The 489,706-nt window shown below is 34.5% G+C and overlaps 19 protein-coding genes and 2 long non-coding RNA genes across 28 annotated transcripts; 11 read left to right on the forward strand and 10 right to left on the reverse strand.

Annotated features, from left to right (window-relative positions):
* Nucleotides 1-28,677: 28,677 nt before the first annotated feature.
* LOC149897386 (inactive dipeptidyl peptidase 10) lies at nt 28,678-115,168 on the forward strand. Its single transcript, XM_090116261.1, has 19 exons — nt 28,678-28,935; nt 68,734-68,941; nt 96,043-96,137; nt 101,814-101,941; nt 102,735-102,898; nt 104,972-105,189; nt 105,706-105,808; nt 106,198-106,319; nt 106,824-106,930; nt 107,009-107,155; nt 107,733-107,871; nt 108,596-108,739; nt 110,390-110,530; nt 111,069-111,160; nt 112,033-112,153; nt 112,952-113,025; nt 113,864-114,024; nt 114,114-114,310; nt 114,790-115,168. The coding sequence occupies exons 1-19, from the start codon at nt 28,678-28,680 to the stop codon at nt 114,934-114,936; spliced, it is 2,766 nt and encodes a 921-aa protein (XP_089972387.1). The 3' UTR covers nt 114,937-115,168.
* LOC149897387 (uncharacterized) lies at nt 65,453-66,437 on the reverse strand. The gene is made up of 3 exons (XR_016458186.1): nt 65,951-66,437; nt 65,763-65,824; nt 65,453-65,688 (listed from the first exon to the last, which is right to left on the reverse strand). It is a non-coding gene; the product is annotated as an uncharacterized LOC149897387 (long non-coding RNA).
* A 6,010-nt stretch (nt 115,169-121,178) lies between the features above and the next one.
* LOC149897388 (cytochrome c oxidase subunit 4 isoform 1, mitochondrial-like) lies at nt 121,179-128,248 on the reverse strand. 2 transcript variants are annotated; one of them, XM_090116247.1, is made up of 6 exons: nt 128,158-128,248; nt 126,434-126,521; nt 125,800-125,913; nt 125,110-125,302; nt 123,909-124,045; nt 121,179-121,278 (listed from the first exon to the last, which is right to left on the reverse strand). In XM_090116247.1, exons 2-5 carry the CDS (start codon nt 126,515-126,517, stop codon nt 123,912-123,914), a joined length of 525 nt encoding a protein of 174 aa, XP_089972373.1. In that variant the 5' UTR covers nt 126,518-126,521; nt 128,158-128,248; the 3' UTR covers nt 121,179-121,278; nt 123,909-123,911. The 2 variants fall into 2 exon arrangements, with proteins under 2 accessions (XP_089972373.1, XP_089972374.1); XM_090116248.1 differs by having other exon boundaries at nt 128,051-128,167.
* A 271-nt stretch (nt 128,249-128,519) lies between these two features.
* LOC149897389 (uncharacterized) lies at nt 128,520-131,925 on the reverse strand. Its single transcript, XM_090116500.1, has 7 exons — nt 131,379-131,925; nt 131,121-131,271; nt 130,573-130,861; nt 130,171-130,265; nt 129,948-130,011; nt 129,458-129,604; nt 128,520-129,302 (listed from the first exon to the last, which is right to left on the reverse strand). The coding sequence occupies exons 1-7, from the start codon at nt 131,923-131,925 to the stop codon at nt 128,520-128,522; spliced, it is 2,076 nt and encodes a 691-aa protein (XP_089972626.1).
* Nucleotides 131,926-132,119: 194 nt separating this feature from the next.
* Nucleotides 132,120-142,464, forward strand: LOC149897390 (uncharacterized). Its single transcript, XM_090116501.1, has 7 exons — nt 132,120-132,783; nt 132,888-133,056; nt 133,342-133,609; nt 133,788-133,876; nt 133,923-133,986; nt 142,173-142,319; nt 142,426-142,464. The coding sequence occupies exons 1-7, from the start codon at nt 132,120-132,122 to the stop codon at nt 142,462-142,464; spliced, it is 1,440 nt and encodes a 479-aa protein (XP_089972627.1).
* A 336-nt stretch (nt 142,465-142,800) lies between these two features.
* On the forward strand, nt 142,801-146,031 carry LOC149897391 (cytochrome c oxidase subunit 4 isoform 1, mitochondrial-like). Of its 2 annotated transcripts, XM_090116305.1 has the most exons (4): nt 142,801-143,021; nt 144,984-145,176; nt 145,483-145,613; nt 145,913-146,031. In XM_090116305.1, exons 1-4 carry the CDS (start codon nt 142,818-142,820, stop codon nt 145,916-145,918), a joined length of 534 nt encoding a protein of 177 aa, XP_089972431.1. In that variant the 5' UTR covers nt 142,801-142,817; the 3' UTR covers nt 145,919-146,031. The 2 variants fall into 2 exon arrangements, with proteins under 2 accessions (XP_089972431.1, XP_089972430.1); XM_090116304.1 differs by lacking the exon at nt 145,913-146,031 and having other exon boundaries at nt 144,754-145,176.
* A 598-nt stretch (nt 146,032-146,629) lies between these two features.
* On the forward strand, nt 146,630-148,222 carry LOC149897392 (uncharacterized). The gene is made up of 3 exons (XR_016458154.1): nt 146,630-146,700; nt 147,130-147,205; nt 148,042-148,222. It is a non-coding gene; the product is annotated as an uncharacterized LOC149897392 (long non-coding RNA).
* A 1,406-nt stretch (nt 148,223-149,628) lies between these two features.
* On the forward strand, nt 149,629-152,711 carry LOC149897393 (trypsin 3A1-like). The gene is made up of 7 exons (XM_090116299.1): nt 149,629-149,769; nt 150,265-150,442; nt 150,728-151,010; nt 151,213-151,301; nt 151,385-151,451; nt 151,636-151,796; nt 152,549-152,711. The coding sequence occupies exons 1-7, from the start codon at nt 149,676-149,678 to the stop codon at nt 152,592-152,594; spliced, it is 918 nt and encodes a 305-aa protein (XP_089972425.1). The 5' UTR covers nt 149,629-149,675; the 3' UTR covers nt 152,595-152,711.
* Nucleotides 152,611-155,893, reverse strand: Vha13 (V-type proton ATPase subunit Vha13). Its single transcript, XM_090116300.1, has 4 exons — nt 155,725-155,893; nt 154,824-154,924; nt 153,632-153,730; nt 152,611-153,102 (listed from the first exon to the last, which is right to left on the reverse strand). Exons 1-4 carry the CDS (start codon nt 155,804-155,806, stop codon nt 153,031-153,033), a joined length of 354 nt encoding a protein of 117 aa, XP_089972426.1. The 5' UTR covers nt 155,807-155,893; the 3' UTR covers nt 152,611-153,030.
* A 1,988-nt stretch (nt 155,894-157,881) lies between these two features.
* Nucleotides 157,882-191,815, forward strand: dnr1 (E3 ubiquitin-protein ligase defense repressor 1). Its single transcript, XM_090116183.1, has 6 exons — nt 157,882-158,211; nt 184,287-185,041; nt 187,012-187,225; nt 189,000-189,158; nt 189,980-190,110; nt 191,158-191,815. Exons 1-6 carry the CDS (start codon nt 158,128-158,130, stop codon nt 191,255-191,257), a joined length of 1,443 nt encoding a protein of 480 aa, XP_089972309.1. The 5' UTR covers nt 157,882-158,127; the 3' UTR covers nt 191,258-191,815.
* A 4,344-nt stretch (nt 191,816-196,159) lies between these two features.
* On the reverse strand, nt 196,160-235,704 carry LOC149897396 (uncharacterized). Of its 5 annotated transcripts, XR_016458169.1 has the most exons (6): nt 235,343-235,704; nt 234,889-235,163; nt 234,351-234,531; nt 232,226-232,328; nt 231,535-231,750; nt 196,169-196,364 (listed from the first exon to the last, which is right to left on the reverse strand). XR_016458169.1 is itself a non-coding variant. In XM_090116330.1 (4 exons), the coding sequence occupies exons 2-4, from the start codon at nt 234,583-234,585 to the stop codon at nt 231,744-231,746; spliced, it is 345 nt and encodes a 114-aa protein (XP_089972456.1). In that variant the 5' UTR covers nt 234,586-235,163; nt 235,343-235,704; the 3' UTR covers nt 231,534-231,743. The 5 variants fall into 5 exon arrangements, 1 of the variants encoding a protein (XP_089972456.1); XR_016458168.1 differs by having other exon boundaries at nt 196,160-196,364; nt 232,169-232,328; nt 234,351-235,163; XR_016458167.1 differs by having other exon boundaries at nt 196,167-196,364; nt 234,351-235,163.
* Nucleotides 235,705-236,320: 616 nt separating this feature from the next.
* Nucleotides 236,321-357,728, forward strand: px (MAP7 domain-containing protein plexus). The gene is made up of 23 exons (XM_090116502.1): nt 236,321-236,613; nt 274,951-275,275; nt 276,380-276,584; nt 287,400-287,557; nt 293,112-293,263; nt 295,535-295,706; nt 298,158-298,295; nt 309,198-309,537; nt 310,108-310,222; nt 310,672-310,788; nt 311,560-311,850; nt 312,308-312,411; nt 313,276-313,394; nt 313,867-313,955; nt 314,687-314,804; nt 315,246-315,343; nt 315,922-316,063; nt 319,484-319,667; nt 351,443-351,556; nt 352,822-352,936; nt 353,642-353,743; nt 354,213-354,491; nt 354,841-357,728. The coding sequence occupies exons 1-23, from the start codon at nt 236,585-236,587 to the stop codon at nt 355,094-355,096; spliced, it is 3,762 nt and encodes a 1,253-aa protein (XP_089972628.1). The 5' UTR covers nt 236,321-236,584; the 3' UTR covers nt 355,097-357,728.
* A 1,585-nt stretch (nt 357,729-359,313) lies between these two features.
* On the forward strand, nt 359,314-359,700 carry LOC149897398 (FUN14 domain-containing protein 1-like). Its single transcript, XM_090116381.1, has one exon. It carries the CDS (start codon nt 359,314-359,316, stop codon nt 359,698-359,700), a length of 387 nt encoding a protein of 128 aa, XP_089972507.1.
* A 2,515-nt stretch (nt 359,701-362,215) lies between these two features.
* On the forward strand, nt 362,216-367,524 carry LOC149897399 (uncharacterized). Its single transcript, XM_090116279.1, has 5 exons — nt 362,216-362,240; nt 362,743-365,163; nt 365,241-365,480; nt 365,571-366,173; nt 366,255-367,524. Exons 1-5 carry the CDS (start codon nt 362,216-362,218, stop codon nt 366,467-366,469), a joined length of 3,504 nt encoding a protein of 1,167 aa, XP_089972405.1. The 3' UTR covers nt 366,470-367,524.
* A 750-nt stretch (nt 367,525-368,274) lies between these two features.
* LOC149897400 (transmembrane protein 234 homolog) lies at nt 368,275-372,023 on the reverse strand. The gene is made up of 4 exons (XM_090116122.1): nt 371,835-372,023; nt 369,565-369,707; nt 368,964-369,126; nt 368,275-368,551 (listed from the first exon to the last, which is right to left on the reverse strand). Exons 1-4 carry the CDS (start codon nt 371,848-371,850, stop codon nt 368,484-368,486), a joined length of 390 nt encoding a protein of 129 aa, XP_089972248.1. The 5' UTR covers nt 371,851-372,023; the 3' UTR covers nt 368,275-368,483.
* On the reverse strand, nt 370,663-371,838 carry LOC149897401 (three-prime repair exonuclease 1-like). The gene has a single exon (XM_090116121.1). The coding sequence runs from the start codon at nt 371,671-371,673 to the stop codon at nt 370,807-370,809; it is 867 nt and encodes a 288-aa protein (XP_089972247.1). The 5' UTR covers nt 371,674-371,838; the 3' UTR covers nt 370,663-370,806.
* Nucleotides 372,024-374,986: 2,963 nt separating the features above from the next.
* LOC149897402 (NF-X1-type zinc finger protein NFXL1) lies at nt 374,987-378,147 on the reverse strand. The gene is given in 1 exon segment (XM_090116120.1): nt 374,987-378,147. A coding segment is annotated over 1 exon segment (2,478 nt). The 5' UTR covers nt 378,021-378,147; the 3' UTR covers nt 374,987-375,542.
* A 602-nt stretch (nt 378,148-378,749) lies between these two features.
* Nucleotides 378,750-380,349, reverse strand: LOC149897403 (three prime repair exonuclease 2-like). 2 transcript variants are annotated; one of them, XM_090116240.1, is made up of 2 exons: nt 380,099-380,349; nt 378,750-380,022 (listed from the first exon to the last, which is right to left on the reverse strand). In XM_090116240.1, the coding sequence occupies exon 2, from the start codon at nt 380,000-380,002 to the stop codon at nt 379,148-379,150; it is 855 nt and encodes a 284-aa protein (XP_089972366.1). In that variant the 5' UTR covers nt 380,003-380,022; nt 380,099-380,349; the 3' UTR covers nt 378,750-379,147. The 2 variants fall into 2 exon arrangements, with proteins under 2 accessions (XP_089972366.1, XP_089972365.1); XM_090116239.1 differs by having other exon boundaries at nt 378,750-380,004; nt 380,099-380,347.
* Nucleotides 380,350-381,811: 1,462 nt separating this feature from the next.
* Nucleotides 381,812-452,027, reverse strand: blo (bloated). Its single transcript, XM_090116407.1, has 11 exons — nt 451,799-452,027; nt 422,575-422,645; nt 422,043-422,300; nt 395,663-398,400; nt 395,260-395,396; nt 394,743-394,898; nt 394,178-394,340; nt 385,475-385,612; nt 384,060-384,610; nt 383,221-383,324; nt 381,812-382,964 (listed from the first exon to the last, which is right to left on the reverse strand). Exons 3-11 carry the CDS (start codon nt 422,230-422,232, stop codon nt 382,429-382,431), a joined length of 4,713 nt encoding a protein of 1,570 aa, XP_089972533.1. The 5' UTR covers nt 422,233-422,300; nt 422,575-422,645; nt 451,799-452,027; the 3' UTR covers nt 381,812-382,428.
* A 2,460-nt stretch (nt 452,028-454,487) lies between these two features.
* stmA (Protein EFR3 homolog stmA) lies at nt 454,488-485,282 on the forward strand. Its single transcript, XM_090116098.1, has 20 exons — nt 454,488-454,622; nt 462,719-462,923; nt 463,288-463,438; nt 464,114-464,266; nt 465,931-466,029; nt 466,411-466,574; nt 468,596-468,674; nt 469,056-469,215; nt 469,497-469,567; nt 475,547-475,738; nt 476,083-476,255; nt 476,669-476,772; nt 477,318-477,438; nt 478,364-478,499; nt 479,185-479,301; nt 479,875-479,995; nt 480,967-481,058; nt 482,628-482,789; nt 483,875-484,016; nt 484,665-485,282. Exons 1-19 carry the CDS (start codon nt 454,613-454,615, stop codon nt 484,013-484,015), a joined length of 2,451 nt encoding a protein of 816 aa, XP_089972224.1. The 5' UTR covers nt 454,488-454,612; the 3' UTR covers nt 484,016; nt 484,665-485,282.
* Nucleotides 454,683-456,174, forward strand: LOC149897406 (cyclin-L2). Its single transcript, XM_090116097.1, has one exon. The coding sequence runs from the start codon at nt 454,890-454,892 to the stop codon at nt 456,135-456,137; it is 1,248 nt and encodes a 415-aa protein (XP_089972223.1). The 5' UTR covers nt 454,683-454,889; the 3' UTR covers nt 456,138-456,174.
* Nucleotides 485,283-489,706: the final 4,424 nt, after the last annotated feature.

The raw sequence follows: 489,706 nt of genomic DNA on the forward strand, positions 1-489,706 counted from the left end.
TTCTACAGGGGTCTTAGTACGCAATGACAAAAAGAAAAATTATGGTCAGAACAGTGGTACCGGTGGACTAGTCGCGTGGGCTTAAGTCGAACTCATCGGATAAATTACGGAAGTCAAACGATCTGTAACACAAAATATACTATCGTATCGTATATCACTATAAATCGTAGGAAAGTCAAAACTGATATAAACCTATAGCACCATTTTTAACCGACGCCATTATAGGACGAAATTCTCAATTCAACTGAATTTTTTGTTGGTTCCGTTACATCCGCACTTTTAAGTGGGTAAACCGATGATTTCATGATTCATAAAAATATAAATTATATAAAAATTATTCCTTTGCAGTGACTCTCCGAGGAAAAAAGAAATAGATTCGTGTTACAAATTTTAAAATCATACATAGTACATTTCCATCGACAAGGTTTTCTGGTATTTATAATCTACCGCCTACAACATAATCACCCCACCAGTCGGTTAGTTGTCAGTCGATCGCTTACATTTTTTGAAATGACGATCAGCGAGCCAATTTATCTTAAACAGCCGACCAGTGCGGTATGTAAGTGCCATCTAGCCGTGCCTTGTGATTTATTTAAGATTTAAGAAAACTATCAAGTGAATGTACCAACTGAAGGAATAATAAAATATTAATTATTGTGACGAAGGCGTTTTTATTCTACAACCCAACATTCGCGATAATATAATAAACAAATAATTATAAGAAAAACGAAAGTTTTTTTAATATTATTAAAGTGAAACTTTTATTACATCGTCTCAAACTTTTTGGTCTGTGTAGCGCATGTCGCGTGACGGTCGGCTGCCGAGTAGGTATAAAGCAGTGTTCGGAAAGTTTCACTTTTACCGTGGTTTCATAAAACCACACAACATTTTTTTTTTGTTAAATTTATACTTCACGACATATACTCTTCTGAAGACGTCAACTCTCTGGAAAATCTGTTTAATCGGAGGATTTTAATAAGATGTGATGTGTGATTATGTCACAGTCATGTGGAGGACGGATCGGTTTTATTTCCTTCTCGAATACCTTTAATATTCAACTGTACTATATTTAACATGGTGGTACTGATCTACACACGCCACATGCATTTTTTCCAAAGCCACAACAAAATAAATTATCCAAGTTTGCGCCCTTATAAAACCAATTCCAAGTTGCCCAATTTCTTCCTTGCCCGTGCCAACATATTATGTAAGACTGTTTAACTATACGATTACCATAGATACCGACACAACTAACACTGTATTCTTTGAACGGGAGGTATGACCCATATCAGTCATAGCTATGGCTCTGGTAACTTCAGTCGCAGGAAAATCACTCATTTTGTAATGTGTTCAAAGATATACAGTAGAAAGAAATAAACTCAGTCACGTTACAATATTGCTTGAAGCTGCTATAGTCGATAAATAGGCACCAAACTATTAAAGGGGTATAATATTTTAATGTTAAAAATCGAAACACATTTTTTTTCTCGTCATCATTTCAAAGACGTAAGGGATATAAAAAATTAACCTCGAACTAACTACAAAATACATAACAAGTCAAAAAAAACGTGATTTATTGTCTGTTCCCCTATTTTTTTAGGTGTGTGTAGGTTGCATGCATATATTCCTACTAGGTATGAAGAGATATACAGAGAACGCTAAATACATTTGCCTGGTAACCATTACCATTAGATACACCATGACATGGTAGAGGCCGTTCTATAGAATTACGTCAAATAAATGTACTCCATCTTTTATATCTCTGTAGACTGTAGGTGAGATGTTCTCCACCCTAGTCATAATCAGGTCTCCAGAATATAGTAGAGTCCGTGTTGAATAAAATTAATTTCTAATTCGATGTTTTCTTTCCCACTCTAGAACTTATAATTACTTGCTTAGTCATCTTAAGGTCTCCAGAATGGGTCATGTAGTAGAGACTTTGCTTGATACGGTAAATGTTGAAAGATGAGTCTTCCTACATTACATTTACAACATACATATAGTACACAATATTTACTATTCATAAATGTTATATTTTACTGCCTCTCAGAGAAAGCATAAATTAGGTAGAAACCACTAACACATTACGATACAATCCGATACATTTTACAATTTCATAATCTTTGGTCACTTTTACTTCAACAATGATGTATATTATAGAGGGCGGTTAAAAAAACAAATTCAGTGTGTAGTGACAGAATCATTAAGGTCGTTGAACCATGTAATTGCCTTAATACATAAACTAATAACTTAGGTTTTAGTTTGGTTTAGGAATAAAGATACTACTTACTGTGGTAACACATGATCCACTAAAACCAATTTAATATACAATATTTATTCTTTAAAACACATCAACAATAATTTGAGTGCGTCTCGACTTTTAGTCGCAACATCCTGCGACTGGTCGCACAGTTATAGCGCCCCTTCACAAGTGATTGACGACGTTAGACGATACGATACGTGTTGAGCTGTTGTCGATGTGAGAACATAATTGATTAATTTAGCTGTTCAATTGAGACATTTAAAGGTAAAAATAATTTATTTTGTTAGAGGTTGTTGTTGGTATGGTTAATTGGTCGTATTGTATCCTTGTCTTTCATTTTTCTTTTATACTTTTTATATATATTTGTGACAGATTTCAACTCGTCAACTTTATAAAATCACTACATAATATGCTAAATGTCCCCAGTTATTTGCTTTATTTGGGACAAGATAGCACTTTATATGCTAATATTATTTATTCATATTATTTAATTTAGATTCAAGGACAAAAAAGCTTAAGAGTCGCCATATTGTAGGATATTTTTGGCGAGCTTTCTCTTTTCAACAATAAATTCAATCAATCTATGTCCTTTTCACAAACGTTTGTGAATGAAACTCGATTTTACCAACAAATGGTCGGTACAAAACCTTTTAACCTAACATATCCTATGTAGGTTAAGTCGTGGTATTTTTGATGTGTGTTATATTATACATTACTTGTTATGTATGTATAACAAAAAGGTATCATGTTTTATGGAGATAAAAGCCTATTTTCTTTAATCTTAAGTAAAATTCTGTTTGAAGATTATAGACCAATAGGTTTCTTTCTTCTGACTTTATCTACCTTTGTATTTCTTCAAAATTTAGACTTAGTTTTCTATATGTACGTTATAATATGTATAACCGAACTGCGTACTAATGTTGCAATAATAACTTCTTAATAATCGAATGGCGCAAAATTTTGCTAAACAACATATTTGTCCAAATAAATTATAAGCGTCTCTGGTGTGTATACAATACAACATAGGCTCATGTTGATTATTTATCATATTTATGAACCAACATGACCAGTCAAATTATTTTATATAATTCTAAAAAAAATATTATTCAACCGCAATCATACGAATTTCTGTATAGTAAATGTCAAAAATACTGACCCATATTTCCATTTCAATAGTATTCACAGAACTATAAACACTAAGTATCCGTGGTCATAAATTTTAATCACACTCCATAGATTTTGACCACAGAAACTGTCACCCGAAATTCCCAAAGAGGCTTCGCCGGAAGTCCCGCTCCAGAAGCGCCGCCATTGTACTGCGACGGATATTGGCGCGAACCATATTTTGAGGTTAAAGGGATACTTCTACAGACAATTTATTGTGATTGATTTTCAATTTCTTTGTATTCGTGTTTTAAATTTCAATAAAATGATTTTATAAGGTGAGATAAAAGAAGATACGTTAAGTTGTTTTCATTCAGATGAGAATTTGGCTGTAAGAAACTACATGATCTATGTACAGATAAACGTCTATAAATATTTCGTTAAACTTATGTTGTAAATACTAGAAGAGTGGAACCTTAAAATTATTAACGTACCTACTGAATTACATGCTACACCAACGGGGCTAGGATTTAATTTACAAAACTTCCTTCAATTTACACACTAAATACATACAAAGAAACTGCGTATTTCACGCAAAAGAAGTCGCATTTAAAACTAGCTATTAATTATCTATATCTCTTTGTAAACTTGAAAACACCCCATTTCTATTCGCGAAAACTCGACGAACTTCAAGCAAAAAGATTTGCACCAAAGTAATGTCTGTTTGTAACATAAATAATAATAAGGTCCAAAGTCCAAGTAATCTATGGGCTGATAACGAGATGAGGCGGGCTTTGGAAGTTTCCGAAGAACATGTGTTCACTTGAGCGTGTGTACAGGGACGAATTTATATGAATAGAGGCACCAAGGAGTACTTGAATGTTTTTATATTTATCTGTACGTAAATAACATACATCATCATTATTCTATTTTGTTCACGCTACAGGAAATTAAGCTTCAAAATTGCAATTATTAATAAATTTACACTACAAGAATTATTAAATAAAATCTCTCTCAAGTGAGTAGTGTAAAAAAACTTTATCTAAACTTATAAAGAAAATTGGACCTAAGCTGCGGCCTTACCGGCTAAGATCCTGTCTCTAATTACAAAGAGGCATCTCTGCGAGATTACAGTTACTATTTGTAACAAACAAAGCTAGAAATTAAACACTTTTTAACGGATTGAAACGCTTTTTATTCATTATAATTATACTATTCACCCGACAATTCGAACACTACTATGGTACAACAATACACATATTAATTAAACTTAAATATCTCTTATTCGCTGAAGCTACTAAAATAACAAAGATTATGCCAATAATTATTCCCATATTTCATAATAAACGTAACATAAACATTGAACAAAATTGGATTATAGTAAGTGCGTGTGAAAGTTTACTTTTACTAAAATAATAAAGGTTCAGTTTATTACAGATTCACGTGTTTTATGAATACTTATATTAAATTAATATTATGTATTTATACTATTACGTAGGTACATTTGGATTAAATTCAGTTTTGTTTTGTTTTAGATTAGGTTTAGTTTAGTGGTTTCCCTTTTTGTTGATTTTAAAATTTTCATTCAGTCAAAAAACTCATAATTCATTTAAGAATAATACAAATAAAATTAAGAATGAAACAATTTATAGCATTATAATTGAATGGTACCAAAATGTTCCTCGCACCGGCATGTGTTGCAGAGGAAGTTTCGGCATCGCTGGCTTTCAGTGACCGATAAGAGTACATGATATGTTTAAAACGTATTTAAACTTTACATGAAACAGACTGGTTATTAATTAAAAAATATATCTTAACTGAACAATATTATATTGTCTATAATTGTATGTCTATAATAACTATTAGTGTTAACATTTGTTGACTATCGTTTGTAAATAAATAGAATAAATATTACGCTACAGGAGCTAGATCTTACGGTTTCACTCGCCTAAAAAACAATTTATTCGATAAAAATTTATCGTAATATAATTTAATTATATTAAAATAGGAATAAAAAAATGCTATAAATTAAAAACTTAAAAATGTTGGCTAAAAGCTAAAACACCTTTGTTAAATAACATATCAGAATAATCTACCATTAAAACCAGGGGCCCCTTTATGGGTCTTCATTTATTACGTAATCAAGTTTATTTGTACTGGTGGACCTGTAATGAACTTTTTTTAACAACCTTATTAACTTTATTTTCCCTTTGAATGTACCTGTAGCTTGAGATCTTAAATAAGTTTTCTGTATGTGACACATAGCTTCTGTGCTACGGAGAATACAATTTGGGTAGAATATATTTTACGATTTATTTTTTTACTTATGTTCCAAATGTACTCAAAATGCTATGTATAAAAGAATATAAAATTATTATGTTATAAAAACAATGTGTTTTTAAGAATATATTGTATTTAGATACAGTTTTTCAACATTAACACTTTTTGCTTTGCGATGTCCATAAAGTATATTTTACTACCACAGGGCTTTTGGCTTTACACGACGTGTCATTTGGCTTTTATTATTAAAAATATGTACAAAAATGTGTGGCATATTATCATGAGTTTAATCAAGGCAAACAACACAATGAATCTTTCCATTGTTTGGAGGCTAATAGCGACGTATAAAAGCACTATAAATTATTTTAATATTCATAATATTATCGTTTATCTTGTGTGTATATAAATTTACAAAGAATATTAATTATGTAAATTGCATACAAATTTCATAAGATATTTGATTTCAATCTATTTACAGCAAAAACTAGTAAACTGATTAAAAAACATTATTAACTACATTTAAAAAGCTTCCGACAGTGTAGGTATAAGGTAACGGATATAATTTAAGATGACGTTCATTGTTAATTTGTTCAAAAACTACAAATTTAAAAAAAAATCAAACCCCTTGTTCTTTTTGGAAAAAATAGCATAAACCGTATTTAATTACGATTTTTAATAAGAAGAAACAGAAATCATAAAATCCAATCAAACCGATATCCATAACTCTTAATTTCCATACACCATTAAGCGATATTTACGTTTAAAAAACGATAAATCGCGCGCCAATCGAAAGAGCCGCCATTTTGCATTTCAATGGAGCCATGTTGAAAAATATTTCCCGCGCTTGCATTGAAAAAGTGCGTTCAGAAATTTCTCGATATTTCCTCTGGGAACCATTGACATGAGTGTTTATGTTTATGAAATGTTTAAAACAGGTTTTGAGGTTAGTTTTCATGTGCAAGGTTTTTGGAATTATTCATTAGTGAGATGAGTATGCTTTTGTGAAAATGAATTCGCTGTTATGTTTATTAATCGTGCATTTTACGATATTTTGAAAGGGAAAAGTACATGATAACATTAAAAAGAACAAATATGAACATCCCCATTTATTCACTCTACAAATTAAAACTTTGTGTAAAATAATGTTAATGTATAAAATATTCATTGTAATTTAAAACTTAACGATATCAATTAATGAGTAAGTACAAAGATAAAATGACTACGTGGCCAACTTCAGATTCAGATTACCTGTGCACAAAAACATTAGCACGTTTTTGTTCGCAAATTCCGCTCTCGTATGACTCAATCTGTTTTCCAAGAACAAGTAACAACAATTATACAACTACCAAATAACATGAATTTTACAATTACAGCAATCTCGAACCAAACAACGAAAAACTTTCAAACAAAATGTTCAAATAAAGACCCCTTTAGCATTAAACTCGTGACAGTTTTTATAAACATCTTGTATAAACAGAAGATAAGCTGAAAGTAGTGCAGTTGGCTTCTTCCCAAGTCTAATGCACTTTATGAGTGAACAGCTCCTTAATTTGAACATAACTCAACGTCTTTATTTCAAGGATATAGTTTCCTTTCAGAATTTAGACAAAGTTTTTTTAAATTTATATTGGATAAAATTTCTTTCCATAAAATATAAGATTATTTAGTTACTAACTAGGTAACAGATAAATAGTTAGAATTTAATACTGTCGCCATATTTTAACCAGTCGCGGGCAGAAAGAATCATCGAGATAAATTGCGTTTAACGAGTTTTTCTTCTCCTTTTTTATTTAACATAAAAGCTTCTTATTCAAAAGCTTTTAATTTTCTATTAAAATTTATTTTAACGAGTTAAAAAATCATAATAATATTTTAAAATTTTTAATTAATAACGAAAAGGCTGTATACCATTTATATCACTGTAAATACTTGTAATAATATTTTTTTACTTGATATAAATTATACAATACTTATTTAAATATCAAATTAGATTTATTTAAGTAAATACCTCAATCACTTCATATTACTTACAAATATTATTACTAATTATTACAAAATTTACTTACCATTACAAAAACGTACACTATTTGAAAATTGAATAAAGTGATTATAGTAAAGCTCAATAATTGTATTAAACAATATATATATATATTTAAATAACATGCTTTGAGCTTTACAAACAATGCACTCGATAATCGAGCTGAACATATTATGAATATTAATTTACGGAAATGTACAAAGCTTTTTCGTTGTATTCATTTTTCAGTCTTATTTTTTTGTTAAATAATGGTGATTATGAATTATGTAGTAGTCTACTCGATAAGTTGAAAATGGCGTAAACTAGAGATAAGGCTCTTAAAAATACGTGCGATAGCTCATTTGATTCGGAATGACGTCTAGAAAAATGTATCGGAAATGTTTATTAGCACACAAAAAATTGCAAAAGTTATAGGCAAATTAAGTTTCAAAAAAATAGGTATTTCGTTTATTGTTAATAACTCCGAAATTATTAACATTTCAGAAATTTTGAAAAAAGATTCTTAAAGAGGAGGAAATTTCCAACGAAAAACTCCCGACTCCCGGAATTCTATCTCCATTATTTATAATTTTAATTGAACGCTGAAAATAGGCCTCCGCGCGGCATTTTTAGATAGCGCGCGCGGCTTCAAAACCGAGCACGTCACACTAATTATTTTTTTAAGGTATTAAATATTAATTAAAAAATTAAAAAAAATTATGGTGTATTCCGAACACTTCAAAGAATTTGCTCCCGTTGGAAATTTTACTTAAAGTTAATTTTTCAACAAATTAGACAAATGTTAACTAACGAAATTTTTTTGAACTTCCGGCCTTATTGCACATTAAAAAAAATGTATAAATAATTGTCGGTAAAATTTTTCACTTCGTGGAGCCCTTCATATAAATATACTTAACAATATCGCGCCATAAAAGTTTAAAAAATTTTATTACTTTGTTTATAATAATTTTTTCAATTTAAGTAAATTGATCAAAAAACTAGAAATTTCTAGTTTTTTGTTAACTTGAAAAAATTATTATAAACAAAGTATTAACATTTTTTAAACTTTTATGGCGCGATCTTATTAAGTATATTTATATGAAGGGCTCCACGAAGTGAAAAATTTTACCGACAATTATTTATACATTTTTTTTAATGTGCAATAAGGCCGGAAGTTCAAAAAATTTCGTTAGTTAACATTTGTCTAATTTGTTGAAAAATTAACTTTAAGTAAAATTTCCAACGGGAGCAAATTCTTTGAAGTGTTCGGAATACACCATAATTTTTTTTAATTTTTTAATTAATATTTAATACCTTAAAAAAATAATTAGTGTGACGTGCTCGGTTTTGAAGCCGCGCGCGCTATCTAAAAATGCCGCGCGGAGGCCTATTTTCAGCGTTAAATTAAAATTATAAATAATTGAGATAGAATTCCGGGAGCTGGGAGTTTTTCGTTGGAAATTTCCTCCTCTTTAAGAATCTTTTTTCATAATTTCTGAAATATTAATAATTTCGGAGTTATTAACAATAAACAAAATACCTATTTTTTTTAAACTTAATTTGCCTATAACTTTTGCAATTTTTTGTGTGCTAATAAACATTTCCGATACATTTTTCTAGACGTCATTCCGAATCAAATGAGCTATCGCACGTATTTTTAAGAGCCTTATCTCTAGTTTACGCCATTTTCAACTTATCAAGTAGACTATAGGTGCTTACAAACGTGTAATGTGAATTTAAAACATGACGATTTCAAGTCATGTTATTACTTTTTAATTTATTAGGATTATAACAATTATATAAATAAGTTTTATGTAGATCGCGATCGATCGATCGTTTGTATTTAATATCTATACTAATATTATAATGCTGAAGAGTTTGTTTGTTTGAACACGCTAATCTCAGGAACTACTGGTCCGATTTGAAAAATTCTTCCGGTGTTAGATAGGAAGGCTATAGGCTATATCATCTCGCTAAGACAAGACAACAGGAGTGGCACTGCGGGTAAAACAGCAGGGCGCAGCTAGTTTGATATAGATCGCTACGACTGCTTATTGTATTTTAGATATTATACTGAGTGGGGTCTGGTGATCCGTAACACTTGTTCTACTGAACCCACTTCGGGCATCAGCTCTCTTAAGGTTCAAATCAAATCTATTTATTTGCTCGTATATGTTTGTTTTTGCTCTATATGGTTGCCTAATTTATTATGTTTGTATTCATTCTATGTAGGCAACCTTTTAAACTCTTGTGAGGGAATAAAAAAAAAGTTTTTTAATTATTTAGGTATATCTTGAAATAACTAAACTTATAGTTAAATAATTTGTTACATAACACAAACATACTTTACTGTAATACATCGTGAAATATCATTTTATCTCAAGCTACGGAATATTTTCCTTTATTAGCCACTTTCAAAGAAAATATATTTGATTCGTTCTGCGATCCCTCGGGAACCGTTGCTCAGAGCCGGGTTACGGGATGAATATGAAATATTTTATATTTCGTAAAAACTTTGATAAATATCATAACTAAGAAATTCATAAAAAGTCAACTGTTGTCTAAATATATTACTGCAACCGCAAAACCATAAAGAACTATAACTAAATAAAAATAAGCATAAAAAATAATTATTTTGAAACTTTTATAAAAGTCGCTTTTTGTGTACTAATCACTAGCTTATTACCCGGGGCTTCCCCGCGTTATGAAAGAATAACCCCATAGTTTCCCCATCCCTGTGGTATTTTTAGGTTCTATCTGTCTGATAATTTCATCCAAATCGTATCAGCGGTTCAGGCGTGAAGAAGAGACGAACAGACAGACTTAATTACTTTCGCATGTCTCAAAGTTTTAAACATTTTACGTTACGGGCAAACTGAGAAATAAAAATAATTTCCTCATAGAAAAGATTGGCTTCGTCACTTCATATAAGTGCAGTTCAAGAAAAAATAAAAGATCTAAAATTCTAAATGGTTCCTTTATGTAGATGTCTTGAAGTCGTCTCTAAATATTCACAACCCCTGGGGGTTAGTCCGCATTGCGGTATATAACAATATCATTTTTACTGAACACCTCATATTGTTTAATGTAATATTCATGATCATGTACTGTACGATTATTGAGGTAATATTTTATATTGGTGATTCTTATTTCCTTACTCATATATGTATGTACATACGGAAGGCGATTGCTTTTTTTAACTCACACATGACAAATCATATGCCACACGTCAAATAAATATACATAATACTAGCGGTCCGCCCCGGCTTCGCCCGTGGTACATATTTACGTTTTCTCTACATAAGAACCATCCTCGTTACTTCAAGGAATATAATAAAAAAAGAATTATCGAAATCGGTCCACCTTTTCATGCGTGATGCCGTGACCAAGGAAAACGGGTTTCATTATGGTTTCATTTTTATATTATTCTGTAAATGAGTTACATCAGACGACGAGATCAGACGTGTGTTATCGAGTCAATAAATCTATATTATATAATAAAGCTGAAGAGTTTGTTTGTTTGTTTCTAATCTCAGGCACTACTGGTCCGATTTGAAATATTATTTCGGTGTTAGATAGCCCATTTGTCGATTAAGGATATAGGCTTATATCATCACGCTAAGACTAATACGAGCGGAGCACTGCGGGTAAAACTGCGGAGCACAGCTAGTTAATAATAAGAGTACCTATTATAAAAAAACACCTATCCAACATCATATTCTGACCTTAACACATACACACATGCTCTAAAAGCTCCCTTGCAATTTTAAACCATATATTTAACCGCTTGTTAAAATAACCAAAATTTTCCTGTTTATTGGCTATAAATTCCATCCTTCCGGGCGTCGTAATTCAACGAACAAATTGCTTTTTTAGCAAATATGTACGAAAAAACAAGGTTATTCCATTAAATTTAACTGAATATGGATATTCAAAGAGCTTGTTAAAGTTAAAAATTTTGCAGTGACATTTTAATATCATAAAATTTGATATTAGCTTTTGTGACCCGATGGTCGACAACAATTTATAGATTTTATAATATTTTACCAGAATGGAACGGATGGAATTTTATACAATGTATAATATTGTTACTATGTACTTTTTAATTAAAAAGGGTTTGATAGACAGATTCAAGTGTGTTTGTTAGTTTGGTTGTTCTATTTTATTAAAATTAAAACATCTCCTTCGAGTGGATGATATTTTTGTGATATTATTATGTTGTGGTGCGTATTTTAATCACTTCAAAATATGTTAAAAATTACGTTATGTGCATACAAAATATCGATAGAATTTAAAAAAATAATCGGTTCCTTGGTTTCTCTGATCGAATAAAATTTAACCTTTACTCGAATGATATTCCATCACAATATAGAATAATTTGGGTCGAATATGTAATGCAATTATTATTTGCATATTATAATTTGATATAATGCATAAATAATAAGATTTCCACGATAAATACAAGTTGGTGAAATTTTATGGATAATTTTAAGCTCAAATGATAGGATTATGGATATTTGGTTCTCGACGATATTTTTATAAAAATTGTGTCTTAAAATGTTCGAAAAATTTTTTTATCACTTTCTGTGGAACAGAAAAATAAATGAACTTACCAATGCAGCATTGATCTTATGTAAATGATCAATTTTGGCGAATTTAACTATTACATAATTTTTAATTGAATTTAGCATTGAGAAAGAGTAAGGGCCGATTTTTCAATGCTTGGATAAAACTTATTCGTCGAATTATGTATAAAACTACCATTTTAAAAACGTATTCTAATTGTATCCCGTATTTGACAGTTTACGTGACATTTTAATATTATCGTGTAATACTTTATTGGACGGATAAGTTTTAACCAAGCATTGAAAAATCGGCCCTTAGTATCACAACTTGCTGATAGAGTCACTTTTAGCATTTTATCCACGAGATAAATATTTGACTGGCTATAAAAATATTGGAAAATATATTTTAAATTAATTGTCCGCAGAGTTATTTTTCATCTCAAAGCATAATAAATTGCGACATAAAAAGTGGTTTCATAACGTTATTTAATAACAAGCTGCTCTTTTGCTTTTCTTGCTTTTTTTTTATCTTATCCTGTATCAGATATTTTCTACATTTTGTTGGAAATCTCCTAATTTAGCATTCATAACGCAAACTGAGCTTACCGATTTTGTTAAACTTATATTTCATACTTTTATTTTTGCTCCGGAAAACAGTTTTTCGTGACCATAGGTAATAATGTAGACCTGTGTTATAAATTATTCCTAAATATCATCACAATTAAACATGAGCCCTTTTAAATGTTAAAATAACAACTTTTTCAACAATATATTTTTAAAGAGCTTTTCTTTATTTCTTTTCGTACAAAATTTGTCCAGACACGCAAAAGAGAATTATTATCTAACTAGATTTCCGCCCGCGACTTCGCCCGCGTTTTCAAAGGAAAACCCGCATAGTTCCCGTTCCCGTGGGATTTCCGGGATAAAACCTATCTATGTGTTAATCCAAGTTACGCTCTATATGTGTGCTATATTTCATTGTAATCGGTTCAGTAGAATTTGCGTGAAAGAGTAACAAACACACACACACACACACACACATCCTTATAAACTTTCGCATTTATAATATTAGTAAGAAGATTGGTGGTAGTATTTCGTGTGTACATTTTGATGATTCATTATATTTATTTATATGTGTGCGTATGTGTAGGTAGTATATTTACATTTTAATCACTACATAGTATAAAACAAAGTCGCTTTCTCTGTCCCTATGTCCCTAAATCTTTATAACTACCCAACGGATTTGGAAGCGGTTTATTTTAATAGATAGAGTGTGATACAAGAGGAAGATTTTAGTATATAATTTATTAGGTTCTAGACAAAGCGGGCGAAGCCGCGTGCGTTAAGCTAGTTATTAACAATCGTATGTATATTAAAGTCATAATTATTCCACTAATTATATTATTGTGTGCATTTCTTAAAGTAAAATGTGAACATTAAAAATACTTTTTCTTTCATTCACCATAAACAAAGTGCTAATGTTATTGACGGTAAAGCAGATAAAACTTTTTCATCTCACATTATCCGACATTAGGAAAGGTTATGGGTTTTTGTGGAATTGACTTATCTGGGTAATGGAGTGAAAGTCTCTTGATGTGCTTTTCAATTTGGTAGCTTTATACACATGGATTTTGGGGATTAATAAAAAATAACGAAATATTTGATAAATTTTATTTTAGATAAATGGGAATGTAGGATAGATATCCTAGAAGAAGATAGTAGCGACAAAAAACAAACTTTACGCTATATTAATTACTAGCTTTCGCCCGCAGCTTCGCTCGTGTAGTTAAAAAAACCCACATTCTTCCCGTTCCCGTGGCATTTTCGGTATAAAAATTATCATATGAGTTAATCCAAGTTACCCCCTATGTGCGTCCCATATTTCATCAAAATCGGTTCAGCAATTTTTGCGCGAAGGAGTAAGAAACAAACATACAAACTTACACATTTATAATTTTAGTGGGATAACAAATAAATAAATGAATGCACCTTAATTTTTAATTTTCTTCTTGACTAACCTTTTTCTCGAAAAAGATTCTATGCAATGAACTGGATATACCTACCTACAGTCTACACTCACACTTGTAATTTAAGACGTATCCAATTAGTAATTACATTGCGAGCTAAAATTCATCAAGCAATTTACGGTGTAAAACATAGCATTCCATAGAATTGCTTTGACGCAGTCGGTTAAAAGCAGCCATAAATTTCACGCTATTAATTAAAGCATAATCGGGTTTGCTTTAATAAAAGTTGAGTTTTTGAGAGCCAGAGTCGATCGCAAAGAGAACTGTTAATAAAACTTCTAGTCGTTACTGGCTTTAACTGACTTTATAAATTAGTTTTTTGTCGACGTTTTTATGCTAAAAATTACATCTATAGAATGTTGGATAAATTTAATTTGTTATACGATTGTATTTAATTGACCACTAATTGATAACATGGCAGAAAAATTTAACACAGCATATTTAGTTGCTTTCCACCCGCGGCTTCGCCCGCGTTTTCAAAGAAAAACACGCATAGTTCCCGTTCCCGTGGGATTTCCAGGATAAAACCAATCCTATGTGTTAATCCAAGTTACCCTCTATATGTGTGCAAAGTTTCATTGTAATCGGTTCAGTAGTATTTACGTGAAAGAGTAACAAACACACACACACACATCCTCACAAACTTTCGCATTTATAATAGTAGTAGGATTCCAACTTTACTTTTGATTCTTATACTTCGTTTCATAGCAAATAAATGAGAAAATTTAAAGAATGGAAAAATCGGTCACGAGGATTCGAAACCCGCGTCTTTCGCTATGCCTGGCCAACGCCTTGCCTCTCCTCTTTCCGTGATCCCGCCTCGTGATAGAGATTTTATACGATATTGGTTCTATTTGTTATACAACAATACGTTCTTAACTCACCACTAATGGCATATTTTGATAGTAAAAATATATAACACGACATACTTATTTAGTTCTTTAATAAATGATAGTAGACTTGACAATAGACTTATAGATAGTAGACTTGTAGGTACCTATGTCCTATAACCTGAATAAATACATAGTTAATAAATATATAAAGACATGCCAATAACAATTGTACAAATTATGTTTGGGTAAGAAAATTATGAATATGTTATACTTTATTCCATTAATATTGTTTCACGTATAAAAAAAACGCAAACCTATTCTATTCCAATTGGGTAAAAATATTACAAACCTATTACCTCCTAAACCTAATTTGAAGTGTATCGGAAACAAATAAACCCATTTATATAAATATTTCGTCTGGCAATACGAATAAAGCCTAGATTACAAGCACTTGATCTAGAAACCAATGTTTCACTTAGAGCTCATAAAGTGGGCCACGAAACTAGAGTTAAAAACAAATATTATCAAACAATAATAATACATTATGTTGCTTAGTTATGCAATTACTCACAACGACTATTAAACAAACGTTACATACTTAAATTACAAACGAGCAAGTTTGAAAAATGTCCTTTATAAACATAATGTACTACAAATAAAAATATATGTCTACATAGTACTCTAAAACATTATGTACCTACGTCTTTTATATAATGGTAGGTATCTAACATACATCATATTTTTAATTAGGTACGCTTTTCATACACTTAAATAAAATTCAATTCAATTCTAAATAAAATTTCAACCCGCTACTTTCGTGGCTCAAACAAAGCGATTTCAGCAAACTTATAATATTACAACATATTTGATATATACCCTAATTCCAGAAATAAAATGATGATTCCAGAAATGTAAAATTGTTGGCTATTTCATTTATATGCGAGAGAGTTTTATTGCTATGTTAAAATACAAAATAATATTCAATTATGAAAACTCTGATAATATACCCATTTTTAAGAAATTATAGGGCTTTAAAAAAAAGGGCTATTTTTACTGATTAAGTAGGTTGTTACAGAAATAAGTTTAAAAATAACTTTATTTATCTCTTCGCAACAATATTAGGTACTATGTACCTACATTACTTGCAAATAGATACATTGTACAAGCTTATAGTGTTGTGATAGACTGATACCTGAAATAGGTTTCAAAGGACCGGTAGGTACGATTTACCAAGTCGAAGTAATATAATTTTTATGTAACAGAATCTATTATATATGTAAAAGTTGTAACAAAATGCAATCTGATAAAAAGTTAACCTTCAGTGGATTATGAATCAAATGTCACCCATTCACGTCACTCCCTCGAGAAATTACCGCACTACAGTTAGCAGCAAAAGGTTCAGAATTTACGGCTTTGACCAACTTTTTAAAATGTATGTTATGTATCGTGTGTAAAAAAAATAGAGTTCTATTTTTGGTTATCTAACCTAGTATCAAAATCAAGTGGTAGGCATCCAAAAATTTCAGAAACTCTAAGCTATGCAGGATAACTACAGCTATAACGGTATAAAATCTACATTCTAGCTCTCTATTCTTCATTCAGCATGGAGATTTCTTCTGCCATCATGAAATTATGGAAAAATGTAACTTAAATAATTACTATTCACTTTTTATTCAGGCGTGTGTCGAGACAGTGAAGCGCGTCACACACGGTGAAGATTTTATCTTAAGATACTGTTATATTTTATATTACAGTATCTTAACGCATCCGGTATCAGCGTTCGGACCATCATTTTTCTTTTTGTCATTGCGTACTAAGACTCCTGTAGAACCGCCATCCTGTTACAAATGACCCACAAAATTTCGCGTCATTTGTAACAGGATGGCGGTTCTACAGGGGTGGGTGGTACGCAATGACAAAAAGAAAAATGATGGTCCGAACGCTGATACCGGAAGCGTTAATATACTGTAATATAAAATATAACAGTATCTTAAGATAAAATATTATAGTATCTTCACCGTGTGTGACGCGCTTTAGTTCGCAAAAAAAATTATTCATATTAATTTCTATCACTATAAAAACTATATTAAATATATTTAAGTACCAAGTAGCTTATTAATAGTTAAAATTTTTAACTATTAACGTAGTATATTATTATTAGTCTGTGCTATTAATAAGCTACTTGGTACTTGAGCGTTTTCAAAAAAAAGTGTACCCCTCACTTTCGGCCTGTCCCCTGTGTTTCAAGTCGAATAACAAGTAAAATTTATATGATGGCTAATTATATAATGCTTGAAAAGTATTAAATACATCATAATTTGATAAATGCAAACAATTAATTCACGGAAACATTGCGTAATATTTTTTAAATAATCATTTGGCGTGTCCCCATCCAAGTTCTTCGATGTTAGAGAAGCGATTCTAAAAAGTTTTATACCAAGGTACCATAAGTTTTAGTGTCATCTAAAAGTACATTTATTTGCGAATCGTCGCATGTAGTTCATAATTAAGGCCTTATAATCGTTTAAAAGCAATTTGATTTCCAAAAATATCTTAAAAAGTGGTACCGACCGGACATGTCGGGTTTATCACGGCTAATAATGCCACTTACAAATTTTAGATTACTATTTGAATTTTATAAATGGCAAAATTATCGTTTACTTTCACCGTCCGCTAATTTAAAAAAGCTTATTTTCAAATACAGTTCGAGTAAAACAGAAGTGTTTTGTGAGTGCAACGGCCGTTGCAATTTCTACTGTCTGGTTTGAGACATATTATTACTTGATACAGGGAAGTAAACATCGTTTAAATACTTTCAGAAGATGAGCAATATATTCATTAACCGTTATTTACATTTGATAATCAGTGTAGGCACATTTTTTCGTCAGAATATAATTTTGACTAAAAACTGAAAAGAAAACGTCACGTCAGTTTTGCAACATTTTGCTTCGTGACCTATAGGCTGACAAGAAAAGTCGCAAAACTGCAGCATAAAGCCAAGTCTAGATTGTCATTGTAATATTCTTCATAATTTTTATAATTTTTTCATATTTTTAGGTTTCACTGATCTCGGGACCAAAAAGGACATGTATAATTTGCAAAAAATGGTATTGCAATGAATGCGTTGGTCAGCAGGTATACCCTGAATACATAATATGTGATACATGTATGGAAAGTTAAAAGGTGTAGGTAGTGTAACTCTGAGTTTTACCCTAAAATTGATACTGTGTCAAACTATGTGTTGGTGTATTTTTTTTATGAGACTTAAATAAAATTTTTGTAAACATATTCTCGGTTTTATTTTAACCATGTTAATTGGATTCAATATAAACCTAGCCTTATGAAAAATGGTCTATCGGTTTTGCGACAGTCCCCCGTTTTGCGACAAGAAAAATTTTAGTTTTTACATTTTTTTATTATACGAGACACAAATAATTTGATTTCAATATTTAAAATGGTTTTACTGTTCCGAAATAAAATAACCACTTTGCCGATTTTAATCGAAATGTATTAAGTACCGTCAAATGTGGCTACTTGACCTTTACTTGGCAACTTGACCACACCTTCCGTTTAACAACAAAATATCAAATTTTGTAGAATTGAAAGCAAATTGACCTAACGTATCGATGTTGGTAGGTTTTTAAAATATTAATTGGCAACACATTTTAATTTTAAAGCGGTAACGCTGTTGGTTCTCGCAATATAACGTATCGAAGTGTGACTGTGACTAAGGATCTTTTGCCGGTGTCAGTATTATTATGTTTGTAGAGCTTAAACTGCACATCTCAGGTGAGTACAGTTTTGATATGTTGTGTAATAAACCCTAGAGATTGATTTTACAGTGGAAACTATCCAACTTTAGGCTCATCTGTCGAAATATTTGCTTGGGCATTGATGCCTCAGGTTAGGTCAAGTTGCCATTGACCGCTGCGTGGCAACTTGACCTACGCCTAGGGTTGACACAAAAAATAACGTGACTGCATTTTTTCCTTTTTTTATCTGTTTCGAGTTTTGCATAGTAAAATCAATAAATTTGCTGCAAATTTCGGACAATCCAGATACTTATACTCTGTTTGATGACAACGATTTAGCATATTTCTAATGAAAAATAAATGTTTCCTTACCTATTAATAAATACCTATAAGTATTAAGTAATATACATATACATATGTATTAAATTTAGTTTAATAAATAAATAGTTCATTAAAATTTGTGTCTTGTTTGTGACAACCCTATCTGACATGTAATGCTTTGTATGAAATCATTACAAATCCCGTGGCAACTTGACCAGGTAGCCAGAGCCTAACAGTTTATTGTAAAGCTTCGGGCTGCAATATTTAAAAAGTCGAAGAATTAAAAAGTAATAGCAACTTAGCCTAAAACAAGAATGTTAAGCATCTACCTAAGAAAACTGATGTGCAAGGTCAAGATACCACATCAGTGTCAACTTGACCTGTATTACGTTTATTTGTAAATAATGTCAGATTCAATATATTTTAAAGAAATACCTAGTAAAAGTGAATGATGAAATCATTCATGACATGAACAAATCATAAAATGTTAATAAAAGTTTAATATAAATAAGTTAGCTAAGAAAAAGTAAAAAAATGTGGTCAAGTAGCCACATTTGACCGGTATCGTAAAAGTAACGGCTACTTTGGCATCAGCTGTGGCAAAACAGAACTTAAAGCTCGTTTAATAGGAATTTTATTAATTTGTCGACTTCAATTTTCTATTTTTTAAATAATGTATGTTATAATCTTCGTAACACAATCAAAATATTTTGCGTCTTTCTTCGTAGTTAATAGTTACATGAGCATTAATGACTGTCGCAAAACTGACACTTTTTTTCACAGTCCCAATTTATTTTGATGATTTCTCGTAAAACAAATTAATCTGCAAGAAATTAAATACAATTTCACTTACTATGATGTATATTTAAAATTTCTAAATCAAAATTTCATTAAAAATGCAACATTTAAAATTTATCCATAAATTCAGGCATGGTACACTTTTTTTTGAAAACGCTCACTTAAATAATTAAATAGGTAATTAATTTCTACGGAGTTCAACATAGATTGACGTTTAGTGACATCTATATTTTTCACTATGAACTATGAAATACATGTGCTGCCATCTAGCGGTGAATAGCTGTAACTTTACAATAGAAAAGCTTTGATTTTGTAATAGTTCATAGAATTTACGATAGATGGCGCGCTTTCTAATAAACAAGGTTGGTCTTTTGTAATCTATTCACCACTAGATGGCGCGCTTTCTAATAAACAAGGTTGGTCTTTTGTAATCTATTCACCACTAGATGGCGCGATTTCTAATAAACAATGATGGCCTTTTGTAATCTATTCATCACTAGATGGCTCTAAAACAACTCAATGTTATTTTAGTTAGAGAAAAAGAATGATAGATGGCGCTGAAAACAATTTCTTACGGTTGAGAAAAATCACAATAATTAAAATTATTGTACTCCGAAGTACGAACATGAAAAGATGTTGATGATTTTGTTTTAGAAAAATTGCTCATATTTTAAGTAATATAAAATATACATCTACGAGTATTGCGAACTTCACATTTTTTAAGTTCAATAAAGAAAATTTGCAAGAAAATACATTTTTCTTTTCACAATCACATGAAACGCCTTATAGACTAAGTTATTCTCACTGGTATCCCCGTTAGATGTTGCTTGCTCGTATCGTGGTAAGAATAGAGTCTTCACACTGAGGATTAATATTTCTCTAATACTGACTTCGCTTGCTTGTATAGCCATTGTGATTCTTATAGATTAAATGAATCTTAATATATTATAACCAAATAGCCAATATAAAAATTGGAAAAATACAACAAGGTACTTAGGTACATATAACAATTGGAAAAATAACATAGAGCCTGTACCTATCACCCAAGAACAGTAAAAGCTTTTTACTGATAAAAAGTTTCTCAATTGCTTTTCTTATTTTCCTTGTAACATTAGTTAAAAAACATGCTTTACAAAAATTTTTCCATCTTTGAAATATTAGCATAAAAATATAACTTGGTTCATACTTCCCAAGAAACAAGTAAGATAAATTGCTACAAGCATAAGCTTATTATAAACACAAACATATTTAACGAGCTCTCATTATATTCGGAAATTCCGTCCGAAAATTGTTCAAACGCCAAAGTTATTTAGAACCAAACGGCCGCAGCTTGACTGAATTTCTGTATATAACTATAATATTATGATAAAATATACTTAATTTATGATAAATTATTCCAGATAATATTACGAGATAAAATATAAGATAGTATTTAAGATAAAAATATAATAACAATGTAAAAATCCATGTGGTGATCTTCACTTCACTCTCACTTCTTAAGTTTCTCAAGACAATTTTTTCGTTGTTATTATATTGAAATATAAAAACAAAATTCGTAACATTAATTAGGTACGTGTTTTTAATACAAGAACAGAGAAAAAAGTAGTAAAATTAAACGAATTTAAAATACGATTAAATGTTGAAATGATATTTCGTAGAGATTAAAGCTAGTAGGTATAATATTATTTAAAATTGATTGAGTAGTTCTGTGGAGGTAAGTAATTTATATAATATGTTTCTAATATTATGATTCTAGAGTGCTAATTCATAGTTAATCTCAGGAACTACTGGTCCGATTTAAAAAATTCTTTCGGTGTTAGATAGTCAGTTTATCGAGAAAGACTATAATATGTATATATATCATCACGCTAAGACCAACAGGAGCGGAGCATTGCGGGGCACAGCTAGTCGTAAATATGTGAAAATCTGTCTGTTACGCTTCTCCGGATTATCGATTAAGCCAACCTAATTGGCATGGAGATTTTTGTAGCCCCGAGATTTAACAAGGGTCGATATAAAAAGCCTTTTAAGGAAGTGGAAAAGAGGCAAAATTCAGGGACTCTAGTATATAAAGTTTAACAGTGTCTGAGGTTCTGTGCGTATTAATACATCGGCCAAATGTCACTGGATACAAATAGCGAAGCAACATCATAGCGTAGATAGAGATAATATTAAATATACTCTGGGAAAATGATCATGATCATTACTATTTATTCCATATTTCTCTATTTTTTCTTCAAGCTTAATCTATTAAAGCATTATTGTGTAATAAGCCACTGTGGCGCCTAGTTGCTAGATACTTATCAATACATTTTTAATGATGAAATTTCACCTACCCGGGCGAAGTCGGGTAAGCAGCTAGTGAGAACGAGAAATACAAACTTTAATTCATAATATCATTGAAATAGAATAGTACATTATTAACCTAACTTATAAAATATGTTTTATTGCAACAACTATAAAAAGCATCTACTTATTAAAAAATACGCGATTAGTCGGTTAAATAACTGTGACATTTACTTTTATTTGCTAACTAGCATTTCGCCCGTGGCGTTGCTTGAATAATCAATATGGAAATACGTGATTTTAGATACACCGGCCATCACTTGTATAGATAATAAATGATTTTTTGGTATTGTGGTAATTTAAAAATATAAAATAGAGTAACTCTACATTAGTAAACTATGCTTTTTTAGACTTTTTTTGGGTTTTATACTAATTATAGTTCTTAATTATTATGCTTTAAATCAATTTCAGAACTATTCAGACGTTAACATTTAAAAAATTAATAAATAGATAATAAATTTGAAATCTTATATATTATACATAAAACTACTACAAAGTTTTACAAACTCAAATGGATTGTCTTACACAAATAAAATACTTTTATAAGAACTAAGCCAGAACAAACTACTCAATTTATAACTTTAGTCATAATTGGAATCAGAGAGCCATAAATCACCATAATTCCAATCAATTACAATCCAGCAGTTTCAGGTGTCACCCATCACGAGGACATGAAAATAATTCGCTCCATTATATATTAGAATATAAAGACTCCAATGTTTTATTACAAGGGGGTGCAAACCACCCCAGTCGGCAGTCTGTCGCCGGCCTCGCACGGGTTAACACGTGCCCCGCTCTCTCAAATAATACGAAAATATATATAAAATTAGTGATGTTGTTTGTGTATATTGTTATGTATTTTTAGTTGCCAATCTATTTAAGGTAATATAAGGCTTCTAAGACTTTTAGCTCATTATGTTGTGGGATTTTTTTATTTAGATATCGTATTTAAATGAGTATGGAGGGATAATAGATATATTTTATTAATAAATATATTAACTCTTTATGAAGTTAAAGATAATAGAATGAGATAACTGTATGATTTATTTTAATAGAGGAATAATTTTTAAAACTGAATTCCCCGAGGTAATACAGGTTTTAGATGATTCCATGATATTATGAAAAAAATGCTATTTTCATTGCCTAGTAAATCGTTAACAATATATTAAAACAAACAACAATATAAAATACATATATACATATACATACAAGAGATATTTGTATTGAGTTTAATCACTACATAGTATAAAACAAAGTCGCTTTCTCTGTCCCTATGTCCCTATGTATGCTTTAATCTTTAAAACTACGCAACGGATTTTGATGCGGTTTTTTTAATAGATAGAGTGATTCAAGAGGAAGGTTTTAGTAAATAATTTATTATATTTTAGACAAAGCGGGCGAAGCCGCGGGCGGAAAGCTAGTAAAGAATATTCTTCATTTACATATTGTTTCACCAACGCCTCTACATAGGAAAGTGTTATAGAGCTCTATATGAAATAAGAGAAAATAAATAAGTAAATTTTCAAATTCGATCTAGTAGTTTTACATCCATACTAATATCAGGCCTCCGTCACTCGCTCAAGGTCGCGCTATAAGAGCCTACCGCACAGTAGGTCGGTACCGACCCAAGCGGCAGTTGGTTGGCACACGCGAGACTGTGCACTCGCGTCACGTTTCCCGCGCTCGCTACCAAGACGCCCGGTTATAATTGCGATGTGGACGGGTGTCGATGTATTAAAGCACATATAATTCTTATCTGTATTGGTCTTGTGGCCGCAGATTCACCCGAATGAACCCTCTACCCATGAACCCGTAAATCTCAGCCATATAGTCAGCAGCCCCCGAGCCACGCAGTAACAAAGAAACTCACAAACCTACCAGGCTACTTTTTATCCAGGAGACACATATAGCGGGTCCACGCGGGTGAAACCGAAGGAAACAACTACTATCAATAAGATTTCATTTTTTTTATTGTATAATGTAACAAATATAATGAACAATAAAAAATTAAGTGTTTCAGCAACTCTGTGTTTAATTTACGCGCTCGGTACAACCCTAAAGTTTTCGTTTGATGACGCAATCACGCGGCGTGCGCGGGAAACTCGCTTCTCGGTGCGTGTTCGTAGAGTACATTTCTTACTGCAGCCGAGTTGCGGCGCATTTTGTAGGTAAATATAGCGTAGGTATTTTAGCTTTTGTATGGGAGTGATGTATCTGTTACGAAGTAACTATTCTCTAATCTGTGCTAATATTATAAATGCGAAAGTAACTCTGTCTGTCTGTCTGTTACTCAATCACGCCTTAACTACTGAACCAATTTGCATGAAATTTGGTATAGAGATATTTTGATACCCGAGAAAGGACATAGGATAGATTTTATCCCGGAAATCCTACGGGAACGGGTTTTTCTTTGAAAACGCGGGCGAAGCCGCGGGCGGAAAGCTAGTATTATATGTAATTGAGGAATATCGGATCGACCTCATAATGTATTTTTTATAATATGTAAGAGATATAATAAAAAAGCTTCTTTAATTGAATAGAAATAATTCAATATTACGAAATAAAGACTCCATTGTTATCATAAAATTCAATTATGCCACTTTGTACCCAATTTCTTAAGAAATAAACATATTCTACAAGCATAAGTACTTTTTTCTTACGATTCGTTATTGAAATTATCAAAGGAAAAGTATATATATATTTTTGAATGGCTTAAAATTCAAGTGATTTGTTTGTATGTATCTTTTATTTGAATTATTTAATATCACAAATAATTAGACACAGTTAAAATCAAACAAATGTTACTCTTTGTATTTACAAAAGTAATATATAAACTACGCTAGCTTCCATGAAAAATATCATGCGATATTCTTTAAATATACATCAAAATCTAATCAATGGCATTAAAAAGAAATAACGTTAATTTGAAAAGTAATTTACTATTTGACTCTACATTTTCTCTATTTGAAGTATATTATAAGCTAGCTATTAATTTTAGTATTAATAAAGAAGGAATAAGTAATCTAATTATAAATATTATGTTAAATACAGTAGTAGAGTAACTCAAAGTGCAAAAATTTGAGGCTACAGCGCTACGTCCCGGGTTCGTTCCCGGTAAATTATGCAGATTTAATCTAACTATTAAATATCGATTAATTTCTTTATAAACTATAGAATAAAATGCATTTCCCCATACTTAGGGGCATTCTTTCTTATTTACGCTGTTGCCTGTTTAGCATATTTTTGTTCCCACTAAAGAGAAAGCTTCCATAATATACTTACATGAACATTACGCACTAAAACTGTAGTAGTAAATATATAATATTGATGCGATATTAAAGTCTACACTATTTAGTATTCATGTTAGCACTTATTGTGTTATAACCTAACTGAATTTGTCCCGTCCCAAGCCCCCATTAGGGACAGGCCGTGTACTTATTGCTTAAGATTCGATCATTATTAAGTTACCTATATCTTTTGCAAATGTAATATAATATGTTATTAATTATGATAATATGTTTGTTTGTTCACGTCAAAATGGAGTAACTGATTTATGTGTTTTTTGTATTAAAATAGAGTCTTAACTAACTTCAGTTTTATACTCGAACAGATTCGAGGTAAATGCAATTATTTATTTATTTAAGTCCATAACTATTGACTTATATACTATAAGTTGTAAATTGTACGTCAATGTACAAACCGCAATGAAAAAAACTTGTTAAGATTCTATGGATTCTGCATTTGTAGGTATACTCGAAAGCAAAGAAATTTCACCTCATTGCCCCTTCAGTCGATTAGAGAACCTTAAAAATTTTCTGCTCATAGCCTTGCCTCTAAAGCAAACACCTGCCCCATCCAACAATATTGCCCCTAACATCAATAACATTGCCAAACATTTGCCCCATACTCCCTTTCTACGTAAATGCCAACCTTCAAGCAAGGATACAAAAACGTACATATGATGTATCGTTTGATACAAAACGTACATAAATTATAAATAATATTTACACGATTTTCTCAAAATATTTACGTAACGCTGAGCGATGAGCGAAACCGTGAAATTAATTAATAATTTATCAAAATTTCACGGTGAATCGTGGGCTATTTTTATCAACTGTATGCATACCACGTTACTGGATTAAGCCTTGTATTACGTTTTTAATTGTTGTGTAATCCTATAACCAATACATACAAGACGAACATTTTTTTTTTAATTTCATGCCTACTGAAGTCCCATGTCCCCTAGTGGGGTAAGGGGCAGATGCATTATACATCTGTTTCACTGATCGATTTTTCTTTAGGGACAAGTAGGTGATCAGCCTTCTGTGTCCTACCAGACCGAGACATTTTTTTTTTCTTCATCTCCACCGGGAATCGAACCCAGGACCCCTCGGTGCTACCCTCACGCGTCAACCACTGTACCAAGGAGGCGGTCGACAATTATCTACATACTACTAATATCGAGAACTATAAGTTAAAGACTTATTTTTTTAAATACTAGGTACTTACACACACATAAACATATGCGTAATTTACAGCTAGTTAGACTGCTAGGTAAAGTAAAAACCTTTTTTAAATAATTGTAACGCTTTTTTGGCTCTATCGAAAAAAAGTCTAATTAAAAATGCAACTAATAAACCACTTGGGTTTAAATATAAGAGTCGTATACATTTAAAAGCATTTAAACATCTTTTATTAATGAATCAGTTTAAATAGTTTAAAACTGAAATTTTCTTTTACTTGGCTCCTTCCTTTCGCAGCCATTTTGTTTTTTCAACGCTATTTAGTTTCATTTTTCGTACTGGTAATTAAATGTAGTTGCCAAAATGAGGTTTCATACATACACAACACATTAGGTTAAGTTATTATGCGGATATATGGTAATAACTATATGGAATTCAAATTCTACTACCAACAAAAATATACACAAATGTACGATATATATTTTGGGAGTGTTTAGTATATATTGACAAAAATTAAAACAGAATATTATTTATGCAAGGATTTACTTAAATGGTTGCATGAATATTGCCTACTAACGTCGGGTTAACATATTATGGGCTATATTAGATATATCATCAAGCTAAGACCAAAAGGAGCGGAGCAATGCGGGTAAAACCGTGGGGCACAGCTAATCCGAAATAAATAGTTCCAACGAACCCTAAAACCTGCCCCTTACCAAAAGGGATGATTGATTGCAAAATATTATAGAATACCTAAATAGCGTTATCATGTATACAAATACAACAATATTCCGAGGTGTGAATTGCTTGTGATGTATCGGGAGTTAAAATGCTTTTCGTGTTTGGACTTTATTTATATTGAAATAGAATATATTTTTATCGCGCACTTGGAAACTGTACTTTAGTAATGCCTTAGGGTAATGTAATATTTTCTATACCTAATGGTGTGAAAGATGTAAACAAATAATTTAGATTTAAAATAGAAATGTGTGTTTTAATGCTTAATAATTAATGGTATTGAAGCATTGCTTTTATAATAAAAAAAACAATATGAGTATTTGTCTGTTAGTTGGTTTTTATAAATCTGATGGGCAAATACAAATAATTTTACACATCGCAATCAATAACACAACTAAACAACACCAAATTAATATTTTCTCAGTAATAACAGTCAAATACTTCCAAAAACCTATCTCTAAATAACTGTAATTCCTGCAAATTTGATCCATAGGTACCTACATCGAGAATATCTATATATCTAAATCTGTTTATAAAACGCGTTTCACCTAAGTGCGAGTATAAGCACGCCTAATAGCCTTATCTCCTCAACACGGGAGGTAGTTGTTACTTTATTAGAGGCTTTCATCCCAAATGAAGCTATAGAAATCTGTGAATTATGCTCAAATAGCAGGATTATGTTCGCGAGCTCTGATTTCGTAATGTGGCAAATAGGTGTAAATGATATCTCGTGGATACTGATTTGAATAAACTGGATTGATTTTGAAATTGGTATGACAGTGAGAAGTTTGAATATTACAGATTATATTCAAAGTTGGTTAATTCTTACTGTACCTATTTGATCTTAAAATTCTTATCATACCATAGTTTTTATCATTAATTCAAAACAAAATATAGACATTTATAAGGAACTGAATCGTAAATGCTTTTGGTGTGATAAAGAAATTGATTAATTAGTTTATTATGGCATATCACCATTTTATATTATTAAATAGATTGGCAATTAAAATTTCAATTTGACTAGGTTTGTGCTTGTGGTAAATTAGGTAATGTGACGTTAATATTAATATAGAAAACACAAATGCAATCGTAAAACTAGCACACACTGATTAACATAAATATTATATAACAGTGGACCTATAGTGACCCTTGAGGTACACCTAAATAAACATGGCGTCCTCAAACGGTAGGGAAAGTGCTAAAGTGACAGCGTCGATGGATAGCTTAAAAGTATCGAGTAAGCACACATCGAAACATGCATCTTCAGAGTCAGTGTTGTCGAAGAAAGACAAGGAGTGCTTGCAAATGCAAGAGTGTAAGAAGAAGCTGCTGGCGATGGAGCCACAGATTATAATACGTGATGAAAATGTTGTGTTAAGGTCGCCGCCGCAGAAGAAGATCGTGATGCCGCCGCACATCAATCCAGAGGTGAGATTCTTACTTTAAAAGCAGATGCAAATATTAAGCCTATTAAAGCTCAGTTTGATTGGTGTCTCTACTTTCTAGCAAATAAAACATTTACACACACAACCACAGCTACAGGCTTCAAAATCCAAGGAAAGGAGTCTTAACACAGACGGAATGAAAAATCAGATCAATGATATTATAAGTAAAAAAGTATAGATATAAGCGCTCCGGGAGTGGCAAGTCGAAATGTGTTTTTTTGCCACATTTTACTTCAGTTGTCACTTTTTCGCTCACGTCACGATAGTTGAATCTTGCAAGTTACTTTGACGTCTAATCGTGTGTACGATACTGTTAGGCCGCGTTTCCATCTGCAAGAAAACTTCCGCAAGAAATGTCCGACAGTCTGTCTGACAGCAACTTGCAAGTCTAATTCCGCGTTTCCACCTGCAAGTAAACTTGCAAGCTGCTGTCAGACAGACTGTCGGACATTTCTTGCGCAAGTTTTCTTGCAGATGGACAGGCCGTTGGCCGTTGGCCGTACTGTGCCGTTTTGAAGATCGAATTTTGTGGTGATAGATACACCTTTTTACTTTTTATATTATGGTTAGGGAGCCAGGTGCAAATTTGGTTAACTATTTCCTCTCAAGAGATAATTCGTCAGACGCATGAGAGTATAGTATTATAAAGCCTCGTGAACGTCAGCTGGCGCTCGGTTGGGGGGGTGAGCGGTTGTAGCCTCCCACGCACATAGGAAAAAAAAATACATTTCCTCTCAGCTAAAAATTTGTCAAATTGTAGCTAACCCAATATCTCAACGAAAAAAAATAGTCAGCTGGTTACAACATGGTGTATTATACGTCAGCTGGTGTCTCGAACATGAAAGTTAAATTTAAAGAAAAATTTATTTTCCGTTATTTCCTCTCAAACAAAAATTTACCTGATGATAGCTTATATGTAACTGTGGATAAATATATATGTCAGCTGGCTGTATCTTGGTGGAAAAACCGTCAGCTGATACGGGAGGCTACAACCGCTCTTCCCCCCAACCGAGCTCCAGCTGACGTTCACGAGGCTTCATAATACTATACTTTGATGCATTTTACTAATTACCGCTTGAGAGGAACTTGGTCATAAAATCTGCTGCTGGCTCCCGGACCATTATTGCAGCAGATATAATACATGTGAAAGTGATGCAACATTCCTCTTGAATTTATAACAAAGAAGTATTATTTGAAATGATTTGAGAATTGATTACTAGCTCTTGCGAGTTCGTTGGCTTTGATTTGTCTCGCCACGTCGAAGAAATGTTATTACTCTTATACAACTTTTGTTATTACTTCGCAGAGCTGACTCTCCAAGTTAAATATTAAAGGAAAATTTTCAGATATACCTATATTTAGAACAGAATAGTCTCGATAAATCATTTATTATATTTTAAGCCTTGTTTGACTATACTCATCATATTACATAAAACTGGAGAATTTGTTTGTTTGCACACACTAATTTCAGGAACCACGGCTCCGATTTGAAAAATTATATCTTTGTTAGATAGTCCATTTTTCGAGGAAGAAGGAGCAATTCGGGTAAAACCGGAGGGCACAGCTCGTATTATTATATGACAATAAAGCTGTATGTCTTTGTAACTTGAAGGGATAAAACCGCTTTACACACTGTGATAAAATTTGATAGGGTGATAAATTGTGGGTATAAACGAAACGGCTTAAAGGAGACATGAAATTTTCCATAAAATACGCTTAACAATACAAACACAATAAAATCCTTTATCTTTAATAATAAAAAATGAAAGTCTTGCCACAGTGCTGATAAAAATATTACAAAACATGAAGCTATATTGTACCTGTCTGTATTCTGCCAATATTTATAATAACTGAACGATCATTAATACGACTTTGACTAACATATTTAAAACTTTAGAACTATTTAAATGTTTTCAAAATACATTAGCATTCCCTAAAATTCACAGCCTAATTGCAATAACTAAGGATTGGTCAGCATAATTTACTACAATTGGAGAGCAACGAAATGAAGCACTGATAATGAATTCAATTCAAACTGCATCAATTAATGTTACACCAATCACAATATAAAAGCCAACTTGCAGAGAAATCAATTAGTACACTAACTAGAACTAACAGCTTAGCTTGCAGTTTGTCTAATCTCTAGTTAAAGTTATATACTGCACTATCAGATATTATGTAACATAAGAGAATTAGATCCAGTATCTCGTGTTATTAAGCTATTGCATAGCTTTTATCTCAGACTTTGAGCGCGGCGACCGAATGTAAAATTCCGTAACGAAAAAACCTAACATCCACTCCAACCGGCACAGCGACGCGATGCTATGCAATAGCTTTACCGCGGCAGTCCTCGAGTGCCACACGTATTTTTTATACTATATTTTGGACAAATCGATATATTTTAGATGCGGTAATTAAATTGAAAATATATTAGCTTCAACTGTATGTTTGTATGTAATCGATTCCTGACTCGATTTTGACCCACTTTAAACGGATAGATTCAATTCAAACTTTGTACACGTATCAAGGATCGGTGACAATACAATAATTTCACGACTTTAAGCATGTATTTTAGTTCTTTTTTAACTATATTAATTATTTATAACTCTAGGTATATTAGGAGATTTTTATGCCTAAATATTTAAAAGTCATATTTAAATAAGAAAATAAATAAGGCAATTTAAATGAGTTTGGCCTTCCATGATAAACTGAAAGACGTGGGTTGAATACAGCTGATGTCAGCATTTTTGCTAACATCGGAAAGGGTGATGATATCGCCGAGTTTTTCATATAAATTATAAATTATTATGGTGTATTTCCTCCACAAACCTCTTTTAAAAAATAATCTGTATGCTTTTAAAAGTTTATATCTATGTACTGTAGAATTCATTAAATATACAAATCCCTATAAAATGCCAGTGTTAAAACGTTTCTACAGAGCTCCTAACTACACTATCTGAATATATTTAATACTTCATTAAAAATGAAAATACACAAAAGAAAAAATATGAAAATAGTAAAAATAAAGCACAATATTATAAAGAAGAATACAGATTCGTAGTTAGTATTTAGTTTATATTTGAGTATTTATTTGTAAAGAAAAATCAAAAACTACTAGACCAACTTAAAAGTTCTTTTTGCTGACAGAAGGCTACATTTATCCTAAAATACATATATTACTAGCGGTCCGCCCCGGCTTCGCCCGTGGTACATATGAAAAATAGATGTTGGCCGATTCTCAGACTTACCCGATATGCACAGAAAATTTCATGAGAATCGGTCCACCCGTTTCGGAGGAGTATGCAGACTAACATTGTGACACGAGAATTTTATATATAAGATATTCCAGGAAAGTCTGGGCGAAATAACTAGTTTAAAATCACTATCGCATTAACGTCAATCTGTCCGGGCGTGGTGAGGTCGTGAGCGTGACTCCATTCCTATGGCTAATAGTCTTTTAATGGTTACTTTTGCCTTTATCGACAAAGAGAGGAAATTTACCGTAAAACTTGAAAGTTTCTGGGAATTCTATGATTTGATGTTAATTCTTGAAATAATTTTTGAAGTGAAACTTCTTTATCGGGGTTGGAAAAAAATTTAGTGTAACATTTTTTCGTTACGCGTGACATCTTTCCGTTACGCGCCATCTTTTTCCGTGATTCGACGTATTTCTATAAAATTGCATATAGTAAATTATTTTTTGAATAAATAAATATCTCATAACGAACTCATAAAGAAGTTTCACTTCTTACGTGTGTACACTAGTACACGCACACATTTTTTTTAATAATCAAATCTTCTTTATTGTCTCATATAGTCCAAAACTAATCATAAAATAGAGAAGTGTTTTTTGCACTTTTCTCTATAATATAATCTTCTATTTTTCTTCACATATCCAACCCTTTTTTACTAATCACACTTTTATTTAGAATAAAATCTATCTCTACAGGTGATTTCATCGAGATAAGCCGCTTTTGGGTAAAATGAAACATCGTCTATCTATTCTCACAAATAAAAAACAGCGTGTGTGCCGAGTACACGTGTCAGAAGTGAAACTTCTTTCAAGATTCAAAGATACTAATCGTCGTCGTCCATGGCGTGACAGTATTGCCATGAGGCGACCTTGAAAATTTACTCTCAAAATTTTTGCATTTAAAAAAGTAGTCACATTTACAAATTAAACAACAAAATATATAAAAACATTGACATTTCACAGCCCTTTTAATCATTGGTTTTTAAACAAGAAATCAAACACAACAATATTTTTCTACCAAAACCATAACAGTCCCGGAAGATTAAAGCAGGTGTATAATGTACTCCCACATACCTGCAAGTGAATACATTATCATAATCCGGTTAAACGTAAACTTCCAAAATGTTACGAAAATTACGCGAATAACAAGAATTCATGCTTATATTGTAAGTCTATCTGCAAAGATTCTATGATGAAACTGCAGAACCGATTTAGATGGAAATTTGGAATGGAAATAGATGAAGACCCAGTGTCAAATATTACAGGCTTCTTTTAAATCATAACTGATTTTGACCGTGTTTTGTTCGCGGATGACAGAAGCACGAGACACAAAAATATGGATATATTTCTATACAGTTAGAGAGAGTTTCTGTTTACTTTTATATTTCTTTCGAACTCCATAATTTATAGGCCGGGAGATACTGACACAAAATTTTGGGTCATTTGTAACAGGATGGCGGTTCTACAGAGGTCTTAGTACGCAATGACAAAAAGAAAAATGATGGTCAGAACGCTGGTACCAGCGGACTAGTTGCGTGGGCGTCGAACTCGTCGGATAAATTACGAAAGTCAAACGATTTGTAACACAAAAATTTACCGATAGCTCATAAAAAAGAAGTAGGCGGTAGTGTCAATTTTGTGTCAGTATCTCCCGGCCTATTGCGATCGTATTACCATTTATCTAACAATAATAAAATCGATTACTGGTATGTAGACAAAGACATAAAACAAAAATGAGCAATAATTTTCATTAGGTAGGTACTCTGTAATGAAAAAAGATATTAACGATGTTAAGAGCCGTTTTTTATTGCTTGCTGAGAAAGTTTTTAATTACTAATTTGACACTTTTTATCGTAAATTTTCATGTCATTTTAACTAACAGATAAGCTAAACAGAAGATTTCAGGCAGCTCTAAAAATAAAAATTACTCTCAATTTTGTTTGTCGCGCTTATCTCAGGAACAACTATACAATCCCTGAATGCTATAAGTATTATATATTTAACTTTATATCGATATAATATTATATATTTAACTTTACGTCAACAACAATCATTTAAAAATTTGATGGCAAATCGTTTAAACATTTTGTAGCATTCTAACTGAACAGTAAGTAAGTAATATTAAAATATGTATTTATTTCTACAAATGCTTTCTACAGAGTTATATTTGCATTGTATTGCACAGATATTTCGGCTATTTAGGTAGTACCAACAATGTCAAATATCAAACATGGAGCATGTAAACCGCTGCTGCAAGCTATCTGCATTTCTAAGCTGGTCGCTTTCCTCTACGTACGTGGTTTTGATTTAAGTTGAATTTATAATTTATAGTAAAATAGATTTTAAGAAATATTGAGTACAAAATGCTAGTACATTATATTATGTAATAAATATTACATTAGTAGGTACTACATGCTGTGTCGCGCGGTTGTTCCATCTCATGATATTCTGGTACATAAGCTACATAACTGCAAAGTATCAGCAAAATCAGTTCAGTGGTTTTCATGTGAAAGTGTAACAAACATACATCCATACATTCTTACAAACTTTCGTGTTTTTAGTATTGGCACGATTTTTAATACGCTATATCAACTTCACAAAAGGTGGAGGTTCTGATACCACTTTATTTTTTTAATGTTCATATTACCAGATTGTCGTGAACAATAAACCAAAGGGAGTTAACAAAAAGAGCGAGTAACAAAAGCATTTAAAATTCTCGCCGCGTACAACTTTCCTAGTTCAGAATGTAATGAAAATTTGTAATATGAGAGATGAACGCACGTCAGAGGGTTGCTATGGCATAAAATATGGTTAACATGGCAAATTTATAATACTATTTAATAGATAATGAGCTTAATAAAACTTTACTGTGTGTTTTCAAATAATTTAAAGAAGTGCGTACTCTTTAAGGCTACATTCTAAACTTAATTCTTTATGAATTATCTTTATCTATACAGGGTGTCCCACTGTTGGTATACTAAGCTCAAAGAAGGTTATAGTTTTGCATACGCTGAGTACGTAAAAAATACTTATAAAATTCCAGACGCAGTTTTTTTTCAAGTAGATGAATTCTTAAAACTCTATGTGTACACCCATAACAAGCAATCCGCCCAGCTTTGCCACCAGCACGTGACCTATCGTTTAAGATTATGTTTTCATAGACAAAATGCTCACATTAGCGAAGCGGTATATGCCGGCTGCGCGAAGCTAGAGAAGAAAACATGGATTTTCAGGAAAAATTTAGCAAAAATTTTTTGATGTAATTTTGTTGTTTAAGTATTTTTTACGTGATCAGTGTATGCAAAACTAAAAGTCCCTTTGCGCTTAGTATACCAATAGTGGGACACCCTGTATACATATAATAAATCTGTAGAAGGGTCAATTCTGTACATTGAAAATATTGAACAAATAAATAGCAGGGGGTGTTACTGGATCGATACCAAACCCAAATATGTGATTAAAAAATTTTTTGTCTGTCTGTCTGTCTGTCTGTCTGTGAAGACATCACGTGAAAACTAACGGTTCGATTTCGATGAAACTTGGTATAATCGATGCAGTAGTGTTTGCGTGAAAGCAAATAGGTACTACTGAATCGATTTCAATCCATCCTCACAAACTTATTATCCTGGGCGTAAAATAGGATACTTTTTATCCTGGAAAAATACGTAGAAAAAAAATTAATCTTAATTTTTCAGTTTTATCCATAGACGTTGTTCTGTAGAACCGCGAACACACGTTGCGTATTATTATAGGCCTAGCCGTATTTGGGTCCAATAGATATTTATAAGATGTCATAGTCAGAGTTACTCAAAATGGAGAAATAAACCATCCACGCGAAGACCGACATCCGCGCGGACGGTGTTGCGGGCGGAAGCTAGTCCTACATATTATTGCGAAAGTTTGTGAGGATGGATTGTAATCGATTCAGTAGTACCTATTTGCTTTCACGCAAACACTACTGCATCGATTACAATGAAATTTGGCATGTAGGTAGCTGAAGACCCAGATTAAAACATAGAATACTTTTTATACCGGAAATCCCACAGGAACAGGAGCTATGCGGGTTTTTCTTTGAAAACGCAGGCGAAGCCGCGGCGGAAAACTAGTTAAGAAAAATTGCCAATTATTTTTATTTTGGGTTCGTTGTGGTTTGTATATATTAAAATGTGAAAAAGTTAAAAGTTAAACAAATGTAATAAATGTTCGCAGAAAATACTGATTTTCTTATGTTTCTGTGTTGTATTGTTTGTTTTTGTATTGTATTTAGATATTAAATTAACTTTTCTTATTAACAGGTACATTGACGAACGTAACGACAAAATAATTCCAACAAATCTATTCATTCAAAACCATTCATTGTACAATGCGATAAAATGTGCTGTGGACGTTGATTTTTCTGTGTGAATAAACTATGGATCTATTATTTTCTGTGTGTTTTTTTACCTTATTTATTTCTGTTATGTACACTTACATTATAAAGGATTTGTTTGTTTGTATTGAATAAGCTCCAAAAGTACTGTATCGATTTTAATAATTTTTTCACTAATTAAAAGTTAAAATATTTGTAAATAACAGATAAGCTATATTTTATATTTTTGTTGAGCAGCTAGTCATTTATAGAAAGATAAGAAATTTAAATCTACATATTTACAAAACCAATGTCAGCTTTATATGAACGTCTAGAATTTGGGCCATCTTTGTACTCCAATAACGTCATACCTCGATTTGATTTCTGAATTGCATTCTGATATAAGCAAAGGCTGGTGTCTCTATATAGCCTATGATATAACCAGGTTCTAAAGACATATTATATGTATTCGTATATAGCATATTAACTTCATTTAGAAAGCCATGTAGGTTCCAAATATATCTTACTAGAGGTCCGCCCCGGCTTCGCCCGTGGTACATATTTCGCAATAAAAGGTAGCCTATGTCCTTTCTCGGGTATCAAAATATCTCCATACCAAATTTCATGCAAATTGGTTCAGTAGTTAAGGCGTGATTGAGTAACAGACAGACAGACAGAGTTACTTTCGCATTTATAATATTAGTATGGATGTGTATTACTAGCTTTTCGCCTGCAGATTTGCCGTAGTCAAAGGAAAACCAGCATAGTTCCCTTTCCCGTGGAATTTTCGGGATAGAAACCTATCCTATATGTTAATTCAAGTTAACATCTATGGGTGTGCCCAGTTTTTGCTTGAAGGAGTAACAAACCAACAAATAGACAAACTTGCGCATTTATAATAGACATATAGAAGAAGATAAAATAATAATACGTTGTTTGATATGTCTCTACATATTTGCTCGTAGTTCAGGCTCTACGCAGACTATTATTTACAAATTAATTTATTTGTTTTAATTTATTTTCCGTTAATGATCAATTAAATTATTATTAGTAAACCAACGGCTTTTAATTGTTATATTTAATATTATTAAAACTGCCGCTATTAAAACTGAACTCTAAATACGAAACTATATCTGCTAACCCTACCTTAGCATTAATTTAAACAGCTCTTTTGGCTGCAGTGTAATGGAAACAAAGGAATAATTACGAACTTGAATCGTGCTTATGTGTTCTGTTAAAACTTTAAAACGGTTATAAAATACGTCAAAATATACATGTATGTATTACTTAATATAAAACAAATTCCGTCGATGCCTCTGTCTGTTCGCGATGAACTCAAAAACTGTTGCGCTGATTTTCATTTTGTTTTCACAAATGTATAGCGTGGTTTTCGCAGAGACCGTATACAGCTCGTTTTTTATAAAATCACATGCTGAGATTTTTCGTGATTCAGCATATAAGATAGAGACGTAGCTATTTATGAACCATAATAACATAACCCTCTTCCAGACACAATCGGTTAAAAAATAAGATAACATTCTTAAAACCTTATCCTATACTCATAAAATAATATTAATTTTAATATAATAAACGTACATAAAACACGCATAAATTTCATTCTAAGAAATAAAAACAATTTTCCACCTCAAGTTTTTACGTCATGAGTGTGCTCATGTTCTTAAAATATTGTCAAGTTAAGCCCGGCAACACCTTGGCTGTATAGCAAAAGTTTTTGTTCGCGACACTGTAGCGATTTTTAAAAGCATTTTATCTTGATGTATAATACCTACATTTAAAATTTCGGAGTGCTAAATTGGCACTCAAATTCTTAATTGTATTGTAGATAATGTTTTTGGTCATTTTATTAGCATATTTAAGCTGATTAAAAAAAAATTGTTGTTTGTTCGTTTATCTGTACACTAAAAAATATAAACCAATTTTGTAAATTCTTTCATCGATATAATTACGATTTTAGACCGAAAAAATTGATATGATAAACATAAATGATTATTAATATATTTTTCTGCTTATCGTCCTGTTTTATCATTACAACGTTTTTTAAAGCCATTAATATTATGACGATTAATTGGCTGCTCTAAATTTTTATTTTCGTTCTGCATAAAAATCGAACATACCTGCATACACTTACGGATTTATTTGTAAAAACAATGTCTATCAGATTTTTGCGAACACTTTCATGATATTTTTCATCACATGTACAATACGACACTTGAATGTGTGTATATTCATATTTTTTCTAGTTCAAGTTCGCGGTCCATGTTTTTTGTATTCAAATTTTTTTTCCCTTTTTCATACGAATGTGGGCTCGATTTTCAGTTAATTTAAATTCAAGTTCAGGGTACAACCACAGTTCAATGTGGCACATTAGATCTTATAGTTGGTAAAAATGTTGGTAGAAATTGTTAAAAAAAATTAAACGTTTCTTGCAATTTTGATATCTATTTAATCTGGGATTTACGAGAAGTCTTTTTCTTTCTAATTACAACATATCTAATGGGAAACAACGTTTTATCATTTAATAAATAAGGAAAGCGTAAAATTCTAAACTCAAGAATTAAATATGCGAAAACAAACAAAGAACTTTAAACTGTAGAAAAACAAATAACAAACGGACAAACAACATTTAGTATCAAAGAGTATGTTTTCGAGTGACTATTAACTTAGATAACAATATTTGCTTTTATAAAACGCATTAGCCTCATATTTTTGGAGTTCAAAGTTCCCATTCACTTATGGGATAATTATTATTATTTATTCGTTGTTATTTTGTTGATTTCCTGGCTCATCGTCGTATATGTACATTGTACAGGGATAAAACATAATTATCAATCTACTGTTTTATAATTTTGGATCCTATATATTTGTAATAGATCAAGGGTACATTCGCGCAAAACGGCTGATCGATTATCAGTGAATTTTGTCTCGAAGATAGATCCAGTATATTATAATTTTTAGCGTGCTCATAGCACAATTTTTGTCAAAATATACATAACGCGCGAGTAATGTGAGTACCGAGTGCTTACAAAAAATCGAAATAGCAAAAGTCATAAAAAAATCTTATCTAGGTACTCTATATCTTTTAAACTGCCGAACTAATTTGATTGAAACCTTTTCTTTTTCTTTGAAGTAAACAAATAAACAATGATTTATTGCTTTCCTCGAAACATGAGGAAGAACCTTAATACTTATAATTAGTTTATATTTGTTTATTTTGCCTGTAAATGAAATTTTTTATTTCTTCTAAATATTGTCTAGTATTAATAAATGATATTGATAGGAGTACTTAGGTATATATGTATATTTTCGAATTGTGCGTGTGTGTATTCCATTATTATATTAAATTTCTTTTAGTGGTCTTAATACGAAATAAATTAAATTTACACCAAAAGTCAAATGATATAACCTCCTCTTTCAAATTCGGTAAAACAACGTAATATAATTATGTACGACTCACACGCGACAATATCTATGTATACCTATTCTATATATACCTTTATATACACACACAGATTGTCATAATATGTACTGAATAAAATACAGAAATTATTTCGAGCGTGACTTAGAATATAAACGCTTAGCCCATTTGTATTCATCATGTACCTGTGCCATGTGATACATGTGATTTAACGTGTAGCGTACAAAGGGCGTACAACATTATACATTATAATGTACACACATACACATTCGTACAAGCTTGTACGGCAAGCGTTATTCTGCCAGGACACTGACGGTTAGACCGATACCCTTATGACAGAGGTATATAAGAAGAGTTGCAACCTTTTCTAGAACTACTGAATCTTCATGTATATCTTATATATAAAATTCTCGTGTCACAATGTTAGTCTGCATACTCCTCCGAAACGGGTGGACCGATTCTCATGAAATTTTCTGTGCATATCGGGTAAGTCTGAGAATCGGCCAACATCTATTTTTCATATGTACCACGGGCGAAGCCGGGGCGGACCGCTAGTATATATATAAAAATGTAACCCGTTTCGCGTTGTCGCGGCATCACGTGTGAACAGCTGAACCGATTTCGATAATTCTTTTTTTTTAATGTTTGTGGAAGTCCAAGGATGGTTCTTATGTAGAGAAAACGTAAATATGTACCACGGGCGAAGCCGGGGCGGACCGCTAGTACATAATAAAAGTATTAAAACAAACTCAAGTCATACTTAAACTCAAACATTTATTTTTCAATTAGACTTTGAATCGCATAAGTAATACATAAATTAATATTTACCACTTGTTTGAAAAGTAGTTTCTACAGAGAAGAGCCGACAATAAACTTAAAAATTGCTTTAAAAAACATATTAATTTTATTTTAACACAAAATACAGGCCACATAAAACGGTATTCTGGTTCATAAGCGACAACATATTTTCATCTTTATACTAAGTAATATATATAAACCATTAATACCAATACTAGCATTTAGCATTGAATATCTGCAACTGATGATTCAATATTAGTGAAACGCACAACAATAGATCGGTAACTGGAAATGATTTTACGGCGTCGTAAATCGTTTTACGGAACTATTTGCGTACAAATGCTGTTTGTTTCAAGTATTTTGGATCATTTTGTGGTGCACAGTGGGTATTGTTATAACTCTTGGTTTACAGAATCTTTATGGATTTATATAGGAACTAGTGCTAAATTTCATTGAAATCGGTTCAGTAGTATTTGCGTGAAAGAGAATCATATACATACACATACATCCATCCTCACAAACTTTCGCATTTATAATATGAGTAGGATATTATATTGAATAAATTTGAAAGTAGGTAGAGTCTAGAGATATCTATCTATGTTAAAAAAGCTGAAGAGTTCGTTTGTTTGAACGCGCTTATCTCAGGAACTACTGGTCCGATTTGAAAAATTATTTCAGTGTTAGATAGCCCATTTATTCAGGAAGGCTATAGGCTATATATCATCACGCTAAGACCAACAGGAGGAGCGAAGCCTTGCGGGTAAAACCGTGGGGCACAGATAGTAAAATATTCATAAAATCAATGTATGTAGTTGAAAAATGATGAAATTGTTACATACAAACGTACGAGTGATTTTTTTTTATAAGCTTTACTTGTAAATGCAATGCAAATGAAAATTGATTACTTACTCATAATAATATGTGAGTAAGTAAAACTAAACATAGATTTACAAATCATTTCTGCCATATTATATATTATTTCTGTGTTTCTTTTTTAACCAATTTTTTTTGTGTATTTCTTCACGAATGAATGAATTATATTATTAAATACTAATTCCTTTCTTTTTACAGAATACGTTAAGTGGGATAAAATCTAGTACTTTAAGCGGAACATTCAAAGTATTTGCGACGGGCTGGTGTCCAGTCAATCGATAAAGCCTTTCTGAATCAACGATTCAAATACTTGGCGACGAGGACTAATGATCCTCTTAAATATTTGAATAATTAATATGGATGAATGCGACATTTCAAACGACTGAGAATTTTAATGTTTATAGTGTTTACATTTATTGATTTATATTTATTATTGAATATGTATCAGCTGGGATTAAGATTAGAACTATTAAAAATTAAAAATACGTAGTTTTTTTACTATATTTGACTTCACGAAGTATCAAATATCTTCTTCAGTGATTAGATAATTCGATCGTCGCAACTGTTCGACTTTTATCAGGAAAATGCGGGTTAAGCAACATGTAGCGCAGTCGGATTATGGATGGGTATCCACGTGGTTTTTAAACTTCCATGAACGCTTATTACTTTAGTAATATATTAAGAAATAAACAAACTTGGCAAATAGTCACGAAAAATGATAAATCTCTTAAATTTTTAATAAGACAAGCTTCATATTTGGAGCACTCATTAAAGTTGGTGAGTTGGCAACTTTTAGTTTGAAATTCTCAACTGCACAACTGCTGGTCTATACGGGGAAAGTTTTGCGAGCTGTATTAAATCTTTTTAGAGGCTGTTTCTGGATATAAGCTGGTAATCTTTATTATACACTTGCGCTTATAATTTGTTATTTTGCTAATATAACGCTATCTAGAGACATACGGGTTAAATGAATTTGATATTTTTGATTTTATAGCATTCAAAATTATTTTAATAAAAGAGAAAATTTGAAAGAATGGAAAATATTAGAAAAAATCGAGACTCTCGTCTTTTTGCCATTCTTTTTGCCATGCCGTAGCAACGCCTAGTCTCGACCACCCGTGATCCCGCTAGAGAAATAGAATTGCTGATACAGTAAAAAATAGAAAGAACACAGAAACAATAAATTATTTTAAATACTTTAATTTCAACATACACTCGCTCGAACGAAATCATGGTAACAGCAAGCGTAAATCCATACTAATATTATAAATGCGAAAGTAACTCTGTCTGTCTGTCTGTTACTCAATGACGCCTAAACTACTGAACCAATTTGTATGAAATTTGGTATGGAGATATTTTGATACCCGAGAAAGGACATAGGCTACTTTTTATTGCGAAATATGTACCACGGGCGAAGCCGGGGCGGACCGCTAGTAAAATATAAATTTCTCTTCTACAGCCTTCACAAGTTCCATAACAATAGCAAGTACACATCTTTAAGAGTACGCTAGATTGTCATAATACATGTAAAATACATAAGTACGCAAGCACAGTCAGGTGTCGGTATAGAGGGCGCAAATTGCGTTGCCGAGTATAATGGTACTCTAGTGTCAGAGTTGGAATAGCATTTTAGAATAATTTCGTAGAAGTGTTCTGAATAGTGTATTTTTTTTTTTATATTTCGCTAAATAGACAATTTTGGGGAAATTATGTTTCTAATGTGGCTCTCGGATAGCATAGTGTGTTAGTTTGATTTAAATAATTAATAAAATATGTAAGATGTGTTTAGTAAATATTATAATTTTTTATATTCTGTATATCATCGATCTTGATCAGCGGGTTGGCATTGACGACTTGATCGACTTCATATAAGATTGAATGTCATCTGTACAAATAAATAAAATAGCATTTCGCATTAGATGGTGATGAAATAGATATTTTAGCTTTTTTGCCTTGTCTCTCGATGTTAATCAGAAGGGCTACTATATTTTAAAGCGTGGGCCGAAGGTTCATAATGGTAGCGACTTGCGCAAGGGCGTCCCCCTTGAAGTTTACGAACCTTCCTTTATCCTAAAATTTCGTAAATTTAACGCCGTGCAAAATTCCAAAAAGCGGCAAAATTTTGCACCATAAGAACAAACATAAACTTAATGACTCAGCTCCTAGACTATCCCCATCTTAAAACTTGTACTGTCGTTTATAAAAGTGACGGCTCAATTTGAGGACTTCCCTAAAGAGGGACTCGGAGGGAAGAGGGTTGTTATGTTCATGAACTCATTATGTATTCCACGTCAGTTATTTAGGAGTTTTCTTATAAGTGAATTAAGTAATAATGTAGAGTATGAATGAAATAATTGAAATCGTTTAATATTGAATGTGCAATTTGTTAAACATATTACCTTAAAATCATAGCTTGTCAATGTTTTAAGAAACAGTATTGCCAATGTGCTAAAAGTCATGGAAATTGGAAATCTGTGATGGATATTTCAACCTGTGACAGTTTGATATCTACTACTCTGGTGTATCTATATAATAAATAATGAACAGGTTTAGTGTTAAAAAGTAACGACAAATTTTTAAATACGCTACGCAAAATTAAATTTAAACTTAAATTGATCATTATATAGCTATGGGACCGCTTCCTAATAAACCTCTTTAATTAATATTTAACCTATCGAAAGCACCCTACAATAAATTATCAAACGTAAAACATAACTCCGATTTTATTCCAAAGACATTACACATTCTATAATAAGAGAAACAATATTTATTTTTTCTCGGTCGCAAGTTCGATTCCCGGCTGTAAAACGCCCATCAAAGCGCCAACCAACACCTGCGTTACGTTGTTAATGTTGAAATAAACAAATTTTTATGTTCATTGACTGATTTGTGAAGTATTTGCCTTTATGTGATTGGAGCTTTGAACTAAACGAGGTTATCGCGTAAATACGATAAAATCGGTTCGAATTTGGTTTGAGCAAATGTTGTACAGACCACCCAGAGTATTCACTTTACATAGACTAACTAAAACATTCGTTTATTAAATGGAATTTATTTATCACCATAGATAGGTACGAAGGTTGTAGATAAGACTGAAATCTATACTTCTATACTAATATTATAAAGAGGAAATTTTTGTATGTATGTATGTATGTATGGTTTTCACGCATAAACTACTGGACCGATTTTGATGAAATTTTGCACAGATAATCTTTAGACCCTGAGAAAGAACATAGGCTACCTTTTATTGCGAAATATGTACCACGGGCGAAGCCGGGGCGGACCGCTAGTAAATAATAAAATACTAACATCATAACATAATGTTAATAACCTTTCCTTTGACTTTTTATATAAAAGACTAAAATTTGTAGTAAAATTGCTACAAAATATATATAGATATTAGAATTTAAAAATAGTTTGTGATTTGGAAAGTCGAGATGAAAGGCATTATATTATATAACATCAACTTACTACAGTGGGAGCATAGCATCAATGAACGATATTGGAAAAATGACACAAAATTTTCCTTTGAGAAAAGACGAAGTTACATCAGCTAGTTTTTCTTATTTGCTGTGATCTTGTCGTTTCTATTTTTACTAAAAATAACTTCAAATTGGATATCTAGGACTAGTTGATGATACTACAGACAGACATAAATACACCCTTTACACTCATCACCGCTCTTGCACATATTTCTGGCTTTCCGCCCGCAGCTTCATCCGCATATTCAAAGGAAAACCACATAGTCTTCGCCCTTAATATCCGGGATAAAACCTATCTTATGTTCTTTCTTAAATAACAAACTATGTTTCTAATCCATACTTATTAATATTATAAATGCGAAAGTAACTCTGTCTGTCTGTCTGTTACTCAATCACGCCTAAACTACTGAACCAGTTTGCATGAAATATGGTATGGAGATATTTTGATACCCGAGAAAGGACATAGGCTACCTTTTATTGCGAAATATGTACCACGGGCGAAGCCGGGGCGGAACTCTAGTATAATATAAATCAATTCAGTAGTTTATGTAATAGAGACAAACAGACAGGCCTACAGATAGACAGATATTGTTACTTTCGCATTTTAAATACTAGTCAGGAAATAGGGACTATATGTGTAATAGATAATAGATAATATTTTATACAATTAAAACAATATAACATTTTTTTAATCTTTGTTTATTTAGGAAAAATATTACAATGCACTTATTCTTAAAATATACATTCTAACGAACACAACACTTTAACAAGCACTAAGAATCAAAACGTTCCAAAAAGACCTTCACAAAATGTTTCCAACTTCACGCTGCACCTGCAACAATGTAAGCTATTGTTAGAACTTATTGAGGTTAACCGTTAAAGGGATAATAACAGCTGTTAAACTTTTCACTTCCAAATCGATCGGAAAGCGGGAAAGCGGTGGAAAGTACAGGGAAATTAAAAGTGGATTGAAAGTGGTTGTAGTGGTATGAATTATCAATGATTGGAGAATCTTTTAACTTTTATTAACTTCACATATATTATGTAACCGACCCGAGCGCCGAGACAAACGTCAAAACGCAGAGGAATAGAATCCGCTATCGATACTAATTGACATAAGCGTATGATGTTTTGCTAAGAATTTGTTCACCCTACCAACGACGACGACGACCACGAACAAAATTTTCATCCAGTCGCAATTACTAAAATATCATGAGCTTATGTCAAAAATTAGCGATAACAGTTTCTATTCCTTAGCGTTATTCTATTCTCTGACATTAGTCTCGGCCTGCCGAACCGTAAAAAACGAATCTAAATAGACTCGATTTTGACACATTTTAAACGGACGGACACAATTTATTCAATCTTTGTACACTTACACGTACATAGGTGACCACCTATCCTTGATAAGTTTCGGTGACAATACAATAATTTCATAAGTTTATGCGTTTTTTTAAACTACATAATTATTTTTTGTTATTTTGGTCGTTGGAAATACAGCATAGATGTGGCAAAGGTAGCATAAGTTGGTGACAGAAGAGTATACTTAAATCAAACATAAATTTTAAACAGTATTAATAGAGTCGTTTAAAATATTTACGTTTTATAATAATCGCAATGATTCGTACATAATTCGGGACGTCCTTAATATTACACATAACAATATAAATGAGAGAATTTAATTTTTTATTACTTTAGATTTAAGTAACCAACTAATATGATACAAAATTTTACAACGTTGCAAAAATATTACATCTTATCACGATTTTTACGCTCATAACTAAAGTAAATATAAAAATTCGTAAAGATTTCACATTACTCAGCTCGTATTTTATCATTTGACACATGTGCGTTGGCCCCATTTGCCCTCCGTCATAAAAATGGCTGAAATATTAATGTCTAGAAAATAAAATATGTCTTTACTCCCGGGATGGTAATGTGAGCGTGCGCAGTGCGCAACGTTTGTTTGTCTCTTCTTCACGCCTAAAGCACTGAACTGATTTGGATGACATTTGTTACAAAGAGGGCAAAGGATAGTTCAGTTTATATTTATTACTTGGGGGAAAATTACATAATTTTTTTGTTGAATGTTATAGTGGAGTTCCTTATTTAGTATTATAACTACTTAGTTCTTAGTATTTCAAGAGATTTTCTCTGACTGTCAATTATTAATTATTAATTAAAAATAAACAAACAACTAACGATATTTATTTTTAAAAATAAAAGTATTTCATTGTTCATAAAATCACAGGCTTCTGCTAGAATACATGATAAACTGATAAAAATACATCTATCTATATTACACTACAACAATTATCCCGAGATTTCCCTCCAGACCATCTCATTTCGCCGTTAATTGATTTCGCAGTCGCTTTTCAATTGAGTTTCCCCATTGATTATGAGAGATGTATATAACATATATACCCTATTATGTACTGTCTTTATCTATACCAATAAACTCAACATTTATTTATTTTCAATTAGATTTCTTCTAGAAGCACTTTTGAATCGTGATTACATATATCTTTAACATGTTTTACCTACCGATTCGGAAAAGGTATCTCTGAAAAAGAACCGGCAAGAATCTATATAGATCTTATATTATAAAGCAAGAGAGTTTGTTTGTTTGCTTGAATGCGCCAATCTCAGGAACCACGCGTCAGTTTTGAAAAAATATTCACTGTTAGATAGTCCATTTATTGAGGAAGGCAATATATGTATAGCCAATATATGGCTATACATATATTGTCACGCTAAGATCAACAGGAGCGGACCAATGCCGGTAAAACCGCGGGGCATAGCTAGTAACTAATAAAGATTATTATTATATACTGTATATTATGTGGTTGATAACTGGCGTAATCAGACGTTTAATTAAGAACCTCTTTATTAAACGTCGCCCTTTGATTAACGTCCTATTATGAAATGTTAAGCAGACAACATAAATTAAATTAATTAATTAATTATTAATTAATTGCATTTGTAATTGTATTTGTAATTAGAAATTTATATTTATCAAATCAATTGCAAATTAACATTTATTCTAATATTTGGGCGTCGTAAATATCTGAATTTTGTCACAAAATTTATCAATCCTATGATACTGATTAAATTATTATTCAATAGTCGAAATAGAAGACATTTTCTATAACTAATTGCCTTACTCTAACAATAATAATATGATTCACATCGTAGGAAAAGTTTTAAATAAATAAATATTTTAGTACAATTTTTCACACACGGCACGATCTGATCCCATAATAAGCTTTCGCTTGCTTTATGTCCAAGTACCAGAAATTTCAACGACATGTGACATCTGTTAACCCACACTTGGCATGTGTGCTGGATTATGGTATAAATCTTTAGGAGAGTGTCTTTTAAGTAGGAAAAAATGGTGCTAATATTATATCATCATTTTATCTCTCTAAACATAGTCTAACGACAAAGCCAGAGCTTTCTTATTTATACTTTCATATATTTATTAATTAGCTGCAATCCTATGCTTCGCTTTCATTGAATCCCGATATAACTTCTATCCGCTGTTCCAAATTTTATCATGATTCGTTCAGCCATTCTGATGTGAAAGAGTAATTAATAAAACCCTCATAATATAGTTCCAGATAGATAATTATGTTTTGGAATTAGGCTTACGATTAGTATTAATATTGTATTTTGTAATCTATGTGTGAATACAAACATGAAACAATTTTAATGTTGTTGTGGTTTGTACTGATGAGTCATTTGCATTAATGTATGTATATTATTATTTGGATTGACGCTCCGAAAATATAGTTCACTATTGTTTTGAACTTAAGGCTTTACTTCACTTTTACTGTGACATTGCAATAAAAAACAAAGAAATAATAATTAGATTATGTGATTGGTCTTCTTTCACGTTGCAATAGAGCAACCGATTATGATATAATTTTGCTCAGGTATATAAATCTACATCTACAGAATGTCGAAAACTTTAATGCGTATCAGCAAACGAAACTAAGTTAGATTCAATATAAAAGCATTTATTTTAAATACAAAAAGGCGTTACACAAAGCTTACTAAAGGCAAAACTGTAAGCTTCGGTCTAGCTCAATTTAGGTTTTAGCTCACATGATATCTGAATACAACCACGTTTTTAATAAAATATTCTTGATATAGAGATTTTATATAAAAATACCAGCTAAGAGCTATGATCTCTATTAACAGGCTTATATTAACTTGATCTTTATGTATGTTTGTATTTAACCGGCTCCTTTAGACTCAATTGTGACCCAATTTGAATTCAAAATTTGTACACTTATCATGGATCGGTGACATTACTATTATTAATTTAATTTCATGCGTTTTTTTTTTTACTATATTTATTATTATTCGTATCAAGTACTATGAATATTGTAGTAATAAGACTTGTGTGGTTTCGTAATAAGGCAGAGATGATGATTTAAACTTAATGCGGGCTTAATATTCTTGCTATCTTGCTCCCATTAGAAATTAAAGGCTTAATAGCGGGTGAAGAATGGATACTAATTGAATAAAGGCCTTGAACATAGGACAGACTGAAGATTTGTCTAAGAAAATTTGCTAGAGAAATTTACCGACACCACAATTGGATACAATGCTCTACTACACATACTATTACAGAATCACATAAATATACACAAGTATATACTATATACATACTATGCTATAGGTATATGTTACTATATATCCGTAATACATATAAATAAAAATAATTTAAAATTCACTCAATACCAACCTTGACACATTTCAGTGAAAGTCAAACACATTCGCCAAAATATTAATAATACAACAACATACAAACTTTCTAACGTTTCCTTATACACGATAAATTGAAAATGTTCCGAAAAAGCGAGTGTTGCCAGTTTTCTTTGGAATTTGACCAAATGTTTCGCTTAATATTGCCATAAGCAATAATTTATGGCGGATACGGCGACTATGATCCGCTCTGTTTAGATAACAATAAATTTAATATAGAGATACAAGATAATTGGATGCATGAAATTATAATTTAAATATATTGTGTGCGTAATATCATTATTAGAACGTTGTATTATAAAACAGTGATGGAATATTGATGACAACGATTTTTAATACTAGACAGAATTTGTAACTAACATGCTAAGTTTAAGTTTTCTTTTAGCTACTCTGTTGGAGAAGGATCAAACTTTATTCAAAATTTAAGTTAGATCCTACTTCAAGGTTGCACACATTTCTCCAAATAAAATCCACACAAGTTCATCGTTTAAGTATACAAATAAATAAAAACACTTTATTGTTCAATGTACTAGAAAATCACTACATAGTATAAAACAAAGTCGCTTTCTCTGTTCCTATGTCCCGTATATACTTAAATCTTTAAAACTACGCAACGGATTTTGATGCGGGTTTTTTTTAATAAATAGAGTGATTCAAGAGGAACGTTTTAGTATATTTTAGATTTTTTATTTTTATTATGTTTTAGACAACGCGGGCGAAGCTGCGGACGGAAAGCTAGTTAACAATAAACATAAAACAAATATTCTAAAGTTATTAATGTACAATTTGGATGCAATAAAGATATATAAAGCAATTTAAATCCTTATTTATAATAATAATATAACAGACATTAATTTACACAGTCCATACATAAGCAAGTAACATATTCCCCAGAACATTAGCTGTCTTATAAATCTAAGATGCAACCCGACTCCATCTGAGACATTTGAGATGATAGATGGCTCCACTTTGAAACATAATCTTATGCAGATTTCGCATGCAATTTTCAGACGTTTTGAAAGTTTTAACTTAGCCGTGATTTAAACTTGAGTTACTAATAATATGCTAAGTGTTGCAATGGTTGGAATTTGATAGCTTAATATACTAGTATGTTTTATTTTCTTAACCACAAGCTATAGCTATTATAATAGAGCATTAAATGGATCAGTTTTCAATTTTCACCATCAATAGAAAATAAAAATTCTCTTTACAAGCTTTGTATTGTATACGGTTATACGCATATATTTTTGCTTATCTTTTCATATACATATACCTATTTCATGTATCGCGAAGATATATAAACATATTGTAATTTAAGTAATGTTTAAGTAAGAATAACAATGTAGACTTGTTAAATGTTTCAACAAATATTACAGGAAAGTTTCATCCAAATCTGTCCAGCAGTGACTTTGTGAAAGACTAATAAACATACATCCATCCATCCTCACAAACTTTCGCATTTATAATACGAGTAGAACAATAGGTAATCACAAAGTAACTACAATATACACTCTGAATAGAATTTCAGTTGAATAACAGTCGTATAAAACTAATATCGAACTCAGTACAACAGTATTGATAAAATATATTAGTTAGACAAAGCAAATAAACCACAATCCTGTAAAGGGACTGCTTAAACTTCGCAGCTTTCCACGCGGGACTACACAAACTTGTACGCAGGTCGTATTTAAGTTACGTAGGAACAAGTAATTGAAAAAACAAAGACCTGCGTAAAAACTTTTTGGAGAAAACTTATTGGGTGATAAATTCGTCATTTTATTAGATTTATAAACACCTCTACTTATTAATTGTATTTATCAATATATTTGACAATTACATCATCACTGATTCATAGTAAAGAAAATTTTCTTTAGGAAAATGGCATATCAAAAAAATCGACATGTGTCATCTGCCAACCCGTTTTTGGCCAGAGTAGTGGATTACGGCCTGAATGTATATCAATTTTTAAATAATCATTTTACCAAATATATGTTGGGATACCGGATACCGAAGTTTGGAATATAATAAGATGGCAAATCATAATAAAAGAGGTTATAACTGTAATAGTAGTAATATAAGTTATAACAATAATATTAAACCTAGTATAATAAGTTTCTTTTCTTAGAAATGCAAGTAATAATTATGAAAATCATATTTTTTCTGATTACTATCTACTAACTGTCTTATAACAAAGCTTGGATTTCAATCAGTATAAATGTAAGTCGCCCCTAACAAGTAAGTTTTATAACATTTACCCAGGGAAAGCTATGAGTTTCCTCTCCCATGTAAAATACTAGTTTTCTAAGTTCTTTAGATAAGACATTTTATGGGAAGTTGTTTTAAGTTGGTAAAAGTAGTTTTTGCATTCTTCATAGACATTATTTGAAAAGACTAATATTTATTAAAGTAGCTATTGTATTATTCTTAGATATTGTTTGTAAAAATTAAAGTAACAAAACTAGGTTGATACATAACTTTGAACAATTTTAAGATGTAAAAAGCTCTATTTCAAAATTCGATAATTTAATTCATATAACTATAACCTGCGTTCAATTGCACGTATAATAATGAAACATACAATCTGCATTGTAATTCGCAAACAATAAATGTATCGGGATACGAATACTGAATTAACGCGATGGAATCCACTAACAGACATATTTATACTTATCTGTACTAATATATAAAGCTGTAGAGTTTGTTCGTTTGTTTGAACGCGCTAATCTCAGGAACTACTGCTCCGATTTGAAAAATTATTTCGGTGTTAGATAGCCCATTTATCGAGGAAGGCTATAGGCTATATATATCATCACGCTAAGACCAACAGGAGCGGAGCCACGCGGGTATAAAAGCAGGGCACAGCTAGTTAAATAGAAAATAATGTAGATGTTCATAATAGTATTATATTGTTTAAAATTTTCACAAATTATTTTATTTCCCTATAAACATATAAAAGTTATGTGATTCCTAATTTTAGCATATATATCAGTAAATTTAATTCAACATATTTAATAATTGGGGTTTCAAGAAGTTAGTTAATGATCCTAAAAATAAATTCATATTGGGGAACATATGTTTTTCCCACCCTCTATTAGTCCACACCACCCCGTCCAGGTAAAACAGGATTAGAACTAATCAGTCTAACTTTCTGTTGGTGAAAGGTTTTTCGAAATCGGTTAAGTGGTTTTTGAGTTAAATCATTTAAACATACAAAATGTTTCCTCCTTGTTACATTAGGGTGGATGTAGATAGATTCCATCTTATTATACAAAATTTATTATTTTATATTTTTGCCACTCTATACTTTCGAAGGACAACAATAAAACTCAAAAGTGCGAACCGCGCAATACATTTATTTTTTATATACATATAGATTTTCTTATATCGAATTTAAAATTGGGTGCTTATTATTATTGCAAAAAGTTGCAAAGCATTTCAATTTAAACTTCCAACACACCCCGGACACTCCATACAAAATGATCGTTTTGACAGTCACACTGTAGAGACTGCAAATGTGTGTGTTAACGCTTTATGGTTGGCACATTTGTGACTAGCGTAAAAAAAATTCGCGTTTTTCTGATGAAATACATCCATAAACAGCACAATATCTAACCATTTTCTACGAAAAACGATAATCACAAATCCAAAATAATAAAATTACTTTAAGTCAATTTGATTAATGTTGTCAATCTTCGTTGCGTATCGTCCTTGCAGAAAAATATGGCCCATTTTATGTCTGATCGCGCGGGGGTGAGGTAAGTTTAATTTTGGCGGGAGGCGGAGAGTGTCCGTTCTGTAGCTTTTAGCTACTGTTATGTATTCTGTGCTTCCAATTCGTGAAAAATATTCAACTCATTCGTTTCGCAAGCACATTTGACGTGCAAAAAATTTATCAGTCGCAAATACCACAGATACAGGTAGGCTGTCACGTCACCACGATAAATCCATATATTCGTGACTCGCGCGACAGTTATTCTGTGTTTATTTGGCCGCCATTTTGTTTATAGCCAGCACGTGTGCCCGCATACCGTGACAGATGGGGGCAAATTGCTATCTCTCATGCAACCTGCCCCCGTACCATGACTTAGGGTGCTTTTTCACCAAATGTGCGAGGATGAGTAGCGAGGAATGTGTTTATAAAAAACCTATAAGTATCGCTTCACGCTAAATGCTTCAAACTTCAAACTAAATGAAGCGATATGATTGGTTATTTACAAACACATTCCTCGATACACATCCTCGCACATTATTAGTGGAAAAGGACCTTTAAAGCAGTATTTTTAGTGTGGGAAAGTGACAGTGCTATATAGGTTGTGTAGCGCCATCTCTTTCGCACACTGGAATTGATATTGCTATAATATGGTAACCGAATAATTTTCAATATCAAGGGTTTAGATATGAAAAATCTACGTAGGTATACTAGTTGTTATCCAGGCTTTTGCTGAGTCTATAAAAAGACCTATGTTACTCGGTAGAGATGTAGCTTTGAAATGGTGGAATTTTTAAAATCGATTCATTTGTTTCAAGTTAAATTCACTAACAAACTCTAGTAATACACGTGCCTATAAATTTTATGTCCAGGTAAAAATACACATACCTACAATACATACATTGTTACAAAAATATATCATCAATAACAACTTTCTATCAATTAAAAATAAATTATACACTACTAGCGGTCCGCCCCGGCTTCGCCCGTGGTACATATTTCGCAATAAAAGGTAGCCTATGTCCTTTCTCGGGTATCAAAATATCTCCATACCAAATTTCAGGCAAATTGGTTCTGTAGTTTAGGCGTGATTGAGTAACAGACAGACAGACAGAGTTACTTTCGCATTTATAATATTAAGTATGGATAAACAGTTTGACGATGTAAAAGCCTAAGAAATAAATTGTATTTTGACCTACTTCAAAAAAGAAGAAATAGTACCTCTGGTTCTCTTAATATTTTTTGTTAAAATTAGTTTCGTAGACCTGTATCTTAAAACGCATGCACATTCTTCTAAGTACAAAATTCCAGTTTTATTGAAATTCCTGTATACACTGGGAACTTAAGGTACATTTTGAAGGCTAATAGAATAACTTAGAGGTATTGAGTAACTATGTACTACGTACTAGAGAGGACATCGCTACTTCACTATTTTGTAACACGAGTTAGAGTCAATCGTCTCTTAATTGATAAGTTTATTCATATTTTTTTAATAAGATAAACAATATTTAATTGTTACATTGATTGGTTTTAATTTAAAAGTTATAAGAGGCAGAATATCTAAAAAGTGTATGACTCACTAACCACCCCGCGCCGCCGCGCTTGTCGCACAGATTTTGTTCGTGGTGTCCTCTCTATACGTAGTAATAATACCTCAATGCTTAAAGGCAATTTTCCGGCTGGAAACCTCCGTGTCTCGTGGTTTCGACCTAAATTACGTTGTACAGAATAATGTGTTTCTTATTAATTCCTATTGTAGTGTTGCTTGGATCAGGTTTAGATTTTCATTATTTTGTAATAGCTTGAGGTTTAGTTCGTGATAGGTTAGAGTGATTGGTGTTGTTTATCGAAGCATTTTTATACCTTGCATGTTATGCATTTTTAAACGTACGACCTTAGTTAATTTTCTGTTAAACTTATTACGAATTTTGTTAACCTGTGGATAGAATTGAAATACTTTTTCTTTCTTTCTAATCTACTCTCGCTTTAAATTTATTACTAGCTTTCCGCCCGCGGCTTCGCCCACGTTTTCAAAGAAAAAACCCGCATAGTTCCCGTTCCCGTGGGATTTCCGGGATAAAACTTATCCTATGTGTTAATCCAAGTTACTCTATATATGTGTGCTAAATTTTATTGTCATCGGTCGAGTAGTATTTACATGAAAGAGTAACAAACACACACATATACAACCTCACACACTTTCGCATTAATAATATTAGTAGGATAGGATAGGATTTTTTTTACTGCTAACTTTCATCTAGCGGCTTCTTACGTAGGCAAAGGAAATTCATATGAATATTGCATTATTTCTAAATATTTCATGTGTGGTTTCCTTGCTTTTCGTTACGTTTTGTAATAATTTTTAACTTTCACGTATTTATGGATACATGCAAACTCATAATATTTTTTTGTAAGTTTCTCTTTTGTTCAAAGCGCCTAAATATTATACGGTACATTTTAATTTTGATCCCGGTAAATTTTGCAAGAGAACGTCTTAGTTCCTATTCACAACAATCAGTCACAAAATGTTTTTTCGGCTTCATGCCTCCATTTTAGATTTGCTTTTGGAACTTTATAAAAGGCTTTGAGCCTCACTGAATTTAATATTAAAGTCGGAGAGAATTTTTACAAGTCTATTAGAGATTTCTTTTACGTTTGCGACGAATGTTTTTATCATTTAAAATGGATGCTTTTGACTGATAAGAGATTATACAGATTACGAATAAATACTTCTAAAGCTTAATAGAAAATATGTAGAGATGTAGAGAAATTTAAATTAATTTACATTTTATTTGAATGTTTCTTACCTGATCGGAGTCATAAAAAGTCATTTTTATTTATATTTTTATTAGGTTTTTGAAAAAGTATTTTGACAAGTTTTTTGTTGCAAAAAAACATCAAGTAAAATAGGGGTTGAAATTTTGTATAAAAAACAACTGTTGTGTGAAAATATTAGAAAGACACAGACCGTGCCAAAATGTAGTTCATGTTTATTTTACTAAAAAATACAAACTACACGAATACTGATATTTATCACTGCTTTTTTAACAATATTTATAAAACCGTAATTTAACATATTTGGATAACATTTCCAATATATTGTACTAGCTTTCAGCGCGCGGTTTCGCCCGCTTTGTCAAAAACCTTATAAATTATATACCAAACCCTTCCTCTTAAATCACTTTATCTATAAAAAACCGCATCAAAATCCGTTGCGTAGTTTTAAAGATTTAAGCATACATAGGGACATACAATTCTTTTTATACAATGTAGAGATAAGTCGCAGACAAAATTAACCTAATAAAACTATGATATTCTTGGAAAAAGTTTTTCCTTAACATAAAATATTATATGAACCTTTTCTCACGAGGTTAATATTTCACACGTTCGATAAAGGGTTGCCATATACAGGGATTTATTATCCATAATCCCCGGGTTTTACAAATTCCGGGGAAAATTATATTTTTATGAACTACAGCGCTGGCTGGTTTCTTTTACACTTTATACTTTGTATCTCACAAGTCACAACGAGAAAATAAAAAAGAAAGTATTTTCTTTGATATTTTAAATTTTAGATAGTTTGGTTATTAACGAATGGTAAAAATTTTTTTGTTTCATCTTTATGTTATTTGAATTCAAGTGTTTTTATATAATATGCTGCATTTTATTTAATATAATAATGATTGTTTGTGACAAAAACGTTCATATTCAGATATGATTTACGTAAAAATACGGCATTAATTTTTATTTTACACGATTTTAAACGATTCAAGTTCTATGAAAGAATTGTTTATCTTATATTTAGATTATTCCTTCTAACCCTAGTAAAAGAGAATTTCAATATTTATTTTATATTAACTGCCACCATGTTAGTTGAAGATCGTAGCGTCGCATCGCAGAGTTTGTGACAAGAATGTTGTATCTGCATGCTTGTTGGCATATTTGCTTGTGATGTACATATATTTTTATTTTTATTTTTATTTATTTAGACATACCAACAGAGTACACATAAAAATTATAACAATTAGATCTTAACAACTAACGAATATTAATGTGATGTATACACCAATTACAGGTATGCACAAGAAAACTTATACATATAATTACGTTACTGTTATTTTAAGTGCTTAAATAAATTTAATTACAATATATGAATGTTATTGGATAAATGGATACATATTTAATAATTTATATGATCATAAAACGATATATTCTAAGTAAAACAAAGTTGTAGAACTAAATTATTATATACTATTTTGATAAAGCTCAAATGTAATTTTAAGACGCAAAAGCAATGGAATTCGAGATTGCGCTACAAAACGTATAATCCCAGTGGAATAATATTTAACTTTTCGTGAATAAACATGTGATGATTGTGTTTAATCAAAAATAAATCTTTATTAACACTTATTTAAATTATAAATAAAATGTAGTCGCCATTCCGTCTGGCTCTGTTAGTTTTTCACGCCCTAACTATAAAAAACATTCGAAATAACCTTATTTGTACGACACCGCGTATTAAAACACAGACAAACTGTTGATAACATCAAGCAAACAAAGTCACATGAAAAGCTTATGTACATTCTAACGAATTATAAATGCAATATAACAGAAGTATACAAGTGAAGTCCCATGTCCCCTAGTGGGGTAAGGGGCAGATGCATTATACATCTGTTTCACTGATCGATTTTCTTTATGGACAAGTAGGTGATCAGCCTTCTGTGTCCTACCAGACCGAGGCATTTTTTTTTTCTTCGTCTCCACCGGGAATCGAACCCAGGACCCCTCGGTGCTCACGCGTCAACCACTGTACTTACCAAGGAGGCGGTCATAACAGAAGTATACAAGCATAAACGTAAACTCGTAACGTTTGTTACGTAAATATTATGATACAAACCCTTAGTGTTATTGCACCTTTATGTATAAACTCGTACAAGGTTGTATAAAACACGAAATGTCAGTATTTTCCCGCTATTTTGTGGCATTTATGCTGCTTTTACGACTGCACTTAGACATCAATGCGACTCTAGTTATATATTCTAAGCTTGGATAAGGATTATGTAATAATATTATGTACATGCGTAATTTAATCAAGTTATTATTGAGGAGTAGTTGAACTTATTCGCCGGGAAATCATATGATAATATCGATTTTCCTACAAATTCTTCGGGTTTCCACCAAAGTTTATACGCTACTTTTACCCTATAATGGGGCAAATTTTACAAAAATCTTTTCGTCTGGCTCATTTACACTGTAAAAAGATGCATAATGCATAATTTATATTTTCTAATAGAATTAAATGTTATTCTGTGCGTTACTGTATAAGTAAGTCATTAATTTAGTTTTTTTAGATAATATTGTATCGTAAATTAGCCCGTCATGACTTCACTCGCCTGCCAATAAATGTGCCTTCATTAAACACCTTTACAGTTTTGTAGAGTCATCAAATTCAATTAATCTTTGTCACACCTAATAAATTACCAAAAAGTCGTATAAATTTTCTACGAATGTGTGAATTACAATAATAATTAGTTTATTATTATAATCTATAAATAATCCATTTCTTAGAATTTTATCTAAATTTTTTCCTCTACCAATCGTAAATATTTTTTCGGCAAAGATTTTCCTTCTAAGACTGTACAGGAGAAAGGAGAAAAACTTCACACAAACTATGATATCAGTTTAAACAAGTTTCTGACAAAATGTAAAAGTTTTGTGTCACAAAGAACATTTGACTTGAGTGCTATTAGTGCCAACAAGTTCTAAGTCACATCTGATAAAACTTACATTGACTAATTGTTGCCTAACTTAGTTGTAACTTAACCACTTAAAGTTTCACATTTAATTACTCGCAAGTGGAAATTCACGCTCAAAATAGTATGACACTGCTCTTGCACGCGACATCACTTATTTTTAATGATATTTTTGAATTGAAACTTCTTCAGGCGCGTTGAGAGTACAATGCAATACCGTCACGTCATGGAGTAAAGCGACGATTTTGGTAGCTTTGAATCTTGCAATTTTGCAAAAGAAGTTTCAATTCTGATTCGCTCGGCACACACGATATTTTTATCAAAACTTAAACTCCTTTTTAAAAATCCGCTATCTTGCAGTGAGTTACGACAAAATCGTTTCAGCTTTTTCAATCGACAAACAGAAAGAAAAATAATAATTACAGAGGAACACTGAAACATCAAAATGTTGAAAGTATCTAGATACTTATAAGCTAATACTAGTATTAAAGTAACAGTATACATGAACTTCAGTAGAGAGCTTTCGCCTGTAGTACAACCTCTATATTTCACCGCCCCTAAATTTTCATCGCAAAATATTTAGCTTATCAGGATTATCGATATAAATATAGTATATAAATCAAAGGTATGCGTATTTATATCGATATTCAAAATTTTATTTTGAAATAAACGATATTAGCTAATAATACAAGCATAGCAGCAGTATTTGCTAAAGCTATTATTAATTTACCGCCTAGTTGTACTCTAGCTGTAGCATGTAAGTAGTTTAAAGGTTTCCTGTTATAACTGTATTAAAGTGTTAAATAAACATGACACTATTACACCTTACTTACTTCCAAAACTCTAACAACGAAACAAACACAATCCAAACACTCCAAAGAAAGGCAGTGACATCGTTCTCTTTAGATAATTTCGATTCAAAGCCCTCCTTTATCGTGATAACAACCGAGAGCCTATTATTAGACCCTCCGAGCCTCCCCACGCGATCGATAACTCCCAGGCTTTTAAAATAAATACGTTGAGTAAAATATTACCTAATATTTCTTACTCGAAGCGACGTCGCTACGATTGTATCGGGTAGGAATTGAATTTAGATACATATAAGTTTATAGACTTCTTCGACTTTGAATCGTCATATTAGATTGCAATTAAGAGGCATTCAGATGTGTAAAATGTTCTTATTTAATAAATAGGTCAGAGGTCACTTGCAGTTATAAATTGGTAAACTATTTATGTAAATAGGGAAAGAGACCAATGAATCGATATAGTTACAACATTAAAAATATATTATATTTGTATATTAACAAACTAGATTAGCCCAAAGTACTTATCAGTGAAAAATATTGCAGTAAACTTTTAGCCCAAAAAGTTATCCTTATCATTTTGATTATTAGAGAGAATAGATTATTGCATTAAGGAATAAATAGAGACTTATAAATTATTATTATTTCTAATTTAACTTGGAAGATTTTAAACAAATCTTATCATTAAAAAAATACTTCAAACAATTAAGTCACATATTATAATAACAAAGAATTAATATTCTCCTTATATTTCAACAACAATATCAGTATTTCAATCAACAATTGAAAATATAGTGCTGTATTAGAAATTCTCTTAGACTAACTTTTGGGTAACTATCCTGATATCCTGTGAATTATTAATATCGCCAAAATTAAATTACGCTCAGTTATTGGCCTTTGCTTGTAACTTTCATCATATCAAGAATAGTACAAAAGATACAAACAAGTTCTCCCCCGCGGCTTCGCTCGCGTAGATAAAGAAACTGGTATAGTTCTAGACAGAGTAACTTTCGCATTTATAATATTAGATAGAAGACTACTTATTAATGTGCTAAATAACTCGACATTTTATTAAAAAGTTTTTACCTAAACAATTGTATGCTCATAGAGTGCACACACACAAGCACACAGATGTGATTTAGATAGCATCTATACATAAATTCTATAATAATTATGTGTAAGTATAAAAAACCCTAAAACCACTTTGTATCGACAATATGTCGCCGTGATGAGCGTCGCCGAAACTTTTCCAATACATCGGTGTTGGAAGTTCGGCTCGTCAACAATTGATGGAAGACAACTAATAAATAACACAAGAACAACGCAGAAATTTTTTGGTTTTATCTAGAATATATTCGATTGTTAACACTTATAGGTAAAAGATGACAAACTAAAATTATTTAGTAATAATTTAAACAGTCACGAAATATGGTTTCGAATATCTTCAATATTATAACTAACTAGCGGTCTGCCCCGGCTTCGCCCGTGGTACACATTTCGCAATAAAAGGTAGCCTATGTTCTTTCTCAGGGTCTAAAGATTATCAGTGCCAAATTTCATCAAAATCGGTCTAGTAGTTTATGCGTGAAAACCATACATACATACATACAAACCTTTCCTCTTTATAATATTAGTATAGACTAACCCATACTAATTCGTCTGCTCTCAACTTACTTATAAAATTTATAAAGTATTGTATATGGATATTATAACCAATATCCAGATATTATCGCTTACCATTTCTCTTAACATTAGTGACAAATTAAAATAATCCATAACCTCTATCAATAAAGGCTATTCTCATTTGCAACCAAATCAGGGCAATACCAAGCGTCGCTTTGTCCAGCTTTACTAACATTTCCATAAGGCTATATTTATGAGGTACTTTTTCATTAACATTATAGCAATTCAGCCTTTATTCGATACCCGGGTTCACACAAAGCGAGCAGCCTCGCGAAGCTATTGCTGCGCGAAGCAGCTCGGTCAGTGTGGACGTTGCTTGTCATTTTCCTCAAGAGTAGGAAATTTTATTTTCTCCATTTTGATGTGAAACATCTATAGGCTCACTTGTAAACCGAATTGTTGACGTGGCGACGCTTGCCATGGCGACGGGTCGCCACGCTATACACATCTATAGGCTCACTTGTAAACCGAACGATGTTTCACATCTGCCAGGCGTCCCATGACGGCTCACATTTTTTTTTGTTTCTATTTAACGGTAAACGAGCAGATGCAATGGCCGATGTTTATGGTAAAATACGACGCCCATAGACGTCCATAACATAAGTTGTCTGTTGCCTGCCCGAATAAAAATGGAGTCATCAAGATAAGTAGAATTATCCGTGAATTAAAAGCTAGCATGTTTTTGGCCTTTCAGAAACAAATAATAAAACCAACCTTCACAAACTTACAAATCTTGTCTATTATAGTTCATATCATCAAGTCGACGTCAGTTCATTTTATTAAACTTCCTCCTGTATAAGTAAGTTCTCACCTATTCATCAAACTATAGGAAATTTAACCCACGAAACCTCTATCATAATTATCTAGGGAAAATGACGACACACGCACTGGCCACACGGGTCCACACTGACATGTTCGCGAGGCTGCTCGCTCTGTGTGTTCCTCCTAATGGTGATTAATCAAACGGATACACCGCACTTAGCTACTCATTAGGGAGCCATTCTATTCAGCTTCTGAAGAACGGTGAAATATTTTTCAATCTTGAGAGAATTTGTGTTTATATGAAATACGGTCAAATGAATGGGATCGATGTTTTGAATGCTGGCTTTGTTTGTAAAGGAAATGTTTTGAGGAATTTTTCATTTATTTATTTTGTGCAATTATGCCTCCAATCACCGGTTTATATACGTACGTACGTATTTAATACGTACCTATATTATTTTTGTAATGTAATTCAAAAACGTTTTATTATTCTGATATTTAAATATTCAAATTTCATCCACTTTAAAATTACTTAAGTTACTAACAAAAATAAAACATAGTTTATTATTTACTGAAAGGGTTTGTAGAGACGCAAAACTGTTTTCTGTATTTAGTTCACGAATTTAATTGTTTCAAGCAAACACTCGTTTCAACAAAAACAAACAACTTTATGAAAATACAAATTTCCACACCCCTTCTACTCCTTTTAAGTTTTATTTTGGGTTCAAACTAAAATAACTTATACCTCCAAAGTTCGATCGACACACTCTAAAAGCTCATCCATGTTTAGTCGCCTGAAAGCTTAACAAACAAAAGGACAGGAATAGTTTCATCTATATAATAAAAATGAATCGCAAAATGTCGCGCGTTAACTCGAGAATAGCTCGACCAATTTGGCTATTTTTTTACGTTTTCGTTGATGCACATAACATGGAGAGAACACAAGAAAAGAGGGCATAAGATACAACAACGTCTGCTGGGGCAGCTATTTTATAATACGGCAAATTTCTACTAAATCTATACTAATATTATAAAGCTGAAGTGTTTGTTTGTTTGAACGCGCTAATCTCAGGAACTATTGGTCCGATTTGAAAAATTCTTTCAGTGTTGGATAGCCCATTTATCGAGAAATCATATATCATCACGCTAAGAAAGACAGAGATCAACAGAAGCGTAGCCACGCGGGTGAAACCGCGGGGCGCTGCTAGTATATAATATATAAGCCACCTGAATGCCCTGGCTCCGCAATCGCAATATTTATTTTTTTCTAATTTCAATTCTTATAATAATCCCAGAGAATCCAACATACGTCACCAGCTTGTAAAATATAACAATTGAAAAGCGAAGTCTAGTTAAATCAATATTTGAATAGTATTTAATTGGAATATCTATTCTTAAGAGAAGAAAAGGATGAATCACAAAGCAAGCAAAAGCTTATCTTAGGCGCTATGTCAGTAACAATGAGTATAACGAGCATATAAATCAATTAGAGCAATTATTAATAGAGATTTTACTGTTCGAAAGACATTCTAAAGTTTAACAAAAACTATGTTCGTAATTAGTTTTCAGTTAAATTATAAATTAATGAGAAGATTAGTTAAGACGATACACAAAAAAAAATCCACTGCTTGGCGGGCGGAGTCTAATAGCTCGCTATCGCGAACGCGGGTGTGCGCGAAGTCATTCTTGCAAACTCGCCGCGCTGCCGCTGGCCGACTCGGGACAAACATGTATGGAGTCGTCATACAGTTATAATATTGTTATACATTTATTCAATTGTTGATTTATTGGTTTTATTTCCTTGCTTATAAACAAATAATCTTCTTTCCAACAACTACTTAGACATAATAATAATTATTAATATAATAATTATTATTATTTCGTAATGTTTACTTTATTACAAAATAATACAGGTTATAAATAATCTTTAAAATAACAAAAAATATTGTTACTCTGAAAAAATGAAATGGTACTCAATAACGCGGACTACTGAATTGATTTAGATAGAATTTGATGCTGACGTAGATATTACATCATGCCCAGAAATGAAAGGTACTATTTCTGAAAGAAGTTATAAACCCTAATTCTTCTCAGTCAAAGTCAAGAGTGGAAGATATCACTAATACAGTAAAACTGATGCGAAACTTTGGATGTTAATTTGTATATTTTATTGTTAGTTGTTACTTAATCACGTCAAGACTACATTACCAATTTTGATAAAATATAGCTAATTGCCTGGATTTACACATAGGATACTTTTTATCCGAACTGAACACTTCTGTGGGATAAAACAGGATTCACGATATAACCTAATTCCACGCGGGCAAAGCCGCGGTCGAAATGATATTTTTTTAAATAAAAAAATTGTTTAAAAAAAAACACAAAATATATTGACGCATGTATTTATTTTTTGCACTCTATTATAATTGTAATTATTCATTACAAATAATCAAAATAAAATAGCCAGAACAAAGTTAGGCCCTGGTAGGGTAGGTACTAGGTAGGCAGGTACAGCAATGTGAGACGAACACTGGCTTATTTATACCAATAATAATGTATTATAAACATTAAATTAAGTTTACAACAAAAATACATAATATTAGCTAATGTGAAAGCGAATCAACCAATCATCCCACAAAAATGAAATGTGCACACAAATATTCATCCAAATCGGTTCATGTCATTAGGAGGAGTGACTGCAGCGCCATCTTCCGGGCCCAATTGTGTTTCCAGATCACCCAGGAACTCAATTTAATATACTTACACAAAATTTTTCGAAATAAACTCATGTAAATGTACTATGTAAATATGAATATAAACCTGTTTTATTACTAAGCAATTTCCCGCACAGGTGTAGTAAGTATAAATGAAATAAACATCAACATCAAATTCTTTATACAACATACTTATCTACCACCTTCTAAGAAATGTAATTCTTGAAATTATTTCGTATTTTTTTAAAATATAATACTACTCCAATGAGCTCCTGTTCCATATTATGTCCGCCATACTTCCACTAAGTTCACCATGATTTTTTATTTCTTTGCACTTTGTTGCTTTTTGCTAAAAATGGAATCATGCGATAAAACCAGTAGAACGTTGATAACATACATTTTTGACTGAATAAAGGTACTTACGAAGGAGTGGGTTCACATTGTGAACAATCAGTGGGTTTATTTTCCTTCTGGATTCCGGATTTCTGAAAAGATTATCTATGCTATAAATGAAAATATCTTACACATTCGTTATGTACTTAAAACAGGGGTACATATCAAACATCGTCTATAATACAATTATCATCAAATTTAAAATAAAACCAACTTACTTCATTAATTTGTTCCAATTGTAAGCATTCTTTTTCCTCCAACCTTTATGTTTCTTCTTCTTATTTTCTTTATTGTCCCCATTTGTCTCATTTTGTCTTATTGTGTTGTCACCCTTTTTTACGATTGCGCGAGCGACACAAGTTCCCCGTGTGACGGCCGTAGCGGGAATGACTCGTGCAGCGATCGGGGTAGGAAGGCACAGGGCGGCTCTCGCTATATTGGCTGGTCGCGCGCTAATTTCAAGTATTTCTTGTTTATTTCAAAACCATCGCATATTTCAAAATTCTAAATCGGTAGACGTATAGGTCGTATATTTTATAGTTAATATCCAAAAAGTCGTAACTTTACGCTTGTTATTTTGAAGATGCCAGAGATTAAAAAAAAATAACAATGAGAACTTTGTATTTTTTTTCTATCGAGAAAATATCATGGAATCATGTTTCTAAAACGGTAGACGTATTGTGTTACTATTGAACTTTCTTGTCAAGAATTTTCATCACGATAACTTTAATAATATAAAAATTACGAAGGTTTAAAAAGGGCCGTAAATGTTAGAAAAATTAATTCATCACCTTAAAAAGTACATTTTTTTCGTTAATTAGTTGAGTAAAAACACAGAAGTTAATAAAGAAATACAGAACGGGTCTTTCCGTAGTTATTTAGCTTAAAATTAAATACCAAATCTCTCGTAATCTATACTTATATAATTAATACATATTATAAAGCTCTAGAGTTTGTTTGTTTGAACGTGATAATCTCAGGAACTACTAGTCTAATTTGAAATATTCTTTCAGTGTTAGATAGCTCATTAATCGAGGAAGGCTATAGGCTATATATCATCATGCTAAATCCAACAGGAGCGGAGCACAGCGGGTAAAACCGCGGGTCACAGCTAGTTCATTAATATATTCTAAGCCAATTTTGAGCCGACTGTGTGTATGTAGGGAGATTCACAAAAGCCTTTCCGATTGGAAGATGATTTTACAAAAAATATTCACAAAAGCACAATTAATAACAATGCCATGACCGTAAATATTTCAATCGGGATACAAGTAAAAAAATTCTCACGAAATATGCAAAGCTTTCTACTCGTAAATTGTTTAAAAAAGCTTCAAATAAACAAAATAAAATTTATTTGTAAATAGATAAAATGAAACTACAAAACGATTAAACTAAAAATATTTAAAATAAAGGACAAAAACGAGATTGGTCAAAAAAATTAAGCCGGTTAAAAAACCTATACACAGAATCGAACCCACGAACACGTTCGTCCTATCGTTCATAGCTTCTAAACACTGCGAATATGCAGTACTAGAATACTAGTCAACTTTAAATAATAATTATATTCTAAAGTACACAATTGAATACGTGAATTGATTTCAAATTGGGTCACACGGTTAAATATTGAAACATTAATTTAAACATTTCTATTGTAAAAGCAATATTCACATTTCAGCTCGTATTCACGTGATTTCCCCAGTTTACAATCGCAGCGCTTATCACAAAATAATAATTTATTTTGAATGCATAAAAGTATTGCAATATGATATTCTCTATGGGGCAGATGCATTTTATTTCTGTTTCATATTCATATTGCTTTTCAGATATATTTTCACTGATCGATCTTTCAGTAAAATTAAATAAAAAATTTTATGAATGAATGTATGAAAATCCTGTATTGCTATAGACATAAAAACATACAATATATTTAAATAAGCTAACGGCGGCCTTATCGCTATGTGGCTATGTCTACCAGGCAACCCTTACAGTATAGGAAAGAAATAAAACAGGTGGGAGAGCAAAAACAAGGCAATTAAAAATAGGAAAACTAACTTTTTTGTCAGTATCTAGGTATTGAACCTAGGAATTATCAATTGTTGGTTCTTGTTATTACCACTGCACAATTGCAAACAGAATTTCGAATGACTGGATATAATATTTTATTCGCTGTGTGTTCTTAAAGATTAAAGGCTTAACATCGACGCGAAGCACAAAGTGAAAATCGTTGATATTTTTCATAAACTTCCCGCGATATGTGACTTTTATAAAAGAAGAAAACGTTAAGAGGTTTACGGAAATTCTCACTCGAAAAACTTTCAAAGTCCTTTCCTAGTAATCACATTCATTCCGGTTATAATATATAAAAGTGTATTTATGATATGTTTGCTTTTATAGTTAAAATCGGGGAAGAGTGAAATAAGATATTGAAGAAAGATTAGTCTTATCAAATTCAAAATCCAACCTCAAAAGAATTGAATAAAATATGGAAATCTGTATAGTAAAAATTTTTTTTTTGTTTTAGTAGAAGATCCGAACCTTCACCGGCGTGATAATAGAAAGAGACCAATTTTATGATAAACTAGCGGTCCGCCCCGGCTTCGCCCGTGGTACATATCTACGTTTTCTCTACATAAAAACCATCCTCGTACTTCAAGGAATATAATAAAAAAAGAATTATCGAAATCGGTTCAGCCGTTATCGAGTTATGCGCTTACCAACACATTTTGCGATTCATTTTTATATATAAGAAGATGTAGTCGATTAAAAAATCTATTAAAGATGGGTTTGCTGAAAAAATCCTGGACAGGATATTTTTGCGAAGTGTGCGAAACGTCAGGATAACAATAATTACAATAAGGAATAAATCGCGTTTAAAATCCATTAAAATCTTTAATTTCTACAGTAAAATAGTTAAAACTTGAGAATGAAATAACTTGTTAATTGTAAATTTTAGTTGGTAATTACATAAGATTTGTGTCTTATTCACACTTTTCCTTTCCAGGAGCTAGCAGCATCGACTCCTACACAACGCAACTGGCGGGGCATCCTCATCGCGCTGCTCGTCATAGCAGCGGTACTGGGTCTGATAGTGTTCAGCATAGCGCTGCTCACCCCCACGGGAGACGATGGGAGGGGGCGGGGGAGACGGCCGACGCTTGCGGACGTTCTGGTGGATCATTATACACCTTTCAATGGGACTTGGCTATCAGGTAAGTTGTGCAGATGCTTCTGGATGACCAGAGATGAAAAATATGTTACTGGTAATTTCCTATGTTTAATTTTACGTAGGTATTATACAGAAATTAAAGACGATTATATATTTTTTAGAAATTAATGACTTTTAACGCGATTTATTCATACATAAGGATTCGTTTGCAGCGAGCGATGTGTTGATAATATAATGAATAAATCGTGTTTAAAGTCAATAATTTCTAAAAAAATGTATAAGTTATGTTATCCACTATATAGAAAACATAACATAACAGTACAACTTGATTTTATTTGCTTGAAATAGAGTCAGCATAATCACAAAACGATTTTAAATTTAAATAGCGTACAACCTTCCAAATAAATTGGTGCACTGAATTGTGAAAATTGTATATTTTCAGTCACTTGTGATACTTACTGTACGTGAATTAAATTAAATATTAAAATCAGTGTTAAATGAGAAATAATTGCGAATTGTGGTGAATCCTGATGCAACAGTAATAATGTAATAAGCGACAATCAAATAAAATTAATTCAATTGCGTATTTGTCACGTTTCAAAAGATGGAAATAAAAATTGTAACTACGTTATTTACGTGAAAAGTAATTCTCTGTATGAGTGTGGGAATTTTTGTAAACAATTTTATTTTGAAAAATCTGTCTGCAAAACTTTATTGTTTTCACATAGGTAGGTAAGTCGTTTTAAAACATTAACATTCACATTCCTAGCAACTTTTGTATTTAATTACTTAATAATTCTAATCTATACCGATATTATAAAGTTTGTTTGTTTGAACACGCTAATCTCGGGAATACTGGTCCGATTTAAAAAAAAAAATTCGGTGTTAGATAGCCCATTTATCGAGGAAGGCTATATATCATCTCGCTAAAACCAACAGGAGTGGAGCACTGCCGGTAAAACCGCGAAGCACAGCTAGTAAGAATTATAAAAATATACCGACTGAATTAAGATCCTCCTTCTTTTTTTAAACGGTTAAAAAGCGTGATATTATATGTTTGTTTCTCGGTGATATAAATGGCGCATACGACAAGTAAATAAAAACGAGAGAGCGGGAATAAGCTTGCCTTCTATAGTTCGATATAAATTAGATAAAATTATTTTATACTTATTCAAAGTTAAGACCTGTAACTTGTTGGAAATCAAGTCACAGATGTTTTAACTTAAGCCACAAATCAAAGCCCTATGCCTCTATAAGGTTTTGATTTGTGACCGGTCGAAGTTTGCACAAGTTTCGAATTAAAGATAAAATACATTTTTATAAAGTCAGTTTCGAATTAAATGTCTTCTCTCCTCTTCATTCATTATCAGAACAAATTTGTTTATTTTTATCAATATTAATTCATGTCATAATACAACATATCGTTAAACTTTTAATTATAACTAACTGTACCCCGCGGTTTCACCTGCATTGCTCCGCTCCTGTTGGTCTTAGCGCGGTGATATATAGCCTATAGCCTTCCTCAATGAATGGGCTATCTAACACTGAAAGAATTTTTCAAATCGGACCAGTAGTTCCTGAGATTAGCGCGTTTAAACAAACAAACAAACTCTTCAGCTTTATAATATTAAGTATAGATTCTAAGACAGGTTGTTCACTATATTTTATAATCTGTCTAATAGTTAATTACCGCCTCCTTAGTACAGTGGTTGACGCCTGAGCGTAGCACCTGGTCCTGGGTTCGATTCCCAGTGGAGACGAAGAAAAAAATGTCTTGGGCTGGTAGGACACAGAAGACTGATCACCTACTTGTCCCTAAAGAAAATCGATCAGTGAAACAGATGTATAATGCATCTGCCCCTTACCCCACTAGGGGACATGGGACTTCACACTTTAACTTTAATAGTTAATTAACTAGTACAGATAATATAAAATATTAATAAACGCCCTTCAGTGTCGAACCTTCAACCTTTCAACTGAACAAGTACAATCAATAATTTACAGCATGAACAAGAATTTACTAGAATATCTCTCACAATTAATATAATATTACCAACAGCAGACGACTCATAAAACTTTAGGGGTCGACGAACGAAAATTGCCAGTTACTATTCATTATATTACAACTATATTTGAGTTCATTCAGTGTTACCATGATAGTGAACACTAGTAAAGGGATGGGTATTAGCTGAACTATTTTCTTTTATTACATTGCATGCAAAATAAGTTTAAGTTGTTTTCCTTCTGTTTTAGTGTTATGAGCTTAATTTGAATAAAGCTTATTATTAGCTAATGAGTTTAAAATAAATATTGTATTTACTTATAAATATTTCAGCATAAATTTCACACACGGCACGATCTGATCTGAGCTTTCGCTTGTGTTATGGAAACCAGATGGCTGATAAACATACATATATCATTTTAAATAAATATCTACTTATATAGATAATTAACACCCAGACACAGAGCAAACATCTATGTTCATCACACAAATATTTGTCCCGAGTGGGAATCGAACCCACGACCTCTGGCTTGGAAGGCAGGGCCACTACCAACCAAGCCAACAGTTAAGTCAGTCATTTTTGGTAATTTAGTAAATAAATTAGTTCTTGATTCTATTATTTTATTTCTAAAGTAAGATTAATCGAAAAAACGGGACTAAAATTTTATTGAAAAGGGACGGGACTAAAATACTAGTTCATAATTTAGATTTGTTGTATACAAAATTTGTTTTTTTTTTTCAAGTAACAAACTTCATATTACCTCCTATTAAACAAGCCATTAGTATCAAAAATCAAACGTATACAATGTTGCTTCTAGTAATAGATAAGTGCCATTTGACCTTATAAATCAATATCATCGTAGAACAGTCAGTCAATTTAACCCTTTGATCATAAAAGAAACAACATTACAACCAAGTTCAAACAACAAACATTTAAAGGGGGTTGAGGGTTCGGAGGGGTTTATGTACGAGGGTTAAAGTATTGATATACGTGGCGTGTGCAGGTGTGCGTGATATATTTATGTGTACCTTTTTTGGTTTCGCAGGTTCTATGAAAAATTGAAAGTCGCCTAATAATACTATTGTACCTAGTTTGTATTAAGATAATAATCTATATCACTACATAGTATAAAACAAAGTCGCTTTCTCTGTCCCTATGTCCCTATATCCCTATGTCCCTTTGTATGCTTAAATCTTTAAAACTACGCAACGGATTTGATGCGGTTTTTTTAATAGATAGAGTGATTCAAGAGGAAGGTTTTACTATATAATTTATTAGGTTTTAGACAAAGCGGGCGAAGCCGCGGGCGGTAAGCTAGTATATACATATAAAAATGAAACCCGTTTCGCGTTGTCACGGCATCACGCATGAACAGGTAGACTGATTTCGATAATTCTTTTTTTATAAAATTTCTTGAAGTACGAGGATGGTTCTTATGTAGAGAAAACGTAAATATGTACCACGGGGGGGGGGGGGGGAAGCCGGGGCGGACCGCTAGTATAAGATAATATTAATTGGGAGCGGATAAATACTGCTGTAAACCAACGGAGTACTGTAAAAGTAAAAGCTAATTAGTTGAGTTTAATAAAGATTATAAAGATTAGGTTTTTCTATTCTTTAAAATTTCTGTTATTTGAATATAATCTTTAATTCAATATTCATATCAATCTGAAAAACGAAACTTAATATAAAATTTAATAGAAAATGTCTCTAAGCTTAAAAAATACTAAATTAAACCTTCCACACATTAAGTATTTAATTCCCACATAAATCTAAATTCAAAGCATTCCTTAGAAACGCGTACAAAACACGGTTATATTTTAGCTCAACTAAAGAGTTATTATGGAAATAAATCTGCGTCTCAAGTGTTTAAATTGCCTAGATGCAGGTTAAAATGAAACCATTTTAAATTCGTCCTTGCGTCAAGTGTTGCGCATTTTAATTACTCCACTCTCAAATTTGATAAAACTCGACCAGTTATCTTGTTTCTGCAGTTATTTGAGTTAAGCAGCGGGATTTAGTTTTGTTTCTCTGAAAAGAATGAAGTTTTAATATAACTTCATGAAACTGTTTATGATATACTAGCTTTCCGCCTGCGGCTTCGCCCGCGTTTTCAAAGAAAAACCCGCATAGTTCCCGTTCCCGTGGGATTTCCGGGATAAAACCTAGCCTATGTTACTCGTGGATAATGTAGCTTTCGAATGGTGAAAGAATTTTTAAAATCGGTCCAGTAGTTTATGAGCCTATTCATTACAATCAAACAAACAAACAAACAAACAAACAAAGTTTTCCTCTTTATAATATTAGTGTAGATTGAAATAACGCTTTTATTAGTTAACCTGTATGTTTGTATGTTAACGACGTGTTTATGTAATCGACTCTCTTTTTTACATTTGATATTAAACGGATAGATTTAATTCAAACTTTGAACACTTCATAAGCATCGGTGACAATACAATAATTGCATGAGTATAAGTGTGTTTTTTACTACATATTTTCATTGCGACATGTCAATAATATTATAAGTAGAAAAGCAGTAGGTATGCTGAATGCGCTCCAGGAGCAGCACGTTTAAAAAATTAGCCAGAATTTATTTCAGTTGTCTCTTTTTCACTTACAATAATTGAATCATGTCATATCTTATCGTGTCTGCCGTTTTTGAAGATGGAGTTCTGCGTTGGTAACATAATATTATCTACTTTTTATTAAATGTTATGAAATTAGATAGTTCACATTATTTCTGAGTGATTTTCAGCCATTGCCAATTCCGATTATGACTAGCCAACTGATCAGAAATGTATTATTGTACAAGTTCACTCCCTATTCCATCACTGTGATCCGTTTTGACAGTTTATTTCATAACCGTAATATATATTCCCGTCCCTTACATCTGAGCCTATATATTTTTGTGACAAAAAGGTATCCTTATCATTCAATGTGATATCTATTTATACATATATTAATAAAATTCGATATAATTCGTTGAGCAGTTCAAGAATCAAGAAACTGTCTGCTGAATAAATTGTCTGAGTTGCTTTGACTTCAATAATATCTAATTAAAAGTACTGCCAACTTTGTGTACTTTAAATATTAAGTAGGTACATATATAAAAATATTTCTATACACATACATGTCTCATTAACAGTAACGTCATATATGTATATCCCTATTAATTATGAATGAAGTTTGTTTGTTAAGCCGCGCTTCCACAAAAAACTTATTAACCGAATTTTATTAAATTCAGTACAGAGATAGCTTGAGAACTTAGAAAAGACATAGGATAGATTTTATCCCGATAATTCCACGGGAACGGGAACTAACTAACATATATATTTATATGCCAATTTCCATGTAATCGAAGGGAATAGTAGACGCGTCACCTGATACTAAGCACACAACCATTAGCTGCAAAAATCAACCCCAAATCGGATTAGGGGATGAATTGGAAAAGGATATGTGCGGGTGGATTAGCCCCTTTACTGGAAAAAATAAGAAAATATTTTATGTTACGTTTTTGTAAAGCATTACTTATTTTTCAGATTGATTCAAAATAATTTAAATCCTATTTAATCCTCGAATCTATACAACTATATTATATTATATACTGTAATGTTAAATGGTGTGGTACAAGGAGGTATAAAAAGAAATAAGGCAGCTAAAAGTGCGTAATAGTTTCTACGACCTCTATAATACTCTGTATCATCACTTCACCAAACATATTATTTGTAAATATCAGACACAGTTTTGTTCCTAAATATATTCAATAATATTAAATTCTTCTTTTATATTAATATCTATCTATATATATAAAACTCAAAGGTGACTGATATAGTGATCTATCAACGCACAACCCAAGCCCACTGGACGTATCGGGCTGAAATTTGGCATGCAGGTAGATGTTAGGACGTAGGCATCCGCTAAGAAAGGATTTCCCGAAATTCTTGCGGGAACGGGGAAAAACGGGGATGCACGTACAAAGTCGTGGGCGGAAGCTAGTCTTCTATATGGTCTGAAGTAGGAGTTTCAAACTATACCCAAGAAAGACGCACAAGTAATTTATTATCAAACAAACCTCTAAATTTTACGGGAACTTCATAAGTAGGCATAATTATTGAGTAATAAATTCTACAAACGTTTCCCAAAAGTTTCCTCATTTCGATCTCGAAGTTTCTACCTCAAATTGTTCCCCATTTTTTTAGTCATTATTTTTGTTTTTCTCTTTTTTTTTTGGGGAAATCTTTTGTAAGTTGAGATTTCTTCACGATTAATTACATTGCAATAGTTTATAATATCATTGGTAATGGTAATAGTTACTAATTCGTTTCGTATAAGATCTGATTGTACACAAGAATCGGAAAATAGCTTTAGAAATATTACAGAGACGAAAAATGTTCATGAAATATACACATAATCACCGGTTCCTATTATTGAGATAAAAAATTGAGCAAAAAAATAATCAATTTCATACATGGAATAACTATTTTTTGTAATCAAAGTTTTTCTTTGATGCTTTTGAATTTTACTTTTATATAAAGAAAAATAACATCGTAGTTAATTTTGTTCTCGTTTTCTAGAATTCCATAAAAAACTAAAAGAACTTATGTTTCAGCCAATAATACTTGCAATTGTAAAAGACAACTCCGCCATTTTATCAAAGCGAAGTTTCAGTAATTCTCACATTCGCTAGAATTCTTTCACAAAAGAAATCGAAAAGTTCAATTTAATAAAACACTTTAATCCAATGAGATAAAGCTTAAAATCCATTATTTGATCTTGAAAATGTTATGTTCAATTGGAAATGAGCCGTGGATGTGGGTAATAAAGTTTAGAATGCATTGGCAGGTGTATTGGTGAAGGTTTTTGAGAATGCCTTTGAGACTAAGTCTTATCTGAGTCTAAGAATTGAGATACTTGAGCGCAAAGACTTTGTGTTGGTGCTGGTAATTTTCACTTTGAAATAATTCTTCTAATAATGGAGAGAAAATATAATGGAAACGTTTGTTGTCCTTTAGTGCTATTATGTGCTCATTTTACTTTGTTATTAAGAAAAATTCAACCTGAAAAATTAGAAAGAAAAATGAAGATTAAAATGTTTTCTTTTCTAGAAGATAAACACTACTGTAAATCTGTTATACTTACATAACCTAGAAAGCATGATATAAAATATAGATTCTCAAAGTATAACGTTTTAGTTCAGAACTATTGTAACTTGTGTAATAAATTTTATTGAGCTTTTTAAAACTTAAAGCACAAAGTGTTTCAAACAATTTAACACACATTTTATGTACATTATCATTACATATTTTTACCCAAAAGGAACATGTATCTATTTACTTGAAAAACGTCCTGAACCGTTCATTATAATATCATTACAGGAATACAGGTTCTAATGAAAAGAAAAGTCCACTTTCGTCTTTGAAAATATCATCTATACTGTCAATATAAACATGAAATCTTATTTTTTTCCAAATTCTTCGACACTATTTAACAGCAGTCGTTTCGTAAAACAAGTAATTTCGCCAAATAGAGCGGGGAAGTAAGGTCTCCCTCAAGTGATTGTTTGTTCACATTGTTCTGAGCTAGGGTTGCTACGAACAGATACCTTCAAGCTCTGATTTGAAGTCCTGGCAACACTGCAAGTGAATTTGAACTCTGGCCCACAAGTAATTGGGTACGTATTTGCTTGTTTATTGTTCTGGAAAATTCTGTGAAATCACTTTTTTAATTGCTTAAATTTAAATCGAGTGTTGACGTGATTATTGCAATACGAATTCTTATGAATTATTACTTCTATGGTTTAAAATAACTAGGAAAATATTATATTCAAGATGTTTTTGACAGCCCTAATTCAAACATGTTCTTACCTCGTAATATGGTGAGAAATTATTATATTTCCAAGCAAATATTCTGCGGGTTTCAGGCTTTTACATTGAATATCTTTATTTTCTCTATCCTTATCTTCTTATATATAAAAATGAATCGCAAAATGTGTTGGTAAGCGCATAACTCGAGAACGGCTGAACCGATTTCGATAATTCTTTTTTTATTATATTCCTTGAAGTACGAGGATGGTTCTTATGTAGAGAAAACGTAAACATGTACCACGGGCGAAGCCGGGGCGGACCGCTAGTTTAAAATAATATTTTAACTAAACACACTCTTAATAAACGCTATTTATTAACATTGGCACATGTATTGGCACATTCTAATGATGAAAATACATATGTGAAAAAAGCTATGACGCCCACACAAAATACACACTAAGATGGACCTTTTTACTTATTTGTGTAATTTGCTTTAAAATTAAAGAAACCAAATTTTATAGATGAGCTGGTTAAGTTGGATAACTTCCTTTTTTAATCCAACATAGAGCAGCCTTAAATAAATCGATTTCTAATCCCCGTTGCGAGCATGACCCAATTCTTTCATGCTCTCCCAAAATTTTACAAACCTCGCCATGGTTGTCATTCGCACTCCAATACACGACCCTATACCTAAACCACAGACGAATACAAAAACGGTCCAAAAATAGCACTTTCACTTGGCTAAAGAAAAAGGTCGTAATAAAAATAAATTTCTAAATGTAATCCATTGAGATTCTCAGCTGAAGATGGATTCTTGTAATATTCGGAAAGGGTTTTCATATTGAATAAGCTAACTTTGACGAATTTACGTTGTTCAATTTTTTTTATTATACCTATAGTACTGTAGCTCTTGCTCACAGCTCTTGCTTCATTCTAGATTTATACGATTTATTTTCTAAGCTTTCTGTGAATATAATAACAACATCATCAAATTTACTATCTAAATATACAGGTAAGTACAGAGCTTTCCAAAATATTTATTGATCATTCTCCCGAGACAATACCTTCTTAAAATATAGTTTATTTATATGCGGAGAAAATTTATATTATCATTTAGTTCGTATAAATAAATTAAAATAACATTCGAGAAATATAATTACGCGTTTAATTCCAATAAATAAAAAAATCTGTACACAATAAAATATGAACAGAATTTACATGCGAATCCAATACCAACTTTTTCAATATTAATTAGCAATGATTACTTAGGCGTCCATCCGACCCTTCAATAAAAAATTTTCGTGTTAGACCAACATTTTTAAAGCTGGTTTCAACTTTACACATTCAGGCAAAGACGAGGTTTATAAATATATTGGTTTCAAAGGACAGATCTTTGGAAAAGCATCTTGTTTGCAAAAAGGTTCTAGACAATTGACAGTATCTGCACAGTATTACAATATTATTTCCTGTAATACTGTGGTATCGGACCGTTGGATTGGAAAATTTAATATGATCTACCATCTCCTTGGTACAGTGGTTAAGCGTATAACCGAGAGGTCCTGGGTTTGATTTCCTGGCTAAACAAAAAATGTTTAGATCTGGCAGGACACAGAAGGCTAAGGCTACTTGTCCGTAAACAAAATCGATCAGTGAAACATGTTTAATATATCTGTCCCATACCCCAAAAGCGAATAATACATCGCCCCATAACACGTACACTCACATATTTAATTAAAGTAAAAATTCGACATATCATATATCTGATATAACGAACAAAAACTTTAATTATTTGTACGGAAATACATGCTCTATTTAAATTCATTGCACGAAAACGGTAAAAAATTCAACCTTCAAACATCACTGTATCAGTATAAAAAAGTCGAATTTCAACAAACAATCGACATTTGGAGTGACAGAATACGTAATTGGCTGAATTTTCGGTATAGATAGGTATAGCCACAGTATAACGAAGTGTCAATCATAGATTTTGATATCTGGCCCCCTTCCAAGTGCTCCCAACTTAATTTTACTTTGCCAAAATGTAACTTGACGTTTTTAACGGCCTTCGCTATTTTACTTTTGAAAAATTCGGTTTAATTTTTATTTACACGAAAAATTAGTTTGATAATTGTAGTTGTTTTTGGCTTGAGTTAATTGCAATTTAAAGTGCAATACTTAGTGCCAAAATCCATCGTATTTTATAGATTTTTATAATAAATTTAAGCCCAATCATTCTTACTATTAAGATGAAACCACACCTGTTGTAGAACCATTAAAGTTCGTAGCACCGTTAATGCTACGGCGTAGCACTACATACATACATCAATACATTCTCTACAAGATTAATATAAAATATAAATAATATAATTTTTATTTAACCTTATATGGCTAGGATTCATTGTAACATTTTTTTTTTCGATTTAAATATTCTGTAACTGAAGAGCTAATTAGATTAGGACAAAAAGATTTTTGTTCTTTTTACAACGTAATTTTTTAAGACTATCCGAGTGAAACCGCGTGCGGAAAGCTAGTTAATTATATCATAATCATACTTAGGTATATCGGTTGATTAGCACTTAATTAAGTCTAGACTACCAATTTATTAGAATGCCTAATGGATATTCAGCATGATTGATTTCCACAATCCAGAGATATCTTCAATGGAGTTAATTTTCGATAATAAAGCGATCTATTGTGTCCAAGTTATACAATTATCGGAATGAAGGCTTTGTTTATAAGATGAGACGGTAAAGACGGATTAAAGGTTAAATTAAAGAACCATTGACGTAGTGGTTTGAAATGTCTTTTGCTTTGTACTCGATTCTGTACAAAGTTAAAAACAATGGAATATTTTGTTGTAAGTGTTTATGTTTTAGTTTTATATGTATGGTATTTAATAATCTATTTAAGCATTATAAAACTAAGCAGAGAGAATAAAAAGAAATAACAGCTAAATGCTTTTCTCAATAAACTGTTGTTATTTTGACATCTTAACGTCTCTATTAATTAGAGACTAGCTGCGCTCCACGGTATCACCCGCGTTGCTCCGCTTCTGTTAGTCTTATAGCGTGATTATATAAAGCTTAAAGACTTCCTCGATAAATGGACTATCTAACACCGAAAATTTTTTTCAAATCGGACCAGTAGTTCCTGAGATTAGCGCATTAAAACAAACAAACTCTTCAGCTTTATAATATTAAGTATAGAATATGTAGATAAACATATATCTATAATACATCGTATCACAATATAGATTACCAATACAAGATCATGTTACCCGTCATCTGCTACATTCTCACCATCAATCGATTACAAAGCACAACTGTTTCTTCCCATTGCCACATTAGTGAGTAAATAAATACTTCGTTCTATTGTTTTGTCTTTGAAAGGTCCTTTATTTAGTGTATAAGTTTGTTGGTCAAATAGTGTGAGACAAAAGTTCGACCTCAGTTTATAAGCTACTTATTATAAATGGAAAAGTTTTTTAGGAGGAATAGATGAGTTGTTACTCTTTCAAAGACAAAAACTTTATCAGGTCTGTTGACTGTTAAAATTAATTATTGTATACCTATCTACAAATTGACCGCCTCCTTGGTATAGTGCTTGATGCGGGAGCGTAGAACCGAGGGGCCCTGGGTTCGATTCTCGGTGGAGACGAAGAAAAAAAAATGTCTCGGTCTGGCAGGACACAGAAGGCTACTTGTCCCTAAAGAAATTCGATATGCATCTGCCCCACTAGGTGACATGGTACTATTATGATATAGCTTAAATCATTGCTATATGGTTAGGGAGCCAGGTGCAAATTTGGTTAACTATTTCCTCTCAAGAGATAATTCGTCAGACGCATGAGAGTATAGTATTATAAAGCCTCGTGAACGTCAGCTGGCGCTCGGTTGGGGGGGTGAGCGGTTGTAGCCTCCCACGCACATAGGAAAAAAAATACATTCATTCATTCATTTCCTCTCAGCTAAAAATTTGTCAAATTGTAGCTAACCCAATATCTCAACGAAAAAAAATAGTCAGCTGGTTACAACATGGTGTATTATACGTCAGATGGTGTCTCGAACACGAAAGTTAAATTTAAAGAAAAATTTATTTTCCGTTATTTCCTCTCAAACAAAAATTTACCTGATGATAGCTTATATGTAACTGTGGATAAATACATATGTCAGCTGGCTGTATCTTGGTGGAAAAACCGTCAGCTGATACGGGAGGCTACAACCGCTCTTCCCCCCAACCGAGCTCCAGCTGACGTTCACGAGGCTTCATAATACTATACTTTGATGCATTTTACTAATTACCGCTTGAGAGGAACTTGGTCATAAAATCTGCTGCTGGCTCCCGGACCAATACTTTAAAGTTTTCAAAATAGATTAGTACTCAAACTCAAATATTTATTTATTCAATTAGACTTCTTCTAGAAGCACTTTTGAATCGTCATAACATATTTTTAACATTTACCACACTACCTACTGTTACTTACAAATATAATTTTATTTTAATCAATGACAAACAATTTAACACTTACATAAAATAAAATCTACCTTCCTACACAATAAGAGATAAAGAACAAATGGAATCCACTTTTTCACGCGTGTATTCAAAATGGCGGCCCGGTAACAGTTGGTACGTTTTGTTTCCAAGCCGATAGTGAAAGCTGCGCGATATTGCTTCATAACTATTTGAATAAAAACGGATAAATACGAATTTGGTTCTCGCTAAACGTTTTCATCGTAGCAACTGGCTTGTAATAGAACGTTGTGTTTTTATTTTTAGGGTTCCGAACCACAAAAGAAAAAAACCCTTGTAAGATGCTTGTAAGATAATTTTGTTGTCCAGTTCTCTGTCAAGAATCTTTTTCTCAGTAACGCGTGGAGGGGAGGTATCAAGCTAAAATTTATATCGAATACTAAAATCTATCGCTGTGATAAAAGCAAACTTATAAGCCAACGCAATCAAAAGATACAGCCGATTGTGCTGCAAATGCAAAAATTACACAAATTGCGACATTTGTAAGGAAATCAAAACCTACAGGGTACTTGCCGTTAACACAGAACCTTTAAATTTTGTACGAAGCAACGTCTTATAGAACAGATAAAGTAAAAATTGTGAAAATCATAAATTTTGAGTTACAACATAGAAAAAAAAGGTTTATACGGAACCCTCGGTGCGCGAGTCAGACTCGCCCTTGCCCAGTTTTTTCGTAATGGTATTGAATATTGATCTGTATGTGAATAAACCGCACCAGTGAAGTTTTTTCTTTGCTGATTAAAAAGAAGATTATTTCCAACAAGCATTAATGTTTACGAGTGAAAATCGTGCTGTAGAAAATGGAAGGATTTCATTACAAAAGTAAAAGGAAAATATTTACTTCAAATAACTTTTTGTGTTGCATGAACATTAGATGAACGATGATGAATCGTGTTTCTAAGTTATAAAATAGATAATGCAATAAAACAAAAGTCAGTTTAATGAATAAATAATAAAACCAGGTTCAGAACTTTTATAAAGCGACTGACTTTCGAGTAACATTGCCTTTGAAATTAGTTACTTTTACAAAATACCTCAAAAACCTACCAATAAATTTAAAAACCTTGTAAAATGGTGCAAAATGAATACAATTGCCTGCACATTAGCATTAACGTCAATTAATCAGTGTTATCAAAGAGGCTGGCGACCGGCCAATATCTATCGGAGTGTTTGTGGAGGTTGTATCGGTGAATCCAACAAATGAGCTTGAGTTAAAAGGTATTATATAAACAACAAGACGAGGTGTACTAATGTAACTAATGTAGGAATAGGTAGGTGTAGATAATTGTTGTAGGAATAGGTGACCACCGCTCTACACTAAACAAAAAATGTAAGCCGGGACGCCTGGCAGATGTGAAACATCGACATTATTTTTACAACGAATTTAGTGAAAACATAGACATAGATAGTGAAATATAGACTACTAGGTTTCCGCCCGCGGCTTCGCCCGCGCAGTCAAAGAAAAATCCGCATAGTTCCCGTTCCCGTGGGATTTCCAGGATTGCGTCATTTTCCCGGGATAAAAAAAGTGTGTGCGTGTAACCTTTACGCGCGATTGAAGTAAAACTTCTTTGGCGTTGACGACATATATCACTGAAATGATTAAATATTAACTTAAATAAATAAATATTATATTATAATTTAATTATATTTATTATTCATGTGCTTTATCAAGATTATTTAAATGTTATATTAATATTATTCATTCGAAACAGGTAATTGAATGTCATCATAATTTCTTACGTACGAAATTATAGGTTTGTGGTAACTATAATGTGAAACATAAATTTTACTCTCTAAATTTGCTACTTTTCTTGAAAATACAGCATCTATCGTTTTACCGAAACGCGTTGTTGAATGAAGTCGAGAAGTATTCATAGATAAATCTTTTATATTAAAATATTTTTCTTCTAAAAAATCAATTAACGGCTGAGATTCCTGAGAGCGAAAATTAACATTAAAATCTCCAGTTAGAATCATCGGTAATTCATGATAATTACTATTTAAAAGTCGAGAACCTTCAATTGTGAAGTGAAGTAATTGCTGATGAATAAATTTTATGATATTTGTCAGGCTAGTATTTCTAGAAATATAAATAACAACGATAATCACAGGTTGGTCATTCGTATTAACACATCGAACCAAGGCGATGTCACCAATTTGTGAAACCTCATCGGAAATTTGTGATAATATAGTTGGTGAAATATTTTGAATTGGTGTTACATTGTTCAGTGTATCTGTAGATGAATGATATACAGCTACTCCACCAGCAGTTGAGTTGGGTCGTTTGTATTGGGTAACGCAATAAAAATTTTCAATAAGAATTTGTTCGTCATTTTTCATCCAAGTTTCGGAAAATAACAGCAATGTGGACCTTTTTAATACTTTATCATTCAGATCAGAAACATGAGCACGTAAACTTTGGCAGTTGAAGGAAAATAGTGTAATGTTACTCTCATTTACAAGGTTATTCTTCCTGTTGTGTTATTAGGCGAGAATTTGAAAGTCTTTCAAATTCACACTGTAAATCAACTATTCCCCCTGGACGCTTTCTTCCATGATAAAATTTGTTGTCATCGGTGTTTGAGACAATGAACAATCCATTTATATCAGTTACTCGTGATAATGCTACATATTATAACAGCTGCTGACTGTGACTTTTATTGTATTCATAAACGATTTGATAAAAAGTACCACCTTGAGACTTATGTATTGTAAGCGCACAAGCAGATACTAATGGAAAGTGATTTCTCTTTGCAAATATTGTCTTATTTCTATTCATTGGTACAGATGACGATCTTCGCAAAATTGGGACTCCTGTTCTACTAATGTTTAGAGTTTGAATATGATGGGCAGCTTTTTTCCTAATTTTCTCTCCTATCTTACCAGGAAACTCAAGCCATATGTTATCACTGTCATCACGTTCAATATACACTAACTTTCCAACACAACCGTTGGCTAAGCCATCAGATACATCATCAATATTGGTTGTAATAATGTAAAATTTGTTAAGAACTAATATGATTTCATAAGGCGATCCTCCTGTATCAATAACTGACATTTTATGAAATTGTTGGCGTACATATGCTTCTTGTTCAACTGAATGACAACCTATATACATATCTGTTGCTATGGATACTACTTTGTCTTCAGCAATATTTAAAATAGATTGATTATAATCCGCAACATGTTTATTTTTATTTTTAATTTACTTATTTTAAAGTAATAAATAAACAAGTATATTCAGACATTTTCAAAAAATTTTGCAATTTAAAATAATGTTTTTAAAACTGTTGAATTTTTCATTCACTTTGCTATTCACAATTGATCCGTTTGAAAATTTGAAAATAAATAATCCTAATTGATTATAATATTTGCCACTAGCTGGCGTATAAGTCAAGAAGCGTGTAGTATATGACATATACTTACAACCAATCAGAATTATTATTTTTAAATGGCGGAAACTACACAGACTATAGTAAGCGTTACTTCCGTCAGAAAAAAAATCTGAGTTACTCCCTAGTCGCGCCTAAAGAAGTTTTACTTCAAAAGTAGCCTATGTCCTTTCTCGGGTATCAAAATATCTCCATACCAAATTTCATGAAAATTGGTTCAGTAGTTTAGGCGTGATTGAGTAACAGACAGACAGACAGAGTTACTTTCGCATTTATAATATTAGTATGGATGTATTCATTATAATATACCATCATATAGCTTGGTGACGCCATGACATGCGTCGCCACGCAAGTTATCGGTTTTACGTACAAAGATCGGTGAAGTGGCGGAGGAGACAAATGGAAAACTAGAACTCAAATTAGGGGGCTTCTTGCATATATAGAAAGTGAAATTAAATATTTCAATTAACTCAAAATTGGCATAGAGATAAACACACCACACTAGAAAAACTGCGAGCTGATAATGTTAATACATAATAATATACATTTTAAAGTCGGTTAATAACAATGATCTAAAAATTTTCAAAGTTAGTTGCAAGCGGAAAATTATCTCAGTTTTATATTTTTCCCGCCTCTGGCGATGACACGTTGTCAATAGTAGATGTTTGCATGAGATTGTTATTTTTTGTTATATTTTTTATCAAATGACATTTATAAGACAAGTTTTTTTTTTATCGAACGTTGTTGCATGATAGTTGTTCTTCATATAAATTCTGTCCCCTAATTAAACTATTAATTTTCTTTCTTTTCTCAACGTTGCTCAATATAAGGAATTTATTAAAATTTAAATTCGCCGTTGCCATAATCTATACCAATTTTATAAGGCTGAAGAGTTTGTTTGGACGCGCTAATCTCAGGAACTACTGGTCCGATTTGAAAAATTCTTTCGGTGTTAGATAGCCCATTTATCTAGGAAGGCTATAGGCTATATATCATCACGCTATGACCAACAGGAGTGGAGCACTGCGTGTAAAACCGGGACAAAGCTAGTATATAATATTCATTAATTGTAAATCCACATCACAATTAATCTTGCCTTTTTTCGTAACACTAAAAGCAATCAATATTAACTATTAAGCTATTGTAACATTTAATCGAATCTAAAGTTGCGTTCTAATAACTTCCCATAACTTAGCAATAACCGTCACATGTTGTTCATCCGGATATCCGGGTCAAACTTTAATAAGCGGATAGCGGATACCGGATAGTGTGAGTGATCACTTACTAAGTTTATCAATTAATATTAGTATTAAACTATATCTTAGATGGTAAACACACACATTCTTAGCACGAACGATTACATATATTTTTATGGTGCGCCTCTTCTTTGTAGTTTCTTAAAACATGTTTTAACGGTGGTTTATTATTTATTATTATAATACCTACTGTTTTTGTGTACACCTTTTATTGATTATAAGTAGTTTAGTAGATTAGTCGTATAGATAATGTATATTAAAATATCCCGAAAGAAAACTTTTAAGCGTAACTTTAATTCTTACGAGACATTATTTATTATCTAGTAGATTCTATGTTTAACATCTGAATATATTCACAACAATTATAGAACCAAAAACCACGTGACGTGTACCCGGGTGTGCCCGGGTCCCGGATCAAACGGGCCGGGTGAAATTAATCGCCAGTTATCCGGTACCTTACCCGGTTTGAGTAATCGTTCTCACGGACCGCTGCTTTTTGTATTTATTACGGCATGTATAGGGAAAATTGAATTTAAAAATATCAATATGGTTTATGAGAGGTATATGGTAGTAATTTCAAAAACTATTAAATGAATGTACTTATTTTGTTATATTGTAGATAAACTTGAAAAGAATATGATAATTTCATATAAAATAATACAGTTTTATTAATAAATTTTATGGATAATAAGAAAGTTTTTTTATACATAAATTTACTTTAAAATGAAATAGGTACTTAATGAATATTGCAAGCCCTATCAATTAAAATGAAAGTTAAGTATTTTTTCTCAGTCAGTTTATATAATATATTATATTTAAGAAAACGCGCTAATTTTTCAAGTGCTGCCTGAATACCCTTTTTAGCCTATAATAACAGCATGAAGCCTTGATGACCTAGGGTTGTCAAATCTATCATTTAAATTTTAATCGTATAATTCACTATCGTACATTTTTTTATCAATATTGTTGTGCTAAATACATATTGGTACCCTAGTTCGTAGTATATAATGATATAGCATATCAAGCCCAAACTTAAATTTACTTTGTGCTGCGTGAAATACACGAAAATGTTTGTATTTTTATCAAAAGTAAAAGCTTGCCGTTTAAAAGTTTTTTTTAAACCGCTCGAAAGTTTTAGCTTTAAATCAAAAGTTATTTATTACATTACATAAAGTTAATCATAAAACAAAAACTTATAAAAGTTTAAATCTGTAAAGTTTAAGAATTAACGTTTGGCAACCCTATTCCTTCCCACACTAATTAAGTAATGAAAACGTTAAACTTCTTCTGTATCAAATTTTCGGGATATTTACCTGTGCGAGATTCTGTTATAATTTATAAATATTATTACAACATAAAAGTGGTATAAAAATAACAAGAATTATAATTAAAAAAAAAAACAATAAAAATCAATAAACTCCGCTCCTTGATGATATATAGCCTTCCTCGAAGGGCTATCTAACACCGAAAGAATTTTTCAAATCGGACCAGTAGTTCCTGAGATTAGCGCGTTCAAACAAACAAACTGTACAGCTTTATAATATTAGTATAGATTTGTTCCCATATTTTTCATACTATGCAAGTACTATAATAACTTTTATAGTGCCTACTGCCAACTGGCACTTGGCAACCTTTTATAATTTTGGTCTAAAGTACCGCTCAGCTTGTAATAACGTTAACTCGCATGCAGTTAACTGCTGATTACCTTAATTAGCTTTTGTTTTGAACATAAAAATAACCTTTATTTCTGTATATACATAGTTTCAATTTTAAAAGCAATACATTTCAATAAATGATTCAATTTTAAAGCATTACGATTGCAGCGAACATAAAAGGGTTCATTACTCTGAGTAGCAAAGTTATGAAACGCTATCGATTGCGAATGCTTATTGATATTACATGTTCTAGCTAGATTTATAGGGTTTATTATGAACTAGCAAACTGCCCTGACTTTGCCCATGGTACATATTTATCTATAGCACATATCCAAGTGAAATCATTTCGGTTAAATTTTCTGATATAAGCTTAAAACAAACAACTTTCTATTAGATAATTATATCGATTATATAATACTAGCTGCGCCCCGCGGTTTTACCCGCAGTGGTCATGTTGGTCTTAGCGTGATGATATAAAGCCTTCCTCGATAACTCTATCTAACATCGGAATAATTTTTCAAATCGGACCAGTAGTTCTTGAGATTAGCTCGTTCAAACAGACAAACAAACAAACTCTTCCGATTATATAATATCAAAATCTTTCACCATACTCTAAATAATTGATTAAAAACATCAACAAAATCAAACAAAACAAAAATACAATTATAAAATTACCTATTTTGTTTATTCTTACTTCGCTATTTCTCTCGACTCACCGCAAATGTTTTGCGACAGCCGCTCTTATAACGCCCGCCACGCTCCAAGATCAAAACATAATCTTAGATTTAAATCTGTAATCTTCTAATCCTAGATAGAACGCTAGAAATGGGCAGTTTTGTCGTAAGGCTGTAGAGGCCGACAATAACTTTAATGCGACTGCGTAAACGGGCGTTCAAACGCCGCGTTTAATTATTTCTACGAGCAATGGGGAACTGCGGCATACCGTATACTAATCTTTACTCTTATTAGATGAACAAAGAAATGGCTGGTGTTATTGCGCTTAGCTGCAGATGCTGGGATTAAGAGCCATGAAATACATATGGCGTACTGTAGGAAACGGTACAGAAAAGCTTATAAGCAACGTATAAAATATATCTGGTATGGTAGGGGTGGAAAAAGTATATGAGAGTACTTAAAATAAGTATTTAATTTAATTAGTTTGCAATATTTTTACTCCTAAAAATAATCAAATACATATATTCAAAACATATCTACTTTCAGTCTTGGTAATATTTTGTAAATTTCAGAAGTCGTCAAATTAAAATGAACAAAAGTAATGAAATATCTTCAGATCTAAGTATACTTTTGAAAAAATTAAATAGAACTACTAAATACTACTAAATACTAATTAAACATTTTTTGTCACAAACCTTTAAGCGTATGACGTCCTCAAAAACGCTCGTTCACACGATATAGGCCAAAGTATATGGGAGATTAAGATAATACGTTTATCTCTATTGACCCCCTTTATATCGGGTCGATCTTTCCTATTTTTTGCTATTACCGTTTTAGATAAGCGCTGCCATGTAATAACGTTTATTTCAATCCCCTTGTGGAGAATAAAAGGGCTCAAGAATCTGCTTTTCCTGGTATGGAAGTCGGCTAAAAATATTCGGACTTTCTTTTTTTTTGGTGTGACGTCAGGGTTTTTTTTCAACTATGGCAATGAGCAACATATAAAATTTCTAAAATCATAATTTAAGAAGTAAAATATTTCGAAAATTACAATTTAAGAAATAAAATAAAAAAGCAATAATAACCATAGAAAAATATGTGCAAATTATTTATTTATTTAAATATATAACATTGCATAAAATCCTTTATTTAATTCTGATAATATAAATATACAAAAATTTTATAGGAAATACCTTAACATGGGAAATACGCATACCAAACACATACAATATTATTATTGCACATGATTATTATCTACCAATGTCAAAGATGACAAAGATTGACGAACTGTTTCTATCATTCATAAAATGTTTCTATCGCGATTACTTCCATATAAATGCTCGCAGTCCGTCTCTTTCTAACACTTGTTTAAAAAGTAAATACCTAGACCTAGCACATTTTGGCGCCATGTCGTAGAAGCGGGAAGAATATTTATTTTTCTTTTTTCAAATTTCATCAATGCCGCCATATAATGCCGCCTATTTTGTGGAAAGTTCAAATATAGAACGTTTTCGTTTAGTTTTGAAGACTTTTTGTTAAGAAATAGTTTATCGTAAAATTAAAATTATGTTTTATTGTTTGCCAATGTTCTTTTTGTGATAAAATTATTAGTGTTCTTTATATTTATGTTGCGCTTCCATGAATTTACTAAGGTAATAAATTGAAATTATTAACTTTATTACATCAACTTTTTCAAGATAGTTTTTCACAAAAAGCCGCTATAATTATAAGTGTTATAATTAAGTTATAATAATGGTTCTCTAATAGAATATGAACCATATTATCATAAAATGTGCATTTGCTAGTGCATAATATTAAGTATCATAGTGTGTATTTCAAGCACAATGTCGTATTATTTAAAAAAAATGGAAAGAGTTCGAACATACGTAGTGTAGAAGATAAATTATTTTAATCCAATTTTCCATCTCATTTTGACCAATATTCTACTAAGTATATATTTTGTTAGTTAAATTATGATTTTACCAATTTAACCATTTGATTGTATAATTTACAAACAATATAATAAAGAAGCAATCTATTCCCTATTTAAATTACATTGTTTCAATGTTATGTAAGTTTGTCCGTCTATTAATCAAGTGAGATTAGCATTTAACGCTTGACTGATTTAACAAGGGTGCACTGGTTACATTGATTAATTTATGAATAGCTGAAAGCTAAATTTTCAATGCAATGTAACAGATTTTTTTAAGGAAACACGAAATTCAAAAATAAAAATAAATTAAAATCTAAAATAAAAATTCATTCATTCATTCAAAATTAATTCATTTATTCATTTAAAATACTATAATTTACTTATGATGTCGTATGGTATTTTATACAAACAATAAATTTTAATATATTTTTCTATTTCGAATTATAATGTACACAGATAAAGGCGATATTTGTGTTAATTTGATATTAACGTTACAAATATATTTTGTTTACTTCAATAAATAATTAAATGTAACACACTATTTTCCACCAATATTTTATACTAACACATAATTTCAGAATTGTTCACTGTATATATTTTTCAAACGCAACTCAGCCAAAATACATCATCTGACATGCATTGTAATATGAACACAACGTAGGATGTAAACAACTTTAAAATACACACATACATATATTTTAACAGTATAGATTTCGTATTTTATAGCTATAAATGCATTCCTTTTACACATGAACATGAGAACTTTACAGTTTTCATTCATCAATATTTTGTAGAAGCTTCTTGAACAATGAAAAATAGATTTGAAAACAACATGCCAATCCATTCCAATCCATCTACTAGGTATGTAGATATTATATAATCTACTAATATTATAAATGCGGAAGTTTTTGTGTATGTTTATTACTCTTTCATTAAAAAACTACCGATTTGGAAGAAACTTTAAAGTAATATCACAGTATTACAATATAGATATTGTAATACTGCACTGTGGTAATATCGTATCCTATCCTACTGATATTATAAATGCGAAAGTTTGTGAGGATGAATGTATGTGTATGTGTATGTATGTATGTTTGTTATTCTTTCACGCAAATACTACTGAACCGGTTACATTGAACATTTGAACTATGACATTTTTCTTTGAAATCGCTGGAAAAGCCGCGGGCTGAAAGCTGGTAGGTTACACATCCGAAACCGATACCGCGCGGCACAGCTAGTATTTAATTATTAATACTAGGATGACAGCCTTAAGACAAATCAATCTCAACATGTAATGTAATATCTGTCTGTAGCCATTCATCAGGCGCTTGAACACGCTGACGTTTACAAGGGTGCACTAACATTGATTTATTGCGGTTTAAAGCCATTTTAAAAGCAAGATTTTTAAGATAAATTGCTTAATATTCTCGCTTTCTTTTTGATTGCGGCCTAGCTCACGTGTATATTTTACCTTCTGCGCAATTTTTTTATTGTTTCGTCTATCTTTTAATATTTTTTTTTCCGAGTACAGGAGCCCATTTCCTTTTCATAGGTTCTATCTATTAAGGTTTAAAGTTATTAAATCATAAATACTGCAAAAATAACAAATATTAACGATTCTTCGTTTGGTCTTTGCTCATAAAAAATTATGTATAAGTACCTAGGTACTTTTATTTAATTCCATATTAGTTGTAGCTTTTATTTGTCAACTAGATTTCCGCCCGCGGCTTCGCCCGCGTTTTCAAAGGAAAACCCGCATAGTTCCCGTTCCCGTAGGATTTCCTATGTGTTAATCCAAGTTACCCTCTATACAGTGGTGGACGTTTAATTAGAAACTCGTAACACGATGAAGTAGTCATCAAATTCATTTAACATTTACGTATTAACGTATTAAAGATTAAGTATTATTTCGTATGTAATAGAACACCCGTTTATCTAGTTTTATAAGACAATGCTTAATTTTAATCAAACATTAGCTTAAATTAATAAAATTAAACAACTTTAAGTGAAACCTGATTTCCGAGTATTTTCAGTCTGGACAACAAATTAGAAACAGCATGCTTCGCGTGATCCAAAGTCAAAACCTGTTGAAATGCCGCCAATATTCTTTCTTCTACAAATATTTTCACCGTTTTTTAAACATTCTATCTAAAAGTTTCTGAAAATTAATTTGCTTTACAGTATAAATGGTTAAAAGTATGATTTGTGACCAATCAACAAGGAAAATAATTTTAAGTTTACATTTTGACAAAAACTAGAGTTACTGGAAAATTGCAAATCATTTAGAGTGTTCGATAAAAATATATTCAATGCTATAGTTTATTTAAAAGAGCATGGTACTTCCGATCAAGTGCCTAGAAAAGCTCTATCATGAAAAACCACTGCACGCGAGGATAGGCAAATGATTCTTTTGGCAAAGATGGATCCATTTAAAAGTTCAAATTCTATTATAAAATTAGTTTTTTTCCGAAGATGAACTTCGCAATGTGTCGATGAGATCGGTTCGCAGGCGGTAATTTGAGGCAAAATTTTTTGGAGAGACGCCAGGAAGGTACAGCTTCTTACAAGGAAGGGACCAACGTGTTTCATTTACTTAGAAATAATGCTAGTGGACAGTACGCCAGTGAAAAAGTTTTATTTTGGGATGAAACTAAAATTAATTTAATCAATTTTGATGGCAAAGGATACACGCGTCGTTAAGTTAACCAGGCCTTAGATAATAAATAAACAGTTAAGCATGGCGGAGGAAACGGATTATAGTATGGGCATGTATGGGGTTGTTTTTAGACTGTTATTATCTTTATAGACAACAACGGCTTTACAACGTCGTGCCTTAGATTGTATGAGATTTTAACACGTTTGCAAAAACATATTTTCTAATAGAATTGGAACCTTTAAATGGTGGATCCATCCATCTTTGAGAAAATAATTATTTGCTTATGCTCGCGAGCAGTGGTTTTTCATGGTCGAGCTTTTTTAGGCACTTAATCAGAAGTACCATGCTCTTTTAAATAAACTGTAGCATTGAATATATTTTTATCAAACACTCTAAATGATTTTATTCTTTCCTGTAACTCCAGTTTTTGTCAAAATGTAAACTTAAAATTATTTTTCTTGTTGATGGGTCACAATTGTTACTTTTACCCATTTATACTGCAAATCAAATTAATTTTCAGAAACTTTTATACGGAATGTTTAAAAAACGGTGCAAATATTTGTAGAAGAAAAAAATATTGTCGGCATTTCAACAGGTTTTGACTTTGGAACACTCGAAGCATGCTGTTTCTAATTTGTTGTCCAGACTGAAAATGCTTGGAAATCAGGTTTCACTTAAAGTTGTTTAATTTTATTAATTTAAGCTAATGTTTGATTAAAAATAAGCAATTTATTATAAAACTAGATTAACGGGTGTTCTATTACATATGAAATAATGCTTAATCACTAATACGTTAATACACAAAAGTAAATAAATTTGATGACTACTTCATCCTGTTACGTGTTTCTAATTAAACGTCCACCACTGTATGTGTGCTAAATTTCATTGTAATCGGTTCAGTAGTTTTTACGTGAAAGAGTAACAAACATCCAAACATCCATACATCCATACATCCATACAAACTTTCGCCTTTATAATAGTATTAAGATTAAGATATTAAGATAAAATAAACGAAATCAATCAATCTCTTCAATTTCACAAGTCACCTAGCCTATAAAAATATATCACAGTAGGTGTGGTTATAAAAAATTCTCTTTCGAGCGTGGATTTAAAATTCAGTCAGTGGCCGCGGCGTGTTGAACGCGTTTCATCACCACTTAGCTGATTGAACCTATACTGTATACACTATTTTAGGGAATTTCGAAGAATATTCACAATTTTTTAGAATGAAAATATTCATTTGAAAACAGAATAAAGTATTGTGAATCCCTATTCTTTAGTATGGAAAATATTAACTGATTCATAACATAAATAAAGTCCTGCATTGTAATGGGTTTTAGATATTGATTTTTTTTAAGTAGACCGGTGTTTTTAAAGCTAGACAGTATAATCACAGATAACATATAATAATAATATTATATTATTGTAAACTAAGTGACAGTTTATTAAGTTTCAACACTAGAACTACCAATCGAAATTCCATATAGACACAAAATATTTTCTTATAAGTCCTACGTCGCGGGTTTGATTAAATTTTTGGTATGTCGCTCAATCATACCAAAAATTATCTACATACAATTTTAATTTCAAATATCACAAAGGTATTTAATAAACTTTGAATTAATATTAAGTCCAGTCAATCAAAAATAACAATAAAGCAAAATTTCCAACAATCTAAAGGCCTATTTAATAAAAATTAGGGTGTGAAATACGCACGACAGTATTTCTTCATTATTTGATGGAAGTACGAATCTCAATTAGAGGGCTGTCGCTCTCCCGTCACTCCCAACGCCTCGCTTCGACGTTGAGATTTATGTAGGCTTGTTATCAACGAACGTACTGACTGCTTAACGGAATTTAAACGAGTTTTATTTTTAATTTCAATTAAGTGTCTCATTTCTAATTGTAAAATACTTGCGTAAAATAAACAAGAAAATACTTTGTGTGCGAAAAGGATAATCTAAATGTTAATTAAAATAGAACAAACCGAATCTATCCCTACAAAGTGTCGTATGAATTAATTTTGTATCATACGTTAATGGAGATTTTTGGTTATTTAATAAGTTTTAGTATATCTACTTTTCATTGCATTATCCCTACGTCGCATTTTCGGAAATACATACAATATTTCATTATTTCCAAAGTAAGCTACGTTCAAAATGTCTAAACTAAAACGCCCGTATGTAAACAGCCTTATACGTGATTGATTGTACCTCGCACAGTATCAGTCTGGAAGTAGGAACTTTCCGCACACGATATTAAACTTCGGAATGTCTAATTACAAGTTTAACTTTGTCGTTACATTCCTTTGACGAAAGCTTTCGGTATCGATTTGGAATCAAATGAGCTGTTAGATCTCAATGTTGGGTATTTCCAACATTGCGTGAACTAATTCCAAGAATATTATTGAAATACTTCGATAGTTATATTATAAATGCGAAAGTTTGTCCGACTGTTATAGTTAACGTTCGAAAGACCGCTTTGGTGATTATAAAATAATATACCAAAAACTTTTTGGGTATGACCAATATGTAGCAAAAAGAAAACGAAAAAGAAAACATTTATTATCGAATTCAAAACATACTCCAATACGTTTTAATCTGTACAAATAATAAATTGTACTCAAATTGTATATCGGCACCGCTTACTTATTTAATTCATATAAATTTGACAAGCTTTTCGCCCGCAGCTTCACCCGCGTATTCAAAGAAAGACCCGATTTTTGGGATAAAAATATCCTATCAGGATATTGAAGTTACCCTCTATTTGTGAGCCAAATTTCATGAAAATCGGTTCTGCAGGTTTTGCGTGAAGGAGTAACAAACAAACAAATTTTCGTATTTATAATATTAGTAGTATATGATTAAATTCCGATTATAATCCCGCATTACAAACTTACGAATAACTTATACAGACTAGTTTACATTCAAACTATACACGCAATCAGACCAGTAATCGATCTGCTGGTGAAGCAACTTGGTTTGCGGTCAGTCTAGTGATGGGTAACATATTGGATTTCTACTAAGATTGTCGTGTAGGTACAACTTAACACCGATAACCACAATGGACAGTCATTAAGAAATTAGAAGAGCTATTGAATCGTTTAAAATACAGTAAAATTACCATCGTTTTCGAAAGCAGTTTATACAGAGAAGAGGCGGCAAGAACCTTACCTTTAACCTTTTGTCAACGTAACATTTTACAAATTTTAAAATAATCTGGTTTCCATTGTTGCAGATGAAGAGCTGGTGTTCAGAGACAGGTGGGGCGGGCTGACGCTGTTCAACGTGAAGAACTTCACCACCAAGCTGCTTATGAACAACTCCACTTTTGTGAGTATGCGTTATTGCATTGTTAGATCTGTAAGCCAGGACATCTAAATGCACTGTAATAAATTATTGGTGTTAGGGAACATTTAAAAACCTTTTAAATCAATCAGTAAAATCTGAACTGACTTCATGCCATCATTTGAGGTATTTTAATTTGTATAAGTCCATCACTTATAAACTGAACCTAGACTTCACTACTTAGACCCAAAGTAAATAACATCAATACGACCATAACGACATATGGCTTACAAACATACCATCTTCAAGTAGCCATATCATGTCAGATGTTATTCAAATGAAAACACTTGAGAAGTACACACTGTACACACTTTTACACTAAAAAAAATAATCAAAATCAGCTTGAAATAAAGCTATGAAATAGACTCACATTCACAAAGTCGAATTGTTCTTTAGAAATCAGTTTAAAATAGCATCCACTAGACATCGAGATAGAATGTACTACGTACTAGAGAGGCGATCGCTACTACACTCTCTTTAACACGAGCTAGAGGTAAGAATCACAAGTCTCTTTAGTCTGTGTCGGACTGTGCCCCCCGCTTGCCGCGTCAACACGTGTTATTGCTCTGTTCAAAATGCCTTCGTGTTTGCTTAGATATTGTTTTAACAGTTCCCATAATACAAACAAAGCCCGAGGAGTGACTTTTCACCAGTAAGTTTCCTTATTATGAGTAAGTCATGCATTTTACTAATATTGTTATCATTTTGCGAAAAATCACCACGCGTTCTGCGTTTCGCGCCATTTTTCATAGACTAACAGCACAGACGTGACACTATCGATGAGTCTGTTAAAAAAATGTAACTGGATTTTTTTAACTATGTATATACAATATCTACTAGGAAAGATTACCGTGGTGTAGTACCTAAATATTTATACTTTTACCCGACTACGCAAAGTAAAACGGTAGGTTATATTAAGTAATATTTATTTATTTACCTATTTTTATTTATTAAAAAAAGGTTAATCAACAGTTGTTCCAATAGGATTTATAAATTATTATGCACAACAATTACAAATAAACACAAAATTCACAGAAACTAATACAGTAAAAGTTCCTTAATCGCGCTTCCTTTATTCGTGTTTTCACTATTCGCGGATTAAAAAAATGCGACCCAATTTCTATATTCACGACTAAAAATTTTTTTTATTCGCGGATTTAATAAGTACATACATAATAATAAAATTATTCCAATAGGTATCTTACCCAATATCCTTGTCAAATGGACTAATAAGAAAGTAAAATAGATCTTATTACAAGTTTGCCTAAAGTACATAATATTATGTTCTTAAATGATATCGCCGAGGCCTTTGACACAAGCCGCCTTTGTCGCAAGCCACCTCTGCGGCGATTGATGTTTTTGAGAATGTAAATAAACAGAATGGAAGCAACCTTATAACTCAATAAATAAAGTATGTATATTTTTAAAATGTAGTTCCGTTTATAGTAAAGTTACAAAAATTGTGATCGAGTAAGGGGGCGTCCATAAATTACGTGAGGTGTTTTTTAAAATTTTCTGCACCTCCCTCCCCCCCCTGGTGAGATGTCGTGAGAATTTATTCAACCCCTCCCCCATCCTCGAATCTCACGTGAGATTTTTCAAAATGTGAGTTTCTTATACGTAAACGCCATCAACATTGAATCATCGTATCCATTTAATTAGGGCTATTATAAACCAATACTCCAAAATTCGATTACATCATGAAGCAAAAACTGATAAAACTATTGATTACTACACAAAACGACAAAAGCTTACTAAATTGATACTATTTAAAGGAAATTAAAATACATAGTTTAATATAAAATCCTCGTTTTATTAATTCCCTAGTATCAGTACCACCAGATAGTACCAAGTAAACAGATTGCACAATGTGTCGCATCTGCACGCATTGCTTAATCTTTGAACTTGAAGCCACGCCCCGCTCGTTCCACACGTACCCCACCACATCGGCCGCGCGCAATGTTTTTGTTTGGAATAACCCCTCTAGTAGTACATATATCTCGATGCCACTAGACGACATAATACTGAACCTTCCGCGAACTTCCCTCACAAGTTTCGCGACTTATTCATGCTGTCATTCGCTACGGAACCCTGAAAGGGATCCCTTCGAGCAACTATCAATAGCGTTACATATCTCAATGCCATAAGGCGAAAGGATATTAAGGTACGATAAAGATCTCCAATATATATCGACGCCATTCGTAATACGTTTGATATTCAGGCAGCGTAGGGGAAGTTTTATAACGTAAAAACTAGCTTAATAACGCGAAATGTGAAAGGGGATTTTTATTAAAATCTTTCTACTGTTATGTAAAGGAATGGTGGAATGAATTGCCTTGTATTTGAATCACATGTAAACTGAAGGACACAATATGAAGCTCAGAAGAAATGGTTTGGATTAAGTAGGTATTATCCGGTTACAAGCTGAAATTACGTGCCAATAAAATCAATACGTAGAAGAAGTAAGGATGATTGTGTATTGAATGTACATACATACATATTCATTGTGTTCATCACACAATATAATTCACCACAGAATCATAATGACCATCATTCAAATATAGCCTACATAGAACTATAATTACAGTGTTCATTATACCTACTAACCTTATCAAAACCTCCTAAAGAAATAAATCCACATATATTAATTATTAATGATATAAAAACTTCACCTTACCGTGAATAGGCGCTTTAACAAGTGACACACGACTAAAGCAAGACATGCATCACGCGACGAATTACAACCGACGTGTCGCAGATTGAGGTCTGCCCTAATCACGCCAGAGTAGAGATGACCTCATTAAGATTGAACACCGTTATCAATAAAACTATTTGTGCTGATGTCTGGAAGTTTTTCACAGGTCGTTCGTATTAAGTTACAGAATGTGTTAAATCTTTTGTTTATTTCTTGTGATTGTTCAAAAAGTCACGGGCAATAGCTAGTTAATTAAATAACATGGTAGAAGATTAAACAGTAATGTAATAGAACAGAATTACTCCCTCCTTGAAGAATAATTTAAAATCTACTTCTATGCAATCTACACATATCGAAAATATAAAACACACATCCAAAGGATGGATGCTTTTAAACAACCAAGCCAGAACTACTTTTGATCAGATTATCGATGAAACAGAGATAAATTTTACTACAGTCAAGAAAAGCGTAAAAACACTCAAGTACTATCCAGAAACCACACAAGAAACCTTCGACTGAAAACGGAATATTTATCCCGTTATAATAAGAAATAGTTTTAAAACATTCCAACAAGCACTGACCTTGTACAAAATGTAAATACAAGAAAAATATATCTGTTAAGTCTAGATTAAAGTCCAGCTAAAGCAATCTATTTGAACAGTTTTGTTTCAACAGCTTTACTTCCCGTTGAAATAAATTGTTCATTCTCAGCGAAAAAGTACAAAAAATTAAAACAATCTGTTCACGGAGGGCGGGGTTTTGCATCAGCGCGCTGTGAGGATGACCACACGGAATGAATATTCCGGTTTTTTGTATTTTTTTTTCGTTTGTAAATGCTGAATTGGGGAGTTCATGATATTGGAAGAGTTTATTGGCATGAAAACGTTCGCATACAATACAAATTGTGATTACAAAACATATAACAAACATGAAAAAGTTTAGCTTTAATGAAAAATGTCTCCTACATTAACCCTGAAAAACTTTATTATTTGTTTATTTAATTTCCAAACGAACAGGCGAGTAAATTTCTGGAAGCTCGTCGCCGCCCATGAACGTTCGCATTGTCGGGGACATTACGAACGTCATCTAAATATGTTTTAAGTGGTGAAGGCAAATAAATGAACTTATTATTTTATTTATATGATTTAATGAGCGTTACTCCTACGTACTGTATAGTATTACCACGTCGTTTTTATACCAAATTTTTAATTTACTTTTGCAAACAAGAAATATTTCATATTATTTTGTATATTGATGTTTGAAACATAAATTTCAAGCAAGCAGTGCTTGCGCTACTTCAAAAATGTCTCTTCCAAAGCCAATAACTCAATTCCCAAGACGTTTTAATAATGCTCAAATGATGGTCACCCGCGTGGCAGCTGACAGCATATTGGCTATTTATCTGGATGTAGCCTGCAGCCATATCTAGCTTATTGTGGAAACGAATGCTTTTGAAGGAAACTCGCATTCATTCTTATTGATGGTAGAGATAAAACTTTTTCAGCGGGTGACTGAAATTTTTCATCAAGTTACTTGTGTTTGCGCGTCTTAGTTTGAAAAGTTATGGTTTTGGCAAATGTGGGTTGCTTTAGTAAAATATTGTTATTGATGGTTTGCCTGGACTAGTTTTGTTTATATTTTCAGCTTTGTAATTTTGATCTATTATGTGTTTAATACGCACTTGTCCAAGCGAAAATTTGGCTGATAAAAAGATTGTAGTTTGAATTATGATTTGATTTTTATTCTACCTTAATATTACGGTCACTTTAGCAAATAATATTTATTGCATTATATCTTGCATTGTATCGAAAATGTTGGTTTTAACCTTGTTTACCCTAACATCATATATTAAACAATTTAACCAAAACACCAAACAATTTTCCGTTATCCTTTGAGTTGAATTATCTAGTAATTATTTTATCAAGCGATTTGAAAAAAAGTAGTGCTTTCGACTACTATACTATTCGACTTTATTTTTATTCAGTAGTTACTCTCAACTGGATGAACCGATTTTGATGATTATTTTTTTTATTTGAAAGCTGGTGCCTCCCGTGTGGCCTATTTAAACTAGTTTTGACAATTTGGAGAGGTTCGTTTTTTGTTATAAATAATTATGTTATATTATGCACCAACAAAATTTACCAAATCCTTATACCAAGCCATTATAATCATGAACATTTAAAATTATAATATATGTACAGTCGTATGTACATGAGTTGGTATGCAAAACACGTAGCCGTAAGCCGATTTCAGGATGGCAGTCACATCCCACGTCAATGATATTTGAGAGGAAATCTTTTGTATTCGTTCCATGTTGATTTATTGGAATCTGCTACTTTATCAGATGAAAGGGAATTTTGTTATGAACATATTGACGAATTTGTACTTTAAGTACGAGCATTTTGTTGTATGTGTAATGTGTATTTGTATGTTGTTCGCGGGCTTTTTATTTATTGTATTCTTTGAACACAGAGGAGGTTGTTCTGGTGTCAAAAAGCCTGTATTCAACGCTTTTGTTATAATAGAATTTTACATCTTAAGACAAATATTTTTTAAAGGAACTATTGAGCTTTTAAGATATCTAATATTAATATCAAAAATATAGATCTGCAGATTAAAATCATCTATGGTCCATTGCTATGGGCCTGTAAACCCCAAACTATTTTTTGAAATTGACACGATATCATCAATAATTCTTATTAATCTGTAATTTTTGCAGAATCTATTAAAACGTCTGTATTAATAGCATAGACCGCCTCTTTGGTACAGTGGTTGACGTGTGAGCGTAGAACCGACGTTTCCTGGGTTCGATTCCCGACACAGAAGGCTGTTCACCTACTTGTCCCTAAAGAAAATCGATCAGTGAAACAGATGAATAATAATGTATCTGCCCCTTACCCCACTAGGTTACATGGGGCTTCACTTATTAATAGCAAAGATAGACTGATCTAATAAACGTATTCCAGAGGGAGCTAAACGCAGTGGACTTCAAGGTGTCAGCTGACCTGAAGTTCGTGCTGCTAATATCCGACGTGAGGCCGGGCTGGAGGCATGCGAGACTAGCTAGATATCATGTGTACGATGTGATTACAAGGTAATATCTGTTAATCATTTGTTTGTCTGTTTATTATTTAAGTAAGAAAAAATAATTCAAATATGATTGACGATGATGATGAACAAAATTTTGATAAGTAATAATCATCTTTGCATTTAACTATGATAATTATTATGATTAACACGCAAGTGTATTGGAAAGTTTGTTTTATATTCTCTAAACTGAAATAATAATTTCACACCAGAATTACCATACAATCTATCTATGGTCTACACTGTATACCTATAAAAGAAGTATAATATAGTGTGTACTCAATTATTTATATTTAAAATACGCAGTATAAACCCAAATTAAGTCTGTCTAATTAAGTCTGATTGATGAATTCTTTTTTGTAAATTTAAAAGCATCAGCACTGACGCACAGCTTTATCTTTAAGGATTAGGTACCTTTCGTACAACAGAAATATTGTTTACAATTATTTAAATGCTTCGTTAATGTTTTCATAACACCATGATTCCAAAAATTCCTATGAATCACATTGTCTAAACATTGTAATGAACGCTAGTCCTGTCTTTACATCTATCATTGAGTTACTATGTACTACGTACGTAGTAAGTACGTAGTTCATAGTAACTCAATGATATCTATACAATTAATTTATATCCCTATTAGACAAGTAAAATTATAATTATAGTTATGTAGTAAGTTTGCTGTAGCTCTATTCGCGACATAAAAATCTGTTAATTTTTTTGCTTAGTCCTTCCACGATCTTAATCACAAATCCGCCATTGTATAAAAAATCTGTTTCCATAACAAATAATTTAATTTTCAGAAATCGTATCCCCGTATCCCCTATAGAGGACGACAGGTCAGCCCCGCTCCTGCAGTACGCGGAGTGGGCCCCGGTGGGCTCCGGTCTCGTGTTCGTGCACGATAACGATATATATTATAAGCCGAAAGTGCTGAAGGCTTTAGTTTGCAGGATTACTAGTAATGGTAAGTTGGTAGTTGTTTTTTCTATTTCACAAAATTTAAGACATTCTTAAATGTACGTATGTAATGTAACTAAAGCCTTATTAACAGAATGTTTCTACGCACGTCATGCGCACGCTTCCGTCAGTTGACCATACATTTTGTTCTGTTGTTGACGATTGCAAGACGAATGCTTGCATCTTACGTATAAACTATAAACAATCAAAAGTTTGACTACGCCACGGCAACGTCGCCCTAGCCGCTCTCACGCGTTTATCACGCGGCCGGCGGCAACGTCGCGTCAGCCGCTCTCATGCGTTTGTAGTAGTGAAGAGCGGCAATGTCTCGTTAGCCGCTCTTGCTTTCGTCGTGAGGAGCGGCAACGTTGCATTAACTGCTCATCATGCGTTTGTCGTAAAGTGCGGCAACGTCGCGTTAACTGCTCTCACGCGTTCATCGTGCGGCAACGTCGCCACTCGTCATGCGCTTGCACTTGTCGTCATGAGCGGCAACGTCGCGTCAGCCGCTCAACATGCGTTCTGATAGGCGCAATATATTGCTAGATGCGTGATGTTAGGGATGTAAACATACAGTTGAAGAAAAAATGTAATGAAAATTGTTATGTCATTTTTTGTTTATTTTATATGTAATCAGCGTATTGTACTTAAAACTGTAAACTTAAAAATTAAACCAGTTGTGTGTGATCTAAATTTATACATATATCGAATATAATAATTTCCTCTACATTCATAAAATTTCACATCAATGCATGTATATAATAAATAAAACTATCTCTAATAATAAACATATAATTTGACGTACATCTAGGTACTCAAAATTAGCACTCAGCACTCCAATTTGAGAATCCAAGAAAACTACCAAAGCGCCATTTTCCTAATATTACGACTGCAATAACATTTATAGGGCATTTAAACCCGACCCACGTCTCAATCTAACCCTTCACCCTGTCGATAAGCCTTATTCAAATGGAGCCTTTTTATTTCACTTTCTTACGTGCCAGCTTTATATATAACTATACTATATTCTGATCCGACTTTTGTTGGTGTGATCGATCTTAGAAGACGAAATAATGTCGTCCTATTTACTTGTGGGGAGGTCTTTATGTATTTCGTTCAGTTCAGGATTACTCCAAATTAATGTTATTTAATCGAAATTAATTGAAAGAATGAACAGGGCATATGTTTCAACACACACAAGTTGACAACTATTTTATTAACTTTTATGTATTACTACCTTCTGTACCATACCATAAGAATTCTTATTTATTGCATAATATTGTTCCTTTTAATTTCTTCGTACCTTGCATACCGTATAGATTTTTTAAAGTAGTTTATATCTCAATATAAAGAAAATATCTGCTCTTTTTTGTCTGTATTGATCGTGCAAACCCTTCATTTATATACACTGACTCCATATAACATGGACTGTATAATTTTAACTATTGTTTTGATGGAACGTCCAGTGTCCCCCAAGTTGACGTAAACATAGGACGATTAAAGTAATGGCCACAATCAAGTAAATCGTTTCGGAGGATTGCTTGGATTATACACATCCATAGTATACACATATGCGTATAAAATTATGTATGAATGTTGGGATGCCATACATATGTAATAAACATATTTATTCTGAATAGGGGTATGAAATTTTTTTAAGAAATAAAAGTAATAGACTAAAGATTCAGTAAAATTTGAAAAAGTTTTGTAGAACCTTTACATTTATTTTATTATTCTTTAACCTTTACCTTTTTATATTTGCAGTCCGTTAACCTCTTTAATGTAAGTACATTGGAGAGGTTAACGTATATTTTTTATACCATCTGCTCGCCCCGGCTTCGCCGGGATAGATTTTTTTAAGATTTTTAACAGATTTTTTTGTTCCTAACCTAACCTAACAAAACGAAAATTATTCACATTCGTTCAGTCTTTTTCGAAGTATAAGTTAACTATAGTGTTAATTAACACGACTATCTTTTCTGAGAAGTACCTAAATAGTATATTGCATAATTTGAATAATTAAGGTATTCCAAAGTTAAGTACAACAAACAACAAAAAACATCAAATTCACTTATCCTAGGGGTCCCCGGCGTAATTTTCAACGGGGTACCTGACTTTCTCTACGAGACCGAAGTCCTCCGTCTCGACCGTGCGCTCTGGTTCAGTGCTGACGGCCAGAGCCTCATGTATGTGACGTACAACGACTCGTTAGTGCCCGAGTACAAGTACCCGTGGTACGGGTTCGACCAGCCCGAGCCACCGCCCTACCCGGTTATACGCACTTTGAGATATCCACAGGTAGGTTGGATACTAATATTATAATTAAGATTTTTCATTTTATCTTAAGGAATACAGGTAGATTAAGCATTTATTACACAGGTATTAATATAATCCTATATTGTGGTTCAGTTATTATGTGAAGTAAAACATTTTTTGTGCAACTTGACGTCTTTTTAGAACATATAAATTGTAAATATATAGATATATATATTTGCCATAAAATACATTATAGCTATTTAATCGCAAATTGATAATAGCTATAAATCAATTTGAGTTAATGTATAGTGTACATATAACTAAACGACGAGACGAGAGAACTAGAATATTGGAACTAAATAACTACTATTAGCAAATAGACATTTTGCATCTTTCATAGTGAAATGAACATTAAGACAGGATTTCAAAAGAAGAAATATATTTATGGTGTAAAGTACAAGAAATGGCTTAGTTTGTTTGGTTAATTTTGTTTTACATCACATTTGTTAGGCCACCTACATAGAAATAGATACATGGATGATGTTGTTATATTTTCAGGTGAACACAAACAATCCAGTTGCAACAGTGTATGTGGTGAGCTTGAAGACACCAAAGTTTCTGTTCCCACATGCTATACAGTTCTCTTCACAAATTGATAAAGGTAAATTTATTGACGACTTTGTATTATTTTATTATATTTGATTATACCAGGGCATGAACATTGTGTTTTGTAGAATTTGGTCATTTTATTAATCCTTCCCTATTATTCCTCCCCATCTTTATTCGACGGTTAGTTATTTAAACTTGTATATTCTGTTCAATTCTCACATAAATTCCCATAAATTTAAATTTTACTTTACCACTACCTATATTAAAATTCTGTAAAGTCGGAACGATGCCATGTCTGAACAATTGGCATATTAAACAATATTTAACCAAAACTTTTTACTTTTTCTTTGTGAATTTAATGAATACAGGGTAGTCATCTTGAAAAAACATTTCAGAAAAAATTTTCTGAAAAGACTTCCAAAAATATCATTACTATTTCAGGCTGGTACGTTCGCTGGTCCAGCTGGATCTCGGAGAAGCAGATCGGCGTGCTGCTGCTGAACCGGCCGCAGAACGTCTCCATCATCAGTATCTGTAGCGCCGTGCATTATAACTGTCAGGATGTAAGTCATTATTTTTTGTGTTTTTTTCGCAGGTGGTATAATAATTTGTGTTTGTCTGAAGAAATCGTTTCTGATGCGGTACAGAAAAATTATAAAAGTTTTATATTTATTAGATTATCTTTAACTATAAATATTCAGATTATCCATTTTAGCACTTTTAACAGAATTTGTTGTAAAAACCCCATTCTATAATTTTTTAAATTGATATGTAGGTAACCTATGACGGTTGTGCAAAAAGATTGTAAAAGATTCCCATTAGTTATATTATCTTATAGATTAAAGATATCCAGATTATACATTTAAGAACTTATAACAGATATATTTCGAAAAATCGCATTTGACAATTATTTTGTTATATAATTTATAGATAATTATTTACCGCGAATTAATTTAATATGCATATTATTTACTATCAATTTCAACAAAAAAAAAATATTTAACCTATCCTGACGGTGATTCGAAAAAATTGTCAAGTACTATTGTTATAATTTCACATGTATCCAGATATACCGCGACGAGACAGACGGCACGCGTTGGTCCGGTCTCGGCTCCGAGCCGTCCGACGAGGAGTGCGGCTGGTGCGGCGGCGGCGCGCTGCTCGGCGGCACCAGCGGCTCCACCGGCACCAGCGGCTCGAGCGGCACCAGCGGCTACAGCGGCACCAGCGGCACCGGCACCGGCGGCACCATCGGCGTGTTCACCACCGCGCCGGTGACGGACCACGGCGGGCTGTGGAGACACGCGGTGCACTTGACGCAAGACACGAGGACCACGCTCACGCAGGGCAGCTTTGAGGTCACGCAGCTGGTTGGGTGGGATGAGAGGAGGCGGTTCTTGTAAGTTTGTTTATTGAAGTTTTTGGTTATCATTTTTTTTGAAGTGAAACTTCTTTATCGGGATTGAAAAAAAATTTAGTGTAACATTTTTTCGTTACGCGTGAAATTTTTCCGTTACGCGCCATCTTTTTCTTATGCGTACCATCCTACCACGCGTGATTCGACGTATTTCTGTAAAGTTGCATATTATAGTAAATTATTTTTTGAAAAATAAGGTCATAAAGAAGTTTCACTTCTTACGTGTGTACACTAGTACACGCACACATTTTTTTTAATTTTATACTATTATAGTGCCTTACGGTCTTACCAAAGCGAATTTTTTAAATTAATTACATTTGACATAACATTACACATTAAATATAAGCGATGAACGAAATAGTCAAATTGTATCAGAATTATACAACACACGTAATAATACAATACCTACAAAAAATAAAAGAAATAGAAGAAGTCAGACACATGAAAAAGGCATTTAATTTAATTACAAATATCATATTATACAGCAATTTTTAATTGGGTACCAGTGCCTTAAAAACTAGATATAATAATAAAATCTTATTCCTGCCTGGTTTCCCAGGTACGTGCTCGGTACAGCAGAAGAGCGCGCAGGCGACCGGCACCTGTACCGCGTGCTGGTGCCGCGCGACGGGTGGCCCGCCGTGCCCGCCTGCCTCACCTGCGGCCCGCCGACACACAACCCGCCCACCGACCCGCCGGTAATACTACACAGTGCACTAGTTGTATACTACATTATACAGAATACAAGTTATACAGTACACTACTGATACAGTACAGTACTGATGCAGTACACTAGTGATACAGTACACGACACAGAACGCAGGTTATAATATAGTACACTATACAGAATGCAAATTCAATAGAACACTAGTGATACAGTACACTATTAATACAGTACACTACATGGAAACACAGAACACAAAATTTACAGTATACGACTGAAACAGTACACTTCACAGAACGCAAATTATACAGTACACTAAACAGTACGAAAATTATATAGAACACTAGTTATACAGTACACTATACAGTAGAACAATTATACAAATTACAGTACAGCACATTGAACGCAAGTTATACAGTGCACTACATAGTACGCAAATTATTCAGTACCTACACTACACAAAACGCAAGTTATTCAGTACACTACATATAACGTAAGATATACTTTACACTCGTTTAACAGTACAGTTGTCTTACAATACACTTATTTGACAGTATACAGTACAATTTTCAATACAATTTGACGAAGGCTGACTTAATAAGCGAGTTGGTAGAATAGAAAACAATAGATCATTATAACCAGCGCCCATTAGCTGCTTCACAATACGCAATATTTTTTTTATATTCTTTGAAAATATTCCTATTTTTGTAAATTAGTAAATTATGTATATTATGTTATATTTATATGAAACATTCCAGGAATACGACAACGTGACGTCATCATTCCCATCATGGCCGACATCGACGGTGTTACCGCACGTGTCAGACGAGAACGACTCGCTGCCAACCGAGTGTCTGTACAATAGAGTCTTGTTCAGCAAGAACTTCTCATATTATGTGCAGGTTAGTTAGAAGAGAATAGAATACTAGAATCTGATTATAGCAGGAAATACTGATTTCAGAAGTACGAAAAAAATATGACTTATTAAGTTTTTAGTAATTATATTTATATATTATTATTTACCACTTCATAATTTGTTACCTGGCTTAAAAACATTCTACATTTTGTGTATAGTTTGCCCATTATAAAGGTTTTTTCACAGGCCATTTTTGGAATTCAGGGTCGAAGCTTTATTCAGACGCCAGACATTAGTAAAATTATTAGACTCCCGTCTGTTTTGACGTTATATTTCAATTAACCTATTAATTAACTAGTACTTGGCTGAAAAAAATACAGCAATATAGTTAATTTTCATTCAAAAAAAAACCACTCAAACACGCATATTTTGTAGTTGTTCGAAATAGTTCCGCGTGATTTTTGTTTTAAAATGCGTGGTATTTTTTATTTTGTTTGTGTCTACTATAAGTGCATAATATTTAAGAATATAATAATACAATTTTAGTAAACAAATGTATATATTTTTTAAACGAAATATTTAAAATTGCTCTAAATACGGCTTCCAAATTAACTCGCGCCACAGTAGTACAATATACATTATTGTAATACTGTGCTCGCGCTCAGCAACGGCCGGTACTACCTACGTCCTACACACATCAACAAAGTTTAGGGATATTTGGTATTGCATCAAATATCCCTAAATCTATGGAGAATTGTTTTAATATTGTACATGGAAGAATTATAGCTTATATTAAGGTCTTTAATAAAAAATATAATCATTTCATGATTTTTTTTTTTTTTATTAGAAATTTTGACAAACTGCATAAAATTTAAGCATAATATAAGCCATTTATTGAATTATCTTAAAAAAAATACGCAGTTTGTAAAAAATGACCAAGAAAAATATTTTTTTTTGTCATTTTTGAATTTTGAAAACTAAGCTTCTAAATGTAAAAATATTTCGTATGTTTACCGAGTATATGTATAGGTGTAACATACTAATATATAACCGAAATTTGAAACCTGACCCTGAAATCTGTCTCCGCTTTGCGTTAAATGCCCCATATATTGTATTAATATACACAAGCAACAGAAAGAGGCCCTAGAACAGATCCCTGTGGAACTCCGTTATTAATTGAGTCGCCACAGGACTGTTAATCAATTAATAACAAAGTTTCGTATATTAATTTGCGTTTGTTAGCTATGAGGTTCTATGTTACATTTTTAATTCCATAGTATTTGCTTTTTCCATAATAAACTGGAATGTTCTACACAGTCAAACGCTTTATACACGTCATACTACCCATTTGGACGCAGTACGTTTGCCAGGTCATACTATCCATTTGGACGCAGTACGTTTGCCAGGTCATACTATCCATTTGGACGCAGTACGTTTGCCAGGTCATACTATCCATTTGGACGCAGTACGTTTGCCAGGTCATACTATCCATTTGGACGCAGTACGTTTGCCAGGTCATACTATCCATTTGGACGCAGTACGTTTGCCAGGTCATACTATCCATTTGGACGCAGTACGTTTGCCAGGTCATACTATCCATTTGGACGCAGTACGTTTGCCAGGTCATACTATCCATTTGGACGCAGTACGTTTGCCAGGTCCTACTATCCGCTTTAACGCAGTACGTTGCCCACAGGAGTGCTTGGGCCCCGGGCCGCCGGCCACGTTCCTGTGCAGCGCGCGGGGCGCGCGGCTCGCGGCGCTGCACGACGGCGCGGCGCTGCGCCGACACGTGGCCGCGCTCGCCGCGCCCGTGGCCAAGGTGTTCCGCGTCGAGGTGGGTGGGAGTGGGGCGGGAACACACGACAAATTGGCACACACGCACACACACTCCATAATACAGAAAAAAGACGTGTGGCACTCGGGGACTGCCGCGGTAAAGCTATTGCATGCTATGCCTTTAAGCCACACCTCCGTGCCCGTCCCCGTGGGGAGCGTGAGGTTTTTCGTTACGCAATTTCTGGATTCGGTCCCCGCGCTCAAGGCCCGCGATAGAAGCTATGCAATAGCTTAAAAAATAGGATAAAATATAGTTCTAGCATAAAATATAGTTGACATTTTCAAACAAATGTGTAAATAAAAACACAAATTAAAAAAAATACCGTGTGTGCGGAGCACACGTGTTAGAAGTCAAACTTCTTTGATAAGAATCAAAGATACCATAATCGTCGCCTTATTCCATGACGTGACGGTATTGACATGCGACCTTGAAATTTTACTCTCAACGCGTCTAAAGAAGTTTCAGTTCAAAAATCAATTTTACTCAGATAAAGTTTCAGATCAAGCAACACAGACTAAAATATCAATATTCCCAGGTACAAGCGCATCGCGAGGCGCGCGTGCGGCTGCTGCTGCCGCCCGGCCTCAGAGAGACGGATGACTTGCCGCTGCCGCTTGTCTTGCATGTGTATGTACTATAATCAATTTGTAATTTTTATTCAAAATATATCAGTTGAACTATTTGAAAATTTTCATACGCTTTTTTAGGTTTCTATATCTATTAAAAATTTTAAAAAGTTAGCTTTTACAAACGAACAAGTACAAACAACTAGTTTATATTTGTATTGTACTTGTATTGAATATTGCACGCCTCATAAGCGAAGCGTTGAGGTGGGTACTACTGTCACTTCGCGCAAAACATCTGATTTTTCAAACTTAAAATGTCTTTATGTATCATACATTGCACTTGTAAGATAATACATACACACACATATTAAGAAAAAACACTATTTTTAACGTTCATGATATTTTTGATGTCATTTTTGTTATTTAAACTAGTTAAAAAACAGTTTAAAAAAGTTCTGTCTTGGACGTCCGTGTGTCTGTATGTGCGGATCCTTTTTCTTGTTAACACGATAGCGACCGAAATACTTTACTAATCGAGTCTTTTTTTTTTCTCTTACGCTTGAGTATGCTCAGGAATAGAACCCTTTCATTTTTCAGGGTCTGATTTGATGTGGTTTAATTGTTATTAAATAAACAAAAATAATAATTAATAAATATTTATTAATAAAAAATTATGAGGCGTGCACTTTTGGATTTTCCAAATTATTTAGTTTTATAGTCAAATGCTTTATAAATGAAATATAAAAAATTCTCAATACATCTTTCTTTCCACACCTCTACAATAATAAAATATCATATTAAAACAAAATTATAAAACAATCAAAAATTTCCCACATTATTATACACACATTCGGACCCCCTTCCATACCTTTAAAACAATAAAATATTATTAAAACAAAACTATAAAACAACAAGATTCAATTCTCCCCCCAGTTCAGCAGAGCCCGGCGGGCAGCTAGTGACGTCCCGCTGGCGCGCGGGCTGGGGCTGGTACCTCGCCGCCGCGCGGAACTTCATCGTCGCTGAGATCGACGCGCGTGGCTCTGGCGGGCAGGTGCGTAGTTCACTACACTACACAATATCTATAACAATAAACTTCACACGTATAACAATAAATCATTTTTTCTTCTTTTGCACTATCCCATAAACTTCATACATTTCCTTCCCCATCTGGTTGCCTAGTAGAGATTGCTGCTTATCAATAAGGCCGCCTCTTGTACAAACTATGCATTTCTATTGTATTAATGTTATTTTTGTCATAATTCATAATTGTCCTTAAATTCGATCAGTTAAACAAATGTATAATGAATCTGCCCCTTACACTAGGGGGCATGGGACTTCACTTTACTCACACGACTGTAGGTACAATATATGAATGAAACTACACTGTATGAAGTGTAGTTAGTTTCTTTCGGTCAGTTGGACCGAGACACTACAATACACTGAACTACACTGCACGAGATTGCTCTGCATAACGCTACAAATTTAATAAAAAAAATCGACAGTTGATAATTTTTTCACACACGAATTAAACAATATTTTTTGATCAAGAAACAACACATCGATACAGTTACTTTAGCGTTAAACTAGCAGAAATTATAAGCATACTAGCTTACCGCCCGCGGCTTCGCCCGCTTTGTCTAAAACCTAATAAATTGTATACAAAAACCTTACTCTTGAATCACTCTATTAAAAATTAAAAAAACCGCATCAAAATCCGTTGCGTAGTTTTAAAGATTTAAGCATACAAAGGGACATAGGGACAGAGAAAGCGACTTTGTTTTATACTATGTAGTGATTAAAAAGGAAACTAATTAATTAAAATATGTATTTCACATTCAATATTTTATAGGGTGAAGAGTTACGCACGGAAATCTATCAAAAACTGCTATCGGTGGATGTAGAAGATCAAATAGCTGTTCTGTCGTAAGTATTTAATGTTACTAGTAATTTAGTATTCCAATATATAGATTATTTTTATATTAAAAATAACAATTATTCTTGCTACCAAGTTGTATCAAAATTTCCACGTATCGCGATGATATATAATTGTTTCCATATTCAGATTTATCAAATGTGTTTTCCATTCTAAAATATATCTATCAATACTTATTTTTTAATACTAAATGTAAGTTTGATATTAATTTGCACATTTAACTAAATTTATTTAACTCATCAAATTAATTAAATGCATACAAAAGTAATGGCCCTAGCATAGATCCTTGAGGGATTCCTGATTCTATATTTATATAATTACTTTTTATAGAACTTAAAGGAGTTTCTATTACAATTTTAAAAATAAATCAGTCAGTCCAAATCTTCAATTACACCAAGTGTGTTAATTTTTTTAATTTTATGATGTAATATGTACGTAGTCGAAAGCTGTTTTCAAGACTGTAACGACGAGAAAGATGCAAATTTCATTTTATTCGTTTCATTGAAAATGTAAATTCGAGAAACTTGTCATCTTCTTGTCATAATTGAATTTGGATCGGTTTATCATTTAACGTAGGTGGTATAACCGTAAAATAAGATTAGCGAGGAGCGAAGCGACGAGCGTTTTAGCTTGATTTTGAAGTGTTGCACGATTAGGTCGAGCGAAGCGAGCGTGTTGTTGACGTTGTAATTGCATTCACCTGGCGAGAATCGATTTTGTATTGAGGTTATGACTTCATCGTGTTGTGATGTACTTTTGTTACAATAGGTATTTTTGTTTTTAAGCAACATAATATTGATTATTTCAACGGTTGCACCGTTCCGTCAGGTACCTGCGCGACAACCTGAAGATGGTGGACGGGTCGCGCGTGGGCGCGTGGGGCGCGGGGTACGGCGCGGGCGCCGCGCACGCGCTGGCGGCCGGCGACGCGCGCAACCTCACGCGCTGCCTCGCGCTGCTGGCGCCGCTCGCCGACCTGCGCCGCCACAGTGAGTGCACTAGTCGGGCCAGGCGGGGTCAGGCCTCGCTCTGACAAGGCGCTATGTTTATGTTCGACTTGAAATGTCTCTGTGCGCAGACTCGTACTGGACGGAGCGGTACGGCGGGCCGGCGGGCGGCGGGCTGGCGGCGGGCGCGGTGTGGCGGCGGGCCGGCAACCTGCCGCCGCGGCGCGTGCTGCTGGCGCACGCGGGCGCCGACACGCGCGCGCCGCCGCACCACGCGCTCGCGCTCGCGCACGCGCTCGTCCGCGCGCAGGCGCTCTACACGCACCACGTGAGTGACACACACACGCACCACGTGAGTGACACACACACGCACCACGTGAGTGACACACACACGCACCACGTGAGTGACACACACACGCACCACGTGAGTGACACACACACGCACCACGTGAGTGACACACACACGCACCACGTGAGTCATACACACACACACGCACCACGTGAGTGACACACACACGCACCACGTGAGTCATACACACACACACGCACCACGTGAGTGACACACACACGCACCACGTGAGTCATACACACATACACATGAACCACGTGAGTCATACACGCACCACACAAAAAATAAACACCAATCACAAGACATCAATCAATCACAACAACAAAAACACAGAATCGTACACAGAAATACAGATACACAAAATAACACATTGCTTATTTTAAATTTCTAAGTTACAGTTGTAGTAAATAATTAAACGATCTCATAACACAAATAAATAAGTATGTTTTTTATTACAGGTATACCCAGACGAAGGTCACAACTTTGAGAAATCGTCTCTCCATCTACACAGAACAATGGAACAATTCTTCGACGAGTGCTTCGGGCCAGTAGAAGTAGCCGACTGGGACGCGGGGGTCGAGGGTTTGTTCCCGTTTAGGGACTAAATATAAATGAGCGTGTGTACGGAACACACGTGTCAGAAGTGAAACTTCTTTGGCAAGATTCAAAGATACCAAAATCGTCGCCTATTTCCATGTCGTGACAGTATTGCCATGACGCGAACATGACATTTTATGCGTCTAAAGAAGTTTCACTTCAAAAATATTTTGTGACACAATAAATTTTGTTAAAAAAATGAACGCAATAATTTTGTTTGTTTTGGAAATAAAAATACCCTAATCATACAAAAATGAAGTGATTCTCAGACGCGAAGTAAATAAAATTAAAAACTGACGAGTCACAAACTGACACACACCCAAACAATAAGTATCTATAAATTAACTAAATACTAAATGCAATAATCCCGCAAAATTAATTTTTTTTTTACTTTGTAAATAAATATTCCCGGTTCAAAAATGAACAAAATGTAGTATAAAAACGAGAAAAAATAGATATTATGCTATTCCCAAAGCAATAATAATTAAATTCGAAAATTATTATGCAAGAAAATACTTACTGTCCAGTAGCAAAATAATGAAAACTGAACAAGTAAATATAATATTCCCAATGCGACAAAAATAATTAATAATTAATTGCACTGGATATAATTATCAAGATGTACATTTTATTCATTAATATTCCATCAGTTGAAAAAAATTATTAACTCGATAAAACATTAGAAAAAATTGCAGACGAAGGACGACAGAATTGAATTTGATTTTAAAATAATTTCTTCGTTTACATTTCTTACAATTACTTAAACGATCTAAACTAACGAATTTTCATTTAATTTACGTAAACACTAATAATATCTGAATCTTATATTTTTCATGGTTCCCAACACAGAATAAGATTAGTCTGAAATATAGCTACTTTTTACCTAATTTAAAAATGATATCAAAAAAACTCAATATTTATAATTATAAGAATGAACTGTGGAATGAACAGTAGGTATTTGCAGATTGTATGTTTGACATTGTTGTAGTTTGTCATAGAAAATTACAAATAATATATTAACGGTCTTACTAATAAAATGTTAACCATTCGCTTTGCAATGGATTAGTTATTGCAATAACCTGTCATGTTTTTATGATTGACGTTTCATGTGAGCAAGAGCAGGACACAGCTATGGTAGAAAATGGTAGAAATTTATCAATTGTTTAACTTTTTATTAGTAAGGCCGTAAGAAGATAAATATCTTCGATATTGAATTCAAGAGTATTTTGTGATCACTGCACCAGACTCATTTACAATATTATAATAGATTATTATTAAATAATGGTGCATATTTATAATATTTGTTATACATAAGCCTAAATACATAATATTTTATTAGATAAATTAATTGTAAAACAATTGAGATGTGGATTTGAATGTTTTACCTTGATGTATTATTGTTAGTTATAAATATTAGCTATAGTTTGCGAAAAATGTATTTTATTATTATTACTTATAAGATTTCGAGTAATTCATTTTTTTCGTTGAATCTATTTCTGTATTTACTAGACATATTAAAATATTTTATATATCTGAAATTCCTCAGTAAATATTACCAGAGCCAATATATTTTTCGCAAACTATGCCGGAGTAAAGCTCCAAGAGAAATTTTCTTATGATTATTATAAGGTATAAATGTTCTATATATTAGTGTTAATCGAACTTTCTATATATTTCAATGTCGCTTTCAATGTCATCGTAAAACTTAGCTTTAATATGTTTAGATAATCCAAAATAAATCAATTCCTATTTCTCTCTTCTTACTGCAGTCAAGATAATTTATTTATATCTTCTGTAAGAAGACGCAGAACGTTACAAATTAATATCAAGATTTAAAAATAAATAGATACATTATTTTCATAAATACAAATAGTCAGAGAATATAGTCAGTTCTAATTATTTTGATATGAGATTAATACCTATATGTCTTAGAATACAATATAGTATGTAATTGTACACAAATATGTTTTTTATTATCTTGACTGTAATAATCTTCCTCATAGGCATAATAAATGGACTGAAAAAATTCAAAGTACGAGTACATTTTGCGTACCCCTAATATCAATATTTATTTTAGGTTGGCAACAAAAATACTTAATAAATACGTCAAAATTATGAATAAAAACAAAATATAAAATGTCGAATTAAATGTCAGTCCTATCTATGTCTATGATATGTCCAATTTGTGTTAAATCGATGAGTACCAAATTTACAGTAGAATGCTAGGCTAAATACATTGATATAGTATTAAAAATTCAAATATTCATTCGTTGTCTGTAAAGTCTTCAAACCATAAACAATAAAAAACAAATCTATTTTTTAATTAATGGTTTGAAATTTCTTCTGAATGAGTTTAAATAAAAGCACTTCGCGCACTTATTTATTTAATACTATATCAATGACGAAACAAATAAATTTACTAAACATATTCATGCAAATAGATTTTATAAAAACACTAAAAATTATATAAAAAATAAAATGGTTATAGATGTCGTATTTATGGAATCCAAAAATTTAGATGTTTAAATAGAAATGGTGTATATTTTGTGTATCAAACATTTTCTAGTCGATAAATAGTCATTTGTTTTAATTATTTCAAAATTTACTTTTAATCGTTTAGGCGAATATTCGAATAATTGTACACTGCCAATTTTGTTTTAGTATTTAAATTATTGCTAAAATTTGGGTGTCTAGTAGAATTTTATTGTTTTATTTCATTAGAAATGTGATATTTATTTATTTGATGGCGATATACATTAAGTGTAAAAATATATTTTCCACCAATCTAAATGTTAGCTGCATACTTCGTGTTAAATGGAAAATCAATAAATTTGTAAATTAACAACCAATTATTCTAAATTACTACTTAGCACTTAATGCTTGATCTCTATACAATTAAGTATGCATCTTTCCTGTCTCTTCTTTATATTTATTTGTAAGATATTACAAATATATAATTTTTACGTATAGCTAGCTATCATCCAATAGGTACTTTAAAAGTGTATAAATAATATTCTATCGCCCTCGCAATATTCGATATTTTTACTGACATTTCAGCAAAAGAAAGTCAGTGAGTCAAACATGTGGGTTATATCTTTCTATGCATATCCTTAAAAATTTTAATAATTTAAATTTAAATTTATGACAAATTTTCTTAGTAGAAATTTGAAAAGCATCAAAGTTTGTAAATATAAAGGAGGCAATTAATTTTGTGGTCCCCTGCAAGCTAATTAATTATCGAAGCTAATTCCTCATATCATAAAAAAACAGCTAATATTGTCAGTCTATTCCTTATTGCGTAATAATTATGTATTTTTTGCGACACGACAAACGAAACTTACAAAATTAATTTCATACCATATTCCGATACTAGCGCCATAGTTACTTAACTTTCCCGCTTCAGAAACTATTTTATGTGCCCTTTATTCTTCACTATAAAGCGCGTCACACACGGTGAAGATACTATAATATTTTATGTTAAGATTCTCTACTATAAAATATTACAGTATCTTAAGGTATCCGGTATCAGCGTTCTGACCATCATTTTTCTTTTTATCATTGCGTACTATAAGACCCCTGTAGAACCTGTAGAGCCATCCTGTTACAAATGACCCGAAATTTCCACCAAAATCTTCACCGTGTGTGACGCGCTTTATTCTTCTACTTTTTTCAAATGTTTTCTTCATTACTTTGTGTTACCACATAAACTGTTATGAAAGAATGAGCTTGGAAATAATTTCTTTTATAATAAGATTTTGTATTTAAAATTAAGTATTTTAATTTGTCGTACACATTTATATTCTCATAGTTAAGTACTTACCATGCGAGGACGATTATTATTATCTATATTATGTTCTATTTGTAACATATTTAATTAAATAAATTGCGACATTTTTGTTTTATTATTCCGCGCTCATTCAGTTTTTATGAAAGTGTTTATAAATAAGTGTATGTGTAATAAGTTTTTATGCTCATTCGTTATGTTGAAACGTTGTTTTGTAATAAAATATAAAAGCTGTTTGAATTTTATTTTTTCCTTATCACCTATACCTAAATATACACAATACCTAAATAATTTGGAAAATCCAAAATTGCACGCCTCATAATTTTTTTTTAATAAATATTTATTAATTATTATTTTGTTTATTTAATAACAATTAAACCATATCGAATCAGACCCTGAAAAATGAAAGGGTTCTATTCCTGAGCATACTCAAGCGTAAGAGAAAAAAAAAGACTCGATTAGTAAAGTATTTCGGTCGCTATCGTGTTAACAAGAAAAAGGATCCGCACATACAGACACACGGACGTCCAAGACAGAACTTTTTTAAACTGTTTTTTAACTAGTTTAAATAACAAAAATGACATCAAAAATATCATGAACGTTAAAAATAGTGTTTTTTCTTAATATGTGTGTGTATGTATTATCTTACAAGTGCAATGTATGATACTTATAGACATTTTAAGTTTGAAAAATCAGATGTTTTGCGCGAAGTGACAGTAGTACCCACCTCAACGCTTCGCTTATGAGGCGTGCAATATACACACCTATACAGTAGTAATATTTTCACAAATTTCAATGAAATTAAAATTTAAAATCGAATCATATAAAAAACGTAGTAGATAGATACATTGTGATAATATTATGTACTACCATATTATCTCAATGAGTAGATACGGCTTTCATACAATTCAATAAAAAACGCATCATAATCGCTGCATAAGGTTTAATGAAAAGTTTTCAATTACTACAGATTGTAACCGATGTGCCGGTGTGCCGATTATGAGAAACCATGTTGATTTTAAGCAACAAAAAACTTATGTTAGGTACCTACTCAAATATCTGAAACTACAATATTTGACTTGGTATATGATTATATCTCTATATTTATTCAGGATCATTTCAGGATACATAAACCAGAATATCTATTTATGATCCGTAGATGAAAATGGCTAATTAAAACATAAACTTGTTTCATAATCTCACATTACACCACCACCACCATTAATTATAGGGTATAATAATTATTATAAATTCACTATAATAATTGTGAAATTTTCCACTTCAACAAATGGCGCCAAATCAAAAGATTCATAGTATCATCCTGTCATCCATAGATGGCGTTGTTATAAATTATAGTTTTAACTTTTCGACAATAGATGGCGCTGTTATAAATTTTATATAGTTTTAACTTTTTGACAATAGATGGCGCTGTTATAAATTTTATATAGTTTTAACTTTTCGACAATAGATGGCGCTGTTATAAATTTTATATAGTTTTAACTTTTCGACGAAAGATGGCGCTATTACAAATAACTGTTTCAATTTCCCATTATTGGAAATAGATGGCGCTGTTATAAATTTTAAATAGTTTAACTACTCGACAATAGATGGCGCTATTACAAATACCTGTCTGTAATAGCGCCCGCAATTGTTTTTTTTTTTAGTTTTAAAATTTTAGTATACCATGTCGTTAGTTCATGGTTTGTTTTTAATTGTTTGCTATAAATAATTGTTTGTTCGTTAATAATTTATTGTCAATAAATAAAATAAAGATATACTGTTTGGTTGGCACCCTTTTAAAAATGATTAATATTTTTTTCTATTATTAGTTTAAAAACATTTACTATCGTTTGTTCTTCAATAAGTAACGTTTGTTTGTTAAAATTTAATTGCCGTTTTCTTGTTTAATTTGCAATTTTTAATAATTATATGAATGTACGTTTCATAAAACTTGTATTGGGCACGCGCTATTTTGTCTTTTTGCTCATGGATAACTCATTGAAATATGAAACAACACATTATAAAAAACTGTATCATGTATGTTTATGTAAATAATTTATATAGTGTTTGAACACGAACATTAGGTCATGAAAATTGAAACTGAAAGGTGCTTCTATTCGTTCGCAACTTGCCGTTCGTCTGTTAGAACGCTTATCTGTAAAAATTATCTTATCTTATTTTGTATTTTACGCTTCTGAGAGTAATTTAAAGTTAACAAAAGCTTTACAGTGAAATACATACGAATGAATTATATAAACAAAGCCTACTTGATAAGAAAATTTAAATTCTACCATTTGCTTGAAGTGTTGAAGTGTCACTTCAATATTATTGCAAATTCATTCCTGCGTGGAAGTAAGTTTATTGATTTCAATCGATTAAAGCTAGTCTCATTTAGGCGAACAAATCACGGCAGTACTATTAAATACAAAATGTACAAGGGTGTTATTAAAAAAATAAAAGAATTAGTTGGAATCACGATTTTATTTGCATATCTTACATATAATAATTTATCATAACATTGTCTACTCTACGCCGACTCCACTCCCGAAGTACTGCAAGAGACGACCTGAAATAAAAAAATAATAATTAGAACAAACATACAAAAAAAAATAGATTTAAAATTTATTTAGACATTATTTGTAATTTATTGAATAATGCTACAATGTTCAATTTTGTAATTTAGTGGTGGCATTATTATTAAAGGTCTATGTTTGTGCCTTTTCTGAAAAATAAAATTGTTTTGAACGATAATGTCTGTTTTATTTCTATCCTACCATATAAACATTGTGAAAACCTCTGTTAAATATATCATGGTATAACAAATAACACAAGTTATATGAATAGCCTTATAAACTATTTCTATCCTTTTTAAGGAAGATGGTGCTCAATTCAACTGATTTTTTTTATAGTATTTGATTTTACGCGAGTATTATACATTTAGAAATTAAAAATTTTAACGGATTTTAAACGTGTCTGCCCGTGACCACGCTGCAAAGTGTGCGAAACGTCGGGATAATAATATAATGATAAAATCGCGTTTAGAATCCGTTAAAATTTTTATTTCTAAATGTAACTAAAAGCTTTTTTTTTTCTTTGTTTTACAAAAAAAAGGTACACCTTTGACAGAACTTTGACTGGGTGATCTAATTTTGATTTTTTTTTCTTTTTATTCAAATCAAATATTCTTTGTTTTGAATAATTGATGGTGGTTTTAAATTTTTTGTTAAAAATTATTGTTTATATATTTTAAAATCATCTATTTCTCCACTAAACTATTTAAGATGCTATTATACAGGGTGTCCCAAAAAGTAGTGATATACTGAAGCTGGGAGGTAGAGGACTTAGAGGGCTATTCGAATCACCCCCATGTGTGTTATGCGATTTTTCGTATTTTCGGAGTTATTACATTTTTTTCAATTTTTCATCTATCGCCGAGTACGATGAGATTTTTATTTATGGTGACGTGAATTATTGCGCTAGATGCTTGTTTTTTTTTTGTGTGCTAAGCTGAAAGATAGGCCAATTCAGTATGGTAACATTTACTATCGTTAGATCTTCGAATGGAATAAAAAAAAGAATTAAATGCTATGAAAGATAAAATTACCCAGTATGTTCATAACTTCAAGGGCCCATAAAAAAATAAAATCACATAAAAAAGGTTTTCCATTTGGCTTTTAAAAACTTGCTCTATCGATCAGGTAGCTACCCTAAAAATTTAATTTTATTATTCTGAAGGCTTCAATCGAAAAATTGAAATCTAAATGTGGTAAGTGCAAAATTTTTATTAACATGATGATTATTAAAACCAATAAATAGGTGTTTAAAAATGATTTTTTTTTAAATAGCCCCGCTGTTGCTCAATGCAAGTGCGACATCACCGTAAAAAGTTGTCTTTTTAATGTCTGAATGCTCTTTTATCATTTTTAATGGTTTCTTCTGCTACTATGAATTTCCGGGTTATTTCGTCCAAATTGTGGCAGTCTCTCGTCTTTGTAGTATCCCCACGGAAAAAATTCAATAGGGTTTATGTCCGGAGACCGTGGAGGCCAGGCTAAAGGGCAAAAATACCCTGAAAGATGGATTGGTCGTTGCAGCCTGCGCATGCGCCGGTGACGCCTGCTTTAAAGCCTGGCCTCCACGGTCCCTCGAATAAACCCCATTGATTTTTTTTCAATGGGGATACTAAAAAGACCTCGGCTACTTGAGAGAATGCCCCAATTTGGACGAAATAACCCGGAAATTCATAGTAGCAGAAGAAACCATTAAAAATGATAAAAAAGCATTCAGACATTTAAAAGACAACTTTTTACGGTGATGTCGCACTTGCACTGAGCAACAGCGGGGCTATTTAAAAAAATTCTGGTAATTAAACACCTATTTATTGGTTTTAATGATCATCATGTTAATAAAAATTTTGCACTTACCACATTTAGATTTCAATTTTTCGATTGAAGCCTTCAGAATAATAAAATGAAATTTTTATGGTGGCTACCTGATCGATAGAGCAAGTTTTTAAAAGCCAAATGGAAAACCTTTTTTATGTGATTTTATTTTTTTATGGGCCCTTGAAGTTATGAACATACTGGGTAATTTTATCTTTCTTGGCATTTAATTCTTTTTTTTATTCCATTCGAAGATCTAACGATAGTAAATGTTACCATACTGAATTGGCCTATCTTTCAGCTTAGCACACAAAAAAAATCAAGCATCTAGCGCAATAATTCACGTCACCATAAATAAAAATCTCATCGTACTCGGCGATAGATGAAAAATTGAAAAAATGTAATAACTCCGAAAATACGAAAAATCGCATAACACACATGGGGGTGATTCGGATAGCCCTCTTGGTCCTCTACCTCCCAGCTTCCGTTCATCACTACTTTTTGGGACACCCTGTATATAACACTTTATATGCTATTCAAAAGAAAATATATTTTTCATGTATTTTATTAAATTATTGTTTAATTCATATCATATTAAGTAATAAAATAATTTCTATTTTTCGTTCAAACACCTTTTCCTATTTAGATAAATGCCTTTGATGGAGTGAACCTCCTCTATGGGCGCTGAGAGTAAAATTTCAAGGTCGCATCATGACACTCCTTACTCCATGGAGTAAGGCGACGATTGGTACCTTTGAATCTTAAAGAAGTTTCACTTCTGCCACGTGTGCTCTATAAACTAGTAAATACTCACAGTTTACTTCCAGCGGTTGTTCTCGTAGTCCCACTTGGAGGCGAGTCCATCGATGGGGTTCACCTTGAGGTCCAACATTCGCTTCAGCTGGGCCTTCTGGGCCTCCTCGCTGAAGGATTCGGGGAGCGGACTGTATACTGGAAACGAAAATATTAATTAGGAATGTTAGGGTAAATAGTTCATTTGTATGGATATGTGAGGTGAATACTTATGTATCCTACAAATATTATAACTGCGAATACTTCTTAACCAATTACAATGAAATTTTGTATGTAGGTAGCTGGAGACCCCGATTAAGACATAGGCTAGCTTTTTAACCCGGAAATCGCACAGGAACAAGAACTATGCGGGTTTTTTCTTTGAAAGTAGTTATTTAATATTTAAATATTCAAGCACTTAATAAAACGATAGAGTATTAGAAAGTAGACGAGTGAAATGGGTCAACAATGACTCGTTTCGTTAACGTACGGCGAAAGACGCGTAAATAGTTGCAGCAGCTCTTGAATTACTGGAACTCGGCATTTGTCGGACAGAAGGACGCCCGTTAGCAAGCCATCTTCTCGATTATTTACTCACCAAGCAACTTAACAGGACTATAGATCCACAGCCTTTCTTCTTTCAAATTACTTACCACTAACCAATTTTTTTCACTAAATTAACTCACTAAAAAACTTAATTTTGAATTCACACACTAACCAACTTTCTTCCTTAAACACACAAACTCACCGAACATCTTAACGGCCATATAGATTTACAACAACAGTGAGGCAGCACACAGAGCCCAGCCCACCGCTGCCTTCCACTGGCCTGTTGGTGCTTGGAACTCGGCAAAGGTCTGACAGAAGGACGACCGGTAAAGGGCTTTCTTCCCTATTAACTCACTTACCGAATGACTTCTGACTATAGATCCACGATGAACGAAGCCCAACACAGTATTTAAACGTGATAACGTTTATAAAATCGTTTTAGTCGGGTGACATGTTCAGAAACTTGTGTCACACCAAAACCTCACGAGCGCGATCGCAGGTATAACGAGAGAGAGACGGACCGATCTCCCGTCTCATCTCGAGCGCTGCCACCAATAAGATGTTATCACGTAAACATCTCGATCGTAAACCTACTTTACAAACAATTTTTTTAGAATAAACTCACCAAAACACTTTCTACCATGAACACACACAATTTTCTTCATTTTACTCACCGAACATCTTAACAGCCATATAGATCCACAGTGACAGTGAGGCAGCACACAGAGCCCAGCCCACAGCTGCCTTCCACTGGCCTGTTGGTGCTTGGAACTCGGCGAAGGTCTGACAGAAGGACGACCGGTAGAGGGCTTTCTTTTCTTCAATGGTCAACTTGCGCCAGTCTCCCTTTTCCTTTTCGCGGAGGACCTGGAATTAAAAATAATATATTATTTTTATGGTCCAAACAAAACATTTGTAAAAATAATCATTTTGGTGGAAATTGGGAAAAAATGTCTAGCTTTTAAGATGAAATCAATTTAAAAAAATACTAGTTCGCATCATATCCAAAATGATAGGAGTTTCATAACAGCAAAATTTAAGATAAAAAGTAAAAACTAAAAAACGTAAACTATTAATGTACTTAAATAATGCTGTAAATAAAACATTACAAATACAAAACTTTTCAAGTATCATTCAATTGTTTTTTAAGTTACATTAAGAACAAATTATCATTGCATCACAAATATGTACAAACAATACAGTATGGTCACATAAACAAAGCTTTTACATTGGCTTTTACAAATCTTGTTCATGTATCACTAATGAATGCATCTTCATCTATTTTTCCAGGTTGATTCTGAAATATTTTAACTCAAACATCCTCTTTACATACTCATATAAAATGGATAAATTACTATATTTACCTTAATGTCAGGGGTTTCAGCCTGGAACCTGACAGCGGGGAGGGGGTAATCGGGCCTGTCCACATAGTTGGGCTGGCCGTTGAAGCCATAGCCTACCCACTCGCGGTTACCAATCTAGAAGTTAATTGTTTAGCTTAATAGACAAAAATGGATTAAAATATTGGGGCGAACAAATTATATATTAAAAAGTGTAAATAAGATTATTCATTTCTAAAAACCAGTCAAGTTATGTTATAATAAAAAATAAGCGACACATGTTTTAAGATCTACATTTCTCTTTGTAGAAATAAGTGTCTATACATGTCTCTATAATAATAATTGACATATATTTACTACATAAGCAAGTACATAAAAACGAATAAGACAATTTATTACTTGAATATTTCTTATTAGATTTCCAACCGCAGCTTCGCCCCAGTTTTCAAAGAAAAACAAGCATAGTTCCCGTTTCTGTGGGATTTCTGGGACAAAAATGTCTTATTTTGGGTAATCCGCTACCTACATACCAAATTTCATTGTAATTGGTTCAGTAGTATTTGCATGAAAGAGTAACAAACATCCATCCATCCATCCTCACAAACTTTCACATTTATAATATGAGTAGGATGTTCACTACAATTAACGCAAAGCTTACCTTAGACAATTCACTGACAGACCGTGTGCCAACTGGAACACGGATAGCGTCTATGATTGCTCTGCGCAACAGGAGATTGGCCATTTTGCTGCAAAAAACAGTATTTATTTTAAACATTTTGTCTATTTACTCATTTTATTTACTTAATAAAGTTTGTCTTTTCTCAAACATCTGGCAAAATACTTATAAACATAAAAAATAAATTTACCATTACCTACCCTCAGTTTAACTTATTTCAGATAAGGAAAATCCCAAAAAATATGAATTAAATTTTAATAATTTTTATGCTTTTCCTAAGTATGGACCTTAGTTCCATAAAGAAAACTTAATCTACCTTTATGTTTAGGCTTTTCTTCCTTTAAAAATTAAAAAATATATATACGGTCGAATTCCTTTTTTTAAGTCAGTTAAAAAATACTATAAATTGTATCTTATGCATCTAAATAACTATTTTGTAATGTCATACTTTTATAATAAGTAACCAAATCTGCATATTACGTCTATTGTATCTACAAGGAAATAACTTTGAGGAAAATTTATTTCATAACTTTAAGTATCTATTTTACGATAATACAAATCCAATTTGAACTTTTTTTTAATATTTTTGTGATGTAAAACCTCCATATTTATTAGATAGTTATTCATATTTAGTTAAATCTTATATATAAAAATGAATCGCAAAATGTGTTGGTAAGCGCATAACTCGAGAACGGCTGAACCGATTTCGATAATTCTTTTTTTATTATATTCCTTGAAGTACGAGGATGGTTCTTATGTAGAGAAAACGTAAACATGTACCACGGGCGAAGCCGGGGCGGACCGCTAGTATTCAATAATAATTAATAAGATTTCAATATGGTTTCTCTATGTTGACCTATTTATTCAAATTGTATGTTTCTTTTTAATCTCATAATATTATTGATTATGAGTGTAATTTCCTTATATCAAATGTAATTTTAGAAACAAAGTTCAATAATGCACCTTTCAATACAGTGAGAAACAATGAAAAGAAATAATACCTGAATCAATTGGATTTGTGATTTCTCTTGCAAGGGCAAGATCTGATTGTATATTTGTTTTCTAGAAACCTATTCAGCATTTCTGTGTTTATTATTTACATTATTTATTAATCTCCATAGCATAAAAAATATACAGAGAAAAGAAGTTAATATGAATTTACTTGGATGAAGTTAATATCTTTGTTAGCAGATTTTTTATAAATTTTTTTCTTGAATCTATGACTCAAGCTTAAAAAGGTAATGAAATATATAAATAGTTTATTCTGACATCAATTATATCATCAATATTATTACATTATGCTTATTTTCGTAATACATTATATTCTTCGGTCTTCCTTCTGTAACGGAGTCGCAGAACAAAAAATAGGTGTTTCAAAGGTGTTATTGATAAGATTGAATAGGTTATGGCAATCGAACGAGTTACATAATAACAAAAAATTCTTGAAATATTTCCTTCAATCTCTAAATGCATTTAAAGTAAGCGTTAATATGTATTAGTGCAGTATTTAACTGTGTATTTTTGTTTAAATTATGAGAATATGGTGTTTTGAAATAAAGATTCCAATTTCAAACCTGCGTGTTCGAAAACAAAACTTACCCGATAGCACTTACACACTATTGTTTAGATAATTTGAACTGCAAAAAGCACATAAAAATAACTTCACTACATAAAATATTTTTCTACTGCATTGAAATAATAATTACCTTTTGTGATTCGGTTTTCTTCAGCAAGAACTTTACCCGTAATACCTTATACCACCCGTCACTGAAAAACTTGGAAACCAGCGCCCTCTAGTGTTGATGTCGACTAATCAATACTTGACAGCATTTCGTTTCACGGTAAGTTTATTTTCACGCATATTATTATTTTGTTTTTAAGATACTATTTAAATACGATATTATTTTTTTAAATGGAACCATTTTATTTTCTCTAAACATACAAGTATTAAAATGAGATAATTTCCATCAAATATTATTATACAAAATTAGTTATTTTTCAAATATTTAATTGAAATTCAAACTCCCTATGTAGAAGGCAGAAGCAAAGAAATAAAACACGAATATAGTTACTTTACACCTTTCATCATTTTATTTTTTACTTCAGTTTCTATTACATCAGATAACAATCCGTACAATTCATTTTCAGGCATAATTCTGTATTGTGTGCCTTTACCCTTTGCTCTTGTCATATCCTCAAATTTATCATCTACATCTGGTATACTTAAACCTTCTTCATCGTCCACAATATCATTACTACGGTTTTTCTCATCATCTGATAAATATAAAAATGTTACTACTGATTCGTTCTTTCCTTTAGTATCTCTTTCTATCGTGACACGTGGAGTTACGTTAACTTCTTCTTGAATAATCTTTTTCAAATCTACATTTTTCATAAATTTTACAATATCACTCTCTACCGGTTCTTTTGACTCAGAATTTTCACTATCCATAGCCATTGTGGTGAATTCATTATCTTCTAGTTCAGGCATTTTAGTTACAAATTCAACCGCTTCAATGCTTTCTTCACTCGTTTCTTTTTTAATTTCATTCTGTTTTTCAATTTCTTTTTGTTTTTCAGTAGTTGTTTCTTTCTTTTCTTCCCTTAAATTATTTTGATACTCCCTAATTTCTTTGCTGTCGAACATAGTTGATAAAAATTCCCTAAATAGATCATCATCCAGCATTCTCAATGCTTTATCTATTTCAAATATTGACATTGGCTTCATAGTTTTGCCAGTGAAGGGTTCTATCTTGAAGGTAGTTGGTTTCGGAGGTTTAGTAGGGATCATTGCTTTCAAGAAATCGAAATCAGACTCTGGTGTTGTTCGTTTCAGCGACGAAGGAACTGGCTGTAAATATAATTAAATTAACATTTTCATCATGTTCTCGCAAGATGAAGTATTATAATATTTCTGCTATTTGTAAAGAGTTTGCTAAGACACATTTCATGACACGTGATTGATTGTTTAAAAGGACTTTTCGCAAAGAATAATTCGAAAAATACCTTCTCCATAATATCCTCTATCCAGTCAGTATAGTAGCCGAGCTTAGTAAAAACAGTTGGAGCATCTGGAGTTCCACAAGTGGGTGATCCAAAACTGACTACACCCATCAGCTTGCCATCGACCACGCCTGGACCTCCTACATCCCGCTAAAATGTTCGAAATTAGTTGTAGCTTAAAAGAGTTACTATGGATACATGCTGAGTGAAATGGTTATCATTCGGTTGGTGCCTAAATAGCTACAGAATATGATTCTTTTATATGGTTAAAAGGAACTAGCGATCGTTTCCACGTCAGTATGTGGTAAGTAAGTATTTGTGTTTATATTCAGCTTGTATTTTAGAAGAATTAGGTGTTAAACTATCTTAATTCTGCCATACTTCACTGGAACATAATTAATACGATTATATGAAAATAGGAAACATAAATAGGAATAAACAGTATGTAAAGCTAATCCACGTTAATCTTTGAACTCAAACGACGACAACATACGTTGCAGGCACCTCCACCCTTTGATAAGAAACCCGCACAAAAATGTTTGTTCGTGACAAATTCCCTGAAAAAAAAACATTCAAATAATATCATCACACAATCTAAGAGCCAGAATCTATAACCATACAGTATATTATGTGTATGTAATTTGTAAATAGACTTATAAATATGTGATATTTCTTCTGTGCCTATCGAGCAAAATATGATAATGTTCCAAACTCACTTTGTATAAACATCTTGACAATCCTGTCTGGGATAGATATCGAGCATTGCAAATGACAAAATATTCTTCCAGGGATCAAAAATAATACCACTTCTCTGAAAGGCAAAGCGTAAAATGAAACGTAATTACACTTTCAAGGTGAATCAATTCTATCTATCAATCAATATTTTAAAGCTGGCTTTCTAGGTTTTTATACCTTTTTAATGAAATAATTTTGATTTGGATATCAATTTTAAATTAAAACATATTATGAAATGTAAATATGTACACCACACCTGATACCATTATCTAAAATAACGGTAAAATATTATACCTGATTTTTTATGAAAAAGTTGTTTTTTATTGGAATGACATGCTAATTAATATAACTTTGGGATAATTATTAATTCCAATTTAACTTACACCCTTCGCTCCCCACCCTAAGATCGTAACGCCAGGAGTAGTCAACGGTAAATTCCAAGGGTTTCTATCAAAATCTATTCTCTTGATTCTCTTGACCTTTCTACTGAATTTCAAGTGTCTAGAAAGGCGTAAGATGCAGAGGTTGTTCCTTAAAGTCTTCGGGTCGTATCCGGGGTGGAAATATACTTCCAAAACGGATATAACCTCGCCTCCACCGCTGTAGAACGAACTACCGACTCTGACAGAGAGAAAAGCTGGATTTTCACGAAACAGGCGGTTGTTGTATGCCCTAAAAATAGGGAATATTATTGAAAAAATGTTCAAGAAGAAAAATTAAATGTAAACCTAATGAATATTTTATCAATGTTAAAAACGTGCGCTAGGTAATGAAAATGAACATAGAACTTGTATACGTAGTATATTATTATTAGTCTGTGATAGAACCATATTTCGTCATCAATTAGATATTGAAATTGAACATTTTAAACTTTACTTATTCATATCACAAGATAAATGGTTAAATAAAGATTGTTTAGAAGCTATCTCACAGTTGCAAACAAGAAGATGCCGTGATGATGAGGTCTGACTTGATGATGGAGCCAGCGCAATGAAAACTATTGAAGATATGAACACTGGCCATGAAAGGGAAGTATTTGATCTTGGTCCGCTCTCCTTTGTAGATACGACGACCACTCGGTTCTGAAAAAAAAATTAAAAGACGTAATAATAATGATACATAAGGACAAAAATATACCTACAGTATCTAGTTACTCAGTACCTATATAAAAACGACAAGTCATACAAACCCCAAAACTCATTATCACTTGTAGTAATAATATCATCTGTAGACGTTTTATTTTCAGCCTTAATATTTTTTAAACGCTCTAAGACTTTCGTATTAATATTAACATAAACATTATCTCCTGCATACGTGTCTCTTAATTCCTTTAAATTCTCTATAAATATTTCTATATATTTATCAATATTAATATCTTCAGCAGTATACATTTTATCTTCATTGATCATTTCATTTATTATAGCTATAAAATCAGTGCTATTATAATACGTAGTTTTATGTTCAAATTTAACTTTGGTCAGTTCTTGTATATATTTCAAGTTATTGTCATCACGGAGAGACTGGGTTACAAAATACTTATGCATTGTAGAATATTGCTTCAGTTTCGTGTTATCATTTGAACCTTTTAAGTGTAATGTGGAAAATATCTTATTAACCGTGTTCCGAATTGTGTCTTCAGCATTTTTGATCATGTTATCTTCCCTCGGCAATTGTTCTAGACCATTTGCTTTTAGAAGAATCAACGAGATGAAAATAATTCTCTCACTTACATACATTTTTCCAATTTTTATGTATTTGTTTCTATTATAACACTTTTGAAGTTGTGAAATGTGTATAAAGAGCAATTTAAAACTTATGGTTTGTTTTATTGTTTTTCAATATGAAACAATTTTATTGCATTATATTTATTATGGCATCAAATTTTGCTCTATATTATTGTAAAATAGTAGGTATCAATATTGCTTGTGCAATGACAACTGTGGGATTTGCGTTTATTGTTTTTTTATTATTGATTCAATATTATTCATCGACTCATTCAAAAACAATTACACGAACTAGCAAACAAAACATATTCTTTGAAACGAACCAAAACACACAAAGAGTCATCAATAATCTCTTTACTTTAGTAAGACTCGATAATACATTTAAAGAATCTCAAAAAGTACAAACTTTATTAGCCATTCATTACAAATTACGAAATGCATCAGAAAAAATAAGTGACGTTTTTGAAGATATCCATAATCGAAGTAATTTGAGTATCATAGATAGACATGTTTTTAACATAGTTGAAAATGTTAATAATAATGGAAACAATTTAGAGAATAAAGATTTTATTTTCCACGTAGTAAACGTGATCTTTGAAAACGTTATGACTAATCCTATGGAAAATATAAAAGATATAATGGGCAGAATTATTTACAATGCAGTAAATAAAGATAGTTCCGAAGAAATTATTGATAAATTAGGTGATAATTCTGACGTGGATACAATTATGTCAGCAGTCGCTATTCAAGAAGTTTTTGATCATTTGATAAATGTTTCTGATGCTACAAGTGAAAATGAAAGTGAATTCAATACAAATGATAGTATCAATTCAAGACGTAACTTCGATGATTTTGACTTGGATACTTGGCGTAAGCAGAAATTGAAAAATTGATATTGTATTTTATTTAAAGAACTTTATAAAATATTAGAATCGTTAAATATTTAAAAAGAATTTGCATGATAACTGTTACAGAACCACTAGATGAAGAATATCGAAATACGAGAAGAATATTTAATGGAAGACCAACTAGTATAGATGATTATCCGTTTATAGCTAGTGTTCATGTTAAAGGACAATTTACTTGCTCCGGTTCCATAATTAGTAAAAGAGTGATTCTTTCTGCAGCAACTTGTTTACAGACGTAAGTATTGGAATATGCACTGGTATATTTCAGATTTTGCCATATCCATTAATTTATCAGAAATTTTAACTCTACCGTCCTCTATATTACATCGCAATCTGTAAAGGTCTGCATTTAAACTTTTCTGAAATTTAGATATAGAAGGGACTTGGACGAGACTTTAATTGTATATCAAAGTTATAAATTTTACAAATAAATGGTGTTGCAGGATGCTGGATATAAAGTAAAATGTAGCAAAATATAGCTGTAAATGTAGTTATAGTGAGGTCGAATTATTTTTTACAGAATTTACAATTCTGGCCTTGACGGAACGAAGTTTGTTAAAGTGCGCATTGGAAGTGACTTCGTGAATAAATATGGGAATTTCTTACCCGTATCAGCCATTGATTTCCACCCACAATACGATCCAATATATTTGAGACATAATTTGGTTGTTCTTGTCATAAATAAATTAAATTTTCGAAGAAATTGGAATATTAAAAGAATAAAAATTGATAAACATGATACAAGTATTGAAGGAGATGTTACTCTACTGGGTTGGGGTGCTCATGATGTGAGAAAAATTGAATTTTAGTTCTTACTTGACTGAAAAAACGGAAATTCATTTTTTATTTTGGTCTTTAATATCGAATTAATGAACTTAATCAATATAAACTAACAATACCATATTCCCATGTGTATGGTAATTGGTAACGCTACTAAGTAGGTATGTATAAATTTTTCATTTACAGAATACTATGGAATTTAAAAACGAAACGCCTCTATCTTACACTACCCTACATCTCATAAATAAAAGAAAATGCCAGAATATGTATACAAGGTGAGAAAAATAATGTATATGGATGTAAAACATAGAAATGAAACAGTAAATATGTTACAGGTCGACATTTCTGTGCCGGCATCGAGATGAAGGGAAGTGGTGCATGTTATGTAAGATTTACTGCATTATTACTTTTAAATCTTTATTGTAGGTAAGTTAATTAAAAGGCACAGTATTACAATATCTCCTAGTAATACTACATGAGGCTATACATAAAATTATAAACATGGTGTGTGTACGGTCACTAGGGTTCAATTTAGATTGCGATATACTGAATGATGATTTTATAAAGAAAAATACGTCTTGCTTGTATGATACTTTAATTACGACTAAAAATGACAATTCAATCGGACATACCGCCCACCAAAACATATTGTTTTCAACTTAAATTCACTAACAAAAATAAACGATAGCATTTAAATAACAAAACTTCAACTTAACAATAATTGTGATTGAGTACAGTGGACTGTATAACTGTAAAACTATAAATCCTTAACTACTTACTTAAAAACTTGATTGTACATAGCTATATAATATTATGTTATGTTTTGGCAGGAATACATTTCATTAAGTTTTTTACAAACTATCACATTGAAAAAAGTAACAAAATATTATGCAAAATCTTAAGGTAAACTTTAGGTAAATAAACATTTTTACTTCGTACATGAAATCTTCAAACAACTTAAACAATTCTCAACATAACCTTCAAAACCTTTTGTAAAGTAATACAAAGAAATAACTTCAAGATTAATGTGTTTACAATTTCTTATCTTCTTCTAATTTTTATATAAAGTAATTTAGTTTCAATAATAACAATAAACAATACATATTAATTTAGCTTGTAAATACATAACTCATTTTTTTTAATCAATTTTATTTGGAAGTAAAACTAACTTTGATAAAGGTCTTTTTAACTCTTTACTGCCCTTACATTTTACTGTTACTATTCGAACTAAACCATCTGAGCCAGGGTGGACTTCTTTCACGCAACCTAATAACCATTTAGTAGGTGGTAAGTCCTCTTCCTTAATTACAACGACATCTCCAATATTTGGTGACTGAATGTTGGTGTGCCATTTACTTCGTTGTTGTAATGTGTTTAAATACTCAGATTTCCAGCGGCGCCAAAAATCCTGAGTCATCTTTTGTATACATCGCCATCTTGTGAGTAGGCCAGCATCAGCCTGCTTGTAATGAACATCAGGAACACCAATCAATGGTTCGCCAATAAGAAAATGTCCAGGTGTGAGTGGTGTTAGTGTGTCGATAGTCTCGTCTAGTTGACAAAGTGGGCGAGAATTAAGACACGCTTCTACTTGGGCCAATAGTGTAGACATTTCTTCATATGTTAGTTTTGCGTCTTTGTTTACTCTTATCAAGTGTCTCTTGGTAGATTGTACACCAGCTTCCCATAAACCGCCATAATTTGGCATCCTCGGTGGAATAAAATGCCATGTAGTTCCATCATTTGCCAATATAGCTGCTACTTCACTTGTAATGTTAGCCTGTCCTTTATGAAATAATTCTCTAAGCTCTTTAGCGGCACCAACAAAATTGGTGCCGTTATCGCTCCATAAATTTTCACAGTCGTATAGGAGCTACCAACGTTGACAAGTGAGCATTTTAGTATAGTTGGTTCTTTGATATACTGTTCCTCTTGCTATTTCGGTTAGAGTCCGGGCTGTCTGGCTGGTCGCAGTGGTTGCGTTTTTTAGTGCGCATCTCTTCTGCACAGGATAATTTCCTTAATTTAAAGTCATTTTTTAACGCGTAATTTTTAATATTTTACCTTTAGATAGATCCATTAGACATAATTTTTTTATTGCAAGACGTTTTTTTCGTTGTTAAATAGGTGCCAGACGCAATTTTTTATTTCGTTTTTATAAAAAATTCAAATTATTTTAGAATGTCTGTAAATTTCATATTATGTTCTTCAAACATAATATAATCTAAAATTAATTAGCCAGACGCTAATTCGATTGTTAAGTATTAAATAATGTGTATAAATAAAAAAAAGTAATGAAGCATGCAGCTCATCAGCTAGTGTATTTTAACTATGCGACAGGAAATAATTGCAAGAATACAATATTATTTACACTTGTTCTTATAAATAAAAGCTTAAATGAAAAAAAATAAACATAAAAGTGAAAAATAAATTAAAGTTACCATACATTGAAAAGAATGGAATAAAAACTTTATCAATGAAGGTTAAACAATTACATCGTTAAATTTAAAAAGCCATCTTCATAATCATCATCATCATCATCTTTCCTCACACTGTCAGAATTATTTATGTTATCGTCTAAGGAATTGTTATTGTTTTCCAATATTCCATCATCTGTAAACAACTAGAAAGTTTGTTTCAATATTATTGATGTACACACGTACACACACACAACACACACACACCACACCACACACGACACACACACGTGAACACACACACACACGCATGTTTAAGTTTGTATTGAATTTAACTAAAGTAGTTAGCATGAATTTATATATTGAACTGCACATGGTGTGCGAATTTTATATTAAAACGCGGGCGAAGCCCGTAAATGTACCAATGGAAGGTACTTGTTCCCACAACACAGGGAATCCTAGAGTAGGAACAATTCAATTTCTATGCATCTTAGGTATATTTTGGAAAAAAAGAAGTTATTTTTTATTGTTATTTAATTTTCGCGGCCGACCCTTTCTATCTCTCTTGCACTTTAAACTATCTCTCCATATACACAATCATCAAATTGTTATACTTACCTACTTTCACTACGTTTTTATTTGTACATATTTAATACTTAACAATCGAATTAGCGTCTGGCTAATTAATTTTAGATTATATTATGTTTGAAGAACATAATATGAAATTTACAGACATTCTAAAATAATTTGAATTTTTTATAAAAACGAAATTAAAAATTGCGTCTGGCACCTATTTTACAACGAAAAAAACGTCTTGCAATAAAAAAATTATGATTGATGGATCTATCTAAAGGCAAAAGTTTAAAAATTACGCGTTAAAAAATGACTTTAAATTAAGGATAATTTCCTGTGCAGATAAGATGCGCACTACTGAACGCAACCACTCCGGCCAGCCAGACTGCGCGGACTCTAACCGAAATAGCTAGAGGAACAATATATCAAAAAACCAGCTATACTAAAATGACTTCTTTTTCAACGTTAATAGCTCCCGTACCACAGTGACCCCTTCTAGCCACGAATCTACGAAATGCTGCAATGAATGCTTGTGTAGTTAAATCTGTAACGGCTTCAAGGTGTATTGCTCTTGTCGACATACAAACAAACAAACAGATGTAGCCTTTCGTGCAATGATGACCTCGTCCTCTCGATGTTTTTAAATAAATAGGGCCTGCGTAGTCAACACCTGAGTTCAAAAAGGCTCTATTTTGATTGACTCTCATTGCAGGAAGTTCTCCCATTTTCTGAGTTCTAATCTTCGCTTTATCAATTATGCAAATTTTGCAAGTTCGAATGCATTGCCTTACAGCAGCCTTAAGGTTAACAATCCAAAATCTGGTACGTATAAATGACATCATTAACTGTATACCACCGTGTAACGTTTTAACATGAGCATCTTGTATTATTAATTTAGCTAAATGCACTTTCTGTGGTATGATTATGGGATGTTTTGTAGATTCTTCTATATTTGCTTTTTGTAATCTTCCGCCAACCTTCATGATCCCATTTTTATCTAAAAATGGAGAAAGTTTGACTAGTGTACTTCTGGGTTTAACTCTTCCTTCCTTCTCTATATCTTCCAAATCCTTTTTATAAACAAGTCTTTGATAATATTTAATACACATCTTTAATACTTCTTCCATTTCTTCTACTTGTATGTATCCTTCTTTCTGATATTCTTCCTTAGGTCTCCAAAATCTTCTACAATATGACAAAACTCTTTTCATCCGAGATAAACTCGAAAATCTTTCCCAAATTGGTATTTCAAAATCTTCTTCCTTTGTGTTGTATAAACTCTTCAACTCTAAATCTGTTTCTGGAATATCCGTTTTTGTTGTGATAGTGTTACCTTTATCTTTCAGCCATTCTGGTCCATTCCACCAAAGATTCGCACTCTTTAATTCGCAAGCTTTAATTCCTCTCGAAGCGATATCTGCTGGGTTCTCAGCAGATCGTATGTGACTCCATCTGCAGCAGTCCACAACTCGCAAAACATCTGCCACTCGATTAGCGACAAAAGTCTTCCACTTACTTGGGTGAGATTGCAGCCACGATAAAACTACCATTGAATCAGTATAAGCGTATATCTGCGTGTTCGTCAGTTTAAGTAGATTTGATGTTTCTTCAATGACTTCTGCCAAAAGCGCTGCTGCACATAACTCAAGTCTAGGTACGGTAAGCTGTTTCAACGGAGCTACTCTTGTGCGAGATGCTATCATGGTAACATAGACATCATCTCTTTCATCGACGACTCTAAGGTAAACGACAGCTGCGTATGATTTCGTTGAAGCGTCTGCGAAACCATGTATCTCCACCACTTTACTTCTTGGAGCTGTGTGAAACCATCGTGGGACTTCAAGCGATTGTAATTCAAGTAAGTCATCTCTATAGCATTTCCATTCTTCTATTATGTCGCAGGGTAACTCATCATCCCATCCCTTGTTACAAAGCCAAAGTTTTTGTATCATGACCTTTGCCACTATTACTACAGGAGATAACCACCCAAAAGGGTCAAACAAACGTGCAACATCTGAGAGAATAGACCTTTTTGTCACAGGGAGTATTAATTCAGGTAAGTCTATAGTTATTTTAAATGTATCACTTCTTCTATCCCATGTTAAGCCTAATATTTTTATTATTTTATCTAGTTTGATTTCTAAATTTTCTATTATTGTATTATCATCTTCTTTTATGTATTGTATGACTTCTTCAGCATTACTGGACCACTTTTGCATGTTAAATCCTCCCCCTTTTAATACAACCTTTATTTCTTTACAGAGCTTCTTTGCCTTTTCTATATCTTCATGGCCTCCCATTAGATCATCAACGTAAAAAGATGTTTGAATCGCATTAGCAGCTTCAGGATATTCTACACTTTCATCATTTGCTAATTGTTTCAGTGTTCTGACGGCGAGGAATGGTGCTGCGGCCGTTCCGAACGTAACTGTTAAAAGTTTATAACTTCTTAATACCTCGTCTGGATTGTCTCTCCAAACAATGCATTGTAATTTTGAGTAGTCTTCAGACATCTTAACCATTCTGTACATCTTTGTTATATCCCCAATGAAGCAAATCTTATTAATTCTCCATAAAGTAATAAGACTGCGGAGGTCTCTTTGTAGAACAGGACCTACTCGCATTAAATCATTCAGTGATAAACCGTTGGAGCCCTTAGCTGAAGCGTCGAAGACTACACGGACCTTTGTAGTCTCTTTGTCTTGTCGAATGACAGCATGATGAGGTAAGTATATAGTGTTCTTGTCATCATCATCTTCTAACTTCTTCATGTGACCCATACTAATATATTCTTTTATAATCTTAGCGTATTCTTCTTTTAGTGATTTGTCTTTAGCAAATTTTCTTTCTAATTGTTTGAATCTCTTTATTGCAGTATCCTTAGTATTTCCTATTTGTTCAATTGTTTCTTCTAAACTTTGCTTTAAAGGCAATTGTACTATATATCTTCCTTCGTGATCTCTTTGGGTTGTTTTTGTATATATATCTTCACATTCTTCTTCTTCTTTTGTAAATATCTTCTTCTTGTTGTATAAGAACGTGTCTATTTCCCAAAAAGATTTGAGTAAGTCATTGTCTTCTCTGATGAACATACTTCTTAGTGTTTTCGTATTGTTACGGTCAGCATGTGTAGTCTGGCCAGACAAGATCCAACCCAGACTAGTCTTTTGAGCTACTAAACCGTTGTGTAGGCGTATGATGCCGTCTTCAATAATTCTTGTAAAAACTTCTACACCTAGTAGAAGGTCAATGCTGCCAGGTGTTCCGTAAGTAGGGTCAGCTAAATCAATAGTTTCTATTTCCATCTGCAGTGAAATCTTTTTGGCAGGCAGAATCGACGATATTGTTTTCATCACATAAGCTTCCATTTCAATAGGCGACGACTTAGTGTGTAATGACAATTGGACCTTATACTTCAAATCTTGTTTTTCTTCACCTATACCCGAAACTGTACCATGTACTCTTCTCTTCTTTAGGTTTAGTAAATCGACAACTCTTGACGTGATGAAAGATGCTTCTGATCCCTGGTCTACAAGTGCACGAAAACGGTGTAGTTCACCTGACTTGCTTTTTATGTAGACTATCGCCGTAGCAAGTAGAACCCTTCTACTAGATTGTGCTTCGCTTGAGTAATGCGCTGTGACTTGTGCTTCTGATGTTGATGCGCTTGTTGGAGTCGTTGTGCTTGTGTAATCAATCCCTCGCTTCTTGTCTAAGTGTAATAGGGAATGATGTCTTCTTCTACAAATTCTGCAAGACGTTTGTTGTTTACAATGTGAAACGGTGTGATTGGGAACTAAACAATTAAAGCATAACTTATTCTTGAGTGCAAATTGATGTCTGTCTTCAATAGTTTGTTTAGAAAATTCGTTGCAGTGATAAATATAATGATTTTGTTGACAAAAGATACACTTCGGCTGATTGTTACTTATTAAATGTGAATTCTTAATATTCTTAGCGGCATGGAATGATTTTTGTGTTGACGATCTATCTTTATTTGTTGTTTGTAGACTGTTTGATGTTATCATTTCCAAGGTGCGATACTTTAACTCAAGGAATTTATTTAAATCTTTCCAACTAGGAAACTCTTCCGATTCTTGTTGATAAATATATTCTTCCCATGATTTGTGTGTCTCCTGGTCTAATTTTTGTAGTATAATATAAATTAAAATTGGACCCCATGTATCGGTACAAATTTGCATATTTTGTAGACTATTTAAACATTCATTAGTTGTGTCCAAAATGAATTTAATTTGTATCGATGTTTGTGTATTTATCTTACGTATGCCAAAAAATCTTTTAAATATTGAGTTTATAATAATCCTTTTATTACCGTAACGATTCTTTAAAGTGTCCCAAGCTTGTTCATAATTATTTTCGGTTACATTAATATGTTTCAATAAAGATGCGGCTTCACCGGTAACACTCAACTTAAGATAATGTAACTTTTGTACCTTTGATAATGACGAATTATTATGCACAAGTGTAGTGAACAAATCTTGATATGATAAAAATTCATCGTATCTTCCTGAGAAAGTAGGTAACTCGATGTGTGGAAGTTTCACCCCCGAAATATACGGTTCGACCATTGAAACACCCATTTCACTTTGTTGCATCACGTTTTTATTCGCACCCAATAAATCTATCATGTCCGCTTTAAAGTTGATATACACATCTTCGTATTTATAATATTCTTCGTTTAAAAAATAAGGAATCACGCCGCGCTGATCTCTCGTCGTACGTTTCGATAATTGCAAGTGTGCTTCATTAAATAACTTCCAATAGTCTTCCATACACTCCAAACGTGCTTTTATATAGCCCTCCGTTAATCTCACTTTAGGTGATTTTTTAAAATTAATTTGTGTCTTCTGTAACTTCGATGCTAAATCTTCTAATATGTTAATATAACTTTCTTGTTCGGAAGTAATAGTAGTAGCCATTATGTTTAATTAAATTCTTAAATATTATCTTCTTATAAATGCAACGATTCACTTCAAAATCTTCGATTTTTAATAATTAATTATAACTTCATTTGTCTTGACATCAATTGTAACAAAGCGTCGCTAACTTGTAACTCGTAAACAACTTTTTCTATATAGGATTGCTCGCCGGCCCGATGCACTATTGTTCTCGTTATCGCAAAACTATCCGGCTCGAAGGACCATATGTACGGTCACTAGGGTTCAATTTAGATTGCGATATACTGAATGATGATTTTATAAAGAAAAATACGTCTTGCTTGTATGATACTTTAATTACGACTAAAAATGACAATTCAATCGGACAGTGTGCTTGCTCCGCCTAATCTTTGTAACCACTAACCACGGAAGAGACTTTTCGGCATATTTTTTTCGAGAGTTAATTTAAATTCAAGTTTAATTTAATAGCTGCAGAATATGAAGAACACATTTAAATACTTTTGAATCAATACTAGTTTAATCGAGGCAGTTTAAATTGTTTGTAATGTTACATATTTGTTACTCTTTCATGCGAAAACCATGGATGATTTTTGTAAATGATGTAGCTTATGTACACATTAAGCTATCGACATATATTGATCAATAATAATCTCTCTGATCAGAGAGATGTTGGAGGTCCAGCGGTCTCCGGCACCAGGCTAGTGGGTGTGGTCAGCTTCGGCCCAGCGGAGTGCGGGAGGGTCGACGCACCGACCGTGTTCACCAGGGTTGCAGCGTATGAACAGTGGTTGAAAGGGGTTATACGGAAGGTAGTTTTGTTTATATTTTGATAATGTTCTTTAAGGAACAATGTAGCAGAGTACGCGTGGTTATTGTAGTTCTACTCTTTTTTAGAAGTTTTCCATTTAATTGTAGAAGTGGTCTTCAGACGCGTATTACTTTGATAAATTTTAACTAAAATGAGATCATTGCAGATGGTTTACTCATCCAATACCTATATTTGTCGTAATAACTGATTTCTATTTAAACAGAAATGTATAAAATATTATGCTGTTAAATAATACCTTTAAAGAGGAGTACTTTCGTTTCAGAATCGCTGATGAACCAACAATAATATGGACTGCTTACTGGAAGGGAGAGACCTATTTTATTAATAAAGTAAAATTCAAAATTAATAAGGATTTTCATTTTCGACTTCATAAATAATAACCTCCTTTACAAAATTTTCTTTTTTCAAACCAACGTCACAACAAAAAACAAACTGTCAATCACTATTGACGTGACGTCACATGTATTCAATACCAAACATGTCCCTCCAAATATCAAATATATCCCTCTTGCTGCCTCGGAGGCTCCCGTCCTCCCAGAGTGTCCGAACCGTGTACGGTTGCACCAGGATTGGGAACAGGGACATAGTGGGCCATGGGCACAACGGTAGCGCTAATTATAGGGACGACTCGCACTTTCCTTTCCCTGCTGTACGGTTTAAGGAGAATACTAGGGATATTTGTGTAAGTTTCTTTTTTAGACCATTATTAAATTAACAGAATAGTGCTTAAACAGTTGTACAAAATAATATGTAATATGGTTATTATCCATACTTTATGAGTGAAGTTCATACATGCAATTTGCATTTATTGAGAATCTTGCCTATATGTATAGCAGGTTCTGCAGTTCCACCCACAAAAAAAATTACGACTCTAAACTTGACGCACTATAAAGTAGGGGGAGTCCGGGAGACTTGAACCGCTTTTTACTAAAAACTCTATAAAATCTGATCAGTGACCTGGAGAGCTTTAAGATCTACACCATATGGAAGCCTTATTATCTGGCTAAGATTTTATACTATTCTGAAAATAAAAGTTGCAAGGAGAAGATAGTAAACGAAGTTGTAATGAAAAATGAGTTTTGATTCAAGTCTCCCCAACCGGCGGGACACTTGCCCATCAGGTGCGGGACACTTGCCCATACCTTTTTAGAGGGGGAAATGACGCAAATAAAGCATATTATTCATTAGTTATGTATTATTTAGACACATTTAACAATAACTAGATTATTCATAATCACCTTCTAAACAATTTAGTGAAAAATGTTTTCAGAGCAACTCCTAAACATAACATTCGCTTCTTTTTATTAATTAAATAATCGTTTTGAGATATCTACTGCTAAATAAATCTACAAAACTAATTTAAAGACATTTCTTACTATTAATTAATATGTGCCTATTTGCCTATTTCTTCAATATTTGCCTCTTGGATGTTCACTTTGGAGGAATTTGGCGTAGTTGAATGCTAGTTGCATAATGCATTGCTTGTTTTATGGTTAAACCATAGTGCATTTTACTGCAGGTCAATAAGTAACGAACAAGCAATATCTCTTTATTTACATTGAAAATCCGGGAGCATTTGTGTTGGCTCCCCTTGTCTTGCAAAGGTGTTAACTTATGTTCACCTAACAGATAATACCGTAAAGTGGTTTTGCCTATCCCATACATGATTGCAATTTGACGAATAGATTTGCCACTCTTTATTTCTCTGACTGCGCTTTCAATCTTAGTCTTACTACCTTCCTTAGGCTTATTCTGAAATGGCATTTTCTTTCTAAAACAAAACAAAAGCTAACTTAAATAGTATACAAACTGCAAAGGGAGAGTTAAACCATTGTTCAAGTCTCCCGACTGCAGACTGGTTCAATTCTCCCGCACCCGACCCAAGGCCATATCTTGATTTTTTCCAACAAATCCACTATCAACTGGAGAACAACACTGAACGTACGACAAAATATGATAATCTAGTAATGCAATAACGTAGGTGTTTGATATATACCTTCATAAATGCGTGCATAGCAATTAAAACAACAAAGCCAAAAAAATTCACTCCGCGACGATGAAACCACTTTTTCGGAACTCACGGTCGAACGCGTCTGTTATCACTCAAAATTGTGAGTTGCTTGTGATTGGCGGGTAACGCGCGTTCATTTGTTTGCCACTTGGCGTAATTTGGCACCTAATTTAAAAAGTTATTGAAAGTGGTTCAACTCTCCCACCTGGGCAAGTCTCCCGGATTCCCCCTACAGTTTTACCGGAACATATAGCCAGAAATGTCGATTCGAGGGTCCAAATAGATATTTAAAAGTTGTTAAATACTATAGTGTTCAAGCATGAGTTAAAATAATTAATCGGCATTAAACTTGTCTATTTTAATGCACCATCTAGCATAGTCTTTAAGCGCTTGTCCGATCTAGGCTCTTCGGGAAAAAGAGAAAGGTGACTGGCGGCTGCTCTGCTGCGAAGAGAAGAAAGCATTATACCGGGCGTCCTTCTGCCAGACGTTCGCGGAGTTCCAGCACCCGACCGGAATGTGGAAGTTCTGCCTGGGCTGGGCGCTGTTCGGCACATCCTTTACGTTTTGGATGATGATGTTCTGCCACCACTATGGTACAAATGCTCCCTACATCGTGCGCTTGTTCCTTAGGCGCTCCGGCAGAGGGAGCTGTGCGATTGGCGGACGCTATGCTGCGAGGAGAAGAAGGCACTGTACCGGGCTTCCTTCTGCCAGACGTTCGCTGAATTTCAGCACCCGACCGGTCAGTGGAAGTTTTGCTTGGGATGGGCCCTGTTTGGCACGTCGTTTTGCTTCTGGATGATGATGTTCTGCAAGCGATACGGTAAATGTCAACAGGTTAAGTTTATATTAGAAATGTAATTATAGTCGATATAATTTACGATAATAATGATCTTTACTTTTCAAAACAGCTTGTGCTACATTGCTACATATTATGCTACATGCTACAATAATTGTACTTATTAAGATAACATTTCAAATAATTTTTTTACTTCTTTTTGTTTATTATCGGCCAACCCACAGTTTCATCCACAAAAGACTTGAAACAGATTTTAATCCAAACATAAGATGTATATGTATAAATGATGATAAAATGTAAATCATATTAAAATAAATGACATTGTGACAGTGTTCGAGCCGCTCCCAGCGTCGTTCTCCAAAGAGGCGCAGAAGGCGCAGCTCCGCCGCATGCTGGAGCTGCGCGTCAACCCGATCGACGGCCTCTCGTCGCACTGGGACTATGATAACGATCGGTGGAAGGTTTGATTCACTTTTATTGTGTATTAGATTATTATATTTATTTTTATTGCATTCATATGCTTTATAAATATATTTTTTTAAGAATAAAAAACCCGCGGATTCATCACGCGTCAAGAAGACGCAGGCTTGAATCCCGCCTAGTGACCAAATTATTTCTATTCTTTAAAAAAATATGTCGTATTCGATTAATTAATGCGTATTTTATTGCCTTTTAAAGAAAATTTATTACCTACTCTTTATTTTTAATTTCATTAGAAATATTAGAATAAATAAAATTATGGTAATTTTCTTTGTTACAGTCTTAAATTACTGGAAGCAGTGAGATTTAAGCAGTTAATTTTGTTTCGACGGAAGTTTGGTTTATGTGTTGTTTAGTTTATTTGTTAATTTTAAATAAAGATTATTAATTACGTATAAATTGTTTGTTTTATTTTTCTGTTCAAACTTCATGAATCTACACCAAATGATAATTGCCGTTTCCATTGAGAATCGAAAATTGTATGGTTTTATCAACCGAACTTTTTAACCATAATATTATAAGTTAATAGTTCATCTTTACTATGATACTAATGCAACCAAGAATGAAACCGACGAACATAGAGCAAGAGCTAGAACAAGAGCATTATTCCGTGATCTTTTAGTGTAAACGAAAGCTCGTATTCAGTGTTGTTCAGTATATCTAATAACATTGAATAGAATCTTTTCGAACGTTCTAAGAACAACCACGTGAAGAATTCTCAACGCCTATCTTAAATCGATAGAGCATTATACGACAGCTACTATAATAATAATCATTCTATAAAAATATCTTGAACTGTCTCTACCAAATGCACAGAACATACCTACCTACTGAAAATTTTCCTTTACTGGGGCCAATTAAAAAACTCTCCCAAACATTAAAAATAGTCTAGTATTATATCAGATTTCTATTTAACTGACTAATTAGTAAAATGATGTAATGAGTAACGTAACAGGATGTTCGGTCAAGCGTGAAACGTTTATATAAGGCAATGTTAATTTTTCGCGAAATTCTGTAATTCACTGAGGTTTCATGCAACAAATCTTATAGAGAATTATGAAGTGCGCAGTGAGTAGATTTTATTTATTTATTGCCGCGTAAGTTTAGTGTTGAAAGTGATAATTGATAAAAGTTCTATAAGTATTACCTATTTACATTGGATTGCAGTTGTTCATTTTTGTGTTGTTATAACAAGTAATTTTAAGGTTTCATGCGCAAAGTTGTTACATAATGTATTTAATTTTAAGAATTTCCATTTATTATTTAAGTATCTAGGTAGTAGATTTAAATTATTTTGTAACTATAAAGTTAAGCGAATATACATTGATTTCTAAAATCATGGAGAAATATGAGTAGGTAGGTACCTAAATTGCATTTTTTATCATGTAAACATCTTCGACACTAATAAGGTTGGCTTTATTTTGGAATAATTTAAGACTAACGAAAAAATATCGTTGCTTTTTCAAATTCACACTATTAAAATGTGTCTTTTTTCAGGTAGCTATAGTTTTAGCACTAGTGGGCATTTCAATAGCAAACCCCACTCCCTTGGGAATGGGCTTCTCCACATTAGGTAATTTTGCATATTTATTATACTAAAAGCATAGCACTGGCCATTATTATTTAGCATCTGATACTAGCTGCGCTCCGCGGTTTTACCCGCATTGCTCCGCTCCTGTTAGTCTTAGGGTGATGATATAATATAGCCTACGGCCTCCTTCAGCCTTCTTCCTTCCTCGAAAAATGGACTAAGTATCTAACATCGAAAGAATTTTTCAAATCGGACCAGCAGTTCCTGAGATTAGCGCGTTCAAACAATCAAACTCTTCAGCTTTATAATATTAGATTTAGTATAGATTAGCTATATTATAATTTTAACTAGTTGTTGAAGTAGCCTGTTTATACACAGTAATTATTTTTCTAATGTGTGTGCGATTTTAATAAAACTTAGTAGGTACCTAGAAGCTTGTAGCGCTTTCAAAGCTTTCTGTGATTTTTTTGTATCATAACTAAGTGTTTTGGGTGGATAAAGCTCTCCAAAGAAATCATCTTAAAATTGTGACCATAAAAAGAACAACTGAACCTATTTTAAAACACTTCTCTGAAATTTAAATCATTTTACGCGAAAAATTATGCCTTTCAGGATTGGCGTACAACTTTATAGTTTTGTAATTGAAAACTGATTTATTTATATTGAGTAATCATAATTAACATCAGGCTAGAATAAAATATTATCTTCCTAATGTATCGCTCGGACACGCTCTGCATTTTGTGAAAAGTTTAAATTTCAGTCAATTTTCAAATATATAGTTGTTCTTCTTCTTCTTTTTCTTAAGTGGCAACTCTACGCAATTTTTATTTATTATTTTTTTATGATTAAATGAACTATGATTGTATCTTTTCTTTCAGTGAAGGGTAACATAAAGAGAGCGCCCCGCTATGGGCGGCTGCGTCACCGAGCGTGATCCTAGCCTATAATACGCAAAAAGCCTTCATTAAATATGTTTACAAATATACAATTGTAGGTACATTTATATGTTATTCGACGTTTGCTATTGATATTTTATGAATTAAATGTTTTATGGACTGTTGCGTTGTTTTATTTTCTTCGAGAGCTGGTGAAATATTTGGATCATACATTTTAACCAAAAATTTGGAAGGGCGAATTGAGTAGGTACCCAGGTAATAAATGTAATAGTTAAATAAAGTTACGAAGTTAATCTGAGGTGGTCTACCGAGCTCACGTGAAAAGTTACAATTTCACAATGTCATAATTTGCCGTAATTTCACAAATTTTAGATAAAACTTCAAAAAGAATAAACTATAATACATTTACACTAATCTAGATCCTGGACTTTGCTTACGATAGTATTATAATACTATCGTATACGTCAAGATTTATTTTCAACATGTGAAAATATTGAACAAAGTATTATAAGCTAGCTCTTAAACAATTTCACAAATACATTAAAATCCGCTATGAAATGTACTTTTTTAGTACCATAAAGAAAATGGGTGTTGACACAAACATGTCTGTATCCATACTTTGTTTGCTGTTTTCCTTATTTATTTTCTCTCAAGCAAGGATCGACACAGAATCTGATGATAGTAAGTATTCTTTCTTATTTGTTTCATTGAGATATTGCATTGCATTTTATGAATTTGGTTTGTCCAATCCTGGACGCGAACCTCGTACTCTCTGATCTACTCTCTAACCACTAGACCATCGAGGCGATCGTCATTTCACATAATTTATTAATTAACTAAGTAATTTTCACTAAAACGGTAAACATTCTTTTTGATTATATAAATCGATATAAATCGTAATTTTTCAAAAAACTGTGACAAAAGAATGTTATATCGATTTCAAAGAAAGTTTATATGATTTATACAGGTGTAGCGGTTCTGTGAGTGATTTTAGGTGTACAAAAGTGTTTAAAAATACCTTTTTTTATCTCATTAGTATCATCATTGATCATCAGTTTGAATACATAAGATATACCTAATACAAATCCAAAGCTTTACGCAAAAACTAGTCGCTGAATTTAGTATTATCCTAATTCCTATATACCTATGTCTTCGTAGGTACCTACCTATATGTTATAACGCGAACATGAACAAAGTAACTTAAGAGAAACATACTATGATTATAGTAGAAAAAATTATGTTTAAAAATTCGAACAATTCATGCAGTTAAATAAATCTGGTAATTTTCGAAATTTGCGCAATTACGCTTATTATAACGTTCCGTTACACGCATCCGGCACGCATTGATGATATTAGAAACTTAAGCATTTCTAATTATATTTGTTTTCTGGAAATAATTGTAAATAGATAGTTAGGTATATATATCAAGTATTTTCTGTATTAGATTTATCAGAAATAGGTATCGTAAAGTTATAATTCTACATATTATATTTATATATGGCGTCCTGTGTGATCTACTGAATGTTATATCTTATATATATATATATAAGATATAATTAGTTATAACTAATAACATAATATCACCAGTGGAACTTGAGCGTATATCCCGTAAGAACATGTACCGTACAGAATGGCAGTATGAGGGTCTGCCCATTGAGTTTCCATCACGAAGATCCCTCGCCAACAATACCAAAGACAGAATTTCTGCTAGTGAGTATTGTTTTCGTAAAAATAGAGATTTAATCCAGAGGACTCACAGATTTAGAAAATAATAAACTAAATAAGTACTAACAGTTCACATGCTAAAGAATTTTTGACGTTTTATTTTGTTTTGTTTGAAAAAATATTTAGAATTTCGTCAGGAATTCAACGGTTATTACGAGGCAGATGTAACAAATGACAACTTGTTTAATTCAATTAAGTATGTAAATGTTTAGGAGACAATTTTAAAATTACACCCGATTCTATAAATAAAAATCTATTATAGCAACGTAAAACTAGTTTAATTTTTATTTTCCTAAGTATATCCGAAACTTGCCTGGAAGAAATCACTTCAAAGCTATAGGGCCAATTTCTACGGCGAAGATTCTTTTGTGATTAATTATTGTATTACCTACGTATCTGTTTAGTGTGCAATAAATAGTGTTTCTATTTATTTAATTCGTGATCAGTTCAATTTTGTAAATGTCCTTTAACCCGTTTTAGCCACGAAACAAACACACACACTAGACCGTCGCTACAGAAGGATCTACAACGCAGATGAGGTAGCAACCGTTGAAGAATACCCTTTCCTCGCTGCTTTACTCGTCAATAGACAGCTGTGGTGCGGCGCGGTTATTATCGACACTGATAAAGTGCTGACTGCTGCTCATTGCTTGCAGTTGTGAGTTTATGATAAGGTTATCTTGTTCTGTAATAAGTCAGCGGGTGTTTCAGGTAGTTGGTCAAGATTGGGACTAGGTCATATCATCATATGTGACTGAAAACTATCCACTCTTGAAAAGAAGAAGAAATCAAATCAAACAAAACATCATGCAAGCATTTTCACCAAATTTTTTTCCACCAATTAGGAAAATCTGTACAAAAATAAAAGGTCAAAGTTCGGTAGAAGTAGGTTCATACACAAATTACAATCTACTTACTACACTTTTTTTAAATCCAAATCCAGACAGTACAACAACCGCTTCTTCCGTGAATACGTCAAGATGCTGTCTATCCGAGTTGGCTCCTCCAACGCGACAGCTGGCGGCGACGTCTATCACGTCTCCGAGATATTCTTCCACCCCAACTACAAACCTAACACCCTGGAATTCAACTTTGCGGTTATAAAACTGGACAGGAATATTTCCTATGAGAAACTGGACACGAAGGTCGCGAAGATTGATTATGAAGCTGATAAACCGGTGCCTACTGATGCTGTGATCACATTTCTTGGTTGGGGCTCTGTTCTGGTAAGAAAAGTTCGATCTAAAATTAGCTCGTTCCTGTGACTTTGCTCGTGCACTTAATTTGGCGGTTTAATTTGAAAAATAAGTATAGGTATTACACGTTTATGATAAATTTCTAATCCTGTTGTATTGATTGAGAAAACAGTTCCTATCATTCTATGTACATTTTTTTCCAATATGCTATTATAATTTAAGTTTTTTAAAGGGTGTCGGTGGATTGGGAGGTCAAGTGCTATTACAGAAGCTTGAATTACCGGTCTATGATATAGCCGACTGCCAGGAGATATATGGAAGGTGAGAGATCAATTATTCAATATTTTTTTAAGAAATACCTGGACAGGAATATATACTTAGAGTAAAATGTATTATTTTTGCAGGGATTTGGTGCATTCACGAACCAACTTCTGCGCAGGATACATTACAAAAGCTAAAAACGTTTGCAACGTAAGTTCCGATTTTATAAGTACCTTCTCAAATTAACTAGGTGTAGGTATGTATAATACAGTATTTTTTACGTGTGCAGGAAAGACTCATCAATACAAAGTTTAAGTTATTTAATATCAATATGATACTTTTACCAAGTTTTCGAGTTTCTTTTCACGTAATAATTATTTTACATCACTTACAGCATGACGCGGGTGGCCCTGCGATCCAAGATGGCGTCCTGGTCGGAATCCTGTCATTTTCCGCCAAACGCTGTGACCTGCCAGACCAACCAGCTGTGTTCTCAGCGGTCGGGTCAGTTGCCTCTTGGTTGGATACGATTGGAGAACATACAGTTAAGCTTATGTAAGTATTGCTTTTAATATAATTCTCATCATGATGGTGGATGATCATGAGGCAGGTTTCAAAAACAATCCAATCATGCTTGAAATTATTTATATTTTATAGATAGGTATCATGGACGTATAAAAAAAGACGGACGGTATATCGCCTAAACATTGAGTGAAGCCTAGTAATGGCGGCGAAACATCCATGTGTGTGTGCAATGTTGCCATGGCAACAGCTGTGTTGATGACAATGGCGGCTGTATTTTTTTCTATAAATTTTGCCGTAATAATTTTGTCATTAAAACATAAAAGAAATAACTTGCTTCCCTGTGGAATGTAATCCCTTGTGTTTTGTTATTTAAAATTGTACTGTTGCGACACCATTTAACCACGCAAGACGGCATTTTAAATATTTTTTGTGAAACAGTGACGCAGTTAATCAGTCGGTAGTTCACGACGTAATGGCGGCCGACTAGCTTACTATGGTGAGAGTGTGTGCGTGTTTATTGTCTTTACACGATCGCTAGCTTACTATGGTGGCTTCACGTTGTTAGTTCGTAATACGGCGTCCGTCTTTTTTTATACGTCCATGATAGGTATATTGAGTATTTCACTTTCTTTAAATTTTTGAAATAATTGTTATTCAATTCAATTTTATAAAAAATTCATATAAATATTAGGTACAATACTCCAGGGAAATATTTTCCACAAATTCTGAATAATTGATTGTTTTAATCTAATACATGGAACCTGAAATATTTTTTTTTTCAGGAACACCGAACTGAAGTACCCAGACTGGACCAACAAACAGGAATAAAATAAAATAACTAATAGTACATTAATAATATATTTCCTCTAATACTGTACACATCGCAATCACTTCAGACTACTTTGTAACAAGAAATAAATAAAAACATTCCAAATTTATTTTAAATATATATTTCTATTCAACATACAACATTGAATAACATACAATTTTCAATAAGTTAAATCTGTTCTTCATCGGTCTTCCAATACTTGTATTTCATATGGAATGATATCGAGCTGATAATATAAGTTTAAAATTCAATGATTAAACGTTTACATGGCAACACCAAGCTAGGTATGTACAGCGAGCGGCGAGTATCAGCGGCTGTCAGCTGTCAAGTTGACATTGACGCGTGCGTTGGCGCCAACGGGCTACAGATTACAAATAACAATAGAACTATGAATAGGTGCGTGTTCGCAAGCGTTTGATTACGGAGCGTCTGCGCTTAGTCTAAGCGGTAGTTCTGGTGGAGCTCGGGCTTGATGTCGTACACCAGCTGCAGAATGTCTTTGATCACCTGCAAATTTACATTTCATATGTGAATCAATCAGTATTGAAAGTTCTCAATAATAATTATTATTTCCTTATTTATAACTTAAATAATATATCACTATTACTTTATTTACTACACAAAGCTTAAGCTTAAGGTATTATTAATAGGAGACAATGATTGAGATGGTTGTGGTTGTTAATATTCTCAATAAATGGCGTGAGGAGCCTTTGCCACATAAAACCGAAAGACTAGAATAAATTTGATTGATGAGTTGCCATGGTACGGCGAAATAAGCAGGTTCGATCCCACATCACAGTCAAATATTTTCTATTCTTGAAATTCTTTTAGAATTATTATATCAACTGAATAGCATTATAATGAATGTCGAATGTTTTATTAAATACCTATAGTTTCAAAATAAAGTCTGCCTGTTTCTTCAGTTATTTTGTAGATCAAGATATTATGTAGGTAAATAAGTTTTACTCGGGTATAACAAGAGTATATACTATACTGATTATGTATTTTTTATACATATTATATTACGAAAACTCACCGCTTCCTGTTGGGTGATGACCATTTTGTTCATCTCTTCAATCTTGACCTTGGTCTCTGCTTCGATCTTGGCAGCTACACCTTCCCGCGTGCCCATGTGCTATAAGCATAAAGTAATGATTTATATGACTGGTCATTTTACACAGCACAATTATTATTTGAAAATATGTAGAATGTTATGTTGTTATGATTTTAAAAGAGAAACTATGCGAGTTTCTTGCTGGTTCTTTGTAGAAACTGCTCTTTAAACAGGTGATAAATTGTTATTTCTTTGTATTTTGACAAATTAAAAGTTCTTCTAAATGAGGTGAAATTAGTTGGTTCGTTCGTTATGATACTTGAATGGTAAAATGTACTAAAGTATATTAAAATTTACACATAAATTATATATACACATAAAATCTTATGCTAAAAATTTGTTAGTATCTGTGTGTGTAAAGTTAAAATTTAACATTATTTAGATACAACATGGGAAACAATACATTTATAATTTAGTCTTAAATATTAACACATTAATTGATCATGCAAGCTTAAATAAAGATTAAAAACCCTATATTATATTACAGATAGAAATCTGCACTAGCAACAAAAAATTTATCATCAACTTGATAACTCAAGGTTTCTTGTTTGAGATAAAGATAGAAAATCACTACAAGAATAAAATCTAGACTGATGACTATAATATGATCCTTTAAAGCACCCAACTTGTAAATACATTAAAGAAATTATAATTATAAAGTGTGTCAACTGTAAATGTAGGAATGTATTTTTCTTACTGTCATATGAAAATCACTGAACAGATTTTGATAATACTTGACGTTGACAGTGATGTAGCTTATGTAGCAAAATAACACATGAGCTATTTTGCTGCACAACAGGTCTACACAACACATATTTTGATAATGAATGCCTATTTTACCACTGTCTTCACAAAACTACAGAACTTTCCCAATTTGTAGTGTATGCTTATTAATTACAGGCTGCACTTTGTTTCAACCACATGGCTCTGCTCCTGTTGGTCTTAGCGTAATGATAGCCTATAGCCTTCCTTGATGAATGGGCTAACATCTCGATCATCGATCTAACTTTGCAAATCAGACCAGTAGTTCCTGAGATTAGTGCATTCAAACAGAACTCTTCAGCTTTATAATATTAGTATTGATAGGGCGTTAATATCTATAATTCTAATTTACCTTAGCTTCGAATTCTTTGAACTGCCTCTCACGTTCCTGTCTGTACTTTTCAACCTCATCTTGGGCTTCTTCCTTGGCCTGCTTTAGGCGTTTCGCTTTTCCTATAAATTTATTGTTAATTTAAGTTTAATATATATTATAGTAGCTTTAGTTAAAATTAATTAATGTATCATTTCAAGACAAAATCGGTATTGTCCTTGTATCTAATTTTGTTCAAATAAATACCAACTTATCGCAGTCAATTGTTAAAAAGTAAAGAAGTGTAAAGGAATGGCAATGGTTTGCCCGTTAAGTACATTTACTACATTAGTACTATATTAATATTCCTATCAAGACTATTCAAAACATTTTTTACAAGTATACACCTACCATCTTTATTATTAAGTACCAAATAACGTTTCACACTTGGTAGGTACCTCATGAAACAATATCTTATTTCTTACATAAAATAAATAAAAAAATTTTGAGCCTTAAATAAATATGCTCATGTACTTGTATCAACAACATAACAATATACAGTTAGTACCTACATAATCATGTTTTTAGTTTTATACCCTTTTACAAGTTATTTTAAGGATGTTATGTTATATTTTCATTCCTTTATTATCTAGCAAATCTTTTATTTGTAAAATTTGATCGTATTTAGCACAAGCAAAGATTGTTATCTTCGACTAACACCCTCCATCATGTGACAGAAATCTTATTAGGATAGGATATCAATGGAAAGTATTCAAATTCTTACATTCATTAAATGTTTTTTTTCCATATGCATACATAGTATAACCGAATATTAGGATGTCTGCTAAGTGCTAAATACAAGGGCAGACCAATTTCTCACTGCAATCAATCTATAAAAAACTAAACCCACAAAATAATATAAAACGCAATTAATTGTACTTACGCTTTCTCGCCTCTGATACTTTCTCTGCGGCGCGCTTTTCAGCAGCCAACAATTGCTGGATCCCCTGCGTTTGACTCGCCATTTCAAATGATTTACACAAAAACTATGCGGAGACAAACGAGACCAAGGCGCAAATCAATAGCCGAAGGAAAGGTGACGAGACCGAGTCATATGATTATTTTAGTTCCATTATGTTGTCACGATTGGCGCTGTCATCGGCTCGTGCACCACGATTAGTGCGTAGATAGGAATACATTTTCAGATAAAATTAATGTTAATAAACCATTTGATACCGTTATGCTCATCAAACTTATATCAATAAACAAATTAGTGTTATGGAGTATTTTTTCTTAATTATACTTATTCTTCATATATTATTTTTTATTTTATTTTTTATCCATTGATTGCGCGTAATGGAATAAATTTTTTGGTGTTGACAGCAAACAAATATGTGCATTAACTATAAACAAATATAGATGGCGTTAGTAATATAAAGCCATTTTTTTTAACATTTACGAGTGATTTTATTATGTGAAATATTATAATAATTGCAAATTGGTATTCCATTTATCTTTCTTAGGTAATATTTTTTTTATTAAATTATTTTATGTCATTTAATATATCAAACTGAAGCTGTCATAAATTACGGACAACATCCGGTAGCGCCTGTGGGTAGCGCGGTAGCGCCATTGTTATTTGAATTTGAATTTAATTTCGGTACAAACCTTTGAATGGATAAAACAATTTTTAAGTAATTATTGATGTTTAACATTGTATTTAATCAAATAATATAAACTAAAATTGTTGGGGATACTTAATTTCAATGTGTTAACTTTGAAAAAAAAAAGGTTTTCAGGGGCCCATAATAATGAATGTCTCAATCTTGTCTCAATAATATGAGCCATGAGTCACGTCGTTAAAACTTATATCTTCGATCACAAATAGCATTAAGTACATGATACATCTATACTTTTTTATATTTAATATTATAAAGCTGAAGAGTTTGTTTGTTCGAACGTGCTAATCTCAGGAACTACTGGTCCGATTTGAAAAATTATTTCGGTGTTAGATACCCCATTTATCGAGGAAGGCTAAAAGGCTATAGGTATATCATCACGCTCAGACTAACAGGAACAGCAATGCGGGTGAAACCGCGGGGCACAGTTAGTTAAATAATAATATATAGGTAGGTACTAGGTAATAATAATTCAAGCAGACTACCACAGAGGTGGGTACCAACTACCACATACTACTTAATCCTATCCTACTTAGTCAAGATTCCTACTTATTATAAATGCGAAAGTTTGTGAGGATGGATGTATGGATGTTTTCCTGGGAAAACCAACGAACTGATTTCGATTATACTTGGCTTTGATTTATCTTATGTAGGTACCTACTAGATAACTAGAATAACACTTGATAATTTGATACCTAGGTATATCCCGCGGGTTATTCGGCGGATTGTGCCACGACCTTTGACCGACTCGACCCTGAATCACCTGAAAGACCAATAAAATTGAAAGACCTACTTATAAATTTAACCTGTGAATTTAACATTCAAGAAAATCCTATGTCAAGAAAGTTACTTATAGGTAGACTGGTACCTACCTACATTGATTTTACTTGTTCATGTAGGTAAGTAAAAACTTTTAAACAACCAGTAGTTAACTAGGTACAAGAAATAAGAATACCTAAATGTCTTTGTTATAAAGTCAAAAAGGTTAGCTTGGACGAAATCAGATAGGTAATAAATTAACAGTAATCGTGTAGGTATGCCTCATAAACATTTAATTTTAATTGTTGTTGTTCAATTCATGCATAAGATATTATAATAGAAATAATTACCTACTATCTCCAATCAAAACAACTTTCCTTTTCATATCAAAAACAACGATTCAAATTCATGACATAGTGGGGATCGTCATTGATTTTGCATCTCTGTCTTTTCACCTAAAGTACGTGAAAGGAAAGATGGATTATATTTAAAAAAAATATTCTATTTACGACTATGTATTTTAGTGTAACGTTCATTGAACTTTGTAGATTACGAAGCGAATGTGCCGTTACTATTAGAGCAGCAATGTACGTTACGTGCAACATATGTCCGCACAACGTTATGACGACCGGCGTTCTATTCTCGGTCGTTTTGCGTCACGTCACAGTTTCTTTATCATTTCGGTGGCAAACTTAACGTAGTATGGCCGTCGTCTGGAAGTATTCACAGTTTTACTTCCACAAAGAATACGCGATAAACATTGCACAGAGCGAATTGAGAAAGACTTTTTTAAATAAATTCTTTACGCGTGTGAGATAAACAGTAAATGAAGTGTTTATTTAGTTGATACTAGATTACGTTCGACCTATTTTTCGTTTTCGGTTTTCACCAAGATTTTAAATATCAAAATGTGGTTAGTTAGCCAACCAAATTCTGTGATTCTGGAAGTTAAGGTGGATAGCAATGCCATCGGACAGCAGCTGTTGGAAAGGGTGAGTTATATTCTATTTCATATAATCCAATTACATATTTTGTACTTATTGTAATGATGATGTTTACATAATTATTAATTACTGGCAAATGGCAATAACATTTATATCTTAATGGCCTATAAAAACTCGTGCCACACATTAAAAAATACACCACGATTAACTATGGATTGAGTATTCAGGTTGCAGCTGGATTAAATAAAGATAATTTTTTATCATTTCATCAATACAATAAGATTGTTAATGTTTATGAAAACCGGCGTGGCATTTCAGTAAATCTACTTAATTAAACGATAAGTTACAAATAGTAGGTATACATAGTTAAAATAGAAACCGTAACTAGTGATTGTAACGTTTACCTTGTGGACTTTGGACTCGGCATTGTTAACGTTTACCTTCACTGTTACGAGACGAAATTTTCATTTTATCGATGCAATAATTAACCAATTGAAGCGATACACCTATGTTTATTAATAAGTTTGAATATTTTATGTTATAATCTTCAAAAGGATGCAATTAGGTATCAAAAAGACAACAGATATCTACATATTAAATCCATGTAACTACAAAATTGTATCAATACGAAAAACATTCTTATTAGTTTTACTTCAAGTCTCATATTACTTTACAATCCACCAATAATTCACATAGGTAGGTAATTACCTATTACGGTATTACCTATCTTAGATTAGCTAAAACTGTGCTTATCCGGAAGTTCTAAACGTGGCTATACAAATATAGGCTAATGCAATCAACTTATTTAACATCGGTTTTGATAAATAGGTAGTTGTTTTCATAATTTATTAAACTTTCTTTTATTTTCGGCGCCAAAATGCTTTAAATGTTGTTTCGATTCGAAGTAGGTACGAATCGACTTGGCAGGTCTCCAATGCAATATAAAACGAATCGGGGACATAGAATTTTAAGTGTTTAATCTTCTATTTTTATGATTGTGTCCTTATTTCCATATCTCTTTATCAGGTCCGCAAAGCATTACGGAAGACTAAAACGTTTGAATAGACGCAAAAAAATCTAGTGACCATTTTATGAAGGAAATTATCGTAAAAGGTAACTCGCTTTTAGCTGTAATTATAATCTGAGTCACGAAGAATATATTACCTAGGTACCTACATAAAGTCTATGTAGATATTCCTGTATATACTTACGCCTCAGTTGCATAATATTTAAGATCCGTTACATTGTATGTGTGAATGTGTCTATACTTACTTACACATTGTAGGTATGCTGTAGTTATAATTTCATGCGATATGCCATTGAGGTTTGATAACGGTGCACCCAGGCCCCGACGCTCCTTTGTTTATTTGTAATTTGGTACACAGCTTGTGTTTACATGGCGATGACTTAGCATCGATATCAATGATTATCTCATTTTAAAGCGTTTACATTTTACAATTAGAACGCGCGCCACGTTTTTTATAAAACAAGACTGGCCATAGATAATTATTACGACCAAATTAGGGCGAAGCCGTGAACAGCCAGCCTTATGTTGTACAATGTACATGCACGGTGCAGCGTTTACTTGAAATTAGAATAAAGAACACGGCGAGATAATGATCGTTCCGATCACGCTTGGCTCACGTGCGCACCGCGTGGCGGGCCGCGGGCTCAGCTGCGTGGACTTTGTACCCTACAATCACCGGTGACGCGAACGCTAGGTTAGGAGTTGCAATGCTTGGCAACTATCTTTTGTAGACTGGCTGATTCCCGCGGCTTTGTCTGTCCTAAATCACTTTATACAAAATAATGTATAAGAAGTCGCTTTTGTATGCTGAATAATAGAAAATTGCAGCAGTTTTGCTGTACCTACGATAAATTTACATAAGCACCTACCTACCTATCTAATAGAATTTTGTTGCGATACGACTAAATAATATTTAAAAAATATGAATAGTAGGTACCAACTACCAAGTACCAACCAAGTTAAATTTCTAATTCAGATATTCTACAGATATTATAGAGAAAATAAATTACTAGGTACCTAATAGGTCTATGCAATTACAATTTACAAGTAATTTTGTATTAGGTTATTCTATTCAAAACATACTTAATATACCTACTTAGGTATATTGTATTGTTAAAAAAAATAATAAAAACGCTCAAACTAATGACGAAGCTAATAAGAACAAAATTCGCAAAGCATGATGATATTGAAAATGAAATTTGAAAACGTTCTAAATTTGAAATAGATCACGGGCACGGGCATAAAGTAAAATCTAGGCTACTTCAATTAGATTGGTCTGAATGCTGCATAATAATTGGGTATAGCTGTTTGAACTTTCAAATTGCTGTGGACTTTGTACCGTGACGTCATAATTGCCCATCGCTTGAAGGATGGCAATATTTCACAATTGGTGTAAATTTTTTTTGAGACACCAATTTGCGCGATGCTCATCAATCTCTTTTGATTAGCTGTTATTAACGGGGTGTTAACAATATTTTTTACATCTTGCTTTGTATATTGTCAGTGTAAATTGTCGAAATCTCTAAGGTCGAAATTTAAAGAGGTCCATTTAGTTGAACATGCACGTTGCACATCACTATGACATTATGCAAATTGACTAGAACCTGCTCAAAAATTATTTCTGAATACATGTCAATATAAGAGAAGCCAATGCGAGTAACTAGCTTAATTATATAATACAGTTTTATATTCATTACGTAGGTACGTAATGTACAGCCAGCTTTACAGATCTAGGTCTATCCTGGGCCTTACAGCTGTAGGGATTAAAACCTAAACTCAATAGTTACGGCTTCATGTCCTATTAAACTAAATACCTAATAGACTCAGACCGTTGACCGTATCTTATTTGTTTATGTAGCAAAAAATTTAACAAGTTTTATGAATACAAAAAATCATGTTTTTATCGTCGTCCCAGCTAGCAACAGGATAATTTAATTTTCTTGTCAAAAGAATAATGTTCTGCATGTATCATATTAGGTATACGTAATTTATATCCTGTAAAAGGACATTTACCTGAGTATACCAGTAGGTGTAAGTAATTAGCATGTACCTATATTCTCCCAATTTTTGCCACTCTTAAACTAAAGCGTGCTAGGTACCAATTTATAATTTAAATATTTTATAGTCCGGTTGACTACACTAATTTTTAATCTATTTCTATCGTCTAATAAAAATTGTAAAAAATTGCTCTCAGCTTCATAGAACGTATTCAAAGTCAAACAGTACTGTGGACTTTGGACAGGCTAGTCATTGTACCTTCACATTTACAAGCTCGTCATTGGTTATTTTAGAGCGCTGTTTCGTAATATTTTTTTAACAATTTTCTATATGTACTTTGTACAATGTACATACAGTGTGATGTGTACACATTTCGACGGTTTATTTGCGTTACGATTCGATAAAAAAATAAAAAATACTTTTAGAGAAACATATGTGTTAAATTTTAAACTTCAAAGTTGACCTATCAATTTTATTTAAATTTTGTACATTTAATTTATTTGATTTGATAATAGAAATAAACGACCTTAGCAGTAAATAGTTTTTCTTAAAATCTAGGTGTATAATATAAAGCTGAATGGTCTAGATTTTGCTATTTTCCTAATTTGAATGATCATGTTGATGAAAAATAAGGGGGTCGTATTTGATTCCATCCATACTAATATTATAAATGTGAAAGTAACTCTGTCTGTCTGTCTGTTACTCAATCACGCCTAAACTACTGAACCAATTTGCATGAAATTTGGTATGGAGATATTTTGATACCCGAGAAAGGACATAGGCTACCTTTTATTGCGAAATATGTACCACGGGCGAAGCCGGGGCGGACTTCTAGTTTATTATAAAACATGAATATTTTTCGAAACAATCTAGTAACAATGTTCATTGTTTGTCGAATAGTTTAAACAAGTGGCCGTTTGTATTGGACTTTGGACAGATGACAGCTCACGGCTGTGACGTCACAACGTGGTTAAACCGTGTTTTAATATGAGAAAACTAGATTTTCTTTGAAATCGATTAGCTGTAAATAGAACAATAATGTAACAGGTTTAACGTAAATGCAATGTTCATGCGAAATTAATCAAATGTCTTTCTATATTAAAAACTACTGACTGCAATAATCATTTCTTTATATAATAATTAAATTCACAGAAACGAACTTATATCTAGATTCTAGATGTAAGAAATCTCTATAGGAATAAGGGAATCCAGCTTCATTCATAAATACACTATTTTTAAAATAATTCGGCGAATGTCAGAGGCTTTCCCTATTATAAAGGATCCTTGCAGTCTGATTCAACAAAGGTCCTTCACGTTAAGGGTCAATTACCTCGAGTGATAATATTTGCCCTTAATGATACGACCTTTAAGCTGATAACATACATTGTTATTTCCCGCTGTTATTAAAAGTGAATGTATGTTTAAGTAATTTGTGAATACAGAAATGTGTCCTATTTAGGCTGACTAATTTTAAAACTCAAAATTTCGCAAATATTAAATAACTAACTTGAATTAAGTGTTTTAATCGTTTATAATAATTTAGTAATTATCTTAAGTTTTTATTCAATGAAGCAAAAACGACTTATTTAAATTCAAATTCAAATTCAAATTCAAATTATATTTATTTGCAAGAATGTAGTTACAAATTATAGATGTTTTTAATTACAATATTATGTGGCTAATACATTCTACCCATTGATTGGGTGTGCAAATATTGAAAAAGAAAGTTGATTAGTCTAATTATTTAAATGTACACACAATTCAACTTTCACAATTACGCGAACGCACTACGATTAACACGATTATATCACACACTTATCACACACAATTCAGTTTACACTACTTAAAAGTCATAAATTCTTCAATGTCATAAAATTGTTTCACCATCAACCAGTTCGTCAGTTTATTTTTGAAAAAATTTACTGGTAGTTCCTTGAAATTGTCCGGTATTTTATTATATATTTTAATAGCCATAAATATTACACTGTTTTTAGCTTTGTTAATTCTACACGTTGGGAAATGTAATTTGTTTTGGTATCTTGTCAACATATGCGAATTTACTTCTCCTTTCTTCTTAAAGTATTCCGGGTGATATTTTACGAATAAACATACTTCTCTTATGTACATGCAAGTTAAAGTAAGGATCCGTAATTTACTAAACAGAGGTCTACAACTGTCTCTTTGGTTCAAACCGCACAGAGCTCTGATACATTTTTTTTGTGAGACAAATACTTTCCGCACATCACAAGATTGTCCCCAAAGAATGATTCCATACGAAAGTACAGAGGAAACGTAGGCATGATAAGCATTTATTGCTGCATTCATAGAAACAGTATCTCTTAAACGCCGTAATACGTAAACGAAACGATTAATTCTGTCACAAACGTAATCAATATGTTTGTTCCATTTTAGACCTTCATCCAACAAAACACCCAAGAATTTATGATGATCTACTTGTTCTATTACTTGGTTATCACACTTTATATTTAGGTTTATTTTGGAGCAATTCTTTGTATAAAATTGAATTATTTTTGTTTTTAATAAGTTAATTTTAAGATTGTTGTCTTCTAACCATTTTACAATATTTTTAACTGCTTCATTTATATCTCTCTCGTACGTTTCCTTTTCAGTACATTTAACAATTAGGGTAGTGTCGTCTGCGAATAAAACTGATTTGTGTTTCACTGATTTCGGTAGGTCATTAATATACAAGAGAAATAAAAACGGGCCGAGCACACTTCCTTGTGGTACACCTGATCTATTAGTTTTTTTTACTGATCTATATACGTTTCTTGATTGATTTACTATTTGTTGTATTTCCACAAACTGATCTCTATCCTTTAAATAACTAGCAATCCATTCTTTGGCAATTCCTCTTATACCATATTTATCTAACTTAAGCAAGAGTAATTCATGGTCTACAAAATCAAATGCCTTGCTCATATCTAGAAATATAGCGCTTACGGGTTTTTTTTCGATGAAGGCTTGAATTATTTCTTTCACCATATCAAAGCATGCTAATGAAGTGGAACTATTTTTCCTAAATCCAAACTGTTCTTTACATAAGATCTTGTTTCTATCAATATAATTTCTAATTCTTTCTAAGATTACTTTTTCAAATATTTTAGATATCACTGGTATTAACGCTATCGGTCTGTAATTCTTAATATCTTTCGGATCGTCTTTTTTAAATAATGGTTTTATCACTGATGTTTTCAGCGCTTGTGGAAAAGTTCCCTGTTCCATCGATAAATTTACAAGAAAAGACAACGGTTCGCAAATATGGTCACTGCATGATTTTAATATTTTTGCACTTATTCCATCTGTTCCTACTGAATTAGTGTTATTAAGTGATTTTATTATTTTACAAATTTCGTTACTGTTTGTAGGTGTTAAGAAAATAGTATTGCAACTTTCTGTAGTCAAAGTCTTTTTTATGGCATTTACATCAAAATTAAATTTTGTTTGATTTGTGATGTCAATAAAAAAATTATTAAACTGTTCGCAAATTTCATTCATTGAGTCGTATATCTTATTATTAACTACAATCTCTTCAATTTCTGTAATATTGGTTTCGTCATTAATATTATTAGATATCATTTGCCATGAAGCTTTGTTTTTATTTTTTGCCAATTTAATAAATTTTTCACTTTGAATTTGTTTTGATTTAAGAATGCACCTTTTTAGTATATTTTTATATTTCACATAATGATTCCAACTATGAGTATACATTTTTTTTATATATATATTTTTAAGATAAAGTTGTCGCTTTCGTATACAACATTTCTTCAATCCTTTTGTTATCCAGTTAAGATTAGATTTTCCTGTACTTCTCTTTATCTTAATAATAGGAAAACAAAGATCATAAAACAGTTTGAATAACTCATAAAAAGCATTGAAGCATTCATTTAAGTTATTAAATTCATGTATTTCAGAGAAGCTTAACGATGACATACATTCACAAAATTTACGAATATTCTCATTACAGTAGTCTCTTTTTGTTTCAAACCAGGATAAATTTGTTTTACGCTTTATCATACTAACTTTTAATATCTGTGCCGTTTCATGGTCTGACAAACCGAGGTGTAGTACTTCTGTGTTCACATTTCTTTTTATATTTGTTGCTATTTGGTCTATGCATGCATTTTTCCTAGTAGGTGTTTTTATTAAGCATTCAAAATTAAAGTTCTGTAGTAAAGTAATGAGTTCATCTGAAAACTTAGTCTTTTTAAGAATATCAATATTCCAATCTCCACATAATATTATTTTTTTATTTTTAAGTCCAATCCTTTGTAATATATCCTGAAGGTTTCTCATAAAAATATTTATGTTTTGACTAGGGATTCTATATATACAAATTATCACTGTATTTAAGTGCTTTAATTCTATACCACAACATTCAAAAAATAAATTGCAACCATAATCCCTTATAAAGTCTAGATTGGTGCATGGAATGTCGTGCTTAACCAAAATACATGTTCCACCTCTTCTTTGTTTACGAGAAAATGATGATATTAACTTGTATCCTGGTAATTTAAGTAACTGTTCATTTCCCTTTTTAATAAACGTTTCACATAAACATATAATGTCAATGTTGTGTGATTTATCTAGTTGTGATATTGCCAAATACAGTTCTTCTGACTTATTAATAGCTCCGGCTATATTTTGATGTAAAATTGTCAAAAATTGTGTTTTAGATACGAAAAAATTTTGAATTTGATGGAGTATTTTTATTTTTCAATATTAAATTACTATTTGGTATGTCCTCATTTAACTGGTTCAGTTTTAGAGTATGTAAAACATTTTTTGACCTCTTAAAATAATAGGGAATAGTGCCTTTTTTTACTGGATAGGAATTGTTTTGATTATTTTGGAATATATTGCATTTTTTTGAAGAAGCAAGCCTTTTTTTAATATTTTTGGGATTTAAAAATGTATTTGCATATTCTAAGCTGTCAATTTCTATATTTAATCTATTTGTTAAATTTTCAATATAATTAAGTCTGGAATTATAAAATGTATAATCTTCATCAATATCAATATATGTACAATTTGTATGTCCTCTTAAAAAAAGTTTCATTTTTGTATTAAGAAATTTCTCATTCAAGTAGCGGTTATATTTTACATTTAATATAAATATTTTATTATTTTTTAATTTTCCCAATAATTCTAGTAAATTTGAAATTAGAGTATATGGATTTTTGTCATTGGAACCTAAGCCCAATATTAATATGTCTTCATTATTTATAGATTGTATCAAACTTTCACAGCTGTTTAATATTTCACTTGAAGGAGCATGCGGTTTTGTCAAGCCAAATATTTCATAACAGTCGTTCCACTTATTTTTCCGTTCTTCCAGCATACTTATAGACAAATTTCTAACGCGTTCATCACCCATAATTATAATTTTACGTTTTATTACCTTTGTGCTGACATCTGTTATGGTTTGTTGACAATTGGTAATTTTATTTTTGTCGGTACCGTCACATTCTTTATTTAATATTAGTGGCTTAGTTATGTTATAGTTTAAAGTATTTTTATCCAAACCCATATCAGTAGTAACACTATGAGAATTGTGTTTTTGTTGTAAGTTAGTTAATGTTTTCTGTTTGATTTTAGGATAAGTGTTGTGAATAAATATATTTTCATTGTAGTATTTTAAAGGTGAGTGCCGTGGTGTTTTAAAACTTATATTCATTATAGTCTGTTTTATAGGCGTTTTATTCGAGATACCTGTTAATGTTTTATCCGATTTAGTATTTAAAATTAGACTTATCAAATTCTGTACTTTTTTCTCACTTTTGTGTAATGTTTGTCTAAGATTATAACATTGTTTTGTTAGGTTATAGATAGATTCTTGTGCGGATATTAATTCGGTTTGTAATTTGCTTATTTCTTGATTCTCATTGAACACTATTGAAGTATTTGGAGTGGATATAATATGTTGACTTGTCTTTGTAGATAAATCCGTGTAACTTGAACTGGATAAACTTAAAAAAGAATCATTTAATATTTCTTGTAGATTTGATTCAGACCTTTGTTTAGGGAGTGTTTTCTTTCTGATAGTTATATTATCCATTTTATAAGTTCAAATAAAGCTGTACAATGTATCTTCAAACCGTTAATGTGTGACTAAATATTTTAATTGTTGGTCAGCTGTTCTTTGTTTAATGACACTTAATGTCAATTTTATACGTTAATATCTGTAATAATTGTGTTTTACTTACGTTTTATTTTACTTACGTTTTGTTTCCGATACTTTACTTACTACTTTTTAGGTTTAAATATAGTTACTGTCTCCCAACTTTCTTTGTTCCAAATTTGACGTAACGGTCGTTGTATGTGATGGTTTTTTGGATTCCGTATTTCCACGTAAATCGCAGGTTGTTGACGAAGATAACATTAATCGCACTTATTTACTGATTACTTGTTAATTTGAGCACACTTTTTTATTAACTTTTGTACTTTTAATAATTTTAAATTGTAAAAAACTCGAGAGCTGATGTTACGTATGGCACTAGCGCCACCTACTATCAGAGATTCATAAATCTGATATAATCTCATAGACAAACACCTATCTACGTGAGCATTTATAATTATAAAATACTAACTAAATAGTCTTTAATGTTTTAATTATAAAAATACATATTGAAAAAGTTACTTCACTTTTTCATTTTTATCTTAGATACGAGTAATTTTTGACTAGCTTTGTCGTAGCATATTTTTTACTTAACAGATAAACATACATCCATGCTTACAATATTTTTAGCAGGATTTTCTGTAGCTATAGTAAATGCTAAATATCTATTTAGGGGAGTACGTGACAAAGAGCACGGGTATCAAACCTTGACTCACATTGCAACTATTTTCCTAGCAACCTTCGGATTATCTCTATAGTAATTTCGAACCTACTTATTATATTTTCATAATGCGTTGCCACATTTAATTATTTCATCATGATTACATACTAATGGTTCAAAATTAATAGATTCATTAGTTTTCCGGCTGCGGTTCGTGTTAAATTTTGATTTGTTTGTAGAACTCATTAATTCCAATTTTATTGAGTTACTATTCAATATTCATTATTTAATAATAAATAATTATTACTAAGGGATCATTGATGTCACAGATAAAGTTATCCCAACTTAAAAATCATCGAGGAAAATAAAACAATACAATTCTTAGATAACATAATAATATGTTTAAAAACGACAATCGGTCACAGATAATTAATGAAAACAAAAGCGCAATCTCGTGAGATCGGAAGTGTATCACAATAATTGTGTTAACATTGAACTGTGAGTTCACATGAGTGTACATGATAAGATACCACGGTTATATTGGTATTGGTCACAAAATGTCGCACTATGTAACTGCTTTTAAGGCAAGAATTTTGAATCAGCTCGTCAAAATATAAAGATGTAGGTAAATAAAGTTGAGGAATATAGACTACCTATGTCGTCAAATTAACGATGATTTCTTCGTTTCGAAGCTTTGATTATAACTTTTCTTTAAGAAAGAAAAGTTATCATCATTTCCTGGTTACCTTAATTAAATACTTTAATCCATACATTTCATTTTTGCATTACAGATTTCGTATTGCATTAGATAGGAATTAGAATGGATTCGTCCAAAAATTAAAAACCTTATATCAAATGGCGTTACTGCCAGTAACATAACATATTATTGTATATTAATTATCTCGCATAGCAACCGATAAGGGGTGATACAGGGCGCAGCGGTCACGGGGAAGCCTTATCAAATTATCGGGCAAATTATTTAACAATTTCACACTAGATCGGGACAGACATTTATTATTTGCGATTTGGTAATTGCAGTAATAAATGCAGTGAAATGTTTTGGTTTAAATTACTTTTTTGACAAGGAATCGATTCAGAAGTTTTTGTCTTTTCAATAAATTAATATGTATGTTGTAAATTTGAGGACCTACTTAAGGTAGTGATTTGTCATAATATAATGCAAACTTTGTTATTTTTATTATGAATGTGCATTTATAATATGCATACAGATACTTGATACTTGACAAAACATACGTTTACAGCCAGCTCATTTCGAAACAGCAAAACATTAAAAAGACACGTTTTAAACAATTTTCATCACTTAAACCGAATACAGTGATTAGTAATACAGCTTTGTTCGATATAATTGATAAGTATAGAAGATTTCATCGTAATGACGATAGTGTTTTATCATGTGACGTCAAACCCGGATTCGACTGGACTTTGACTTATTATCCTTGTGATTATCTGATTAGTGGTTAATGACTTCTGAACAATGGAGCGGTTCTTGATTTGATAGTCACGTCAATGGAATACAAATTGTTTGGAAAGTGAAACGAATAACAATTGGTTCACTTATGGGCTCCATGACCATTATATTTAAATTGACAACTGCTAAGTAATGCTTATATTGAGTTTAAAAGTTCTTTGGGTATAGAAACAAAAGAACGACGCGGACGAGGCAAACTTCAAGTTATTATGCTGTACCTATTAAGGAAAATGAGAGAATTTATAGTAAATACAAAAGATTATAAAAAGTTATTCATATAGCATTAGGTTGTTATAAAAATAACGATGACAATAACGACAGATTAGTAGGTCGAGCAAAGGACATTACTTAAAAAATCACACATGTCATTCAACTCATATAACAACAGGTAAATATAAGCAGCTCAAATATTTATTTTACATGCCAGTTATCTTATGTTAGACTTTGTGATACAGATGTACCTATAAACGTATTTTTAATGTTTATACTCCAACAAACCAAAACCCGACTACGTTGAATTCTATATTAAAACTGCCCTATAAGTGCGACTTTTAAAACTACCATCATTCAATAGAAAACCAAGTTTGTATCAATCAACAAAGAAATGAAGTAAAGCAAATTAAAAGCATGCAAATAAAAATGTCTTCCATTTCAATTAAGACATAATAGTACACGACAAAAAGTAGATGATCAAGTACAAGTTCTAAGTAAGCCTTGCGGCGTTCCTTAGCTGAAGTCTAATAGCCAATTAAACCTTAGATGGGAAACAGTTAGTCCACCAGTACACTTATCAAGTGATAATGGCCAATGGGATCAGAATAATTATAATATAACATCCATTTGCTTACCATGACCGTTTTAAACTTGTTCAGAATTCTGTAGTTTGTATTCCAAGGCAAACCCTTTTGAATCTTGAATCTGGGTTATATCAGTAAGATTTTTAGTCAACAGATATCAAACAAGATATTTTAGACATCTTCAAGGTTGATTTTTCCTTGACACAATATTCAACGAAATACATTTTTTTACATACTTAGATATCAAATATAAAACTAGTATTTGCGAAAATCAATAATTTCGATCTCGCCAATAGAAAAATTGAAACATCTACATTAAAATCTTTATAAATCATAGAACAGTCATTTATACATATAATTAAAGGAACAGGGCTAACAACGTTACCTTGGGGTATGCCGTATGCCTGCACTACGCTGCAACGGTCACGTATGCCAGCCCCCACTACCCACGCTCTACACGTAGAGAATTGTGCAGTGTTTTCTTTTTTGTTTCGTCAAAAGCTTTTGACAGAGTCGTATTATTAAATTAAGGTATACCTACTGCGTAGTATAGCAGTATAAACAATGGATATATTATGAATACAATTGTTTTATTTGCGACTAATTAAATCATTATTCAGATTAATTATTTTGGTAATTTAAAGACGCTTAATCAAATTCATCAAGTTTATAATTTCAAATGTATGAACATTTTAAAGCCAGAAATTATAGTGATAGAAAAACTATAATTAACGAGACGTTTCACGTTAGTTAATATTAGCTGACGTCTTAATTTCTCGCTAAAGAATAAAAGAAAGCAAAAAATGAATTAATGTAAAAACATTTATTCAATATTTAACTAAGCGTTTAAGTGATAGCTTTTTATGGACGTGTGACTTATCAATAATAATCATTATGGACATATTTTAGAAGTATCACCACTCAATTGAAAACAAAAAATGAATTCTACATAATTTTAAAGACCCTCTCCTTATATTATCACTGTCAATTCTTTTTCCTTCTTCTTGTGAGATATTTGCTGCATTTCGGATTTATTTATTTCAGAATAGAATGGTTTTAATTCTTGGATTACATCCAATTTTCGTAAGTCAATGACCAAATCCGTAAGTTTTGGTATTATTAGTTTCATACCATGGCCAAAAATTATGTATTGGGCTGCTAATGATATAAATACACATAAGAACGTCATTTGACGTGGGTACTGACAGGATTGCCAGTAAAAACGAACTTGAGTCACATTTAAAAGATCACGAAGAATGAGAATCTTTTAATATTTTAAAATTAATGGCATTCTAGAAAATGCTAATTTCTCACAAATTTCCTTCACCGAACGGAATTTTCCCAATCTAATCTCCAGATGAAGTAAAATTAACGTTCAGTAATAAATACTTTGAATATTAAACACGGACAGTTTTTTCCAATTGTAGTACAAAAATTAAACTCGGAACAGTACGATACTGTACAAATTATAAAACGGCCGCAACCGCGGCGGGGTGAATAATTCTATTTTAACAAACGTGTTTTTCTAAATATACATCCAGTTGTTGAAACTTCGATTGGTTCTAAAGGTCATGCAAGTGTTGAAAGGAAATAAATAGATATTGGAGTTAAACCTACAGTTATGGTTATTATCTTAATAAACTAAAGATGATAGTGGAGGCTGGGCCTGTATAGAGAACCTGTATAACGAGCCATTGGGCTTCCTCTTTATGTGTACCTAATATACATAAGCAGACCATTAAGAATTCTACTTTCTTAATATGTACTATAATATTTAGAAGCTTTTTAAATGCTTCGGTAAGTTAGAAATTGGAAACTAGGAAGATAATATTCCTTAGCCTGTTGGTCAAGTATTTTATAATCCATGTGTGAAATAAATAATAATATACGAGATACATACATATCAGGTGAATAGACACGGATGCTAAATGGCAAAAGCGTGACGGAATCAGATGGGGTACTTTAGAAAGCCTAGTCAAACCAAGTGCTTGTTGAGTGAGCAGACATCTATATTATGAATGATTACAATATGTTTCTTTTGTCTGATAACTAATAAACTAAGCAGGAAATAGGATTAATTATGCATGTAAAATCTTCTACAGGTTGTTTACAACCCAGTTTTTATATCCAATAGTTTAAAGGGGTATTTAGCACGAAATGAAGTAAATTTTCCGTTTCCTGATATATATCAGAGCTATTGTTTTCATGTAACTGTTACATCGATGATTGTACGTGAGTCGTCAACGTGTTGTGAATTATGTGCATTTCAATAGTTTGGACTTTGTCCCCCAATTTGGGTTCACACTTGATTGTGTTGCTGTGATCGGTCTTGAATCTTGATCTTGCTTTGACCGCTGGACGAATGTTAGTCATTCGTATAGAAACATGAATTTTGGTTATGAAGGTATCTTTAGATCTTGAAGTAAAATCTTAATGGTTATACTCATTCGATTAGTAACAAGAATATATCGTCAATTTCTTATCATTTAAGCAACAAAACATTACCCGAGTTCTTTGAAACTTTATCCGTTTTATCCTGGGATAAATTGCCTAAATATACCTTTGTGAGAACGGGTTACACATCGATAATTTAACTACCTGGGCTTACAGAGATAAGTAATATAAAGGTGTTTTTTTTTCCAAACAAAAATGGTATGAAACATCGGGGGCAAGGTTAGTTTTTTGGATGCGCTTCATAAAAAACAAAAGTACTTAACCTACTTATAAAGTCATTACTTTCGATTCAATTTATGAGATAAAATGCAATTGGGTTATCAAATAAAAAATCAAGAAGTTTGAGGCATCAGTAAATCCCGAGGTAAAAAATATTTAAATGTTTCTGAATTGGGCAAGAATTGTCTTCAATATAATGTAACTTGTTATTGTGGACACGTATATATGCTTCTACACAGCTTGTAGCTAATCCTTAGGAAGATGATGGGGAGATGAGTGCGTGATGATGTCATAGTGTTCGCTTTGTATTTTATAACTGTCTGTAATTTGCACGTAATTTGATATATTTTATAATTTATCTGGGATAGAAGAAATCGCAATCGACAACACAAATTTGACAGTTTTAATTTCAAAATTAAAAATTTCGAAACATCAAATTTTTAACACCATTTGTTACGTGATTAGCCAGTTATTTTCTCTTTTTCTACTATCTATTCAATTGATATAGTACATCTAAGGTACAGAGCTCAGTACATGATGTAATTATTCATGTAGATGTACAAACTTAGCCGGCCATTACCCTAACAGTACACAAAGGATCTCTTACGTCATCGGCCATCGCGCTTTACAGGAGTAAAAAATAAACTAACGGACGTTTGTAATTATTGTAATGCATTAAACAATGTTTTGGTTGTTTTATCAGAGGGAAACGAGTACCCGTTATTAATCGTGTATGTGATACCATGACCTATCTTGTTGTTGTTTATGTTTAAAGGTGTCAAATGCATCGGTATTGAGTGTCGTTTCGCTTATTCCTGCTTGCAGTTCATTCATATTTATAATTAGTTCCCTATTGGTTGGTCTATCTGTGATTCTGTGACTTCATGTTGTTTCAATTTAAAGTTTGTTGGGTTGCTTTCATACTGTCCTAATTTATAATAGTCTACTATAGCTTTCCGCGGGCCCGCGTCTTCGCCCGCATTTGCGAAGAAAATCCCACTTACTTTCTAGGATTTTTAATTAATAAAGATTATGTACCTATGTTTAGTATGGGATAGAGAATTAAATTACTAAGTTTGCATTCCTACAGGTACAGATTATTAAATAGTTAGATACTACAGGGGCCACAGGATAATTAATGATAATCGCACATTTATTTGCGAGGTTAGGCGCCGCCGAGCGTCCGTTCATAGTCAAGTATTTAAATTACATTGTGCATTCAATGCAAATTTTCAAAGTATTGCAGTAGGTAATAAAATATACTTAAAGTTTATTTAATAAAGACGACCTTAGACTGCCATGAATGTATAAACAAATATAATGCGCATAATATAGCCGGCCGGTTTTCGCGCGTAAATATCGTCCGCCATCTTGTAGTACCAATGTTCCGCTAACAGCAGAACAAACTAGCCTTTAAAAAATAAAATTCTTCAGATAAAATAAAGATATGCCATTTAAAACTTTATGCGTAGTTTCGATACTAAAATAATTTTATCTTGACATTTGTTAAGGAAATAATATTTTTATTGAAGCAACAGATTTTATTACACAAAATAACAAAAGAACTAGAGAAGTTAATGACTTGGAAACAGATTTATCAACAAAATCATTTCAAATGAGTGCAAAATTGTTGATAAGGGTCTTGTCCTCAAAAAATAAGACGTGACGTCACAGATAAAGAGATTCCAAATTTAAATCTCTCAGCACAGATAAAATATATTATGCGATAAAATATAGATTTGTAACGTCAATAATTAAAATGAATAATCGAACGGAATAAGCAAGTTTATAGCTGCAGTAATGATTATTACAATATTGCCTACGCGGTAGTTGCAAAATCAAATATAATTAATCTATCATTCGCATATAACGTGATAGTTCTAAATCTGGTGGTATGCTAATGTGTACTTGTCTTTGTGAATAGACAATCAGTTATGGGGCGTGTTTATCATTTGTTTCAAGAGGTAAGTGACTTTCATGCAATCTGTGATAATACGAGCGTATGTGGTACTGATTTTTTTTTAACACGATGTATAATGTATTAGTTTCACATGTATATTTGTATCTAAATGACACCTTTAGATTCGATTTTCACCTAGTTTAAACGAATCAAACTTCCACTTAAAATAATTTCATGTGTTTATTGTGTTAAAGCGTGTTTTTTTGTTTTAATTTATTTTTCTTGTTGTTAAAAACTTTTATTCCTTACATACAAATATGTAGTTTGTAAGGAAATGCGAATCGTGCTGCGACTAGCGATGAACTCTAGCGCTACTTGCGAAGTCTTGTATTAGGAACTTCCGTTGTGAATATATTTGCTAATTATGTATGAAAAACATTCAATTTTGTTGCTTTTAATTCATTTATAATTTAACTTGTGATATGAATTGTATTGAATAAATATACCTAGAGGAAAAAATATTGATATAAGTAGGTACAAAATTATATATTTATGTGAAGTTGGGAAGAAAATATGTAAAATTGAATTTCCAATAGGTAGGTTCTAGGTACTATAGGATACTATTCGTAAAACCTGTTTTGAGATCTAGTCATTCTCTTTATATTATGTAGTAAAATAGGACTAAAGTTCTAAATAGCTGAATAATCAAGATGCAAATTGCAATGAATGATATTGAAGTAATTGTTTTTTTGTGTGTATTTTTTGTATGTTTTTATCAGTCTATTATTTTTTTTAATAATACATGTTATTAATAACTCCGATAAAATATTATATTTTGTTTATTAGATGTTTCCTCGTGAAAGATGAAATGTCAAAAAATTAGGTAATTTATATGATAAACAACAACATGTTTATTGTCCATTGTAACTGATACAATGCTAAAAATATATTATCATTATTTATCGTACACTTTGACCTTACAAAAAGTTCTGTTTGTTTTATATACCTACAAGGTTTCCTTTGTTATAAATTGCATTTACGGTAACTTAAATATTATCAAGCGAACACATATAAGAATTATTATTTTATTAACGAGAAAAAATAAAATATTTATTTTACAATAATAAAATTGTGGTAAAAAATAATATCTCAATTCTCAGATAACTAAAATGTTTAATATTATACATACATATTACATACCTACTACGTAGTATCTACTACATAATATTTTAATTAGAATCCGCGGTTAGTAACAGCACAGATACCTAATATAAATAATATTCTAGGTATTAACAGATAGTTATTACCTGTGTTATCTTTGTGAAGTACTAAAGTACAAGTTTTTAGTAAGGGTTTTTAAAGCAAGAGCTTCATAATATTTTTTATTAATATTTACGGATACATATTCATCCGAAAGTGCGTTCACCTCCCTAGATAAGTGACCTTTATATAAACATCGCGAAAATGAACCTTATTACTAAGGTCACACGGCGGTGACGCCCACGACTTTTCTAATGATGCTAAAAGCAACTCTAATTCAAACGAATATAGTACAATTTTCTACATCGCCAAATGTACAAAAATAAATAACTACTACAGACATGATGCGTGTTTAAAAAACTATCAAATACTATATCTAAAAAAAAAAAAAAACAAGCATAATTAATTAAATTAAACATTACATTACATTAATTAAATATTACGCGGCTATACGTTAATTAATTAATTTATTTTAATTTGTTGGGGCAAAAAGGTTCTCGAATGGCGACCACGTACAGGACGTCGCAGTGTGGGACGGCCTTCAACGAGGTGGACAGACGACCTGATCAAAGTGGCGGGGAGCCGCTGGAGTCAGGCCGCTGGTGATCGGTCGTTATGGAAATCTTTGGGGGAGGCCTATGTCCTGCAGTGGACGTCTTAAAAGGCTGGAACGGAACGGAACGGAACGGAACTATATCTATACTAAGAGCTAATTCGTATAATAACCAAAGATATTATAATATTGGTATTTTAAATTTTTATTGTAAAGTAACAACTTCACCTTCGAAGTTAATGCTTTGAATCAACACATTATTCGTAAGTAAACATTACATTATTAGGTTGATGATGTTAATGGATAAAATATAAATATACATAGTTGAAATGTGTGGGTAGTTGATAAGTACTTATATTCATAAACAACTTTCCGAACCAGAGATATCCGATGCCAACGATATTTTAAATTACCTACATATTATTTTATTTATTTGTGAAATTCTATTTTTACTCGATATCACTATCTGCAATTGTTTTTATTAATAAATTGTTGAATAAAATTTCCCTTCGACAAGTTTCTGAATCATCCTAATTCCTACTGGATCTGTTGACTGTTGTTGTGATTCATTGTTTAATACTCTCATGTGGGATACTTACCTACTTCGATCCAGATTATTACAATAGGTCCATTATATTTGATTAATAACTCACTAAATGGGTTGGCAAACTCGTTTTTTTGTATAGGGGCGATGTTATTATATTATGATTGTTCAAGGAATTAATATTTTAGGATTCATACTTCGTGGATTGTACTTATTAATTTGATTTCTCAATGCTTGATTAGAATGTCAATTATTGTTGATGCTGGATATAATTATTATTTTTTTACTTCAACATGACCATGAGGTGTCGCTCAATTTGTTACTATTGTAAAAATAATAAGTAATAGGTTTAACCGCGGCTGTCGTGTCTTTAGTTTTTGCATTAGTTAGCTAATTTGAAATGCCTTTTATGTTTTGGTATGCATTATGCACAACACATGTGTTCGACGACGCCAAGAAAGCTTTATATTTGGCATCGATGTCAGCGGAACAATCAGCTGGGTTGCATGCAGTCGATCGATGAATCGGGCAACCGGTCGACCAACTAGTTGGGTTTAGTTCACGCGATGGCCGCGTGGGCCCCGCGTGCACAGGTGTGCGAGAGAGACGCGGCTATACGTTAGATAAGGACACAAAGAAAACATGGACGCTTTGTCCACGGATTTATGTTTTTTTAAGGTTATGTTGTTCTATTTTGATACGGTTCGTTACGTGTGTGCTTTCACTGTTTTTGTGAAAATTATGTTATATCCTTTTGTTAATGGTTTTTAAGATTTCTCAATGTAAATCACATTAGAAGTTATTGCATTCAATCATAATGCAATCAGAAATGCATTAGTTCATAGATATTTGCAACAAAAAGGGTATTTCTTAGAAATCATAGGGTAAATTAGTCTATCATGACTGCGCTTCATAAGTCACTACTAAATTTCCCTTTTCCTTGTATTAACTATTTCTCTGTAAAATAATTTCGCGTGTCAATAAAGAAAACATATTTTCCTGATATCTTCGAACTTCTAAACTACCTCATGTTTTTCCTGAATATTTTTAACCTTACGTTTTTACAGGTAGATAGGTAGGTAGTTAATATTATTATTTATTACTATTATCATATTTGTAACAATGGCAAATCGAAGATTATAAAAATCTAACTCAGAGTTTATCTAGGTACTATGACGATAAAAAACAATACAATTAGGTAAAACTCTTGTCTTTTATCATATCAACCTAATTTTCTCGTAGACATAGGCTTTCCCTAAAGGCGTTATCTTGAAAATCCATCGTGTACAAAAACCTTTGTCTTTAGTAGGTACCTACATCGATATCAATTTAACACTTAAATAATTTTTAATTTTATTATGTATGAGAGATATAATACGTGTAAGGATGGTAGTTTAAACTTTGTCCGGACGACACAATTGAATAACCAGTTTGGTTGGCAAACTTTTTAATATTCTGTTCAGAAATCTCTCCGAAGCAAAGTTTAGCTTACTCGGAACTTTTAAGTGTATTACACTGTTTTATTTTTCGAATTTATATAAAACTAGCTTTCCGCCCGCTTTGTCTAAACCATAATAAATTACATACTAAAACCTTCCTCTTGAATCACTCTATCTATTTAAAAAAACCGCAACTAAATCCGTTGCGTAGTTTTAAAGATTTAAGCATACATAGGGACTGAGAAAGCGACTTTGTACTTTTGACTACTATGTAGTGATGTAGTGATGACTGATGATAAATATAGTTTATTAAATAAATCTGCAAAATAATTGTGCAAAAATGTGGAACCTTGAATATCATGGATAAAAGTTTGAAGTATGCTTTGTAATAATTTGCGTTTAGACGTGATCTCAAAACCGGTTCAGTTTTTAGGATGTTTTCCGGGCGCGGCACTAGCTAGCAAAGTAGCAACAGTTGAGATAGTTGATAAAGTCATTTTAAAATGTTGCAAAAAAAAGTTTAACTAAACAAGTGACTTCACTTAATTTTTTTACTTTTATTACCTGTGATAAAATATTGAATTATTTTCAAATTGAACATATTACCATACCATTTTGAAGACCAGAGATAAGGGACAAAGAATACACTACTCGTAGAAGAACCATATTCTGTGTGATTATATCCTATACATTATGGGATATTATCACCAAAACATAAATTAACATCAATATTTTAAACGTTTCGACGCCATCCTTCACATCTGGCATTATAATTTTACGTAACTCGTCTGGTTGTGGCGGGGCCTCCGGTCACAATTTCTCCTCACGATGTTTTTAAATTTAATAACGATTATAACCTTTGAACGATTACAATCTCGCCTAATAAGTATAAAATATCCTGGATAGAAATCTGTTAAGAATAATTAGCAGGCAACACCGCTAAACCTGATTAGCAAGATCTCAAAATATTTCGAATTTACGTGGAAAAACTTATTTAAAAAGCATTGTAAAGATCATTTTAGAAGATTTTACCACTTTGCACATAGAATTTAGCGAACTGTTACAAATTTAATTTTGTATCTGTTTTGTAGTACATTTGTATGTCCGTATTGTGCCAGCGTATCGGTTGCAATTTTTTCCGCTTTTGTCAAAGTCGTATAGATTTGCTATCAATGCCAAACTTTATAGTTTCCGGTTCAGTAATTGTCAATACACTAGGTCTGAACATGACATCCGTGGTTTGTATAGGTAAATGAAATAATAATGGAAGAACAAATTAAAATCTCCTAAACTTTTTATTACGAAACACAGTTTTAATCTATACATCTATACAAATATTATAAAGAGGAAAGGTTTGATTTTTTGTTTGTTTGTTTGTATGAATTGAATAGGCTCCGAAACTACTTGGCAGATTTGAAAAATTCTTTCACTGTTGGAAAGCTACATCATTTCTGAGTGACATAGGCTAGGTTTTATCCCGGAAATCCCACGGGAACGGGAACTATGCGGGTTTTTTTTTGAAAACGCGGGCGAAGCCGCAGGCGGAAAGCTAGTCTTAAATAATTGGCATAAAACAAATGATCTTTAATTTTCTCTCCAAAACTGTTCGGTGAAGTATATTATTGAATAATTCCTGGTACATCATAACTGTACATAGTTAATTATAATAAAAAAAAAAAAACTTAACGAATAAGGAGAAGCAATTTGATGATTTCCCAAAACCTGATTACTGAAATTGCTACAAGTTTTTTCCACTTTGGGACTTGGGAAAATTCTCGGGAACGAGTTCTGAGTAAAATACTGTAGAGATATTTTACTTTTTGTGCATTATCATATTATGTATGATTGTAAAAAATTGCAAGTAATTTGTCGAGTGTAATTTCTTTCATCGTCTTAAAATATGAGAAAAGTTAAAATTTATTGTAATTCTGCGTTGAATAATTATCAGTACTTAAATTTTTGACGCCTCAAAATTAAGTAAGATTAAGAGCATCTGCAATAAGGAATTTTCACAATTTTCAGGACACGGTCGTTGACCCCTTAATAAGTAGGCTACCCTCAATATATTTAGTTGCGGTTGCATGTGCGGCTATAACCTTATTTATATCGTGCTAAAGTACGAAAATAGTACCAAAAGGCTGTGTGTTTTAAGATACGGTTTGTTTAATCTAGCATGCCATAAAGTGGATTTTTTTATTATAGCGATTAAGAATCTTGAACAAATATCCAGCTCGAAGGATCATTCTAGTACTATAATGTACATACGTTTATAATGGCTTAATAATTTTGAATTCCTAATAAGTTGAAGTTTATCACGTTTATTCTGTTGTTTTTATAACATGCAGACGGGGAAAAAAATCGATCGTGCATACGAATTGGTTTCAGTAGGTACTTGGAATTAGTTGCAAGCTCGAATTCTGCCTTGAAATTGAACAGAACACAATTTTCTTGCTTCTTAAAATAATTATTCATTCTTTAAATGTGCTATGCATTTAGAAAAGTTCACGAATTTCATGAAGCGATTATAAAAACTATTAAGCTTACAGACAGACAGTCATATCTAATATCCGCGTAAGATATTATTTTATATTGACATTTTAAATGTTAAATAGGAAGAAATAAACGTTAGACGATCACGAGATGGCGTCGTGGGGTGCGCGTGCGCACCTTGTAGCTATGCAAGTGATTGAATGCATCATGAACTATAATTACTGTGCTATTGTGCAATCTAGTTACTTTATAATGAGGTTGAATATAAATAGTTTTTTTTCTAGATTTTGTGTGATACAATTTCCCTATTTGTACCTATAGTTTTCATATATTTAAGACTAGCTGCGCTCCGCCGTTTCACCCGCGTGGCTCCGCTTCTGTTGGTCTTAGCGTGGTGATATATAGCCTATAGCCTTCCTCGATAAATGGTAATCCAACACCGAAAAATTTTTTCAAATCGGACCAGTAGTAGTTCTTGAGATTAGCTTAGATTAGCGCGTTCAAACAAACAAACAAACAAACTCTTCAGCTTTATAATGTAAGTATCGTTAAAATATGGCAAAGAGACACTGAAAAGTTATTTTCAGAAAATCCACGTATTCACAAGATTCTGAAAAACATTCAATTTGAATAATGATGAGCATGCGCATGTTGCAACCTTTTAACTTTGTGAAATTATAATAGTAATTGCTTCATTCATGATTCAGCTGTATATTAGAATCATTAGCGTCATACACACGTAAATGATATTTAATTATATCGATGCAGCGGGAAATTGTTTTATATTTACACGTGCTCTTTGATGTTCCTAGCCGAAATTGTTTGTTTTTGGCGTGTTTGTTTAGAATAAGGTGCCGCGGTATTGCAGTAGATTCTATTTACTAAAACGAGTAGGCGCCTATATTGTTTTCACTAATTAATTCTAATTGTTAATGTCATTAATTAGAATGTAACTGTGCTTAACCATAATTATTAAATTTACAATTATAATTATTAAAACATCAATAAGAATGTTATTTAAAAAATAAATAATTTATGGCTTTGGTTTCTGTTCTCGATGTTATATTTCCACCAAGTTACAAAATATTGTTTGCTGAAAATGACGCCATTTTACATTTACAAGCTGATAAACTTTTTCATAGTTATAACTTATATCGTTTATATTATAGATGTATCTGTATTCTGTATTGTTTTCAAGTGACCTAAGTTAATAACAACGCAGTAGTCTCGTAACTCGATAGGAGCCGATGCATGGCATTCATTGACTATCGGATCAAATTCTCTTTATAGTAAACATTTGTACTCTTATTATTCATGGTTCACACGTGTTGTAAACAAAGGATGAAGAATGTGAAGACTAGTATTATATTATCTACTAGCTTCCCGCCCGCGGCTTCGCCCGCTTTGTCTAAAACATAATAAATTATAAACCTTCCTCTTGAATCAATCATACATTATACATATTACATACCTACTACGTACCTCTATATTGAATACAATAGTTAAATTTAAATGTGTTATTCAGTAAGGAAGTGCAGAAGGTATATTATTATGGAAACAGGGAAAACACGGTAAACAATCGGAGTTTGTTCATAATATGCGCAGTCGGCTAAGATATTTGCAAGTACTGTGTGAAGAAGTAAACAGGAACGCATAAATACATAAAACGTCATAAATATATGTATATAACTACGTCCTGTATTTATACAGGTATTAGTTTGTCTCTCTGTATGCACTTACAATAACAATTACGTAATTGTTTTGTTCAATCAGTTCTAGAAAATGCAGTAAACATTATACTGTGTGAAATCACATGCAAATCAATATATACCTACGGGTATGCGTGGTTAATCGAACTACGCAATTGTTTGCAAAACAAAGAATAGTATGATACTTTTTGACCCCTGTTTTTTTTTAATTAATGAGGAGATACAGATTGTACCATAGGTATGGCAGCGGTAGTTTATCATACTTTCTATTCCTATGCATATTATGTAAACCTTCAAAAACTACCTTTCACAACACGTCTGCATGTGGACGACTATTATTAATAGGGATGTAACGATACATGATTTTGCCGATACGATACCGATACCGATATTTGTAGTAATGTATCGGCGATACCGATACCGATACCGATATCGATGGCTTGGTAGAAAAATAAATAGTGAATTATGCATAAAAAGTTACCAACATTTAACAGAGACAACTGTTAATCGTATTCTTTTAAATAAAAATGCCAAATCAAAAAACAACAAACCATTTATTTTAGTATTATTATTTTACGAAGTCAGTAATACACATACAATCAGTACCTAATAAAAGTTTACTATTGGTAGAGTTTTTTCAGAAAACAAAGTGCGCACGCGCGGGCGGCCTCCCGCATCGTTCATTGGGCGCGGGTTTTTGAATTATTTGATATCAAAAAAATTTGTTGTTTGTAAAGTAGGTTTACGATCGAGATGTTTACGTGATAACATAATGCAGTGGCAGCGCTCGAGATGAAACGGGAGATCGGTCCGTCTCTCTCTCGTTATACCTGCGATCGCGCTCGTGAGGTTTTGGTGTGACACAAGTTTATGAACATGTCACCCGACTAAAACGATTTTAAAAATGTTATCACGTTAAAAAGTAAAAAAATTCAAAATTATTTATTTCTTTCCTTTACATAAACAAATTTGTGATTGGAACACTCCTAGTAAGCAAATAAAATGCTTGTGTCAGGAGGTTCCGCTCTTCCTTAACACTATTACAGAAACAGAAATAAAACAATATGAATGAATACAATGCAAAAGCATAAAAGAAAAGAAAGAATTTAATAAAAAAATATCGGTATCGGTTGATTTATTATCGGCGATACCGATATATCGGCTTGCCGATATATCGGCCGATATATCGGTATCGGTATCGGTATCGTTACATCCCTAATTATTAATATCTCTAAATTGTTCTACTTCAATGAAAACTAAATCTTTTCTGAGAAGATGTAAGCTATCATTGTAAGCCAAACTTGATTACAATGTAATAGGTTTAAAATAATACTTTTATTTTAAAACACAGAACAAACTGTGATTTCATAGACTAGATAAAGCAAGCAAGAATATACGCTATTGCATATTTACATAGAACTCATTATTCTTTTCTTTGTTTCAGGTATGCGAGAAGCTAGAAATCGGCGCAGAAGCTGATTACTTCGGTCTTCGCGTTTGCTCAGGCTCTGGACCAGGACGATGGCTGAACCTGCGCAACCCTCTGGACCCGCACCGCATTCCCGGGGGACGCCTCGACTTGCGCGTCAAGTTCTGGGTCCCGCCCCACCTGCTGATCAACGAACAGACCCGCCACATCTTCTACCTGCACGCGAAATTGGACCTTATCGAAGGAAGACTAGTTGTAGCTGATCAAGAAGTGGCAAGGCGTCTGATCGCGTACATAGCTCAAGCGGAAACGGGAGACTGCGATCCGGACGCGCCCACACATGTGTACGAAGAATGCAATAGAATCGGCCCGCAAGGCGAGAAATCAGAAGACCACGTGGATAAAATTATCGAGTACCACTGCGAGATAGCCGGCATGCGGGCGTCCCAAGCGGAGTATCGGCTGCTGAAGGAAATATCGAAGCTTGAGTCTTTCGGGGAGGAGCTGTTCTTCTGCAAGCCAGTGACGGCGAGCAACAACGCGCACAATCTATACAGTCACCTGTTATACCACACGCAGCAAGAAGAGCCTCGTGCGCGTGATGAGCAGGAGATAGATGGAGGAGCGACAGTGGGCTGCCTGACCTCGGGGCAGAGCGCTACGGGCTGCGGCTGCCGGCTGAGCACGTGCGTGAGCGTCGGCCCCCACGGCATCGTGGTGTACCGCCCGGCGTGCAATGGAGAGCATGACATCGGAGTTGAAAAGCAGAGGTGAGTTTCATGATTATTGTGTAGGAAGATATATTCTAAACAAAAATTCCTACAAACAGGTAAAATTATTGTTTTTCCAAATGATTATAAACTCTTTAAGTAGGAATTAGGAAACATAAAAATTATCCAGAAAATTTATTGATATTTGATATAGAAAATATCGATAGCTAAACTAAATAGAAACGATAAATCACCATAAAGGCCTTGGCAACTTGACCGTGAATAAATACGCAAAAATTTCAAAACCTTAGGAAGTACATAATTGATTAAGTATTTTTATACTGCGTATATATAAACACAAGGGCGCGTATTAGCGTAGCGCGTAGATATATTATGTCATTCAATACAATATAATTACTTAATTATACAATTATGTAAACAAATACACATAGCTTTAACTTTACAGATAAATCTATTTTCGTACGCATCCGCAGCTGTCAAAACAAACGCCGCCATTGTTGTGTAGGTACGAATTATTTATCTGTGCTCGAAAATTTCTAGATTTGTTAGCAAAGTCACCTTCGATGTTCTTTGTTCGTTTATAATATAGAGGTATAAAATTGAAAGAAGAATAAACTGTAAGATTTTAACATTGATCGAAAATATAAATTCATGTTTTTGTTAAAGATTTAAAATCGAATTACCAGAAGCTGGAATGCATCGCACATTTAAATGTTAAACCAAAACATTGTTTATAAATGAAGTAATTTATTTTATTGGACGGAAATAAATAAATATGCGACTGTAATTCTGAACCGCTTTTATATTTTTTCCTCTACTGTACCAAAGGTTGTCTGGAAGAAATCGCTCTAAAGCGATAAGACCGCCATTTGTACTTAGTTTAAGCTATATTTAAGTGTCTGTATTTATTTTTTATTCACTTTAAGTGCAATAAAGGATTGATAAATAAATAAATAAACCGCACTTATATTTCTTGTTCCCATAAAAACAATATTATACAACTACGCATTAAGATAACAATTCTATTGTCTAAGTAATAACTAATAATCACTATTTAAAATCTATTTATTGCACAAACACATTGTTTTTCATATAAATACGTTATCACGTACTAAATAGATACAGTGCATTCGATTACCTTGTTTTTCTCTCTTATCTATTTTATGAGAGCCTCTTTACTTGAAACAATAGGGTATAAATATATTTACTTTAAGATAGATAATCAGAACGGAAATTTTAAAGGAAATCTTTATTACTTTATGTCTGATTGTGTGATGTCAGGCTTTAATCTAAAATTGCCCATTTTGTGAGCTTAAAATTAAATTAAAAAATGAAAACATGTAGGACTTAACTTGTATAACTTAACTTAACTTATTATTCGTAATAAGCAAATCGCGGGTTTTCATAAATAAATTTGTCCACAGATTAGATAAACGTGCAGTAAATAGTAATTATATTTGTATAATCTATGGTTACTGTATTTTGTGTCAACAGACGCCATTTTGAAATCGTTTAGCAAACACGGACTTTGCATATCCAATGTTGTTATGAACATTATTTTCGTTTATAATTCACGGTCACAGCATGAAAAAGTGAAAGAATAAAAGCTTGTCACCAATTTATAATTGTTTTTTTGATAAAAAGAGTCAACTTTTTTATATTTTTTTCTATCTTTTTAGACTTGTAAATAAAATTACTAATATTTTTCCCACATTCCTCTGCAGGGGTATTGAGAGGAAGTATTCCTCCATAGCCCATAGGTTCATCGTCACCTAGCTTAGTAGATAACCAATCAACCCCTTCAAGTACATATTCCCTACTCCACATTATTGCGCAGGAGTATTCAAAGCAAGTACTATAGTGTCTTCGCCTATACAAGTAGATAACCAACCATTTCCCCCACACCACATTTCTCTGCTCTTGCAGATAAATGTGTATTGAGAGGAAGTCCTATAGGTACTTATATCGTTATCTAGTCTAGTTGATAACCAACCATTCCCCCATTCCAGTATTCCCTACACGGCGATCCACCGCGCGCAGCCACTGCGGCGCATCTTCCAGCTCACGCACGTGGCGGGCGCGCACGAGGCCACGCTGCACGTCAAGATGGCGACTTCGGGCCAAGCGGCGGCATTGTACCGCGCGGTCACAGAGAAGCACGCGTTCTACTGCTGTGAGACCGTGCGCAGTGACGTCACGGAACAGTTCATACGGGACTTGAAGGTAAGAATAGTAAGAGTAATTTCATAGAGTAAGAGTAATTTCATAGAGTAAGAGTAATTTCATATAGTAAGAGTAATTTCATAGAGTAAGAGTAGGTAAGCTTTCCTCGACTTTGTCGGAAACCTTTTAAATGATGTACAAAATCCTTGATGCTGGGGCCACACTAACGTCTAACGTCTAATGCCCTTTATCGCGATAATTATTCCGATAATTTTTAAGGCGTTAAGTGGGTGGCTACACTTGAACGGTCAACGTGAATGCCGATTGTTGGCGATAAAAACGGCGTTAATTTTACTAAAATTCTAGCAAGATGGACGTAGTGTGACCGCTTCATTGCGTTAATTCTCGCGATAAAGCTATCGCCTCGCCAAACGGCAATGTTAATGCCGTTGTTAAATAATACTGGCTACACCTAAAGTTAACGTCCATTATCGCGTCAATTAATGGCATTTCCCGTTAGTGTGGCCTCAGCATGAGAAACACTCTTTCTGTTTAAAAAACGGAAGCAAAATCCGTTGCGTCGTTTTAAAGATACAGGGACAGGAGGACAGTGGGAAGCGACTTTGTTTTATATTATGTTATATGTAGTGATGGTAAAAGACCAGAGACATTGGTGGTAAGCTAAGTACGCCGACCATAAACAGCAGAGGTTGCCTACTTGGAAAAAGAATATACCTACATTTACGATATTTTTATGAAGGTTATTCCAGGCCATATAATATATATTGATAGTTAATCATGTAAAGTTTCAATTAAATTCGTTTAGTAGATACTAAGACAAATAATAACTATTTTCATGCAGTCTAATCGTATCCTTTGCGATGTTTTTAGTAATAATCAAGTAATAATGATAATATTTCTAATGACGTCTATCTAGTTTTCAAATACAAGATTTGCTTGATTATTATATGTATTATGTGAAAATTCTGAGATTATATATTTAATCTTATTATCAGTATATGAAAATGTGTTACACGAATAATAATAATACCTCGTTAATTAATTATGATTATAACCGCGAGGACTTTGATCAGAGGTGTGTCGGTATTTACGCCACAAAATTTAAACAGTTGATATTAATTTGCATATTTAAATGCTTGTTATGATATATTACTTTTAAACAGTAGGTATACCTAATGTATATTTTTGGAAAATTTTAAGTATAAAATATTAGGTAAATAGGTATGACTCAAAGGGTTAAAAATAAATAAGGATGTACGAGGAATAAGGAAATTTACAATTAGGAAATACATAATCTGTTGACCATTTCTGTAAATTCAGTAAATATAATATTTATAGTAAAAATAAATAGTATCGTTCCTTTTTCATTGTTTAATTACTAAACATATACAGTAACTATAATAACAAAGTTTATTCAGCAGGTTAACACAATAAAGCATAATTTTAGGTTAAAATTCTTTTTGCCATTTTGGCATTTGATTATTATTATTTTACGCACATTTTGGCAACAATAGATTTAATTATATATTGAGGTGAAGTTACCAAATTTACTGTACTCATTACTCAATGGATCCAAAATTATTGTTGGTGATTTTTAATTAAAACATAAATTATCAAGTTCTCAATTTGACTACATATTTTAATTTTTTATTTGAAAGCTAGTGCGTAATGGCACTACCGTCACGTCATGGAGTAAGGCGACGATTTTGGTATCTACGAATTGCTTAGTACCTTAGTCCTATTTAAATTTTGTCTAGTTTGAAGGCGGTTTAGTTTTTCTTCATTATTTTAACTGTATATTCCTCTATTCCAGGGCACAATAGCGTCGATCTTCAACGACTCGACGACACTGGGCCGTCGCTACGTGTTCGACATCAGACGCACGTGCCGCGAGGTGCACGACCGCGCGAGGCGCGAGGCGCACGCGCGGCAGGTGCACGAGCCGAGGCCGAGGCAGGCTGTTAAGAGCGAGGTGAGGAAAACTTTCTAATTATATCTGTAACTTCTTTAAAAATTGTAGTGTTAAATCGTTTCGTTGTTATATGAAAGGAAAATAAACAGAAAAATATGCTGTCGCAAGTACAAATTCTTTCTATTAAATTTAAGTTTGTAACTACATAACTATTAAAAAAATGTTCAGGTGTAGTAAAAATCGCGTCGTTTTCACATGAAAGACAGACAAACGAACAGAAAAATATGCTGTCGCAAGTAAAACTTCTTAACTATAAAAGACTTAATAAATAAACTTTTCTCTAAAAACTTAATTCACGTTAAATCTTTCATTACTTTCCTTCCATTAAATTTTATATTTCATTATATGTATGTATACTAATAATTACTTAAACTATAGGCACACCCCGGACACTCCATACAAAATTATCGTTTTGAAATTCACACTGTAGAGACTGCAAATGTGTGTGTTAACGCTTTATGGTTGGCACATTTGTGACTAGCGTAAAAAAAATTCGCGTTTCTCTGATGAAATACATCCGTAAACAGCACAATATCTAACCATTTTCTACGAAAAACGATAATCACAAATCCAAAAGAATAAAATTACTGATTAATGTTGTCAATCTTCGTCGTATCGTCCTTGTAGAAAAATGTGGACCATTTTTAGACTGATCGTGCGGGGTGAGATAAATGTTTAATTTTGGCGGGAGGCGGAGAGTGTCCGTTCTGTACCGTTTAGCTACTATTATGTATTCTGTGCTATAGGTCTATTTGTGTACTTTTATTGTATTTTTGTTCATGTGTATATTATAAATAAATAATAACATCCTTATTCCGCAGTGTGCCCGCTCCCGCTCCCGCTACCGCTCGCTGAGCTCCGGACTCGCGTGTCGCGCGTGCATGGACGCGCCCATCGACACGCTGTTCCTGCCCTGCCGGCACGTGGCCTGCTGTGGTGCCTGTGCTGCCAGGTGGGGACACGGGACACGGACATGTGGCACGTGCATGTGACATGTGGCACGTGCATGTGACATGTGGCACGTGCATGTGACATGTGGCACGTGCATGTGACACGTGGCACGCAAAACATAATATACAATACGCGACGCGATACACACAAAACAAGTCACGTGACATGCAACACGCGAAATATGACATATAGCACGTAACATTGTGACATGTAGCACGTTACATGTGTCATGTGGCACGTACATTTGACATGTGGTACGTGCATGTGACATGTGGCACGTGCATGTGACACGTGGCACGTGCATGTGACATGTGGCACGCAAAACATAACATACAACACGAAATATGTATACGTAACATGCAACAACACCCTACTCGCAACATGCTACACGTACAACATAACACACAACACGCGACGCGCTACACACAACACGAGACACGTAACTTGCAACACGCGAAATGTGACATATAGCACGTAATATTGTGTCATGTGACACGTAACATTGTAATATGTGACACGCAATATATGTATCACACAACATGATACGCAACTACATACAAACAATATACACTCCCACGGCAAGTGACACACAATACATGGCTTACAACATATAACACACAACACACGACACGACACGCAACATTTGACATGACACGTAGCACGTAACATGCTACACACAACACAGCACAACTCAAACATGACACACGACATTACATTAAAGCTTATACCTCACAATACACATTGCATCACAAGTCACAACACACCATGTACAACACACATAACTTGCAATACGTAGCTTATATTGTGAATATAGTTTATAACCTAACTTATATTATGTTGTAATTACTGAAAATAATCAGTCACTATCGATTTCATAAGATTTCTTAGAATGTGTATGTAAGAGCAATAAGCATTTTATAACAAGGGATAGAATAATAGGATAATAAATAAAAGTCAATTTCAAGAAAAAATATTTATTATCACCTCAAATATTGACCAATATACTAATGTGTAATAATGATTTTAATATAAATTTCTTCTATTACAGATGCGAGCGTTGTCCGCTGTGTCGCGGCGAAATAGAGAAGCTGATGCACATATTCCTCCCGGTGGAGTTCCAGAAGAGCACCGGAGTGATCATAAAATGAAGCGACGATCCAACGGCGATCCCTGAACGAACCAACCTCGTGTGACGTGTTCCCGCCATCTTGTGCGCAGAGTGACAGCTGTCAGTGCAGCCACAGAGTATAAACTGTTGTGACGTGTGACCGTCTAGTCATAGTGACTATTTTTGCATTTTTTTTACGGAATGGGCGATGTCATTCCAGTTAACATTATTAATTAGTGTAAAAAATGACAATAAATTGCTATGAAACTGCCAAAAGGGTTGTCCCATTTATGGCTCATGTCGGTACTTATTCTTTTTATTTTACCATTATAATATTATAATGATAGAAGTACCCAGTTAAGGCTTCCTTCGTTTTAGAAGGTTTTTGTTTAAAAATAACTTTGTGATAAAATAAATAATACTTTAAACTAACCAAAAATGTTCTTAAATTTATGCATTTCTCTTTATTGGTTACGTTAATTTACGGTAAAACTAATGATAGAAGATTATCTATAAGTTATAATAAGTGTAAGACCCATGGTCTATAAGATTTTTTGTGAAAATCGTAAAAACATGAAAATATAGCTATAATATTATACGCCTTGTGGTTTCATTTGTCACCTTAACCCTGTATATTTAATATTAAAATGAAAATATAGTGAATTAAATTTGTAAAAATCCTATCTCTTATTCATATCAATTCAATTTGTTGAAAATATTTATTTCATCGAAAAAACAGACCTGCATAAGTGAGAAGTGGGGTCAAGGTTAGGGATTAGATATTCAAATGAATGGGTTCTTGATTAAATTTTTACTAAACAAAAATATAGCAGGTACCTACCAAATTATCTGCTTAAAACTATAAGGAAAGAGTACCTAACGGACTAATTTTAGAAACTAATTTACCGTATAGAATGTAGATAAACTAGGTATCCTATTATTCTAAAAACACCTAAACTACATGATCGATTTCTAAAATCCTTTAATTATGGAAAAACTACACTTTTCCCAAGTAACAGGGTATATTTCTGTTAACTCATAAGATACTGGCTCAAGCAGCCAATTTACAGAATATAAAAACACCAAAAATAAGTTTTATGATTCAATTCCGGCTTATATCGTTATTACATAAACTTAAATCAACATAATATAAGCTAGATATCCATTATATACACGCATTATAGAAATAGTGAATTTTCGGATCGAAAAACACACATTTACTATAACACACAATATTTATATTTAATGACTATGCTAACATGTTACATATCAATGAAACGAATAAGAATTAATTGTATAACACATCATAATTCGTTAGTGATAGTTACGTGAGCCAGGCGTAATCATTTCTTACGGGCTAAAAATATGCAATTATTGTAGGAGACTATTCAAATTTCAATCCACGGATTTACAGTTGACGGCGACCAAATTTTGAATGTTACGCTTATCCATTGTACAATTCATAAAAATGACTGGCGAAAATAATTGGTCCTTGCTCTGGATTTTTTTAACTACGCGGATGAAGACACGGCCGGAAAACTTGTAACTATGATGATGATGATGGTTTTGATTGATGTAATAAAAATAAATCACGAGTGAGACAATATTGTGGCAATTTTTAATGTTTATAGGGGGGCATTTTCACAAAAATGTACCCCCTCCTTGAAAAATATATTTTTTTTGATAGTATTATATTTTAAACTTTTTTTGGTCTCTTTAAAACGGAAATTCAATATACTTCAAGAAAACATATAATATGATGGGTTTAAAATGAGAAAACTGTAAAAATAATAGGACACAATGGAAAGTCTCGCAATTTTATATCAGTTGTGTGACTATATTCAGTAGCTGGAAAAACAGTGCAAAATATAAGAATTTTTAGATATTGTTTATTTATTAACTTAAAATCGTTATTTTGTATATTTTAAACACTCACTATTCCCAACTTTTGGATCTAAGCTAATTAAAAAAAACAATAGTATATTCAGTATTGTGACTCTGGTACTTCAACTGTCATTATTATCTTTACATTTAAAATGTTAGATACTTTTTTAGAGAAAAGGCAACAAATATTACACTTATGTATTATTCTCCATTAAAGAGACTGATTTGAAGGGCATTAAATGTAAAATCTACTGAAATATTTAAAAAATTCAGCTCCGTAATATAGGGACAGTCACACAACCGAATACCTAAAAAGGGAAAGGGTGCGTTTACATGGCGAAAAAAAAGTACGCAGGCACACATAATAAATATAATTATAAACTTAACTTAACTTCAAACTAAATTATCACAATCAGTTCGGGCTTAAGCCATCACATTATTATTATTTATCTAAAGGGTAAATTACTATCAAGATTCAAGAATAAGAAGTCTCTTTTATGTTTTATATTGGCACTAATCAAATTAATCAGTCGATAATCAGTCTTCGTGATTCGTTTATTATTAACCTTAAATAATCTCAATCACCATATTTGATAAAAAAAATCTTGTTTCAGTGGACGCTGCAAACACGAGGGTTAATCTGTAAATAAAAAAAAAACCAATGAAAAATATCGTGAAAAAAAATAATTTTTGTTCCATTATTATCTTTCGTTGTTATACAAGGCACATTGTCTAGATTCTTAGTTCTGCTGGCTTATTTTGTTTCTTTTTCTGCATAATGCTTCTTTTTTTTTTCTCAAAAAAAAATTTTACTTCCTCATGCAAAATGATCAATCAGCTGTTGCGATTTGTATGGGGAAATAATTTTTATTTTTGAAATCTATTTTTTGCCGTGGTTTCCTACTCAGTCAAAAATGTCTTAGAAAAATATTTTTATAGCTCAAGAAAATCGCCATGTAAACATTGCTTTATGTGTTCAGGCATGTTGTGACTTTTCGTTCAGCGTATATGTGACCGCTCAAATAGTCACACAGCGGAAGTCACATTTGATAATCCTCTAGTAATAAAAACGGTTTAAAATATAACCACAACACTTATATTCATCAAAACTTTTGATCAACTTACATATAAAAACATTTAAAACAAAATTAACTAAATACTACAAGATAAATAGATAGAAATAAGCCAAAATATGGTCACATACCTGAATGAAGAATTTGGTCCCTGCGGCTTGCAAACACGCGTGCACTCCTTCTAAGCAGTTTTTTGACCCTGACGGCTTCTAACCTGATAAGTTGCATAGCAGTAGCTATGGTGTTGACAGTAATGCAAAATTAATTGAACCACAGTAATTTTCTTTTTAGAAAATCGGTGACACAACTGAATGTTCCGGGAAGGACAATTTTTTTGATTTTCTTTTTTATTTTTTTATCTTTTATTTTGTTATATAAGGTTATTATATTTTAACTATTATCACAGTAACTGATTATCCTGGACCAAATAAAACCTTAAAAGATGGTACCTTTCTTACAAAAAAGTTAAGAAATAATGTAATAAACGCGTAAGAGTAAGCAGGGGACAGCGTAAAATTACCCATTTTTCGATTGTTATTTATAATTAACTTAACTTTATTTTAGATTTTGTCATAGTTTTTGTTAAAAAAACAAAATATTGTATACGTATAATCACTTTGATAACATATATAAATAATTCTGGCAACTACTTCATTATATAGAATTTAATGAATTCGAGGGACATTTGAAAATCAGGGGGGTATACATTTTTGTGAAAATGCCCAGGGACATAAAAGAAGCACGTAGCTAATAAAAAAGATTGTTTCATACTTAAAACACGAAGCGACATCTAGCGGTTATTTTCGACGATAACAGCTTGTCTTTAGCTGTGGTGCACTTACCTCGAACGATTTTGATAAAATTTAATAATACGCTTATGGTTTATATATTATACATATTTGAAATAATTCCAGGTAGGTGTAAGGTGCACCACAGCACAACCACAATCTAAAGAAAAGTTATCATCGAAAATAGCCGCTAGATGTCGCTTCGTGTTTTAAGTATGAAACGATCTTATTTATTAGCTAGGTACGTGCTACGTGTTACAAATTTACTCAACTCTACGTCCCTACGTATTTATTATTATTACGTATAGTATTTATTATTACGATTAATAATTATTACGATTAATCATTATATACGATTAGTTGATCTGAGGCCGAAAATTATAACGATCCCAAAATTTAACTAAAACTTTGCTATTTTGTTGCGATGCGAATAAATTTGATTGTAAATTAGTAACAATAGTTTTGAATACTTACCATAAATTCTTACAAACTTTTGCATTTATAATATAAGCACTTAGGACAAGCTTCATTATTATGCTCCCACCATCCCTGTTTTTTCTATAATTTTTTTAATGTATCGTTACCATTTTATAAAGTCATAATCGTTTCATGAAAATAATATTATAGAATATCTACATAGTATAAAACAAAGTCGCTTTCTCGGTCCCTATGTCCCTTTGAAATCTTTAAAACTACGCAACGGATTCGGATTTTGATTCGGTTTTTTTAATATGTAGATAGATTCAAGGGTAGGTTTTAGTATACATATATAATTGATTAGGTTTTAGACAAAGCGGGCGATGCCGCGGGCGGAAAGCTAGTAAATCATAAACTGTATTTTACTCAGTGTGTTACTAGCGGCATCTTATCGCAGATACGAAAGAAAAGAACCGATTATGATTTTACTAAAATGTAACTTTTTAAATGAATTAAATTGATTTTTGCCCTACCTCAGTATTATATGGTTAGGAATTCATTACGAAGTCTAACCATAGTTATTTAAAACAACTTAATCTATTTTATATCTATTCATATGGTCCAAAAGGTAGGTGTGTTCATAAAATATTCAGATACATAATATTTGTATTGAAGTTGCTAAGGCAGAACTTTTGTCGATCGAACATATAGGTAGGACGTTGGTAATAATAGATCGGCTTCAACTTCAAGGGAATAAAAAAAAACAATTTAATTTTTTAATAAATTTATTAAATAAATAACTAAGTAATATTATCATTTTGATTATATCTAACTTTCCCAACCCACTTTTCCAACACTGACTCAGTGACGTCCCCCCTTCCCAGTGACTGCAACGTGGCGTCCCCCCTTTTTGCACACCAACCCCCTTCACAGTGACCTCATGGCCGATCGCAGCCGACAGCTGCTTCAAGTACGCTATTATTTCCTGCACAGAAATACAGATAAATGAAAAATCCATACTAATATTATAAATGCGAGAGTAACTCTGTCTGTCTGTCTGTTACTCAATCACGCCTTAACTACTGAACCAATTTGCATGAAATTTGGTATAGAGATATTTTGATACCCGAGAAAGGACATAGACTACTTTTTACCCCGGGAAATGGGATAGGTTTTATCCCGGAAATCCCACGGGAACGGGAACTATGCGGGTTTTTCTTTGACTTCGCGGGCGAAGCTGCGGGTGGAAAGCTAGTTTATCATAAAACAACTAGAAAAAAAAAAACGATCCCAAACAAGACTGATATTATTCCCGCAATTGATATGAGAATCATAAGAACCAGCAGAAATAAATGCATAAATTAAAAAAACAGATACACGTATATGTACGCACACTCATACCTCCAGCTAATAAGTACATGTCAGCAAGAAGTCCGAGTGTGATGCGTGCTGTCGAACGTGTTAGCAACGTAAAATCGTACCTTGCGTGCTGTCGAACGTGTTAGCAACATAAAATCGTACCTTGCGTACCGTCAAACGTGTTAGCAAAATAAAATCGTACCTTGCGTGCCACCAAACGTGCACGCAATATAAAATCGTACCTTGCGTGCTGTCGAACGTGTTAGCAACATAAAATCGTACCTTGCGTACCGTCAAACGTGTTAGCAAAATAAAATCGTACCTTGCGTGCCACCGAACGTGTTAGCAACATAAAATCGTACCTTGCGTGCTATCTAACGTGTAAGCAACATAAAATCGTACCTTGCGTGCTGTCGAACGTGTTAGCAACATAAAATCGTACCTTGCGTGCTGTCGAACGTGTTAGCAACATAAAATCGTACCTTGCGTACCGTCAAACGTGTTAGCAAAATAAAATCGTACCTTGCGTGCTGTCGAACGTGTTAGCAAAACAAAATCGTACCTTGCGTGCCACCGAACGTGCACGCAAAATAAAATCGTACCTTGCGTGCTGTCGAACGTGTAAGCAACATAAAATCGTACCTTGCGTACCGTCAAACGTGTTAGCAACATAAAATCGTACCTTGCGTACTGTCGAACGTGTAAGCAACATAAAATCGTACCTTGCGTGCTGTCGAACGTGTTAGCAACATAAAATCGTACCTTGCAAGCTGCAGAACGTGTTAGCAACATAAAATCGTACCTTGCGTACCGTCAAACGTGTTAGCAAAATGAAATCGTACCTTGCGTGCCACCGAACGTGCACGCAAAATAAAATCGTACCTTGCGTGCTGTCGAACGTGTGAGCAAAATAAAATCGTACCTTGCATGCCTCCGAACGTGCACGCAAAATAAAATCGTACCTTGCGTGCTGTCGAACGTGTTAGCAACATAAAATCGTACCTTGCGTGCTGTCGAACGTGTTAGCAACATAAAATCGTACCTTGCGTGCTGTCGAACATGTAAGCAACATAAAATCGTACCTTGCGTGCCACCGAACGTGCACGCAAAATAAAATCGTACCTTGCGTTCTGTCGAACGTGTTAGCAACATATAATCGTACCTTGCAAGCTGCAGAACGTGTTAGCAACATAAAATCGTACCTTGCAAGCTGCAGAACGTGTTAGCAACATAAAATCGTACCTTGCGTGCCACCGAACGTGCACGCAAAATAAAATCGTACCTTGCGTGCTGTCGAACGTGTTAGCAACATAAAATCGTACCTTGCGTACCGTCAAACGTGTGAGCAAAATAAAATCGTACCTTGCGTGCTGTCGAACGTGTTAGCAACATAAAATCGTACCTTGCAAGCTGCAAAACGTGTTGGCAACATAAAATCGTACCTCTCGTGCTGTCGAACGTGTTAGCAACATAAAATCGTACCTTGCAAGCTGCAGAACGTGTAAGCAACATAATATCGTACCTTGCGTGCAGTCGAACGTGTTAGCAACATAAAATCGTACCTTGCGTGCTGTCGAACGTGTTAGCAACATAAAATCGTACCTTGCGTACCGTCAAACGTGTTAGCAAAATAAAATCGTACCTTGCAAGCTGCAGAACGTGTTAGCAACATAAAATCGTACCTTGCGTGCTGTCGAACGTGTTAGCAACATAAAATCGTACCTTGCGTGCTGCAGAACGTGTTAGCAACATAAAATCGTACCTTGCGTGCTGTCGAACGAGTTAGCAACATAAAATCGTACCTTGCAAGCTGCAGAACGTGTTAGCAACATAAAATCGTACCTTGCGTGCTGTCGAACGTGTTAGCAGCATAAAATCGTACCTTGCGTGCTGTCGAACGTGTAAGCAACATAAAATCGTACCTTGCGTGCTGTCGAACGTGTTAGCAACATAAAATCGTAACTTGCGTGCTGTCGAACATGTAAGCAACATAAAATCGTACCTTGCGTGCCACCGAACGTGCACGCAAAATAAAATCGTACCTTGCGTTCTGTCGAACAAGTTAGCAACATATAATCGTACCTTGCATGCTGTCAAACGTGTTAGCAACATAAAATCGTACCTTGCAAGCTGCAGAACGTGTTGGCAACATAAAATCGTACCTTGCAAGCTGCAGGACGTGTTAGCAACATAAAATCGTACCTTGCGTACCGTCAAACGTGTTAGCAAAATAAAATCGTACCTTGCGTGCCACCGAACGTGCACGCAAAATAAAATCGTACCTTGTGTTCTGTCGAACGTGTTAGCAACATATAATCGTACCTTGCGTGCTGTCGAACGTGTGAGTATAATAAAATCGTACCTTGCGTGCTGTCGAACGTGTTAGCAACATAAAATCGTACCTTGCAAGCTGCAGAACGTGTTAGCAACATAAAATCGTACCTTGCGTGCAGTCGAACGTGTTAGCAACAAAAAATCGTACCTTGCGTGCTGTCGAACGTGTTAGCAACATAAAATCGTACCTTGCGTACCGTCAAACGTGTTAGCAAAATAAAATCGTACCTTGCAAGCTGCAGAACGTGTTAGCAACATAAAATCGTACCTTGCGTGCAGTCGAACGTGTAAGCAACATAAAATCGTACCTTGCGTGCTGTCGAATGTGTTAGCAACATAAAATCGTACCTTGCGTGCTGTCGAACGTGTTAGCAACATAAAATCGTACCTTGCGTACCGTCAAACGTGTTAGCAAAATAAAATCGTACCTTGCGTACCGTCAAACGTGTTAGCAAAATAAATTCGTACCTTGCGTGCCACCGAACGTGCACGCAAAATAAAATCGTACCTTGCGTGCAGTCGAACGTGTTAGCAACATAAAATCGTACCTTGCGTGCTGTCGAACGTGTTAGCAACATAAAATCGTACCTTGCGTACCGTCAAACGTGTTAGCAAAATAAATTCGTACCTTGCGTGCCACCGAACGTGCACGCAAAATAAAATCGTACCTTGCGTGCTGTCTAACGTGTGAGCAACATAAAATCGTACCTTGCGTGCTGTCGAACGTGTTAGCAACATAAAATCGTACCTTGCAAGCTGCAGAACGTGTTAGCAACATAAAATCGTACCTTGCGTGCTGTCGAACGTGTTAGCAACATAAAATCGTACCTTGCGTACCGTCAAACGTGTAAGCAAAATAAATTCGTACCTTGCGTGCCACCGAACGTGCACGCAAAATAAAATCGTACCTTGCGTGCTGTCTAACGTGTGAGCAACATAAAATCGTACCTTGCGTGCTGTCGAACGTGTTAGCAACATAAAATCGTACCTTGCAAGCTGCAGAACGTGTTAGCAACATAAAATCGTACCTTGCGTGCAGTCGAACGTGTTAGCAACATAAAATCGTACCTTGCGTGCTGTCGAACGTGTTAGCAACATAAAATCGTACCTTGCGTACCGTCAAACGTGTTATCAAAATAAATTCGTACCTTGCGTGCCACCGAACGTGCACGCAAAATAAAATCGTACCTTGCGTGCTGTCGAACGTGTGAGCAACATAAAATCGTACCTTGCGTGCTGTCGAACGTGTTAGCAACATAAAATCGTACCTTGCAAGCTGCAGAACGTGTTAGCAACATAAAATCCTACCTTGCGTGCTGTCGAACGTGTTAAAAACATAAAATCGTACCTTGCGTGCTGTCGAACGTGTTAGCAACATAAAATCGTACCTTGCGTGCTGTCGAACGTGTTAGCTACATAAAATCGTACCTTGCGTGCTGTCGAACGTGTTAGCAACATAAAATCGTACCTTGCGTACCGTCAAACGTGTGAGCAACATAAAATCGTACCTTGCGTGCTGTCGAACGTGTTAGCAACATAAAATCGTACCTTGCAAGCTGCAGAACGTGTTAGCAACATAAAATCGTACCTTGCGTGCTGTCGAACGTGTTAGCAACATAAAATCGTACCTTGCGTGCTGTCGAACGTGTTAGCAACATAAAATCGTACCTTGCAAGCTGCAGAACGTGTTAGCAACATAAAATCGTACCTTGCAAGCTGCAGAACGTGTAAGCAACATAAAATCGTACCTTGCGTACCGTCAAACGTGTTAGCAAAATAAAATCGTACCTTGCGTGCTACCGAACGTGCACACAAAATAAAATTGTACCTTGCGTACCGTCAAACGTGTAAGCAAAATAAAATCGTACCTTGCGTGCCACCGAACGTGCACGCAAAATAAAATCGTACCTTGCGTGCTGTCGAACGTGTTAGCAACATAAAATCGTACCTTGCGTACCGTCAAACGTGTTAGCAAAATAAAATCGTACCTTGCGTGCCTCCGAACATGCACGCAAAATAAAATCGTACCTTGCGTGCTGTCGAACGTGTTAGCAACATAAAATCGTACCTTGCGTACCGTCAAACGTGTTAGCAAAATAAAATCGTACCTTGCGTGCCACCGAACGTGCACGCAAAATAAAATCGTACTTTGCGTACCGTCAAACGTGTAAGCAAAATAAAATCGTACCTTGCGTGCCACCGAACGTGCACGCAAAATAAAATCGTACCTTGCGTGCTGTCGAACGTGTTAGCAACATAAAATCGTACCTTGCGTGCTGTCGAACGTGTTAGCAACATAAAATCGTACCTTGCGTGCTGTCGAACATGTAAGCAACATAAAATCGTACCTTGCGTGCCACCGAACGTGCACGCAAAATAAAATCGTACCTTGCGTTCTGTCGAACGTGTTAGCAACATATAATCGTACCTTGCGTGCTGTCGAACGTGTTAGCAACATAAAATCGTACCTTGCAAGCTGCAGAACGTGTTAGCAACATAAAATCGTACCTTGCAAGCTGCAGAACGTGTTAGCAACATAAAATCGTACCTTGCAAGCTGCAGAACGTGTTAGCAACATAAAATCGTACCTTGCGTGCTATCTAACGTGTTAGCAACATAAAATCGTACCTTGCGTTCTGTCGAACGTGTTAGCAACATAAAATCGTACCTTGCGTGCTGTCGAACGTGTTAGCAACATATAATCGTACCTTGCGTGCTTTCGAACGTGTTAGCAACATAAAATCGTACCTTGCAAGCTGCAGAACGTGTTAGCAACATAAAATCGTACCTTGCGTGCTGTCGTACGTGTTAGCAACATAAAATCGTACCTTGCGTACCGTCCAACGTGTAAGCAAAATAAAATCGTACCTTGCGTGCCACCGAACGTGAACGCAAAATAAAATCGTACCTTGCGTGCTGTCGAACGTGTTAGCAACATAAAATCGTACCTTGCGTGCTGTCGAACGTGTTAGCAACATAAAATCGTACCTTGCGCACCGTCAAACGTGTTAGCAAAATAAAATCGTACCTTGCGTACCGTCAAACGTGTAAGCAAAATAAAATCGTACCTTGCATGCCATCGAACGTGCACGCAAAATAAAATCGTACCTTGCGTGCTGTCGTACGTGTTAGCAACATAAAATCGTACCTTGCGTGCTGTCGAACGTGTTAGCAACATAAAATCGTACCTTGCAAGCTGCAGAACGTGTTAGCAACATAAAATCGTACCTTGCGTGCTGTCGAACGTGTTAGCAACATAAAATCGTACCTTGCAAGCTGCAGAACGTGTTAGCAACATAAAATCGTACCTTGCGTGCAGTCGAACGTGTTAGCAACATAAAATCGTACCTTGCGTGCTGTCGTACGTGTTAGCAACATAAAATCGTACCTTACGTACCGTCCAACGTGTAAGCAAAATAAAATCGTACCTTGCGTGCCACCGAACCTGAACGCAAAATAAAATCGTACCTTGCGTGCTGTCGAACGTGTTAGCAACATAAAATCGTACCTTGCGTGCTGTCGAACGTGTTAGCAACATAAAATCGTACCTTGCGCACCGTCAAACGTGTTAGCAAAATAAAATCGTACCTTGCGTACCGTCAAACATGTAAGCAACATAAAATCGTACCTTGCGTGCCACCGAACGTGCACGCAAAATAAAATCGTACCTTGCGTTCTGTCGAACGTGTTAGCAACATATAATCGTACCTTGCGTGCTGTCGAACGTGTTAGCAACATAAAATCGTACCTTGCAAGCTGCAGAACGTGTTAGCAACATAAAATCGTACCTTGCAAGCTGCAGAACGTGTTAGCAACATAAAATCGTACCTTGCAAGCTGCAGAACGTGTTAGCAACATAAAATCGTACCTTGCGTGCTATCTAACGTGTTAGCAACATAAAATCGTACCTTGCGTGCTGTCGAACGTGTTAGCAACATAAAATCGTACCTTGCGTGCTGTCGAACGTGTTAGCAACATATAATCGTACCTTGCGTGCTTTCGAACGTGTTAGCAACATAAAATCGTACCTTGCAAGCTGCAGAACGTGTTAGCAACATAAAATCGTACCTTGCGTGCTGTCATACGTGTTAGCAACATAAAATCGTACCTTGCGTACCGTCCAACGTGTAAGCAAAATAAAATCGTACCTTGCGTGCCACCGAACGTGAACGCAAAATAAAATCGTACCTTGCGTGCTGTCGAACGTGTTAGCAACATAAAATCGTACCTTGCGTGCTGTCGAACGTGTTAGCAACATAAAATCGTACCTTGCGCACCGTCAAACGTGTTAGCAAAATAAAATCGTACCTTGCGTACCGTCAAACGTGTAAGCAAAATAAAATCGTACCTTGCGTGCCATCGAACGTGCACGCAAAATAAAATCGTACCTTGCGTGCTGTCGTACGTGTTAGCAACATAAAATCGTACCTTGCGTGCTGTCGAACGTGTTAGCAACATAAAATCCTACCTTGCAAGCTGCAGAACGTGTTAGCAACATAAAATCGTACCTTGCGTGCTGTCGAACGTGTTAGCAACATAAAATCGTACCTTGCAAGCTGCAGAACGTGTTAGCAACATAAAATCGTACCTTGCATGCTGTCGAACGTGTTAGCAACATAAAATCGTACCTTGCGTGCTGTCAAACGTGTTATCAAAATAAATTCATACCTTGCGTGCCACCGAACGTGCACGCAAAATAAAATCGTACCTTGCGTGCTGTCTAACGTGCTAGCAACATAAAATCGTACCTTGCGTGCCACCGAACGTGCACGCAAAATAAAATCGTACCTTGCGTGCTGTCGAACGTGTTAGCAACATAAAATCGTACCTTGCGTGCTGTCGAACGTGTTAGCAACATAAAATCGTACCTTGCGTGCTGTCGAACGTGTCAGCAACATAAAATCGTACCTTGCGTGCTGTCGAACGTGTTAGCAACATAAAATCGTACCTTGCGTACCGTCAAACCTGTTATCAAAATAAATTCGTACCTTGCGTGCCACCGAACGTGCACGCAAAATAAAATCGTACCTTGCGTGCTGTCGAACGTGTTAGCAACATAAAATCGTACCTTGCGTGCTGTCGAACGTGTTAGCAACATAAAATCGTACCTTGCGTGCTGTCGAACGTGTTAGCAACATAAAATCGTACCTTGCGTGCTGTCGAACGTGTTAGCAACATAAAATCGTACCTTGCGTACCGTCAAACGTGTTAGCAAAATAAATTCGTACCTTGCGTGCCACCGAACGTCCACGCAAAATAAAATCGTACGTTGCGTGCTGTCTAACGTGTTAGCAACATAAAATCGTACCTTGCGTGCTGTCGAACGTGTTAGCAACATAAAATCGTACCTTGCAAGCTGCAGAACGTGTAAGCAACATAAAATCGTACCTTGCGTGCTGTCGAAAGTGTTAGCAACATAAAATCGTACCTTGCAAGCTGCAGAACGTGTTAGCAACATAAAATCGTAACTTGCGTGCAGTCGAACGTGTTAGCAACATAAAATCGTACCTTGCGTGCTGTCGAACGTGTTAGCAACATAAAATCGTACCTTGCGTACCGTCAAACGTGTTATCAAAATAAATTCGTACCTTGCGTGCCACCGAACGTGCACGCAAAATAAAATCGTACCTAGCGTGCTGTCTAACATGTTAGCAACATTAAATCGTACCTTGCGTGCCACCGAACGTGCACGCAAAATAAAATCGTACCTTGCGTGCCACCGAACGTGCACGCAAAAAAAAATCGTACCTTGCGTGCTGTCGAACGTGTTAGCAACATAAAATCGTACCTTGCGTGCTGTCGAACGTGTTAGCAACATAAAATCGTACCTTGCGTGCTGTCGAACGTGTTAGCAACATAAAATCGTACCTTGCGTACCGTCAAACGTGTGAGCAACATAAAATCGTACCTTGCGTGCTGTCGAACGTGTTAGCAACATAAAATCGTACCTTGCAAGCTGCAGAACGTGTAAGCAACATAAAATCGTACCTTGCGTGCTGTCGAACGTGTTAGCAACATAAAATCGTACCTTGCGTGCTGTCGAACGTGTTAGCAACATAAAATCGTACCTTGCGTGCTGTCGAACGTGTTAGCAACATAAAATCGTACCTTGCGTACCGTCAAACGTGTTAGCAAAATAAAATCGTACCTTGCGTGCCATCGAACGTGCACGCAATATAAAATCGTACCTTGCGTGCTGTCGTACGTGTTAGCAACATAAAATCGTACCTTGCGTGCTGTCGAACGTGGTAGCAACATAAAATCGTACCTTGCGTACCGTCAAACGTGTTAGCAAAATAAATTCGTACCTTGCGTGCCACCGAACGTGCACGCAAAATAAAATCGTACCTTGCGTGCTGTCGAACGTGTTAGCAACATAAAATCGTACCTTGCGTGCTGTCGAACGTGTTAGCAACATAAAATCGTACCTTGCGTACCGTCAAACATGTTAGCAACATAAAATCGTATCTTGCAAGCTGCAGAACGTGTAAGCAACATAATATCGTACCTTGCGTGCAGTCGAACGTGTTAGCAACATAAAATCGTACCTTGCGTGCTGTCGAACGTGTTAGCAACATAAAATCGTACCTTGCGTGCTGTCGAACGTGTTAGCAACATAAAATCGTACCTTGCGTGCTGTCGAACGTGTTAGCAACATAAAATCGTACCTTGCGTACCGTCAAACGTGTGAGCAACATAAAATCGTACCTTGCGTGCTGTCGAACGTGTTAGCAACATAAAATCGTACCTTGCAAGCTGCAGAACGTGTAAGCAACATAAAATCGTACCTTGCGTGCTGTCGAACGTGTTAGCAACATAAAATCGTACCTTGCGTGCTGTCGAACGTGTTAGCAACATAAAATCGTACCTTGCGTGCTGTCGAACGTGTTAGCAACATAAAATCGTACCTTGCGTACCGTCAAACGTGTTAGCAAAATAAAATCGTACCTTGCGTGCCATCGAACGTGCACGCAAAATAAAATCGTACCTTGCGTGCTGTCGTACGTGTTAGCAACATAAAATCGTACCTTGCGTGCTGTCGAACGTGGTAGCAACATAAAATCGTACCTTGCGTACCGTCAAACGTGTTAGCAAAATAAATTCGTACCTTGCGTGCCACCGAACGTGCACGCAAAATAAAATCGTACCTTGCGTGCTGTCGAACGTGTTAGCAACATAAAATCGTACCTTGCGTGCTGTCGAACGTGTTAGCAACATAAAATCGTACCTTGCGTACCGTCAAACATGTTAGCAACATAAAATCGTATCTTGCAAGCTGCAGAACGTGTAAGCAACATAATATCGTACCTTGCGTGCAGTCGAACGTGTTAGCAACATAAAATCGTACCTTGCGTGCTGTCGAACGTGTTAGCAACATAAAATCGTACCTTGCGTACCGTCAAACGTGTTAGCAAAATAAAATCGTACCTTGCGTGCCACCGAACGTGCACGCAAAATAAAATCGTACCTTGCGTGCTGTCGAACGTGTAAGCAACATAAAATCGTACCTTGCGTGCTGTCGAACGTGTTAGCAACATAAAAGCGTACCTTGCAAGCTGCAGAACGTGTTAGCAACATAAAATCGTACCTTGCATGCTGTCGAACGTGTTAGCAACATAAAATCGTACCTTGCGTGCTGTCGAACGTGTTAGCAACATAAAATCGTACCTTGCAAGCTGCAGAACGTGTAAGCAACATAAAATCGTACCTTGCGTGCTGTCGAACGTGTTAGCAACATAAAATCGTACCTTGCGTGCTGTCGAACGTGTTAGCAACATAAAATCGTACCTTGCGTGCTGTCGAACGTGTTAGCAACATAAAATCGTACCTTGCGTGCTGTCGAACGTGTTAGCAACATAAAATCGTACCTTGCGTGCTGTCGAACGAGTTAGCAACATAAAAGCGTACCTTGCAAGCTGCAGAACGTGTTAGCAACATAAAATCGTACCTTGCATGCTGTCGAACGTGTTAGCAACATAAAGTCGTACCTTGCGTGCTGTCGAATGTGTTAGCAACATAAAATCGTACCTTGCAAGCTGCAGAACGTGTAAGCAACATAAAATCGTACCTTGCGTGCTGTCGAACGTGTTAGCAACATAAAATCGTACCTTGCGTGCTGTCGAACGTGTTAGCAACATAAAATCGTACCTTGCGTGCTGTCGAACGTGTTAGCAACATAAAATCGTACCTTGCGTACCGTCAAACGTGTGAGCAACATAAAATCGTACCTTGCGTGCTGTCGAACGTGTTAGCAACATAAAATCGTACCTTGCAAGCTGCAGAACGTGTTAGCAACATAAAATCGTACCTTGCGTGCTGTCGAACGTGTTAGCAACATAAAATCGTACCTTGCATGCTGTCGAACGTGTTAGCAACATAAAATCGTACCTTGCGTGCAGTCGAACGTGTTAGCAACATAAAATCGTACCTTGCGTACCGTCAAACGTGTTAGCAAAATAAATTCGTACCTTGCGTGCCATCGAACGTGCACGCAAAATAAAATCGTACCTTGCGTGCTGTCGTACGTGTTAGCAACATAAAATCGTACCTTGCGTGCTGTCGAACGTGGTAGCAACATAAAATCGTACCTTGCAAGCTGCAGAACGTGTTAGCAACATAAAATCGTACCTTGCGTGCTGTCGAACGTGTTAGCAACATAAAATCGTACCTTGCGTGCAGTCGAACGTGTTACCAAAATAAAATCGTACCTTGCGTGCAGTCGAACGTGTTAGCAACATAAAATCGTACCTTGCATGCTGTCGAACGTGTTAGCAACATAAAATCGTACCTTGCGTGCAGTCGAACGTGTTAGCAACATAAAATCGTACCTTGCGTACCGTCAAACGTGTTAGCAAAATAAATTCGTACCTTGCGTGCCACCGAACGTGCACGCAAAATAAAATCGTACCTTGCGTGCTGTCGAACGTGTTAGCAACATAAAATCGTACCTTGCGTGCTGTCGAACGTGTTAGCAACATAAAATCGTACCTTGCGTGCTGTCGAACGTGTTAGCAACATACAATCGTACCTTGCAAGCTGCAGAACGTGTTAGCAACATAAAATCGTACCTTGCGTGCAGTCGAACGTGTTAGCAACATAAAATCGTACCTTGCGTGCTGTCGAACGTGTTAGCAACATAAAATCGTACCTTGCGTGCTGTCGAACGTGTTAGCAACATAAAAGCGTACCTTGCAAGCTGCAGAACGTGTTAGCAACATAAAATCGTACCTTGCATGCTGTCGAACGTGTTAGCAACATAAAGTCGTACCTTGCGTGCTGTCGAACGTGTTAGCAACATAAAATCGTACCTTGCAAGCTGCAGAACGTGTAAGCAACATAAAATCGTACCTTGCGTGCTGTCGAACGTGTTAGCAACATAAAATCGTACCTTGCGTGCTGTCGAACGTGTTAGCAACATAAAATCGTACCTTGCGTGCTGTCGAACGTGTTAGCAACATAAAATCGTACCTTGCGTACCGTCAAACGTGTGAGCAACATAAAATCGTACCTTGCGTGCTGTCGAACGTGTTAGCAACATAAAATCGTACCTTGCAAGCTGCAGAACGTGTTAGCAACATAAAATCGTACCTTGCGTGCTGTCGAACGTGTTAGCAACATAAAATCGTACCTTGCATGCTGTCGAACGTGTTAGCAACATAAAATCGTACCTTGCGTGCAGTCGAACGTGTTAGCAACATAAAATCGTACCTTGCGTACCGTCAAACGTGTTAGCAAAATAAATTCGTACCTTGCGTGCCATCGAACGTGCACGCAAAATAAAATCGTACCTTGCGTGCTGTCGTACGTGTTAGCAACATAAAATCGTACCTTGCGTGCTGTCGAACGTGGTAGCAACATAAAATCGTACCTTGCAAGCTGCAGAACGTGTTAGCAACATAAAATCGTACCTTGCGTGCTGTCGAACGTGTTAGCAACATAAAATCGTACCTTGCGTGCAGTCGAACGTGTTAGCAACATAAAATCGTACCTTGCAAGCTGCAGAACGTGTTAGCAACATAAAATCGTACCTTGCGTACCGTCAAACGTGTTAGCAAAATAAAATCGTACCTTGCGTGCCACCGAACGTGCACGCAAAATAAAATCGTACCTTGCGTTCTGTCGAACGTGTTAGCAACATAAAATCGTACCTTGCGTGCTGTCAAACGTGTTAGCAAAATAAAATCGTACCTTGCGTGCCACCGAACGTGCACGCAAAATAAAATCGTACCTTGCGTACCGTCAAACGTGTTAGCAAAATAAAATCGTACCTTGCGTGCCACCGAACGTGCACGCAAAATAAAATCGTACCTTGCGTGCTGTCGAACGTGTTAGCAACATAAAATCGTACCTTGAGTACCGTCAAACGTGTTAGCAAAATAAAATCGTACCTTGCGTGCCTCCGAACATGCACGCAAAATAAAATCGTACCTTGCGTGCTGTCGAACGTGTTAGCAACATAAAATCGTACCTTGCGTGCTGTCGAACGTGTTAGCAACATAAAATCGTACCTTGCGTGCTGTCGAACATGTAAAATAAATAAATAAAATAAAATAAAAATAGCCTTTATTACTGATAACATCATTACATTACATTACATTACATTACATTATACATAGTTAATACATTACATTATACATACTCTCTTGTAATAAATAATTTTAAATATATTACAATGTCTTTCCTATTTATTTTAATACAATCGGTTTCATGCACATTTAGTAATTTCATTTTTATTTCAATTATGGTAAGATTACATGCACTTTTAATCATTAATAATAATATTTAATTAAATAATATAAATATAATTTGATTCATTTTAATTTTCGACATCGGTAACTTTATTATCAGTTTGCCTTTTGGCATAGGCCTCCCCTAGGCTTTTCCATCTATCTCTATTTGTGGCTTCTCTTTGCCATGTTGTTCCAGCTACCTTCCTAATATCATCCTCCCATCTTGTTTTTTGCCTTCCTTTCTTTCTTTTCCCATCCCGAGGATACCATTCAGTAACATCTTTTGTCCATTTTCCCTTATTGTTCTTTATCATATGGCCTACCCAGTTCCATTTAAGCTTTTTCACTGTGTAAGTGACATCCATAACTTTTGTCTTGCTTCTTATATTCTTAAGTTTAACTTTGTCTCTTAGCTTGAGGTTTAGGATGCTCCTCTCCATTTTGTTTTGGCACACTCTGAGTGCTCAACTCTGTTTGCTAGTGAGGGCCCAGGTTTGTGCTCCATAGGTTAAACTTGGTAGTATGCAAGAGTTGAACACTGTAGTCTTATCTTTAAGGGGCATATGTGGATTCTTCATAACTTCCTTTAGAGACCAGAATCTTTTCCAAGCTTTATTTATTCTGATGTTAATTTCTTTTTGCATTTGATTTTCCGGTGCAATGATCTGTCCTAAATATGTATATTCATCGACATATTCTATTTGATTTGAGTCTAGCAGTATAGGTGTTTTTATGTTGTTTGTCATTAGTTTTGTTTTGTCTAGATTCATAGTCAGACCCACCTTTCTGCTCTCTCGGTCTAATTGCGTTAACATTGTTTTTAAGCCCTCTTGGTTTTCGCTAAGCAGAATCAGGTCGTCGGCGAACCTAAGGTGGTTGAGCTTTTTGCCATTTACATTTATCCCATACTCATCCCAGTTAATTTTACGAAATATGTGTTCTAGTACAGATGAGAATAGTTTTGGTGAGAGGGGGTCACCTTGCCGTACTTTTTGCCATTTACATTTATCCCATACTCATCCCAGTTAATTTTACGAAATATGTGTTCTAGTACAGATGAGAATAGTTTTGGTGAGAGGGGGTCACCTTGCCGTACTCCCTTTTTTATTTTAAAGGCCTCTCCTTTCCTTTCAGTCTGAATTTTTGCCGTTGATTCTTTGTATATGTTTCTTATTATCCTGATATATTTTTGTTGCACTCCTTGTGAGTGTAGAGCGTCCCAAATGTGTGAATGTTTCAAAGAATCGAATGCCTTACTGTAATCTACGAATGCCAAGTAGTATGTTTTTCTGTATTCATTGCTCTTTTGGATAATTTGTTTGACGACATGAATGTGATCCATTGTTGAGAAGTCGCTTCGGAATCCAGCCTGTTCTCTCGGCTGATTTTCGTCCAGTTTTGAGCTAATTCTGTTCAATATTACCTTTGCAAATATCTTATATAAATTGGAGATCAGGCTGATCGGTCTGTAGTTGTTTATTTCTGCCCTGTCGCCTTTCTTATGGAGCAATATGATGGTTGACGATGTCCATTGTTGCGGTATTGTTTCTTTAGTCAGAATATCGTTGTATATATTGGTAATATCACTTATTATGTAGTCTAGGCATTTCTTCAAAATTTCGTTTGCTATTCCGTCCTCTCCGGGGGCTTTGTAGTTTTTCTGGGACAGTATTGCGGTTCTTACTTCTGATTCTAATATTGGGAGGGTAGCTTCTTCGTCTTCTTCCTGTGGGTATTGAGTATTTGTGTAGTCTGGATCATTATATAATTTACTATAAAATGTTGTTGCTATTTCCATAATTTCGGGTCGCTTTGTTGCTTTCTTATTAGATGTCTTGCTTTTGATGGATGGGATCCAACAGGTATTCTCTCTCAGTTCTTTCAGAGCTTTCTTTATGCCTCCAGATTTTTCAATGTGGAATTGGATAGTTCTGTTTCTAATTTGTTTCCTATGAGTCCTAATTTTTTCATTTATTTGTTTACTTAGCTGGGTTATTTGTGTTCTATTTTGTTTCTTATTTCTTAATAAAGTTTTCCTGGTCTCAAGTAGATGTCTTGCTTCGTCTCCTATTTTATCTCTCTTGTTTTTTAGGGTATATAATTTTCTGGATATTTCTTTCAGCGCTTTTTCTATTATATTACATTTTTCTTGAATATTTTCGCTCTTGTTGTTATTCAGTAAATTTTCTTTCAATGTTGTCAACAAGTTTTCTGGGACGGTGAGAGGGATTTGACTTGGTGTAATTCCTTTCTTAGTGTACTGTCTCCTCTTTTTTATCTCATTCAGGTAAATGGCTCCTCTTACCATACGATGATTAGTGTTAAAGTTGAACTTATTAATTGTGGTTATATCCTTGAAGAATTTAGGTTTATTTGACAACATGTAAGCAACATAAAATCGTACCTTGCGTGCCACCAAACGTGCACGCAAAATAAAATCGTACCTTGCGTTCTGTCGAACGTGTTAGCAACATATAATCGTACCTTGCGTGCTGTCGAACGTGTTAGCAACATAAAATCGTACCTTGCAAGCTGCAGAACGTGTTAGCAACATAAAATCGTACCTTGCAAGCTGCAGAACGTGTTAGCAACATAAAATCGTACCTTGCAAGCTGCAGAACGTGTTAGCAACATAAAATCGTACCTTGCGTACCGTCAAACGTGTAAGCAAAATAAAATCGTACCTTGCGTGCCACCGAACGTGCACGCAAAATAAAATCGTACCTTGCGTTCTGTCGAACGTGTTAGCAACATAAAATCGTACCTTGCGTGCTGTCGAACGTGTTAGCAACATAAAATCGTACCTTGCAAGCTGCAGAACGTGTTAGCAACATAAAATAGTACCTTGCGTGCTGTCGTACGTGTTAGCAACATACAATCGTACCTTGCGTACCGTCCAACGTGTAAGCAAAATAAAATCGTACCTTGCTTGCCACCGAACGTGAACGCAAAATAAAATCGTACCTTGCGTGCTGTCGAACGTGTAAGCAACATAAAATCGTACCTTGCGTGCTGTCGAACGTGTTAGCAACATATAATCGTACCTTGCGTGCTGTCGAACGTGTTAGCAACATAAAATCGTACCTTGCGTGCTGTCGAACGGGTTAGCAACATAAAATCCTACCTTGCAAGCTGCAGAACGTGTTAGCAACATAAAATCGTACCTTGCGTGCTGTCGAACGTGTTAGCAACATAAAATCGTACCTTGCGTACCGTCAAACGTGTAAGCAAAATAAAATCGTACCTTGCGTGCTGTCGAACGTGTAAGCAAAACAAAATCGTACCTTGCGTGCCACCGAACGTGCACGCAAAATAAAATCGTACCTTGCGTGCTGTCGAACGTGTAAGCAACATAAAATCGTACCTTGCGTACCGTCAAACGTGTTAGCAACATAAAATCGTACCTTGCAAGCTGCAGAACGTGTTAGCAACATAAAATCGTACCTTGCGTGCTGTCGAACGTGTTAGCAACATAAAATCGTACCTTGCGTGCTGTCGAACGTGTTAGCAACATAAAATCGTACCTTGCAAGCTGCAGAACGTGTTAGCAACATAAAATCGTACCTTGCGTACCGTCAAACGTGTAAGCAAAATAAAATCGTACCTTGCTTGCCACCGAACGTGAACGCAAAATAAAATCGTACCTTGCGTGCTGTCGAACGCGTTAGCAACATATAATCGTACCTTGCGTGCTGTCGAACGTGTTAGCAACATAAAATCGTACCTTGCAAGCTGCAGAACGTGTAAGCAACATAAAATCGTACCTTGCGTGCTGTCGTACGTGTTAGCAACATAAAATCGTACCTTGCGTACCGTCCAACGTGTAAGCAAAATAAAATCGTACCTTGCGTGCCACCGAACGTGAACGCAAAATAAAATCGTACCTTGCGTGCTGTCGAACTTGTTAGCAACATAAAATCCTACCTTGCAAGCTGCAGAACGTGTAAGCAACATAAAATCGTACCTTGCGTGCTGTCGAACGTGTTAGCAACATAAAATCGTACCTTGCGTACCGTCAAACGTGTTAGCAAAATAAAATCGTACCTTGCGTGCTGTCGAACGTGTTAGCAAAACAAAATCGTACCTTGCGTGCCACCGAACGTGCACGCAAAATAAAATCGTACCTTGCGTGCTGTCGAACGTGTAAGCAACATAAAATCGTACCTTGCGTACCGTCAAACGTGTTAGCAACATAAAATCGTACCTTGCAAGCTGCAGAACGTGTTAGCAACATAAAATCGTACCTTGCGTGCTGTCGAACGTGTTAGCAACATAAAATCGTACCTTGCGTGCTGTCGAACGTGTTAGCACCATAAAAGCGTACCTTGCGTGCTGTCGAACGTGTTAGCAACATAAAATCGTACCTTGCGTGCTGTCGAACATGTAAGCAACATAAAATCGTACCTTGCGTGCCACCGAACGTGCACGCAAAATAAAATCGTACCTTGCGTTCTGTCGAACAAGTTAGCAACATATAATCGTACCTTGCATGCTGTCGAACGTGTAAGCAACATAAAATCGTACCTTGCAAGCTGCAGGACGTGTTAGCAACATAAAATCGTACCTTGCGTACCGTCAAACGTGTTAGCAAAATAAAATCGTACCTTGCGTGCCACCGAACGTGCACGCAAAATAAAATCGTACCTTGCGTTCTGTCGAACGTGTTAGCAACATAAAATCGTACCTTGCGTGCTGTCGAACGTGTTAGCAACATAAAATCGTACCTTGCAAGCTGCAGAACGTGTTAGCAACATAAAATAGTACCTTGCGTGCTGTCGTACGTGTTAGCAACATAAAATCGTACCTTGCGTACCGTCCAACGTGTAAGCAAAATAAAATCGTACCTTCCTTGCCACCGAACGTGAACGCAAAATAAAATCGTACCTTGCGTGCTGTCGAACGTGTTAGCAACATAAAATCGTACCTTGCGTGCTGTCGAACGTGTTAGCAACATATAATCGTACCTTGCGTGCTGTCGAACGTGTTAGCAACATAAAATCGTACCTTGCGTGCTGTCGAACGGGTTAGCAACATAAAATCCTACCTTGCAAGCTGCAGAACGTGTTAGCAACATAAAATCGTACCTTGCGTGCTGTCGAACGTGTTAGCAACATAAAATCGTACCTTGCGTACCGTCAAACGTGTAAGCAAAATAAAATCGTACCTTGCGTGCTGTCGAACGTGTAAGCAAAACAAAATCGTACCTTGCGTGCCACCGAACGTGCACGCAAAATAAAATCGTACCTTGCGTGCTGTCGAACGTGTAAGCAACATAAAATCGTACCTTGCGTACCGTCAAACGTGTTAGCAACATAAAATCGTACCTTGCAAGCTGCAGAACGTGTTAGCAACATAAAATCGTACCTTGCGTACCGTCAAACGTGTTAGCAACATAAAATCGTACCTTGCGTGCTGTCGAACGTGTTAGCAACATAAAATCGTACCTTGCAAGCTGCAGAACGTGTTAGCAACATAAAATCGTACCTTGCGTACCGTCAAACGTGTTAGCAAAATAAAATCGTACCTTGCTTGCCACCGAACGTGAACGCAAAATAAAATCGTACCTTGCGTGCTGTCGAACGTGTTAGCAACATATAATCGTACCTTGCGTGCTGTCGAACGTGTTAGCAACATAAAATCGTACCTTGCAAGCTGCAGAACGTGTAAGCAACATAAAATCGTACCTTGCGTGCTGTCGTACGTGTTAGCAACATAAAATCGTACCTTGCAAGCTGCAGAACGTGTTAGCAACATAAAATCGTACCTTGCAAGCTGCAGAACGTGTTAGCAACATAAAATCGTACCTTGCGTACCGTCAAACGTGTAAGCAAAATAAAATCGTACCTTGCGTGCCACCGAACGTGCACGCAAAATAAAATCGTACCTTGCGTTCTGTCGAACGTGTTAGCAACATAAAATCGTACCTTGCGTGCTGTCGAACGTGTTAGCAACATAAAATCGTACCTTGCAAGCTGCAGAACGTGTTAGCAACATAAAATAGTACCTTGCGTGCTGTCGTACGTGTTAGCAACATAAAATCGTACCTTGCGTACCGTCCAACGTGTAAGCAAAATAAAATCGTACCTTGCTTGCCACCGAACGTGAACGCAAAATAAAATCGTACCTTGCGTGCTGTCGAACGTGTTAGCAACATAAAATCGTACCTTGCGTGCTGTCGAACGTGTTAGCAACATATAATCGTACCTTGCGTGCTGTCGAACGTGTTAGCAACATAAAATCGTACCTTGCGTGCTGTCGAACGGGTTAGCAACATAAAATCCTACCTTGCAAGCTGCAGAACGTGTTAGCAACATAAAATCGTACCTTGCGTGCTGTCGAACGTGTTAGCAACATAAAATCGTACCTTGCGTACCGTCAAACGTGTAAGCAAAATAAAATCGTACCTTGCGTGCTGTCGAACGTGTAAGCAAAACAAAATCGTACCTTGCGTGCCACCGAACGTGCACGCAAAATAAAATCGTACCTTGCGTGCTGTCGAACGTGTAAGCAACATAAAATCGTACCTTGCGTACCGTCAAACGTGTTAGCAACATAAAATCGTACCTTGCAAGCTGCAGAACGTGTTAGCAACATAAAATCGTACCTTGCGTGCTGTCGAACGTGTTAGCAACATAAAATCGTACCTTGCGTGCTGTCGAACGTGTTAGCAACATAAAATCGTACCTTGCAAGCTGCAGAACGTGTTAGCAACATAAAATCGTACCTTGCGTACCATCAAACGTGTTAGCAAAATAAAATCGTACCTTGCTTGCCACCGAACGTGAACGCAAAATAAAATCGTACCTTGCGTGCTGTCGAACGTGTTAGCAACATATAATCGTACCTTGCGTGCTGTCGAACGTGTTAGCAACATAAAATCGTACCTTGCAAGCTGCAGAACGTGTAAGCAACATAAAATCGTACCTTGCGTGCTGTCGTACGTGTTAGCAACATAAAATCGTACCTTGCGTACCGTCCAACGTGTAAGCAAAATAAAATCGTACCTTGCGTGCCACCGAACGTGAACGCAAAATAAAATCGTACCTTGCGTGCTGTCGAACTTGTTAGCAACATAAAATCCTACCTTGCAAGCTGCAGAACGTGTAAGCAACATAAAATCGTACCTTGCGTGCTGTCGAACGTGTTAGCAACATAAAATCGTACCTTGCGTACCGTCAAACGTGTTAGCAAAATAAAATCGTACCTTGCGTGCTGTCGAACGTGTTAGCAAAACAAAATCGTACCTTGCGTGCCACCGAACGTGCACGCAAAATAAAATCGTACCTTGCGTACCGTCAAACGTGTTAGCAACATAAAATCGTACCTTGCAAGCTGCAGAACGTGTTAGCAACATAAAATCGTACCTTGCGTGCTGTCGAACGTGTTAGCAACATAAAATCGTACCTTGCGTGCTGTCGAACATGTAAGCAACATAAAATCGTACCTTGCGTGCCACCGAACGTGCACGCAAAATAAAATCGTACCTTGCGTTCTGTCGAACGTGTTAGCAACATATAATCGTACCTTGCGTGCTGTCGAACGTGTTAGCAACATAAAATCGTACCTTGCAAGCTGCAGAACGTGTTAGCAACATAAAATCGTACCTTGCGTGCTGTCGAACATGTAAGCAACATAAAATCGTACCTTGCGTGCCACCGAACGTGCACGCAAAATAAAATCGTACCTTGCGTTCTGTCGAACGTGTTAGCAACATATAATCGTACCTTGCGTGCTGTCGAACGTGTTAGCAACATAAAATCGTACCTTGCAAGCTGCAGAACGTGTTAGCAACATAAAATCGTACCTTGCAAGCTGCAGAACGTGTTAGCAACATAAAATCGTACCTTGCGTACCGTCAAACGTGTTAGCAAAATAAAATCGTACCTTGCGTGCCACCGAACGTGCACGCAAAATAAAATCGTACCTTGCGTTCTGTCGAACGTGTGAGCAACATAAAATCGTACCTTGCGTGCTGTCGAACGTGTTAGCAACATATAATCGTACCTTGCGTGCTGTCGAACGTGTTAGCAACATAAAATCGTACCTTGCAAGCTGCAGAACGTGTTAGCAACATAAAAAAGTACCTTGCGTGCTGTCGTACGTGTTAGCAACATAAAATCGTACCTTGCGTACCGTCCAACGTGTAAGCAAAATAAAATCGTACCTTGCTTGCCACCGAACGTGAACGCAAAATAAAATCGTACCTTGCGTGCTGTCGAACGTGTTAGCAACATAAAATCGTACCTTGCGTGCTGTCGAACGTGTTAGCAACATAAAATCGTACCTTGCGTACCGTCAAACGTGTAAGCAAAATAAAATCGTACCTTGCGTGCTGTCGAACGTGTAAGCAAAACAAAATCGTACCTTGCGTGCCACCGAACGTGCACGCAAAATAAAATCGTACCTTGCGTGCTGTCGAACGTGTAAGCAACATAAAATCGTACCTTGCGTACCGTCAAACGTGTTAGCAACATAAAATCGTACCTTGCAAGCTGCAGAACGTGTTAGCAACATAAAATCGTACCTTGCGTGCTGTCGAACGTGTTAGCAACATAAAATCGTACCTTGCGTGCTGTCGAACGTGTTAGCAACATAAAATCGTACCTTGCAAGCTGCAGAACGTGTTAGCAACATAAAATCGTACCTTGCGTACCGTCAAACGTGTAAGCAAAATAAAATCGTACCTTGCGTGCTGTCGAACGTGTAAGCAAAACAAAATCGTACCTTGCGTGCCACCGAACGTGCACGCAAAATAAAATCGTACCTTGCGTTCTGTCGAACAAGTTAGCAACATATAATCGTACCTTGCGTGCTGTCGAACGTGTTAGCAACATAAAATCGTACCTTGCAAGCTGCAGAACGTGTTAGCAACATAAAATCGTACCTTGCAAGCTGCAGGACGTGTTAGCAACATAAAATCGTACCTTGCGTACCGTCAAACGTGTTAGCAAAATAAAATCGTACCTTGCGTGCCACCGAACGTGCACGCAAAATAAAATCGTACCTTGCGTTCTGTCGAACGTGTTAGCAACATAAAATCGTACCTTGCGTGCTGTCGAACGTGTTAGCAACATATAATCGTACCTTGCGTGCTGTCGAACGTGTTAGCAACATAAAATCGTACCTTGCAAGCTGCAGAACGTGTAAGCAACATAAAATCGTACCTTGCGTGCTGTTGTACGTGTTAGCAACATAAAATCGTACCTTGCGTACCGTCCAACGTGTAAGCAAAATAAAATCGTACCTTGCGTGCCACCGAACGTGAACGCAAAATAAAATCGTACCTTGCGTGCTGTCGAACTTGTAAGCAACATAAAATCGTACCTTGCGTGCTATCGAACGTGTTAGCAACATAAAATCCTACCTTGCAAGCTGCAGAACGTGTTAGCAACATAAAATCGTACCTTGCGTGCTGTCGAACGTGTTAGCAACATAAAATCGTACCTTGCGTACCGTCAAACGTGTTAGCAAAATAAAATCGTACCTTGCGTGCTGTCGAACGTGTTAGCAAAACAAAATCGTACCTTGCGTGCCACCGAACGTGCACGCAAAATAAAATCGTACCTTGCGTGCTGTCGAACTTGTTAGCAACATAAAATCGTACCTTGCGTGCTGTCGAACGTGTTAGCAACATATAATCGTACCTTGCGTGCTGTCGAACGTGTTAGCAACATAAAATCGTACCTTGCAAGCTGCAGAACGTGTAAGCAACATAAAATCGTACCTTGCGTGCTGTTGTACGTGTTAGCAACATAAAATCGTACCTTGCGTACCGTCCAACGTGTAAGCAAAATAAAATCGTACCTTGCGTGCCACCGAACGTGAACGCAAAATAAAATCGTACCTTGCGTGCTGTCGAACTTGTAAGCAACATAAAATCGTACCTTGCGTGCTATCGAACGTGTTAGCAACATAAAATCCTACCTTGCAAGCTGCAGAACGTGTTAGCAACATAAAATCGTACCTTGCGTGCTGTCGAACGTGTAAGCAACATAAAATCGTACCTTGCGTACCGTCCAACGTGTAAGCAAAATAAAATCGTACCTTGCGTGCCACCGAACGTGAACGCAAAATAAAATCGTACCTTGCGTGCTGTCGAACTTGTTAGCAACATAAAATCGTACCTTGCGTGCTGTCGAACGTGTTAGCAACATAAAATCCTACCTTGCAAGCTGCAGAACGTGTTAGCAACATAAAATCGTACCTTGCGTGCTGTCGAACGTGTTAGCAACATAAAATCGTACCTTGCGTACCGTCAAACGTGTTAGCAAAATAAAATCGTACCTTGCGTGCTGTCGAACGTGTTAGCAAAACAAAATCGTACCTTGCGTGCCACCGAACGTGCACGCAAAATAAAATCGTACCTTGCGTGCTGTCGAACTTGTTAGCAACATAAAATCGTACCTTGCGTGCTGTCGAACGTGTTAGCAACATAAAATCCTACCTTGCAAGCTGCAGAACGTGTTAGCAACATAAAATCGTACCTTGCGTGCTGTCGAACGTGTAAGCAACATAAAATCGTACCTTGCGTACCGTCCAACGTGAAAGCAAAATAAAATCGTACCTTGAGTGCCACCGAACGTGAACGCAAAATAAAATCGTACCTTGCGTGCTGTCGAACTTGTTAGCAACATAAAATCGTACCTTGCGTGCTGTCGAACGTGTTAGCAACATAAAATCCTACCTTGCAAGCTGCAGAACGTGTTAGCAACATAAAATCGTACCTTGCGTGCTGTCGAACGTGTTAGCAACATAAAATCGTACCTTGCGTACCGTCAAACGTGTTAGCAAAATAAAATCGTACCTTGCGTGCTGTCGAACGTGTTAGCAAAACAAAATCGTACCTTGCGTGCCACCGAACGTGCACGCAAAATAAAATCGTACCTTGCGTGCTGTCGAACTTGTTAGCAACATAAAATCGTACCTTGCGTGCTGTCGAACGTGTTAGCAACATAAAATCCTACCTTGCAAGCTGCAGAACGTGTTAGCAACATAAAATCGTACCTTGCGTGCTGTCGAACGTGTAAGCAACATAAAATCGTACCTTGCGTACCGTCCAACGTGTAAGCAAAATAAAATCGTACCTTGCGTGCCACCGAACGTGAACGCAAAATAAAATCGTACCTTGCGTGCTGTCGAACTTGTTAGCAACATAAAATCGTACCTTGCGTGCTGTCGAACGTGTTAGCAACATAAAATCCTACCTTGCAAGCTGCAGAACGTGTAAGCAACATAAAATCGTACCTTGCGTGCTGTCGAACGTGTAAGCAACATTAAATCGTACCTTGCGTACCGTCAAACGTGTTAGCAACATAAAATCGTACCTTGCAAGCTGCAGAACGTGTTAGCAACATAAAATCGTACCTTGCGTGCTGTCGAACGTGTTAGCAACATAAAATCGTACCTTGCGTGCTGTCGAACGTGTTAGCACCATAAAATCGTACCTTGCGTGCTGTCGAACGTGTTAGCAACATAAAATCGTACCTTGCGTGCTGTCGAACATGTAAGCAACATAAAATCGTACCTTGCGTTCTGTCGAACAAGTTAGCAACATATAATCGTACCTTGCATGCTGTCGAACGTGTTAGCAACATAAAATCGTACCTTGCAAGCTGCAGAACGTGTTAGCAACATAAAATCGTACCTTGCAAGCTGCAGGACGTGTTAGCAACATAAAATCGTACCTTGCGTACCGTCAAACGTGTAAGCAAAATAAAATCGTACCTTGCGTGCCACCGAACGTGCACGCAAAATAAAATCGTACCTTGCGTTCTGTCGAACGTGTTAGCAACATATAATCGTACCTTGCGTGCTGTCGAACGTGTGAGTATAATAAAATCGTACCTTGCGTGCTGTCGAACGTGTTAGCAACATAAAATCGTACCTTGCGTGCTGTCGAACGTGTTAGCAACATAAAATCGTACCTTGCGTACCGTCAAACGTGTTAGCAAAATAAAATCGTACCTTGCGTGCTGTCGAACGTGTTAGCAAAACAAAATCGTACCTTGCGTGCCACCGAACGTGCACGCAAAATAAAATCGTACCTTGCGTGCTGTCGAACGTGTAAGCAACATAAAATCGTACCTTGCGTACCGTCAAACGTGTTAGCAACATAAAATCGTACCTTGCAAGCTGCAGAACGTGTTAGCAACATAAAATCGTACCTTGCGTGCTGTCGAACGTGTTAGCAACATAAAATCGTACCTTGCGTGCTGTCGAACGTGTTAGCACCATAAAATCGTACCTTGCGTGCTGTCGAACGTGTTAGCAACATAAAATCGTACCTTGCGTGCTGTCGAACATGTAAGCAACATAAAATCGTACCTTGCGTGCCACCGAACGTGCACGCAAAATAAAATCGTACCTTGCGTTCTGTCGAACAAGTTAGCAACATATAATCGTACCTTGCATGCTGTCGAACGTGTTAGCAACATAAAATCGTACCTTGCAAGCTGCAGAACGTGTTAGCAACATAAAATCGTACCTTGCAAGCTGCAGGACGTGTTAGCAACATAAAATCGTACCTTGCGTACCGTCAAACGTGTTAGCAAAATAAAATCGTACCTTGCGTGCCACCGAACGTGCACGCAAAATAAAATCGTACCTTGCGTTCTGTCGAACGTGTTAGCAACATATAATCGTACCTTGCGTGCTGTCGAACGTGTGAGTATAATAAAATCGTACCTTGCGTGCTGTCGAACGTGTTAGCAACATAAAATCGTACCTTGCGTGCAGTCGAACGTGTTAGCAACAAAAAATCGTACCTTGCGTGCTGTCGAACGTGTTAGCAACATAAAATCGTACCTTGCGTGCTGTCGAACGTGTTAGCAACATAAAATCGTACCTTGCGTACCGTCAAACGTGTGAGCAACATAAAATCGTACCTTGCGTGCTGTCGAACGTGTTAGCAACATAAAATCGTACCTTGCAAGCTGCAGAACGTGTTAGCAACATAAAATCGTACCTTGCGTGCTGTCGAACGTGTTAGCAACATAAAATCGTACCTTGCGTGCTGTCGAACGTGTTAGCAACATAAAATCGTACCTTGCAAGCTGCAGAACGTGTTAGCAACATAAAATCGTACCTTGCAAGCTGCAGAACGTGTAAGCAACATAAAATCGTACCTTGCGTACCGTCAAACGTGTTAGCAAAATAAAATCGTACCTTGCGTGCCACCGAACGTGCACACAAAATAAAATCGTACCTTGCGTACCGTCAAACGTGTTAGCAAAATAAAATCGTACCTTGCGTGCCACCGAACGTGCACGCAAAATAAAATCGTACCTTGCGTGCTGTCGAACGTGTTAGCAACATAAAATCGTACCTTGCGTACCGTCAAACGTGTTAGCAAAATAAAATCGTACCTTGCGTGCCTCCGAACATGCACGCAAAATAAAATCGTACCTTGCGTGCTGTCGAACGTGTTAGCAACATAAAATCGTACCTTGCGTGCTGTCGAACGTGTTAGCAACATAAAATCGTACCTTGCGTGCTGTCGAACATGTAAGCAACATAAAATCGTACCTTGCGTGCCACCGAACGTGCACGCAAAATAAAATCGTACCTTGCGTTCTGTCGAACGTGTTAGCAACATATAATCGTACCTTGCGTGCTGTCGAACGTGTTAGCAACATAAAATCGTACCTTGCAAGCTGCAGAACGTGTTAGCAACATAAAATCGTACCTTGCAAGCTGCAGAACGTGTTAGCAACATAAAATCGTACCTTGCAAGCTGCAGAACGTGTTAGCAACATAAAATCGTACCTTGCAAGCTGCAGAACGTGTAAGCAACATAAAATCGTACCTTGCGTACCGTCAAACGTGTTAGCAAAATAAAATCGTACCTTGCGTGCCACCGAACGTGCACACAAAATAAAATCGTACCTTGCGTACCGTCAAACGTGTTAGCAAAATAAAATCGTACCTTGCGTGCCACCGAACGTGCACGCAAAATAAAATCGTACCTTGCGTGCTGTCGAACGTGTTAGCAAAACAAAATCGTACCTTGCGTGCCACCGAACGTGCACGCAAAATAAAATCGTACCTTGCGTGCTGTCGAACTTGTTAGCAACATAAAATCGTACCTTGCGTGCTGTCGAACGTGTTAGCAACATAAAATCCTACCTTGCAAGCTGCAGAACGTGTTAGCAACATAAAATCGTACCTTGCGTGCTGTCGAACGTGTAAGCAACATAAAATCGTACCTTGCGTACCGTCCAACGTGAAAGCAAAATAAAATCGTACCTTGAGTGCCACCGAACGTGAACGCAAAATAAAATCGTACCTTGCGTGCTGTCGAACTTGTTAGCAACATAAAATCGTACCTTGCGTGCTGTCGAACGTGTTAGCAACATAAAATCCTACCTTGCAAGCTGCAGAACGTGTTAGCAACATAAAATCGTACCTTGCGTGCTGTCGAACGTGTTAGCAACATAAAATCGTACCTTGCGTACCGTCAAACGTGTTAGCAAAATAAAATCGTACCTTGCGTGCTGTCGAACGTGTTAGCAAAACAAAATCGTACCTTGCGTGCCACCGAACGTGCACGCAAAATAAAATCGTACCTTGCGTGCTGTCGAACTTGTTAGCAACATAAAATCGTACCTTGCGTGCTGTCGAACGTGTTAGCAACATAAAATCCTACCTTGCAAGCTGCAGAACGTGTTAGCAACATAAAATCGTACCTTGCGTGCTGTCGAACGTGTAAGCAACATAAAATCGTACCTTGCGTACCGTCCAACGTGTAAGCAAAATAAAATCGTACCTTGCGTGCCACCGAACGTGAACGCAAAATAAAATCGTACCTTGCGTGCTGTCGAACTTGTTAGCAACATAAAATCGTACCTTGCGTGCTGTCGAACGTGTTAGCAACATAAAATCCTACCTTGCAAGCTGCAGAACGTGTAAGCAACATAAAATCGTACCTTGCGTGCTGTCGAACGTGTAAGCAACATTAAATCGTACCTTGCGTACCGTCAAACGTGTTAGCAACATAAAATCGTACCTTGCAAGCTGCAGAACGTGTTAGCAACATAAAATCGTACCTTGCGTGCTGTCGAACGTGTTAGCAACATAAAATCGTACCTTGCGTGCTGTCGAACGTGTTAGCACCATAAAATCGTACCTTGCGTGCTGTCGAACGTGTTAGCAACATAAAATCGTACCTTGCGTGCTGTCGAACATGTAAGCAACATAAAATCGTACCTTGCGTTCTGTCGAACAAGTTAGCAACATATAATCGTACCTTGCATGCTGTCGAACGTGTTAGCAACATAAAATCGTACCTTGCAAGCTGCAGAACGTGTTAGCAACATAAAATCGTACCTTGCAAGCTGCAGGACGTGTTAGCAACATAAAATCGTACCTTGCGTACCGTCAAACGTGTAAGCAAAATAAAATCGTACCTTGCGTGCCACCGAACGTGCACGCAAAATAAAATCGTACCTTGCGTTCTGTCGAACGTGTTAGCAACATATAATCGTACCTTGCGTGCTGTCGAACGTGTGAGTATAATAAAATCGTACCTTGCGTGCTGTCGAACGTGTTAGCAACATAAAATCGTACCTTGCGTACCGTCAAACGTGTTAGCAAAATAAAATCGTACCTTGCGTGCTGTCGAACGTGTTAGCAAAACAAAATCGTACCTTGCGTGCCACCGAACGTGCACGCAAAATAAAATCGTACCTTGCGTGCTGTCGAACGTGTAAGCAACATAAAATCGTACCTTGCGTACCGTCAAACGTGTTAGCAACATAAAATCGTACCTTGCAAGCTGCAGAACGTGTTAGCAACATAAAATCGTACCTTGCGTGCTGTCGAACGTGTTAGCAACATAAAATCGTACCTTGCGTGCTGTCGAACGTGTTAGCACCATAAAATCGTACCTTGCGTGCTGTCGAACGTGTTAGCAACATAAAATCGTGCCTTGCGTGCTGTCGAACATGTAAGCAACATAAAATCGTACCTTGCGTGCCACCGAACGTGCACGCAAAATAAAATCGTACCTTGCGTTCTGTCGAACAAGTTAGCAACATATAATCGTACCTTGCATGCTGTCGAACGTGTTAGCAACATAAAATCGTACCTTGCAAGCTGCAGAACGTGTTAGCAACATAAAATCGTACCTTGCAAGCTGCAGGACGTGTTAGCAACATAAAATCGTACCTTGCGTACCGTCAAACGTGTTAGCAAAATAAAATCGTACCTTGCGTGCCACCGAACGTGCACGCAAAATAAAATCGTACCTTGCGTTCTGTCGAACGTGTTAGCAACATATAATCGTACCTTGCGTGCTGTCGAACGTGTGAGTATAATAAAATCGTACCTTGCGTGCTGTCGAACGTGTTAGCAACATAAAATCGTACCTTGCGTGCAGTCGAACGTGTTAGCAACAAAAAATCGTACCTTGCGTGCTGTCGAACGTGTTAGCAACATAAAATCGTACCTTGCGTGCTGTCGAACGTGTTAGCAACATAAAATCGTACCTTGCGTACCGTCAAACGTGTGAGCAACATAAAATCGTACCTTGCGTGCTGTCGAACGTGTTAGCAACATAAAATCGTACCTTGCAAGCTGCAGAACGTGTTAGCAACATAAAATCGTACCTTGCGTGCTGTCGAACGTGTTAGCAACATAAAGTCGTACCTTGCGTGCTGTCGAACGTGTTAGCAACATAAAATCGTACCTTGCAAGCTGCAGAACGTGTTAGCAACATAAAATCGTACCTTGCAAGCTGCAGAACGTGTAAGCAACATAAAATCGTACCTTGCGTACCGTCAAACGTGTTAGCAAAATAAAATCGTACCTTGCGTGCCACCGAACGTGCACACAAAATAAAATCGTACCTTGCGTACCGTCAAACGTGTTAGCAAAATAAAATCGTACCTTGCGTGCCACCGAACGTGCACGCAAAATAAAATCGTACCTTGCGTGCTGTCGAACGTGTTAGCAACATAAAATCGTACCTTGCGTACCGTCAAACGTGTTAGCAAAATAAAATCGTACCTTGCGTGCCTCCGAACATGCACGCAAAATAAAATCGTACCTTGCGTGCTGTCGAACGTGTTAGCAACATAAAATCGTACCTTGCGTGCTGTCGAACGTGTTAGCAACATAAAATCGTACCTTGCGTGCTGTCGAACATGTAAGCAACATAAAATCGTACCTTGCGTGCCACCGAACGTGCACGAAAAATAAAATCGTACCTTGCGTTCTGTCGAACGTGTTAGCAACATATAATCGTACCTTGCGTGCTGTCGAACGTGTTAGCAACATAAAATCGTACCTTGCAAGCTGCAGAACGTGTTAGCAACATAAAATCGTACCTTGCAAGCTGCAGAACGTGTTAGCAACATAAAATCGTACCTTGCGTACCGTCAAACGTGTTAGCAAAATAAAATCGTACCTTGCGTGCCACCGAACGTGCACGCAAAATAAAATCGTACTTTGCGTACCGTCAAACGTGTTAGCAAAATAAAATCGTACCTTGCGTGCCACCGAACGTGCACGCAAAATAAAATCGTACCTTGCGTGCTGTCGAACGTGTTAGCAACATGAAATCGTACCTTGCGTGCTGTCGAACATGTAAGCAACATAAAATCGTACCTTGCGTGCCACCGAACGTGCACGCAAAATAAAATCGTACCTTGCGTTCTGTCGAACGTGTTAGCAACATATAATCGTACCTTGCGTGCTGTCGAACGTGTTAGCAACATAAAATCGTACCTTGCAAGCTGCAGAACGTGTAAGCAACATAAAATCGTACCTTGCAAGCTGCAGAACGTGTTAGCAACATAAAATCGTACCTTGCGTACCGTCAAACGTGTTAGCAAAATAAAAACGTACCTTGCGTGCCACCGAACGTGCACGCAAAATAAAATCGTACCTTGCGTTCTGTCGAACGTGTTAGCAACATAAAATCGTACCTTGCGTGCTGTCGAACGTGTTAGCAACATATAATCGTACCTTGCGTGCTGTCGAACGTGTTAGCAACATAAAATCGTACCTTGCAAGCTGCAGAACGTGTTAGCAACATAAAATCGTACCTTGCGTGCTGTCGTACGTGTTAGCAACATAAAATCGTACCTTGCGTACCGTCCAACGTGAAAGCAAAATAAAATCGTACCTTGCGTGCCACCGAACGTGAACGCAAAATAAAATCGTACCTTGCGTGCTGTCGAACGTGTTAGCAACATAAAATCATACCTTGCAAGCTGCAGAACGTGTTAGCAACATAAAATCGTACCTTGCGCACCGTCAAACGTGTTAGCAAAATAAAATCGTACCTTGCGTACCGTCAAACGTGTAAGCAAAATAAAATCGTACCTTGCGTGCTGTCGTACGTGTTAGCAACATAAAATCGTACCTTGCGTGCTGTCGAACGTGTTAGCAACATAAAATCGTACCTTGCAAGCTGCAGAACGTGTTAGCAACATAAAATCGTACCTTGCGTGCTGTCGAACGTGTTAGCAACATAAAATCGTACCTTGCAAGCTGCAGAACGTGTTAGCAACATAAAATCGTACCTTGCGTGCAGTCGAACGTGTTAGCAACATAAAATCGTACCTTGCGTGCTGTCGAACGTGTTAGCAACATAAAATCGTACCTTGCGTACCGTCAAACGTGTTATCAAAATAAATTCGTACCTTGCGTGCCACCGAACGTGCACGCAAAATAAAATCGTACCTTGCGTGCTGACTAACGTGTTAGCAACATAAAATCGTACCTTGCGTGCCACCGAACGTGCACGCAAAATAAAATCGTACCTTGCGTGCTGTCTAACGTGTTAGCAACATAAAATCGTACCTTGCGTGCTGTCGAACGTGTTAGCAACATAAAATCGTACCTTGCGTGCTGTCGAACGTGTCAGCAACATAAAATCGTACCTTGCGTACCGTCAAACGTGTAAGCAAAATAAAATCGTACCTTGAGTGCTGTCGAACGTGTTAGCAACATAAAATCGTACCTTGCAAGCTGCAGAACGTGTTAGCAACATAAAATTTTACCTTGCGTTCTGTCGAACGTGTTAGCAACATAAAATCGTACCTTGCGTGCTGTCGAACGTGTTAGCAACATAAAATCTTACCTTGCAAGCTGCAGAACGTGTTAGCAACATAAAATCCTACCTTGCGTGCTGTCGAACGTGTTAAAAACATAAAATCGTACCTTGCGTGCTGTCGAACGTGTTAGCAACATAAAATCGTACCTTGCGTGCTGTCGAACATGTAAGCAACATAAAATCGTACCTTGCGTGCCACCGAACGTGCACGCAAAATAAAATCGTACCTTGCGTTCTGTCGAACGTGTTAGCAACATATAATCGTACCTTGCGTGCTGTCGAACGTGTTAGCAACATAAAATCGTACCTTGCGTGCCACCGAACGTGCACGCAAAATAAAATCGTACCTTGCGTGCTGTCGAACGTGTTAGCAACATAAAATCGTACCTTGCGTGCTGTCGAACGTGTTAGCAACATAAAATCGTACCTTGCGTGCTGTCGAACGTGTCAGCAACATAAAATCGTACCTTGCGTACCGTCAAACGTGTAAGCAAAATAAAATCGTACCTTGAGTGCTGTCGAACGTGTTAGCAACATAAAATCGTACCTTGCAAGCTGCAGAACGTGTTAGCAACATAAAATTTTACCTTGCGTTCTGTCGAACGTGTTAGCAACATAAAATCGTACCTTGCGTGCTGTCGAACGTGTTAGCAACATAAAATCGTACCTTGCGTAGCGTCAAACGTGTTAGCAAAATAAAATCGTACCTTGCAAGCTGCAGAACGTGTTAGCAACATAAAATCGTACCTTGCGTGCTGTCGAACGTGTTAGCAACATAAAATCGTATCTTGCAAGCTGCAGAACGTGTAAGCAACATAATATCGTACCTTGCGTGCAGTCGAACGTGTTAGCAACATAAAATCGTACCTTGCGTGCTGTCGAACGTGTTAGCAACATAAAATCGTACCTTGCGTACCGTCAAACGTGTTAGCAAAATAAAATCGTACCTTGCGTGCCACCGAACGTGCACGCAAAATAAAATCGTACCTTGCGTGCTGTCGAACGTGTAAGCAACATAAAATCGTACCTTGCGTGCTGTCGAACGTGTTAGCAACATAAAAGCGTACCTTGCAAGCTGCAGAACGTGTTAGCAACATAAAATCGTACCTTGCATGCTGTCGAACGTGTTAGCAACATAAAATCGTACCTTGCGTGCTGTCGAACGTGTTAGCAACATAAAATCGTACCTTGCAAGCTGCAGAACGTGTAAGCAACATAAAATCGTACCTTGCGTGCTGTCGAACGTGTTAGCAACATAAAATCGTACCTTGCGTGCTGTCGAACGTGTTAGCAACATAAAATCGTACCTTGCGTACCGTCAAACGTGTTAGCAAAATAAATTCGTACCTTGCGTGCCACCGAACGTGCACGCAAAATAAAATCGTACCTTGCGTGCTGTCGAACGTGTTAGCAACATAAAATCGTACCTTGCGTGCTGTCGAACGTGTTAGCAACATAAAATCGTACCTTGCGTACCGTCAAACGTGTTAGCAAAATAAATTCGTACCTTGCGTGCCACCGAACGTCCACGCAAAATAAAATCGTACCTTGCGTGCTGTCTAACGTGTTAGCAACATAAAATCGTACCTTGCGTGCTGTCGAACGTGTTAGCAACATAAAATCGTACCTTGCAAGCTGCAGAACGTGTTAGCAACATAAAATCGTACCTTGCGTGCTGTCGAACGTGTTAGCAACATAAAATCGTACCTTGCAAGCTGCAGAACGTGTTAGCAACATAAAATCGTACCTTGCGTGCAGTCGAACGTGTTAGCAACATAAAATCGTACCTTGCGTGCTGTCGAACGTGTTAGCAACATAAAATCGTACCTTGCGTACCGTCAAACGTGTTATCAAAATAAATTCGTACCTTGCGTGCCACCGAACGTGCACGCAAAATAAAATCGTACCTAGCGTGCTGTCTAACGTGTTAGCAACATAAAATCGTACCTTGCGTGCCACCGAACGTGCACGCAAAATAAAATCGTACCTTGCGTGCCACCGAACGTGCACGCAAAATAAAATCGTACCTTGCGTGCTGTCGAACGTGTTAGCAACATAAAATCGTACCTTGCGTGCTGTCGAACGTGTTAAAAACATAAAATCGTACCTTGCGTGCTGTCGAACGTGTTAGCAACATAAAATCGTACCTTGCGTGCTGTCGAACGTGTTAGCAACATAAAATCGTACCTTGCGTGCTGTCGAACGTGTTAGCAACATAAAATCGTACCTTGCGTGCTGTCGAACGTGTTAGCAACATAAAATCGTACCTTGCGTGCTGTCGAACGTGTTAGCAACATAAAATCGTACCTTGCGTACCGTCAAACGTGTGAGCAACATAAAATCGTACCTTGCGTGCTGTCGAACGTGTTAGCAACATAAAATCGTACCTTGCGTGCAGTCGAACGTGTTAGCAACATAAAATCGTACCTTGCGTGCTGTCGAACGTGTTAGCAACATAAAATCGTACCTTGCGTGCAGTCGAACGTGTTAGCAACATAAAATCGTACCTTGCGTGCTGTCGAACGTACCAGCAACGCGTACGCATGCGCAGCGTGCAGCTCGTCCCAACCGTAACGTATAATTCAGCATATACCCACATAACCACGCGAGTAGTCGCAGTTTACACATTTTGGTCACCACCTTTTACACTCCCATATAGCTCCATAGAGCCTCACCTCGGGTGTGCCAGCAGGTGTAAGTACGCATGGGCAGCGTGGAGCCTGTCGTGCGGGAGGCGCAGCGCTGCGAGACAGTGTCTCAGCGCTTCGAGACAGTGTCTCAGCGCTGAGAGTCAGTGTCTCAGCGCTGCTAGTCTCTCCCCAGCACCACCCGCGAGCCCGGCGCCATACTACCGCAGCGTATATCATCTCGCCGATGCCGTTCATTATGTTCTGTAACACAAGTGAGTTGGTTGTGTTGGATAACATAATAAGATTTTACGCGTAATAATTGTTTAATACGGTTTACATAGACCGTTCATTAAAATTTCATGTTAAATTTAAATGAGGTAAAATCAATAGTATGTTTTGGCTACAAACTTAATTATTATATAAGTATTATAAATTAAGTTGGTATATGCATGTGTGTGATTATTATTGACCGCCTCCTTGGTACAGTGGTTGACGCGTGACCGTAAAACCGAGGGGTCCTGGGTTCGATTCCCGGTGGAGACGAAGAAAAAAAAATGTCTCGGTCTGGCAGGACACAGAAGGCTGATCACCTACTTGTCCCTAGAATCGATCAGTGAAACAGATGTATGCATAATGCATCTGCCCCTTACCCCACTTGGGGACAAGGGACTTCACTTACACTTTATGTATGTGATTAAATTTTGCTGTATGTATGTATGTGTGTGTATTATCTCACAGCAAGCCGTTCGGCGCCAATCTCGCCGAATCATGGAAAGCCAGCAGACTGGCAGCTAGTCGCGCGACACCGCCCGCTCCACCTTCACCGCCCTCTTGGCTCTCTGTAATGTTTTTTTTGAAGATAACTAAATTTTCCTTTTTTTCAAGCATCTATAAATTAAATAAATTTGCGGAAATCCTTTCGTTGTCCTCAGTGCACAGACTAAGTCAATTGAAACTTATGCGCGTTGAGAGTAAAGTTTCAAAGTCACGTCATGACAATATCGTCACGATATGGAATAAGGCTCGGCAAACAATTCTTTTTTTTATTTTAGAAACAAACAGTCATAATATACATAAAGAAATACACAATCAAAATACATGAACAGACCTATAATTTCTTTTTTTTTAACTAGTTGTTGTGATTACAATACATACAAACAGAGTAACAAACATACACACCTACACATACACACACATTCATCCGCACAAACTTTCGCATTTATAATATTATATTAAAAAAAAATTAGTAGGATTTGAGCACGATTTGAGTTACCATAGTTTCAGCAAGCAAAGCTCTTCAAGCTGATGCATGTCGTTGACTATCTCTTTGATGGTAACTTCACCATCGCCAAGACTCGAACCGAGGATTTCAGCTTCATGCTAAGCTGCTTTTAATTCCTACACATTTGATAAAATGGAATTATTTTTAGCATTTTAATTTTTATTTTTGAAGTGAAAACTTCTTTAGCGGCGTTGAGCACTTTTTCTGTAATGGGTATAAAATCTTAAACTCGCGTCAGGACACGTGACCTGATCGAAAAAGCGTAAGACGGATGGAGAGTAGACAGCTATCCCCTCTCTACTACGCGCATTTTCACTTCTGCCGGCACTCCCGGAGTGCAACCCGTCTTTTTTTTTTAATGTATAATAAGTTCAACAGTAGAGTTGCAAATAGCATGTATGTATGTGCATGACTGAGTATATTGCACGCCTCATAAGCGAAGCGTTGAGGTGGGTACTACTGTCACTTCGCGCAAAACATCTGATTTTTCAAACTTAAAATGTCTTTATGTATCATACATTGCACTTGTAAGATAATACATACACACACATATTAAGAAAAAACACTATTTTTAACGTTCATGATATTTTTGATGTCATTTTTGTTATTTAAACTAGTTAAAAAACAGTTTAAAAAAGTTCTGTCTTGGACGTCCGTGTGTCTGTATGTGCGGATCCTTTTTCTTGTTAACACGATAGCGACCGAAATACTTTACTAATCGAGTCTTTACCCTTTCATTTTTCAGAGTCTGATTCGATGTGGTTTAATTGTTATTAAATAAACAAAAATAATAATTAATAAATATTTATTAAAAAAAAATTATGAGGCGTGCACTTTTGGATTTTCCAAATTATTTTAAAATTGCAAATTACAGTTCTAGATGTTTATCATTAATCATTTTATCAGTGTCTTTTAGTGATTGGGGCTAGTTGTTTCAGTTGTTTTGCCACAAAAGCAGGAATTAACATTCGGCTTTGTGGACTTGAACAGACTTGATTGATGATATTTCGCACTAATCACTACATATTATAAAACAAAGTCGCTTTTTCCGTCCCTTTGTATGTTTAAATCTTTAAAACAACGCAACGGATTTTGATGCGGTTTTTTTAAGTAGATAGAGTGATTGAAGAGGAAGGTTTTAGTATATAAATCATTAGGTTTTAGACAAAGCGGGCGAAGCCGCGGGCGGTGAGCTAGTGATATAATAAAACTATGATATTCGCACACAATAATGTTATAACATTATTTGTTAGCCACTGCATAGCGCGAGATGCACATATGCGGCTTTTGTATGCGTGGTGAGTGAAGTGAGCGCAGTAGGCGCAGGCGCAAGCCGTGTATGCGCTGCCCTAGCATGTGTAGCCATAGACCCCAATGCTGCTGCAGTAGCTCTTTCTCACTAACCTGTGTTTTGTGTTCTTGTTTTTGTATGTATATGTTGATGTAAACAACTGTTTGCTGACCTTAATTAAATAAATAAATAAATAAACCTGCTATGTAGGCGGCGCATCATCCTGCACATTGTTGATAATTCGGTAGCGCCTGCAGGAACCGCACTATATCATCATCAGCCACCCACCGTGCAGCTCTAGCTGGATGCGCAGGGGCAAGTCTCGTATGCGCTGGTCTAGCATGTGTAGCCAACGACCCCGCAGCAGCAGTGCTCTTGCAGCAGCCCCCCCCCCCCGCACGCCCCGCTGCAGCGTCGCACGGCTAGCCATACGCGGCTGGCGCAAGCAAATACTGTGCGCTGTTCGCCGCTGTGGGGATAGTGTTGTATTTTTTAAGAGATGCAGAATGGAATTAAACGACATGGACAACCAATAGATTAAATATGACTAAAACTTTTATTTCTACACTAGCTGCGCTCCACATTTCACCCGCGTGGCTCCGCTCCTGTTGGTCTAAGCGTGATGATAAATAGTCTATAGCCTTCCTCAATGAATGGGCTATCTAAGACCAAAAGAATTTTTCAAATCGGACCAGTAGTTCCTCAGATTAGCGCATTCAAAAAAACACTCTTCAGCTTTATAATATTAGTATAGATTTTAGTATTTACTTGAATTGCCTTGTTACTATAAAATGTTATGTTCTCACTACATATACTATCTACTGACTTATGTATGTACTGCAAACTGCTTCACAAGTGTACCCTGTGTTTTATAAGTAAACTTGAGTTGACAATAAACTGGTATGTAATTCTACATTATATGTTGTGTTATTGAGGCACTATCGGGTACAATTTCAGACGCAAGAGGCTCAGATAGGCTTTGTTTTGAAATTTGTTTGGAAGGATACCATTCTTTAATCTTTATGTTTTAGGTCAGTTTTTCTTGAAATTGTTGATTTTATGCTCCATGTAGACATCACACAGTTATGTGTCTTCTTCAACCTAAAAAAAATGTTAGAAACTAGCTTAGTGAAATGATTAAAAAACAGAATTTTGAAAAAGCAGTCCCGCATGACAGGTATTGCATGTACTTAACTAATACTGTTATATATACATATATTACATGTAACAGATCTGAACTTCCTACAATAAAAACATAAAAAAAAGAGTTCAATACTAACCTCAAAGTGATCTTCACAACAATATTAAATTATGGGATGATCGCGCCTCTTTACACCTACATAGCTTTACCACTTTTTTCTTACAAACCATTGAGATACTATTATAGTATTACTACTTTACCATGCTTACTTACTACGTAACAATTTACAAAGAAAAATACTTGCAGTTAGGCACAACCCAATACTTGTATATACATATATGTAAGTTTTTGTATTTTTCTATTGAAGAATGATGTCCCATAACGATTTATTAACAATTATAAGAAACGAATAACGATATTGAATCAAAGAAATTTCTAAAACTTGTTCAACTATTTTCTTGATTTGATTTGTTTGTTGTCATGAACTGTGACGTTACACGAAGCGCGCCAAATGGCCGCATCGTTTGAATTTGTAGGAATTTGTCGATTTGGGTTTTTTAAAACATTTTTTATATACTTCTAATTAATTTTTCGCTGCGAAATTTTTCTCCCTTATATAAAATGTGGTAAACTATTGGATAAAAAATAAAAAGAATCATGCATATTCCCTATTAAAGGACGAATATCAATTACCTCGTATTCTGGCGTTAAAAAAATTAAACGAAATGTCCAATGTCCATGACTTTTCTGTAGTGTTACCAGATTTCAATCTTTTCCCATTTATGTGTTATACCGAGTACCGCAAGGAGTATATTTAATATTTATCATATTCTGTAATTATTGAAAAAATATTCAATACGACAAGGAAATGATAAGGAATATATTAATCTATTAGGTTGTAATTTATTTTATCTCTCTTTATACTAATCAAGTTTCCAAAATGGTTATTTCGGTTCATAAACTCAATTTTTAATAAATTACTTGAATAACTATCTTAAATTATTTTATTTATAATCAAACTAAGAAATAAATCGTATATTATCATTGACATACTGGATGTAAGGATTTATTGGGAAATTTTATTTATTAACTGGCAACTCAGTGTGTTTCGCACGAATGCAAGATGGCTGCCAATTTATGTGAACGTAAGGACGAGTAGAAAACTCTTACGCGTTCGTTTGATAAAATATAGTTTTTTGTGATATTATTTTACCAATCGTTATTTTAACATAGTGTATGTGTTTTTGTGTTATATGTTATTAGTTATCCATGTTTATAAAGTCATATGTGCAATATTGCTATAGAAGGCATTTAAAATGTTCAGTGTTGAATTGTGATGGTTATTTATGCAGTGATAGTTCTCCTTTGGGCGTAATGATGCATGTTATTGGATGATATTGGTGATTTTACGTGAGTACATGTACTATTTTTATACTCATATGTCATATAAGGATAGGATAAAGTGATTTTTTCAGTCGAAGAGTGTAACCTATTTGATTATATTGGTCGTTTTTATAGCGTGGCCAAAGTAGGCGCTGAGTCGTCGCCGGTTGTAACAATGCAGCTGTTCTCTTTACACGGTGCAGCCTTTTTTATACAAATCACTCGTAACATATTTCCAGCGTTCAATGACTGTTACGTCTGTAATTTATGTTATTGTTGAAAACAACATCTAAAACCTTGTATTTTGTGGTGAAAATGATGTTCATACAATTGTTAAATGTGGGGTGATAGTCCATTTCACGAGAAAAATCTATAAAACTTACCCAAATATAAGGATATACAATGTTTAAAACATATGGTTAATGACTTGTATATCGTTGTAAATGCAAGCACTGTGTTATCGTAATTATGATAAACCTACATCATTTAAATGCATAATATCTTCCACACAGAAATCTCGGGTTGTTTTTAATTTTTAATACAAATAAAAACAGAAACATTTTAAATCTATGTTAATAAGGCACCTAAGTGTATTCTTAATTTAAAAAAAAAATTTTCATTCAACACACTTTTCGTAAAACTTGACTAACATATTTATCTTTAATAAATAAACTATGTATATATCTGACACTTAGTTATCCCAATTCATTCAAAATGCTATTTTAAAACATCTCATATTAAAATATATTTAATTAACTGCCTGATTATATGTAGTTATATGTAGTCCACATTTATTTTGGGCATCTATAAAGCATTTTTTTTTAAATGTTTAAACCAGAATTCTGAATCCACACTCATTCTTTGTTTTATTTTTAGTTTTGCAACAATCTTTCCACTTGATAACAAATTATCTTGATCAACTTGTCACCTTCCAAAATAGCATTTGCTCAAATACTTTGTAAAATTAATGTATATTACAATACAAATTGTTGTGTGCATAATCTACATAAAATTCACACAGTTATTTAAAAGTTGAAGTGAATTGTATGAGTAAAATTTAATTTAATAAATAATAATGCCCAACTTAAATATAATATGTACATGGAACAAGCTATTATGTATAAAATAAACAAGTTATTAAGCTAGTTTTTATAAATGATCCTCACAATATTTTAAACGCAAAAGAATAAGTAAGAATGTGTGAATGTAGGTTTTTTACACTTTCACACCTAAAACAATTGAATAAATGTTGATGATACTTAGCAATGTTGTAGCTTATGTACCAGAATAACACATAAGTTATAGAAAATTTGATATTTGAAAGCTTTTGACACATAATAAACAGTCCATAAAGAAACATGGCTAGGTTGAAAGCTCTGTAGGTATATGAATGTACACTGTACGCTGTGACCTCATTTATTTGATAAAATTTTAAAGAGAAATTTATGTTATTTTTATGTACTCCACAACAGGCAATGGTAGATTATTTAAATTGATTTATAGGGCCATAAACATGCACTCCTGGCATGAATAAAGGCTTTATGCTCTACTTTCTACAATGTGCTTGAATATAATATGGTAACATTACCCAGAATTCATGAAAACTATACATAAAACACATTCTACTGAGTCCAATATTTTTTAAACATGCACTTGATGTATTTTCACAGATTCTAAGAGAACTTTGGCTACCAATAACAATAATATTCTGAAATAATTTGGAAAATCCAAAAGTGCACGCCTCATAATTTTTTTTTAATAAATATTTATTAATTATTATTTTTGTTTATTTAATAACAATTAAACCACATCGAATCAGACCCTGAAAAATGAAAGGGTTCTATTCCTGAGCATACTCAAGCGTAAGAGAAAAAAAAAGACTCGATTAGTAAAGTATTTCGGTCGCTATCGTGTTAACAAGAAAAAGGATCCGCACATACAGACACACGGACGTCCAAGACAGAACTTTTTTAAACTGTTTTTTAACTAGTTTAAATAACAAAAATGACATCAAAAATATCATGAACGTTAAAAATAGTGTTTTTTCTTAATGTGTGTGTATGTATTATCTTACAAGTGCAATGTATGATACATAAAGACATTTTAAGTTTGAAAAATCAGATGTTTTGCGCGAAGTGACAGTAGTACCCACCTCAACGCTTCGCTTATGAGGCGTGCAATAATAACCACTATTAATATTGTGTAGTTTAAACCTATTCCCTCATACAATAACTTGAAATTATGCATTAAGTATAACATATACTTGAAATATTGACCTAGCTTTCTTCCATATTAAAAGTGTATGGATTTAACATAAAATATGATAAAAAATAACTAAAATACTTATACCTTCAATTAAACCATCTTTGTAAAACATAATGAAATAAAATCAACTACGTAATAATCATTAATCTATAATCCCAAAATGTGTTGGTAAGCGCATAACTTGAGAACGGCTGAACCGATTTCGATAATTCTTTTTTTATTATATTCCTTGAAGTATGTGGATGGTTCTTATGTAGAGAAAACGTAAATATGTACCACGGGCGAAGCCGGGGTGGACCGCTAGTAATTAATAATATGCTCTTGAAGTGATATTCAAAATATTGTATTGCTTTATTTTGGAAATTTGATATGTCTGTGGTCTGTATGCTAATTTTATATTAGTTTTTCTATGGATAATGCTAATTGCAATGTTTTTATTTTTTACTAGAAGTTCACTGTTAACTTCATATCACCCATTCCTTTTCTTTCTGACAAACAAACCTAACCAAAATGGGCTCAGCCATTCCTGAGTTTTTGTGAGACTAATATAACAAACATTTTTTATATTTTTAATTTCATATAAATATTTGATACCTGGTATCTGAAATTTAGTTTTTTTTTAATATTATCCTTATTCTGTTACATTATCAGTATTTTTAATAAATGGTTTTAAAAAAGTCTATTCATTTATTTTTACATTCATCTCTAAAGCAAAAAAAAAAACAGGCTTAAATTTTTTAAATTTAAATTTATCGCTTTCTTATCAATACAGTAGTTTTAAATATATTGTTGCATTATCAATTTAACCACAATTAAGTCTACACTAATATTATTATTATATAATTGCATGAAATAAAATGTATTGCATTACTTACTTGCATATTATTATATCCTATTCTTGTTTCTATTAGCTTGATAATCAGTTGAACTTTAAAACATAATCTTATAAGAGAAGAAAACAAGCCTGCCTTTACATTAAATAATTTAGCTTACAAAATACATAGTAATCAAATAAGTAGTAAAAGTAGTTGTATATCAAAATTGCAGTCCACCCGTGGTACATGTTTACCAACGTTTTCTCCATATAAAGAACCATCCTCATACTTCAAGGAATATGTTTAAAAAAAATTAAGGAAACTAACACATTTTGCGATTCATTTTTATATTATAGATAATGTTCTGTCATTTGAAACTATATTATGTTCGTTCACAATTGAAGTATGTACATGTTTTCGTTTTTGCCAACTGAAATGTGTATTGTTTCGCAATTTTCTCACATTTCAATACATTATGTGAAACACCGTGAACAATAACCGTTAAAATGATATTTTAACAATGACTTTAATTAATTTATTGTTACGGTGCGATATGTGACTAATGCTCTTTCAATTGCTTTTTACTGCCTTCTTTTTATGAGAGGATATTTCAAATATTTATTGTATAAGTTGCCCCATTGGTACAATGGTTAATGTTTGAGTGTTAGTGTGCCTATGTTTGATTCCCGATCGCAAGGAATGCCCCACACCCAGCTAACGGAATATGGTATGTCACTTTTTATACACCAAAAACAAAGACAGCAACTAAATCTTTTAGTGAAAACAAAAATGTTGCTTATCATCATGATGATGACAAAAGATTTAATAATTTTTCTTAGCACTAATATGTACAAATAAAGAACAAACTTGGCTTGTCATGTAAATTAATTTTTGGGAATTCCCCAAATGCTATAAAATTTGTCAATTATAGAACTATGTTGTATAAAAATATATGCAATTAAATTTGTGCGTAGCCCATTGCTATTAATATCAACTGACACTGACTGGCTGTCTGTCTGCAGCAGTAGATATAAATAACTTTATTTACATAGGATTTGTGTTTTTAAATGTAAAACCTAGCAATCGAAAATACTAAAAGATTAAAAATTACCAATAACTTATTAATGCTCCCAAAATAGATGGAATTGTGCAGTGCAAACGAATTTATTCTGGTCTTTTAACGTCAATGAAGAATCTTTGCATTTAATTATTATTCGAAAAGGTATTATAATAGTTATTATTACCAGATATTCTAAGTTATGTAAAGGTAAAGTTAGGGGATATAAAGTGAAAATTATTACGTTACTTAGTGGAATATGAACAAAGTGAACAATAAACGTGATTTTTTGCTAACACTAGGTGAGCAATGAGCATCCATTGCCTTCCGTGCCGAATTTCGTGTTAGTAGCTCGAGTAGTTTCGCGATTTTATGTTTAGTCAGCCGGTGAAAATCCTCCATATCTATCTTATCCAATTAAATGTTAGTTTAGCGTGTAAACGCTTCAATAAATGCGATTTGAGCCCAGTTACGGTAAAAATATGGGCACAATAAAGGTAATGGTAATAAATAAGGTATGTTTATTTGTTCGTGATAAATAATAATACGTCAACTTATACACCCCTTACGGGGAACTCTTTTTCAATATAAATGTTAAATAATAATAATTAATGGTATCATAATATGTCAAAGAATATTTACAGAACATATTTATTTGAGCACACGACACTGTTTATTTACCGAATATCGATTATTGAAACACGATAAATTCAATGCAACATATTGGCGGTTCAGTGTAACCAAAAATTGGATGGAGTGTACACGAAACCTGATACACGTAAGCAGATATGTGGGCTTTTTAATTGACCATTGATCAATGCTGTGTTATTTAATATTATTTTATATTCAATTATTCTGATCCTATTTTATAAATATTATTCGTATAATGATTGTACGTAGCTATCTTTTGATATATGGTTCAATAGTTTACGTACTGGATATATTTTTGCAACAAACTCTACCTACTCTATTTCAACTACATACATGTATATATATGTATTTTGTATAATAATCCAATTTCGTTGAACGGCTCGAGCGTGAAAACATTATAACATAACACACAAGCTCATGTTATTTTCGCATTTGTAATATTATTATGGAAGTAGGTACATACACATTGTGAAGACCCACAGTTCGCGACCTATCACCCGAGATTATAAACTGTCAAATAACTGTGAATAACAACAAATCATTTACTATCTGAAGCAGTATTAACTATCTGATAGTTTAAATATGTAAAGTTATAAATATACTTTTCATAATATATACTTACTGTTCAAACATGCATTGCCTTTCATGTCTCAAAGAAACGAGTATTTTTTAACATATCGATATTCAATCCAGTTTTCGCATGTACCATGGTACTCTGAATGATAATAGCAATGTTTTTCTTCACTTCGTGCTTCAGTTTTTATATAAAACGAATATAACTGTTTCGAATGTTTTTGTATCGCTGATAGTCTGCACGTAGGCGATGTACGTGATGCAGCGATGGTTTCAATAGTGAGTAATGCTATGAGAATGCACACAACTTTCGCCTTTCGCGGCATGCAATTTGGATTATAGTGGCATACTAAGTTTGACACGATTTCGCTCGTTGTATCATCGCGAAGAATGCACTCGAGATGCGTTTAAATGACCCTTAATTAATTATCGATAGCTGTGTTGGTTTTGTTGTCATATTATGCCTTATTTACTCACAGAATAAAGAAACATATTTTAAATCAAATAGTTATCTTATTAGATCATATAAAATTGACGAAGATATATTTTCCTAAATCCGCTCTATTGGGCATTTATCTTCATTACCTACATCGTAGGTATTACGATTTGCCAAAGTTTACGAGCAAGGATTTTAAGATCCCTGAAAATGTATGGATCGAAAAATGTTTAGCTACGCCTTGGCTATAAGACCGACCCATCCATTTCAGTAAGATCGATGTGCGATAGAATCGGACGAAACTATCTTATCTTACTTTCGCATTTTCTGCGGAGCGACCGAAAATCTTTTTTCTTTTAAAACTTTGCGAGTAAGACTCTTACTAGTTTGTGGTTCCCTCAAGAAAAAGCGGATTTTTGGCCGAAGTTTGAACTCGTTAACATTTGTTTCTAACCTTCGTATAATACAATAATGTTAAGATGTATTGTAAATTAATTTACCATTAAAGCCCGAACAATCTCTCCTTAAACAGTTTGCGATAAAGCCGTCCTCAAAGTCTATTTTGATATTGTCGGCGTATATGCTCAAGATACGTAAGGATGACGGCAAAACTAACAGAGCGATGCAGGCAAGGTTGCTGATGCAGTGTTTGCTGTGCTCTCGCTCGCCCTAAGTCAGCAAATATTGGCGATGCAAATAGTATTATGTGCTTAGTCAGACTTAGCGATCGAGCGATGTCGGGTTTGATTTTGAATTTCAATGTAAAGGATTGGGAGCGATAGCGGTTTGAATAAAAAATATGTTTAAGTTACGCTGCAGATTTTGTGTGACACATTTTTATCAACATTCAATAACTGTATTTCCAAAAAAAAAATAATAACTTCACTATTATTTTTAGTCAGAATAACTTCCAAGCCAAAGTAACATCATGAGAAAAATAACCAGTTCAAGCAATGAATCGAAATTAGTAAATGGCAGTCGATCGCATCTATACTGTACAATAAGTAGAAAATTTTAAGAACGAAAGAAACCTTTTTCGGTGACGTGCACACATAAAGTATAAAAGCTTTAAGCCATTGTTGGCCACCAATCTACCATCTACCCTCAATTCTCGAAGCACTACTTGTGGTACGCTTAGTGAAAATAACATAAGTGCTCGCAGATAGTCTAGACTAGATTTAGAACTAAACACTTGTTATACACTAAGAGCACTTGCCGTAGATATAGTTATACAATGTTAACAATTAGTTTGAAGGAGTTTTCAAAGATAGCATCGGTGTCTTATCTGGGCGTTCAATTATTAAATTAGGTTAGAGGTATACGATATAACGAGTTTGTACATATAATGTATTTCTGTAGGATGTTGTGCTAGGTTGTGTGATGAATACTTTAATAGTCGCAGTCGTAAACAATCTCTTTAAGATAATTGACTTGTTTAGAGCAATTCTTTATTATGAGACTAGATGACCCGGTAAACTGTTTTGACTTACTCTTATCATTCAGAGGTATGAAAAACAGATGTTGGCCGTTTCTATATGCACCGAGCCATTTCAGAGGACATACACCGTGACATGATAATTTTATATATTAGATAGGAACAAGTTTATCGCCAATTTATTGAGTATTCGTATTAGCCTGCTTTTAAAATATTTTTATTCTTTTATTTTAAGCTATAGCTTATAAACGTTTTTGCGAAATGTACTGATTATTTCGTCCGATAAAAAATGCACATTTATAGATAGACACAATGCAGTCACAATGTAAAATTTGAAATGTAAAAGAAATGTAGGTAGATAAGGTATAATATCGTGACGAAAACAATCGGTCAGACGCTGGTATAATTTGAGCGCACCTGTCGATACATTTTTACACCTGGACAAATGTATACACACCTTGTTATGTGAGTACATACATACACACGAAATAATGAAGCTTTTGTGTGTAGATAGAGCGATTATTGAATATTAATAACTGTGTTGTGGTTTTTAATCAGATTAGCTGGATTGTGAATAACTTTTTGTGTCGTTTATTTTAATGTAAAATTAAAATATAAGGAGTTGAATTATCGTATGGAAATATCGTATGGACAACATAGAAAATCTATTAAGACTATTAATATCACTTATTAAAGAACATCAAAGCCCAAATCTTTCATCTTAATTAAATAATAAAATAAAAATCGCAAATCTTTAATAAATTTAAAGCTTTACGGTGCATCCTACATGTATCTACCTATGTAATGAAAAGAAAAAACATTGTACCTTTCTCTAGAACCGCAAAAAGATGATATTTTTGCGATTGCCCTTTCAAACGTGTTTACAAAGCTAACCACTATACGCAAGCGGTTTTAAAAAATATATTCAGAAAAAGGTAACAGTATTGTAAAAATATAAACATGATACACACACAGCTGCACCTACATTAGTGTGTGCGTTGTGAATATCAGTTTATATGTAACGTGTATGTATGTGTATTATGTATATACACACACGTGCGCATATATTTCGCGCACGGCCTGCGGTTGCGGTTAATATTACGAGTGGAGCGATTCATCAAACGCAGACACTGACGGATTAACGGCCGGAGATCCGCTCCGTGGCCACTGCACTAGCGATTTACCAGCTGATGTAGCTTTACGCGAATTTGGCACGTAAACGTAAAGGGCTAAGGGCTAATATCTGTACAACTAGGGTTAACGAGGTGGTCGTTGATTAAAAATGTATTTATCGGTAGCGTTCGGTGGAAGCAAAACTACGCTGTAGTACAGATTGTTTGAATGTTTGGAAAGTGTAATTTTGCAGTATTAATGGGAATGCTTATTGTTATTGGCTGTGAACGTTTTTTGTGATCATACAATTTATTATATGCCATTATGAGTTATAACGCTGTAAACAACTTGCCTCGTCATTGTGAAATGGGTGCGAAGTATAACGGTCCGGTTGAATAATAAATCGATTTTATGATATAAATCATTGACGTGACAACGTCTTATAATTCGATAGAGCCGCCTGCACGCACGAAAAAACATGACTCATGCGGCGTTACCTCGCTATGAGGCGTTCCATGTAAGGCTTGAAGTGCGAGCGAGAGCGCGGAACGAACGACAAAGAAGCACAATCGGACGTTGTCACGTTCAACTATCGTCAGTAAACCGCAGACAATCAATTTTTTTTATGATATTGCAATACCTACCGAAATATATAATCGCCGTTTCCATGGCCCCAATAAATTCGCATAATTCCATTTATACCTCCATTCATAAATATAAACGTGCAGGGTATCGTTTCTATGTATGAATTGATATAAAATATGTTTACCTAAATATAGATGAACTTTTTCCGCCTGCGGCTTTGCTCGCGTTTTCAAAGGAAAACCCGCATAGTTCCCATTCCCGTGGGATTTCCGGGATAAAACCTATCCTATGTGTTAATCCAAGTTACCCTCTATATTTAAAAAAAAAAAAAACATATATTAAATATTATAGGACATTATTACACAAATCGACCTAGTCCCACAGTAAGCTCAATTAAGGCTTGTGTTGTGGGTACTAGGCGACGATAAATATAATATTTAATAAATACATATATAGATAATAACACCCAGACCCAAGAACAAATAATTGAGTTCATCACACAAATATTTGCCCTGACCGGGGATCGAACCCGGGACCGTCGGCTCAGTAGGCAGTTACTTTACCACTGCGCCAACCGCGTCGTCATATGTGTGCTAAATTTCATTGTAAACGGTTCTGTAGTTTATGCGTGAAAACCATATACATAGTTATACATAATTACAAACCTTTCCTCTTTATAATATTAGTATAGATAGGTATGCTATAGATAAATGAGCATGTATGTATCATGTAGGTAGGACTTCCGCTCGCGGCTTCGCCCGCGTTTTCAAAGAAATATCCGCATAGGTCCAGTTTCTGTGGGATTTCCGGGATAAAAAGTAACCTATATCTTATTCTGGGTCTTCAGCTATCCTATATACCAAATTTCGAATTTATAATATTAGTATGTAGTAGGATAGATTAAGTTCTAAAATGCTTGTACATAATAATTCATCACTTTACCTTAGATAAAAAGTGATTATGTTACATGTGTGTGAGTGTTTAAAAATAGATGTGATTAAGTTTATTTATAGAACAGAGAACTCATTCAGATACGAAAATGTAATTTTGGACTGATTTCTTAATATGATTTTATCATAGAGATAAATTATTCTGAGAAAATATTTTATATTTAGTCAATATTAATATGTATGTACTAGCGTAGGTACACTTGTGAGTGACGATAAAGTAATATTCCTCGAAATTTACAGAACACCATTTAGGTTAAAAATAAACAGAATATTATAGTGGAAATATAGATAACTGATAAAAGTGCTTATATGTACCTAGAAAAATACAATATTCTAGTCATTAAAAGAATTTTAACAATTAGTCAGAATCGAACAAAGACCCTCAGCTGCACAGTGCACTACACTACACTTTGAGACGACTTTTTAGAATCCATACTAATATTATAAATGCGATAGTAACCCTGTCTGTCTGTCTGTTACTTAATCACGCCTAAACTACTGAACCAATTTTCATGAAATTTGGTATGGAGATATTTTGATACCCGAGAAAGGACATAGGCTACTTTTTATCCCGGGAAAATGACGCAATCCAGGAAATCCCACGGGAACGGGAACTATGCGGGTTTTTCTTTGACTGCGCGGGCAAAGCCGCGGGCGGCAACCTAGTTGTTTAATAAATAAAATGTATAAAATAACCTAAATATGTACATTTAGTGACATATCACACTAGCGGATTGCGAGCGGTTTCAAAGCGGAGCGGGTGCGCAACGAATACGTTGCGGTTGCGCAGCGAATTCGTTGCGGACGCGTGGCAGATGCGCAACGTTTACGTCGCAGTCATGTACACTCATTAACAAAATGGAATCCGTGCTGGTTGTTACTTATAACTTGTGATAGTATAATAATTATGAGATCATTATTTTTTACGAGTTTCATAACATGTTAATGTTTAGGGTATTGTTTTATCTATTAAATCTTGGTCGAAATGCAATCAGATAACTTAATTGCTCATTAAGAAAGTTCATTAGTGAAATAAATGTTAAAGCTCCTTAACTAAAACAGGGCTATCTTATTATTAGATAAATAGCAGTGAATAGAAAATTTTATCAAGCAACCAGCAACTCACTATCACTTTGCTCATAATTAGGTTCACAAAATCTCTTTATAACATACGTTGCTATGGGAGAGATTATACTGGTCAGTCGTTACATACTTTTGGAATGTATGGTACATTCTAAAAGTCCTAGTAATTCAATTTTATAGCACCTTTTTTTAACAACTCCAGTTGTTATTACATCTTTAGTTAACTGTTAAGTAAGTGCATTTCCACAGTACGGTTAAAAAATTGAGTGCTACAGAAACGATGGAAATATTGAATGGAAGTTAGGCAAGGCGGAAGGGCTGGCTTTTGTGCGAGAGTATACAAAATGACGCGTCCGCAACGAATTCGCTGCGCAACCGCGGCGTGTTCGTTGCGCGCCCGCAACGTATTCGTTGCGCACCCGCTCCGCTTTGAAACCGCTCGCAATCCGCTAGTGTGATATGTCACTTAGTGTCAAATGTCAAATATTTATTTAAGTAGTTATTTTAAATGTAAATAGCCAGTAAATGCATACACTCAGTGGGTACATGAAGAGACGAAATATAGGTTAGTTTAAATATAGGTGACCTGAGGTCTAGCGGCCGGCTCGGACGCGGCAGACTGCTAATTTTTAATTAATTGACGTAAGGATATGTACGCCCATTTAACTACCGTTACGTTTATTATGAATGAATTTTAATTAAATATTCGGCTTTGAAAAAGTATATTTAAATATAACTTACTGTTTCCTTTTTAATTTAGTATTTATTACATATTTCACTCACAAACTTTTTAGTATTTTAACTAATTATGCAACACTGAGTCTCATACATTACATTAGCGATCTAGTTTTTATGTATCTTAAGAAATAGCGTACCTACTAAATATGACCTGTCACCTGTCCCTTTATTCAATAGCCGGGGCGGACCGCTAGGGTCCGCCCCGGCTTCGCCCGTGGTACATGTTTACGTTTTCTCTACATAAGAACCATCCTCGTACTTCAAGGAATATAATAAAAAAAGAATTATCGAAATCGGTTCAGCCGTTCTCGAGTTATGCGCTTACCAACACATTTTGCGATTCATTTTTATATATAAGAAGAAGAAGAAGAAGAAGAAGATAAAGAAGATATTCTTTTAACTAGATCGATAAGGAAAATTACATTATAAGCTCGTTATTTTTCATATGAATTGTATTATTTCGATAAACGCTGAGTTGGCTGATGTCTGATAGATTACGAATAGATTAGTTGTAACGATAGGGTGTGTTTGTAATACACATTTAATAACATAATGTCTGGTTTCTATTTCGTAAAACCGTCTACAGGTAATCAATGAATATCTTTCTTTGTATTACTTGTACCTACACAAAAAAATTGATTATACGTGGTACGCATGGTAGTACGCACATAAAAACCAGAGATTTAGTAATACCAAAAGTTTTTGCGAAACAATATTGACTCTAGTGTGTCCTTATAGAAGTTTTCGAATGTACACCAAACATTGAAACGTTTACAAACCGTTCCCGGAACTTAACTAAGTGCAATGTTGTGTCTATCGCTGGGCACATGGCACCACGGTACACACGGTTCGACTCCCCGGCGAGCCGTGTTTACTAAACATTTACATATAGGTAGGTAAGCTCGCACCGTTTCCATGATTGCATTCAGTTTGTACTTGTGACGTCATTGTTTATAACTTCATTATGAGGGGCGGTAGGTGCATTATTGGGTTAGATGTTTTTTTTGTTAAGGCAATTAACTGTGAAGAAAACATGTACATAAGAAGGTACATTACAAGGCATTGTTTAGGTAATTCATTTTAATGTAGGTAAGCCCTCATTGAAATATTATGTAGGTACCTATATCAATTTTAATTATAAGATGAATACAGTACCCACGCCGTCGACTTTTAAGTTTGTTGAGAAACATCTATTGTAATGTTACTGAATGTTTAACAATAAATGCAAACTGCTATATATACCTACAATAAACAACACTTTATTCAATTTAATCCATCGAAATCCAAATAAAGCCCGTTTCGTAATTAGCTCATTATCATGTAAATATAATTACGATATAACTGTGTATTTACGTAGGTACGTACGTAATATAATCTCATTAATAATTCGCATCTCCGAATATTATAATTCGTCGATCCCATTTAAATTTTATGATTGTAATTTAATTTTCCCGTTTTGCAAGCGAGCGGAGCGGTTTAAATGGATTAATATTTCAAATTTCAATGTTCCCAGTGTAAACAGGGTTTTTTTTTATATGGAACGGGTTAAATAAATATTTGCCCGCTCGCAACGTTCCGATATACGGAGTGTTTTTTTTGCACTGTTGTTGTTATTGGTTTGTTGTATTTGTACGTGAGTTTTACCGTGGCATGGACAATGCAAAAATGTTTTGTGTAGTTATACCTTTGATATGTGCGTGTATGTTTTATTGATTTTGAAAACGAAATACATCGTGCTTCTTCCTCTCTACGTAGATACTGCATTCCAAGGGTATCTTATTGTAAGGATATCAAAGTGATTTACAAAATAACTAATGAATCTACTTGATGGTATCAATGCTTGAATTTGTTTGAAGTTTAAAAACTAAAAGTTTTATACATATTTTTGTTTTGGAGCATTTGTTAGCGTTGTGTTTAGTTCTTATATTAAATCTAGTTTAACAGTAGTATGTTTAGTGATTATGGAATTATCTCTTTAGTCGACCAGTGAAACCAATTGATCGTTATGTAACGAGAACTGACCTTTCCCATTGTAATACATCATCTCTTTGAATACAGCAGTTAGGTAATAGCAGCAATTAAAAACAATCAAATGCCCGCTTCATTTATTTAATTGTAGCGAATATAATTGTATATGTACAGTTAAAATGGAAAAAGTATTCGCTGAGAGACGGTGATAAATGCATTTTCCTCTATACAAAGCAATTAAATGCTTTTAAAGAGACAAGGCTGAGCTCTCGTCGCACCGATGCGATGGCTCCGTAATAAGGTAGTATTAAAAATTAATATTGCGGAGTCATTATTAGAGCTTTTAGGTCGTGAATGGGGAATATTAGCTGTGATTTAAGTAGTCTAGTATTAGCTATCGCGAATATTATAACGATAAAATATAAATATGCAACCTGTTAATAACTATTTAAGCTGCAGGTATATATCAGTCCGTGACCACTTTGGCTTAATAATAATAAGCATTTTTTGTGGAATAAAATTCGTTTGGTCTCAATACATATGCAATGTCGTAAAATTTTGCTCTTAGCGGCTATCCCATCCTGGGGACAAACGATTTACCACTTTATAAACACCTATACTAGACATAGACATGGGGTTTTCTTAAGAATCAATGAATAGGAGCACGTGGCACTCAATATGGAATACCATACAAACCTTACCTTTGTTCGTATTAGGGTTTTACAAAAATAATAAGCGAGGACATGAATACAAAAAGCACATATATCGTATGTGATTGACAAGCAGATGTTGCATTCGTTCCATAGTGTGATAATGCTGCTAAATATAATCGCATTATGACTGTAGGTAGGTAGGTGTATCAGATAGTTATCGGTGTGTTTAGAGTACCTACTTAGTATGTTTTTTTATAAAGTTTGTAATGTAGTTTTTTTAGAATATGTACTGGTATGCGTTTGATTCTTTGTCCACGGAAAGATTGCGTGGCTAATCATCTCTTATCAGCAGCAGCTGTCATTCATTTTCCTTGATATATGTCACATTTAATTTGCCCTTATGTACCTATAAGATAAATGTGACAAGTAAAATACTAATCAATATTATGTACTTACAGAAAAAAAAATCGCAAGAATCTCTAAATTTTGGTTATACGTATATTGCATGAAGTTTCGTTACAGTAGCACTTTTATACCAATCTCGTATTACTCGTCAAAAGTCTATAATATTGCGGATTACGTGGGCTCCTAAAAGCGGAATGCTAAAGCGGTTAGCGGATAGAAACGAAAGCTTTTACATTTTACATTGTAACGATCAATGCAAAGCACTGGACGGTGTAAAATCGTTCAGAGCTCAATAGTTTTATACTAATTTATATACATACGTCGCATCGACGACTTTTATGTATCGCGTTAGTACTTTTATATGTTTTATAAGCATCTAATTCTGATTGCTCGTCATTATTTAGAGATGCTGGCGCCTCGCTTCCCACTCGAATTAATGAGACAGTTGTAGTGGGAAATTTTGTTAATATGAAAGTAGCTTGGATAGGTAAAATATAATTATAAGCTATAAATATGTAAGTTTAATAAAATTATTATTAAAAATTGTCTTATCAATAGGCAGAGGCGGCTCGCCCTAAGGAGCGCTGGTGCAGTGAACTCCCATAAATAATTATAATAAAATCACACTCCTTAATTTCATTATTTAATATTAATTATTACTATTTAAAATCAATCGTAATCGTAAAAAACTACTGTCAATACCAATGAATAAATCCATCATTCCATACACCTGAATAATACTGTATTATACAGTAACGCGCGAAGCGGAGCGCTCACGATTGCGCTCCAATGAAAAAATATTTAGTACATTTACTAATACGAAATCCAATAGGAGTGAAAGAGAGGGTTTGCCAGTGCCCTGCGCGCGTGAAACAGAAGATTTTCTATGGAAAAATAGCAAAATTCGGAGCGCCGCTCGCGCAAACGTTGCCGGTTCGTTTTTACCGCCGCGCCTGGCGCCCGTACACAGGACAGCGATTGCGCGCAAGGTTGCCATATATTATAAACAAACACTCGACTCTCGAGTCAACTTCAATGCACGCGCGCGAATGCAAATTCGGGAATTTTCTAATTAAAATCATAAGATACGTGTTGAAATAGTATGTAGTTATCAGTATTACTTGTGAGTGTGAAAATGAACAATTATAATGTGGCGTTCATTAAAAAGTGTGTTAAAACGTTACAAATTCGGCTTGAATTGAAAGCTAAGGGACTGCCACGGCCTGAACTTGACCTTACGCAAAAATGTACGACAAAAACGAAAACATAATATAGGTACGCGTGTATTTAAATCCGAACAATATTATGTGAAAACACCGTGGTTGTGTGGTTGTGATGAAAGCAACAACAGACATTTACGAATGTCTTGTCGCTTTGAGTTATAGATATTTTTGCACACCAAAAAGAAAGACGTATGTATTTCCTTTATAAGTAATTTTTTTGATAAATGTACTGTTTTACACCATGTATTTTCAGTGTTTTATTTCAAGTGAACACCCATAAAATTTTGTCACGAGCCGCCTCTGTCAATAGGTAGGTACTGATATGGATTCGTAAAGTTGTCTATTTGTAATAAAGCATATATAAAACTGAACCAATTGAATGTAGAAATTAAAAAGTTATAATAAAACACTATGGTTTAATGACAAAGGCCCGTATTATATGATTAAGAACTTAAGGTTCATAAACATACAAATATGTAGTCTACTTTTAAATTCTGTCTTTACCAAAGAATCAGCGAAGCTTATAGTTACCCATAGTAACATAATATACAGTGTTAATTACATCCACAATTAAATGTACTTCACTACACTTCCCAATCAAATGTATTGAACTAAAAAATTCGCAAATTGTAATATTTCTAAAAAATCGTCTGACGCACGGCATTGCCGTCGTTTTAGCGTATGTCAGATTTATAACACGTTAAATGTACATAATAAATAGTAATTTATAAAGTAAATCAATCACATGATTGTATAAGTTATGAGGTTTTTCCAATTGGCAAGTAACGTCGTGACGATTCGATTCGCGGAGCCTTGGTGCTGTTTGCTAATGGATGTGGGAGACGCTTGGCGACACCTTGACGGAGGTGTGGCGTATCACGACACCAACGGTAAATAGGGGAACGTGTGTACTAAATGATGAGTAAATAAAAGTCGAGAAAATATAACCAGCCCATGTAATAAGCTGTAAATACCTGATATAAGTTGCGTATTTGGATGGAGAGTCGAAAATATTATTGTTTTGCTTACAGAGAGGAATAATTATTGTGATTATAATTGCGTATTTTTGCGTGGTACATGTACAAACAGATAGACAAAGTTCTTAAATTATTTATTTTGGTGTTTTAGCTTGTAATGTGAAGATAAGATAGTTGTGTACTTGTGCTTAAAAATGTTCTATAGTATCTCTATCAGCGATAATTTTGTTAAAGTTGTCTGTTTGTTTTTGCAAATAGATACGTAGTATATGATGTAATCATAATCAAATCTTATTTCTAATATGATTTCTACTAAGAGACGCCGCATAATTTGATTTTCGTTCAAAAATGTTCCATAAAAAAAACAGGCTTGACGTGTACAATTACACTGTACAAACAAGTATCTGCTAATATTTGAACTAAATGGCACGCAAAATACTTAGACCGTTACAAAACAAATTAGTATCTGCAAAAATATCTATTATCAAGTACGCGCTAATGTTTTTATCAAGCATTCTCTCTATTGGTCGTACGCCCACCGGGGCTGTGACATCACGCGTTGTAAAGGTTGCCGAGATACGAGTGGTTCACATTTATAATTATTATTATCTTATCTGTGAACAAATTAAAGGCTTAGTTTGTGTAATGACACATTTGGCGCCAAACTTGTGATAATAAGATAGGTAGATAGGTATAGGTGTGTGCTATTGCTTCGCTTTATTATTTTTATTTTTTATTGTACAATTTTTACTTGAAAACATGGTATGAGGATTGCTGTTGTTGGTTTATGAATGAGTACTTTTAATACGGTACGCGTCGATTACAAAAGTTATTAAAATTCAGTATTTTCTTCTGTCATTATACTTTTCTTATGTTTTTAATTTTCGTTTGCTCAAAAAAAATGTTATTTTAACGGTAACTTCCGACCATAAGTAAAGATATTTTTAAAGCGAACACCTAAAATGGGAGAATAAATCTTAACTTACTAATACTTAGTATGCATAACGGGCAATATGACCTCATGTTGCTCTAAACATAGCTGTGAAAGCTCAAGCGATGTATCACCAATATAACCTACCCTGTGTGGTGACCCTGCGCACGGCCCCGCCATAAACTTGTCGCCGCCAGCCCTGCGAGCGCGAACCTGCGACCCGCGATCACGATGAGGACACCACGTCTGTCTGTATATCCTGGGTATATGTTGTGGTGTGATGTACCGAAAACGATATAGGACATGTTCTTTTTTATATTTGGAGAGGCTGCATTATGTCATGTAAGTAGGTAAGAAGGGATATGGGACCTATGGAATATCAATAATACGATGCGTGTTTAGATTTTGTTTAAGTTTAAGTACTTAAAAAAAAAAAAAACAAAAAACTGTTTGTTTAAATCTTAATTTAATGAACTTCTTAAATTAAGTCGAAGCAAATACTCAGTGATAAGCCTAGGTTATTATATTTATGGTATTTTAATATATTTGTCCATGAAAAAATTAAATACGAGTACAATACATATTTGCTGTGTCGAATTCTTTAATGTGTTTGCAATTAATCAGGCACATGTATTATAAAAATATCATCATATAAGTTTTCGTTTATTTTTATTTCCATGTTGTTTTATGAGCGTAATAAATAAATAGGGCCGTTTATGTTTTTTTACAACGGCCTCATAGTAATTTGTGATCGATTAAATAAGCTTGATATGCTTATGCGATATAATATCTTAAGTACCTAATTTATAAAATAGATTTTTCATTTTACTAATCCACTTACTTTCATTAGTATCAAGTTATTGATTGCCTTCCGTTTGTTCAGTTGTATAAAACAATTAAGGATTTTTAATTATCCAGATTTGACCGATGATAAAATAATTTTGCCTTTTTTATGTCTGTGTAGTTTGGGAGTACGAGACGTAGGTAGACGAGGTAATGCACAAGAATATTTTGATTTTGAAATAAATCTGGTAAAACAACTCCATAGTTTTTTGTGCTCATTGATTGGCTTAGTACTACATATAAAGTTATTAATCTTTATTGTCATTCATGGAAAAATGTTTTGCAATAATTATTAAATTACGCCATGACTCTCAATTTTAATAAGTAATGTTTTGTAGGTTTTAATAAGGTATTGTTCACACATACACACACACGTGTAAAACAGTTGGTTAAATGAATTACCACATAAAAATTTAATATATGTACTTTAATGTAGTTACAGTACAGTGTACACTATTTTAATAGAAATCGAGATTATTTTCTTCAATTTGAAAGCAAATCAAAGGGATTTTTTATGATATGGTACTAATTATTAGACTAAAGTTATTACGCTGAAAGACAATACCTTAGATTTTAGAAAAATACACAATTATACATAGCTAGGTGTATATTATTGTACTTTATGAAAGCGGTTAAAAGTGCATTATACGCAAATAAAGTACTGCGAAGCTAACGCTTAGACTTAACTAGCGCTATTGTTATCTAAAATGCAGTTGTATGAAAAAATGCAGCAACAAATGCAGTTGAAAATGCACGTCAATTAGGGGCCACTCTTGCCCCGTTCAACGCGGGTTGAGTGCCCCGTGCAGCGTGCCACCAACTAGCGAATAAAGGCTGATGTGTTTTTAAATTACCAATAGTTTCGCTTCAAATACTAAACGCTTCTAACTTTAAACTAAATGAAGCTATATGATTGGTTATACAAACACATTCCTCGCTACACATCCTCGGACATTATTGGTGGAACATACGCTACACCGTGCCAAGACCGGGACGTGCCCCGTCCGTGCTCCATCCGGGGCTCTATCAAAACATTATTGTATACTTTTTGTATGTACACAGCGTTTAAATGTGTCTGGATATTATTTCTTTTGTTTCCCGAATCCCGGCTCCCGCACGGCCCGTGAATCATTGTTAATGGGCAAAATTGCATTGCCCTGTACCGCTTTGGGGCATGGGATATTGACATGTCGGATTGGGACGCAATGAATTGAATGTGCACGGTATTTAATTGACATGTGCAGTGAACTGTATTAATTAAGTTAAAAAAATATATTGTGTTTATGGGAAGTTAATCCCTACTGTTAAGTAGGCGTATCGTGATGATAAATTATAGCGTTGTTTTGTTTCAGTATTAAAATGTGGTTCTCTTAGAATATGTTAATGTCGTTAGAATGGAATGACCACAGACATGTATATATAAGTAGACAACGCAAGTACCGCGATCTGTATGAAAACCAAGCGTGTCATATTTTTTGTACTGACCTTGACGCGTTATGACGTCACGAGCGCTTTTTAGTGATGTTAATTTCATTTTACGCTAAATCGATTAGGCCGCCACTCGCGCGGCGATTCTAGTATCGTCCTATCCCATCGAAGTAAATCGAAAGAAATCAGATCAAACTAGATCTATGTCTAAGAGGTAGTCAAATAAATGAATCGTAATCGATCACTAAATCGATTCAAGACAGAAAAATGATAATTACCATAGACAGAGGGATGATAAAATAAAGTTATAAACCTTTTAATATTCTAACAAGTAAACTAATGTGTTTTAGCTTTTTCTTACATATGCCCATTGAGTTACCATGTACTACGTACTAGAGAGGCCATCGAAAGAAAGTAATGAAACTGTCAATCAATCAATCTTTATGTCCCGTTGCATCGATCCATTTTCCTTTTATGTTCGGGTTACTTGGAAAACTGAAAAAACAAACATAGTCTAAGCAATAAGGAGTTTTCTTAAAAAACTCCCAAGATGACACTTTAACTAATGGCGTCCATGTCATAATATTTATTTTTAGTACCTTTGTATTAAAATACTTAAAAGTTCTAGGTCAAGTCGTATTAAATGACAAAAAAAAATCTATGCCTTTTTTTCTGAAAAATTGCTCCTTCAAATTATCATTTATCTGTTCGATTATAAAATCGATTAGAATCGAGAACTGTTGCATCAAATGAACATCACTAACCACAAAATTGGACAGAAAAATGAGAACAGAAAAATGAGAAGACGCTATTCATTGCTTGTTATCATACGACGCGATCTTTACCGTGCCAAGTAAAAGCCGCAATGTATTCCGAATCATTTCGTATGATTTGGTATCCGTGTTTGTCACGATCGTTTTCCACAGATATTCTTTATTTGATTTTAAAATAAATAGTGCATATTCTGATTAGAAAATTACTTACCGGTGGAAGGAAACATCTCTGCTAACTCGGCCACTCACAGCTGTGGAGTTTCTATAGTTTATAACGGCGTAATTCGGCATTTTACTTTATTCAGCTTCACGTCTTTCCTTGGCGAACTGCAAGCGCGGACTGAGTGTAGGCCAGCGTCAAGTAAGTTTCATAATCGTAGTTTGGACACGGGAAGTACATACACTCGCTTAGTCTATCTTGATATATGTCCGTGGGAATGACCGAATTTTGTACACCGGGCGATCGTATCGGTCAATTAAGGGTGCGTATAAAGCAAAATTACCAATCTTCTATTAGATGATACGTGTAATATTCAAGACCAAATCTAAAAAATAAAATATATATCAAACTAGATGATATGTTCAACGATTCTGTTCAATCAAAAACATAAAATATTAAAATTGACTCGATAAAAAAAAATCACCAAGTTAGCTCTAATTTTCACACTTTTACGTTTTCTACTTGACATGGTAATACTTATTATGATTTTTTTTTCATAAACAATTATATTAAAACATTTGCAAGATATTTGTCAGAGCATTTTGTGTAATTACTTTTAGTTTCGGTTTTATCTGCGATAAACCACTTTTGGCGCTCTTTTTTTCTCGAGATAAACGTTTGATTTTGTCACGATAAAAGTGGTTTATCGCAGATAAAACCAAAACTAAAAGTAATTACACAAAATGCTCTGACAAATATCTTGCAAATGTTTTAATATAATTGTTTATGAAAAAAAAATCATAATAAGTATTACCATGTCAAGTAGAAAACGTAAAAGTGTGAAAATTAGAGCTAACTTGGTGATTTTTTTTTATCGAGTCAATTTTAATATTTTATGTTTTTGATTGAACAGAATCGTTGAACATATCATCTAGTTTGATATAAATTTTATTTTTTAGATTTGGTCTTGAATATTACACGTATCATCTAATAGAAGATTGGTAATTTTGCTTTATACGCACCCTTAAGGAAAGCTGGCATGTTCACAGTACTCACACTTGTGCAATTTCACTTACAGTATGTTCAAAAATAAATGCGACTCTAGTTTCATTTTAGACTTGAATTGTAAAATGGGTGCGTTGTAGATAAATATATATGCAAATATAATTACATACTTATGAAAGCTCTCATAATTTACCTGTAAAATTATAATTTAAAAGTAAATCAATTGATGAAGTTAATTATTTATTCTAATAATAATCAATTGGATAAAAGTATTAGTAATCATTCAATTATCAAATAATAATTAAATTTCAGGTCATAAAAACAATACAAATAACACGTGCGCTTACTCCCAACACACGGATGGTTGTTTTGATAATGATTTAATTAACGGGCGTTTTTTTTAATAATGTGATAACTCTGATTAATTAGTAATTTGATTTTTGAAAAAAAAAATGCCGATTTTAGTCAAAATTTATATTTTTCTAACAAGATCCTTATCATCCAAATTTCCACCTTAGTGAGAAAAATTGACATATTTTCTAATGAAAATGAACAAAAAATTAAATGATTTTATTAAATACTGTAAAATAGTCTATAATTCTTCCATTTACTGTATCACAAAATTCTTCATAGATTTTTAGATATTCGTACTACACCAATTACATCACCCTGTATTTATAAACAATTGCAAAATATGACACATACATAGGCCGGGAGATACTGACACAAAATTTCGGGTCATTTGTAACAGAATGGCGGTTCTACAGAGGTCTTATTACGCAATGACTAAAAGAAAAATGATGGTCAGAACTCAGATAGCTGGTACCGGTGGACTAGTCGCGTGGGCGTTAGTCGAACTCGTCGGATAAATAGCGAAAGTCAAACGATTTGTAACACAAAAATTTTAGAATTCACCGATAGCCCATAAAAAGATGTAGGCGGTAGTGTCATGCCATACTTTTCCGGTGTAACTTACAGCCCCCCATACCGACGCGATGCGTTGATTAAAAAAAAAACAATTCAAACATTTGTACCAGGCTATCTTTTGCACAGGTAATCATCATCGTGCAGACATTTACGAAAATCGCCATGCCATACTTTTCGGACGATTCCAAATGGCCACCATACCGCCGAAAATCTGCAAAAAAAAATTTTTTTTCGCCAAACAATTTGTACTAGTATTGCATTTGGATTTTTCGAGAGTATTTGATAAAATGTGACCATTATTATATTTGCCATACTTCTAGTAGGGGGAAAAAGTGCTGCCATACTTGAAAATTAATTTATTCGTCACGTTTCAAAAATACGACTGTACAATACGTAAAATATTTTTTTACAGTATGGGATCATTATATTCTGTTTGTTTGTATACAATTCTACCTAGAAAAAAATATCGCAGATTGCAAACATGGGGTGGATGATTGTAAGACTTAAGCCAAAACGTAAAAAAAAATGAAAAGAATTGGCGATTTGTACCAGTACGGCATTTTTGGAAAGTATATGATGCAACGTGACCATTATTATATTTGCCATACTTTTAAGTTTTAATAGAGGGAAAAATATAGTGCCATACTGCTACAAATCGTTCAAACTACGAATAAAATCTTACAATAAGAAAAAAATCTTATACACATTCGCCACCTCCCACAGGTATGGCATTATCACACTTCTATTTATAATCATTCAGGAGTTGTTGAAAAAAAATGTAGGGTGGTACAAATCGTTTGGCGAGAAATAAAAAATCAAAAATTTGCAGATTTTCCGCGGTATGGCGACCATTTGGAATCGTCCGAAAAGTATGGCATGGCGATTTTAGTAAATGGCTGCACGACGATGGTTACCTGTGCAAAAGTGAGCCCGGTACAAATGGTTGAATTGTTTTTTTTAAATCAACGCATTCACGTCGGTATGGCGGACTGTAAGTCACATCGTAAAAGTATGGCATGACACTACCGCCTACATCTTTTTTAAGGGCTATCGGTAAATTCTAAAATTTTTGTGTTACAAATCGTTGGACTTTCGCTATTTATCCGACGAGTGTGACTAACGCCCACGCGACTAGTCCGCCGGTACCAGCGTTCTGACCATCATTTTTCTTTTTGTCATTGCGTACTAAGACCCCTCTAGACAGCCATCCTGTTACAAATGACCCGAAATTTTGTGTCAGTATCTCCCGGCCTAACATGTGCAATGTGTAAATGTGTTGACGTTCCAGCTCTTCTTAATATACCTATATCTACCTACTTCATAAATGTTTTTATAGAGAGGTAATTCATATTTTGTTTTACCTACTTAATATAAAAAATATAGAGCCTTAATTACATTGATTAACATAAAACACGCAATAAATAGTCTAAAAGGATTGTTGTAACGACTTCTATAAATTGTAGTGACGTGGTTGTTCCAAAAATAATTTGTGCAAGCTCATAAACTGTGTTTCGGTATAAATAAGAATTGCCGTATCACCTAAATTCTTTTTAGTGCCTCTAAGTTCATTAATCATGTTTTTTTATATAAAAAATACGTGCTCCAATAAAATGTCAATCATTCAAGCTACAAGCTATGTTGCTGGCTTTTTAGTTTTTATTTTAATATGTAGAAAGATTCGAAGTAGGTACACGCATCAAATATATAGCGCAGATATTATGTAGGTATACTGTATACTTAAAGTATGTACATAAACTTGCTCTTTGATAGAACCGACATGAATGTTGATTTATGTATTTGTTGCGACTGTAGGATTGAAGCAATGTACTTTTATAAGATCCTGTATTTATTGTATTGTATGTAGGTAAGGTTGCGCCTGCATAATAATAAATTAATAAGATGTAGTGCCATTTCGATATTATGTAATCTTAATAGGTAAATTAAGCTTTTCTAATTTTTTTGAATATTAAATTTTGAGTGTACACTTGTAAAAGTTTAAAAGAACAATAAATTTTTGAGTTTAATTCAACTCGATAGATGGAGAACCTAATAGTAAATAAAATAAACATTCCTGTTTAGGTAGGCAAGTAGGTACATATTATACCTACAGACTAAGGCCAATTAAAAGATGCGATAACACGATTAAATTTATAAATAAACGTATCCGTTGTGTGCACCACTGCATCGTTCAACAAGCGAACTACTAGGTATACATATATACACAAACGACGATTAATTTCCAATAATAACCGGCAAAAACAATGATCGATAAACAATCGGCACGGGCCTGCGTAGTTTCGGCTGCGGTCCGAACGGGGTCAACGCATAAATTGAATGCTACTTTATATTTTGTTGTGTTCCGCTCGTATATCGTTGTGACGTCCGGGATTGTGTGCGACTGCTCTAGTAGTATATTCTGCTTTTGGATGTGTAGGTATTATAGGTATACGGAGATACCTAGCTCTCCTAGCTCGAAAGACGGCTCAATGGGATCCATTTATTTATTTATTTATTTATTTGCACAATCATAAGCATCCCAAATCACAAAAGATTGGGTTTGCGATCAAATTTATTTCTTTTTAAAAAGTTTAGGCTTACACAAGAACAAAGCGCCCAAAAAATGGCTCAACCTTGCGGAGTTTAGCACGAGATTAGATTAGGAATAGACAAACACAAAAAGGTGAAAACAACCTTACTATTGTTTTGTTATATATAGGTAGATAGGTACTTTAACTTTTGCATCCGCTAGATAGAAGCCTAATAAGTTATTTTGCACGTACAAAAGGAAACACGGAATTATATTTTGTTTCTATATTACCTATATGTAGATAGTTATCAATGGTTAGGAGTAACATGTTTGTCGTTGAATTCATTAAAGTGTAACAAGCTGCGATATATTTCAATTCAGCGGACCCATCAGACCCGAGAGCGGAAACACAATTGCCTCACCCTCGCATTTTGTGAGCACCTACTTACTACGTGGGTACTTATATTTCGTCAAATGCCAAATTTGTAAGTATTCCCAGCACAATGGCCGGGCTTCGAGCTCTGCAGGCGCGGCTAGCAACCGAGCGTTTTTCCTTTGCCCACCATTGTTCGCACCAAGGCCGCATCTAAGAAACCGTGTACCAATTTTTTTTGGAAGTGTGTCGACACGACCGTGTAGGCCTCGATCTCTCGAGATTGGGCCACTCCCACCACGGCGAGAGATCGCTGTAGCGTACCGTTAGGTAGTTATATTGCGAATTTGTCCATTGTATTTGCTAGGATGCCATTAAAAATTGGCTGTCGGTAGGTTGGTTTGATGTCAAACATGCGTGTAATAGATTTTGGATTGTCGATCTTGTATGTCTTGTAAATAGTCATTGCTTGGATGAAACATGTAATGTAATATATTATCTTCAAAAAAAGTAGTACGTACATATAGAGCTCTTCATATCTTCATCGGAAATTCTATATGCTCTTGAATTTATAGCTAATGTTTGAAATTCAAACAGTTATGTAAATAGCATTCAGGATTATTTAATATTAGCTGCATCTTCTTCATGAGATATTTACTTATTTAATGGGCATATAAAATTAAACGCAAGGACAGTAGTAATAGTTAACGGTAAACATGAGTTACGTGAACGAGCGAATATATTAAAAGAAACTTATTTGCCCAACGATAAGAGATATCCAGTAGTAAATACAGCGCATAAATATATTATTGTTATCACGAAGTGTGTATGTGTTTTTATTGAAAATAAAACTTTTTTACGATATTCCGTTTATGGCGGCTTTTATGGTCACCGTGCACCGTTTGATGCCTTCGACGTGTTAATTTTTATTTTATTTGTTTTCCCGGATATGTTTAGTATACCTATTGTATCGTTTTTGGTATTTGTTTTGCAACTATATTTCATGAGGATTTACGTATTGTACCAAATATGAAATAACAAAACATAATTTCGTATTTATTGTGTAGGTATTGTAATAAAGCTAGTTTTATATTATTTTATTGCGTATAGTTGTCATGCTTAATCAATTGATAAGCGAAAGGCGTGAAACTACACTTTTGCAATAATTACCTGCTTGAATTGTACAATATTTTTGAGTACGACGGGGTTGGATATTGATCTTTATTATAAAAAATGGTGACATCACAAGGACAGATACACGCGCCTACTATATATATTATATACATATTTTTAATCAGATAAACTTATCTAGTATCGTCTTGAAATCTAAGATTTCTTTTATTATAACGTCTATAATACTTTTTTTAGCAATTTCTTTTCATTAATAGCATTAAGTTATTAACAATAACCACGTATTTTTGAAAGAGATTACTCGAGCACAAGACTTGATTGTCGATTCTACCTATACTCTCTATAGAAACTGGAAATGTTCAAGTTACACAATAAATTAAAAACACATTCAATCACTAAAAAGTACTGACATAAAAATACGTCTAAAGTCTACTATTAGTGCAAAATAAATCAATACTAAAACAATAAAAAATATACTCGCATTTCGCTCGAAGCATATAAATCCACGTTGTAAAACAGCGGACAGTTAGCGTCGATCCGCCGAAGCTACGGGTGAAATTGGTTTTCAGGCTTTTTCTCCAAGGTTTTTCTTCACATTTCACGTTGTACAATGTAGGTACGGGTCTAAACCGCTCCGGGAATAACCCCTTTTTGTTTTATCTACAATTGCTTTTTCCGTTCGTCTGGGAACGCGCGCCGCTTTTAGAGCCTCTGGTGGGATGGTTATGGAATTTTGTTTTGGAACTTGAAAATTTTTTGGCTAGTGGGTAGTTATAGGTTAGTGTGTGTTGCGACTGTGCTATTGATTGGTTGTTAATCGGTTATATAAGTGAGATCGGTAATGCGTTTGATGTTTAATGTAAGAGCTGTTTAGTTTAAGAAGGTATTGTACAGAACCTACCTACAGGACTTTTAAGTTCTTGAAGTAGGTTTGTCGATTTTTGTCCATTCGTTTTGTCAGGTTTGTGGCACGATATAAAAAAGAAAATTTGTGATATTTTTATGAAACCAGCTAAGTATCTTAAGAAGTAAAACTGAAACTACCTAAATATTTAAAACTGAGGAGCTATATTAAGCTTACGGAAAGGAAACGCGAAATTGCTTTATAAATGTCAAATAATACGGGAAACGCACAAAGAACAGTTGAAATTGTGAGTCCCCATTATTTAGGTCTAAACGTAATATTAATTTTGCTTAGAATTATTAAATTTTACCCGCGATTCCGTCCTCTCGCCGTAATAATACACTTTGATATTGAAAAATCTTTCGTAGCTGCTTTGTTTTTCCTTCTGTTTATCTAAAAGACCATTTATGTAGAATTTATTTGTGTATTTAAGAAATATAGGTATATTTGAGAACTTTCGTTTATTGTTAACTATATCAGACTGGTTTTAATGACTCGATTTTACTGGATAAATAATAAATAGATACGTTATCCTTTTTTCATTAGGACTATTTTCATGTTGTTTTTTTGAAATGTTTTATAGGTACGTCTCTATTTTGTTAATATGATAACTTTAATGTACAAAAGGTACGAAATGTTCTCTTCGACACAAAAAAATGTCGTCATAAACATGCATGCATACATAAAATAGAATAGCGAAATATTTATAAATATTATATGCATAATATGAATAGCAGTACATAATATAATGTGCTTAGACAAATCTGCCGCCAACTAGACAAACAGTAAACACGAGTCTTGTACATAAGTGATTAGACACAGTGACGAAATGATGAAGTGTGATTATTCTGCGTTTGCCAATACGGTGACATAATCACTGTAGAACATGCACGTGGTATGGCAAAGCTGCTAAATTGTAACATGTACCAACTTATTATATGCCTTCTTAACAATGGGCAGTGTTGGCCCAACAAATGAACGTTCATGTTTGCCGCCAGTACGGCGGTTATGAATAAACACCTATACAACGACGATCGATCATAGACATTTAGGCCCTTTGCACTATCGCATCGTTATTGCCTCTATAACTCGCCCAACGTTGCCCATTGTATGTAGGTGGGATAATCCCATTTCTGATGTCAATTTTGATGATGTTTCTAGTGTGCGTGTGAGATTTACAATTAGAGGTCAAGGAGTAAGTTCTTGGAGCAAATTAAGTTAAATAACTATGTGCAATGCAATCATAAATCAGCTAAACAGATGTGAAATGCATCTGCCATCATAATTCAATTTATACTCATTGTAATGGTATTATGGATGCGTTTGTATCGTAACATTTTCTACATTTCATCATTTAAACTAAATTATAATTCCTATTATATTGGTAAATTTTTTTATATCATTGTAATAAATAGCATAGACATAGCAAGTTTTATCTCATTTTACGTACATATTTTTAACGTTGATATATCCGACGTTGGTAACTCCAGAGGAACTTTTAAAGACTGATAGATTTAACGGCTGTCCGGTCGTTTCCAAACTTTTAAGACACATCAAAACTTTGTTTACCAGTAGTTAGTGGAAGTTTTTAAGTAATATTTTATTTCGAGGGGCAATAAAATCGAACGTAAAATGTTTGAAGTAGGTGTACTATAGCACTAGACTGTATGTATAAGATTTCAACAACTGCAATAATATCTTATAGTTAGTTGTTGAAAGACTGAGTAGCAAATATTTCGGCAGCCATGCCAAAATGTCGATTCATTATATATCACTAAAAGATGATAACGTTAGAATCTATTTTCACTTCGTCATCTCACGTCACATTATGCCTTAATGAGTCGTTAAATAATAAAATATGAACATGTAATAGTGAATAACGCGAGCGTCGTGGGTTTTGATAGCCGTTGAACCTCGCTTCGGGCCAAACTCGACAATCTCGGGTCATCGGTGTGACGGCAGACGGGGCGGGGACGGAATGTTTCTAGCTAGGTTTAATAAGTATAGGTCGATAGCACATCTGAGATGACTGTACGGATGTTGGAAGGTGGTAGAATTGAGTTAGGTTGCAGAAGAGCAACAGCAAACGGTTAAGCATAAAATATAAGCTTCTAGTTTTGTGATGAAAGATATCATGCAAGATCTTATGACCTGAACTATTGACTTGGTTATAATGTTTTACTATTCATAATATAATACATATATCATTAATTCTATTTCTCTCTTTAGAAAAAGTGGGTGTGTTCTTTATGTAAAGAATGTTTTGCCTAAACAAGAACATTAGATCAAACGACAAAATTAAATTATTGAATCTCCACAGTGTATAACTTTTTGCCACAATAACAAGACACAGCTTTCATTAGCCGGACAACATCGGCAAATATACTCAAAAACGCAAACAATTAAGGGCAAATAATATTTCCGTCTATTGGAAGTTTGAAGAGCAATAAAAATATACTCGAGTGGGACATAAACGGAATTGTGGGGGGTGGGGAGGGGTGAACTGCAGGGGGAGGGGGGCACGAAGGGTGGCCGTGTTTACATTGTATTTAATGATTGAAAATATACACGAAAATTGAAGCAATTTCTGTGTGGGCTGTTCGTACGGTTTTGTATTGTTTTTGGTTCGTGTAATTTTTGTTTGTTGAATGAAACATAATAAGAGTTGGAGAGGTAAATAATTATGGATGAGACGGATACGTAGAGTTGGTAATTATGTGTGTAGTTCGATGTATTTGTAGATGATATGTTCATCTGTTTCATTATTTGATTATATATACTTATTTATTGAACTTGCACTTTAATGAATAATATTTAAAATTAAAATATCAAGTGACTAGCATAATAATTTATTTGTAATAGCTTCAGTTTTCACCTGATGCGCGAGTAAACATAGATCTACACAAAACAAATAAATATTATATGGACATTTATTTAATTTAAATTTTTTAAATAAAATGTTTTTCCAATATTCACATCATGTTCTATTTCATTACAATTAGGATGTATGTTAAAACAGAGCTCGAGCTACGGAAAATATGTATTTTATGAGCGGTAGGTTATAGGTACCAAAACAATACCTAATTGAATACACGTTTCGTACACAACGAACAGACGGACAATGAGATCCGTTTGCACGTCAATATGTGGTGACGTCACAATATGATGTGTGTGTGTGTGTGTGTGTGTGTGTGGGACTATTGTCTTATGTATTGAAATTACTAGTTGTGGGTACCTAATTAATACCTATATGTAGTTAGAGCCCTTTCAAGAAATCGTGCAGGCATATTTATCACTTTAAAAGAAGTAAAATATAAGGACGAGGATCTTATAATAAGACATTTTTTTGGTAAACGCAAATAATTAAGCCTATAAACTGAGTTTTTTTAACCTACGTAATATAAAGCAATGATTGTAATCATCTCGACCAGTTGAGCTATTTTTGAGGTAGGAAATGTCACGGTAAACAGACACAATATGTATTTAGTATTATAAACTTTCGTTATCTGGTCTGTGAAATCAGAAACACTTGCAAACTAAATACCACTTGACTATAAAACAGTTTATAAGCGATTACATTATGTATTTCGTTTATTAATTACGACCGGCAATTGATTACATTTGTTAATTGTTTTATTCAATAACGTGCGTATATTTATCAATTTCGACTCGACGTATCCGTTCGGACGCAAAGTTCATAACATGAATTGCGGCGATGCACATACACGCCCGCTAATTGCTCGGCGTTACGTCACACTAACGCGAGCCTAATGCCAAACATTCTCTAAACGCACCGCGAGCCGAGCCGCTAAACCTGTCTTCTCTATCCATGGTTTCGTACCTTCATCTTTCACACACTACACAAGCGCAGAGCTCGAGCTGTGAATACGCAAAATTTTCTGCGGACTTGCGTCAACGACAAGTGCGGCGGGTGAGCCAATAAATGGTAGCTATGACGTGCTATTTGATAATTTGAGTAGTGACGTCACGCGAGTCGCAAGCGAGCGTTGCGTAAGCGAAACGACGCGAAAAAGATCCGCGCGTCTGGCCACATACCACGCGCAATGTAATCACTGGGCACGTTACTGCATTCGATCATTGTATTTGTAAATGATTACAAAGCCCCCTAAGCTGTATATATTTTTAGTATAATAAAATAATTATAACAAGATTATATTGTCGAAAATTTAATTGAATTGATGGATAAGGATTATTTATAATCTGAGATTAACGTGACAGCTAGTAATAATAGTTTTACGCTTATTTATTGTGCTCGTTCAATGATTTATGAGGATTTATATTTTGCCTAGTGATATATTAGGTTTTGTATTTCACAACGTTGAGGAGGACAATGATATCTGATAAATATCATTATTTGATAGTGACTGACGTTTTGCAAATTGGTGGCGGCTATATATCATAAATCGTCTTTGCTTGTTTTTGTTTTGCCAGCTACTTATGTAGTAGGCTAGTTCATTGACCTCTTGTAGACAGAAGATGCAAATTACAGCCCTACGTTTATTGTTGAAGATAAATGTCCTAATCAACCTATGCATATTATAATAGGGTTACGCGACGGTGTGAGCGCCGGCCCGTTCGGTGCAACGCTGGCGCCTGTTCAACAATTTAGTAACGACTTAGTTATACGCTTTCCGCTGCCAGCCGTGCGTTTTGTATCGAATTGCTGTGTTGCGTCTATTGGCGATACATTCAGTATTTAGAGCCTGCTATTAATTCTATTTGTTTGCAGCTAGCGACAATTTGCTGGGAAATTGTTATGTGGAAATGATTAAGCCTTTGAGAGTACCTATTGAATATAGGGAAGGTATTACTAGCGTGTTCTTTTGAGTTAATAATTTACAAAATAAATGTACTTATAACTACACCATATTGTATCGTATACAACTTGAAATGTATTTTTCCGAATTACCTAACCTACATACATAATTAATATAGTACACATAGTTGTTTCCCTTTGTGCTACAATGACAAGACGAAAATAAAACCCATCTTAGGCAACATACTCGGGTCTTACAGTGTTATCCATTCATGATTGGCAGACAAGTTTCTGCGTAACGATTGTCATTCTTATCCCATAGTGTTACGGTGGTGTTTCGGGTGGCAAGAGCATGACCTTCGTAATGCAGAGGAACCTAGCTGAAAACTTAGTCCACTGTGAGATGTATTAAAGCTAAAATTAGGTGGATCTTGTAGATTGATGGTGTGGATGATGCAGCAGTTAAATTGGGTTCAGGAAGATAGTTGATTACATGACTAGACTAATTATTTATAATACGATGGAGAATTTTGTGTTTATAATGGCAAATGTATTTGGTTTTTTGTTATATGGATATGTAATAAAGTAACTCAATGTAATTTACATATGTAATTAATTTGTCTGTTTTACTTGCTCCGACTTATTTTTTACGATACGACCGATATTATAAGACAGCTAAATATTGTTTACATTGACGAAGTTCGAGACTTTAGCTAGTTATGATAGATATTTTTGACGATAAAATGATTTATAAAGAAAAAATATTTATTAGAGTCAACTCTACAATTTAGAAAAACAATACATTTAATCCAATAATCCAATAAATCATTGTCTTGATTATTTTAATGTCATTTTTCTAAGTCCACTATAACAGATAAGCAGTTATAATCATAAGTAGGTAGTTAGATTATTTCTTAGATTGGAATGATTGTAGGATAAATACAAAATTTAGACACCACTTGATCTTTGTAATGGAGTTGATATTTTTATTTTCTAAAGTGTTTCTCAAATCGATATAAGAAATATAATATACAATAGATTTACTGTATTTGTCTGTTTTATTTTTCCTTAATTAAAAAATATAAATTTGACGAGAATACAATAATATTATGATTTAGGATTATGTGATAATTTACATGTAAATAAAATAAATTAATTAAGTGGAATCGTATTCTCACCTAGACTTAATAAAAATAATCATTTTCACCTGCTCTAAATAATTTATTATCCCCAACGAATATTAAAGCCATTCAAAGCTCTATCGAAACGCGCAGGTGATCCAAGATAACATCCTCTCTTTATTAAAAAGATAAACATAATATATGTATAATACATTTGAACAATAATTCCGAATTGTAAGCTGCGGATGAAATCCCTAAGCTCCTCAATGTATACACGCCCTAAGCCTATTATCCATACTTTGATAAACAATATCATACCTTATTTCTGTGTTGTAAAGATTAATTTTGAGTTACATGAAGCAATTAAGGCTGTGTACACACTGACAGATGGTTAAGCTTTATTTTATTACTTGTGTTATTAATTTTTCACATATTGCCTATAATTGAAACGTTAAAAATGAATCATAAGTAAGTACATTTATAAATAAACAAAATAAACTCTTACTTGACAACATTTTAGAACGTTTAATTATTAAAAAAGCTTATTGTTTTTTTTCCGAGTTGTCATACGTAATAACAATGCGAGCGACTAGTCGCGCGTGAATGGCAGCCCTTACTCAACTACCCTAAATCGTGCAATTAGTGACGCATGTTTTTCTAGCAGGGCTGCCAGGTGGCAGTTTTAATAATAACTATTAAACGTGTGTTATTATATTTTAATTGCGTTTTGATTGCGACGTGCGCCGTGAAATGCGGTGATACAAGTTCGAAAATTAGGGGGATCTAATGATAGCGTTGGTTTGTGTGTTTTTATATTTTACATTCGTGTTTTTATTTGTTGCACGGTTTTTAAGTTGCGAGGTTAGCAGCGTGCTGTTTTCCTTATGTGTTGAAAATAATATACGAGTAATTTAGATAGAAACTTTACACCTAGGTAAAGAAAGCAACTTTATTTAATACATAAAAGTTGACTTAAAATCACAGAAAGTATTTGAAAGTATACAAGCTAAATAGTTAAGGGTTTAAAAATAAGATCATCCATACTAATATTATAAATGCGAAAGTAACTCTGTCTGTCTGTCTGTTACTCAATCACGCCTTAACTACTGAACCAATTTGCATGAAATTTGGTATAGAGATATTTTGATACCCGAGAAAGGACATAGGCTACTTTTTACCCCGGGAAATAGGATAGGTTTTATCCCGGAAATCCCACGGGAACGGGAACTATGCGGGTTTTTCTTTGACTGCGCGGGCGAAGCTGCGGGTGGAAAGCTAGTAGTAAATATAAATACCTATGGATGAAGCGATTGTACTTTTTCTACATTAAACAGAGCTCACGCGAGAATCATACGTTTTACGTTATGATACAGTATAGCTACTTTTAACGGATAGCACACGCGATTCATTCATTGCTCTGATTATATGATAATGTGTTAATCGCGTGTTAAATCAATTTAAAAAGAAATTTTTGCTTTTTCACACTTGTTTTTAACAATTTACCTACTCATTGTTACATGGAAAGTATGTGTGATTATTACGAGAATGTTTTGTGGTATAGATAATGTAAATAATATGTGAAATGTAAAATTTTTACAGAATAAACTTCTTTTAAACTTTCGTAGGTTGTAGATATTGGAATATTAGTTGAGTAGGTCGATACTTAGCTGTTTTTAACGAGAATAGGAAGTCAACAGTGTTGTTTTATTTTTAAAGTGATGTCTTCTTCAGTTCCTAGAAATGGACTATCATCGACCTCTATATCACTATGTACCAACAGGTATAAACTATAATATCATAGATAGTTATTGTGTGTTATTTTGATAAAGTTATGCGTGTTTTATTATTTAAAATTCATGTTTTTATGCTTTATCTCATGCTGGCAACCCTACGTAATCTAACAGCTATCTACCTACAATGATGATCCGTCTGTATGTCCGTCCGAATGTAATTTGCGTAGGGTTCGCATGGCGTGAGCCGTGGGGTGCAGTGAAAGCCTTATCAGTAGGCTGTATAGTGTATATAGCACTGTTCGGCTGGCGGCCCTTTGTGTGCATGTACTGTATGTAGGTATATTATGTGACGTGTTTATATATGCCTTTTATAAGCTACATAGGATATACGTGCAAGGGGTGTAGTTGCAATAAAAATGAAAATAAGAGGCACATTTTAAATGATAATTTAATCCTTTTACTGCGGTTTAATACTGCTAAAACTTTAAGATTATTTAAAGGACATTACGTACTGCACATTCACACATATGAATACATCAGTGTAACACAGTTCCATGAATGAAATATTATATCTATGGGACCCATACGTTTTGTGTATCTTTGAGATTATAAACATAATGACAATATAAAGTCTATTATCCACATGTACGTAACTTTTATTTTTCCCTAAACAACGGGCATATTCACGTTACAAGCACGCACACAACGCACGATCACAGTCGTCCATCACATTGTGAGCATACAATGTCGCATCGTTTTTGTCCCCGCCGTTCGCGACGTGCAGACACACGCGCGCGAGCTGGAAAACCTCGGTTAAGCGCGAGTCGGACTTGCGACACTATATAGTTTCCGCATATATAAGCTGAAGAGATCGCTCGTCCAATTTATGACTGACAAAAGTTGTTTAACTTCTTTTTTATTATTCGTTGTTTGAAAATTTGATATATCATCTCTGAAAATTTTAACTGTCTAACTATCACAGTTTATGAGATACAGCCTGGTACGTACGGAGTGACGGACAGCGAATTAATAGGGTCCCGTTTTACCCTTTGTATACGGAACCCTGAAAACCGTCGCGCGAGAGTATAATATCTATAAAAGGTACAACGAGCCGCGGAGGGCAACGACACAGCGTATGATCGATGTCGCGATACTGTGTATCGATCGAATCTACTGATTGTGTGTTGTATGATTGTGTTGCTAGCTGGAGACTGCGGATTTACCCGCGTGGTGCCCAAAAGTTGGCTGATATGCTATACAAATGGAGAGAGAGAGATATCTGTGTACTAAAATTGATACGGATTCGATCAGCTGATTTTGCGTTAGAGTAACGACATCTATACATCATTACAAAGCTTCACGTTTATAATATAATTAGGATTGTAGTAGTAGAGTGGTCATCAAGGGCAGTTCTAACTTGTAAGAAAATATTTAATATTGTACTTAGTGTATTGTTGTATTTTGTTTGTCAGTTTAAATTGTAGTTTATTTGCATTCAGGTAATGAAACTTGACAGTTTAATCTGAATTTTGTATATCAACATCATTTATGTTATCCTATTTAAAATATTGTTTACGGTTATAACTTATAAGGTTCTACAATCTACATGCTGTCAAGCGCTTCCTTATTCACAATAAAAAAAATGCATTCGAACGAATGCAACGTGGGATTGATTGCAGGGTCAATTATGTATTAGAAACTACATATATTATGTACCTGCCTATTTTTTATTTGTCTTATGCTTATTATAATTTGAATTTTCATAGGTCTAACTAACCTGACCTAACGTGACATTATATAACACGACCATATACTATGTACACAGACATAGATTGAATACGACTCAATATAATCGATTACTTTGTATAAGTCGTGGTCACGACAACGGGTGTTAATGGTTTTAACTGATTACCGTGTTTATGTTTATCTGTACATATAATTATAGTATTTGTAGAAACCGGGTATTGGTATTACGTTGATATTTTCTGTCTGGGTGGATTTGAAGGGATTATAATAGAGGCAGTACATACGATTACATATATATGTATATGAATAAAAATTATACTAAGACAAAATTGATAAATTTTCGTTGAAGAAACTTACAAGCTAGGCATTTGTCTCTCATACAGGCTATATTATGAAGGTATAATTTCTAAACCGAAGATATTTTTTTTATAAGCATCACACAAATTATTAATGGTCGCTGTAGTTCAAAATATTTATTTTTATTTTAATAATTTGATGTTAATTTATAAATGGGTCTGTTATCTGTGCATTTATTCCGTTCACAGTTTCCTGTTCGTTTTGCATGTACTTAAATATAAATAATAAATAAAATAAAAGTTTACATTGTCTCGTGACAATAACTATTCATGGAACATGTTTACGTTTATTTTATGTTTGAATATAATAAATGTTGTAATTTATTGATATTGAATGAATATATTTATTACATTGTTATGGAAAAAACTCGAGTGATTTATATCTCTATTGGCTGTAATTCTAGTAAAGTGCGGTAATACCTATACAGTTAACTTGAGTAGCATACATAATCTATTAGGAATACAATAGAATTCTTAACTTTGTTAGCCTTCTTGAAATGAACAGACAATCTACAAATTATACGTACTTACTATGTTGTATGAATCTAGTGGCGAATAGAGTCAACAAAGAATTAATCGAATAATGTTTTATGTCTATTAGGTACTGTTTTAGTCTAAGTTTTAGTTCTTAACGATGCATGTTTTCTGAAGTTATTTATTACCAGTAATTATGTAATAAGTATTTTTTTGATGTTGTTACAGTTTCGCGACGATGGAAAAAGCGAAAGCGTACATAAAGAGCTCGCTGAACGCGGGCGCGGCGGCGGTCGCGTGCGCGGGCGGCGGCGCGGGCGGCAACCCGAGCCCGCCGGCCACGAACGGCACCAACAACGGCACCAGCACGCCGGGGCCGGGCGCGTCGCCGTCTCCGGCCGCCGGCACGCCCGCGCCGTCGCCCGCGCCGCCCGCGCCCCGCTCGCCCGCGCCCGCCCCGCCCGCGCCCGCGCCCGACGACAGGGTGTGCTTCGTGTGCGGCGGCACCGGCTTCAGCGACTACTTCACGATACGAGTGAAGCCGGATCCGCAGGTGATTTCGTATATGTTGATCGGCTGTAGTTAAGTTGAGCATCAGAAACAAAAGCTTCTGTTGCTATCGCTGATCGAATTTTAAAACAATCACCATCAGAAGTAACATTTTCAAACACAACTCAGTCATAGGTGAATAAAATGAATGAAACAACCAAAGTTCTTATTAATTTTGAAGCTAAGATAAAATACAATATTATGTAATGAATATCGCAGTCTTATGATCCATGAATTGATAGCATTCATAAGCTGAGTAGAAATATGAATATAATGTCGCCATTTCACTATCACTAAGTGTAGGTACTAAAGCACTAAAGTCTACACTGATATCCCAAGCGCCCCCACACCAGTGCGCACCGGTTCGAACCGGATCCCTCGCGGCGCTGCATAAAACAATTGACCCGCGACCCGGCGACAATTTCGTCTGCTTGACGCCGCGCGACCCCGCGCCGTCAGCTGATCAATTTATTTGGCGACATTTTATTATCAACTCTGATTGAACGTATGATTGTTTTAACGGGCACGGTAGCTTTTGGTTCGGTGTTATTGAGCTCGTGTCCCGCATTGTTTTGAGGGGCCCGAATTTGTAGGATAATTCATAGTCCGTATATACCCAATGTACCTATGCAATATTATTATAAATTTCAAGAATTTCAAATTGATGTTTATGTGTGCCAGATATTAATTTCATAAACAACGAGTTAGTGAAAAGAATTGCACGTTTTGTTTATTGTTTATTTTAATTCGAAGAACTATGTCGAATATCTGGGTTCAATGAGCTCTTTTTGTTTTCATAACATAATCTGCCATTTGTATGTTAAAAGGCTTTTCACTTTCAAATAAATACGTAGACCAGCAACAACAATAAAATATTGAATTGGCATTGGATCTTATAAAAGTTTTGATTTGCTGATCAATTAAAGAAACGATTTGAATACCTGTAAATTTTTACCTGTAATTATTATAAACCCAGCTAGGATAAATAAAACATTGGTATGCAACAATATCATAAGTAAAAAGGCTTAGTACAACTATTGATGTACAAAATTTCCATCATTTTATTCCCTTGTATTCATAATATAATAAGCCCGCTGTCACCACGCAGAGCTCGGAGCCGTACTTCCCGTTCCTCGGCGGTCACGCGCCGCCCGCGGACTACCGGGCCGAGGGCGACGAGGACGGCACGGTCAAGTGCTGCTGCGTGTGCTACACGTTCCTGCGGCAGCAGTGGGAGCAGTACGACCGCGAGAACAAGCCGCACAGCCAGCGGTTCTATTGGATGAAGCGGTTAGATGGGAAACCGTTTATTGGTGAGTGTGGGTAGTTGGTAGCAAGGAGAGTGGTGTGTGAGGGTAGGTGGATATAATATCGGTATTGCAAGAAGAGCGGTGTGTGAGTATGCGGGTAGACAGATATATGGTGTGTCAGTTGACATCGAGCGATTGGACTGAACGGACGTCTTGTTATGTAGAATTTAATTGCAGCAAAAATCCTAAAACCTCGTACATAAAGAGAATTTGCGATGCAGTTATATTTTTAAGCGGTATAATAGTTTAAAAAGTTACTTATCACGCTTCTGCTAACATTCAACTTTTGATAAAGATCTTATTTTCATAAATTCCATACTAATATTATAAATGCGAAAGTAACTCTGTCTGTCTGTCTGTTACTCAATCACGCCTAAACTACTGAACCAATTTGCATGGAATTTGGTATGGAGATATTTTGATACCCGAGAAAGGACATAGACTACTTTTTATTGCGAAATATGTACCACGGGCGAAGCCGGGGCGGACCGCTAGTTACTTATATATAACAGCCACTTACTATAGAACACTTATAATGCATAATATCTCTATTCTTCACCACTGAGGCGACTATAATACGATTGATTGTCGCTAATTACATAACTATTTGATACCGTTAATATAATGAGTACATAATGCCATTATGCACGTGGGATCGATCGTGGGTTCGGTTCCCATGAGATGTTACCTTGTTTCTTACTAACCTTAAATACGGGACTTAATGGTGAAACTAGTAAAATAATAACCTATAAAATATATTAAAATCTAGTTGTTCCCCGCGGTTTTACCCGCATTGCTCTGCTCCTATTGCTCTGTATGGTGATATGTAGCCGAAAACCTTCCTCGATAAATAGACTATCTAACAGTGAAATAATTTTTCAAATCGGACCCGTTATTCCTGAGATTAGCGCATTCAAGCAAACAAACTCTTCAGCTTATTAGCAGGCTCCTGAAAAACAGTTCTTCGCTCTAATTTGTAAAATGTTTTAAGTGGAATAAATGATTTATTTATTTATTTATTAATATTACTGTATAGATTACCCAATGGTAGCGTCAGAATTTATATCACAGGAGTGCTAAATAAGTAAACATATTTATCTACATACAAAATGTATTTTTTTTGTGCAAAACATCGTTATGTCGCACATTTTCTGTTTAGTCATAATAATATCGCTAATAACGTCACACTAAACAAACACCGACGTAGATAACTGATAATACACTTAACTAGCTTTTCGTCTACGACTTTGCCTGCTTTGTCTAAAACTTAACAAATTATATACGAAAAAACTTTCTCGAAATCCATTTTATAGATATCTATTATAAAAACCGCATCAAAACAGTTGCGTACTTTTCAAGATGTAAACATACATAGAGACAGACAGTGACAGCGACTTTGTTTTATACTATGTAGTGAAGATTTATATTAAGGACGAAACAAAATACATTCTACGATCATACGATAGTACGACTGTACGAACAGATGAAAGAATAATATTTTATCATAATGGGAATCGAATCTACGCCCACGCGTCTAAATGCGAATGAAGCCAAAGTTGAATAAGATACTTCTAAAGATAAGTATTGAAATAGAAATCTATACTAATATTATAAAACTGAAGAGTTTGTTTGTATGCTTTAAACTTTAAAGATCAGGAACAACTGGTCCGATTTCACTATTAGATAGTCCATTTATCGAGGAAGGCTGTAGGCTATAATATATCATCACGCGACCAATAGGAGCGGAGTAATGCGGGGAAAACCGCGGAGCACAGCTAGTCAATAATGAATGTAATTTATTCGCTATTATCATGAATTGATAACTTCATAAATACAGAATTGATTCTAAATTTATGATGCGACGGTTGTTGCATATTTTTATACCCATTAAAGTCTGAAAAAAATATTATTTATTTTATCGACTCGTGCAAAGTCGTGGTCATCAATTAGTTTATCACAAATGGAAATGCACCAAGTTATGTAAATAAACACGTTTAACGAATAAGCAATTAAATGATGATTGAAATAAACATGTTTTGTTTGTTAAATTTATTGTTTGTCGGATGTTGCATTTCATTTCCCAAGTACATAGTATAAACTACTTAACTTTATAACGTGAATCTAAATTTTGTTTAAGGGTATGTTTGGTTGTGAGTACGAAAGCGCTTAGCGGATTTGAATCAATTGTATTTTCGAGATAGATGAACATTTTAAGCTTGTTTAATATAATTTATGTACTGTGTAGGATTTTTTGTAAAAATTTGATTAAGTATAGGTTATTTTTCTAATACTTAGCTACTATTTAACACAAAATAACTCTTGCACATAAAATACTAGATTTCTGCCCGCGGCTTCGCCCGCGCAGTCAAAGAAAAACCCGCATAGTTCCCGTTCCCGTGATTTTGCGTCATTCAGTGAGATTGCGTCATTTTCCCGGGATAAAAAGTAACCTATGTCCTTTCTCGGGTATCAAAATATCTCCATACCAAATTTCATGAAAATTGGTTCAGTAGTTTAGCCGTGATTGAGTAACAGACAGACAGACAGAGTTACTTTCGCATTTATAATATTAGTATGGATTTAGTCGTTATATTTCTTCTCGCCGTTGAATATACCACTTCATTGCAGTAGCATATTACAAGTTTTCCTTAAAAATTAACTAATGAATTTCGCACGTTCCGTTTGCAAAGAAATTTTAAAAATATATAAAAATTAAAGGCACGCAGCGCAACGTAGCACTTCCTGATATTTTTAAAGGAAGGAAAAATTTTTGTAAAAAATTTCTCACAGGAATTTTATTTGAGTCGCGTCGAGTTGAGAAAAAAGCGAAGGAGAAGCGAACTGGGTCACGGGTAGAGTAATGTTGTGTGCAATTTTGAAAAGTCGAAAACTATTTTTCCGCCGGCTTTTCACGGTTTTTACGAAATGTCTTGTGTATTTGGAGAGGTTGAAATGTAGACTGGAGAGCTTCGAGTGTAATGTGTATTGTTGTGTTGGTGTAGTCGCGTTTTATATTGGGATAGAGATAAATTTTATGATTTTTTTGTAGTTTTAAATCTATGTGTAGTAAATTTTATCCGAATCACACCCTGGACACTCCATACAAAATGATCGTTTTGACAGTCACACTGTAGAGACTGCAAATGTGTGTGTTAACGCTTTATGGTTGGCACATTTGTGAATAGCGTAAAAAAAAATTCGCGTTTTTCTGATGAAATACATCCGTAAACAGCACAATATCTAACCATTTTCTACGAAAAACGATAATCACAAATCCAAAATAATAAAATTACTTTAAGTCAATTTGATTAATGTTGTCAATCTTCGTTGCGTATCGTCCTTGCAGAAAAATATGGCCCATTTTATGTCTGATCGCGCGGGGGTGAGGTAAGTTTAATTTTGGCGGGAGGCGGAGAGTGTCCGTTCTGTAGCGTTTAGCTACTATTATGTATTCTGTGTCCGAATTAGAAGTTTATAATTTTTCATTCTTGCAATAGTAATAAATTAACGTTAAAAATAATCTATACTTATCTATTACTAAACTGTTTTAATAAATGAGTTTTGTTACAAGACATAGCAGTTAGATACATGAATAACCGGAACCACCAGGTTTAGGGCCGATTTTTCAATGCTTGGATAAAACTTATCCGTCCAATAAAGTATTACACGATAATATTAAAATGTCACGTAAACTGTCAAATACGGGCAATTAGAATACGTTTTTAAAATGGTAGTTTTATACATTATTCAACGAATAAGTTTTATCCAAGCATTGAAAAATCGGCCCTTAGTAAAAGCATAGTAGAATATAAAATTTCGCAATTTGAATGATGACATCAGCTTCCCATACATAAATAACTAATGCGATTGAAAAACATGAGTAAAAGCGGTCATATTTTATTAATAGCTACATATTTTATTCAGCTTATTATAAAGGTTATAAAAACCTATTAAAAATAACGTTCTCATTCACATACATGTCGCAAAAGCAACCTAAATAAAATTCACTCTAAACATTTCACATCTCAAACAAGATTGAATCATAAAACGCTAATATGATAAGCGTAAGAGAGAAAATTAAATTCTGTCTAGATGAAAAAAATATTCGGCGATATCTCACTGTGTGGACTGGGGATCGATTTTAACAGAATTTCAATATCTAAACGACACCTCCCTAGGGGGGACGGTGGCCACTACCCACCCTACACGAAAATATTTTTATCTCTTATTGAGCCTCGTTATTTCACACGTATTCGCGTGCCTAGAATATTTTTTAGGTATATCAGTGTAGGTACGTAATTTTTGGCGTCTACCTATGTACAGGGTGGATAATTTCCTCTTTTTGTGGCGGCGCGTCACGGAGGAGGGTGATCGGTTTATCGGTTTATTTCTATATTTATGTTTTGTGAAGGACATTAATATTACATATTGGTATTATGAGTGTGTAATGAATGTTTATGAGGTATGTTTTCAATATGGTAAAAGTATTTTTGTGTCTTATTGAGTTGTGATTCGTATACGTAAATGTAAAATAGCTCTCTCATTATATTTTCACTATATCCATATAATATAAGCTAAATACAATTTTGTAGAAACTAGACTATTCAGAGGTAGATTTGAGTTTTTCAAGCTGTTGTTTTTTTTTTGTTTTGCTTTCAAACACCTTTCTGATAACAGAAAAGTATTTGCAAAATCGGTCCAGCTGTTCACGCGTGATATACCAAGGGACATAAGTACTCATTTTTATATATCTATCAATAAACGCATAGTATATCTCATTAATCATGGCATCTTGTTCCGCGGCCAGGGTAACGAGACACCATGAATAATACATGGAGAGGAGACTGGGGACGATCGAGTCTAGGTTTTTTTGTTTGAAAATTTTATACGTCTGTTTGCATGACTATGAGATGTTTGAATTGATACGAATTTAATTGATATGATATTGTTTAAAGGGTGGTGTGATATAGAATATTGAGCTTTGGTTATTTTTTTTTAGATTAACTTATGTAACATACTTCTACAAAATAAAAATGAATCGCAAAATGTGTTGTGTTGGTAAGCGCATAACTCGAGAACGGCTGAATCGATTTCGTTAATTATTTTTTATAATATTAATTCAAGTACGAAAATGGTTCTTATGGAGAGAAAACGTAAACATTTACCACGGGCGAACCGCTACTTATATAAACATAGGTAGGTATTATAGTATAATTATTGTTATTTATGAAATAACTAGCGGTCCGCCCCGGCTCCGCCCTTGGTACATATTTACGTTTTATCTACATAAGAATCATACTCGTACTTCAAGGAATATAATAAAAAAATAATTATCGAAATCGGTTCAGCCGTTCACACGTGATGCCGTGACAACGCGAAACAGGTTTCATTTTTAATTCTGAAATAATAATTAGCCGCGCTTTATTTACAAACCGGCTTCTAAAAGTATAATGCCTGTGCTGTATTATGTTTTATTTAATTTATAATGAGTGTTTAATATATATTTCTTAAGAAAATTTACTTGTAGTATTTTTAACCATGGTCACGAATGTGGCAATTTATGTTGTTCTCAACACGTTCCAACAATAATTTCATAAATATGTCGCGGCTAATAATAAAAATAACTCATACTTTTTTCGTGTAATTCTTTTTTACACGTTTTTAAATTACCAAATTTAGTTACAATAAATAACGAGCTAATCAAAATTGAAAATCTACTATATATCAGAAAATACTATTCGTCCTTTTTGGATACTGTAAGACAAAGGACATTTACGAGTAAAACAGACGTGAAATAAATCTGCCCCGTAAGGGAACACGGATATTTACTGAATGTCTGAACTCTGTAGCTATTAAATTTAATATAGTCAGTCATATCCAATTGATTTGCTCAATAATTTCTGAATAGTTTGACGAGATTATAAGAAAGTTTTGCAAGTAAAAAATAAATGTAAATTTTTAATTTCTACACTGATTGAAAATGTTAAAGAGAGCTCTCCAAAATGTTAGTGAACTTAGCAGATCATTTTTAGCAGATCAAAAATAATTTGGAAAATCCAAAAGTGCACGCCTCATAATTTTTTTTTAATAAATATTTATTAATTATTATTTTTGTTTATTTAATAACAATTAAACCACATCGAATCAGACCCTGAAAAATGAAAGGGTTCTATTCCTGAGCATACTCAAGCGTAAGAGAAAAAAAAAGACTCGATTAGTAAAGTATTTCGGTCGCTATCGTGTTAACAAGAAAAAGGATCCGCACATACAGACACACGGACGTCCAAGACAGAACTTTTTTAAACTGTTTTTTAACTAGTTTAAATAACAAAAATGACATCAAAAATATCATGAACGTTAAAAATAGTGTTTTTTCTTAATATGTGTGTGTATGTATTATCTTACAAGTGCAATGTATGATACATAAAGACATTTTAAGTTTGAAAAATCAGATGTTTTGCGCGAAGTGACAGTAGTACCCACCTCAACGCTTCGCTTATGAGGCGTGCAAAAAATGTGAGTTCTTATCGCGTGCAGTTGAGTTCTACAGTTCCTGATACTTTTTAGAAATAGTTCTGGCGTTTTTACCTTAAAAAACGAAATTAAAAAAAATGATCTGCCAACTTCCCGTAGCAGATCATTTTTAGCAGATCAAAAAAAAATGTGAGTTCTTATCGCGTGCAGTTGAGTTCTACAGTTCCTGATACTTTTTAGAAATAGTTCTGGCGTTTTTACCTTAACAAACGACATTTGAAAAAACCCGACCTGGACCCGGCTTAACGTGATGCTAAGACGTAATGCTACGACGTGATGCTACGACGTGATGCTACGGCGTGATGCTACGCTGTGATGCTACGGCGTGATGCTACGGCGGCATGTGTTACGGCGTGATGCTACGGCGTGATGCTACGGCGTGATGCTACGGTGTGATGCTACGGTGTGATGCTACGGCATGTGTTACAGCGTGATGCTACGGCGTGATGCTACGGCGTGATGCTACGGCGTGATGCTACGGTGTGATGCTACGGCGTGCTACGGCGTGATGCTACGGCATGATGCTACGGCATGATGCTACGGCGTAATGCACGGCATGATGCTACGACATGATGCTACGGCATGATGCTACGGCATGATGCTACGGCATGATGCTACGGCATGATGCTACGGCATGAAGCTACGGCATGAAGCTACGGCATGATGCTACGGCATGATACTACGGCGTGATGCTACGGCATGGTGCTACGGCGTGATGAAATATGACATAAATAAATTTTCTAGTGTTTCATTTTACGCGAGTATTTCTAAAAAGTATCAGGAACTGTAGAACTCAACTGCACGCGATAAGAACTCACATTTTTTTTGATCTGCTAAAAATGATCTGCTACGGGAAGTTGGCAGATTATTTTTTCAAATGTCGTTTTTTAAGGTAAAAACGCCAGAACTATTTCTAAAAAGTATCAGGAACTGTAGAACTCAACTGCACGCGATAAGAACTCACTTTTTTGATCTGCTAAAAATGATCTGCTAAGTTCACTAACATCTCTCCAAAGAAGTCTATTTGAATGAAAGTTTAAGCTTCAAATATTAAAAATTATCATTTACTAAATATGTATGCTTTTCATTCTCCTCTGTAGAGAAATAATGCTATGAAATCTTTACTAAATGCAAAAACGTCAACCAACATTAATTGAAGATTTCATGTAGTTAGTTACATACTAGTTAGGTATATAGCACGCCGACATTACAATGTTTGTAAACACAGTGCTATCAATGCGAAACAGTTGAAAGAAATCCACGGATTTCAGTGTAAACTGACGTTTGTGTTATTACATGATTAGAGTACCGTGGGCGATACATGTAAACCTTAAATAAACCTTTTAAAATATTTGAATAAAAAAAAATGATAAGAATTGAAATTTTTGGGATTGATTTTCGTTTATAGAAAAAAGGCGAACATTTTTTTACTCTTACATAGGTACATACCACCAGGTACAGACCATAAGGTCTTGATGAAAAGTTTCATTTCATCAATTTAGAAGGGAATATGAAAGGAAACGTCTTACCAAAGAATTTAGAAATTTGCGGAAAATTCTACGGAACGTTTCATACTATGACTCGGCACACGCTTAGCCGCTTTTTATTTAAACAAACAAACGTTTGTTATGAGCGAGGCGGGCGATGTGATGTTCCGTTTACACAATACAAGCTTTCACCCGCGGCGAGACGTGTTTAATCCTTTCTTTTATTCTTTCAAATAATGTTGATATCATAGGAAGCCATAACTTATAAGCGAGTTAGAAATTACGAAAGATACAATCGGGAAAGCTAGCTGATAAGGGCTACATCATTCTCTCTTCTTTCTACTAGTTGCTTGCCCTGAGAGACCTAGGGAAAGTCCATATGTTGGAGTTAAATTGTAATTTTAATTCAAATGTCGTATATTTTGACCCGGCGAACTTATCGCCTCATGAATTTTGTACATAAATTTTTAGCTATTAAGAAAATAAATGAAATGGCATAAACAACTGTATATCCGCTTATTATTTATAGCCTGCGTAACTCGGCGTTGTTTGAAATAAATGTAATAGCAGTCACAGTGAAATACTAGAGTAAAAAAATAAAGAAACAAAAACACAGCGTTATTCGATTTCAGTAGGTACGATAAAAAATATTATATTCCGGGAATAAGTTATATGATACTGTATATTATATAGTATATTTTCTTTGATGTTTTTTGCAATACATTGAAAACTAAACCGTATTAAACGCTCGTTTATTGTATGCTATTCATAATTTTCATGGGAAAATTATTATTGCTGTGTTAGCTTGCTTGGTATAAAACGTAACATACATAGATATCGAATGGCATGTAATATTGTAATAACGTCAATTGTTATTGTTTTGTTAAATATCGCATTTGAATTATTTACATAATTATTTTCATATATATACGATTTATTTAAATATACATAAATGGAAAAGTATGATTTGTAAGGTTATGTGTCGATGAAGCGTGAAATTTTTTAATATTTTTTTCCAACCTATGACAAATGGAAGCATATTATGTTTGAGATATTTTTTAATACTTAAATTATGTAAGAATTTCAATAAGATTAGATATTATTTACTACATAATGTAGTGGGTTAAGTCCTCAATGAAGGTACGTCTAGATATCATTGTTTTCACTTTCGGAATCTATCGAGTGCCCGAGTGGCAATTTATTTTAAAATATAGCAATATAGAAAAACTTGCAATTTTCACGCAGTCTGCCTTTCTTATTGAATAAACAGTAAACACATTCGTTTAATTCATTACTCCGTATGTACACAAACAATTTGGCAGATATCGTAAGTGGGCAGCGATGGCGCGGCGTTAGTCACAGCTGTGTACCGGTTCGAACCGGTTCGCGCATAGATTCTAGACTAAATGTTTATGCTAATTTAATGATTGTATTTATTGTTGATAGCGAATTATGTGTGCTTGGTATTGACGAGGGACGTGTTTTTGTGCCCTCATTGATCTGGTTTGTGCAGTGGTTGATGTTTAGGCATATTGAGTTAGAGGGTTCAGGTTTAGAGCCAGATAGCAGAATGAATAAAAAAAAACTCTAGCGTGATGATACGGTGAACAGTCATGTTATTTATTTGCGTATCAAATTTAGTTAGAGCATTAATATAAATTTAACAATACAGAATATCTGATTGACAGAAGCAATTGGATAAGTAATCCTTAATCGCCCATTTATAAATTAAATCTTTAAAGGTATTAGTCAACACGCTACAGCTTACAATATGAAAAATCAAACTAGTTCTCTTACCCATCTCCAACATACTTCCACAACATACTTCCAGCTAAACATGCCTGCATACATTACCAAACACAAACTTAGACTGCCGTAACTGTGCGTGTGTGCGTCTCGCCGCGTCTGTGTGCGCGCTATCAGCTGTTCACTTTCACCCATCCGCCGCGCGGCCGTGACCCGCGACGCTTCGCCTTTGTTAACGCGATAATTATGTGTAATGACCTATTTATTTGGATGTTTGATCGTTTGAACGGATGTTTGGTGTTGTGTGATAGAGATTTGAGTTTTCTTTGACGCCTTCGTCAATAGTATGTCGCCTTTTTACTGAGAGAAGCTTGAATTGGTGCATGAGCAACTATTCCGACTTATTTGTACCTATAAGATCCTCATGAAATGGTCTTATTGATGTTATAAGTGCATGTTGCCAGGGGCACCTCGGTGCCATATTGTTTGAGACATTTTTTTAACAATTGCAATGAATTGTAAAAAATAAAAATAAACAAGTCATTAAAAATTATATTAATGCAGTTGCAAAGAAATGTTATTTTTCAATCATAATTTTTTATTGTAATACAAATAAGTATGCATATTGTAGTAGAATGTTCGGGAGAGGGAGAGAGAGTGTGTTTGTGTCTGTGTCTGTTTGTTTTATATGCCATAAGAATATATTTACTTTAAAAAATGCACCATGTATAACACCAGTCCGCGTGTGCAGGCGCGAAAATCATAAAAATATATACATACTTTTTATAATTTAAAAAAGGCACCATTGACTGACCGATTGGCTTGGTTGGTAGTGACCCTGCCTTCTGCAGATTGCATTTACAACATAGATGTTTGGCTCTGTAGCTGGGTGTTATAAGTATTTATTTAAAATTATATACGCATGTTTATCAGCCATCTGGTTTCCATAACACAAGCGAAAGCTTAGTATGGGATCAGATGGTGCCGTGTGTGAAAATTGTTCCGAAATATTTATTTTATTTTATTTACATCCGTCCGGGCATGTTTCCAGGCGCGGACATGTCGTTCCAGGGCGAGTACGCGGCGCAGGTGCTGGGGCTGGGCGCGGAGGGCGCGTCGCGGGAGGAGCCGCCGCCACCGGCACGCGCGCCCGACCTTCCCCGTCCCCAGTCGCCGAAGAAGGACGCCAAGTATCCGGGGAATGTCCGGGTGAGTACTTGGTCACAGTAGGTATACACACAGTATAGGAACAGTAGCGAAATTGTCTATAAAATGTTCGAAATGGGTCAATCAAATAAAATTGAAATGGGCACAGTCACAGTAGGTAGTAGGTACACACACAGTATACGAACAGTAGCGAAATTGCCTATAAAAATGTTCCAAACGGCTCTAATAATAACAGACCACAGTACACAGTATACGAACAGTAGCGAAATTGTCTATAAAACGTTCGAAATGGGTCACTCAAATAAAATTTAAATGGGCACAGTCACAGTAGGTATACACAGTATACGAACAGTAGCGAAATTGTCTACACAAAGATTCGAAACAGGTCATATAATAACAGACCACAGTACACAGTATACGAACAGTAGCGAAATTGCCTACAGAAAGTTCGAAACGGCTAGGCTCACTCAAGTAAAATTTAAATGGGCGTAACTGGAAGACATTAATTTCAGTCTGTACCATTTGAAAATTTGTTTAACTTTGACAAACTGAAGGTGGCTTAGGTTATGCAAGTCTTTGCATTTTTTAAGTGAAACTTATGTTAAGCTTTTAATTCCAAAGAAGCGCCATGGAAATACCGTCACGTTATGGAGTAAGGCTCGGTGATTGGCAAACACGCACTTTTTATTACACGCTTTATATTAGCTTCACCTGTATGTTTGTAACCGATTTCTTTGGGCGCGATTTTGACCCACTTTAAACGGCCAGATTTCGTTCAAACTTTGGTAGATTTATTGAGGACCGATGACAATACACTAATTTGATAAAATTTTCTATTTTTGAAGTGAAACTTCTTTATCGGGGGTGGACAAAAATTTTGTGAGACATTTTTTGCGTTACGCCGCGCGCGTTACATTTTTTGCGTTACGCCGCGCGCGTTACATTTTTGCGTTACGCCGTACTCGTGACATTTTTTTTCTTATAATTTTTTATATATTCATTTTTGAAGTGAAACTTCTTTATCGGGGGTGGACAAAAATTTTGTGAGACATTTTTTGCGTTACGCCGCGCGCGTTACATTCTTTGCGTTACGCCGCGCGCGTTACATTTTTGCGTTACGCCGTACTCGTGACATTTTTTTTCTTATCATTTTTTATATATTCATTTTTTATATTATTTTTCTAAAATTGTATTTAAAGTTAACCTCAGTTTTTGATTGAATTTTTTAAAACACCAACACGTGGGCGTGATCATGTTATTTATTTTTCAAGTTATTTAAGCTTAACCTCTGTCTTAAAATGTATATATTATGTACTATGTGCGTCATTAATTTCTGACTGTTTCGAGATTTGGTGCAAAATAAAACTTAACAGTGTACTTAAACGTTTTAATATAAAATATTTTTTATTTTACAACCTTTACAACTTGATCATTAGGAATTTATTAGCTCTATTGTTCGAACAAAAATAAGTTCTCTCTCTGAAGTGGGAGTCGAGCATGCTTCGGCACGAATTGGGCCAGCTCGCACCGGGGAAGGTACCACACTCCCACAGAAAACCGGCGTGAAATAGCAGCATGCAAATGCTGCTGTGTTTCGTACGGTGAGTGGGAGGTCCGGAGGCCCATCCTATTCCCTTCCTATACCTATCCTTTCCTTTATTCCCATCATAAATCCTATCCCTACCTCTTTTTAATGAACAACATGGCAGCGGAATTAAATTACTTTTTACCCCAGGAGGGTACCAACCTTCACAGTGTTGGAGAATCCCTTCCTGAGCATTCATGCTCGGGCTGCCCTACGTACTCTGGGGAGGGCAAAATCCCGCTCAAGAATACCACCAAGCGCAAACGAGCACATAAGTCTGTGCCACCTTCATTGTCCGTAGACTTCTGCAATGTGAGAGGCCTGCATTCTAACCTGAATCCCGTCCATCACCACCTAGAGACAGAAAAGCCGGCATTGTTGTTTCTTACAGAGACACAAATTCGTTCACCTCCCGACACAACATATCTCTGTTACCCAGGATACAAACTGGAGCACACTTTCATCCCACGAGCTGGTGTGTGTGTGTTTGTGAGGGAGGATATTTGCTATCGTCGTCTTGTCGGTCTTGAGGGCACTGACCTATCAATTATTTGGCTCCGTGCGGACTGTGGTGACCATCCCCGCATCTACGCATGTTTGTATCGGTCACATAGTGGTGATGCAGAAACCGACCGTCTCATCGAGCACATCCAAACAACGGCTGATGCAGTACATGAACAGATCCCCTCCGCAGAAATAATTATCTTAGGCGATTTTAATGCCCATCATACCCAATGGTTGGGTTCACGTACCACTGATCATGCGGGGAGATCTGTACACAACTTCGCGATGGCTTACGGACTTACGCAACTGGTCTCCTCAATAACGAGACTACCCGACATTGCTGACCACACACCCTCTATACTAGACCTTCTGCTGACCTCCCATCCGGCTAATTATCAGGTAAAAGTCGAAGCCCCTCTTGGGACTTCAGATCACTGTTTAATTCGGAGTACAGTGCCAATCTTGCGTTCATCACGGCCCCGTTCACTTGGGAGTCGCCGCGTTTGGCACTATAGGTCAGCAGATTGGGATGGGATGCGGGAATTTTTTGCATCCTACCCTTGGAAGCAAGTCTGCCTTGCACCTGATCCAAGTGACTATGCTGACTCAGTTGCGGATGTGGTGCTGCAGGGAATGGAACTTTTCATTCCAAACTCTGTAGTACCCGTCGGCGGTAAGTCCCAGCCCTGGTATGGTCGTCCTTGCAAAATGGCTGCTCGCCTGAAGCAAGAGTGTTTCCATGCCTGGGCAGAAGCAATGTCTAATAAGGATCCAAATGCTAGTGCTCTCAAAAAACGGTACAACTCTGCTGCCAGGGCCTACAAGAGGAAAATATCCACAGCAAAGTCGGAGTTTATTGGCAGCATAGGCGAGAAACTTTTACGCTACCCTTCTGGGAGCCGTGCTTTTTGGTCACTCGCCAAAGCTGTCCAAGGAAACTTCTGCAAGCCCTCGCTTCCACCCTTGCGCCGGGAAGATGATACTTTAGCCCGCTCCTCCAAAGAGAAAGCCGATCTTCTGGGTGCTCTCTTTGCATCCAACTCAACATTAGATGACAGAGGAAATGTACCGCCTACTATCATGCGGTGCAAGAGCTCCATGCCGAATGTGCATTTCAGACAGAATGCTGTGCGAAAAGCTCTCTTCTCTCTTGATACACATAAGTCGAGTGGGCCCGACGGTATCCCCGCCATTGTGTTGAAAAGATGTGCTCCCGAACTGGCACCGGTTCTTACAGAGCTGTTTCGGTACTCTTATAACACCGGCATTGTACCTGCCTCATGGAGAACTGCCTCAGTGCACCCGATCCCTAAAAAAGGCGATCAATCGGATCCAACCAACTACAGACCAATTGCTATTACCTCCCTGCTCTCCAAAGTGATGGAAAACATCATTAACAGCCAGCTATTGGGTTATCTGGAGGAGAACCAGCTGATCAGTGACCAACAGTATGGTTTTCGTCATGGACGGTCGGCTGGTGATCTTCTAATCTTCTTAACTCACCGATGGGCAAGTGCTGTTGAGAGCAAGGGGGAAGCTTTAGCGGTTGGTCTGGACGTTGCAAAAGCCTTCGATCGGGTGTGGCATCAGGCGCTCCTCTCGAAAGTTACAGCCTATGGACTTCCAGAGAAATTATGCAAGTGGATTGCCAGTTTTCTCACAGCGCGCAGTATTCGAGTCTTGGTCGATGGATCAAGCTCTGACTTATTACCTGTGAACGCTGGCGTTCCCCAAGGCTGCGTACTCTCACCCACACTGTTCCTTCTGCATATCAATGACATGTTACAAATTAGTAACATTCATTGCTATGCAGATGACAGTACTGGTGATGCTATATATACCGGCCGCACTAATATTTCTCTGGAACACGTCCAAGAGTACCGTAACATACTTGTGTCCAAAATTGAGACTCTTCTTGGAGAAGTCTCAGAGTGGGGTCGACAAAATCTTGTCCGATTTAACCCTGACAAGACACAAGTATGTCTTTTTTCAGCTAAAAAAGCACCATTTATCACGGCGCCCCTATTTGAGAACACTCCCCTTAGTATCAAGTCTAGTATCGGAATTCTTGGTGTCAATATTTCTGATGACGTTCAGTTCCGCTATCACTTGGAAGGCAAAGCTACACTAGCTTCCAAAAAATTGGGTGTCCTAAATAGAGCGAAGCAGTATTTCAGGCCTGAACATCTATTACTACTGTACAAAGCACAAATACGGCCTCATATGGAATACTGCTCCCATCTCTGGGCCGGGGCACCACAATATCAGCTCCTGCCACTTGATAGCGTGCAACGAAGAGCCGTCAGAATTATTGGCAAACAAGCACTTACCGATCGACTTGATTCTCTGGATTTGCGACGAGACGTTGCATGTTTATGCGTCTTCTACCGTCTGTATAATGGGGAGTGCTCTGAGGAGTTGTTTGAGCTGATACCTGCCGCGGAATTCCACAACCGTACCGCACGGCATAAGACCAAGTTTCACGCTCACCATTTGGACCTCTGGCGCTCTAGTACGGTGCGATTTACCCGCCACTTCATTCCGCGCACAACCAAATTGTGGAACAGCCTGCCTTCGGTGATATTCCCGAACGCCTATGACATCGAGGCATTTAAAAAGAGAATATACCTCCACCTTAAAAAGTCGGCAACACATCCTCGGACACGTCTGTAGATGCCTATGGGCTGTGGAATTGCTTACCATCAGGCGATCCACATGCTCGTTTGCCTTCTTTCATATTAAAAAAAAAAAAAAAAAAAAAAAAAAAAGTTACCGACTTTAAGAACGTGCCGACAATGTAAGTACACTATTGTTTCTTAGAAAACATTTTAGGAGTATACGATAATAAATCTATGACTCACGTAAACACGTGTTTGCTTGATTGGTGTCAGGTGTTCAATTATAATTTTATGAATTCAAAATTTATAAGAATAAACCTCAAACTCTCTGTCCAATCAAAATCCGCCTAAGTCGAAATCCTTTATAAGCTGAAAACGGCAGTGGCCGGCGTAAATATTCAAATAGGTAGCGAGGAGCGAAGCGACGAGCATCTTAGGTTAACTTTTGAACTACCGCACGAGCTGAGCGAGCGAAGCGAGCGAGTTGCAGCAGCGGCCGGTGTAAATATTTAAATAGGTAGCGAGGAGCGAAGCGACGAGCATCTTAGGTTAACTTTTGAACTACCGTACGAGCCGAGCGAGCGAAGCGAGCGAGTTGCAGCAGCGGCCGGTGTAAATATTTAAGTAGGTAGCGACGAGCGTGTGACTAACGTATTTCTTTAATATTGTATCTATATAGTAAATTATTTTTTGAAAAATAAGGACATAAAGAAGTTTCACTTCTTACGTGTGTACTCTAGTACACGCACACATTTTTTTTAGTTCGGTTTTCTATAAAAGCGTGTTTTTTAGTTTTTTTTAACTATTATTATTATTATTTATCTTTACTATGTGGCAGCGTATACATTATTATCCAAGTTACATGACATTTGTACACGCACACTTCCAGGCACGCTACACACCCGGGGTCGGTGGGGCCGGTACCACGGGCGAGGAGGAGGGCGGCGTGCTGGACCTGCGCGCGCGCGACCCGTCCGTCATATCGGTCGGCTCGCAGCACTCCGCCGCCAGCGAGCCCGCGGGATACCTGGACGCTGTCAGGTGAGACCCGACATATATCGGTCTAAGGAATATATGGACGATAAAAACCCATGGAGGGTTGTCGCAAACTCGCAACCACAGGACAGTTCTTTGGCATATTACGATAATATATTATGATGTTGCATATGTATTTTGTAAAATTAAATTGTAAAACTGACATATGATTAAAAGAGCAACTATGGAGTTTCTTGCCGGTTCTTCTCCGTGGATACTGCTTTCCGAATCGGTGGTAAATGTTAAAAATATGTAATGACGTTTCAAAAGTCTAAATTGAATAAATAAAATATGTTTGAGTTAGAGTTTTGAGTCTATAGATAAGACTAATTAAGCTATTGCTTAGCTTTTATCTCAAGACTTTGAGCGCGGCGACCGAATGTAAAAATTCCGTAACGAAAAAACCTAACATCCCCCACTCCAACCGGCCGCGGCACAGCGATGGCTTTGCCGCGGCAGGCCTCGACCTCGAGTGCCAGTTGATTGATTGATTGATTGATTGATGGATTGATGGATGGATGGATTGATTGATTGATTGATGGATTGATTGATGGATTGATGGATGGATTGATTGATTGATTGATTGATGGATTGATTGATTGATTGATCAGATCGATTGATCAGATCGATTATTGATTGATCGATTATTGATTGATCGATTATTGATTGATCGATTATTGATTGATCGATTATTGATTGATCGATTATTGATTGATCGATTATTGATCAGATCGATTATTGATTGATCGATTATTGATTGATCGATTATTGATTGATCGATTATTGATTGATCGATTATTGATCAGATCGATTATTGATTGATCGATTATTGATTGATCGATTATTGATTGATCGATTATTGATCAGATCGATTATTGATTGATCGATTATTGATTGATCGATTATTGATTGATCGATTATTGATTGATCGATTATTGATTGATCGATTATTGATCAGATCGATTATTGATTGATCGATTATTGATTGATCGATTATTGATTGATCGATTATTGATTGATCGATTATTGATTGATCGATTATTGATTGATCGATTATTGATTGATCGATTATTGATTGATCGATTATTGATTGATCGATTATTGATTGATCGATTATTGATTGATCGATTATTGATTGATCGATTATTGATAAATCGATTATTGATTGATCGATTATTGATTGATCGATTATTGATTGATCGATTACTGATTGATCGATTATTGATTGATCGATTATTGATTGATCGATTATTGATCAGATCGATTATTGATTGATCGATTATTGATCAGATCGATTATTGATTGATCGATTATTGATTGATCGATTATTGATCAGATCGATTATTGATTGATCGATTATCGATTGATCGATTATTGATTGATCGATTATTGATTGATCGATTATTGATTGATCGATTATTGATCAGATCGATTATTGATTGATCGATTATTGATTGATCGATTATTGATTGATCGATTATTGATTGATCGATTATTGATTGATCGATTATTGATCAGATCGATTATTGATCAGATCGATTATTCATTGATCGATTATTCATTGATCGATTATTGATTGATCGATTATTGATTGATCGATTATTGATTGATCGATTATTGATTGATCGATTATTGATTGATCGATTATTGATTGATCGATTATTGATTGATCGATTATTGATTGATCGATTATTGATTGATCGATTATTGATTGATCGATTATTGATCAGATCGATTATTGATTGATCGATTATTGATTGATCGATTATTGATCAGATCGATTATTGATTGATCGATTATTGATTGATCGATTATTGATTGATCGATTATTGATTGATCGATTATTGATTGGTCGATTATTGATTGGTCGATTATTGATTGATCGATTATTGATTGATCGATTATTGATTGATCAGATTGATTGATTGATTGATTTTATATAAGGATATTAACCGACGCCCTTAGTCAATAAGCTTAATAACCGTCAATAAGGATATTGACTGGTTCAGGGTTTTAACTGTAACATATACACGGTACACATGCCAAAGTATATAGAAATTTTTGCAATTTTTGTCTGTCTATCTGTTTGTCTGGCCAATCTCTGGATCGGCTGGACTTTCTGACCTTTAACCTGACTCGAACCCGCATCCTTTCGCGCCATTCCGGGGCGGATGCGTGACCAATTCAGCCACTCGTGACCCGCCAGAGCGATCGAATTTATTCTATTCTTTCAGTTTTATGTGTTAATTTTTAAACCAAAAACTCGTCACGTTCCAGATCGACAGTGTCCGTGTACTCGGGCAACTCGAACTCGAGCTCGGACCGCGACATCCTGGACCTGTCGATGCCGGACAAGAACTGCATGACGGAGGTGTGCTACGTGTGCGGCGACGAGCTGCGGCGCGGCGCGCTCGTCAACCTGCACACCAAGGAGCCCAAGGACAAGTGTGTGAGTGCGCTCTACTTGGCTCTTTGTCGCTCTACATGACTGCATCGCTCTATACACGGCTCTACTCGACTGTATACATGGTTCTACGCGACTGTATACACGGTTCTACACGACTGTATACACGGTTCTACACGACTGTATACACGGTTCTACAGAACTGTATACACGGTTCTACGCGACTGTATACACGGTTCTACACGACTGTATACACGGTTCTACAGAACTGTATACACGGTTCTACGCGACTGTATACACGGTTCTACACGACTGTATACACGGTTCTACAGAACTGTATACACGGTTCTACACGACTGTATACACGGTTCGACACGACTGTATACACGGTTCTACACGATATATTTCGCTCTGTATGCGGCTCAATTATACCTCTCTACAGCAGCTGAATGCGGCAATATATCGCTCTATGTGCGGCTCTACAGTCTATACGGCTGTTTACCGCTGTACCGCGGCTTCACAACGCACTATTCGCGGCTGTATACAGATGTACATGACTATGCTGCTTTAAATGCGGCTCTACAGGGCTGTGTACCACTCTAGTGTCTCTACACCGCTCTATGCATCGCGATTTACCGCTCTAATAGCTCTACATGACTCTATACGACTGTACACCACTCTGTACATGGCACTACGCAACTGTGTATCGCTCTACGTCGCTTTTAATCATTATACATCGATCTGCACCGCGTTACACCATTCTGCATGTGTGTACACCGCTCTATACACGGCGCTGAACAACAATAAACAGAATAAAAATACAGTATAGAAACTACATAAAAAATTCGAAACAGCTGAGTATTGTCCGCAATAAGAAATAGGCAATTGGACTAACATTTCAGTTTTGTAAATTTCAGACAAGCTTGATATATCTATTTTAGATACAGTAGAGGGGTTCATAATTTCTTGTATCTTTCTATTGTTATTCTCTTCGTGTTGTTAAAACCGTGGAAATGGCTTTTATTATTATCAAATACCACGATGTGTTTATTTGCTCGATTTTATTTACAGGAGTAATAAATTGAACCATTTGCTTTGATCATCTTGAAATTTCGTTGACAAATTGAAGTAATGACGAAAATCGGACAATGATTTATTAAATTAGAATTGTGACACACCTTTTGTAGCTTAGGCGTGATGTGCGGTTAAAATACAGACAGATAAACATAAGATGTTTTCATAATATGTATTTTAAACGTGTAGAATGTGATAATTAGCGTACAATAAATTTGTTGGTGACGTACAATAAACAATTAGATTTCCAATCACGCTTAAAAAGTGTCCGTAACAACACTCTGCCAATGTGTGTATTTGGCAGAGTTTTCTAATGAGCTATACAAAACAACTTTGAACATTATTGCTGCGAAATAAGCTGTTAATTTCAGTGAATTTTTAAAGCTTTTGGTATGGCTTTCGCTATATGTTATCTACTCCACTCTACAGCAATCTACAACATTTTTCATACTTGTTTATGCATTTCATACACTGATTTACTGTACTAAATATATATCTACAGCGCTTACGATAAATACTACATTTAAAAATGATGATGAAACTTCTATTTTTAACTTTTTTTTTATTTGTTCAATCCATAAAAAAATTGTTTATCTGTGTATGTATTTTTAAATGGTTTACATAACTGGGTGCACATAAAATGACCGCACCCCACAATAAAGTTGACAATGGCGCTAATTAAAAGTTAATTAGCGGGAGAAGTTAACAAGCGATAGCTCAACCGATACCGATACCGGGGTCGGGTCGGGTCGTGTCAACGCGTATCTACCGCGAAACGGATGTAACGCCGGCATTTTCCACGTTTCAAGGTGTTTTAGAACGTTGTGGGGGGAGGGATTATGTTATGATGTGTTTTAGGAAAAAATGTTTTGATCAGTGTATTGCACTGAGTGGCTGTGGCATATTTAATCATTTTTTTTTATGTATCCATAGTAAACATATTTCATTTCATTTTTAAGACGTTGATTATGTGATTGAGAAGTTTGTAGATATTATAGTTATAGCGCCATCAAGCGTTGAGTAGAGCGAAACTTCGTTATTATAAACTTTGATGGAAATAATGCTAGGTTGTTTACATTACAAGTAAAACATGACTGAGCTATAAATAACATGAAAAAATGTTTTTTCTCACACATTTTAAAATTCTATACATTATCAAATTTGAACTAATTGAGTGTTGTCATTTTCTCGATTTGAGCGAGATCCCTCGTCGGAACTCGTAACGTGCGACTATTCGCTCGTAACAATATCTGTTTCTCTTTGCAGAACGAGACGAATTATTGTAAAATTTGAGTTAAAACTTAAATTGAGTGTTCTGTCATTTGCCCGATTCGAACAAGGTTCCGGGTTGGAACGTGCGAGAGACGATGCGGGGCCCAAGTGACCGTCCAATTGTTACAATTTATATATATATTTTCGCAGAACAAGCAGCCGTACTTCCCGATATTCGGCGAGCAGCACCCGCGGCCGCCGCGCTCCCGGCCCAAGGACGCGGCGGGCACCGTGCGCGCCTGCGCCGCCTGCCACACGCACCTGCTGCAGCAGTGGCACGCGCACCAGGTACGGGGCACTACACACGACACGATCCATATCCCGTAATAACACAACATATCTTGCGGGACAACACAACAAAACACGACAGAAGACAGAACACAATCCATATCACGTAATAACACAACATATCTTGCGAGACAACACAACAAAACACGACAGAAGACAGAACACAATCCATATAACGCAACCAGACATCTGAGCACAACACAATTGTTGCAACAGCACAACACATCTGACGCGACAACACGACACATCTGACGCGTCAACACAATTCATCTGACGCGACAAGAACAACACAATTGTTGCAACAGCATAACACATCTGACTTTACAGCACAATACGATTATTGCAACAGCATAACACATTTGTCGTGACAGCACAATACAATTGTTGCAACAGCATAACTCGTCTGACGTGACAGCACAACGCATCTGACGAGACTACACACCGCATCTCGTGCGACGACACAAAAGCATATTTCCCCAGCTACAACATATTAGCATTATATGCAAATCTTGTACGACGCGCTATGATCAAAGTAAGTGCAATAATGAACGACTACATAGTCAACCGACTTACAAAAACACAAAAGGAGGTTGTAAGTATTTTCAAATACTTATTTTTAAATATAATTTTTATATATTACACGAGCTTGTGTAACAGATTTGGACCATTCGTCACTGACCCGCGTAACATTGACATATTATTGTAATGTTTGATAAATAAATTAGGTCGAAACTTACGCATGTTTGCGCCGTATTTGACACACCTTAATTTTTTATTAATAAAATGTACGATTTTTAACCGACTTCAAAAAAAAGGAGGAGGTTATCAATTCGGCCGGTATTTTTTTTGTTTTACTGATTTCGTTCACTGTTTCGTATTTAATTGATGTATTATTTATGAAAATTTTCCTGGCGTTTAGAATTTTTCCTGACGTATAGAAATTTTCCTGACGTATAGAAATTTTCCGGACGTATGGAAATTTTCCTGGCGTAGAGAAATTTTCCTGACGTATAGAAATTTTCCGGACGTATGGAAATTTTCCTGGCGTATAGAAATTTTCCGGACGTATGGAAATTTTCCGGGCGTATAGACATTTTCCTGACGTATAGAAATTTTCCGGACGTATGGAAATTTTCCTGGCGTATAGAAATTTTCCTGACGTATAGAAATTTTCCGGACGTTGGAAATTTTCCTGGCGTATAGAAATTTTCCTGACGTATAGAAATTTTCCTGACGTATAGAAATTTTCCGGACGTATGGAAATTTTCCTGGCGTATAGAAATTTTCCTGACGTATAGAAATTTTCCTGACGTGTAGAAATTTTCCGGGCGTATGGAAATTTTCCTGACGTATAGAAATTTTCCGGACGTATGGAAATTTTCCTGGCGTATGGATTTTTCCTGTCTCATCGACATTTTCCTGACGCATAGAAATTTTCCGGACTTATGGAAATTTTCCTGGCGTATAGAAATTTTCCTGACGTACAGAAATTTTCCGGATGTATGGAAATTTTCCTGGCGTATAGAAATTTTCCTGGCTTATGAACATTTTCCTAACTTATACAAATTTTCCTTATCTATATAAATTTTCCTTTCCGTCCTTTCTGCTGCTGCATCTGCATCTGCTTAGTATGAGTCGTTTCACCGCTGTCAAAAGTTACCCATGGCCATGTCACATTAAAACGAATAAACAGACTTTCGCATTTATAATATTACTAGAGGTCCGCCCCGGCTTCGCCCGTGGTACATATTTCGCAATAAAAGGTTGCCTATGTCCTTTCTCGGGTATCAAAATATCTCCATACCAAATTTCATGCAAATTGGTTCAGTAGTTTAGGCGAGTTACTTTCGCATTTATAATATTAGTATGGATTTACTGAAAAAATCAGTCGTATGATAATATTTTCTTCCAATCATCGTGATAATAATTCTGCGAATTCCAACAAAAGCTTTGCAAATAGTAAGCTAAATTCCAAGATTACGCGCGCATCGTGCCCGCTACGTTATGGGCGAGGCTTTTAGCTTATATATACTAATTTTTTTAATAATAGGAATATAAATAATGCTTAGGAAATAACACACCTCTCTGAATCTATATTCGGATAAAAACTAATGACGTATCAACGGAGTAGGCGGGGTAATATGTCAAAAAATTGTGTAATGTAAACGGCAACTGTTTATAAGCCGCGCTCTTTTACTCAGACGTATAATGGCTCGATTTGAGTAATTACCTGACCTTTGGTATTTGCAATTTTGTCACTACGTATCTAACTTTGCAAATATCTTTGTTTGGCTTGAAAGCTCTTTTTCGGTTGTTCGTTTGTAGCTCTTGATAAAAGACAGGACATTCCGAATATTTGAGTGAATATAGATTCGAATATTGGGAATGTCAGGTAGTCTTTTAGGACGAATTCCTGGTCATTGGAACCAATTTATAAACATTTGAAGTTTGTATAAGTGTAGAAAATTCTTGTTATTTCTGCATTCTTAGCATAGTTGTTTATTACACTAGAAATAAATGAAATATGTTTAATTTCCAAATGACTTAATGCAGGATATTGACCAAAAAAAAATTTAATTTCAAATTGGAAAAATGTATAGACTTCATTACGTTTATTTTAAAATTGAATGCAAGCACGCATTCGCGACAATCTCCCAACTGAGCGTTATATTTTAACTGAACAACAAGTTATAAATAAAACGCCACTAAAATTATTTATAAAATACAGTAACAAATGTAAAAGTGTCCACCCGGCTGATACGCGCGACCCCTGGGGGCGGGATCAATTGTTAGATAACCTATTGCCATATTTAATGCGTCATTTTGATAGCGAATTATTATAATGTTATTCATTCCTCTAGTTTGATATCGGAATAATCTCGCTAGAGGGAATTCTTACACCGATAGCATTTGCCAAGCTAATGTGATTGCGATAGCATGGCGTGTTTCAAGTATCAATAATTGGGATCTAGTAATCATATTCTAAATATATATAGAACTCAAAGGTGACTGATTGACTGACTGACATAGTATCAACGCACAGCCCAAACCATTGGACGGATCGGGCTAAAATTTGGCATGCAGGTAGATGTTAGGACGCAGGCATCCACTAAGAAAGGATTTTGATCAATTCTACCCCCAAGGGGATAAAATAGTGAATGAAAGTTTGTACCATGAAAATTGATCTTTTCCACGCAGGCAAAGCTGCGGGCAAAAACTAGTAGATAATATAATCTAATTCTGCTTTATTTTCAAAAGGTCGACTAACACGCGAGTAAAGATAAACAATGATAAACAATTGTTGATATGAAAATGGCATTTTTATGTAACAAATGACGGAAAATTTGCACATGGGACAAAATTAATTTTTCCCCTCATAAAATATTGATTTGATATACCTTCGTTGGAAATTGATAATCTTACCTATCTTATCTCTTTAATCGTAGAATATATTATCTTCTTTTAGACAGGAAAGAGACACCACCTTACTTTTATATGGTTTTCGATTCTAGATAACAGTTTATTGATTGTATTTTTACTAATCTATTCTCAGAATGTAGTAAAAGCTTATTTATAATTTTAAATTATTATATCATTTTTTCAATTTGGACGTTCAATTGCTATCTATTATTGCTTTCCTTGGATTATTTCTTTATTTTGGATTTTTGCGTCGCATTCGATCAACTTTCCCAACCTTTTAGCAACAATGTTTGCAGATGAATCACGTTTTCTTCTTATGTCACAGCAATGTCAGTAATTTGCGTCTCCACAATGCAGTATAGTATTTTCTAATCGTTTTACTATTTACTTATCTAATGTTGTTTAATCTGAGTCAATCTGAATGTATGTAATGTATTGGTTGTGCACGATGCATCTAATTCAACAACTAGTTTAAGAGATGACCATACTCTTTTGTTTATTTTGGCTTGTAAGTATTTACTAGAACTTGGCTGTTTTTATTTATTAACGTTCTGTGGTGTTCATAATTCAGATGCGATCAGGTTGAAGAACTAGTGTTACTGTAATGCTGTTATGACGTGGTTTGGTAGTGACATTTTTCCTGAATTTGATGTTCGTTTTTTGTCCTCAAACTAGTACGAACTTTTACCTTCGGGATCACTTAAATTTTCCCAATAAAAACATATCTATTTTTATTTAAATTGCAGGCACAATTACATGGTCAATTAACACGATCTTTTGACGTTTCCTCTTTATTGACTTATAGTTGTTAATCGACAGCAATAATCAGATGCACTAATATAGTGTGGAGATTAATAAAAAATATGAAAATCGATTATCGATTCATAATTAAATCAGTGCATTGCGTTATCAGCGGTGTTGACGGCTCAGTCGCGGCTCGACCGTCGGGCGGAGCGCACGCACGCGCCGCTCGTAAGCCGACGTTGTTGTTCAACGCGAGTGTTGTTTCGTGTTGTGTTGTGATTGTGTTGGTGTTGTGATCCTCTCAGTGGATATTGATGGGGATTGAGGTGGAGGTTAAGTGTGTTGCCATGTGCGGCAACGAGGACATGGCTAAAGTCAACGGGAAGGTACTGGTTATCGTACCTAGTGTTTTAATGGTAGAGGGTAGTGTAATGGAATTGCAGGAGTTGTGATGCGTGTGTGAGGGAAAGGGAATGGCTACTTAACGGCGGTTAAATGTAGGTTTCGTTAAAGTTAGATTCGTGTTCGAAATAAACGTCACTTAGTCAGAAATGTTTTAACGTGAACGGCATTAAAGTTCGTTTTTAAAACCATCTTTATAAAAATCATTTAGCTTTAAATATGATTTGGAAATTTAATAAAAGTTTAATAATGTTTATTTAGAATAAAATTAAAAAAATAGTAATATCTTATTCAATAAAGGTCTGTACTGACGTAAATTTTTGCGAAATAGTTATATATTTCATAACGATTTTTCCTCATTGAGTACATCGATTGTTAATAGTATGATTATAGCAACGACCATTCACGAATCATAGCGTGATAATGTGTCGCTTAAATAAAATTGAATCGTAACTAACTTAATAACATCGATAAACGAAAGAATATTCCACTATTTATCATTGTGTATTTATTTGTAGCGTAATTTATGTTATCACGGCAATTAAGTAGGTTAAGATGACAGTGATCTGTAACTATAAATTTAGCTTTATCTGGAAAGCCTGTCAAAATATTTGTTCGGTGCGCAGGCGCGTATGTGTTCAGGTGACGCTGCGTGCGGTGACGCACACTCGTCTGTAAGGGTTAGGGATGCCCGAAATATTATATTGTGCCGATTGCGTTTTTACGTTATTGTTACAACCGTAAATAGATTGAAATATAAATATTTGGCTCAATCATTCGTATGGATTTTTATTGATTTTTAACATTTACATGATCCACTGTATATTTGATTATTTTGAATAGTGTAGTGTTGCTAATGACGTAGTGTCGTCAATATTTAACGTCTACTACGTTTTAGCGTGATTCATGAGATATATGTTACACATCGATGATTTCAAATTTTGTACTGTCATTGTATTTCGTCTTTTTAAGTGGTTAAAATTGAGATAGTACACGTAGTAACAGATTAAAATTACTGTGGTTAATCTCATGTTCATTAATTCAAATCAAATGTTAATTAAAATTCAAAACACACGATAAGGAAAATGATAGCTTAATTTTGTCTTAATAAAATATAAAAAATTACTTACGCGTTATCAGACATCCCTACTAGTATTTGTTTAGGTGTTTGTACTATTTGATCAACGACGAGTGGTGGCATTGCAGGCGTTGTGTAAATCCTCTTTAATACTACTTCTTTTCCTTATCTTGACCGAGTTTTTTTTAAATATTTAAACCAGCTTTCTGATGTAGTAGTGGCAATTGACACTAACTAAAACAAGAGGACCTTGTACGGTACCCTGGGTGACACTGTAAGGTTATTGCTTGTTTCTATAATAATTCTGTCTTTTATAATAAACAACTCAAGTCACGATGTCTACTCGTGTAAAGCTTAATCTTTTATCGTTATAATTTCAAAATACACAAACGTATTATAAATAATTGTACAAAGTGATTTTCCGTTACCAGATCGATAGCAAGATTGAAAGATATGCGTGAAAAGATTATGATAGTAAAAATTGTAAAAAATTGGGTAATTCTATACACCACGTCACAGAGTACGTAGTGGCACGAGACTAGCCGATAGCTGCGCGTGACCCGCCCTTATCACAATTATATTTAAGCGAATATAACCTTTGTACCCTTACAATAAGACACACGGATTTGCGAAAATCTACAGGTCCCTGACACTGGGGTTATGTAAACTGTCATTACCTTGTATCGAAAATTTATCGATTGACGTTATTATATTGTGTGACAATGCACTGTGTTGTTGGAGAATTAAATATTTATCTAGCAGAGTTCGATTCTGCTATTATCTGCTGACCTGTTGTGTCATTTAGTTTTTAAGGTATTTTTGCATCACTACATAAAAGTTAAAACAAAGTCGCTTTCTCTGTCCCTATATTCTTGTATATAATTTTGATACGGTTTTTTAATAGATAGAGTGATAGAAGAGGATGGTATCTAATATCTAATCTAATAGTATATACTAGATTTCCGCCCGCGGCTTCGCCCGCGTGTTCAAAGGAAAACCCGCATAGTTCCCGTTCCCGTGGGATTTCCGGGATAAAACCTATCCTATGTGTTAATCCAAGTTACCCTCTATATGTGTGCTAAATTTCATTGTAATCGGTTCAGTAGTTTTTACGTGAAAGAGTAACAAACATCCATACATCCATACATCCATACATCCTTACAAACTTTCGCCTTTATAATAGTATTAAGATTTACTAGATTTCCGCCCGCGGCTTCGCCCGCGTTTGCAAAGGAAAACCCGCATAGTTCCCGTTCCCGTGGGATTTCCGGGATAAAAACTATCCTATGTGTTAATCCAAGTTACCCTCTATATGTGTGCTAAATTTCATTGTAATCGGTTCAGTAGTTTTTACGTGAAAGAGTAACAAACATCCATACATCCATACATCCATACATCCATACATCCATACATCCATACATCCATACATCCATACATCCTTACAAACTTTCGCCTTTATAATATGTATTAGATTAGGTTTAAGACACTGTGGGCGAAGGCGCGGGCGGAAAGTTAGTTTTCAACAAAATGTAAACGAGAAATGTTTGACATAGACTGCGTTTTTGCTTTCTAGACGAATTTCAACAATTGAAAATGTTGAAATACCATTTTATTGTCCCCATTGCATGTTTGTGACGTAGCTATTTACATAGGTGTAGCTCGTGCCAGAACGAGTAAAGTAAATAAAACATATAAATCGATGAATAGCGAGACGACGCGATAAATTTTTAATCAAACAGTTATTACTGATCTGAAAGTTTATTTTTAATGTTTTTAGAATTTTTTACGTAAATAATATAATTACGTCTTGACTGAGAATGGGGAATTTATTTATTTCATAATATTTAAATTTATAAAAAATATGAGCATTTCGTTTTACAAATCAAAATTTATTCCTGCTTGTATTGGCAAATTTTAGGAACATTTAAATTCAAGTCTCTATCAGAATCTACGTAAATATTTTTGATCTTCTCATTGCCATATTTTTTTTTAATTTTGCGTAGATTTGAAACTAAAGATATTAAATTTTCCGCTCATGCTAGTATCGAATTTAAAAATGACATTCACCTTAAAAAAACAAGGTCAAGTGCAAATCAATTCACGCCATTAAAAAAATACAATAAATAAAAATAAACGTCATGTAGAACAGGCGTTTATAGCTGCTCTATAAATTCAGAAATGCTAAATATACCTAGTTATTTATACATTTATACGATAAGGTGATGGAGCAATTAAAAATGAGATAATTTAAAATGTAAATATGAATCTGGTCTGAACCGGATATATTATTTAAGGATATATCGTGACTGATAAATGTGTCTCTGCAATAAAGATAAAAATATTAAATATGTAGTTTACTTGGATGTAGTAGAAAAATATTTTTTTACTATCTTGATTTTATCGTTTTTTTAATCAATAATCAGTGACGAAGCGATATAACGCTTATTTTTTAAATAACGTTAAATTTTAAATAATTCAAATAAAATATAAACATAATCAAACGTATCTAGAACGAATCTATTATATTAGATTAGATTCACTGACCAGATCAGTTTCTTTAAATTTATTATTTTCTAATATTCGAGAAATCTATCAATTAAAGATAATGCTAAGATCGATCGCTTACATAAAAACTACACTAATAATTGATCGTTAGCGAGCATCCAAATAAAAAGTACATTTTTATCCTATCCTTCTGATATCAACGGACCTCTATCGAGTAAAAGCCTCCTCCTTTTCCATGTAATCCTATCTTGCGTAATTTTCATCCAGTGTTTGGCTGCCGTTTATTAAATCATTATCAATCGTGCATAATAAAGCAATAATGCGTGTTTACTCGCGATGAAAGCGCACTGGCTGTCCTCGGTGACCCGCGACCCGTGAGATAGCCGATAGCCGATAGCCCGGCCGGCGGGGGGCAGCGTGCGGGTGAAGATCATTGCATGTGCTGATAGCGAGACACGCTGACGAGCATAGATAGATTCAGTGTCTACGCCATTTGCTGTGAGCCTATAGGCAGTTGAAAGAGCTGATGAAGGCATAGCTTCAGGTCTCTTAGCTATTCTAGCAGATAGGAAAAATGCTTAGAAATAAGATTTAGTGTTGCATCCACAATGTTTTTCAATTTACAATGTTGTAAATATTTGGGACTAATGGATTTAAGTAAAGCTACGGATTTAGTTAATCCAGCCAAATTTTATATTAATTAATATTCTTACGACAAATGATGATTAGAAAATCATCTGTCAATTATTTTTACTTGTGTAAATAATGCTGCGTTTATCGTAAGAGCAAAACCAGATAAACCAATATCGAACAATTGAATCATTCGGAACGATTCGCACAAGGCACCGCACTGGGACCACCACTTTAAATCGTATATAAAAACAGCGGTATCTACGGGTCGTGCATGTCAATAATTGAACTTATTTTTATCAAAGTGTATGTAACGGTTATCGGCGAGCTTGACACTGTCCGATAACCTAACAAACAAATGGAGTCACGTCCACTTAAACATCCATCACGTAAATGGACTGAATATAGCAATGTGCCGCTGAGAAATACATGTTCTAATTAATAGCTAATAGTAAACTTATTGGTTGTCGATGGTAGACGATCTGCATACGAAATGTAAACTTTCTCTGTATAATATGTAGATGGTGCATGTTCGACATTCTTTCACGTGTTTTAACTTTTAATGTTTGGTCGCTCTCATTGTTTATAATGAAGTTCGAATTCCGATTGGTTCGTAATATAGATTATTACGGAGAGGTTAGACATAGACACACAGGTTCTATGTAGTGTTTATGTTATTAAATAAATAAATCACTAAACTAACACGTCAGAAGTACACAGTACAGATTCAACCCATAGGTATTTATTTGTATTGGTCTAAGTCCAAGTCTTAATATAGTATTAAATGATAAGAATGTGTAGAGAAAATTTTCCAATTAAGCAATTTATCATAATATTGGTAATCGTATTTTTAAAAGTTAATCTTTTACGATTATTTGTTTTGTGGATTAGCGATATAAATTGATAAGATAAAGTGCAACACGTCTAATTCCGATGACAGTAAGTTCTCTTCAAAGGCAAGATATAGATCGTCTAGATAAATTTTTTATCGCTTGATAAGTTTTGATACTTTGAGTGAATAAGGGCGAATACTGTATTGATATCAAAATATAACATTTTTAACGTTCACGTCTAATATATCGATAACAAGTTACAATCGTGAATAATAATTTTCAACGTGCTCACTTTGATTATTAAAACTATAATAAATACTGGTAATTATTGCTAAAAATAAGTTAATGTTAAATTTATCGGTTTTTATCAATTTACGATCTTTATTTGTTCAATTTGTATAATCCAGCATTGCTATTTGATACCTTATCTCAACATTTGGAATGGAAATAATCACTAAGTAATTAAGGTTGAAATTGCATCATAAATAGTATGATATTTTTAATGATAGATAAAAGAATTAGCGATTAATATATCTATATTTGATATGTATATGAGAAGTTACTACTCATTAAGTAGAATTATGAAGATAAATGATATTTATTTATTTATCTCAAGTTTTGTCAAATTATCATGCTTCAATTGTGATACACGAATCGAGCTAGTTTACACCGGTAAAAGCACCAACGTAGTTCTTTGAAAAATTGCACCATGTTAATAATTATTATGATCATAGGTTCGCTAATACACAAAATGTAACACATCAAATTTATTCGTCGTCAGCACAACCTGCAAAAAGCAGCCGCTATTGCATATTAGTCTATATACTATGTAAGAACGGAATTAAATCAATATACAAATGTCACAGTAACGCGTGGACACGTAAGTGCTGTGTTGCCCGAAAGCAACGGCGGCACTAACTTGTATATTTGTAACTCATCGTACGCAACGGCGGCACTAACTTGTATATTGTACTTCATCGTGCGCAAAGGCGGCACTAACTTGTATATTGTACTTCATCGTGCGCAAAGGCGGCACTAACTTGTATATTGTACTTCATCGTGCGCAAAGGCGGCACTAACGTGTATATTGTACTTCATCGTGCGCAAAGGCGGCACTAACTTGTATATTGTACTTCATCGTAGGCAAAGACGGCACTCACCTGTATATTGAATCTCATCGTACGCAAAGGCGGTACTTACCTGTATATTGTAACACGTACGCAAGGGCGACGCTAACCTGTATACTGTAGCAAAGGTGGCACTAACTTAGCATTGTGTATGTGCACACAGATGCGCGGCGTGCCGTTGCACGAGCGCGTGTACACCCTGCGCACGCGGCCGCCGTCGCTCCTGCCGCCTTCACCGCTGAGCCTCGCGTCTTCTGGCGATAAGGCTGCCCATGCGCATTCCCCTTCCCTGGAGCGTTTGGAACGCTTGGAGCGGTTGGAACGCTTGGAAAGGCTGGAAGGGCGGGCGACGGCGACGTTCGTGTGCTACGTGTGCGGCGTGCCGGCGGCCAGCTCGCAGCTGCGGCTGGTGTACTGCTGCGCGAACCCGGAGCGCGAGCCCTACTACCCGTTCATATGCTCGCTGAAGGCGCACCCCGACGCGAGCCCCATCAGTCCGCAGGGTGAGTCTAATAACAATTATGGACACTGATTGTGTTGAGGGTATTTGTAAAAATAGAAAAGCTAAATTTTAGCATTCACTATATCATTTTTATTGATCACTAATGTAGCATTGATTGAATATTTTTATAAAAAGCAAAATAGGACTAAAGTAACTGATGAATGTTGGAAATTGTGCTGAATTAAACATCACACAAAATGGTTAACATTGAACACTATGAAGATCTACAGCACATAAATTCAAAAAGTTCATAACATAATCTTGAAAGAGATTTCTTAATTACCTATAATTTCACTAAACAATCAATTATCAATATCACAATAACTTAACATACAAACCACACACTAATTGTTAAAAACCCACAAGTTGTATTTTGCCACGACGTTAATTCAAAAGAACATTTAAAATTCCATCCAATTAATAAAAACCTTTATGGTATATGTCTGATGATATTATTTCCCTCCGCCTAATAAAAAATAAATGGTAATTTTGCTTAACATTTAAGTTAAATGCCATTTTATCCGCCGTCTCACGAAGCATAATAAATGAATGTATTTCTTATAATTTGCAGGTATGGTGCAAATATGTGCGTCGTGCTACAAGAGCATACCGCACAAGTACCCCGCGTACAGCGAGAACGGCGAGCCGAACGCCGCTCACAATGCGCACACTAACAATAATATTAGGTACGTGTTGGTTAGGGTCCAGGAATTAAGGTCCGGGATCCTGGACTTAGGTTGCGGGACCCCGGTCCGAAAAGTATGGCATAGTTTGGTAAATGTAAGTGTAATGTAACTTGAATGAATTTAAAGTATCAGGTAGTGCATTAAGTTGTAGCAGTGGGCGTGGCTACACATTGTTGACACTTTAGTTTTGTTTGAATGGCACTTTCTATTTTACACATACACTTCAGAATTTTTAATGCTTGGTTGATTCAAAATTATCTATCGAATAAAGTATCACAGAAAAATATAAAAATGTCACTTGTAAATAGAACACATTTTTGAAATGGTTCTCAATGTTCTATCCGTACTTGTATTTATGATAAATTAATATCTTATAATATAAAATAACTACTTAAATATCAACAAGCAAAGTTTTTAACTTATATGAACCTTAATCATTTATTTTGCAGGTTTAAGCCGTACGAAATAAAAAGTTCGCTAGGTGCAACGAAACGGCCGTCCAGTGCGTTGGCAGCCTCACCCCACTCGCATCTCGTCGCCGCTGAGAACGGGATGGGGCTGTACAGGTACATACATACATACATACATGTACATACATATATATTGTATGCTTAATATGCTATAGAAAAATTACCCTAATGATGTTATTTTTATGTTTTGATATGTGAATTGTTATTTAGATTGTTTTTAGTTGCTATATTTTGCAAAAATTATGTTATCAATACTTTAATTTGATTGAAATGATTATCATTCGTTTAATGATGTAGAATTTTTCAAGCTTTAAGCCTAGTATGATAAATTCATAATTTAATAGTATATTGAGAATAACATTTAGAATATGTACTTCAACAATCAACGGAGGTCCTTCGAGTCGGATTTGAACTAGCTACACCTACCTGTAAATTTAAAATTATATGTTACGCACAGGCATGTTTGTGAACAAGCAAATCCAATACAAATCATTCCGCTATACTAACATTTATGGCTACAACAGGCTATGGCTGAAAAACACCATAGCCTTTTCGTAGTAAACTGTTATTTTTCTTGTGTATTTGTTTTGTGTTTGATTTTTACTGCGAATCCTACTACTATTATAAAGGCGAAAGTTTGTATGGATGTATGGATGTTTGTTACTCTTTCACGTAAAAACTACTGAATGGATTTGAATGAAACTTTACCACAATATAGCTTATACATCAGAATAACACATAGGATAGGTTTTATTCCGGAAATCCCACGGGAACGGGAACTATGCAGGTTTTCCTTTAAAAACGCGGGCGAAGCCGCGGGCGGAAATCTAGTAAATTATACTTCTATTTTATTCTATAACGTTACAGGTGCTACGTATGCGCCGGCCTGTTCCCGCAACAGTCGATGGAATGGCTGTCCACTAGCGCGGAGTACATGAACTCGCACGCGATGCACTTCCCGTGCCTCGCGGTGTGCGGCGCGGGGGCCACGCAGGGCCCCGCGGGGGCCGGGGCCCCGGGGGCTGCGGGGGCCCCGGCCCCGGGGGGTACCGGGGTCGTGAGGGGGGGCCGCGTGCTGGCGTGCTCGCGGTGCGTGCGGCATTTAGCGAGGCAGTGGGAGCTGATGGATGCTGAACGGGTGCCCTTGGAGCATCGAAGGTGCGTGCTAATTGCTAATGGTATAAGTAGTATCACATCGTATAAGAAATATAGTAAAAACATGCATTTGTATGATGATGTATTGTCATCTATATTGGATAAGTGTACAAAGTTTGAATTTAATCTGTCTAGAACTTGGTTACATGTGACACGATACAGGTGAAACTAATAAATGCGTATTAAAAAGTGATTAGTAAAAAACTAGCACTTTGTGTTCTAGTTTTTAATAAAAAAACAGCATGTTTTAAATCACATAAACAAGAAGTGGAAAGCTAGTATTAAAATGTGTAAGCCACATTTCAAGGTGCCGTTTTTACCCTATATCTTACTACCTATTATATCATTGGTGATAAACCAAATGTCTGTGTAGTTGTAAGGTTTCCTCTGTGTATAACTGTATTAAAATAAATAATAAAGTGTTAAACAAAGTTAAAAATAACAAAATGAATGTGTCCAGGTACAACATCCCCTCCCCACTACCTGCGGGCGGAGCGACGGGCGAGCGGGTTATACCCACCCCCCCTTCCACCACCTCGGACCGCACCGTGGCTAGTAATAGTGGTACGTACATACACACATACGTACATATAGTATGTTATATACAGGCACAGAATACATAATAGTAGCTCGCTACAGAACGGACACTCTCCGCCTCCCGCCAAAATTAAACACTTACCTCACCCCGCACGATCAGGCTATAAAAGGGCCGCATTTTTCTACAAGGACGATACGCAACGAAGATTGACAACATTAATCAAATTGACTTAAAGTAATTTTATTATTTTGGATTTGTGATTATCGTAGAAAATGGTTAGATATTGTGCTGTTTACGGATGTATTTCATTAGAAAAACGCGATTTTTTTTTACGCTAGTCACAAATGTGCCAACCATAAAGCGTTAAGACACACATTTGCAGTCTCTACAGTGTGACTGTCAAAACGATAATTTTGTATGGAGTGTCCGGGGTGTGATACAGGGTGGGTTTTGCAACTGGGTGGGGTAGATGAAATTCGTACATAATACACGCATACAAATGGTGTGGAATATAAAATCTGAAAATTTGAGGAAAATTTATCGAAAGAGTCGAAATGTGTCTCGAGAACGATTTTGTTGTAAATTAAAACTCAATTATGATATTTTTGAAAAATCAATACTTAAAAATAAAGAAAAAACATCGATATGTTATTGTACCACCCTATAGCGTCTCTAATAACGACAAATTCTGTTAACCCATTGAGCCCCGAGCGGCCCGATCGGTCCACGACACAATAGATTTTCTATTGTGTCTGTGATTCCGGGGCCTGAGTTATTACAGTTACAAAGTTTCAGTTTCATTATAACTTACCGAGATATAAGTACCGTTTCGCAGTATAAAACTACCATCTTGGAAAAACTTATTTAGTTCTATTTATCTATTTGTGCAGCGTGCACGTCGATATACTGCTTCCTGTGCGGGCTGCACTCGGACTTCACGCTGGCGCGCATCCTGTACGGCCAGCCGCAGGGCAACGCGCCATACTTCCCGTGCCTGCTCACGCACCAGGTATAAAATGTATTCAATATTATTTAAATAATATTATTTGGTATCTAGTAAAGTGGCCACAAGCTAACTCACGCAAAATAATTTATTTTATTTTATTTTGTAATTGACGCACGTTCGCATTGTTGCACGTGGCATAATGTCTAATTCTTTCCAAAAGTGGGAGAGAGAGGTTGTAAAAGTAAAAAAAAAATATTTTGAAATTATAAAGATTCTAAGGATTTTCAAAATCTCTCATTTCGGTGTGACCCTTAGACACATAAAACTGAAAGAATAGAATAAATTCGATCGCTCTGGTGGGTCACGAGTGGCTGAGTTGGTCAGGCATCCGCCCCGGAATGGCGCGAAAGTATGCGAGTTCGAGTCCCGCCTCGTGATCGATTTTTTTCTATTCTTTATAAATTTAAATTTATATCTTTCATTTCGTTGTTTTACAATAATAAAACGGATTTTTTACCAGTTTATTTGATTCCAGAGTCATCCGAACGCGGAACAGCTCCGCGAGAACGGATCGGCGCTGGTGTGCACCTTCTGTTACCACTCGCTGCTTAGTCAATGGAGGAGGTAAGATGTACATACATACAGACGAATTAATCCTTTAGATGACGTTATAAATGGTATTGTTTTATAAAATACTAGCGGTCCGCCCCGGCTTCGTCAGTGGTACTTATTTCGCAAAAAAAGTTAGCCTATGTTCTTTCTCAGGATCTAAAGATTGTCTGTGCCAAATTTCATCAAAATCAGTTGAGAGGTTTAAGCGGGAAAGCGTAACAGGGTTACTTTCGCATTTATAATATTAGTAGGGATAAGTATAACAAATAAGTGAAAGAATCAATCAAATATGTTATATGATGTCACAGATTATGGACGTTTCAATAAGCTATAGCATAGCTTCTATCGCGGGCCTTGAGCGCGGGGACCAAATCCAGAAATTTAGTAACGAAAAACCTCACGCTCCCCACTCCGACGGGCACGGAGGTGTGGCTTGAAGGCATAGCATGCAATAGCTTTACCGCGGCAGTCCCCGAGTGACACACGTCTTTTTTTTAAGTGAAACTTCTTTATCGGGGTGGGAAAAAAAAATTTCCGTTACGCGCCATCTTTTTCTCATCCCTACCACGCGTGATTCGACGTATTTCTGTAAAGTTGCATATAATATAGTAAATTATTTTTTGAAAAATAAGGTCATAAAAAAGTTTCACTCCTTACGTGTGTACACTAGTACACGCGCACATTTTTTTGTATGATTTGTGTTGAATGAAATCTTTCTCTCTAATGTACATGTCTGTGTGTAGGTACGAGGAGAGCGGCACGTTCCCCGCGGAGCGGCGCACGTACAACACGCACGACTACCACTGCCACCTGTGCGCCATCAAGACGTACCGCAAGCGGGTGCGCGCGCTGCCCATCAAGGTAACATCATCATCATCATCATCATCATCATCATCATCATCATCATCATCATCATCATCATCATCAGCCAATATATTATGTTCCCACTGCTGGGATACAGGCCTCCTATGAGGGTACAGGCCATAATCCACCACGCTGGCCAAGTGCGGATTGGCGGATTAACACCTATAACCACATGATAATAACCATAGTATGTATAAGGGAACAAGTAGGTTATCTTCGAACAAAAGTACATCGCGCCGTTTGTATGTACGCGTAGCGCTTCGCCACGCCCCCCGTTCATGTTCATAAGCAAGCTAGTGTGCGTAAACGTGCACATAAACACCATCAAAATTACCTTATTACCTATTATTTAACTGGATCGGAGTAGCACGGTCTCTTAATGTATTATTTATGCACTATAAATGACTAAAATGTTGCTTATTATCTTCACTTTTTCAGGAATTCCCATTCTTAAGTCAAAGAAGAACTGAAAACTCGTTATTATTAGAAAATGGAGACTATGCTGTAGTATGTTTAGACTGTTATGAAAGTTTAAGGTGAGATATTTTCATTCTTTGTTCAAATAGCACTCACTATACGGATATTTATTCAATAAAATAAAAATAAAATCATTGCACGCATTGAAGTGTTATTGTCTATGAAATTTTTAAAATCTAATTTTAATTTTAATATAATTTGCTTGTAATAACATACACAATATCAACAAACATTTATAAATAAACTGGTCCTTCGAGTTGGAAAACACGTGTACTGTCTTCGAGACGGAATTTATTTATGCTGTTTTAGTCGGACGTATTTTATATAGCCACATGTGCATGCGGCTATATATAAACTGGTCCTTCGAGGCTGATCATACGCGTGCGGTCTTTCGAGCCAGAATATATTTATGCTGTTCTAGTTGGACGCATTTTATATAAACGCATGTGTACGCAGCTATATAAACTGGTCCTTCAACCCGCAGCACGTACTTGGTCCTTCGAGCCGGATCGAACGTATTTGGTCCTTCGAGCTGGATCGAATGTTTTTGGTTCTTTGAGTCGGATCGTACGTATTGGGTCCTTCGAGCCGGATAGCGATCTTATAGTGTATTATATACACGTGGTATTTGTTACAGGACGCAGGCGCAGGACTATGAGCGGCGCGGCGTGCCGGTGGAGAAGCGCGAGTACAACTGGCTCCAACAACCCCCCCCACCGGAGGATAGTGCTGACGTCACCATCGCGCGCCTGCCCTCCGGCGACCGCTCTGACAAGCTGGTAACCCGCACAAAGATACACACACACATATACACAAACATGAACACACAAACACACAACGCTGATGAACCTTAATAAAAAACTGTGTGCGTGTATTACACGTAAGAAGTGAAACTTCTTTGTGACCTTATTTTTCAAAAAATAATTTACTATATGCAGAAATACGTCGAATACGCGTGGTAGGGATAAGAAAAAGATGGCGCGTAACGGAAAAATGTCACGCGTAACAAAAAAATGTTACACTAAATTTTTTTATAAAGAAGTTTCACTTCAATAAATAAATAATAAATTAAATCTGTATTTTGCCAAAACATTATACCTTACAAAAGTATACTTCGCTTAATTATATCGTAGAGTGTAGACCACTTATATGCATCGACTATAAACACATCTCAAATACTGACACCGCCACACACACTTGACAGAAGTTCCAACACGCAATTCCACACATTTAACGCGTACCTTACCCGTATTATCACAAATTATCAAAAAATGTGACGTCCGAATCGGTATTTGGCAGTTTTTATAATAACTTATGACTATAACACAATATACAGGGTTACAGGTTAAGTCGACCTATTCCTGTTAAGAGAGTGTAGTAGGGGTCAAAACAAACTGATTTGATCTTATAATACCATATCCAAAAGTTAGCCGTTGAAGAGTTATTGCAATTTTAATTTTTTTCTTGAAAATGCCACTTTATCTTCGCATTTAGCGTTTAATTTTTTATTTTACTTATTTGGTCTGGGTTTTTTTGAGTTTTTATGTAAAGGTTGAGTTAAACAACAATTCTCAGCAATAAAAATCCATATCGCTGCAAACAATTCAAAGAAATGGCTTTTAAACTAAAAATAATAACATTAAAGTAATTAAGTTAACTCGTTTTAAACAAAGATATTGAAAAAAATCTCTATGAAAATGTGTCTGCAGATGTTTTTAAAAACATGTGCATGTTCTTAGCTATGTAAAAAGGTATGATAACCTCAGGTAGCATTCCTAGATTCCAAGAAATCGGGGATAAACATGGGACAGTGTTAGTAAAGTACAACATCAGAATAAATTTTGTCATAATTTATTTTTCTTAAAAACTTTACAGTTCCTGCTCAACATGTCTTCCTCTATTGCGAACACATATTCGAAACTTTTTCCGCAGAGAACTCTTGACTACCCCAGTTGTTAATTGGTTCCTCATCTTATTGGCTGCATCGATAATTTTTTATCGTAAAATATCAACAGATGGAATCGGGTTCGGCTCATTGTACACCAGACTCTTCATATGCCCCCATACGTAAAAGTTCATGTGGGTTAGGTCTGGACTTCTAGCCGGCCATGGTATGGGCCCACCTCTTCCGATCCATCTGTTTGGATAGTTGATGGCTAACCATTCTCTAACACTTCTTCTGTAATGGGCATATGCAGCCATCATGTTGGAACCACATGTCTCTTAACAAAGTCAGGGGTATGTCTTCAAGTAGGTCGCTTAAATGTTGGCGCAGAAAGGTATCATAATTTTCACCATTTAGGTTGTCCGGAAGGAAGTATGGTCCAATTAATTTATTTGAAAATATCCCCATCCACACACAAAGACTGAATCGTCTTTGTGATTTTTTTGGATTCTTCTTGTTAGGATTGCCACGTGCTTTCGGAGTACGCCCAATAGTGAGCGTTATGGTAGTTTGTGATACCGTCTTGATCAAATTTGGACTCATCTGTCCATAATTTTTTCGTCGTCTTAGAATCGAACCAGTTTCTTTAAGGCGACGATAGGTCCCTTCGAAGACACTAACATCTAGTGCACGACGGTCAGGATAGCGAGTCATGTATTCCGCACGAGCATGTGCAGATACACCTTGACAAAACCCGTAACACATCAAAATGTCAGCATATTCTTCGTAAGTATACGAACTCATCTTGAAAATTCAAATCGCAAGCAAAAATCAAAGTCCAGTTTCGAGCCACGGTCACAGAATCGGAAGAAAATCAGTCCAAAAAGAAAGCCAAGTCGCGTTGTCAATACACAGAGGAGCACAGAAATCGCATCTACTACGGACGAATCACATAAGCAGACTAAAAAATACAAAGCGGCATCCTTCGCCCCATACAGCTTCGTCCATCACCTTGCTCGCTCTCTCCAGTAGGTGGAAGCGAGATAGTTGCAGCGTGTGAGTGAGACATCATAATCACGCGCACTATCACGCGGCATAACCCTTTATTGTTCGCATAGGCAGATAATAACTAGACCGATGTTAATGAGCTATTCTAAGAATTATTTCCCCATACCAAGTTTATCCCCGATTTCTTGGAATCTACGAATGCTACCTGAGGTTATCATACCTTTTTACATAGCTAAGAACATGCACATGTTTTTAAAAACATCTGCAGACACATTTTCATAGAGATTTTTTTCAATATCTTTGTTTAAAACGAGTTAACTTAATTACTTTAATGTTATTATTTTTAGTTTAAAAGCCATTTCTTTGAATTGTTTGCAGCGATATGGATTTTTATTGCTGAGAATTATTGTTTAACTCAACCTTTACATAAAAACTCAAAAAAACCCAGACCAAATAAGTAAAATAAAAAATTAAACGCTAAATGCGAAGATAAAGTGGCATTTTCAAGAAAAAAATTAAAATTGCAATAACTCTTCAACGGCTAACTTTTGGATATGGTATTATAAGATCAAATCGGTTTGTTTTGACCCCTACTACACTCTCTTAACAGGAATAGGTCGACTTAACCTGTAACCCTGTATAATTGTGTTATTGTAGTCATAAGTTATTGTAAAAATTTGGAATTTCGACTTGATAAGCATTTCGATATGATCTTCTAATAAGCCAGTTTATACATTATATGAAATATTGAAGAATTTTAATTAATATAAAATAAATGGTGTATATTGAACGGCCTTGGTTATGTTTCCTCGAGTACAAATTCCAATATAAAGTTTGATTTTGCTTTAACATTTGTTTCTAATAGTTTGAAATTTCCAAGCACATTTTAGGACAGTTTTAATTTCATTTCTATATTGTATATGATTGTGTTTTTTTAGTTATAAAATCAAAATATAAAATATAATATATTGAATTGGACTGACCGGTTGGCTTGGTTGGTAGTGATCCTGCCTTCCAAGCCAGAGGTCGTGGGTTCGATTCCTACCCGGGGCAAATGTTTGTGTGATGAACATAGATGTTTGCTCTGTGTCTGAGTGTTGATTATCTATATAAGTATTTATTTAAATTATATATGTATGTTTAGCAGCCATCTGGTTTCCATAACACAAGCGAAAGCTTAGTATGGGATCAGATCGTGCCGTGTGTGAAAATTGTCCTGAAATATTTATTTATTTATATTTTTATAGAACCCACTTCGTCAACACAAGTATACTACACACACTAACACACCGTTCCTTGTGCGCAGATCCCCCAGTCCCTGGTGGTGTCTCGCGGCAAGCGGCACAGCCCCAAGGCGCCCGAGCGTCGCGCCTTACCCGCCCCCCCACACGCGCACGCGCACACACACCCGCACGCACACGCGCACGTGCCCACGGGACATGCGCACGTGCAAGCGGGGCATGCGCACGCGCACGGCAAGATCGATCAAGGTTAGTGAAGTTGGTGTTTAAAAAAAAGTTAGTGTTTAAAAAAAAAGTTGATGTTGAAAAGAATCTTAAAATTTGTACATACTTTAAGTTTTGTAATGTGATAAAAATAGTGTTTCAATTCTTAAAATCTTTACTTGTAACTAAAGTTTTGTCATGTGGTAAAAATGGTGTTTAAAATTCTTAAAATCTTTTCTAATAACTAAGATTTTGAAATCTGATAATTAGTTTTATAATCCATCTGTAGATCTGTATTTTACTTCTTGTTTGTGTAATTATCGAACTATTTGTTATTACTCTGCTGAGATTGAATAATTACTTTATTAATTACTTAATTAATTACAAATAAATTATCATTTCATTTCATTTCATTTCATTGTTATGCTCTATTTTGGCTTACTGCCGACTAGTTAGGCTGGCCATCTCACCTTTAAAAACGACTATGATATCAGGATACATATCATTGTATCCAGTTAAACATAAAGTTTATGAAATATTAACCACGTTGCATAAAAAAAATTACGCAACATTCCATAACTCGCACTCATTATTATATTACGAACACCAAGTGGCCTTTGACATAATCTTCTATTGTGTTTCATTGAAAACTATGGTTATTCACCTGAATACTAACATCATTACAGTATTGTCTAATAGGATAAGTACACAGTACACTCTTTTGTTTAACTAGAAAATAATCAGTTTTAATATATTATAAATATGCATGGGTTGCCATGTTCAGGTGTACCACAAGGATATATCTTGAGACCACTCTTGTTTCAAGTATACATAACTAATTAACATAAAAAATGTACACCGAGCTATAGAATATGTTTTGAACAATTTTACAGTGTCTATCTACATCAAAATTTTAGACGTATGGCTTGTGTAAATTACCTAAATTTATGGAAACAGTAATGAGCTTAAAAAAAAACTTTAATTAAACTACAGAAATGTGCAAACATAACAAGATGAACGATGAAGACGGATAGCACACAATAAATCAAATCAATAACGTATCGGTACCGTTATTTGTGAATATTAAATCATACGAATAATATTATATCTGAATCCCGGCACCATTATGTTGTTCCGCCCACGCTTTCGTTCAAAATAAGAAAAATCTCAAAGCGGAAAGTTCATGAATGATATTAGGGAAATTTATTGAAACATATTTGCTATTACGTAAAAAGGGTGAGCGATAACGCTCTGTACTTGGTAAAATAGACTTTAAGGCTATGCAATAAGGATGATTTTTGTTCTCACATGGGTTTAGATAGGACGTTTCGTATCTGAAACGCGTTGTTATGAGAGGAAGTCGGGAATATCACAACATATTGGTATTTTGACTAGATTGTTTGTGGAATAATTTTGCGTTATGGGCGGAAGCGATTTGTTGTTTTATTTAAGCCTAGTTTCTATGAGATTTAAATTATAAGCTTAAAGAAGGTAACTCTATATTTTAAAACAAAGTGTGATTAGTGTGATAATTAGATTAGGCATTTGTAGTATGTTCCTTCCTGTCTAATGATGTTAGTACTTTTCTACTTTATGTTATCTTGAAAATGAAATAAAATATTATAGAAGTTATCTTCTGTTAATTCTATAGAGTAGGTAATATAAAATTTGGATCCTTAGTTTTGTCGTGTACGTTATAGTAGTGAAAATGACAAATAATCAACCCTGATACAGCCTTCAAGTTAACAATTATCATCAAACAGCTAATATACTTACATCAACATTAACCTGCAACATGAATGATATTCAATTTATAATAATCTCGATCCCCCATCCCCTGTAACCACCCCCATCCCCTGTGACGTCACGCGGCTCCAAAATTGATTCGGCTCAACTTATGCAATGCGTCTCTGCTAGATTGATATTCGTGTGCATAACTTTGTATTGGTATCAAATATGTTGTATGCTATAATGGTAGGTGATGGATATGTATTATGTATATTGAGATTAACCCTTAAAGCTTTTCTGTCACTTTTTTAGTACATGTACTTATTGCCGTGTAAATCTTGAACGTTCCAAAAAATCTAGAAAATTGACTACGTCGGAGAAAGTACGATAACAATCCTTTATTTTTCTCCTACATGCCAATTATAGATAACATTTGATTCGTGTGCTAGGTGACTGTTGAATTTAGGGATTCCCGGAATTAGTGATGGTTTGTGTTTCTGGTCAATAATAGCTTTAATGAAATAGTTTCCATGTTTGATTACTATTGATTTAACTTCCAGGTGAGATAAACTGTTGTTTTTGCTCTAAAGATTAAGAAACATTCAAATAATTCTATAACAAAATATTCAAAATATAGCAGGTCCGTTTTTTGGGACAGTGCCGTAGATACAAGTAACTAAGAACTCATTGGCATGTCCCAAGAAACGGACGTTGCCATGATTCGTACTTTAATAAAATATCACTTTTATGGGATTTTCTTGCTTAAATGTCTTTAATTATATGTAGAATTATTTTTAATTATGTTCATAATGACGAATATAATTTAAGATCAGTTAAATCTGTTGGGTCTACAATAGAACCGGGAGTTCCTCGACCTCCACATGCATTTCGTCTAAATGTCATCATCGGCCAAATATCACTTCACATTTTAGAAAAACCATTATTATATTTTGTATTAAATGAAACCAAAGGTTGCTTGACACGAAATAATAAATGTTCTTTAACATTCCTCACATCTAAATAGTGTGATTGAGCTCGAGAGGGCTCAATTATCATTTGTTAGGTATTTAGTTAAAATTGAAGAATTTTTTGTTATAATAGATAGTGAAAATACTGTGTTACAATAAAACAATAAAATGCTACTTGAAATTATTTTCAATTGTGTTATATTAAGTGAATTTTATATTTTTTCATTCTTATTTTATAAGCTGTATGACAGCGTTGTCCGTTTTTTGAGACAGCAATGTAGACGGGGTTCTTGGCAAAGGCCGTTTTAACGGACATCCTGAAAAACCTACTTACAGAAAATTTGTTTTATTTTTTTCTCCACTATAGTATTTTTTAATCAATAACTATCACTAAAACCAATTCAGGTCATATCTGGGTACATTATTTCAGGGCTTGCCGTGTTAAGGGTTAAGGAGTGACTGTGTTTGTTTGTCGGTTGATTTGAGAGGCTTTTGAATAGATTAGTATAAGGGGGGTATGATGGTTATTCGTTACAAGCAGTGATCTGTTGGGATTGGCATATTTTGTCAAAATAAACTGGCAAAAGTTAATGAATGTTTGTAACTGATGACCTTTTGTCAATCATGATGTAATTGCGTGTTTTCCTCATATTGTATTGTAAGCGTCGCGAATGGAATACTCAAGTTATATCTTTGTTTTAAAAATTGGTTACATGCACAATATAGTCGTAAAAATGTTATTTTCTTCACATCCAAGCTCGGAATTATCATACACGGTAACAGGTGCTCTCCTCCCTCCACCGCCCACCACGAATGGCTTTCCGATAATCCGCATTATTGCATCGCAGAGGTGAATCCGTTTGATTGGTCTTGTATCAATGTGGATGTTGAATATTGATAGTCAAGTTAGATGGACTGTTTGGTTAGGGTAAGTTGGAGGTCGGTCGGGTTGTGGAAGCTGTTGCAATTTTAATGTTTGCATAGATATTTCGTTTGTCTTCTCGAAAACCATCTCTCAAAAGGGTTAAATTTTAACAGTCCTATTATCTTCTACAACTCTATTCGAATTTGATAACAGTATAGTGTTACTATCCGTTGTGTCTATACATTCTTGTATCACTAATATAACAATATTGCAAATAGTTTCCAACTACCCACCAAAGGTATCAAAGTTAATAAACATATCTCGCATCTCCGATACAGTGTAGTGTTGTACAATCGAGCTATAGCGGCGTCAGCAGCGCGGTGCCGGCGTCGATAGCGCTCGTATTGTGTAGCTGCACTTTACTAGTGATGGGCTTGGTAGTATCGATGTTTTTGGTTGTAGAGTTTTTGATTTGTTTGATTAAAATGTTCTTTTGGACGTTACTTGAACGTTAATTGAACCAATGATTCATTGCAGGGAAATTTTAAGGCACGTTTTGAATAATTTATCTTTTAAATAGCTTTGGAAGGTGTTTTAGCATTTACGGAAGTACTTATGCGGTATTTTTCATTCTGTACAGTGTGTGTCAAAAGATAAGCAGACGACATGGTTAATTCATTTTTAAATAAACCACTTTGCTTAACATGTATTAATTCAAAATGGTCTATGATAAACATGACACACTAAAAATATCAATAATATTTGTGTAACTATCGATACGCTTTACATCACTAACGCACTCAGCGTACGAGGGTGCTCGACGCTGTTGTCGATATCGCCGCCTTTTGTTTCTACGCTGCAGCGATTCTATCGACTTTGTTTCACGTTTAAACTGTAGCTGCCATGTGACACGGAAGTATTGCTTTTTTCAATGCATCGGATCTGTTTAAATGAATTTTAAATGTTATTGAGTACTCTTTGAGAGGAAGGTTTTTGTTAAAAGGTATTTTTGAATTATGAGTTTGTTTAATGAAATGGTCTTATGCTTTGGCCTATATAGTAAAAGGTGCAAAATTGATTCCGCAACCTATAATTGGAATTTTATTGCCTTGTATTACTAAAAAAATGTTATTTCAATCACAGCTAAAATTTTTGGTACTGATTATGAATAGAAAACAAATCCAGTTCAGCCGTAAAATAATGATCACGATGATTATATAACCTAATCATGGACAGTTCCAAAATAAACAGACACTAATTATATCTCGTAAGTAACGAGCAGAGTACTATAATAGTCCATTGAATAAAAAGTTCTAGAGTGCGTGAGTTAGTAACGTAAGATGTTTCTTCGGAAACATGTCAAGAGTCCCTAGGTAATAAACATACTAAAACCCCGGGACACTAGGAGGAGCCCCGGAGTGGGGGGAGGGGGGAAATGGGTCCATTTTTTCATTTTTCACTTAAATCTCAAAAACGGTACATGTTAGAGAAAAACTTTCAAGGAAAAGTTGAAAGGCCATAAAATTATCTACAAGTTGTACCTTAATCATTTTTTCCTATATCCTACCGTTTCTGAGTTATACGCAGTAAAAAATGATTTTGGCTCAAACAATTTCCCCATACTACACATCAATCGATCAAAAAATATTTATTTCTTCCAAAAAACTCAAATGTGCAACTTGTGACCGGTACTGATAGATTGCTCTTAATTAGGTCTATAATTGGTAAAATAAACACATTCCTCCATGGAAGCCTTTAGGAGGAATCGATTGTCAAAATGTTATATTAGGGCAGTTTGAGTTACTGAACTTGATCTTTTTATTTTTTTCTTCCAAAAAAACTCAAAAGTGCAACTTGTGACCGGTACAGATAGATTGCTCATAATTAGGTCTATCATTGATAAAAATACCAGATTCCACCGCGGAGGCGTTTACGCGTAATTGAATTTTATTAGGGTAGTTACGATACTTGAACTTTTTATTTTTTTTTTCTTCCAAAAAACTCAAAAGTGCAACTTGTGACCAGTACTATTAGATTGCTCTTAATTAGGTCTATAATTGGTAAAATAAACACATTCCTCCATGGAAGTCTTTAGGAGGAATCGATTATCAAAATATTATATTAGGGTAGTTTGAGTTACTGAACTTGATCTTTTTATTTTTTTCTTCCAAAAAACTCAAAAGTGCAACTTGTGACCGGTACTGATAGATTGCTCTTAATTAGGTCTATAATTGGTAAAATAAACACATTGCTCCATGGAAGCCTTTAGGAGGAATCGATTGTCAAATATTATATTAGGGTAGTTTGAGTTACTGAACTTGAACTTTTTATTTTTTTTCTTCCAAAAAACTCAAAAGTGCAACTTGTAACCGGTACAGATAGATTGCTCATAATTAGGTCTATCATTGATAAACATACTAGATTCCACCACGGAGGCGTTTACGGGGAATTGAATTTTATTAGGGTAGTTATGATACTTGAACTTTTTATTTTTTTTCTTCCAAAAAACTCAAAAGTGCAACTTGTGACCGGTACCGATAGATTGCTCATAGTTAGGTCTATCATTGATAAAAATACCAGATTCCACCATGGAGGCGTTTACGGGGAATTGAATTTTATTAGGACAGTTAGTTAAAAAGTTCAAGTATCGTAACTACCCTAATAAAATTCAATACCTCCTAAACGCCTCCATGGTGGAATCTGGTTTTTTTATCAATGATAGACCTAATTATGAGCAATCTATCGGTACCGGTCACAAGTTGCACTTTTGAGTTTTTTGAAAGAAAAAAAATAAAAAGTTCAAGTATCGTAACTACCCTAATAAAATTCAATTCCCCGTAAACGCCTCCGTGGTGGAATCTAGTATTTTTATCAATGATAGACCTAATTATGAGCAATCTATCTGTACCGGTCACAAGTTGCGCTTTTGAGTTTTTTGGAAGAAAAAAATAAAAAGATCAAGTTCAGAAACTCAAACTGCCCTAATATAATATTTTGACAATCGATTCCTCCTAAAGGCTTCCATGGAGGAATGTGTTTATTTTACAATTATAGACCTAATTAAGAGCAATCTATCAGTACCGGTCACAAGTTGCACATTTGAGTTTTTTGGAAGAAATAAATATTTTTTGATCGATTGATGTGTAGTATGGGATGGGGAAATTGTTTGAGCCAAAATCATTTTTTACTGCGTATAACTCAGAAACGGTAGGATATAGGAAAAAATGATTTAGGTACAACTTGTAGATAATTTTATAGCCTTTCAACTTTTCCTTGAAAGTTTTTCTCTAACATGTACCGTTTTTGAGATTTAAGCGAAAAATGAAAAAATGGACTCATTTCCCCCCTCCCCCCACTCTGCGGCTCCTCCTAGTGTCCCGGGGTTTTAGTATGTTTATAACCTAGGGACTCTTGACATGTTTCCGAAGAAACATCTTACGTTACTAACTCACGCACTCTAGACCCCCCTTGGAGGGACTCATTCAATGGACTATAAGTGGGATATAATAAAATTGCCAGTCCCGGTTCCGATGCGGAAGATGTTTCGGTAATGAGATAGTTTTGGAGTCGCGCCAACGCTGATATTTCAACGGCTGCGCTCGGGAGTCCAATTGAAACACTTTGCGTACACTAGCGCTAGGAGGTAGCGCTAATTAATGTTATTAGCGGCGTAGCGAGGGGCTACGGCAGTTCTCGTAGCAGCGTGCTACGGTAGTGTGATAGATGAGCTCGTCTTACATTCAATTCAGTAACAACAGTTACTGAATTTAATTAACTGAGATGAATGTAATTTACACTACATATATTTTCATCAAATAATAAAAGTAAAAATATAATATGTTCGTTATGTAGGTGAAACGCATTGTATTATCCGTAGTACTTTTTTGCGTGTTAATGCCTCATAGAGTTCATATCAAGCTTTGTCAAACAACAGTAGGCGCGTCGCATTCATTATTTAGAATATTTGGCGGAAATTTTGTTACAATTCGTAGCACTAGTTGTTCAAGTTGTAGCACCTTACATGTAGATGTTCCGTCCGACATAAGTAGGTTTATTACATGAGATTGAGAGAGCACGTCTCGGTGACCCGTTGAGGAGTGGGGTTACATGTTTACGAGGCGCCTCTTTATGATGTACTTTAAAATATGTTCTACGAAGGTGCTACGCCGCTTCATACTTAGGATGTTATAATAAATTATCGACTGACGCTCGAACGCTTAGTATTTGGAAATAAGTAGGATAAAATTAGGTACTTAATAAATTATTTTTAGGATTTGATTGTTTACGATAAAAAGAAACAAAATGCAGAAGTAACTAACTTCTTCTAGACTTTTTTACTACGTGTACGTGTTTCAAGTAGTAATATCATCAATAAAGTTATAAGAATGTTGAATAATAAAATATTTTTTATAACGCAAAAATGCGATAAGAAAACTGATCAATAAATATGTCTTCCATGAAAAAACGCTTCGTAGAACCGCTGCCTACCAACGACAATACGTAGCGCAGTGTGTAGCGTGTGAACGCTCCGTAGCGCATCTCAACGGCGCGTAGACGAGTGGCGTTAGTCGCGTCGTGTTTACGGCTCGACGCGATCCGATGTACTCGAGGGTTCAGTGCGAAATAGAGGCGGAAGCGATCTACGATACATTTGTTGTTATATAGTGCCCAAAACTAGTAAATAAAGGCAGATTAAAAACGTACAAACATTAAATAGTAATCTAATATTGTTGAATTGCAAATCTTCTGTTGTGAAAGGCACTATTTGAAAACTTTATATGCCTGAGAAATAATGATGACTCCACAAAGAGGCAAAATCTTTGTTTATGTATTATTATTTGACGGTTCTTTTTCGTAATAATTTGTCTCCATGTTAACATCAACTTAATCATATTCATACACAAAGAAAATATTCCTAATCCATATAAATACATTAAAATACACATATCGCCTCGCATTCGCTTTAAGCCGGGTATCCACTTAGGTTCGCCGTGGTTTGCGAACGCGCCCGCTCCGCAAACCAAACATAATGGATACGTCGTGATCGCGGAGCGCGACTGGAGCACGATCGGAGCACGGCGGAGCGCTCCGGAAGCGGTTTTTTGCGCGAACTCAAAGGGGAGCGCAGTTTGTTCGTGGACGCGAGCGTGTGTTTGTTAAGTTCGCGAACATGGAGTGGTCCGATGAAATGATGAATATATGCATTATTTCATTATTTCTTCTTCCCTTATTCATATTACCTTGCCAAAATTGAGGAGGTTGTTTGTATTCCATCACAATATAATGTATCAAAATATAAGCTGCACTTCCTACTAATTCTGGAGGCGGCATGTTTGCACCGTCCGTCTGTCGTGTGTCTACTGGAGACCGGAGCGCGGAATTTAGCGCTCCGACAGGAGCACTGATGTTGCAGCTTAAGTGTGTACACTATACACGTTCACGTTCGCGGAGCACACATTGTTCGCAATCCACGGCGAACCTAAGTGGATACCCGGCTTTACACACGGGGCGCGCGTTCCGGCAGCGTTCTGCTTTATTGGGCAACTGGAATCATTCACCCGGGAGCGGGGCTAATGGCGGCGGTGGTGGGGGGGTCGTGCAGACGTGTGGGGGGGGACCTCCCAACCGACTTGCGGTTAGGGCTGTCGCGAGATGTGATTGTAAGATTTATTGGTGTAGATGGAGTCAGTTGGACGTTGTACACTTAATAAATATGTTACTGATTTTTAGATTGAGTTTAATGTTACTTATTAATTATTATGTTCCAAAATCAACATCAATAGTGCTTAGGATATACATTGGCATAATATATTGAAAAGTTTAAATGATGGAAACCTATTTTATCAATGATAATAAATCTAGTTGTGATTGGTTTAACTTATTATACTGTATATATATTTTACATAAACTATATGCTATGTTATCTATCTCATTATCACTTCTATTACAATAAGAAGTGTGTGGGCAGCCCTGCCTCCTCCCCCCTCCGATTGACACGGCGCGGGGATCATGTCGGTCGCGCGTCACCCGATTATGTGTTTTCCCCTTTAAACGAACCGTACAAGCGCTTTATATGCGGAGAATACGATTTTTTTGTGTAAACGACGTTTTATTATAATGTGTATGCTTGTGTGTGTTACATAAGGACAGATGATGTTAGAATCTTGGTTAATAACACATATTTTTTACTGACATATGGCTTAGTAAAATACATAAATTTGATTTGATTCAGGGAAGTAGGGAAGTAAATAAGTAATTGCTAGTTGGCAAAAATGTTTCTCGACAATTTATAATTGTTAATATACAAGAACGATAACTGACCTAAATTCTGTGTAACTGACACTTGCCTGTTGTTAGTCTTCCCTATTACATTATATAATTAAAGTGCGTCTTTGTTTTCAAACAATAAAGATGTCAGTGTTGGTTGTTTAGTTGGTATAACTAGAGTAACTAGAGCTCTTATTTATTGTCAATTGGAAACACCCTGTCTATACTACTTTTTGCTTCAATACCTTCAAATATGTAATGAATGTGAAGCCTGGCTCAGTACCACACTTAAAAATAGTTGAGTATTCAGTATGTCCTTCCCCACTACACTTAGTGTGTAAAACGACCCCTCACCTTCACAAAAACTCCCCCATTCTATTTTTATAGCCGCTTATAAGTCATACATAATATCTACCGACGTTAAATAATCCCCGCACGCAAACAATCCATTATATCCCCTATTCCCATAGTAATAAACTCTACAATACGGAACAACACAAATCGACCGCGAAACAAACATTCGGAAGTCCTGAAAGTCTTTACGAAAATGGACATGTGTCATACATTAAAACATATCAACATGTCTAGACAATTTTAGCACGTATACGCTCTACATAAAGTTCGAAATCGTTTGAATAGCAACGCCTAGTCGTATATTACATCGTTGGGTCGTGTTTGGGGATTTTAGTTCATATTAGTTAAGCATAGGGTGTAAAATCGTCTGTTTAACAACGGAGCACTCTATATCAAGACGTTAGTTCTACCCTCTTTTTACGAGCGCTTAATCTTCGGGTCGCTAGATGCGCGTTTCCATTGCTATTTTGAAATAAACTGAGATTACAACCCGCCTTGGATTTATTTAGCTTAAGTGCTCGGATTCAACAATTTCACCAAATTGTCTTGGAAAATCGCAAGTAGTCATTAAATAAATTACCCTTTTGAGAGGTGGTACTTAGCAGTGAACCTTCAACATTATTAACAAATGGTCATTTGGGTTTTTAACGTATCAATCTCGTTATCCCTAATGCCAGGGTCAGAATTAGTGTAGGTTATATTAATATATTTCGCTTATCATTTCTGTTACCATGGAAATTGCTTATTATTGACCACCAACAAACTTGGCCTGGCCCACCACTGCTATTTTACATCTAAATCTTTTCTTATTAGAATTGAAGTCTTACCTACATGTATCTAAATCTCGTACCGCACGTTTCAACGGAGACACGTCACGTACCGCGCATGCGCAAGACTACGCCGCGGCAACCACTTGCGTTTCGCCGGTAGCGCCCCGGCCCGCCACAGAGCACGCTACACGTAGACACGCCACATTATATTATGTTGTTGGATTTAGTGAGAGAGCCGCTAATGGTACAGTGACACGAATGATTTAGGATGTATGTAAGAATGATACGCATGTTTGCGATGTGGTTGGTATGATTTTATGAAAATGTAGAGTTTCTACAGCTCGATAAATTGTATTGATCTATAATTGTTATTGTTATTCGTATGTAAAATAAGCTAGTAAATAATAGTGTCAGTTTTTTTAACTATAAACAAAGAACATTGTTGTGCGATACTTTTAAAAGTGTCTTAACTTATTAAATGGACGAATCAAAAGCATAACTCTATGCTAATAAATTCAGACTGCGCAATTCCCATTTTACATCTTTTATTCATACAAAATCATATACATCTTGTATACATAAATAATATTACTTATGGATCCAATCTCTAGATAATATTTCGATGCGAGGCGCATCAACTCTGCACATTGATGGCGGACGTAGGTATATCAAAATCATAGCAATATATAATTTATTCGTACATGGCAGACGGAGCAATGGATGCGAGCGACTGTAGTCTGTTAAGTGAGCGTAGTGATGTGCGATGTCGATGGTTTATGTCGATAATATCTACACTGCAAGAAAATGTAATTAATTCAAATGTTGTAAATGGTTATTGCGATGGAAACTTCGTTGATAGTCATGTTGAAAAATCTTCTCTGACTGATATTGTTTTGTGTACCTTGATTATCTATGTACAGGTGGATAACAAATTCCAATGTAGACGGTGTATAATTCTATTCACATTAATAAACATTACATAATACTTTAATTATTCAACCTAATAAATAACAGAAATGGTAAAATAAATGGCGTTGAAAATGAAAAGGTAATAGGAAAGCGCTGTCACTTCACTACGCGGAGCGGCAGTCTGCAGATAAAGTTTAGTGATTAGCAGACAGTTGCCGACTTGAGCATTCGCGTGTACTCGTATAACTAGCGGCGTCTGCGGAACGGCTGGATGTATGCTTGCTTTATTAGTTAATTCAATCTATAGAACATTGCTGATTGTGTTTTATAAAGTTTTTACTGTATACAATTGCCTTGCCTATCTTTAGCTAATAAATATTTCAGTTTTATTTTATATATAACTGTATAAAATAAAACTGAAATATTTATTAGCTAATGATTGACATGCTGGCAGTTTAAAGATGATAAAAAGTTAAGAAAGATGTATTCAATATTTATGCAGATGATTCAGTAAATACGATTCATTAAACATCGATCATAGAAATAGCAGAGTGAACAAAAGAAATTTGATACATACAATATAATATCTAATGTTAATCTTCATAACGCTTAATCACCGAAAGTCAAATAAATTAGTCTCAATCTCAAATTTAAATCACAAAGCTAATTCTCCATGGAGGCATTAATATACGAATCAATTCGGCCCCTCGGGCGGGGTCGGGCGGATCAGCAATCTCATTAATTACCGATTAGCCGATGGTGTCTGATGCATTGCATTATGTTGATTTTGATTTGCTTTGATTATGTGAATTGCATTATGGCGTAGTTACTATGATAATATATACATAGCAGTGTAATACATAGTCACTTAAATATAATGTACTTTTTATTAATAAGGTATGTATGCCTCTAAGAGAGATAACATTTTTTTTTATATAGTACAGTTTAAAAATAGTGGTTATCTTTCTAAAATGAACTGTTGATCAACAACTTCTATTTTTCACCCCATCTATTTATCGCATATTAATATTCAAATCTTACAATATACCGCAAACAATCCACACACACGTCGTAAATCTGCAGAGCCCCGTTAATACAGCAATTAACTGTGTCCCCGGCGGGGCCACCGGGCGGAGTGGCCGGCGCGTCGTGCAGCGTGATTAGAGGGGGCCCGGGCGTAGGGTTACCAATAGCTTTTTAACTAGATATAATATTTTAGTAAAAAAAAGCGTGTGTGCCGAGCACACGTATCAGAAGTGAAACTTCTTTGGCAAGATTCAAAAATAAAAATAAATTTTCGCTTTACTCCATGACGTGATGGTATTGCCATGACATTACCTTGAAATTTTACTCTTAACGCGCTTAGAGAAGTTTCAAAAACCTATTTATCTTTTACACGTAAATTTTTTATATTTGAAACAATATATTTTTAGCACTTCATGCATCTTTCAATAGATTTTTTTTTGTTTTTATTAAGTCTGATAAGCTTCTTGACATTTAATGTTTATTTAGTGAAGAGAATGATTCAAGAGGAAGTTTTGAGTATATAATTTTAAGTTAATAGACAAAACATGCGAAGCCGCGGGCGGAAAGCTTGTAATATATAATATTAAAGTACGGTTGGCAACCCTACCGGCGTGCGACCCCTTGCGCTGTCTCCCCGTAGACGGGTGTAGAGTGAACTAATGCGATTTGCGATACTAATACGCTGTCGCCGCTGACACGGAGAGAGTTGAAGTTTGTGGTGAAGTCGTCTTATGTGATAAGGCGGTTTAGAGTACTTGAGAAAATGATTGATGAATTAATGTACGTAAGGCTATTGTTAGTTGTTAGCTCTATTGTATAGTTTATATCAGCAGAGTATAAAGAGGAATATAAATAGTTCGTTTTCTTTTATTTTAAAACCATTTATGGGAAATATTTACGATATTTAGAAATTATTAGCAAGAATACTAATCAACCGAAATGAAAACTATTTTCTTTTTGTTCCAAAAAAACAAACATATAATTAAATAATTTAAATGTCATCTTATTGTCAATAAATTTTATTAATGATTCCTTCAATTGTTACAGGTAAGCACAAAAAATATAAATATCGCCGCCAAAGGTTTGTCTATTCCTTCGTAACTCTACGCGAGCCGCACAGCGCATGCGCCTCAACGAAGTGGTTAGTGGAGATCTGTAGCTTACGTAGCGTTCGAGTACTTATGTTTGTCTACAGTACAGCGATGTAGCGCGCTAGGGCTGTCGACTGACAAGTATAAATTGTGTACCAGGGCTGCGATCTGACGCCTCATTCTTGTAGACGCGATAGGGCTGCGATCTGTTACTTGATTCTTGTAGGCGAATGTTTTGGGATTCTGTAGGAATGTTAAGGATGTATTGATAGTCTCGGCCCGTGTGTTGGAAGGATCAAGTTGATTAGCGTTTGTGGTTGAGAGTTGATTAAATGTAGAGCTATTATAATTATAGACGGGTATAAAGATTTATTATTATATTTTAAGCATTTCACGTTCGATTATTCTATGCGAATATTACTAAATTCAGAATAGTAAAATGGTATAAGAAATATGTATATCTATACATATTTCTTATACCATTTTACTATTCTGTATATCTATACATATTTATTAATTAGGTAATTATATTTGTTTATCTGACTAGAAAATGCGTATAAATAAAACTCTTAAGAGGCAATAATTGAAAGCTCAATCATAGTTATCAATTTCAAGTAACAAAAGTATGAATACATAGACATATTATGTAATTTAAATGCAAATGCGTGCGCAAATATTGCTTTGACTGCAGCCGGTAGCTAAAAGCGACGGTATTAAGCAAATAATAAACAAATTCTGTCTATGATGCATGCATGTGTGGACCGTCTCGCTGAGGGGGCGAGCTAAAAGCACTGCTCGTGATGTGACAATCGAATATCGATACTTTTCATATTTAATTACTTTTAAAATAGTATGAGCGAAGTATGTCATATACATGTCGATTGTTATTTGTGTGAATATTTTTTAGAAACTTGAATGACATGATTTTTTTCTTAACATGTGATTATGTACATAGTATAATTTATGAATCATAGCATTTTACATATCGCATCTTATTTACGTATGTCAATTGATAAATTAATCTATACACGAAATTGAAAGTGTACACAATCTGATTATGTTTTTATCGATAAACTAAAGGCACATCACTAGAGTCAACGTTTCACAGACGCAACAGCCGGTAGTCCGTGTAAATTGCCCGTCACGTTGATATACCTCGCAACTTTGCGCTGCATTGTGAATTGAATACATTTATTTACCTGGTGGTGAATATAATGGCGTCGTGAATTATTTAATAATGTATCCCTTTTAAATTTTAAAATAATATACTTAAGCGTTTTCATTTGTGTCCAATTTTGTAATAATGCAGAATATACGTTTAAAATAAGGTATATGTACAAATTGTATATGTACTGTACACAAAATTACAGATATACTCATATACTCAAATACTAAAGGCTTATTTAATAATCAGATGAGATAAAAGTATGTATTCAAAGAATTATTGTTATATCTAATATCTAGACAAAGATACCAATATCCATCTTGCGCATTCCGTACAACAATACCATCTAGTTCAGCCTTCTTCAGCGATCACAACATTTGATTCAGAGAATTCAGAATGCTTGCATTAGATATTGTTTTAATGTCCCACCTAGATCTCACATCACACCTTTCCTAAACTCAGCAAATATTCTAAATATGAAAGGTAGACAAAAACTATTTATGGCTTGCTTTCTGTTCGACCTCTTGAAGACCAAACGCCCAGCTTACTTATTTGAGAAGCTTATGTGGCGAAAAGATGGTGGTCGTAACCCAGTAAGACTCGGAACCAACATTTTCTCTGTACCAAAACACAGAACTATGGCCTTCCGCGGCAGTTTCAAGTACTGTGCAACAAAATGTTGGAACGACATTCCTCCACCCATGCGCAACATTTGTAGCAAATTAAGATTTAAAACTGTTTATCGGGACCACCTTTTAGGTATCCAAAAATCTAATCAATAATTTTTCTAATTTATCTATTTATTTTCCTCATTTGCACAGTCCTGTTTCTGCCGTGAACCTATAGTATCGTGTTATCTATTTTTGATATTGTGTATTGCTATTTATTGATATTACCTATATACCTTCTAATATTATTCCATTATTTTTCCTTTAGCTCCCTATATTTTTAACTTTATTTATTAATTGTTTATTTATTTAAGTTTATTTATTTTTCTGCCCTCTAGAGGCTTTGGCAGAATATCAGCGTCGGGGTTTTTCAATCCCGACATTCATGCTGAGCCAAGGCCTGTTTGTAGAACACTGTGCACATTAAATGTATCCGTTTCTTTTAATATACCGTGTGTTTTTGTTTCTGTTAATTGATTTTATGTTTTGTGTTTATATTATGTACCTATATTTTTTGTGTTCTATGAATAAACGAGTTATCTATCTATCTATCTATCTAGTTTCTTCCGCCAATAAACCATTCAGATTACACACAGTGGCTCTCAATCCGTCAATTGTTTACACAACAAGAGCGAACGCAGCCGCGTCGATACGCCGCTATTTATACACCCCGCCGCGTAATCATTCCGCCCGGCGCGGGGCAAATCACATTTTTATTAGGGAAGCAATGTGGAAATGACACTGCATCGTGGACTTCCGACCCTGCACACTTGTACAGGTGGCTGTGACAACAACAAACGAATTTGAACTCTATGTTGAATATATTAAGGTTTAAGTCTCTATGTAAGGCAGGTAGACACGCCGCGCACGCGCGGTTGAATGGACGCGTATACTCAGTTGTCAGTTGGTAGCGCCGCTTCGTCGTGTGCGGTCGTGTTTCGCTCGCGTGTACGTTATAGTGATGTGATTGTATCGATATTTCGCAATCGGATTTGTTGTGGTTTAGTGTGCGAGCGTGATTTCAGTGGTTGGATTGTTGATCAATGAGTAAATTATTATGCTAAATATAATAATTTTAAATAATTTAACGAAACTATTTTCCGCTTTCTTGTTCGAAACAAAATGACTGTTTAATAAATATATTTACAAAAATGAATTGAATGCTATAAAACTAAATGTTACAAATAGATGGACAATACTAAATGTTATAAATAAATAAATGTAGAGTCAAATCATTTATACAGACTTTCGTTGCAAATCTCAAGAACATAAAAGCAAAAATATCATTAAAAAACTCGATAGAATAACCGCAAGAGAGAAGCGAATAAGCTCATAAATATTATATATTCAAGCAGTTAAAGCGCTGAGTAATGCGGTGTATATTTTAATTATAGTATTAGCTGCGGCGCTATCGCTCGCTGACCAGCTAACCGCGTTTAATGTATTAACATTTCATGAGGTCTCTTCTGATTTATTTGTTTTAAGAGCTTTTATACCCAGTTTTGCGTAGAACACAGTATTAACTATAGATTTGTTGGAATCTTCTCTTTTCCTGGTATCATCAAATACTAGCATAGTTGGAAACCTTATCTCTTTTCTTTAAATCGGCTTTTAACCCAAATTTTGTGTAGAACACAGTAGTACCTATATCACTCTTGGAATCGTCTTCTCTTTTCCTAGTATCGTTAAATACATTATTCTAGCATAGTTGGAAACTGTTTTTCTTTTCTTAGTTATCAAATAGCTTATTGTCCATCAGAATTTGATTAAGTAAACCAATCGAATGACTGAAGCGGATAAAATATCACAAAGAATGTATTTTTCACACCCGTATCATAGTATCGCAAGTTGTCGACTCTGTAATCTAATATTATTAATTACTTAGCTTACGCATTGACCTCGATACGGATCGTGGTTTTGAAAACATTGTTCATAGAATATTACCGGTTGAAAGTATGAGTTCACACCGGTCTTTGGTCTATATGTCTGCTCATAAACAATGTAACACACAGCCCTAATAATAAAATACTTTATTTAAGCACCAATCTTTTGATTGGCTGTATTTTTACAGTAAAGGTTACATAGAAAAACTAAGACTAGCACGCTATTAGCCAAAAGCCAGCCTTATTACTAAGCCATCTCTACCAAACAACCTGCTTGCAATACTAATTCTTCGTCGTTAATCAATTGTACCTTTTAATGGAGAAATGTTGGGAGTAAACTGTCTTTATTGAAGCTGTTCGCATAATCCACTGATCGCTACATTATATCCGCAAGTTACGAGCACATAATTATAACACCTCCATCCCTTATACCTTGCTTCCATTAATGCTATCTGGTAGGGCTGTCAGCTATTCATTTAATCGCGACAGAATGAACAATTAATATGATATGTGGTTTTGTAAAGTACCTGATGGTATAAGCATATGGTATTCTAATGAGGATTTTATTTTAAAAGGCATGGTTTTTGTTAGGATTCTAAAGCGCTAATTATTATTGATTCCTCTTTAAAAGTAGGATGTGGCTATTGCATAATTCATTTCATTTCTAAAATTTTCGCAAAAATTGCACAGTTAAATAGACGTAGTTGTATCCCTAAAAAGCTTTCTTCAAGTATCTATTTTGCGCTCTTGAATGATAAATAAGGTTAATATAATTAGCGGCAACCCTAGAGCCACCTATCCCGTAGGATTTGTCACTTAACGCCGCTTCAAGCCGCTTTTATAAATACTCGAGCGGCTCTCGGGGATATTTTTCCTGTTTGAATTGTCGTTGAAGCGCTTTAAGTGCCGAGTTAATCGCGTTTCATGATTATATTACGGTTCAGTTTGCGTTCTACGGAAAAAAGGTTTATTTTTAATCTCATTGGAGGCGATATGTGAAGCTCCTTCGCCTTCTTCGTTACGGGTTTTTTTGCTTGTGTTTATTTAATCTGCTTGTATTTCTGTAACCCATTTTTCTAGATCTATTTATGTTTTCTAGATCTGTCACTGCTATCTGTTGAAGAATAGCGATGTTTTTTGTATGAGTATGGTTTGGAAATACGGAAAGATTTTTCTAAATTGTACACGTATGTAACGTTAGTCCTGTTGCGTTTCAAAGCCAGTATCCTAAGCTTGTATAAAGTAGAATATGCTTTTATCTAGTTTAGGATATATCTTATAAACTTTACAAATTCTATTTGCCACAATATGTTCCGATTGTAGTATACAGTATTGTCTTCCACGGCCGCATACGGTGTACCCTAATGCTCTCGTTTCCAAGGAATTGGCAGCCTTTCGGCCACACGCGCACGGCTCGTTCGTCGCGGCCTTTTTGTTAATCCGTAGGTGTTTCCCGTTCGTGAGATTGCTTCATTTTGCTCGGCTGGCCTGCGGGGTGAGGCTTGGCGTTTTTAATTAACAGAAACTTTGTTAACGTACAGATTACACGTGCAGTTTAGAGATTAGGGCTTGTAGCGTGTTTAATAAGTTTGGTAATACTCGTTTTGAATGTTCTTGGTTCTATAGTGTTCATATATTTGTTGGATTAAGGGAATTCGGGAATTGGATATGTGGATGAGTTTTAAGAAGCGTTAAGAATAGAGTTGAAGGAATAAAATTTTGGGATAATTAAGCAATCAATCCAATACCTCATGATTTAAGACGATAAGTATGTCACATTACAAATAATGATGCGGTGCAAAAACACAAATAATGTAAAAACATTGGTATAGTAGAAATACTATACTAATGCTATGAGAAAAACTGCCCCTGGAAAATATTAAATGCTGTAATTATAAATTGTGTTTATTACGTAAAAATAAACACATATGTAATCGTCTCAGGTTCATCATTATAGCGCAAATGTAAGAAACACAAGTAGATACAAACTATAATAGCATGGTATTTGTCCAAGCCTCCCCCCCCTCCCACTCCCCCCAGGGCTATCGATATCCTTCACAACAACTTGCGTCTGCAACTTTAATGGAATCGATACAGTAACTTGGTCATATTTGTTGTTGCCACGGTGTTTTTTAGTTCGATAACATGCAACTGGGTTGTTTTCTAGCCATGTTTTAATATAAATGCTCTCATATATAAGTCCCGACTTAAAATTATTATATTTTATTTAATTTATAAACTCTACTTGCATTTAGTAATGTAGTACTATAAAAACCAAATGAAAGACGTGTTCACAGTAAAAGATATTTCTATCAAAATATAAAATTATCCACTGCATTTATACTAAAGTTATGGAACGGAAACTTAATAAAGAATTCGTCTCACAATCGTATGACCTGACGACGGTGGGATATTAAATCAGATCTGACGGGACAAAGGGCGGTAGCCGGCGGAGTCGGTATCGGTAGGGGCGGTAGAACAAGTTATGTGTAAGGGAAACTTGAGACTTTAACTAAGATATGTACTTGATATGTTTGCAGTAGATAATGCAGAAGAATGGAACTTGATACGTTTAGGAAGTAGATATGAGAATTATATTTGGGGAGTTAGGATAATTTAGTGGTATTGGTGACTACCTGGTGACAGAGAACAAGTGATACGATAGATTAAAATATTGTAATTTTTAAATGTTGTATTCATTTAACGGAATAGATTTGATTTAAAATTGATATAGTTAAACTGCAAATGATGAAAACACAACTTCTGACGTGTCACTATTGTGGGATAGGTTACCAACAGCGAAGTTAGGTTTCCAAAATGTAGCTATTTATATCATCAACCTTTGTCTAATAGCAAATATAATCCATATTAATCAATATCCACAGAATCAAAAAAGCCATCAAAAACCTCGCCAGAAAAAGGGATTCACCCTTTTTCAAATTAGATTGAAATAAAAAAAGCGAATTCAATCCGTTACTGTCATTGTAAAATGTAAAAGTCAGTTCGCGCGAGAGACGGGGCTTATAAAGCAAATAAAATCGCGGATCCGATCGAAAAATGGACGCAGAAATGTGCCCGCGTAGCGAAGTGATGTGCGCAGCTTGTCGATAAATGTTAAAGTTGAAAGTGTCGATAGTGATGTGCGTGTGAGTGCACGATGGAGTACAGGGCGCCGCATCCGATGAGCGCCGGGGCGCCGTACTACCCGCATCCAGGTACGTTGGTTATATAGTGAAAATTCGACGGTATAGAAATATTAATTAAAGATGATACAGAAGAAGATTAATAGGCGTTTTTGAGTCGTATTGCATACAAATTAGATACTACGTGTTTGGAAAGCACAGTTACAAGTATTGATAAAGATAAGGAATTTTACGAAGGTTACGAAGATTACGAATGTTTTAATTTTACAAACAGGAGCATTATGTTCCGATAAAATAAACAACTATAGCATCAACATATCGTCGCATATAATGCAAATAATCCTAACAAACGATTTCACATCAATTGTATCTGCAATCAATTCTTCATTTGTACTTACCGTCTTTCCCTAAGCCACTTCCTCGAACCACATTAGGGTGGACTTATCGATTAAGCGACATAACTTGCGCGTCACTTAACCTCAAGTGACAAGCTAATAGAGGGTGGACGGTTTCTGTCAAGGCGACGCGGACGGGTGACTTATGAATTATCCGAGCTATTATAATGTTTATTGTGAGGGTAGTTTGTGAAATAGGAGTGTCTAATTGATTTTGTGATTGCGTTATTTTGAAGTTATTTTGGCGCTTGTTGTTTAGTAACTAACTAATGGGCGTCTATCTATATTACTTAATTAAGAAAGTTATAATTTTTAAGTTCCAGGTCTAAATTGCGAATTTGTCCGGTTTTTGTTATGTATTTTTTCGCTTGCTAGAATAGATATATCCCAATAGCTATATTTGGGTGGGTATAGAAAATATTTTTTGTCGTTAGGTGATTTTTTTTTCGAATCTTGCAAGCTTTTTCTGAGAAACATGGTCTAGGAGTTCTAAATAGTAGTCATATCATTGTAATACATCAAAATAGCGCGTAGCACTCAATTAGCGCTCACGTGAACGCGACGGGGCGGGGACGGGACGACGCGTCGTGATGGATGACGCGGACGGCGGACCGCAGCCGTCACGTGAGCGATGCGGTGCATATGCGACACGATGTCGTGTGTCGTACTGTGTGAATGGTGTATTTGTTTGAGTGACTATATTATATTTCAAGCGGACACTCCATGCAATTTCTAAACAAAATATAGAAAATAAATTTGTCTATAGTCAGTAGGTAGCTATAATTCGAATACTGTGTATTGTGTAATAAAAAAAAACTGTTCACGCAATATTAACGAAGAGCCAGACAATGTACTAAGGTTCGCATGATTGATTCTTACATAACGTTCTTGGAAGATGTTAAGGCGAAATCTTTAGAAATGCAACCCCTACAGGAAGCGAATAACGCAAACAATGCCGCTCTAAATAGGTAGCTTTTTTCTATTTTCATCGGCAATACCTATTGTGTATAGATTATGTTATCCCATCCCGTTGCTCCTTATTCCGCGCCACGGAGCACAAAAAACAGTACATTTACACGGCGTTTAAGTAAGGAGCGAATCTCGGCCTCGCTCGAGCGGTGCGTTCGCGGCTGCGCGATACGCGCGACCTGCGTTTGGTGTGTGGTGCAAGGGATGAGCGGGAGCGGTTCGGTGATGAATGTTATGAGATAGATGAAATGAGGAGTAACTAAATTATAAACATAATATAGAAATCATATAAAATGTAAGAAGAAAAGACATTATACGATGTGGTATACAATTTTTTGTTGTCACTGATAACATTTTGATCCTTTAAAATTGTTTTAATTAGATTTGAAACGAGAGCACTGAAGTGAAAGCAAATAGTACAGAAACAGACACAGATGCAATATTAACTACTTCTGCACTATTCTCATACATTTAATCAATTCTAAGTAATCTTTCTGTATACAAACATAATACAAACCTGATACTGTTGCTTCGAACCAATTCAGTGAAGCAAAATAATATTCTCATCAAAAACAACATCCGCCTCTGAATCGTGGAAAGTTCGAAATACCCGCAATAATTCGCTTTCCATCCGGCATTCGGATGAGCGTACAGAGCGACCCTATCGACGGGCGGTGATCCCCTCCTCCCGGGTCGCGGTGCGTCGAACCGCTACAGACATAGATATCTCGATGCTATAAGTGGATATGAAAGTGTTTGTTTTGCTGCCTGTTAGTGGTGTAGCTGATTTGTTACCCTGAAATTTAGTGTCTTTATCAATTCGGTCGTATATAGTTATCGTTACTTGTATATTCATCATATGTGGATGTACTGTTATCTAATCAAACAAGATGTTACGATACTATCAGAGTAGTAGCATATTTACTTTTTTCTGGCAAAGTTAATTTTTCTTCTATAGTACAAAGTTTCACTACAACAAATGAATTGTTTTATTTAGCCTCGAAAGTATACGTGCAACGGCCAACTTTTACTTTAAGTCCACAAGAACATTTTCTAGCGTTTCGTTTATATTGCCAGCGTAGCTTATCCCCTGGTGGATTCATGCTCGGTAGGGGGTATTAAATATTAATGTAAAATACAGCCGAGTCTCGCTTTTATATGTTCTTAAAATAGTATTCTCGAATGCTGCGCATTTATCGTTAAGATTGAATAAACATTTTCATATAAATTAGACGGGGTTATCTAAAAGGAAGCCATATTGCCGAATCTGGAACGGTATAATAAACACGACAGATTTGTATATACAACACCGTGTCTAAGCTCATTCATAATTATGAAAATTTCAATTAGCGCAGTTTCAGCTCGGATACAGTTGTCGCTTCCCAACTCGGAAACTTCAATTAAAAGTTGACACGACGCCGGCTGCCGAGATAATATACACAGATCCGACTGCGCCGTTAAAATGCGCCTTACCCACCTACAAATAAGGGCTTCCATAAATAAACGTCAAGTAAAACACTGCGAAAGTAATGCCGACGCTCCAAATTTCCTTTTACCCTAACAAGTTGGGGTAATCTGTGCGGTCCAATCGAAATTAGATTGTATTGCCGAGCAATAAAGTTCCACTTGCGAAGAGGCGGGTGGAAATTGAATCGCCCGGAACGTAATAATATGCTATGCTGGCCAGATTTTATAGAACTGCGGAAGAAATGAAGTCGCGATTGAGTAACGTTTGAGTAAATATTTTTTGAATTTGCGTGAAAGATTTTCAATTTTTTGATAAGCGGCTGAAAGTGAAGAAATTTTTGGTTACATCTCTTGTTATCTTTTTATTACCTTTCAATTTGATATTCTGAAATATAAATCATATTACAAAGATTGAAGCTTATTAAGAAATGAAGTTTTTATTATCAACTACATTGCCATTAAAACTCTCATTGACGGGCAACAAACGACGAAAATTTAAATATGAATAATAATATTGTAAATTTTAAAAGGTAATTGTGTCCCTACGAATGTGATACTTGTCGGATGACGTGGGGTTAATTCCGACAATGGCAGCACATTGTGTAACTCGAGTGTGCGAAGCAAGGGCGGGGTGCGTAATCGGGTTGGTCTCGACTGATATCTATACTAATAATATGAATTCGGAAGTATGTTAGTAGTAAGTATTTGTTGGACGATATGAGCACGTTTTACAAAGCAGAAAGTGAGATTAAATAAAATATTTTCAATAATTTATATACACATTTTAGCGGTATTCAGTTCGTTAATTACTTTACCGTTTAAATTTCATATTCATCAAACACGTCAATGCAAATTATTGTTCAATAAAAACCGTTAAGAGCTTTTAAATGCAGCGAAAGCCATGCATAATTGTGTGATGCATTTATTACAACAATGTTATATTTATGCTTGTGGCAATATTGTAATCGAGCACAATCAAATTTGTATGTTTGTACGTAACTTTTAGACTAGATTTTGACTTACTTTAAACGGACAGATTTAATTCAAACTTTGAATCAAAGGCAAGATAATACATTAATTACATGAGTATAACTACACTGATTATTAAATATAAGTTTTTACTGTGACATTATGAAGTTGTTATATTATTAAGCAAACTATACGCGAATATGACGTATCACCACTGTAGCGTGACACGTTCGAATCATGAAAGATAACTGGCGGTGTGCGTAGCGGTGCCGCTGTTTGGCCGGCATCAAGTAATAAATAGCGTCGGCGGCAAAGTGGCCCATTTGCGGCGTTAGTGTTTGCGCGGTGCGGGGGCAGGTAGCGAGGTGTGGGGGGAGAGGCAGGGGATGTAATGGAAATCCGCAGACGACGCCGCCCGCCCGCGGTACACGGCGTGGGCGGAGGCGGGTAATTTGTGATGCTTTCTTAAGTCGTGTAGTGATGTGAAAAGATTTCATTTGGATTTGGTTTAGAGATAAATACGGAAATAGCTACGGTAGTTTTGCCAGGGGCTGTTTTTAATTGGTGATTTTTGATGTTTAATATCCAGCTGATTCCTTGATTAGAAAACTTGAATTTAATAAACATTGACGCAATTATATCAACTGAATTAGATGGTAATTATATGGTTCAATATGAAGTCTTAAGTAGAATTATCTATTTCAGTAATATAATTACTTTCTCAATGTGCTTACGCTAACAGTAACACACAAAAAAATAATCCCATCGTATTTATATTCCAACTCGCTTCCGCTTCCGTTCCCGCTACCGCTCGTCCCCTATCCCACACGCTATACAGCGCTACACGCATGCGCACACCAGACGCAGCACAGATAGGCACACAGCACACTTGTTGTACTTGTGGCGAATTTGTGAACTCCACTTTACACTTACTGCAGCACTGCGGAGTGGGGGCGGAGTGGTGCGTCCACACGGGGCTCGGTTGTGGTGTAGCTACACGGAGCCTATACATGCGCCTATACAAGCGGTTAAGTTAAGCTTGCGTAGTTTTTTAAATTCACAGTAAGGCGGTTATCGTAATTTTGAATTCAAGTTAGGTTTGTCAATTATGCGGCGCGTAAATCGTTCAAATTTGTCAGAAATTTCATAGACTACTATATCTACGTGGTATATTGTTCACGTTCATGTAGAAACAATTTTTTAAACTACCCTTAATTCATTTTTCTAAAAATTATCGCTGTACTTTGTACATATTATGGTTCAACTACCGAAAACATTTTTGAAATCGCTACGTTCGTTCTTGAGATAAATAAATAAAATAAATAAAAAATAAAAAGCCTTTATTGTTGATCTTAATTTAAATTACAAAACTTTTCTAAGTATGCCTCATAACTAATTACTACTAATATTTACTAACTAATTATACTTTATAAACTCAACAATTTAATTTATATTTAAGTGATTTTAGTTCGGCAAACGGTAGTTACTCCTCAACTTGTCTTCCGACAAAGGCCTCCTCTAAAGATCGCCATTCTGTTCTGTCCCTAGCCTTTCGAGTCCACATTGGACCTGCTATTTTTCGAATACCATCTTCCCACCTTGTAAGTTGTCTTCCTCTGTTCCTTTTGCAGTCTATCGGGTACCATTCTGTTATTTGTCTAGTCCATTTATCCTTCTTCTCTCTTATCATATGGCCTGTCCATTTCCACTTTAGTTGTTTGTATGTTATATATGCATTCTTGAATTTAGTTTTACTTTTAATGTCTTTTAGTTTTTCTCGATCTTTTCTCTTAACCCCTATTGTACTTCGCTCAATTCCATTTTGACAAACTTTTATTTTGTTTGCCAGTTGTTCTGTCAATGCCCATGTTTGGCACCCGTATAGCAAACATGGTAAAATACACATATTAAATACCTTTCTTTTTTCTTTCATTGGCATGTCTTTGTTCTTCATAACTTCGCTTAGCGACCAGTATCTTTTCCAGGTGTTAGCTATTCTTCTTTCTATTTCCTTTTTCATGCAGTCTTCGGTAGATATTAGTTGTCCTAAGTAAACATACTCATGTACATATTCTATTCCCACTCCGTCTAATGTTATGGTATCATTTTGTGTAGAATTTGACATAATTTTAGTTTTCATTAAATTCATCGTTAGGCCTGCCTTTGCACTTTCTTCAGCTAATTGTTGCAGCATTGCTTGTAATGTCTTTGGGCTTTCCGAGAAAATAATTATGTCATCTGCAAAACGTAAGTGGCTCAGGTATTCGCCGTTTATTTTTAATCCTTGATTCTTCCAATCCATTTTCCTAAATATTGTTTCTAAGACTGCTGAGAATAATTTAGGAGAGATAGGGTCTCCTTGGCGTACGCCTCTTCTGATGGGAAATTCTTGGCCAATAGTTTCAAGCTTAACTTGCGCTGTGCTCTTGGTGTATACGTTTTGGAGAATTCGTAAGTATTTTGGTTGTACGCCCTGCGTTTTTAGTGCCATCCATATAAAGTCGTGTTCTAGCGTGTCAAATGCTTTATTAAAATCAACAAACCCTAGATAGTAAGTCTTGTTATATTCTTTATATTTTTGCAATATTTGTCTAAGGGTGTGAATGTGGTCTATAGTGGAAAAATTTCGACGAAAGCCAGCCTGTTCTTTCGGCTGATTTTCTTCAAGGGTGTTTGTAATTCTTGATAATATGATTTTTGAAAAAACCTTATAGACATTCGACATTAAGCTAACGGGCCTGTAATTTGATATATCTCCTTTATCGCCCTTTTTGTGTAGTAGTATAATGGTTGATTTTGTCCAATCCTCGGGAATTTTTTCTGTTATGATAATTTCGTTAAATATATCTGTAAGCTTCGGAGCAATCACTGGTAATGTTATTTTCAGTAGTTCATTTGTAACGAGATCTGATCCGGGAGCTTTATCGTTTTTCTGTGTATTTATGGCTTTTATGGTTTCCTCTGTAAGTATTTCAGGCACTTCCTCTTCATCAGTTAATGTGTCATTTTCTTTTACACTTTGCCTATTTTTTTGGCTTTGGTATAGGTTCTGGTAAAAGTCTGTAGCAGCTTTTAGTATCTCCGATCTCTTTTCTGTAGTTTTACCGTCTTTCTTTTTCATACTTGTTATCCATTCCTTTTTGCAATTTAGTTCTTTTATTGCCTTTTTTATTCCTCCTGTTTTTTCTATAAAATTCTTCATTGTATTGGTTCGTTTTGTCTTTCTTTCTTTGCGTAATTTTTCATTTATCATTTTACTTAATTCAGATATTTTTTTTCGGTTTTCTTTTGTTTTTCTATCTTGTAGTAGTTCCTTGCGTTTTTGTAGTAGTGCCTTACTTTCAAATGAGATTTCTTTCTTGGTGTTTGTATTTGTTTTCTTAGTTACAGTTTTTAGTTTGTGTAGTAGCATGTTATATTTTTCTTCTATAGGTAAATGTTCTTTTGTCTGTAATGATGTTTTAAGATTTTTTAGCAATAATTCTGTGTCGCCAGTATACTGAACAACTGCATATTTATTATGAAATTGCCTTGTTTTCTTGGGATATGTGCCTGCCATTATAGCCCGTACCATTCTATGATCAGTGTTAAAATTTAAATTTTTTATGATCGATAGGTCTTTGAAAGCTTTTCTATTATTGGACATAATAAAGTCTATTTCGTTTTTATGAAGGCCGTTAGGTGAGATCCATGTCCACTTCTTTGTCAATTTCGTTTTATAAAAGCTGTTTAGAACACTTAATTTGTTTTCTAGTGAAAAGTTTACCAACCTTGTACCGTTCTTGCTTCTAGTGCCAAAACCAAAGTTTCCTATGGAATATTCTTCGCCCCTATTTTGTGTTCCGATTTGGCCATTAAAGTCACCCATCACTATCAGATTTTTATGTGATGTTTCGATGGTGTTCTGGAGTTCTTCATAGAATTTATCAGTTTTTATTAAATCTTCCTTTTTGTCCGATTCGGTTGGAGAATATGCTTGGATAATGGACCAGTTTTCCTCGTTTAGTTTTATGTTAAGAATTGAGATACGCTCTGATATTCCTCTTAGTTCTATTATGCTGTTTACTAAATTCTTTCTGACCATGAATCCGACTCCATAAAGCCCTGGAGTCTCTCCTTTATACTGTAATATATACTTTCCACGATCTTCAATTTGTTCTCCAAACCTTCTCATTTCGCTTATTCCTATTATATCCCATTTTATATCTTCCAATGCTATTTCTAATTCTTGGAGTTTTTCAGGTGTTCTTAGAGATCGACAGTTCAAAGTTGCTATATAAATATCATTTGTTTTCTTGACTTGACTACATGTGTTGGTGTTTATTTGTATGTTGGCATTCGTTGACGTTCTTGAGATAAGCGAGTTCAAACAAACAAACAAACTTTATTGTTTTAACTTTAAAAAATTGGTACGTACTACTAGCCAACAAGTAGTAGCGTATAATAAAATACACATAACAAAACACGAGTGGGTCGTAAGTCACAACAATTGTGTCTCGGCTAACCATTTAGCGTGTAATGGCGGCGGGTCAATTGGCCCGGCGAGCCGCGACCCGGGATTACTCATGTTTGACCCTCTGTACTCTGGGACGGGAGGTACGTGCAGTGGTGAGGTTGTTTTTGCTGTCTGAGGGAGTAATTAGTAGATATGTAAATGCATATTATGTATTATGGTCCTACTTAGTGCGAAAAGTGCTAGAAGAAATTTTTAAGCTATAAAGAGAACAATTTTTATATGATTTCAAAGTATGTAACTATGTACATGGGTATCTGACGTCTCTTTATCTACTCTAGGCATTTTTTTCGAAAACGTGGTAATGCTATTTTTTCTGATACCACGATTCAAAAGCGCTTCTATAAAAGTCTATAGTTTAATAGAAGTCGCGTTTTATATTAGTTTTTATGAGCGGTAAATTAGAACCACATATTATGTTTGAATCTACTTTGTATTTCCCTCACATCACGTAGAATTATAATAGCTATAGATTATAATAACTGTACTGCCACAGTATTACTAGGAAATAATATTGTAATACTGTGGTACTGCACTGTCCAGTCTAATAAAGATTTTTATTATCCTTCAACTCATAAAGCATATCGTAGTATATACCATCTATAAACGTATAAATGAACGTTCCCATCGCCAATTGAAGGCAGTCGACGTCGCAGTTCATAACGATATTACAATTGTGTGACCCCCGGCCGTGGTCATGTTACAAGCGATAGCGAGAACGTAGCCAGGGGAATTGTACGAAATGAGGAAATTATGTACGTATTTCCTATTGAAAGCAGTAAAGATATTCGAAAAAGAACTATTTTAGCTAGAAACTTAAAAAGAAAACAACATGTAAAATGCCCTGTCATTAATGCTACTCGGAGGACCACAGTAGAGTTTTAGCCGGTAGGAATTCGACAAAATCTCATCATTAAGCAATCATCTTTCAGCTAAGCCATATTTCGCCGCTAAAAAAAATGTATTTTCCTCTTATCAAGCTAGTAAATAATGAACTATCATTACGATTCTTGCTACTTTTGCAATTCACATTACATGTATGTTAGTGCCCGCTCTCGCGTCCGCTCTTACAGTGACCGCGGCGTATCCCGCATCGCGCGGGCCATTTCAATATGAGCGGGGGTCAGCCGGCGAGCCAACGAAGCGACCCCTTTGCGCTTTGGCTATTACTTGTTTAATGTCACTTTGATCAACTGTTTGCTTGAGTCAGAGGAACATGTCATGGTTGTTTAGATGTTTAGTGATGGTAAAGAAGAATACATGTTACATTCATATCATCAAATAGTATAGGTTTAGTATAGCTTCTTGTTTCAACTCTTATAGGTAACTAGCTGCCCTTCGCGGTTTCACCCGCGTGGCTCCGCTCTTGTTAATCTTAGCGTAATCATATATAGCCTATAGCCTTCCTCGATAGAAGGACTATCTAGCATCGAAAGAATTATTAAAATCGGACTAGTAGTTCCTGAGATTAGCGCGTTCAAACAAACAAACTCTTCAGCTTTATAATATTAGTATAGATTCGTTATTATACAAAGAAATTTTTGCATGGAAGAATGGAGAGATACTGTAGCTTCAAACAACGTCAATCAAGTAATCAATGTTTATGTTATGTTAAATTTGTTGAATTTTAACCAGTTGAAAGCTATTCAATCTAAATAAACTTCTAGTCAGGAACCTTGCAAGAAACTTGATAGTTACTATTTATTAAAGTAAAAGTAAATGGACAAATTCAAAAGGAAAAATTTACAAACAAAAAAACGGCACAAACCATCTGCCTCGACGAAATTTTTAACTCAGTTACGGCATACATGTTAGTCACCCATCAAAAATTCATCGATCGTTTTAATTTTATTTCAATGAAAACAAGGGTGGTAGCAACGTGCACCCTCTTGTTATGTGAGAGTTTAGGGTTGGTAACAATGTGTATTGGCCTTGAAAATTTAAAAAATGTGCACTGGGTTAAATTTGAATGACATATCACCTTAGACATATCACTATTTGTTTGAATTAACTTTTTCTGCCACTTCTAAAAGGAGGTTCTCTTAATCATTGTTTTTTGCGCTCTGGACTGAAGACTTTTTATGACTGTGTGATGTAATTTTCCTAAATATTACATTTGCTAATCGGCATTATATAATAATTAATTATAATTAGAATTGTTAGCTTCATATTGACGACTGTCATTGAATAAATATAACTGTATATGGAATTTTTTAATAACCCGTTATAAAAATGCCCTTCAACGGCCAGTCATATGTTGCCTTTAATAAAATAACGAACGGTTCGGACGACGAGCAAACAAAAGTGTAATTATGAATCGTTGACACGGTGTGTGAGCGAACGACGACACGGGGGAAAATATTGGATTTTAATTTTGTATCTTGGTGCGTGAAATTGAAATGTGCCGGTGCAAAGGAAATTTCGAACGAAACGCTTTTTGTTGTGGACGCTCCTGGTCGTGTGCGATGATAATGATTTTTTTTAAATACTGGCTTTATTTACCCTTTTAATATACGTAGGAGGAACAGACAACGCTCTAAGCACAATGTTAGCATATAATTATAGTCTAATTAACTGTGCGGTTACACATATGATTTATTACCATATTTAGTCAAATACTTACTTAATTAGTGATTTAACCAATACTAAACACGCTCTTCATCTTTCCAGGTGTGAGCGCGAGCAAGATCGCCAAGCGGACGGACATAGCCCCGAACAAGGGCGGTCCGTTCGCTGCGGCGCTGCGCACGCTCGCCAAGAACGCGGGCCCCGACGCGAAGGACGGTGAGTCGCACACGCTTGATTCCCTACCTATCCCCCACAGAGCGAGCGATCGTGGAATTGTGATACTTGATGTTCTAGAATGTTCTAGAATCTTCCAGACTAAGCGTGGAGATATAGGGTATTGGATCAGGTCCCCAGGGAGGTTGGAAATTTGATTTTTCAGGTCAATTTTAGCCATTTAACCCAAAGGTTTCTTAGTTCTCCAACTTTGTTATTTTATGTTAAATTGTTCTATCTATATTTTCTAGATTCTAGAACTGTATTTTGATTCGGGTAAAGTTTATAGTTGAACGAACAATTGTCACAAATGCAGAAAGTTCAAGACGCTTTGCTTCCAAATTACTTGTGAAGATAGTTTAGGTTGGAATAATGTGGGTTTTATTATAGTTTGCAGTTGCAGTTTGCAAGGATGGTAGATTTTTGAACATGATAGCTGTTTTATTGAATTGATTAAAATTAACTGCAATAGAAGTTTTTATTTATAAGTAAACAAACTTATGAACACAATATAGATACCAATGAAAATAAATGTAAATGATAATTATATACTTCACGTCGTCACCTATGTGCTAACTATAGTATTATTTTATGAGTTCCACGTAAAACATATAAAAATGTATTAATGGTATACTGCAAGGGAACAGAATAGGTCCACAGATGTTTCTAATATATGAAAATGAAGGGATCATTACTTTAATGACGGAATACAGTTCTATTTCCATATTAATCAACTGTTAGAGATTCGCCCTCCCTGGAGACTGGTGTATTTTGAAACTCGACGTGTGGTGCATACTCGAGCAGTAATAATTTATATTGAACACATTAATAAGTTACACGATCGCTCGACACTTTTATTTTTCGTTTTTGTTTATTTAATTTAAAATTGCACTTGTTTGGTGCGCGTCCATAAAACGTGTTAATCAATGAAGCTAATAATAATGTAATGTTAATGAATAATGTTACTAATTCAAACGTAGTTTATAAGAAACATGCTATTGATGATGTTATTTTCGAGACGTGTGTTATGAGACTTGTATTGAGCACTTTGTTACTGTTTTTTCGCTCGTAGTTGACGTGGGGTAGCAAAGTGCTCGTGAAGTAAGCGTTAAATATGCTATTGATGAGGTAATTTTGAAAATGTGTGGTACAAAACTTGTATTGAGCACTTTGTTAGCGGTTTGTCGCCCGTAAGTGACGAGGGGTGGTAGCAAAGTGGTCGATACCAGTGGTACAAGTGTTACGAGGGGTTGGTTGGGCACGCGCAGGGCCGGGCGCGGGCGGGGAGCGCGACGGGAAGGAGAAGCCGCCGCCGGCCGCCAAGCGGGCCTCGCCGCACCACCTGCCGGCCAGCGGGTTCCAGCCCTACCGACCTGATGATAGGTGAGTTATAAGTGCTCTAGTTTTGTGTTCATCATCATTATCATCGGACCTTTTACACATAATATTATGTAGCTTAATTTTTTTGTCACAAACCCTTGTCAGTTATTTTAGATTATACTTCCGCAATCTGCATATCAGACTAAAGCCAATACATCGTTTTGTAGTTTCTGTGTGGAAAAAAAAAAACATTTTACCCCTCTGCATTAGCTTTGATGAACGTATATCAGAAAAACATAATTATTAGTATTTCGGAGTGTTGTTGCCTACTTGCTAGTACATACTTAAAACCGAAGAACCCTGGGTTCAATTCCTAGTGTAAATTTCCAAAAAAGTAAATCGCTGATCTATTAGAGCTATAGACCGCTATGCGATTAGGACATTAAAATCGATCGATAGAACAAATGCGAATCGTATCTACTCCAAACCCAAATTCGACATAGAAATCTTATTGACTGACCGGTTGGCTTGGTTGGTAGTGGCCCTGCCTTCCAAGGCAGAGGTCGTGGGTTCGATTCCCACCCGGGGCCAATATTTGTGTCTGGGTGTTAATTATCTATATAAGTATGTATTTAAAATTATATATGTATATTTATCAGCCATCTGGTTTCCATAACACAAGCGAAAGTTTAGTATGGGATCAGATCGTGCCGTGTGTGAAAATTGTCCTGAAATATTTATTTATTTATTGTAATATCCCCCTTGTAGACTGTCCCACCCGGCGGCGGCGTCGTTCCCGCTGCTGGAGCCGGCCGCCTACTCGCCGTACGCGCACCCCGGCCTCTACTCCAGCGCCGCGCTGCAGTACAGGTAACGTACACATACATAATATATACATACATACACAATACATTTGTACACACGCACACACAGAAATACATACTCGTATACACATGAACGGAAATATAATGATGCACAAGGATATATTTACACAGATAATTACTTGGATATACACATTCACACACACATATAAAAAAAAATTGTTTTTGTAAATTATTCATTCACAAGAACTTTAGAAGAAGAGTTATATTGTTAATCTTATATTTGTTTTAATTGATGCCGCTTAAAAATAAAACTGCATTCAATTAGATACTACATAAGAAAAAATGTAAAAAACAGAAGTGAATGTCAAAAAAATAATAAAGATAGCGCAACAGACTTAGGTTTAACTTCACACTCGAGAAAAAATAATAATAAAGATAGCGCAACAGTCTTATGTTTAACTTCACATCTAACACATCTAAATTTGTGTCTTTACGTGGCTATGTATCGTGTGCAGGCTAGCCGCGGAGGAGCAGATGTACCTGGAGCGGGTGTTCCGCGGCGGCGTGGGCATGGGCGTGGGCTGGCTGCCGCCCTACGCGCTCTACCCGCCGCTGGCCCCGCCCCTGCCGCTCGTGCACCCGCACGCCGCACACGCCGCACACGCCGCACAGCACGCGCAACACGCACAGCACGTACAGCACGCGCAGCACGTGCAGCACGCGCACGACGAGCGGGACAAGGAGATGGCGCTGCAGCGGGAGCGGGAGAGGGAGCGGGAGCGGGAGAGGGAGAGGTGAGTCGTGTGAAGATGATTATTGATCTATGGAGGCAGAAAGAAAGAAAACTAGCTTTTGCCAGGAAATGTTAAATTAGATAATATTTTTGTTAAAATACAATTTTGGTCCTTCGATCCGGATCTATTTGATTTTAATTTATTGTTGTTGTATGGAATGTTTTACATTTTATGTAACAGTTGTAAGATATCTCAGTTTCTACCTATGATTTTTGTTTTATAACTGAATTTGTTCAAATTCACTTCATCAGTATCAAAAATCGTTTCGAGAAATTTATACCAACGTAATTTAATTGTAATCCAGCATACTCTGTTATTTGATTGTCACCAATTTCCATTTCCATTACAGAGAACGCGAACAACGTGAGAAGGAGCAACGCGAGCGGGAGCGCGAACGCGAACGTGAGCGGGAGCGGGAGCGCGAGCGGTTTGCGCGAGAGAAGGAGGCGCGGCGGTCGGAGGGCTCTCGGGCTCCTCCTCCCTTACTGTACCGCCCCTACCGGCCCTACGCGTACGAGCGCGACGACGAGCCCGGTGAGCCGCCCGCCGACCCGCCGCACGCCAACCACGCCCCCCACCCGCCGCACCCGCCCGCCGCGCTCTGACGGCGCCCGGACAGCGCCCTCGCTGCGCCCTGACTGCGCCCTAACAGCGCCCTGACTGCGCCCTAATAGCACCCTACTGCCAACGGGCTGACACGTGATAGGTTGCGGGTGCGGGGGCGACGTGTTAAGCGACTGAGTGGCGGCCCTGCAGTATCTGTCGTGCTGGTGCATGCTGGTGTCAAGCGGTGGCGAGTGGCAGCCCTGACGTACAGTAGCAATATATAGGGCTGTGCGCGGTTGGCAGGTCGATGAGCGTTTATGAATAGGTGGATACGTGGTGCGTTGTCCGCGGGTGGCAACCCTGATCTCTCGTGAATGTACATTATGTACGTACAGGCGTCCTCTCCCACCGTTGTATTAACTTCGCCCGAATAAATTCGCAAGTGACAGCCCTGATTATACTGTGTGAAATGTGTGAGCTTATAAATGACTCGATATGTCATGCAGTATCAATAAAGTAGCAATAAATTGTCAGGTGCCAACCCTAAAAGTGCTGACAAACGAATATGCAAAAATTAGTTTTTTAAAATTGTAAATTGACAACCCTATACATAGTAGTATAAATAGGACGGCAATAATAATTATACCCGTTATAATAAATAAAACGTTCGGTTTATAAAATGCGACAACCCTACAGGTTTTGTATTTGCCAAGTTTGAAAAAAAATGACAAAGCTATGTAATAATAACTGATACTATCGTGTAATTATTTATATTGTAAACATGTAAAATGTATAAAAATAAATAAAAAGTAACTAACCATTTGCTGCCAACCTTACGGTACAAAATTTAGATAGCAAAGAAAAAAATTGCTTGCTTATTCCCGTTACTTTCGCTGTTTTCACTAAAAATCTCGTGTTTTTATTCTTTATTTCGTCATTTTTTAACACTAAATTAACCAGACTTGCAATAGTACAATCCCGAACGAAATTACATTAACTATTTATTTTAAAATCAATTCTTAATCCGTCTAAACTATTATTTCTCTCTTTTTTTCTCCTTTACATACGGTACAGTCGCGAACAAAAGTGTTTTTCAAGTTTTTTTGTATTTTTCATATAAATGTAAATAAAAGGGCGGGGCCGCCCCGCGCAACGCCGCGTGCAATACATGTAGCAAGTTCCTACGCGTTATACAAACTGCCTGGCGCAGGATATATTATTGATCGATATATTACTTGTAAGCCTAAGTGTCAACCAACGAACTACTGCGTGCGGTGATGACAATGTTTTTGACGTAAAATGTATGGAAAATGACAAAAAATATATCGAAAAGATAAAAAAAAATTCTTATTTTACAAGAATAAACGAAGGCAAAGTCATTGACTTGAGTTTGAGTTTGAATTGTTTCTGCAACTGTGTTGGCAGTTATTGAAGCCGAATTCTCGAATGGTAATCGCTTTCGAGGTATTTTTCTTGATATTTACTATTATATAATGATATTTAAAACCTATGTTTGATTTTAGACTGTCTCCTAATATCTGGTCAGATTTGTTTTTAATTATTTATTTTTTTCTTGTATAGAAATCAATTTCGAATAAGTTTTTTGAACCAAAAAACTAAAGTTATTTTATTTATTGTAAAAGTTTCCGTCCACTTTTTTTTAATATTGTATTTCTGAATTCGGCTTCTTATTGAAAATATTATGTTAATAATCTAAAGAATGGATATTATAATGAATTTAATTTTGATCATTTTTTAAATATATTTTATTAAATAAAAACATTGTTGTCGCCGCACTTAAAATCGGTCGATGTTTTTGTAGAAATGATGGAAATTATTATTGTATGTAATTGTATATTTTTATCGATACTTCGATAGAAAATGGCCCAAGATTTGTAATATTTAAAATTAAAATCGTTTATTTATAAGTTTGACGGATTTTTTTACAAAACTAGACACGATTTTTTATATATGCATGAATATTTGAAAACTCCAAGTTTGACCAAATTCTTGAATTCATTTTGGTAAAGTTCCATCAAGTTTTATCACGCATTTGAGAATTTGGAGAAAAATGAAAATAAATGTTGATTCTATGTGCCTATTCTGACTGTGGAGTTTTTAATTGATGTGTATATAAAAACAACATGTAATATGAACAAATATTATTTGTATAGTTGTGTGAATGCAACGATATTATGTACTTATTTAATTCGAAGTGATCTCTCTGTGAAGGGAAGCTTTGGATGAGTCTGTCTGTCTGTCTGTACGTTGGTTCGTTGTTCGCTAAAACATTAAATGGCCTATTTTTTTACACAAATTTCACTGTATAATGTGACATTTTTTTTCTGCAGCTTTTGTTAAAATCAATTTGGTGATACGTATGTTTTATTACGTCACAGTTATTTATAGTTTACGATGAGAATGTCGCACGATGTAAGCAGGCTCCGATACTGCATTTGTGATAAATGTCGTATGCGACACGACCACGACACGACACTGCCCGTACGGCAAAATAATTACGTGAAACCTCTTTTTAGATAGTTATTAATAATTTTAGCTTGTAATAGGTGTTCAATAATTTTGTTTTTTAAGCGAAGCATTTAGCAATGTATATATAGTTAGTATTATGGACAATACCTAACAAGTGAAAAAATGATGATTTTATTGAAAAATACAATCAGTGAAATTGAATTTGCATGCTTTTATTTTTTTGTTTGACCACCCCCACCTCCTGACCCGCTGCTTTGGGTAGTGTAGTTAGCGATAACTGTGTGCTGTTTACAGATGGAGTAACATTGATTTACTACTACAGTGACTGAAGGAGTTTAATGTGAAAATATGCATAAAACTTGTTACCTAACTGTCAAATATAGGTTAAGCCATGGCACAGAATACATAATAGTAGCTAAACGCTACAGAACGGACACTCTCCGCCTCCCGCCAAAATTAAACTTACCTCACCCCCGCGCGATCAGACATAAAATGGGCCATATTTTTCTGCAAGGACGATACGCAACGAAGATTGACAACATTAATCAAATTGACTTAAAGTAATTTTATTATTTTGGATTTGTGATTATCGTTTTTCGTAGAAAATGGTTAGATATTGTGCTGTTTACGGATGTATTTCATCAGAAAAACGCGAATTTTTTTTTACGCTAGTCACAAATGTGCCAACCATAAAGCGTTAACACACACATTTGCAGTCACTACAGTGTGACTGTCAAAACGATCATTTTGTATGGAGTGTCCGGGGTGTGGCCACGGTTAAGCATATTTGTATCAGGATGCTACTAATAAAGTTCTGAAATTCAAATTCAACCTTTTTTTTTAAATGGCTAAAAAATTCATAGTCAAGTGTTTTATGCGCTAAACTGTAGTAGTAAATTAATGAAAAATTATATGAAAACTATCATTTTATCTTCTGGGATCGATCCAATGTATAAAATACCTAATGTTATCATTTGAAGATAAAAAAAATCACACTACTGACACTTCCCTACAAATATTCACAATTTTTAGTTACACAAATGGAAAATCTATCACACCTTTAGATTTGGTCTATCAATTAATTTATATCTGAGCTATCATCAAAATCACATCACCAATTGTTGGTAGTACAACTTGAATAAATTGGAATTTCATTTGTATTAACGCCCTCTGTTAGTATACTAAAGAGATCATCGATACTTACAGAAATAGTTTTAAAAAATCATTTTTATGGTTGAACTTAGATAAATACATACTAAAGTGAACATAATTGTTAGGAACATCTATGATCAAGATGTATGTCATTGGTTTATACTATTAGCACAGATCATAATATAATACCATCTACATATTAGGTACGAAGTATAATCACCATCTACGTACATATGTTTTGACGTATAAACTGCTGATCCGATCTGAATAGACTTACAAATACTGATAGATTGAAAAGCTACAGAGCCTACCTAGTTTTTCTGGAACATGAATGAGGAATTTTGTAATAACATATAGTTAATATTATTACTTTTTTCTACTCAAATACAAATATTATAAAGTAAAAAATAATTTTCGAAAATCCAATAGGCATACATCTAGCTATTTTTTATTGTAAGGCCTCATGAAAGAAAGGTTTGAAAATTCAAAAAGAAATGCTATAATCTACGAAGCATAGAGCAACGTTTATGACACTACTCTGCCAAAATCTATCAAACCCTGAGCTAACGTAAACAAAAAAATTACAAAAATACTATACCCATATCTATACCAGCTGTTTAAAAAATGTACATACATGGCAAAACCTATACCCGCTGATTTCGATCTACGCAACATAACAAAAAAGGATTTGAAGCCCGAGGATACGTTTTTCGACGCAACAGTAAATAAGTTCTATAAGAGTAATGGTAAGGATCTCGCGCTGGGGACACTAAGTGGATGGGTGGCCGGAGTGGGTGCCATCAAAATTGGCAAAACCGCCGCATTCGGTTTAGGAGGTAGTATCATTCTTCTGCATTTCGCAACAGAATTAGGTTATATAAATATAAATTGGGAGAAAGTTCGAGAAGCCATGGGCCATAGTCAGGATCTTATTGATAAGATCCTGCGCTTTATGAAGAAAAATAGCTGTTTTTCAGTCGGTTTCGTCGGCGGGTTTTTCTTCGGCGTGGCGTCTGCGTGATGGAGTTGTGTTGATAATAAAGATATAAATTGAGAGAATGTATTTTTATTTTACATAGTTAACATTATCTTACTTCTTGATTTTTACAAAAAATCTTATCTTTACTCAATGAATATAAAATTTATGTATTGGGTTCGAATCCCTTAAGGCTTTGTCAGATAGGACGCGTATTTTAGCGCTGCGTAGTAGCGCTACAGCGTCCTGTTTTAACGTCGCGCGAGGCTTCGTCAAACAGAACGCTTTAGCGCGCGTTAGGACACAGCAATTGATATTATTAAAGCTGCATGTTGTTTACATAATTATCACTTACGAACAAAACAAGGTACAGTGATATTAACTCCGGAGTCGGAAGAATTTTTACTTACCAGTTTCATTAATTTCTTCTCCGATTTGTGCCCACAATTTTGCCTTCATTGATATATATTTATAGTTTATATGATCTATCCTTCGTATTATAGAAGCATGGATATTTTCTAACCAATTCTATCAAATTTTCGGTCATTATGCAGCATTTTATTATTATTTTACGCCTATTAACTCCGACGCTAAAATAAAATTTGTAAAAAAATACAACACCCGACGTTAAAGCGTCCTAACGCCGCGACAGAGCGTTGCGTACTGCTAGCGCCGGCGCTCTGTTTGACGGTATTCTACGATGGTAGTAGAACACATCTTAGCGTCATATCGCGGCGTCAACTTAACGCTCTGACGCGCGCTAAGTACGCGTCCTGTCTGACAAAGCCTTTAACCTTTACTCATAAATTACCTCACGACGCATGCGTCAAATGATAAAAATCAAAGGACATCCCTGACATTAATATGCAATTTAAAACTGCCTAAGATAGTGAATATTAAGATAAATAATACAAGGAAGCTACAAAGTTGATCAAAATACCTACACGAGATTTTTCAGTTTACAATGAAAATATAATTTTCTTTTAAATGCGCATGAAAACTGCTCCATGCTTATTATGATAATGTTGAAGACAATAAAATTACATAGAATGAGCAAAGCTTGCCCTAAGCGTAGATACTAGATTCTCACGAACATCAGATTTGCACTTAATATCATTTTATACTACAATCTACATATTTAGAGTTGGGTATTAATTATTATAAAAATAAAAAATGCAAATAAAAGCTGTAAGCATCAATGAGGTGCAAGGATATAACAGGAATTTTAGCGCGCTCTTCAAATGATAAACTTAAGGTACAACTTAACAAAGATATTTAAGGTACTTGGGTACTTTTATTCATGAATATTTATGATAATTATATAAATTAATAGCCGTTAAAGTTGGATTATCATTGGGCCTATCGTTGAAAAAAAAATTAAGACAACTTTTATTTCGATCTTCCCTTGGTGATTGCAGGTCTAGTCATACGACACCTATTAAGTATTAACTTAAAAACTGTTTACTTTTACTATGTGAAGGGAACTTTTGACAATTCCGAAGATAGTAAAAATTCAGTATGTAGGTACGCCAGCTAGTTATTTGTATACAGTTCATAGGAACCAGTGGCTTAATATTTCCTATGATTCAACCTCTATGAGTTATGCTGACCATAGTTATAACATCGTCGAATGTTCACTGTAGTATATTCATTAGATAAATCTATAACAGTACTAAAACATATTCCTAATACACTTGATACTTGATACTTAGTAACTACTTATAATATACTCGATGAGTTAAAAATATAAGTCCATTTTAGTAGATTCGCATCTAGAATAATCAGAATAGTATTATATGATATTTATCTATAATTAATTGACAAAGTAAAGAAAAAACCTAAATATTAATCAAAATATCTGAAAAATATTATCTTCGATTATTTGATTCCTTCTTAGATGGCCTAGATTATGATACAAAAATTTAGCTTGTTGCTTCTTGTAGTCTTGGTATAGCCACAGATTAGATAGGTAACAATTGAGGAGCGTCGGAACAAAAAGCGATAAATCACATTTGTGTTTTTTGTCAGAAAATGTAAAAATATGTCCAAGTTCATTTTCTAATTTAGAGTTAATAATAATTAAATGATAATTATTATCGTATAGGTACTTATCTAATTCTATTACATAAAGACTACACACTATGTACACAGTTGACAATAGGTACCTAAATAGAAAAACATAAAGAAATACCTGTATATATAATGCAATTTATTTAGGTCTTGCTGTAATCATTTCGACTTGCTGTACCTACATTAATATCAATATAATATTATTTTATTTATTAGTACCTAGTTAACATTATGATAGCAAACAGTGCAAGTTTCAATAAAATCGGTTCATCTGTTTAATATAGTGTAACTAGCTTTCCGCCCGCGGCTTCACCCGCTTTGTCTAAAACATAATAAATTATATACTAAAACCTTCCTCTTGAATCACTCTATCTATTAAAAAAAACGCATCAAAATCCGTAGCGTAGTTTTAAAGATTTAAGCATACATAGGGACATAGGGACAGAGAAAGCGACTTTGTTTTATACTATGTAGGTACTTAGTGATAGTGATGATGCAACTTGCAAGTAGCATAGGTACCTATTTCCTATACGTATCTGCATTGGAAAGCAGAGATAATAATAAAATAAAGATCGCTTTAGAACCCCACAGCTGATTCATAATAACACATACATACAAAAATTAAGGAAGCAACATAAGATCTTATTTTTATTGTTCTTAAATAATAATTATAAGACAATGATAAATTAAGAATTAATAATATAATAAACAGAAGATTGAATAACGAATGATAGTTTTCATATTTGTAGTAATTAATGTACTTTTCGTGTGTACTTTATTTGCCTAAAACAGCTTTTATAGTATTTTATTTGCAAAACCTTTATCCTATTTTTTCATATGAATAACTAGATACGAATTATTATCTTACTAGTTTTTCTCACTTCAACGCAATAACTGTAACTACTTCAAATAAGAAAAAAGTCGTATATCCGCCATATTATATCAACGAACCAACATTTTCAGATAACAGACAGTTGAATATTTGCGATATACTAATATTATTTTTCTGTATTACAGGGAGACTGAACAAGCCAGTTCAACCAGTGCTACCTACAACTGAGGAGAGGCCACCAACGGCTTCAGACACGCTACCACCACCCATAGTGTCTTCAGCACCATCTCTACCACCGCCGTCAATCTTACCATCTGCTTTACAATCAACTGTGCCATCCACCATTCCCATAGCTGCTATCCAGCCTATGCCAAAATCTATAGAAGCCTTTAAACCACCTGAAGAATCTAACCCGCTGCCATACCCAGAGAAACCTACGTTTGTTCCCCCCAAATCTATTTCTCAATCCCCAAAAATATCACCTTCATCAATTCCAAATCCAAGCCCTAGTGTAGCCACTACAAAACAAGTGCAAGGATATCCCAATTATGGATGTTACATGTATTCTGTACCGGTCTACTCCGCTTTTCAACCTGTATCCTATCCAGTTATCGTTCCATCGAATACCAGTTCACGAAATGATCAGCCACCTGCGACTGAAGTCGTTTATCCTTTAGTTCAAACTAAAGAAGCGACGCCTTTAGCCAATGAAGATAAAAATAGCGATGCTATGCCACCTGACAAACCCCCAGACGATATGACTAAATCTCAAACGGATTTTGAAGAACATTTTACTCCCAAGGTTGTTTCTACATCGCTTACAGAAAAAGTAAATCAGATCAATGAAACCAACATAGAAAATAAGATAGAAGATTCTACTTCTACTGTTACAATGGGCTTAAATAAAGATTCAATAAAGAAACCCCCAGCGGAAAGATTCAGCTTAAAGACCAGTATACCAATAAGTAAAATCGATATGAAGTGTGTCACTAGTACTCCGGAAGGTTTTCAGGCGCCAATGAAAAAGCCTTTTAATCCTGCTTTTCACACTACGAAATCTGAATCACCGAAAATAGAAATTCAGAGCAATGTGCTAATTAACGATAAAAGTTGCAAGGATACTACAAATAGCCCCATACCAGTAAATAGTATAAGCACTTTAATATCAGCAGCAGAAGTCATTAATCAAGCTGAAACTCAATTTCGGAAACCTGAGCCAAAACTTGAACCAAATATGGAACTAAAGAAAGATCAAAGTGGACAACCTAATAACTTGCCTTCGCGTCCTACATTTAATGCTAAAGATATAAGCAAGCCAAATCTATCCACTTCGTCACATGAAAGATCTATTAATGAACAAAAAAATCAAATACTACTAATCCAAAATAAAAATTCGACTAACCAAAAAATGTTGTTAGCAATACAACAACAAAATCCCCAAGTATTGCTACAAAGAACAACTATCGACCAAAAAAACGCGCAACCTCCTTCACGACCGTCGAGCCAAATAAAAAAGTGTAAAGAAGAACTCATCAGTGAGAATGGTTCGTCGTCTAAAGTAGTTTCACTTAAACGAACGCATCAAGGCGACTGTGATGAGAATGACTTCGAAAATCTCATCACTGAAAACCAAATATATGGCAATAAGATAGTCGTGAAGGAGAAGACGCAAGGTACGTTGCAAGAGCAAGAAATAAAGACAAAAAATAAAACTGAGAAGCCAGTACAAATTCCATCTAAAAATGTTGTTCTACAATCGAATTTTGTATACCTCAGTAATGTTCAGTTTCCAGCCAATGTTATGATGTTTAAAAATAACGTAAAAGTTAACAATGAAAGTTCAAAAGTTAACACTCCTCCAACTGAAAATAAACAAGATAATAATTTAAACAATATCGATAGTTCTGTAAAACAGAAATCAACAACAGAGACTAAAGACGTTCACATACTAAAATCGAGTAATAACAGTGTTCAAAAGCCCCCAAATAAACAAAACAAAACAGATGTAGTGTTTCAAGCGCCTAATCAAAAAGTAATGATCAATCCGCAGATTGTATACCAAGTTCCCATGATAATAGATCGCGATAATAAATTAAATCAGCAAATTAGTAATCGCGACCCTACTAAAGTCTTGGCAGATGGTAGTAAAGATAACCAAAAGCAAACGGATCCTAAAACAAATGATAAAGTATTTTTCGCTTGTCAAATGGATACAAAACTACAACCAAAAATATTAATAACGAATATCCGACCAAAGTTAACTCTAACCGAAGAAGTTAGTGCATTAGATCTTTATGAGAAAAGAAAAAGGATTCGGAGGCTGAAACACTTGACGAATCGTGATAACAAAGAAAGCAAAAAAATAACAGCGGAAGACGGCACAAAAAACATCATAACACCAGACAAAATGACAATCGAAATGTACAATGAATTTGTTTCGATAAAGGCAGACACTGATAATGTTGATAGTGATAGTGAATACGAAGACAATACTATTGCAGATTATAATAAAATCATTGAAGACTATGGGCCATCTAAAGAAAATGGACAAGGGAAACAAGAATTCCTTGCAAATTTCAGATTGGCTACGAAAAATGTATACAAAGGTGAAAAAACAAAGGGTTAAAATTATCCATTCTTAATATCAAATAACAAAATATTGAGAATTCATATTTATTTTCAGATAAAGAAATGGACCGCCAAGAAAGGATCATAAGGAAAGATTCTGTAGCATCTGCTTATATAACTGCTGGTAGACTCGATATCCTCACAAAAGATGATCGATGTCAAAACATTAGTACAGAATCATCTCTAGATGAAAACATTCCAATGTACTTAGAAGAGACTGGCGTTCAGCAACAAAGGAAACAAATGTTCCTAGCTCAACTGAAACTTACACATGTTAATAAACATTATAGAGAAGGTAATATGTTTGTCTCTAACACAAGTTATATTTTGATGAAAGTCAATGTTTGCTATTAAAATATTAATTCGCGATTATTACCTTTTTCAGGTTACGAGAAGATATGGCAGGAGGTTATCAAAGAGAGGAAAAGGCGGAATGGAGTAGAACATCACAACCAAACAAAGCAAATAAAACTCGACCCACAAAATCTAAATTTAGATACGAATGGACAACTTAAACTTTTAACAGAAATAAAGAAGCAAGTCAATGAAAACAATAATCTTATTAAGAAGAGAATAGATTCATACTGTGACAGTGGAGACAGTATTAAAGTATTAGCAGAAAAGAATTTTTCGGAACTGAACAGATTGTCGAAAATAGCGAACATAAGTATAAAACACTTTAGTGGTCAAGATACGAAAAAACGTGACTTGAATCCAGGTTTCGACAGCGAAAACATCCAAGCAAAGCCAATCCCGAATTATACAGAAATAAATATACCAAATATAACTAAATTAATTTCGTTAAAAAACATAGAGACAGACAAAGGTGGAGTAGCAGATGCATCAATGGATGAGTCGAAGGGCTCAGCTGGTTTAGAAGTTGTTAATGATAACGGAGAACGCGTGCGAGACTTCAGCTGCCAAGTTGCAACCAATCCGTGGCCAGGAGTCGAAGGTTTCATCAAAAACTATAAAGATTATGATGCAGGTGAGATACTTATTAAACGAAACTAACTTTAACATTATTATTTCAAAACAGTATCTTAATAATATTGTATTTCGTTTACAGCTCGAAAAAAGGAAATTGCAGATCTAACTCGTCGTAACACAACATTGAGGGTTGAAAGTGCCTACGTCACCCGCAATGCATCCAGAGACTCTGACCGGGCAAAAGCTCTGCTTGCTGAAAGGAAGAATCTCGCAAATGAAGAGGCTGCAGTCAGACAATCAATCCAGAGGCTGTACACCGCTATAGAGACTATAAGAAACTGTCGGGACACATAATTTTAAGTCATTTGGAGGAGATCCATATTGTATAATTCAGATAGAGATAAAGGACGGTCATTTCAATGTAATGTTGAATGCCTAGGCATTACCTATCTACAACTATATTATAGGACAGTCAAATCTTAAAGTACAAGCTCTATTTTTTTTGTTTAACTTGTAATTACCAAATCCTTTGTCTCTATAAAATAACTAAATTAAAACTTTATGTCAATTTGATGCATCTTTGATACTGAGAATACCTTTTGTTTTTTGAATTACGAGAAATACAAATACATAATTAAATGAATTTAAGTAACTATGAATGCATTGGTCAATTTTATGAATACATATTGTATGGTTTCTTTAACGGGAAATTAAAGTAATATGTATATGGTAATATCTAACTACATCGATCTAGAAAGTGGTATTATTGACTTTGTAAGCGTATGTATTTTTATTAGTGCTTATTAATAAAACAAACACAATAGGTATATACCTAGTTTATTACATATAATTTAAAAGTAATTTATGTTGAACGGTGGACCTTCAGGGCTATTTGTTCGTTGTTCACAATAAAACATATTTTATTCAGAAATTTTATGGAAATCTTGCACTTTTTTCAATGATGTTGCATATTTTGTATAATTAATAATTATTCTTATATTATTACTGATTTTTTTTAGACTGGACTGCTAAGCATGTTTTGGATAATTAATTTGATAGATGGCGCTGTATTATATAGAAAACTTTAATTTTTGTTTTCTTGGATACCTTTTTTTTATTACTTTTAAGTTTTATGCCACCATTAATATTGCTTTAAAAGTATGTAAGAATAGATTGGATGTAAAATATAGTTTTATGTTTTACAATAAGTAATTATTTATTCACATTATGATGAATTTTATTGATAAGAAGAATAATTAACAAGTGCTACTTTAAAAGTAGACATTTAAGTATTCTAGTTATATTTTAAATTCTACTCGAAGTAGATGAGTAAAGAGAATATTGTCCTATTTTGCAATATTGTTTTCATGCCTATTTCTATTTTGTAATTGTCGTGATTTATTTTTTGTGCAATAATTGTATGTAAGTTTAGAAATAAAGATTTTAGTACATTTTTTCGTTTCATTTAAATCTCATTCAATCCTTACTAATAAATATATACTTTTATACTAATCCATACTAATATTATAAATGCGAAAGTAACTCTGTTTGTCTGTCTGTTACTCAATCACGCCTAAACTACTGAACCAATTTGCATGAAATTTGGTATGGAGATATTTTGATACCCGAGAAAGGACATAGGCTACCTTTTATTGCGAAATATGTACCACGGGCGAAGCCGGGGCGGACCTCTAGTACTTTATATACGAAAGTTCTTTTTTTCTCTCTAAGGCTGGCTCAAGAAGATATGACCACAGACTAATAATAATATACTACGATCAATGACTACGATATGACTATTTGCAACTTATTTTCATTGACGAATCTGAATGAAACATTGGAAAGATATAATTTATAGCCTGGATTATCTCAGGCATACATAATTTTTTTCTTTCCTTTAATAGTGCGTAGGTATCATTTTACTTTTTTTAATTAATAACTTGAGACTACAATAATTAATTTTTGTACCTATTTACACGTTTAAGTTTTTAATTGTTAACTGTTATTGTTTTATCAGTGGGAAGGAAAAATATGGATCATTAGATAAATTATACGTAGGTAAATAAAATAATACAACTTTTGAAATTGATATTTTTATTAATCTTGTATAAATTACTACTTAGAATAAGTTATTAAGTTATCACAAATAATTAAGACACAAGACTATTTGCTGTACCTATACTATATTGCTGTACCTATAATACTGCTCTTTAATTGAGGTAATTAGTTCTATTATTAATATATTACAATATCTGTGAAACAAACCAACATTATAGGTAAAATTATTATATAGATTTAAAAATCTGATATAAGGGTTCGTTAGACTTTAGAATAATCTTATCTTCAAAAGAGTGTATGACTATATGCACTACCCGACGTTGTCCAGACAACAGAGGAATGTTCCAGCAACTATTAGCACGACCCCGAGTATTGCCACTGAAAAAACATACATATACAAGTTAAAATATAAATATAGTATAATAAATGTAGCTCAGTAATGTTAAAAGAATTTGTGTACTTTTTGAGTTAAAACTGAAATCCTATCAAAAAATATTTCCACTTATAATTTTACCAAGTAGGTATTTATTACCGTATTACTAAAGCAACTTTTCTTGTTATTCTGGTATATAAACTACATCACTGGCAAGTGGAAAATATTATCAAAATCCGTTCAGTGGTTTTTGAGTGATAAAATATCATACCTACATGTATGGTAGGTATTTTTTCACGTACATCCTAAAAAATTTTCACATTTATAAAATTCGCGGGTTCGAATCCCGCCCCGTTATCAATTTTTTTCTATTCTTTAAAAATGTATATAATATAATAGTATAGATTAAATCTGCACCCCAGTCTAGCGGCTCCTCGCTACCAATCGCAGCGCCGGTCAGCGCTGTGAACGCGAACGCGAGGCTGTTCGCAGCGGGCACAGCGATGGAGAGCGGCATCCGCTGAACCGCAGCGAGGTATGCCAGCGAGCCGGTTTGGTTCACCAGCCACGGGACCACGTACTAGATTAACAATATAATAATTTCTACTAAATGTTTTTTAGCAAAGTAAGCATGAAATAAAAAATGTTAGAAAATTTGTGACTGATGATTTTAGTAAGTACAAAAATTATTTTTACTCTTTTCTTAATTTCATAAATTGATTTAATTATAACAAATGGCAGATTTACTTTAAACTATGTATTTACTCAAATAATACCAAGGATTAATAAAAAAAATATTGTTCGTGTGTGCTTTCAACCGACTTCAAAAACAGAGGAGGTTATAAGTTCGACTGTTTTTTTAGCTATCTCACAACTTTTAACTTATACTTTTATAATTCTTTCCGGTAATTTTATAATAGTGCGTGCTAATTTTTATTTTGTTCTGACATAGGTTTAGTTTTTCGTTAAAAAATTATTGTTCGTGGATGTGTATGTGTGTGTATACATGCATACATACCCTCCAATTTGACAGTAAAAAAACAACTTCCGCGTACGCCTGTCCAATCTTTGAGTTAGCGTGCACCGATCGCAACCCCTTCGTGCCCTGGCGGATAAAGGGGTTCGTGCAACCCCACAGCACCCCCGTTAGTAATAATAGTCCTAAAAATAATAATTATATTCTTACAATGAAAGAAAAAATAAAAAAAATGTAAAAAAGGGTTTCTAAAAAAGGGACTAAAAAATTATTATTTTTTGTATTCGATATGTAACGTTAGTAGTTTATACTAGTAATATATTAAGTAAGGTATGTAGGTTCAGAGAATTAATAATTTATGAGAGAGACTTGATTTCGAATTACAATTTTGAGATTTCTGATGTTTTTAATTTTAGTGTGGGATTCGGTTGTAGGTAGAAAAACTATTTAAATTTTTTGTAGGTTCCTCTGTACCTTTGGTGGGTTTTGTGTGTCCTTTTGCGAGAACAGTAGAAAATCTATTATGAAAATATTAAAATAAATAAAACGACATTATAAAATGTATGCGTAATTTATATTTCAATTACCAAACAATTTGAGATCAAAAAAATATGTTTTAGTATTACAAACAATATTGGTATCAATTACTTTTGAGATCAATTTCAAAATATAAAACATGCACTATAGTTATATTGTAATAAAAGTTTGATTTTGAGCATACATCAAAACTACAAAAAATGTTTGAAAAAAATAAGTTACGGCTAGGATTGATGTAACAAAATGACTGCAATACATTTTTAATTGTACTGTTTATGTTAAATATGTACTCTTATTAAATATAAAACTAAGAAACTTCATCATAAATTAAAAATAGTAAAATCAGACTTAAACTTTAAATTTATTTTTACAATTATCATATCTCTCTTATTAATTTCCAGTAGCATGCATAATGGTTAAAACAAATAAATTATAAAATATGAAAAAATATCATTATAACATGATAGGTATAGCGCCCGGCAAACTTCTTGGCCAAAAAGTAGCATGGTGGGGGAAGTTTGTGCATCAAGTTTTAGTACATTTTTATATGGGCAAGCTTCCCCCACCACGCTACTTTTAGGCCAAGAAGTTTGCCGGGCGCTATATATCTGTACCTATTACATAAAATATAGTTTCTAAAATATAAAAATATAACTAAGCAGAATATAAAATGTTTTAAAACTAAATTATAGCTTGAAAATAAAATAATAATATAAAAACTTATACTATAAATTAAAATCATCACAATTATTCACCAATTGGTATACCAATTGTCATGGGTTTTATATCGGAAAAATGCAGAAAATTGTTATCGACCCAATCTACAAACTTATGTTTCACAGCCACTGCACACTTTAATGTCATGAAAGAATCAGCTTCAGCTTGATGAGCGTCTATACTTGGTGTTTTTAATAACTTTTCATATATTTGTCCCAATTTATATCCCTTCTTTGGTCTCTCACCATCGCTCCACACAAATCTTCTTTTTAATTTCTCACGATTTACCGGTTCCACTCTACCATTGTTGATCCGTCGTTTAGGTGTTGATTCATTGATTGATTTCATCTCCAATGTATTTTTTTGAAGTAAATTTTCTTCAAGGAATGTTTTATCTATTGATGTTGTTGATTGATCATTCATACTTATAGTATTATTATCTTCTGGTCTTTCTAATATATCAAAGAAACAGTGGTAGCTGTCAGCGCATAGAAGATCTGCTGGAAAACTCTTACCCAACTTATCTAAATGGTTCTTGAGTATGGGAAAGTCAAATCTGAGGCCATTTTGAGCAACTAAACACACAGGTTTTGTGAGTATGTTTAGGAATGTGTTTAATATATTATATACATTGTCGTTAAATTTTGTTTCATGTTCAAGTAATTCATTACTCAATTTTGTGATTTTTGTGCTTGTTGGACATATCATTCTTCCAGGGTATAGACACAGAGTGACTTTTTGCTGAACGCGCGGCGCGTCACCTATTTCGGTATCAAGGATGTGAGCGCGTTTCACCGCTATAAAAGACAATTCTGTGATACGCGTTCTATTATTATCCTCTTTAGGGAGGCTTGTAGTTTCAAAGTCTATAAAAACGTACGTCGCGACTCGCGTCATGTTGCACACTGATGTAAACACTCAACCGCTAAGTTCACTGCACTCGAAATCTTTAGTCCTAAGAATTTAGCTGAATGAAAATACCGGCTTATCTTTCTGCAGTGCGTCCTGCATTTGAAATAAACTCCAACACTGAGTCATAGAAATGATAATGCGCTTACCTAGTCCCTCCAACATGATTCAAATCATTAGTGAAATGCACGTCATTAGATTATCATAATTAGACATTCATTTACAAAAAGTTTAGCGAGCATAAAAATAATTTCGTGTTTATTAAAAATGTGATAACAACACGTAAAGTGCACGTAAATTATATAAATTCTACCATTTATTGATGTTGTTTGTTTTGATATGAAATGTCATAACATTTGACATAATAATATAATATTAAGATGACATAAATCTTACATAAATAAATGTCAGCGTTGCCCTCCACAGAGCAAGTAATTGTTGCCCTCTACGATTATTTGGATTCAATAGCCAAAGCAAAATATAATATAATTTTTTATTATGTTCGATTTTTAGATTTTTATGAGATATATAGAGTACCTACTAGGTTTCCGCCCGCGCAGTCAAAGAAATACCCACATACCCTAGTTCCCGTTCTCGTGGGATTTCGTCATTTTCCCGGGATAAAAAGTAGCCTATGTCCTTTCTCGGGTATCAAAATATCTCCATACCAAATTTCATGAAAATTGGTTCAGTAGTTTAGGCGTGATTGAGTAACAGACAGAGACAGAGTTACTTTCGCATTTATATTAAAATAAGTATGGATTATGGAGTTATTGAAATACATACCTATTTTACCTTATTAATTATTATATTGTCGACTTGTCGAGTACACCACCATCACTTACACCATTAACTACCGCTGAATCCCTGATGGATCTGTTAGGGTCAGATAACTGCGTGCTGACTTCGTGCTACGGCTGGAGTGGCACAGGTTGTCGCCAAAATTAAAAGTCTAGGGCTAAAAGTAGCACTTGAAAAATCAGAAGCCATATGCTTTCATGGACATCGGAGGGCTCCACCGTCTGGGGAGGAGATAGTGGTGAGTGGGGTGCCCATCCGAATTGGGCCCAGACTGAAATATCTCGGTCTGGTGCTCGATCCGCGATGGACATTCCAAGCTCACTTCTCGGCACTGGCTACAAAGCTCAGCACCACGGCAGCGGCTCTCTGCCGTATCATGCCGAATATTGGGGGGCCAAGCGGGGCATGTCGCCGACTCTTTGCTGGCGTTGTGCGCTCTCAGGCGCTGTACGGGTGCCCGATATGGGCTGATAAGCTTTTAACACGTAACACTATCGTGCTGAGGCGGTCGCAGCGAGTGATAGCTATAACGGCGGGGGCACACGACGCGTTGCGGCGACGGTCCGGTGCCGGAGCGGTGTCGCTGCGTCGTCTTACATAGAAATATCTGTGGCATGTCAGAGCGGGGGCACACGATGCGTTGCGGCGGCGGTGCGGCGCCGGAGCGGTGTCGCTGCGTCGTCTTACATAGAAATATCTGTGGCATGTCACACGATGCGCTCCGGCGCCGCACCGGACTTGTAACCACCAAGACGAGGCGGGGAGGGGTGAATGCGGTGCGACGTCGGAGCGGCACCGCTCAGTTGTTTTGCATCACAAGGAAGGACACGCTGTGCAACGCTGCTACGACGCCGCTGCGACATAACAACGTTACGGCGCCGCACCGCTCGTGTGCCCACTGACACGGTGAAATCTTTGCGGTGCGGCGCCGCAACGCATCGTGTGCCCGCGCCCTCACACGATGCGCTCCGGCGCCGCACCGGACTTGTAACCACCAAGACGAGGCGGGGAGGGGTGAATGCGGTGCGACGTCGGAGCGGCACCGCTCAGTTGTTTTGCGTCACAAGGAAGGACTGACTGTCCAACGCTGCTACGGCGCCGCTGCGACAAAACAACGTTACGGCGCCGCACCGCTCGTGTGCCCACTGACACGGTGAAAACTTTGCGGTGCGGCGCCGCAACGCATCGTGTGCCCCCGCCGTAAGGGTTGCAAGGGCGTACCGCACCGTTTCTTACGATGCGGTGTGCGTTATAGCTGGAACTGCACCCTGGCACCTCGAAGCGGCCGCCCTGGCGGAGGTCTACTGGCGCAGAGCGGAGGCAAGAAGTAGGGATTCAGAGTTGCCCCCAGAAACGCTCGAAGCCTGGAAGCGGGAAGCGCGCGATGAAGTATTCCAAAAATGGCGACAAGAACTTGATATGTCCTGCGTGGGGGCCTGGACTCTCAACGCGATTAGCCCGGTGCTGAGAGAATGGGTAGAGAGACGGTGGGGGTCACTCACCTACCGTCTTGTGCAGGTGCTGTCGGGGCATGGATGCTTTGGCAGCTACCTGCATAGGATAGGGCGTGAAGCGGCCCCCGCCTGCCACCACTGCAGCAGCCAGTTGGACTCGGCCCTACACACCTTGGTGGAATGTCCAGCATGGACAAGCGAAAGAAGGCCTCTCGAGAGTTTGTTGGGAACCCAAAACGAGTTGACCCTGCAAGGCCTCGTTAAGTTAATGGTCGCTGGCGACACGAATTGGAATATGGTCGTGGCCTTCTGCGATACTACATATTATGAGGGCAAAGGAGGACGCAGAGAGGGCTAGGGAAAATGACCCAGCGGCTGACCCTCTGCGCCGACGTAAACCAGGCAGACGCAGACGTCTCTACGTCGAACGTCAGCCTTAAATTAAATGAGAACAAACACAGGGGGAGGTTTACGTAGAGACGAGCATACTACAGTTATGCTCGCTGCAAGTAAACCGGCCCCCCCTGTGACAGAGGGCGGATAGCCCGGTAATATAGTGGCGTTATCATTTTTGATACCGTCACCTATTGCCAACTTATGGGCTTGGTCGGGTCGCCAAGTTGCGGCACTCACCACGTAGGCGGCGGGGGTATAAGGCCTAGCTGTTAACCCCTGTCGCCGAAGGTGAACGGTGGCCACCGTTGGGTTTTAGTGGGTATGGCTTCCTGCGAGTCCCACATACCCCCTCATACAGCAAAACTGTAGAGGGGGATGCGTAAAAGCATTTCCCAACGTTAAAAAAAAAAAAAAAAAAGATAACTGCGTGCTCGTGCATTCGCAGCTAACTTCCGAACCGCCATTAAGTTTGAATCGAACTTCTTGGAATCGAACTGTACCTACTACTTCTTTCATTCTACGAATAAATAAAATATGGATGCATATGATAGGTGACTTACATGCAAGTTGCAACGAATTCAAAGGTTTCATGACTCGACTCATACTTATATAATAAAAGAAACAATTATTTATTTTTAAAAGCTATTTATTAAATTAAATTTAACCGACATGTTCCAAAATAATTACGCATTGTCGTTTAGACGACACATTAGATGAACTTTAAATTAAAAATATAAAAAATTAATAAAGAATTAGAGCTAGCGCACAAGAGCAACTTTTGTCTCCGCAACTATTTTGTCTCTCCCATCAACTCTATGGGCTAGTAAGAAAGTGCGCGCACGTAGCGACGCAACTCCCCATACAATTGATGGGAGAGACAAAATAGTTGCGGAGACAAAAGTTGCTCTTGCGCGCTAGCTCTTAGACAATGAAAACTATAATATTATGTTTTACATAATTAACATTATACTTGTAGGTTTCAGGAGAGGCATATTATATTGATTAATGCACTTATGCACTGGGTTGTATTATAATATAAATCATCAAAACTTATTTCACAACTAAGTATGTATAAAATTATATAAAATTATATACCTTCATTTTTTTCAAATAAATAGCTTAAATTAAAACATTAAAATTACCTTTATAAATTGTAGACTATAAAACTAATACAAACTCTGGTCAATCTAGTGAATCAACAACCTATCAATTACTAAGATGTATAAAAATACATGCTGAAATAATCAAAACTACCATTGACAAAATAGGAACCCAATATTTCTGAACAAAGTTTCTGTTGTCTTGATTAACAACAACTTTCTTCTCTTTATATTTCTTCTTTTTCCCGCTCATTTTCCATTCATACTCCGCTAACTCTCTCCTGTTTCTCTCTTCTTCCAACTCTTTTTGTCTCTTTTCTTCTTTTTCTTTCTCAGCAAGAGCCGCGAGTTTTTTAGCCTGGCATGTGTCATCACAAGCTATACTCACTTCAGAATTTCTAACAAGATTGCATGGGGCTTCTTTCTTCAAATTTCCACACGAACAGTATACTTTAGTCTTTTTCGTGCACACTTGATTAACTCCACAAGGACCTTTGTGGCATATACTCTTACATTTATGTCCACAATCTAGTATTTTTGGACACTGTTGCTTGCAACATAACTGTTCATCTGTGGCGATTATCAATTCGCGACACGGTAAGTATAGTTCTGTGAGTCCACAGTGGCATTTGATAAACTCCTTCACCTCACAAGGAGGACACGAACCAGGATGACATTGACGTTTTGAACATTTATGCGAACATTTTTCGGGCCGGGGTTTCATACACTCTCTATTACAAGGCTTGCAAATAAAAGGCACATTTGGATAATTAGGATCTGAACTATATAAGTGGCATAAAAGTGAACACTTATGATTACCGCAAGCGAGATCTTTTCCGCATTCTCTGCCTCAACACCGTCGCGCCGCCGAGTGACATGGCTGCATCTCCGTGTCGTGTTCACCGAAACAAATAACTGGAACGGGGATTTTGCACGGCGGACAGTCCAACGCGACAACCTTAGCTTTGGGTGGTTGCACCTCCCAAGGCATCACTGCTTTTTCAACTTGTTTAAAAACAACTGTAACATACTCATGACATAATGCTTCACAAGTGTGACCGCACTTACTGTAGGATTTTTTGCAAATAGCTTTACAAGATGGGCAGGCCCCAAAGTGGCAGGTGTGTTTGTTTTCATCTATGTGTCCACACTTATATTTAAACTTACAAGGTAAATGACATTTTGGTGGCTTGATATTCCTCTCTCTACCACACGGAACTGTAATATATGTTTCTTTACATTTACATGTTATTTTAGACTCTCTAGTGCACGGATAACATGGTCCTCCATGGCAAATTGTAGTACATTTATGTCTTCCACATTGTAAAGGTTTGTCACATATTTTTTCACAGGGAGGACAGCTACCATTGCAACATTTACGCGCACAATAATGCTTTCCACATGGCCTGATGCCTCTGCACTTTGTCTCACATTTAAACTCCTTGCTGCATGGTAATGATCTTGTGTGTGTTGAACAAACACATTTCTTTTCAATCTGCACTCGACACGGAGGACATTGACCTTTGTGGCACTTTTCCGGACAACGATGTTCACAATCATCATGTTTCTTTCCACAAGTGCCTAAACATGTTTCTATGGTGTCAGGACACTGTACATACTGTTGATTAGCACCACATGGGCATGACATTAAACCGGAATTGGGGCAAGGGCCACAAGATCCAGCGTGACATACTTCTTGACACTTGTGATAACCACAAGAATAAGGTTTGCCACAAACTTTTGTACACCGCCATTTGACGTCATTGCAAGGTCTTTTTATGGTTTCTGAACCACACAGACAACTTTGTAGACTAGTATATGTGCATGGAGGGCAGTCTCCTTCATGGCATAGATTTTTACAGCTGTGAGATTTGCAAAGCAGTTTTTTCTGGCATGGCTGGCCACAGGGCCATTTTGCTGTGCTACATCTTACTTTCTTTTGTTCTTTACCACAATAGCAAATGCCGTTAACAGTTTGGGGGCAAGGAGGGCATGGACCAGGATGGCAGAGCAGTAAACACTTATGTTTACAATTATCACCTTGTGACAAACGTCTACCGCAAACTTCTCCACAAGTGTGTGGCACTAACCAAGGATGATAGGGTGGATCATCAGTTTTTCCACAGAAACATCGGTACTTACGCGGTATTTCCTCTTTAGTGTAGGAGTTCCTACACTTCGGACAGCACCATTCTATTTTCTTTGGCTTACACACGGCGATTGGAGCCTGAGGCTCATCTAAACGCAGACTTGTACAGTCATTTGCCCATTTTTGAATGCATATAAGATGAAAATAAGAAAAGCAGTGATCGCAAGTCCATATTGCATCGACTCTCTTGATAGATCCTATGCAAATTAAACACGTAACAGACCGGCCACTTAAAGCTTCTTCGAGAAGGTTCTTTGTTCTATTCAGCATCTGTTTGTCGCCGCCACCTCGCCAATAGCTTTGGAATACACCTTCCAGGACGCTCGGCTCGTAAGGCTCCTCATCTTCAGACGAAGACAGGTCTTTCATTTCTTTTAAATGCTTGTGAACATTTTCCTGTAATTTTGCGGCCGCATCGCGATATCTTCGCGCCATGATTGAGATTGCCTCTTATTATTAAAATTCCACGAGATTTCTATTTAATAGATTATGTATAACTTTATTTTAGTGAAAAAGAAATAATTTTGTTGGAATTTTTTTCGGCGAAAACTATGACATTGACACAATATCAAATTCCAAATTGACAGTTGTTTAACATTTACGATGACGTTGTTCCTTGTCATCACACAAGTTTCTATATTGAAAAAATCGCATTCAAAATTAATAATATTTTTAAAATAATAATAATTATTTTAAATAAAAATTTTTCGTTTGTTTTTCGATCAATAATGAAATTGTAGTGTCTGTTTTTAATATACTCGACCAATTTTTATTAAATGTATCCATATGCATATACACTGTACAAGTGTACATATACTTACATAATAATATTTTTTTCAATTTTTTATGTATGTTTGTTCTGGCTAATCTCGACGATACTGATAACGATGGGCTGGACCGATTTTGACGGGACTTTCACTAACAGATAGCTGTTGTTATAATGAATAAATAAGGCTATTTTTGATATTGATGTTGGCACAGGAACATAAGGATTAAAAGGAAAAATTCATACACGCGTGCAGGTGAAACCACGGGGCGCAGCTAGTATTTAAATGTATTCAAGCACCCATTTTTAACAGAATAGTTTTTGGCACCAAAAGTCAATATAAAATTATTTGTACATATACTAATTAGGCAAAGCATGAAATTAAACCAGAATTACTATGTAATGCAATATATTATATTTTTTATAAAATAAGTAAGTAATAATTTTCAGTCATTTAAAATATATTAAATATTAGCATACATTTCTAATCTATATAATAAAAACACACTTAGCTGTGATGATATTACAATAATTGTGTAAATCATATTATGTAATAAAATTAAAATAATATTACTATAATAAGAATAATAATTGCTTCACTTAAGCCTAATAATAATATTTTAAAATAATATAAATGATGTGAAACATCCCCTTAATCAAATCAGATCAAATGAGTAGATAGATAGCATACTAGACTTATTTCTTAATAGTCTTTTTAGGGATCTTAAAATCTCTTTATACTAGACTATTTCTCAACTCTCATTCTTTAAATAATATATATTCTTGTTATATAATATTATTTACGTACCAGTGGTTTTATGTCACTAATTAATTTGCAGTTTTTATCAGCCCATGATAAAAAATATTCCTTTGTTGCTAAAACACATTCTAAAAGCATGATACAGTCAATTTCTGCTCTATGTGAGTCTATAGGATCTTTTTTGCAGAACCTTCTATACAAATCTGTCAATTTATATGACACATTGCTTTCTTTGCTCTTTAATTTATTGTTTTTATTCTCTTTTTTGTGTGATTTATTTTTATCTGATCCGGTAGAGATATTTTTGAATGATTCAACCAATTTGTCTATTTCCTCCCAGTCTTCATTACTGGTATTCAATTCCGGCCAATCTTCATCATCTGTTAACAAACTCTCATCTAACACAGATATTATGTTTGGAGTTTTTTGTACATCTTTTTTAGGAATTTCAATAGTATTGTCAATAATTTTTCTGAAGCCACTCATTGAATCGAGGCAGAGCAAATCTTTTGGTAGCTCCTTGTTCGCGTCTATATATTCTGATTTTAGTATTTTAAAGTCAAATCTGTTTCCATTATGTGCTACCAAACACACTGGTTTAGGAAATTGTTCTAGAAATGAGTTCAAACTTTCAATTCTATTTTTGAATGTCACTTGATTTTTTAAACATGCATTTGACAAGCCAGTGATACATGCAGCTTCAGGCTGAATGTTTCTTTCTGGATTAAAAACATAGGACAGTTTATTCATTACAGGTATACTCGTGCATGTTTCTATATCTTTTCGGGAAACAGCAATAAATGCTAATTCTGTTATTTTTGTTCTGTTCTTTTCAAATTGTGGCAGTCCGGTGGTTTCAATGTCAAAGAAAATAAATGTTTCTATCGCCATTTCTGAAAATATTGGTTTATCTACAATAACATTAATTATGTAATTTTTAATGTAGTATACCTATACTAAATCTAATTTTTATACAAAATATCTTACCTGCTCTTGCTTAAAAGGTTAAATTAAACTTTAAATACACACTTTTAATTGAAAATCTCCATCAGTACTAATAAATGTCTAGAGCTACAAATACGGATATGAATCATGTTTTGTAAAATTAGATAAGATTGACGTCATGTTTTTCATTTTAGCTAGATATTGTTTAGCAGAAATACTATTTAAAAGTACACATTCTGGTTATAATTATGTAACCTTATATAAAGTTTTAAAAATAAAATAATAATATTTTTATATCGTCTCTATTTTGTCATTGACAGCCGACAGGGAAAGCCCCGTTATCACAGAGCAAGTAATATCCTGTTATCAGTGAGTAACACCACAGGTAACACAGAGCCAATACAGTATATTATTGTTGTGATTATGACCAGTAAGTAATATAAATGAATAAATCACGATTTTAAATAGAATTTCTATAAAAAATCGATTTATTAAAAAATTATATTAAAATTTGAATTCTAAGGTTGCCTATGAAAATAAGATAAAGGAAAGAGAGAGCGTTAGATAATTAGCTAGTTATTAAATTATTTCTACTTACTTTCTAGCTTAAACGCTCTCTGTAAATTATGTGATAAATAATAATTATTAACTTATTGCTTAATTTTGTGAATGACTTTACGGTCTACTATAAAAGTTGACGTTACCTACAGGATAATTTGGTTCTCTAGCGTTCCCACTAACCAAAATGAAAAACCATTACAATTCAGCGCCGGCAATCTTCTTAGATAGAAGATGGTGTAGTGGGGGAAGTGTGCGCATCAAGTTTTAGTAATTTTTTTTATGTGCAAGCTTCCCGAACAACGCTAAAAAATGTAAGTTACGTGCCGGCAACTATACTTGCTGTTCCTTGCTTCTATTTATTGCTATGTACGAATGTATGTACCTACGCAATATAATAACATCCCGTACATAGCAAATAAGTATGTTGCCTTCAGTAGGGTTCGATCCGACTATCACTGGCTTAATAAAGTACGGATTACTAGCGTCGGTATATATAAATACTAGCTGCTCCGCGCGGTTTCACCCCCGTGGCTCCACTCCTGTTGGTCGTAGCGTGATGAAATATAGCCTATAACCTTATCGATAAATGGGCTATCTAACACCGAAAGAATTTTTCAAAAATCGGACCAGTAGTTCCTGAGATTAGCGCGTTCAAACAAACAAACAAACAAACACTTCTTTATAATATTAGTATAGATTTTACTTACCACTTCATATTGTTTGTATTAAAAGTCATATATAGAAATAAAACAAAATATGAAATTAGATCATTTATTTAAAATTATTCAATTTTACAATATCTATAAATCTTAATTACAATATATAAAAATATTTATTCTTTGAAAGCATTAGGCTACTTTTATGTAGAGATCTTATAGCGATATTTGCACACCCTATCTGTGTTAGAAGCATTTTGTTAAAATAAAAAATATTAAACATGGTAACATTTATCCTCTTACTTCTATACGAACATCAAAATATAACTATTTTTCCGAGTGATTGTTTTAATCGTCACAATTTATTTACCTATAAGAATAAACGATTGCTATGAATATTATTATTTCACAATGTAGTCTGGTTATTTTAAATAAAGTCGTAAAATTAACAATATGTCATCATAAGGCCATCATCTTTCGCTTTAATTATTCCTATTGCCAATTTACGTATATGCCATATGGTATATTTTTTTTGACGAGCAGACTGCAGGGTTACAAAAAATCGTAACATAATAATAAAAAACATATTTTATAAATTTCATCTAATTAATTAAGTACATTGTAATGTAATTGAAAGAATAACATCATTTAAATACTCGTAAATAGTTGTATTTCAATTTATTTTTTAATCGTGAATGGCACATCTTAGTAATATGTCAAAGTTAACGATTTCGTTGTTCGATCATTCATCTTAAAAAACAAAGGTTATGGCAAAAATAGTGCCATATTACGCTGTATAAGCAAATCAATTATGTCTTGTATTAACAAACAATTTCACACAATAAAAATTGTAAGAACGGCCAAGACAGATGATTAGTTTTTATGTATGGCTGGATCTTATTCTTCTAGTTTCTATTATAATATTCTGCAAATCTTTGTGGTGCTCGTAAAAATAATAGTTTTTTATTCTTTATAAAAACAAATATCATGTTATTAACATTTTATGCTTCTGTATTTTCTTTGAGCAATATTTAATAATATGATTTGCCACGAATTAGGCACATGATTAGAAATTCGTACAAAGAGAGATTAATTGCACAATAATGCAATGGATATTAAAAAGGAAGCTACATACAAAAAGAGGTTAGTAGTATATTATCGTACACGTGTGTTCTCTTGCTTCTTATTCTTAGATAACTTGAACCATCCAGCCTTCTTGTCTTTCGGAATAGATATCGACCGTGATACTCGGTCGCGGTCATCCCGGTTCAATATTTCACTGGACTGACTGCGCCCATTCGTCGATTTCCGCGGTATCGTGCTCTGTGACACTTCGTTCCCGCGCTTTTGTGTGCGATACAACGTTTGACTTGAGCTTGTCAAACGGTTGTTTTGGTTCGGACGCCGACTCAACGTCGTTTGACTGTATGACTTTTTCTGCAACGTCGCCGGTCTGTCATCTGTCAAATTTTTGGTTGACGCGTACTTTTTGGGCGTCGTTTCTTTTTTATTTTTTGGTTTTTGCGCGTAGTGCACGTCGTATTGGTCGTTGTAGTGTTTCGGAGTCCACGGAGCGAAGAGTGAGAAGGATTTGGTCGTGCTCTTCACTTGGATGTTCGATGACATGACGGATGAGACGTCATCGCGGGAGCGGTTTCTCGCGACTCGGCCGGGGTCAGGGATGTCACCAACTGCAAATTGAAAAATAATCAAATTCAATTTTGTAAAAAATAAATACATGTAATTATATTGACCTGAGTCTTTGAAACGAAGCAGTAGACACAATATTAATAATGAAAAGTACAGTAAAGTTGGTATAACAATGCAGTAATTCAAATCCTATTGATATAACTGGCATAAACACTTTATAAGTGAAGCTTCCAGGAAGAATGTTTTATAATAAAAGTATTTTCTTCTAGAAAATGAGAATTAGATCAAATATTTTACCCGTAGTAGCGTGTAAGTAGACGACACTGCGTTGTGATTGGTGGCTGGAGTCTCCTTCCGTGCTGCTCTCACCGGAATTTGTTACTGGAGTCCTGCGACGATGTCTGGAAATTAAATAATATGTATTAGGTACTTAATAAAACATCAAATTAAACAGTTTATAGTGACGAAAACTTTGTAAATGCTCTTAGTTGCAACAATTAATCGGCGGAAAGGAATAGCTAATGTTATTATGTAAATTGTAAATCAAAAATTCGCAATAGTTAAAATTATACAAGTGCTATTATATATATATATATATATATATATATATATATATATATATATATATATATATATATATATATATATATATATCTTATATATAAAATTCTCGTGTCACAATGTTAGTCTGCATACTCCTCCGAAACGGGTGGACCGATTCTCATGAAATTTTCTGTGCATATCGGGTAAGTCTGAGAATCGGCCAACATCTATTTTTCATATGTACCACGGGCGAAGCCGGGGCGGACCGCTAGTATATATATATATATTGGATGTTCCGGTTTATGCTATCGAAAGAATTAAACATTTGGAAATTCAGTACAAATCCAATTTACAATAAAAAAAAAGACGGGTGGCACTCCGGGAGTGCCGGCAGAAGTGAAAACATGTTTGATATCCATCCGTCTTACGCTTTTTCGATCAGGTCACGTGTCCTGACGCGAGTTTAAGATTTTATACCCATTACAGAAAAAGTGCTCAACGCCGCTAAAGAAGTTTTCACTTCAATAAACTAAATAACCTATAGAAACACTAACAACTAATTTATGGATACTTTTATAGAACAAAATACTTACTTGATATCTCTATTAATCTCCGGTTTTGCACTCCTCAGTTCAGTAGAACTACCCCTGTCATCCCTGCCCTGTCTCCTTACATCCGCTTTGCTACCCTTCAGGGTTTTATTACTGCTGTGACTTCTCGACCTATCATATGGGCTTATTGGTGGCTTATCAGCCATCTTTCTACCAAACTGACTCTCCACTTCCGAATTGCTCATCTCCGAAATGTTCTGCAAGTTTCTCTTGTAGTACTCCTTCGTTCGTGGCGACTCACTCTCCCTTCTCTTTTCGTCTCTATGCAAATTAGAGAGAGAGTAGCTTTTACTGGATAGCTCACTGTGGTCCACTTCATCAAGACCCGCGCTCGAGTTGGATATGGTCTTTCTGAGGGTTCCATGGGTTTTGGTCGTCTTTGTCTTCACTGGTTTGATATTGGCGTCAGATTCGGGGTCTGTGTCGCCGAAGAAACGTAAGTTCTTGGCGGGCGAATTGAGAGGCTTGGTGGTTTTAGCCCACGCTCTGCGCGGCGCTTCGTCTTCCGTTGTGATGATGCTCTCTTTTTCAATCTGAAAGAAAACAATGATTTTGTTAGATTCTGTAGTATTTATATGCGATAATTTTTATTTTTTTGGAATTGAACTTTTATATCTAGTGCTCTGAAATGTGAAATACCTATTCATTATCATCAGATATCGGTTATAACGCTCTATTAAAACAATAACAACAACTTCGACTATTACTACTGTACAGTACTACAAATATTAATAGTGATATGATTATTGATTGCTAATAAGTTATAAGCTTACTGTCTGTTTCCTGATCATAATTAAAATTTCGACTATGTATTTAAATTTTGTGTTTAATGAAACTGCATTTAGAATAATAAATAAATAATACTAGCATTCCGCCCGCGGCTTCGCCCGCGTTATCAAGGAAAAACCCGCATAGTTCCCGTTCCCGTGGGATTTCCGGGATTGCGTCATTTTCCCGGGATAAAAAGTAGCCTATGTCCTTTCTCGGGTATCAAAATATCTCCATACCAAATTTCATGAAAATTGGTTCAGTAGTTTAGGCGTGATTGAGTAACAGACAGACAGACAGACAGAGTTACTTTCGCATTTATAATATTAGTATGTAATATTATAAGACATTATTACACAAATCGACCTAGTCCCACAGTAAGCTCAATTAAGGCTTGTGTTGTGGGTACTAGGCGACGATAAATATAATATTTAATAAATACATATATAGATAATAACACCCAGACCCAAGAACAAATAATTGAGTTCATCACACAAATATTTGCCCTGACCGGGGATCGAACCCGGGACCGTCGGCTCAGTAGGCAGTTACTTTACCACTGCGCCCGCGCCAACCGCGTAAAAGTTTGCAGCTATAACATCACGCTACCACAAACAGTCCGAGCTTACCTTAGTATTCTTTTCCCTCTTCTTGCCAAGTCTGTCAAGCGACTTGAACCAGCTAGACGACTGTGTGGGTTGGCGACGGGGCGGTGATGGGGTTGGACTCGGTGTTGCCAGACGCCGTCGCTCGCGGTATCTCTCAGCCTGTAATAAATAAATATAATTATTAATAAAACATTACAAGAAATAAATAATGTACACAATTTGATGGTTTTGTTGCTAAAGAGCTTCGAAAATTTGTTCAGGATAAATTCTTAAGAATAAAATACTAAACATCTACAGAACAGAAATCGGCGTCTTACATAATAATTTATAAGTCATACAAATATGTAATTACAGATTAAAAAATCAGCAACCTTAAAAATCGTATCTGGCAACACTATGTGAACTATGCATGACAGATGCGTCTACTTTCGCACGTAGATCAAACGAAAAAAGCAGTGTCGAAACGAGTTTTTTCAATGTTTTGAGTCATCAATCATCACTTGCGGATTTAACATCTTGTGTAAAGTAAAAAATCGAGTCATGTTTCGTCGGACGGGTTCATTGGCATCTCGATTTGAAATTTGTAAATAAGACGGGGTCGTTTACAGTTTAATATAAGCGGTGTAATCACGAATTGATGATATATTTATTAATTTTATTTACTAGTAACATTTTTTATTAAAGTTAATTTTGATTTAGCCCAATTTTGCGATGTTAAAATCGTTATTTTTTATATTAACGATTATGAGGAAAGGTCCTTTTTTCCATAAAATGATAAGATAAATTAATGTGTTGGTGAGATTTTATGCTGTGAATTTTATTTTTAATTTAATAATAATTCTCATGTGAAAAAGTCCTAATTAATTGTCTATTCTTTATGGTACGTTGAATTTTTAATGCCGGCAAAAACAAGCTCATAATTTATTTGATTTTGAAAGTTCATTCAATTGAAAAATAAAAATTATATATCAAGTTTCCTAATTAGAGGTAGCTTACTGTATTTTAAAATAAAAAAATCAAATGACGGTTTGGTGAGAAAATAAAAAAGACTATTTGTAAGTATATTTTTAAAATATATTAATCTTCGAGTGCAAAGTTTGCGTAATATCTAACTAGATGGAGTTGTGTGAAATATCTGGGTTCAACTGCTGTCTGTTCTTGTTTATTTTTAAATACGCTATTTTTTCTAAGATATACTTATTAGTCATTGCGTTTGCGAATATTACCAATTATTATTAATATTTGCAACATACATATCAAAATAAAAATAAATACATTCCTCAACGATCTTTTTATCACATAAATAATTGAACATTTATACAAAAGAAACAAGAGAACAAACATAATTAAACATTATTTTCACAGTCGTAAGCTATTTAATAATTACTTATTCTCTACCGGAACGCTTGACGTTCAGTTTACAAGGCCGCAAGCCAGCCATATGGTGCATGACCTTATCAATACAAATCGATTCACTTCCCAGCCTGTTAAAACTTAAGTCTTGTTAATTTTATTCAAATTTTTTAAAAACCAATCAACGGCTGAACACATAAATGTCATAGTGACAAGATACATTTGAAAATCGATTCGAATTATAATTGCATTTTTGACAACAGTTTATGGTTTTATATTCTTTAGTGGTAACACTAAATTATGACATAATATTTCGCGGTAAAAGGGTTTGGATTAGCTTTTTAATTTCGAGTTATGACGAAGGATTGAGATTTTAAATGAATGCCGTGCGTAATTTTATGTGCTGGTAAAATGTGCAAAACAAAAAACTTTAAAAGCTACAGAATAAAATCATATTTGTGCAATTTTTTATGTTAAATAAATTATTATTAAATGTTATATTTATTCACAGTTTGACCAATGTTAAATACAAAAAAATTAATATGTTGAATTATATTTTGCTAGATAATGAAAAAAGATAAACGTTTGTGTAAAATATTCGTTAAGATTAAAATAAAAACCAAAAAGTACATATTTTAGAATATTATAAATGTGACATTTTTATTTCTTACAGTCACAGATATAACGAAGGACTCTTTATATTTACAAGTTCTTTCTGAAAGTTATAAATTCCATTTAATCTTTCACAATTACATGACTCATAATGAAAATAACTTAAACATAATAATCGAGAAATACCCTATATTCCTGTGGCTTGCTAGGTTACCGTTTACGCTCGACTTCCCAATTTTCTGGGAAATCAAAGTCCCGTCTTGAAAATAGACATACAAGAGACATACCTACATAAAATCCTATACCTAGTTTTTAATAACATCTACATATTTACTTGTTTATATGCGGTTTTGAAATAAGATACTCTTATATTTAACGCATTTTTCGAAACACATTCCTTAAGAATAAAATGTTTAAATCATCTCTAAAGTTAAGCACTGTTTTTGTTTACAAATACATACATTTAAAACAAGACCTTTAAAATAGCCTTCCTAACAATCACAGTCTAGTTTTCAGATAAACAAACAATTAGTGATCTACAAGTTACGCAGAAAGGTATCGATTGCGCAAGCGCATGACTCAGGCTGCACCTAGCGAACTGTATATGGGGGTTTGGATTTCTAGCGGTATGTGTAATATTGCTTTGAATACATTTTTGATACTGAAAATTAGAGTTTTTTTTTCATATTGAATTTCAGAAAATTTTTTTTGCTGAATGTACGTTTTTTCATTTTTGAGTAAAACATTTTTCACCATATTATTATATTGGTATAAAAGAAAAGTGAATAGGCATTTTTTAGGTCAGCATGCTCCATCCTAGACCACGCTTGTCGCTTTCCATCAGGCGAAGCGATGGTCAAATGCTTGCCTAATCAACAATTAAAAAAAAAAACAAGAAAAAATAAATAAACTTAGTCTTGCGTGCATTTACATATTTAGTTCACTCTCTACATAGTATTTTATGAAAATTTATCAGAAAACAATATCCTAATCTTCTTCTTGATTTGTCAAGAAAAAGGTACTAAATCAAATCAAGGACCAATAAATAAAAATGTAGCAAAAATAATACATAATAATTAATAAGTAATCAATTAGATTTCATCTTTCTGAACTAGCACATATCACATTAGGGTCAAATAAATATTTAAAAGCAAAAAAATATTCAATAATAATTTACCGTTTTTGAGTTGGTTTTTGAAGTGAAACTTCGTTAGGCGCGTTGAGAGTAAAATTTCAAGCGTCATATAAATACCGTCACGTCATGCTGTAAGGCGACGATTTTGATATCTTTGAATCCTGTCAATAAAGTTTCACTTCTAACAAGTGTGTTCGGCACACATGCTCTATTATATTGATAGTAATGGTAGGACGTAGGTGAACACTATTTTTATGAGATTCGTCTCTAAAGGCTTAGTTTGTATGAAACTCCGTTAGGTACCTTAGAAGTTTCGGTAACATATTATCACTACATAGTATTTAAAACAAAGTCGTGTTCTCTGTCCCTATGTAGGTATGCTTAAATGTTTAAAACTACGCAACGGATTTTGATGCGGTTTTTTTTTAAAGAACGAGTGATTCAAGAGGAAGCTTTTAAGTTTTAGTATATAATTTATTAGGTTTAAAACAAAGCGGGCGAAGCCGCGGGCGGTAAGCTAGTCCATAATAAAGTGAAAACAATGTAGATACATAGATAATGTTTTGATTGGTTTATTTCGGTTTACTGTTTACATTATTTTTCTTATTTTTACCAAATAAAAAGGCTTCACAAATAATTTTTAATGTTTTTTTATTACTAAATATGTATATTGTATAACCGTTTGCCAGCCCTAATCATATACATATTTATTTATAAATAAAAAAAAAACACGCATGAACATTGAATGACAAACGTAACCGGTTCGATTCCCGGTCTATATGTAAATTGGCGGACCAGTACCATTAGCCGTGTCTTTGTTTTGTACGCATCAATCGTGTTTATTTTATTTAAATTCAAGATGTTTATCCATTTGGGTTTAGCCGTTATGTATATTGGTGTGGTCGTCTATTTAACTGTTATTATTTTTATAGTAGGGTTTCTCTCGCGAATTAGATAAAAGAGCTAGCTGCTCCGCGCGGTTTCACCCCCGTGGCTCCACTCCTGTTGGTCGTAGCGTGATGATATATAGCCTATAACCTTCCTCGATAAATGGGCTATCTAACACCGAAAGAATTTTTCAAATCGGACCAGTAGTTCCCGAGATTAGCGCGTTCAAACAAACAAACTCTTCAGCTTTATAATATTAGTATAGATTAAAAACGCAAATCTATTAATAAAAATCACACGGACAAACACATTAAAGTGTTACCATTGAAAAAAAAATTGTATAGGTACCTATTGTTAATGCATACAATCTATGAAAACTATTTCATGTATGTAATGAGCTATATACATGAAATCAAATCCCTACTAATATTATAAATGCGAAAGTAACTCTGTCTGTCTGCCTGTCTGTTACGCTTTCCCGCTTAAACCTCTCAACCGATTTTGATGAAATTTGGCACAGACAATCTTTAGACCCTGAGAAGGAACATAGGCTACCTTTTATCAAAACACGCTAGTAAACTCAAGCTAGCAAACTTATAAAATTAAAAATAATAGTCACTATGTGCAAGCCCTAATGAAATACTAAAACACTTTGCGCCTAAAACTTTTTATGTGTTTATTCAACAGCTCCTTTTTTCTTTTACTTCAATTATTTATTCAAAACATTCTACAAAGACAAAACAAAAAAAATAAAAGGAAAGATCCTACTAATAATATAAATGCGAAAGTTTGTGAGGGTGGATGTGTGTGCTCTCTCACGCAAATACTACTGAACCGATTACAATGAAATATTAGCACACATATAGAGGTAATAGAGGGTAACTTGGATTAACATATAGGATAGGTTTTATCCCGGAAATCCCACGGGAACGGGAACTATGCGGGTTTTTCTTTGAAAACGCGGGCGAACCCGCGGGCGCAAAGCTACTAACTTTTAATATTAATTTTTAATAGATATACAAAAGTAAGGCGTTAAAAATAACACAGAACATGATATTTTTGGCGGGAATACGATAATTAACTATCTATTATAGCTTTCACGGCTGAACCGTAATTGATGCAATAAATGGGACATTTGTCTGTAGTATTTATCATATTATTGTTTATTGAAAACTTGTATGCGATAGCAGTTATTCATAAAGAATAAATGTTAATTTATTTACAAACCAGAAATATACGCAGACTAGCTGTGCCCCGCGGTTTTAACCCGCATTGCTCCGCTGCTATTGGTCTTAGCGTGATGATATAGCCTTCCTCGAAACATGGGCTATCTAACACCGAAATAATTTTTCAAATCCGACCAGTTGCTGAGATAAGCGCGTTCAAACAAACAAACAAACTCTTCAGCTTTATATTCCAGTCGGTCTTTAGGTTAGTCGCTTGTTATGAATATTGTTTCTAACCAGATAATTATTTTCACAATATATTACATTTTTTATCAATGTCTACCATCAATAGACCATTTATCATCTGTGCTGATTGTCTGGTACGTCAAGTCTGTCAGCCATGGTACAGATAAAAAAACTTATCTTTTGACATCAATATGTCATCGTATTCTTTACATATTTAATCACTATGTCCAATTGTCCAATGGACATAGCTACTTGTTTTACGTTAAGCTTTAGAAGCTTCTAAATATAATGGGATAATATCTTTGCTTTTTCGTTTCGAATTTAATTATATGCCAAAATTAATAAACTTCGCTTCAGAGTTTGGCGTGAAAACTGATTATAGATGCACATAAAAATATAATATTATATTTTAACGACTTGAATTTGTAATTATCTCTTATTAGAAGAAAAAGTGGGTGGATAAATAATCAAGAAATAAATAAGACGAAGAAGAATATTAGTGTATTATTTATTTACATTGTTTTTTATGACAATAACCTATGAAATTGAATTGAGGTGTGACTGTGTGAGGTGTCTATAGAAATTGGCTGAAAAGACACAAAATTGTAAACAAGATCAAAAAACCGTTAATTTTTTATCTGTCCCCTAATTTATGCCCGTAAGTGCGATATAAGTTGTTCAAACATGAAACGGTTCAACAGCCTGAGGTCAGTGATTTGACAGTGATGTCATCGGTGCTTATAAACTGTGGTCCGTGTTACAGGTCATTAATTTTGGCTTTATCTCTTTTTTGCGCGGTAATGAGATGGATTCGAAAAATTAGTTTTCATTTTTTTCTATTTGAAATTGGCGGCTTATTACGTCAGATTTGAAGTGAATTTTGACAGTGTGGTACCTATATGGAGAACGTCAATTTATGATGTTTCAATTTTGAAACTTTTTGCATAAGCCTGTAGTCTTTTGAAATATGTTTTCATAATTCATGGTGATTCATGATGCATCGCGGTGGTACTTATAAGTTATAAGCCATATAAACCAAGTTAATTGTACATAAATAAAATAGTAGTTTTTCTTAAACACGTCAAATGATGATAGATTCAAGATTGATTCATCAAAATCTATTAAGACATCGAGAAGTTTTTGTGAAACATAGAAATATAATATAATATGTATTAAACCTTACAAGTAACACGAACATGACGAACCTTTTTGACAAGTCGTGCAAAAAACCAGCCGCTTTAGGCGTGGAATAAAAATTCCAAATTTAAAATAATTAAAGCCTTGTTTATATGTTAACATGTTTGTAATGAGTTCCAAGTAGCGATAAAGCGTGATGTATCAGTCATCGACATCGACAACGCACGCGGCGTGAATTATCGATGTATTCGCGTCACATCACTAGAATTGTAAAATGTACAATCAAGTACAGATTACATTAGCTTTTTTATATATATTTTAAATGTTGGTACATTAATATTGACGTTGTTTTGTAATAATTGATGGTATTTATTATTGCAAAAGTATTATTCATTTCGTAAGGAGCAGTAATGTTGAGAATTTTATACAGGTATTTTGATAGTTTTTTATAGATACGTTATTTTTCCTGTACGTTTGTTTAATTTTCGTCATAGCAGAGGTGTAGTTAAAAAATAATTTTATTAAGGTTAAATAAAAATTTCCCGCTAAACTAGTTTTCGAAAAATATAGAACTAGTTATATATTCTGTACATGACTGTACTATAAAAAAAATAGTCACGCAGCAACCCTTCATTGCTTGTTTGGATAATAAATACAGCTGGCAACATTAATTTACAAATTAACATACATCCACAATTTTTAAGTTTATTTGTACCCATTTTTGTCTCAATTTATATAATTATTTAAATGTATTCCTTCTATAGCCTATGCATGATAAAAAGTGCTGTATTTATGTGAATAAAATGTCAAATTGGGATAGACCATGGCCTCGATTATTATATGACTAAAAATAAACATATCTTGATATTAAAATATTACCATATTATATACTTATATAGTTAAGTACAGATACACAAATTGCTAAATTAAATCGACGATCATAAGTAATTTATTATGAATATAAAATTGTTCATTTTTTAATCGCTTAACATAAATTATTAATTCATATACTTACGAGAAACGTAAAAATAACATAAAAACCACATGTAAAATAATTAATAAATTATACCTATGGTTTATTACCTAACGGTAATCGAATGGGTTTGTAAGTTTTAAATTTATAATTATAACTTGTCTTATTAATTAGTATTATATTATCTCTGAACGATATATTATACTGTGCATTTCTTTCGTTAACTTCAGAAGTAATTTAGCTAATAATTTTGCACAAAATTTGCATCTATAATATCAGTTCCATCAGTTCATTCATTTAGAAGATTAACAATTATATTTTTAGTCTTAATTTCTATATTAAAGGTACACTTACATAGTATATGTAATAAAAAAATAATTGACACCAAATACAGGTCTTTTTACTCAGTCGATACATACCTACCATGTTGCTAAAAATGAAAAAATACCTATATGTTTTATTGACCATCACGAAACCTTAGATAACCCAAAATGTATTGAGTTAGGTTAGGTTTAGACATCCAGGAAGCTAGAAATATAGAACAAAGCTGACCTATTCGTAAAGGTCGGGGTTCGATTCCAATCGCCTGTCACTTTATCATTTCTTTTGTATACAATTAATGAATAAAATTTGTTTCGTTATACCTATATTTTATTTCTCGCGTGTTACTAATAAAATTAAGTTAAAACTTTGGTGTTACAGTTCAATGTTTAAATCATATTGTGTAACTTTTAATATAACGAAATTTAAATTTATTTGGTTCTGAATAATATAATCTACATGTACACAAACTAAATCCATTTCCTCTCTATTTTTAAGGTCTTCAAGAGATATTAGTTTACTTAATTTTTGTAGGTACCTTGTTCAATAAATGCTTACTTATATATTATGTATGTAATTATTATCCAATTAATTTAAACTAACTATTAATTAAATTGTCTCTTTATATCTTTTACTATATAAAAATAAGTCGGGTTTTCCTTCCTGACGCTATAACTCCAGAACGCACGATTCACGAACCGATTTCCACGGTTTTGCATTCGTTGGAAAGGTCTCAGGCTCCGTGATGTTTATAGCAAAGAAAAGGTGTCTCTGGTAGTGAAACGGAGTTCGCCCGGTTTGCTAATTATTCATTTTAATTGTCTTATATATTATGTGTTCTATTTTGTCGAATCAAATTAATTTATTTCTTTCATTCAATCGTTCATTCTTACCAAAGCCGGCGAATCCAGCGGTCCAGCGGTCCTGGACCTGGTCTTGCGTATCTCGCTCTCTCTTTCCCGCGCGTGGTCGCTCTCCCTCTCTGAGGACGTGTGCCGTCTCCTTTCCTCTGTGCGTTGGTTGTATCTTCTGTCCTCTTTTATTGGTTTTTCAAACCTGGACGTCATAAAATAAATAAAAAAAACGTTAATTTTTCCTTATTTGTTATTGATAAACATTTCGATTGTGATTAAAAAAAGGAATTTCAAATGATCTTTACTATTTCGTGACTATGTAAATTTGATTTATAATTCATAAGCTGCAGCCTTATAAAATTTTAAGTATGGGTGGGTACTTAAAATACAAAATATGTACGGTTTTTTTTTAAATACCATTGTATGATGGTACTGAAAATTATCTGTTTATTATTTTCAGTTAATGCAAAAAGTAAATAGATGAGCTTTGAAATTTCGGCAGTAGTGACTATGTTTATTAATTTTAGGTTTAAAATTTCGGCATGATATATTTTTATTTATTTCATTTTTCTCCTTTCTACGATAAATACTATCATTCCCTTACCTTTCATCAAGATCTGAATCTTTGTAACTTTCATCTCGCCTCCTCTCGCCACGCGGGTATCTCTGGGAGTCCTTCTCCCTAGAGCTCTTGTATTTCCTGTCATCTCTGTGATCTATCTTTCGGACCTCTGAATCACTGGGTTCAGGGTCTGTGTACCTGCGAGGAAAATGCTTATATTTATTTATTACTTAACTAGTTTTTTAGTTTTTCATATGAATTTCCTTCGTACAGGATTTCTTTTTAGATCATTTGTTGTCTATCAACGTAAAAAATTTCATGGATATAAAATTTGTAAGATAATTTTAGATTCTTTATAGACAATGGGTTATTACCTTTACCTAGTTTGTCAAATATGTCTTAGTATATCTTATAGGCACAACATGGATAAAATGCATAGATTTTTTATTTTAATTAATGATTGATATAGAATTCGATACTAAGAAAAATCTACTGTGGCTAGTTGTCTAAATAGCAGCAAATAGCAAATGACTATAATAATTATTGACTTATAACAGACCTTCGGTAATCCGAATCATGTCGGGCAAGATGTTCAGGGCTCTTGAGCACCCGCGTGCGAGTCTTTTCCTGGACTGCTTCCTTCTCTTTCTCTTTCTTGCTCTTCTTAGAAGAGTCGCGAGAGAACAGCTGTTTCACCTACAAGGTAGAGATTATTAATATTCGAATCATATAGGGAAAAAAATAATATCGAAGGCATTAATAAGAAAACATCAACAGAAATTGTTTTACATTTGTATCTAAAAACTTAGATTTTGTGCTATTGCGTTTTAAATTAAGGTATATTTTATTTAAAGGCGTGTTCAATGATTTGTTATTTCGTGTTTACAATATTGTTTGAATATGGTTTTGTATCAGAAAATTACGAAATTCATTTATAATAAAATACCAAGTTTAATAATTACCTTCTCAAGTCCCGAAAGCTTTTTGGCTTTTGGCGGTTTCGCACTAATTTTATCATCATTTTTTGGACTTTTCTCGTATCTTCCCAATTTTGAATCGAAATGCGAATCATCGTCGGGTCTGTCTGGAGCATATCCTTTTCTATCTTCATCTCTATAACCTTTGAATTTGGCCAAATAATCTCCGTTGGCGTAGATTTGTTCGCTTTCATAATTATCTTCAGCGTATTGTCTTTCATTGGCTAGAAATAGTGATGTGTTTCTAACATCGTCATCGCTCCCGTGCCTTCTATGTCTTGTCCTGTGTATATCACCGTTCGAGTTAATTCTGAAGTCATTTTCAATGCCGGAATCCACTAAGCGGCTGTCAAAGTCATATCGGCGAGGGGACATTTGTTCACGGTAGTAATCTCTACTGTCCCCAGAATCGTGACGTCGTACGCTATTGTAGCCTTTGAAATCCCTATCCTTGTTTTTAACTCGACGCAATGAGTTATGGAAGCTCTCTTGTTTTGGATTATATCTCAAATTAGCATATTCATCTTCTCGCTCTTGCGCAATCTCCGGGTTCGAGGAGTAATGCCCCTTCCTTTTACCGAACCCATCGTCTTTCACCTTATACTTGTGACCAGAATGCAAAAGTTCATGACTAGAATTAAAGTTTTTTTTGACTTTATACTTCTTTTCTTTATACTCATCTGGTGACACGGGTTTTCCGGGATTCGATTCTAAGCTAGGCGGCTCATATTCTGGTTCAGGCGGAAATATTTTCCGTTCATCTTTAAATCTTGGTGGTCTTTCTAAGCTGTCAATAAATTCGCGTCTATCAACTTCTCCTTTAGGCGCTTTATGAAACGACCTCGTTTCTGTGTTGTATTTTATTTTGTGACTGTCCGTATCATCGTATTTGTATTCTTCAGTAACGTTACTTTCAAATCCATCTCTCTCGAGCGTACGGCGGTAATATTTTACCGTATCATTTACATACTTCTCCGTTTGTTTCATCCGCTTTTCAGCTTCGTAAATAGGATCAGTTTCAGCAAGAAATCGAGATATCGGTTCTTCAGTATTAATAATTCTTTCGCGCTCATATCTTCGTGCATTCAATCGTGATTCAAGCAATTGTCTTCTGTGACTTAATTCATTGAAATCTAAGTCTATCTTTGAATCTGGTTCAAATGTCTTCTTCTTAGTATCCATACCGTCTGCACGGCCCCTAAAACTCTCAATTGGATCACGTAAAATATCTTTTTCATTGGCATAAGTTGGTTCTAAATCTTCGAAATTCATTAATTTGTATTCTCTGAACCTTGGTCTAATGGGAGATTCTTTTACATTAAATCCGTCTATGCTGTCAAAATTATTTTCATTCTTATATTCGAAGTCATGTATGCGGTCACTCGAATACTTGTGTCTTTCTTCATATCCTAAACCTTCATCTTCATCAGAGAAGTGTCCATACTTATCACGAGATGGTGAGAATTTTTTGTGTAAAGGTTGTTTGATGGTGGTACGAAAATCATCATGGTCTTTAATAACCTGCGCATAAACGACACCTTTGTCATTCATTTTGTTAACTGGCGTTGGAACTCTTTCTGGACTTGTTGTTCTTACAAATAATTTCGGGTCGGGACTAGTGCTTGGTTTAGTGTAGGAAAATGGTTGATTAATATTACTACCGTGAGAATGAGAAATTAAATGTGATTTAGGCGGAGGCGAGTGTTGGTCTTCTTTCAATATTCTCACCATATGATCAACAGTATGTCCCCTTGTGAGCGGTGGTTTATCTGGGGGTTGTTGGCTGCTATGTATCATATCCTTGGTACCATATACGTTCTCTTCTATCTTCCTTATGCTGTCTTTAATTTTATCTTTAACTTCAGGTGTTTCTTTTGCTTTTTCGTCTAAATCGTTAGTGAGGTTAGTCTTTTTAATTTCGATTTTACGTTTAGGTGTTTCAGTTATGGGTGGCGATGGTTCTTTATCAGTTTCGCTAGACTTTCCTCTTTTAGATCGCGAAGGTGCTTTAGGTTCTTGATTATCTGAAGCTTTAAACCTCGGAGGCTTTTCTATAGGATTAACTTTTTTGTAATCTGTAATAGAATGTTTCTCCGTATCGGAATTAATGCTGTCTTTTTCAGACTGTTGTTGCTTTTGAAATACTTCTAAAGGCGATACTTTTTTGAAATAATCTTCCCTCGGTGAACTTTCTATTATAGGAGAAAGTTGAGTCTTTTTATTTCTTAAAGATTTCAGGAACTCTTCGGTTTCACTGCCTGATCTTTTACGTATAGGTTTTGTTTTTGTCAGGTTTGTGTTTGATTTTAAATCGGATACGTCACTCTTACTTCGTTTGACAACAACTACCGGTTTCGTTGTTACAATGACTGGGGATTCGGGACTTTTTGTTCGCTGGGCTCTTCTGAAAAGCGTCGACAGAGAAGTGCGTTCTCTTCGTTTCTTGGGAGTTACATCACTAGTGGATCTTCCCAGTGGTGTTTTAAATACTCCGTCGGGGGATGCGTCGTCACTATTCCTCCTAGATCTGTCTTCTTTGAACTTTCTTCTATGTGGTAGGGAGAAGAACTTTTCTGGTGGATGATCAGCCGTGCAAGTGACGCTTTGTGCCTGTGCTATAACCTTATTGGCTTCTTCTATCAACTCTTGTTCTGATAAATGCGTGAATGGTTCTTTTCGTATGCTTGGCTGGGATTCAGAGGGTCCCCGCTCTCGCGGTTTACCTGTAAAGATATATAATGTTACAATGATTATAATGAACACGGGAGAGAAAAATTTTGCGTCCGATATAGTTTTTCAGGGAATATTCTTTTTGATGTGTAACTACTAACTTAAAATGATTATAATTTTATAAATATTTAAGAGGGTGATACAGCTACTTTATTTAAGTTTTTGAGGCACATTTCTAGGCCTTAATAATTTATTGCATTGGTAAGCGCTTTATATTTAATAGTGTGTCCTGGATTATATGCTCGGTGGATACAAGAAATATTTCTGAGCAGAACACATAAAAATATACCGGCCGAATTGATAACCTCCTCCTTTTTTGAAGTCGGTTAAAAACAAATGTAATATCCCCATCTAAACCATAATTGAAAACTTTGTATCTAACATAATACATAATATACATAGGAAAGTTTTGGTAGTATGTATGTATTTTTATTGAACGTATTAACTAATTAAGAAATTGTTATAATACATGTTATCTATGTTATAGCATTATTATTTTAATGTTATACTGTTAAATAAATATTAATTTAAGCTGTTAAAGGTAAATTATGTTAATTTAAGAAAGTCCCTAGGTATTTTTTTATTAATAAAAATATGCAAATTAATAATATATGGCGATACTATTATTAAAATCTTGCAATAAGTCGTTGCAAGCTCGATTAAAATTTTTATTTTGGTTCGTTTTTACATGACTCATTTTCAATTTGAATACCTACAGAAATAAATAAATCTACGCATTAACTAAACTTTATTATAGAAGGAAGATTAATTTTATTGTTCGTGGTTTAGTTTTAAATCAAAACATTGTCGACCAATTTTAAATACTTTCCGATTAAAAATCTACATTATTCAACAAACGAGCGAAGAAGGGACAAGCATCTAGTCGTATACATCGAAAAATAACATAACAATACAGTACCTACACAGTAAAAAGTACTACAGTCGTTAAGTTTACATTTTTAGATTTAAGTTTTTTTTAAGCTATTGCATAGCTTCTATCGCGGGCCTTGAGCGCGGGGACCGAATCGAGAAATTCCGTAACGAAAAAACCTCACGCTCCCCACTCCGACGGGCTCGGAGGTGTGGCTTAAAGGCATGCTATGCAATAGCTTTACCGCGGCAGTCCCCGAGTGCCACACGTCTTTTTTTTTTTATTCTGTTGAATGTAGTGGTACAAGAAAAATGTTTTCTTTCTTCCAAGTAATCTACAAATATTTTATACAAAACACCTTATTGCTACGCAGCAAACAACCTGCTAGGAAAATAAGGTAAGACGTTTATAATAAGAGCAAAAGAAAAGTAGGTATAAAACAGCAATAAAATTAATAAACATGTACCTAGTTCATTCTTAAAAAACAAGATGGCGCCGTATGTCTTCTGAATCGCGCTATCCTTTAGTTTTCTTTGAATGGTATAAGAAAATGGCGCTTAATCATATACAAGTGATGGGGCGATAGCTCTCAGGCAGCATCACTCTTCTGTCCTCGACCTCGAAAGTCTTCGAGAAACTACTGTTGCTGCACATTACGCCCCACCTTCAGCCACGCGACGAACAGTTCGGCTTCCGCGCCGAACACTCCACCACTTTGCAAGTGACGAGAGTACTGCACCACCTCGCTACCGCCTACAACAAGCGAGAACAATCGGTTGCAGTATTCCTCGATATGGAGAAAGCGTTCGACCGCGTATGGCACACCGGACTCATCTACAAGCTGTCCACGTCTACTACTCCGCGTCGAGTAGTTAAGACTGTGGCCACCTTCCTGCAAGACAGGCGTTTTCAAGTGGCGGTTGAAGATGCTTTGTCCACAGAGCGCCCCATCCGAGCCGGTGTGCCCCAGGGAAGCTGCCTGTCGCCCGTCTGCTATAGCAGATACACGGACGACATCCCAGTCGCTGGCGGAGCCATTTTAGCGTTATATGCTGACGACGCTGCGTTTATTACCACCTCGCTGAACGCCAAGCACGCATCGGTAAAGATGCAGCGAGCACTGGATGCGCTTCCCTCATGGCTGGAGGACTGGAGACTCAAGGTCAACGTGGGGAAAACTCAGGCGATTTCCATCGGGCGGGCGCGCCTTTTGCCGCCCCCGGTGTCTCTCATGGGCGAGAATGTCGAATGGTCACCGACGGCCAAGTACCTTGGTGTGACCATTGACAAGACACTCTCGATGCGGCCCCATGTGAAAAACGTGGTCGCCCAGACACGCGCCGTGCGGAATATACTCCGCCCCATGCTGGCGTCTCACCTGCCTCTCCGTACGAAGCTGTGTATATACAAGGCGTACGTTCGCACGCGTCTTACCTATGCGGCCCCTGCGTGGTTCGCACTGACCAACGAGACGGACCGCAAGTCTCTGCGAGCGCAGCAGTCGCTAGCGCTCCGCACCATCTCCGGAGCACCACGCTTCGTACGGAATCAGGTCATCTCCAGGGACCTGCGCATGGAGAGCCTGGACGACTTCGTTCGCCGCCTGAGTTCCTCTATGTTCGCGCGCGCCGACGGAGCGCGATCCCAGCACTTGCATGGCATCGCGCCATACCATCGACGACCGCCGGACATAAGAGGCCTACCACGTGACCTAATCTCCTAGGACACGACCGCTTCCTCGCCGCTGGCTGACGGGCGCTCACCGGCACCCTGTCGGCGAGCTCGACCTCGCTGAGCGGCGGGTGAAGCACACTCGGACATTCTCCCCTGCAGCAGCTCGCAGATCGCCCGCGAAACCGCGGGCTGGATCGCACTGCAGCAGGATACCTCCCGGACATGACACCTTGGACCATCCGGTCCCACCCAGTGCCCCGCCTGTAGTTGCAGGCGGCGTTGCCACCACTGAAAGGGGCCATCGCCCCGAACAGTTACCCCGAAGCCTGTGAAGGCTTGCGTGGAAGACCCGAGTAGTAGTCATATACAAGTTACAACACTTCACAAATTAAACATTATATTTATTTTTGAAAGGGACTTAACAACTGTTAGTGTTAATCCCATAATATTAGAAGAAGATTAGAAGATAATAAAGTATAAACACAAAACGTCGCAGTAAGAAAATAAAGTGACAACAGCTGTTATAGGATAAAATCGGTATAAAAATTAAACTTATTTGATCATTAGAACACAGACAGACGGACATTAATATAAAATATAAGTTAATAAAATTACAAATAAATTAAATTGATATCAGGATTCAGGTTTCATTCATAATTCCACATATAAATAAACGCACCAATACAACTCAACTATACGAACTTCGATTAACATTGTTACCTAACATTAAAAACCCGGACAAAGCCAGGTCAAACCTCTAATATACAAGTACAATATTAATATAATAATGATTCAAGAAACACATTTATCAAGATGTCAAAACAGAGTTTTTGCGACGTATATTATGTTGTGTTATACCGCCATTTTGTTTTTGTCCAACGCTGTCCAACGATTTAGACATTTGTTTTGTGTCGTATTTAATTACGTCATTATGTAAAATGATGTTGCATATTTTAATGAAAACATTGTTTTGTTTTTAACCGTCTTCCCTAAAAGGATCGTAGTTTGAATATACACCGCCCCCTAACGGACAAAAGTTACTACGATTTTTTATATTTTAATAGATCGATTTAAATTGATTTTGTTATTGAAATGAAAATATAAAGGCTTCATTTCTCCAAAGGCATGACAAACATTACCAACTGTATACCTACACATTACATTATAATCAAATTATAATGGAAAAAGCTCCATACAAACTTTGAATTCTTTGAACAATTGCGAAGAGGTATGTAGTAGCTATTAGAATATTTAATATGGTAATAATTCCAAGAACAATGTACCTATAGTTTTACCGGAGTAAGAATTTTCATAAGTATTTTTCAAGACGTGAAGTTTCGTGAAAATATTGTCCAGTTTTTGCCTCTCTATTAACACGTCTGTGTTAATTAAAATAAGTAAATTTGCAAGTACGAAAACATCAATGTTAAATACATAATTATAAAAACCGGCCAAGTGCGAGTCGGGCTCGCGCACAAAGGGTTCCGTAGCAGCAAATATAATAAATTACAGTTAAATCAACCTATCTCAAAAACTATAAGAGATACTTTGATCAAACCAAAAATCGTTGAAAGAGTTAATTAGCATGCATCACCTCTATTTTTTTTAGAATTTTATACCCCGTAGTTATAAAAATAGAGGGGGGGGGACATACTTTTTACGACTTTGAGAGCTGATATCTCAAAAACCGTTCACTTTAAGAAAAATGTTTTTTAGAAAACTTTATATCATTTTAAAAGACCTTTCCATTGATACCCCACACGGGTATGTACATCGAAAAAAAAAATTTCATCCCTCAGTTACATGTATGGGGGGCCCCACCCCCAATTCTTTTTTTTACTATTTAGTGTCATATTTTTGTAGCGGTTCATACAACACATATTCCCATCAAATTTCATCACTGTAGTACTTATAGTTTCCGAGTAAATCGGCTGTGACAGACGGACAGACGGACAGACGGACAGACGGACATGACGAAACTATAAGGGTTCCGTTTTTGCCATTTTGGCTACGGAACCCTAAAAACGAATCGAAACAAAAACATAGTGAAGATTAATGTAATCAAATGCTATTTAAGACTTTTTATAACAAGTTCGGGCAATTGTATTAAAAAAACTCAGTCAATCATTACTTATAATTAACATGGTATTAATATTTATTTTACCTACGTTAAGTAACAGTCCGATATTGTAAGTTACAACTTTTTATAATATAGCTGTGCTTCGCGGTTTCACCCGCATTGCTCCGCTCCTGTAGGTCTTAGCGTGATGACATATAACCTATAGTCTTCCTCGATAAATGGGCTATCTAACACCGATATAATTTTTCAAATCGGACCAGTAGTTCCTGAGATTAGCGCGTTCAAACAAACATTCAGCTTTATAAAATTAGTATAGATTCGCACAAAGTATAAAGAAGTTTTAAATTATGTAATGAGATTTGATCGAGATGGTAAATGAGCTTTAAAAGCAGACTGTTTGAATAAAAAAAATATTTGCTTTTCCAATGTATTCTGTATTTCATTTTTTTTAATTCTGGAGCTATAAGACCAGTGCAGATAGCTTTTGAAAAAGAAAAGAGTTACTATGATAAATATATTACGGTCATCGGCAAATTTGTATGTAATCAAAAGGTGAACAACTTTTATAAATCAAGAGGGGAAAAATATTTTTTCACGAAATTTGGTGAGTCCTTAATTTTTAGTTCCTTTCAGCCGTACAAATAAAAACTTGATTATTCAAACCTTATGCAATGCATAGATATGATAAGAATAAATAAAGAATAAGGATGTCATAATTTCTTACAAATAAATTTGGAATAACGTCGATGTATCTATGCTCACGCTATGCAATGGGCGCGAAGCGGCAACGTCGCAATTCATTCACAAAATAATGAAAAACATTGAAATTGTCTACGGTTAAGCCTTGGTGCTGTCATTTTGCTGACGCTCGTTTGACTTCGTCAAATTTGTTGTGAAGTTTCATCATAGTTACGATGTTCTGTTTATTTATTTTTTAAATATTTATTGGAAATAATTTAAATATATCATTAAATATGCAAGCAAATGATAGATAACGCTATCCAATATCTGGAGAACAGAAGATAAACCCACCTTGAGATAGAGAGTTGCCAAATAACTGGTACTCAAAACATACAACTCCAGAGATTTATATTTTCAAGGAAAGTGTTATATTATTGTGATAAGTTTAGAAATAAGTTTTATGTATGTATGGTTTGGCGCATGTTGTAAATAAATAAATCATTATAAATATCAAAAGGGTTTTTCATAATTTCGTATATTTTGACATTTCATACAAAATTTTCCATTTCAATAGGTACGTAATGAAATTATTATTTTGCTCAACTTTTTCTACTTCTCGTATCGTCTCATTGCTATTATCTCAAATTTAGATTGAAAATTGCTTCTAAAACTTGTAAAACACAGCACAATGTACTAAAAGATATGTTATACTCGGTTATGTCAGACTTATACTAGGGTGGTAGCCGTAATAAGGACGGAATAGCATTAGTATGAATACTTATTACGAAGTTATACTAGGTTACATTTATTTCGTGTTTATTTGTATGATTTTCCCTTATTCTTAGTTTATTCTTTGCATAAAATGTTATAACTCGTTTATTTGTACGGCTGTTTAGGTTTTCATGTTTGTTGTTAAATAATTAACAACGCAGAACGCTATCTGCACTAGTCTATACCACTTGCATTTTCCTTTTAAAACTTACGTATGTGTTATTTCCAGGCTACAAGCGAATTGTAAATTGAACCTAAACAAAAATAATACTAAACGATTTTATCTTATACCGGTAATCCCCAGGAGAAGCGTAATGTCATCATATTATTTTTAGGTTTCCAAGAAATATACCTTAAAACGTTGATGTTTTTCTGTCATAACATTAGAATCGAATTGTTTTATTCCAACTTTGAAAAAAGGATATTTATTGAGTGTAAATGTAATATGTAAGTATGAAACTGAACACAGGAACTGGGACACGGGCCTCCTATGATGGCATAGGAGGCCCGTGTCCTAGCAGTAGGAACATCTATACTAATATTGTAAAGCTGAAGAGTTTGTTTCTTTGTTGGTTTGAACGCGCTAATCTCGGGAACTACTGGTCCGATTTGAAAAATTCTTTCGGTGTTAGATAGCCCATTTATCGAGGAAGGTTATAGCCTATAGGCTATATATTATCATCACGGTAAGACCAACAGGAGCGGAGCAATGCGGGTGAAACCGCGCGGCACAGCTAGTAATATATTATATACTAGCGACCCGCCCCGGCTTCGCACGGGTGCAATGCTGATACTAAATACACTACAGAAAAACTTTAACGTTGTATATAGCGGCCCGGCCGGCCGGCCGGTATCGCCGCAAACGGTACGCCCCGCAATTTTTAAATCTGTAATATCTTCGAAAATATTCACTTAAATCATACGGTGTAAAGGGCCATATAGATCTATATTAAATGAACAATGTATTCAAGGTATTTAATTGGTTAAGGATTGGTTAAGGTGCTGTATTGGTTAAAATCGCTTCGAAAATTAGCCATTATTTGTCGTAAAAAGTAAATGACAAAAAAAAGTTATTGTGGGTTATCCATAAGAGATAGACATATGCCATCGCGGACTTTTCTGTAGACCTTTTCAATGTGTACAATACTTAGTACATTATTTTGATAAAACTCGTAGGGTTCAGCCTGCGTTTGCAATGTAAGCGGATAAAATGTAATTATTTACGACATCACATTAGAAACCTCAAAAATAACAGTACTTCTCCACTATTTAATGGATGTTATTATACATATAAACCTTCCTCTTGAATCACTCTATCTATTAAAAAAACCGCATCAAAATCCGTTGCGTAGTTTCAAAGATTTAAGCGTACAAAGGGACATAGGGACATAGGGACATAGGGAAATAGGGACAGAGAATGCGACTTTGTTTTATACTATGTAGTGATATATGGACTGATGATGATGATGTTGGACACAGCAGAAATACGAACAAGAAGATGAATAATATAATAAATAAACCTCGATTTTCTACCGACAGTTCAAAAATAAAAATTAATCATATATCGAGAACTTTTTGAAGTTACTTCAAAATGAGGTAACACATAAAAAAACCCATATCTTTAGATATATCCCGGGGTAAACGACCGGCTGTACATATCCCGAGATATGACTTCATATTTATTCTCTTATTTGGTCATATTGGCATTGAGTCATATCTAGTTGTAACCTGCGACTCATAAAGAGAGCCTTTTATAATCTTTTAACCCGACTGCGAATAAAAAGGTATTTTTTAATATATTCCATAGCACATATTTTTATGAGGGCTTAAAATCACGGTGGCCAAGTGCAGGTTGGCTTTCGAATGTACTCTGTAAATATAAATACTTATCGCATTCTTATCGACCACTATTTTTTATTTTTATTAGATTTTTAAATAATATCTAAGTATTATTTTCTGTCTAGCCCGAGAGGTAACGTTAAATTCTAATTATTTCCTATTATTTATATAATACTAGCTTTCCGCCCGCGACTTCGCCCGCGCAGTCAAAGAAAAACCCGCATAGTTCCCGTTCCCGTGGGTTTTCCGGGATTGCGTCATTCTCCCGGGATAAAAAGTAGCCTATGTCCTTTCTCGGGTATCAAAATATCTCCATACCAAATTTCATGAAAATTGGTTCAGTAGTTTAGGCGTGATTGAGTAACAGACAGACAGAGTTACTTTCGCATTTATAATATTAGTATGGATTATGATCCCTAAAGGTAATTACGTTTATATTAGCCTATTAAAGCAAAATGACCTTACAAGTTATAAGTAACATAATAATTTCAAAAAATGTATGCGTGTACTAGAGTACACACGTAAGAAGTGAAACTTCTTTATGATCTTAAAAATGTCACGAGTACGGCGTACACGCGTACGGCGTAACGCAAAAATGTCACGCGTACGGCGTAACGCAAAAATATTACACTAAATTTTTGTCCAACCCCGATAAAGAAGTTTCACTTCAATAACGACTACAAAATTCCCCATTATCACCTGTACAAACAAACAGACTTGTCAATTGGTGACGTCACAAGCTATTTATATCTGTGCGACAAAGAAATATTTAACCTTAAACCACAAATAATATAATACATATTATGTACTTAAACTTAATGTACCTGTATGTACCTGTATGTACGTGTATGTAATGCTAAATTCTGTTTTACTATTTACCAGCCTGCAAGTATTATTTTCCGACAAAATAGTATATGACCTTTACCAAGGTTTCATCTATGTATAAAAATATTTTATTATATACTAGCGGTCCGCCCCGGCTTCGCCCGTGGTACATATTTACGTTTTCTCTACATAAAAACCATCCTCGTACTTCAAGGAATATACTTAATAAAAAAAGAATTATCGAAATCGGTTCAGCCATTCTCGAGTTATGCGCTTACCAACACATTTTGCGATTCATTTTTATTGTATAAGAGAAGTACTATATAGGTTAATTAAACTAATACCTATAGCATAGTTAAACTGCGTTTCTTTCCTATTTACTAAGGATCCTCTATTTTAACACGATTTTACCTGTATGTGTGTATGTTTATATGCAACACACTCGATTTTAACGGACAGATTTGATTCAACTTTGTATACAAGTATTGGTGACAATAATTTCATGAACTTGACGCATGTTTTTCATTATTTTAAACTACGTATTTTATTTATTTATTTACTCTTTATTGTACAACAATCTTATAAAGTAAATATTACGTATGTATATACTATATTATAATAATTGTTCAAATAAATTATATTTTTTACTAGATAACACGACTTGTCCTGTCATAATGTATAGTGGTCAATAATTTTCATAAATGCTATTAAAATTATTTGTAAGGTTTAAAATCAATGCGCTAAGACAGGATGTCTGTCTGGCTAGCTAGTAAAAACCAGACCAAAAAATAACATAGTGTTTAAATATACATATTTAAATAAGCTATTTCATCGACATTTTGTTAAGATTACCTCGTTCAGCGGATATATGAATTCATCTATGTATAGTGAACAACAAAATTCAATCCTTGATAATTGCTCTAACTGTTAACAAATTATATTTGTAAATTAATTACGTCAGCTACTGTATTTCTTGGCGCGATTTTTGGCGGATTTTGGATTCGGTTTAATTTATATTTTAGTTTATTTGAAGTAAGACGGTAAAACAGCGGTTGAATTTGTATAAATCTATACTAATACTAATATAAATTATTAATTAATAATATTATAAAGCTGAAGAGTTAGTTTGTTTGTTTGAACGCACTAATCTCGGGAACTACTGGTCCGATTTGAAAAATTCTTTCGATGTTAGATAGCCCAATTATCGAGGAAAGTTAAAAGGCTATCATCCGAAACCGCAGGGCAGCTAGTAATAAATAAAATTAATGTAATTGGTTCAACAATCAGCATAGGTACCTACAATATGCTACCATATATTACATACTAGATTTCCGCCCGCGGCTTCGCCCGCGTTTGCAAAGGAAAACCCGCATAGTTCCCGTTCCCGTGGGATTTCCGGGTTAAAAACTATCCTGTGTGTTAATCCAAGTTACCCTCTATATGTGTGCTAAATTTCATTGTAATCAGTTCAGTAGTTTTTACGTGAAAGAGTAACAAACATCCATACATCCATACATCCTTACAAACTTTCGCCTTTATAATATATAGACTAAATTAGACTAAATAGACTATTACTACTATAAAATATTAAACCGCTATATCCATATTTACATACATTGTTTTGATGAAATCATCATAACATCATAACATACAAAATATTGCCATTATTCCATGACTTTGCAACCCACCTACGATTGAAAGATACCTTATTAATATAGTGTTAATATAAGCGATTTATCTCAATCGTCTTACTCATTGCTTCCTCATGTATAACAAATAACAATACCAAACAGAAGGCTCTAATTGGCCGCCAAAGCCTTGACAGCTTCCGTTCAAAGATTATCTTCAATTTGGGTGCAAAGTTATATGGGTTTAGAAAAACATGTAAATAGATGATCTAACTGGAGATTGAGAGGTTAGGTTTAAGAGTTATAATTATGAATTTATTTGTAGTTTTAACGTCTTGATAGACTTGGAAGATTCATCTGTATTTCTTCCTAATTGATACATATATAGCTCAATTTTATCTGTAACTCATTAAAAATAGGGAGGCGAAGACTAATTTACTGCTATGAAGTATATAGCATTTTTTTATTATATTTTCTTCAAAAGGCTGCGTACAATTTCATTAGGCGATAACTGACGAAAACAGAAGCGCAATCGGTTCTATTATTATTTCCAAGAAGGCTTTATTTATTATTTATAATTTATTTATTAATCGAAATTTAAAAAAAAAATTAAATCTAACAAATTAAGATTTCAAGTGCATTATAAACGTTTCTTTTCACAATTTCATCATCATCATCATCATCATCATCATCATCATCATCAGCCCATATAATATGTTCTCACTGCTGGGACACGGGCCTCCTATGAGGGTACAGGCCATAATCCACCACGCTGGCCAAGTGCGCGTTGGCGGATGACACATATCGTCGAACTTTTGATTCTTCGACATGTCGGTTTCCTCACGATGTTTTCCTTCACCGTTCGAGCAGTGGTGAGAGCTTAATAATTTTCCGCTCACCTGTGATAAACTGACAAACATAATGTTTAGACAATTTACACATCTATTACATGTATTTACAACAAAATACTATGATTACAAAGCTCACGAAACGAACCAAGTTATAAAACATGTTTCAATTAAGTTGCAAGTAATTTGGCTTGATTGAAATGTACCCACGTGCCCTTGATTGAGTATAGTACGAGAGCGAGAGGTCATATTTACTAAATCATGTGTGTTTATAAACAGATGTTCATTGATTCGCATACCTACACAGAGCTTGAAGTACATAAAATTTTAATAATTTATTTTGTGGCAAAAGCACACCGGAACCTACAGGCTATATAATTCTGTTGAAGATACATAGGTATAATATGACCATAGAGTAGTTTCTGTGAATATGACTATCCAAAAAAAAATAAGGTCCAGAAATTTTCAATCAAATTTAAATTATGTTTATCGAAAATTCATATTCTATTTGAGATCGAAAACGAAACAAGGCAGCGTGTAAAAACTAGTATGAAATCCTCATTTTAACATAACGTTCACAATGTGGATGGAATGTTCATATTTCTTAAGATGTGTTAGACTAATTGCAAATAAATTGCACTTAATTATTATTACAGTTAAGTTTTTCTCATTCATCAGTTTTTATAAGTATTTTATAAGATTTTACAACTAGGAAGAAGAGATAAAATATACTTATAGTCAATTACTTTACATGTAATAAATGTGTGTATTGTCGTTTACAACCAGTTCCTTGGTAGAATGGTTAGCGCAAGAGCAAAGACTAGCGAAAAATCTTATCATAATATAGTAAATTAAAACATAACCATCGCCAAAACTATAAACATTTAATATTTAAAAATTCAAACAATTAAAAAACATCCAAAGATTGTAATAACAAAAACAAAACACTCAATAAACATGCTCATCTTTTTTACTTATGCGTTTAAGCTTAACAACGAAATAAGCAACCACCTCTCACACTACTGTCAACTCAAGTTACCACCTACACGTTTTTTGTACATTCATTGATATTTCGGCTGATGAATTTAACGGTATGTAAATATTATATTAGTTACTCACCTTCGGATGGAGTTAATGGCTGCAGTCATGGGCGAATATATTATATTTATTTTAGTGAAATATACATAATATTATATTTAACTAGCGGTCCGCCCCGGCTTCGCCCGTGGTACATGTTTACGTTTTCTCTACATAAAAACCATCCTCGTACTTCAAGGAATATAATAAGAAAAGAATTATCGAAATCGGTTCAGCCGTTCTCGAGTTATGCGCTTACCAACACATTTTGCGATTCATTTTTATATATAAAGAAGATTTACCATTAGTAAGCTTCTGAGTGCCTCAGGGTTAAAGATAAGTTTAAGCAGGAAAGCACGAGGGTTTCAGACTAGTCGGGAGTGCTAGATTTTAATTTTTTGACGTGACGTCTTATAATTCTATAGAGCCGGCTGCACGCACGAAAAAACATGACTCATGCGGCGTTACCTTGCTCTGAGGCGTTCCATGTAAGGCTTGAAGTGCAAGCGAGAGCGCGGAACGAGCGACAAAGAAGCACAATCGGACGTTGTCACGTTCAACTATCGTCAGTAAACCGACTTTACAGACAACCAATTGCACGCCTCATAAGCGAAGCGTTGAGGTGGGTACTACTGTCACTTCGCGCAAAACATCTGATTTTTCAAACTTAAAATGTCTTTATGTATCATAGATTGCACTTGTAAGATAATACATACACACACATATTAAGAAAAAACACTATTTTTAACGTTCATGATATTTTTGATGTCATTTTTGTTATTTAAACTAGTTAAAAAACAGTTTAAAAAAGTTCTGTCTTGGACGTCCGTGTGTCTGTATGTGCGGATCCTTTTTCTTGTTAACACGATAGCGACCGAAATACTTTACTAATCGAGTCTTTTTTTTTCTCTTACGCTTGAGTATGCTCAGGAATAGAACCCTTTCATTTTTCAGGGTCTGATTCGATGTGGTTTAATTGTTATTAAATAAACAAAAATAATAATTAATAAATATTTATTAAAAAAAAAATTATGAGGCGTGCACTTTTGGATTTTCCAAATTAAGTATTATTTTATTTTATTTTTTATCATGTGTAAGGTAATGGCCCTAAATTCTGACCCGTGGACACAGGATATGTAATATAGCGGTACTACAATTCCCATAGAAGAAGATAACATTGTCATGATTAAATTGAACAGACATAACATTTATCAATCTGGTAGATATTTTTTTCATGGCAGAGTAAAGGTATATGGATATTATCATTACAATTAGATTATTATTTATTTTCTCACGTCCTAAACTATTGTCTATGACCTTCAACTGTTTTTAATATAAATGATAGAGGATTTTTGTCCGTAACACAATCACTAGGAAACAATCGAACCAATTGCTGTGAAGTAGTTTATACAAGTGAAGTCCCGTGTCCCCGTAGTGGGGTAGGGGGCAGATGCATTATTCATACATCTGTTTCACTGATCGATTTTTCTTTAGGGACAAGTAGGTGATCAGCCTTCTGTGTCCTGCCAGACCGAGACATTTTTTTTTTTCGTCTCCACCGGGAATCGAACCCAGGACCCCTCGGTTCTACGCTCACGCGTCAACCACTGTACCGAGGAGGCGGTCACCAAGTAGAAGTAGTTTATAATAGAAATAATTCATTCGGGTTTCTTTGTAAATGAAAATCTAAACTTAATATTGAAATTAAGCAATCGTACAGCTAGACACACCCGTATAAATTGAATGTAGAAATAGTTTCTCTTATTTTAAATTGATCTTAAACGAAAAAGTACGTGACATTTTACTGTATAAAACAGGTACAAAGTCAGTTTGATATTTCAAATGAGAAGGAAGTGAAGCAAAACAAAGCTCGTAAAATCTATACTAATAATATAATAAAGCTTGTTTGAACGCGCTAATCTCAGGAACTACTGGTCCGATTTGAAAAATTCTTTCAGTGTTAGATAGCCCATTTATCGAGGAAGGCTATAGGCTATATATCATCACGCTAAAAGCAACAGGAGCGAAGCAATGCGGGTAAAACCGCGGAGCACAGCTAGAAATAGATATGAGTTTATAAATAGAGTTATCTATTCGGATTACTTATTCCGACGACTTGTAAAAACCGAAAACTCTGCTTATGTCATCAATGTAAGTACCGAATCCGCATTCAAATGCGAATTTAATGATAAATAGAGTTTTATTAGATCGGATAAACATTTAAATAACGGAGACTTGGCACGTTGTGTGGAAATTTGATTCGTTTTTAATTGCACCTTGGGTAAATATTAAATACTGTTAGGCGTGGCACGTGGCATAGAAACCTTGTTTTGTAAAAAAAATGGTGGATATTTCGGTATAAGGCTTATAAGCTTATAAATGTTTTAGTTAAGTTATTAATCTGGAATTTGCATAAACATAAACCCCTAAGAATGATAAAAAAAAATAACATTTCAACTTGAATATTTATAACCTAAAAATAAATCACACAGCTGACTGTGATATGGAATAATTTCTGAATTGAACTTTCAGTACATTTATACATCCTTTGTTTTTTCTGCCTATAAACACAGACATCGTCTTGAACAATAGCATGAAACACTACTTAATAAATAAAAGTCAATCAAACCGAGCACTAAATTTATCCCGTGCTTTCGAAAGAGTCGACCATAAAAGTATTACTTGAACAGGTCAATGTCGATCCTTTATTGGTCCGCAGCGAATATATCGTCATCGAATACCTTTTTAAGGCATGCCTGAGATGCGTCAGATTGAAATCAACCGCCCCCACACACAAAGACGTGTGGACCGCCGCAGGGTAATGCTCTTGGACCACTTCTATTAAACTTATTCATTCACGATGCGTCCTTTCATTATTAAAATTTTAACATTTTAAAATAACACGTATTGCGTAATTTAAATTAGATTTATTTTACATTTATCTGGGTTACGCTTGATTAGTGATTAAAGGTTTTAGATACTACGGTTTTTAAATTATAGTTACGCAAGGTTGCTAACATGATTATAATGCATTTAGGAGATACATTTTATAAATAGATAGAGAATTTAAATATTTATAAAATTGAATATTGATTGTATATTAATTATAACATCCTAAAAACAGTCATGTTTATTACAGTACTCCAAAACTAATAATGCGCATGCAAATCTTCGCTAATTGTCGCATTTCCAAAATGTATTTCATTTGACTAAACAAATTTTACTAAATTATGCATGGAGAAAATGCATTTAACCACTCTATATACGGAGAAAATGCATTTAACCACTCTATATACATATCGTCTTCGGGCGCTCCGGGAATATGACAGTTACCGAACAGTGACGAAGATTTCTATGCGCATTATCACTTTTGGAGTACTGTACATATTTTACTTGTAGTGGGATTAAAACTCACCTCTGTCTCAAAGGTCAAGGTTAATAACAAATGTGATAGAGAAGATGAATAAAGATTTTGTATCTATTTCTGTACAAAAAGAATTAAATATATTTATAACTTTAATAGTTATAAAAACGCTTAATTAACATTAAACTCAGATATACGAAAACAAAGAGAACTCAGATATACGAAACCTATTACGAGGAATATTGGTATGTATGTATAACACAAAGACCGCAGCCTACAAGTTTTATTATTATAGAAATAAGAAAATATTTCATTATAAGAGGATTAACATAAAAAGAAACTGATTAATTAGACTACCTTATTGGTCAAGTTGTTATTAGATTGAAGCGTCATTATCGTGGGTTGGATTCTTAGAAAAAATCTAAACATAATATCTTTTGTATTTTGTAGATACGATTTTATTATTAAGTTTAAGGTTAATTGTAATGTTCAATCACTTTAGAACTAATCTATATACTAATATTATAAAGCTGAAGAGTTTGTTTGAACGCGCTAATCTCAGGAACTACTGGTCCGGTTTGAAAAATTATTTCTGTGTAAGCCCATTTATCGAGGAAGGCTATGACCAATAGAAGCGGAGCAATGTGAGTAAAACCGCGGGGCACAGCTAGTAAAAGATAAAAACGCTAGCTACATAACTTTTCCTTTTAGCTTTTACAAATTCGTATTACAATGCAAATAAGTCGAATGTATGTTTCATCGTGATATATGCAGTGGAACGCGAATGATAAGAAAATGTTAAACACAGTCTTAACCTAGTTTGAAACAAATTTATCTTTTCCTTCAATGGTCAGCTACCACGACAAGTTTATCTTAGATTTAAATAACTTTTTCATTCATAGTTAAAAAGGTTTATTAAACACTAGTGGTCCGCCCCGGCTTCGCCCGTGGTACATATTTCGCAATAAAAAGTAGCCTATGTCCTTTCTCGGGTATCAAAATATCTCCATACCAAATTTCATACAAATTGGTTCAGTAGTTTAGGCGTGATTGAGTAACAGACAGACAGACAGAGTTACTTTCGCATTTATAATATTAGTACGGATTAATAAAAATAAAAAAAAAACTCGTATTTATGGTCAAGATTCGTTGAGCAACAATTGATCATCATGCTGAGAACTGTTGCCAACAACAAATAAATATTTCAAGACATTTTTCACATACGGCACGATCTGATCCTATACTAAGCTTTCGCTTGTTGGAAACCAAATGGCTGATAAACATACATATATAATTTTAGATAAATACTTATACATATAGATAATTAACACCCAGACACAGAGCAAACATCAATGTTCATCACACAAATATTTGCCCTGGGCGAGAATCGAACCCACAACCTCTGGCTTGAAAGGCCAGATCACTACCAATCAACCAGATAGCATTACAATTTTCATTGATAACTTTAAATATACAGGAAGAACTACGAGAATTTTTAGAATAACAAGAGAGAAGCCGGGTCAACAAGCTAGTATATCTACAGATATAGATACAGCCAAACTTAAGAAACAATTTCACAAGACTATCACTCGTACGGTTGCTAAACGTATTTACTGAGATGTAGTAAATTGTCGAGCCGTTCTTATGTAATGGTGTTGCAAAAAGTATCGATAGCGGATTATGTTTAATTTGCGAATTGGAATGTCTATAGGCTGTTTATTATTTAAATTTAAATAGTGAAGCGAATGGTTTTAGTTTTACTATTATTAATTAGGTAGTTACGAACTTACGAACATTATCTATACTAATATTATAAAGAGGAAAGGTTTGTATGTATGTATGGTTTTCACGCATAAACTACTGGACCGATTTTGATAAAATTTGGCACAGATAATCTTTAGACCTTGAGAAAGAATATAGGCTACCTTTTATTGCGAAATATGTACCACGGGCGAAGCCGGGGCGGACCGCTAGTTCTTAGTATAAGTCTTCAGAGGTTTCAAGAATTATTTATTCATCCCATAAAAAGTTGTTTTTACCACAGAATAGAAAATAAGCCTTTGTGTTTTTCCAAGACAAGGAAATATATACTACGATATAATATTATAAAGCTGAAGAGTTTGTTTGTTTGTTTGAAGGCGCTAATCTCAGGAACTACTGGTCCGATTTGAAAAATTCTTTCGGTGTTAGAAAGCTTTTTATCGAGGAAGGCTATAGGCTATATATCATCACGCTTAGACCAGCAGGAGAGGAGCAATGCGGGTGAAACCGCGGGAACAGCTAGTACTACGATAAATCTTCCATACTCGTCTATTTTACGTTGAAACATAAATCGCAGGATTTTCATAAATGTGTAATCATGACTTTAAGCAGAGTCTTTATCTATCACTAAGTTACACTAAAAACTGTTTAGCCATTTTCGTCACAGCTCTGCCAGACTTTCACAATTGTAGGAAGTTTCAGTGATAACGAGCAGTTATAATGTGATACCTAATTTGGTCAAATGGTTGAAATTATCGCAAACTGAATCAGGTTTTGTCCAGCCATTTAGGGTTCTGTGGTTGGATCAAAAAACAAAGGTAAACTAAAAATATATTCTATGTAACTTATTTTAAATACTGTTACTTAGTTATTTAAGTTTATACAAACGAATTTTGAACAATTCAATCTATCCTGTTTGTAATATTGGTGTAGACTGTAGATATATCGAAAACATCTAAATATTGACAAAAACTCAACTCCAAATAATAAGTTTCCATCGTAGATAGTTCTAAATTATTTTTAGGGCTGATTTTTCAATCCTTGGTTAATACTTATTCGTCGAATAACGTATTAAACTACCATTTCAAAAATGTATTCTTTGCCCGTCTTTGACAGTTTACGGGTGACATTTTAATATTATCGTGTAATACTTTATTGGGTGGATAAGTTTTAACTATGGATTGAAAAATCGGCATATCACACACATAAAATATATTTATAACAAGCTTTCCGCCCGCGGCTTCGCCCGCTTTGTTTAAAACATAATAAATTATATACTAAAACCTTCCTCTTGAATCACTCTATCTATAAAAAAAAAACGCATCAAAATCCGTTGCGTAGTTTTAAAGATTTAAGCATACATAGGGACAGAGAAAGCGACTTTGTTTTATACTATGTAGTGATACCTAACCTAATTGCGAAAAATAGACATTATTAGCTATAAAAATATCTTCTCTATCTCTGAAACAATTTAATTAGGTACTAACAAATATATTTTAACATGCCGACACACGCTTGGCCGTTTTTTATGGCTACTGTCGGCAACATTGCGGCACGTATCCGATAAAGCCGTAAAAAATCACATTGGACTATCAGTGAGATCATTATGAACGGTAACTGAGAAGGAATGTCTCGTTGCTATACTAAATGTGGAAATCGCATCATTATTTGGTCAGCGGTTTTGTGGTAAAATGTATGCGAGTAAAATCGATAACATCAAAATATGTTAATGGATTGTTTTAATTAAATAATTCAGTTACTTGTGTACAGATAATTATACAGACAGACAGGTTTTCTTCTTTGTTATAAATGCGAAAGTTTTATTATACTAACTATAGTTTTCCGCCCGCATCTTCGCTCGCGTTCTAAAAGGAGATCACGCATAAAAAAGCTCGATTTTGAAACATTCTTCATTGGTGTCGCTCCTGTTAGTCTTATCGTGTTGATTTACGCCTTCCTCGATAAATGGGCTGTGTAACACCGAAAGAATTTTTCAAATTGGACCAGTAGTTCCTGAGCTTAGCACCTTCAAACGAACAAACCCTTTAGCTACAATATTATAGTAAAAATAATATTACCTATAGACAAAGCGGATTTAAAACGCTATCTTTTCATTATTTACCGACATTTCAAATATTTTATATCAAACGTGGTCACGGGCAAATTATCAAATGGTCTTTTAAATCTTTATTTTTACAATTCGTGAAATCAAACAATAAAATGAATATAATTCTCGTATATTTTTCGAGTTTAAAGTCAGATTTTCAGTTCGTTCATGCGAAACTAATAACCGTATAGCTAGTAACCTTGACTTCTCAGGAATCTGTCGTTATATAACCTTTTTAGTGTCCTATGATTTTATCTACATAGATATACTAATATTATAAAGCTGAAGAATATGTTTGTTTGAACCATCGAGATATATTACTAGAGGGGTTATTCCAAACAAAAACATTGCGCGCGGCCGATGTGGTGGGGTACGTGTGGAACGAGCGAGGCGTGGCTTCAAGTTCAAAGATTAAGCAATGCGTGCAGATGCGACACATTGTGCAATCTGTTTACTCGGTACTATCTGGTTCTGGTGGTACTGATACTAGGGAATTAATAAAACGAGGATTTTATATTAAACTATGTATTTTAATTTCCTTTAAATAATATCAATTTATTAAGCTTTTGTCGTTTTGTGTAGTAATCAATAGTTTTATCAGTTTTTGCTTCATGATGTAATTTAAATGGATACGATGATTCAATGTTGATGGCGTTTACGTATAAGAAACTCACATTTTGAAAAATCTCACGCGAGATTCGAGGATGGGGGAGGGGTTGAATAAATTCTCACGACATCTCACCAGGGGGGGAGGGAGGTGCAGAAAATTTTAAAAAACACCTCACGTAATTTATGGACGCCCCCTTACTCGATCACAATTTTTGTAACTTTACTATAAACGGAACTACATTTAAAAATATACTTTATTTATTGAGTTATAAGGTTGCTTCCATTCTGTTTATTTACATTCTCAAAAACATCAATCGCTGCAGAGGTGGCTTGCGACAAAGGCGGCTTGTGTCAAAGGCCTCGGCGATATCATTTAAGAACATAATATTATGTACTTTAGGCAAACTTGTTATAAGATCTATTTTACTTTCTTATTAGTCCATTTGACAAGGATATTGGGTAAGATACCTATTGGAATAATTTTATTATTATGTATGTACTTATTAAATCCGCGAATAAAAAAAATTTTTAGTCGTGAATATAGAAATTGGGTCGCATTTTTTTAATCCGCGAATAGTGAAAACACGAATAAAGGAAGCGCGATTAAGGAACTTTTACTGTATTAGTTTCTGTGAATGTTGTGTTTATTTGTAATTGTTGTGCATAATAATTTATAAATCCTATTGGAACAACTATTGATTAGGCTTTTTTTAATAAATAAAAATAGGTAAATAAATAAATATTACTTAATATAACCTACCGTTTTACTTTGCGTAGTCGGGTAAAAGTATAAATATTTAGGTACTACACCACGGTAATCTTTCCTAGTAGATATTGTATATACAAAGTTAAAAAAATCCAGTTACATTTTTTTAACAGACTCATCGATAGTGTCACGTCTGTGCTGTTAGTCTATGAAAAATGGCGCGAAACGCAGAACGCGTGGTGATTTTTCGCAAAATGATAACAATATTAGTAAAATGCATGACTTACTCATAATAAGGAAACTTACTGGTGAAAAGTCACTCCTCGGGCTTTGTTTGTATTATGGGAACTGTTAAAACAATATCTAAGCAAACACGAAGGCATTTTGAACAGAGCAATAACACGTGTTGACGCGGCAAGCGGGGGGCACAGTCCGACACAGACTAAAGAGACTTGTGATTCTTACCTCTAGCTCGTGTTAAAGAGAGTGTAGTAGCGATCGCCTCTCTAGTACGTAGTACATTCTATCTCGATGGTTTGAACGCGCTAATCTCGGGAACTACTGCCCCCCTAGTCAAGTGGCTTTCTGTTAGCGTAGCGTTCAATAGAATAGACTACGAATGTATGAGATTGACGTAAGCTGTAGATACGTTTATCTACAGCCTACACTTGACTAGGGGGGCTGGTCCGATTTGAAAAATTCTTTCGGTGTTACACAGCCCATTTATCGAGGAAGGCTATAGGCTATATCATCTCGCTGAGACGAACAGGAGTGCAGTACTGCGGGTAAAACCGCAGAGCACAGCTAGTATAAATGCAAAAGTTTATGAGGATTGGACGTTTGTTACTTTTTTACGGGAAAACCACTTAACAGATTTTGATAGAACATGACAGTGATGTAGCTTATGTACCAGAATGACACATAAAAATTAGAATTATAATAACACATAAAGGTTTGGAACTAAATAAACTATTAGTTATTCCAAGAAGTACTGACAAGTACGGGGAATGTTTTGCTTTCCTATGGGTTTATTTTTGGGGCTCTTAAAACGTAATTTATACATTAGAACTTCTCTATCATCTCCATTCTTTTATTTCTTCTTGTTTCTAAAGTCCTTTCTACTCTTTTCATTTGACCGCCTCCGCCGTTGACGCATGAGCGTAGAACCGAGGGGCCCTGGGTTCGATTCCCGGTGGAGACGAAGAAAAAAAATGTCTCGGTCTGGCAGGACACAGAAGGCTGATCACCTACTTGTCCCTAAAGAAAATCGATCAGTGAAACAGATGTATTTAATGCATCTGCCCCTTACCCCACCCATACCCGTGGCCCCGTCGTTGATGCGGCTTGACGGAACACAGTGGGGTTTTGGTCGGTAGGAATCCGACATAACCCACGGCCCCTTCCCCGGAGGCCGTGGGTATCTATGCAAGATTTCCCCACTTAAAAAAAAAAAAAAAAGGGGACACAGGACTTCACTTTTTCTACTCTTTTCTTTGCTTTCTGTTATGTACCAATTTGTTTCACTATGTTACGGCTATTTATCCTATTACACGGATCGAATGTTTATCGAAGCTGACAAAAACATGTGTATCTTTTTTGCATGTATTAATTGAATCGTGATCATTCTGACCCCGTTTTTTTTCACAATCAATAATTAAACGGATCTTAGCTTTACTAGATTTATTTGTTGATAATAGATACGGATGCATTCTTGGTAGTTAACTTATATGTATAAAAGGTGTATTAATCCCTACTAATATTATAAATGCGAAAGTAACTCTGCCTGTCTGTCTGTTACTCAATCACGCCTAAACTACTGAACCAATTTGCATGAAATTTGGTATGGAGATATTTTGATACCCGAGAAAGGACATAGGCTACCTTTTATTGCGAAATATGTACCACGGGCGAAGCCGGGGCGGACCTCTAGTAAAGAATAATGTTAAAGACCTGCCGCATTTTGCTACGATTTTTTCATTTACTTTAAAAGTTAGGTAACTATTTAAGTATGTTATGGAATTGAAAATATTAATAATCAAGAAAACTAATATTCATATCGACAACGTTTTGTCTTTTAATAATCGGTATCTAATGAAAGAAAAATGTAACATACCGGTATTTCTCAATAACGTTATTAATACCGATTTTCGATAAGAATGTATCATAATGCTCGCTATATATACAGTTTAGTTTTTATCATATGTTATTTATAATTATTATTACAAAAAATATACATATCTACAAGTTACAAGAACAAACGACACAGAAACACACACATGCAAACTTTACAGAAGGCTTGTAAATATTGATTAGCTTTGTCAATAGGGTAAATACTACAGAACAGTGATAGAAGGCCTTTCATTAGTAGAGACGAGGCTTTGTTAAACTGACAGCAATATATTGGATTTCAATTAACTTAAAATTGGCTTAAAATAGATTACAAATTTCTGTAAATATGAGCCATGACAGGAATTTTCCTTTGAGACTTTCTGTTTTTCCATATAAGGTTCAAATTAATTGATAATATAAACCCCCTCGGTGCTTCATTCTTTCACACAAATTTAAATTACTGTTAGCCAATACTTTCAAGGTTTATTTTTACCGTGAATTCGAATTAAATTCTACTCAAGCGATTTCAAAATTTAGTAACGTATGTATGCAAAAGTACTGTTACAAAGGTATGTATTATCTTACTAGATGAAATAAAAATGGCATAACTAGCTGTCTGCCTAACAAAGCCTGAATTAGTCGTATTAAAATATTAGCGACAGTCCCGATATTCTGAGGAACTCACCGAATCTTTTAACGTGTACGTCTCTATTAAATGACACTGTTCGTTTGCCCTCTTTAGGCTCCTTCGTTTCGGTACTGTTACCGGTTTTCGTTTCGGTATTCGCACCGGTATTGGTATCGGTATCTTTCTCGGTTTTTGCTACCTCATCGCCGTGTTGGGCGTCTGCCTTAGTACTAGTTTCATTGGTCATTGAGTACAGAGGTACCTATATTTGGTACCTCGGTGGCTATTTGTCTCGTAGCATCAGTATTTTTTTATCTGCAAAAGTGTTGTTCTAGTCGTTATTTAAGCTAATTGTTACGGTTTTATCTAAACTACAACACTATGGATTAGGTACTGTTTGCAAAAAAATCATACGTAAATGCTATTTGCTCTCAGTATAAGCTGAAAAATAGATGAAACCTCCCAAATTTTGTAGATGAAGAAAATAACAATACATTTTGTATTAAACAATTATAGTTTTTTCATTGTATTCCCAATTTTAATCAACGATGTAAGAAATGATAGAAATCAAAAAGGTATTTTAACTCACCTATGTATTTTAAGATGCGATAACATGACTATTGCTGTCTCCGTCATACACTAAGTATCTTGCATCATCACCTGAAACAAAACATATTTATACTTTAGAATATTAACAAATCATTATGAATTGTATTTTTTTATTGTAATTGAAATTTACCACACATTAGAGGGTAACTTGGATTAACACATAGGATAGGTTTTATCTCGGAAATCCCACGGGAACGGGTTTTTCTTTAAAAACGCGGGCGAAGTCGCGGGCAGAAGTTCATAATAACAATAGAGACACGCCATAGCAAACCACCTCTTTAAAATTGCAAAATATAACACAATATTACGTCAAATCCATAACCCCACTTTGTACAGTCGGATAAAATAAACAGCTGATTACAAACACGGTCCCAGTAATGTGGTCAATCGGTCAGACGTTACATCAATCTTGATGTAATAAGAAAATGCGTGTTTTAATGCAATCCGAGAAAAAAATAGCATTCCACTAGTTTTACTAACATCTACATATCTAGTTAAGACAGACTAAATATCTTTCTAAATAGATAGAATAGTATTTTAAAAACTCAAAACTTTTTTATTCGTGTAAATTTTTAACGGTCTTCTAACTTTAAACCAGGGATCTGTCACTACAATAGTTGTTGCTGTTAAGAAATAATTATCTACATAACATTATTATAAATATTCTATAAAATATGGTATAATAACATAATTAAATGTATTGAAATCTTTAAATACCGTCAAATAGTTTAACGAAATCCGCATTAAATTTATAAGTTTCTTTTCTTTATCGAATTAAACTATAATAGGACACAGAATCACGCTTCAATGGCTGAACTGATATCGAAACTTACTTTTTTGTCTAATTAAAAATTAAAATAGTTGGACGGAAAATCCGATATTAGGAAAACATCATTTTCAGTGATATAAAAACTCTAAGTGAAACTTATTATGTTATTTATTATCATTATTTATCAGCTAGCTGTGCCTCGTGGTATTACCCGCAGTGCTCCGCTCCTGTTGGTCTTAGCGTGGTGATATAGGTAGCCTTTCTCGACAAATCTTATCTTCTTATATATATAAAAATGAATCGCAAAATGTGTTGGTAAGCGCATAACTCAAGAACGGCTGAACCGATTTCGATAATTATTTTTTTATTTTTTAGAAAACGTAAATATGTACCACGGGCGAAGCCGGGGCGGACCGCTAGTGGGCTATAAATCTAACACCGAAAGAATTTTCCAAATCGGACCAGTAGTTCCTGTGATTAGCGCTTTCAAACAAACAAACTCTTCAGCTTTATTATTAAAGTACTATAGATTTTTTTGCATCAAATTGATGCGTTTGCGTGTAATTTCGACGCAAAACTAGGTACCTAATAATAGTTAAATAACTAACGCCTCCATTAAAATGATGTAATAAAAATTAAAATATCACCAAGGCTCAAAAATCATTACAAAAACGTGTGTAATAATGCGAAATACTTGAGTTTCCTTAAACGCTGCTTAGTAGGCAGATGTGGGAAGTGCCAAGGCGCCGACGGCCTTAAAGCTCTTCGCGTTACATGTTTGCCTGGTACTTCTGAATGAAATTTCTTATCAATAAATATATTATTTTATTTCTATATATTGAAGTGAAAATTCGTCATGGCAATGCCGTCACGTCATAGAGTAAGGCGACGATTCTGGTATATTTGGATCTTGAAAAAGAAGTTTCACTTCTGACACGTGTTCTCGGCGCACATGCTCTTTTATAAATAGGTTCGCGGTTGTTAGGCATTGTAATCCTGTTATACCAGCCTATCTGACAAAAATACTCAGTATTTCTAGGAAAATGATCGTCCAAAACTCAAGTAGACTCAAGTAGATAACTGTAGTAGTAAGTAGTAAATAATTGCTTTTAGGACCAGAATTTAATAGTAATTTCCTAGAAACACTTCGTAAGACTGGTATAACAGGATTAGTCCTCCGCCTTCAATGAACCTTTTGACTAGTAGACTTGCCTTTCTGACAAAAACGACTTGATTTTTTTCACTGTTACAAAAAGTGAAGGAAAACAACGAGGATGTTGAATATAAACAAAGACCTATCATGAACTTGTGCTATTGTATTTTAGATTATGACTGCAGTAAAAACAGCTGATATGAATTGAGTATAGATTGAGTGCCAATTTTTGCGAACACAAAACTTTTGCGGCAGCGGCAATGTATCCAAGGAAAAAATATTGAAGTAATTTAACGAATTCGTTATTAAAAGTAAATTTATTGATGACTTCACAACTTTACAACCAATGTCACAGATCGATGAATGAATTTTAAAAGAGAAACACGTTGTAGTTGACATTGCTAAACCCACGGAAAGACGAAAATGGCTGTGCAAGGTAAGTTATAGGCCTTCGGAAAAGGTCAAGTGAGGATTTTGCAGCCCTTTTCAATAATTTAAGATGTAAGTAAAATTGGTCCGTCTGTCTGATCTGTCTGGTAGCTTGAATTGTTTTTAATGGCAATAACGTGCTCTATAGTAGGGCAAGCGATGGTCAAATGCTTGCCTAACCCTAATTAAAAAAATAATAATACCAAATTTCGTGTTTTCGTTATTATTAACGACTACCTTTCCGCCTGCGGCTTCGCCCGCGTTTTCAAAGAAAAACCCGCATAGTTCTCGTTCCCGTGGGATTTCCGGGATAAAACCTAGCCTATGTTACTCGTGGATAATGTAGCTTTCGAATGGTGAAAGAATTTTTAAAATCGGTCCAGTAGTTTATGAGCCTATTCATTACAATCAAACAAACAAACAAACAAAGTTTTCCTCTTTATAATATTAGTGTAGATCACAACGCATGCGGCACGGACCACTGTAGTGCTGTAGTGGCCATAACATGAGCGACAAATAAATTATATTTTATTCGACCGATTGAGGAAAAGGACAGTAAAGTTTAACATTTAAAAAATAAAGAAAGGAAATCCTTCAGAGTAATAAATTTAACATAATGGAATAAATAACGCTATCTGAAAATATTTGGGACTTCAGAAAGTCACACTGATTTTAACGTTATATTTGTGGTTTAAAGTCAAACTAGCAATCTTTTAATTATTATCTTTAATCAAAATACGTCACAAGGAGAGCTGAATTTATGTTTTCATTACATATTCACGCTTATATCAGCTTCATCTGTATGTTTGTATGTAACCGACTCTTTTAAATTCGATTTCGTTTCGTTTTAGCGAAGTGGCTAAAACGAAACGAAATCTTAGCCGCAATAACCAGCTACTTATATGAATTTGCCAGTCAGTTCATTTCACGGCGTAAACTGACTGGGAATAAGAGCTCATAATTCGGTCCCTGTACACTTATCAAGGATTGGTGACAATGCAATAATTTGATGATAGAAATACATATATGTACCTATATGTATTTCTTTAAACTATATAACTAATTATTTGATATTGAACCTAGATCCATCTACCAATAAAAAAATATGTTAGTTTTATAACCGTGAACGTTATTATATTATCTACATAGAACGGTCAAGGCAAACATAATTGACCATTAACCTTATCAAACTATCTTATTCCTTCGGCTCTGTTCTTGGGAATATAGAATTTCTGAAGTCAAATTCTTGGAACAGAATGATCTAGGATTTATTTTTATTGAGTTATTTTTCGTTTCGCTTAGAATATTAATTTTATTTATTTTGTCTCATCTATTAATCTATAACTAATATTATAAAGCTGAAGAGTTTGTTTATTTGTTTAAACGCGCTAATCTCAGGAACTACTGGTCCAATATGAAAAATTCTTTGGCTGTTAGATAGCCCATTAATCGAGGAAAGCTATAGGCTACCTATACTATGTATACAGTATATCATCTCACTAAGACCAACATGTGAAACTGCGGGGCGCAGGCCGTAGCTTGTTAAAAATAAAGTCGTCTATCGAAGCTCATATTTCATAATTATTATCTATGCATCTACAAATAGTTTAATTTTTATTTACATTACATTTTAACTTACAATAAACGCCTTGACTGCTGACCCACATTCACTTTTAATTACTCAGCTATTAAAATAAAGTGGGACAAACAAACAAATCGATTTTAACTGTATATAATTGTTTTATTTACGAGGTTTAAGTAATATATTGCTTTATCTTATACAATTGCTGTTAAAAAAATGGTATGTATTGAAAAATAATATCTACCTGTTGAATCTACTAATATTATAAATGCGACAGTAACTCTGTCTGTCTGTTACTCAATCACGCCTAAACTACTGAACCAATTTTCATGAAATTTGGTATGGAGATATTTTGATACCCGAGAAAATACATAGGCTACTTTTTATCCCGGGAAAATGACGAAATCCCACGGGAACGGGAACTATGCGGGTTTTTCTTTGACTGCGTGGGCGAAGCCGCGGGCGGAAACCTAGTAGGTACATATTAAATATAAACTTCTTAGAATTCGATTTTAACAGATTAGCAACGTTGTTTTTTATCTTTTATGAATCAAACGACATTTAGCTGAGAGGGTTATGGGTTTTTCGATTCATTAACCTTCAGGGTTTATTGATAATCTAAATTGAACATCAAATCAATGTCAGATTTCATATTAATTACCTATTCAAAATTTTAAAGTATATTTATATGCAATATCTTCTCATAAATAGGCGCGATCGCGTATTGCTTATCTAGTCGAGAATTTATAAATCCTACTAATATTATAAATGCGAAAGTTTGTGAGGATGTGAGTGTGTGTGTGTATGTTTGTTACTCTTTCACGCAAATTCTACTGAACCGATTAAAATTAAATTTAGCACACATATAGAGGGTAAAGGTGGAGTAACACATAGGATAGTTTTTATCCCGGAAATCCCATGGGAACGGGAACTATGCGGGTTTTCCTTTGAAAACGCGGGCGAAGCCGCGGGCTGAAATCTAGTAGTACACTATAACATTGTTTTATTACAATAATTTAAGTGCAATGTATCAAAATATAATCGAGTTAATATATTATATCGAAATTGTAAAAGGGACAGTTTATGTAACTATGCAACCGGTCCACTGTGTCCTTTGCGACGCTTCCTGACTACAGCCAGTTGTGATCAAACTTTGGCACAGATATTTAGTAAATACATTGTTCACCATTCATTATATTAAATGGACGAAAAATACAACTAAAACATTGATTGAATACATTAATCTTCTTTTAGAAGCTTTCAAATCGTCATGAGCTAAAGAAGTTATTCTCGACAGATTAATGTGTTTTTATACCACAAGCGAAACCGAGCTAAGCGGCTAATATAAATTGAAAAAAGAGAATAAAGAAAATCTGTATTTTTATACTGATTGAGTTGTTCCAAAAGTTGACAACACCTGCCATTACAAAGTAGTGGAGCCTCAAGTGGAGCAGCTTTTAAAGGTTGCCATCGTAAATAATTTTTAGTGCTTTTGTTTAAGGACACATGCAAATAATGCATCAACATTCCTCTGTGAAGTTCCGTGTCCCCGTATGGGGTATGGAGATATCCCCATATGGGGCGCAGAGCCCGTGGTACTCATGTACCACGTAGTACCCGGGGAAAGTAGCCTAAATGCTAATCGAGATAATCTATCTAGGTATAATTTCACGCAGATCCGATTACCTATCAGTTTTGCGTTAAGAATACATTACAGTACATACATAATGTATTCATACATTCTTACAAAGTACATTCGCTTTTATCACATTATAAGGATATGTCATAAAATTAATCGACATCGCACGCATACGATGCGCACTCTGGCATCGGTTAATCAAAAAATAATAATAATCTTCTTCTTCTCTCATATAAAAATGGCTGTAATCTGGCTGGCTGTAATCCCTCTCTCCTAGACTTAATCATTGTTTCTTCCACTGACCATGTTTCAAAACACGGACAATGCTCCGCTGATGCCTTCTCCTTTCATGATCTTATCTTCCTTTCATACCTCCTACGTCCTCCTAAAAAGAAGCACAAGGTTCTGCTGCAGCGTAATTTTCGTGGGATGGATGTCGAGCGTCTACTTGAAGATGCCAGGAAAATAGATTGGTCTTCTGTGTTTTCATCGGACACAGCTGACTCCAAAGTTCAAGTGTTTAACTCAGCTATAATAAAGTTATTTGATATACATGCACCCATTAGATCTATCAAAATTAAACATGCTCCTGCTCCCTGGCTTACTGATGAACTGAAATCTATAGTTCATAAGAAAAACCTTGCCAAAGCCAGGTTCAAAAGTAACAACTCTGACATCAATCGAGAGAAGTACAAGAAGCTCCGCAATCGCTGCAATATGATGTGTAGAGATGCACAACGACGCTACATTCATAAATCTGTTGAGAACGGCAACACAGCAAATACCTGGAAATTTCTTAAATCTCTTGGGGTTGGTAAGTCATGTAATAATTCTGTTCCTCTTAGTACTAACATTAATCTTTTAAATAAACATTTCACTTCTTCCGTTGCTCCTTTAGATAGTAACACTAAACGTGATACTATTAACTTTCTTTCCTCTCTGCCAACTCCCAATTTTCCACCGTTCAATTTCGTACCATTCACTGACAGTGATATTAAGAAGAACATATTGTCCATTGCTTCGAATGCTATGGGCTGTGACAGTATTGGCCGGGCTATGATTTTACCTATCCTTGACATAGTCACTCCTATCATATCACACATCCTTAATTTCTCTATTTCATCCGCTAGTTTCCCTCAAGCATGGAAGGATGCTCATATTATCCCACTCCCTAAAAAGAACAATCCTTCCTGTTTTTCCGAATACCGCCCAATATCCATTCTCCCCTTCCTTTCTAAAATTCTCGAGAAAATGGTGCAGCAGCAGCTGTGGTCTTTTCTAACGAGAAACTCCCTCCTAGATCCTCTACAATCCGGTTTCCGAGCTGGACATAGCACGGTCACTGCTCTTGTCAAGGTTACAGATGATATTCGCCTAGCAATGGATAATAAGCAGCTAACAATTCTCACTCTTTTAGATTTTTCTAATGCTTTCAACACTGTTGATTTTGATATTTTGTTAGCTGTGCTTAGTTCTCTTAATATATCTCCTGCAGTGTTGGATTGGTTTCGTAGCTACTTGCAAGGACGTCGGCAGTGTATCCGTGTTGATAATACGTATTCCTCTTGGTGTGATGTTACTGCTGGCGTTCCGCAAGGCGGCGTGTTGTCACCCCTCCTTTTCAGTATTTTTATCAATTCCATAACTTCTAATATATCTTCTCTCTACCATCTATATGCAGACGATCTTCAGATTTATAGGCATTCTACTATAGACAGTCTAGAACAAGAAATAAGATGTGTAAATGAAGATCTTAGGACTATTGTAAGCTGGACTCATAAATATGGACTGAATATAAATCCAAATAAAACCCAAGCAATCGTAATAGGTAGCCCTTATTACATCTCCAGAGTTTCTGTTGCAGATCTACCTAAGATCTCGATTGAGGGGGTTCAAATAGCTTACAGTTCTACTGTAAAGAACCTTGGTATTACTCTCGACCAAACCCTGTCCTGGACAGAGCAAATTAATCTCGTTAGTCGTAAGATTTTTGGTGTTGCTGCAATGCTAAGACGTTTGCGCAATTTTTTGCCCATATCCACGAAAATTTTGCTCGCACAATCTTTGCTTCTTCCTATCCTCGACTATGCTGATGCAAGCTACTTAGACCTTACTGAGGAGCACTTAAACAAATTAGAACGCCTCCAAAATTTTGCGATAAGATTTATCTTTGGTCTTCGCAAGTTCGACCATATCTCAGACTTCCGCTCACAACTCAGATGGCTTCCTATCCGCCTTCGCCGGAATACGCATCTCCTGTCCCTCCTGTACTCAATCCTTTTCGATCCCAGAACTCCTTCCTACTTAAAAAAGAGATTTATATTTATGGGCTCGTCTCATGAATGTAATTTGCGCTCCTCTAACAATCTTACGCTTTGTATGCCTGCTCACATCTCCAAATTTTATGATTCATCTTTTACCGTGCAAGCCGTAAGATTGTGGAACTCCCTACCAACCGCAATAAAGCAAGCGCAAACTTTGAATAGTTTTAAAGCTGCAATTAAAAAATATTATCTGTCCTCATAATCATTCTGCATCTGTTCTGTTTTACCTATTTCTCTTCCTGAAATTTTTATATAATATCCTCTTCTGCACGTTTTTCTTTCTTTCGTTATATATGTAATTTTATAACTTACTCATATCTATTATATTTATTTGTATTCACTCCTTGTATATGCACTATCTACCTTTTTCAATCTTTTCATTTTCCTATATCCCAAGGTTGCCTGGAAGAAATCGCTTCAAAGCGATAAGGCCGCCAATTTGTACGGTGAAGATTCTTTTTGTATATTATTGTATTGTTTATCTGTGCATTGTACAATAAAGTGTTTTTTATTATTATCTTATATATAAAAATGAATCGCAAAATGTGTTGGTAAGCGCATAACTCGAGAACGGCTGAACCGATTTCGATAATTCTTTTTTTATTATATTCCTTGAAGTACGAGGATGGTTTTTATGTAGAGAAAACGTAAATATGTACCACGGGTGAAGCCGGGGCGGACCGCTAGTCTTATATATAAAAATGAATCGCAAAATGTGTTGGTAAGCGCATAACTCGAGAACGGCTGAACCGATTTCGATAATTCTTTTTTTATTATATTCCTTGAAGTACGAGGATGGTTCTTATGTAGAGAAAACGTAAACATGTACCACGGGCGAAGCCGGGGCGGACCGCTAGTAAAAAATAAAAAATACAAAGTCGCAAACGTTGCCGCCAAAATCTCGTAAGCATTTAAAAACCAGTTTTCATTGTACATATATTATAACAATGATTATAATCAAAACACTTCCACGCCGATTAACATCACACAAAGCCCAAAATACCGAAACGTTTGTAGTTTTAATAATTATGATCATAATTGTTTCTCGATTGTAAATATTTTTTACGGATATTAAAAAAACTAGTTCTGGAAAAAGCTCTCACCCGCGTTTTATTACCACACTCTTTTTTAAACTCACATTGTTGTTTTTTTTTATGGAAGAGCAGATGCAAAGGATCACGCCCGCGTTATCAAAGAAAAACCCGCATAGTTTGGGAACTATGCGGGTTTTATCCCGGATTTTATAGATGTATTTATTTATAGATAAAACCCATCCTATGTGTTAATCCAAGTTAACCTTTATATGTGTGCAAAATTTCTTTGTAATCGGTTCAGTAGTATTTGTGTGAAAGAGTAACAAATTACAAACATACACACACACAGATCCATCCTCACAAACTTTCGCATTTATAATATTATAACTTGACTTAAACACTAGTAAACACTAGTGTTACTGGTGCTTTGCGCATTTCCTAGTTCCTACGATTGTTCGGAAACACCATATTATAATTTATAGCTGCAGGTAGGTACGTCGTTCGCAAGCTTCACCGTTGGCGGAGGGTAAAGAAAAACTTGTAACTTCTGCGTGGAATGGAATCGCTGAAAGCTGCCTTCAATTTATGTCGCATCAGTTTGTGTAAATTACATGTCGTGACACATCGATCGATTTTTATTATAATTTAAGCATTTACCTCTCTATTGAACTTCCGCCTTTTTTCAATATCCATAACTTACAGTCCTGTTATTTATTATCTACATTGATGACGTCACGATCCAACATGGCGCTCAGAAGTAAAAGGCGCGACCTTGCCAAGTCACTTGCTCTAAATACTGTTTACACACAGCGTTATATTTGTCACTTGAAATGAATTATTTCGATGCTAAATTGATAATAGTTTAATACTGTTAAGCTGTAAATTTGATATCTTTTTAAATTAAATCTGTCTTATAACAAATGAACTTTAATTTTATATTTTTCTCTAGAGACGTTACGAAAACGCATTTCTTACGAGCTTTTACAAGCAGCTTTACCCGCCTTGTCAAAGAATTGAGTGACTTTTTTTGAAGAAATTCAAAATATATGCGTCCTAACTCAAGTTCCCATGGAGGTGCGAATTTTCAGAGTAGATAGTGAAAAGAAGCGTAGTTATAGCATGATATTATTACCGTGCTATAACTGCTCTAGCTTCCTATTTCCATGCACATAAAGCAATAATATGCGAGGTGCTTTTCCACCAATAATGTATGATTTTTTGAAGTGAAACTTCTTTCAGCGCGTTGAGGGTAAAATTTCTATATCGCATCATGACAATAACGTCTCACTCTCGTCATGGAGTAAGGCAACGATTCTGGTATACATATTTGATTTTGCCAAAGAAGTTTCACTTCTGACACTAGCAACCGAAATTATTTTTTTCCCACAGTTCGATTCGAACCCACACTGACGCAACAGTCAATAACCACTTCGCAAATTTGAATGTCGGAACAAGTTTTTGCATAATAACTATTAAATGTCAAAATCCTATCATCTGTACACAGAACGCTATAAGTAGCATCCGTTTTTTACGCAATAAAAAAAAACCATCTTTAGGGTGACAAATCAACATCGAGCTATGCTGCGCTGTACTGCGCTGTGCTGTGTTTGGTCAACTCGCTCGTCTAATATTTTAATGAGGATACAAACAAACCATGCTGTGCTGCGCTGTGTGAGGCTACGCTCAGCTTGTAGATGATAATCGCTCATTTACACAGCACAGCGCAGTACAGCGCAGCATAGCTCGATGTTGATTTGTCACCCTTATTATCGTATACTTTCAAAGTTCAAAAATATAAAAAACACTTCTAAACAATACCTAACAAAAATCATCACAGTACATTCACCCATCCACACATCGACCGCGCCCACCTGCGCTTAACCACACAATAGTTACTTGAGACGACCATTAAAGGAAACAACTAAGCGAGACCATTTATAGATGATACATTACTTACAAGGCCGTTGTATATACAGCTCCATATGTAGAATATTTATAAAGAACAGTGTAAAATATTGAAATGGATTGAGATTAAGAGCAAAAAAATAATAAAAACATTAATTAAATAACATCTACATGCCACAGTTAAAATATGTAAAATAGTAGGTAACTAAGTAAATTAAAACGAGCTGATTGTTTGCCAAAAGGTAAAAGATACCATAAACATTAGCAAATACCTATTTGGGCACGCCAACTTGCTAACCAACTTGTAAGTATAAAAATACATATATTATGTATAAAATATTTACCATGTAAAAAAAGTAAAGAAGGATGAAGAAATAAACAGGTACATTCTAGGGATCGCTCCATCTTAGGCCACATCTCAGCTTACCATCAGGCGAGATCGTGGCCAAGCGCTCCCCTATCGCAGCATAAAAAAAAGGTGGTGGAAAACCTTTCCTATACCTACGGTTTATTCTGAACAATTCTCTCCAATTACCATCCAAGAAATCTTAATATATATAAATCTCGTGTCACAATGTTTGTCCTCAATGGACTCCTAAACCACTTAACCGATTATAATAAAATTCGCACACCATGTGCAGTTCGATCCAACTTGAGAGATAGGATAGTTTAAACATGTAGGTACCACGGGCGAAGCCGGGGCGGACCACTAGTTACAATATAAAGAGTTTAAATCACCCTAGTATAACTACTAGTATCATGACTACGATACTACATTGACAGGTCATACACAGGTTGTGTCAAACTTGTCACAATGACCTTGCAGATGCGTCGTGACCCACGTCAGTTCAAGGTTAGCACACGCACGGACTCTGCCACTAGATAATCTAAAATTCTAGACACATAGACCGTTATCTTATGTACACATCGATGGTAACAAGCAATTTAGAAAATAACAACGAGCAAGATGACATAATATAATGTGGCGCCAAAATCGGCCATGTTTTTACTTTGACGTTTTGAATATCACTGTCAAATTAAGTTGTATCTCATGCTTGGAAGCGTGTGAAAAGAATTAGTAGGTATGAACAAAAATATAACTTCCTTCTAGCACAAAATTAAAAAAAAAAACTTATGGGCCACTAAAAGAATTGTTCAATACATTCACTAGCTGTCACTCATCGTATACATTGACTAATCTTGATAGTTTTGCATGGTTTATCAACTATCAAGCCATTATAAACAAAAAGATTGTATAGATAGAATTATATTTACATACAATACGCTTACATTCGCAATATAGTTAAATTTTATTGGCTGAGGTCCAAATATTATACATAATATGCCAAGCTTTGGAAACTGTTGGCAAATATTTAAGATTGTACTTTGAAATATGCTTATTGTTGATTTGAAAAGCGATAGTGTATTTGAATTGTGTGGAATGAAGTAAAATATTATATAAATATAAGTTTTTACTGCTCGTTCAATTTTAATGATCAAGTATACCTAGTCATCTATACTAATCTATACTAATATTATAAAGAGGAAAAGTTTGTAAGTATGTATGTAAGTATGTATGTATGTATGTATGGTTTTCACGCATAAACTACTGGACCGATTTCAAAAATTCTTTCACCATTAGAAAGCTGCATCTTTACTGAGCAACATAGGCTATATTGCATTTTCAAAAAAATTAGAGATCCTTACCAAAAATGCAATAATGTAACCCAAGGTGTAAAAAAATCCTCTGTCATCGCGTGCGCTGCGGAATCTATTGAAGATAGAACAAAAAAATGTTCTACGATATTATAGAATGAATCAATATCTACAAGAAAGTCCGCGATACCATATGTCCATCTTCAGTAGTTAAGTTACTACAACAACTTTTTTACGTTTTCAAAGTAAATAGAAGTGCCGACAGTAATCAAACCATGTTATCCATACACATATATTAATCCTTATCCCATTAAATGATGTTTTGCTATAGACTGTTTCAATAACAGCAAAATACTTTTTAAATGAAAAGAATTGGATATTCCATTCAAAAGATATAACGAATTTTTTAAAGTGTCAATCTACAGAAAATAGTAGGTATACTGTTCGAGCAGGCCGTAGTGCGGGGGTCACGGAGGAATTCTACCAATATGCGTCTTGACGGAACACAGTGGGGTTTTGGTCGGTAGGAATCCGACATAACCCACGGCCCCTCCCCCGGAGGCCGAGGGTATCTATGAAAGATTTCCCCACTAAAACAAAAAAAAGGCCGTAGTGCGGGACGGGGTAAAGGTGATTTTCATGTGATTAAAAATTAAACCTATAGTCCGACCTATAGTAGACTTTTCACTGTAACGATATCGCTATCTATGCGGGTGAAACCGCAGGGCATTGCTAGTAAAATATAATTGAAGTACAGAATTTAGAAGCTAGAAGCAAACTAAATTTTCCTAACGACAAAAATACATAAAATAATTTTCTTTATGTAAAATTCAATCATTTTATTTTACTTCATTACATTTTATAATTATAAAATGCCACACCTAAGATTAAATTTCTTTCTCATGTCCCTTTCTGGGGTATGGAAGAAAATGTAAATGCAACGGATTGTCAATGTTTGTGAATTTGTGGCTTTGTTAGGCTCTGGATCTACTGCCGTATTTCGTATTTTTTATCCCCGATCAACCCGGACGAAGTCGGAACGAGAAGCTAGTTGCTACAATAGAAACAATGAGGTATTCAACCTTTTGTATTGTGCAAATCGGAATGAAAAATTTATTAACCTACACCACAGAATAATAATTAGTACTTAGCTAGCCTACACCGAGATTTTTACCCAGGACTGCTCATCTGAAACTCTAAGTATAGCCACTGCTTCAAGACAAATCATAAATTATTATGTAACAATAAAAAGAACAATATAAACTTTAGTCAGTTATAAAATTAAATTTATTCTTAGAAAAATATGAAAACGTGTTCAAGCAATAAAGTTATATCTTTATGCAACAGTATTAGGTATTTATTTAATGCGCAGTAGGTTTTTCTCAATTTGCATTTAAACAGATTTACATTGTCTTCATTTTATGCTGATTGTCAATGGTTAACTCTAGTCTATGGTCGTAATAGTAAAATAAACAATTTATCAGCGTAAACAATAGGTATAATATTTAATTAATATAAACTGCGGTTTGCAATTTTAAAATAAATCTTTCTTTTTTTAACATAGGTATAAGGCATAGAGATCTAGAGAGATGCCAATCGCTTGCGCTGAGTACGAAACCGTGTCTCATAAAAAAATTACGCACACAACTGCAGTAAACAAAATCAAAACAATACTTCGCGTTGTGTGCGTGTCATCACACAAAAATATGAGAGCGACTATTCGTTCGCACACTAGATTGTAAGTGACGTACGTATACAGCACCGCTACAGCTTGTTCTTTTTTTGGGCATATTGCTGCGACACCGGCCCCGCCCCCTAACCATATCTCCCTTTAGTTTCTGTGATCTGTGGTATAAGGTATTACAAATAGCCTAGTTCTTCCTCATTCGTGTCGGTTTCTAGATTAGATTCTATTAAGATTTAAAAAAGTCGATGTCATCGGCAATTAATTACTCCCGTCAGGCGTCAAGCGAAGGTATCAAGCACGTAAACTATCGTCAAAGTATTCGAGAGCATTTGGATGGTTTGAAAAGCGCCCCTATCGTGCGTTTATGGAACAACATTTTTATTCGATAAGACGTCATGTTCTAGAATCTAGATGACGATACGTATTTTACGATAGTTTTCGTGCTTGTTCTTCTGTCTGTAAATAATAGACATATAAACAAATACTAATAGTCTAAATAGCACACAGGCTATTTCAAGCTAAATTTAAACTAAAATAACTTCAAATAACTCATCATTATGTTGTTTTACATCACAATACACTTCGTGTTGACATTTCGGCCAAGGAGACACCACAAAAGAGAGTCCGCGTCACGTTTAACATCAAGATGGACTATATTTCAAAAGTAAATGCTTTCATAATTAACCGTGTAAGCTGTGTGGTCAGTTATAAGGATTTGATAAATGGTTCTTGGAGTATGCAACTAGGTACCTACAGGTATGCACTATGAACTAGCTCCAAAACTATGTACCTAGTAGGTATGTATTTAAGAGGGCGTATAAAGCCAGATAATTCTACGATTAAGCCTCGCCCATTACGCGCCATGCCGCGCGCCCTCACAATACCCTCATACACCCGGCTCATCCAACGTACGTAAAGTTCATCGCACGCTAAATTATACACAATATTCTTCGCTCGTTCAACGCGTATTTTCGGTAGTTAGTAGGTATGTTGTCTAAAATAATTGTATAAAACAGTGAAGTTGAAATCATCACAAATTATGTAATATGTCTTTTTATTATTATTTGTTTATAATTATTAATGATAATCTATACATATTATAAAACAATAAAAAAAACTGTCTGTATGTAATATATAAAAAAAAAAACAATATTAGGGAAACAGTATAGAGCACGAATCCGTAAAAAAAGTCTGTCGAAATAGCGAGTATAGATACTACACTGGTCATCAAAAAAATCGACCCACCTGCATTTTTACGGAAAATTGCGGTTTTCTTACAATCTAAAGAAAAAATTTGTTTGGAAACTGAACTGATTAATTAAACATGCATATTTACACGAATATAAACATATAAAATCATTAACATCATAAAAAAAATTGTCAATTTCGAATAAAGATCAAAATCCTCAAGTTTCAGCTTTTTCTTTATTTAATTTCAAATGCAGTTTATTTTGTAATCATGAAACTTATGATCATGTTTCCTTCGAATTTATACTCAGTACTTTCTCTTCTTTCTGGAATGATAGCCTGCGTCCACCATTTTGAAGAAATAATCAAGATTTTGATGGTCTCTTGAGGAATTCGTTATCATTCTTCCCTCATGGCGGTTTTCAGGTCTCCTATTGTTGTAGGGGCTGAATTACGAGCTCTAAGCTTTATTTTTTAATTGTCCCACATGTGCTCTGTAGGTTTCAAATCGAGACTTTTTGCTAACCAGAGTGTAACTCTAATGCGGACCTCTTTTAAATACTGGATCACGATTCGCTCTACGTGTTTCCGAGCATTATCATGCATAGACTCAAAGTTTTTGCAGATACAGCCAGCATATTACACCATATGATAGTCGAAAACCTCGGTAATGTATTGAACAGCATTTAATGAGCATCTTTTTATCGTCAAGCTCTGTGCGTCTTGTCAAAGAAATGCCACTCTAGAACTTTACACAGCCTCCATCATAATCGACCGTTTCTCTTACCTAGCACTGAACAAATCGTCCATCTGGTCATTGCATGACATAAAGACGTCTATCAGCACCATATAAAGTCATTCGCATCTTGTCACTCAAAAGTACTGACTCCCATTGGCCTATAGTCCAGTTTACGTGATTTCGAGTCAATTGAAGTCAGGTTTGTCGATGAGCTGTGGCTGATTGTGGCCCTGTTTCTGGCTTGTGTGGTCTTAGGTTCTACTCCTAAAGTCTTCTTCTAGCAGTTCTGTCATTTATACCCACCTCCTTATCTTCACGCAGGCGTCACTAGAGATCTACACCAGACAGATGTCGATTTTGTAGAGTTGATTACATTATCTAGGGGTCGTCCCTTTGAGTTGCCGCCCTATTTCTTGCAGATCAATATTTTCATTGATACTGCCCAGTCTCTAGAAACCTTTGGTAAACTCATCGAACTGCAAAACAGCTCAGATTTTACTTTTTAGCCACGGCAATTTGACATAACCCCTGTTTTAGTAGAGCCACAGTTTGGTCCCCCTCAGCTACAGTAGTATCCATTATTTTGAGACAAAATTTATCAAAACTACAGCATCAATTATTAAACTTAACGTTATAAACAAGAGATCCCGAAAAAAGTCATTTTTGAACTGGGAACACGGGCATAATTTGTCTCGCCGTAAACCGTCAAATCAACACTGTACAGTATTTCTGTATAAAAATTTGTTAAGAATCATTAAGTGCAGTAAAATTTACGACAAACATAATGATTAGCATGTTATCAGACCCTTACAACAAAATACAACAATATAAGACGACTTATTTGTGAAATAATCGATAAATAGCAAACATAGTGTAGGTGGGTCGATTTTTTTGATGACCAGTGTATTTTTAAATAAACATACGCAGTCGACGACACACATTCCTCCAGAACTTTATTTTGATTAATTTGGTTATAGTCCATTGAATGAGTCCCTCCAAGGGGGGTCTAGAGTGCGTGAGTTAGTAACGTAAGATGTTTCTTCGGAAACATGTCAAGAGTCCCTAGGTAATAAACATACTAAAACCCCGGGCCACTGGGAGGAGCCCCGGAGTGGGGGGAGGGCGGAAATGGGTCCATTTTTTCATTTTTCGCTTAAATCTCAAAAACGGTACATGTTAGAGAAAAACTTTCAAGGAGAAATTGAAAGGCCATAAAATTATCTACAAGTTGTACCTGAATCATTTTTTCCTATATCCTACCGATTCTGAGTTATACGCAGTAAAACATGATTTTGGCTCAAACAATTTCAACATCAATCGATCAAAAAATATTTCTTTCTTCCAAAAAACTCAAATGTGCAACTTGTGACCAGTACTGATAGATTGCTCTTAATTAGGTCTATAATTGGTAAAATAAACACATTCCTCCATGGAAGCCTTTAGGAGGAATCGATTGTCAAAATATTATATTAGGGCACTGGTTTGAGTTACTGAACTTGATCTTTTTATTTTTTTCTTCCAAAAAACTCAATAGTGCAACTTGTGACCGGTACAGATAGATTGCTCATAATTAGGTCTATCATTGCTAAAAATACCAGATTCCACCACGGAGGCGTTTACGGGGAATTGAATTTTATCAGGGTAGTTACGATACATGAACTTTTTATTTTTTTTCTTCCAAAAAGCTCAAAAGTGCAACTTGTGACCGGTACAGATAGATTGCTCATAATTAGGTCTATCATTGATAAAAATACCAGATTCCACCATGGAGGCGTTTACGGGAATTGAATTTTATTAGGGTAGTTAGTTAAAAAGTTCATGTATCGTAACTACCCTAATAAAATTCAATACCTCCTAAAGGCCTCCATGGTGGAATCTGGTATTTTTATCAATGATAGACCCAATTATGAGCAATCTATCTGTACCGGTCACAAGTTGCACTTATGAGTTTTTTGGAAGAAAAAAATAAAAAGATCAAGTTCAGTAACTCAAACTGCCCTAATATAATATTTTGACAATCGATTCCTCCTAAAGGCTTCCATGGAGGAATGTGTTTATTTTACCAATTATAGACCGAATTAAGAGCAATCTATCAGTACCGGTCACAAGTTACACTTTTGAGTTTTTTGGAAGAAAGAAATATTTTTTGATCGATTGATGTGGAAATTGTTTGAGCCAAAATCATGTTTTACTGCGTATAACTCAGAAACGGTAGGATATAGGAAAAAATGATTCAGGTACAACTTGTAGATAATTTTATGGCCTTTCAACTTTTCCTTGAAAGTTTTTCTCTAACATGTACCGTTTTTGAGATTTAAGCGAAAAATGAAAAAATGGACCCATTTTCCCCCTCCCCCCACTCCGGGGCTCCTCCTAGTGGCCCGGGGTTTTAGTATGTTTATTACCTAGGGACTCTTGACATGTTTCCGAAGAAACATCTTACGTTACTTAAACTCACGCACTCTAGAACTTTTTATTCAATGGACTATTAGATTGTACGACATTTTTCGACTCAGCAATTATTCTAAAAATAAAAATAAAAATTATCCTTTATAAAATATTACAAAGTTCTTCGAAATTTACGTATTATTTTATCGAGAGCTGGTAACTTTAGCAGGTACCTTTCTGGAGTATTTTTTTCTGCGTGGCAATAGTCAGTAGACACAGGTTGAGAGTGAGGGTCCACATTAGTATTCCACACTAGCGGTCCGCCCCGGCTTCGCCCGTGGTACATGTTTACGTTTTCTCTACATAAAAACCATCCTCGTACTTCAAGGAATATAATAAAAAAAGAATTATCGAAATCGGTTCAGCCGTTCTCGAGTTATGCGCTTACCAACACATTTTGCGATTCATTTTTATATATAAGATTAGTAGTCAACATTAGTACCATTTTCCAAATTTAAAATTGTTCTGTGAAATTAGTAAATTACTTTCAAACAGGGTCAATTTGATTGATTGCATTTGCAAGGCGACCGTAGGAATTAGGTACCTACATAACTAAGTATAAAAAGTGTCTTTGTAAATTGTAGGTACCCACTATGAATGTAGGTATCTATAAATATCGTCGCATGAATACTCAACTCGCGGAAACGAATTTACAGAATTTACACAAATAATAATATCCAAACTCGCCTGGATAAACTTTCTCAAATGAATCTATAGTTTAGGTGGTCTGTTGCGGTTCTGCATCAGGTGTTTCAGTTTTCAAAATAAATTATTATTTTATATTTCCCGGATAATATAATAGTACCTACACAACAAAATAACTTTCATTCAAATCCGTCCAGTAGTTCCGGAGATTAGCGTGTACAAACAAACAGACAAACACAGACAGTTTTTTTTATTTACGGGATAAAACTCATCCTATGACCTTTCTCAGGTCTCAAGCTATATCTGCACCAAAATTAGAGCCCAGACATACATACAGACAGACATACAAAAATTCTAAAAACTATATTTATGTATAGATATGTACTACATATTACTATGTAATACAGATTATGAATATATTATATATATACATATACATATGTATATTATAAAAAAATACCTATTCAATGTAAGTACAGTTTTGACTTTCGTACGAATTTGTTATACCTATGTATAGATGTTATGTATGATTATCTAATACAGATTGTAAATATAATATATTATATGTACTATTCACAACCGGTTTACATATTATTTATATTATTATTTACTGGAGCGAACATAGGATCTGCCTATAGTAATAATAATAATATAAATCTTTCTTGACTTGATTGATTGCACCGCGACTGTAAGAATTAGGTACCTACCACTATGAATTTTATTTACCTATCTATAGTTGCTGCTGCTATCGCGTCAATACCACATTCAATACTCAGCCCGCGGAAATTATTTTACAGAAACTAAACTTTCTCAAATAGGTAAATCAAGACTTATCTTTTTATATTATAATTATTATTTACTAGCGGTCCGCCCCGGCTTCGCCCGTGGTACATATGTACATATTTTCTCTACATAAAAACCAGCCTCGTACTTCAAGGAATATAATAAAAAAAGAATTATCGAAATCGGTTCAGCCGTTCTCGAGTTATGCGCTTACCAACACATTTTGCGATTCATTTTTATATATAAGATTAATATTATAACAATACTATTATATTATACATTATATACATTATTACCTTCGACATTTAGTTATCTTTTCAATTTGAATCTTCTTTAGTTCTCGTTTCTTAAGTCTTTTCATTTTGTTGTTTACCATTTTCAACAAATCAATATTCGGCGTAATTATAAAACACGGCGCAGCAATTTTAGCGTGGTCTACTCGTCTCAACGGAGCGATAGCGTCTGATGTATGAAATAGAATTATGTTTTTAGCTCCCGGAACGTGCGATGGAAGATGATTTCTTGCGTAATTAAAAATATAGTAAGCGCCAAAAGTGTTTTATCGTGATTAAACCAAAACTAAAAGTAATTACACAAAATGCTCTGACAAATATCTTGCAAATGTTTTAATATAATTGTTTATGAAAAAAAAATCATAATAAATATTACCATGTCCAGTAAAAAACGTAAAAGTGTGAAATTTAGAGGTAACTTCGTGAATTTTTTCTATCGAGTCAATTTCAATATTTTATGTTTTTGATCTGACAATATAATCGAAAATATCATCAAGTTTTACATATATTTTATTTTTTATATTTGGTCTTGAATAGGTACTACACGTATCAACTAAAAGTTGATTGGTGATTTGACTTTATACGCGCCCTTAAAAGACATACCATTACTGGTAGGTATGTCTTCTAAAAAGTAAGTTATAAAAGCTTATCTAGTCTAGGTATAACAAATTTCCTAATAATAGATTCTAAGCTAGATTCTAGACCTCTATTCCATCCATAAAACATAGCTTAAAACCCAAATAATTCTTGGAAAATACAAATATGGGTATAACTGTGTGGTCAGATAATTTATATGGATCAAATCTGCCAATTTATTTTATTTTAGAATTAAGTAATTATTTTGTTAAAAATCAGAATAATCAAGTTGTTTACACTACAGAGGTTAAAAAATAATAGGGAAGGAAAGTTAAAAAAGAGTTAAAATGAAAGGATCAAAACGGGAAGGTCACAGTACTTAAAATCGTTCAGGAGTTGGAAAGTGAAGTATAATAATGTTCAATTAAAAATAGATATGTATGTCAACCAGCCAGCTTGGTTCGACTGGTTCCGAACGACCTTCATACACTGTCACTTACAGGTGCCGATCCGTAGGCATGATAAGTACTTATAAACTTATTTTACTGGCTAGACTTGTAATCGTTGATCTGATATAAATAGTCTGTGATTTCGAAATAACTATATATTTAAGATGTTGTTGTTTCTTAGTTAAATACCTGTAGAAACTTTTAGGGCAATCTTCCTGTTTTTCATTAATCTTTGGAATGATTGAGATTATTATAATCGCATTTTTGGACAGGGAAGTTTGAAAAGCAACTTAGAAATGACAAATGTTTTCAAAAACCCTAGAAACAGCAAAGTAGGTACTTAAATAACAGTTCAAAGTGGGTCTACTGAAAACTTGGTTAAGGTACGAATGCAACCTAGATTACCTATGTCATTTCTAAAATTACGACAAATTCAACGATATTTTAGAGACACTTAACACAAAATTACTTAACAATAATTATGGATATGGTATCTCGAAATCTTTTTAAATATTTTAAAATGTCGTAATGAATAAATTGGAATTTCCGATCAATTTCTGGTAAAATTATTTACAATCTCTTCTCATTTATTATTACTGTGACATCCCGAGGCTTACAAGAGGCTTAAAAAGATTTCGAATTGCTCCTTTCCAAGCCAGTTAAAACTAGTTCAAAACTACAGAACTTAAAAGGTACAGAGGCCTCAATAATTCACATCATAATGGGTATTCTAAATTATTTAAAGGCCTTGTCCGTTGGCTGTCACGACTTGCCCCTAATGTACTTATCTAGGTGTCGCCATACGCAGCCAAATGGTGTTTAAATCGTCAAAAAGATGTATAAGATTTTCTATATTTATATGACAGACTAGCGGTCCGCCCCGGCTTCGCCCGTGGTACATATTTCGCAATAAAAGGTAGCCTATGTTCTTTCTCAGGGTCTTAAGATTATCTGTGCCAAATTTAATCAAAATCGGTCCAGTAGTTTATGCGTGAAAGCCATACATACATACATACATACATACAAACCTTTCCTCTTTATAATATAAGTATAGACTGGAGTCTTAAGTTTGGATCTCATAAATAACCTAGTTATAATTTTTTCATTAGTAGAAAGCTCCATTGTTCCGGAGTGGCAGAAGCCTTATAGTATTTGATTTGTATCCCTACAACATAGGACTTTCTTAATTGCATATAACATGCATATAACCTATGCGATTTGGTGCTATGTAAGTATGAGTTTTTATGTAAGCAACGTCTTCTTTCAATGTTGAACTTTTGCTAAATAATGCTACAAGAGCTAACTTATGTTACAGTTAGTCCTTAATTAAGGTAATATACTGTATAACTTATGTGTTCTGTTAACAAACAGACTATGATTCTAACAATGCATCCGTATAGTTCATTAGCGATTCCCATCATGAATAACATCTAAAATTATATCAATAACAATTTATTCCAAGTATTTAACACATAAGGTGTTAGAGAGGCGGCGCGTGGGCACATGACGTCACCATTCATACTTTACCGCCCACCTGCTTTGTTTTTTGTCATTCAATTCTGTGGTCTAGACTTTTGTACTTATATAGCTATGCTTAGAGGACACGAAGAAAAAAAAATGTCTCGGTCTGGTAGGACACAGAAGGCTGATCACCTACTTGTCCCTAAATAAAATCTATCAGTGAAACAGATGTATAATGCATCTGCCCCTTACCCCACTATGGGACATGGGACTTCACTTTATAGGACATTGATTATAAGAAAAAAGGTGTAGATATTATTTAGCGGGGGCACGTGCAAGGTGGCTAATGAGTAATGGGCCACATTTTAGTATAGTGGTCTCTTTGGTCTTTTTCGCATACGATAGTTGAATTATGCCATCTTACTTTGACGTCTAATCGAGTGTGAATTAGTGTGCCGTTTTTTAAGATTGAATGTTGTGTTGGTAACCTAACTACACCTTTTTACTTATAATATCAATGTTATAGGTACTCTAATACCTGTTATTATACCATGGCCATGGACCATGGTAAAATTAACGTTAGTGATAAGCAATGACGGATGTTTGAAACTATTGGAATTCCGCGAACGAAGTCGGGGCTACAACTAGTATTAAAATAAAAGTGAAACAATATATGTACTGGTTATACTTTAAGTGCAACCGAAGGTCATACATGACATTTCTACTTTTTATTACTTTAAATAAAAGCGAGCTTATAAAAAGCGATTTTCCTTGAGTCGCGAAGACGGTATTTCCAGCATGCAGCTTGCATAATTTTAAAGATTAAATCATGAAGAATATATTTAGAATGATATTAATTATAGTAATCTACAATTATATCAGTTGACTCAGCAACTTTGATGTATAAAAGGGATACAAACGATCTATTTACATTTCTCATTGTACCTTCTCTCTTTAAAACTACGCAACGGATTTTGATGCGGTTTTTTTAATAGATAGAATAAAGTGATTCAAGAGGAAGGTTTTAGTGTATAATTTATTAGGTTTTAGACAAAGGCGGTAAGCTAGATACGTATATAACTAATAGGTATACAATGAAAAACTCATAAAAAATTCCGTCTAGCCCCCTTTCGCAACGCGCGATAAGGAACTTCGTTCCAAAAAACCGTTCCAATGGATATTTGTTAAAAACACTGATTACTGAGAAATACAGATTCACAATTATTATTTATTTATCAACAACTAGATTTCCGCCCGCGGCTTCGCCCGCGTTTTCAAAGGAAAACCCGCATAGTTCCCGTTCCCGTGGGATTTCCGGGATAAAACCTATCCTATGTGTTAATCAAAGTTACCCTCTATATGTGTGCTAAATTTCATTGTAATCGGTTCAGTAGTTTTTACGTGAAAGAGTAACAAACATCCATACATCCATACATCCATACAAACTTTCACATTTATAATATTAATAAGATGAAATGACAGTAACTACATAAAAATGCTTCAAATTCAAATTCAAATTCAAATTCAAATTATATTTATTTGCAAGAATGTAGTTACAAATTATAGATGTTTTTAATTACAATATTATGTGTACTTCCTTAAAAATTTTGAGATATTCCTTCACTATGAAAATATAATGCATGCGCTTAGAAAATAATATAATAAGGGCCTAGTAATTAACGTAATATATTAACGCGATATTACGAACGAGTAATTTTAGGAAACTAATTAATTGCACAAAAAATAAAGGAAGGAAGTTACTTTTTGCCGTCCTACAATTATTAACAGATACGTTGGTATTGGGAAATAATATTATGTTTCCTTGTTTTTGTCGAGAAATCTTTTTTAATATCGTTTATCGAGTTTTGGTAATAATAAAATTTGCATTCGCGTCATCGATTCTAAAGCGGATGAGTTTGTTTGTTTGAACGCGCTAATCTCAGGAATCTTTGAATTCAAATCGGAAAAATTATTTCGGTATTAGATAGCCCATTTATTGAGGAAGGCTTTAGGCTATTATATTATCACGCTGAGACCAACAGAAGCGGACCACTGCGGGTAAAACCGAGGGGCATAGCTAGTGATAAATAAATTAAAGAATTTTTGCTCGACCTTTCTTTTTTACATCAGATAATGTGTATAAGAATGTAGGAATGATGTCATAACATCTTTGTGAATCTTAATAAAGTTTAATACCAACAATTATCTGTAGGTAACTCTCATAAAATTTTATAGTATTAAAAAAAAATTTCGTAGCACAAGTTTAGTTCATTCTCACTCTACGAGTTAAGAAAATCGCATTCAAATTGGTCCATGCGTTTGGGAGCTACGATGACACAGACTGCCTTAGTTACACAGATTTACGCAAATTACGTTAAAAGTCTTTCAAAGTTTTAAGGTAAAATAAAAAATTAACAATACAAAAAAAACTTTTTTAAATGAGTTCAAAAATAGCTGCATTGAAATATAAAAAATTCTGCCAATTACACCAGGATAAAACCTTGTAGGTATGTAGATTGTAGGTAGGATCATATCAACCCAAAACTGCTTCGTAACTTCGTCTCGTTAAATATAATTTTAAGTTTGAGTAAGAATATAAGAGCAAATATTATCAATTCACTGCACGGTAATATTCGGCAATCCAATAGTGTACGTGTTACGAGAAAATTGCAAAAACTCGCCACTGGTTTTTAAATGACGCTCCCAAAATCGGCGGAGGTTCATAATTCGTTTTTTTATTATTTACAAGTGCTGTATTAGGCTTTGACTTAATTCAGCAACAGAAAACCTTTTAAGACAAGTCACAAGATATCATGATTTGTAAAATAAATTAATAACGCTTGAAATGGATGTGCATATGCAAGAGTAACTAAGAAGAAATAGCCCTATAGCCATTAAAAAATAATAAAAAAAGTCCTAAAAACAACAAAAAAAACGGTCCTTTATATTTATTATCCTAATTCCAACACACAAAGGCAAAAACTTATGAACTTAAAACTCTATAATGAACGTTCACTCTTCAATAAAAGTAAAGATTATGTAAGTTATAGGTCATCGAGATAGTATGTACTACGTACTAGAGAGGCGATCGCTACTACACTCTCTTTAACACGAGCTAGAGGCAAGAATCACAAGTCTCTTTAGTCTGTGCCGGACTGTGCCCCCCGCTTGCCGCGTCAACACGTGTTATTGCTCTGTTCAAAATGCCTTCGTGTGTGCTAAGATATTGTTTTAACAGTTCCCATAATACAAACAAAGCCGGAGGAGTGACTTTTCACCAGTAAGTTTCCTTATTATGAGTAAGTCATGCATTTTACTAATATTGTTATCATTTTGCGAAAAATCACCACGCGTTCTCCGTTTCGCGCCATTTTTCACAGACTAACAGCACAGACGTGACACTATCGATGAGTCTGTTAAAAAAATGTAACTGGATTTTTTAACTATGTATATACAATATATACTAGGAAAGATTACCGTGGTGTAGTACCTAAATATTTATACTTTTACCCGACTACGCAAAGTAAAACGGTAGGTTATATTAAGTAATATTTATTTACCTATTTTTATTTATTAAAAAAAGGTTCATCAACAGTTGTTCCAATAGGATTTATAAATTATTATGCACAACAATTACAAATAAACACAACATTCACAGAAACTAATACAGTAAAAGTTCCTTAATCGCGCTTCCTTTAGTTGCGTTTTCACTATTCGCGGATTAAAAAAATGCGACCCAATTTCTATATTCGCGACTAAAAATTTTTTTTATTCGCGGATTTAATAAGTACATACATAATAATAAAATGATTCCAATAGGTATCTTACCCAATATCCTTGTCAAATGGACTAATAAGAAAGTAAAATAGATCTTATTACAAGTTTGCCTAAAGTACATAATATTATGTTCTTAAATGATATCGCCGAGGCCTTTGACACAAGCCGCCTTTGTCGCAAGCCGCCTCTGCGGCGATTGATGTTTTTGAGAATGTAAATAAACAGAATGGAAGCAACCTTATAACTCAATAAATGAAGTATATTTTTAAATGTAGTTCCGTTTATAGTAAAAGCCGCTTTGCGTATTTATTGTTTCGTCTTTCACATTCGTTACAAAAATTGTGATCGAGTAAGGGGGCGTCCATAAATTACGTGAGATGTTTTTTTTTTAATTTCTACCCCTCCCTCCCCCCCCTGGTGAGATGTCGTGAGATTTTATTCAACCCCCTCCCCCATCCTCGAATCTCACGTGAGATTTTTCAAAATGTGAGTTTCTTATACGTAAACGCCATCAACATTGAATCATCGTATCCATTTAATTAGGGCTATTATAAACCAATACTCCAAAATTCGATTACATCATGAAGCAAAAACTGATAAAACTATTGATTACTACACAAAACGACAAAAGCTTACTAAATTGATATTATTTAAAGGAAATTAAAATACATAGTTTAATATAAAATCCTCTTTTTATTAATTCCCTAGTTCAGTACCACCAGATAGTACCGAGTAAACAGATTGCACAATGTGTCGCATCTGCACGCATTGCTTAATCTTTGAACTTGAAGCCACGCCTCGCTCGTTCCACACGTACCCCACCACATCGGCCGCGCGCAATGTTTTTGTTTGGAATAACCTCTCTAGTAGTACATATATCTCGATGTTATAGGTACTTACCTAGGTATACCTAAATCCTAACTTATAAGTCACGTTTATTGTAACCAATCGACGAATGACAACCGATTTCCAAAAAAGGAAGTAATGATGTTGACTAATATTAATAAATATCAATACACTACATCAAAATAATGTCCAATAAACAATGTTTTTTTGCATAAAATTCTACTAAATAAGATGTTACAATACAGAATATGTTCTACAAAGTCAGTGCGATTTATTTACGTCATCTTTTTTCCGATATGTTTACCAAACAAACAATATTTTCTATATAGATCAAGAAGCCTTATATCTAATACACTGGAGATTGCACTATGACCACAGACATGTAATACATGTCTGTGACTATGACCATTAACTTGTACCAAGAAAATATGACGTTGAATGACGCCTGTATGTTTTTTTATCCCTTTCACACCTAACTTGGCAAGTTACGTCGTTATAAGCTTCTTGATAAGATATACCTAGGTACCTACTAAAAATGTCATTATGTACTTCCTTAAAAATTTCCACATATACCTACCTATAAACTGTCCGAGAACAAGCTACGATTTACGAAGATTAAAAAAAAACTCGTTTGAAATGAAATGTTTGAAACGTAAAGCGAATCATTACGCGTTAATTGTTCAAACTGGAATACATTACAATAATTATTATGGATTCATAAGAATAACATGACGTAATTGTTGACTTAACTACTAAGGACATAATCCATAGTCTATAATTTATACAGATGTATCTAGACGTCTAAAACAAAAGAACTAGGTAAATAATTATCGCTTTTTTTTATGGCTGGTTCACACTTTGATTAGTGCGAGTGCAGGTGATTAGTGCGAGTGCAGGTGTGTAGTGCGAGTAGTGTCCAATTCAACTGCGAGTGCAGGCGATTAGTGGGAGTGCAGGTCAATGGTGCAATTCGCGACGCTACACATTACGCTAAACACTAAACACTAAACACTCGTGTCCAGACGTGTTTAGGCAGGCACACTGCGAGTGAGGGGGAAGGGAGGGCGCGCGGGACGTGGCTACTCGCAGTCCACTCGCAAAAAAATAGAACACGCTTCTATTCACTTTACTACACAGCCTACTAAACACTTGCACTAAACATTCGCTGTCCACACGTAGTTACTAAACACCTGCACTAATCACCTGCACTCGCACTAATCAAAGTGTGAACCAGCCATTACGTCGCAACCAACTTGCAACGGACTACCGTTTGAAAAAATTGTAATACTCAAATTAAAATACGTTTCTGAATGTACTGTCAACTAGTACCTACAAAAAATGTATTTTTTATATTTATTTATTTTATTTTAAAATCAAACAAAATTTGTACAAATTACAAAATATCTATCATGATTTGAAATTTGAATGCGTGTACCTAAGTATTGAAACTTCTCTACAATAACAGGTTGTATGCTCAATTATTATTCATTGCTAGGTCATAAAATGTTGCAAATGATAACTTCATAACCAGTTGTGATCGATTCGAGAAGCGTAACATTCAATATAAACATCTCTACGTCCTATATCATTCCGATTAGAAGGCAATCCCAGTCACTACTTACTAGCTAATGCCTTCTAAAGTACAGCAAACAGTTACAAGTGGTTACAAAACATAGCCGCCTATATATTTCACCGTGTAACAACACTACCTTATTTGCTTTAACTTTAACACTCATAAATAAACAACAATGCAGATTATATTATTCACTGATGACTGATAAATTAATTAACGTTTCATAAATCGAACAAAGGACAACTCACCATAAACAACGAATCCGGAAAAGTTCGAAAAAAAACAAAACACTCACAAAATCACAGACAAACCTAAACCAGCCTAAACCAATACGCACAAATAATTTGGCCACTTCGAACCGGTAATAAGCGACAATTAATTTTTTTCTTTTTTGCACAGACACTGGCGCGAAGTTTGACAGCCAATACGGCGCGATACCACTCTCGTCAAGCAACGGAGGTCGACTGAAGTTTAAAGTTTTAAACTTTAAAATTGCGGTGTTACGTAGTTAAGGCTTCGCTGCGAATATTATTATAGGAGGCCGCAAGGAAAACGGCTTGTTTTTACTTAACCAGGCATTTGTCGTGCAGTCAAATTATAACAGTTTTGTTATCTGTCATCGCATCTACATTTGAAGGTCGGTCTATTGTCGCGAGTTTCATGTTTTTTCTTATTTTGTAACTTTAAATCCGTAAAAGTGAGGAAAACGCGTGTTTTTATAGTATTTATATTGAGTCACAAGATGACTACAGTCCAAAATTGTAATATTTTAAAATATGTACAAGCGGATGTGGTGAAAACGGTAAAATCACAGCCATAGACAAAAATACTATTACTATGTAATTATGTATATATAGCTGTGCTCCGCAGTTTCACCCGCGTGGCTCCGCTCCTGTTGGTCTTAGCGTGATGATATAAGCCTACCTATAGCCTTCCTCGATGAATGGTCTATCTAACACCGAAGTAATTTTTCAAATCGGATCAGTAGTTCCTGAGATTAGCGCGTTCAAACAAACGAACTCTTCAGCTTTATAATAATATAACAACCTCTAATTAATGTTAGTATAGTTGGTGCCATGGGAAAAAGAATAGAATAGTTTAAAGCACTTATTTACATAAAATAGAAGAAAAAGGATGTGCTTCAATGTGATGTGCTTAAAACATAATCGTTCTAATCAGTAGCTTCACCTGTATCTTTGTATGTGTATTATCGGTGACAATATACAAAATTATGAGTTTATCATAGCGCCACTTAGCAAAAGTTAAGAGAGTTTGGCTAGGAAGTGTTAATGCATCCATCGAATGGTCCTGGCTTTGCACCTTCAGATTTCCATCTGTTTTGGTCTCTTCAGAATTTTTTAGGCAGTGTCAGATTAACGAGGACCTCCATAACTATGTACCACTTGTTGCGATTTTTTAATCAGAAGCCCCAAAGTTTTTATAGCAATAGGATCATGTACGTATACCCTAACAATAATATTGCAAAAAAATATCTAAAAAAAATGGCACCTACAATCTACATGTTTTAGTTCAATGTATTAAAATATAACTTAAAAATTATTGTTATGTATCTGTTTCCCCAGCTCAATTTGATACGAATAACGAAGTGTTCGTAAAAAATTCAAAGCTTTCAGTGCTTTCAGTACATTTATTTGCAAAAATAGCGCCATCTATGGAACATTCATTTCGAAATCTGAGCACTTCTAATGTAATTGTATATAAATAAAACCTCAATAATAAATTATAATATAAAACTATACTCATAGCGCCATCTGTGCTACAATCAGTTAACTATTGTGAATAGGCTAGAATGTTGCCAGTTGTCAATTTATGTAAAGAGATTTTGCTTATTGTTATAAATTATTTGAGTATAGATTTTAAAAAGAAAAGTAAAACCTTATATAATTATCTTCTTGTTTTGTATGTACTAAGCCAATGTAATATAATATGTTATCTTCATCCAACATCAACGCCGGGTGTATCAATGAAACTCGCGCATTACACAAACAAATCAAGAAGCACTTCTAGGATAGAAAAAACTGTTAAAAGTAAAGACCTCCCTATATTGGGCGGCTTATAAACCTAGATTTTAAGGCCCATTGACATTCTTCAATACAGAAAAGATTTAGGAATATACATACGTACCGACCACCTTTTATGTATTTTTAGTTCGTGTCTATCTGCGAAAATGACATTTTTGACCTAAATATAATTTTCGTGATTTATTTTTAGGTGTTTTGAATTAAATGTAGTGCTGTTGCTTGGAGTAATATTATTTTCCTATAAGTGTTTATTTATGTGTTCTTATTTAAAAGCGAAAGGTGATATTTGACTGTAATTTATTATTTTGCGGATTTTAATGTTGTGATATCTAAAATATTTATTTACTCTTCCATGAATAGGTATAATATTACCATTTATTTCAATATTCCTATATACATAAATGGAATAGAAGATTTGACAGAGTTATATTTTCTTATGTTTAATTGATATTACAAAAGAATTTACGCAGCTTGATGAAGTGTAGTGAAAAAAAAATCAAGAAAAAATGTCTTTCGTAAAGTGTTGTTTTGAAGCGGGCGAAGGTCATGATATTTTGGAGTCATTCGTTCAAAAATGCACAGACCCTGGCTGTAAGTATTAACGTAGAAATACCGAATTAACAAGCACTAATAATTGAAAATGAATTAAGCACCGAGCCATGAAGTTATTGATCATCTCAGCTGTTCACTTGCCGCCACTTTAAGTTAATTTCCGGAATAGTTTCGTCTAAAAACTGATTGTTGCATTTCATAAAACGAAATGACTAAACCGTACATATAAATAACAGTAAAATTTTATAAATTCTTATTTTTATACGCAAACAATATAATAAGAAAATATTTATTAAACATTTTTATTTCTGAATATTATGAATAAAATTTGAAAGTGTTGTGTTGCAAGCGTATAAAATCGCGTCAAGGAATAAATAAACTTTTGAGTCACCGCTATCAACGCCCAAATATTGAAAAACTCAGCTGCAAATGCCTTTCATATCATAGATATATCAATATAGTATCATAATGGCACAGGGTGAGTCGTAATTGTATAATTTCTACATAGAATTTACCGTAATTATTCACAGAATTCTAGTTGACATATGTTTTTGTGGCGCCATCTTGGCCCGTTCTTGTCGCATTTCTCGTGTCACACTCGGTGTTAGAATACTTTTCCGTAAATAAAATGATCATTTATTGATATAAAAACTAGTATTTGCGTGATAATCGTATAATTTTATGTGATGTCAAATACTGTACAGTGATAGTCTATTGTATAATTCATAAACTCGTTGTGTGCAAAATGACTACATCGACCACAACAACTACTCAAAACCAACCGAAGAATAATGGAACAACATCTACGAAACCACAAAAGAACTATGGGAAGATAGTTTTGACGCTGCACAACTGCCTTTTGCCGGAATCGACGTTCAGAGAGACACCCTCACAAGCCGATGGGTTGGACATAGACACGGAAACCGATCTTCGCATTTTAGGATGTGAGATGATACAAACTGCTGGTATTCTACTTAAACTGCCGCAAGTCGCAATGGCCACCGGTCAGATGTATCTCCAAAGGTTCTATTATTCAAAGTCCTTCGTGAGATATCCGATGGAAACAACCGCAATGGGAAGCATATATTTGGCCTCGAAAGTCGAAGAAAAGCCTTGCAGAATCCGTGACGTAATCAACGTCTTTCATCACATAAAACAAGTGAGAGCTCAGAAGACGATATCTCCATTGATAGTCGATCAGAATTATATAGAACTGAAAAATCAGGTTATAAAAGCGGAGAGACGTATTTTAAAGGAATTAGGGTTTTGTGTGCATGTAAAACATCCCCACAAACTTATTGTAGTTTATCTCCAGTTACTCCAATATGAAAAGAATAAACAATTAATGCAAATGGCATGGAATTACATGAATGATGCGTTGAGAACTGATGTATTCATGAGATTTCCTCCCGAAACTATAGCCTGTGCTTGTATATATTTAACTGCTCGTAAAATCGGGTTACCGCTACCAAATAACCCGCATTGGTTTTTACTATTCAAAGTCACTGAGGAGGAGATCCGCGATATTTGTGTAAGAATCTTACAGCTGTACAAGCGGCCGAAAGTAAATCCTGAAAGTTTAGAAGGCAAGGTGGATTCTCTGCGGAAAATACATCAAGCGAACAAGCAAATACAAGCGCAGAAGGAGCGGGAAGCTAGAATGGAGGAGAAGAAAGCTGAAGCGTCAACTTCATCAACTTCAAAGGAAAATAAACGGGATTCAAAAAACGAAAAGTCGCCAAAAACACCTCCGCTATCATCAAAGTATCATACAAGTCATAAAAAGCGGGAGAGGAGGTCACGGTCACCATATGACCGTAAACGAGATTATCCCAGTAAGAGGCATAAATCGAGATCTCGTGACCGTGAAGTTGACCGTTCGAGAGAGAGGCGTTCAGATGACAAACGCAGTCGAACATCATCAAGGAAGTACGATGATTATGAACGATCTAAGTCCAGCAGGGATAGTAGGGATGAAAAGAGAAAGCATTGATATATAAATTTAATAAATAAATACCATTTTCAGTCAATTTTGTTTTTATTGCAGTCCTATTATTAAATTAAGTTTATTAGATTAGATTATCTTTATATCTTTGTTTGTTTCTTAATCAGATATGATATGTGCTTTAAAACTAAATTTTTTATAATAATTATATGGATAAAAATAAACCAGATACCTTTTTACTAGTAGAACAACAGTAATAAATAGCGTCAATTCTGGTGGGAAATATAATATTACTAGCGGTCCGCCCCGGCTTCGCCCGTGGTACATATTTACACGATAAAATATAGGCTATACGGATTTGGGAGAATCGCTCTAAGTAATGGTAAAAGAAATTTTGAAATCGGTCCAGTAGTTTTTGAGCCTATTCAATACAAACACACAAAAATACAAAGTTTTCCTCTTTATAATATTGGTATAGATGAGAAAACAAGTAAATATTTAAATTTATTCATATCATTTGAAAAATAATTTCTGCCTTCAATGTTGTTAAATGTATTTTACATTGTATGTATAATCATAATACCAATCTTGTACCTTTAACTTATGACATAAAAATAGTCGTGAGTTAGAAAAAACCTTTTTGTTCATATTATATGATTAAATCCTTGAATCACGAAATAGTCAAGCAAAAAGTCACCTTATTTGCTGGTAATATAAGGTACTTTATACTTTACAATTAAATATAATAAATATTTAAATACAATATGTATATTGTACTCATTTAATTATGGCTTAACTAATTAGTAAGTATTATTTGTATTCATAATTAGTTGATGGTCAACTACTTCTTTACCATGATTTGAGAATTAGTTTTCATTATATGTCATAATTTATGAAAATATGAATTACTTACTAGATTTTTTACTCCACCAGTATGGCAGTATTTACTGTGTGCACATATAGACACTTTAAATATTATGTGCATTACTAGATTGAACAAGTGGCTTGAAAATTCAATGCATTATAAAATATAATCAGCAAATAATTCCCTAGATAGTTTTAACTTTGATTCAATTAAGAAAAAATAATGATACACAGGTACACAAAATCTGCTGTTTCTAATTGTGAAAAATAATCCGAATATAACTACTATAAACTACTAGCGGTCCGCCCCGGCTTCGCCCGTGGTACATATGAAAAATAGATGTTGGCCGATTCTCAGACTTACCCGATATGCACAGAAAATTTCATGAGAATCGGTCCACCCGTTTCGGAGGAGTATGCAGACTAACATTGTGACACGAGAATTTTATATATAAGATTACATTTTTTTTATTTTATTTAGCATATAAATTCTAACCGATGGGTGTTTACCATAGTGCTTATTTTTTATCCCTTTCATACATTGAGTTACTATGTACTCTTTCATATGATCCATGGCTTTGCTAAACCATCTATATTGACACTTCCTAGAAAATTCTTACCGATTTCATGGTCGTTGATCTCAATTGATTTCCTTGCACAAAAATGATAAGTGTGCCATAATTTTGGGGTTCAGTTCGATTTTTTATTTTTTTTATATAAAAATATAAAATATAATTAGTAAGGCAGATTCAAAGTTCAAACATATATTTCAGTTTTGAATCACTGATCGATTTAATTCTCAATTTAATAGGTCATCAGCCTTTTATGCACATTTTATATGTAACATATAAATATGTACCTACTACATATCTGAATATTGATCATTTCAAAAACAAAAAAAAAAAACTTACGCTTCAGCTAATTTTACTTAGCAGACTTTATTTTAGGCTTGTTACCTAAAATATTTGACGTGATTCTTTAGAATGACCGTATAATATTATTGGTTTGATTGAGTGGCTAGGCTCAACGATAGGCTATTAATTTAAATTCTGATAAGCAAGTTGGATGCGAAATCTAATTTATAGTTACAGATATATAAAGTCACAGGGCAACATTTGATACGAGACTAAATGTGAAGCATACATGATAATACATGAACCGTACATGATTAATGATTATACTAATGAGAAAATAATTTCCTCCAGACGTAACATAGTATCGTTAGTTTCAAATAAACAATATTAATTACTTGAAAAATAAACAAATTGAAGTGTAAATTCCTTTCGTAATAATATGGTAGATTCAGCACTGAAGGCGATATTATAAACTTTTTATAAACTCATCAAGAAACTCCCTAGTCCCTACGTGTTCACTGATTACACTTTAGGTAGCTTCACAATTTCTCTTCGGTCACTGCAAAATATTAAGTATATGAAATATTTATCGATCATTAGTTTTATCGATATCGATTGTAATAACTATACATAAGATAACCTATTATATTATAATACCTATAGCTATTTTATGTGTAGTTACACATACACCTAACAAGCAGGATAACATTTGTTTAAGCGTATTTCTGTTGTTTAACTCTAAACATCATATTCACACAGAACCTATCATTATCAGTTATCAGGAAGAATATACGGAACCATATATTTCTAAATCACACACGCACTTAACTACAAACTTTATCAGAAGCGTGTTATCTTTTACGACAGTACTCGCTGACATACTAACGGGCATACGTGTGATATAAGTATCACCATAATAGTGTAAAAAATTATGTTTTTTATAGTGATCAAATTGGTGATGATATAAGAATAATAATTAATACAAGGCTATGAAGTTTAAAGTAATTTTTTTAAACAAAATATGTGATTTTTATTGATTACTGTGTATTTATAATGAAATGTGTAGAAAATTGGGTTTTAATGAGTGTCTACAATAAATAATATTATACATATAAATATGCCAAGTGCTATTAATATAAGTGGATATAGTGTGTTTAATCAGTTGATTTTATATATGATATGGTGATTTTTTTGGTTATTAAAAATGTTGCCAAGGAGGAATATGTCTTACAGAATGTTATTCTTAATGAGTAAGACAATGTACTTGACATGTAAGTGATTTTTATCTTTAAAAAATATTTTTAGACGATGTTTACGAAGTTACAAAAGTGGGACGGATTTTTGTTAGTATTTTGTTAGTTTGTTTTTGAATGTAAAAAAAATTAAAAAAATAGATCGTTAACTGCAACTCAAGTATGTTGTGGTATTGATAAATTTAATCTGTAATGATTTGGCAGAGTTGCAATAAATGAAGGCCCTTCCTGTTGTAGGGTAATGTATTAAGCCCACTTAGGAAATAAGAAAATATACCTTTTTTAAGTTATGAAACAAATTACTGAATAGTTTATCTAATATATATTATAAAGGCGAAAGTTTGTAAGGATGTATGGATGTTTGTTACTCTTTCACGTAAAAACTACTGAACCGATTACAATGAAATTTAGCACACATATAGAGGGTAACTTGGATTAACACATAGGATAGTTTTTATCCCGGAAATCCCACGGGAACGGGAACTATGCGGGTTTTCCTTTGCAAACGCGGGCGAAGCCGCGGGCGGAAATCTAGTTGCTTCTATAAACGCCTATAAGATAACATCTAGGGTTATCCGTTATGTCATGATTATGAAACTTGTTTTTTACTGGGCTTCTTAATTGGAAAAATTTACAATATATGTTTATAAATTTCATATAGTTAGTTATAGGACTTTTTCAACAAAAAAAAAAGTTAAAATAAGTAAAAATTTTTCAACAATAAAAAAGTGCTTAAAAATAACAAATTAATAGTCTTGTATAATAATGTTAAAAACCTCTTGCGCACCATGAGTGTATAAGAATGTATGTTTCATATTACCTTTAAATCTTAAATAATCTTAATTCGATTTTGAATAAACCAAGGTCCGAAGAGTTTGCGAACGAATACGAAAGCGCTTCAATCGTTTTCAATGAAACCGAACACACTCATAGGTTACGCATTTTTATTTATTTTTTTGTTATAAGCCATATCCCGTATTCCTCATCCTCGCATTCTTCTTATAAATTACGTAAATTTTTACATGGGAGGCATAAGTTTTGGCATCTCGTACACTCTATATTGATTTAGCTCAAACTTGGCGTACATATACATTACCTAACAGTCAAGTATACACGCCAAGTAAAACTAGCTAAATCCCAATATAAGTAAAAATATGTAGTTAGGTTTTTAGCGCTTCGGGAGTGGCACTCCAAAAAATGGCTTTTAAACACGATAGTCGAATCATGCCATCTCACTTTGACGCCTAATCGTGTGTGCGTTAGCCATTTTTGAAGATCAAATGTTAACCTTTTTCAAATGTTTTCCTTTTCCTTGACTCAATCAACTTTCTTTATCAGAAACAATACGGCTTCCGTCCCAAATCCAATACTCTCTCAGCCACGTCAGATCTTATAACAAAACTTATTAGTAATTTAGACAATAGAAATATCGCGGTCGGCATTTTTGTGGACCTAAAAAAAGCGTTTGATACCGTGAGCCATGACTTGTTGCTAACAAAACTTCAATGCATTGGTATCAAGGGAACAGCACATGAATTAATTAAATCCTACCTCGCAAACCGTTGTCAAATTGTCAAAATTGGATCATGTCAAAGTGATCCCTTGCCGATATGTTATGGAGTACCACAAGGCTCTATTCTAGGTCCACTTTTGTTCTTAGTATATATAAACAACGTACATGAGCTTCCCTTCAAAGGTGACATAAGTCTATATGCTGATGATACCAGCCTATTCTACTATGGACAGTCAATACACTCTTTGATATCGGAAGCTCAACACGATATGACCCTCCTTAACACTTGGCTACAAAATAATCTACTGACAATTAACGTTGAAAAAACTAATTATATTATATTCTCACCTAAATCTAAAAAAGTTCCAACACATGCCCCTCTTTTTATAAATAATCAACAAATTAAACAGATTAATGAAGAAAAATATCTGGGTCTAGTATTGGATAGTCATATGACCTGGAAACCGCATATTGAAAAAGTCAGGAAAAAAATAGTTTCATTGTCTGGTGCATTAAGAGGATTTGCAAAATGTCTTCCAAATACTGTTCGATATACAATTTATAACTCCTTAATTAAATCCCACTTAGATTATCTAATACCGATATGGGGAACATCCGCTAAAACTAACATGAACAAAGTACAAAGAGCCCAAAATAGACTAATAAAAACCCTTTTTTGCTATAATTATCTCACTCCAACAAAGAAAATATATAAAGACACTAAAATAATGGATATTTCGCAAATTTACGTCTATAATACTTGTATTCTGATACGAAAATTGTTTAATAAGGAAATTCATACAGATATCACTTTAACTAAGAGGAAGCGAAATTCTAATCTACGACAAAATATATGTATTGACCACCTAAATATCCATCCAGCCCGTACCTACTATGGCTCAAAAAATTTACTTCACGACGGAGTTAAAATATATAATAGCCTACCTACAGATATAAAACAAGTAAAATCATTAGGATTATTCAAAAAGAAATTAAAACTTCATATACTACAAAATGAAAATATGCCCTGAAATAACTATCGTGTATACAAATTACAACTTAAAAATATAATTGAATAAAATAAAATCAGCAATATAAATAAAAATAATTTGGAAAATCCAAAAGTGCACGCCTCATAATTTTTTTTAATAATTATTTATTAATTATTATTTTTGTTTATTTAATAACAATTAAACCACATCGAATCAGACCCTGAAAAATGAAAGGGTTCTATTCCTGAGCATACTCAAGCGTAAGAGAAAAAAAAAGACTCGATTAGTAAAGTATTTCGGTCGCTATCGTGTTAACAAGAAAAAGGATCCGCACATACAGACACACGGACGTCCAAGACAGAACTTTTTTAAACTGTTTTTTAACTAGTTTAAATAACAAAAATGACATCAAAAATATCATGAATGTTAAAAATAGTGTTTTTTCTTAATATGTGTGTGTATGTATTATCTTACAAGTGCAATGTATGATACATAAAGACATTTTAAGTTTGAAAAATCAGATGTTTTGCGCGAAGTGACAGTAGTACCCACCTCAACGCTTCGCTTATGAGGCGTGCAATAACAACGATCACATACTTACTTACCTAGTTTAAAAAGAATCAAAAGTAAAATTACTTCAAAAAATAAATTAATATAACTAATATAAAGTGTTAAATATAACATAAAAAGTATATATTTTATGATTATTTTAAAATAAAGATTAAAAATCATTACATCATATTATGAATTATTATACTTATACATATTATAAAAAAAAAAAAAAACAAGATTGTATTAATTAAATTACTTTAAATAGCTAAGTCAACACTAAATTACTATTTACTCTAATTTTTAAATAAACTTACTATTAATATTTATTTTAGTTCATGCAATCGATGTCACATTTAGTTGCTTTATATCCGTGTAAACATTCCTCACGAACACAGCCATACCGTCATAAGACGATATTATTGTACAAAATAATCTCCACTCACCCGCAATTTTTTTAATTTTTTTTGTCAAGGTGTACAACTTTGTAAAATACTGTGAAACTTTAGAATAAGTGAATTGTAAAAATTCTTTGGAAATAAATGTCTCTAAACCTAACCTTTTAAATTATTTCATTTTTAAACCCTGTTTCTTATTTACCCAGGTTGCTGCGGATGTTGTTCCGCTCTCCGACCCAGATACAAGCGGCTGGTGGACAACATATACCCCGCGTCCCCGCAGGATGGCCTCGTCAAGTCCAATATGGAGAAGCTTACCTTCTATTCGCTGTCCAGTCCGGAAAAACTGGACAGGATCGGGGATTATCTGTTCCAAAAAGCTTCTAGGGATATCTATAGACGGAGGCATGGGTGAGTTTATAAATTGAGGTAGATTTGGAAATCAGGCAATAATATAGTATGTAATGTTTTGTCTGAATGCTTTCTTGGAGCATTTCGTCGCTTTAATCGTTTTAATGATATAGAAAGTATGTGGTAATAAAGTATATGTTATTCCTTCCCCTTTACCTGTTTTTAGAGCGGAAAATTTTGCGAAAAAGGTCTCTATTTATCAATGTAGAGTACCTACTTTATTTTCGAACTTCACAAGGTTTATCTCATCTCTCGAAGCTAGCATAAAATGCATATTGAACAGTAATATCTTATCGGTTGTAAAGTGCCCGTTTTATTTTGCAGACAAAATCGTTTTATCGAGTTTTTTTTTCCCAACTTTCAGGTTTGTTATAATATCCATGGAGGCGATGGATCAATTGCTCCTAGCTTGTCATTCGCAAACTCTGAACTTATTCGTGGAGAGCTTCCTTAAAATGGTGCAGAAACTTCTGGAATCTACCGACCCTCAGCTGCAGATACTCGCCACTCAGAGTGTAAGTAGCCACTTATGCTACTGTCCTTTATATACGATACTCGGAAAAACTGCCAATTTTGCACATAAATGTCACGAAAATGTGAAAAATGTAATAATTTTTATTGGAAAAGATAGATATGTGTACCAGGATAAGTAGAAATCGTAGGATATTTTTTTTCTATTTTCTATATATTTTAGGTGTTCTTCATATTATTCTACAACAAAACTTGATTATAAGTTTTAACCTCTCAACCACCGAGCGGCCAGATCCGACCGCGACACAATAGATTTTCTATTGTGTCTGTGATTCCGGGGCCTGATGGATCATGGGGTCTAAATATTTCGATAGCAAAATATAGTTGATTACATTTTACCTATAATTGACCAAATTAACAGAACTAGGTGGTTATTAGCATCACAAAAAAATCAAGCCTTTTACGTTACTGACGCGATAAACACCTTTATCGAATATATCCAATACTTTTCCAAATATACACAACTAGCTTTCCGCCCGCGGCTTCGCCCGCTTTGTCTAAAGCATAATAAATTATGTACTAAAACCTTCCTCTTGAATCACTCTATCTATTAAAAAAACCGCATCAAAATCCGTTGCGTAGTTTTAAAGATTTAAGCATATAGGGACATAGGGACAGAGAAAGCGACTTTGTTTTATACTATGTAGTGATTTCCACAGTTCGTCCGCTTCGCGAACATAGAGGAGGACACGCCATCATACCACCGGCGGTACGATTTCTTCGTGTCCAAGTTCTCAGCGATGTGTCACAGCAATCACAGTGACAAGCCGACCAGGGACAGCATTCGGCTGGCTGGCATTAGGGGCTTGCAGGTAAATATCGGCCAAGTGTGTTTGTGAGCAAATATATTTATTTATTTTATTTATTTAATAAGGTGCACACCACAGCTGACAATTTTGCCTCGTTATACACAAATTTAATTACATGTTGCGGTGAAATGCCAACCAATTAATTGTATGCACAGTGCACACAGCATAGTTGAGGGAAAAAAAAATATTAAAAATTACATTATTTAGCACAATTCATAAATCAAGTAAAATAAAATAATTTCCTAAAATCGGGTAAATAATATACGGGTTCCGTCCAAAAAAAAACCCCTATAACGAGCAATTGCAAAAAAGTTGGCCACCCAGCCAATAGATAACTGTGCCAAACTTTGCTAAATTTCGATTTTATATTATTTGTTGTGATAGCGGGGATAGAAATACATCAACCTGTATATGTATCTTTTGACGACATTTAAGTAAATAATATTCTATTTTTTTCAGCATTTTTTTTAATTTACAGATACAGGTCTCCTAGTCAGAATTAATACATTTATTAAGAAACCCTAATACATTCATGTTTTTCAACTTTAATTTAAATATAAAATGCCAAACTTCAATAGAGTGATAGTTAAATTGTTCGAACATAATATTTGAACGTTAAGCCAGCCGCTAGACGGAGCGCTTATGAGATTATATCATTAAGGCCTTGGCTGCTTCGCTGGGCTTCTTATATTGTGCTAACAAGAAACATTTTTATTGATAGTTATTTTTATAGAAAATTTTAGCTTTGTCTAGTGACAATTTTTTTTACGTTTTAAAATGACGTTTTTACGTTTTTTGAAGTGAAAACTTCTTTAGCGGCGTTGGGTATAAAATCTTAGAGCGAGCGCGCACGAGCAACTTTGTCTCCGCAACTTTTTTGTCTCCGCAACTATTTTGTCTCTCCCACCTATGGGCTAGTATGAAAGTGCGCGCACGTAGCGACGCAACTCCCCATACAAATTGATGGGAGAGACAAAATATTTGCGGAGACAAAGTTGCTCGTGCGCGCTAGCTCTTAAACTCGCGTCAGGACACGTGGCCTGATCGAAAAAGCGTAAGACGGATGTTTTTTTTTTTAGCCCTTATATTCCATGCGTAAGACGGATACCATTCCAAAATATCAAACATGCTGAACGTTAATAATCAAGTTTTCACTTCTGCCGGCACTCCCCCAGTGCAACCCGTCTTTTTTTTTTTTACTTTAATGTTGCTGTAGAATAATGCCATCTTTTACCATTTTTGCCATTAAATAATTAAAAAAGGATTGTCAAAAAATAATTTATTATATCATTCTAAACAATGGCAAGGTAGGATAAAATATTTTCAACATATTTTAAAGTTTTTTTAAACCACATCTTGACACATTGCCATTTTTTCCAAGATCACGTAACTAGAAAGAAAATGATGAAATCTTATATTGTTCTTATAAATATTAGCAGAATCATACAATAGGATCTCACATTATTATGGAGATTCGCATCCGTATTTTATATCTGTCAACTGAGAAAAAACTCAAATATTGGGCATATACTAACCATTTTTGAATTTCAAGTGTGATTTCTAATGTTTTACGAAATTCTCTATGATTTTGTGACGGTTTTAAAACACCTTCTATTCATAATAAATCACATTTAAACCCGTTAAACACTTATTTTTTCATATTCCAGGGGGTGATAAGAAAAACTGTGTCAGACGATCTCGTGGAGAACATATGGGAAGCTCAACATATGGACAAGATTGTGCCGTCACTGCTTTATAACATGCAGGTATGTTAACGAGTTAGGAAATTGTGTTTTTTGGGTTATTTTAAGGGATGTAAATGTTAAATTTACAGATATGTAGCATTAACTTATAAGGGGAGTAGAAAAGAATACCGACGACCTTTTCCAAAAGTCTCGCATTCATTTCTGAGAATTTTTGTTGAGAGGGGTTGTTGGGTGGGTAAGTTTTAATCTATTGCATGTCTTTGAGCGCGGTGACCGAATCCAGAAATTCCGTAACGAAAAAACCTCACGCTCCCCACTCCGACGGGCTCGGAGGTGTGGCTTGAAGGCATAGCATGCACTAGCTTTACCGCGGCAGTCCTCGAGTGCCACACGTCTTTTTTTGATTTATATGTCGTTTAAAATTATTATTATTATCCCCAGGGCGCAGAAAAATACGAAACTGTATCATGCATGGAGAGTGAAGGTGAAGAAGGCAGGGGTGCTTGTGACCCGGAACCGCCTCGCCTTGCGGAAGCGTGCCTCAGGGAACTCGTGGGTCGTGCTTCCTTTGGGCATATACGATCTGTGTTACGGCCTGTGCTTACGTAAGTGGCAAAAAATATAGAGAAAACGTATTTACGTGAGTGGGGAGGGCAAAAAAATGGGAAAAATTGGCGAAAAATAATAAAAATGTGTTAAAAATTTGCAAAAATTGCCAAAAAAACTGATAAAAATGTGTCAAGTAATCTTTTTTACCAATAAAAAGTGAAAAAAGTGTATTTTTAACACACAATAACACAAGTGTACTATAAAAAATACAAATTTAATCTGTACTAGCTGTGCCCGCGACTTCGTCCGCGTGGAATAGTGACTGCGTAGTAGTTACTAATTAACACACAATTATTGAGTAAACACGTCTTGAAACACGTACTACCATAAACAACTAAATTATAAGTACTTACAGATTATTTTACAGTTAAGAAATAAAATAAATAATAACACAAAATCACTGTTAGTAAAATTTATTACTAAACTGAGCTAAAAAAACTTAGGTACAAAAGAGTTCAAAATTTCCAGGGTATGGCTATCCTCCCGCTCCCATATCCTTCTATTTTCACAGACTTTCAACTTTTCCCTTTCACCCCTAGTAAATGGCAGAACCGATTTTGATGTAAACCATGTCTAATTGTACCTATATGTACACGTCATATCCTTTCGTTTGGTGCTCCATTTGGATTATTTATCCCCACTATATCACCCCTAAGGTGCCCTATATGTAATAAACAGATGAACCGATTTTGATAAAACATGACTAATTGTAATTCAGACGTCAATTGATATGCCGCTTGAGTATATTATTTGACCACATTCGATTATTCATTCCCACTTTTATCGCTATAATCCAATAAATGGATGAACCGATTTTGATTAAATACCTAGATGCCTCATTATACTTCTCACGTCATGTCATGCCCTTTCATTTGATATGCCACTGTCAAATATACCCAATTTGACAAAATTCATTTTTTTATTCCCACTTTTATACCTATATCCAATAAATGGATGAACCAATTTTGATAAAATATGTCTTATTGTACTTTACACGTCATGTCTTTCATTATATACGTCACTTGAGTATATTTGATAAAATTCATTTATTTATTCCTACTTTTACCCCTATATAAAATAAATGGATGAACCGATTTTGATAAAATTTGACTAATTGTTTCTGACAGGTCGTCTATTTTCATTTGATACCTATATCACTTGGGTATAACTGACAACATTCATTTTTTCCATTCCCACTTTTACCCCTATATATAATAAATTGATGAACCGATTTTGATACACTATACCTAAGAACAACTAATGTAACAAAAAAAAACGCAACTAATTCGTTTTACCCGTTAGCGAGCTACGGTTGCACAGACGGACACGCAAACACACATAGCGGACGTAACACCCCTCTTTTTGCGTTGGGGGTTAAAAATATAATACCTACGACATAATTTAAAAGACATTTTATGTAGAAAATTTACCTAGAAGTAACCATAATGCTATTTGTGCATGTTTTAGACTTATGAGCAAAAATCGAAATAAAGGTCCTTTGATCCCCCTACTACCCCCTCAGCTAAACCCCCCCCCCCACCCCACGGTACTTTCGATATGATCATCTGGACATGTCAAGGAATAACTTTAGCGTATAATTTACGTAATAAAGTTATTCATGTAAGTTATTCATGTAAGTTATTCATGTATATGTATAGAATGCCTTAGCAAATGTTCGCCGTGATTACTTAAATGGTCATAACTTTTTTATTTATGAACCGATTGACATGAAATAAACACTAAATGTTAAGTGAAGCTTACCACAATATATTAGTGAAAACCGCATCTAAATCGGATAAGCCGTTTCTGAGATTAGCGTGCACGAACATACAGACAAACAGACAAACAGACAAAAATTTTTTTAACTACATTTTTGGGTTCAGGATCGATTTAATAATAACACCTACTAAGTTTTTTTTAAATATTTTCATTGTACAGACATCACTTTTCTACGATTTTATTATATGTATTGATGATGATATTGATGATGATGATGATGATTATAATATTGTTTCAGGCACTTCGACCGTCACGAACTGTGGGTGCCAAACGACTTCGCCGTTCACGTATTCAAGATTATCATGTTCTCTATTCAGGTGAGATTGATTGCAAAATTAATATAAATAAAATCGTATTTATTTAGTACTCACCACTTACACTAAAGACATAATTTAATTAAATAAAACTATTTTTTGTTTAGAAACCACAATTTTGATTTAAATAACATGTAATGTTATGTTTGATAAATAGCTTTTAATAATGTTTTTATGAAGTTTTTATGAAGTACATAATGTGTCGATTTGTACCGTTGTATCTCCGAAACAGCTAAAGCTTGTATCTAACTTGATTCACAAACAGTTCATAACATGAATTAAAACCAAGCAGTATGTACATTATATAAATTTATTTTTAAAAATCTCAATTACAGGCTTAAAAAGCTTCTCGAAAATCTTAAAAAAAAATTTGTTTCTTTCCAGGCGCAATACTCATACAGCGTGGTGGAAGCTCTGATGCAGCACCTGGATGCAGGCTCGGGGGGTGTTGGGGGTGTTGGGGGTGTCGGCAAGACGAGGGTCCGGGCTGCCCGGGCCACGGTGCTGAGTAACATAGTGGCTATAGCCGCGGGAGATAGTGTTGGTTAGTCAAAGTGTTGATTTAGTGTCGGTTTAGTGTCCAAGTATCAGTTTAAGTGTCAAGTGGTTGACGCGTGAGCGTTGAACCTGGTCCTGTGTTCGAATCAGTCCGGTGGAGACGTAGAAAAAAAATGTTTCGGTCTGGTAGGACACAGAAGGCTGATCACCTACTTGTCCCTAAAGAAAATCGATCAGTGAAACAGATGTATGCATAATGCATCTGCCCCTTACCCCACTAGGGGACATGGGACTTCACTTATTTATAAAATTATCAATTCATTACAGGTCCATCCGTATTGGAAATCATTAATAACCTACTGACAAATCTCCGCGCTTCGGTTGCGAGAGATTCTGAAGTGAGTTACTAGTATAGTTCTTATAAAAAAATAATTTTAGTCTTAATCCAGGAAACAATAATTTGTCCGTAGTTTACTGTAGTATCTATTGTTTTTATTTAAAAATACATCAAACTAAAAGTAAAACTATTTTTGTATATTGCACGCCTCATAAGCGAAGCGTTGAGGTGGGTACTACTGTCACTTCGCGCAAAACATCTGATTTTTCAAACTTAAAATGTCTTTATGTATCATACATTGCACTTGTAAGATAATACATACACACACATATTAAGAAAAAACACTATTTTTAACGTTCATGATATTTTTGATGTCATTTTTGTTATTTAAACTAGTTAAAAAACAGTTTAAAAAAGTTCTGTCTTGGACGTCCGTGTGTCTGTATGTGCGGATCCTTTTTCTTGTTAACACGATAGCGACCGAAATACTTTACTAATCGAGTCTTTTTTTTTCTCTTACGCTTGAGTATGCTCAGGAATAGAACCCTTTCATTTTTCAGGGTCTGATTCGATGTGGTTGAATTGTTATTAAATAAACAAAAATAATAATTAATAAATATTTATTAAAAAAAAATTATGAGGCGTGCACTTTTGGATTTTCCAAATTATTTTTTTTATTATTAGGCTGTATCACCTCTATATACCTATATCTACTATTTTCTCAAATGATTTTTTAGTATAAATTTATAAAGAATTGAAAAAAATATTTGTTATCCTTTTTTAATTATGGTTGAATTTTCATGCACAATTAATTTCAAGGACACAGATACCAAAAATAACTCGCATAAATAAAAATAAATAAAGCTTTTATTAATTCCTTTACTTATATCTAATTACAAATTTTGTTGTTATTGTCGAGCCAATTTAATAGGCAACATTTGACGTCTATCAATTTTATCTTCGAAGAGAGGTAACCTGCTTAAAATCATCGATTAAAGTGAATTAATCGATACGGATTTGAAACATTTGTCAATCGAATTTATTGATTTATGATAATTTTTATTCACAAGTAATCAATGCATTCGATTCTAGATGTCAGATTTCGATTTTTAGAGTAACGTCTCTGGTATTTAAAAAGAAAAAAGGTTTATTGACACAAAATTGTAGTGACGTCAGTTCTTCAATTCAGAAATTGTTTATTATGTTTAAAATGGTTTATCAGTAAAATGAAATCTTAAAATTACTTGTATCGGTCATTGTTATTATAAATATGTAGTCGTAATTGAAAAAAGTCAAGCAAATGTGCAGTTCTAACAAAACGAAATATCATGTTATTCTATGTCGTCGTTACTAGGTTACGTTCTTGAATTTTGTTGAACTGTCAAATGTTGCCTATTAAAATGGCTCTACTATAGTGTGGTTAGTATTAACATTATTCTTATTTCTCTATAACAATTCTATTTTTTAAATATTAAATTAAGTGTTAGTTAATTAGTCTTTCTAATTGTAATAGTATGTAATTAAATATAATAAGGACCGCTTTTTGCGGTAAAAGCCTCCTCCAATTTCTTCCACTCATAGTAGTAGTTCTTAGCTAATCTAGTCCAAAGGGCACCTGCATGATTTTTGATATCATCACTCCATCGTGTGATTGGTCTTCCCCTCTTACGCTTTTTATAAAAAGGTGTCCAATTTATTACCGAATTTGACCATCTGTCATCTCTCAATCTGCACAGGTGACCTGCCCATTTCCACTTCAATTTACATACATATCTTACTGCATCTTGAGCTTTCGTTCTTTTTCTTATATCACTATTTCGTATTCTATCCTTAAGTTTAATATTCAAAAAGCTTCGTTCCATGCCTCGTTGGCAGATGCTAATTCTGTTTAAATGCTTTTTTGCAAGGGGCCATGTTTGACATGCATACGTTAGGCAAGGTGTAAGACATATGTCCATGGCTTTAGCTTTTAGTGGAATTGGTATTTGTCCTTTGAAAATCTCTTTCATAGCCCAATATTATTTTATTCCATGTTTGCTTGACTCTTCTTTCTATTTCTTTTTCGTTGCATAGCTTAAATGAGATAAGATGTCCGAGGTAAATGTAGTCTTCAACATAGTCTATAGGAGTTTCATTTATTGTGACTTGTAACTGGTGGCTGTTTGTTATAATCTTAGTTTTTTCCTGATTTATATTTAAACCTGCTTTTTTGCTATATTTATTTAGCGATTCTATCATTGTTTGCAATTCTCTTACATTTTCTGACAACAGAACTATATCGTCTGCAAATCTCAGGTGCGATAAATATCGTCCATTGATTTTGAGACCATATGACTCCCAATTTAGCTGGCTGAAGATATATTCCAGTACAGATATAAACAGTTTTGCTGAAAGTGGATCCCCTTGTTTAACACCACGGTTAATCTTGAATGTTGGTCCTTGTATATCTAATTTTACTCTAGCATAGCTGTTTTCATATATTGTTTTTATAATTGATATGTATGTGTCGTTGACACCTTGAGCTTTTAATGCTTTCCATATAGTACTATGTAAAATAGAGTCAAATGCTTTTGCATAGTCAATAAAGCATATATATAAGGGCTGGTTGAATTCTTTATATTTTTCTATTAACTGTTTTACTGTATGTATATGGTCAATTGTAGACATTCCTTTCATAAAGCCCGCTTGTTCAATGGGTTGTTTGTCATCTAAGATATATGTCAGTCTTCTTAGCAGAGTTGAGGTAAATACTTTATATATGCATGGAATTAAACTAATCGGTCTGTAGTTACTTATAAATTTAGGGTCTCCTTTTTTGTATAATAATATTATATCTGAGCATAGCCATTGTTTTGGAAATTCTATTCTCTGTAGAACGAGGTTGAATAAATTTGTCAGAGGTTTTACTATGTGTGGTTGGCTCGCTATGATCATCTCATTTGTTATACCATCGGGGCCGGGGCTTTTTCCTGATTTGAGCTTTTTAATAGAAAGTTCCACTTCACATTCTAGGAAGGGCGGGACATCATCAAACTTTTTGTTATATTGTTTTTTATTGGTCATAAAATTTTGCAACGTTTTACTTGGCTCTTGATTCGTACTACTGTATAAGTTTTTGTAAAACGATGTGGCAACATCCAGTAATTCCTTTCTGTGTGTGGTAACAGAGCCTGTGGGGGTGCTTAGATGTGTCATTAATTGTTTGGTTCTCTCTAGAACTTTGTTCGCTTTTTTTATTCCACCTGTTTGTTTTAAATGATTTTGAAATATTTTTAATCTATAATTTTTTAAATTTTCTTTGATTTTTTTATTAATAGTTCTGTATAGATGTGTTAGTTTGATTTTTTCTTCTCGGGTTTTATTAGTTTTATTTCTTAGTGTATGTTTCTGTTGTTTTAATTGAATGATATCCTCAGTAATTATTTGACATTTTCGTGTGGTTTTAGAGTTTACGTTTGGTTTTTTCAAACATTTCAGCATATTTTTTTCAATATCGTCATAGAGGCTCTGTACCGAATCATATTGTCCCAGACATAGATTAAATTTATTTTTTAATGCATCATAATCAATATTTCTTGTTGTAAATTGTGAATAACGTGAGCGCGATAATTTCCTTGATTTGGTACATAGTGTCATTCTTACCATGCGGTGGTCACTTGGGTGTATAACTCGGCTTAACACACTCAAATCACTCACATTTCTATGTATATTAGTAATGATAAAGTCAATTTCATTTTTTACTTTATTATTGGGTGCCATCCATGTCCATTTTAAACTGTTTGGTTTTTTATAGATTGTATTTAATATCTTAAATTTATATTGAAAACAAAAATCCATTAGACGTTGGCCTCTACTATTCCTTTTGCCATAACCGTATATGCCTCTAATCATTTCCTCGTTATCCTCTGTTTGACCAATTTTTGCGTTGAAGTCGCCCATAATTATAATTTTTTTGTTACATTGAGATATTGCGTTTTCTAAGTCAGAATAAAATGTTTCTAGTTCATCTTCACTCGAGCTTTCCGTAGGAGCGTACACTTGTATAATACTGTATAAAGTACACAATATTTTTATTTGCAATAATGCTACTCTATCGGATATTCCAATAAAATTAATAGTTTCTAAGTATCTTTGTTTTTTAACTAGGAATCCTACTCCTTTCTCGCCTTTTATTTTTCCATAGTAATATAATATGTAGCGACCTCTATTTTCAATTTTAAATCCGTTTCTTCTTACTTCCGAAATACCGATTATATCCCATTTTATTGGTGACAATGCATACTCTAACTCTAAGAGCCTGACTTCACTTGCTAGGGAACGTACGTTAAACGTGGATATGTATATATTTTTTATTTTCATTTTCATGTTATTTGGAGGGTTGCAGTCTACTGCCCCCGCGGTGACTAACCGTTGTGGGGGAGGTGTATAATTATTATTAATATTTTGACATAAATATTTATTATTTGGGGGGGTGAATGATGTTTTTGTCAAATTGGGGGGCTTTATTAATTGTTATTCCGAATCTGATGAGATAGAAGTTGTTGGTTTGGGTAGTAGTGAGCTTTTATTTTGGTTTGTTATATAATTTTTTATAGAATATTGGTTACTCTGAGATGGATAGGATCGAATCTTGTTCTTCTTGGCGATTTGTTGCTTCTTATTGCTGTCATGTTCACCTGAATGGTACGGGGGAGTTACTTCCAGTTCTCTCTTCTTTGTATTTTTATTACTGTGTTTAAAGTTGCTTCTGTTTTGATTATCTCTGTTACTTTGTTCTTTCACAATTAATTTGTCGTAACGAATGTATGCTATTTTACCCTTTTCTCTCTCTTTATGAAGCTGTTCTTGTAATTCTTTTCTTATTTCTAATATTTTTGGTGGAAAATCCTCCTTTATGTAAATGTTTTTTTCTTTTAGATTATGTTTCATTTTCATTATGCATAGTTTTTTTCCAAAGGTGCTGAATGTGACAATTACTGGTCTAATTTTATTTTCAGTTCTTTTTCCTAATCTCTTAATGAATTGCAGCTCAGTCTTGTGGCAATTTATGTTCATGTCCGACGTAATTAAGTTTAAAATAATTTTTTCTAAATCTTCATAGCTTTTTTCATGTTCTTGTATTCCAAAAAATATAAGGTTTCTAATTCTCATACATTTTTCTATTTCAATAAATCTGTATTCATTTTCAGCATTTGTTTTCTTCAATTTTTCGATGTCTTCTTGAATAGTTTTAAATTTTGAGTCTATGTTTTCATTAATTTCTTTGTTCTACTTTTTTTAAAGCTTCTTCGGAGTCGTTTTTAATATCAATTCGTAATTCTTTTATCAACTGTTCTATATTCGACATCTTAACGCCCTCTGTTAGAAGTTCTTTGTATCAGTACTTAGCTATGTGTGGACTTTATTCCGTAATTAGGGATCTATTCGTTAGAGGTCGTTATATTAATTACGTTATTTTACTGATTTTTTCGCTAGATGGCGTTGAAAGATAAATGTTTTCGTTATTCTTAATGAGAATGATTATGCATATTTTCTAATAATGTCTTATTTGTAGAATTATACACTTCATGGAATATGCTCGCACTTTGTAAAATAGTATGAAGACTTGTACTATTTCTCAGTTTTAATAACGACGTTTCACTTGCACTTAATGTTTTGAATAGTTAAACTGTCATTTTGAACATCAGCTGATATTTTCAAGTTTAAATAGTCTGATTTGTAAATGTTTATTCACTTTCCGCGGGTTTGTACACTTTTATTTGACTTATTCCACCACAGTTCTATTAAATTCACGTACTTTTCACTTTAAAAACGCAGTAATAACATTTATAAATAATTTTTAATTACGGAGCACAATTACAGTTGTGTTTACTTCACCGCGCCCTCTAGCGTATCTAACTCGCATACCCTCCAAAAATAAAAAAAATGGGGTTGGAGTGACGGTTAATTCTAAGTGCCTTAATTCCACCTATTCTTAACCCAATGTTTTGAAAAATAAAACACTTCAATTAAAACTAATTAATACATTTAAAAATTACAGAAAGAATCAGACGAAAAGCTATACCAGGAAGCACTAATAAACGCTCTAGGAGAATTCGCAGACCATTTACCCGACTTCCAAAAAATAGATATAATGATGTTCATAGTGAGCAAGATTCCAAGTTCCCAGAGGGGTAAGGGGACCAAGGCTGATGCTATGCTGCAGAGCATCTTGTTGAAGTCTTTGTTGAAGGTAAGTTAAAAAAAGGCACACGTGTCAGAAGTGAAACTTCTTTGGCAAGTTTCGTAGATATAAAAAACGTTGTCTTACTCCATGACGTGGTATTGCCATGACGCGACCTTGAAATTTTACACAGTAAATTGAATGATGTGAAAATTTTTGTTAATAATTTGTCGTTTAAAAACCCTTAGAAAGTGTTTAATTTTTATGTGAAAATCATCTATAATGACACAAAAATCATCTTCACATTAAATGGAATGAATATCATCGTTATATTATATTCAATAATATGAAAGTTATCGACATTATTAATAATATATTTTTTTTATATATTTAAAATTAATATTATTCCCCAGGTGGGAACAACATACAAGACAACTGAACTAAGCAAGGCTTTCCCCGCGGCGTTTCTCGAGGCGTTGCTTCGCGTGAGCGGAGCGAGCGAAGCGAGAACGAGAGCGTTGTTGCAGCGAATATTACACACTCTACTGGATAGACGGGCTAATGCTCCGTTGCTTATTGTGCCCACGTGAGTTTGTGTGTTTGTATTTGTTAATATACAAAACGATAGAAGTAAGGTGTAGACGTGAGCGGAGCAATCGAAGCGAGAACGTATACAAACGAAATATAATATATTTAAAAACTTTCTTTCGATCAGGCGCTCCACGAGCCCGCTTGCCCATTCTATTATAATAAAAATCCATACTATTACTAATTTATTACTAATAAATAGGTATATTATCATTTGAAAAATTTAAAGAAAACCTTGATTGTATTTAGGTACGTTATAGCACATAAGAAAACTCTGCCCAATACACGTAAAGGCACAGTTTTGATTCGGACATTTTTGAGAAGGATTGTGAGTCTATGATTATATTTTTACGTTGAAAGCAAAACTACATATTATGTTAGATTTATTATAATTATAATAATTATTTCCAGGGTGGAATATGCGGAATTAGGGCTCACAGTGGAAAAGTGTTCCCGGCCCGATCTTATATTCATTAGCAAGTATGGTTATGCTATATTCAGCTCATTGTATGATGGTAAGTTCATTTTATTTTAACTTTAAGTCACAAGTAAATATTTTACTTTTTATTTGTTCTGCAATGCGTTCGTTATTTTTGAAGTGAAACTTCTTTATCGGCGTTGGAAAAAAATTTAATGTAACATTTTTTCGTTGCGCGTGACATTTTTCCGTTACACGCCATCTTTTTCTTATCCCTACCACGCGTGATTCGACGTATTTCTGTAAAGTTGCATATAGTAAATTATTTTTGGAAAAAATAAGGTCATAAAGAAGTTTCACTTCTTACATGTGTACACTAGTACACGCACACATTTTTTTTATGTATTTCGTGTACGTTTTGCTGTATTTGAAAGGCATTACTGTTTTTTGCCTCTGAACTTTTTTTTCTATCTAAACAGTGATTCGATTATTTTTTGTAGAACTTAAGTAAACGGTAGATAAAAGTAATTTAACATAAGTTAGTAGTTAGTAGATTTTTAAGGTGATTCTTATTTATTTTCATTTTTATTTTCCCAATTTTGGAAATAACATACCTTTTCAATTATTTATTTTTTACAAAAGGTCTTCAACTGGAATCGAACACGGCTGAGAACATATCGGCTATATACACGACCCTGGCTTTGCTCGCCATCGAACTGGCCTCTGAGGAGACTGTGTGTGACATGCTACAGTTGATTTTGTCGTGAGTATATTTAGGTGTATGATATATATAGAAAATGAATAAATATAGGTGCTAAAAAAATGAGAATCTATATATATAAAACTCAAAGGTGACTGATACAGTGATCTATCAACGCACAGCCCGAACCACTGGACGTATCGGGCTGAAATTTGGCATGCAGGTAGATGTTAGAACGTAGGCATCCGCTAAGAAAGGATTTCCCGAAATTCTTGCGGGAACGGGGAAAAACGGGGATGCACGTACAAAGTCGTGGGCGGAAGTTAGTTTGGTGTATAAAATGTTAAGAAGGATATATTAATGAAGGTTAGAAACCTTCTGAATTGTATACTTAGTTAGTTTTATATGTTTAGTGCTTATGAATAAGCAAGAAGAAAATTTAATGTCAGCCCTAGAACCACTTCTCAATAAAACACTAGAATATTCACAGCTATATACATATATAAAAATGAAACCCGTTTTCCTTGGTCACGGCATCACACGTGAACGGGTGGATCGATTTCGATAATTCGTTTTTTATTATTTTCCTTGAAGTACGAGGATGGTTCTTATGTAGAGAAAACGTAAATATGTACCACGGGCGAAGCCGGGGCGGACCGCTAGTTCTGTATAAATTTTTCCTTTATATTCTGTTTATGTAAGTGTAGTTATAAACAATTATTTTTCATGCAGACTCAGTAATTCATTTATAAATATGATACAGTAAAGAAGTGTTTGTTTATTCTTCGTCATTCTTACTGTGTAAATCATAATTGCGTGTGCGTGCGTGTGTGTATGAACATTGAAAATGTACGTGTGCGTTCGCGTGTTTAAGTGTACGTTCCTGTACGGTTGTGTATTTACGTGTCTGGTTTGTCATATGTTATTTTGTGCATTACATAAAATATTATTATTATTTATTCACATAAATGTATGTATGTATTCACAGTATCCAACAGTCAGCGATATCGAACCCGGTACTTTCCACATCGCAGCAATGCCACTTGCACGCTATAACTATTGCCCTGGCTGCGCTCGTGCCACACGTGTTAGCTCTACCACCGTTGGCTGATTATGTTAAACAGGTAAAGTATTGAAAAAATTGGTTGTCTGTAAAGTCGGTTTACTGACGATAGTTGAACGTGACAACGTCCGATTGTGCTTCTTTGTCGCTCGTTCCGCGCTCTCGCTTGCACTTCAAGCCTTACATGGAACGCCTCAGAGCGAGGTAACGCCGCATGAGTCATGTTTTTTCGTGCGTGCAGCCGGCTCAATCGAATTATAAGACGTTGTCACGTCAAAAAAAAAATGTTGATAGTTGTAAAATATGACTTGTATGGATTTGTTGTATCGACTGCATTTCTAAATTAATTTTTGGTTATAGCTTTGATATATTTGGATATCTTGAAGTCGTATAAAACAAGTCCAGTCGAAGTCGTTGCTCAATACAAGTACAAAATTTTGTATCAAACAGCAATTCTGACTAGAATTTCTTCTTTATACTTTTATAAGGTGGTTATGTTTTTTGAAGTGAAACTTCTTTATCGGGGTTGGACAAAAATTTAGTGTAACATTTTTTCGTTACGCGTGACATATTCCGATACGCGCCATCTTTTTCTCAACCCCTACCACGCGTGATTCGACGTATTTCTGTAAAGTTGCATATAGTAAATTATTTTTTGAAAAATAAGGTCATAAAGAAGTTTCACTTCTTACGTGTGTACACTAGTACACGCTAATTTTTTTTAAAATAAATAAATTCACTTGCAGATAATAGAAGCCCGTTTGGAAGAAGCACCCCACATGTTGCCCCCACTCCTCGACGAGTACGACCACGTGCCTCCAGCTAAAGCACCCAATAAATTGCCCTATTTGATGATTGATCAGGTAACTAGGTATTTTTGTTATTTATAAAGTGAGAAAATTCGATCACAAAGCGGGATTCGAACCGTGTCTTTCGCCTTACCTGGGCGATAAAACTTATCATAAAAATATAAATAAATACAAAATATTTTGAAAGTACCAAAAATAAATTCTCCGTAACAACACACATTTCACTATATTTTTCTGCTGTTATTAGCTGTGTGGGGTTGGTAAAAATATACAAATATGGGCTGATGAAAATACATTTATCCTAATAATAATTATGAACGAGTTGTGAGGATTAATGGATGTGTAAGTTCGCACGGCAAACCTAGTCTTATTATATACTAGCTGCTCGGCGCGGTTTCACCCCCGTGGCTCCACTCCTGTTGGTCTTAGCTTAATCATATATAGCCTATAGCCTTCCTCGATAAATGGGCTATCTAACACCGAAAGAATTTTTGAAATCGGGCCAGTAGTTCCCGAGATTAGCGCGTTCAAACAAACAAACAAACAAACTCTTCAGCTTTATAATATTAGTATAGATTTAAGCTTAAGATTATTATGCCAATAACATTTATAATATTAACACCATAGATGGCATTAGGCGAGTGTCTCAAAGCGTGCGGAATTGAAGCCAGTCGGCTACAATCCCCGTCTCCATACACCAGCGGTAGTGCGGTCAGTTTGGCGCATAGACACAGCTGGGTTGAGGCTGGTAAGCTATAGTTGTAGTCAGATGGTTATAGTCATATTGTTATAGTCAGATGGTTATAGTCACAGAGTTATAGTCAGGTGGTTTATGACGCATAGTTATAGTCAGATGGTTATAGTCACAGAGTTATAGTTAGATGGTTATGGATACATAGTTATAGTCAGATGGTTATAGTCACAGAGTTATAGTTAGATGGTTATGGATACATAGTTATAGTCAGGTGGTTTATGACGCATAGTTATAGTCAGATGGTTATAGTCACAGACTTATAGTCAGATGGTTATAGTTACAGAGTTATAGTCAGATGGTTATAGACGAATGGTTATAGTCAGATGGTTATAGACGCATGGTTATAGTCAGATGATTATAGACGAATGGTTATAGTCAGATGGTTATAGACGAATGGTTATAGTCAGATGGTTATAGACGAATGGTTATAGTCAGATGGTTATAGACGAATGGTTATAGTCAGATGGTTATAGTCGCATGGTTATAGTCAGATGGTTATAGACGAATGGTTATAGTCAGATGGTTATAGTCGCATGGTTATAGTCAGATGGTTATAGACGAATGGTTATAGTCAGATGGTTATAGTCGCATGGTTATAGTCAGATTGTTATAGACGAATGGTTATAGACGAATGGTTATAGTCAGATGGTTATAGTCGCATGGTTATAGTCAGATGGTTATAGACGAATGGTTATAGTCAGATGGTTATAGTCGCATGGTTATAGTCAGATGGTTATAGACGAATGGTTATAGTCAGATGGTTATAGTCAGATGGTTATAGACTCAGTTATAGCCTTAATAATCATTAATAGATCTTCCTCTCTTTGGTAAAGGCTCCACCCATTAATAGGTTATTGTATTGATAATATCCCTTGACATTTATAATATAAAAGAAATCTTTCTAGTTGTTTATTTTGTTAAACATACTTCAAAGAAGAATAATAAATCCGTTTAATTATTACCAGGTGCTGCCCAAGGCCGCGACAGCTTAGCGGATATATCCGCTGGGCCCGTCACTGAGTTGGACAGCGCCAACAGCTCGCCTGGAGTGCAGCGGGTGAGTGGGTACACACATACATACATAGAAGCATGCGTATGTATGTATATGCGTATAGTAAACACACACACACACACTCACACACAACGTATATAAATACACGCACACATACCTGAATACATTAACACGCATTCAAACATTTATGCACGTGTTTTTTTTCCTATCCCATTATTCCATCAATATATTTGCTCCCATCCCTTTTCCCACTTTAATTATAATAAAGACGTGTGTCACTCGGGGACTGCCGCGGTAAAGCTATTGCATGCTATGCCTTCAAGCCACACCTCCGCGCCCGTCCCCGTGGGGAGCGTGAGGTTTTTTCGTTACGGAATTTCTCGATTCGGTTCCCGCGCTCAAGGCCCGCGATAGAAGCTATGCAATAGCTTAAAAATGCGTATCACATAAAAATGGTGAAATCAATTCAGATAAAGTTTCGGTCAAAGATAATAAAAAAAGTAGAAAGTTCTAAGCTTCATTTCATTGTAAAAAATAATGTCTATTTAACAGCAAACTCAATACGATGCGTTGGACGAAGAATACAGGATGTTCATAGAGAAATATAACCATAACCATCGGCCGACTATGCCTAACTTTGGGACATATGTAATCGTTTTCTTTTTATGTATCATAGATAAAAAAATTTCTTTTATATACTAATTTATAAAAATAAAGAGAGTTTGGTATTCTGCATTAAACGTTTTTAAAGTTTGCTCAGCAAGTTTGAATCCATACTAATATTATAAATGCGAAAGTAACTCTGTCTGTCTGTCTGTTACTCAATCACGCCTAAACTACTGAACCAATTTGCGTGAAATTTGGTATGGAGATATTTTGATACCCGAGAAAGGACATAGGCTACCTTTTATTGCGAAATATGTACCACGGGCGAAGCCGGGGCGAACCACTAGTTTTATATAATTTTAGAAACTTGAAATTTATCTTTTAAAGATTGTAGGAAAATAAAGGCTTCATAAATTGATGTCGAGATTCCAATTGTGCAGAAAAAATTAATTGTTTTTTAGTAGTTTTTAGAAACAAGCTTATTGTAACAGAATTCCATAAGAGTCGAATATAAAATCAATAACTTCCCGTAGATTAGATTCATCCATCTTACTTCTCTTATTTCCTTTCAACTCCTCTCAACTCTTCTTAACTCCTGTCAACTCAGAGAACAGACAATGAATTTTGGCACTGGGGTCACGAAGACGCGCACACTTCAAGCTCACATAATATGCGCAGGGACAGACAGACGGTACTCATATTATGTCTAGATTATATTTGTATTTCGTACGTTATTCGTACATAATTATTCAAATTATTATATTTTCGATAGTACATAGTTAGTAAATATATGTGTACATAAATGATTTCGTTCATAGAAACGAAATGCATAAATCAAAAAAATAAAATTAACTACGCGAACTAAAGAACTAAATAGGTATACAATTTAGATTTTAGTACTGGTCATGCGATGGAAAATTCGAAACATGATGGTTTGCCATTTCTTTTTATTGTGTCCATATTTCTTGTTCTTAAAATAAAAACACTATAAAATACAAACATTTTCAGCATCCAATGCAAAACGAGAACGTTAGTTTGGAAGCTCTTCGCCGTGCGGCGAGCGGACCGAGCGAAGCGGAACGACGGGATGCGGAGAGAAAGAGAGTTACACTCAATAACACGTTCAGGACTGCGCCGTTTGATCACTTGCTGCATATCACACAGCCTAAGGTGGGTGGTACACACATATACGTGTACACACACACACACACACACATTAACATGTACATCTAGAAACATGTACGTTTACACATAAAACATGTATACACACGTAAACATGTACGTGTAGATATACATACATGTAGGTAAGAGAAAGCGGAGAGAAATAGAGTTACACTCAATAACACGTTCAGGACCGCGCCGTTTGATCACTTGCTGCATATCACACAGCCTAAGGTGGGTATTTGTGTGGATAACATGTTAAAATGAACGTGTACACATGTAAACGTGTACGTTTGCACACGTAAATATGTACGTGTATACACAGAAACGTGTACGTGTATACACATAATTATGTGCCTTGTTAAACATGTAGATTTTATTGTTGAGAATGATGCTGCTGTTAATAACTCAGTCCCCGGAATCACAGACACAATTGAAAATCTATAAACCGATCGGGCCGTTCGGGGCTCAATGGGTTAATTAAAAATGCAAACATTTTTTATAATGATGATTTAGAGCGTAATGTGGTTATTAATGCTGAAAAAGATGATCATGAAATAGATGTTTTTGTATTTTTCTTGTTCAAAATGATAATAATGTTGATGTTGTTGATAATAATGATAAAGACACTGTTAAGGTCTGGCCAGACAAAGCTGAACCCAGTAAAGGCAGTAACGGCAAATTTAAAAAATATGGACCTGTTAACATATATTATAAATTATTTTTTTTGTATTTACTAATCATTGTAACTCTTTGTATTTACTAATCATTGTAAATAAAAGCTGCCGCACAGCACTCTTTATAGTTTTACCTATATTTCAACACTAAAACCAATAAATTTGCAAATAATTTCAACCGTTTTCAACAAAACTGACAAATAGCTACGCGGAAACGCCATGATAAAATTCCAGACAGTGTGGCCGCTACAAAAAACACTAGGTTCAGCTTTGGTTGGCCAGACTCTATTGATATAGATTTAGTTATGATCGTGTACTTAAATCATATTATTGTAGTAAATGATGATGATACATTTATTTTAAATTATGTTATTGATTTTGATGATTTGGTTAACAATAATGACGATGTTCTTCCAGTACGAGATCCAAGATAAGCTAGAAGAGATATTCAACTCGATATCCGAAGAGCCACTCTTACCGGTAGGCGCGGGGTCTCCGAGCGGGAAACCGCCGCCACAACCGTATACTAAGTATCTAACTGAGCTGTTCTTGTATTGAGGTGAGTTGGGGCAAGGGGCATAAAGTCATAATTTTAATGTGACAGTGGGGTGTGGGGCATAAAGGTCATAACTTTTTATTAATGAAAATGTATTTAACGAGTCAGGACCTAATTAATTCTGTAAAAACTAACTCAAAACTTTTTATTTAAAACTTACATTTTATTTCGTCTATACTTTTAGAAGTGTATAATATTAATAGTCTTCAGAAAATAATACAATCACAGGTCTTGTTAATAGAAAAGGGCTAATCATTAACATTAAAAATAGATACGGACCTAAAAGGGAACACCCATTGTGGTCTGTGGAACACCCATTTCCATTTATGTGTTCAGTGACAAATGGCCTTGCAACGGAAACCTTTAAATTAGCCAGAGACTTCGAGAAATAAAGAATTTAAAATTATATAGTTTAAACTTTAAAGTTTAAATCATAAAATTTAATTTTCTTTATAACATTTTGGGATCAACATAATCGAACGCTTCATGAAAATCACAAATTCAAATTTTCTCAATTTGAAGATAATACATTTTTTCTTATAGTTCTTCTTATTGCTTTTTTAAATTTGTAATCAAACTTTCTCTTTGATACATACCATATAATTATTAATAGATTTAAAAATATTAAAATTTATTTTATTTTTGTTTCAGATGGAAGATACAATGAAGAACTTGGTCTTTTTAGTATATTATCAAATTTATTATGCCCTTTAGCTTTGAATCTAATATATTATAAGGGTTTAAATATTGGTGGTTATGCGGTTTATGGTTTGAGAGTTGAAGCTACTATCAAAATCTCATCATTATTGTATTAGCAGTTCTCAAGGTGTTAGGCATCAACAAAATAACCATACTTTAGCAGACAATAAACCACAGTTTAAAAAACAGTGCTTTTTCTATATTATACGTTGAACGTTAGTTAAACTATGGTTAATTTGTTGATTAAATTTTTTAAATGTTAAGTGGTTATAATATCAGTAATTATTATAAATGGTGGTAAGGTTCGATCCCGGGTTAAGTTAAAGTGAAAATTCTATGCAATAACTTAAAAACTAATTTCTTAGTACAAAATTGCTGGTATCAAAAGTGGAATGAGATATAATTTGTTAATATAATTGTTTTCACTGTATAAAATTATTGTTTTTCCCACTCGCACTTGTGTAAAAGTGTATAAGAGTAAAGGAGACAAACGATTTTATTTATTTATCTATTTATATTAGGCTTTTTTATTGAGTACACTTCAAAACCAGATTTTTTAAACGTTTTGGTAATGAAACTCAATTTTATAGCAATACATAAAATTTTTCAAGCTTTCTTTACGTCCGCGTCGTTACAAATTGTTTTGTCTTTAATAAAATAAATACAGTGAAATAAAACCTCTTTTAATGAAGCGATATAAAATTAAGTTATTATGATATTATTTATCTATTTGTTATATCAAAAAGGAAAAAATAAAATGTATTCTGCTTATATGTTAATCAACTATGTATAAAATTATAGTCTTGCTGTCAATTCATATTTAATTTCTAAGTTATCAATTATTAAATTTACAGCTTTTTGTAGAAATTGTAATCAAATGTATAATAGAAAAAATAATATCACTGTATGTAGAATATTATGGTAATTATTATATTATTTGTATAAATTTTCATCCCTTATTACAACCCCTTAGTATTATTTTGGCAATATAAAGTCCTACTAATATTATAAATGCGAAAGTTTGTGAGGATGTGTGTGTGTTTGTTACTCTTTCACGCAAATACTACTGAACAGATTACAATGAAATTTGGCACACATATAGAGGGTAACTTGGATTAACACATAGGATAGGTTTTATCCTGGAAATACCACGGGAACGGGATCTATGCGGGTTTTTCTTTGAAAACGCGGGCGAAACCGCGGGCGGAAAGCTAGTAGTTTATATAATAAGGATATTATTTGAGCTTCCATCTATTTATTTAAAATGCACGAAAATCTATTCAGCAGTAATAGACACACAAACAGACAGACAGTATGGATTAATTATTATATGCAAATATCATTTATATATTCACAAATGCATATTAAATTTAAACGAAGCTATCAGCTTATTCACTTAGTAATAACTTAGAAAAACATAAATTTTGAAAGCGATGGAGAAAAACTTATGTTCTAAGAAAATTCTTACTTTATAGAAAAACATGTATTTTTTGTGTATTGAAAGTGTATTCAGATGCAATAATTTATTAGGATAGTGAAATATTGCGTATTTTTTGTTTGTACTTATTGCTTAAAATATTTTTTTTATTATATATTTTTTTTAAACAATTGCATTTAAAAACATTCCTTGATAAGATAAAGCGTAAATGAACGAAATAAATCGATACAAACGAACGATTACCTTCCTATAATATAGAAATAATTCGTTTTTAATTAAAGGATTATTTATTAAAAAAAAAAAAATTAAATGCTCTTCATTTATACTTTAAAAATGACCAAAAACTTGGTTTTAATGAGTTTTGGAATCTACTTTTTAGTTACCTATATCATATTTTTTTCTTCACAACAAACTCATAAAATTCCAATATAAATTATATTTTCTTGTTTTTTGTTCATCTTTATAAAGCGAATTGTTACTATATTTTAGGAACCGAAAATAACTACTTTTGCTTGTATAAAAATTATTTATTTATATGTATTATTACATTTTACAATTGTTATTTATCCTAATTCTGGTAAAAAATGTGTATCAAATCTAGAAAAAACTTGTATTATTATAAATTTTGATGTATATTAACACTTTTAAAATTTCCAGTGTGTGTTAAAATTGTTAAAATATTTGTATATATCATGACAGTTAGATATTAGAAATAGCTTGATGCATGATATTATTTTGACGTACTTATAGTGGATTAGGTTGTGTTCTAACAATAATATATGAGGTTATGAACGTTTGTGTTTTATTTCGATCCTTTACAACCATTTTCCCGAACAAAACAACCTAAAATAACTGCTAAACTATGCAAATTTCATCCAAATTCGTACCTGTGTGTATACCTATTGAAGTGTGTTTAAGTAAAAATTATCAATTTTTCATTCACCGCATAGTTATGACTTATGAGTAAAGATATTGTGTTATTTCTAATTAGTGGGTACGAATATATTTTATATATGCGCAGTTGCTACAAAGTAAAATTTGTATTTATTCCAAGCAGTCAGTGTACTAAGTACACTACAATCACACATTTTTTGTAAAAAAAATTTAGTAATTAGTAATTAATTTAGTAAAATTTAGTAATTTTTCATTTCACACGCAAAATGCGCAAGGAATCAATCATCATTTCAAGATATAAAACAGGATAGCAATTACCAAGTAGTCATATTTTTTATCAAAATATATTTCCTACCTACCTACCTACCTATCCTACTTGTTCCCCGCGGCTTCATCCTTGGCATCGTAATACAGCGCCATCTAACGGAACTTATAAAATTACGCAACAGATTTTGATGGGTTTTTTTGATAGATAGATTCAAGAGGAAGGGGTTAGTATATAATTTGTCAAGTTTTAGACAGAGCGGGTGTTTTACTTTTACCCTGCCTTCCAAGCTTAAGGTCGTGGGTTCGATTCCCACCCACGGCAAATATTTGTGTGATTTGTGTTTGCTAAGTCTGTGTGAATTTATCTATATAAGTATTTATTAAAAAAATATATATGTATATTTATCAGCCATCTGGTTTCAATAACACAAGCGAAAGCAATAAATAGTATTTGATTAGATCGTGCCGTGTGAAAATTATCCTGAAAATATAAAGTCATTTTATCGCAGTATAAAGTAGCCTTTTAATTATATAGCCTCCTAAATATATCCAGACACAAGAATGAGGTTGGCATTAATATTCTAAATAAGAATCAGTATTTTTAATTGCGATTTATGAAAAAGTCTGTACATTTGTTCTCTGTCGTACGGAAAACCCCCACTTTTTACTTTGAGTACTCTAGAGGCATACGTAATATGCTTGTATTTTCCAAGCCTATGAAGCCATACAAACCTACAAATTGAATTGATGCCACTCTGACAGTAGGTTAGCAATGATCATGCGCCGAGCAGGAGCGGAACTTTTAGAATATGTGATTTTTTTTTATTGAAATATGTTATTACCCCTTTTTGTGTAAATTAAATTTCTAAAGTCATTCGATCTTTTGATTCATGTAAATTGGTGTAGGATGTAATTCAGAATTAGTAAAGTGAAAATATTATATTAGTATTCAGTGTAGTAACCAAGTAGTAACTGACCGTTTCATCATACGTATTAAATAAAAAAAAAATATATTAGTCAAGTTGGCAAATAGACGATAAATATTATGTCTATAGGTACCTATATTTTATTTGAAGTGAAACTTCTTTAGGCACGTTGAGAGTAAAATTTCAAGGTCCCGTCATGGTAATACGGTCACGTCATGGACTAAGGCGAAGATTTTGATATATTTGAATCTTGTCAAAGTTTCACCACGCTCTTTCTTTGAAATTGTATTAGTTTCAGAGATCCTACAACATTTTTCATCATCAATTTAAGGGAAGATAAGGCTTCCTATATAGGAAAGGGTGTTGGTGTGTAAAAATAAAAGACATATGAAATAAAAATAAATTTTATTTTAATACCTATCTACACTTTACATCAATAAAGAATATATTAGTTAATTTAAGAACTTTTTGTGATTACACAATACCGAAATATTATTTCGAGACAATTATTGTTTTAGTTTTCTATACATTTTTTAATGGGCTAATAAACTTTTAAAGTGAAACTTTTATTACATCGTCTCAAACTGTTTGGTCTGTGTAGCGCATGTCGCGTGTATCGCGGACCGTCACGCGACATGCGCTACACAAAGCAGTGTTCGGAACCGTTCGAACAGTTTCACTTTTACCGTGGTTTCATAAAACCACACAACATTTTTTTTTAATGGACCGATTTTTTATATTTAAGTAAAATAAACTTATAGTAGTAGGTATATCATGTCATTCAAAAATGAAATAAAGATTTTCATTTGTATGAGTAAATAAAAATAACAGTGAAGCATAGAACCTTCTTTTTTGAAGTCGGTTAGCAAGTAACGTATAAAAAATCAGCCCATAACATTACAATTTCTTTGTGCATTGCATTCCAAAATTATTTACAAATCCAAAATATACATAGTTGTAAAACTTTTTGGTACAGTCTTTGATTTTATTATCATTCCGTAAAACAATTTACAAAAATATCTTCAGGAACCTAACGTGGACAAGTCTTGGAGCAGCCGTACACGGGCTGCTTGAAGCAGTTGAGACCACGGCTTGAAGCCGCGACCGCGCGGTGAAATATAGACATTCATTCACTGCCGTACACGGACTGCTCGAGCCGTCACGACTGCTTCAAGCCGTCAACTGCGCGGTTTGTGGCAACAGCTCGAGCAGTCCGTGTACGTCGCTCAGCCGTTAACTGCTCGAGCCGCTCGTGTACGGCCGCTCTTATAGCCAATTTCACAACTTCTAGATAAGTTCTATTAGTTTATCTGTCAGTTAAAGTGACTATATATGAAAAAATAGCTCAAAAAGTATTAAATATGTTTTATCAGCAAGTTGTGAAACTGGCTGGTATAAATTTAATGCTAAAAAACAATGTTTAAATAAATATAAAATGGAAGTCATATATGGCATAATTAATACGATTA

Source organism: Colias eurytheme, chromosome 25 (genome assembly GCF_061535395.1).
Source record: "Colias eurytheme isolate Ceu_HAF_F1 chromosome 25, ilColEury1 Martin Lab GWU primary, whole genome shotgun sequence".
Lineage (NCBI taxonomy): Eukaryota > Metazoa > Arthropoda > Insecta > Lepidoptera > Pieridae > Colias > Colias eurytheme.

What these genes read in the sequence shown, in the direction of transcription:
- LOC149897401 (XM_090116121.1), bottom strand. Translation starts at nt 371,673, where the DNA reads ATGACGCGAGTCGCGACGTACGTTTTTATAGACTTTGAAACTACAAGC.
- LOC149897396 (XM_090116330.1), bottom strand. Translation starts at nt 234,585, where the DNA reads ATGTCGTTTAATTCCATTCTGCATCTCTTAAAAAATACAACACTATCC. An exon ending in CATCCAGCTAGAGCTGCACG is followed by an intron (nt 232,329 to 234,350) that starts GTGGGTGGCTGA and finishes AAAACATTACAG; the next exon opens with AGAGCCAAGAGGGCGGTGAA.
- LOC149897388 (XM_090116247.1), bottom strand. Translation starts at nt 126,517, where the DNA reads ATGGCCAATCTCCTGTTGCGCAGAGCAATCATAGACGCTATCCGTGTT. An exon ending in CTGTCAGTGAATTGTCTAAG is followed by an intron (nt 125,914 to 126,433) that starts GTAAGCTTTGCG and finishes ATTAACTTCTAG; the next exon opens with ATTGGTAACCGCGAGTGGGT. An exon ending in CTGAAACCCCTGACATTAAG is followed by an intron (nt 125,303 to 125,799) that starts GTAAATATAGTA and finishes TTTTAATTCCAG; the next exon opens with GTCCTCCGCGAAAAGGAAAA.
- LOC149897400 (XM_090116122.1), bottom strand. An exon ending in TTTTACTGTCAAATTGGAGG is followed by an intron (nt 369,127 to 369,564) that starts GTATGTATGCAT and finishes TTGTTAATCTAG; the next exon opens with TACGTGGTCCCGTGGCTGGT. An exon ending in CGAGGAGCCGCTAGACTGGG is followed by an intron (nt 368,552 to 368,963) that starts GTGCAGATTTAA and finishes ATGTTTTTTCAG; the next exon opens with TGGCAATACTCGGGGTCGTG.
- LOC149897393 (XM_090116299.1), top strand. Translation starts at nt 149,676, where the DNA reads ATGTACCGTACAGAATGGCAGTATGAGGGTCTGCCCATTGAGTTTCCA. An exon ending in CAAAGACAGAATTTCTGCTA is followed by an intron (nt 149,770 to 150,264) that starts GTGAGTATTGTT and finishes AACCCGTTTTAG; the next exon opens with CCACGAAACAAACACACACA. An exon ending in GCTGCTCATTGCTTGCAGTT is followed by an intron (nt 150,443 to 150,727) that starts GTGAGTTTATGA and finishes ATCCAAATCCAG; the next exon opens with ACAGTACAACAACCGCTTCT.
- LOC149897403 (XM_090116240.1), bottom strand. Translation starts at nt 380,002, where the DNA reads ATGGCGATAGAAACATTTATTTTCTTTGACATTGAAACCACCGGACTG.
- blo (XM_090116407.1), bottom strand. Translation starts at nt 422,232, where the DNA reads ATGACCAATGAAACTAGTACTAAGGCAGACGCCCAACACGGCGATGAG. An exon ending in AGAGGGAAAAGAATACTAAG is followed by an intron (nt 384,611 to 385,474) that starts GTAAGCTCGGAC and finishes GTTTTCTTTCAG; the next exon opens with ATTGAAAAAGAGAGCATCAT. An exon ending in CTACTTACACGCTACTACGG is followed by an intron (nt 382,965 to 383,220) that starts GTAAAATATTTG and finishes TTCAATTTGCAG; the next exon opens with TTGGTGACATCCCTGACCCC.
- LOC149897386 (XM_090116261.1), top strand. Translation starts at nt 28,678, where the DNA reads ATGGCGTCCTCAAACGGTAGGGAAAGTGCTAAAGTGACAGCGTCGATG. An exon ending in TGCATTATAACTGTCAGGAT is followed by an intron (nt 106,320 to 106,823) that starts GTAAGTCATTAT and finishes ACATGTATCCAG; the next exon opens with ATATACCGCGACGAGACAGA. An exon ending in GATGAGAGGAGGCGGTTCTT is followed by an intron (nt 107,156 to 107,732) that starts GTAAGTTTGTTT and finishes CTGGTTTCCCAG; the next exon opens with GTACGTGCTCGGTACAGCAG.
- LOC149897406 (XM_090116097.1), top strand. Translation starts at nt 454,890, where the DNA reads ATGACTACATCGACCACAACAACTACTCAAAACCAACCGAAGAATAAT.
- dnr1 (XM_090116183.1), top strand. Translation starts at nt 158,128, where the DNA reads ATGTGGTTAGTTAGCCAACCAAATTCTGTGATTCTGGAAGTTAAGGTG. An exon ending in ATCGGAGTTGAAAAGCAGAG is followed by an intron (nt 185,042 to 187,011) that starts GTGAGTTTCATG and finishes CCCCCATTCCAG; the next exon opens with TATTCCCTACACGGCGATCC. An exon ending in TGTGGTGCCTGTGCTGCCAG is followed by an intron (nt 190,111 to 191,157) that starts GTGGGGACACGG and finishes CTTCTATTACAG; the next exon opens with ATGCGAGCGTTGTCCGCTGT.
- Vha13 (XM_090116300.1), bottom strand. Translation starts at nt 155,806, where the DNA reads ATGGCGAGTCAAACGCAGGGGATCCAGCAATTGTTGGCTGCTGAAAAG. An exon ending in AGTATCAGAGGCGAGAAAGC is followed by an intron (nt 154,925 to 155,724) that starts GTAAGTACAATT and finishes ATAAATTTATAG; the next exon opens with GAAAAGCGAAACGCCTAAAG. An exon ending in TCAAAGAATTCGAAGCTAAG is followed by an intron (nt 153,731 to 154,823) that starts GTAAATTAGAAT and finishes TTATGCTTATAG; the next exon opens with CACATGGGCACGCGGGAAGG.
- stmA (XM_090116098.1), top strand. An exon ending in ATTCAGCTCATTGTATGATG is followed by an intron (nt 476,773 to 477,317) that starts GTAAGTTCATTT and finishes TTTTTACAAAAG; the next exon opens with GTCTTCAACTGGAATCGAAC. An exon ending in CCTATTTGATGATTGATCAG is followed by an intron (nt 479,302 to 479,874) that starts GTAACTAGGTAT and finishes TTAACACCATAG; the next exon opens with ATGGCATTAGGCGAGTGTCT.
- LOC149897391 (XM_090116304.1), top strand. Translation starts at nt 142,818, where the DNA reads ATGTCCCTCCAAATATCAAATATATCCCTCTTGCTGCCTCGGAGGCTC. An exon ending in AGAATACTAGGGATATTTGT is followed by an intron (nt 143,022 to 144,753) that starts GTAAGTTTCTTT and finishes TGTCCGATCTAG; the next exon opens with GCTCTTCGGGAAAAAGAGAA.
- LOC149897399 (XM_090116279.1), top strand. Translation starts at nt 362,216, where the DNA reads ATGATGCAACTTGCAAGTAGCATAG. An exon ending in TACGAAAAATGTATACAAAG is followed by an intron (nt 365,164 to 365,240) that starts GTGAAAAAACAA and finishes ATTTATTTTCAG; the next exon opens with ATAAAGAAATGGACCGCCAA. An exon ending in CTATAAAGATTATGATGCAG is followed by an intron (nt 366,174 to 366,254) that starts GTGAGATACTTA and finishes TTTCGTTTACAG; the next exon opens with CTCGAAAAAAGGAAATTGCA.
- LOC149897398 (XM_090116381.1), top strand. Translation starts at nt 359,314, where the DNA reads ATGGCAAAACCTATACCCGCTGATTTCGATCTACGCAACATAACAAAA.
- px (XM_090116502.1), top strand. Translation starts at nt 236,585, where the DNA reads ATGTTATTGGATGATATTGGTGATTTTAC. An exon ending in GATGATATTGGTGATTTTAC is followed by an intron (nt 236,614 to 274,950) that starts GTGAGTACATGT and finishes ATGTTGTTACAG; the next exon opens with TTTCGCGACGATGGAAAAAG. An exon ending in GACTGTTATGAAAGTTTAAG is followed by an intron (nt 315,344 to 315,921) that starts GTGAGATATTTT and finishes TATTTGTTACAG; the next exon opens with GACGCAGGCGCAGGACTATG.
- LOC149897390 (XM_090116501.1), top strand. Translation starts at nt 132,120, where the DNA reads ATGACAACTGTGGGATTTGCGTTTATTGTTTTTTTATTATTGATTCAA. An exon ending in GCAGCAACTTGTTTACAGAC is followed by an intron (nt 133,057 to 133,341) that starts GTAAGTATTGGA and finishes TATTTTTTACAG; the next exon opens with AATTTACAATTCTGGCCTTG. An exon ending in TGAAAGGGGTTATACGGAAG is followed by an intron (nt 142,320 to 142,425) that starts GTAGTTTTGTTT and finishes ATTTAATTGTAG; the next exon opens with AAGTGGTCTTCAGACGCGTA.
- LOC149897389 (XM_090116500.1), bottom strand. Translation starts at nt 131,925, where the DNA reads ATGTATGTAAGTGAGAGAATTATTTTCATCTCGTTGATTCTTCTAAAA. An exon ending in GCATCTTCTTGTTTGCAACT is followed by an intron (nt 130,862 to 131,120) that starts GTGAGATAGCTT and finishes CCCTATTTTTAG; the next exon opens with GGCATACAACAACCGCCTGT. An exon ending in TAGAGGATATTATGGAGAAG is followed by an intron (nt 129,303 to 129,457) that starts GTATTTTTCGAA and finishes TTATATTTACAG; the next exon opens with CCAGTTCCTTCGTCGCTGAA.